The following is a 541,885-nucleotide window of genomic DNA, read 5'->3' on the forward strand; positions in this document are numbered from 1 at the left end:
TGCATGCATGCTCAGTCTCTAAAGATAAGTAGGGAGGAATACTGGAAAACCCTGGTATCTCAATGGAAACAATAGTCAGAATGTAACTTAGTCTTGCATGGTGGTAGTTTGCATTCATCAACATACCTTTGTTTTTGTTTTCTACTTGTTATAAAAACTTTTGCACTTCTTTACTTCTTTTTAGTACTCATATGAACATTTGATGGCTGCTGCTGTGAAGATTTTATCATTGAAACGATTGTTTCCTGAGCACTTCATTTTTTCAGGTAGTCCTATCAATGATTATAGCTTTGGGGGCTTTAAAACTGTAGTACTTTAACATACAGTAATGATACTTGATAGTTTCCTCTGGGACCCCAACCATTGTGTTAGCTAAAACAACTGTGTGAAGAATGTTGTTCTCATGGCTCAAACACTTGTAATGCTGTCCCACCCAAACTAACCTCAGCTTGAAGGTGACTTTTAATCCATGAAAGAGATAAACAATGGAATTATTTGTTACTGTCCCTTATATGTGAAGGTATTTCTTTCAACCAAGTTAGTATTTAACTGTCTTTATTTTACTGCTAACAAAAATAAAATCACATAATTATAAAAGAGAAAGGTGTTTCCATCTGTTATACAAAAGGACGGCATCACTGATTGGCTCTGAGCAGCTGGTATAGAATTCTGTTGGTAAAATCGAATTAAATACAGGGTATGAAAGGATACCTTTTTCTAAGTGAAGTAGAACATTGGCTGACATTGGTGAAAAATGTTAATGACAGTTTCACTAAAATGAAATCTTAGTGCTGCAGTTCTTTCTGGCTGCACTGTATTTTTTCACAAGAAACTATCCCAGGAATTCATCCTAGCATGATAGCAGGACTGTTTTTAAAAAGTATCAATTTCATCATGCATGTGCATGGGTCATAAAATTCCAAAGTATCCCAAGTTATCCCATCAGGGTAATGCAGGATTTTTTTATTTGATGAGAATCTTTGGATAATTTCTTTCATGATGCTTTTTCACCTCATTTCCATACTGCTGCTGCTAGCATTTTGTACCAGATGCTCTTCTGTCATTAAAGCAAGTGCTTCCTGATTATTTTGTGCATGAAAACCTGTCTACTATGTGTATCAGGTGACCCAATAAAATATATTTCAAATCTTTCTCCTTTTCTATCATGAGGCCATCCAAATTAAAAATACCTTGCTATGCTCTGTGCTCCCAATACTCCATTATTGTTTTTTGCTTGAATACAGTCCTGTCCTTATATGTGCCTTATGTGCTTGATGAAGATGGGTGACATGGATTCAGTGCTATCTTACTTATTTGATATCTCCACATCTTGGGGAGTCTGACTGCAGGTATTTTTCTACAGAAAATCTATGAAAGTAGGGTCTGATAATACTGCCTTGAGTACCTGGGCCCACTGCCTACATGTACATAAGCAGAGAGAGAGAAGGCCTGTGCCAGATGAAAGAAATAATAGCTGTCTTCCTTCTCTGCACCATTAGAGGGAAATCAGTACATGATAGCTAAGATAAATATGACCTAATATTGCTGTTTCTCTCCCCTTGTATAAAGCAGCAACCAGATGAATAGAGGCAATGGCCCTTCCCCTTTGCAAGGGAACTTTGCTCAGTCCTGGACCATCCAGCTGTTTGACAGATCTGAGTTGATGTCTGAAGCTTCAGGTAGAATTTTGCTGCCTCAGGAACTTACAAGTGTCTCATCAGTCCTATATGTAACACCTTCTTGGGTGGCTAAATAGGACTAAATATCAATGTGTATGTTACTAAATCCTTTTCCTGTGTCTGAAAACAATATGCTCAGATGAGTAGTTTGAGGTCACCATCAGTGTTACTTGGATCCAAACACACATCTGCTTTGGGCCCTCATTCTCATCATACTTCTGTGGTGCAGTTTATGTTGGAGTAGATATGTGTAGTGGTGGCCAGAAGGGGCAATGTGTGTTTACCTCCTCTGCCTTGGCATCACTCTCCCACTGCTCCCCTCAGTGCTGAAGCAACCTGCTTTGGAATCAGCTGAACAGCAGTGCTGGAGATGCAGACCTAGTAGAAACATGGAAGTGAAAATGGGAAGTCTGCCCTCTGGCCCAGCCTTATCACAGAACTTACTAGTTAGGTACCCACTTGGCCCTGCAAGTTGTCTTGTCTTTGGCTCTACAAATCCAAAGTAATTGAGCTGTTCAGGAAAAAAAATAGATCATAAAGGTGTGAAAGGCAAATATAATCTGAACATAAATCCTGCGCAGTCAATGGAGCTGGGGCTGTGAAGTTAATTTTCAGGGAAGATGAAATGAATCAGAAAGCAGACCCTTTTGAGCATGCATTGCAAGACACATTCTGTGACAGAATTCTTCTCCTAGAGGCCCCTGGCAATCTGCAGACCTTCCCAGACTAAACCTAAGAGCCTTCCTGTAAATAAAGAAGGGACAGGCTCTGGAGGCAATCTGGATCTCTGTGAAAAGCCTCTTTGTTCCAGTCTGAGGGCTGGAAAATTCTTAGGCAGCAGAACTATGGATGCCGACGGGGGCAACTCCTCCTGCTGGTTTGGCGCTCTGATGGGAGTGGCTGCTCTGCTGGTGGAGCTGAGACCCCATCCCTGCAGCCAAGGGAGACTGGCAAACTTACTGGGGCATCTGGCAAATGTAAAACCTTATGTAGTGTTTGGGGCTTGCTCTCCCTGACTACTTTCTGCCTCTCCTGTGTGGGAAGGTGGATAGTTTCCAGCTGAAACAGTTGATGGAAAATTCCTGCTAAGGAAGAAAAACTAGAGGCTTAACTCCAGTAAAGGCTGTAGTGATGGGCTGGGGCCAAACCTAGGAAGGTCAGGGCATGGGCTGGTGCTATCCCCCTGTGCCTGTTGTTTTTGAGGGATGCTGGGGTGCTTCTGCTGCTGTCAGGATGGGGGACGGTGAGTCAGGGATCTGCGCTGCTTTCTTTGTTTGTTCCTTTCTCTCTGCAGCAGGTGAAGCTCATTAAAATGTCATAGCTCAGCAACCAAACCGGCCATGGTTACTGTTTGGAGAGGATGCCCTGTGAGGAGCATGCATAGAGCATCAGAATTACTTCAGCACCCATGGAAATACTCTACAAATAAAGTTGTATTGTTTAGTTATAAATTTCATGCTGGAATGGTTAATCTTGAATCTGTATAGAAAAGGACACACAGAAATTAGTATTACATTAATGATTAATGACAGATTTGACCGAATTTGAAAGTGTATCCTAAAGTCAAAAATCAGTCCTTGGAATAACAGAATTTCTGACCAGTCCTAGGACTTGTAGACTTCCTCAGGCATTGTTGAAAAGGTTTTGTTTTCCTTTGGTTTTCATATTGAATTTGGTAATGTTTCTTTCCTGATGCTAATTTATTGGTTGCTCTGTTTATTTGTTACTATTCTGAAAAAAATCTAGGCTTTGGCTTTTGAGGGAAAAGGATGTGGAGCAGAGAAACAGAGTAAGGCCCTTTGGAAGATTTGTGGAATTTGATAATATTACAGGTGAGGCCAGTTGCCATTTTAAAATTTGCTATTCAAATATTTATTTCTGACAGAAATGGAAGAGTTGGAGGAAACCCTTACCTGCTTTTGTTCTAGGACTCAGGATGTTCTCCCTGTTGTGTTTCTCCCTCTCCTGAATACTTTATCTTCTGCAGGTGTCAGTGGAGGGTTTCAGAACACATTGCTTGGTTCACTCTCTTGCCCTGAGATCTTGGTGCAGCTTTGCACTTTGCATCTTTATAAATAAATCATCAGCTTTTGCAAATGAATCACCTATTGTTTCAGGTGGCAGTATATTTTAATGGCATATAAGTTAACAATTGTGATTTTTAAATGTTTGGTTTGTATTTTTGACCTGCTGTAGGTCAAATTTATGTCCAAGGAGTATAAATTAAAAATAGGACAAAAAGGCTCACTGAGCTACAGCAGTAACAGAGACCCACATCCTCGGTGTTGTTATTATTCATGACTTGTGGTGTAACTGTAGGATGGAGGAATTGCATTATTTGGCAGCTCAGGTCTGGGCATTGCTGAAACATAGGACTGAAATGGCCCAAAGCTTTTTCCTGATGAGAAATAACAAATAGAGCTATGTAGTGGAGCACAGGGAAGCAGCAAAAGGTCAGGATGTGAAGAGGTGTTTGTGTGCTCAGAACTCACCTGGTCTTCTACTGTACCAGCTGGACATCTCAAAGCTGTTCCTGCTCCCTGCAGATCTTGCCACAAACACTCCTGGAGGCCAGGCAGTCTCACTTGCAGCACATCTACCTCAATATTGGTCAGCATGGTGGGCTGCAGGCATCTTGTACCTCCCTCTCAGAGCTTGCTGTAATACTCTTATGATATTTTAAGAGTTCTCTCTGTTGTATTAAGAAAATCTAATTGAGGCTTTGCTGATCCTTTTTGGAAAAGATCCTTTTGGGCTCTTCTCTGAGCTCTTTGGGCTTAGCACTACACTGGGAGGCATCCAGGGTTTGGGTTTTGCTTTACTCTCCTTTTGGGAGTGGGACCTCCAGGAGCAGTCATGCCCCTTGTTCCATGCTCAGAATAGCAAAGCTCTTTCTGTGGAAAAGTAAACTTTCATGGTTCCTGAGGAAATAAATGCTAATGAATAGTGGGCTTTCATGCCATGCATATGACAGGGAGGACACACTTAGAAAAAAAAAAAAAAAAAAAGGCTTCAAAGATTGTTTAAGAACAAGTTAGTAAATATAACAGATGAAATAGGAGTAAAAGCATTTCTCCTGGCCTCTACCACCCACTTGGCTGAGGGCAAGTTGAGAGGTAGGACTGGATGCATTGAGAGGGCAGAAATGCACTGAGGTGCCTGGGACTGCAGGGTCCCTGGCTCACATGGGGTGTCTATGTGCTCATTGAGTCCCACCCTGAGACACCAAGGAGCATGTCTTGGGGAGTTAAGTACACACAAATGGTTTAAGCAAACAGCAGTGAAGAGAGGGGATGAGGGGTGAGCCTGCAGGGCTTTTTCCCCAGAAACTGTGCTCTTATATTTAGTAACTTGAGCAAAACTGTGCTGTGAGCATTCTCATCCCAAGATGAAATACACTTGCTAAAACCAGTTTTGTACTGCACTCTGCTTCTTCACATCCCCTTCAGGACTTTTTCTGGTTTGATCCTGACACAATATTGCTAGATGGTGATTGCCACTTGAGGGATAGTACAGATAATTTTATATTTAATAACAAATGTATCACAGGTTTTGTTAAAATGAAGTCTCATTCCCAGCTAGCTTTCTCAGTCATACAATTTTGTTTGCTGTTGTCTTTTTTTTTTATGTTTGTGGTATCATATTCCAGACTAGATTTAAACTCTGAATTTGCCAGAACTTAGATACATTTGTATTTTAAATATACATTGGTCCTTTTAACAAAAGTTACACATTTGTCAGATCATATTCACAGAGTTTTAAAATATACCTTTGTTCCTGGTTCCAGATATACGCTGTGTTTATATTCTGTCAAGCTCAATGGCACCTGATCCTGACGGAATGAACTCTTTGTTACTTCTGTGCTAGAAATAATACCTGTACCTGGTACATGTCATCCTGTACCTGCTAAATGTTTTTAAGATGAGTACATAAGTGCTTGAAGTGTAAGAGTTTGGATGTTATGTTACAATTATGTTCTGATGGCCGAGTATGATGGATGATCTTAAGAAGACTCTTGCTCTCACATGGTTGGAAAATTTCCCTTGGAATGCTAGTAAGGCTTTATTTTCTGAAATGCAAAGTCCACATATGAGCTCTCTCCCAGCAAGGACAAACTCCAGCATTGCTCCCATTTCCAAGGTTTGGCCTCTGCAAGTAACCTCCAGTTAGATACATCAGTGATGTATTAAGGGGTTTTGTTGCTCCCTTATTTTTGTCCGACAGTAACTCCAAAAAAGGGGCTTTTTCTGAGTAGGAAAATTGTTTCAATCCTCTTTTCATTCAGTTTTGTGGTCTCTTCTTTTCAATGATTAGGGACTTGGCAGGGCTGGACTTCTTTTTTGGTTTGGACGACAGCTCTGGTTTGGAACATCCCAAAATAAATTACATCCAAAAGTTTCTTCTTTGTCTGCTGTGATTTCAAAGCAATTTTCATGGCTCAGTTCAGGGCTGCCTAATAGAAGAAAATGGAAGAATAATTACTGCCTGCAGAGCTTCTAGCACAGCAGTTATTTAAGTAGCTGCAAAATAATTTAAGGGACAGGCAAATTTCTTGTTCCTTGAAGAACTGTGTGCTTTGAGCCAAACATTTTTCCTTGAACTAGGCACATAGTTCCTGTGGCAGTCAGGCAGCAGGCATAGCCCCAGTGTGCCAGCAGTACTAGCAAGGCACCACTGGCATTCCTGCCCATCTGAGGTGCAAAGCTCATGCCCATCAACACTGCCCTGTGTGTTGGGTGTTGTGGCTCCCCATCACTTCTGGAAATCTTATAATTTCAAACTCCCCACTGAATTTAAAAAAAAAAAAAATAAAAAAAAAATTAAAAATTAGAGTACTCTTCCCTCTGGGAAACCCACAGCACTCACTAAGTTCAGACTGTAACCTTGGCCCTGGCTGTGCAAAGCAGACAGAGGGCTGCCCTAATGGAGCGGCCCAGATTCCCTGCTCATGTAGGGGAAATTTCACAATAGACATTCCAGCACATGGCCAGCCAGACGGTGGTATGTGGAGAAGGGAGGGCGGTGAACCAGCTGATCGCTGTCCTGTGCCTCACTGGGAGCAGTCCTACTGCTGTCCAGTCAAAGAGACATTTGGGAGGGGGATGAGAGGCTTCATCAAGATATGTTAAACCATTAGCTGAAATAGCACATGATTCAGTCAAAGCTTAGTGACCTCATTCAGGGTGACTTCTTGTAAAGTGAATGTGAAAATGCAAGGTGACCAAGAGAGGGTTTACCTAGGCAGTGTGGAGCTCTACAAGTGGCTTTGACAGATGCCACAGCTTGCAGAGCATCTCCTGTTTTACACGCATAGCCACAGAAGACCAGGCACCAAAAAACAAACTTGTAACTTAAGTCTTTGGTGGGTATAAAACTTAATTTGCATAATTTATCTTGTTGACAAAAAAGGCTATTCATTTGCTCAGAATTAAATTAATATCTATACACCCATGTAAATCTGACCTGTTCAGATCTAGTGTTATCACAGTGACTTTAGTTATCTTAGTTAAAAGCCAAAATCTTTGTCATTTCAAGGAAAGAAAAAGCCATTTAATGGTAGTAATTAAAAATCATTTAAGCTTTCAGCACAGTAGCACCTGCATGTTATGGAAATTGGAGGATGGTGGTAGTCTTGCAAGCCCATATAGAGTTAGTTAAGAGAGGCTTTCTAGATGCTCTCAGGGCACTCTCACAGTGGCAAATATGGCAAAACCTGGCTAAGCCTTCTGGCCACATCATCTGTAGTCAGAAAGCCAAATGTGCATGAATTTGCTCAGAGCAGTGAGAGCACTGCTACACATCTTCTGGATTGCAGTGGTCTTGCAGCTGGAGGGATCAATGCTGAAGCATTTCACGCCTGGCATCTGTCTCAGTCACAATAATCATCTGTGTCCTTATGTGATCCGGGGAGGCAAAAGCCACAGGATGTCAAGTCTAAGCTATGGGGGAATTTACTTGGATGAAAAGTGTTTAGCAGGTGGGAAAATGGGAGATCCACAGCACAGGTTTTCGCTGGTGCCTTTGGTGTCCCAGGGGGTGCCATTATCCCACTAAAGAAAACAAAGAAAAGGTGACATACCTAATTGATCTAAAGTGAGGGTAATACATGTAAAAAATAATGATAATTTGTGAAAACTTGTTTTATTTCATTTCCCCAGATTTGGTGTGTAGCCATTCCATATGGGGAGCACTCATGGGGTACTAAGGGACTACTATTTAATTTTAGTAAGAATAAACTGTCTTCTCCCACTGCCTACCCTTAAAATAAAAAGACTTACCAAGAAACATTCTTTCCACTGATTATTTTTGCAGGCTGGTCAGATCTTTAATTTTTAAAGTGTTTCCAAATTGTCTTTGTCCAATTATCATGTTATTTCACTCAATAGATAATGTGCTTTTGATGGAAGATGCTATTTTTTTTCCCTTCTACAAAGAGTGAAACAAGTTACTGAAGTGAAGCAAGTTACCAAAATTTCTATGTTGTGTTAATACAGGATTTCTGTTTCTTTGCCTAATCCCTAACTGATAAACTTGATGAGAAAGTGTACATATTCTATAATTTTACAAGCGTTAGGTATTGATGTGTCTAGCCACTGAACAAACCTATGCCATATATTGCACAGGCTATTCAAATGGGAATGGAACGGCACTGAAAAATAGCCATGAATGAGAGAAATGAACAGAAAAGGGAAATAAACAAACAGACATCAACTTGTGTTAGGAGTGACTTTGACTAAGAACTTGGACCTGCCCTTGAAGGGGATTGTCTCATGGTACTGGTCAAAGGTTCCTGTCTTGCACAGGCATCTCTGCTGTTGATGGTTTTCTTTTTTCAATCCTCTGCTGCAGGTAAGAGAGTTATGCTGAGAGGGTAAATTGATTATTATAATTGTTCATGAATGCACTCTAATGTACTTTGAGAGGTTATATTCTTCAGAATGATGATAAGTTATGGTAACTCCAATTAATGTCATTGCAGCTAAAGGGATGTAAGAATTTCTATTAATATGGAGCACTTTTCTGGGGTTTTACAATGAAGCTATAAAAAATTGCTGAAACTTAAGGTACAAGTTTTCAGTATATTTTATGCACACACTATTCCCTTGAATCTGATCTAATCAATAGATATATAAAATCTAATAAGATATAAATAGAGTGGAAAGAGTCTACTGAAGATACAGATTCCAACTTGTAGAAATAGAAGTATACAAGGAGAATACACTGCTTTGTCTTTAGGTTAAAGCAGGTGGACCTGTGATGATACATGTGACAGGTGTTTTGCTCAAAGGGCATCTTTCACCCTGGGCTGGTGTCTTTATCAGGATTCCTGTTGCCCTCTGCCTCAGACTATTCTCTGCACCGAGTAGCTCCTGATGCATGGTTAACTTGGTGTAGCAAAACAGTGTTGAATTTATTAAGCTATGTTTATATTCTGGGAGGAGCTCAAAAGGAGCTTGCACACAAATGTAGTTGACTTTGGAATAAAAATAAACAATTTAACATTAAAATCAGATCCCATCCTAAAAAGTCAGAGGTATAAAATGCTGTCCCACCTTTAAAAATTGTGCTGACTTTGAATATTTTAGTGTGAGATGCTTGAAACAAAGATAACTCAAAAATTTTTAAATTACTGAAGAAGAAAGGATGAGAAATCAACTAACTATATTATCCTGATGTACTGAAGTTTTTCAAAGGTGCTGCCAAAGGAGTTGCAGATAATATTGACCCAAGCTTTTAGGAAGCCTTGGTCATTTTTCTTACAAGAGGAATGTACAGAGAGAGAATGTGTATTTAATATATATTTTATATACTTTAAAATAAAAATATATTAAATATATATTAATTTTAAATAGAATTTAAATATATTTTAATCTATTTTAAATATATGTTTAATATATTTTTCTCCTTGGGTTAGAGATAATGAAACTATTAAGGTACTTGTACTAGCTGGTTAGTAAACCAAAGTCAGCATCAAAGCGCCAAGGAGCTGTTAACTTGAATTCTGATGCAAGTTCTGTAAAGGAAAAAAAAGTCTGCTGACTAACAGCTTGCCTGATCTGATAACTGAGACTGACAACATGATGGGCTATGCAGAAAGCGGCACTAAAGATGCTCTACTTACAAAGCAGTCCATTTGGTATCTCCTGTCTTCCTGAATATGGAATGGTTTTCTGAAATCATGACAAAACTTTGATGAATGGGCACATGCATTATTATAGCAGTCAATCTCAAGGTAATGAGATACACAAAAATCCTAGTTATATTGTAATCCTGTCAATTATGAGTGTATTCTAAAACCAGAAATATTAAGAACAAAGAAAAGAGAAGGAGACAAGGTGAGTACAGAGCTTCACAATAGCATTGTCTTCATGCACCAAGGAATAATGTATTTATTTATTTTGGTCAAAGTTCAAGGGCATGAAAAGTAAGCTGTGCCACACAATCCACATGATGTTAATGGTCAGTAGGTATTTGTAGGTGAATATAGGTTTCAGATGTGCAACTGAGTGAAGAATTTGCTGTTTGACTTTAAAATTGTGCTAGTCACCACTTTCTAATTCTGCCAATCACTAGAATAAAAAATTAGAGAGACCTAAAGCATATACATCTACAGAATATTAAAGGCTAGGGTATTTTCATTTTTTCCCCTGATGGAGATGTGCCTAAAGACGCTATAAAAATTATATATTATGTATAAATAATTGTATATATCAAAATTATAGCTGTTGCATGAGAAGCCTATAGTCTAAACAACTAGCTCAGAAAACTCAGGCTTTGATCAACAGTAGAGTGAGGATGGCTCTGGAGAGAGGCATGTTTGAAACACACCAGGAAGAAATTAACCTGCTTACTTGAGGTAGTGTGCAGTCTCGTTATTCTATTACCCTTCAGTTGGCACTTTGCAGTTCAAAGGAACATAATGATGATACTTCTGTCTAAAACAGGAAAAAGATGGAATGCTATAAGGTTAAACTGAAATATGTCTCTTTTTGAGAACTAATTTGTAGGTGCTTTCAGAGCAAGATTGTAAAAATTGGGACCTTGGACTTAGATACAGATTTGAAATGGGATATACCAGCTCTCCCCTCCTGCTTGTCAGTTTCACTGCAGCTTTTAGCAATCAAAGTTACTGCTACCTGATAGCGGTCTTGGGTAACCTCTGTGAAAGGAGTAATGCCCTCAGTGCATCTCACAAAAGAAAGGGCTTTTTTTTCACTTAGCATTTCCCTGCATTAGGCAAGGCAACACAGTGCTTTGTGATCCCCATCTCTGCGCTGCTGCTAGATACCCAGTGGTGGGAAGTGACAATCTCCATCTGTGCTGACTCTTGAGTGGGCACTGGGCTACACGGGGTGTTATGTCTCTTGAGCTGTATGAAAAGCAGCTGGGTCTGGATTGTGGGTTTCCAGTGTTTGGGTGTTTGTTAAACACTGGGCATTGAAAATCCAGCATGCAGAGGGAATGCATGGGATGGGGCAGAGAAGCCAGTCAAGAGCAGCAGGGAACAAGCGGTGCTCCTCTAACCACAAACATCATGTTTGCAGTACAGGTTTTTCAGTGTAATGTAGATAAATAGGCATAAACACAAGCAATACCTTTCCAACAAATGCAAAGTACTGCTCAGTGCTGCCTTGCAACTGATAGGTATCATGTCCATGTTTTTACAGCGTTTGTCATCCATGAGCTGCAATTCTCAATAGATTCACAATTCCAGCCATCAAAATTTTTTGACACATTATTATTATCTTTTCATAAGTAAGAACCATTAATGACTTCATGCAGTCTTTTGGATTAAGCAGATCAAGGATGAATTAGCTAATTTGCACTGAATCACCAAGGAAGGGTATGGAATGATCCAAACTAGGCCTCTTTGTTTTTAGGCTTCTTTGAAATCCAAAAATATAGCACACTATCTGCAAGGCCTTCCATCCTGCAATACAGAAGCAAAAGACCCAGTCCCTGTTCCACATATACTGCACCAATCAAAGGTTGAGGAAAAAAAATGTTAAATGCAGTTAGAATTATAATAATAATACTTTACAGGTACTAGGTTTCATTTCTTTGATGTATCTATTTTTTTTCCTTGAGGGGAAGAATAAAGTAAGGGAAAATATCAAAGTTAGGTTAGGCTAACATGCACATAGTCATTGTTTACTCTTGTTATCTCTAGTGCCTAGTAAACCCATGAGCTGTGTACTGGTAAGAAAAAATACTGAAGACAAATCTTCCTTGTTTCACATTGCTACCAATTTCTGTTCACCTGAAGATAAAGAATTAAGTATGTTGCCAAGCCTGGGCTTCCTTCTTTCTGCTAGCTAATTCTGCACCTCCTTTCCTGCTGGCCTTTCCTATTTAGGTGGTGAAGTACTTAGTGTTGGGAATGAATCTAACCTTGAAACCACTTTGGGCTGCATGGCCTGAGGCCTGGTAGGTAACACCGAGGAATTACTCAGCTACAGTTTCTTTCTGATACTGCTGAAACTTCAGACTAATGCTTATCGAGATAAATACAGCCACGTGTTCTGCAGCCTCACAGAACAGGTGAGCATGGATTACTTGCCTGTGCAAACATCAGTAAATTCATTCCCAGATTGCAAATGCGGCAATAAATTAATTAGTGTCAGCTAAATATTTTACTAGCCTTTATGTTCATACATTGATGTTCATACATCAAAAATGATTGCAGACACCCAGCATCAGCACATTTTCATTGATCCATAACTGCTCCTTTCTTGCCCAGCCGAAAACCACCCAGGAGTTGTCACTGCCAAGTGACAACTGCCAAATGACCCCGTGAGATGAGGCAGAGACACCTGGCCAAAGTAGGCGGATTTCGGGATACTTGTTTCCGGCTGTTTGTAAATTTCCTAAGTGCTTCTCAAATTTTGTCACACTTCCTGACCTCGGTGTTCATGGGACGCCGCGGGGCGCTTCACCTCCGAAGTGCTGCGCGACTGCGCTTCTTTGGGGAGGGAAAGGACCAGCAGGAGCGACGGGAGCGCATAGGTGCGGACGGGAAGGCCCCAGGGCAGGAGAGGAGAGGGATAGCACTTCACCACCACCTCGGGCGAGGTCCTGGGAGGAGCGGGGCAGCGCCAGCAGCCGACCGCGGGGGCGCGGCTGGGACCCGATCCGCCTCTGTCTACCCTTGCCTTGCCTTCCCCTCCCCTCCGCGCCAGCCCGGCCTCTCCCCGCCCCTCGCTCAGAGAAGGGGCCGCGGCCGGGGCGGCCCTCCCGCACCCGCGGCGCTGGCCCGGCCAACAAAGGGGGCGCCGGGGCCGAGGGAGGGGCCGCCGCAGGGCCGGGCTGCGAGGGGCGGGGAAGAAGGAGGAAGGGGGAGGACGGACGGACGGCGGCGGCGGCGGCTCACGCAGAAAGTTGTGGGTCCGCCAGCGCAGCACCGCGGGAGTCGCTGCCGGCGGACGGAGTGCGAGAAGGAGCTGGGCTGCGAGGAGGAGCTGGGCTGCGCCGTGGGGCAGCGCGACCCCTCCCGCCGCCGTGCCCGAGCGGTGAGTGGCGGCCGAGGAGAGTTGCTGTCGGCGGCTGCCCCCGCAGCTGCGGGAGCGGGGCAGCTCTGCGGGCGGGCGGCGGCGCCACCGCACCGGGAGGGGCTCGGCGGGGAAAGTTTGTTTCCCAGCTCCAGTGGCATCGTGGCGCGGGGGGGCAGTGCCCGCGGCGGGCGCACCTGCGAGCGGGACGGAGCGGCCGCGGGGAGCCGGGGCGAGGAGCGGCTCCGCCGTAGGGGTGCCCGAGGGCGGCGGCGCCGCTGCTGCGGCCGCGCATCCCGCGGGGAGGAGGTGCCGGCACGCCCGGCCGGCTGCCGGGTCAAAATCCCCGCCGGGGGAGCGGGGGCGGCGGCCGCTCTGCTGGGGCGGCCGGGCGGGGGCGGACGTGCCCGGGGCCTGCCCCGCGGAGCTCCGCTTTCCCCACCCGAGAGAGGGGCTGCGTGGCTGCTCCCACACGTGGCTGTCGGCCCTGGGCCGGCCGGGGTAGCGCGCCTGCCTGTACCCCTTTGCCCCTGGCACACGCCCCAGCGCGGCGGGAGCGGAGCTCCCTCGCTGTGCCACCCCTCGAGCGGGGCTGTGCCACCCCTCGAGCGGGGCTGTGCCACCCCTCGAGCGGGGCTGTGCCACCCCTCGAGCGGGGCTGTGCCACCCCTCGAGCGGGGCTGTGCCACCCCTCGAGCGGGGCTGTGCCACCCCTCGAGCGGGGCTGTCCCGCTCGGTGCCAGCCGGGTGACCCGTGGTGCCGGTGGTGTCGCGGCAAGGGCCGTGTCCTGCCCCTCTGGGGGTCACGGCTGGGCACGGGGCGCCCTGTCGCCCAAGGGTGAGTGAAGCTTGGCTTTCGCGGCTGAGGATTCAGCTGTGCTGCTGCGCCTTCAGGACCATCCCACTTTTTAAATGCCACCATAAGGTGTCCCGCTGCAGGGGCACAGCGAGTGGCAGGTCGGCTGCCTCTCGACTCGCGTGGGTATGGCCAACAAGATACGATCCCTCCCATCGCACGCGGAGTCCCACCTGGCATAGACCGTGGAATTATTGTGCTTTTCTGCTCCTGGTCCTGTGCTGTAGGTGCTGAGCCGTGGCCCTCCATGGGAGCCTTCTCCCAGCGGATTTAGGCTCCGCCCGTGGCACACCGCAGCCCTCGAGCATGGCCCGTGTCTCCGAGCAGGAGGAAGGACCTGGCGGGGGACACAGCGAGTTCAGCGACATCATCAAGTCCAGATCAGGTAAACTGTCGGGGGGGACGGTGTTTTCCTCTTTTCTCCTCTACCCATATCTTCTGACATAAGCTCACCTTTTTAAACAGCATCTTTGTGCAGTGTTTTTTTTGGGCATATGTTGGTAGTACCGTGTGTGACTTAGGCTGTTCAAGCAGCTCCCGTACTGTTACTAAATAATAGTAATTGTACATTTCAGGGTTTGTTTTGTTTTAGATTTCTTTGTCAGCATTAGTCAAGTCTGTTTATTTGGGATCCACCTCTGGCATCATAATTACCTCTACTTTCGTAAATAGCCATGTGCTTAAAGTGCTCTTTTGCAACCTAAGTTGGTAGCTTTCATGTTTATTCTCAGGCACTGAAAATGGCAACTGTGGCTGCAACATTGTACCTCCTGGAAGTGCATCGCGGTAGTACTCATGCAGTAAATTGATGTGCTTCCTCCTTAATGTAAAACAGTTGTCTAAGGCTGCTCACTCAGGCATTTCCTCCAGCAAAACATTCGTGTAACAGATCTGAAGGTTATTAGGAAGACATGGATTTTGTGCGGTTGTAGTGTGTTGGGGTCTGCTGAGGGTCTGATGGATGTTGGGGTGGGTAGTGAGGTACTGCCACTTTAGCAGGGGGAGAACAGAGGTTTTGGAGGGACAACTGAGAGTGGTGTAAACCTTCGTAGATATTTGTGCTCCATGCATAGACTGGATGCTGGATTCCTCAGCCTCACAGTGTGAGGCTATGAATTTCTTACATGCAAAATGCTTCTGTTATCAAAAGATTTTCCTGTAATATCTAGCAAACCTAGCAGTGGTTTGGTTTTTTTTAAAGTTTTCCACATGTTAAAAACTGTGGGTCTTCAGTTGGTCATGATTTGATACGTCAGATTGCATAGCATGTGGGTTTGATCTGGATCCCATTGGTGTTTGAATAGTTTGTTTCTTAGACCTTTTGCTTTCTGAGTCTTCCTCTTCTGGAAGAGCAGTTTATGGAACAGATGCTTGTGGGTTTTTCATTTTGAATTCTGTTGTGGTTTTTGTTTTCTGCTCTTACTCAGACATAACTTCATTTGATTGTAAGTGTTTAGTTGCTATCTTTATGGGCTAGCTTGCAGACCGTGTGTATGTATGTAAGTACTACAGTTGTATAAGGTGTATGAGGAAACATGGATGTATTAGAGGTTTTTAATGAATGAACAAATTGTACAGTAACTTCTGTTGTTTTGGTTGGGGCAGATGTTTGTAAATTTCCTGTTACAACCACTTTAAATTTATTCAGTGGAATGAGAAAATGCTGAAATTTGAATATAAGGCTAAAAGACTTGCATGTTAATTGAAAAATAATGAGTGATGACTGATCTTAATTTTTTTTTCTAATTATTATGCTGGTTTGGATCTGGATGTGTGATTTTTTTCAAATAAATTACTGCACTACTGTAGCCCAGATCTGAACCATTCACTACAAGTAAATCTGTGGGAGGGTTTTCCTAATGAAAGAACTGAAGTTTCCTGAAGCACAGGTAACAGCACATTAAAGGCTAGTTGTCAGGACTGAGGAGAAGATATTTTAATTTTCCTAGATATTATGGATAGAGAATGCTAATTTTGATGCTTAGAAAGGAAAATTGAGTTCTTTTTTTCTGGGAAGGTTTCTCCAGCATGAAATGCTCTTCAGTGTAAATTACTTGAAATACAGTAGAAGTGTTATAACTTACTAATATTAGGGAGAGCTAAGTCATCTGTATGGCTTTTGAGACTCAAGAGATCAGAAAAAGACAGTCCTTTGCTGTCACAGAAAATAGGCTGCTCTGTTTGTTGCTGCTCTGTAAGTTCTTAACTCCAGTGATGTGGGAAGTCTCTTAACACTTTGGTTAGGGAGCACATGCAAATGTGCACTGAATATTTTCACTGTATAAATAAAATACAGAAAATACAGTGGGTGAAAAACTCCCTAAATGATTTAATATGTGATCAAGTGATTTCATATGTCATAATATTTTTTTTAGTATGTATTATTCCTATGCATTTTTAAATAAGCATACTGAAAACAGTTTACTCTATTCTTGTAAATAAAAGAAGATAGATGTATAATGTCCTGTGTAAAGATCACTTTCTCTGTGCTCTCCTGGGCAATTCTGTTAGTCTAATTCAATGTTTGTCTTCATCTCTTCTGAACAGATCACCAAGCTGTCAGGATATTGGGGTCATTTAAAACCATTCATGTTCTAGAAGTGATGTTTAAGATCTATGGCTAAGTCTTTTTTGTTGTTTTTCGTGTAACAACTTGGAAGGAAATTATAATTTGAAATGCCAGAATCTTTCTGGGTCAGACCTTAACAAAGAGTGGAACTAGTAAAAACGTTTCTAAATATTTGGTTACAAGTGTAAACTTTAGTCTTTAGCAGCCTGTCAACTGAATATATTGTCTTTTTTTGTAGTCATTGCTGCTTTAGTTATCTTTTATTGTAAAACTGTGAAGCAGTTAGAAAGCCATAAAAGTGGCACTGTCAACACAGGCAGTGTGTTGGTTATTGAGCTTTGATCTAAAGTCACTCTTATGTATTAAGACACATAAAGTTTTACACCTGCTCAGGGCTGTGTGGGGCCCATCTATGCTTGTTTTTATTAGTAGAAAAAGCTATGTAATTTCTTCTTAGACTTGTAATTGGGAAGCTGCCAGTGTGCCACATGAAGGATTTAGGAGAACTGCAGAAAATAATGATTTCTCTATAGACTGATCAAAATAAAATAACAGGATTTCCATTTGTCAGTCTTATAAAAAAAAGGAGGGGGGGTTGCCATAGGATTTCACAGATGGGAAAAAGTAATTTTGCAAGTATCTCATTTGTTCTTTCCTGTCAAACTAACAGGATGAGGGATAAAACACTTCGAATGGGCATCTCTGTATGTTATTGATTTTATTGGAAACACTTTTTCCTTCAGTGGTCAGCAAAGAAACGTTAAATGAATGTGCTATAATCTGTTACAAGTGATAAGTACTTGATTTTTTTCTGGAGCAGAGATTTGCTATGCCCTTAATATCACTTCTGTGACTTGGGATGAAAAAAAAAAAAACTTTTTCCTGTTGTCCACTTATTATTTATTATTTTCTGCTTTGGATGTGGCTCCTCTTTGATTTAGCAGTCTTTTTGTACTGATCTACATGTAGCTTCAGGTTATCTTTGAAGAGACCTCTTCTGCACTTAGAATAGTATTTGATGGTGACCAAAGCTGCTTATAAAATTACTTGTGGTTATTGTGTTTATAAAGGAAGCTGCTTTTAGTTTTCAGAAAGATGAATGATCTGTTTGCCTCCCTTATTTTGGCACCAGTGGTGGATGCTGATGGCTGAGTGGTGTTTAGTGGGTAGGATACTTGTTCCTGGATGGTTATGCTAGGTTTATATATTTATAATTGGTGCTATTTAGCATTATTAGCCTGTGCTATGCCTGTGTGTCTGTATAATGGCTTGCTATGGAAAAGCAGTTTTTTTCTTTATATTAACTTACCTGTTGTATGAATTAATATATGTGGAGCTGATTTATATCTTTGAAAGGCATTTTGTGCAGATAGGTGAGCTTTTCTCATTGCAATAGCTTTCGGGGAGGAATGCTGTGGGATGATTGCCTTACAGTGGTGAAAACAGTGCTGTCATCATGGGCTTGAAAAACAGATGAGTCTTTGCTAAGATTAATTATGGAAAAAAGACAAGCTCACTTAAAATCTGTCATGGTAGCTTGGAATGATAATATATAATTAAACAGTAAGACATAGCAGGAAAAACATTTTTAGAAGATTGCGCCTCTGGTGCATTTTAAGATATGAGCTCTTTCTAAATTGAAGGGGACTTAATTCTCCTCAAATATATTTGACTGGAAGACTGCTTTGAGAAATTAGTTTTGGACTTTTGGGGCAAGGCTTATTCTGAGAACTGCTGCTGTTGTCTGTCTGTCCTCTTGCCCTCTGAAGCAATGCTTACTTGGCTGGCAAACCCTTTGCTCCTGGGGAGCTCCTGGGGTCTTGCTGCCCCATGATGCCACAGGTTGCCTTTGGAACCAGTTCCTTTAGTTGTGTCTCTCGCTGTCAGATAACTACAGGTCAAATGTGCTGCTTCTCCTTTTCCATTTTGGCTCTATTGGTGTGAAACTGTCAGGAATTGTCAGTTGCATGTGGACCCTTAGGATTCTGTCAAGTGGGTGCAGAGTTGGTGTAGCCAGATTTACACTGTGTGAGCTCTTCAGGGACATTTGTGCAGATAGTGTTAAAGATGAGTGACAAACTTGCTCTCCTTGTTTCTAGCCACTGAAATGTCTTTAAGCCTTTGTGTTGCTGTAGCCTGGCTCCTTTCTGTCAACTGTATAGCTTCCTTTTCTTGGGCTGTCTGCTGGGGACAGATTGGATGCTGCAATGAAGACAGTTCTAGGGTATTGCCTAGCATTTATGAAATGACAGATATAGAAGTACCAGGCTGGTTTCTTCTAGCATCTTGATTGGTAGGTGAAAAAATAACATATGCTACTCTGTGTGTTTGAAGCACGACTCTGCCTTGGAATAGAAATTGAGGCTCCTCAGCAAGGGGAAAAAACCAACCCAAAACCCAAACCATGAAAGCAGCCCATTGATTTGCATGTGCTCTGTTAGGAAAGGAAGATGTAACCCTGAGCAGGAGGTGCTATGTGAGGCACTGTGTGCCGTGTTAAATGTTTCTAAAGAGGTCTAAAAGCTGGTGTGGGGAGGCGCTGCTGCTGTGGAACCCCTCGCTGATGAGGATCCTGTGGAGAAGGGGTGCCTAGGTGAGAGGCAAACTAGGGGAAATGTGAGGTTTCTTTCCACACTTTCCCCAGCACCCTTTGAAACTCTGTCCTCCTTTCTCCCCTCAGGTCTGGGGAAAGAAGGAAGATTATCATACAGTAGCATGAAAATATTGTCTGCATGTGCAAATAAATTCTTAAATCTCACAGCATTGGACAGCTTAACAGAGAATTAGCCGGGCTTTGTTAACATCTCTCAGTAGCTGCTCCTAAATTTGATTTTCCCCTAGACTGTTTCTCCTAGAAGAATCATTTGTCCGTGTTGTGTGTTGGGGTTGACTCTTGTGAGCAGGGAAGAGTAGGGAAGTATTGTTATTAAAATCTTTTGAATACAAGTAAGGAACAGGTACATCAATGTACACATGGAAGGGGAAGAGCATGTGGGCTTGAGCTGAACTGATGTTGTTTCAGGACAGTGTAGCTGCTCCGCTGCCAGGTAGCAGTGTGGATTGGTGTGCTCAGAGCCTACATGATCTGCTTTTCAAGTGTTGCACAGTATCCCTCCTTCAAAGCAAAATGCAGAGTTAGAAAAACACAGCTGATTCCACTTACCTTGCAAACTGAGGCATTCCTAGCACAAAGCTGTGGAGAGCTGCATTTATTTGGATGCCTTAATAACAGTCTGAAGGATGAATAGCAGGGTTTAAACATTGTGAGGTGAGAGGGAGGAGTTTCATTGTCTGACTCCTTATTGTGTTGATGAAAGAATAAGTTATAGTGCCCTGTACCTTGTCAGAAGTCTGTTTTATGTCTTTCTCCCCTCCCCCAGTGGGTTCTGGGGATGCAGCTGAGCTGTAATTTCAGAAAGTGACAGTATATTCTCAGAAGAAAGCTGGGAGTTTTAAAGGTAACAACAAAAATAACAGCCTAAGGAAATAGAACAGTCTATTGGAATCTGTGGGTTTAACAGAAGCAATGGTAGGGCTTTGTTGCAAGCTTTAGTTTTGGGAATGAGGCAAAGAACTACTGATTTGTAAGTATACCCAGCTGCAAAGTCAGTGAAACATTGAGAAGGAGGAGTCAAACTGCCATTTATTTATTTATTAGGTTATGATGTCTCTGAGCCTATTCTTTGAAAATATATCCACCTGATACTGCCTTGGAAAGAATAAAAAGAGAAAGTATGCTTGCAGTTCTATTTAGTTGTCACTTATCTGTGGGACCAGCAGGTAGGGGCTGGTACACAGGGTCACTGCCTGACTCCAGGTGTGTATTTGTGCAGTTGAGAGACACTGACATGGCTGTAGATGGTACTTGCAGAGGCTGGGCCAGGGCTGGGTGCTGGTTGTCAGTGGGGAGGCTGCTCGAAGGGTGTCAGCTCTATCAGAGGGTGCGGACAGTTCCTTCAGCCAAGGGCAAGGTTGAGTTTCGGTGTGTTTTGGGCTGCATCTTCCCTCTGGTGGCCTGACCAGCTCTGGATGAGAGCTGCAGCCATGCAGAGAAGGCTGGTTATCAGTGGATACATCTACACATCTATGGCTGTGTCAGTGACTTTGTGAAGGTTTCTTTCAGAAATATGTTCACTCTTTAATAAACTGCATTTTTAGGTATTCATTCATCTGTTGAGTGCATGGGAAAGATGCATTATCAAACATGTGGAGATGGCAGAGAGGAATAATGTGAGAGTTACGTAGCATAGTCATAGCTCCTTCTGTAAGGAGGCAGCTCCTGTGCTGGGGAAGCATTTTCTAGCAGCCTAGCATCTTTTCAGGTATGTGGGTCTTCTGCTGGGTATGGGAGAAGTGGTGAAGAGCTGTTGAATCTCTGTCTGGTGGGAGATGGTGACTGTGTGTTACAGTAAAAGACCAACTTCCATCTCAAAAACACAGGACACATGATGAGAGGAAAGCAGCTGGCTATGTGACAGAGATTAGATATGATGCTTATTCTTAAGGTTATTTTGATGATCATTATAGGGAATGTACAGCAGTACTTTTCAGCCATAAATTGATCATTAAGTTATTTTCTGGACTTCAACATCACCTTGTTATAAACGAAGAGGACTTACCATCCAAAAATGGAAAGATTCTGTAGTGGAATTAGATAAACATATGAGGACAGTCAACAGCTTATGCATTTAGCTGTGAAGAAACATGCAATTAAGCCATGAAAGAACATGCTTTGATGGGTCTATGTAATTCATTCCACAAATAACTTTAGTTAGTTCCCATGTACTCTGCTTTTATTTCCTAGCATGAAAATGTGATTGAAATGTGGTTTTTTGCCCCCTGCAACCCCCCAATTTAGATCATGGCAGAGGACCAAAGATGGAATATGCTCCTAAAATGTTATGTTACAAATTATTGATGAGAGAAAAGTGGTATGATGAGTAAATTCTGAAATGTTCTGCCAGCTATTTTTGTTCTTAATTTACCACATTATCCCGGATGAGCAAAGAGCATCATGTGTATGAATAACAAATGGAGATTTATTTGAACATTTTATTGGAGAACACTGGGAATAGAGCAAAGCCTTTTGGTTTCTGTTGTTTTAATAGTTATATTATAAAATATGATTTATTAACAGAAGACAATAAATAAAGTAGTAGTTAAATGCCAACAGACCAAAGCCTTTCTATTACTTCTTTCCAGGCTTTTACTTCTGTTATAGCTTTATAATGAACAACAGCTATGGTCAGCATAAATCGTTTCCAGAGAGAGTTCATCACCCTTATTTTGCTGGTTTCTTCTACATGTACATCTTGTTCTTGGATGAGGCTTCTTGTGGAAATTCACGGGAACATGTTGTGTTAACACTGTACATCTTTCAGCTTCCACAGTCTTTTGTCAAGAAAACCTGGTGGTGTCCTTCTGAATATAGTTTTGTTCTCTCTGGAACAGTGATGTGTAATTGCTTTGCTCTGAGTGCTTTTCCTCTAGGCTTTGGAATTTTTCTCTTGCTGCTAAAAGATTGGGCTGTTGTGCCTAATTTAGAACTTGTTGGTTTGATTTATTGAGCTTTTAAAAAAATAATTTTCTTAACTAAGTTAACACACTTTTCATTTAGACTAGAGATTATTAAATTTAATCAGAAAGTTATTAAAGTATTCACTCTGGTCGTCGTACTCAAAAAATACATTTACACACTTTTTAATCTGTGCAGATGAGTACTCTGACACTGTCACTTGCACAGTGCCCAGGTACTTGCTGGTGAGGATGCTGTGTTTCACTGGCACACTGAGATTGGGAGCATTGAGCTAATTCAGGACTAGCTAGTTCATTATTTGCCTTCTGAATGTTAACTGGAAGTTCCTTGGTTACAGGTGAAAGAAAGGAAATTGCAAGAACTCTGCTATTCATAATTTTACTGAAGTGTTTTACAGTGCCCATAGATGTCAGGCTCCTAATCTGATGTCCTGCACTGCTGCCTCTCCAAAACCCTGTTGCTCTCTTCTCTCCCCTTCCCGGTGAAGAGCAACATGTGAAACATAGAGGTCAAGTTTTTGCAAATATGCTCCAGCGCTTGCAAGAAGCTTCCAATGCCCAGGTGCATCACACAACTACCAGGAAAACTTTTTTCCATGTATATGCTTTTCTTGTACTTTCTTATCCAAAACAACCCAACCTAGATCAGCCAAGGCTTAGAGAGCTGTTGAGACGCAGGGATAGAGTGACTGCTGCATCAGCCACATTGGTGTCTGTTACTTCAGACCTCCTGCAGAGCCTCTCCTTCAAGGACACCTCTGCAGAATTTGGACAGAGGCCCTTTTATGCCTAAAGGATTAATGCACTGTCTTCATCTTCCTTACACATCATAGCAGGAGGGAGCACAAGAACCTGCTATGAAGTCTCAGGACCGAATTCTTGGGGTATTTTTGTAGATCCTTCTCTGGAGAGAAGTGAGGCATGGACCTGAGAACGCAAATTTTAGAATTTTGATTTTTTTTTAATCTAAAGCAACTCTTTAGAAAGGTTTTCATTTAGGCTATAATAAAGTAAGTGGTTGCTAAAACTTGGCAAACTTGAAGTTGATTAATTCCATGTAAACTGTGTTTTGTTGTTCATATTTGTTTTAAGAGGAGAAACAATTTCTCTACTAGATTGTTAAGGTTGTCTTCCAAATCTTTGAGCTAAGAATTTCCAGACTGAGACCTTCTCTACCTGTAATCTGCTGGAGTAGGTTTTCTGTCACTACATGGTAACTTCCCCTTCTCAGCAGATGGTGTTAAATATTTCATCATTGGTATAAGATAGCAGTTACTTTGCTTACATAGTGACTAACAGTATTGGGTGTGTTCATCTCCTTGAAGAAAACATAGACAGGCTGTACCTTTTCTGACTTTGAAAAACAAACAGGCTAAGTCTAATCCAAAACCCCTAAACTCTCTGGTTTACAAGATCAGTTATTTTTGAGCAAGGTGCACAACAGGGTTGTGGTGTGACAGCTTTGTGTGTTTTAGGGTACCCTATCTAAGGAAAAGGAAGTGTGTTCATTCAAGCATTTTTCCTTCCCTTAGGTAAGGGTGTGTGCAATAGGATGAAAGAACAATACCTGGCCTTGCAAAATGGGTTGCTTTTGGAGGGTGATTAACCCTTGCAAGTTTGAGACTCATTCTCCCCCTTGGAGAAAGAGTGAAATTCATGCTAGGAGTGCAGTGGTAAAGGTGGGATCCCATGGTCAGGCATGTCTGAGGCATCAAGTGGGACAGTGTCTTGGTGATAATATGCCTTTTTCATGTGTCACACTGTATAAATTAAAGTTCTTAAAATAGATGGAACAAACTGGAAAAGTGTGTACTGGACTGAAGCAAACTCTGTGCTCATCAGTCTCCTATTAGTACTAGTGGTGGTCTGCTATCACTTGTGCGACTGGGATATTTTGCTTCTCAAATTGAGACTCCATTTTATAAAGATAAAATATATTAGCCTGCTGTCTGTCTGAGTGTATAAGCTTGCCTCAATGTATATGGCTGGTTAGGCTAGCAGAATCTGGGGTTGAAAGAAGATGCTTTGGAGCATTTAACTGGATTTAAAATGTGAGATCTTGAGTCAGAAGAGATGCCTATATTTGTTGGGGAAGATGAAATAGGAAAACCTTATAAATATGATTGCCTGGCAAAAGATTTGGAAAATACAGACATTGAGATGAGAACTAGATTTGAAATAGCAAACCTTGACTACTGAATAACTGGAAAACAATAGTACAGCCAGGCTGAAAGCAATCCCCCTTCTGATTAAACAATGCCCTTTACCTGCAGATAGGTCCAAAGGTCAGATGGAATGCTCTGTCTCACCCCCAATGTATGGTTCATCCCACACCTGTGGTCCTCCCCTGAAGTATCAGGTATCTGTGACCCCATTGGCCCAAGTCCTGTTCCAGCCCACCTTGAAGCCCCCTGATAAGGTGTGCCCGAGGGACCAGATGCTCTCTTGGTTCCTGTTCTCCCCCCCTCTCTCTTGGTCCCTGCTCCCTGCCCTGGCTCCTTTGTCCCGCTTCCCCATCCTTCTCTCTCCCTCTCCCCCTGGGCCTGCCACGAGCTGCAGCTGGCAGCTCCAAGCAGGGCCCTTGCACCCACGCCCTTTCTAATAAACAGCATATATCAACCCGACTTCAGAGATCTCTATCTTCAACCGTCCTGGACACCACCGTTCCCTGCAATATTAGAAAGGTTTTGTGGCCCATATGATCCAGGGGTGCATGTAAAATATGAACATAAAATGCAACATAGAATGGTCAGCTAGACTAATTTATAGCCAGGGTGACTTCATGCTTGCTGGAGACATTGATTTATTATTATTTGTCTTGTCTCTGGGGATGACTTGTAACTGAATGAATAATATATAAAAATAGATGTCCTGTTCAATTCCAAGTATAAGGATAATACTTTTTGAACATGTTATGCAGTTAAAAATAATTATCCAAAATAAACAAAAAAGCCCTAAGCCTTTCTTTCTGGAAAGAACACAAATATGTTTTTCAGAAGTTGCTCTTGTTTTGTGTGTGCGCATGTTCTGTTACTTCCTTTACCTTGTTCAACTTCATGGTTTTTCTCCCACTTGAAGGAGCACTGCAGTGATTGATTGTGTGTGTTGCTGCATGCATGGGGAAAGAGCAAAAGAGCTGGAGATACTTTCCCCCCCTACTCTTGCTGTCATCCTGGTATGAGGGATGAATGTGGCAGTGCTGGTTCCCACTGCCCTGGGACATGTCCTGATATGTGGCAGGGCTACATGCTGATGCCTGAGGCCCCCTGTGCTTCTGTTTTTCAGGCAGCATCTCCTCTGTGCTGTGAACAGAAGGCAATTAGAGACAGTCTGAAAATCTAGTGAAACAGGTGGAAAATGTCATACTTTTTTTTTTTTTTTTTTTTTTTTTTTTTTTTTTTTTGTTGTTGTTGTTGTTGCTGGACTCTGTTGCCTCCTTGGCTTCACCTTCCTGTCCTGGCAGGTATTTGCAGGGAAAAAAGGAATCCTCAAGGATTTAGCTGCTGTTTTAGATCATCTTCACAGAAGATAACTCCAGTGAAGTCAGGATTGTTTGCAGAGGTATATCTGTGGTGGAGCTGTGTGATGGGGTGCTGGCACAGACAGACTGCATGGCTGTCAGCATCTGCCTGCTGTGCAAGCACCAGGTTCCTGGCCTGGCCAGGTTCCTGATCCCTGGCAACTGAGCACTGTGAAAAATGCATATCAAAAGGGGTCACCTTTTCCAAAAACTGTCTGGGGGCACATTTGGAGTGGTACCTGTCTTTCCTGCCACTGTCTTGTAATTAGAGCCCTCGTGCCAGCTTGTCACTGTTGACAAGTTTCTGTCACTGTTCAAATTTTCAAAGGGTTCAAACTACTGGCCTTTCCACTGAGCACCTTATTGCAGTGTAGGATGAGATAGGGCCCATTCCTGATGTATTGCTCAGAGAGAAGGTGTACCAGGAAGTGAGTGAGGGGCCAGAGAGCGTTGAGGGCATTTTGTAATAAATTAGGAAAGTCCCAAAACTTTCTGGGCTAGGTTGTTTGTGGTTGTGTGTGTTTCTGCCCTGGACAGGGACTGCTCAATGATCATATCCAAAGCTCTAGGCCAAAAAAAGGAATTTAGTGGTGGACTTGGCAGTGCTAGTTTAATGATTGGACACTATAATCTTAGAGGTATCTTCCAACATAAATGATTTTATAATTCTGGAAAACTTGCTGCTAAAAGATGCTGGTCTAAGTGGAAGAGCAGGCTTGTAGTAAGTCTTGATTCCCACCCCTCCTGCAGGAGAAGGACATTAAGAGCTAGAGAAAAGGAGTGTTCCTCTCCTTTTTCTTCTCCAGAATAAGACAGCCACAACAAACCCCTCCATTGCCCATATTGACAACCATCCAGTCCCTAGCCCTGGTGATGGCTTCAAGGAATGTAGTGTTATCATGATAAACAGCCACTGTGTTGCAAGGGGGGCTGGCCAGCACACAGGGACAGTTCTGATACATTCCTTATAACAAAAACCCATTGCAGGAAAAGAGGGATGTCGTTGCTGTAGTTATTTACCTGAGATGAGATAATGGTCACAGTACTTATGTTTGTGTCAGAGTCCAAATAGATGAGATGCTTAAAAAGGAGGAAAGCTTAGGGCTGTATATAGAAGGCTGTATATAGAATATGTCACCGCATAGATAATGATAGACCCTTTGACAAGAGATGGAGTCCCTGTTTGCCTGGAGGAAATGTGGGGGATATGTATGGGAGCTATTTCCTTGGTTTGCCTGGTGCGAAAGTGGATGCGGAGCTGTGATGCAGGGTATGCACAGTACAAAGTGTGCTAGCTCGGGGATGGTGGTGCTCTGGCATCTGGCATTGAGGTAACAAGGGTGCTTAGAGGGGCATTATGTAGGGTTATCCTGGTTAAATGTCTTCTAGCTTTATGATCTCTGTGTTGCATTTGCTCATATCCTGAAGTGAACAATGTGGCATGCTGTGGTTGGCTCATTTGAGGTCTGGTTCTTGATTACTTCCTGGGTGAGGTTGCTATCCTTGGTGTTCCTGGATTCCCACAGGAATCTCATGCTATGTGCATTGTGTCAGTAAGTGCAGCTCTGCCCCAAGAGGAATTCACGTGTGGTACTTCTGCTCCAGGGCACTTTCACATTGCAGGAGCCCTTGCATTTTGCAGGTACTTTAATGTTGCTCTTACTGCTTCACTTGATGCTACACCTAAACACTGGGTGCTACACTGGGTTAGGTCAGGGATTGCTCTAGCATGTAATGCCCCCTTCTGAGGCAGACAAATTTTCGTTGGTAGGAATTAGGGTAGAAGAGGAAGAGGAGTGTATAGTACCTGGTGGATCCCATAGCTTGTGCTTTTATGTATTAAGAACATAATTAAATGATAATTTATTTTCTGTGTGAAATGTGATAATTTATTTCTGGGCAAAATATCACATGTGGTGTAGAGGTTTCTATGGCGACTAACTGGGCAGGGTGCCTTTAGAACTGAGAAAAATAGTGTGAAAGCAGTGAGGGGTCCTAAAAGCCCTGACCTGTTGTAAGCATGTCAAATTTGATTTTACTCTGTCGCTTTGCCATACAGTGTTGAAAAGGTCTTGAGCTGCTGTATTCATCCTGAAAGGATTCAGTGTCCTTAGTGTATTTGATTAAGTTTAGTTTCAGGATGAAGTCTACGATTGACAGTAGAGTCCTCTCTGAAGTTGCCCAGATCTGTTGAATAGCCTTTAGAGGAAATGGGATATACTGCAAAACTTTGGAGCTGGCTAGGAAAAATTAGCTCATGTTGTGTAATGTATTCAGTGAAGAATTTGGTTCTAGGGTGATTTGGGCAGAAAGAAAATGAAATCTCTAAATTTGCTGCTGGTTGTTGCCCTGGAAGTCCTGATATGTCCTTTCTTCCACAGTGCTTCCATGCGGTGGTTGGGCAGAGGAAGCTGAGATGGAGCAGAAACCACTAGTCAGGTGGTAAAAATGGACTGTGTCTATATAATGTTCAAATAAAGCGCTAAGAAAAATGAAGACAGCTTGGAAATGTTTTGCTGATTAATTTATATTGCATGTTAGTTCTCACCTCCTTTTGTCATAGCTTCTCATTTTGGCCCGGCATTTTCTGGCTTTAACCTATATTTGTCCCCATATGGTAAAAATTGTTGAAAGTCTAATGTTCAGTTGAACTCCATTTTGCTGTCTGGGGAAAGAAGGAAGGGGTTAAAGAACATGAGTATTTGGAATACACTGCAATGCTGAAAGATAGTAATGTACTGTAGTGATCATCTGAAACAAAAATTTGTCATATGGAGATGTGCAACTGATTATGAAAGTATTCTGAAAGTATATTATTTGTGTGGGTATGGTACGGATAAGAGGAATTTTGAAATGAATTTAAACTTGTTTCCTTCAGTTGGAAAAGTCTGTTTTCTTGTGGATTTGGGTCCTTATGCTCTCCAATCTGACAATTTTTTCCCTTCATACCAAAATGCACAGAATTTTTTTTTTCCTAGTATGGAGGGTAGAAAGCAGAAAAAGGAGTTTTGTTCCTCCTAAGATATTATGTGTGCCTGGTATTCTCATTGGTAATAAGGTTCCTTTCATATTCTTCCAGCACTCAGAAAGGACCTTAACTTGCTATCCTATTAAAAACCTCTTGTGCTGCCAAAAAAAAAAAAAAGAAAGTAAAAATGTAGAAGTTGGAGACTCAACTCTCATCTACAATACAATGGAAAAAAGGAAATGCTACGTTCTTGGCACTCCCAAATTTAGCAGAGCCAAAAGGTTATCATCTGACAGAGCAGATTAATGGTAATTAAGATAACTGGTGTTACTGGAAGTCTTTAAAAAACAATTAAATTAGTTATGTTTGATCTTGGTGAGAATCTGTGGCTGTGAGTTGGATTTTGATCTGGATCTGTTGTCTGGGAGGCAGTGTGGTATAAGTAGGGGAGAAGTAATGTGTGTCAATTCTGTGAGACTTTATTTTAAATTGCTTTGTATCTGTATTGTGCTATACTTAATAGAGGCTGTATTTTTTCCCTTTTTTTTTTTATCCCTCTCCTTTCTGGATGAATAAATTGAACTCAGCTACAGTTTGGAATCTGCAAGGTATCACAAAAGCCTTTTTGGAAAGCCTGACAAATTGTAAAATCTAATTTCAGTGAAAATTGGTGTATGGAATAGAGCTTGCACCTTCTGTGTAAGGTGTGTATAGTTAAAAGAGTTATAAATCCTATTTTGCAGACAATTGTTTTTTGACCCAAGTATTGAAGTAATGCAAAAAACAGGAACAAAAGAGAATTTCTGGTTAAATTACTATTTTTTTAACTAAGGCATCCTTAAAGTATCTTAATCAAGGGGAACCACAAACAAGTTTTACTACATAAAGAATTCCTTTCTTAACAGTCTTTAGACATTTCCCCCACCCTCCTCCAGTCCTGCAGGGCTTGGAATGGTGAGAGTACAGCCGAGGAATGGGTGAGTCAGTTAGATAATGTCTTCCAGAATCATGCAGCTTGTTATAAATAATAATAATCTGCTGTTTATTTAAATCTCTGTAGCATAAATAGCTAACCTGTTGCTCTAACATTCAAGTGCAAAGATAGTGCTCTGCACTTTTTGCAAACTTTTTGGTGTAATTATATCTCAGTAATGAAGGGCAATGTATTAATACAAGGTGAGAAGATATCTTTGCTAAAACCTTACCAAGAGTTGATTCAATAATTGTAATTTCTTTTTATAATAAGTAGAACTAGTTAAATATGTTCTCTCAGGTTTAAATAATTTCAACCTGTCCTATTTCAAGTTGCCTTCTATACAATAAACAACTAAATTAAATATGAATAACCACATATTGAATTTTGAAGATTGCTTTAAATTCCTGTTCAAGTGAGAATATATTTGCAAAAGAGACTACTTTTGAAATTACATCCTTCAGGAAAATATAGTTATTTAATGTAAAACTAGGTTAAATAAGGGTCCAAAATATCACCTTGGCTTTGAGTTCTTTTATCTCTTAAATGACAAAATTAGTTTCTTGAAACAGATGAAAAATGTGACAAAAAGAGAATCTAATCTTATTTTTTTTTCCCCTTCATGTCTACTTCTGCATCACAGACTATTTCTATTCAGGGTAAAACAAGCCTGTTCATTCCCAAGCCCATTTTACCTTTTTATTTGGTCATCAGCTGTGGAGGATAGGGTTGGATACCTTAGTCTTGTTTAGCTTCCCTTCTTAGCTGAGATGTAACATGGGGAACTCTTGTGATAGTTTTTCAGTGATTTTGCCAGTATTTGAGGGATACATGAAGTAAAGTATGGTCACCTTTCTCTCTAGCCCCTTGCAACTATTGATATAGAAACTCATCCTGACATCAATTTTTCAGGCCTGTCTTGGACTGTTGGGTAAAAAATGTGGAAGCAGTAGGCAAAGGAAACTTTATGCATTATGTACAAAGGAACTTTTGGGGTTCCTGCTTTGCTCTAGGCAGCTAAATGTCAAAGGATAAAAGTGTCCTGGCATGACCAAGATGGCTTACATTTTCTTGGGATATTTTTTTTTTACCTGTCTTAGTAGAACTTTGTTGCCTGGCCTTGTATTTCCACCCCAGGGCACAGCATTACTATGGTGAGCTAAGTAAGCATGGATGTGGCTGTACAGCTAGAGGAGTGTGTTCCCTTCTGGCAGGTATTCAAGAACATCTTTGAATATTTATATGGTGAATTAACACTGTAGTGTAGAGGAGGTTTGGCAGAAAATCTTTGAGGATCTTGCAAGTTGCTTCATGCAAAGTTAGTGGTTTCTTTGCAAAAGCACATATTGAAAAAAACCCAAATGGCACATGTAAAATGTGCTGAGTAAGGGTACCGAGAGTTGTATCTGGCAATATGCGATTTTTGCAAAGGCATCTTGTTTTGGATTGTCATTTATTCAATGAAATCTTTATTTTAAAAATTGCTTATACAGGGGAAAAGCTTTATACCTCTTCTAATGGATATCTAAATTTTACTGAAATTTGTGCAATTGAATCATTTAGAAGTTATTAAAGGTTTTTCATAAATTGCAAGTTGACCTCAGGTTTGATAAATCTGCTGGTCGTTCTCAGTTTTTATTGGCATTGATGTGCTGTAGAAAGAAAGGTTCTCATTTTTCAGTTTAAGTGAAATTCTTAATTTCATGAAGAGATGGAAGAGTACTTGCTTCCTTTCCTCAATTTTTCCAAGCTGTTTTTTTCTTTTAAAGTGACCTTGTTCTTTGGTTGCAACCTGAAGAACAAGGAAGGGGACCCTGTGTGGGCGATGAGCAATAATTCTCTTTGAAGAAATTTAACAAATTTAGAAGAGCAGTGGAGATCATGAAAGTCAGAACAACGGGGCTGGTTTAGAAATTGCTCTGTTTATAGCAGCCGTAGCATTACCAGGGAAAATTCTTCAACTGGGTTTGGGCAGAGTAATTTCAGTTTAGCACCCACCTCAGCTCCTCCATGCAGGGGTCACACCTGACCCACTGCTCCACCCACCACAGGATGTGTTGCAGGTAACTCATGAGCACAGCAGTGGGCTCCATGAAGTGCCAGTGTGCTACATAAGGTGAGGGAGAAATTATCCATGTGGATCTTATTCATGTGGGAAGATAAGGCTAAACTTAACCATCTGCAGGCAATTAAAATTCATGACAGAAGGTCAGGATATTATACGCTGCCAGTCACTTCTTCATTAACTAGACTTATGCAAATATAACATGGTCTGTTAAAATTTAACCCTGAGAGATGACTTCTAGCAAGAGAATCAGCAAGATGCATAAAAATGGGGAGTAGGTGGAAATGCTGAAATATTGTAGACACCTCTTTCAGCGTAGTATAAAAACACAATGGCTGAGAAAAAGGCAGTTTCTACACTTAACACATAGTATGTAGTAAGCAGTTGTCTAGTAGATATTGGTTGATGGAACTGTCTGATATACACTGTGTCCTTGTAGTGTGTTTTTAAATTCTTGCTAATGAATTTAGATCCCCTCTACTATTCAAGAATAACCTTGATTTCTCTTGTAGCTAAATCATTAGATTAGCTACAAGAACATACAACACCTAGCCATGCTAAGTACTGTATTTCAGCATGGCTAGGTGTTGTGTGTTTTATTTATTTTTTTTTTTTACTTAGATAGTGATGTCTTGGTGGTGTTTCTTGGACCAGTGCAGCCCTTCAGAAATCTTCGTTTCACTTGGCGCAATCTGTCTGTAGTGGCAACTGCCTGTAATAGTTAATCTCTGCTGTTACCAGGTTGAGTGCTGTGTCTTGGGTTTGTTCAGTGAATGACTGTGTATTTCAAAGGCTTAACATTTTTCTTGTCTTTCAACTTGTATTCGGCTAACATCAGAGCCACCTTATCAAAGAGATCTTTTTTCCTGTTAGGGCAGGGTGTTTCTGAGTGTGGATATCCAGATGAAATTTGAAGTGGTAAAGGCCACTTAATACTATGGTTTTGGGTCACCATGTTATAATAGTAGCAATCAATTATTAAGGTATCTGTGGATGAGACCTGTTTATACTGCAGAACAGTGGGATTTTTTTTCCTTTAATTTTGCCATTTTTCCTTCTTAATCAAAAGGAAAAACTGTAAAATTGGTCTCATCTTTGTCATTCTTCAGCACTATTGATTGTCACAGATCATGGGCTTGACAGATGAATATAAACATTTGGGGTATCCATAACTCAGATCTGTGCTTTTTACAGGGGAAATATCAAAAACCTCCAAGAAGGTCAGCCTTGATCTTTAGCACTATAGCCTAGTCTTCTTTAAGAAAACAAGCAAATTGTAAAGGAAAACAAACAAAAAAGCTTATCCTGACTTCCTTTTCCTTTCTGTTTTCTCACTGCAGATGTGGAGTAATGCCTTCAAAATTGAAAGAAGGTAGAGCTTTCAAAGATTAGTATGTTCCTATACCTTGCTTTTTTTGTTATAACTGGTCGCTAGTTAGGTAGGTGTCACTTGTGACTGATGTTGAGAGAAAGGCAACAAGATTTCTCCGGAGTGGCAGTAATGGCTCAAATAAAATACTGAATACTAAATACGTTATTTGGGGATTAGCAAGGTGATTAGATGTACCCACTGAAGTTATTGTAAGGGTTAGGGAATGGAAGTTAGAGTTCCAAGGGAAAAAAAACCTCACTCTTTCTCAAAAAAAACCCCCATGTTTTATGAGTTTCAGCCCTCAGGGAAGGACATATTTTCAACTGCTCCTGATCCTACCCCTCCCCCTCATAAAGTGAACGGTAAAATAAATAGAAATGTAATTATGCACTTTCTGGCTTGGCTGTTTCTTCCTGATATACAAAAGCACAGCCACAAGGTAAGGCAGTGGTTTTTAAGTGATGGAAGAAGATGAGATGGGGATGGGTTTTTGTCATCTCAGAGAGAAGGAGGACTATGTAGCTGAATATGCCTGTGCACACATGTGTATGCATAGACTTCTATTTACTTTTCCCTTCTAGGATTTGCATTTAGAGATCATGATATTCCTGGGAAATTATGTAGCCCTTTCAAGTTGAGAATAATTATACAGCAGTGTGTGGATCCAAGATTGTTAAAACACCTCTTTAATGAGGTGTTTCCAGGTAGTTGCTTGGGAGTATGGTAAATCCTCAATTCATACAAAAGTGTGTATCTGTACTTCTTCCATCACATGCTAGGGTGAGAATTCTTGCAAACCATACTGAACACCCCTGAGTTGTCCCCAGCCAACAAAGGTGGCTTGGAAGCAGCTAGCAACAAGTGTGTGTGTGCACATGTGGGAGTGCATTACTGACGTGACTGGGCCACTCTTAAGGGATGGGTTTATTTCCTTGTCACATCCAGACTGTGTGTGGAGCTCCTGGGCATTGGGGATATAGAAGATAACTCTTGAAAACCTTGACTGATAACAATTATTAGAAACATGGTGATTTGTAATTTTTTTTTTAACTATCTGAATTTGGTGTAAGAATTTATGTATATGTCCTAAAGTCTTTGGATTTTTTTTAATTGGTAGTTCTCTAGGTTGTGACTGGCATAATTTTCTCTAGGATGAGCAAATGTCATGTGGACAATATGTATTCTTGCATATTCAATTTTTTTTAAATGCCATAACTGAACTAAAGATAAATCTTTCAACTCAACCAGCAAAAGGTTTTTAAGGGGCAGAGACATCAGAACAGGAGTGGCAGACAGAGGGACAGGCTTACTGCTTCATGAGATCTGAGACTTCATGTAGTAGATACAGAAAAAGTGCATCTCGGGCAAACTGAGGGAATTCAGCCTATGTGTGATAAGATTTATTTCTATTTCTTTTTTGTTTCCCTTCTGTCCCCAGCCTACCCCCTTTCCTGGTTGGCTCTGACATCTCAAATGAGAAGCAATCTCAAGCACTTCTCATGACTGTTTATGGATGTTGAGCTCAGCTACCCTGCATATTTGGTAAAGTTGACTCCCAAGGTTTCTCATAGATGTCTTCATTTTCTGCCATCCATCAGTTTCTCCTGTATATGTAGTGTCTGGATATTGGCATTTAGATTCTGAAAATGCAGGTAGATTCACTGCTTCCTTACAACTCTGCTGGTAGTTGTTTTTTTTTTCCACTTGGTCCAAGATACGCTAAAGCTCTCCTGCTGGTCAGTGTCTGAATTTGGAAGCTAGTAGCTATATTTTCCCGTCTTTCTGTATGCTTGTCTCCTTCTTTTTCTGTGTACTTACTTGTGTATGTGACTGTGAAGGTTGTGCTTGAATAGCTCCAGTGAATGAAGAAGGATAGTGGTGGTTTTGTGAACTTGCTGGAAAATTTTAGTTTCACTCTCAGCAAGAGGTCCCCACCCAGCTGGGGAGGCTTCTGTCCTTCTATGCTGGTGACTGCACTGGGCTTGTTCCTGTGACCTTGGCTTTGTGGAATCGAAAACTTAACTCAGCCTCTAAGTGTCACATATATAGTTTCCTTGTGGTTTTATACTGTGTTGGGATTTCACCACTATGTGCCCAGCTTTTTAGACTTTTTAAAGATAATTGTTTGGATTTTTTTTTGTTCCGTTTCCTGCATGCATGGTCTATAAATCACAGTCAAAGGTCTGGCAATAACTTGTTAATGAGACACAAGGTTCTACTCTGCCTATCTTCCACTTTCATATTGAATTTTGTATCTAGACACAAGGGGCATATATCATATGGTGTGATTCTTGGGGTGTGCTGGGCAGGGCCAGGAGCTGGACTGAGTGTTCCTGATGTGTCCCTTCCCACTTAACAGATTCTATATGTGTAGTGATCTGCCCTTGCCACACCAGGTGTCATTTGCTACTTTTTGCACTGTTCAGTGGCAGAAAAGGAGGAAAGACTGATTATAGAGGGCTAAACTCTCTTCAGTGCTTAGCTGGAAGGCACTTGGGGGCTACAGTGGTGCCTCTAAAAGATTATTTGAGTAAGTGGATCTTGGCAATGCTATTTTTGAACCTGGGTTATGTTAAAAGGCATGTGGCTTATTCCAAAATAATTTTGGCAACTTATGTTCAGGTTGACAGTGCTGAAACACTTCTGCTGCATTTCTGTGAAGTTCTGGTAGATGAGAGTGCTGTTTTGTACTTGCAATGTTTACCAAGCCTTTCTAACATTATGCTGACTTGTGGTGACTTTTTTCTTCTTTTTCTATGCTGATACAGCACTCTTTAGAGTGGAATGTAATCTATGTTATTTTTTTTCCACAGATAATGAAGGAAATTTGCATTTCATAGTGGTATTAGACATGAAACTTAATTATAAAATTTGACCATTTTATCTTCAGAGAAAAGCTAGGCTGAAGCTGTGAAACTTCTGATGTCTTCAGGAGCCCTGTATAATTTCTGTAACTTGTGGGCTGGGCTGAAATAGTTCACCTTCTCTATTTTTACTTCCTAAGCTCTGCACTGTTTTTGGAGTTGCTGCTGCTGTTTGAACCTTCTTGCTCCCCAGCAGCTGCAGAACCTGAACATACCTTGTGTGCTTCCAAATCATAACAAATGTCATGGCTCTTCTGTTTTGTTACAGAAGTTGGGGTTTAGGGGAGAGGAAAACTTACCAAAAGAACTCTTTGATCTGCTCACTGTGTCTGTAATCCATTCCTGGGTTTTGAGAAACAGGTGGGCTGTAGAATTGGTTGTGGCCAGATGTCGTGGCTAAGAAATGAAGCATGAGGAATTCCCTCCTGTCATCACTGCTGCCCTGGCATGGCTTCCTAGCAGACTTCCTTCCTGGTTTTAGTTGGGAGATAGGTTGTTGGTGAGACTGGTTTTTGGAAGCAGTGAAATAAATGGCAAACCAGTTATGTCACAGGAGTCCTCTTGGTGTTCTTGGCCAGAATGGGCTGCATGGTGTGTGGGGAGCTGAATTAATGGTTATGATAGGAACTGAGAAGTGCTTCAGCTGTTCCCATGGTAGTCACAAAGTTCTTGCTGTCTGCAGTTGGATGTGTATCCTTGTACTGTCCTACTTTACCAATTAATGAAATACAGAGGTTGAAATGTGTTGGAGCAATTCCTCCTAATTCCTGGACAAGGCAACAAGGGTTGCAGTGGGCCGTGGGAGCTTCTCCAGTCCTGTTTGTCAGATGGAGGTTGCAAAGCTCCCTGGCTGAGCTGGGCCTACTCAGAAGCCTGGTATTGGGGATCTATGAGACATGACCCAACTGGTAGCTAAAATACTGCCAGGGACATCTGATGCAAGTTAGATTTCTTGTGAAAATATTTCTCCCCTCTCCCCCTATGTCTACTTATTCCTGCTTTTGTGTGCTGGTGGGGCAATTTCAGTGGTGGCATTTGATCCTGACCAGGAACATGTCCTGTTCTCTGCTGCTTCTTCATTCCAACTGCTTGATCTTGGATGCAAGAGACAAAACAGGGGACATGCGTGTTTTCTATGCAGTATTGGTAAGGATTTATACTCACTTCACTGGGATTGTACTTGATAGAATGCAATGAACTGGCCTGCCTCATTTATTTTGACCCTCCTGACAGAGGGTAATAAGACTGCTGAACATCTGTGTAGATCAGGGATAGAACAAGGGAAGGAAGATAAAGGCAATTATGGTGGAATAGTAGGTACAAAATTGTTATTGTAACAGCACCTGATGGTCATGTGGGAGTGAGAAGACTGAATGAACTGTCCTGTGATTTGCTTTGAGAGCTTGATCATCTTTTTTTCTTAACAGTAGTGGGGTTTTGATCATTTACAGGAAGAGTAAATTAGTATTTGGAGGCAAGTAAGGAGAAAGGTGGTGGAAAACTGCAGGGCTGGGGAAGTTATTTGAGTGTAAAGGTAAATTTCTGAAAACCCCTGTGTAAAGCAGCTTCTTGACACTTTTTGGTCATATCACTGCATTTACACTAGAGCTACTTTTCAGTGACCCAAAGTCTCACATGCACTTAGTAACACAAGTTCCCAGAAAGGTAGATTGTAGCAGGTTGTTTTTAATTAGCTTTGCAAGCATTTTAATTGCACCTGTATGAAGTTCTGTTTCTGAACCTTGCCACCCATATCCTAAACTGCCTTGCTTATCTCACAGTGTAAGCTGTAAAGATCTTTAATCGGTGAATCCCCTGTTTCAAATGGTATTTATGAAGATATGTAACAGGGGCTTATCTTTTTTCTGTGGCTGACCTGAAATACTTGTGGCAAGCTTTGTTATAGGAAGGAGAATGTGTCAGAATGCTGTGATTTAAAATTAAACAAACAGTCACCTACAAAAAAAAACCAAAACAAACAGTATCAATGCTGTGGTTATGCTACAAAGTAAAACAAAAAACCAAAACCAGGCAGCAGTGAAGTTTTATAATGCTTTGTTCATGCAACTGTCTTAATCCAGTCCAGTTAAAGTGAGGGGACTGCACATAAATAGAAAAGTTTGTGACAGTGTTAACTGTGAGAATACTACAGTTAGATAGTAAATGATTGGTGATTAAGGCATTATAATGTTTGGTTGACTATAGATATTATAGAGAAGAGCTCAAATCTAGGGCAAGTTGAAGGCAGAGTAACAGACACTTGCACACTCCTGTTTGAGCGAATTACAACTTGTTTGTGTTTTGTTGTCCATCTCCTTTATTTGTATTGGAGTTTTACCAACCTACAATGATTTTTTTAAGGAGACCTGTAAACAAGTTTAATGCAACTTGCTTCAATGTTAACTTTGTGAAGTTGAAGTAGTTTTTGCCTGGATGTGTTTGCAGGCCTGCAGAGAGAAACAAGGCTTGCTTTTCAGTAGCAACGTCTTGCTTCTCATGCAGGAGAAATTAAACTAGTAAGAAAATAACCCTGTGATGAAACCTGTTCTGTTTTTGGTAGCAACAACAAAAGCAAGTAGGATAGTAGGAAAGACAAGACAACATAAAGAACAGACTGGTAAATGTGTGCCATTTGGAGCACTTGGTTTCCTGTGCTAGGGAGACTGGGGCATTATACAAGCTCATCTGCTAAATGGAGTGTGGGTCTTGAACACGGAGGATGGTGCGTGGTGTCTCAATCTCAATCTGTCCACTTTGGTGTAAAAACTTCTCTTCAAAGGTGCTTATATTACATACTCCCATTCTCATTGTGAGTATAGCCATGATACACATATTTTTGAAATACATGAAAACAGTGATTGTTTATTTAAACACTTAAATTCAAAGGGAAATAAAGGTAATAATTTAAGGCTTCAGCCTTAAAATGTTTTTGTTAAAGTAATGTGAAATTTTATTGAGCTGGTTGTAAGGTTGTTGCTGGCAATGTCAGATGGCTTCATAACCAGTAGTACAAAATGGGGGTGTGAAATTAATAGCTGAAAATCTGCTGTTCAGACCACAGATGAGACTGTGCCTGCTCAAACATCAAGTTCAAGGTGTGATGCTTCAGTAAGGTGACCAATAATATAATTACTATAGTGTGTGCATCTGTTTTTAACCCTTTTAATATTTGAAATTGTTTTAAAATCAGCTAGTGAACATGTGTATTGTTGACATTAAATATTTATGTGAGAATGCTGTGCTGCATCTGTTGCATCACAGTAATTGTGAAGGAGCAGTTGTATTTTTGGGCTTCATTTGTCTGGCTTAGGAATGTGTATGATTTGCCGGTCAATCTTGCACAGAGACTTTTTAGAATATACTGTACGTGTGGCCTCTATCTCAACCTTCACATGATTTAGGCTTTAAATCCAGCTAACACTTAGTTATGGTGATGCAATATGATGGTGGTGGCATCATGGCATCATGCCATGATGGTGGTAGCAGGAAGTAGCAGAGTTGGTCATTGTGCCACAGTACTTTGAGAGGCACAGATGGAGTTTTTGACATGAGTACAATGTGATTGCAGGCTAACTTCTGCACAGTGTTTGCTGGATTTGCTTACAAGGTTTCTGAGAGTTTTATTATCACATCTTAGTGGGTGGTGGCATTTGAAGAATAAAAGAATGCAATCCTTCTGTCCAGTGGAGCTTTGGTAATTACTCCTCCACACACTTGAGCTTAAATAACTGAGCCCAGTGTTTTCCATTTGACCTGTCAGAAGCCTGCAAAGTATACACACAGAAAGCTTGCTGAAAATTTCTTGAAAACTAGCGAGGGTGTAAATATGTGATCTTTTGCTGGCTTGCAAACTTGAATCAGTTGCTGCCCCTCAGCTGCTTGCCACTGCCTAGTCCTCTTTTCACCACATCTCTGCTGATTGTGGCTTGTGTGAGCTTTCCTTAGCTAGTGTGGAGTTGAGTGAGGTGCCTATTAACCCAGCTATTGCTTAGCCTTTTCAGACTGGGCTGCTTCCCAGCCTCTGCTTGGGAACCTGGGCAGGTGGCTTGAGATAGATAGGTGCGCATTCTGTCCCAAATAAAATGCACTATCGTTTTCACTGCTGTTGGATCTCTGCTTATGAGTGTGTGTGTAGCATTACTGTCAGAGAGACTTGAGGCTTTTTGGTGTTTAGTTGTGTGGGTCTATTCTTCTGTTTAGGTAACAGTTCAGTTGTGCCACATGCTTTGTCTCTTTTCCACACTCCTTCCCAAGTCCCCTAATACACAGAAGTGCTGTGCTAAACTGAAGAGCATTCCCTCTGAGAGCTTTAATTCTCACTTCTGTGGCACTAAGGAAGCAGGCTGATGCTGCTTTTTGCTTAGCTCTTTTCTCTTATGTTTCTCTTAGCTAGTTGGCAGTGCAGTGGGGTGGTTCTGTGTTGCCATAGCTGCTGTGTGATGGTTCTTCTGTAAACTGACCTCAGACTCGGAGTAATTTATTAATCTGTTATTTTGTAGGTTCAATATTTAACAAAACACGTGGTTTTACCTCGTTCTTTTTCTTCTGTGCTAATTGAGGAGGGAGAAGAGAAAGAAGGCCATTAATTTTAACAATAGTTTAAATGATGTACTTCTAGTACCTGACAGTTGATGCAATTATTTTTTTAATACAATCTTTGTAGAATGTTATACCTACCAAAATGTCTGAATGTTGGATTGTCTGTTGACATATACTCTCTGACCTTGTTGAAGTCTTGATAACCTTAATCACACAATGATTTGCAATTTGTAGCTGTTAAAAGAAGATCAGTGGCAGAAGGTTGTGAATGCTGTGTAGGCTTTTAGCAGTGAGTGTAAATTTAACTATCGGGACAAATGGACAAGAGATAGATTAAATCTATATTGAGTTAACTGGAGGGTTTGAAGAGGATTGAACAGGAATATGTTTTGTGTGGGTTTTTACCTTCCTTTTGGTAAAGGAGGCTTTCATGAAAGTAAAGGCTTATACAGTGGCAGCAGTGTAGGTAATTCTAAGATGGTTTTTTGTAGTCCAGAAAATTTTGCATTGTTGCTCTGGCATTCTGCATAAGGACTGGTGTGATACCTGCCCTCATCAAGCTGGCTGCTCTAGGACTGTGGGCTGGGTGCTTGCGCCCGAGCTGGGTGCTGTGTCACTGTGCTAAGCCCTGAACATTCAGGAAGTGCCTTCCTGCACTGAGCTGAGTAGATGTGTTTTGGGTTGATTTTTAGGTCTTTTTTTTTTCCTTTTTTGACTCTGATAACAGCAGTGCTATTTCAGAAAGAAGGATGTTTGCCTTGGGACCTTGGCAGGAGACAGGTTTGTCCTCTGAGGAGTGGAGAGTTTAACTGGAGAGGTGTTTGTGTTGGACCCGACCAAGGTCCATAGGGAACAGACTTAGTTTTAGCATGCCTCTTATAGTTTCTTACTGATTTTTAGCTCTCTGAACTAGGAAAAGACAGCCTGTTTAACTTAAGGAGCTCTCTTCAGTATTCTTGTTCAAGGAAAGAATAGGGAAACTTGGGGCTCCTAATGCAGACTTTCTGCAGATCCCTCTTTTCCAGGTGAGCAAAACTTTCCACCCCAGCATGATGACTAGGAAGTCTAAAGAACTTTGTTCATAGTTCCTGCAGAAAGCAGGGCACCTCTGCACAGCACTCTCCCTCTTTGTCCTCTGTGTTTTTTTGTTGTGGGAAAGCATGAATAGAGTATGTTGTTGCAAGCAGGAAGAGAAGTAGACTGTCTGGGTGGAAGAAATTGATCTCTAATTTTAACGAGACTGGCTATGTGTATGCTTGTGACACTCAGTGTCAGATTGGAAATAAATAGCTTCTTATAAATGGTGCAGCTGAAGATTTAGTGTCTTAGAGGGTGCTGTCTGATCACCCATGCATTGTTACAGGGCATTAAAAAAGGGGAAACCAAACTTTCAAATCTTTGGAGTTGCAGTGTTGGTGCAACCCTGCTGACCATGAATGTGGTCATTGGCCAGGGTGCACCACTCTTGAAATGTGCCTGTGATTATATTTAACTGTGATTATGTCGCCTCTTTCTCCTTGCTGTGGTAGGAGATAAGAGTTTTAACTTTTAGGATGAAGGCCGTGGTTGTAGCCCTAGCTGGTAGAGTGAAGGCCTGTAGACTTGGGCAAGTGGAGAGATGTGCTTGCTCCAGAGCTCTTCTTCCAGGCTTCCTGATATGTTTTCATTCCCCTCTTCCCAGCTTGAGGCAGACATCAATGCACAGCCTTGTGGAGTTTAGATGGGGAAAGCTAGAAGAGTTTGAAAAGAATCTGTCATAAGATACTTTCTGAGGAAAAAACAGTGTGGGATTTACAAGGAAGCTTTGAGATGTTTATGTTCTTGGAGGTACAAACACTCGTTTAGAAAATGAGTTACAGGAAAGTGTACAAGTAAATTATTCGTATGCTTGCCTACACCATTGCTTCCAAAGCTTTGGATTGTGTCCTGGCATATGAAGGGCAGAGGAATGAGATGTTTTTTTGGAAGCCATGCCTTTTTCTGCAGCAGTCCCTACTGCTGTGGGGTATGCTGAGGGCAGTTGTCTGTCCTGGGTGGAGTTGCTTACCAGTAGCTCTTACAGCTGCTTGGCTGCTGGCTTGAGCCCAGTCTGTTCCACTGCAGCAGGACAAGTGGTTTTGAAAACTCTGAAATACCAGGATTGCTTGTTGGAGGAGCTGGGGCAGATCAAGTGATGGCCCCTTTCCTGTGCTTGGACTTGCATGCTGTCACTCAGGGCTCAGTGCCTGGGCTTCAGCTGAAATGCATGTTACATCCTAGCATATGAGCACACAAGTGTTGAGCAATGCATCTGTCATGGATTCATTGGGATTTGTTTTATAAAGGTGCCTGTGAATGGGCAGGAACCTTGCTTTGGAAGATGTGCTCAGCATTTTAAATGAGAAGCAGAATGCAGAAGGCTCCTACTTTTCCTGTGGACCTCCTGTCACTCCTGTGAGTTGCTGTAAACAGGTGGCCTGGGATAATTTGTGAAAAGCAGGTAGTGTTTGGATGTGGCTGGGTTTTACAGGTGTGATCATAACATAAACAACGCTTTCCAAAGATTAATGTCCTCGATAGATTTCCCCAGTATTTACATTCAAAACATTCCCTTTTACAAAAGAAAAAGGGAAACTGTAAGAAGAACATCAAAAAAGACCAAAATTATGGTGATTCTTGAAAGACATTACAATTTATGTGCAGTTGCTACTATAATTTCTTTTGCAGGATGAGTCAGTTATTTGTGGCAGCCACAGACATGCAGTTTTACGAGACCCATGTGTCAAGTGCCTGAAGCGCTGTGTGCTGGAAAGGTTTGTGTTGGAGCTGCCTGTGAAAGCACTGAGAGAATATACCTGTGTTATCTGTACTGCAGTGCTCCACTAGCTGCTACACACTCTGTTCCTCTTCCACAGTAAAGAGGGCATCTACTGTATTGATAATGTTCTTCTCAGTAGAAAGCTTATGCTGACATGAACCTGGCTCTGTGAAACGAGGTTTCAATAGAAATGCTAAAAACGTGTTGTTCTCTTTTTAAATTTGCTGGTGTTGTGGGTTTCCTGGAAGTAAGGGATAAACTAATAACTAGTTTCTATCAAAATGCAACAAGCGTTTGAAACATTACTTTCTGTTTAAGTTCCTGTTGCCCCTCCACCATCCTTCTTAGCATCTCCTTAGAAGCTCTTGTTTGCTTGCTGAAACAAGTATTTTGTGGCCTGCTAATTCAAATCATGTGTGGCAGGCCAGCAAAAAAAAGTTGTCAGGTTGTTGTGGTGAAATAAAACATCCTGAACAAAATTATGGTGTGTTAATCCCACAGCACGAGAAGCTCTTAACTAGATGCTCATTATAGCAGTATTTTAAAGGGTAGGACTAGACAGGTAACACAAGAACCTTGAGAAAGGCTGAGCTTCCCCTCTAGGAAAACTCTTGGCTTGCTTGGCTCTCACCTGGAGAAGGAAGGTGAAGGAGGAACTCTGTACCTCCTTGTTCTGCTCCCATAAGAAGTCCCTTAGATTTGTTTTCTTCCTCTGTCATGAACCCAAGCCTTTCTCTATGGACTTGTTTGGAAGAGTGGATGTTCAGAGCAGGGCTACCCAAGGCCTACTTGGAACACAGCTGGAAGGAGGCAGACTGTGAAAAAGAAGCCAGTTTCCTCTTCTCAGAGTCAAGGCATTCAAAGCTCTTGGAAGGTTCCCAGAAGGCAAAGAAGAAATGGAAACCAATCTCATTATAGATTCTTGCATACAGGGGAGTTTTAGAATTAAAGGATGTTGCCCTCTGCTCCCATTGTTGTTTGCCTCTGTGACCTTTATTTTTACTCTGAACCCCGTGCTGACTGTGTATATGCTGGGGCTGTGATAGAAAAGTGGTATTAAGTATTTATGAGCTCACCTTCAAATGAATGGGTACAGTTATCTGAGTTTTTTCCCTTCTTTTTTTTTCCTTTTCCTCCCAACTCTAGGTGGTTTTTACTTTCCCATTCTCTGCTCTGTGAACTAAGCTATAGATGAGTAGTGTTTCACAGATAAAGTGTGGAATTCAGACCTACTCTTCAACAAGGGCTGAATTGTCATCCAAGCTCCAGTCCTTCTGAAAACTGTTACAGCAAGCTTGTCGTGTCTTGACTGTAGCCTTGTTCTTCATGCTTTGTAATACATGGACAAGCATAAAAAGATATAATTTCTACTAGGCTTCTAGTTAGGCTTACCTCTACTTCTGTCTTCCCACAGTAGTTTCAGCTGGTCTGTTTGGCTGGTCTTTTTTATCATACATGATAAGAAGCCTAGGCAACCAGCCAGCTGCTGTGGAACTATAATAGGGCCAGTGGCATGTACAAAATTTGATTACTGCTGTCAACACCAGAGAGAATAGAAGAGAGCACGTCCTCCAGTCAGAGAGCCACTAAATAAATGGCCTGTTGAATTCAGCAGTAGTAGAAATAAGACCATCTTTCTCCTAATGAATGAAGTGGTTTATGGGTAGGGTATACTAGTACATTGAGCTCTGGAGTTAGGTTAAATTTTTTTTTTACAAGTCTTCCTTTGCAGCCTTCAAAGATTACTTTGACCAGAAATTTCCATTTCTCTTCTGTTTTTCTGCTCTTGCAGTTAATATATGGATTTCACACCCAATACTTCAGATATTCACAGAGGCCATGGTTTCACTTTTAAAATTTAGCTTGAAAATATTCCTGCCATCCTAAAGCTTACTTCTTTTCAGATGAGTTCAGAAATGAAACTATTTCATGCTAGTAATTCTATTTCTGTTTAGGTGAGAGATATTTGTTTTTTTAATTTAAACATAGTGTAACACACCCCCCCCTTAAGATAATAAATATTCTCAGTGTATATTCTTGCTGAAATGTTGGATTTTTGAGCTAAAACCTGCTGTTAGATAAAAGTGTTTTCTCTGATGCTCATGGGGCAGCTGCTGATGGCAGGCAGAGCTTGAGGGCTGAGCTTCTCTGGAAGCTCTGGTGCATGAATGATTTACTCAGCTTTGTTAAATCTTCACATTGAATGAAGTTCAAGGGACTGATGGAGTCAGAGTGGTGTTTCTCTAACTGCTCTCGCTGACTGCAATCACTTTCTCATTTGAGAAGTGGTAAACCCAGAAATGTTGTCACAGACTAGCTGACTCGTGGAACTTGTGCTTATTCTTCAGTCTTGCCAAGTGTGGGTGGGCCTTGGAGCGACAGGGACTAAGGTGGGGTAGGGTATTGGATACACAGGAGAGCATTCTTAGGGAATTAGACCACTCTCATCAAAACCTGAAAAAAGGAATACGTGGTGCTGTTGGTAAGACTTCTGGCATATGTGCAGGTCTGTTTGCTAATTCTCATCATTTGCTTGGTGGAGTTGGCAGCGTCTTTTTGTTTTGTGCTTGGCACAGTAAGGTTTGCATTTGTATTTACAAAATACATCCTTGTTTGTTTCTAAAATAGAAATCGTAGCTTTAAAGCTTTTATTACCTTTCCACTTTGGTCTTGTTTGCATGGTTCACAGAAATGTTTGATACAAATGTCAGATTTAGCCCCCTGAATGTATGGTTGTCTTTATTAATGAAAACAAAACTCCTTTTGTGTGAAGCCTTTCAGCCTTCAACTTTGAGGAATTTTTGAATTTGGGAAAAAACATCCAACCCACAAATTTAAGTAAGACCAACTTCTGGTCCACAGAAATTTAAAGAAAAATCTAATCTTTATTTCTCCCTTCTTCCCTTCTCTGAATAGTGTCTGGGGTGTGGTAGAGTAAACTGTCCTGACTGGATATCGATGAAGAGAGGAGAGCTGTATCTAGAACATTTGTCTTATAGCATGATACAACGAGACAGGCAGACAAATCAAACAGCCTCTTTCTTTCTGCTTTTGAAACCAATTCTGTGGTTTAGAATGCTCCTCCCTGGTCACAGTGCTTGTGCTTACGTGTTCTAGTTAATCTCTTCTTACATTACTTTATTGTGACTTCTTGAATTCTGTACAATTCAGAATCCAAAAGTGTGGGATATGGAGTGTCTTTCATAACTACAGTATTTGGATTCCTCTTAATTTAGTTATAAAGTTGGCAACAGGCTTTTGAAGACAGAGGGATTCAATTTGATTTTTTTACTGGTAGTAAGCACAGTTTAAAGGCCCACTTGAAAATAACTCAGATCTTATCATAGCCCTGCATTACCAACTTTCTGCTTTACTGTTCCTTGCTCTGTCTTGTTTGGAATTACTGCACAGTGGAGAGGGCATGCTTAATCAGAGTTTGTAGTTTTCCACTTGAAGGTTTATTTGTACAACTTCCTTTATGTGCTATAATCTTAAGTTTAAAATTTCTTGTGCTTTTTTGAAAGGCCATTAAAAGATGTGGATGCTTACTTTGAAGAGTTGTTCTGGTTTTATGTTCTGTTGAATGTGTGAAAAAAGTGTTATGATACTGCAAACTTTTTACAGAAGGAACGCTAAAAATATTTAGGACTTTTTAAAATGAGTATGGTGTTTGATCAGAGTTTGATTTGAACAGAAAAGGAAAATTACCATCAGCTTTGCTATTTTCAGTTTGTAGAATTTAACTTGCCAGTTCTATGAAAGCTGGAGTGTTCTCCTATTTTCATAGGGAGTAGCAAAGCAGCATATTTATCTGATTTTAAAGAGAAAAGAAATCTCAAGTAGCTTGAAGTCTGTGTCTTGCTAACGTGCAGCCTTTTTAAAGGTTTGTTTCCTGACTGGTTTTGTCAGTCACTGTGTGGCTGAATGTGTCAAACCCTCAGAGGAAAACCAGCGCTTCCCTCCCCCTTGAATCCCATCATGCAGTTCTTGCGTGGGTACTAGCCTGTACTTCCTCTGCATCTTCACTTTCCTGTTATTCAAAAACTGAGCTTGATCATGAGCGTTCAAACAGCCAAAAAAGTTGTGTGGAAAAAGTGCAAGGTTGCTGCACCTTGGCATACTGACCGGCAGACCTCTTATGCTCCGCTGGGTGAGTGCTTCCCTATGATCTGAAGTCTGTGGTAGATGAAAGGATCCAGGCATGTGGGTCTGTTTTTATCTTCTACACCTGATGAGAGCTGCTTTTCTTAACTTTGCAAAAGTTTATTTACTCTAACAGAGCAGGTCGTAGAAGGCATGGCAGGAAACATAGCGAGGAAAGGCCGTTTTCTGTGGCGCTGCTCCATTGAAAGTGTAGTCTGAGTCACACCTGCAGACACAAGATCCTCTTGGTAATGTTTGTGTTGTGGGCTTCCCTTTCACCTAGAACAGTAACTTGTTCATGGCAGAAATTTTAGCATTGTTCTGTCCGATTGAAATTCTTAATGTCCCTAATTTTCTTAAACTATGCATTAAATTTAGGTGATTTCAGCATTTACTTGTTTTGATTCTTTAAAGTTCTGCCTAGTGTGCCTTCTGGTACTTTTGAATGTATAAACTTACAGCAGCTCCTTGACACCCTACAAGTTTTTCTCCTCATTTTGGTGGACTCAAGAGAGCCGTGTTTCCTGTAATTTGGAAAGAATGTTTTGTGGAGGGATGCTTTGGAAAAGAAGAAATTTGGGATATTATTCTTTCCTCTTCCTTTTGCCATCTTTCATACCTATTTGGATTGAAATTTCATGGGTTGTCTCATCTGTTTTTTTTACTGGGGCCAAGTAACAAGAGATTGGCAAGGAAAAGACAATTTGATCATTCCTAGTACCTGTGAGTATGCTATGTAGATACAGTAATTGACAGATGGAAACTGTTTATTTTGTGAATTGGTGTCAGAACTTTGATAAAGCAGAACCTGTTGATCAATAAAGAATTTGGTCCACTTAACTTTTGATGTGTTTTTTTTGTTACAAAGTTGGAGTCTGAAGGTGGGTTTTTAGAAAGAGAAACTAAAATCCTCTGAAGATGTATCAATGTAATGGCTAAATTTAGAATAAAATGATGGGCTGGGACTCTGATTTCACATATGTTTGCTTCTAGAACAATGAGGTGGATTTGGATATATGCCAGTTTAGCTGAGAGCAGAAACTTTTCCTTTGGCTCACTCCAAACTTCCTTAAGAAACTGACAAAAATGTTAAGAAAACTTAGTAATGTGAGCTGAGTTGCTTTTGACTGACTCTGGAGAACTCAGTAAATTATAGGTTGGAGAGATCTAGTGTTCTTCAAAATCTGCACGTATTCAGCCCTCAAATGTGAGACATCTGCAGTTGATCACTCTTGGAAGGTTAGCAGTAGGAGAAAATCAATCTGCTTCATTTTTAACCTCGGCTGCTGTTCATGGAAGTTGTTTGTTCTGGCTTTGCATGTACTGATGTAGGGTTTTTTTTTTGACTATTTCTTTTTTTTTTTTTTTTTTCTTCTTTTTTTGTTGTATTTTTAGAAGTACATAAACTTGGGACAGGAGTTATAACCAGCCATGCAGTTAACTGATGAACACTACAGTTGTGAAACCTCTGAAATGTTGATCTGTGGGATAATAGAAGGGTCAGTCTCTCTAAGGTTTTATATCTCAATCTTTCTAATATGTAAGTGCTCACACTTAATATTTAGTGATGTCTGTGTGTCTATGGGTGATTTCTCTGGCGCTTGCTCCAGGTGGCTAGGATAAGGTGTAAACCTCCTAGGTGATAGCAGCTAAATGCTTGCTCAGGTGCTTTATATGATTGAGAACAGTGTTTACTGATTGTTTCTTAAAGCCTGTTTAAATCTGACCTGAGCCCTCACTTCTTTTAAAAGAACATAGATCATGGCTGGTAAATTGCAGTTATAATTTTTCTTAATCAAGCAGCAGGATTTTTTTCAGGAAATTTGTTTAATTATAATCTTCATAACTGTTCATAAAGTGTAGCACAGTAGATTTGGTTTCCAAGAGAGTCATAGTCCCACATTCATTGTCATCATCTCACTTTTTTTAAAACTCTGTATTTGGAGTCTGTGAGAGCTGTGGCTTTGGACACTTCTTAGTGTGTTGGAAATGCACATAGGAGGGAAAAAAATCTGAAAAAAGCTACAAGGTAAGAGACATGGAAGGGAAAACGAGGAAAAAACCTGAAGGCAAAATAATATAAGTTGTGTGTGTGTGCACTATGGTGTAGAGGCTATTTCTGAGAGTACAGGATTTTTAATGATGCAGTACTGGAAATACTCAGGGAAAAAAGGGTGGAGAAGTTGGAAGGGGTGTGTATGTAATTGTTTCTTCATGTCCTTTGCTTTTCACAGAAATCTAGAATATAAAAAAGAGGGACACTTTTCAGTCAGCAGAGGTGTGGCTTTGGCTTTTTTGGTTGTGTGCTTGCTGTGAGAATTGGCAGGGACTGGAGGAAGGGAGGTTGAAGCTCATACCTGATAAGGTATCCAATTGTAAATGAATTCGTTTGGGTGAAACCAAAGTGGATAAGACTAACTTCTGTTCTCTGAAGCCTAAACAGCACAACTAAGTTTTGTCAGAGATTGATTTATGGTCTAAAACATACTAAATAATTTAGCTCACCTGGTGCCTGTCTTTATAACAGTCTAATCTCTCTTAATAACTTCTTAAACTCTCAAGTTGGTGACAGGCACTGGGAGTGTGGTGGCACTGGTAGGCTACTGGAACCAAAGCTTACTCTTTATCTAAGAGGAGAAAAAAGAAGGGATCTTGTACTTTCTTTGCCTGATCAAACAAAAGGGCTTTCTTCATTGCTGTTCCATGCCAAGGGAGATAATTTATGTTGTTCTAGTAAAATTTCTGAAACTGTTACAGGAAAATGATTGGGCTATTTTGTGTTGACATATGCATACTTTACTGTTGTGGCACTATTTGAGGTGATTATGTAATAAAATATTTTTTTCACTTCAATTGCCTCATTACCCTGGAAATCACCCTGTCATTGGAGGGGAGGCTACTTAACCGATGTTACAGAGGCAGAAAAAGATGCTGGTTCTATGAAATTTTCTGAAAGGGGTTGCCTTGTAGAACTTTTTCTGTAAAATGTCAACTCATGAAGCCAGTAAAGCACTCTGCAGTAATTGAATAATCTATGTTAGCATCTTAGCATTATGTGCTAGATATTGTTTTATTTTATTCATACCATTGTCAACAGAAGCAAGAGATCAATTTACATTTTGATGTGTGAATTAATTGTGCAGGCACCATCTCAGTGATTGAAATGAGTGTTTGTTTTCAATAGCAGTAGAAGGCATTGGTAATGACATGACTGAGGTATTTTGCAAACAGATAGTTTGAGAGCATCGGCATATCTTCTGAAACTCTGCATTTAGCTTCTGTTACCATTTCTGTCTCTGGAAATCTCAGAAGCACTAGCTATAAACAAAAAGCTTTCTTTCAGGTAGGAAAGTATTTGTCTGTGTTCCCACAAGATATATGCACTGATAGCAGCTTGAAATTGAGACCACACACAAGCTGTTGCAATAGTCAAACTAATATTTATGGTGTTGTTCATATTACTGTAAACTCTGATCTTGTTAGTTGTTTAGTAGAGCTGTGTTGGACCTCAAATCTGCTTGATTTCAAACAACTCTAGCTTTTAAACTCTTGAAAACGGTATATTTCCTTTTTGGCAGCAGGTGAAGTATGTGTTCTGAAATACAGCATGGTTGTAAATATAAACATGTTTACATAGTAATTACATCGCGTTGCCTTTGGGGTATTCAAGTGAACTTATTTTCAAGATCTGAAGGACTTAAAAAAACTCTTCTTATGTATATTAAACTCTTAAATGCACATAGGTACTGAAAAAGTGGAAAATATTTTCTGTTGTCCTGTAGTAGCGACCCTTTTTTAAGCTGTAGGGGGGGAGTGTTTCGCTGCTGGCCGCTGCCGGTGTCCCTGTGCACTGTGCGGTTCAGCGCGGTGCCCGTGACTCAGCTCTGCCATGCGGAGAAGCCGCGTTCCCGGGCCGGTGAATTGTCTGCCGCTGGTTCACTTTAATGTTCTCACTGAAATGTTGCGACCCTTAACTTGAGGGCTCCATCTGCTTCCTGCCCTCGTCCCTGATGAATAGGGCAGGAATTGGCAGCAGTGTGGTCAGCTATGTGACCTCATTTGTGCGGCGTCTGGGTGGAGCGGCCCCGATCCTCGCTAAGCGAGCAGCTGAGAAAGCGAATTGCAGTAATTCCCTGGCTGATCCTTCCAGCGGGTGAAACCCGGGCTTGTGCTGCAGGGCAAGGAGATGCCTTCGCCCTGACACTTGTTACGTGCGGAGATGAATTTCTGCCGAAGTGCTCAGAAAAGCAGCGAATGGTTCGAGGGCTCTCTGCAGAAATCGGGAAATGTGCTGTCTGAGTTGTGTGCGGTGCAGGGTGACAGTCAACAGCTTTGTCCTTGTGTCTGCCCGAATCAAAGCTGTCACACAAGTGTGCGCTGGCAGCCCTCGCTAATAATTGACAGTCAACAGAGCATTCTGGGTCCTTTGTGCAGATGGAAGCAGAGTGGTTGTATCTGCCTTGCTGAATTTCACTACAGTGATTTTGTACTGTGGTTATGACATATCTTCTCTTTATTGAGGTAGTGTTGCTCAGGGTTAACTGTCCTGGGTCTGATTAACTCCAAATTAAGGCCTGTGATATGATATGCCAACTTGGAGTGCATAGCTCCTATCCCTGCCCATTCCCTCTTGTGCTGGTGGCTGCTCCTAGCCCAGTGCTTTTGTCAGGTTGCCCCGAGCTGTCCCCCAACACCACGGCTTCAGGACTGCCTGCCCTGGATTGAAAGAAAGCATCCTGCTTGGCTTCGTGAGCTGCTGATATGCAACCTTTAATACTGTTACTCTTTCTCTGAGCTATACTTTTTACCCTGATAAAATTGTACAGCTCAATCATTTTAAGTTTCAGATTATTTTAAAAGATTCTTAGCCGGTTTAATACCTTGTAATGCAAAATATTTTTAAAGCAATTCGTAAAACATTCTGTGCAGACCATTGAAATTAACTTCTGCTCCCAGCTCAGCTATAGTAAAATCAATATTTACTTGGCTTTTGTGACCAAAGTTGCCTTATATACAAGGGAAACATTTTCACTGCTGCTCTTAAGGTAGCAAAGAGGTAGTAAAGCTGTTACTTTCTGAAAGCAGAATAATAGATCCCCTCTAAAGCTACTTTTTTCCCTCCTAAAGTCCTTATGCAGATTCTTTTGCCAAATTTTTCAGGCACACCCCTTTCTAAAAGGTTAGTTGCCATTTCTCCACTTTTTATGAAGAAAGCAAATTAATATGATCTGTTTAGTTGCTGCAAATAATTGTAAACTTGGAATTGAATATTTTAAAGCTAATCTGTATTACTAAAGAGCATTCAGTTTGTTTTTCTGATTTTCTGTAATGTAGGTTTTGCATTGTATTTTTTTACCAAACTCTTTGCTACTAATTCTTGTTGTGATTTTCCTTTCAGTGAATAAGTTGTAGGCTTGAGCTTGCTGATGACAATTTGAGATGGAAGGATAATACTCTGGGATTCTTAGCCTTGTGTGCAAGAAAGCCATAAAACTCTGTCACCTGATGTCTTACCATCATTTCCATATCTGTTGCCATGAAATCTCATGCAAGTGTTCCTTATCTTATCTACAAGCAGTAACTGCAGTAGCTTGGAAAAAAGTTCCAAGTGTGGGTTACACAGATAACTTTCCTGTGGGAACATGCCTCAACCTTTTGTTTAGTAGTCTTGAATGCAGGTAGAGTCTCCCACAATGTTCAAGCTCATTTCTCATTATTAAAAGTGAGAGAAAATTTAGTTGGTGAATTTGAGTATCAAATGATGGTGTACTTTGCTGTATTAAGCAAGAAGTAAATGTGCTGTACAGTTAAATGGAAACAAGTATTTTATCCTTTCAGTTTTTGATCTGTGAACAGAACTGAAAAATTGTTAGCAGAAAGACTTGCAAGTCCGAACACCTAGAGAGAATGAAACCAATCACAGTATGCTGCTTGTTGATTTTCATTGATTTTGATGCAATTTAATTCGTGCCTCTAATATAATTGTGGTATATTCTTGAAAATAATCAAACTGTCAGTTACAGTGCACAGTGCTAGCCTTATGTTGGAGGTGCTTTTTGGTTCAGGTAATTTATCTGCCTGTCTAAGGGGGGGAAAATGCTTATTTTAACAATTTTTTTTTTTAGGTTTGCATCTGAAAGAGAAACCAAAGTATTGCTGATAATGCAAGATGTTAATTTCCAAGCTATTTTATTTCATAATGGATTAGTATCAGAAAACAATGCTATTTAACTCATTTTTAGAATCAAATTATTTGAGTTATAGTGAGCAATACTATAAAAGACTTTATAGAATATAGAGCATTCTCCTTGCTTCTCTGGGTTTTTTTTTTAATGTAATTGGTGGCTTGTTTGGGTTTTTTTGGTGCATCTTCTATTGTTTTTTGTTAAAGTAATAAAAACACTTCTAAGAGTTTGTCTTCAGGAGTTGACCTGGAATTATTTTATGGCCCGGTAAAGTAGCTTGCTATCTTATTGGACATTCTTCTCTGAGCTAAAGGGAAAGATTTTTCCGTTTAAATTGCTGTCAGTGTGCCTTCTTGCAGTTAAATATTGTCTTTGACTCTGCATAACAATTTGCTGTTCAGCCTCTGTGGTGGGTTGACTGGTAGCTGCCAAATACCCACCCGACTACTCCCTCAGTCTCCTCTCAATTGAACAGGGGGAGAAAAATAGGACTTGAAGGCTCATGGGTTTGAAATAGGGGTAGGGATATCACTTGCCAGTTTGAACTGTGGGCAAAACAGACTTGATTGAGGGGAATTGGTTTTAACTTACTGACAATTAGTATAGGATAGAGTGAAACAAGAAGGAAAAACGAAAACATATCTACCTCCCTGTCTCCGTTCTTCCCAGACTCAGTTTCACTCTTTAATTCCCAAATCCTTGCCACTGTCCCCCAATGGGAATGAAAACGCCTGTTTACTTAAATTCTCTCTTCAACTGGAATGTTTTTTGAGAGAAAAGCTGGAATTTCATAGCAGACGCAGGCAGAAAACTCTCAGCAAGAGTATGAGCTTAAAGACCCTATGGTCCAAAAATTTTCAGATAGTAAATACGGACTCTTAGTGTGAAGCAAACTTAAATATATCTGAAAATAATTCAAAGTTTGGTTTAGCAAATATGTTAATGGTTGTGGGAGCAGGGTTTGGCTGACAGTGTTTCCTTGTGCCTTTCTTTATCATGTGTGACTCTCAAACTTAGACAAATGAAACCCATGTTTGAGGCATGCAGACTTGCTTTGAGTGCTTGCAGCATCTGGGAAATGGTCCTGGCCAGCTGCTAAGCATGTGCAGTGTTCTCCTGCTTGTGATGGCATCAACTGAAGGAGCCTGAAGGAGCAGTGTGGCTGGCTCACAGACAGCATCAGCAGGAGCAGGGGATGTTTGTTACCCCTTTTGCTGAAGCCCTGGCATGGTGTTCCTTATTCCTGCATGCTGCCCTGTCTCCAGTCCCCTCTGCATACTTGGTAGCTGTCAGCCTCCAGAGGCATAGAGAATGAGTCAGAATTCCGTGACAACGTATATATTCTGTCAGCCTTGTCCTGCTCAATGTCCTTGAATGTTATACACAGCAGAGTAATATCAGGTAAATAATGACCTACTGTTTTGACAGTGTGAATGTACTCTTTTTCTGTGGGATGGGAGACTGTTGGTTGGACTAGCCAAAGAAAATTACTCTAGCCATTAAATGTAACACCCCACAAAAAACAGCCCTACCAAATCCATACAGAACCAAACAGATTGGTGTATGCAAATTGTCAGTGGCTGAAAGAATTAGGAAAAATAAATGGTCAGTTCAGTAGTTTAGCTTGCAGTCCTGCCAGGGCCATTGCTCCTTGTTCAGAATTGGATGTGACACTATAAATAAATCTCTAGCCATCTTATATTTCATAGTGCATTCCGGGGGACGAGAGCAAAATTGATGCTAGAGTTGGTAGAAGTTCCTGTAAAATGGCTCAACCAGCAACAGGACTTGTGGAAATGCTCTACTGGCTTAGCACTAGTGCTTGAAGACTTTTGAGACAAATAGATAACCTTTGATTCTCTTGTTTTATTATTGATTGTTTTGCAGTGGAAGAGTGCTTTCCCATGTCTAATAAATGAAGGAAGCTTTTTTCTTGTTTCTGTCTTTGCATATTCAATCTCCTGTTTTGTTCTCATGCCAGTATAAGTGAATTATTGAGCCTTCACCTTTGTAAGAAACAAACCAAAAGTGCAGTTAAGAAAGTTCCAAACCAGTATCTTGTGTTGTCAAAGAAACTGTTTTTTTGGGGGAAATATCCCTGATATAGGTAAGTGACATGATGTGTGTTTTTTTACTTTGCACATTATGATTTTGCTGCTGCTGTAGAGGTTTTTTGCGTAACCTTCAGCTTTTCTCCTTTTGTTATGCTTAAATACCTCTTTGAAGTTATTTAATAAATATCTTCCATTTCTCAGCCTTGTTTTATATTTCCTGATCGTCTAATAATATGACACTTCTGCATTTGTATCTTAAATCCTCAGGTTTTGTCTTTCTGTCTGCATCTTCCTCCTTCCCAAATTCTTTTCTGCTGTCCTGTGGTTTGGAGACTGACATGATCCAGATGAAGAACTTGGGTCGTAATTGATAAAATACATACAAATATGCATGTTTCATCCTTGGGCACTTTTAGTCTTTCCTAATTCTTCCTTCTCTCCCAAGAGTGAATATTCTCATGTACTGTTTTCTTTCATAGCCTCTTCCTAATATGCTAAAATTAGAGAACAAAAGGTAGAAATTCAAGTTTTTCTTGAAGATATCCATGTTTTTTTCCTACAATGTTCATGTCTAAGGGGTGCAGTTATTACAACTGAGCAGCCGGAGTTCTGTGTCATCTTCTAATGCTCCCTTACTGAGCCTAAATTTCATTCTGCTTTTGAGGGATTAGAAGGTTGTTAGTCAGTATTAATTGCTTTTCCTTTTTGCAGCCATGTAAAGACTTGAGGAATAACAGTGAAGCGTTTTCATGTGAATAGAAAGAGTGGAACAATATGACATGACGGCAGCTTTCTGAGCTGTTACTTTAGTTTTTAGCAAGTTGTTGTTTATAATATATAGTTATCTCTGCAGGGCTGCAGACAAGTCTCTCCCTTATGTAGAAGGTTATAATTAAGTGCACCAAAATGGAAATATGCATAAAAGGTTGCTAAGTCATCTCTTAATTATGCTAATTCTTTTGAGAGCAAAAATCTTCACATATATTGCCTTTTCCCCTAGCCTCTTTAGAAGTCCACTCTGACTCTTCCTTTGTACTTCCCCCCTTTCACTAAGTTTTCACTTGTCCTTTACAAAATTCGAGGCTTCTGTTTCTGAATAAACTGAAGTCTGCAAATGCCATTTTGTGAAGCCAGTCATGCCAGTTCATAGTTGTACTGAAATGATGCTGTAGGATAAAGCACGTCTGTATTGCCTTTTAAGCACTCCCAGAGCTCTTCTTAGCTGGACTTTGTAACTTTGAGGGGGATCACAGCCGTATTTAGTAGAATCATTCTATGAAGAAAAAGAAGACTGTGTATTTTCTGGCCACTTGAGTTACTCATCAATGTGAATTATCATTTCCAAGCCTGTTGGACAGTGATGATGTCTCTTGTGCTGTTTGGGCAAATAGCAGGTAGGTAGGGGACTGACATTTAGGATGCATTTGGTTCTGCTACACCAGCTTGCAGACGTGTGTACAGCTGCAGGAATAATTTCCTTTCTCCCTTTGTGGTAGGCTTCATGAACACTTGGCTTCTTCTGCTTGTGTGTCAGTGGTAGGCAGCCTGAAATATGAACACTGTACTGCAGCTTGTTCCATGATCTTCAGACAGCGGTGTGCATGAGTTCATTTGTCCTTCTGTATATCCTTACTACTGTTTCCCACTTCCTTGCTTCTTTGCAGCTTAAAAAGTGGTGGTTTTTGTTGTGGTTTTTTTTTTTTTTTTTTTTTTTTGTGCTGCTGCTTTGCTATTGTGTTCTGGACAAGAAAATGCTGTAACTTTTAAAGAGTTGCCTTAGTGTAGCAATACTGTGGAAACTTGAAAGTGGTAGTTGACACAGTGAAATTAGAGATCTTCAGATATGAAAGTCTAATCTGTATTATGTTAATTAAGCTTCTTATGTCATTGTGTCAGGGATGAAAATGGTGTTTGGGGTGTTAACAAAAATAAGTGGTTTTGTGATTTAGTTTTTAGGACTGTTGTCCAAAGGAACAAACAGCTGTAAAAAAGTCTTGTAATAACTTTTGTATTAAAGCTGTTAAAGGTTTTCAACTGTATTTATGTTACAGTGGTTTAAGATGGTATGTTAAAGTGGGACAACTTAAAAGTAGTAGCAAATTTCATCAATCACATTGCTTTTGGTTTTACCTTGGGTGATGCAGGTAAAACTGCGAGAAATACTGAAGTTATTTGTGATAGTTAGCAATGCAGAGTGTTGAAGGTAAATGTTTTTGCTTTTTGATTTGTAGAAATGAATTTTATAAATTGAATTAAAAGTACTTTCTAGATGCATTCCCCACTTTTTCCCCCACATCAAGTTTATAGTACACAAAGCTAAAAATTCAAAGGTAAGTCATGTAACGACAGCAGCATCTTTAGGAGATGACCTTGTGATTTGTTCTGTTTATTTGACCCTGTTCATGCCACCTGTTCTTTCTGTGAAACGTTATGTTTTAGTTTCAGAAATAAAAATCTGTCTTTTATTACCTTTATTGAGGTGTTACATTTATCTGCATAACCTGAAGAGTGTGGAATGTGTTGCTGGGTTGTTTTTTTTTTTTTTTGCCACTGAGCTTTATAGTTTGTGGTAAATTAAATATATAATTTTATTGAGACTTTGAAATTCTTGTAAATGTGTATGAATTTAATTTGTTGTAGTAGCTTTCTCACTCAGAAGTGCAAAAACATGCTAGAAAACCGGCTTCTCTTAACCCCTTTGGGGGAGCCACATGAGTTTTTCTTTTCTTTCATAGAGAGCCAGTCCTTTTGTATGCTTCTTGGAGTACATCTTTGCCTTACCCTATCTCTTTTCTCTCCCTCATTTGACCCTTTGCTCTGAGCAGTAGCAAATCAATGTAGACCCTTCACAAGTTGCTCAAATGTGTTGGAGCAGTTGGGCTTTGCTTCACCAGAGCTGTCTGGTACTTGGGAGTGTTTGCATGGGTAGGTCTGACAGAACTAATGTGTGCCTGGCTCTTTGGAGAGCCGGGCATGTGCAGAGAAGGTGCTGAGAGTCAGCATCAGACTGGGATGTTGTACTGAACCCCAGCTTTAAGCACAGCTCTTGTTCTAGCTATGCTTTTAGCATGCATTTTGGGAGATTGGGAAGTACTTGTTCTGTAAAACTGCTTGTAGCTAGAAATATCACTTGACACTTGCAAATAGCTTTTCTTTCTGGGATGGGGTGAGGTGGGAGTGTCAAAGTCTTAGAAGAATTTCCCCCTTGCCTTATGTGACCCAGCAATGGTGATCTTGTCCTGGCTTTTTCTGGGGTGGGGGTTAAGGACTAATCTTAATCTACCATGGCACTGGAAAATTATAAGTATTTTTATTGATTAAAAGTGTTTGGAGTTTCAAGATAAACCATTGAATTGAGGAAATGATTTTGTATTGCATCAAATGCTTTTTTCTGCTGTAGAGGCTGTACTTGGTATTTTGGTTTGCTCTGTAGCCTGCCTTTCTTGCTGGCAAAGGGTTGATCTGCCATGCAGTTGGCATAATTTCCTCGTCATTGTATGTAGTGTTGTCTACAGGTAGATACCGTGTGCTTACACTTCTTCCATAAGCACATCATTAATGGTGCTTCCTCTAAAATACCTTATTTTCACATTCTGGTTTGCAGTTCAGGGATCTCTTCAGCTGTAAATTATATCTGTCTTTTTGTGGACTCTTAAGTCCAAAAGCTTGTCTCAGCTTTTTTAGTCAGTTTATACTAGTGCCTTTATTTTTCTTGTTTCACTGGTGGTTACCATAATTTCATTCCTCAGGCTAGCAACATTCAGGCTGCAAGCTCCATCCTCGCTGAGGCATAGACACCACCTGCCTGCTTCAGGGACACTGACCTTTGGCAGAGGGCAAAAAAGTGAATCCTGAGCCTGCTTGTTGCCTGACTCTTTTGCACTGGGAAGGCATGCAAAACAACCCTCTCTGAAAAAGCACCCAGGACAGGATTATACCTGTGAGTGTGACTGATCTACTGGAATAGTTGCCAGAGGCAGCAGTGCTAATATGACATGTAATTACCTGTTTTCATTAGGTGATCTTTTTTTGTTATTTAGCCAGTTTTTACAAACATAAAGGTGATGTGTCTATTCCAAATCGTGCAGAAAACCACTTGATGTGTTAGAGTGACAGAAATCAAACTCTGCATTTGAACAGGCTCTACCACAGTACTCTTCAAAGCTTGTCATTAAATAATAAAAACACTGGGAATGGTATGTGTGCCTGTAATCCTTTGCCTAAGCAATGGGCAGCTGAAAGCCTATGGCTCAGGTTCTGCCAAAGGCTCAGTAGGCTCTGAACTTTGGTTGGTCTCCTTTTGACTGCTCTGTTGCTGTATTTTCATTGAATTATAGAACAGTTTGTGTTGGAAGGGGCCTTAAAGACCTTCGACTTCCAAACTCCCTGTCATGGGCAGGGACATCAACAAGATGAGGTTGCTCAAAGCCCCATCTAATGTGGCTTGGAACGCTTTCAGGGATGGGGCATCCACAGCTTCTCTGGGCAATGTCTTTCAGTGCCTCACCACCCTCATTGCAAAGAATTGCTTCCTTATATGTAATCTAAATACATTCTTTCCCTTTCAAACATTTACTCCTTGCCCTATCAGTGTACTTCCTGATAGTCTCCATCCCTATTTTTCTTGTAGCTCCCCTTTAAGTACTGGAAGGCTGCTCTTCTCCAACTGAGCAACCCTGAAACTCTCAGCCTGTCTTTATGGGAGAGATATTCCAGCCCTCAGGATCTGCTCCAACAGGTCCTTGTCCTCCATGTGCTGGGGGCCCTAGAGCTGGAAGCAGTACTCCTGGTGGAGTCTTATGGGAGTAGACTATCTTCTCCAATTTTTCTCACACTATTGGGAGTGGTATATCCGTAAGGATCTTTCTATATTGAAGTGGGAAATACTCAGTGGGCTCACAGTGGTGGTCAGTGCTTGCTTGATTGCATAAATACCTGGTTTAATGTGTTCCAGATATTTGTCCTGCGATTGCCAAACAGAATTTATGTACTTTCAGAGCAGTTAATCAGGAGGGGCTTCAGCTTTGGGGACTAATTAATGACTAAGCCAGGGAAGGAAATGAGAGTTTAATTAGGATATAGGATTAGCAGTGCCTTAACTTACTGATCAAATGACAAAAGGAAATCTTATGTTTGCCAGAAGCCATAAGAAGAGACCATTCATAATATATTACTCCAATTTCTCTTTTATTTTTTCTCTGTTAAGATGTGTCACTAAAAACACAAAGTGGCTGAGACACCTTTATGACTTTCTTCTTTCTTCTTGCCTCTAGAGGAAGAACAGTAATTTTGTCACAAGCAAAATGCTCAAAGGTTTGCTTAGCATTCTGGTTTCTGCACAAAGGTGCAGAACATTCCCCAGTGGTGCAATATTCCTTGGCCAGCAAAGGAATGTAACGGGAAAAGGAAATCATTTATCTCAAGAACTGGACTTGCCTTTCACTTAATCTTTCTCACTAGGGCTGGGTGGCAACATAAGACATTTAGCATTCTTTGTGTTGGTAATGTGAAGCTAAAAACAGGCACTTACAGTCACCATTTCTGTAGTGAACTTTCTGGATTATTTTAGGGATAGAAATAAGAGTATTTGGTGTAGTTTGCACTAACAAATATTTTGGATTTAAATTCTTTAGTTATCCTGTTTATTCTTTTTGCTTGCTTCTCCTTCATCTTTAGATCACTACTACACTATGTGACTTTTAGGGGGTTCCTGTAAACCTTCTATGTCTCAGGTTTCATCTTAGTAATAACAAAGGTTAATAGGCTAAGGTAAATAATTTACAGGCATCACTGACTGATCTTTGATGAAATAATGGAATAGCCAAAGAAGGTTAGACTTGGCCTGTCTGGAAACAAAATAAACAATTTCTGCTTTTTTGAACTTTTTTTGTCTATTTGATTTCTGTGAAGACTGAGCTTAACTTTGTTGTCAAGATTGGTATGAAACAGTTTCCCCCACTTCTGTCTCCCAAGCATTGCCTGTCCAGGAATGTGTAAGGGTAACATCACTTGGTATGAGTCTTAGTTGTGAAGAATTGAAATGTGCTAGTCAATTGTTATAAGCTGGACAGAAGTGTGTAGAAGCTTTGTTACATAGCTTGTTAAGTGAAATTATTTCGCTTTTCACTAAACAATATTGCTAAGTGCTATGCTCACATGCCCTTTGAATGCTTCTAGGGATGATGATTCCAGTACCTCCCTGGGCAGCCCGTTCTAATGCTTGACCACCCTTCCAGTGAAGAAGTTTTTCTTAATATCTAGTCTAAACCTCTCCTGGTGCAACTGGAGGCCATTTCCTCTTGTCCTGTCACTTGTTATCTGGGAGAAGAGACTGAACCCTACCTGCCTACACTCTCCTTTCAGGCAATTGTAAAGTGTGATAAGGTCTCCCCTGGTCTTCCTTTTCTCTAGGCTAAACACCTCCAGCTCCCTCAGCTGCTCCTCATAAGACTTGAGCTCAAAACACTTCACTGTTGCAATTCTCTGGACTCACTCCCACGTCTCAGTGTCCTTCTTGTAGTGCTGGGCCCAAAACTGGACACAGGATTTGAGGTGTGGTGTCATCAGCGCCAAATACAGGGAGACAATCACTGCTCTGGACCTGCTGGCCATGCTTTCTTACACAGGCCAGGATGCCATTGACCTTCTCGGCTGCCTGGGCATACTGGTGGCAAGTTTGTGAAAAAGTAGCTTGCTTCCTTTCTCTGTAATTCCTTTAGGCATGAGCCTGCTGCATGTTCTTGGATGTGCTCTCATCTACTCAGTGCTGGTGATGGCGCTTCTGGAATACTTGGTCCAGTTCTGGGCTCTCCAGTACGGGAGAGATGAGAACATACTGGAGTGAGGGTCACGATGGTGATGAAGGGACTGGAGCATTTCTCCTATGGGGAAAGACAGAGAGCTGGGACTGTTCAGCTGAAGAAAAGGATCAGAATCCAAGGGATGCTACTGAAGTTTATAAATATCTGAAAGGATGGGGCAAAGAAGGTTGTTTGGCTCCTCTGAGGCCATTGAAAGGACGAGAGGGAAGGGGAGCAAACCGAAACAAAGGAAACTCCATTTTTGTTAAAACCCTGTCTTAGTTGCTCAGAGAAGTTGTGAAGTCTCTGTCACTGCAGATGTTAAAAATCTGACTGGACATGGCCTTGGCAACCTGCTTTGACTGGGGAGTTGGATTTGACAAATGCCCTCCAAAGCTGCCTCCTGACCTCTATCATGTTGTACTTTCTACAATAACACTTCCGTCAAAACTTTACTAAACTTTCTGGGAACAATGCAAAAGGCAGTGGATTCATAGAGGTGAAAGCTTGCTTAATCCTTGAGACATCCACATGAAATTGCCAGAAAACTTACATTGGTATTACAGTGATTATAAGAGTAACAAAATTGCAATGGGTGTATAAACTGTATATGCTCATTGGTTTTGGTCTAGAAATCTTGTTCCAAGTCACAGTGTGTTAAAACTTTGTAAGGACACTTCTTTACTTTTTTCTTAATTTCTGAGTGAATTATCATTGGAATTTTTTTATTACCTTCCATAGATGAAATACAACTATGAAAACAAGTGGTTTTTTTTTTTTTTTTTTTTTTTTTTTTTTTTTTTTTAGGACACATATGCTGGGTTTTTTTTTTTTTTGGTCTTAGGGCTAAATACTGTCAGAGATTTGAAGCAGTCAAACCCAGAAAGCTAACACCTTGCCTTTGCATAACTCAAGTGCTCAAGGTGTTATCTTATGATTGTCTTCTATACTGGATTGCTAGGAAAGACTTAAATTCCATGGGGTTATAAATGCCATTTCTTTTTAAATAACTGTAGTCTGTACACTGCTGTCACTGAAATGGGTCCTACACAGTCTGTATCCAGAGATGCTTAGTTAACTTCCTTTCAGAAACATCTAAACAGCACTTGTGTAATTTTGAAAATGTTAACAGCATACAAATTTTAACTCAATTGATTTAATCCATTTTCACAAGGAAAGTAGGATACTTTGATTAAACTTGTCTTCCTGTCTTTATTTTTTTCCCCTGCACAACTAGTTCAATTTGTAGTAACTAGTGGAAGTTTAATCCAGTATTCATAAACCTAATTGTGTGTTGTAAAGCTAATTAAGCAGCTAGAGGTTGTGTGAACATACCAGTCAAATATGCCAGTCAGCATGTGCATGTGAAGGACAACCTGGTGCATACCCAGCTACCTGTAGCCTGTGCCTGTGTGCTGGGATGGGGTGGGAGTTGCAGTGAAAGACCAGAGAAGAGGTGGGTAGGAGCTGGCACTAATGGGACATCCACTGATATGTAGGAGGCCAAACATTCTTAGTCTTCTATTTAGAAAATTGGAGCATGTAGTTATATGTAGGAGCCAGGTATTACTATTTAAATCTCAAGAACTGGCTTCTGTTTGTGATAAGCTTGTGATAAGCTGTGATAGAGAGATTTAGAGAGGAATGATGATAGAGTCTAGGAACTTTGGTAAAAGAGAGGCAGCTCTGAGGAAGGGCTTTAATATTTGGAGTGAAAAAACGGGGAGTGAGGAGAGTTTAGGATTGTAGCCTTTGGGTTGTTGGAAAAGAAAAATAGGAAAACTTCTGACTGAAAGAGTTGGGATAGAAGAGATGCTGGAATATGAGTGGGCAGAAAAAATTAGTGTTGTGAATAACTTTTCAGTGCTACTGTCTTTAGCTGCTTGTCACAGAGAAAAAAATAACATTGTCTTTTTTGCTGTGAACATTGTTTCCTGAAGATGTTCAAACAAGGTTGTTTGTGATGTCTGATGATTTGAAACTCTGCCATAACTAGAAGAGAGCAACTTGCATATATACAGTTTATGCCCTGGCTTCCTTCTCTGTCCAAACAATCTTGTTTACTTGTGCCTGTGCAGGGTCTCTGACATCTGTTGTCTCTGCTTCCTTTCTGGTATGCAGAGGGGCTTTTTTGTGGGGATGGCTTTTCTGTTATGCAGAAGATTAAGCTAGTTGAGCACAGCGATCTGACCTTATATCCTATGAATCACCTCCACAAGTGCAAGTGAGCCTAATAATAGTTCTAATTTGGGCAGAGAAAAAGGAGCAGATGGCTAACACCAACTTGTGGATTCCATTTTCTTTATAACCGCTTAGAAATTCAAAGATCTAATTTGTGCTCATAACAAAACCAGCTGTAGTAAATCTAGTTTGTGATCTTATTTGTGTTCATAAATTTACTTTGTCTTTTTTTTCTTTAAGCACCTTCCTGTTGGTTGCTTAGAAACATCTTTGGTAGATTTTGGGCAGGAGTTATCTGCCTTTCTCTTCTCTTTCCATGTGCTGGGCAGTTTGTGAAATATGTTCTTAAATGTATTTGTATTGTATGTGAAAGCTTCACAGCGCTGTATTGCAGTGGGAGCTGATGCTGCTTGATTTGACTTGATGTTAGGGACCCATTGCAAGCTGTTGGAGTGACATGTGGGGTTTCTGGCCCTGGTGACCATATGCAGCAGCTTTGTGTACTGCCTGCAATTCTGGAGCAGCCTGGGGACACTGCTTACAGCTCTTGGGTTTGCACTGTCATCCCATAAAAACAGCAGGGTCACTGGCTGACCAGTGTGGGCTGTCAGGCTCTCTGTTGAGCATTATTTCTGTCTCCTGAGAGCTTGGTTATCTATACCTCCCTTTTAATCATCATTCCAATGTGCTGAGACCACAGCATGGTGTGTTAGGTTGCTTTTGTTGGGAGGTATGGAAACAGCTATTTTAATGTTCCTTCAGCTGTGAGGATGCCTTCCTCTAGGTTATCAGTTGCTGGGGGATTTTTTGTTGTGAAGTAAACACAATTTAGCTTAAACTTACAGTACACTTTGGTGAGAAACAGAGGGTGGTCCTCATTACTTGTCTATGGTGTCTTGTTTTTGGTGGTGTCTGCTGTTGGGAAACAGGTAGTGAGGTGCATTTTCTTTTTTTTTTTTGCTAATTCGTATACCCTATAGTTTGGTTTCTACAGAAAACTTTTTTTTTTTTTTTTTTTTTTTGTTAGATACACTATTAATATTGCTCTGATTTTTGCCTAACTGCTGAAGTTTGGAGAGAGAAGGAAAAGGAATGAGGGAAAGCTTTGTGCATACCACTGATTGCAGAAATTAAAATTACAGCAAAAAGGTGAAAGTTTACAAGCAAATTATGTGTTGCTGGAGCTATTTTTTTCTACCCTGGTGTTGCAAGAGAAGAGAGAATATGCAGAACAATCTCAGCTTTTGCTTTTCGTTCCTTTAAAAAAACGAAATATCTTATCTTCCCCCTTTCCCCCCAATCCTTAAAAAAGGCTCAACCCAAAACCTGCTGATAAAGATTATTCTGTGTTGATAAAGTCAGTGGCCAGTACTCCCAATGAGCTCAGGGGTGCTTCTGTGAGCTTGGTGGTCACAAACTGGTGCTTCATGGCTTGCTTGGCTTTTTGTTTCTTGGTAACAGGGATAAAAACTATGCTGGTTTCCATGCTCAAATTTTAGGCGCTTGTTTTGTGTCTTTTGCTATATGAATTAGTCTGTGTTTGACAAAAAGATAGTTGCTTTCAAAAGGCTTTTTCTGTCCAGGGATACAAACCTTATCCCTCTTTTTGTTACTGTTGTCAGGGTTTCATAGGTGTCCAAGTCCTGGGAGGGGTGATATCTATGATAGATACTCCAATTGCCTAAAGGCTTAGGCAAAGGGATGTTTCTAACTTTGTTACATTCCAAGTGTCTTAATTGAAACCCACAGGCTAATTCCTTCTTTTATTTCTAAATTCCTTTGCTGAGAGCCTAAATAACGAGGTGGTGAAGGGAAATTTAAGTCTTCAAATGTGAGATGACCCTTGGTAAAGTGTGCTGGAGTGGTTGGGCAATTTCTATACTTTATTTGCCAATCAAGTCTATGCTTCTCCAGGGCATTTTCATTTTAGTGCTGTTCTGCCAGCTGTTTTGGGTGTGATAACTTCTGTCTTTGAAAAGCTAAATAATGCAGTTCTGTCATGCAAGCATGTAATGTGTTTTGGGGAAATAAGAAAGTTCGCTTTCAGCATGAAACAGAGGTTGAGTAGAGGACAAACTGCAGTCCAGTGAGGCTTTTGTTTTTACCTCTATTTTTAGATAATTTAGATTCATTTTTGCTCTCCAACATGATATTCACGAGGTAATAGATTGGACTTGAACTGTGTTTTCAAGGTGCCCCAAACGAAATTAAAGGCCAGTGTTGTGGGTGGAGGAGGTATGTAAGGCTACAGAAGTGGCTGCTGGGGGCGACTGAGTGCCAGGGCACAGCCTGGGCATCCGATCACGGGAGCTGGTTGTTCCGAGAGCGCTGCAGTTGGGGGGACATATATCATCTTGTGTAACAGAAAGAGGCATCTGGGATAGGAAGCTTTTCTTCTCTCTTTTGTCATCACAAGAGTTGAGTTTTGTGTGTGTATTTAGGTTTGTTTTTATTTCCTCTTAAAGGAACAAACTGTTCTGCCACTGTCCATTACTAGTCCATTAAGTGACTGGAGGGCAGGCAGGGAGAGGAAACAGTCAGTAGGTAATGAAGCAGAATTTGGCCCCGAGTCAGTCCTTGGCTTTTATTGTCAGGCTGCAGCAGTGTGAAAGGAAACAAATGTTTTAGCAACTTGGTGAATTTGTTTCTCACTGGGCTGTAACTTGCTGTCATTTTTAATGTCTTGTGTGAGAAGTTGACTGGCTGGATTGCTGTGTGCATGCCGAATGGTGATATTGTTTTTTTACTGAATGTGGCTAATTTCTTATTCAAATCACAATGTCAGCCTCCAGGGGTTAGCCTTACAAATTTTTTTTTTTTTTCCCAGGGATTTACAGGAGAAAGGTTGACAAAACTGTAGCTGTAATAGCCAGTTACAAAAAATCCTAGTTTGAGGCTTCTGTAAAGCAAACATAAGAGTAGAGTCTGACTGGCAATGGTTGTCTATGGATTTTATAACTGACCAGGATGTTTTAGGAAGATGGGACTTGTGGGGTTTCTTATTCCTTGCTTAAGAAATAGAAAGGATGCACTGCTCCTTAGGGGATGGTAGGAGTACATACATTCATATTCTTTTGTTCACCAAATCTTTCATCAAGACTAAGTAGCTCATGATTATCAGAGATGTGGGGTTTGGTGGATGTTTTTCATTCCCCTTCCTGGAAAACCCTCTTTTTGAAAAGAGAGGAAAGGGACTGGATTTTTAGCAAGTGCTGTGTGTGGTACTGCAGCACACCTAGCAGTAGTACTGCCACAAACTGGACTGTGGTGTTGGGGAGCAAGTCCTGCTGAGGGAGTCTTGGCAGGCTGAAGCTGGGGAATGCTGAGGAGAGCGATCACCTCCTGCCATACGTGTGTTCAGGAAGGGGCTGAACCCTCCAAGAGGTGGGGTGTGTAGAGTTCCTACTGCACAGGATTTATAAATGCAGGACCCTTTTCGTAACAGTTGCTGTCCTTTTACACAGTCATACAACTGTTTTTGGCCTCTCTGTTCTTTGCCTTTATCATGCTAAGGAGTAATAACGTTAAAAGAATGTGATACCTCGAACTGTGGTGTTACTCCTTGGTCTCACTGTGGTGTTACTTCCTTGGTTAAGGAAGGAAAAAGGCAGATGGAGCCTTAGGAAAGCATTGTGGTACATAAGGGTGTAGTTGAGGTTGTTGGCACAAAAGGGGCAGACTGGTTAATGAATGATATTTAAAAGGAGAAATATGTTTAAATCTCACTATGTTCAATATAAATTGTGTTTGCAGTTAAAGCTAATGGAAAACATTGCTCCAGCAGTGGCAGTTGGACCAATCTAGTCTATTCTTGTGTCTTAAAAGGAAAAAAAGAAAACAGACTTGTAGGTGAAAAATTGATTAATTATATTTTAAAATTTTTTTGAGTTTCATCTTGCCTGCCAGGGTCCTGTGAAACGGATACTTAGGATCTACCAGGAAGTTACTTGGTTCTATGTGTCTTTGATGGCAAGGAACTGTATGCCACGGAGAGGAAAAGACAGGGTTAACGAGGTATCTTATGTAATTATACTTCCCTGAAACAATACCTTGAGTTTCAACATTCTGAGCATGGCATGCTATAGCTATCTTGAAGCTTGCTCAGAAAAATCTTTTCAGTCCTTGGGCTTTGATGTCTGGTTGAGCTTGAGGTGTGACTCAAGAGTAGGGTCTGTTGGATCAGCTTTAGCTGCCAAAGAGAAGAGGAATGGAAGGGTGAAACAATGGCTCCTGGCTGACATGCACCTTTGTGTCCTAAGCAGGTTTTCAGCTGTAGCCTAAAAGAAGTCCAGAACTAAGGTTTTAATTTAGATTGATATGAGCAATTTCATACAGTTTAAGTTTTTCAACTGCCATGACACTTCATTTCTTACTGATGTGACTTCTTGTATCTGGACTGAGCTTTAGCCAGTATTCCTTGCTGTTAGGTAAAACATACCTGGTTGTTGGTTTCTGTGTGTAACAGCTTTTTGGCTAGATATATTAGATGTGAATACATGGACAGTGTGAGCTTCAAATATGTGTTGGGCCAGAAATGAGAAACGTTGAGGTTATATAGATAAGAAATGTTCTGGTTGTATTCTGTGATTTAAATTTTTTTTTAATATGTAGATTTTAATGAAACTTTATTGTACAACAGTCTCAATTGCTGCTGATGTATATGATCTTGTAAGTAGTGCTTTTTTGGTAAGTAGTGCCATCTGATATTGCTTCAGAATGCATAAATTTTCATGCATGAAAAAGTGAAGTAGAAAATTTGAGATGCAAGCAGGCTTTCTCTATGGCTTCATTCCAAGTGCAGGGACAGTTAGTCTGAAAACCTTTGTGGTTTGCTACTTTGTGGAATAGATTCTGGAAAAATTGATGTCAGCTGCCACCAAGAGGTTCTGCAAGAGAGCGTTCCAGACAGCAGTGTGTTGTGTTTGCCTGAAGGGTATCTCAAGACTGGTCTGTAAAGAAGCTGGTGGAGTCTTGAAGAGCTCTTGGAGACTCCTCATCTGGGCTGCTGCTGTCCAACAGTTTGCCTGCTGTAAGGCACTGACTGCCCTGGCTGTGGTTTGTGCCGGGATTTGGAGGTTAAAGCCTTTGACATGCTGCACATATGTATTTTCTTGTCTGCGGCAAGCAGACCTGGAAATCCATACTGGGTAAACCTCCCTTGCCTAGTCTGGTTGTCAGCAGTTATTTCACTGTCATTTAAGTACAGGTGATAAAGCACAGGCCCACCTTTAGCAGTGCTCAGTGTAATTTACCTGATGTGTCCTGTGATACAGGCAGGAGTGTCTGTCCTGTGCTGGAGGTGACTCACCCTGGTTTAGTGGGACAGGCTCTGTAAAATTGCAGGTGACTCCTAAATGGCTTCCTTAGGCATCCTGGGAAGCTGCCCTCTCTGCCCAGCTGGAGGCCACTGCTCCTCCCTCTACTCTGACCTACAGGCGCTTGCCTGCCCTTCGTCCTTGTCCTGCTGGGTCCTTCTGGCTGTCTCTCAGACCCTAGGTGGTGGTACTTCGGTGTCTGAAGGGAAGGGCTGCTGAGCCCTTCCCACACCTTAGCTGAACTTGTCTGTGACTGATCACTAACACGCTTCTCAACCCGGGTACAAAAGCAGGCTGAGGGTGGGTAAGGCTGCCAGTGCTTCAAGGGTTGTCCCAGCAACTTTGCTACCACAGAGGCTATTATCTGCATCAGAAGCTTGAGTAAGGGCTTCAGCAGCTTTTGGAATAATGCATTCAGGCAAAAAGGTGTTGACAAAGTCTGTTAATTAAAAGCCCATGGTTTCATAGGTTGTTTTTCACCAGATGGGAACCTTGTGAATTTTATGCATCAGAAACCCGCTTGGGAGGTGCTCTGAGGCTGATTCTAATGCAAAGGAGCTGCTGTGGTTACTAGCAAAGGCAAAACATTTGTGTGACTCTGCAAGTACAACAGTGTTGTGGATGGTTGTACAGCTTTATTGACAGATATGGCAAAAAATTCTCCCACTTCTCAGGACAGTGTTTAATGTGACCTGTATTGAATAATCTAGGATTAAGAAGAATGCACTTTCATTCATTGTTTTCTTATTCTCTCTCTCCAGATGAACACAATGATGTACAGAAAAAAACCTTTACGAAATGGATAAATGCTCGGTTTTCCAAGGTAATGTTGGTTTGGATGTGCTACTTTATTTTGTTTGGTTCGCTGTTTAGAATAATTTTGGTTAAATAGACTTTGCTCTTACTCTTGTTGAATATTCCTAGTGAAATGTCAGTGTGTAGTGAAAGCAGATAAAATAGAGTAGTGTTTGTTCCCTCAATTTCCTCATGCACATAAATATTTCATACTCTGTTTTAAGAAAAAATGAAAGAGTCTATTTTTTAATATACCAGAATAGTTATTTGCATGAGCATGCCTGTTTGGTTTTGTTTAGTTTTGGTTTAGTTTATTTCTGTGTGCAATTTTCAGAGTGCATTGCAGAAGATTTTGAACCTTCATCACTGTGTTTACTCTGTTACCGAGTCAGCTTTACTCACTCTGCAAACCTCTGGTTGAAGCCACCTGGTGTTGCTACTCGAGCCTTGACTGAAGTTTTATATAATTACTTGCACATTTTGAATTTTCCTCAGCTCTCATGCTGTACAGTTCTCATTTTAATTCTCTTTACTGGCTTGAAACTTATTGAGGATCTTTCATGGTTTGGGATGATAAAGGAAGTGACGTTTGCTTTGGAATGCTATTTAAAGCCTGCTTTTTACACTGTTCTGCTGATAGGGAAAAATGACATTTTGCCCAGGAACATAAGCGTCTGTGGAAAGTTTTCCTACTTCACAGTTTAAGTGTGTGAAAGAACCTGGAATATTTTCATGGAAAACTCATTATTTTTTTCTACCTAGTGTGGTGCTGCAAATGGAATAACTGCTATTTAACTCTTACTGAAAAGTGGCATGCATGTGAAATCCTGAAAACAGATATAAAGGAAGGGGGTGTGTGTGGTTTGGTGGTGGTGGTGTTTTTGGTTTTTTTTTTTGGTTGGTTGGGTTTTTTTTTTTTAATAAAGCTGTAACAGTGCTTTAGCAATGAGTGGCTGCTTCTGGACCGCTGTCCTTCTGAAGTTCTTGATCATAATGTAAGGAATTTTTACCTTCATTTCCTTCCTGTGCAACAGGACACTGGGCAATGCAAGGCTTGTGGCCTTGGTTGAATCATTTTGGCTTGGGTTTGTTTTGTGTGAAAGCTGATATCCTGCACTCTTCATCCAATGCATTCTTGGCTAGTTTGCTCTTTAGAGGAGGAGTGTGTGTGGGTAACTGGTTGCTCTATGCTCAGCTTTTGATTGCTGCTCAGAGGAGTGGTGGTTCTGCAGGAGGAGCATTAGGCAGGGCAGGATCATGTAAGGAAAGAAAATGTGGTGAGAAACAAAGGACTGACTGTAGTCATATAGTTGGCGTAGAGATGGCATGAACATGGAAATGACAGTGATACTGGGAATGAATGACAGTCATACTGAGAATGTGCCAGGTGACTCATATGTGAGTGCTGTAGGCATTGTATTGAAGAAGGTAAAATAGTTTTCAGTCATTCTGCTTGTAGTCGCAGGGATGTAACTTATACAGCGTTTTTCCTTCTATGCTGCATAATCAGACAGATCCTGCTAAGCTCCTGGATTTCCCTGGGACAGGGTATGGTCAGATACTCACAGGATTTGAAGTAACTATAGCTTTGTAACTCTGTAACTTCACGGCCCATTAAACACCTGAAGCTATGAAAGCCGTGTTAATGATTAAAGAGACTCCTATAAAAGGACATACTCCCAACTGCTGCATGTCCAATTCAAACTTGAGCAGGGCTATTTTGGCATGACAAGACACTGATTTATTAAGACTGACATGTTCAAATTGCAAGGGAAATGATGGTGTTAAGTAGAAATCACCTTATGTAAGAAAGCCTAGTTTCAACTATACCTTAAAAATAGAAAGGGACCGATTTCAGTCCTGTTGTGTCAAAGTTTTTTTATGTACCAAGTCATTTGGATTGTTTAAAATTCCTTTTTTGTCAAAGATTGATTTAGCTGCTTAGTAGGGTAAAGAGATTTTATAGGTTAGTTAAATGTAATCCAACTTACATTGCAGAAAACAGAATGGTAACTTAGGTATTTTGTGTGGAATTGCAAATTTCATTCCAAGAATTTTACTTGTCCTTCCATGTTAATTATATTGTACTTCATTTAAGCAAATAAAAAGTAATCTGTTGAGCCTTTATAAACTAACTTAGCATACAAAAATTTATAAAATTGCATAATGCTGAGTTTGGTTTAAGTCAATTCAATAAGGTTTTACAAAGAATCTAGAACAAGAGCAGTGTCTTTTCCTTCTCTCATTAGAGAATAGGTAGGTGAGTAAAACACTTGAAGTATCTCAAGTGTGCTGTGAGGTGCCTGCTTTGGTACCCTGATGGGTGAGATAAGAGTTCTTGGTGTAGTTCCCAGTACAGTAAATTGGTTTTGCACTCTTGGTTTAAACTCTGCTAGAACAATGCCATTTATTTGTGTGTGTTGTTTGAAATCAAGGCACAAACATTTGAAGTGCATCATTTTAAGGTCAATAAATATACTCAGCCAAGACTCAGTGGTCTCTTAGACATACCTTAGGAGAGCTGCACACACTACAACTCACAAGCCTATGATGGCTGTGTAGTAAGGATATTTTGTTAAAATTAAAGGGAATAAAAATCGTTGGAGGAATAGTATGTTACCAAGCTTTAACCAATAGGGAAGTTTATGCTCAAATAAATACTGAGGCAGAGCATTCAGTGTGTGTTTATAAAGCCATGTGATGTTTTTACTTACTGTATTTTTTCCATTTCTCTGTCTAGTCTAATTTCAAGAGTCAGATTTAGCTGTTTTCCTGTGGTATAGCCTTACCAATTAAAGCATCTAGTTGTATGGATAGCTGATATATGTTCTTTACACAATGTAGGATTGCTTTCTATCCTTTTATCCCTTTCTATATTAATCTTCATTAATACTTTACCAGTATGTTATTTTCAGAACACCTTTCTGCAATGCAGAAGTGCTATCTTGTCACAGTGTTTTTAGCCACTGCAAATTAAGGTAAACATCAGAACTGGCTACTAATTTTTAGTGCCCAATTTGAGACTTCAGCTAAGTTGTCCCAGAGGATTTAGCATTTCTTTGACTTATCTTGATATAAAACAGAGCTCTTGATCCTGATGACAGAATTCAGAGGGTTCATCTCTTCTGCAAACTCAATCAAACCATCCAAAATATCTAGCTGGTTTTCAGATGGAGCTTGATCAGCATAGAAAAGGGACTTGAAGATGATTATGCCTGTGTTAGCAAGGACTGGCTTTAGTGATCTAAGGAAGTCTCTTAATCCAGCACACAGTAATTGCATGCAAAATTGTGTTTTAAATGATTATTATGAGTTACAGGGGAACTTCTGGCTAACAGTGGAATTTGAATTTAAGTCTGGAGGATAATGTAGTGCCCCAGAACCCCTATGTTATTTGCTTCACACAGGTAAAGAGAAAATGAACAAAGATTTTGTAATAAACCCTAGTTTATCCAAATATCTAAATAGCTTCAATCTTTGTCTACTTAGATGTTTTTATCAGCAGGCCTTGGATTTTTAACTGCATCTTACAGATCTCTGATGATTCAGCTTATAATTTCAGAGCAAAGTAATTGGATACTCACACTTGCAACTACAGAAGGTTTCTAGAAACTCGATAGGTATGTTAAAGAATTCAGGAGCCTTGTGTCCCACTTTAGGATCCTGCAAGTACAATGCTTTCTGCCCTGTTTTCTTTCTTTACTCCTGCTCTCTGACCCTGTTTTTGGTTGGTATGTTTGTTTGGGTTTTTTTTCCCCTCACTATTACACCCTCTCATGTCAGAAGCCTTGCCTGTCTGGCAAATCCTTGCAAATCTGGAGTTTGGCTGCACTGCCTATTTCATACCCACTTTTGCCTTTGTCACTATACTTTTTTCCCCATCAAGACCCAGTTTTTCTTTTTAAAACTCCAGATCTGTTCCATCTGCCCTTCATTTCCCCTCTCCTGCCTTTACAGGATTTTATGCTTGTGTGGTCAGTCCTATTTTTGCATGTCCCTTTGTCTCAGCGGTACTAACCTTGCCCTCCCTTCACCTTCTTGCAGGAATCAGTCTTTGCTGCCTTTAGTTTTTCTCATTTTCCAAGGTGGTACTTTTCCAAGTTTGCTTTCAGATTGGTTCCTCTCCTCCTCTGCTCTTCTTGAGCTTGGCAGGTGGAGCACAGACTCAGCACAAGAAACATGATTCCCTAACTTAATTTAGACCTATGGAGTCAGGTCTGTCACAGCCTGTCGGAACTTAGTGCTGTCACTCACTAGAGGAAGTATACAGATCTAGCATTGGCAAACTGAAGCAGTGTCTTTTTACCAAAAACTTGTTTCTTCACATTTGGGAAATTTTCCTACAGGGATGGCAAAAAAAGCTTTATTGCTAGGAAGGTTGTGCTGTGCAAAAAGAGCATAAAAGCCCAGAGATTTGTGGTATTCAGTGAAAATGACACTAGATTTCCCTACCCCTCAGTTATAAGTCTTGGATATGGCAGGCTGTTGAATGGAGTCAGCTGGAGCATTGTTCCAACGTGTCAGGAACTGCATTCAAAGCTCTTACATGCCTGAGTGCTGGGCCTCCCTTTCCTTTCCATCATGTGTTCCCTTTGCTTTCCAATACAAGCTCAATTTCTTTTTTTTATGTACAGAAGCCTTATACAGTTTTACTTGTGCATTTGCAGTGTTCTTGGTGCATGTATTTGTGATTCTGCTCCTCCAGGTCCTGTGCTAGTGCCCTGACATCTGCATTGGCCAGCACTGACAGGGCTTGGAGCCAGGGCAGGATCTGCCAGTGTGAATAAAGCCAGACACCCCACACTTTTACAGCATCTTAAGCTCTTTTTCCTACTCTGTGGTCTTCCAAAAAGATGTTTGACTTTAGGGCTGGAGTAAAGAAGATGAGGAGGTGCAGCTTGAGACCAGAATGCATCCTTCAGGGCTGAGCTCCAAGTTAGCCTTTGAGAAGGCAAATGCTCAGTGTGGGGCTCCTGCACATTTCCTCTCCTTGGCTCTGATATGTCCCCTCCCCTGGAAGGACACCAAAGGAAGAGGAGAGTAGAGAGGCCAGTCAGAGAATTGATGAGTTGTACTTGGAGTGCTTTGGGGTGTTGTGGCTTTATGTGCATCTTAAAATTGAAACAGTTAATTCCTCATTATACCAGGCATTAATGCATTTGGTAACTGCAAAGTCTTCTTTTAGCTTTTTGTGTGGTGTGTAGAATAGATGTTTTCCTCTATTTCTGCTCCTTAATTTTCTTTCCTCTAAGGATTGTTTTGTCATAGTGGTAAATGTCAGGTCCTGTTCTTCTGAAGACATTTTGCAGCTCCATTGCTGACCCTTAGCAACTGTGATAAATCTTTTTAAAGGCAAAATTATACCTATTCATGATAACTAATTTCACATGACCTGCGATACCTGAGATCAAAGACATTTCAGAAGTGTTTTTTTTTTGGGGGGGGAAGGAGAATTATGGAGTTCAGTGTATTAGTCATGCAAGAAAAAAGATCAAAATATTGATTAGGCAATTCTGTTTGTCCAAGGTGACATCACCTAAGGGGTGTCTAGTCCTTTTTGCAGTGCAGTTTTTGTGGTGCAAACAAGGAAATACTTGATGACTGGTAAAATATTCTACAGTCTAATTGCTTATGATATTTTTCAATGCTGGATTAAACTGTAAAATGTAACTTCACTCAAAGACAGCAAAGCTTAAAAAGCAATAGCCTTGGTAGAAAAGAGGAGTAATCTGGGTGGGAAAGAATTAACATTTGCATGAGACAGCCTTGAAAAAGTCAATTTTTTGTGTGCTTTTTTTCATTGTATCTTTTTATGAGAAGACCAAATAAGCCTTTCTAGGCCTAGCATATGTATTAGCCAAGAAGCATGAAAGTAAATTTTTCTTCTCTAATAGGTTGTGAGTTATGGTAAGGATGACTACTTTCTAGCATAAAAACAATAATATGTAGCATTTTGTGATCTCTCCCAGATATAGCCGCAGCAAAAAATTGTCCATTTTCTGCCTTCCTTTCAATTTCTACTGCTTTCTGCTCTAAGAACAAGGTGTGGGCAGCATCTCCCTTGCTGGACCTGAAAGCTTGGTATAGAAATATGGGCTGTAAGTATTGCTGACTTGGTTAATGCTCTGGGTTTGGGTGTGATTCTTGAGCTTGGTTATCATCCCAGTTGTTGGAGGGTTTGTAGGACCTTCTCAAGCACTAGAGCTGAACCAAAGCAAATCTGTTCCTTTACCTGTTAGCTGCCAATGAGAATAGTCAACCTGGTTAGTAGGAATTTTTTAAGGGTCCAATTGAAGTTATCTGGCTTGAAAAACTATAAATAATAGGATAACCTTTCAGTCTTACAAGAGAAATAACTGTCAGTGGTAAGCAGGGTCCCAGCTGCCCCTGCTGGTACTGTTATGTAATGAGGCTTAATTGCAAACTGAGGTTAGTAGTGTTACATTAAACAAGTTATTGTAACATAGGCTTATGTAAATGCATTAATAAATACACTGGGGAGAGAAAGACCTACAGAGTTACTGATGCCTTGCGGTGCTAATTGCACTGATATAGATCTTCCCTCCTTCGGTCATGTTGTCAGTTGAGTATTTTAGGTGCTCTGTGAATTGAACTATCTTTAGCCTTTCAGCTTTGCTGCTTCTTAAACTCATGTCTGTCATCTAGTAGAATCAAAATTTCCAGCATATCTCAGTGATGAGTATTACTTCCCCCTGACACCCCCTGTTAGTCTGGGGTTTTAAATAGCTATTTAGTTGCTTGTAACTATTTTATTTTTGAGCACCAGTAGTTAAAAATAATTTGGTCTATAAAGTGTCTTACTCTTATAATCATAACTTTTTATCTATTTGCTTTACTTGGTATTTGAAATCATAGTTTTGTTACTAGTGTTGTGTTGAGATGCCACAACTCCTTGGAAGTATTCAGCGTGGAGCAGAATATATTCAGTGAAAATGTATCTATCACAGTATAGCTAGTATTTGTGTGTGATGTCTTATAACTCTGCATGTTAGTGGAAGGAGAATGGAAAAAAGTACCACATTTTAGTAAAAATACTTCTGTAAACATTGTCTATGGTTTTAAATTAGAAACTGGCAAGATTATTTGTTGACGTGGTTGTTTACTTTATGCAATGACATTTTTGCTTTCTGATTAGTTTCCCACATTGAGTTCCCATGTGCTGGCCTTATGATGTAGCAGAACATGACATGTTTTTTACTTGGTCTTGGTCATGATAAAGTGTAGTTCTTGCTCCTGTGTTGTTTGAGTTTAAACTGGTTACCATGAGTTCCCTGGGAATGTACTTGAACATTATGAATGGTTCATGCTGTCTTTTAAGAGCCCAACCTCTCCAATACTTGTCCATTCTCAAAGGAAAGGGGTCTTTACAGTTCTACTACTGCTTTGACCTATGTATTGATCATCTTATTAGATGTTAAAAATTGTCATATATTGGTTAAAAACAGTTAATTAAAACAACTCTTAACTTCATAAAAGTGACATTTGAAGATAGAAGAATCTGATGGAAAATCAGTATCTACTGCTTTCTATGTCTTTTCAGGTTGTTTTGGTGTTCCTGAAGTGGCAGATAGTGTAAATGGCAATCAGGGCTTTCCCCAGCACTGTTCTGAGCAGCTGGAACTTGTCTGCTGCATTCCCTTAGTGGTGAAGGTATTTTGTATGGTTTTATGAAATGTGCTACTTTCCTGGTGATAGCCAGTGTGCATTAATTGTGAAACTGAGAGGACCTTTTATGCTGGTTTTAATGTTGTGACTAGAAGGTCTGAATCAGTATACCAAGGAGGATGTGAAATAGACGTGGCTTATCTCTTATTCTCCAATCTCTTTGGCATTTATTAATTGAAAAAGTTAGGTTTAATAATGTAGCTTCAATAATTATTGATTTAAAGCACAGGTAAATTGTCTGCTACAGATAATTGATATGAGAAAATTTTGTGTTTCTAATTAAACAACTAGGTAAACATTTAACCTTCTTTAATGATTGCCTTTGCATATAATTTCATGTTCAAGAATAAAGAACTTCAGTAGTCATGATACAATGATAAATAACAGCTGGTGTTTGAAAAAAGGTGGCTTTGTCCTACTGAAAATTTGTGACTCCCTTTTTTTCCTCTGACTTGGCTCAGTTTGATACAGTTCCCCATTGGTAATAAAGGGACAATTAAGAATGTTCTACTGTAGAACATACTCAAGAACGATCACTGCCTTGTAGCTGTGGTGGCTTTAGTAGAACACACTCTAAGTGTTGATGGCTGGGCTTTTGACTGTCAGCAGCACTGGATGACTTACATCTGATCTGGATTTTGTTTATATCTTTCTTCATTTCCTGGGAATGCTTTCTGGCAAAGAGAAGGAATGATTTCTGCACAGTCATGTTGGCTAGCCTGGTTGGCTCTTCGTTGTGAGTAATTCTAGATGCACACAAGGAAGTGTGAGTCACCCACTTAAACCTGATCCAGGTAGAGGGACTTTAAAGACAGCCAAAGGGGCATATGAGGGCAGCTGGTGTGAGAACACTGCGTGTGGTATCTCCTTCCCAAATAGTTCCGGTATCTTGCTGGAAAGCGTAAAACTGATGCCTGAGGTGCCTGGCCTTGTGTACCTATGGTGTCATCTGGTTTCTACCTCAGAGATCATTAATAAACTGCTGCTTCCTCATGAGATAAATCAACAGAAAAAGTGGTTTCTGCTGTGAATAACTAGCAAAAGTTCTTTGTCTCTTCCCTCCCTTACTTGTGTTCACACAAAGGCTGGCACCAAAATGTTTGTTGGAGTAAATGTAACGTGATGCATTGGATCTGGTTCTGATCCTTGTGTACGTACCTAGTGGTGCATAACAAATGTTGTCACCATGCAAAGTTCATGAGAACAAAAGCAAGCCTAGCCCTTAGCTTATGTACAGTCTCTAGCTTTTTTTTTTTAAACTTTCCTTTCTCTTGCTCTACCTCCCTTTCCCTTTCCTTTTTCCTCTTCCTCTTTCCCTCACACCAGCCATGTTAAGTGATTCAACTCCTTTTCTGCTATCAGTGCTCATTTAAAGCACTGGGGAACCAACACTGCCTCTTTCTAAGTCTGTTAATTATGTTCTTTTGTCTGTTTTATCAAGCCCTTGTGTCTGTTACAGTAACTGTGTGTACAGCTCTGCTGGCAAAGCCTACTTGAACAGGCTGAGGGAAAGAGATTTCTGCCAGGATTTTTTTGGTTTGTTTTTTTCTGCTCTTGCGGCAAACATAAGCAAAGCTGAGAAAAACTACCTTCTGTTAACTGATAAAAGTGTTCAGTGAGTGGGATGTGAATGCTTTACACCCTGAACCGGCACAGATCTTGTGGTACAGAGTGTGTCCCTGCCAGTCCTTTATGCTGTCTTTGTAGTGTAAACTGGACTCTATTTTGTCTTTGAGAAAGGACCCATTAGCTGCCTCGTATTTGTACAGTGCTTAGCACAATGTAAGCTGCTCTTGAAGTACTTACCAACACAACCACGACTAGCCATTTGCCCTTGTGAAGGGCTTGCTATGGTTTGTCACTGTCACTTTCTTATAAGACAAATACTTAAATTTCTCGATCCATTATGCTCAGTGATGGACTGCTTCTCCTTACAGGATGCTGGCAGGGGCTGAACTACTTTGTACCTGTGTAGTCTTTAAGTATTTAGAAAGTGAGTAAAATGTTAGTTCTGAAAAAGAGAAATTTCTGTATGCCAGACAAGACTCTACAGAGAGAGAAATGCATGTGCTTTTTGCATACTGCAGATTGTGTATTTATTTGTGTGTGTATCTGTGGTTACAGACTTCATTTTTCAGAAGGCCAGATTATTTTCTGGGTGTTAGGAGTGAGCAGTATGGATGTGGGTAGATATGGTGAAGGAAGCAAGCTGCAGAGCACCATGCCTCACCTTCTGTCTTCACCCAGAGCCCAGGCTCTTACAGCAGCCCACCAGCCTGCCCCAGCTGGTCTCAGGGCTGCCTGCTTCCCCCCAGTGCAGTCTGCATGGAACAGGTGCCCTGATGGTAGTCAGACTGCTGGGTCAGAGCCAGGGTTCATGGCCCCTGGACTAGAAGTACAGGTCCAGCCTTAGAGGCCATGTAGTGCAGCTCCCAGATTGCCTTGCACTGCCACAGCAGCCTGCCCCAGTAGGCTCGGTGGTGGGTACTACTTGTGAGGTGATGGGGCTCTGCATGGGTTTTATCACAAAGAGAGGGTGATGGCAGCAGCCTGGCTTGGCTCAGGGCTGGCTCGTACCTGGCACAAGAGGACATGCATAGCTGCTTCGTCAGCATTGCTCCAGAGCTTTCCCTTGTCATCTTTTGGGAAATAAAGGTATGGGACTATCACTTGGGGTTGCCATTTAGAGAAATTATTTTCCTGCACCCTTCTATGCTTAATAAACTTCATGAGTCATGTGGCTGTCAGAAGCTGGGATCTGTAGCTGTTTGAATAAAGAAAGTAGAAGACTTCCTGAAGCTCAGTGAGTTGCTGTCAAATTGCATCCCAAGAAAGCAGTCCAGTATCCAGCTGCACTGGAGGACAGAGAAGTGGTATTTCTGACTGCAGACTATATGGTTCACATAGCAGATCCTGCATGGAAATGTGCATTCAGGTATGAGGAAAATGCATGAGTGGGAGGAAGCAGTGTGAGCAGAGCAGGATGCTGTGCCTGTGTAGTCTCTGCTCCATTGGGACATCAGCTGACTGTTAGGGCTGGCTTTGTGCCCTGATGGGACAGCTGAGGCTGCCTGGGTGGCAGCTGCCACCAGGTGTGTACATGGGATTCAGGTGGGCGTGGGAAGCTGAAGGTTTCCAGCTTTCCTGGTGGGTGTGCTTCTGTGGAGGTGGTGATGGGCTTGGTGGGGTGGGTGTTGCAACCCTTTCTTAGCAAACTTGTCACCTTGCATGTGGGAAAATATATCCTGTGAGCTGACTTTCCCTCAGAGAGCATTTGCTAGGCTTCACTAAATACAGAGGCTTTGTATATTGCATTGTCTGTTTTGAGGATAGTGGATACTTGAACAAACCAGGAATGAGTAGTTTAGTGTGCAGTAATAACTTAATACTCTTCTGTTGACTCTTTGAACTGACAGCAAAGCATGGTGCTCTGATGGCCATCAAAATGGAAAAGTCATTCTCCTGAGAAAGCAGATCTAAATTATTTCCACCATCACAGCAGGGTGTGTTGCGTAGGGGTGAAACATACCATGACCTGTTGAAATGAACGACTGAAAGTGGGAAGTCATTCAGCTTATTTTCATGCATGTGAAATGAGGGAATGGAAGCAAAGAAAGAAGGCTGTATCCTCTCAATACTCTTGTTGCCCTGTATTAAATGAGGTATCTTTCTGCTTTTTCAGGAGTTCCAAATCCTTTTTAACTTCCGGACCTAAGGCAACATATTAATTGAGGATATATGGCTATAACATTCTCAGTTTTGGTGTTGTATATGTGTGTGCTGTTCTAATTATATGTAATTGTAATTAATTGTATAATTATAAAGGCTTTCTTTCTGTAGGGCTTTTGATGGTGTCTCCCACAACATCATTTGTCATTAAATTGGAGAGATAGGGGTTTGATAAATGGACTGTTAAATAAATGAGAAAATGCCTAGGCAGCTGCATCCAAAGATTTGCAGTCAACTGCTCAATGTCCAAATGGAGATCAGAAATAAGTGCTGTCCCTCAGGGGTCCATAATGTGATCTGAAGGGTTCAATATCACCAATGACATGCAGTGGCTTTGAGTATGCCTTCAGCAAGTTTGCAGATGACACCACTCTGAGCAAGTGCAGTTGATTTGCAAGTGGGAATGGAAATCACCCAGAAAGACTTCAGCCTAGAGAAGGGTGCCCATATGAATCTTGTGAAGTTTGGCGAGGCCAGGTACGTGGTCCTGGCCTGCACCTGCGTCATGGCCTTCCTCAGTATCTGTACAGACTTGGAGATGAATGGATTAGGAGCAGCCCTGCAGAGAAGGACTTGGGGGTACTGGTGGATGAAAAACTGCACATGAGACAGCAATGTGTGCTTCAGCTCAGAAAGCCAACCATACCCTTGGCTTCATAAAAAGTGTGGCTAGCAGGTTAGTGGAAGTTATTTTCCCCCTCTGCTCTGAAGAGGCCCACACTTCAATGACTAAGAAGTTTGTTTGGTTGGGGTTTTTTTAGTTTTTTGCTGTCACAATGAATGTTTGACTATTTCTGCATCCAGAAACCTCTGTTAGCTCTTACTGCTTGCTTTTCTGGTCACATGAACAATTTCCTTGTGCCTTTAGCAACCTATTTTTACTGTCTTCAGTGTGGTGTTGCAAACCAAATGTATACTAAATTTTACTGGCATCTGGGTTGATTACTCTGTGGCTGATCTCCTCCTGTATTATACTATGAACTGTAGAAGAGGCTTATCTGCACCTCCATTTCTGTTATCCTGTTCTCTGGCTTGTAAAATCACAGAATGGTTAAGGTTGGAAGGGACCACTAGAGATCATCTAGTCTGGCCCCCCTGCTCAAGCAAGGAGCCCTAGAGCATGTTTTTTTGAACATCTCCAGTGAGGGAAATTCCAAAACCTCTCTGGCTAGTCTGTTCTGTTGTGTGATCACCTGCACAAGGAAGGTATTCCTTATGTTCAAGTGAAACTTCTGTCAGTTTCTGCCTGTTGCCTCTTGTCCTGTTGCTCCACTGAGAAGACCTTGGCTCCATCCTCTTGAGACATTCCCTTCAGGTACCTACAGACACTGATCATGTCTCAGTTGTCTCTTCTTGAGGCTGAACAGGCCCAGCTCCCTGAGATGTTCCATGTAAGAGGTGCTCCAGTCTCTTAATCAACTTTGTTACACTTTGCTGGAGCTACTCCAGGAGCTCCACATCTCTCTGGTACTGAGGAGCCCAGAACTCGACACAGCACTCGTGAGTCTCACGCATACCTAGTGAGATGTGGCCTCTCTAGGGATGAGTAGAGAGACAGGATCACGTCCCTTGATCTCCTGGCAGTGTTCTTCCCAATGTCCCCAGGATACCATTGGCCTCCTTAGCCACATGGGCACACTGCTGGCTCATGGACAGGTAGTTGTCCACCAGAACTCCCAGGTTCTTCTCCACAGAGCTGCATCCCAGCAGATAGCCCAAGCCTGTACCAGTGAATGAGATTATTCCTCCCGAGGTTCAGGACCACGCATTTGCCTTTGCTGAATTTCACACAGTTCCCCTCTGCCCATCTCTCCAACCTGTTGAGGTCCCTCTGAGTAGCTGCATGGCCCTCTGGGGTATTGGCCACTCCTCCCAACTTTGTGTCATCTATGAACTTGCTTAGAAGGCATCTGTCCCTCCATCCAAGTCCCTGATGAAGAAGTTAAACAATACTGGACCCACTATTGAACCTTAGGGGACACCACAAGTGACAGGCCTCCAACTACACCCTGTGCCAATTATAGTGACCTTCTGGGATTTGCCATTCAGCCAGTTCTCAGTCCACCTCACCTTTTACTTGTCCAGTTCACACACCTGAGTTTGTCTATGTGGCTCTGATGGGAGACAGTGTCAAAAGATTTGCTGAAGTCCAGGTAGACAGCAGCCGTTGGTCTCTCCTCGTCTCTCCAGCCAGTTGTCCCATTGTAGGCTCCAGCATGCTTTAAAAGTTTGGTTAAGTTGCTATGCAGCTGTGAAGCATCTGAATAATCTGTGAAAAGCATGTGCTCTGAGAGGAAGATCATACTTACCACTGTTTAAAAAACCAGGGTTCATTGAGCTGTCCAGTTCTCTTTTTCTGATTTTTTTAGCCAGTATTTGGCAATTACCAGCAGCTATAGGGCAGAAGGAGGTAAGTGAAGACAGGAGAGATCTATGCCACCTAATTTGTGTGATGTAAGGCGGGTCTTTGACAGACTTCTTTCTGAAGAGCAATGTTAAAAAGTGAAGGTTATAGGAAAAGGCAATATTGGAGCTTTTTGTGGTACTTATAAAATATTTTTCTTCTCCTCAAATTGGCATTTGAAAGGGACAGTGAAATCAGTAGTTGAATTGATTTCTTGGCAGCCAGCAGGTGAATATTACAAAGTAAATGCACTTAGTTGCTGTCTGGCTGTGTCTTCTCCCCCTACCCTGTAGAACTGTCCCACAGTAACTTTTTTATGGTCTAAGAAGAGATAATATAAAAAGGAAGCATGGAGAAGGTTAACATGATTCCACTCTCATCTACCATGATTTTTGTACAGAGTCCCTCCACTCCCAAAGAAAGCAAAAATTAGAAATTCATGATTTAGAGTACCTCTGGGTTTCACATTATGCTTCTTTTCCATGGTAGAGAAAGTGATTAATTTGTTTCAATAAATAATATACCTTTTGATCTACTGGTCTTTGTAGAACAGTGGCATCTTACATAGGGCTCAATTCAAAGTCTTTTTTTGTCCTTTTTTTTTTTAAATCTGAGAGAACTTGTCCCAGTAGCTTCTTTCTGAAAAGCCTCAGTTTCTTCTTCCTTTAGATGCAGCCAAACCAAAGCATTCTTTCTCAAATGATTCCTCAAACTTGCCAAATTTTGTTTCTTTGCCATCTTTGCGTGTTCATGCATCCACCCTGATCTGAGCCAGGATGCACTAATTTGGTTCCTTAATGCAAGGCTTCTGGTGCACAGAACCACACTGACAGGGAAGAAAGAAAAAAAAACACTTAAAAAGGAAAGGTTTCCTACTTGATCACTGTAGCGGTCCCCTAGCTTTCATTTACTACTTTTAGTGCCAAATAAGAATAAATTAAAAGATATAAAGGAAAAAGTATCTATTTTCAGGGAAGTTCTCCTTAAACACTGTTTTTAGTACTCCTTTTTTTTTCTTCTGCAGAGTGGGAAGGCACCAGTGAAAGACATGTTCACAGATCTCAAAGATGGGAGGAAGCTTTTGGACCTTTTGGAGGGTCTAACGGGGAAACCTCTGGTAAGAGAAACATCTGAATCATGTTTCCATTTATTAAAAAAACCCAAACCAATGAATAAACAAAACACAAACTGAGGCATGAGATTTTTTATAATTGTATTTTAATTTATTTAAAACCTTAATTTGCTTGTAATGTGTACTTGTTCTCTACAGTTCCTGTGAAATTCCCATGAACTCCACTCATGAGATACAGGGTCAGGCTGAAGCTTAACTGTGTAACCCTCTCTTGAGGGTTTACATACTGTCTAGCAAAGCATGTAAAATCAGTGGTGTTGTTCACATAGTGTGTGTTTTTAGTAGAGGTCTTTTAAAGGTCTGTTTCTGGATGACCAGGTAGACCTGTGTTCAGCTGGATCCCTGTGGGCTTCTAGTAAGCTCGTGAAAGATCCCTAAAGAACAAAAAGAAAGTAAAAAGACAGCAGTTAGGTAAAAATCTGCGTCTCCATTGAAAAATTTTGGCATCTACAGACAGGAAAAGGATGAAAACTGCTCAAAATGTGTATGGGAAAGTGCATGCAGCTGAAAACTCTTCCGCTGCTACCATTAACGGCTCTTCAGAAAGATGCATGAAATATGGTGAAACCTGTGCCATTACTTGGGATTAAATTCTTGATTTCACTATTTATACTAAGTCTCAAATTTGTTTATGGACCTTATGAGGAACCTTTAGTCATACAAAATTTCATGTTGCAAGCTTATTTTGTTTTTTAAGCAAATGTGTTTTACTACTAATTCTAATAATTTGTGGTGTGATTTGAAGTATGATGAAAACAACATGAGTTTTTTTGTTTCTAAGTTGACTACTGTGCTCCAAATTCAGCTCCATGCTTTTGCACTATGATCACTTTCTGCCACAGGAATAAAATTATTTATTCCTGATTAAAAGCAAATGGAGTGGCAGGTATTGTCAAGAGTTGAAGGTTTGTTTTTTTTTTGGTGGGGTTTTTTTTTCTGGTTGCAGAGGTTTTTTTTTTTGTTTTTTTTATTCCCCCTGATACTAAAAGGAAGAGAAAATCAGGAAGCATAACTTTTTCTCAGTATGCAAAGATTTAGCAGGCTTTTGGTGCCAGAAAAACAAATTGCTGCTTGTTCTTTCTTGGGAGCCAGAAAATTTCAAGTACTCTGGCAAATGTTCAAAAGCTTCAGATCTTCCCCAGGAACTTTTCCTTTGCTTTTGCATTGCCGGTTTATAATTCTGTAGATAAATTCTGGGAATAAAAATTTTAGACTTAACTGAAGATGAGCTGAAACACATTTTGACTCCAAGGCCTGTCCTGTGCCTTGAATTGGGGAATGTTGTTCTGACCAGTTTTCATTTTGAAATTGTTGTGGATGATCTTGAAAGAAAGAAGTTAAAATCTGGAGATTTCTTCTCTAATTTTGTTTGGTATGTCCATTAATTCTGATGTTAAGCAGATTGTAACTTTTTATTTTCAGCCTAAAGAACGAGGTTCCACACGAGTACATGCCTTGAATAATGTCAACCGAGTACTGCAAGTCTTGCATCAGAACAATGTGAGCATGTTTTTCCATAGCTTTTTTAGAGATTCTTTAGTTTGTTGTTGTATGTAAATGAGTTCAGAATGCAGAGAGTAAAAGTTTTTTGTGTCTAAAATGAGACCTCATTGAGATGGGTAAACTGTTTATAGTTTCTTATATGATGTAGAATTTCAGTATCCAGCAATTCAGTGAGATCTTAAAATGCAAACTTGCTAATGGTATTAAACCACTAATCACAAAACTCTGGTTTGTTGAGATGTGTGCAGCTCCCAAGAAAAAGATGCCTTGAAGTTTTGCTATTGCATAGCTGATGAATACAGCAGGACAAAAGAATAATTTCAAATAATGCTGCATAACTTGTGCAGGAGCCTGTAAGGGGATGGCAGGTTTCGTGGCTCTATCCTGCTCTCCATTTCTAGGAGTTTTTTCGTTGGTTTGTCACCTCTGTGTCAAACATATAGTGTTTCTAATTTGTAGCTTTGGTAACTGGTCAGAAGAACAAACAAGCAAACAAAATCAAATCCTCCTTTAAGAGAAATAAGATTATTAATTATTTGGCTTAATATTTGTTTTTACTGCCTGGAAGACAGTAGTGCTATAGTAAAGTGGTATTAGTTTTTCTTCCTTTTTTGACAAACAATTCCTGGTAAGTGTGCTGTCTATACTTAGAATTTCTATTTGTGAATGTCAGGTCACTAAGATAACGTAAAAAAAAAACATTTTGGCAATAAAATACATCAAATACAAGAAAGCATGGGCATATTTATATAAACGGCTGATTGAAGAGTGACACAACATGCTGTATTATACTGCAGTATCCCCTCTGTGTTGGTGGACTAGTGTCATATTTCTTGGAAGCAGACAAAACTAGCAGTGGGTTCTTTTTGTTCTTTGAGCTACTGTAAATATTAACTTTTTAAAGGATAAATAATGAGTTTTTCAGCTTGAAAATGATTAATTTTATTATAACAATAAATGAAACAATACTGAATTGCAATAATTAATTATTTCTTCCTTAAGCTGGCAGCATCTGGGTTTCTGGAAGTAAACAGATGGTCTTAGTTAGCTGAAGGTTGTTAAGGTCATGTAGCTGATTTATGCCTACTACTTAGCTTCATTAGAAAGTGTGTTGTATGTTACGATGGAGGGAAAAGGCATCCACTGAAAAGTAGTTGCATTCTGTTGTTTGAGAGTTTGTGGGCTATGAAATATTCATAACTTGTGAAATAATTTATAAAAGTGTTTAAATATGTATTGCAAGGATCAGACAAACCTAGGATGTAGGTGATCAAGTGATCCTGAGAATCTCATCCTTTTAGCAGAATGGTTCCAAGTAAGGAAAGTCAACTTTTGTAAAGTCAACTTTTGATATGTAAATCAAATTAAAATATAAAAATAACTGAGGACCAAACTTGCTTTATTTTTATTTTCCTATCAGGTCCTTTATGCTTGCATTTCTGTTTTTCAGTTTTAACTACTGGTATACACCTGTATATTTAGAGGAGAGAATAAAACTCTTCCAGTGGAATATATTCTTTGATGCTGTCTCTTGTCATGCAGTTTAAGCAGTTAAGTTTATTTAAGCAGTTGTCATGACAAATGCAGATGAACAGTTTTCTGTCTACTCTGCTTTTCTCTTCAACTACTATTTATTTCAGAGCACTTGGTAATACTTGGCTGGACAGCCAGGGATGTGGGGTGGGGTTGTTACTTGGAGCTATGATAACAGTGTTTAATAGAGAGTTGATTCAACCTCTCCAGGTGGAGCTGGTGAATATTGGAGGAACTGACATCGTTGATGGAAATCACAAGCTGACGCTGGGGCTGCTCTGGAGCATTATCTTGCACTGGCAGGTGAGAGGCTGCTGTGAGACCTCTTCCTTTCCAGGAATCATGTACATTGTTCTGCTGTGATTTTCTCAAGCCTTCCCAGGCTTTTGGTGGCAGAAAATACTGCTTCTATTTTGGGCTGGTAAATAAAGGCAGGCAAGTATTTGGTTTCTGCTAGAAGTTTATTGGCTGCCTCCCATGATCCGTATTCTCGCATGCGCCCAGTTGTGCTCAGCCACTCGGTTTAGTTCCTGCTGGTGTGAATTGCAGAGAGGCTTTTCGAGCTGAAGCATTTTATTTCCATTCCTTCCTCAAGGCCTTGAGGCAGGTAGTATTTTACTGTTTAGGTAGCTGTGTTTGTCTTGCATCTTACAGCTGCTTTGTAGGTTTGTTAGTCTCATAGATTGAATTGTTCCTGGTTTATCTAAGTATCTGGGAAGATCACTGAATTAATTTGGAGGGACCTTTGTAGATGTGTATAACTAGTACCCAAACAACAAACTACTTTTGTAGCATGAGCAGATATCCTCTTCTTGCAGAAAACATATACGAGCTTTATATTTGGAGTTTGTTTACTGGTGGAACCACAGCACAAGGCAGTGAGGAGTTTTATTCCCTATGCTTAGAGCAGACAGCACCAAGGAGAGTGAGAGGATCATAATGTAAGAGTAATGTGTCATTATTACACTAAGCATCACTGGTTCTTGTAATCAGTAGCGGGAAAAGACGGCCCGAAAACTGTTATTCCCAAATTTCATGTGAGGAATTGGAGTTTGATTCATTGCTTTTCCTGGGGAAGCCCCTTCCACGATCTGGGAAGGGTAGTTTGGTTTTGTAAGGAGGAAAAGTGGGGCATGTGTTTGTAAGGTGTAGCTGTTGCTGTCTTGCAGGTGAAGGATGTCATGAAGAACATCATGTCAGATTTGCAGCAGACCAACAGTGAGAAGATATTGCTGAGCTGGGTTCGCCAGTCCACCAGACCTTACAGTCAGGTCAATGTTTTGAACTTCACCACAAGCTGGGCTGATGGACTGGCCTTTAATGCTGTCATTCACAGACATAAGTAAGTGGCAAACAACTTATCCTTGACCTAGTGAAGCAAACAGCTTTTTTCCTGTGTCTTCATGCTTGAACATTTGACAGCTTCTGGCCTATTTCAGTGATTCATTGTCCTGGATTGTTGTTTGTTTGTCTTTTTTTTTGTGGCAACAATAGCAGTGGTGGGACATTGCCAGCAAAGACTGTAGCCAAGGCAGGAGGGTAACACTGAGTTCCTGCACATGCACAAACATTTGCTAATTGGAGTGGGTTTACATCCCACTTGGTATGCATTTTACAGTGAATATATTGAAGGGGTCTCTGTGGGAGAAGGCGGAGTTGACCATCTCCTTCACCTGAATTTCTTTCCTTCTACGTGCCCTCCTTTGCAAAAAGAAATTTTTCTTCCATTGGAGAATGCCATATAATTTCAATAAGAAGGTACAGAAGCTTCAGAATGGAGAAATGAGGGGCTCTGTAGTTTTTCTGGTGTTCTTTAATATATCTTGCTAAAAAGACAATGTATGCAGTTCTTTCAGGACTGCAGGCAGAACTGTGGGGCAGAATATCAAACACTTTAGGTATCTGTAGAATATCCTTTAGTTTGTTCATTATACTTTATAAGGAATGGAGTTAAAGTTTCTTTGCACAGATCTTTTATGTTCTTTCTGATTTGTTCAAGACTCTTCAGAAGTTTAAATAAATCATCATTACAGATTCTATTAAAGTTGCATACTTTTTAAATTCCTTTTTAAAAATATTTTCTTTGAGATCTACTGGGCAATCTCTTCTAATCCTGTGTCTCTTAAATGAAGTCAGCTCATTGCTTTGCAAGGTCTGACTGTTCTTACCCATAAATAACAATTTTAATGTGGAAATGGTATAATAATTTCTAGAATTTAACCAGACCTCCTGGTCACCAGGTATTCGACACAGCAAATGCTTTACAAACACTCAGATTTACACCCAGCAGATGTAAAGTGTTTGCAGAACATATATTCACTTTGACCTTGCTCCGAAGTGCCCATTTGGCCTGTGGTAAATGCAATAGGCTCTGTCACAGGCTCACTGGCTTCAGGACAGGTCTACCCTGACATAACTCTGTGTCTTGTGGACCAGAGCTGGCTTGTGTTCAGCCTGCTTGGCTGTGGAAGGAGGGCCAGCACCACACTGAGGGCTTCTGCAAGTTTGGAAGGACTGCTGTGCAAGGACAGAGCTACCAAACCTCTCACTGGAATTTATCACAAGTATTACGAAGTCACTCCCCTGGACTGTGTGAGCAGTTATGCTGATTTTCCTACCAGCACAACTGCCTGTAGTGGCCTTGCTCTGCTGCTGAATGTGTGAAGCTTTGTGATGGAGAATGTGCCAGCTTTAGACACAAATGAAACCTAGGTGACCTGAGAGAAGCAGAAAAATTAGTTTTAGGCTGTTTGTTGTCCTTTTGTTTTTAATATGTACTTAGGCTGTGCAGGATCTGAAGTCTCTGCCCTTTTCAGAGCACTTGTTAAGTAGCAAAAGCCTCAGCTGAAAGCTTTTGACTCAGTAACTGTGCTTTCCTGTGACTTCCTAAAATCTGGGTCTGAGCCTTTTATTCCATATTCCTTGGAGTCTGACAGCTGCTGGCATGTCAGAATTCAGCTCTGTTGTCCCTGGGCACAGTCCTTTAGTCAGAAAAGCACCATTTTCCCCATACTTTAAAGAAATCTTGAGCAGGGTTTATCTTTTCAGCTTTGAAGGAGAGACTTTAAAAGCACTTGCAAGGAGCAACGAGATTGGGGTAGGGTGCAGAAGCGATAGGACAACAAAGCCATTTAACTTAACCAGACAGTAGTGCTTCCCTGCCTCAGGGGCATTTTTCAATACTGCTTCTATATTTTAGTTTAATATGATACTTAAAAGAGGAGAATCTTAATGGATTCCATTAAGAGATTTAATATCTTTCTTTTCTCATTATGTATCTGTCAACAATTGTTGGTTGTGCTACCTCTTGGCTACAATATCTAATATCTTTATAACACCTGCAACATGCAAGAAACCTATGAGCTCATCTAATTTTATTAGCATTTTACTGTACTGGTCTCTTTCATTTACTAATATTAGCTTAATTCCTCTTTGAATTGAATTCTACGTTTTCATTTGATTTTCTCACTCTTGGATAAGTACCTAGTTTTGATTTATTAAAATCTTTGTTTTCAAAGTCAGTATCTCCTAATCTGTGAATCTAGAATCTGTGGTTCTTCTTGCTGCTTTTGCATGGATGTACAGTATTCCATGGGCTTCTATGTATATCTTTGTTCCTGCTCACCCTGCTTTCTTCTGGCTTTTTAGACTCTGTTGGCTTAGGGACTTTCTGTTTCACAAACGTAATGACTTGACAGATGATAAAGGGCATTCTGAAGTCAATTTACAACTGAATCAAATATTAAAAGAATTAAAGGCAAGCCCATCTCTTCCTCCCCAAGTTCTATGAAGTACCGAATCAATAGCAGTGTTTTGATGAGAAGCCACTATTGCAGAAGAATGGAGGATGTTTTAATGGCTCTGCAGCTGTGCTGCTGCAGCACTTGGCTGATCATGCCCCACAGGTGTAGGTACTGCTCGGAATGGGCCCTGTTTGCTCCCTCTGCTTCCTCTTGTGTGCTCTGCTCTTTTCCCTTGAGACCCACCAGTGTGTTTTGGGTGCACAGCTGAACTGGAGATGCCCTTGGGTTAACACTGATCTTAGATGAAGGCTGCTGACACTGCAAATTGATCAGCTCCTTGGCCTGATTTGTACTGGGACTCATGAGCACTTGTGATGGGATGTTTTCCTGTAGGCTGTTTTTTGTTATTGGGGGAAAAAGACCATGAGGAAGAGTGAGTGAGTGGGGTGGAGACCGCTGTTTCTCCTGGCTGTGATGGCCTGGGGTGGTCACTGAGCCACATCACAAGTTTGGAATGAGGTTTTCCAGGAACAGAGTGACTCTTGATTACCCAGCAGTGCCTGATGCAGAAAATGTGTAATAATAAAATGCTGTAAAAGAAACAGTTGAGGAAAACTGGTTCTGGGATAAATTTTAAACGTAGCTTGTGTTCTTGCTGGTGGTATTTGATCTCCCGTTTCAGTCAATGACTTTGTTAAGGACATGGAATGGAAGGTGGATGTTGCTGTGGGAATGCAGTGAGTTAATTTGTGATCGTCAGATTGTCTCTAATAAGTGAGAATCATGCTTTTTGTTTTGCATTTGTGTATATGCACTTATGATGGTATTTGGTGTATATGTGTATGAATATATTATTTGGGTAGCTACTATCATATGCCTAATTTGATATTCTGCATGGTATGGAATTTTCTTATGGATAAATTTGCTTTCATCCTTGTTTTGCTTTTACTTTTAGACCTGAGCTGTTCAGCTGGGATAAAGTTACAAAGATGTCCCCGGTTGAGAGACTGGAAAATGCTTTCAACATAGCCAAGAACCACTTAGGAATAGAGAAACTATTGGATCCTGAAGGTGGGATACAGTTTTTTTTACTCGACGAGAAGCTTTTTTTGAGCTCTCTTAAAAGAAATTTCTTGTATTGATACTAAGTATGATGACAATTCTATCAGCTTTGTGCAGTGCTATTTAATTTCAAGCCTTTACATTTGGATTTAAGCAAATGCTATTTGTTAGGGTAAGGGTACGGGTGTACATGTGTAGGCTTTGGTGTTTTGAATATTAAGGTTTGGGTTGACTTTCCATCCAGGGACTGTGTAAGGAAGGCGAAGTTGATACACTGACTTTGTTTCCTTTTAGGTAGGATCTGCGCTGTAAGGGTGTATGCTTTTCAGGTGCGGTAGTGCATTGTGTAGAAGGGGCTGTTTGAGAGCTCAGAATGTATTGTTCTTTACACACACACTGAGTAGCAGTAGTTGCCTAGGAATGCTTATCAGGATACCTTTATGGCTGGCTCCTTTTTAATTTATTGACCTGTTCCTCTGCTTTGAAGTGAGCCTCCAAAGATTCATTCTGAAAGACAAGCATCGCCTTCTTGTGGAAAAAAAAAAAAAGTATTAACTGAATGGGTACTGTTCATAACCCAGCCTGACTCAGTGAAACTCTTTCCAGTGTGGAAAATGGGAAAATTACCTGACTGACAATGGGAATGGTGATAGAGCCTAAGTGGAAATGTTTGTTTATGTAGGATACTGTCCTTGATACATTTCTGCTTGGGAGATGCTTCAGAATAATTTTCACCAGGCAGATTTTATTCCTTAGCAACTTCATGTCTGGGTTCTTACTTCAAAAAGATCAAGACTTTTAATGTGAATTCACTTCCAAATGTAGAATTTTTTTTTTCCTCCTTTATGTTACTTTTAATGTGTGCCTGGTCTCTAAGTTAAAAGCTTATGAAAGGCTGTTTAACAGGACAATATGTGAATTGTTACCTGTGTTCTATGTAATGATTTAAAAAATTGTCTTCATTTATTTTTCCCCTTGTTTTATCTTTTTGATGCAGATGTTGCTGTACAGATTCCAGACAAAAAGTCCATTATTATGTATTTAACTTCTTTGTTTGAGGTCCTTCCTAAGCAAGTTACAATGGAAGACATTCAGGAGGTAGAAACCCTTCCAAGGAGATACAAGCAGGAATGTGAGGATGGAGAATTCAGCGTGCCGCAGGTGTGTTTATCATCAAAGCTGGCCTTTCTTTTCTTGAGTTGTAATTTTAGCTGATCTTCAAGTTTGTGGTTTTGTATCAAGATTAAAGTTGTATTTTCTATCCAGGTTCTTTACTAATGAAATTGCAGTTTAATATAGTGACTTTGGCCTTTCTCATTAAAATGTATCCAACAATTTTTTTTAACATTTTATGAAAGCTTAAAAGAGATTTTAGTTGTTCTGTTTTTAATACCATTTGGGAGGGCATCTTCTGTGCAGTTCTAAGACATCTCTTTCCTCTTGGCTGCCTAGACTGTGGCACTTGAAGAAGACCAGGACAGTTCTAGAGCAGAGACTCCCAGCACAGTGACAGAGGTGGATATGGACTTGGATAGCTACCAAGTTGCTCTGGAAGAAGTTCTTACATGGTTGCTGTCAGCTGAGGATGCATTTCGGGAACAGGAGGAAATATCTGGTGATGTTGAGGAAGTCAAAGAACAGTTTTCCACCCACGAAGTAAGCTTCTCTTATAAATTATTTTGTTGTGGTTTGGCTTATTTTTTTTTTTGTGTTTGTGTAAATAAGCTGCAGAACTTCCATTTCCTAGCCTTTATTCAAGGCAAATTTCTTCTTTTTAGAAGAACCTAGAGTGAAGCATGATTTGAAACCTTAATGTAATTTTTTTAAATCAGCCTTTGTTGACTGGTTTACGGGTGTGCATAATACAAAGGCAGTCTGATCTCAGACTGAGTCGTACTTCCCTGCTGCTAATTACTAAAAAACCTGGTCAGCCTTATGCCACTTGCTGTTAAATAAGGGTAATGCTGAAATTGACAATTATGTCAATTTATTCAGTGGTCTTCCTATGATGATTAGGATAGTTTTTTTCAGAAACATGTGTGGATGCTTCCAAATTATTCTTTTTAATAAATTTTGGTTTGACTTTAGTCTAAATCTAAAAAAATGTCCTAATATTGCAAGAAGGTTTTTGCCATGTTAGATGTTTTAGTTTTTTCCCATACCAGCTTACTGTATAAAATCAAATATAGAGTTTGAATGTTGATCAATTGGAGGAATTTTTTCCTTGTGCTACAGTTCTAAAGCCATGAGGCAAAGGAAGAACTGTTCTGGATTTACAGTAAATATATGTTGCTGACTCATAGGGTTCTAATTGCTTTCCTACAGTACATTTCAGATGTTGTTTTATGTTCTGTTGGCCACAGTAAATTCCTGTTTCATGTTTTTATTGTGTTTGTTTGAAGACTCTCTTCTCCCAAACAGATCTTTCATTGAGGTGGTCAGTTTTGTTTTTTTTTTTCCCTCTGTTTTACTGGATCTAGAATTTTTGTAGTGCATGGAAAATCTTGTGTCAAGGAAAGGAACAGGTCTGCCATCATCATGCATTTGATGGTGCCAGCGCCTTCTAGAGTACTGATGCAAACATTACAGTTTTTTAGGATATTTACCAAGTCATAAACCCTGATAGGACCTCACAGTGCTGTCTGCTTGTACCATTTCCAGGGTTTTATGATGGAACTGACTGCGCACCAGAGCAGTGTGGGCAATGTTCTGCAGGCTGGAAACCAACTGGTGGCCCAGGGAAATCTGTCACCTGAAGAAGAGTTTGAGATCCAGGAGCAAATGCTGCTGCTGAACTCCCGCTGGGAGGAACTCAGGGTGGAGAGCATGGACAGGCAGTCCCGGTGAGTTCATGGCACATTAACTTCTTCTAGAGGTTCAGGACTGACCTCTGGTGCTTGCTGTGTTTTGGAGAATTTGGTTTGCATCCATTTGTAAGACTTTTTTTTTTTAGAATAAACATTTCACTTTGTGACACAAAATCTTCCTTCATGCCTTAAAGTAAAACAAAAGGAATGTGTATAACTTACTGAGGTTTTTTTTTTTGGTCATTGTGTAAATTATTTTGTGAATTGTTATGCAGATGTGCCAGACTAAATATATGGTACTTAAATGCAGTGGTTGCATAAGCTACTGAAACAATATTGGAAACACATTTAAGTTTCTCAGTAAAGTGTACAGTGGATATCTATGGGTACATAATTAAAAAAACTTTAACAATAATTTTTCCCTACATATGGGTTACCAAGGTAAGAGCTGCATATCAATGGAGAAACTGTGTTTTGTTGTGACTTTCAGCAGTGGCTTTATTAGCAGCAAACCCCATTGGAAGAAACAATCCCTGATATAGATTGCATAATTCATGAACATTTTTTATTGCAAAAGAAACAAGAATACTTATCTGTGTTCCTTAGCTAAATGCTGAAAATTTTATTTAGCGATAAGTAACAGTTTTATGTATGGCCTTGCTTCTTTCCTATATGAGCTAGAATTTAGTTCCTTTCTTTGGGAAAGCTGTGTCTGAAGTAACTCTGTGCTTCCCCCTGCAGCCTGCATGACATGCTGATGGAGCTCCAGAAACAGCAGTTGCAGCAGCTGTCTGACTGGCTGACGGTCACAGAGGAGCGCATTCAGAAGGTGGAATCTCAGCTCCTAGTGGAAGATTTGGAGTCACTTCAAAAGCAGCTGGAAGAACATAAGGTAAACCTTTTGGTGTTTTGTAATATGTATAGGAGAAATATTTGGAAGATGTGTACATTGGTACATGAGAAACTTGATTGTCAAGAGTCGTATATGACTGCATTTGGAGTTTGGAAAAGGATAATGATGGTGTAGAAAGGAATTAGAAGCCTTAACACCTGAGCACAGCTGGCTAGCAGGAACTGTTATATTTGCTTCATGCAGGAAATGATTCCTTTAGGGAAAATTGCTACCCTTACTTTGTGCAGAGAATAGGGCCTCTCCTGGTAAACTATTGATGTGAGGAACAGTACGAAAGGTACTCTGCAGAGATTTGCCCTTAATTGCTAGCAGGCATTACTAATGCCTGCTTGAGACTTGCACATTAAAATAGTGAGGGCATCAGGGCATTCCAAGTCATCAATTCCAGTCCCATCCTAAGAGAGTGTTTAGACACTGCTTTCTCATATGTGCAATATTTTGGAAGTGTTTTTTCTCTCAGTTGAATTTTTGGGTAATCCAGCAAAGGATTAAAGGTAAATCCAGCCTTTCTATCCTGCAATGTTTTTGTGAAGGAGAAAGATGTTCTTTTGATATTTGTTGTGGTGCAGCTTTAGTTTTCATGCTCAGTGCTGAGGTTTGACCTTCTCCCCAGCATGGGATATAGCTCACAGAACAAGAGCACTAGAGTATTTTTAGTCTGTGTAGTTTCCTGTCCTTTGTTTTTGAAGTCTGGTAAGTTTGAGGCATGTGTTTCATAGAGTAGCTTAGGATATGCTGGTATAAAGTGACATTTACAGTACTGTGAAGGTGTGTTGATCTTGCAGAGATATTTTGTAGTAGGCTTTAACCATTGAATCTGTTCTTTTAGAAGCTGTATGGATATTTAAATCTACAGATTGCTTTAAACTAATCAGAACTGCATGTTTTCCGCAGTTTTCAACTATTACCTTAGGAGCATCATGGTCAGTTACTGCAGTGTTGATACTTTTGAAATTATATTGTCAATTCCTGAAAAATTAGTGTTCTTAATGATTTCTGTTTGGCATGCCCTATGTTGCTTGCTTATTAACAATAGCAGCCCTGTGTAGAAACACTTAAGCTCTCCTACATATAACATTGGACATATGGAAATCAGTGTAGTTGTCCTGTGTTTCTCCTAGTCAAGTATGGGGCATCCAACTTAAGGCACGATCTTTTACAGTATTTTAACCCAGAATGGGTTTGGGTTCATTTCTAGCAGCCTTTTGCTTAAAATTTTTAAACTGTGCAGTGATTGCCAGTGGTAAAATATGTGCTTAGCTATCAAATCTGAAATACCAAAGTTTGTTTGCCACAGCAGCTGTGATAGTCACTGTGGCCAAAATAGCAGATTAGCAAATGCATTCAAAGTTGGTAACCTCTGATTTGTTCTCGTAGAGCCTGCAGAGTGACCTAGAGGCAGAACAGGTGAAGGTAAACTCCCTAACACACATGGTGGTCATAGTTGATGAAAGCAGTGGGGAAAGTGCAACAGCTATTCTGGAGGAACAACTGCAGGTAAAATCTTAGAGTCCTCTTTTTTTAACGGTGTTATTAGACACTTGAAAAATTTGCATGTAATTGTTAATCAACATTTTTGTGTTTAAAGACAATTTATCTTAGAAAGTAATTTAAAATAACATTTTCTTTAGGAGCAATAATAACTTGAATTATTAAATCAGCTCAATCTAAAACCTGCAAAAGTACTTTGGTGACTTTCAAGCTCAATTCCTGATGTGTCAAGCTGTTTGCATTCCCAATGATTTAGGTAATTTAGTAGTATATCCTTTCAGCAGTTTCATTAAATGGGAAGATTGATAGTACAACTCTTATTTCATGTAAGTTATTTTCCTAAGAAAGTTAAAATCTGATAGAAGAAATATGTGGAAGACATGAATGCAGTTTATCTAGGGAATATCATATGAAGTTTTTTCCTGTCACTTAGGACTATAACCTGAAGTACAGTGAGTACATGAGACAGAATTTTTTCAAACAGAATTCATGCTACTTTGTTAATTCCTTTTGAAGTCAATTAAATAGCTCAAAGACTTGAGCAAAACCAGAGGTAAGACAGTATGTGAATGTTTTTGAAAGTGTTAGTCTCCAGCTCTATGAAGTACAGCAATATCAATAATGGGCAGGAAAGTAGATATAATGTAGAAAGAAGTTAATGTGGAGTAGAAGTCACACTTTTGAATATCTGGTTTTGGAATTCCTTTGTGAGGTTCGTGATGATTTCTGAAAGTTTTGTGCTTTTGTAGAGGCTTGGTGAGCGGTGGACAGCAGTTTGTCGTTGGACTGAGGATCGGCGGGTCAAGCTGCAAGAAATTCAGCTTTTATGGCAAGAGCTGCTAGAAGAACAGGTGAGTAGCTGTTCAGTTCCTCAGAGTGACTGGTCTCTTTGTGGAAGGGAAAAAACCAAACTGAGAAGGCCCAGACAGTCAAAGTTCTGATGAGGATTGAGCAACTCATAGAAAAGAGAACTTGAAAGCCTAGAATTTATTGTTTGCGTTCCCATTGTTCTTTGAGGACAGAAGTAGCTCTGAACTGCAAGAGAAGTATTTTTCCAAAGTTTAAGAGTAGAAGTTTATAGCTCCTTATAAAGTAATTTCCAAGGTATCTTGTAAAGTGGTCAAGAAGTGGCAATATCTGTGATACTTAGAAAATTCATTGTCATTTTCCTATTGGGTAATTCTGTAATTACAGAACTCTTCTTAATTAACATATATGTGCTTCCAGCATGAACACATATACACAATTGTGCAATACTGAAGTGTTTTCTTGCTTTGATATAATATATTTTACATTAAAAATACTTCTCAAACACAAGGAATTGATGGCATAAAAAATATGGTAACACAACTACATGTGCTGTTTCTATACCTAGAACTAGAGCTTGTTTCATTTCTCAGCTTAAAATATTTTGGTTTTTTTCTTTGAAGGTTTTACTGAAATTGTTTTTTTCTTAAACATGATATTTATCACTGTAAGCTATTGTTTAAACAAGGCAGAGATTGTTTAGACATTTGAAAGAAGTAGAACAGTGCTGGTATATCTACTGGTATCACCTGCAGCCTGGTTTCTTTGACAAGCATGTTTGGTCTGCATTCTTTGGGGCTGCATGTGTGTTTCTCCCTTACCTCTCCTGTATTTGTTTGTAGTATATTGATATACTGAATTTGTAGCTCATGTGACCTTGTTAATGTGGACCCAAGGTTAAGATTCTGGTTTATCCCATGCCAAGTATATGTTTATATATGTTTCTTTAAAATAATGCTTTGTCACCTGTGTATGTGTAGCCAGAAAATTGTGTGCTAATGTTTTCTGGCAACTCTTGGGCATGGTAACTCAGAACTGAGAAATAAGGATTCCCCCAAAATCCTTGTTGTTTATGTTTGAGGTATGGACTTAAAGTGCTCTTACTTTTGATTACTCTATCATGTCAACATCCATTTCTACCCTTACGTGTGTTTGGGGACCACTCTTTGACTATTGCAATACTGTTAGAAGTACCGTATTCTGTTGGAGTAGAACATTTGAACTCAGCTTATTTTAAATTTGTGTGTAGCTATGTTGCTCTGTAAAAATGAAGCAATCAGTGTGCTTAATGTAGATTGTCATATAGCAAATAAGGAGCAAATAGAAGTTTGTTTTAGCTGGTTTAGATGAGCCTTTTTGCACTCATTGTTCACCTGAACAATTCATTTATTACTAGCAGGTGTGAATTACAAATCCACGATGATGATCAAGTGACTTACAAAACTTACAGTCTGAAATTACTTAAAAAATGAACACAAACACTTTCATAACACAAAAGTAACTAAAATGCTTTATTACAAGCATTCTCTATTTTGTCCACCCAATTGGAGAGATGAGCAACAGTGATGCATCAGCCTTTTTGTGGCTGCCTAGAAAGCTCTTGTACACCACATTTTCAAGTCAACACAATCCTTACCACTCAGGAAACAAATTCCTCAATCAGTGCCAGAGACTTCTTAGCACTGTGGTAATTATGTTTCAATTTTCTAGGGAGAGTTATCTTTGACTGCTGATTTAGCAGAAATTAACTGAATGCATTAAGGGGTTTTGGGCTCCTCTTATGCATAAAATATGTTGGCTGGGATGCCAGCATGATTTTTCCAGAGTGTGTGGTGTTATAATTTTTTTTCTCACAGCCTTATGGCATTTCAACCACCATCATGTTTCTGTCTGTAGATTTTGCATATTGGTTTACATTAAAAATATGAACTGCCTTAGCCCTGTGGCCCAAAGTTGCTATAGTAAGTTCTGGGACAATGCCAAAAATATACAGCTAGGATGGGGAGCCTGGGGGCTGTTGTAAAGTGTGTTGTTCAAAGAACAAAAAGGTCTGTCTTGCTGTGTGATTTATTTTTAAACAGAGAGGAACAGCAGTGCACCAATGGCTGGGCAACTGAGATTGATAGAGAGATGGGCATTCTAGACCATGGAGATTGCTGTCCAGAAGCAGCATTATGTAGGAACATAATATAGAATACATAAAATCCTTCCTGGTACTTGATGCCAGTTATTGCTGGTATTATTACAAGAGTGCTGTGTGACTGAAGAGAGAAGAGAGACCTAGGACAGGTTTTGTAGGAAAAAAAAAGGAAAAAACTAAAGATCCTTGAGTTAGAGCTGTTCAGAGCAGACCACTCCTGCTTCCAGTAGTTAATGAAATAGAATTTGCTGGCGTTGTTTGCAATTGAAAGTAGGTAACATCAACAGGGAGGTGACTAATTAGTGTCTGAGTCTTTGATCAACTGCCTGGACTAAAAGAAAAATGAATTACCAGTGGTGTCACTTCTGTGAGAAAACATTTGTAACAGCTGTGTTTGAGTTATAGAGGAAGAAGGATGAAAAAAAAAAAGAACACACGAATGCTATTTTGATCTATTCTGTTATGATTTATAAATCCTATGTTAGCTTTATGGTGGATATCTGTTTGTTATATAAATAAATCTGGGGGAGGTGTGCTCTGACATATTGAGAAATGGTTTTGTTGAAATTGTTTTGCTGGAAGTATTACTTGTTTCCCTAATATATTTTTGTCCATATTTGTGTACTACTTTTGTTAAAGTCAACTGAAATTCTAGCATATAAAGACGCAGAACTGTGTTTTGAATGCAAAGATTTTAAAGAAGCAATTGTCAGTAGCTGTTTGACAATCTTGGTATTTTCTTGTGCCATTTTTCTTATGATCTGCAGTGCTTATTGAAAGCTTGGTTAACTGAGAAAGAAGAGGCTTTGAGTAAGGTCCAGACAAGCAACTTTAAAGATCAAACAGACCTGAGTGTGAATGTTCGAAAACTAGCAGTGAGTATTGATATCCTGCTCTATCCCATCAAATCTCATAGACTAGATGAGTAGCATATTACTGGGTTGACCCTAGTAGGAGCTGTGAATGCACAATACATTAGAAGCCAGCCAGCATTATTTCCTTGCCATATTCTTGGACTTGAATTTAAAACATATGTACTATTTACTCCATGGCCATTCCATGTTGGTGTGCCAAACTCTGAAACAGTTATCCCAGATTTTTGAGAGGGTTTGGATGTTATTGCAGGCCACCAGTCAGCTGTGCTTTCCAAAGTATAGGTTTGTGGTGTGGGTTTTTCTTTATGTCATTGCAGCAGATTGTACCTGAACTAATAATTTGTAACTGTTACCGAAGAGATAGTGCTGGTTCCTCTAGAAGATGTTTCAAGGATGTGCTCTTTAAAAATAGTGTCTGTTAGTGCTTTTTTTTATGCAGAAGAACTGTTCATCTGGCTCAGGTAGTACATATTTCACCCTGTCACCACCCTTTCAAACCCCTTTGCTTCTTAGCCATGGAATTAAAGTTTAGGGGAAGTAGAATACTTGATGTTACATTTTAATCTTTTCTTTTAACCACAGATTTTAAGAGAGGACATGGGTATGAAACGACAAACACTAGATCAGCTGAATGAACTAGGTCAGGATGTGGCCCAAATCCTTGGGAATGGCAAAGCATCCAGTAAAATTGATCAGGATCAAGAAGAACTAACTCAGAGGTGGGACAGTTTGGTTCAGAAGCTAGAGGATTACTCTAACCAGGTATTTACAAGGCTTTATTACTTTTTAGCTTTTTGTATGACTGCATGTATGCAAACGTCACTGTCTTAGCAAAATTGTCCAGGCATCAGGCTAGAGAGGTAGGTGACTGCTTTTTCACATGGGGCTGACAAAGCTGTCTGCATTTTTGGTCTCCAAAAGCCCAAGTTGTTAACCTGACCAGTACTATTACTCGTTTCTCACACAGATTAAGCTTCATTTTTCTGATGAGTAAAGCAGGTTTGCCATGTATTATCAGTGAATGCAAATGCCTTTAAACATTATAAGATTGCTAGGACTGGATTTAAATCTGATACTAAAAGAAAACAAAGGCAGAACCCAAACCCCAGAATAGATAAACAAATGGGAGTCATAGAAGTATTTATGCTCTGTGAGTATGATTTCTCATCTGTTGAAAATAGAGTAGTTGTTTGTTTGACATGCAATGATGATAGCCAAGCTGGATTGCTCAATGTTTATTTTAGTATTTTGAGTGCTTGGTAATGTTTTTATTTAGACAGAACTCCTACTGGATTCTGTGAGGGTTTTATTTGACAGCTTTATAACTCATATGTGAGTTATACACATGGGGTTTTTTTGGTGATATTATGTTATGGTGAAAACCGTGGCACTAATTAATGATCCATTTAATGTATAGTGAATGAGTTGTACAGTCTGGGCAGGGACTCATTTCAGCCATGTGGCTTTAATTTGTTCTTGTGTTTGAGTCAAAGCACTAGAGAACGCCAATTCCTGTCTCTATCCTTTCACTCCCCTTAAATATCAAGTACATACTTAGAACTTACAGGTTGAGTCTCCTGGGACTTATCTTATAACCTGATAAAGAGCATGGGAGGTTTCTTTTGACTTGAGTGAGTTTTTAGGTCAAATTTGCTGTGTATCAGCTCTTCATGAGATCTAGGCTTTGTTTTATAGAGTAAGAGTACAAAATGTAGAATTGCTAATAATAAACTTCAAGTACCTTTGTTCTTTTTGTGAAGAAATTAAGAAAGAAAATACATATAATGCTCCTTTTGTTAATTTTAGTTCATTTGGAATGGCGTGATTCTAGTTGAACTGAGAATTTTGATGCTTGGTTCCCGTCTGTAAAATGAGAATAATGATCTTTTTCTCTGGAGTGCAAATATGATCAAGGTGCTTCCTGACATCTTGGTGTGGTCATTTGTGGGAGTGAATGAACAGGCTTTTATGACTGAATAAATGAAAATAGGAAAAAGCAAATCAGCTTGTATAAAAATGGCACATAATCCTTGCCCTAAATTATTTTGTATAGGTAACTCAAGCTGTAGGAAGCGTAGGAATGTCTCAGGTTTCACAGAAGACTACTGCAGAAACACCACTGAAGGAACAGGTGGTGGTTAAACAGTCCAGACAGGAATTGCCCCCACCACCACTCCCAAAGAAAAGGCAAATTCCAGGGGACACTGAAGCAAAGAAAAAGTAAGTATATGTCACTGCAATTTTCCCTTGCGCATTGGATACTACAGAGACTGTCTTGACTTTAGATCTTGTCTGATGCAAGTGAGCAATACTTAAGTTGCAGTTGTGAGGTTGGGCTTGGGGGCTTGACTAGATTATCTCCAGTCATCCCTTCCAACCCTAACAATTCTGTGATTCTTTGAATGGGAATGGAATGCTATATGCAGCCTTGTTTTCAGAGCAGCAGAAAACCTCTCACTTCCATTAATTTCAAAAGAAAACGGGGATATTTTTTTCTCATAGAAGCGGGTCTTTGGTCCTTTGTACCTCAGCTCCTTTGCTGAAAAGACAGAATTATATTTACTTCCTTTAAGGAAAACATCTTCTCATCTTTGCTCAAGAGGCAGTGTGAAAGTGTCAAGCATTTTGATTTATTATTTATTTCTAATCTTCATAAAACATATGAGAAATATGGGAGAAATTGCACAAAATACATCCTCAATCAAAAAAACAATTCCATCTGTCTTGTATTTAGTAATAAGAATAATATTACACCGATTTCTCCTTTGACAAGTATTTCTGGAGTGGCTGACACTCATTTGCATATATAGACTCATAGGATCATTTGGGCTGGAAGGGACCTCAAAGATCATCTCATTCCAGCCTCACTGCTATGGACAGGGACACTTTCCACTGATCCAGGTTGTTTGGAGCCTAATCTAGTCTGGTCTACTAGGCTTCCAGGGATGGAGCATCCACAGCTTCTCTGGGCAGCCTGTTCCAGTATCCCACCACCCTCATACTGAAGAATTTCTTTCTTATATGTGATCTAAATATACTGTCTTTCACTTTAAAAGTTACTTCTTGTCCTATCAATATACTTCCTGTTGAGTCCTTCTCAATTTTTCTTGTAGCCCCCCTTTAGGTACTGGAAGGCTGCTATCATGTTTTCCTGGAACCTTCTCTCCTCTTAAGCCTAACAGTGTTTAATAACATGTGTTGAATTCTCTTTATTAAATAGCATACCTAAAACTAAAGGTATTGTATAAATTAGGAAATTAAATGCTGCGTGCTCAACATATTGCTTTTTGTGCTTGGCTGAGGAAATGAGTGTTTCCTTGAAGTATCAGAGGTTTAAATCTTTGTCAGGTCATTTAGAGGTACAATAGAGGCTGCATCAAGATTAGGGAGTTGCTGTGTGTTTGCACAATGAAGAAGAGTTTTTGAATTCATTTTTTTCTGGAGGAGGAATGGAGGTTTGAAGGAGTGAGGAACCTGCCCAAACCCTCTTGAGGACTCTGGTCAGACTTTTTGAGCTCTGGCAGGGGTAGTGTGTGCATCTGGATGTGCCAGGGCAATAAAATAGTCAGCAACCATCTGTCCTATCTGTGTCTCAGGAGTTGTAGAAACTATTATAGATTTTGAAAACAAAAGTGATTTATCTGTCTTCTGTTTTCCTAGAGTTCAAACTCTATTAAAACCAGGGGTAGTAAAAATAGGTCTCAAACTTTCTGATGCTTTTTTGTGTTTCCATTTACTTCTGTTGAAACCAACAAATGACTAGAAAGTGGAATTTTGCCAGTTTTCCCATGGAAACTTTGACTGGTGTTGTTATTCCATGTTAGGATTCACACTGTTAAGTAATGTAATTGTAAACAACTTGACTTATGGTCTGTACAGTGTATCTGTCCATCTCTCAAAATCTGTACAGTACTGCTTAATTTGAGTGTTGATTGGAGTATTTTTTTTTGGTGGTGTTAGGTTGTAGCTTAGAGGTCTTAGGGGTAAGAAAGGTGTTAGTATAGACGTGTACACTGTAGACAAAACCAGTAAGCTGTAAGTTAATATTTTGTCAGCTAAGTGTGCAGAAATGTTTGTCAGCTGTCACTGCCACCTTTAGCTTTTCCTTCAGACAAAATAACATTGCAGACTTTTGAAACTTAGAACTGCAATTCTTATTTGTTTTGTTCCTGAGGTCTAGTTATTACTTTCAAAATACTTGGCACTGAGAGATCTGTTTTGTAACATATTAAAAGAAATGGTTATAATTTGTGTGAAGCTATGTGTAAAATAAATTGCATCATGTATTCTCAATTTGTTCCTGAAGGCTGATACTGTGGGGATAATTTTTATTATGGTAGGCTTTTAGAAGTTTGTCTCCACTTTCTGTGAGTAGTAATATGAGGAGCATGAATTTCATGTAAAGCCTTGCTGGTTTGGGATTGAATAATGTGCTGAACTTTAAGAATCTTGATTTTTAAGACAGAGTGACTGAAACCAAAAAATAAACCACTGTCTGACCTTTTAAACTAGGTTTGATGCTGAAAGTACTGAGCTCTTGAACTGGATTTCAAAATCAAAATCTGCCATTCAGGCCGCAGACATCAAAGAATATAAGAAGATGAGAGAGACTTCAAGCATGAAAGAAAAATTGAAGGTAAAATGGGGAGATAGAGCATGTTTCAGTGAATACTCTACTTTGTATCTAAACCGGCTGTCAGCTGGAGGTGTGAGCTGATCCGCATGCTTTAAGGGGATTAATTCCCTCAGTTACATAGTTTCAGAAATGAGCATACGTGGAAATCTCTGACCAGCTGAACACATTTTTTTGCTGGTGTTGTTGCATAATAGACAGGAAATTTTAAAAAGCATAAATTACTGATGTCTCCCTTGGTGTTCTGAAAAATGTCTGTCTTCAGGATTATTATATTTTACACTAAGTAGCATATTTTGGTTTAATGTTTCACAGCTGGAAATGGCCTTGATTGATGCCACTTATGTAGAGATAGGCCAGTGGGGTGCTCAGAGACCCCTTGAATCATGCTGTGACACTCCTCAAACACTGTACTGCCCAGGGTCCAAAGTGGTTTGTTGTTATAATGCTTGGACATGTTGTTTGCTCTATTAATTTTGGAGAAAATCTGATTGTTACAGCTTTTGTACAGTATTGCTGACCTGCAAGACAGACTACATAATTTTCCAGAATCTTGTGGGAGCTGTGAAATAACCATTTTATTTTCTATTCCTTGTCAGGAATGTATTCTTGCCTTTTTCTGGTTCTTGAGCATTCTTTGTTAATGAAGACTTAGTGGAGCTTTAGCAGGACCTGAATCTGCTTTTGAAATCAAAAACAATACTTAAAAATCTCTGTAAAGAGGCTCCTCCATAGTGCTCTCATGGAAAATGGTGCCAGTAGGAATGTTTGGAATGGCAGTACTGTTGGAAATAAAAACCAAAACAACTATCCCAATATTTTATTTATAGATCTTTAAGAATGTTTATAGCTCTTTAAAAAAAGAGGTCCGGAGATGAACACCAGGTTCCCATGAACAGTACTGTTTTTAAATGATTGGACTGTAAGTGGTTAGGACAGAGTTTGTTCTTCCCAGCTGTGCAAATAAGTGCATTCTTCTGAATGTACTGTAGGAAGCCTAAACCAGAGTGATGAACTTTGACATGAGGTTCAAAAAGATTTTAGTTTGGAGATACTTTGTTGTAATCACAGAGGATATTGCTGTTGTGGTTTTCTAGCCAGGGAACTCATCTTTCCTCTGTGGATGTATTCTACCTATTGACTCACAAAGGAATATTTCCCAGTATGTATAACTTGTGGGAGGAGCTTTTTCCTTTGAAAATCTTGGTAGTCATGGAGAATTTCCCTCTCCAAATCTTTGTGAGAGTAAAGCAGTAGAGTTATGAGAGTGGATTACTGGTGTGCTATAGTTCTTGCTGTTTGGACATCTAGGGAACAGGTCTGTTGGTCCCTTCTACTAGAAATCACAGTAGAAACTGTTGAAATGATGGGGTTATTAAGAAGATCTCTTCTCCACTGGCTCACGTTAGAGAATTACAGGTTTATTTTTGATCACAGGTGACTTGTTTTAACTGCTGTCCCAATATCTTATTTCACACTGTGGGGTCATCAAGCCGTTAAATAATATTTTATTCCTGGTGCTGTAGTACTAATCTGGTGCATGCCTGCTACTTGTGAGAGGCGACTCCTTTTGCAGTTGTTTTCTGCACAAGCAGAACTAACATGCAGCTCAGAAGGTGGTGCATCTAAGACAATGATGTGTTTTGGGTCGAGTGGGGAAAATAGATATTACTGGGTGAAAGAGGGAAGTCAAGGAAAATAATCCTTGCTGCCACTATATTCTTTTGGGATTCACTTTGAAGGTGATTGAAAAGGAAAGAGCTGAAAAAAGCCAGAAGTTAGATGAACTGAAACGAAGTGGACACATTCTTTTGGATCAAATGGGAAAGGGTAAGCCACTTGGAGGTTTTTCTCTTTTGTGATTTAATCAGTTGAGTTGCTGGGAAATAATACTGAAATACATTATCTCTTTCCTTTTCCCTCCATTTTCTTTTCTTCATTGGTATTTGTTCCTGTTACTAGTTAGTTATGTGGTTTTTTAATTAAAGCTTTTAGAAAAGCAATATTATTATTCATTAATGTACATGTGTTCATTTGCAGTCTTTTAAGGGGTATTTTAAGAAATTATTTCTATTTCAGTGACAATGCTAGTTGCTTGCTTTCAATGAAGTAATTTGATTTTAAGTAAATGTTTTAAAACAACTGCTATAAAGAAGTGAAAATTTTGAAGCCAAATTTAAACTTAATACCTATGTGTCTATCTCTTTTTTTCATAGTTTTATCTATTTTTGTAAAAACTGTCTGTGCTTTTAATGATGCAGTCACAATCTATGGCTCAAAGGCAAGAGAGAAGTCTATATATAGGATTGGGAAAATGCCAATTAAAATCCTTATCCATGGGATCTTATAATTGACATCCATGAAAGGTGAATCTTTAAGCCTGGCCAAAATCTTGTTTCATATTGAAAAAAATTCCATCAGTGGAATGATAGCTCTATAAAAGAGATGTTCTTATCATCTAGAGGCAATCTTTTAGATCTTCACTTGACTTCTGGTGAAGTTGTTATCACCGGTAGCATTCTGACAGGAGAGAGGATGGTATCACTGTCCTGCATAATGACCAGCATCCTTTTGGAATATACTGAATTCCATTGGATTTCTCAGCAATCACATTTTTTGTAGTCCAATGCTTTGCTCATATGCCCCAATTTACTAAGCATGTCCAGTCCTCCCCTCCTTGCCGAATGTAACTGAAGCTTTTTACAGTGGGTGCCATTGCCCTGAAGTTGATGGCTGAAAGCCACTGATTTGACCTGGAGTTTGGTTTATAAAAATTTTTAGATGTTCTTTGTTTTCAAACACGAACAGAAACTAATGCTGGCTTCCTCTTTCTTCTACAAACCCTTTTAGCTGTGATAGGTCATGGTATGAAACCAGCATGTGTTAATCATAACAAGAAATGCATGAATTGAAAAGCTGCTTTGTATCAGCAAAGAGTAAGGTCAAGAATTTGCTTTCTAATTGATTGTCATCTTAAAGGTTTGGATCTCTAGAAAATAACCACTCTACACTCCCTGGTTTTGTTAGGGTCTGATAGTATATTCTGTCCAGCTCAGGCTTGCAGCCTTTTTCCAGACCGAGGCCCAGATACACCTGTGTGGAATAAAGCATAGCACTGGCACATTTGTGCCTACATCAATGTCTATCTTGGGGCAGGAAGAGGCTGTGCCCAACTGGCAGTGACTGGCAGTGACTGACAGGGTGCATGCTCCTCCCCTGTGGCTGCAGCTGCTGTGGTGTTGGTGTGCCAAGCCTGTGGCCAACGTGTGAGCACAGGACATCTGTGGAACAGGGTCATCAAGTGCTCTTGTGAAAGCTGGCTGGCTGCCCTGACCAGAGCTGTGGGCTCTACTTGTGCTAGAGTGGTTCAGCAAAAAAAATCCTGTGTCTTTCCTCAAAATTAGAGTATCTCACGCTACAATTTACTAGAAATATAAAGCTGAAATGGTGCTAGTAATAAGTATAGATTTATAGATATTGGACTTGGAATCAAAGTGTTTTGTATATTAATGTGAACGTGCACTTGTATTTGAAGAGAGGAAAGGTTAAATGCCTGTTAATGAACATGTGTTGCAGTTAATGTAACAATAATTTGTATGATCTTTGTAGAAGGACTTCCTACAGTGGATATAAAATCTATGATGGAGAAAGTATTGTCGGGGTGGAAAGATGTGGTTCAAAATCTAGAAGAAGTGGCTAGAAAGATAAAGTACCAGGAAGATATAAATGCTTATTTAAAGGAAATGAATGAGCTTGAGAAGGCTTTAATTGAGAAGGATGACTGGCTTAAAAATTACTCTTCTTCATCATCTCAGTCCTCAGCAGTCCTGAAAGAATTATGTCAGGTAAGTCTGGCCAAACTTGTTAATCGTGATTGGAAGCTGTCAGAAGCACAGGATGCCCCAGCAAAGCTTGGCCTAGTCAGTAAGATAATTCAATTTCTAAGGCATGCAGGGCACCTGATGTGACTGGAAAATTTTGGAATCTCTGTCACAGAAGTACTTAGTGTTGTCACTAGTAATGTGGATGATCTGTGCTGCAGTAGTGTACTAAAATCTTTGTGTTTACAGGGCAAGTGTGAATTTTGGTTTTTCTTTTACAGCAGGAGTTAACTCACCTTGTAAGCCTGAGTCCACAGTTGGAACATCTGAAAGCCACCTGCAAGACACTCACCTCTCAGCCCATGCCTCCAAATTTCATTCAGGAGAACTTGAGTGGTTTTCTTGATCACTTCAAATTGACTCGTCAGAAACTAGAGGAACGTCACCGACAGCTGAAGAAAGGTAAATAAATAAGCATAAATATGTATGTTAGCATAAAACCTCCTGCTTACTTGTGTTTTGATTGTTTCTTTTTTGTTTGTTTTGAACTGACTGAAAACTCATTGAATTCTGGTAGAGTTTTTGTAATGTTTATGCTAGGCTTCGCATCAAACTGACAAAATTATTTTATTTACCTGGAGGAATGTGGCCTGTTCTGTACACAATTCACAAATCTATCATTCCGTGGTGTTTAAAACGATTATGCAAGGATGCAACATCCCTGAAACCTCATTTAACTACTTAGCAAGACATATTTAAGGTGGATAATAAAGCTCAGAAATCTGTCTGACACTTAAATAAATATTCTATAATGAAATTCTAGAAATGAAAAGTAGAAGATTAGAAGAATGTTGTCAAATGAAAGTGTGCATGTGAAATTTATTCTTTTTCATAGCTTTGAGCACATTATTCACACATAATTCCTTTTGGAAATTTCATCTTTGAAGTGATTTGGAATCTGGATTGCTTTTCAGGCAGTTTCTACTTGGGTTGTTTTTACATTAAAAATTTCATTATGAGCATTCAAACCAGTCATGCTGGTTTTTAAAGAATTTTAAATGTAGTGCATGAAATATGTAGTTCTGGTAATACTTTACAGCTGAATAGCAAAGCACAGACTTGTAAGAGATTTTTTTTCCCTTAGTTTTTGTTTCAGAGTAATTTGAGGAAGTGTTTTATTAACAGCCTCAAATGGAAGAGCATTAACACTCTATTCTGTGTGTAGTAAAAATAGGCTCAATTACTAAATTGTTAGGCCCTCTATACAATGTGTTGCACCAGGTCTGCAAACTTCAATTATATGCATGCAGAAAGCTGTATGAATGAAGTATCCGTCAGCCATGTTCAAATTACAAGGGTATGTTTTCATTCTTACTGTGACTAGTCATTATTTTATAGCTGTTTTGAGTTCATGTACTTGTGAGTAATTTTATTCGTATTTTGGTAACTATATATCATGTGACAAAAATACTCCTTTTTTTTGTCACGCATCACTTGAGGTGTTACTGGTCTGCTTGAACCAGCTATTGCTTGATAGAAACACTGTATATATTCTAACACATTAACTTTGTGTTTGTGTGTCTTTTGAATGAGACAACCTGCTGAGAGAAGTTTTATTGCCGACTAACAGAGAGAAATGTCAGTTCAGGGTTTTAGCTGTTTATTTATAGCATAGTTTGAATTGCTGCAAGATGAAAAAAAAAAACTCCCAGAGCTATGTAACTGGTGGAAACAACTGGTGCTGTGACTTCGGCATTTGTGAACTTGGCAGGCTTTGACTGACAGAAGGCCAGCTCCTCCTTATGGCTCTTCTTTGAGCCTCCAAAAATTCTCCCATGGAAAACTACTCAGTCCCAACTATATGGACATTTTTTAGATGCGAATTGACTCAATATTTTTGTCATTGGAAAACTACTTTAACTATTTTCTTCTCCTTCAGGATTTTATGTAGTTTAGTGACAGTGCACCTATATGCTCTTATTAATTTTTCACCCTCTTTAAATTGATCTGGATTTTTGAGAAAAGTTGTGGATAACTCTGATTCTCTCAAAAAGGTTGACTCATTTTTATAAAAGGTAGGACAGTTATGGCAGTAAGCTGTTGAAAAGCTACCTGGTGAGTCAGAACATGGCTGAGATTAATTTTCACATGGGGCAGTAACAAAATTGCCTAGGAATCCAGGGCCAGAGAATATGCATACCACAGTACAGGACTTACAGGCAAAATCCTGTTTGGTGAAGTTATTCCAATTGGCTGTTTTCATTCTGAAATGCCAGTGAGGTGCTGCCTCCTTCCTGGAATTCCACACAGGGCTGGATTTAATAAATTTTGAGATGTGGTTGAAGATGGCAAGCAGATACTCCATCCAAACTTTAATTCCCTTTTAACTCTTCCTAGATGGTGTCTCTGTTCTGGCAACAGGCTGAAAGCTGCTTAATATGTAATATATGGCTATTATATCTGCTGTACTATTTTTTCTATATATAGTAGATACCAATGTGTGTATATTTGTAGATAAATAGTAGATATGTCTAGAGCTTAAAAATGCAAAATACTAAATTTGGGTGGTTTATATATTCTAATTACTATGGATTATTCTTGGTATAATAACATATAATTTAAATACTATCAATTCTTCCACCCTACCCACCCAAACACATTTAGGTGTTTAAGTGTATAAAAAGAATTTCTGAAAATGGGATTGAGTCTGTAAAATTTTTGGGAGGTTTTAATTGCATATTTATTATTATATTCTATATACTTGTATGATATATATTTAATATTTTTAGAGGAAAAACAATGGTATCTGTTGAAGAGTTTTTTATCTCTTGGAAAGTTGATTATGTTCACATCTCCTATAATTTGGGTTCAAGTGCATATTCTTACTTTGTGTTTTGTTTCCTTCCTCCTTTACATGGTACCAGAGACAGAAAGCCAGCCGAGCCGGGAGTACATGGAGTCCCTGCAGCAGTTGAAGAACGCGCTGAGTGAGCTGGAGGGCAAGCAGCACTGCATTGCCAGTGGCCTGAGCGAGCCCAGCAAGGTGGAGAACGCCCTGCAGCAGGCAAAGGTAACTCTCACCTTTGCACTGAGTAAGGAGGTTACCCCACTGCTGTCACCCTGTGCTCTCCTGCCTTGCTTTCAGTGGGGTAGCTAACACTGCTCAGAGGGGTGTCAGGGATGTGGATGTGGAACCCACTTTTGGAGATGGCTTGCTGGGTTATCAGGCTGCTGAGGGACATGTCCAGGTGAGGGCTGGGTATCTCTGAGCCTGCAGGACTTCACAGCTTCTCTTGCTGCTTGTGCCAGGAGAGAGCTGTGACTGCTCAGCTGGGGAAAAGGACCTCAGACAGCCTTGGTGGCTTCCCTAGGTAGTCTCTGGTGTGTGTATGCCTCCTGTGCTCAGGAGTTGCAAAACAAACGTTAGAGCCCCAAGAGCATCCCCTTTCTAGAGGCTGGGTAGGATCAGGTTGGTGATCTGATCCAAGGTCTGCTCCTCTGTTGCCAAGTGCAGTTGTAAGGAAAACCAGGAGCTGGGAGCTGCACCTGCCTGAGCTGCACCACCATGCCTGTGCCTGGCCTGATTCTGTTCTTGAGAGGCCATGTCCTTCCCTGGAGCAAGGAGGATGCTCTGACTCTGCCTCTGCCCACCTGAAGGGACTGCAGGCTTTCCACCCTCCCCTCCAAGCACTGGGTAAATATATTCACCCAAGTGTGAGGGGTCGGCCTGCTTAAACTGTTTGAGGGTCAGCTGGTTAACAAACCCATCCTGCTCAGGTGTTTGGAGAGAGTAACTGTACTTCTGACCTCCAGACTGCCTATCAAAGGGAAGCAGCAGTCTACTTATAAAGTAGACAAAAATTTATAGATGACAGCTACTTTGCTAATACCAGATACTGAGGCAGGGATGGACCCCTCTCCAGGGAGAGAATTCTGCATCTCCAGTATTTTCCCCCCTTTTTGTTTGTTTGTTTGTTTGAAAAAACTCAATAAATACTTTGCCTGCTCCACCATCCTCCATATTCAGAAGCATGTGTTTTCCCCTGTGTGGTGGCCTAATAAGGCTGCAGGTGACTCTGGAGGAGCTCTTGAGCTCTGGTTGCTGGGTGCAGAGAGGTTGTTATATCCTTCTCTATTTAGCAAAGCAATGATTTTTGGAAGTCCAGTAAATAGAGGTGTTAGTGCTTTGGGTTTTTTTCAACCAGGAGATTAAAACAAGCTTTGATTCTTTGGTTTTCTCTTTAGTGTTGCTTCTGTATTTTTTAAACTTGGCTGAGATTTTCTGGTCCATATGCTACGTGAATTGCAGTGGCATTTAGCCTTTGAAGGCTTGTCTTTTTCTGCCTCTGCCCAGTTTTCTTCAGAGGCTAATTACCCTGAAAAGACATACTGTGCTAGTGAAGGTGCTTTATCGTTAGAGTGTGACAGGAGAGGGGAACAAACCTCTCTATGAGTAGCTGCTTGTGGAGCTTGGGATTGTTCAGAGCTCTCTGCACTATAGCAGGCACTGAAACATACATTCCTCTTCCCAGTCTCATTGCCACTTCCCTACCTGTCTTAGAGGAATTTTCCAGGAAAAGAAACCATGATAAATGTAAAATAGATTAGAGAACAAGAACATTTTAAAAAAGTCTTCCTCAAGTAAAAATGCAGCAAAATATGTATGCACGCATCCTGCTTGTACATATTAAGTGTATATACTAGAAAATTAAATCTATTAAATTAATAATCATTTTATGTGTTCATTGTGAATTTCTCTTAAGCAAATTTGAAGCACAGTAATCAAAATGATGAGTTCAATGAAGTGGCAGCATTTTTCATGTGTTGGCTTATATCTTCAGCTGTTATTTTTCATATTAGTAAATCAGCTCTTTCAAATCAAGTGACTTTTTATATCAGCAATTTCATAGTGAATAAACTCAGAATGTGTCGTCCCTGTTTCCCATCTGGGAAAGTAGTTTTCAAAACTTGAGTATCTAGAGCTTTTTTTTGCATCTAAGACAGTAAATTTAACTTCACAAAACTTGGAAGAACACACTGAGCCAATCTACATGTGCATTTAAAAAACAAACTTGTGGAGGGAATGAACATACTGAGGTGTCCTGGTCTGTCTGCATTGCAGTTTGCTCTGGGAGTGCAGTGTGGCACAGCCACTGCTCTGTTGATTGAGTGCCAGTACCATGTGGCACACGAGAGGCGTAGATGCCTGCTCATGTTGAGCTATGAGGCCAAACTTGCTACCCCTTCTGTAGTCTCTGCTGCTGCACCAGTACAGCAGCTGAAGGTTTTGCTGCTTAAAAGGTTGTTTGGACATCTCTGCCTCAGTAACTACTGTAACTGGAGTGTACCACTCTTCACCGAGTCTGCCCTCTGCATGATGAAAGTTTTGATGTACTTGCACTTGTATGTGAGTTTGTACCTATTGTATGTCTAATACTGGAAGGAGGCTTTTTTTTTTTCTTTGTTATAGACAGTTTGTGAGACACTGGAAGCCCAGAAGCCCAGGTTAGATAAACTTGCTGAAGAAACAAAGGCTTTGGAGAAGCATGCATCTTTGGATGTAAAAAACACCTACATGCAAGAGTTCAAGGATGTGCAGGGACGCTGGGACAAGTTAAAGATCAAGATTTCCAAAGATATTAAACTACTGGAGGAAATTATGCCCAAGTTGAGGATATTTGAGGTAAAGTGAAAGGATTTTTTATTTTTGGCTTGCATAACTCAGTTGCTTTATAGACCTTCTTCTGTGTTCCTGCAGGAGTCCAGATGAAACTGATTGAGAAGTGGAATGTTGATGATCCACTAGTTTGGCAGAGGCTGAAAGCATATATAGTATATTTGTAGCAGCATAGAAGTGGAATTCTAGTGTGCCCAGGATATTATTTTGTTTTCAAACAGAAATACTTTTCACTTAAAATTAGTGTCCTTCTCTTTCCATAAGCAAAGGTTATGCTAAGGTCAAGGATATGCCAGCTGTGCTGTTAATCCCAGTAGGGGCTGATGATTTTCAGTGTGATTGGTGCCAGATGCCCACTAGTCTTAAAGTGTAATTCTATGCCTGCTACAGAAAACCTGCTCCTTCAAGTGGGGTTTTGGTGAGCAGTCATGAAGAATTTAGTACAAGGAAGTTAGAAAAGGGAGTAAGGAAAATGCTTGGGTATAGTGACTTTTCCAGATCCAACCATTGCCTCTGAAGTGACAGGAAGGACAGTTTAAAAATTAAGGTTACACAGCCCTCCTACCTATTTTATAAATAAATATACATGCCTATGAAATCCTTCAAGACAGAAGATCCCACTGTTCTGAGAACAGAATTATGTCCTGAGCAAAATGCTAGAAAGTTTCCTGTTACTTTAAAAGGAAGTACAGAAGCCAAAAAATAAATTATAGCAGAGGAAACGATGAAAGCAATGATTAAATAGTTGCTTTATTACTATTAAACTATTATTGTAATTATTAAGTAACTGAAAATGAAAGAAGTACCTACTGATGCTATCTGTTGAAATATGGGGCTTACATTGTGTTGTCTTATGAACTGTATTTTTGAGTACACAATTCCTGTGTTTTCTAAATGTTTTGTCAATCTGTCAGTGGATGGACAATTGTGTTATATTCCCTGATTTTTTCTTTGGTACTTATGTATACAGAGATTTTTGTAGTCTAATACTGCATAAATAAAAATGACAGTTTGGAACAAGTTGAATAAAAGTGCTGTGGACAGCACTGGGTACACCTGGATGTAACTTGTACTGCAGGAAAGATTGCAGGTATGGCAGCCTTGGTGTATGGTCCTGGTGCAGACACCAAACCAGAGACATAAGATTAGTTTGGAGAATGGCTGGGCAAGATCTCCTTAGCTAAAAGAGGAGTTGAAGCACCTGGCTATTAAAGGGAAAAAAATGAATGTGGGGGAGACCAAAAAAAAGTGCATGTCAGTGCTTGGAGAACATGTGGTTTATGTTCAACTACATGCAAGTATGAGTTTATTTTTAATGTTTTTTTTTTTTTCCTAAATCACATTTAAAAATTGACATTTCCCAGAACAACACTCCTCACATTTAGGTTTTTGAAGAGAAACAATGAAAATATTTTCATTTTAACAGTGAGCAGAGAGGTGAACAATGACTAAGATGCCCTTGTTAGTCTGATGAGCATGTCAGTGGCAGATCTGCCTGTGAGTCCTGCTGCTTAGGTGGTTCGTCTGTTACTTGTGATGTGATAGAGGCTCCCCCAAGCTGACAATGCATGTATTAGTGACATGAACTGGGAGTAATGTTTTACTGGGAGACTATAATACTCATGTGATGGAAGGAATAGACAAGGCTCATTTTATCAGTTTTGCATCTTGTTTTTCCTAGAAGAAATTCTGTTAATCTTGTATTCTGTTATCATACCTCTAGTAATATATGGCTTACTGCGACTTTGATTATGTATCACTCTCAGATCTTTTAAATCTGCTGCAAGGCTGTACATCATGTGGTTTTTCTAGGAGTGAACAAGTTAAGATTCAGCACATTTGATCTTTGTTCCTGCCTGGAATAAATGTCAAAAACTGATCCTGAAAAGTGAAGCTCTATAAGGAAGACCTTATAGCAGCATTCCAGTACCTAAAGGAGACCTTCAAGAGAGCTGAAGAACTTTTTGCATGGACTTGTAGGGACAGGACAAGGGATAATGGGCTCTTAACTGAAAGAGGGTAGGTTTAGCTTGGATTTTAGGAAGACATTCTTTACTGTTAGGGCAGTGAGACACTGCAACATGCTGTCCAGAGAAGCTATGGATGCTTCATTCATGGAAATGTTCAAGGCCCATTTGGATGGGGTCATGTGGAAGATGATCATGTCTGTGGCTGGTGAGTTGGAACTAAATGATCTTTAAGGTCCATTCCAACCCAGACCATTCTATTATGAGAATGTTCATGTCTACAAATTGTGAACTCTTGTACATCAACAGCCTACACTGGTTATTTGACCACTGATAATTATTTACCTGTGAAGTGCAGGAGCATTTACTTAATTAAACTTTTGTAGGCTTGGTTTTTGATTCAACAAGTTTTTTAAATGTATGTCTAACTTTGAGTGATCCCACTTAAACTACTTATGTAAATAAATTATTATAAGAAAACTAAATTAGTTATGTGGTAAAGTGCCTTGTCAAAAGGCAGCCTTTATAAATAAGTTTTTACATTAAACTATAGTCCACTGTTAGGCATCCTAGGGTCTGTTTTTTTAGAAAATTATTTTTAGGCTTATCATCTGCAGGAAATTCCCCCAAAATGGAAAAGGAATGAAGAAACTGTCATGACTTTGACCTCCAATGGTAGCATTGATCTAAAAATAAACATAAACTTAGTCTAATGGGTTTTCATTAATGCAGACATTTTTTGAGAAACAGTGTGTAACATATTGATCTTGAAAAAACTGTTGGTGTAAGTTTAAGAAAATGAAGTGTATGCTTTCCTCCTCTGTGACATGCAGAGTAGAAGGTGAAGCTGATGAGCTGTTCTGTGATGGCAATTGTGTCAGGATAGATGACATCTATTGAAAAATCCAACCAATTAGTCCAAAAATGTTGAGTAAAATAAGTCCAGTCGTATTAATAAAAAATGTCAACTACATAAGTTGGTTGAACCAGGGGAAGGAAAATCCCTCTTTGTGCTCTCTGTTGGTTTAGTTGGTAAGGGTGGTTTGGAACGTCCACGACTGCGTGGGAAGGAGATGGCAATGCTTCTGTCTCCTTCACTCCCTACCTCATTGCAGGGTATAAGGCAATTGCCAATTGTTAGATCACATAATTCTGAAATTGGGTGTGTGCTTACTTTTTTCCCCAGGAGATGCTCTAGTGAGTACAGTATTGTACTGTTGGCCTCAAACAGCTAGGCTGGTTTTTTTTAATTTTAGTGGTTTGTCTGATCCTCTGTTTTTTTCCTTTTATGTGTGTCTTGCTTATGCAAGTGGCTTTCCCAGCATGGTTTCTACCTGAAAAGTATGTTTAGCATTATCCACTTCTCTTTTTCACATATGTATTTTATAGGGCCCTCTCTTTTCCTTCACTGCAGTTTTCAGACAAGTGTGGAAAGAGTCGTGCATTTTTTTAATCATAGTTTTTAGGCATATTTCTGGCCTTCAGCCAGGTCCTTCATGTGAAAAGTAACCACCTACTTCTTGAAGCCATGCTCTCCTCCTTACCTGATCCTGTGCTTTGGTGTGATAGATAGCCTGGAACAGTTCAGTGTCACTTAAACCATGCTCTGGTGGATGGAAGAATACCACTATTGTGAACTTAATATTCATATAAATTTGAGAACAGAGAAATTTGGAACGCCCCTCTTCCCCCCAAAAAGACCAACAAAACAAACCCAAAAACTAAACAAAAGTTGGTCTGATTCAAAACTAAGACTATGCCAGCAGCTTGTAGAACACCCTTTGCAAGCTGCTAGAAGTTGAAATGCAACAGCCATGCATTCTTCGTCACAGCAATGTATCAACTGTTCCTTACTATATTTGATTTAGACTGACTCTAAAGTTGTTCAGAAGTGGATGGATGGTGTGAAAGACTTCTTAATGACAGAAAAGGTTGTTCAAGGGGATACTGAAGGACTTCAAAGGCAACTTGACCAGTGCACAGTGAGTTTTGCTCTTATAAGGAGTCTTTTGAAATAACAAGTAGCATCTTTTCTTTATTTTGCTTGTATTAAGTACTGTTCATAGCACATTAAGCCCACCAGAAAAATTGTTTTATCCTTCTTTAGGGCACATTTGAGTTGGTTTCTTTTTTTGCTGCTATAATATTTTGTGCTTTTCAAAGGTCTTCACTGTAGTTTTAAATATCTATCTACAAGTTGGCATTATTTTCTCTATAAAAGGTTTATATATTTTTTCCAATTTTTTGTGATTGTGGAATTGAATCTGTGGGTGAAAAGTGCCTTCTGCATTACATTTCCAAGGGTAGTAAAATTAATAAGCAAATAACTGATGAAAGTCCTAGAGTTTAGAATTTTGCAAGGAAGATTCCTGGCTAGTCAGTGTCACATAATGATCACATTTATGTAGAATTTTGTCTTATAGTAAGTAATTACAGTGTACCTTCAAATGTTTGTTTCCAGGAGAAGAATATAAATTGAGGTACACCAGAAACAGCAGAATATTTAGTGCATGTAATCTTCAAACTTGTGTTGTTTTGATGTTGACATTTGACATATGAAAATGTTTATGCTGTGTATGGCAAGCTGTACTTTGTTCTTTGGTTGCATAGTTCTGATATTTTGAATCACTGAAGGATTATTTTAAGCAGTCTGGTATTGATCCGATCACAGTATTGATCTGTTCCAAAAACTTTTTCTGGAATAATTAAAAGTTGCAAAATTATTGATACTGTTATAAATTAATGTAATATCTTGCTGAAGAACAGCATTCATTTTCTCTGATGTGTGTTCAGATGTTTATCAATGAAATGGAGACAATTGAACCATCACTGAAAGAGATGAAAGAAGTAGAGGCTGCTTTAAGAGCTCAGCCTATTGCGAGCATAAATACTTGGACAAAGTCTAGGCTAGTAGACTGCCAGAGTCAGTGGGAGAAGCTGAGCAAACAGGTGAGTTCTCCACACATTGCTAGTGCTTGTTTGTTGCTGCAGCTGTCTGGTTGTGTGGCATTGCGAGGATTGTGAGGACGTGAAGCAGTGAAACTGTGGGATGAGAACGTTTTACTTGTTTCACTGTCAAAGTGGCTGAAGCCCAACTTGAATGCACGCGTTTCTTGGTATCTGACTGGAAGGAGCAAAATAAACTCTACAATTGTTTGTAATTAAAAATTAATCTGTTCACTTGGCTTTATGCTGCTCTTTCTGGAGAGTGTGGGAGGAAGACTTGACCTTTTTCTGTTGTTTCTGAAGACTGGAATATTATGCTGTCCCTGTATAATTTTTATTGGTTTCCAAGCAGCTTTGAAAAAGAAAAGGCTATAGATAGACTACCACTCCAGTGATAGTTTCTTTTGGGTGGAAACTTTCTGCTGTCTGTAGAAACATATTTATTTTGTTGCAATTGCTGATGAAAATCTGTGTTGGAGAGCCTTGCTGTTGATATAGGATCCAGAGTATCTGGGTTGTGGAAAGAAGTGAGGCCTGAAGAGTGCTTTATTGCTCAGTATAATAATATATCTAGCTATATGATACTTGTAATCGGAAGAGGATTTTATTCTGTCTGACTTTTTTCAGGGATTGTTACCAGTTTACGTTCAATGAAGGGGGAAAAAAGGTCATATTTCTCCATCCCTCACTTTTAAATTTTGTTGATCTGCTAAAAAGGGTTGATAAGTTTGTGTGTGCATGGAAAAGTGCTCCATTAATTAAAAAGGCCTGAAAATGTTTTGGTAGTAAAATATTTTAACAAAGACTTGTGGTTTTTCACATGTACAAGGACATTTAAGTAACAAAGCTGCTATTTCTTTCTCCACCTTGGATTCTAGATCATTAGTCAGAAAAATCGCCTGTCTGAAAGTCAGGAAAAAGCTGTAAATCTGAAGAAGGATTTGGCAGAGATGCAAGAATGGATGACCCAAGCTGAAGAAGAATACTTGGAGAAAGATTTTGAATACAAGTCCCCTGAAGAGCTAGAGAATGCAGTAGAGGAAATGAAGGTCAGCAATGCCAGCTCATTGTAGAGGCCTGATTAAGAGAAACAGAACCTTGAAGCTTTGGGGGTTGACCTTTTATGGAATTATATTTGTGGAAAGGAACTCAGGTCATGACAATATTAGTGGTATTTTTCATCTTTGCTTTGTGGAATTTTTGATTTTTAAAGCATAAACTATAAAAGCAGATGTTCTTTTTGGCCGTGAGGGGGAGGGAGCTCATAATTAATAACAGCTTGCTCAGCTGTTGAGTCAGGCTTTTTATATATCACTTATTAAACATTAAGAATATGGGAAAATTTTGCAGGAGACATAATGTGTGAAAGATATTAGTGTCATCTTTTATTTCTATTGAAATTAGTGGTTGTGAAAATATTCTTCTGCTTCTATCACTTGGACCGCGGTTTCTTGTCCTCTAAATATTCTAACTCCACATTTAGAAAATCACTTTAAAACAGGTGTGTTGTGAGGCTATCATGTGTTCATCACCTGTTGCAAACAGTGATTTTTTTTTTTTTTTTTTTTTTAATATCATGAGTTGGAAGAGATCCACAAGGATCAGTGAGTGATATTGGTTCCTGCTTTTCTATTTTTGGGTCTGGTTGCCAAATAAATGAAGAGGAAGGAGGAAGGAAATATTTTTGTCTCATTATAATATTGTCAGTTGAACAGATAATTTTCTTAGATACATGTACAGAATAAATAACTCCCTGCTTTTTAATCTGAGAGTTCAATCATATCTTCAAAATGGTTTTATTTGTGTACACTTTTTAAATGAGTATCCACTATACTGTTACTTGATGGACGAGTAAAAAAAAAAATTCTCCCTTACAAGTGCTTTAACAAAGCCATTTGAAGTTTTGAGTTGTCCCTTTTGAAGGGTTTTCTGAAGCAGACCTTAACAAGAGTTTTAATATATTCATATCCTTTGAAGCCACTTGAGATCACATAGTCTGACAGCTGGCTTGAACACAAGCCAAGGAAAGAAAGAGCCTTCTTTTCATTGGCAAATCTGTGAGACTTTTAGCACATTTACCTTTGTCAAATCCAGATTATATTATGTATATTATGACAGTTATGTCAGTGAGTCTGTAAGCTTATTGTAGCACTTAAAATTCCCTTTCATTTGCAATGACAACAATATCCTGGGACTACTTTTAGGACTGGAAAAAAGCACTCTCTGGTTTTGGCTCATTTTTGCATATGCTGTCATTTGAACAGAGTGTGGAACTCCTGCTGACAGAAGGAATAGGTTTAAGAGGAATAAGTTTAAGATAAGGATGTGTGGTTTGTGAAAATCCTGCCATAAAATATATTTCCAAAATTTTCTATTCTTTGCCTTTCTATTAACTGACTTCTTTATTGCCTTACATCTAGAAGACATCTTGAAATATATATGCAAAAATTGTGCTAAAATCTACTATATAGTGCAATACCTTATTTATCAGAGGTATTTCAATTTCATAAAATTGTTCTTGAAACCTGACAAGAAACATGCAGAACAGTCTCTACTTCTGAAGCCTTTTAGGGCTCAGGGATCAGGGAGACTCAGACTGATCTGTCTTCCAGCTATCATTCTTCCTCAGTTCTGGCTAAGGCACGATTTGACAAGTGATAGTACTGTTTCTTCAGACCTGCATGTTGGGAGTTGTACTGTACTTACCCTCTATATGTGTTGCCAGGTTCCTCTGAGTGTAGTTAGATTGAAGGAATTCTAGCTGTCCTTTTTGTGTGTTCCTCGAGCACACCCAACAGCTGTGAGGGAGGTTCCAGCTTTGTAATTACACATGTCCTGGGTAATTACATCATCTTTCCTGGATAACTTTGGGAGATAGTTACTGAGCTATGAGACGCATCATTTCTGTAAATTCACCCTTTTTCTTCCTGATATACTTGTTTTTAGCAAATGTCTACTTTTTTTTTCTGGTTAATTTGTTGTTTGTATTTGCATGATAGCATAGAAATAGCACTGAAGTTAATTTTTTTTTTTTGCTTTGAGTTATGAGTTTTTTTAAAGAACAAACCATGAATGGTAAATATATCTGTATGCTTAATAAAACAGGATCTTTCACCACTTGCTAACATGACCTGAATTCCATGCAAGTTAGTGCTGTATTTTGTTGTGTTCAGGCCCAAGAAATACATTGGCAGCAAGACCTCCAATGTGAAACTGCTTATGATTGATATGGGTGGTGAGTAGCTGAGTGTAAGGCAGTTGAAGGTTGATAATATAATATGTTTTTTTGACAGAGAGCGAAGGAGGATGTGTTGCAGAAGGAGGTGAGGGTGAAGATTCTCAAGGACAACATCAAGATGTTGGCCACCAAAGTGCCATCCAGTGGTCAGGACCTGGCAACTGAATTGAATGTTGTGCTGGAGAACTACCAGCTACTGTGCAATCGGATCCGGGGGAAATGCCACACTTTGGAGGCAAGAATGATAGCTCTCTGCTTAGAAATATCAGTTCAATTCCTTTATTGATGTTCTGTATGAGGGTATCAAGTCTACCCTTAGTAAATTTGTGGATGTCACCAAGTTGGGTGGGAGTATTGATCTGCTGGAGCATAGGAAGGCTCTGCAGAGGAATCTGGACAGGCTGATTTGGTAGGCTGAAGCCAAAGGTATGGGGTTCAACAAGACCAAGTACCAGGTGCTGCACTTGGGTCACAACAACCCCATGTTGTGCTACAGCCTGGGGAAAGAGCGGCTGCAAGATGTCCAATGAAAAAAGGACCCGAGGATGCTGATACACACCCATGGAATGTGAGCCAGCAGTGTGCCCTGATGGCTCAGAATGGCATCTTGGCCATTGTTAGAAATAGTTTGGCCAGCAGGGTTGGGGAAGTGATTGTCCCTCTGTATGTACTTGGTGCTGGTGGAACCACACCTTGAGTGCAATGTCTAGTTCTGGGCCTCTCACTAAAAGGAGGACATTGGGGTGCTGAGAAAGGCAGCAAAGCTGGTTGGAAGTTTTGGAGCACAAGTGCTATGAGCAGCTCTTGAGGGTGCTGGGAGTGTTTAGTGTGGAGAAAAGGAGGTTGAGGAGCGATCGTATTGCTCTCTACAACTGCTTGAAAGGAGAGTGTAGCCAGGTGGGGTTTGGTGTCTTCTCTGAGGCCAGTGAAAGAATGAGAGGAAATGGCTTCAAGCTGGTCCAGAGGAGATTTATGTTGGGTATTGGGAAGAATTTCTTCACAGAAGAAATGATTAAATGATTATCCACAGATTGGAATGGGCTGCCTAGAGAGGTGGTGGAGTCCCTGTCCCTGAAGGTGTTTAAGGCAAGAGTGGGATGTGCATTTAGTGCCGTGGTCTTGTTGACAAAGTGATGTTTGGTCACAGATTGGACTGGACGATCTCTCAGTTCTTTTCCAACTTAAGTGAGTCTGTGATTTTGTAAAATGAAGGCAGGTGGCACAAGAGGTGCGTGGAGAAGGACACTGAAAATGTCTGAATACAGTAGCTTCAACATAAATGCATTTTACTGCTTTCCAAGATTACTTTCTCTGGAAATGATGTATTTGGAATCCATGAGACACCATCTAGCTTTTTTTTTTTATAATTGTATTCTATGTTTCTGCAAATAAGTAAACTTGTCTCATAGACCTGTTACTGATCTGTCTTCTAAAACAGCAAAAAGGAATTTAACAAAAATTAAGGGTTGAAATCCAATAATAATTAGAACAAGAGATTATGATCTGGGGTAGAGTGTGTGTGTCCTGTCTTTCAAAAAGGATCTGGTGCATTTTGTTACATTCTTACATAGTAATATGAACCTCTATGTCAGTGATAATTTTAACACAAGTTTAGAGACTGCTATGCTCCTTTCTCTGTATCTTCCTGATAGAGCTGCATGTTGTTTTATCTAGAACATACTGTATTGTGACATGTTTCTTAATATTTTATACTTGTCTCTTTTAGGTGATTTCTCAGACCCATATCTTTAAGTTGTTCATAGGGTATATGAGCTATGCCTGGCATTCTAGGCTAATTTTTTTTCTTTTCTGTTGCTCCTAGGAAGTGTGGTCCTGTTGGATTGAGCTGCTTCAATATCTTGATTTAGAAACAGCTTGGCTGAACAATCTGGAAGAAAGAGTGCAAATGACAGGAAATCTACCTGATAAATTGGATGCTGTCAATGATGCCCTTGAGGTATTATAGTGATTCTATCAGATGACTAATTTTTTAGATGGCTCTGTTTAAAAAATGCACTTCAGTGGCATACTGAAATGGGCTGAATATTATGATTCTTCACATTAAATGAACATATTACTCCAAATTGAAAATGGATATTTGTAAGAGCCTCCACCAAAAGTGGACTTTTACTGTAGGTGATAGTGCCATACTTGGTACTGTGATAAAATTGTATACTCTCTCCTGGCCTGTGTAAATTGATTAATTCCTTCCAGGGCTATAGTAGTATGAAATTATGAGAGTAGGCAAAAATTGTTGTGAAGTTTGATTATCTAAAGTAAAATCACCTCTGTGCCATAATGCCATGTGCCATTATGAATTAAGCCATAAATGATTTATGCTTTTAGAGCACTCTCAAGACAGTTGAAGTGTTAAACTTGTATATACAATCAGATTTCCAACTCTGAAAATACCGTAATATTCAGTGTCTTGACCTTTAAAACTTTTTCTAATTAGTCCCTGGAGTCAGTCTTGCGTCACCCAGCTGATAATCGAACCCAGATTCGGGAACTTGGGCAGACGTTGATTGATGGAGGGATTCTTGATGACATCATCAGTGAAAAATTGGAAGCTTTCAATGCCCGCTATGAGGAATTGAGTCACTTGGTAAGAACTTGGGATGAGGGTTGACGTAGACTGGATTTTTCAGCTCAAGTCTGAAATGATTCTTGTTACCTGAATTCAAAGATACCAGACTGCAATACAGGAAAAGAATAAATAGCTTCAGTGGAGTCAGCTGTTTTCAATTTGTAAAAATACCTAAAGAGCAAGATGCTTTCCTATTTTTCATTACACGAGTGAAGTTTTTTTTTGCAAGCTTGCATGCAGGGATGCCCTGGTATTTTTTAGATGATTTTGACAAAAAGGCAATTCCAAAATCAAGGAACAGTTCAATATTAACAACTTAATATTCCTTTGCTATTGCCATAAATACTGGTCATTTTCTCACTAACTGTAACAATGAGGAGTGTAAGTGACATTTTTCACTCTTAAAAATAGCTTGGAAGAAGTCATGCTGAAACAAAGAACAGAAGGAAAACATTTTTCTCATTACTCATCTATTAGGTTGTCCTCTTCCTCTTCTCCTACTTCAACCTAGTCTTTTATAGATGTAATAAGTAGAAGAAGACTAGCTGTATTTCAGGTAGCACAGGTTTGTAATTTGTGTTCTGTATCCTGGTAATACAGGCCCCTGCCAAATTGTAGGATGGGAGTTGTTCTTTGTCACTGATGAAAAAATGTAATTGTAGAGGGAGTTTCAGTTCATCCTCATTACAATGAGCAGCATGAATGCAGTGCCCTCAGCTGGGGGCCATGTGCTGTCACTGACTGCTGTTTTTCCTGTTACAACCGGATTGCCATATAAAAACGTGTTTGCTTTGGCAGCTGCAGCACTTGCACCCTGGGCTTTTGACAGCTCTCCACATCTGTGTGTGTGTGTGCGCATCTCTGTGTGCACTGGTCTGTGCATGCACGTGCTGATAGTGGGGAATTTGTGTTCCTGTGCAGGTAGTGACATTTCAGAAGCTGTTAAAGGAAGTGACAATAAAGGGAAAAAACAGTGAAATTCTTTTTTGACAGTATAACTGAATGAGTTTATTGTTTAGAAAGAAAATGTGAATATTAACATATTAAACAACATTGATCTGTGGTCTATTGTGAAGTTCCTGTTTCCCATTGAATAGATAATTTTTGAAACTGGTGTGGTTTTAACAGAGTACTTTCTTCCTGAGTTAGTAGGAGAGGTGTGTTTTTGCTCTCTCATATGTATCTAGCAGCAGAACGCTCCTTCTCTTCCACTGCTTGTCAGTTATTAGTTCAGAAGCCGAAGCAAACTTCAAAAATTGCTGCTTTCTAGAATTCTTTTTAGCCAGTCCTCCAGGTGTAGGATCTTTTTCAGTCTCTCCCAACTTGTTTTGAGGAATTCTACTGTAATTTGTATTGAATTACTACTGCATCTTGTCTTACCTTTCTGTCCTGCTCAGGCGGTGAGCCGACAGATCACCTTGGAACAACAGCTTCAGACCATGCGAGAAACCGACCACATGCTGCAGGTCTTGCAGGAAAGTTTAGGAGAGCTGGATAGACAGCTGACATCTTACCTGACTGACAGGATAGATGCCTTTCAGATGCCACAGGAGGCCCAGGTATTTCTGTATAGCCCTTCACTACAAAACTTTTGGAAATATCTGATGATAGCGCTCAGTCTAGACTTAGTAATAAATTTCAGTCCTATGCTGATGCACTACGTGTTATCTTTTGCCGTCTGGAGTGTTTTATTTGTTTTAAGAAGCTTGTATTGAATAACAGCAGCTTTCAATTTAGCAAGCTGTCACTAAAGGCAGAATATTTAAAAAAAAACTTCTGGTATTTAAGTTTTACAGAGTAGATTTACTTCTGGTGGGGGGTAAGAAAGTTCCCCTTCCTCTCTCTGCAAGCAACTTTGTGATATATTTTTTTCCTACTTCTGTGATGTGGCAGAAAATTCAAGCTGAGATTGCAGCTCATGAATCCACCTTAGAGGAGCTGAAGAAAAGTGCTCGCTCTTTCCCTCCTGCTTCTCCTGAATGCAGGTCTCCCCGTGGTGGAACTCAGCTGGATGCTTTGCAGGTAAAGACATGAGAGTCACCCTTACACCCTGCTGTGTCAGCCTGTAAATTGGTGCAGTCAGATGAACCTCAGAAGAAAACAGTATATCCTTTTATGTCCTTTCATAAGGAAACAAACAACCCTAGATGAATTGAAGAAAGAAGCTTAAATTTCACAAGTGTCATGGAATAAATGCTGAAAGAGCAAGTCTCTGTATATGAGTAGAATGGGTATTTTCAAAGCGTATGATACAGAATGACATCTGTCTTGCTCCTCAGGTAGAGATTAGGAACAGGTGATGGCACCATTATTTGCCAAGCCAAAATTCCATATATATTGATTTCTGGTGGCATGGTGGGTTATAATTTGTGGTGTGAGATGCTTTAAAGGTTATTTTTTGAAGTGCAGGTACTAATTTAAAATAATCTTTCAATGTAATATTGATTAAAACAGAGAAAGCTCCGTGAAGTATGTACAAAGTATCAGCTTTTCCAGAAACCAGCCAATTTTGAGCAGCGCATGTTAGATTGCAAGCGGGTGTTGGATGGTGTAAAAGCAGAACTTCACGTCTTGGATGTGAAGGATACTGACGCAGATGTAATCCAAACTCACTTGGAGAAGTGCATGGTATGTATGCAATGTTCATGACTCTTGCTTGGGGGTGCTTCTTTTTCTTATAGTTCTTGTTGCTTAAACTCTCCCTTGGGGAAATTTTGCTTGAAGTCATCTACTACTAGAACTTTTAGCTGGAGCTATTGCAGCTCATTGGAAAGTGCTAACAGAGCACTTGATAACTAAAAACCTCATATTCTTGTAGGACATAAAAGCAGTGGGCTGTCAGTCATAGATACGGTGGAACAGCTGAGTTTTTATAAACTCCCTTCCCTGGTTAATCCTCATGTTCTAGAGAGGCATCAAAATCATTAGTATTTAAACAAAACAAATACTAAGATGAAATACAAATCACAATATTAGCTGTGGAGTAAACATTGTTAAATTATTAATCTTATTAATATGATAATAAAAATACGAAAATAAAAACTAGAGTAAAATATTATCAGAGTATTTATCAGAATAAAATATCATGAGGGGTTTGTAATCTTCTTGTCAGATATTGCTATTAATTCATAAATCAGAATTGAAGTGCAATTTGAAGTTGAGGTCCTCAAACGAAGCAGTCAGAAAACCTGCCTTACAAATTGATCACCAATATACACATTTGTGATTTTAGAAACTCTATAAGACCCTCAGTGAGGTGAAATTGGAAGTTGAAACTGTCATCAAGACAGGAAGGCAAATTGTACAGAAACAACAGACAGATAATCCTAAAGGGATGGATGAACAACTGACAGCACTGAAATTTCTTTACAATGACTTGGGGGCACAGGTAAGAAACATAAATAAATGTATGAATATTTCTCTGCATGTCATTTCTCTTCCTTGCTGTTAGATGGTGTTTTAAGCTTGATTCTAAAGCTGATGGTATGTAGTCTAGTTGCTGCATCCAGAAGCAATCAGTTGAGAGATTAAATATTACACATACCTCCCGGGAGGAGAGGTAACCTTGAAGAAAGGAAGGTTTGCAGAGTTTTGCCCTGGCAAAGCTGACCTACCATTTATTAAAGTCTTTTAAGTTAATTTATGATCAGATTATCATGCGAGAAATATAAGTCAATCTGAGTTTTTTTGGGTGTCATGATGGTTTGAATTGTAGTCCATCTAAATGGCTTCTCTCAGTGTGAAATAGAAAATGCAGGCAAACCTGTATTTCCCATGAACTGCATTAAGTATTGGTTAATTTTCTTATTAGTTGAATATTTACTTATCCAAGAGAAGTGTTAAAATCTGACCAGACTAATTGTGTAATTTGTGTGAATACAAATTATTTTACTGGGACAAATATCAAATTTAATGTTAATTTTACTGATATGTTTTTAAGGTCAGACTAGATTTTTAATGAAATTTTTCTTTACAACTTTCTGCTAGCAGGCCTTACAATTTACTAGGAGGAATTGAATTTTACCTGTGTGAGTGACTAGATTCTACAGTCCTTTGAGTTTCAGCTAAAGGATCAAAATAAAGTGGTAAACATCAGTTTGGTGATTGCTAGCTATAAATAAATTGGTATGGAGGTTTCTTTATCTCCTTTAGGAGTATCTCAATTTAAAATTATTTGTATATATTCTCTGTTGTATAGTAAGATACAGATACTTATAAACTTTCCTTTTAGGGTCCTTAGTTAAAGCAAGACAGTTTTAAGGTGCAAGGATTTTATATATTTAGGTGGATATTTTAGCTGGCTAGTACTTTTGCATTTGCTATCTTTTAAAATCTGATTTTGTTTTCTTTCTTTCCTCTTAATTTTTTTTCGGTAGGTGACAGAAGGAAAACAAGACCTTGAAAGAGCAACCCAGCTGGCACGCAAAATGAGGAAGGAGTCTGCTTTTCTGTCAGAGTGGCTGGCTACCACTGAAGCTGACCTTGTGCAGAAGTCCACTTCAGAAGGCTTGCTTTCTGATCTAGATTCAGAAATTGCCTGGGCCAAAGTAAGCATGCTTACTAAATATTGGTAGAAAAAATTTCTGACATTATGTCAATACTAGGTAGAAGTGGCTGTGAATTTAAATCCCTGTAACTTGTTCCTGAATCTCCCACATCCTGAAATTTTAGTAGTATCAATAGTTCATGTTCAGCACCTTACTGAGTCTGATTTGTTTTATCTCAGGCATTTTGCATCAACCTTAAATGCCAGTGAAATATTTGAACTATTACTACCTATTTTGTACTAATAGGTATTTAAGAGTTACTGTATCTCTTACACATTTCACAAGTATAATATTCTTAAAATTATCAGCAAATATAATTGTGGACTGGATCAAATATTTTACTAGTAGAACAAACTGAAAGTGCATTGAATGAAAAGGGCATTCAATGAAAACTTGAGTTTGTAACTTTTCATTGAAACAGCTTTGTCTTCAAAATTGTGACTTTGCAAAATAAGAGTCTACTGTAATTCCTTATTTTCTTTCACTTACAAATTGAATCTTTTAATTGAAACAGGCAAACATGTTAGTTTCTTCAGAGTAATTATATTTTCTCACACTGTAGAAATTTGGCTATTACTAGGAGTTAGCAGTAAGTGTCATTTGATACAGTTCAGCAGTACTGACCTTTCCAGTTTTTGTTTTCTGTCACCTTTTACTTCTGTAAAGGAATAGGTCTGTCTGCAGTCTTAAAACTTGAAAGCTCACCAAATTGCAAACTCATCTAATGTAACCTGTTCTCAAGCATTTCAATCAGGATTAGCAATTATTAGCGCTAGGGTTTTGCTGTGGCAGGATCCCCAAGACTCCTCTCCAAACAAACTTTTGAATCCTTATTGGAAGTATACCATACATTTGTAAGCCACGCAAATAATGACTCTGCTGCACAATCAGGAGGACAAGTCCTATATGTTGCATACAAAGTTGTCCTTTCTGTTTTCAGGTTTTCTAGAGGCAATTTTAAAATGTAGTAACTTAAGTATTTGTTTATGTTTCTATGATAATAAGTTATGGTAAAAGAATAAGTTAATTACTTCATAGATAGTATGTTCAAGGGGCTCCAGACACTGGCTGTGATTAAGTGCATTCTTCACCACACTGTACACTGACATCAAAGAACTTTCTAAGTAGGTAGGTATCGTCAATAATAATTGGTGATCTTGTATGGCAAGAGGTCTGTTTTCCACATGGAAACTGTGTACTGATATCCAAAAGATGACCTATTGCTTAATTTGCATGTCAGTATGCATTCTTTCAAAAAAGGTGTGTTTTTTAGATTAAAAAAAACTATTTAAAAGCAGAGATGACTTGGAAAAAAGGGTAGAGCTAAAGATACATATATTTACATTTCTATATATAGATAATATAACAATAGGGAGTTTGTATTATGTAGACACTGAATTGAACATCTGCAGTAATCAGTTGTGATGGTTCTCAAAAAATATTTAGCATTGGCCTACCATGTTTCTCATGGTTGCCAGCTGTAAAAGTACTTTAATTGGAAAAGATACAGAAGAATCCCGAGTGTCTCTTGAAATTTGTGGTTTGTGCTTTACAATGCAGAAAAAAGGCTTCTAAAAATGGACCTGCAATGTAGTGTGATGTATTTGCTTTACCTACATAATAAAAAGAAATGGTGAAGATGATCTAAGACAACAAACCAAGAGTCCCTAAGTTGTTCAGGACACTTACATGCATTGTGCTCTCGCTCTCTTATCTCTTAAAAATGCTATCACTATCTACAGAGAGTGGCTGTAAACAGATGGCAATTACACTTGGTGTAATTCTTTCCACAAGTGAAGATCATCTACAATATATTTGTTTCCTGTGGAGGTAAAAATCCGCCTCCCCTGTGTTTGGGAGCAGTGCTGTTTTAATGGCTGAACTTGTTTCAGAATGTGCTGAGAGAGCTGGAGAGGAGGAAGGCTGATCTGAAGAGCATCACAGAAAGTTGCACTGCACTCCAGTCTCTGGTGGAAGGGAGTGAGACTGTCCTGGAGGAGAAGCTGTGTGTCCTTAATGCTGGCTGGAGCAGAGTTCGAACCTGGACCGAGGACTGGTGTGACACCTTGTTGGTAAGTTGCATGCATGAGAAATATTCAGGGTAGCTCTCCTTCCACCTTTTGGAGTGGTTGGGGTTTTCATTTAACTCACTTTACTGTAAAGTGAAGCTTCCATGATGCCTCATGGACTTCAAAGAATGTGGAATGGATATTTGTTTATGCTGTAGATGGAGAGGTAAGTCATGAGGAAGATGGAAACCTGGGCTGCTGCATGCTCTTTATTCAGCCTGAATATTCAGTTGCTGTGCCAGCTCCAACATGAACAGAGTGGGATTGTGTTGATACTTGAGACCTGGATGATGGCTATTTAATGGACAATGGATAACTTTGTCGTGGTGTTCAGCAAAGCACATGTGACTCTGTTAACCTATTGCTCTTTTGGAAAGACCATAACTGCGAGTGTTCCGAGTATGGCAACAGCATCTATTTGGATGATTAAATGAAAGCCCAAGCATATTAATGCACCTAAAGCTGCTAATTAAGCTAAATGGACATGAAACAGTCTGCAACTGATACTACTATCAGACTGATGCTTTTATATGAATAAGATATTTTGGTGTTGTTTAGCTAGTTGTGGCAATCAGGGACTTCAGAAGGTGGAAGTAGTAGAAACTTTAGTGTATGCATGGATGGTGAGGCCTGTGCCTTCTGTCCAGTGCCTGTTGCAGGTGATAGTGTTCATTTTGTAATCCAGTTCCTTGTTAGGAGTAGTCAGGTAGTTTACATGTAAATGCTGTAAGGATGAGCCATAATTAAATACTTCTATACTATGTTCATATCTGGTGACAAGTATTGTCTATGCTGTCTATAGTAACATCAAGGAACTTACAGCTCCATGTAGCAAAAGAAGAATTTAACCTTACAAAGCACAATCATAGGCCTTCTCTCTTTTCTCTTCTCCCTTTCTTTTGTTATTCTAAAAGAGCAAATCTTGTCTACTTTTTTGTTTTGGTGAAAGGCTTAAACAGATTGTTACTTCTCTGAATCTGATACACAAAATAAAATTACATCTGTCTGGAGCACCTAATGCTACAATTTCTGACTGCATGTGAAAGCAGACATAATTAACATGGCTACAATTTTTTTACTTTTCTTAAGAGGAAGGAATATTTTAATGTAATCAGTAAAATATCAATTTGACTGCTATAATTTCTAAGTTTGGCATAATCCCTTTCCAATTAAAATACCCCAACAACCACACACGGTGCATACTGTTGTACCTGCTAGTTCTGATAGAAAAAAATGTGGAGTTTTTGGTTGACTGAGATATTTTGAACTGGTTATAGTGTTGTGATACATTGTCTATCTCTAATTGTACAAACTACCTCCGCTACTTCTATTTCCCTTTCTGTGAATTAGAAATTATATTATCAAAGGGTCTAGAATGAAAATTGAATTTTTGTAAATACTATTGAAGATGAAAGGTATGATCTAATTTTCAGTGTTTTGTTCCAAAGTGTGTCCATGACACTATTTTATCGACCTGCTTTCTACTCATAGGATTTTGGCGGGGTTGATTTTATTTTTTTTTTTTTTTTGAGTTTATGCGGTTTTTTCTTGTTGTGGATGGGATTTTTTGGTGGGATTTGTAGAAGTTTCTCATATTCATACATTTTTTCATCTTTTTCCAGAATCATCAGGGCCAGCTGGAAATTTTTGACGAAAATGTTGCCCATATAAGTACTTGGTTGTATCAGGCTGAAGCCTTACTGGATGAAATTGAGAAGAAGTCAGCTAGCCAAAAGGAGGAAACTGTGAAGGTAGGAAATGTGTCATCTGTCAAAATATTACCATGAGTCAACTCATGGATTCTGAATGACGTCAAATTTACTTCAATTTGCTTATTTTTAGGTATCTCTTTTTTTGCCTAGGAGATGACCATTTACATTTTCTTTCACTTCTTAGCGTTTAACATCGGAACTAGATGATGTCAGTCTCCGAGTGGATAATGTCCGTGACCAGGCTGTCATCTTAATGAACGGTCGAGGCGTGTCATGCCGGGAACTTGTTGAACCCAAACTGGCAGAACTCAACCGTAATTTTGAGAAGGTCTCTCAGCACATCAAAAGTGCCAAGGTGAGGATGAACAAGACCCAGAACTTGCTTGGGAGGTGCCGAGAAGATGGCCATTGGCTGTAGTGGATAGGTCATTGTTTATTAGAACAGCATTTTGCTGCTTTTGAGTTCTCTTTTAAGTGTAGGTATTTATATGTGAAAAACAGACTAATTTTTAGACCAGCTGCTTTTTTTTTCCTGAGTAGCAGGTGATGACTTGTGTTTCATGGGAAAATTTACAAACAACTGTTCAGAAAATTGTATATATTGCCGTACATATTTGTGAGCTACAAAACAATACCATCAGCTAATGTGACTGGAGATTTTTCATTTGTTTTGAGAACAAAATACTCAGATTGAAGTTTGAATGTAGAAACTTGGTAATAACTACCAAGTTTATTCAAGTTATCTCTCAGATCATATAATTCTTAAATTTTTGATTTATACTGTTATCTAATGGTCCCCCATGGTTCATGGGGGATTGTATGGGACAGTTCAGACTAAATGTTCAGATTGACCAAGGTTTTATTTTGCTTTGCAGATGCTTGTTGGACAAGAGCGACTTCCTGTCATGTCAGAACCCCGTGAAGCTAGAGTGGCTTTTCTAGACCTGGACAAATTTGAGAGTGACATACAGAATATGTTAAAAGTTGTGGAAAAGCATCTGGAGTTAAGTGGGGAAGATGAAAAGGTTTGTGAGCAATGGAACAAATAATTAATTAAATAAATAACTTCCTATTTTGTCCCCATGTTGCATTGCTCCAGACTTTGAAGGGGAATTCTGATGAAATATCTTAAAGTTAAGGGTAGAAAAGGAAGGGAACTATTAGTTTGTTGGATACCCTGCACAATTTTCCAATACTTTTCCCATAGCTAATGCCTCTTGGCTGCTGGCCTGAGTGTAACTAATTATACTTGAGTTTGTATTTTCATCACAATTTTATAGAATACAAGTAGTGAACTGTGATTTTTGTTCATCTGTCTTCTATCTCCTACTCAAAGTAGCTCTTTGTAAGAAATCCCTCCTGTATTTGAATGATGTTTGAATGAGGTTCAAATTTAAACTGGTATGATAAAATGAATCACAATGCATAGGTGGGATCAGAGGATGCTTGAGGTAAGGTGCAAGTAAGAGTCTTGTAATGTGGCTCTATCTTGAAAGTCCAAATAAAAGCTTTGAACAAAATTTATCTTCTTGATTCTTATCTGGACTCTGCTATTCACCCATATAAAACTGCCACAGTTTTCTTAGCATCTTGTCCACTATGGCCTTGTTGCCTACGAAATCAGGTAAATTCCTGTCAGGCCACCCTATCTGCCTTCCTTTTAAGCAGCTCAAATACTATAAAATGATCTGGAAAGCTGGATATAAGTCTATGGAAAATGCCATGTATATTACAGAACATAAATTTTAAACTATTTCTATAGAAGGGCCTATTGTTATAGAACATAGCCTTCCTTTTATACTGTTTTTATATTTATTGAATTTTTATTTTTGCACTGTTCTGCTCTGAGCTTGCTTATTATTGTCAAGGAATGTCTAGAATAGAAATGGAGATAAAGTCATAATACCCTATTGATGTGAATGCATACTGCTGGCTCATTAAACTTCTTTCAGTACATCTCTTTATAAAGTTTATGGAAAGTTTATGGATTTTATGATTTCATATTTGTTGCGGAGAATCTCTGCTTGAATTTGTTTGGCTCCCATTTGCATTATAAGACAAAGGATTGGTATAGTTGCTGTTAATGTCTGAGCAGCTAATATTTCTAAAATTAATTTCTGTAGATAATAGAGATTTGTGTAATTTTAGCTGGATGAACAAAGAGCTCAGATTGAAGAAGTTTTACAGAGAGGAGGGCAGTTGCTCCAGCAACCTATGGAGGACCATAGGAGAGAGAAAATCCGCTTACAGTTGTTGCTTCTGCAGAAAAAGTACAACAGTTTGCAGGTACAGTTATGGTGGTCACTACAGCTCATTTATAAATTTTTCCTTTGGTATCCTACTTACAACCATATTTTATAACTCATGACTCTTTCAGCATATGTGATTCTCTGGGGAAGAGTTAAATGTATGTGCACACAATCTGAGTCTCTGAATTTTTGCAATTCCAAAATACTAATTTTCTCATTTCTAGGTTTTGGGGGAGTGGTTTTGATTTTTGAAGTCCTTTTCACAGCCTCACAGAGGGCCACCCTATGTATTGACCCAAATAGGTGGGTGCACAGAGTTGGGCATTTGCTTCACCTGTCTTTGCTGTCCCTTGAACAGAGGTTTATCTCCACCACCAGGCTGTGTGAAGAGTGACTATGTATACACATGTACACAAACATACCAACCTCTCAGCATAAGCCATTTGTGTGATTGAGCCTGCTCCCAAATTCCTCTTCCTTCCTATATAGAGGGTATTAGCAGTAATTGCAGACTGCAGCATGTTGTGGTGCTTGCATACACATGCTGTGTTAAAAATGGCTTTGTCTAGAACAAAGATGCTCCTTTTAGCTCACCTGTTTGAATCATGCTAGAGTAGGCAAGCTGAGGTGTAGTTCAAAGATGCAGGGCAAGACTGTCAGGTGGGCTTTCATTACATGTCTTTGCAGATAAAGAGAATATTGCTGTTACAAAAATAAATTATTAGTATTGCATATTTTGGAATTTGCTCCTTCAAATGAATCCCTCAAGTATTTTTGTTGTTCAAATAAATAAGACCTATTCTATTCACTACTTCCCTCTTTTTACACCATATTTTCCTAATACACTGGATTGTAGGAGTGCAGGTCATTTCAAAGGAGGCAGGCGGTGGAACTCTCTCCAGTGTTTTCCCAGTATAAGAAGGAACATGATAGTCTAATGAAGTGGCTGAATGAGGCTGAGGATTGTCTGTCAGGGCTGCAAGGTGTGGAGGATGAACAAAAACTACAGGTAAATGAGGCTTCTGTTTCTTAGAGCAAAGAGTTAATGGTGTGTACCAACTTTGGAGATTCATACGCTAGAGTTTAATCTAGTCTAGTGATCTTCTTTGGACACCTCTGTGAAAAGAAGTGTTTCAAAATGACAGCATTCGTTTGTTATGAAATTATCAACATATGCTAGTTTGGAATTTCTACATAGTCATCATAGGCCCAAAAGATCTCATTGTTCAGACCCAAATCTTAGACAGTGATCTGGGCAGTGGGCATGATTCAGGAATGATTCAGGAAACTTTGTCTTGCCAGTCTTGATCCATGAGGATTGCCCTTTTTAAACATTCTTAACTCAAACAGCCAGATTTAATATCAGTTTGGTGCAGGTATGATAAAAACCTTGTTTGAGGCTTAAATCCAGTGCCTCTGCATCCTGTGGTCAGGGTATTGAAACTACTCTGCTGTCTTTCCCTTCCTCTAGTGCTTAGAGAGGGATAACTGCTCTCATGTAATGGCTATTACTGTATGCAGTGAATATTAATAAAACAGACAAAGGTTGAGGTATTTCTGATAATGTGTGTGTGGGTCTTGACAAACAATTTTGCAACTGATATGATGTCAGGGTCTAATGAAACTGACTGCCCAGAAAGTTGTATGTTTTAATTGTTGAGGATACAGATATTTTTTGATTGCTTTTGTCGTGGCTTTGTGGATATTTTTTGTTGTTTTTTAAATCTCTTTTATTTCTCTTCTCCATCCTTAAAACCACTTGGTTTTGTGGTGATTACATTAATATTTTAGGCAATAACAGTGAAGAACCTTGTGAAGCAGTAAGTAATGTCTTGAACAAGCTTGAGGGCTAGGTCATCTGTCAAGGATGTTTCAATTTCTGCGTATAAGGGTTCGTAATTAACATCTATAAATCTTTTTGACTGCTTTGTAACTTTTTAACCCAGAACCAATAAACCTGGAAGCAGGGGTAACATGCTCTGGCTCCCTGTGAGACTTGCACTGCAAAATCATATGTGGTACTCTTTGTTCACAGCTAGTGCTGTGTGGCTTCAGGTGCAGGTGATAGATGTCTGCTGTCCTTTGTCACACAGGCCATTCAATATCAACTTTAAGATCTGCTGCTCTTTAGAAAGACTTTTTGGCATTATAAGGTTTCCATGAAGAGCTGGGCAGCAAAGAGGGCCCAGGGTCTGTAGAACAGTCTGACGTCTGACTGCTCTGTTGGGTCTCCAGCAGTCTCTTCTGGTGACATAAGCTTGGGGACCTGATGATGCCATGGAATTTTTGTAGAGGGAATGGGGATCCATGTGTATTTAAAGTAAAACAACATTGTTCAGTTTTTCTGTTTGACCATCAGATGCATTGAATGAATCAATTGCTGGACAGACATGGAAAAATGGTGCACCTGCATGGCTCTTTGCTAATGGGGGCATGCCTCAGATGGGTCCTCCTTGTTACCACTCATCTTGCTGCAGCTTGACTGATCTTCTCTAAGGAAGATACTTTGTTTCCTGTAAAGCCCATTTCTTAAAGGGATATACTGCAGCTAATCCCTGCTACTGCTAGATCCATTCCTGGATAAGTGAATCTGGTTGCTGAATGCAGAATGTCATGTCAGTATGGATTACTTTAGCAATTACAATAGGCTGTTGATGGAGAAATATTATCCTTGCTCAGGTCAGCTAGATTGTCAGAAAAGGACCACAGAAGTTTTCATTACTGGTGTGAAATTGGAAATTCAAACTGCTGCTTTTGCTTCCTGTGCCTGTGTATTTCTGATATTTGACTAGTAAGGCAGCTTGTTTCAAGTGGCCTTATTTTACTTTTATGGCTTGTTCTTTCACTGGCTCTACTAATCAATCTTGAACACTGAAAATGGTGGGAGACCATAACATTGCTAAAGGGAGAAAGAGTCTTCCCAAATATCATCATTTTAGATAATCACTGTTGCTCCAGAATTTTCTTGAAGCCAGCAGACTTAAAAATTGTAGTGCTTGCTGCTCACTGCAGCTGAGGACTGAGAAGCACTAAATGAATTCTTGACCTGCTGGTGTGCAGGTGGCTTAAGTACTCACCTTGATGTAAGGAAGCTGTAGTGAGAGAAAGATAAACTGCTGTATGATGTGAGCAAAACAGGGAGGGAAAGGAAGATTTCAGCTGCTGAGCTGAGGAGTATACATCAACTGAGCTTATATGAAATACATAATTTATGTTTTTGTAAGCAAGTGTGGAGGAGAGGACTTATTTATGGTGCTTGAAGGTCATATCTATATATTGATTTGCTGGAAGTAGCTGGATCATAAATATTCCTCATCATTTATGCTTCTAGGGATTATGAAGTTAAAATATCTTTGAAATATTGGTAACCCTTCTGCATCGTAGGTATTTTTGAGTAAGCCTTGTTTTGCCACTGATCCATTAGCAAGAAAAGTTTGCACTGGAAGTTTGCATCTCCTAGAGGTCCTTATTTTCAAACAGTGCTTTTGTATTTATTTAAAGTGGACTATTCTGCTGGTGTTAAAAATGAGGGAAAGGAAATAATTAAACCTTAAATTGTAGAGGTAATTAGTTGCCTAAATTCCTGAGAGATTTTTCCAGGTTTTAGGAAATTGTTTTGAAGTGGAAATGGTAATTTTTCAGATGGTGAATATTGGTAATTTTGGACCTGCAGTGAATATGCAGTTGAAGGCACAGTGCATTTTTTCCTATAAACTGAAGCAGACATTGTCTTGAAGGCTCTTGAAGTATTAATTCTGTAATAAAGAAAATTTATTTGTTTTTCTAGTATTCTTTTTATAGGAAAGGATCTGGATTACTTAAATATGAACAATTGTTTGCTGACTGCATTAATTAAATGGACTTGAGCTTTGGGAAACCTTTTTTTAGAAAACTGGCTCTGAAATATCTTGAGATTTGAAAACTGGCTTATATAGTTAAATATCCAGGGAGGTAAATTATTTAAATTTATTTTAATGTCTAGGGCAGTAGTTTCCAAAATCCACTGGGAAGCAAGTCAGAAAATCTTATTGAGTTGAATCATTGGTAGGTTTTGTTTCAAAATATTTTTAAGTGTAAAAGGGGAGAGGGGAAAAAAAATCTGAAACTGAATTCTGAATTGCAGGTTAAACTGTATGCTAAGTATAGGAGGAAATAAATTTTTATTTGACCTCCAAATTAAAAGCATTTTTAGCTGTTCTTATTGAGTGGCCTTATTTATAGAATGTTCAGTAATAACCAAGTATTCTCTTTATTCCCCCAATCCTTTGTTTTTTCTAGTATTTAAAGAGAGAGCAAATTTATTAAGCATGCTCTATCAACACTGAAATTAAAGTAGAAAAGGACTATTAAGTCATCCAGTCAGATTTTCTCTTAAATAACCTTAGATTGACCTTTTATTTGTGGGAGGACTGAAGCACTGCTCCAGTAAAGACAGAGAGATCTTTTAACCCGGAGAAGAAAGGGCTCTGGGGAGATTCTTATAGCAGCCTCCCAGTACCGACAGGAAAGCTGAAGGGGACTTTTTACAAAGGCATGGAGGAATAAAACAAGGGGCAATGGATTTAATCTGTAAGAGAGTAGGTTTAGATTAGACATTAGGAGGAATTCTTCACTGTGAGGGTGGTGAGGCACTGGAACAGGCCGCCCAGAAAAGCTGTGGGTTCCCTATCCCTGGAAGTGTTCTAGTATGGGTTTGATGAGGCTTTGTGCAACCTGATGTAGTGGAAGTGGTCCCTGCCCATGGCAGGGGGCTTGGAATGAGATGATCTTTAAGGTCCCTTTCCAACCTAAACCATTTGGATTCTGTGAAGAGGTTGCTTACCTGAGTTTTTTTTCCTTAAATAAAAAAAAAACACCCACAAAAAAACCAACAAAAAAAAAAAAAAAACTACAAAAAAACCCCAAACAAAAAAAAAACCCAAAAAACAGATCCAAGCAACCAAAACCAACTTCTGTGATATTTATGTATTTATCAGGTAACTGTGAGAGAGTTACATAAAACTCCACTTCTGTTTTTTAGCATACTATGCTGCATTTTAGAAGCTTCCAGTCTGCAATGCGAGGTAGAGAACAGCTGAACAATTAAAACTCTGCTGTACTGAAGCACTAATGTGTTTATAGCACTTACATGTGTTCACCTTTAAGAATGAGGGTTGTGAGAGGCAGAAGCATCATCTCAATGATGTGAAGCAGCTGGAGGAGATTAGCAAGGAGGTATTATACTCTGGAGCAGCAGCATCAGGAGGAATTCACTGTTTAGCAGAAGAGAGTAATCTGGCCCAGGATGGTGTTACTGGGGAGGCAGAAACTTTCAGAACATGTTAATGCACAAGTACAGAACAAGTTTGCTGCGTGCCAACACATGTTTTTTTAAATCTTGTGCAAGTTTTTTCTAATGAGAGACAATGCAGTGTGTGGGAAGTGGAAACGTAGTAAAGCCCAGTGACCTATTCATGGGGGTGAAATCTTGATTCTGAAATCTTGTCGCCTGGATGAGAATGGGACTTCTGGAATGTTTGGGAGTTAGAGAAAATACCTTGTGAAGATGTTGCAGATGGCTGTGCTGTAGAAGGCATCCTGGTGTTTTTTCTTACCTTGACATGTTTCGTGTTGTTAGGGAAAACTTACTTTGAGTTGCACAGACTGTCTGATTTCTTAGGAACTGGGACCCTCTCCTTCCACAGGAAATTGTACCACTGTCTGAGCCTTGGGCTTTTGCTCTGAATTTCATTGATGGAAGCTGATAAAATATATGCAGAGCCTCAAGAAAATGCATTTGGGGAGCATCAGGGACCAATATGCTGGCTTTGTAGCTAAAGCATATGGAGTAAGCCTTGTTTTTAACTGTGGTGCTTGCTTGCTGTACTGAATGAAAAGCAGTACTGAGAGTTTATGATGCTTTTCTGTAATTCTTGTTTTTAGTAGACTTATGCTGCTATGCTTATGGATGCTATGCATCCTGTTTCTTTGGTGTGCAATGAATGACTGAGAGCAAATCGTATTTACTGGTAAAGGTCTTGTGGAAGAAAAGCTGTGTCCCCAGTGTCAGAACAGGATGACTGTCTACTTCACAAAACAAACCAAAAAAACCCCCAAACTAACACAAAACAAAGAGGATCCTTAGGAACAGGTGATCCTTAGTGCATGTGAAGTCCTGAATTTTGAAAATGTGAATATATCTCTTCTGCTGCAGTCCTTGCTTCATTTGCACTACATGTGCTGGTTACGTTAGATTCCCGTTAATTTGAGTGACATATTTGAAATTCTCAGGAATATGTGAAGGAGGAAGCTACAGACAGGTGTTTGCAAGCCACTTGGTTAGTGGGGCTTTAATATTTTATTGGTTGTCAGCTGTGCTAGAGATTTTCATGTGTGCACCCAGCCCAGGCAAATTGCAAAGTAAGATTCACTGGCTGAAATTACTGTGAGCATACATGTATTCTTCACTTTTCAGAGTGTTCTTAGCTGTTAGTAAATCCCACAGTCCTGCGCTGCTGTCTTGCTTGATTCGCTTACCAAGTACAACGTGGTGATTTAACGTTGCTTGCTTGAGTTCTTCAATATTTGGAAGTGGGCTTTCTTTTATTTGATAATTTGAAAGAACTGGGCTGTTTTCAGAGATGGTAATGGAATCCTGTTTGATAAGAAACATTTTCTGCTAAAAATGTTTTCTGTCAGTCTGCTTCACCTGCCTCTGCTAATTTTTTGCCAGACATGGCAGAGGGAAAGCTTCCTGTAGCAATCTTCACAATGTTTCAGATCCAGCCCACTATTTGTGAGCCAAGAAAAAGCTGCATTAAATTACTGAAATTACTCTCTTATCTGCTAACATGGTACTTGGCTAGATAGCCTACCCTTGCAGCCAGAGCAGAAAACAATTGGCAAGCTCTGGAGGAGTTACTGTCTTTTATTGCTGCAAAATATTGGAGTACTGGTGGAGCACTAATTTATTTTTTAAAAATGTTTAGAAAATGTGGGTGGGGATGGGGCTGCTTATTGAAAAGAATGTAGATGGGGAATAAGTGTATTTCAGTGAATTGGTATCTTGGTGATGAAGGAAACAGAGTGGGTTGTAACACTAGATACAGGCTCAATCAAGAAGTGTTATTTCTGGAAATGGTAAGGATCAAGTTAAGAGACACTTAAAGTGGTACCATTCCCATTGCTTGGAGTTTTAATCAAGAGTATTACGGAGTCATTTTGAGGCATATCAACTGTTTTCTAACTTTTAAAATAAATAAACAGTCCTGTACAGGACTTGCAGCTTTCTGAATTCATGTAATCTTGCTAGAAAAGCCTGTGTTTTCTAATGTACAAAAGTAATTATTCTGAGTATAGTTTATTGATTTAGGATTTTTCATAAAATTGATTGTTGTTTGAAATATAAAATGAATTTTCATGTTTTTAGGCAATCCCTGCCCAGCAGAGGTTAAAAGGCCAGTTTGCTACAGGAGTTAGGACCTTGCCTTTCTCAGCTGAGTACTTGGTTGAAATCAACAAAGTTTTGCTGGCCATGGCTGATGTTGAACTTCTGCTGAATGCACCAGAGCTGAATACTGGCATCTATGAGGATTTTTCTGCTCAGGAAGATGCACTGAAGGTACTGCCTAAGCATTATATTCAGAGTGAAGAAGGGAAACAGCAGAAGAAAGACCACCACATTTACAACTCTACTACTATGTTTGTTATTTTGCCTGGTATATACAGGATCAATATGCACTGAAAACTAAAAAATTACAGTTCTGTTGGCTAATTTTTTTTCTATCTGGATACAAAGTGTAGCAGCATGAAAACTGAGTGGGAGGTTGAGGGAGCAAGATTTAATTTGTTGTAGATACTTGTATTTTTCATCATACTCTACATAACACTTAGAGAAATGCTAAAGCAAATCTCCTTACATTCTTGCTTGATAGCCTTAATACAGCTGCTGTTCTTAGGTCATGTGAAAACAATTGCTCAAATAGGAACAGGAGAAAGGGTGATTCTTGACTTTTTATGAAGTTGTGTGTGAGGCCACAAGATGATGGCACCTGTTCTGATGAGCAAAACAGCAATATTTTTTCAGTTTTAAGCTTTCCTTCTTATTGTCAGCCAGTGGATATACCTGTGTGATTAATAGTGAGGAAATAGTTGAGGACCTCACATATTTCAAAAGGAGATGAAGAAATTATGCTTGAAAATACTGAATCCTGCTGTCAAATATGAGCTGAGTATGGAGAAGTCTGAGCCCTGGTTAATTCTTAGCATACAAAAGAGTGTGAAACAGATTCCCTTAGAAAACATCCATTGGAGTTGGGAATTACACATGGCATGGTGCAGTGTAGGTGTACCTTTCTGGATTGGGAATCACAGGCTCTGCCTCTCACCAAGAGCTAGATTAGCAGTTTCTGCAGCTGCTATGTAGGTCCTTAAAAAGCTTTTCAGAATTCCAGTCCACTTTTCTGACATGCTTTTCTTTCTGCTATGTGCATGCTTCCATTTCTCATGTTTTGGGTTTTTTATATATTTTATAAAAGCAGAAGTGGGAATGGTGCCAAATGAGGCAGCAAATGAGGCAGCAAATGAAAGGCTGCAAATGAGGCAGCCTTTGTTTTGTTGATGAAATTCTCTTACCCCTGCTTACTCTGCTTCTGTGCTGCCTTGAGTGCAGTTAGGAGTGGTTATGTTAAGACAGGTTTAAAATACTTAATTTTAGTGCAGGTGTCTCATCTAATTTTGAAGTTCTGGTATAGTCTAAGAATGTTTTCAGAAAAAGCAAATAACAGAGCATAGAATTTTTAGACGCATTACTGTGTTAATTTCAAAAAGATGAGTAAATTCCACTGTCTGCATTCACTGTTTGTCTTCTGAATACCAAGGCAGTCTTACAACAGTATCTGGTTTAAAGGAATTTTCACATCATAGTTCAGTGGTATTTGAAATTGATTACTTTAACTTTGTCATTTAAATCTAAAATCTTTATGCAGCTTTATGCTTTTGCAGTTCTCTGCATATGGGAGGTTACAGGAATCATGATGAAGTTGGATTTTGTGGTCCATTTTTGTACATGAGGAAAGAGTATGTATAGTGACATGGGCAAATTTGTTTAATAGTGAAGATACTGTTGTTTTGAGAAATATGGTGTGCCCTTTACCTTAGGAACACATTAGATATATATGAATTATTACATCCTTTTCATAAATCTTGGAAAGGATACATGTTTAAAGGGTAAGATGAACTACTCAGTTCAGTTGCTAAAACTGATTTAAACTGTAAGCTGCTGATACTGATGGTCATGGTCTTACTGTAGATGATAATTTTTGGAAAAGAATTTTGAAAATACTACATTTTGGTATTTTTCTTTTATTTCCTACTAATGTTGACTTTACTAATGGCTTGTGCCATTACTGTACTTGCAGAACATAAAAGATATTTTGGATAAACTTGGGGATCAAATTGCAGTAATACATGAAAAGCAGCCTGATGTTATATTGGAAGCATCTGGACCTGAGGCAATACAAATAGGAGATGCACTAACACAGCTGAATGCAGAATGGGACAGAATTAATAGACTGTACAACGATCGAAAGTGGTAAGTCAAGCATGATTGGTCTCTGTAGCCATGTGGAAATACTTTATGTATATGTCCATATAAGTGTTTTTCAAATGTATGAAGATGAGTTTGGGAGTTATCAGCTTTTATTTGTTGGTATTACAAAATAATTTCCATAATTATTGAATGTTGAAACTGTTAACATGGAAATTGAAGTTTGGCTGCTTTTATGAAGCTCATTGTTTCTTGTTTATGAAATAGAAGGTTTTGTTTATAGAACATAAAATTTTGGTTTTGTAAAGGCATCACAGAGCAAAGTTCTAGAAGAATAATGTTGAGTAGGATATCTTTTAATGAAGAATTCAGGGCTGATTTTTTGTTTTTTGAAGGAAGGATGCAGTTTGAAAGAAGGGGTCTTTAAAATACAGCACCTATGACAGTTGTCAATAATATTTGTTGTAAGTACTTGAAAATGAGATACAATCTGATTAGAAAATTTTGTTGTTAGGAAACTAAGAGAATACTAAAATAAGTGCTTAAGAAATAGGCATTTTGATTTCCCTGCCACAAATAGGTGCAATTTCTCTTGGGCAAAAAGTTTAATTTCTCCCCACTCCTTACAGAAGAGACATTAAACTTTTTATGTTATCTGAATCAGTTTTAAATCTTTAAAATCAACTCAATTTCTTGGGAAAGTGTATTAGAGGAGTGTTTTAATTTGGAATTTGTAAAAGTGTCAAAGTACATGTTCAGAAAGTTACCACTAAGCTGAAGATACACTGCAATCAGCAGTGCATACTGAGATTGCTGCTATGCAAAAAAACCCTTAATAACTGAAAATTATTCTATGAAATTTAAAATTAAATGCAAAGGCTTATACTGTAGTACATTTGTTTTATGGTATTTCCTTTTTAAAGATGATGTAAGGTAATGGATGATGCAGAAGTTTTGTAGAGCATAAGGTATGCCTAACCATGTTTACTTGCTTTGTAGCAACAGAAATCTGATATCAAAACCATGTGGTAGTGCATTTTGAAGATATGTTTTGAGGAAAAAGTATGTATTACATAAGCAGATGTTTCCAGCTCTTTCTCAGAGCACTGGTAAATGTGTAGGGATATAAAAATCAGTTGTTGGTATCATCTAAACAGAGACTTCCAGAAACTCTAGGTCCCTGGATGAGTGAAGGACCAAGATTTCTAATAACTCAGCAGGCAATGTTGTTTCACTGAGGGTTCTAAAATTAGAAAACAGTGATGCCAGCTATGTAGAACTTTCTGTGCTCTTGCTGGGTGCTCATGGTCACTTGCTGAATTTGGAGACAACTGCTCCCGAATCTGGTGCCCATCCATATTTATATACCTGTAGCTGTTTTATTGTCCTCATAGATCCTGTATGCACTAACTTTAGTTATGTCTTTTTTTCCACTTGTAACTTACTTGAAAAGCTTTAAGTAATGGTAACCTTTTGCAAGTATGAGTACAGTTGAATTTACTACTCAAATTTGCTTTAAGTAGCCAGGGCTAACCAGAAACCTAGTCTTTTTATTGAAAATGGTAGGTGAATCGAAGAGTAAGTCCAGCGTTTATGAAGAAGTGGCAAAATTCAATAGATAGCCTCTTCAGTCGCTTTGCTGAAACAAATTAATCTTGACCCTCATAAAGTATGTAAAGCTTTGCATATTAATGAGAATAACATTAGGCTTCATTTTCACACAAAACGGGACTACTGGACTACTAATTTATATAAATGATATGTAGCTTCTTGAATATATAAAATGCTGCAATTTTAATAGAAGCATGCTCCTTGCTCACTGAAAACATTGTTAATTGCAATATTAAAATGGCATTAGTATTTTTAAACCCTTTCTGTTACAAGGAAGAATTCTTAGTCAAGTTTAATCTTGCTTTTCCCAGTGTTGCACTAAGTATAAGCTGGATGACTATCTCCTTAATCATCTTTGGCTTTTTTCTATATCTGGAATGGGTGGAAATTTTGACAAAATTAGAAGAAGCAGCATCTGAAGCCTCTGGCAAAAGATTGATTTAGTTTTCAGAGGCAGTAAAGATTTTGTGATTGAATGCCAGCTAAGTAGTTAAACCTTTGGTAAATGCTCTGATGAAGCCAAGCACAAGTTTAATTCAACTTTACTTAGCAAAGCTTCTAAGTAGTTAACTAAATCCAGCTGACTACATTTGCATTTGAGCATATGTAGAGTAAAATGTTTGTGTTTTGTATGTATATATAGACTTAATGCTTTGGACTGTTTCTAACTCTGTTGGTTTGCTAGGTCTGCTCCTTTTGCTGTGGGTTTTCTCCCAGTGCTAAAAATGTTGATGGCTTGAGCATGAGATGTGGTTTGGAAACAGTGGATTCCTGCAGAGGAGACAAATGATATCCAAGTTTTGGTGCAGTAGTCACAGGAATTTGGTACTTGTAGCTTTCAGATGAGGCAGTCTGTAGGGAAACAGCAGCACATGCATCTGACTCAAAACTGAAGTGAAACTTTGCTTATTGTTGAAAATACTAATAGAGCTGTAGTCTCACAACAGAAATGGTGCAAGTTAAAACTTTGTATCTCGGTGTTCTCTGAAGGTTTAAAAGTTTGTATTCTGAAAAAGTCATGTGGCCAAAACTCCCTCAAAACCTGTAATTTTTAAGGAAGCCTATAAAACCTTCTTTTAATCTACTTTAAGTGCTTAGAATGTATCTTCTCATTAAATGTAGAATGAGTTACTGTCATGAGACAATATGCTCAGACTGAAACATATGTAAGAAATAAAGGGACCTTGAGATTTGGGGTCAGTGTACAGGTTGGTCTAGGGTATATGCTGAAACTGAAATGGTAGAACTAGGAGATAAGGTTAGAAAAATTAAAGTGGAGATTTTTAAGACTTCTTTAAGTCTTAAATTTTTAAGACTTCTTTTAAGACTTATTAATTGGCTAATAATAATAACAACAAATAAGCCCTGTTTATGTCAATAAATATGGATCTTTTGTAAAATGAAATTTAATTTTGATGAAACTAATCTCACTAAGAACTATAGGACTGTTGACTTTAATCAGTGAAAAAATAGTTGAAATGGTAGCTCTTTAAAGTTCAGTTTTAGAGATCTTTGTTATGCCGCTGATTTCAGATTCTATCAATATATGTGCAGTAACCGTGGAGTCTTTACTGTTGCAATTATTTGCAATTGTTTGCAATAATGGGCTGCAAATGACATAGTTACTTAGTCAAAATAGAGGGTCCTCTGATTAACAGTAGTCTTGGCCTCTTTGGTCTTTAAAGATGACTGGTTTTATTAGTTTGTAATAGTTAATAATCAACAAATAGGAAACAAGCCACTCCATTCCTTTCTGACATGTTTTTCTCATGTTCTCACTTTGTTAGGTTGTTAACATAATAGAACTCTCATTTTATTAAGAAACAAATTTTTGACTGTGCTTATTCTGTCTGTTCCATGCAAGAACGTGTTGCCCTTCAAATTAAGCAACATATTAATTTGAGGTTGCAAAGATGATGACAATGAAGTATCTGGTAAATTATTGTGTGATTAAATTTTATAAGACCTACTTATGTGTGGTCACTGGTAATACTATATAATCTATATAATCAAAATCACTTAATAAATTCTGGGCACCAGCACCCCATTTTCTCCTTATGAAGGAGAAAAAAAATCTGAAAATCTGAGCAATTAATCATATTTCATATATCACACTGTCTGATAGCTAAATTGTTTCACGATAAAGGAGGAGAGGGTTCTGCAGACCAATTCGATGTAGCTAATCAATCTTTATTTTTTAAGTGATAGAACAAGTTTGCTGAGGACTGCCCTTTCTTCCTTCAGCTGGAAGTTAATGACAGTCTGTGCTGTTGGCTTTCACCAGCTGCTACTGTGCCAGCAAGCCTTCAGTACTAGGACTTGGTTAAGCAGGCTGTGTGTTAGCCTTTCTGTTCTGCAAGGCAAATTTCTACTCACTGGAGTGGGATTCCTAGTGTTCTAACTGAAATTTTGGATATTTTTTCAATCCTTTGTTTTCCCACAGTTGCTTTGATAGAGCGATTGAGGTGTGGAGGCAGTTCCACTGTGATCTCAATGATCTCTCCCACTGGATAGCGGAGGCTGAAGTGTTACTGGCCGATGCGCGTGGGCCGGATGGCAGCCTGGAGCTGCAGGCAGCTGGGCTGCATCAGCAGGTATGTGGGATTGGGGCAGAAAATGAGCAAGCTGGAAACAGTCTAGATTTTCGTCTAAAATTGTAGTTTTATAGATAGACATATGGATTTGCAGACAGGCTGTGCAATTACACTTCAAAAAGCAGTAACATTTCTATTTTGGCTGCAGTTTAAAATTTATTCTTGGGGAAGAGCTCAAGTCCTGCTTATAGTATGGGGTTATTTGATCACTCATAGTATGGATTGGTTTGAGATAATTTGATAATTCAAATGTTGGCATAATTTTTCAGTTTATAAGTTTTGTTACAGCTTCAAAAACATGTTAATTAGATAAAAAAATCCAGTGTATTATTTCACTTACCTTTCACTCATGATTAAAAAAAATGGACCCCAATAAAGGTCATTTATAACTTAGCAAATTATTTGTTTAAATGAATGTCTTTTGGAGATACTGCCTTGTATAAACAATCTAGAAAAAGAGAAGATTCTAATTACAGGGATCTTACATGTGATTTTTTTTCAGGTTTTGGTTCTGGAATTCAGTTCCCTGATATTTTTAAATTTTACTTCCTTTTATATAAGGAGAAGAAAGCATAACTTTAAGGATCAGGTGTTTTTTTTTTTTTGTTTTTTGTTTTGTTTTTTTTTTTTTTTTTGAGAGTATTAGGCATCCAAGTGTCAGATGTGTGTTGTGAAAGAAAAGTAAGTTCTGTCTAAGACACAGCTTCTGTTTCATCCTTGTTGCTGCTTGAAGTTTTCTTATAGGGCATTTCACTTCTCTTTCTTGAATCATCTTATTCCTGATCTAGTTGTAAAGAAATTTTTGCTGACAGTGTAAGACTTCTGTAGTTGTTAGGGGTGTTTGAAGATTTAATCCTGACATCTTTCTTTAGCTTTATGGATTTTCCGTGGTGTCTGGGACCATGGCAGCACTGCCATAGTTATCCTAGCTAAAATACTCTGAAGGTAAAGAAATATTTGGGGTATAGATTATGAAAAGACCTGGGTAAAAGTCAAACCATCTGTTAGAACCACTAGGAAGTGCTGTACATTAAGAGAAAAGTAATCAAAGATGAGTGTTGATTTTAGAACTGGTGGCTTAAATGAATTCTTGTGATTCTTTGTAATATTCATAGTCTGTTCTGTGTCACTATCTTCTTATGATACCTAGAAAGTTGAATTAGATTCAATAAAAGAACATTAATAACTTTGTCAACAGCATCCATTTCTAAGTAATATGTTTTTAAGTGCCTCTTTCAGTAAAATAATATGCACCCAGGAGTCATCCTGCATATCATGAGCCAGATCAAAGTCACTTCAGGTCAGTAATAAAATTCTGTGTGGCTTTTATGTTTCTGACAGGAACTTGAAGATGGAGTCAGCAGCCATCAGACCAGTATTTCAGCATTGAACAGAACTGGGGAAGGGATCATACAGAAACTGTCTGCTACAGATGGGAGCTTCCTGCAGGAGAAGCTGGCAGGATTGAACAGATGCTGGAAAGCAATCACAGCAGAGGTCATGGATAGACAACAGAGGTAATAAGTTAATCAAAAATTTGGATGTCTGACCAGATGCAATAAGGAGAATTTAATTGAGTAGATTCTGGGAGAGAGAGTGCATTCTATTGCATGCTGTCATTAATCTGAATTTTCCTAATGTTTAGAGCTCTGTTTTGAACTGTATTCTAGAACAAATTTCTCATAAATCCACCTACAATTGGCTGCTTAGTAGGTCTATGTTTAGAACAACTCACAAAATGACAACCACAAAATGACTTTTTTTAGTTTCCCTTTGTTTTAAAAATAATTTTCTTATAAAGCCAGATTTCTTAGGAAGAATTTCTCAGCTACTTTCTGTGGTTGAAGCTGAGCTTCTAAGTACCTTACATTAAGTTTTGTTTTATCATTGACAGAGATACACTAATTGAACCAACTTGTATAGTTCTTGAATTCCCACAATACTGTAAAGTAAGAACTTTATGTAATTACGTGTTTTTAATGTCTCCTGATATATATAGGAATAAAACAGGATCTTGCTTAATTATTTAGTTTGAGAAATTTCATTAAATTTGTGTGATTTACTGGAAGTATTATATATGTCCCTAAAACCCCTGGGGGAAAAATTCAGTGGCCTTATAATGATTAGGCCTGAAGGTGTTGTCATTACTATCACTTACATTTAATGTTTTCTGCAGTATTTTAAAAGTCTATTTTATTACTTTGGAACTAAAATTTGTCTGGTTTTAAGACAGAAGTATTTATTTGTGAATATCTTGCATTTTAATGATGGCGGTAGAATCTTTTGATGATAAAATGATTCCTTTAAAATTCTCCAAGCACTGAAAAAAAGTTGACCATGGCATCAGAAGTAATTTAGGACTGATATGCTGGACTTCTTGTTTCACTTTTTAAGGCTAAAAGGAGAGAACCAGCAGCTGATAGAGTACAGAAAGAAGCTTGATGAGCTGCGTTGTTGGTTGGAAAATGTAGAAAATGCTCTGGACACAAGATTTACATTCAACCATGAGGAAAACTTGCAAGAATTACAGGCAAGACTGATTAGTGTGTAAATATGTATACATCTGTATGTCTTGAGTAAAGCATCAGGACATGGCTTTTGAGGAGGGGAGTTTTCGCGTTGTGAATAGCCAAAGATATATTATGGTTTTGTGAGACAATTTTGTGAGATTACTTACACAGGCAAGATGTGCCTCGGAATGAAGTTGGGTTGAGTTGGTAACTGGTATGTAGCCAGAAGATGGTGTCTGTGTATGAAGCAGTGAGAAATAGATATACTGCTGGTAAAATTTAGTAAGTAGAATTTCACTGGAGATGATGTGTATTTGTCAACTTTATATCTGCTAAAACCTATAGAAAAAAAGCTGATAACCTTAAATAGTAAGTAACATCATTGTCCCATTTACTGGGCAGTACTAATAATCTCTTATGTGTGTAAGATTTTCTCTAACCTGTTTTTTAAACTGTAAGGGTTTTGGCCATTTTAAGTAAGTTGTGTGCATATGTATGTATTTTTCCTGTTTTGTGTCTGGCTTTGACAACAAAACATCTTTGGTTTATAGAATGTGTGAATGAAAACGTTTCTAAAATCCTAAAAGAACGAGAGGAGTTGTCAGTCCAACTAACCTGCTTGCTCGTTTCTTAAAAATAATTACTTTTTAAAAAGGCAACAAAAAACCCCAATGAAACCCCAACCAACCTCTTTTAGACCAAATCTAAGATGGAAGTATTGAATAAGTGTTTATAAATGATGTAAAGTAGTTGCAGTTGTATTTGCCTAAATAAATTCACTCGTGTGAGTTGAGTATTTCCTGCTTGTCATCAAAGTGTTATTTTTCTTGTTATCTACCTTAATATAAATGCTGGAAGTGAAAGGTTATAAATATTTCAATAATTTCTTGATCAAGCACAGAAACCAAAATAGAAACATCTTGTGTATGTTCAGGGAAATGACTAATATTGGAATTAAAAGAAAGCTTTTCTCCTCCTTTATTTAAGCATGTATGCATTTTATTCCAGTCTAAAACTCATCTGTCCATTTTAGGTCTTAAGTGAAGAGATGGAAGTTCTGGGTGACAAACTGGAATGGCTGAACAGAACTGAATCTGAAGTACTGTTGGATAAAAATATTGATCTTCAGGAAAAAAGTAAACTTTCTGATTGCCTTCAGTCCCTCAATGTGAGGTGGAATAAGGTGTGTATTTCTTTAGCATTGGGTACCTGAGGTTGAAAATAGAGTGGTATACTTGGAATGGTTGTTTTTCTTTTAATGTATCTGTGACATGTACATAAATTGATTAGGGAACCATACAGGCATGATCAGGAAATGTACCCCAAACCAGTTACACATGAAAATACTGATGGACATTTTTCCATCAGATTGAGTTAATTTGGTTATCTTAGGGTTTTTGTTGGTTTTTTGGTCACATTGTTTTGTGGGTTTTTTGGTTGTTTGTTTTTTTTTTTTGTTTGTATTGCCTTTTTTTTGTTGTTTTTGAAAGTATTAACTTGAAACTGAGGGTTAGAATAAATCTTTGCTGTGTAGGAAAGTTGAATGCTTGTAGCAGTTAAGAGGAAAAGAAATGAAGCTGTGGTAGAGCTTAGAAAATCTTACTAAGTGTGTCTGGGATACTTCTTAAACATTACTGTAAAATAGAAACTCCTGTGTTCAATCTCATTGGTAAGGCTGATTTGGAGTAAAGCAAGATTTATTTCAAGCAAAGCCTGGCGATCCAAATGAAAAAATCAAATTATTTTAGATTATTTTATGGATGATAGAGGTAAGAATTTATTGAGAAAAGGGGCTTTTGATAGTTTGGGGAAAGAAAAATATGTGTTTTTACCAACTCAGCCATGAAAATAGGGATTTCCCCCACTGCTTTGAACGCTACATTTTCATCACTGACTTTTTTAAAGAGCAAATAGGCACATTTGTTTCCAATGCAATGGACTTGTTACACTTTTGTCAATTTGTTCCCTATGTCTTTACTTTTCTGTGACTGAAAACAAATCATGCTTTGCATCATCTTTTCTTCAAAGTCTAGTCAAACAATGAGTTATAGTTTTGGTGCTTGGACAGTAAAAAACATGTAAACAATCTGTCTCCAACAATTTGTTTATATTTATTTCTTTTCAATATTTAGATGTGACACAGGGATATATTGAAAAAACACTTTAGCACCTCTTGAAGTTTTTGTTTTTTAAAGGATACCTTCCAAAAAAATAATTGAAATATATCTGAGGCATGGTGTAGAATATTTTGCCTTCAAGTAAGAGATGATTTTTCTGCCATTAATATAGGTTGTGTTACTGTTTTTGTTTCTCTCTGCTGGGATATAGGTGTTCAGAGAAGTGCCTGACAAAGTGAGAGAATTGGAGGCATTTGTTGGGCAGTCCCGTTTTGTTACAAAGACAAAGCCTCCTGGTGAGTGACTGGTCCTTCTGTTCTTCTTAATTGTCTTGAATGTAATCCTGTTTACAGTCAAAAGTAATTTAAAAAGGAAAAAAAAAATCTCTTTGAACTTAGACAAATAAGAAATGTCGAAGCATTGTGCTGAACTTCAGGCTGCCTTCTCATTACTATGGGAGAGAGGGAATATTTGGGTAGGGAAGTCACTCTGCTGCTCAGGGCTGGGGGAGTCTTTTGGAGTTCCTCTAAGACTTTTGAAATGGAGAAATTTTTATAAAGCTTAGGCCTCCTCATCGAGATTAGGTACAGAGTAAAAACCAAAATACCTGTGTTTGTGACAGCCTGTTTCCTGTGTTTTGTTTCCTGTGGATTTGTGGTCATGACTTTGATTAATTAAGATCCACTAGAAGCTTTCTATATCATTAATTATTTGTAAAGTATCTCTTGCATGCACATTTTTTGCAGTCATATAAGTAAAGGCCATTCTCCTTCTTTTGGCTTGGTTAGGGGGCAGATGGGTCTCCCTTATCTGCTAGATGCTTACCTTCCTGAATCTCTTAGGGAAAGCTGTCTAAATATGTGTTCTTGTATCAGACACTGACACTGGTCATATTTTCAAGTTGTTGGAGGCCATTCAGCAAATACAGATTGTAAACAAAGTGCCCAAGTCTCCCTTTTGGAAATTTAGGCAAAGAAGACAGCCCTTGCCTGAAAAAATTTGCAACTCAAACCTCTCAGTGAATGAACTCTAATTTTTTTTTTTTTAATTTCAGCATCAATAAGCAAAACTTGAGGCAAACAAACTTCTGTTTAATCCTTTTAAACCTTGAATTCAGCTTTCATACAACATTTTTTGTTAAACAAAACTCCTGTGTTTTGTTGTTTGAGGGAAGTGTGAAATATTCATGCTCCAGCTTGATGTAGTTTAGTGTTTCTTGGAACTAGAACATGACTTCTGGAGTGAATCTTACTATTCATTCAGCTCATTTCTCACTACTTTGCTGTGTCAGGTTAAAAAGAGTGAAAGATGTGGCTGAACTAGTGGGCATCTGTCCCTTCCTCAGACAGTTGTGTAATGCCAAGTCCGTGAAGCATCTGTTCCGGAAACTTCACTTGTGCTTAAGTGAATTCTGAGCCAAGAGTGGAGAAGACCTTTTTGCTGCATAGTAAAAAACTGAGGAAGACAGTTTTAGATGTTTATGTTAAACAAAAATATTTGATTTTATGCTTAATAAGTGTCAATGAGTGTTTAGCTTCATTCCATTAGGTTTAATGTAACTTTGTCTTTGCAAGTTTTCATCTTGTTTATTTTGAATTTAGGCTGAATCATTTGGGCGATTATTTTTGGCATGCAGTAAGAAAATAGCTTCCTTAAAGGTGCATAAGTCTCATTACTTAGCTTCTGGTTGTTAAAATACAATTTTTGCTGTGCTTGCTCTGTAGATGCTGTTGCATATTTATAGGAATTACAAAAAGCCTCCTGTAATTCTGAGAACTGCTCGTGTGGCCATGACTACTTCTTCTTTAACCGAACCCCCACACTCTGTTTCAGATATCCAAAAGGTGGTGCTAGCATCTTCTTCACTGGAAATTGCTGTTCAGACTCAGCAGCCTTTGGACCTTTCTGCACCTGCTGATCTGGACAAAACTAGAACTGAGCTGGCTGACTGGTTGGTATTGATTGACCAGATGCTCAAGTCAAACATAGTCACTGTGGGAAATACTGAAGAGATCAATCGGACTATTGCACGAATGAAAGTATGTGTTTTTGTGAAGGCTAGTAGAAAATTGCCTCACATTTTAATAGCTCTTACATTCACTAAAGAAACTAAAAGCAATAATGTGTTTAAGGGGAATAAACGCCTGACTGCAGCTAAATGCATAGCATGAAAGTTGCACTTTAAAGGCTCTTATTACACTCCTTTCTCCTTCAGAGCCGTTTTCTGTTTATTCTTATGTCCCTATGTGAGATAAGTGCTGTTATTTTTTTGTTTCAAACAAAGAAATTGGAGAGTACCTCCTAACAGCTTTTAGGGTTTGTAATAGTTAACTTACTGAAGACTTTAGAACAGTTTCATGTTTGCTTAGTGGGTGACCTTTGATTCACTCTTTACTGGTTTTTAATGAGTTCTGTTTGCTGTAGTTACACTAAACTGATTTCCAGAGACATGCTAAGAGGATTAAAAGTTGTAACATAAATGCTTATGATGTAAATGTTTATTTCTATTGATAGCTCATGCTATGTTGAACTGTGACTAAGGGCAGTATTAGTGAGATGTATGCAGCCATTAATGTTCGTTTTATTTGACTTAATATCAATTAACTAAATGTAGAGTAAAAGCTGTAGGCTAAACAAGTGCTAACTGTTTCTGTGAGTATCTCACATAGTCTGAAATTTGGAAGAATAATGGGATGTAGCTTTGGAAACATTTTCTTTTAACTGTATAATACTTGTAATATGGGCTTCTGGTACATGTAGAGAGCAATGGTTTATAGAACAACATTATATAGTCTGATTTTTCCTTCCAGTTGTTGTTCTTCACTTTCCCCCTGCACCCACTGCTGCTTATGATATATATAAATGATGCCAGCTTGGTTAGGAGAAAAATAAGCTATGGGAATTTATTTTCATATAAGTCTCTGAAAAACAGATACTGGAAAATGTTGTGCAACAACTGGGGTAACTATGTGGTTTGTATAGGTTAACCTTCACCTCTGGATTTTCAGTAACTGCAATTTACAATATTTTAGCTTTTTAAAGCAGTGCTGTAATACTGCGACAGTTTAAGGGTTACAGTAATGATGGGACTAGCTGTATAGTTGTGGAGACGTGTATATTTTTACTTAAATAATACAGAGGAATTTAACTACTTTCTACTTTTTGGACTTAAAAACAGATAACCAATGCAGATATGGACCATCGGCACCCTCAGCTTGATTCTGTTTTTACATTGGCTCAGAATTTGAAAAATAAAACTTCCAGTTCAGACATTAGGACAGAGATCACTGAAAAAAGTAAGTTTATCCATCCTGTATTTGCAAATACATTGTTTTTATGGCAGTAAAAAATCTTCATATCTTTTTCTAAAATTCTCGACTGAGCATAGCTGAAGTTGCCTTCCTTGAAAAGGAACGAAAACTTGGCAATTAAGTGGCTTTCACTTAAACAGTCTAATGAAAATTCCTGGAACAAGAATTGCCTCTTGTTTTTTTTTGACTGGCCGTTTTTTCAAGTATGAAGGTCAATAGTTTTGCTGGTATTTTGTAATATTTTGTGAAGAATTTGAGTTGCTTCACAGCCACAGACACAGGAATTAGGATTTTATTTATTGAGAAAAGGAGCTAATCATGTTTCTTTTTTTGTTGATCTCTGAGGTACTGGACAATTAAAAACATGAATGTATTAGCTTTAGGACAATGACTTTGTGTATGCACTTTGAAAATTTTTCACTGAGAGTAGAGATTTTAATTAACTGACATGTACTTGAAAATTTAATTTCCAATTCAAAGGTCTCCACTCCCTTTGAAAATTTATTTTACTGGTTCCTAAGAAATGTACAATTGTCACAATTTGAAACTAATGGACAGTCTGTTTTTTTTTAAGTCTTAAGCATTGCTGGTTGCTAAGGTTAGAAAAATCATGCAGCAGGGAATACCATAGTTAGAAGTAAAAATGGAAAGATATATTTTTTTATGTTGTCCTCTGTAATGTAGTTTTCCTTCACTCCATCTACATTAATTTCTTTTGTGTCCATAAGAATTGATGGCGATTATGTGGTCAGATAGGAAGCCCACAGATGGGTGGTTTTTCTGGGGATCTGATGAGATGGCATCTGCTGTCTGAGGTTCACAGACTATGGACTGGTAGGGGGAGTAAGATTCAAAGAAGCAACTTAGTTTTTCAGTCACTCAGAACTAGGGATGAGGTGGAAACTCAGGGCAGGATAATAACCATGTAGTCCATGGGAGTCAGTCAAGATGAGGTCAGTCACAAAAACGTTCTGGACTCTTCAGAAAAGCTGAAGAAGTAAAGGACTGTGTGTTGGATGTTTGAGTTCCCCTGTAGTCTTGCACATCCAGAGTGGGAAAAGAGAAGTTGTATGTGGTGCCATGGATTAAGCTTCCAGTAGATACTTCAGATGTGTGTGAAGATTTTCTGCCTGTCATGAAACATGAAAATTGAAGGTTTTGTTACCACTGACATTTGTTAAGAAAAGTTTGCTCTTTGAAGAAAAGTGAAGCTCTGGGCTGCTTATGCACCTTGTTGTGTAAACATCGAGTATGTATAGACACCAAATACATATCAGAATGTACCAATGTCCTAAAACCTTCTGGGAGTCAGCTGTGTGTTGTCAGATGAAGCATAATTACTCAAATTGATAGGAGTGGAGAAACAGAAAAAATTCCTTCCCTGGAACTTCCCTTCCAATTGCTTTATGGACATGTGGAATTGAAAAAACAGTCTCATCAGTAATTCTTTCTAGTCCTTCTGCCTGTGATATCAGACTGGTGCCCATGACAACTTTTTCTAGGAACTTACCTCTTGAACCCACAGAGTCCTGAGGCTACCAGGAATGTCACTCTTTTTCTGTCCTGTTTTGCTGGAGGTAGAAAAAAGGGTAAATATGTCAACAGTGTAGAGAGTAAGGTTAATCTGTCCATTAATAAGAAAAAGTATATAAATAATACTTGTTCTATCATAGTGATGCTACTATGTAAGTGTCAAATATCTGTGCTTGAAAATTAATCCACAAGCTGCCTGTGGGTTGAAATGGATCAATCAATATTACGCAAATTATTAGGTTTGTTCACAAGCATCATGTAGTGATATTTACTCTGACAGGTGGGCTTTGCTGCCACAGTCTTTGAGAGCTTTGTGGAACTAAACAGAATATTGTTGAATGTATTAAACTTAAGAGATTGTCTCAAGCAGATGAAGCACAATGGCTTTGTGTAATTGCAAAAGATTTTAAAAAATGTAAACCACTTAAATGGTTTCAATTTAAGTGCAAGCTTTGGCATTTTGCTTAATGGAACATTGAAGTGACTTGAGCATCAAGTGTGTTAGTTTTTTAATAAAATTGCGTACTTACTGTTAAAATAAATACATTGGATGTCTTAGATACTGTGTACCTCATTCTGATCAGAGTAGCGAGATGGTTAAGAAATCCACGTAGTCTTTTTTGGTTTTGCTTTTTCCCATTCACTTTTTTACAACATTATTTTTTATCACATTCTTTAGTGATATAATTTGTTCCCTTTAACTGTCATGACAGTAGTAGAGAAACCTACTGTAGACTTTTCCACCTCTGTAGACTTTCAAGTATTTCACTTGCTTTAATGGTCTTGTAAGTATCCAGGAAAATGTATGATGCCATGCATTTCTCTCCAAAGACAGATTCACTGCTTTTTGTGATGCTCTATTTTTGTTCTAAGTTCTTAGGTTGTGTTTTTCACTCCTTGTTTATTAAAGGTTAAGTGTCTTATCTGTCATCTAACAAAACTATTTATTGAGAGAAGAATGGCTTTCTTTCCACTTGAAGGAAATTGGGTGTAACCAATAGCATCTCTCTTCTGCTGTGAAATCTACTAAATTCTGTAGAAACCTGTGGTGGAATTAAATTGCCAAAGTAGTTTGTTACTACCTTGTAGAATGTTTCTACATTGGCCAAAATTGTAGTACAGGTGCCGCAATGAGACAGTGGTCAGGAATGCTCAATTTGCTTTGTACAAGCTGTCGAAACAGTATTTATTTATTTATTTGTACCAGTTTAAGTTACAGATGCACAGAGATGACTTGCTGGTCCTATCACCCTAAAATCACCCTAAAATTGTGCTGGCATATCTCTGCCATACATTTTCCTACATGTGTGTACTTTAAAATTAAATAATGACTTTGAAATATACCAGAAATAAGTTATTACTTGTGTGCTGTCCTGCTTAAACAAGAGGAAGCCAAACACCTGATTTTTTCATTTGCTTCTGTGAATATGTCAACTAGTCAGGGAACTAAAATACTGAATATTGAGACTATAGTATTTGAGAATGTGTTATATTATTGCCTTTTGCCCTGAAAATTAGGAGGTAGTTATGGCTACTTTTTCACTTTCCTCATATTATTCACGTTCTGTGTTGTCCTCTGCAGTGGAGAAGCTGAAAAACCAGTGGGACAACACCCAGCACAGCGTGGAGGTGCGGCAGCAGCAGCTGAAGCACATGCTGGCAGACAGCCTGCAGTGGCACGAGCAGAGGCAGGAGATGGAGCACCTCATGGAGCAGTGCGAGATCCGTCTGCGAGTGCTCCTGCAGGCCCCAAAAGAGACACTTGCCAAACAGATTGCAGAGAGCAAAGTAAGACCTCTTATGCTTATTTTTTTTTCCATACCAGATTCCGTAGTCTGTGTAATGCTACTGGATTCAATTGATGAGTGAACGTGCAATTTAGTTGTACTATTTTCTGTCTCCTTTTGGCCATGTTATTTTCTTAATTGTCTGTGCTTTTCAATATATCAGACTTTCCAAGAATCCCATTCTGGGAGGTAAACAGGTGGCATGTGTGCCTTTGAAAGCGTAGCTGAAATTAGTACAATTTAGCATCAAAGAAATGATGTTATGCAAAAAGCTTGAACCCCAGACCAATTAAAATTTAATGAAACTGCTACAGAATTGACTTCATAAAAATATTTAACAGCTTAGTAAGTCAAGGAATGGACTAAGGTATTTAAAATTGTCTTGAATTTCACTTCTGGTGGTAGGTGCCAGGCATATCCAATGCTTTTTTTTTTTTTTTTTTTTTATTTCATGCAGTCTTTGATGCTTTTTATATCATATCAAGCATGCTCTGATAAATCTGTGAGTCTAGTGTCCTTTGTCCTGGTGGCTGTCAGAAAAAGGGTGGGCTGTAGGTGGCACAGTATGAGAACTTAAGACACAAAGAAGTGAGGAGAGGCTCTCACCAGTGCAGTATTTAGAACAGGGATATAATAGAGTTTTAAAAATATGTGTATATATATATGCACATATATATTCATGAAGGGCAACATAGGGGTGCAGCTGGGTAATGAAAGAGGCAGGGAGTATGATTGTGAGAGTTGCTTACCAATCCACAGCTGTTTAAGTAGACAGTAAAGTTGTGTGCTTTGCACAGCTATTTGACTAGTGTCTATCGCTGCATAAGCAGGGAAATAGAAAGGGACTATTAGGTCTACTTTGTTTTCTTAAGTGAAAGCAGGTCCATGTCCAAACAGAAAGTTAGAGGCCATAATATGCAACTGGAATATATATATGCAAATACTATTTTTCATTTAGAAATAATAATTGAGTTTAGATTCTCTAAAGTCAAGGCACGTTGTAAATATCTTGCCACAATAAAGAAACCTTTCTAATGTATTTTCTTAATTTTAAACAACCAAAAAACCAAAACCAAAAACCCTAAAGAATGAAATCAAATTGTTATACTGCACATTTCATTTATGCTGTTTTTAGATGCTGCTTATATTGCTATTGTAATAATTCAAACTTATTCATGCTACTCAAAATACAGAAGTATTTTTATTTCTGTTGCCTGTAGACTATAAAAGAGGATTTCTCTAACCTTTGGCAGTTCTGGCAAATACAACTTTTTCTCACCTATTTATGTTTTGATTAGTTCATTATCAGGATATTTAATATCTGTAGATTTTCTCTTTACAGTTTTATTCCTTGATGAAAAATGTGCACATTTTGCTTTTTAGAAAAGAGGAAAAAATGAGGAATTTAGAATTTGTGATAAAATGCATAATATGAGAAATAGTCTCATTTTAATCTGTCTCATTTGGCATTGATTTTTAGCTGTTGGTACAGGATTTGCATAGAGGTGACATCACAGTGGCAGCATTCAATGATCTTTCTAATAAACTGCTTCGAGAGTATCGTGATGATGACTCAAGAAAGGTGAAGGAAACCACTGACCAAATGAACACTTGCTGGGTTAATCTGAACCAAAGGTAACTACAAGGTTTCACTCTATAGGTAGCAGCTTGTGCCTTAAACTTGCATTCTCTGTATATATGTGTATTGTAGTCTCTTCTCTGTGTGCTTTAGTGCAGCATTTAGGGCTGCTGGGGATATTTAGTCAATTGCAGTCAAGCTCTTTTGATGATTGAAATTCCCACAGTTCACAATGGAAAGCTTCTGTATAACTTCCCATTTATGTGGTATATTTTTAAGCAGAAAAAGAAGGGACTTCTCATGTTTGGTTTCAGATTTTCCTGTGGCTATTATTTCTAAGTGTCTTTGATAGCTCCTCTCTTATTCTTTATTGCTGGTATGATTTATGTATTTGTAGTTTTTTGTTTTCCTTCCTTTTCATAAGGCTGTAAGTGTTCAGCTTCATCTTCCCTTGCATTAATTCCTTATGGCCTTTCATCTAGTGGAAACTTCCCCTGAATGGGGCTGTGCTTTGGGTTCTTGAGTGCAATACTTCCAGTACTCCCATCTAGAAAATACATGTGCTGTAGGAACTGAGACTTAATTGAAACGTCTTTCTATTCATCCCTCTATTTAAGATGTATCTGCAGATATGTCTCAATGAAAATGTGATATTTTCCTATACATAATTTTTTTCCTGCAGGGTATTTCAATTTTTGCAGAAATTCTTTTGAGTGTTTGGTATTGATAGACAATTAATATTTAGAATAGTGTCTGACTCTGAAATCTAAAAGTCTATTTTATATATATTATATTATAAAAGCATTGTGGTTAGAGGGGAAGAAGAAAAAATGGATCCTCTGTATCTGGGAGCAGGGAAGATGACAACTGAAGTCTATATGTATACATGTGCATGTGAAAGAAGCAGCTGCTTTCGGAATGGGGTGTCAGTTAAAGGAATGAAAAGCCTACTTAGTAAAGCTTAAGGAGATGTTATCTCTTGAGGAATGAGACGAGGAGAACGTTATAGAAATTGTGAAATTAGAGAATGGTTTGAATTGGAAGGGGCCTTAAAGGTCATCCAGTTCCAACCCCCCTGCCATGGCAGACCACAGTCCACTAGATCAGGTTGCTCAAAGCCACATTCAGTCTGACCTTGGACACTTCCAGGGATGGGGCATTCACAGCTTCTCCTATTCCAGTGCTTCACCACCCTCACAGTGAAGAATTTTTTTCTTGATAGCTAATCTAAATATGCCCTCTTTCAGTTTAGAGCCATTATTCTTGTCCTATCCTTACATGCCCTTGCAAAAAGTCCCTCTCCATGTTTCATGTAGGCCCCCTTCAGGATCTGCAAGGCTGCTATAAGGTCCCCTGGGAGCCTTTGCTTCTCCAGGGTGAGCAACTCCAACTCTCAGCCTTTCCTCATAGGAGAGGTGCTCCAGCCCTCAGAATATTTTAGATTTTCCTCTGGATCTGTTTCAACACGTCCAACCAGAGCTGGATGCAGCACTCCAGGTGGGATCTCACCAGACTGTAGTAGAGGTGAGATCCTCCCTGCCCACGCTGCTTTGTTTGCAGCCCTGAACACAACTGGCTTTCTGGGCTGCAAGCACACATTACTTCGTCATGTCCAGCCTCTCACCCACCAGCACCTCTTCCCAGCAGGACTATTCTCAGTGAGCAGGTAATGAAGGAAGCAGAGTAGAATGTTATCCTATCCTTCCTCGGAGGAAAATCGTTCTGTCATTTTGTGCTTTGGATGTAGCAGCTTGTTTCCTAGTTAATTAGAGAATGAAGGGAAACAGCTCCTTGTTGGATTAGCATTGACAGTAGACTAAAACTCTGTATTAGTCTCATTCACATTCAGACTTTGCAGTGTTATCGCTCCAACTGGCATAAAACTGCCCACTCCTCAGAGAGGGTGACCAGAAAGAAGAGCTCCTGCCTGCAAGCCTCTAATTAGTTTTGAATCTGCCTAAAGTCTAAAATAATAAGCTACTGCATTTTGTTGTGTGTAACTGAAGCTCCTTAATTGTCACTGGGGCTACTGTTTGAAGTCTGCAGCCTAAGGAAGGTGAATATCTGCTTTGTTTATTAACTAGTGTCAGAATGTAAAGGACAACTCTGAGAGCCAGTGGGTAGCCAGTGTGGAGCTGCTCTGTGTAGCCCATCTGAGCAGCATGGGAGAATTAAAAGGTGAGAATGTGCAATGAAAACACCTTTTCAACAGGAGGAAGGTTTTTATACTTGCTTTAAATGCAAGAAATAGAAATACCAGTGATGAGGCTTACTTTTTGTGACAGATGTTGGGACATGTGGGGCTTATTCATAGAGTGGACATGTAGTCCTATGCCTTCTATAAGAATAAATCTGTATTTATAGCATAATGCTTTAAAATACCAGTTTTTTCCCCTACTTGGAGGTTGTGGAAAGGGTCCTTAGTAACACCATCTGGAAGGACTGTTGTCCTGGTTACCATAAGAGCACTACCAGGAACTACCAGGATGACTGTAGCCATGGCATGCAAAGTGAAGGAACTTACTTTAAAACTGTGGGCATTAAGAGATTGAAGCTCCCCAGCTTAACATTGTGTAAATTGGATACTTTGCCCAGTGGCAATTTATGTTTTATTTTTATATTTTAGGTTGAAACTGTAGTTGTTCTATGTATTTGTGCTGCCTTGGTAATGGATTATAGTTGCTTTCTATACTGTCTCAGATGTTAGTTTCTGAATTTCTTTTGATCATGCACATGTATGCATTGCAGATTCTCAGTATAAATCTGAAAAAATAATTGGGTAGAACAGAAACCTGAAAAAGAGCCATGAAAACTTAAATAATAGAATAACAATTTTTTTTCTTGGGTGTGTGTTTGCCAATAGAATCTGCATTGACTTTCTCGACTATCGCTGTATTATGTTAGCTGCATTTGAAAATAATTCTCCATCTTCTCCTCACATTTAGTTCTTGCAGCCTGAAAGATATACAGATCCTCTGTCTTTGAGGCTGCTCTAGTTGTGTCAGAATTATTTGAAAATCTGAGTTATGTTTTTATAGCATGGGGTAGTTTTTAATCTGCAGTAAAGAATTCTCCTGTAAAAGATTTATCCATTTTCTATTTTATGTTTGAGGCCTTTACTAGCAGGGGAGGAAAGTATTTCCATCTGCTCTCTAAAAGTATTGCTCACTACTGCTTGCTATACATGTCCTCTTTAAAAACACCCATGTAATCTTAGGATATTAGTTGTAAATTTGTATGTATTTAGTGAAAAGATTGTTTTTCAGCTTTAATTCAAATATATGGCAGCAGTGGGTTGGTAATATGATTTCATTATTTCCTTAAAGCTCAACCAAGCAGAAAGCTTGAGAAATTAAAACTTTAGGATGAAGACAATATTCTTCAATGAATGTTGTTGACTTCAAAGTTCAGGTTGTCTCGATTCCTGTCTAATACACCAGTACTTAGACTGATATAGTCTAAGAGATCTGGGTCACTTAGCGTTTCATCCTTTGGGGCTGTTCTTTTTCTTTGAAGGTTACCTTTATTACCAGTCTGTTCTTCCCGCTGTCACTCCTGTTCTTCCACCTTTGGCCTTAACCCCCTGCTAGGAAAGAAAATCCCTGCAGAGGGAGAGGGTTTTGAAGTTAGAGCTCATAACTGCTTTTACTTTATGTTTTTCTCACAGTTCATTGGTGTGCTCTAATTTTTTAACTGGTGCTTATTATCTTTTCTGGACAATATCAATCAAACTACTTGTTATCCCCAGCATGCTACATTTTTTTGTCAAGACTGGGTGAAGTGTTCCAGCTGCAAGTGAGAAGCAAGAATGAAGGTTTTTTGTTCTCCTAGTCATTTGCTAGTCGCCAGAACTTGGGCAAGCACAAAGTCAGGAATGATTCTTAGACTCTTATTTTGGATAAAGCAATTATTAGTGAGTGGTGTAAGACTGAAGCTTCTAAAATAGGGGTTGCAACACTATCTTTGTGCAAATTGTCTCTAAAAAATTCAGTTGGTTATGCTAAAACTTAGAAATGTGAGCCTGGCAGAATTAGGGTTGCATGAGATTTCCTCACAGTCCTTGAAAGAAAACAGCTTTTACTTCTATCCGTCTCATCTGATGTGCTAGTAAACCAGGCTACTTGCTTTGAAATGTCATCCTGAATGGTTCTGAACACCACTGCTTCTTTTCTAAAAGGAATATTTTAACTAGTTCTGAAATTCACAATTCCAAACATAGTTATTCCTTCATACTGCTGAACAGTACAGCATGACAAGGAGGAAAGAAAGCTGAAGTAGATGGGAGGATGCAGAAGATACAAGTTTGGGCCTGTCTGGAGAAACGTGGAAATAGCAAATGCTGAGTGTTTTGGCCCTGTCTGTCTTGAAATTAAATATCACTTTACCCCTAAAATATTATAATACAGCTAGTGTTTGATGTGAAAATAAAATTTAGCTTTCTACTTACTCAGCAGAAGCATTCTAGCTGTTAGCTCTGTTAGAGGTTTCTCTACAGTGTTCTGGTGTGGGACAGCTTGTTTCTTTTGTCCTGGTTTTGGGAGAAGGAATGCTGCAGAATAACAGCCTCAAATGGGTGAAATTTAGTTTGTCATGCTTTATTAATGTTGCTAATCAGAGCTTTTAAAATTGCTGACTATAATAGTTTCTCATCTGAGTTTCATTTCAATCACTAGAAGACAGTATTGTTATGCAGAACTGTAAGGTGATTTTTTTTCCTAGGAAATTATTTGAAGTTGCTGATATCTTAAAATGTTCAGATTATATTGTTATTACATGAAAAAAATCCTCTTACGGACACAAACTTTAGTGTTTGCATCAGTTAGAAATCTTTTGGGTGATTGAAAACTGGGACCATATTCTGCCAGTTTTTTTTTTAAGTTTAAGTTTGTTGAGCATGGTTTGACTGTTATGATGGCAGTGTATTATTCTGTTTGTTTGAGTGATTTTGTCAAAAGTCTTCTAGCAGAGAGAACCAGGTATCTGACTTTTCATCCTGTAGCACTTTAACTCTTAAGAATTTATGGCAGTGTTCCTGCTCACTGTAAAAGAGGAACAAAAATACTCCAAGCACTCAGTGCTTCTACTACATATGTTTTTTGTTGATGGGGAAAAGCCCATTTTTCACACATGGCAATAACACTTCTAGCATTTGAAGCAGCATAGGTTGATGATGGTAACACTCTAAAAGGAAAACCTAGGTTTTTAATTAATAACTGAGGTTTTACTGCATGCCTTTTAAAAAAAAGTTCTGTCAAATGTATAACCAGTTCAGGACATCTGTGGGTAGCTATAGATACACTAAAAACAGTGATATAAGTTATGATAAAGCAAGCTGTGTCTCTGTTCTTACTAGAGATACATTTCAGATCTCCTTTTAGTAGTTTCATTATGATGTATATAATGCTGTATCTTATGGGGGAATATTCTGACACTTGTCTTGTTTTCAGAGCTGTTGATAGGCAGAATTTCTTGGAGACAGAAATGAAGACAGTACAGGCCTCACACAAGGATCTGGAGAGCTTCCTCAAGTGGCTTCAAGAGGCAGAGACAACAGTAAATGTTCTGGCAGATGCATTCGAGCGTGAGAACACTGCTCAGGACAGTGTCTGCATACGGGAACTCAGAAAGCAAATGCAGGTGAGAAACTAAATAATATTGCTGTTATTCAGGTTTTCTCTCAATGACAAATGTTATAAAGAAAAGCTATCTACTTGCTTGGGGAAAGCTGCAGCCTATTGAAAGTTGTTTCCTAACAGTGTTTTGGAAGTCAGGTGTATGAAAGAAGCAAATTTGTCTTCCTAAGGTTTGAAGCACATATTTTTGTGTATGTCTTTGGCACTGAGGGCTCTTAAATGTCCTTGGAGTGTGACTGCATTCAGGAAGTGTACGCTTCATTAAACCAAGTCATGTTGTGTGATTGTTCAACCAAACAATTTAATCTGCTTCCCTCCAAGTAAAGCCCTCCTGGGCTGCATGCTCTCCTATTTCTGTCTGCCACCTTCCTCCTGCTTTTTCAGCAATCCAAGAAGATGTTGTGCTTGGATTACTTCTTCTCCCTCTCCTACTGCCCAGCAGCTCCCCAGCTGGCCTTCTTTTAGGCCCCAGACTGGAAACCTTAGAATGACTGAGAAGTTTAACTGACACCACCTATTAAATCCTGTACTCTGTGTTTGGATTAATGTCACCTGTGATCTAAGTGGGTTTGAGCAGCTTATAATGAAAAAAAGATGTTGCTTTTAGTAATGCTCTTAATCTGGACGTATCTATGCTGAATTGAAATGAAATGAGACTTAAAAATATCTGATAGCAAGTTATTCTTGCTAATCATAGTGAAGAACACAATATTTTGTGGAAGCTTGTATCTCTTGAAGATGGCATATCACTCACCAATGTTCAAAAGATTCTAGTCAGTCAGGTAACTCATCTGTAGAGATGTGGCTTTTTGTGAAATGCTGAGACTAGTTTGTAGTGGTGACACCTAGAACTCAATGTTATGCTTTCTATTGGCACCACTTCCAACTACTGTAATGTAGTGGAGATGGAAGAGCTAAAACAGGGCACAGGCAGTGCTGTGTGTAAATAGACTTATTTCTGTGTTACCTTGTGTTCTGTGGAGTCAGTTGCACCAAGATACAGCTGTTAGTTCACAGTTTGTTGGCGCTGTGTGGCTGTGAAGCACTGTGTGTGTGGAAGGTTGTTTGCCATTCTTTGTTGTGCTGCAATCTGATTAAAATTGCCTGAGTTGTGCTGTGTGAGGGGAGAACTGTTGGGCAAGACTGCTATGAGAGAAGGAGAAGGTCTATAACCAACTCCTGACTTTGCACATTGTCCTGGCTTGTCACAACTGAAAAGGCAGGTGGAGGTGCTGGGGCATGGCCTCCCCTGGTTCAGCATCCCAGTACCTGGTATTGTCCATCTCTTTCTGACACTGTGTGTTTCTACACACTGTACACATGAAGTATCATCCATGATCCTACATGGATGTAAGGTCACCCATAACTTTACTCACCCATGACCTTACATAACATTGTAAGGCTTTTCTGGCTACCCTAGGAAGTGGAGCATGTCAAAGACTGTCATAGCATAATGACTTCCAGAATGAACTTTGTCCCCTACCATCTTAGTCTTTAAATGTAAATGAAGACATTTATATCATGGCGCTGGCAAACACTCCAAAATCACTGTTTATGTTTTCAAGTATTTGTTGCACTTCTGAAAACAAAAGGAAGTTCCAACATCCTACTGTACTTCAAAAGATCAAGCCCACTCCTTTGCAAGTTCTTAAGCTTATTATCTGATTAAACAAAGATAATTTCCTGTTCTTCCCCAGTTATGTGGTGACAGTGTTGTTCTCTTGATGCCTTGTTGAATATGTAAAGAAGTATTGGTTTTAAGGTTAGGGGTTAAATGGTTTTAAGAAGAATCCAGGGATATAACCTTCTCTGCTCTGTAAATGATGCCCCTCCTCCCAAGGCCTGTGCATTAAGTAAAATTTTTTTGTGAGTTCAAGGTGTGATAAATTCTAGGTGAAATGAGCTGAACCTAGACAAAATGTGATGAATTTGTTGTTGTTGCTGCTGTTACATGTCATGCATTTCCAAAATAGGATCATCTGTTAGACTGGCATTTCTGCATGCTTGGGAGGACTATTCTCCATTGCATATTGGGTCTAACTTGTTTGGCTGCAGCTCAAGTCCCTCTACAGTGGAATCAGTGATCTGAGGTCTGAAGCCTTGTTTTGTCTTTCATTGTGATACCTGAGGCCAGCAACAGTACTATGCAAATAATGCAGACTTTGAGTGTGGTTGCAATGTCTTTTTGAAAAGGAGAAATCCACAATTATATCATCAGTCAGTTCAATTAATTCTCTCAGTATCTAAACCTTGTAGAAGTCTTTCCATTCAGGTTAGTGACAAAACGCTACAGTCTGGTTTGGAAAATATTTAGCAATGACTTGGAAGAGATTAAAACCAAATTTGAAAAAAGATGCAGAAAATAAGCTAGGAAATAGTAAAAAGTAGTGCAAGGTATGTGAAGGTGTGCCTACAGGTGTAAAGGTGTTCAAAATAATTCAAAGATTTTGTTGTATTGTAGAAAAAGTTACCATAAGTAGTGGCTGGCTGTTTGTCTCTCTGCTTGATTCAAATTTGTAGATTGAAAGATCTGGGTAGATAAAAAGCAGAAGTAAGGAAGTAGAAGGAATTAAGGAAGGTGTGGACTGTGGGGTCTTTCTTGCACGGAAGAGGTTTGAGCTTTTGCACAGTCATTTCTGAATGCTTCCATGGTTTCAGAGTTCTGCTGCTTCACAAGTTTCCTTAAAAGATATTTGGTAAGAGAATGTCAGCTAATCATGGTAGGCTCAATCTGGAAAGTTAGAAGCAGACTTCTGGTGGGAAGGGATGTAAGCCAGGAGCAATGGCATGCAGAGGAATGGTTCAAATATGTAATGAGATGAGAAAAGACAGTGTGCCTGGCAAGGTGAATACAGTTGGTAAGATTTCTATATATAGAGTGGAATCAGTGTATCTGTTTAGCTGTTCAAAATGATATTGTTGTGGACACATCAAGAAGAAAGCAGAGTACAGGGAAATGGGGTTTATGTGAGAAGTGGTAGAAACTTTGATTCAGTCCTAAAAGTAAAGATGAAAAGGTTGTCTTCACAGAATTGGATGGGAAGAGTTTTTAAATGTCCCGTATGAAGAATCTGAACCTTGCATGAATCTCCTTCTTAGGAAAGTGCCTTAGAAGAGTCAAAGCAGTGTATAATGCACTGACATCTAAGCTGTGCATTATTTTGGATCATACGAACTTGTCAGGATAGCTGTTGCTGCCATATTGTGCTGATTGATGTGCTTGAAATGTGTGGGTACCTTTTCATGAGGAAATATGCACTTTAAACCGTATGATCAGTGCTTCACCTACTGTATTCAGGCCTCCCTGAACTTTTGCTACAGCAGCCCCTCTGATACATGTTTAAGTAGATTCATCAAAGCACCTTTGGAAGCAATGAGTAGCTGGCTCTGGTTATGCTGCAGTTTTGCCACACCTAGGGGTATGTTTGCTGTACTGCATTGGGAGTGCCTTGCTGGTAGCAAAACATTTCCATGCTCTTGAACATGCTACTGTCATCCTTAGATGGCTTAAATAATTCTGCTTTGTCATGGGAAATACATCAAAATTATGTTATCTCTTTGGATTCAAGGATGACTTGGAAAAGGGGGTTGATGATGCAACTGTATGCTTTTACCTTGTCAAAACCCTATCCTTTTCTTGTCTAAAGTCATTCTGGAAAATATTTAATTGGAAATGGCTAGTGAAAAATATTCCTACTTTCTGGTGCAAGTGAGGATCCTTTAGATCCCTTTGACTGAATTAGCTTTAAGCGAGTTTTTATAGAAAGAGGTTTACCTCCTGCAATTTTCCCTTTTGTGTTGGATAATCTAGTTTTGAGAAACGCCTATGTGATTTATTAACCTTTAATGTATGGCTGATATAATTAGGGCAGGTATCCCTGTACTCCCCTCTCAAGATTTATAACACAATCTGTTATTCACTCACTCTACAGCTCTGCCAGAGCTGCGTTCAGTCGGAGAACGAGAGCATCCTTTCTCAGAGTGAGGGAGCAAACACTCTGCTGATAGAAAGCAGCTACTAGGGAGGAACAACTGCTGTGATACACTGGAGCCGTCTTCCTGAAGGAATTCCTTTTTTGTTCCTGCAGCTTTCAGGCTTAAATTAATAACCTTTTTGTGGCTATTTAGTGCACTCCTGAACGGAGGCATACGATCAGCTGCTCAAGTTCATTTGCCCTCTGCAAAAGCAGAGCTGAGCAGTACCGATTAGAGGAATCTGTGAAGGCTGTTATCTTTTTGCATTTGTTTTGTGGGGTTATTTTGGGAGAAAAACTTATGCTGTATCAATCTTCTTTGCCTTTGAAACGTATAAAGCCTGTAGCTTGCAAAAGCAGTCCTGGAAGAGAGCATGCTCAGAAAGCTGGCAAATCATTGTCCAGTGACCGGGAGGAAATGATAGTTGCTCTTCATTTATAATGCAAATTCTGAGGTATCTTCAGAAGTGTGGCAAACTTAAAATGATGGCTGTGGTGAGAACCTCTCTTCAGAAAGTTGTGGTCTTGTTGCATCGTTTACAGAGGATGGCAGTTTCTTCTCCCCGTTACCAGAAGCTTTGTAAGGTAGGAAACATAAGCCCTAAATGTCGAGTGTTTGTATTGCTAACTCTGTTGTCTTTCTGAGATGAAAAGAAAGTGAGCATGGGATGAGTGTCAAAATCATCTTGGCTATCTAGTGTTTTTAAGCCTGCAATGCTTTCCATGTGTGTTTTGTTAGAGAATGCAATTAAAAAAAAAAACCCAAAACAAAGCAACCCTGTGCTTGTCAGAGCGATACATTTTTGTTTTAGAAAAGTGCTCTCTTGCCCACCATTTAGGTGTCTGGGAGGAAAGTGTTATGTTCACTGAGATTTTTTTTTTTGGTAAAATACTACCAGTTCTTTTCCTAGTGAGTTAGTTACTTTTTGGTGGATGTGATTCTTTAACTCCTGTGTACCCATTATGTAGAATAACTATTTTTCCATGCCCAGTGTTATTTTTCTTTTGAGCTTTATGAAGCTTTTAATTAGGAATGAGTTCAGCAGACTTATTACACAGCCATTAATTTCTGCCTTCACTGACCGAGCTCTTTCAGTTAAAAAAATCAGGAAAAGTTTGAGGAAAAGCATGTTGACATAGACTACCACTTATTGCTGGTTTTGATGGTGCCTGTTTTGGTGGCTGATTGTTTCTGTTTCCAATGATGGTGTCTACATTTTGTTTTTTTCTCACAGACTCAGTGATTCACTTTTAAAAGTAGTTTTGATCACTCACCAGATTAAAATAAGTAAATAAAATTAATCAACTTCTGACTGATCTGTCCATGAGTTAATACTGCTGCCGTGTTGATGCCTGTGTGAGGTGGTCATGCTGTGCTAATATCGTTGAACTTTTAATATAAGGATTCTGTCTTGAAACTTTGCAAAATTATAAAATTTGATAGGTCTTCAGCTGTATGTATACTGGCATGACATAAATTCTATTTGGCTGCCTTTGAAATTGTTTTTCTCTTCTTGCTGCTTATGATACTTTACGTGTCTGTGTTTTTTGATGAAAATATGTCTGTGTTTTGCATACAAGGTATGCAAGAACCAAGGTCTTGTTCTGATGATAAGGCAAAGCCACCTTAACTCATCCTACCTGCTTCAATTTGAAATGTGCTTTCTGTTGTGAGGAATTTAAAAATTACATCAAGTGAGAGAGATCCCATCCTTTGAGTAGGGTTTAAAAGTAAAGAAAAAGTATCATGCAGTATGTTGTTCAGTGAAGCTTGTAGATGAAGTTCTGGCATATGGGGAATAACATTTTCTTCACATGGCTGTTTCAGCGTGCTTCAGTTAACCAAGCTGTACTGATAGATGCATCTTCATTATGAAGAATGAGAGACAGTAGTTTGTGTACATACAAGCTGCTTTAACAAACATTCCTCAGTTGTTCTTGTCTATCAGTTGTCAATAAACAGCCTGTTTGCTTTTGTGAATAAAGCAATTTTTTTTTTTAATAATGTAAAGATATGGGCTATAATTGCCTGTTTAGTCACATTATTTGTATAAACTTGTTTGTAAAATGTTTGTCAAGCCACTATTTAGTTACTCCTGGAGTAATAATTATTTACTAATTATCCTGAGAGCCCATTAAATGGATGCATACTTAATTTGTTGAGTTTAAATCTACCCAATGGGTAGTGGAAAAAATCTTCTGAAAGGCTGTTATTAAAATACATTTTCTGATTGAGAACCCTTGCAGTAATAGCCTTGGGAACTACACATTGCTTAAAATTACACAGTGTATGAGTTTTTTTGCTTTTAAAAAGTCATGTGGCTTAGTTTTTCAGATGTCTGTGCTTAGTTTACTGAAGGTAGGTCTTCTTGTAGAGTTAAATCAGACACTAACTGAGGATGAAGAAAAAGAAATGTTTTACGATCCCAGTCACTTCCAGCAGGTGTCAATGTAAGGCAATGATAGATGGAAGTCTGGTGATGGAAATGTTAATGCTTAGATGAGAAAATGTATGGAAATTACTAAGAACAACCATGACAGCATGTCAGGAAGGATTTCTTGTAGTGTCCTGTATACTCCTGTCTTTGGAATGTCAGACGTTTGTATGTGTCTTGTGCACTCTGTGGATACACTGGTATAGTTCAGATCTGCGAAGAGAAGCTGTTTACTATAGTGCATGAATTATTGCATTGTATCCAGGGAAGGTGCTTCATTAACTTCATCCAAATGTTTCATGTGAAGTGTCCTCCGAATCGGAACAGAGGGCCAATAAAGTATTTAACATAAGTTCTTGAAGTGTAGTGTTTTTTTTTTTTTAAACTGCACTCTTTGTGAAAGAAGTAGTAAGGCTTTATCATTTAACTGTACTGGGAAAAGTCATGATTGTTCCTTTTAACAACCTCATAATAGTAGCAATCAGCATTCATAGTCCACATTTTGCAAATTTCTTTCTTGCAAAAACAGAAATAAACACTTTGTTGACATGTAACAGCATGGCTGAAAACCACAAAATCCAAAGTTTAGGATATTTCTTCTGTTGCTGCTTTTTCTTACACAAATTTCTTCATACCAAGGTGAGTTTTGCTAGATAGATCTTTTCACTTGAAATTAATGGCGTACCAGGGCAAAATGTCTACACTTGACATTTTGTTGTCAGTATGTAATAAGTTTTGCTTTACTGTTGCTAGCAGCTTTGTTTGAAAACTCTTGCATAAGGCTTTGATGCTGATAATGAACAATTAGAAAACTGTTGTATGGGCATTGTCTGCTCTATGTTCTTGCTAATATGATTGTTCTTATATAAACTTTATATAGTTTATAGTTATAAAGTCTTTATAACTAATAAAAGACTGACTTTTATTAGTTATATCCAACTAGCCCAGACTAGAATGAATTTATAACAGAAAAAATAATTTTAAGGTACAAATTGATACATCTTTTCTGAGAGACCAGAGCTACAATATTACTTCCAAAAATAGAGAATTGTGAAACTGTCTTTAACTTCGCTGATGGAAGGTAAAGAATAGTGCATCTATGGCAGACAGCTCAATGATTATTTTGAAACATGTGTCCTGTTTGTATAGTTTGACTGTGTATTTTTAAAACACAGTGCTAGCATTCAGGGACTGGAGCATTCATCCCCTGGAAAACCAGCTGAGGAACAAACCTAGTTGCTGAGAGGGTTTCTTCTCATTTTTATCTCTGACTTTTGTGATAAATTCTTGAGAAGAACCTGCTTTAAAAATAAATATTCAACTCCCTTCATATAAAATACTCGATTCTCAAACCTGATTCAACATGAGTGTTCATGTCATAACTTAGGTGAGTTCCTGACTTCCTCAGCTATGAAATGTATAAGAAACATGTCTCCTGAGGTTTAAGAATACATAACTTTAAATGCAGTCCTCTCATTTTATGCTTTTTTTTTAATGGCCAGTGTTAAATTTATAAAACTGCAGGAAGTTAGAAGCCCAGCGAATGCTGGGGTCAGCCAAAACCTTTTTTTGCTGTAATACTGGTGATGCATTCCAAAAGACATTTACATCATGTTGAATTTTGAGAGTAGCAGCAAAGCCTCTGTTCCTATGAAATTTTGAAAGAAATTATGAAGTTCTTGGGGTCAGGGCAAAAAAAAAAAAAACAAACTGGAAGTTGAGAAATGTTTAGGTTAATTCTGGTTCCAATGAATTCAACAAAGATGTAAGTTTTTAAATGTTTACATGACTTCAAGTTGATTTAGAAAATAAATCATTGGCACTTGACATATTCAGGTGTAAAATACAGGTAACCAAGTGTGGATGAAGAGGAGCAGCATTGTAGTACATTGATTGGACAGCACAAGTGAGAACAAAAATTAATTTTGGAATCATGTTCTGAAGTAGGCTACTGTATTAAGCAGCTTGTTCATTGGAAAATGAAGCAGCGTTGTCAAAAGCATTGCTAAATTATGCAGACAGTTTCTTTTTTTAGATGAGAAAGTTAACTCCAGACTGCTTGATATGGTTCTAGTTGTATAAAGGACATTCTAATTAGATTTAGATCTACAAAAATGTCCTATTGAAGGGAGGAGGCCAGAATTAAAGGGAACCTTGGATAATAATGACTATTATCTAGTAAAATATAATGAGGCTAGAAGTGAACTGATAATAACAAAACAGCTATTTTGAAAAAGGAGATGTAGTAAGTAATATCTAATGATCAGCCTCTCAGGAGTTTAGGATTTACCATTTTAGAAAGCAACTGAGCAGTGTAACTGGAAACCACCCCACCTCGGAACACCCACAGCTTACTGGCATTGGGAGTGATTGTAGAAGTGGTTTTAAGTGTGATTTCTTGAGAGTGAGTATGTACAGGGCTGGGACAAAACATGGCTTGAGTTCTTGATAAGCAGAACAGGGCTAACATACAGCTAACCAAGGGCAACAAGGTACCTTGATGATGTTTAGAGACAGAAAATATAAGAATTTTTTGAAGGCTCGTGAATAGGCTAGGAATGCATGTCAGTCAATGGTCATCTAAAATGAGTGAGATGAGCATAATTTCTTTGTGGGTTTGGATTAAAAGTTGTAAAGCTAAAAACTGGTGGAGAATACTTGAAATTATAAACATCTTGAAGTCTTAGAAGGTGACAGTTGATTTGCTTCTGGCCTTTATTATAGAATGATCACAGCAGCTAGAGAAACAATGGAAGGCTGAAGAGAGAAAAATTTAAATAGCTTTTAAAAAATGAGGTAAGTGAAGGTTGGTAATGACTATCCAGTGAGTCAAAAGATATGAAAACTAGAAATATGGGCAAGAAATTCAATTCCAGTTGGAAATATAATAACTATTATGGAATTCAGTTCTCCTTCGGTATCAAATTTCACCTTTGTGTATACTCTGTCAGTGATGGACAAGCACAATTAGGGGCTTTTGTGTGTAGGCAAGATGTTGTTAACTGTTAACATGTTGTTTACTGATTGATTTCCTTTGGACTTTTGGAGGGGTCTGGTAAAAAAAAAATCAGTGGGGTATTGGAGGGATATTTTTATGTTTTGATAGGTCAGAGAGCTATGAGATCCTCAGAACTTCCATAGACATCCTAGGATAGTATAAGTTAGTTCATGAAGAAAGATGTGAATTCTGGTTGTGATTGGAGTTGGAATGTAGAAGAATGAGGAGAACTTCAAAGAGAAACTCGTGGGTAAAGTTACTGGGAAGACCTTTTGATAGTGAGACTTAGGAGCTTACTAAGTGTCTCTCCCCAAGGACTCCTGTGTCCTTAGTCCTTAAAGAAAACATTTCCCAATGCAATAGTTTACGTCAGTAAGGCAGTTCCAAGCACAAAAGACAAGATGATGACTGTGAAGAGCCATCAAGGATTTTGAGAAGGGTGCTCAAGCTGTTTGCTTTCTGTGAGAAAGTTGTCATTGTGTCTTTGGATGTAGGGAAAGCAGTACTGTTTCTTGATCATTATTTTAAAAAGACTTTGGATGCAGTCTCTCACAGCCAAATCAGAGATACGGACAAGACAGATGACCCATAAGGTGGGAAGACAGTGTCTGGACCATTTGTGTTCCTCCAGGGATGGACCAGAGACTGGTACAGTTTATGAATTACAGTTTATGAAACAGACTGGTACTGTTATGAATCCAGAGTGGGATGGAGTGCATTCTCAGCAGGTTTGTGAATGACACTAGACTGTGGAGAAATAGTTCTGTTCCCATTCCTTGGGGCCTCAAGAGGGAGGGATGGTCTGACAGGAACCCCATGATTTTTTAAAAAAAGCTCCCCAAAACCCCAAAGCCAGTTCTTGCACCTGAGAATGAGTAATTCAATGCATTGGTACAAGTGTGAGCAGGATTGTAGCCAGACAGGAAGAAGTGTTTATGTTTTTCTGCTTAGCACTTATGAGCTCATGTCTGGAGTACCACGGTTGGTTTCAGACAGATAGTGAGAGATTGGAGAGAGTGCAGTGCTTGAAGCACAGGACGTATGAGTAGAGCAGCAGGGGAGCTGACTTAATTTAATTTGGAAGAGAGAAGGCTCCAGGAATTTCCAGCTGCTGTCACTGCATACCTGGTGAGTTGTTACTATAAAAGATGGAGCCAGGCTCTTCTTGGAGGGGCCCTGTGGAAGGAAAAGAGGCAGTGGGAATAAGCTGCAGCAAGGGAGTTGGGTGTAAGGGCAACAATTCTGCATAGGAGGTGTAACTGCACAATGGAGTGGGTTGCCCAAAAAAAGAGGCTGTTATATTTCCATCTCTGTCAGTATTAACACTTGCAGTGGATAAGGCCCTTAGCAGCAGACCCAGCTTTGAAATTAGTTCTTGGAATTGCCAGGAGGTTTGACCTCCAAAGGTCTTCCAACTTGTGATTTTCTATGATTCTCTGTGCTAGTGCTCTATTAGCTTATAAGTGACAAGTAAAATAGTCAAAATGATGGTCCAGCAGTTTTTAGCTGTGGGTTGCTCACTTCCCATGAAAAGGAGCTTCATGACTTTACTCCATGTGAAAAAATTCTTACTTCTCTGCTGAATTTTGATTTAAATCGGGGCCTGCTATGATTCTGCTGAACAGCCACAGCATGTACTCATTTGCAAATCCTTTTGCTGTAGTCTAACCTCAATGGTGGTAATGCAGTACAGTCAGGCACTTGGTGCATATCTGAATTATGTGCTTATGATTAGAGGACATTTTAATATAGCATAAAACTTTGTCATATAACCTTTCCCCCACTTCTGCATTTTCAGATAATGTTTTCAGAACTAAAGTAGAAGACACACAGGTTTTGTACATCTTGAGTGATGGGGCTGGCCTAAATGAAACCACTTTGTTTTGCCATTTGTCTAATAAGGATCAGTGCCAAATAAAACTGTATAAATGGGTACATTATTGTAAACCCTTATGCTCTCTAGCTTTCAATGTATAAGGGAGCATCTCTAGAAATAGAATGGTTTCTTTAACGTGAAATAATAAGGAAAAACAAAATAGGATAGGACATAAAGCTTCAGAATTTCAGTATTCTTGAGTGCTGTACCAGTCATTCCTATTTGCAAATAAAATGCAGCTTAACAAAATTTAAGATAGGTTCTAGGATATAGCGCTTTCTTTAATAACATTTTGTAGTAATGTGGAAGGGAGGAAAGGAGAGAGGAATATTTCAAGGCATGCTTTTAGAATCCTCTTACATTTATTTAAAGGCAACTCTGACTTTTAAGCTGGAAATATTTTGCTAATGCAGCAAAAATGAATCTAAAATATGAGGTAGTTTTATTAAAGCATGAATGTAGCATTAATGGGAAACTTGACTTCCATGAACTTCACATGTTTACAGGAGCTGGATCAATATTTGATATGACATCCTCTTACCATAGTATTTTGCCACAGTGCTTTTTGATTGCTGCTATTTTCTAGGAAGCAGTTTCCCCCCGCTCTTTCCCTTAGGGCTTAATTACCCATCCCAGATTCATGAAGTTGTGAAGCAGTAGTTGCCTAGAACAGCATAGTGCTTCACCAGTTTGTGTCTAGAGAACTTGACAGTTTTTTCTTGTCTTCTTCAGACAGATCATTTGAGCTTATTTTTAAAAAAGTCTGCACTCACTAGGTAGCTGGGAAAATAATGCTCTTTGAAGATGTCCTGTCACTGTTAGTCATCAGGGACTCTGGAAGGGTTCTGGCCTCCTTTTTGCTTTCCCCTCTGTTTTTAATCAAGACAAACTGTAAGAGACATCATGTTCCAAAGTTGCCCTGAGAGTTTTCTATTTCATATCCACTGCTTGCAGACCTGTGTTATGTTGTGGCTGCTCTGTGATGTTTTCATGCTGGGCATTCTTGATACACTTTGGTGCAAAGGATTTTACTTCAAAGCAAAAGTAACTTGCTCAGCCCTGCATAGTTGGGTAATTGAATGTGGGTGGAAGATGTCAGTGGTGTTTTTGATAATTGATGTCCTGTGTTGTGCTACAGAGAGCAAGTCTTCATAGTCACACAGTAATTATATTTACTGGTGGTTTATGGTATATGGTAAATATGGTATGTGTTGCAAGTGAAGTAACAAAGTGAAATGCTGCTCAACTCAAGTTGTGCCAGGGGAGGTTTAAATTGGATATTAGGAAAAAATTCTCCACTGAAAGGGTGGTCAGACACTGGAATAAGCTGCCCAGAGAGGTGGTGGAATTAGAATTCCTGGAAGTGTTGAAAAAACTGTGTAGATGGGTTGTGTAGGGACATGGGTTAGTGATGGACTTGGCAGTGCTGGGTGAATGATTGGAATTGAAGATCTTAGAGGTCTCTTCCAACCTTAATGATTCTCTGAATCTGTAGATGCTCCCCATTTGCTGATGAGCCCTGTGTTTATGAGCACAGTGTTGTGATAATAGGGCAAGTGCTAGTTTCTCTGCACTGGTGTTCCAGATTTCTGACCTGGAGAAAGCATCCTTCCTGGGGAGAAGTGGAGACTTTGGCTTTCAGTGCTTGCTCAATTCTTGGCATTTCTGCTGAGACTGCTGATCAATTAGTGCTAATTGTGTTGGGTTCTGGATATGGTCCTAGAACAGTCATCTGAGGTTGCTGCTTTCTGTCACCTGCCGTCTTTGGACTCAGTTTGTGAGCAATGATTTTTGCTTTCCTATTTTTTTTTCTTTATAGAGGGGATGCATTATTAGCCCTGAAATAATCACTCACCCTTCACACTCAATTTTGGGTGTTCCATATCAAGTACTGAAGTCTCTTGGTTATTATTCTCTCTTATTTTTTGCTACAAAGAGGAGTATTCTTTTGCTGCAAGTTCCAACACAACAAGCTATTTGAAACAAATGTCTTTCTCCTCTTTCTGTTACTGAAATTAAACTTTAAATTTCAGAGGTTAAACGAAATTTACTCAATATTTGGGATTCTTGGGCACGTCTGAGAAGGATGGAAGCATAATGAAAGTCACAGATTACACAAAATCTCCTTACCCCACTTTTTTCTTTATTAGTAAGCAGGACAATTTCCTCTTTTGGAAGAGGGGGAAATGCACCCGGAAAGAAAAGAGAGAAGCCTGCCAATGATGTTTCATTTCTTTGCTATGTATTTGCATCAGGAGTGAAAAGCAGTGAAATAGCAGTTTGTAGGCCATTATCTTTCACTTCATGTAGCTCAGCAGTGTAATGATAAATAAACTCTGAATTTCTTTCCATATTTCTCAGTAAGAAGAATACAGTTTTAAATGATTCAGCTGTTATCTGTAAGCAGATAATTTAGCCCATCTGTGGGAGGCTTTCATCCTGTATAACATTGTTCCCCCTATATTAAGGGTACTTCTAAATGAAAATAAGGGAGATAATTAAGGAAGTTCAGTTGAAGAATTTGGATCTGGACATGACCTTCCATGAGCATTGTCTAAATGAGCTGATGTGATAAGGCACTTACATAGGATTAGTTAAAATAATTTAGATTTAGAAAACAGGTGGATTCTAGAATTTTTGCACTAAGCTAGTATTTTGATTAATACTCATTTTATCTAAACTTCCTTTTTAGTGGATCTCTGAGTTTGTCTTACTATTACATGAAATCTTGAAATTTACCATTGCATCTCAGACTCCATGGGATGAGGAGAGAAGTTTTGTTTTAGTTGAAAACAGGTGTATTTCCTCTCATTTTTTTCAGTGGCAGAAGTGTGGTAATAATCTCTTCCATAAGGAGAAACTGTCACTCTGCCAGCAGAACCTGAGTACACATTTTGCAAGTGTTTGGTTGTGACTGAAATGGGGGATGGAGGTGAGGGATGTTCTTTCAAAAAGCACTGAAAATATGGGTTGCCTTTTAATTATGGTGTCAACTATTGTTTTAATTGGAAAAGAGTGCAAAACAACCCCAAACTATTTTGTGGAGAAATCTTTGGAAGTCGTGATCAGGTCCTAGGGACTATAGCAGATTTTATCCATTGGAAAAACCTCTTGTTTAAACTATGACTCAGTAGCATAAATAAAGTATAGCCTAGCTTTCTGCACTTCAGGAGTGCTTTTTGTTGTCTAAAGCAGCCTCATTGATTGCCAGTACCAGAGAAAAGTTTCCCACTATGGATTAAAGTCAATTCAAGGAAGGAAAAGTGTCAGGGGGAATAGCATTGCTGGAGCTCGCAACGTGGTTTTACTTTGTCATTGCTAGTAAGAGACTGCAAGAGGAGGGTAACTCCTATTACCTGCTTGGGTACAATGACAACCAGTTGAGATTGTCTAAAGCTACTCACCTGTTTCTGTGGCATAGAAGGTGATACTCATTTGGAACACAAGTAGTTGTTGGTACACATGCTGATGGTAACAGTGATCAGAAGGGTGTTTCAGTGGAATGGTCCTGTGTGGCTGAAGAGCAACCAATTATTTTCCATGCATTTGTAATGAACTTTTGGCTTTAGGTTAACAGATAATCTTCATACAAGAAGAAACATGAAAGAACAGTTGTATGGAGTAACAAGTAAAGCATAGAAAAGATGAAAACCAAAGGAAAGATAGCCAGTGTGTGGTAGGCATCATAGAATGGCCTGGTTTGGAAAGGACCTTAAAGAGCATCTAGTTCCACCCCCACTTGCCATGGTCAGGGACATCTTCCACTAGACCAGGCTGCTCACCATCCAGCCTTGACTATTATCAGGGATAGGGCATCTACAACTTCTCTGGGCAGCCTGTTCAGTACCTCACCACCCTCATAATGAATTTTTTTTAACAACTAATCTTACTGTCTCCTCTTTCACTTTTAAACCATTTCCCCTTGTTCTATCACTATCTGCCCATGTAAAATGTCACTCCTCCCTCTTTTTTTATAATTCTCCTTTAATTACTGGAAGGCTGCAATGAAGTCTCTTTAGAGTATTCTCCAGGCTGAACAACTCCAGTTTCTTAGTCTGTCTTCAAAGGAGAGGTGGTCCAGCCCCCTGATTGTCTTTGTGTTCCTCCTCCTCTGGACCTGCTCTAACAGGTTCATGTGCTGAGGGCTCCAGACCTGGATTCAGAACTCGAGGTAGAGTTTCATGAGGGCAGAGAAGAAAGGGAGGATCCTCCCTTGACCCACTGGCCACACCTCTTTTGATGCAGCCCAGGGTGTTATTGGCCTTCAGGCCTGCAAGCTCACATTGCCAGGTCCTGTCCAGCTTTTCATCCACTGGGTCCTCCAAGCTCCACAGGGCTGGTGTCAGTCACTAGTCTGTACTCATGTCTGGGATTGAGCTGACCCAGGTGCAGCACCTTGCACTTGGAATTTTTTATCTTTTTAACGTTCTTGTAGTCCCACATCTCAAATTTGTCCAGGTCCTGATGGATATTAAATGTAAGAATAAGCCAACAGGATGCTTTGGTCCAAGACTGTATGATTCACTGGGTTAAAAGTATGTTAATCTTTAAAACTCAGTGTTCCAAATCAAAATTTGAGGAGACAATGAAGATTTTGTTAGTGAGCAAATAGAGGCTTTAATATTACTGAGGTCCAGTACATTATTGAGAAGGTGTGTATTCCCTGGAGGATCATGTTGGTTGTGTTGAAATGTAATGAACATGCTTTTAGAAAAAAAGAGACATTATAGGCTGAGCAAAAAAATTACAGCTGTAAGGGAGAAGAAATTAAGCCATCTAGTAGTGTTACTTTTGCATATTTTATTAACTTGGCTGTCAGCATGCCCACTGTAAGTTTCTTGTGCCAGGTGAGTGCCGCTAGAAGTTGTGTCAGTCTATGTATAAACAACCTATACCATTTTTGAATCAAGGACAAAGAAACCATATAGGCATAGAATATACCTATTTTTTTCTTGTAGGAAATCAAGGGAAAATAAACTTACCTGGTAGTTGTTTTGATACTCTCTGAATAGCAGATCTAGAATAGCATGCAATAAATTTTATAATAGAAATGAGAAGGTGTAGGAAAGCTCTACACTATATCTTTTCTAGGCTTTAGTCCAATTCCATAGGACATGTTGAAAGGGAACTGTGATTTAGATTATCTTAGAAAGCCTGGGGCATAAAGCTAAGTATAATAATTTGTCTTGTTTAGCATTGTTTAATTTGATTATAAAATATGTTTAGATTTTATGACTGTTTTGGTATTGTCCCAGCATCTTTCAAGAGATAAGTCTTTGGCAGTGGCATTTGTGTAGTGACTTAGGGAAAAATAAAATGATATTAAAGACACTTTAGAAAGAGAAACATTTGGCTTACAGTTTATAATGGTGGTATGAATTTCGTGGTCTTGTTTCACCTAATGGTATTTACTGGCATGGTTTTTGAAGTCAGAGTCAACACACTGAAAGAGAGCTGGCAGTTGGTCATTGCTGCACTTTGGAGTACGGTGGATTCAGTTTGTAAGGGAGCCTGAAACTTGTGCAGGCAGGGTGGCCAGAATAAATGAACCTGTTAAAAAGACATAAAATAGCACAACTAGGCACTGAGTTCCAGAAAACACCCATCTCCCCAGTTGTTGCAGCACTGTCTGGTTCAATGTTTTAGTAGATGCTCTAAGGTGAAGGTAGAATAAATTCCTGTTGTTGCAGAAGAGTGAGAGACTAGGTGACATGAAAAACTGCTCTGCAGAGTTTCTCAGTAAAGGAAGCAAATGAGCCATGATCCCTAGACAAGTGCTGACACTTATGTTGATTTTTTTTTAACCTTTCCCCCCTTCCTGAGACCCCTAAAAGTTTCACCAACAGAAAATGAATGCTTCTTGCTTCTGATACAGCCCCTTCTCAGACTTCGCATTATTTCTGTCATTTGGCTGCTTCAAGCAGCAGGACTGTCAGGGTTTGCACAAAGTACTAAGACATAAAAGAAGCTACACCTTCTTATTGTTTGCTCTTGTGCTGTAAATCGATGCAGATGCACAGGCCATCACTGCCTGTGGCTTTCTTTTTGTAAAAGAGAGTACATTTTAATTTTTCGCAGTGGAAGAAAGCAAAACAAAGGGAAGTAAATAAAGTACTGTTCCTTTTGATATCTTGTGGCTAATTTTATTCTTTATAATTTGATCACAGCCATGGGAATTCTGATACTATGGTGATATCTCCTGATACTGTAGCTGGTTCTGGCAACTTCCTTTGCATGATCATTTGCATTAATTTTCATATGTGCTCCTGAGGAAAATAATGACTCCCTCTTCCCCGCTTTTTTTTTTTTTTTTGTGAAGTTCTGCAAAATGGTCACCTGTCAGTTAAAATTCAGTGCATTGAAAGGCCACCTACTGATTCCTCTGCAGGAGGCACCACAAATACTTGGTGTTTACTTTTTGAGGGATGAGGAAGCCCTCTTTCCTCTTCTCCATGAGCACTTTCCCAGCTGAAGCAATGTAGGTGGAGATGTAATTGTAAACATAAAGTAGAATGAAACCTTTTGTTGCTGTGTGTTTTGGAGAAATGTATTTCTGATTTTTCTAATGAAGAAAGGCCATGACTTCCAAGTAGTGTTATTCTATACATTGTCCACTTGTTGTATTTGCTTCTGCCATCTGGCTTCACTAATAATAGGAGATTTGGCAAAGAGAATACTGCGAAACGTTTTCCTGTGGCACAATTGTTATGTAAGTTCTTTTAGGGTTAGACTGTCTAGAAAGTATTAAATTGCACTGTGCCTGTGATCACAGTGAAGCTGTGCATGGAAAGAAATGCTGTTCCCTTATCCATTCTTGTCTGTCATGGTATTTTTATAGATGTGTGAATGAGGTGAGCTGTGTAATTCAGCCTGAGTGATAAAATGGATTTGATTTAAAATGAGATACATAGTGCTGTGAAGGTATATGACATGTCTTCACCCAAAAGGGCCTTTGAAATTGCAAATAGAATTTAGCAAGCAACCTTCCTAAGAACATCTGTTCCTGATGATAGGCAAATACATGCCAAATTTGCTACTGGTGTTTAGAGAGAGGTATAAGTCGGGTACTTGTGGTTCTGCCGCAGCATTTCCTTTGGAAATTTTAATGTGTCAAAAATATTTTTTGTTGAGGTAGAAGCCCCACATTTTTTGGCTTGCATGTGGAAAGATGAGCTATGTATACAAGGGTTGTGTGATGCTATAGATAGCATTGGAGATGGTCAAACTTTATTTCAGATAAGTGAGTGATTCTGGAAGTTACTTCCCTTGTATTTGAAGACACTTGCCTTGTATTTGGGGAATTCCAAGATGTACATATGAATTCAGTACAGAAATATCAAGTAGGCATTTGAGGTGACGTTATCTTCATGTTTCTAGTACAGAAAGAAATAATCTGAGTGGTGAGAAACAGTGCAGATAAAGGCAAAGAGGCTGCTTGTCACCTAGTCTTAGCTCAATGCTGAGATAATCTCTTCCTGTGTTACTTAAGAATATTTGTCTGGTCTGTTTAGGAAAGGTTTTTACAGCTCCTTTTAAGAAAAATTGAGTCACCTTTTTCAAGCTATTAAAAAATTTTTTTTTAGTATTTTGTTCTGATGTACAAGTTAAATTTTATTCCTTATAATTGAAAGAAGTCCTTCAACTCACCACAAACATGAATTTACAGTTCAAGAATGTATTCCTGTGGTAGTTTGTACATATTTCAATATATATTGAAAGACTATTGTGCTTTCTCCTTTCTCCTTTACTCCTTGGGTAATTTGCAGTTTATTTAACTGTTTCTGAGAACTAGTGAAGTTAAGGTAAATGATGCTTACCACCATTACTATGTTTCCAAGGTTTGTTATGCTGTCACTGAAGGATATTTAGTTAGCCTGACATGATTGATTTTGACAAATCATGTTGACTAATTTTCTTCTTATGTATGATGTCGGTACTGCTTTTTCACAGAAATTGAAGTAAAGCTTATGGACAGTAAATTCTTAGCTCCTTTAATCCCTAATTTAAAGAGTAGAGTTATATCTACATTTTTCTGCCATCTTCTGTTGGTACTTGGAGATAACTGCTAATAGCTCTTAGACACTAATGGCCTATTATCTAAGTATTATTCGTCAGATTTAATAAGTTATACATAATTTGAGAAAGCCACACTTAATACTTTTGGCCTTTTCTCCTGTTGAAGCTCAGATTTTTGCTACTTCATCTGGGTGTTTAAATAATTATCTGAAACACAATATTCCTCATTAATGAGATTGGAAGCAGAGGAAAGTATTAAACATTCCTTCCTTTTCAGCATAATTACTTAATAGCTTCCCTTTGTGGTCTTATCACTGGCTTGAATAAAAAACTGCTGTTTTCAAAAAGTAACATCATAGATAAATACAGGAATTAAGGTATCATTTATTGAATTTGTCTCTCTAGAAAGGAAATTAACTGTTTCCTTAGTAGGATGTTTAATTTTGAAGTAATACAGTAATTTTGTTGCATTGTTGATAAAAATAACAGCTTGTCTTTGAATTTAGCAGTTGGGTCTGCAGGCAGTGAAGCAAAGTTTGGCAGGATGATGTAGAAGTGAGTCTGGAAATAACTGTGCAAGCAGTCTGATCCGAACCTTGAACCTCAGCATGTGTGTCATTACATGAATGCCTGAACTAGTGTGTATATCAGACACCTTTGCCAGTTTATGAATATCTAGTTAAAAAATAACTAATTTTATGATACTAGAAATCAGAGGCCTTTTTTGAGCAAACACCACCTATATCTTAGGTCAAGGATTTGGCAATGTCTTTATACTTGAAGGCAAGTGTGGAAATGAATGATATCTAGTAGCAATGACACCTACTGTCACTCTTCCAAGGAGGGTTGGTTACATAAGGGTGTTTGTGCAGATCTTGCTGAAATGATAACGTGCCCAGTTGGCACTGAAAAGAAGGCAGGGATTTTGCCTCAATTACATTCACAGTGGAAAAGATGGCATTTTTGGAGCCTTTTTTTGCTATTTGGAAACTGAGCATATAATGGAACATGTTTTGACAGTGAATGGTGTATGGAAAACAGGCATAAAGAAGACTAAAACCACAACAAAACCTCTCTTCTGATCACTTTAAGCATGGATAATTTAAGTGGAGGGAATTAAAAAGGATTATGAAATTGTACATTTTTACCTTTAAAGGCTGTGAAAGGTTTAGTAGTAAGTAGCAAATTTTTTAAACAAATGGTAAATGTTTGAGGGCACTGTATCATCTTTTAGGTTTGCTTAGAGAAATTCCAAAAAGCTCCATGGTGGTTCACAAACTGACTTTTTCTGAAATACACAATACAAATTAGACATGCACAGATATTTAAGAAATTATAATATGAAAAACTAAGGCAAATGATACTTCAGTAAAGAAACCTAGTAATAATGAAGAATATTAAAGGGTAGTCTAATGAGCTTTTTGATAAGAACACTTGTATATGCACAGAGAATACTTGCTTCTCCTGGAGTTGGCAATGTATCTTTGGTTTGGAACTTGTTAGCTGTATGGAATCTTTGTTTAAATTAGGTCCAGCAGTGAAAATAAGGGGAAATAAATGGATAATATATTTATAAACAATGAACAGCAAGAAGATACAAAAGATTTAAGTAATTAACCTGACTGTGCTAACCTGAAAATGCTTTAGTGTTTTTATACCTTCCTGTTGTTTTCTATTGTCATAGGTTTTCTGCTTCACAAGCTAGAAGATTGTTTTTGGCGCATCTCAGAGGAGGGTAGTTTTTGGTTTTGTTTCCAACATATATCTGTTTTATAAAGGATTAAAATGCCTCAGAAAAGCTTTTTCTGCCAAAAGAAGCTTGCTGCTTCTTACTGCTGCCTCTCATGCTGACTTGTATTGAGGGTCTCTCTTTAGCCTCTCAATTCTCTGTTTCTCTTTGAGCTTGGGCTACAGACTGCCTTCAACTTCTGCACTCCTTCAACCACTGCACAGCCTGTGCTTGTTCAGTGCTCTGCTTGTTGATATTCTTGTCTCCAAGCTCCTGAGTGTCAGGATAACACAAGTAATTAATCAGAGAAAGCTGATCATGCTTCGCTAAAGTCTTAGGCTTAAACCATGAGGTGGTACCAATGGGAAAAACTGTCAAAGCCCTTCAGTTGGAATTCCTGGCTCACGTCTCTCTGTAGTCTCTTCTTTTTTTCCCCCTTCTAAAAGTGGATGTATGTGTATGTGTGTGGATGCTTAGTGTCTGAGCAGGTTTAAGGCGGTGGTGTTGTGGAGTTTTTTTCTGTGCTTTTCCTCCCACATATTTATGTATTCATTTATAGAATGCTCATTTGTATTTTCTGTATTCTCAACAGGACATGACATTTTGCAGACTTGAAACAAATGCCATCTTTTTCCAGCTTAGGGTGGTCATAATTTTCTACCTATCTTATTAAATTGCCTTGCTGAATTTTTGGTGTCTCTTGACATTGTTTTACAATTGTGGTCTGTGAATGCATGGTTAAAAAGCTCTGCATGCAGCAGTAAGATTCCATTATGGACAGTTAAAGAACTATTTAGCTCTTCTCTCACCTTAGGCTCTTCAGTGTATGTACTAAGAATTTATTATTAATAACTGTTTCGCTGTTTTGAAATAACGGTATTTATAGTTGGTAATTATGTCAGCATTTATTGAAAATAAAAATAATAAAAACAAGGCTTAAATTTGTCTATCTTATAGTAGCTCTATGATGAATGTATGGGGTGTTTGCCATCTAAAAAGATGTAGGTTACTTCTGTGTGAGGTGTCACTGGATGTCACTATTTAGCATCTGGTAAATGAAATTTTCCTTTTTATAATCATTCTGACTCTCTTGGGAATAGGGATTTATATTTTTACAGCTTCAATAAAGAATAATAAATTACTTAAGTGTTTCATAATTTAGGGTGGAGGTAATCTGTAAATGAAAAACTTTTTCAAAACAAATAAGCAAGTCTCTTAACATTATTAATCTAAACTAAATTTGTGTCTCCATTTTTCCACTTCTATAAATTTGAAACATAATAAAGAAAAGCTTTTTATGATGATGGAGTGGTCTACTGGTTGCCAAATGTCTGTGAAAGCTACTCAGGTTAGGGTTCTCCTCCCTACTGTGTAATGAAAGACGGTGATTAAATTCACAGAGCTGCGTTTAAGTTGTTCATCATAAAAAAAAAATCTGAAAAGCAAAACCAGTCTCAAAGGCATTGATAATGTTTAAAAAGAGGAAACTCTTCACATTTTAAATAAAAAATTACTTTTTTATCATTTAGAACTACAGCTGTCAATTCCTGTCAATGTGTGACATATATACTCACACATGGTCTTAAAGGATATGAATTGCTGATACATCCACTTTCAGATTCTCAATTTTCCATGCTTTTTTATGACTCCTGGCTTATATAAGCAGATTTCTCCTTTTTAAAGATCATCCTTGGTCTATTGTATGGGTTTGATGTGTGATAGGTCATCTGCAAAAAAGCAGGAGTTGGGTTGCAATCATTCCATAGTGGGTGACATACCAGCCCACATGGAGTTGATGATCAACCGCTTAAAGGCTTCAAGTCCTAGATTTTCTGGTAATTCATTCCTTGTTATAAAATAGTAATAGTGACACTTATCTTGGATGAAAGGAGATGCTAAAGTGAAGAACTTTTGATAGATGTTATTTTTCCTACATTTTCCATGGATGTCCATAATTCAAGTTTAGACAAATTTAATATTTTTAAAAAATAAATGTGTAGGCATGCAGCATGTGTCTTAATGTAGGGAACTTAGTTTAATTAGGTAAAACAGTAAGGAACCAAAGAAAGGTGATCTAATGCCTGACTCTTTCTTACAGGCCCTCTATTCTGTATTGTTCAAGATGTAACTTTACACAGTCATTAAACAATTATGCAGACTCACTGAATTCTGGCTTTGGTATTTAAGTACTCTCATTTTTTCCTACACCTAGAAGGTTTGAGAGCAACAGTCTCTGCAATATTTAATAAAAAATAAAAAAAATTATATAAATATCAATTTATCTTGATTAATGTTGCCTTTTATCTCATGGTCTGCTTGATTCTTCAGGACCTTTGAATGCAGGAAAATCTGTTGGTGGGAGACTGAAATGAGAAAGATCAGATGTGAAAGTGTATTGCCCAGGAAGGCTGGGTGTGGGTAGAAGCAAGTAAGCAGAAAATGAGATTGACACTTATTAATGATGACCAGGGTAACTCCTGAAACTCAGCCTGATTCAGGGTATCTTTAAATCATGTGAGGACCAGAACAGTCACAGGGCCCCTGAAGCAAGTATTCCCTTGCTTGTCATGGGCATTAACATGCAATGATTTTGTTCTGTAGTTTAACTTCGTCTCAGATTGTGTAATACATTGAAAAGAGGGAATTTTTAGCCTTCTCTCTGCTTGTTCTTTATATTCTAATAGCAAATAATTTTTAATGTATTGCTGTAGACCCAAGGTTGTGTTTATTCCACTGCATGATTGCAGTTGTAGTTTAAACTCGGCTGGCAGTTAAGCATCATGCAGCCACTTGCTCTCTCCCACTCTGGTGGGAAGTGGAAGAGAACCAGGAAAAAAAACCAAACATTTGAGTTAAGATAAGAACACTTTAAATAACCAAAACAAAGCAAAATATAATAATAGTAATGAAAATAAAATATACTACTACTAGTACTACTAACTGTAAAAATAATAGTAATGGTAAAAAAAGATCACAAGTAAAAAAGAAGCACAAGTGATGTAGAATACAATTGTTCACCACCTGTGGGCCAATGCCCAGTCCATCTCTGAGCAGTGATTGGTGACTCCTTTAAAGTAAATGAAGTTGCTTTATAGTTGACATATGTATTTGTTTAGAAAATACTTGACCTTTAACAAAAATGTGCAAGCAGCTTTATGTAAGATGCCAGTTTCTGCCTAGAGGCCTTTATTAAGTGAAATAAAAGAATAGATTTTTTTTTTTTCTCTTCCCTGGCCCCTTGTTGAAAATCAAATCATTAAATAACTACAATAATAATTTGAATCACAATATTTACTTTTAGGAAGATAATAGAGGGAATGCCCTCCATCTCAGTATGGATTAATGAAGGTTGGAGATTCTGTCACCTTCCAAAGAAAACTTTATTGCTCTCTGTTTTTTTCATAAGTTTAATCACTAACTAATTAGTAAGATTTGATTTCATTGTCTGTTTCTTAGGTTCAGCAACATACAAGTGTTACTTGTATTCTTAACACAGAGCTGTTGTTCAGGAAATATTTTTGTGGCTGTGACCTAAGTTAAACTGTAGTTCATCTGACTGGTCATCACTGTGTCTTAGCTGACAGAAATGCCAGGTCTTGATGCTTGTGCTCACTTTGGGTTGAAAGTTTGTAACCTGCAGTCAGTTAAGTGAGTTGATCTTTCACCCTTTTTTGCATAGTGTTGTTGGAAGTTGAAAACACCATGCAAAATTGAATGCTGCCTATTCTAAGACATTCTAAGAATGCTGCCTATCTCTAAGAGAGTCATTAAAGGCAAGAGTTGTGTCTAAATGACAGAAGGTGTGTTGTTATGGTGCCCAAAATGTTCATCACTAGATTAAGTGCTTCCATCTGCAAGGCAGAGTAGATCGTGGTGTTGCCAGGCAGGTAACATCAGTTCACATGTCCTGTTCTCTTCTAAGGCAGTAAGAATAACTTGTCATCTTTTCATGTTTATACTTTGTCTATTACACATCAGTGTTTTAAGAAGAGCTTGTTTTTGTTTAAAGTCTCCATAAAGCTTTAGTGTATTCCCTGTTCCTAGAAGTTTTCAGTAGCAGAGATGTTTTTAAAATGGTGTTCACTTTCAATGTGTTTTTGAAGGGAAGAGTTGCTAAATCTGTTTTTCCTGTTTTCTACTGCCCAATATTTAAATTGCGACCATGGATTTTGGATTAGGATACCGACTATTTTAACTGTGAAATTGCTACTCCTAGGAGTGGCTGGAGGTTAGGAGTTATGAGCATTCAGGTGGATTTTTTTTACCTTTTTTTCTGTACTGTATTCAAAAAGCTTACTTATGAATTGAGTGTTCTTCTTCCTACCTAGTGGTAGCACCTCAGTTTACTGAGTCCTTTTGTCATTGTGTTTCTTGATTCTTTACTCTACTGCTACTTCAGCTTGCTTTGGAGGGTGAGACTGGCATAAGAATCCTGTGTGTCTTTCACAGCATCCCTGTGACCTGGACTGTGAAGTGATTGTAGGCACCCTCTTTCTTGCAATTTTCTCTTTCAGTACAGGGTGGCTGAGTTTTACTGTGTCATTATAGATCAGCTGACAAAAAGGTCACTGACAAACCACAATATTAGAGTTTCTGCAGTAAGTTCAAGTGCAACAGACATGCATAGGTTGTTCTCCAGAGTCCTGATCTCTCTGGGCAGCAGATATGTGAAAGAAATCATGACAGCCTTTAAGAAAATTTGAATTGGCTTCCGAAAATAAATGGCTGTTTTAAATTACTGTGTTTACCCAAAGGCAAAACAGCTTTTGATTAGATGCGTGTGTGAGCATACATTTTTCTTAAGTGTGGAGGAAATTGACTTTATATGCAAGGCACTCAGTCTCGCCTGCTTTAGCCTAGTGCTTTGATACAATCTCTCTCACTGATATAACACCTTCTCCAGAGTTTGCTGTGCCATAGCCTCAAGCAGGTGTTTGTCCTGATGTGTGCTGCTGGCCAAGGAGGCAGGAAGGCTCAAGCAGTCTCCAATGAGCAGTGTGCTGCCTGGCAGTGAGTGTGTGCTATGGATTCTTGCATCAAGTTTTGCTGTTCCTGGGGTGGAGGAAGACACATTTTGTGCCACCCCACCCAGCTGTCTGTGGTATGATCTTAGTCAGGGGGTCATCTGTGCTGAGATTCCAGAGGTTGGGAGATCTGATTATGGTGAGCTCTTGAATTACTATAAGCAGTATAATTATTTTATCACTGATAAATATTACTGCAGAGTCAATGAGTAGTATTTTACTGACAAATCTCTTCTTTCAGGCCTTGATGACAAGTTCAAGTAAATACAGAATTTGAATACAGATTTGTATGTGCAGTTCTGTGCATGTCTCTGTAAAATAAGTTTGTCAACCTAGGTCTTGTGCTGGAAAAAAGATTAACAACATCAAGGTGTCTCAAGCACACCTGAGAACTACAAAATTTAGTACTCAAGCTGTCCAGCTGGTTATTAAAATCGTTCTTTGCCTAATTAGTCTTTGATAACTTGTCACTTAATAGCCTGGAAGAATTATGTACAAAAAGTTATAGAGTTTAAAGGAAAACTGGAGAGGAATGGAGACTGCCTTGAAGTTCAGTGTAAGAGGTGTAATAAGCTGGCAGCAGCAGTGTCTGCTTGTGAATTCGACTGCTGATTTGCTTTTTCCTGAGATTTAGCAGAGGCACTTCAGTGTGCTTTGGTGCCTTCCATGCTGACACCAGTGTCAGCTGAGACTTTGCCAGCTTTTTGAACCTGAACACGACCTGATTTAAAATCAGCTTAGAAGCTTTGTGTTGTGTTATTTCATCAGTATTGTAATGACGCTTCTGAAACAGGCACTGGCAAAAATATTTCTCTGCTCAAGAATGTTAATGACATTTTAGATGCAGACACTTTTGCATAATATGCACATGGGCATGTGTAAATGCTGGGCAGCTGTACCAAAGATCCTTGTATATGTTGGCTTATTCCACCATATGTCTGTGGAAAGTGACACAGTTCAGTATTGCTGAAGATGTAGCACTTAATCTGCTGAAATAGATAATTTATCATAAAATTGAGTTATTGTAAATGTTGATTCTTTACAAGAAAAAACAGCGTACTACTATGGGAGCTAATCTCTGGGATAAGGAGAAAACAAAACAAACCAACCTAGAAAAACAGCAGCCATCCTAGATATTATTTTCCCCAAATCACACTGAAGTTTAGAACAAATTAATCAACTTTAATCCAGTTGCATTTTCTGTTGGCAGTAGATTAATGGTTTTAATCATTATTTAGCATTTATAGTGCATGATAAGAATGGCACTTTAAAGAAACAGAAATTAAAACCTGAAGAACTTGCTGTCTTAATCAAAGCAAGTCATTAATATTATAAAACATGATCAGAGACAACCTGTTCTAAACAAGCAGTGTCTGTTTCTACACTTGGTTGCAAGCACATTGTTGGCAGGCTTCTTTAATTGTGTTCTTAGCAAGAGAACCAAAATAGGTGATGCTAGCAGTAGAAAACAAAAAGTTGTAGGGGAGCTTAGCGTGCTGGAAGGGGAATCCTTCCCACGTATCCATGTAGGAAGTAGATGTAAGGCATAAATTGGGGATTGAAGGGAGTCTCCAATCAGTATGTGAAAGTGCTTGGAAAACAAAATGGATACAATCAATGCTCAAGTTACTTGGAGCACTTGAAGAAACTGTTTTATACCTGATATACTGAGTAGATTGAATTTAAATGTGATGGTCAGAAAGGAAGAGGTTGTGCAGCTGACAGGAAAGAAAGGTAATATAGGATTTTTTCCTAGCAGGTCATGAGAAATATATTCACTTCATAAATATCCTAGAGGGATGGAACATTATTGATTTAAAACAAGTCATGGTGTAGTCACAGATAACTGAGAGGATAATGAGATTGTTGTTTATGGAGCTGCTGGATGGAAATAAGGTAGTTTGTCTGTGCAATGTTACTGAAATAGCCTTTAGCCACCACCTCTGGTAACTCAAAAATTCAAAAGCAGTAGCTGCTTAAACTATAACACTTATTAAGAGTATCAACACAAGTCTTGGCAAATACTGTGTGTTATGGAATATAGTTCTCAAGCCATTTGTGCTTGAGAAAAGAAATCAACTTACTGGTACCCTGCTTTCTTAGTCCTATTGCAAGTATTCTACATCTTGCAGCCTCATGTGGTATTGATATTTTTCACTCATTTTATGTGAAGAGAAAATTATAGGGTATTATCTGTTACCCAAATAATTCCAAATGCTGCATGTACAAAGGAAGTGTGCGGTGCTATGAATGAAAGCATTTTATTTATCTCCCTCAAAGTGTCTAGAAGTAATTACTTCCAGTCCTGGTCGGCTATATACTGAATTCAGATCTGCTCTGAGAGTAACCATCTTCTTAAAATTTAGAATGGTATAATTACTTTAGAAGTAAAATCTTTGCCTTTAAAATATACCCACAGAGTTAATGTCTCCATTTTTGTTTCAGTGAAATAGGGTGGACGGTTTTATTTTTTTTTTTGTTGTATTAGCTCCTGACGGGTTCTGCAAGTAAACCCAGAACTCTTTCAACATTATCTTTGGTTTGTTTCCCCTTTCTATAGCAAAGTGCCATCTGTTCAGTTGGCAAAAAATTAAAAAAAAAAAAAGGAGGATTGCATGTTTCTTCTTGCATCCATGGAGAAATTTGGGATATAGGCAGATATAAAGATAGCAAGAACTATTATTACTGCAATTTTATTTATTATTAGCTCAGTATGTTTTTCCCCATACAAAAATTCTCTGGCATTCAAATGGCTAGTTTTACAATGCTGCAAATTCCACATAGAAATTAATCAGTTGTATACAAATGCTGCATATGCATAGAATGAGTATTCAGCTGCATTGTGGGTTTTTTTCTTCTGGTTGTACAACATTTAAATTTATCAACAGAAGTTTAGTGAGTTTCATATACTGTGCAAAGGACGTCACCCTTTACCTGCTTTATCAGCAGAGCAGCAGAATCTGAAAGGTTTCTAAAGGGAAACTTTAGAAGGAAGGGAATGATCCTCCCACTAAAGAAGGGAATGGTCTTGAAAACTGTAGGAAGTTGGAGCGAGACAGAGTGCTGAATCTGGTAGCTGCTGTTCAGTGTCATTGTGATGTGGCTCTCTATTCAAATCAGAAATGGTTTCTTGAGGGAAATCTCTTGTAGCAGCCTTGTCTTTCCTATTTGGGTTGTATCATCAAGTGCAGAATTTAGAGTGCAGAAACTGTTCAGGGTGAAACTGCACTAGAAAATAAGTCCCAAGGCACACAAAGCATGGTCCAAAGGCACTGGTAGGCATGCAGTCTGTAGGGTCATTTAAGAATTAGCCTGAAGCCCTGAGGACTGAAAGAGGACACATAGGAAATGTTTGCATTCCCCAGGTCTGTTCCTGTTCCATTCCTGTGCTTCCTGATGCAGATGTGGCCTGTATCACAGCCTGTCTGCTACATTAATGTGCAGGAGCATTATTATAGTTGAACAGGAGAAGCACCGCTATTACAGTGCTCTTAATCAGGACAGCTCTCCCGGACCCTCCTTTGGTCTTACTGAAGCAGGTGCTGTGCAAACAGATGAAAAATATTTTCCATGCATTGATTAATCCAAAGTGCAAAGTAGGAGGTGAGTGGATAGACCTAGGTATGTAATCAGAGTGGTAGGGGACAGGGCCACCATCCTCCTTGTCTAAGAAGTTGAGTATGATAAATACCGTTTAATGATGTCATTGTCATACAATAGGATGCCACTTTTCCTAGTGGTACAGTGGTACAGATCTGTTGCTCAGACTTGAATATGAAGGGTGCTTCCTGATTGCCTGGTGGAACTCAGGAATCAGCTGAGAACATCTGTCTGTGTATTCTCTGTAGAAATACAGGTGCTCCCTGACCTGCCGTCTCTCCTTTTGTGCCCCTTTGTTCAAGGTTTGTGTTAATGAAGAAGAAGTTTGGTAGGTTAAGTCTGAGCATCAGCTTCACTTTTTGTGGCTTTGTGTTTGAAAGGCAAGACAGACAGAGGATTGTAGAGGCCAGAGGATTGACTCAATTTTTTTCTTTCTGATTATGAATTTCTAGTGTATACAAAATATTAGGAAAACATTATTAATACTGTCTTGTTAAATAATAAAGTTAGGAGATGCTGTTTAAGATCAATCATGTAACTTTAATTTGCCTCCCTTGTATGCATGCATTATGATTCAGTCCTTAATAATATGTTTTTGCAGTCTTTCCACTCTCCTCTTACTTTGTTTAGTGTGCAAAAGCCAATACTTGCTTACTGAACACCTGCTCAGTTTTTATTTTCCCTCTTCTTTGTAGTTTAATATGAGGCTCACTTCCTTTTTAGATCATGCTGTTTGAAATCTTTTGTGAGCAGTATTTTTGTCAGACATATTTTTTACAGTGCTGTAGAACATTATTTGTGGCCCTATGGTACCCAGGTGTTTCAAATACAGTGAAGTTGTCTGCTAAGCTGAGCAGTGTACCCTTTACTCAGTTTTGCAATTAGAAACAAAGTAGATAAACCATGCAGCAGCTTCTGGATCCTTGAAGATGCTTTTCCTTGCTTATCTGTGTTGTAAGTGATTGCCCTTTTCAAACCTTTTGTTGTTCATGGAATACCTTTCACTGACTTTATCTGAGACTGCGGGCTCTTGGCAGAGAGCCTTCAGACTGGTGCCTGGGGTCTAAAGTCCAGCATCTGAACACAAGGAATGTGGTTTTGCTTCTTTTGACAAGTGTGGGAATTGGTATGTGATTTTGACAAACATCCTCCAGGATTTTTGTGATGGAGGTGAAACTAGGTATAGACAAAGTTTCCTATTACTAAATATCTAGTCCAGTTGTTTCAGAATAACCTTCCTTTCTTTTGCTGACAAGGTGACTGAGGGATAGGTTCCCATACTGGTCTTCTGCTGCAGGCTTTGCACAGCATTTCTTGTTCAGTTGCTTCTGCAAATATTTATCCTTCCAACTGTACCTTCCCAGACTCATTTTCTTCCTCCTTCTGTCTTCTTTCCATGGTGGCTTGTTCCCATCCTGGTTTTCTTCCTCAGCATGTCCAAGTGTTACTGCTGTGGTGTCCTAACTCAGTTTGCTTTTCTGCCAGTAATGCTTTCCTCCTCTCTCTGTTTCTCTTTACCCTCTGGGTTAAGGTCCCAGGTTTCCTCCAGGTTCCTTATCCAGTTTCCATTCTCCTCACCTGCTCTTTCTGGGTTTTTTTGTTGCAGATGTTTCCACAGTGTGGTCCAGCTATGGTGGTCCTTCTTGCTATTCCCTTCTTTGCCAGTTATGTTCATTTTGGCATTCTCAACTCCACATGGAAAGCCTATGACTAGGTTTGAAACACATGCAGACTGGGGATAAATTGGGGGAATTTAGGCTCCTAAATCTTTCTTTTCTCCTTTCTGTGGACATGCTGGCTTTTACTTACTCTTTCGTCTATACACACATCTATTATTTATTTAAATCCTCAGAGAAATAGTCAAATTTTGGTGTATTTTGATGTTGATTTGTATTTCAATTAGGTGATAGAGGAGCCAACCTCTGCTTCTAAAGTATGCTACTATAGTTATTTTAAATACTGCTTTTTTCTTGTCTCTTTATTAGGACAAAAGGGAAAAAACTATAAAAATGGACAATTCTAGCTTGAATGTTGAAATTTTGCTAAAATGATGAGCAAAAGCAAAAAGTTTATAGTTAATGCACGTAACATTAAAGACTTCTGGCTTTATGGCCACCTCTGTTACATTAAAATATTGTTATATAACTCCTCAGGGAACATAACTGGATGTAAATCTGGAATCAGCTGTTCTGTGTCAGGTTTCTAGAGCTGAGGGCTTTATTCCAAAATCTATATGAGATTAAAATACGCTGTCTTAAGGAGAGAGGTAGTATGATTATTTCACTAATAATTTTTATTGTACAATATTTTATGGGGTAAATAATTTTGAAGGAAAAAATGGATTGTACCCTTGTGCATTTTTGTTCTGATAAGAGATTTTGGAAATAATTTTTTTAATAATTATTCCATAAGTTAGTTGGACAAAAGTTAGACCTCTGACTAAAAACAACACAAAACCAAAAAGCCAGTCTATTTGAGTGTTTGAATTTTATTTTGGAGCAAGTAAATTGTATGTATAAAGAATGAGAAGTGTGCATGATTGGGTATAGGTTCTGTCTTCCATTCTGAGCAAGCCTGAGGGTCTCTCCCAAACAGAACTTCATTAGAAGCAGTTCTATTAAGTTGCTGCTGTGCATTAAAATGAGTAATAACCAGACTTCTATGCTGAGGTATTTTCATGCAAACCTCATTGCTGAACTGATGTTTTTGGTGCACAACATTTGTCCTTCACTGGCCTGCATATACATTTGTAGAAAGGTGGCAAATGTTATGGTAGCATAAAAAAAAAAATACTCCAGTCCTAGAAATCACAGACCAGCAAATCTGTATTTGGTACCAATAGTACAGCTAAAAATTATAGAAATAGAATTGGTAACTATTAAATAACTGTTACATATTGAGAAACAGCTACCAGCTTTTGAGGAGATGCTACACAATAAAAAAATCTCAGAATTCTTTAAATTTAGAGTAAAAAGGCCACCATAGAGAGTCATTCAGTCAGCACAGTATATTTATAATACCAAAACCTATTGATGGATCCCTATATGTATATATTAAAGGGAGGGGAAGCTACTGTGGTTGTTTCTGTAGCTAAAAAAACAAATCCCCTTGTGCTGTCATGGTGTAAGAAGGAGTCTTGTTTTGGATTAGATTTCTTGATGAACTTTTATGGTTCAATATATTAGTGAATGATTTGTGAAAAAGGGATAAATAATGGCTTACTGAAGTGTACTGCTTGCACATATGTATTAAAGACAGCAAAACTAAACTGTACCGTGAAGAGTTGCAGTGCTTTCTAAGGTGATTAAAATGGCATATGAAAGATTGTGCCAGAAAAAACAGTCTTAATTACACATGAACAGTAATTGATTCTTAATTGGCTACACTTCAGAAAAGGATCTTCAGGGTAATTCTGGGTTTGAGTTGAGTGTTGTTTTAGACACAGAATATTCTAAACAACAACAAGCAAAGACAGTTTCAGAATTGAAAGTAATTAATAGTTTCTAATAAAAGAAGAGAGAACAGAATGAAAGCATTATTTAAATTACTGCATGCCCTTGGTAAATTATGTTACTGAATACTATGATTTTTGAATTTTTCGTATTCTCAGAAGGTCAGTATAGTGTAGTACAGTTCAACTACAAAAGATTCCAAGAAAAGTAAGCAGAGCAAATGGATGTGCTGAAAGGTTTAGAATGGGATGAAAGTAAGAAAGAATTATGATTCTTGGTATGGAAAGCCATGGGCCCCTACTCATCTCATTGAAGTCTATTAACTCTTTGAATATCAGGGAGAAGATGAAGAGGGAATGATTTGTTCCTTATGTCTCCTAACATGAGAATGAGGAGATATTTAATGAGGCAGTAAGTTATTAAATAAAAGGAAATACCTTGTCATATGACAGATAATTAAATGGGAGGAATTATTTCTGAGAGATGGTGTAGTGGCCAGATGTAAGAATGAACTTGGAGTGTTTGGACAAAATCATGGCAAAAAAAGTAGTTCATCAGGGTTATTAAACATGATGTTTAGATTGCATCTGATTCATTAAGTCTCCTGGCTTAGTGATAGTTGATGACTATCAAGACTATCAACTAAGATACTTGAAGGAGAGTGTGTCAAAGGAGGGATTCCTGCTATTGTATAGTGTTGTACTCTTTAGTCTGACCTCTTGCAGCTGCTTTCAGGTTACATTCATGACTGTGTATCCTGTTCTTTGTCTTAAAGAATCCATTCACCTGTTCTGCCTTTATTTAGAAGCAGAAATAAAATGTAGATTCCTTCCTCGCAAAGAGGCTGAAGACCTTTTTGGGTTTCACATTGTTTGTATTAAGTACTTTTATTTGATAGAACAGCACTGTTGTCAGTTGTCCTGTTGTGATCCTCTGAAATGCAAGCTTATGGTTTTGGTTCAAAACTATGTTCTGTCTTGGAATAGTAATTGGCCAAGTTGAAGTCTTTTAATGTTTGGGATTTTTTTTTTTTTTTTTTGCTGTGCTTGAGCCTAGGGAGTGATTTTTGTCCTCTGCAGATAAAACATATTTTGATTGACATCAGTGAGCCAACCACTGAGAAAAAGTTTGTGACAAAAGAAGAGGAGGAAAAGGATTTGCAAGGATCTAGATATGCATTTGCAGGTTAGGTGTATAAAACGCTGGCACAGGCTCACACAGATAAATTAATTGTTCACTTGCTAGAGCTTCTCCATTTGTTCCTTACACACAGACTTATACTCCAAAGTTAAACAGAAAAGCTAACAAAAACTGTTCAAACTCAGTTTGCTTTAGCTTGAGTGTTGTTTATGTCTATCTTTTTCTATCCCCTCTGCACCATATCAAGCAAAGAAATTTTTAAGCCCTCAATTGCTAGGTGGAAGTCAGCCTTGTGTCTGTACACCTCAGAGGACTACTTAGCACAGAAGGGAGGGAGAAAGTGTGGATGCATGCATGTACAGATATTTTCAGTTAATCCCTTCCTAATTGGGTTACTGCTGAGCTCCGTACTGCTAGCACCATTGTGAGTTTCCAAACATTTTTACTTTTCCTCTGGGAGCTTGTTATTGAGGTGGTTATCTCTCTTCTTTTTTGTATTTAAGAAGAGTTTTTAAAAATTGTAAAGGGAGCAAAGTGTATCCTAAAAGCCCTTGAAACAGATGACTATTAAGCTTTTATGTTTGACTCTTGGATTTTGAATCTTTAGCAGTACTTGACATTTGCAACCTGACAGAATAACCTCTTCCACTGAATTCATGGAAATCAAAACTGAAATTGTGGCTGGTAGAAGGGGTATTTAAGACTCAGTTCTGAAACTCCGTAAGAGAGCCAGTGCTCTCTTATGCATGATTCAGCCTTACAAGGATTGCATTCCCTACCTTACATGTTTTCATTAGGATATCTACTGACTTCTTTGATAAAGGCAAAGCATTGCTTACCTGCATGGGAATTTTGTAGCTATTGTTTTCTTTGTGGTTCAGACCCAGGGCTCACTTTTGATGAACAATTTTTTTTCTGATAATTGTCCCATTACAATTCACTGAATGGAGAATGTAGATTTTCAAACTCCTCATTTTTCTAAATGACAGCAGTTTAGTACTTGGCTAAGATACTGCTTAGGAAAGGAATAATGCAAATTAAGTAGATAATCTAAACAGAAATTTTCCCCTGGCAAGTGTTTGCATGTAAATGAAAAAAAAGTCAGTTTTGTTTTGCCTTTCTGATGAAAAGCAGTGACAGTTTTAATGTTTCCTCAACTGTAGACTGAAGTCAGAGTCTGCATCACAAAAGCTTGTCAAATTCTGAAACTTGCTGAAACTTCTGAAATGAAATAATAATATTTTAGAGTTTTGTTCCTATTTTGTTGAGATTTGAGCTACTAAGAAAATAAGTATACTGACATATCCTGTATAGTAGAGGATTCCTTTGTGCTTGATTGAATAACTTCTTGGTGAAATAGTATCACTTTTTTTTTAACAGTTTTCTTGGTTGTTTGTTCCTATCACTCCCATCAGAAAATTGTGCTAGAATCTCATTATTCTGATGTGTAGAATCCCTTGTCTCTGCTATGTAGTTAATGGAAAGGAAGAAGCTCCATGAGATGATAGTTCATATTCAGTCTTTAGGAAGAGAACTTAATTGTTCTGAGTTGCCCATGGAAAGATTGTGTTTCCATTGATGAAATAAATGGTGACTGGTTCAGGTTTTCAGTGTAAATCTTACTGTGCTAGCCCAAACATATTTACAGCCATTCTGTAAAACTATGGAACACAGAGCATGGTTTCATCAGACAAGATTTTTTTTAGACAATAGTGGTAGTTTTTCACTACATAGACTTAAATACAGCTGTGAAAATACCAAAATACTGGTACGATTTTGTTATATAGATAATTTTCATGTTTTATGTTAAAGAAAAATAATCATACTAGTAGTAATGTAGAGAAGTGTTACTGAGTGAATGAAAGGACAAATGACCTTACAAACCCCTGTTTTATGGAATGTTGTAAACAGGAACAAATTGACATAAAAATATTAAGGATATTAGGGAGGGCAAACTGTTGAAGGGCCTTGGGTTTTTTTTTGTTTTTTTTTTTTTTTTTTTTGTCCTTCAAGCTATCAAACAAAAAACCCAAATAAAAATTGAATGTAAGTAATAAATAAAGGTGATCATGACATCAATGTCAATCCAATCCAATCCAATACTATAACCAAAGAAATGCATGTAATGTTAAAGTTCTAATGGGTGTTTCAGGTGAAGGGTGTGCTCTTATTTCACCTGTTGAAGATCAAATTCTGACTTTGAATGTGAGCATGGACTCCAAATTAATTCATGCTTATGTTTACTTAGTTATTTATTGCAGAATCACATTCTTTCATTGCTACCAGGTTTCTCAGGAGCAGTGATAGGAGAAATGTTCTTCTGAAAAAGGATGTGAAAGTGTTGAACTATGAACAGAAAAGAGATTGCAATCCAATAAGATTTGTATTAATTTGAAAATAATCTGAAAATATATTTTTAGATTAAAGAAGTGATTTAATATGATTGAAATGTCACTTTAGACAACCTCCTCTAAGATGGCAGTACATCATAAGATTTTTTTTTTAGTCTAAGTTCTGTGCTGATGTGAAACCAATTATGAAACCACAAAATTCTGTTGCATTAACCTTAGAGAAACCGAGGTTTCTCCTGCAGTATGAATGTGTGAAATGCATCAAACAATAATATGAAATACTCAAATGTTAATGTAATGGCCACATTTTGTCAGGGCTGAATCTGTTTTTATAACAGGAGAGAATCTTGTCTCTGAAAGGGCCAGGCTGGTGTACTGGGCCCATTCCCCCTCCTGTCACAGTGGTGTGTTTGCTTGTGGCATGGGGAAAGCTGAGCCCAGAAAGTGCTCTGAAAGCTGCAGTTTGCCCTCCTCCCTTGGGAGTGCTGTCATTGGCACAAGCCCTGCTATAGAGCGCAAAGCTGGCTGGCTTGCTTGATGCTTGGATCTGTTAATGAAAGTTATTTTGAAGTCCAGAGTCTACTGTAGAATTTTTCTGTCCAGCCAAGCAGCAGTTGTCTTGTGGGATCATCAGAGCTGCCACACAAGGCGCAACAGTCACAGTGTGAATTTTAGGCCTTCTGAAGGAGACAAAAGATATGTGGCCGAAACACTAATTTACTCCTCTCTAAGACTGCTGCATGTAGGTGAACCAGTAACTCATCACATTTCAAAAAATGCATGATCTGTAGATTTTTTTGATGTTGTTTCTGTGTAATATAGCAAATCTCATTTCAGAAGAGTGGAACAACTCTCTGTAATAATGGCATCAGATTCAGGACCATCCCATGGATGAAAAGGACTTTTTCCTTAGGTGGCATCCAACTATTAGAAGATATTGAATGCTAACAGAGAAAGCTTGAACAAAAATAAGAGCAAATATATAGGCTATCCTGAAGTTTCTGCAGCTTCCTTTTTGATATTTCACTATAGAGAAATTATTTTCTGGAGAAAAGAATCAGGCAGTTCTTATTAGACAGGTGTTTAATAGTTCAAAAAAGTGTGTTGACCTGTTCAGATGCATGTAAGGCATTATTTCATTCTCATTATATGCATAAATTATTTTTAAATTTTAAGAGGGAAAGAGAAGATTTAAATATTGTAATTATTGAAACTAGTTTCTCTTTGAGGTAATGACACATCTCTGATGTAATAAATTCAATTTTCAGCCTCCTTTGATGGGACTACATTGATCAGGAAACATTAGATACATGATGCACCAAGGATGGCATTTCAAATTAAGACTCATACTGCCACTTTGGGAATTCCATGGATTAAGAGGATTTCATGATCAAAATGTGTGGCTGTAATAATACACTAATGTCAACCCCTCATTGGTATATATGTAATGATCTAAAATAAGATAAAATTTTTTCATAAAAAGTAAGTTGTAGTAGAAGCAGTAAAAATAGGGAACTTTATATTTAATACATAGAGCATGTATTACATAAATGGACAAAAACATGAACAGTTAAAATATTAGGTTGATTTAGCTACATGCTCACATCTGGAAGGTGAGTTTTGGGGATGGTACACTGTAAGTAGCTTATTAGCCTCAGAAGATATGACCGCATTTCAAAAAATGCTTATTTTGTGGAATAAGCTTCTGAAGCAGAGAATTTTTTTTAATGTATCACTGATTGTGAAGACTGTATTTTATGTTCTAAACCAGGTCTTTTCTTTTTAATATTATGCATAAGCTCATGCATGACATTTCCTCAGTGACAAGGAACAATTGTTTCTATTCACTTCTTGCAGATTTACTTTAAATGCATTAGGAGTGTTAAAAATACTCTTTTTTTACCTTCTCATCTGCAATGCGAACTTTGTTTTGCAACTGTTATAATTTGCTCTGGCTCTTGACTTTGCTTGATCCCTGATATGACTGTCTGGGCTGCCTTTGCAGATGTTTGTTCCTCTCCTCTACATCTCACATTAGCAATAATGTTTTTCTCTCTTGATTGATGAACTACTTGTAACTCCAAATGGCATTTCCTAAATGATATATAGGAATGCAAAATATTCACTCTTAACAATTCATTTATGCTTTGATTGTTGGCAGCCTTTTCACAGTGGAAGCCACTCAATTGCTCACTTGTTCAACTCCTTGCAAATATTAGCTTTTCTGCTCTCCTCCATCCTTTACTGAGGGCAGCAGAAGGGAAGGAAAAGTTGTCTGCAGTGGGGTGGATGTGTTCCCCAGCTGTCAGTGCCCCTGGTGTGAAACTACCCAAGTGTTGGTGGCAAGGAAGTGGCCAAAACAGAGTTCAGCTCTGGGCATGTTAAGTTTGATGTTCAAAATAAAGAGGGAGGCTATTTTTTTCAAAGCTGCTGTAATTAATATTGTTCCTCCCAAGACAAAAGCCACAGCTGTTTCTTTGATGGTGTTTGTGCTGTTTTGACTTTCGTTGAAAGTGCTTATTTCAGCAAGCAGCTAATGTGTGTGGAGTATAGAAATTGCTTAATACATGTGCTTGTCTTGCTGCAGTGAATCACCTTTGTAGGTCCTGTTGTAAATTCATCCATTTCTTAAAGATGCTGATACATGATCAGTTGATTTGACAGTAGGTTTATGGCATAGGTAAATTTACTGCTTCTTGCCAGGCTATGTAGCAAAATTTTTCAGTAATAAGTGCAATAAAAAACCATATTGGAGCAGGAATATATTTTTCTTTGTGTCTTCAATCATTTCTATAATTCATTTTTATAACCTCCTGAAGCAGCATAACTTGGTTTATAATTCTTTGCAGTGCAACATTTTGTAAAGGTTTGATTTTTTTTTAAAATTTTAACCCAGTAGAGAAAAATAAGAAAACCTACTTCTTCCACTACTTCTTGCTTTTTCTCTTTTTTCCTTCTTTGCCCTTTGTCTTTAATCCTTAAAGATCATGCTAACTGTTTCTGCTGCTTTATAGTTTTAGCATATTTCTTTTGTGTTACTTTGGTTTTGCTTCTTTGTCTTCTACTTGTTAGGGTGCACTACTGGTACTTCAGGAAATAGCTTGTTGATATGTGAAAAGGATGGTTTCCTCTCTACCTGTGACACACAGGTCCCTGAGATGTCAGTGCCCCATGTAGCCCAACTTTCATGCCAGTAGTTTTCTTGTAGCGTGTAGCAGTGAGAAAGAGATTCCTATGCCTAAGGCTGCTGTGTATCTCAAATCTGCAGCAAAGAGCAGCCTCTCGATATCTTTGTTATATTGTGATTGGAGGAGTTACCTGCCTGTCTAAAGTCCTTTGAAAAACTGGTTACTTTTTTACATGAGTAATTCCTTCTCCTTGTTTCAGTGCTGCAGGGTTTCTTTCCTTAATTTCCAACTGGAGCTGTTGGCTGAGGCCTTGGGCTCCTGCCATCTGGTAATTTTCCTTTCCCATTGTGGCTGCTCCTTAAATGTCAGATCACACTGCTTTTTCTGGATCTAAGTGGAACAAGATTCTCCGGAAACAGTTTTTCTTTTAGTGATCCCAGGCCCTTGCCGTGAGCTCAGCTGCATCCTCTTATTAATTGATCTCACTTTATATCCATTGTCTTGCTCCCATCAGCTCTTAAGTGCTGAAGCTTTTAGATTCTCTCTTAGCCTGTACTTGCCAGATGGCATTGCAAGGGATCACTGTGGGTGTGTTCACTGCACTTTTCCCAGTTTCAGTCTAATCATGCCTTACATCATTAGTTTTTAAAGAGGCATTTGTATTCCAGTCAGAGGTCTGTAAAGTTCCCCAAATTCTGCAGGGTCTGTCTCACAGGGTCATTCATCACTGTGGCCAAACAAGGAAAAGGACAGCCAAGAAGACTCTACTTGGTGGACACTGCACATAACAATTATGTGGGGCAATTGAGACTTTGAAAAAGCTTAAGCAGTAGCTTGTAAAAGAAACAGATGCTTCTCATTTCATCAGTAAATCAGACCTTAAGTGCACTAATTTGTATGTGCCATTCAGTTATCTCTATGCCCTTCTGTCAATATCCATTCTTTTGTCAGGAGAACACACTTCCTGAACTTTCTCTCACTTGCTTCATCCTCAAATTAAGCTCAGATCTGATGTGCTGCTTGGCCTACAGTATCCTCACTATGCTAAAAAGAGGAAAAATTTTCCCATTGCTCAAAGAGATTAGAAAACATCCTGCAGTTTGTACAAATATTATTTTCTCAATTGTAATTTGTTTTAGAGATGAGTATTTTCCAATATTCAATTCCAAAAAGTAAGAATAATAAATTAAAGACTGCAGGAAAAACCTACAGTACCTTAAAAACTCCTATAAAATGAAACCAGCTCTGGTAAATACATTTGCAATAATAATACTGTTTGCATACTAGAGTGGATCTCAAATATAACTTTTTCCTTAAAATAGCTATAAATTTCTTCTCCCTAAAAGACACATTTTTGTGTTGTTTTAGAGCTTTGAATGCCCATGTGTTCAGTTAATAATTCAAGTTGGGAAATAAGTATTTGAAAAGCAAGTCAAATACAGCATCTGGCGTGGTTTTAAAAAAAATTATTCCAAATAATTTTGATAGACTAAGACAGTTACTTAATTATAATTGTGTTTACTGTATTTGAATGAAGGTTTTTTTAATTAGGTTTAATGTCTCTTATACTATTCCAGTCATTTTTCACTCTAGAGAATTTCTACAGAGATTTCCAGTAAGAACTTTCTTCTTCCAGTGTGTCTGGCAGCTTCTGTTTTCTCAGAGGGGAATGTTTACAGGAGGCTGCTCTAAGTGATCACTGTAAAAAGAGCATTTTTCCATCTCTGCTGGGATTCACTCATCATTTGTGCTTTCTGACAGCACGAGTCAGTCTTTGTCCTTCCTTCTGTCCTTCCTTCTCTGTTGGAAGTAATGGGAATTAGTGGCTTCTTCAGACATTTCTATAAGATTAAGTGAATGGAATTGGATTGGGTATGTTTGGCAATTGAAGTGTTGAAAGGAAAAATTTGCATACCTCAGAAAGAATAAATTTAAACTGTGTTACAGGGTATAGTTAAAACTTGATCCAAAACACCTTGATTTGATCCAAATGCACAGATAAGGGCACCTGAGACAAGTGTGGTGACACCCTGGAGGAAAAAGAATATGAATAAAAGTAATATACTTTAATTTGGGTTGGTTTTAGCATTCATAATGTATACTTTATATGGACTTTCAAGTAGATTTCTTTTTCTCAATAAAATCAAATGGGGAGCTTCTATTAAAAAGTTGCAGTCTTCTAGCATTCAGCATGTTACTGGCATGAGCCCTATAGGTGCAGGTACCCCTATGTGATTTATTAAGTCTGTGAATTACTGAAAATAGCCTCGTTAACAGGTGCTATGGGGAGAGAGAACATTGTGAAGCCTGCTGTGAGTAATTTGGAAGGCACAATTTGTATTCTTTCATTTCTTCCTTTCATTTATTATGAAACCTCAGTACTTCCAGATTGGAAGTGCTACATTTGCCAAAAATAGAAAAGCAGTTGTTAAAAAAAAGAGGCTGCAGTGAAGGGAAGACTCCCTTCCCAATTTAAATATATGAAAAAAAAAATTCAACAAACAACCCTTACTCATTTGAAGTGTGAGTTCAGCAGCAGTTCTGGAGGTTCCTACTGGTATAAGACCATAACTCAAGTCAGTAGAAATTCTAAACAAGTACAAAATGATGAAAATGATACCAAGGTGATACCGGCTACAATAAACCCCACATCTGTTTGACATGATTAACTCTAACACAGTTTTAAAGGTTTGGATGTCACAAGTGTGTAACCTTTTTAGATTAAGAGTGTCCTCTATATTTGAGGTTTATGAAGTAAAATGAAGCAACTTACAGCAATAAAGAATTGTGTATACAAAATGCATCTTCCCTGCAAGTGAAATTACATTTCAAAAGGACCAATAATTATCTATTGTGACTATACTAAAATGTCCCCAAATGTAGTAATAATTATTTGTATTTCTAAATGAATGCAAATAATCTGGAGGCGTTCAGAGAGATAATGCTAACTATACATTTCATTGACTTCTTGTATCATCCACTAATGCTACTCCATGTCAGTACTTGCCACTTTTCTGATTGCTAGTGCTCCTTAAAGGATATCCTATTTCTCTTTAGAGTAATAGAAGACAGTTAAAGTACAGCTGATCACAGTTTCTACATCATGTGTTTGATTATTTCATCTTCCAAAATGAGCATAAATACTTCTCAGGGACACGGTAGTTTTAAAAATTAAAAGTTCAGTTCTTAGCTCCTGCAGCAAAATGATATTTTTTTTTTCATTATCTGTCTAGAAAACTGCACTGTTTTCACTTGTAATTTTTAAGTAAGTTTCATTGAGCAATATATAATAATTTAAAATACTTTAAAAATAGTTAAACTGAGATTAATTTGGTTAGGCTGTTAATTATCAGCAGAATTAAGTTCAGCTAAACTAAGGTACCTTTAAGCAGAGACATGAATAATGAAAACAGTACTCAGAAAACCTCAGAGATGAGAGAAAGGATTTTGCATAAACAAGATGGTAACTTAACTTCAAATAAGTTTTTGAGATGTAGCATTTGAAATATATAAAGGACTTTGTAAGAGCTGTCCCTTTAATCCTCTTCAGAATCTGTATGTTGTTACAATAGACTGAAAGTATTTCCTATTTTAAAATAGCAATAATTACTTGATATTTTGCATATTCAAGTATATTGCATATAAACGAATCCTCAGAACTTTGTGCTGATCACATGTCAAATAATATTGTCATTGGTTTCTCCCTTCAATTCACTGCAGAAATTTGCTAGATTGATATACTTGTCAACAAGAATTAGCTTTTCAATTTGAAATACTGGAAGTCAATCAGTCAAGTTAGCCTACAGACCAAGCCCAGCAGAGGTGGTTTGGTCATTCTTGTTATGGAGATAGAAGCTACCAATGATTTTGTTTATAGGCTGAAGATCTACCAGCTGAGTTTTTATGCTTTGTTTTCTAACTGATGGTGGATCTGATTTGTATTTCCAGTCCTTCTGTTCTGTACTCATCTTTGATACCTTAAAATCACAAATTTGAATTTTTTGGGGGCTTCAGTGTAGATTTCTTTTAGTCATTAATTTGCAGTATCTCAGTTCTTGTAATGTAGTGGCAAATGAGAATTTTCTTCTTGCATTTGCTTCAACAGCTTTTTGCACAGAACCTCCATTTCTATTAAAGCTGTATTTTAGGTAAATCTGTTAAAGATGAAGAACAGGGTTGGTGAATTTTTGGTGTTTCTGGGTATTTTTTGGTGTTTCTAATAATTTTCATACCTTGGTCTGCATGGTCTTTCATTTAGAAAGCAGTACCAATTTTGCACATATTTTGTGCATTTCAGAAGGATTTTCTTTTGGTGTTGCTGTTGTTCCTATAGAGCTTTTTGGAAGTGGGTATTTTGAGAGCCATTCTTTTTGCAGCAACTGTTTTAAGCAAATTTCAATATTAGTGTATTATTTTACAAAACTTGATGTACCAGATTTTGTTGAAAAGGGGATTGCAAGTCTGTAAGAGCCTGAAATAACAAAGGTAATAATTATACTCCCTTTATTTGGGGTATGCCTTCCTACATCTTTCTTGCATGAAATAGGAAAGTAGCACCCACACTTTGTGCAATGCCACTCTGTCAACTTTTCTGAAGCTGGATGAATTTCATAGCAGCTTCTGAAGCCAAAATTATTTCTGTGTGGTGATAGTGAGAGACTCTGGGCAGAGAAGATGTATTTGCTTTCTACACTACCCAGGCATGGATGTCAGCTCAAATTGACTAGTGCGTCCTTTTGGTCTTGGGGGATGCCTGTGGCATATCACTTAGGAGAAAGGTGTTTGCTGCCTTAGTATGTAACAACTGTGTCTCGATAAAGAAAGTCCTGTTGGGACACTGTAATGTAACTGGAGTACTGGCTGAAGTGGAGATGATTGCTGGAAAAAGTCCTGTGCATACAGGTCAAGAGGTGAAAGAAAATCAGTGTTGAAAATCAGGTGAAAGAAATCTTGTGTTGAGGCTGCAGGAACATGAGCTATCTTCCAATAAGACTAAGGGGAGCCATGTGGAAGTTTACCTGGAGAAAAATTTATTGGGAGCCATGCATCACTGGGTCCACTGCTCACAGTTCACCTTTGCTTCAAATGAGTTGGTCTGCAGGTTAAATGAAACTTCATAAATTCCTTTTTTGGCAGAATTAAGAGCCCATTGACCCTGTCAGAGCATGGAATTTCAAACCTACTGTTTAGACCACTTCCTACACTTTCACTGGAAGATGATTGTGTTGTTGTAGGTGACATTGTAGAATAGAGCTTAATGAAGGAGAAGAACTGTCCGAGCTCAGCTTTCCTTTCTCCTTTTCCCTCTGCTCAAGGTGATTTTAAATGCCTTTTTGAGTACACTGCGTAATGAACAAAGCAGCAGTTATTCCTTGCCAAATTTTTGGTTACTTGATTATTTACATCAGCTGAAAAAGGCCAAAATCAATGGGAACTCTTTTGTGCTTGCAGTGGAACTTCATTTTATCCCTGTCAGAGACCTAATTTGCCTCAGCAACTTCTATTGTTAAAGCAGGGCAAAGACTCTTTCCCTGAAGACCTTAGGCCAAATTGCTAATGCTGCTCTCCCCTCTGCTGTTCTAGACAGTTAGTAAACAGTCATAGAGAGAAAACTAACTTTAAAAATTCACTACGTGTGTCGTTTTTTGTTTCCAGGACCTCTGTAAGATAGCTCCATCTCTGCACAAGTGTTAAGAGTTTTAAATTCATTGTCCCTATTGAGTCCTCGTTCTGAGAAATGCCTGGGTTTTGTATTTCCATCACTGGTCTTTTCTGCTACTGTGTAAAAGTCTGAATTACAATTTAAACATTATAGGCAAAAGGGCTGTCTTTATAAGCAAAAGTGTTCTGCTGTTATTGAGGAAGCTGTTGTATATGTAATTTCGTTAATATAGACGAACTGCAGTTCATCAACTGTCAGCATATAATGTAGCTGAATGAAAGCATGGAATGTAGCATAGAATGAAAGAATGTTTGTGATCATGTCTGACAGTGTGGCCTAGGTACTACTTCAAGTTATATTTAAAAATGGCTGACCACAGTGCTATCTACTTTTTCTATGTAGCAGGGTTTGAACTACCCCGTGTTGTCATAATTTCAGTAGGACCCCTATACGAGCTCAGAGCTACTTCATTCCATTTCAAATTCATGTGTCCCTTAATGTGGGGTGGCCTTACTTCTCAAGGGAGATGTGAGATCAGAAAACATGGCTTTTATCAAGTGCTGGAGGAAAATGCACAAGGTTGTTACAGGTGAGCGATTCCTTTAGCAGGTGTTAAGTTGCAGTAATAACCGTTGAGGATTCTTTGTTTTTGGAAGTGTCTGACACAAGAAAAAGAAGCATTTGTCATTTACAGTGACTTTTTGGAGCTACAGAATACTATTCTTTGATGGGCTTCATTTTCTTGCAGGCAAGCTTTCACTAATGTTTGCTTTAGCTTTAGTTGTATAAATACTAGGCTTTGCTGAGAAGCATATTGCCTTTAAGGTTCCACAGTCTCAAGGGTTGCTGCAAGTACTTGGCATTGTTGACAGATGCTCCAATGTTGTTTTTTAACAGATCTGCTCTTTTACAAATCTGTTTACTCCTTACATGCCCTCTTACAATGTATGAATGAAAAGCACAGAGGGTAGAGGAAACTACGAGTGCACAAACATGGATATTTTTTATTCCTTGGTAGTTACTGAGAAGTCTCAGGGCAGTTTCAGAATTGGTCTGCAATGACTGTGCCAATGGGAAGTGCCAGTGACCTGAAGAAGCCATTCTGGGTGGGTATCTTGGGGATAGCCTTTGTTTGCTCTTCAAGGGAGCAATGGCTAAGAATGAAAGGGCATAGGTTTCATCTTACAATTTGAGGGATTTTTTTGCTGCTGTTCTTCTTAAAGTAGCTCTAGAATAGTAATATAGCTCAATATGTCGAACAAGTTACATTTAACAGAGTGTTTTTGCAACACAAGCAACATGTGATGAAGAAGGGTTTTAAAGTGAGGCAGCTTGAACATTTGCTCGTGTTTTCTGCCCTGAAGTTTTTATAGCTTGATTTTACTAAATATACCACAGACACGGGACTTTTTAGCAGAATAGGCTTTATATGTGCTTTAAAATTTTATTTTACTTTAATTATTTTTAAATATGTCTTTTATTATTTTCTTTCTGTGTTTTTTTTAATTTTGCGTATTTTACAGTGATTTACCTTTTGCCATGTTGAAACTTTTCACATTATCACTAAATGGCTAACTAGGCACCAACTTCTCAAATGGAAAATGTAGCAGCAGAAGGGACTTGTTCTGGGAATACATATTGCTCTGGGCTAGTCAGTTCTTAGCCTTCTTCCAGCTGTGTTCCCCAGATGGGGGGAAGTGCAAGGAGCCAGTGCCTCTGCCCTTCACAGCTGTTTGAATCAGTGTGTTTAAAATGGGTGTGCTCACCTGCCATGCCTTACTAGGGCACTTACTCCTACTCTTTTGTGCTGCTCTTCTGTAGAAAGGCCATTATAGTGATTGCTTATTAAACACAGACATGAATATGCCTTGGTTTTTTCCACCCTCACAACTTATTAGGAATTCTTGTTCTGTTATGGTTTTTTGTATGTGTTTTGTTTCCTCCTTCTCACCTTGTTGGGACTTTAAGCATGCAGAAACACCAAAAGAATTTGATCCTACATGGACTTAACATGGATGAAGTGCTAGAACACATATAATGAACTGTTATATTTCTTCAGCAGTATGACTGCCAGGTGTACTTTGTCTTTCATGCCTAAAGTTAAACAGTTTTTACCTGAATCCTCGGGAATGGCTAATCTTTGTCTAAGTTTTCAATGTTACTTTTTAAAAGAAATCTCAGTATGAATGAATGTAAAGCAGTGGATGTTTTTAAAATTAATTTCCTCAAATTCTCCTTTATGCTGATCAGACTTTTTCAGTGCTAGTCATAATTTTGTGACCAAAAATACCAAACAAATCCAAAGCCTCCTTTCAAGAAGTTGCTACCTAATGAAAAGCCAAGAATCATTGAGTTGCAAATGCTGTAAGATGATCCTGCACTCTTGTGTTCTTGTGAAGCAGTCTCTAACCTTCACTTTAGGCTTTTGTGTGCAGATCTTCATCTTCCTTCCTCCAGCACAAACTTGGGTGCTTCTCAAAAGTAGGTGGAGTCCTTGACTTTAAATGAAAATAAAAGCCTTCAGTAATTCAGTGGAAATAGATCTTCTGACTAACATTAGACAATGAAAGCTCTGTCTGAATAAATTTGGAAAACCTATTTGTTTCCTGTATAGTAGCCTGTAATAAAGTGGGGCTAGAGAAGCCTTAGGCACGTTGTATTTACATAAGCTTCTTGTTCAAACAAGAGCAAAAGCTGCAGTTATGGATAATGCAGCTTACATTTTATTTCAAGAATAAATATTATATTATCATAATTTCAATTGTAAATGCTCTTTACTTTTGTCAACAGACCACTGATAAGATCTCTATGAGAGCTTTCAGTTAGCAAAATGACACAGAATGCATAAAGATTATGAATCTGTGTGGAAATTCAGTTTAGTGCTTAATAACTTAAATCAGATGGGGTATTTTGAATGAAAAGCATGCTTTCAGCAGTAGCACTGGGAACAAGTTCTGAGTCTCTCTGCATGAGTGTGGGGACAGCCTCCTGTCTGCAGTGTCTGTTCCCTCTGTTTTCTGAGCTTTATTTACCTCATGCTGAGGGGTGACAATACATAAGTACACAAGAAAGGATTTTTTTTTTTAATTTTTTTTTTTGCTAGTTTGACACTTCACTAAGCAAACATGAATTTCCTTAGGGTATAACTACCTTTAAAGAAACAAAGTTACATGTATAACTACCTTTAAAGAAACAAGATGGGAGCTGTGTGGTGTGGTTTTGGGAGGTACAGCTAAGTGTTTAATTCTTACTGAGATTTTACATTAATTTCTTACTCTGATAAATGCTAGGAATAATTTCACAGACTGCATTTAGGGGGGGAAAAATGAGGAAGGCAAGAGACCAAAGCAATCTGTGTGAAGCAAAGACTGTAGGCCAATTATTCAGGCAGAGCAGTGGAGAGCACTTCTTGCTGTGGAAGATGTCAGAAAGATATCAGCATCATTACGTGAAAAACTGCTCTCAACCATCCTGTTACTTAGGAGCACATGGTATTCCCTTGGAAGTCCTTAGATAATGGTTGTTGGAAGCTTTAATGTTAATTAATTTAATGTTAATTAAATTAATATAATTTGGCTAGAAAACATAAAATGATTGGCTCCCTTGATGTCCTCTGATAAGCTGAGTCTCTTATTTACTATTCTTAAATTCTAAAAGTGTTTAGAGGAGGCTTGCCCCCTCTTTCTGTGGTGCCTTCTAACTGCCGTGGAAACCTTTTTTTGGTCAGAAAAAAAGGTGGTTTTGAAAGAGTCTCTGCAATTTCTACTTTAACTTTTTTCTTTACTGCAGTCTTGCACTATAGTTTTTTCATTTTGCCTCACTGATTAATGTAATATTAATTAGTTTCTGATTGCACGAGCATATAAAAATATTTACATAGCATAACTGTCACTCCTGCACATGGATGTCTCTTGTATGTTCCTTGCATGTGCTTGAGCTCTAGACAATGAATGTGAGTATGATTCTCCCCAGTTGTGTTGGCTACAAAATAGAATCATTTAATCTCTTAACAACATTGAATATTTGTTGATTTTGACTTCGGAATTTAGACTTCTAGGGCTTTTTACATTACCTGTGACACGTACTGATTTGAGAAATACTGACTTGTTCAGTTAAAAAAAAACCCAGAAAAAAAAACCCCTTGGTTCTCTTCATATGTTCAGTGGAGATACAGCAGTATCACATATTCATTTAATTTATCTAACTGCAGAGTTGGAGGATCATTACACAGTTAATGAGAAGAATGAATACTCTTTCTGCACTACAGCACTTAGAACCTGATCTTAAAACCATTTTTTAAGGTTTAATTCTGTGGTTTGAAAATTAATTTAGATGAAGACAAGGTTGTCCTATGGTATCAGTCATAAGGCCTTTACAGTAAGGCCCCCATCAGATACTCTTATTTCTCCTCTCACAGCAAAAGCTCAGTTTGGTGGTGAAGCATTGTGGGCTGCTGCTTTGATGCAGTTTCAATACCATGAAAAGATTTAAAGTAAGTGTTAGTGGAACATCCCTGTAGTCCAGGGTCATTGATCGTTTTTAGTGAACTTTGAAAACAAACAAAACCTTCACCTTTTTGGTAAATTGCAGTGGTATACTTTGGTATTTCTTGCTTGATTAGGAAATAGACCTTATGTGGTTTGATAGAACGTCTTAGTAGATGACAACTTGCTAAACTCCCAAGAGTAACTTTCTTACTGTTCTTCTCTCGTGCGATATTAAATTGACTTAGAGGCACATTTCTTAGTTAGTGTTTTAAGGATGCTTTGTAGACAATAAGTTGATTGCAGTAATACCAATTACATTACTTTTACCTCCTAAAATGCCTAGCTAATATTCAAATAGAGAAAAGTTGATTATTGAAAAGCTTATAGCTGAAGTATATTTTTATTGCTGTGAATGGCATTTTCATTGGATAGGGAGAGTCTCATTCCCAGTGCCTTTCAAAAAAACCATAAACCCCCCAAATCAACTAGATCCAGGTAATACTTCTCTTCCTCCAAGATAATGCCACTTAGTTAACTGAGAATATAGGACAAGTTAGGGCATAATATATGGGCAGACTGAGTCAGAAGGTACTTAACCTTGGAGTGTGCCAAAATGATAAATTACACAGGATAACTGAAATGACTCTGAATCCATGTTAGACACTTGAGTCTAATGCTATTGCTAAGAAGTGAAGTAAGAGGAAACTGCAATACATTATTGGAATGAGATTTTAATCCACAGACACTGAGTTAGTTGTCTAGAATTTAAGGTGCTCTATCAATTATTTATTATAAACTCAAATGAAAGTATATTTTTGTGGTCTTTCCACAAAAGACTGAGTACTTGGATTGAGTACTTGTCTAAAAACTACTAAATTAATCATCTTTTCATTGATCAGTTTTAGAATCTTGAGAGATGGGTACCCTTTACTAAGTAATAAATAAGCCCTTCTTGTAGAAAATTCTTTTAAAGATGGAGAATATGCATGGATTTAATGAGCTGTCAGAAAGCTATAAAACTGTTTTCATTACAGTCAAGAACATTTTTAAGGCAAAGATTTTTTAGGTTGGGCCAAAATACTAGAATTCCCATTTCTTAAACTTGAGAAACTGGATATTTACTCTGGGTGTGGGTTAATGCAGGGTTTAGGATATTATTTTTGATGTATTGCTTTGGCAATCTGTCATGTTATATCACCTATAGGCAGTCACCCTCTTTTTAGTTTTAACCTTTTAAATAAAAATGTGAATAAGTACATCTAAGATAATGTGTTTATTTAATTTTTGTGCAAAGGGAACAGCATTAAAAAGGCTATTTAAGGCAGACCACGAGGTGCCCTGATACTTTCTGATTTCCAGTGTGATTTTTGCAAGTAAGTACTAGTATCTTGTAGCTGAAGAAGGGAAAAAAGGAGGAAAGGCAACTTACAGTTTTAGAAGGAGACTTCCCCAGTAAAGTCTTTATAGACAGCTGATAAATAGGAAAATTTTTTTTAGACACCAGTACTAACTGGAAAGTGGCATCCAATGATGAAGTTTCTGCTTGGCATAAAAGCCAGATTTCATCCATACTGTCTGCTGCCTCCTTCATTCTGTAATTTAGGGTCAGGATTAAAATCTTCGTGTTCTGGTCAGTCCCATAAATTGAATTTAAATCTCAGTCTCTTATTCAGTAAAGTTTGTAATGCCCTATGCATGAAATAGATGTCATGCTGATGCTTTTCCTCCATACTTCCCTTTGACATCTAATTTCTTTTTGGTATACTCCAAGTATGAGGTATTTCCTTCTCTTATTTTAGTATATTTGAAATATTCTGGTTTTAGGGCTGGGTTCTTCTGGGAAGTTCAAAGAACACAACAATTTATATTTAAGTCTAAACTGTTATAAAATCATGGTTGGTTCAAAAGCTTGAAAGCCATGTATTGTCCAAACAAGTTAAGAGAGCATAAAAGCCCACTACCAAGCCACCCTGTCCTCCACAGATCTTTCATAGCAGTATAGCACTGTCTGTCATCAAGATTGCATCTGAAACTCTACCAAATCTTATTCTTGAGATTTAAAGTCTTGTCTCATTTGTTTCAGGAAGGCCACAGTCTATCTCTGCTTACCTAATGCAGAACAGTCATTGAATGTGGCAGATACTGCACAGGGTAAACCACTGAATGTGACTGGTTGATCCTTGTAAAAATATCTTCCAAGGCAAACCAATACCTTTTTTATAGAGGAAAAATAAAAAAGAAAAGAAGACAAATCCAATGGTTGCAGTGCCTTGCTCTAAGCTCTAGGAACTTTCATGTAATTAATGATCTGCATTGCAATCACCCCTGTAATAGCTACCTAATTGATAATGTTGGCAATAGTATTTATTTTACTTTTGTCTTATCCTGCCTCTTGGAGCTCGTTATTGTAGGAATTCGATCTGTCCATTTGTCCTGATGAATTGCTAGTCCTTGGGGTACTATGCTGCTTGAGTGATTTGACTTTTGACAGAGGTTATCAGTGAGCCTCTGCTTAACTGAACCTTTATGTTGGGTTCAATTGATAATAAGCCTCGGTGTAGAACTGACCTTGCCAGAGCAGTGTGGTAACTCTGTATTGTAAATGCTGACCTGCTGTAGGGAGGGAGTGGGCATCTCCCCCTCCTGGTCTGATCAGATTGACATCAGATATTTTTAAAGGCAGGTGAATATAGCACAGTGCTTTTTGAACTGGTGGATTTTTTGTGTTCCTGCCTGCAGCTGCATGTCTTGAGTGAAAACAGGATGTATTGACTTTCTGTAACCACCTATTGACCTATGTGCACTTTACATCTGAGTCACACAAGGCAACACTGTTCTTTTTATCTTTCTGTTGTCATTACTTGCTGTTTTGAGTCACATAAGATGTATGTATGCTCCTAGTATAAACAACCCCATTTACACTTAAGGTTCTTGCTGCTCTTTATTTTTCCAGTTTTCTTCTAGGAAAAGAAAAAAAAAACTTTCCCCTTTCTTTAGTTTGCGTTCAAAAATCAAGTTGTGTTTAGCATGACAGTTTTCTTGCATATTTTGCACATCATCTCAAGTGTGAAGCAAATTCTTGATTGTATACATATTTAATGTTTCACACAGTAAAGTCTAAGAGACTTTTATCTTTCCTGAAATTGAACTTGAGAGGTGTGTATAAGATTATCTCCAAGTTGATCAGGTATCTTTATTTCAAGTAGAAATGGTGTAACTTTTTTTCTCCTTACCTAGTTTTGATTTCGTTGATTTTGCTGATTCATTTGCAGTATCTTAACTTTCAGTTGCTTCTGGATTTATACTTGATAAAAGTAGAGGGATTTTAGTTTATTCTTTCCAGTAATAAGATTTTTGATGTAAAATTCTGCTATTAGTTTTATAATCTCTGCACTGTGCCTTGCTAAATGATGAGGCTCTTAAGCTTGGATTTGTGGGGTGTGCACCGCAGAACCCACACCTAAAACCAGTTGCCAGCAGATGTGATCGTAGTTGTGTCACAGGCTGCTGTGCTTGACTGTCCTTTTCCTACAACTGGTGGAAGTGCTTTTCTTTTGACAACCCTTGCATTTTGCAGGCTGCCATTAGTAACATTACCAGTGGCTATAAAAGGCTGTTTGCTGGTTGGTTTATTTTTATCCAGTTTTATGTTCTTATTTAAGACACATAAGGAAATTCACCAAGCTACTCTAGTACCAAAAGTAACACAAAGCTTCACTGCATCTAATCTTCTGCAGCTGTACATTGTTTCCAGTGTCTTAAAATTCCCAGCTGTGGCTCTTGGTATCTACAAGAGTGCTTTGGAAGGATGCTTTGTTACAGTTGGTAGTGTGCTTGTTTTCAGCTGTAGATTATGTATTTCCATTAGAGCTTAAATTCTCAGAATGTGAATTTCTTTGGCCTCTAGAATTCAAATATTTAATCTGTGTAGTAACTGTAGTTTTCAGTATGCAATGTGTATTTTCATTGCCAATAGTGTATGCAGAGCTATTTTTAAAGAAAATTATGATGAAGCTGATCAAGAAAACTTAAACTTTGTTAGCAATAGGTAACATAAAGCTGTCTTAAAATGTATGTTATGTTTTTGGAGCTTATGATCTAACATTGTCATATCTACACAACTGCTGGCTGTGCAGAGGCTATATTAAATACGTGTCAATGTAGAGCTTATTTCAATTACTTTGTCTTGTATATATTCAGAATTTCTCAAATACTGCAGTGTGCTTTCATGTGAGAATGCAACTGAAAAAGTCATTATTCAGTATAATTTTCAAAGTAGTTTTGCTGGAAGCCTTGGTCCAACATCATGTATATATGTAAATATTTGATAGCCTTTTATAGAATTATGCAAAATGGTACCTATTAACCTTAGAGGGTATTTCATTTGCATCTAATATTGCTGAAATATCTAGAATGTATGATTTTTTTAATGACAAATAAAAATTGGAAAAGAACTTATCTAATTATGAAGCCTGAGACCAAAGGTAAAATTAATGTTGTGTATTTGGATTCAGTCCTGGAGTTATGAAGCTTCATTATAATCCAGCCTGACACCCATCTTTATTTATAAGCACTAACATCTCTGAGGTGCATCTAGTTTGCATGGGCTTTTTTCTCCAAGAGAAGCAGAAAGCCTTAGTGTGCAGGGGAATAGGATCCAAACTTTGTCTTGAGGAAAAGAAAGGAGACTCTCAAATAGTGATTCTAGTTATATCACTTGCAGAATGGTTTTACTTTTTCACTCTAATGTGTAATTTTTCCTTCTGTAAGTCGTTAATTTGGAAGCAAATAGTATCTGAACATGATAAATAGGCTTTCTGCTTGCAGAAGCAATGGAATAAATTCAGACTGTTTAAGCTGATCTGTTATATGGGCTATAAAGCTAGTTGAGTTCTGTCACCTTTGGAAAACTTTCCTGAGTTTATTTTGCAAGCACTCCTGCAGTTTGTGTAATACGCCCACATAAAACATACAGACAGGAGGCAAAGTACGAATAAACCAAGTAAAAATCCTGCTAATGCAAATATTTTTTCCCCCCCATTCAGAGTTATTTTTAAAATCCCGACCCATACCAGATATACCAGTATAATCCACTAGCTCAGAATAATTTTAGAGACAGTTTTGCTACTGATGAATTCATTGGTACTTCATATGATGGCTGTGTGAAATAAAATAAAAAGTAAAAGCAACATGTGGTACCTAATGTGTTCATAGGAGAATTAGTTGTAACGGGTTTTGCAAGTGATGGGTTGCTGGTTTGGTTTTAATTATACATTTACTGACTTGCTGGCAGCTATTACTCAATCTGGTTTTGGTGGTTGAGTAATGCGTGTTTGTGCGGAAGGCATTAATAGCAGCTTAAATAGGCCTTCACATGCACACGGGTTTCCAGTGGGAATGGTTGGAAATGGACTGATTTCCTCTCAGCCACCCATGGGGTGTCAGGTTTCCCGCGGGCGAGCAAAGGCTCATATGGAAAACAATCTGGCTTGCTGAGCATGCCCTCCTGGGCAGCCCCAGTCTGTGGTGGCTTTGTGCAGCACTGGTTGCTTTTACAGCTCCAAAGCTTGCTCAGTGACTGAACAGCCATCTTTCCGTTCCAGGGGAAGGAAAAGTGAGGGCTTTTGGTCTGGGGTTTCTGCAGCCTCGGGTGGTGGTGGTTTTCCAGCAGGGAGGCCTCCCGGAAGGGGGAGTGTGCTTGGCTTCGGAGCAGCACCAGGGCCGCTGGAAGGGAGGATGCTGATTACAATAATAAACAAATACCCGGGATAGATTACCACACGGCTGTCAGAGCAGGCAGCACCAAAGGAGGAGATCCCCAGCGAAGGCTTTGGAAGTTGCAGCAGGATCCTTTGCTAGATGGTTTTTTTGGGGTTTTTTTTTTGCTTGCACAAAGGAAGTTACTTTTTAGACAACTTCTAATGGGCCTTGGCTTTTCCGTGGCGCAGCATCTCCTGGGCGAAACGAAGAGGGCTGGAGGTGCCTGATTACTGCCATAGCAGCACCAGCCCATGGTGCTGGCTCTGAGGAAGTCAGAGGAGAGATGGCCTCCCATCTGGTCACACCACCACGTTTCCTAGGATGAAGTGTGCCTCATCCCATTTTAACTTGTCTGAGAACTTGGTTTTTGATGCTTCTATAGACAGAAATTTCTCTGGGGATTTTTTTTTTTTCCCTTGAATGGAGCAGCATGGAAGGATGTGTTCCTCCTCTCCATCTGTCATAAAGCAGCAGGTTATAGCTTCTCTCACTCAGGGTCACTGAGACCAAGCACTGAGCTTGAGGCCTGCCAGAAGCACTTGGGTCCTGCAGGCCATTGCTGAGGTGAGCTGGAGGCAGTCCTGGGGAGGTGTGGAGCCAAGGAGATCCCCACAGTGCCATGAGGTCAGGTCAGCTCTGCAAGGAGCAGCACCCAGTGTCAGCAGCTCACCCCTGGGTGCCCAGCCCATGGGAAGGAGCAGGGACACGGAGACTGTGACGATGGCGCTGTGTGAGCTGTTCCCAGTGGAACACAGCCCGAGAGAGGGACACACACTGGAGCGCTTGGAGTATTTTGAGACTGTATAGGTGGGAAAGGAGAGAGACTTTTTGAAGGCTATAGACTTGGCTTGGAGGACATACCAGAAAAATGTAGGCTTCGGGAGACGCTTAATGATGATTGGCCTGAACTTCAGTTTACGTGAGTTGCTGACAAAATTTGAAAAGGTATGATAGGCACTTGCATACATGCCTTTGAAAAAGGCTGTGTATGCCTTTGAAAATTACACAGTAAATAAAAAAGGCAGGTTGATGTTTAACTTAGGTTTTGTGTGTTGCTGTTTATGTCCTCATGTGCACTCTGTTTATGGAAATCTAATGTCGCTTATCTTCCTCATTTCAGGTCCTACAAGATTACTTTTAGAGCATGTCCTCGGATTGTGGTCATTTTAATTTACTTATTTATTTAATTTTAAGTTCCAAAGGAAATGAAAAGCAGCTTGGGCTTTGCTAAGTCAAGAGTATAAGGGGACATTACAGGCTGCCTGTGACCTTGTTCCACTATTGGCATAAAGCAAGTGCTCTGGAATTTGCTGTTAAATTTAGTTGAATGTTATTTTAGTCGAACTGGAAGATCTCATTATGGCATTTATAAGTAGAATTATTTCCAATGAATATGCAACTTCCCCATTGTTTCACCTGTACTTCTTTTATTCCAACTAGTTACTCTTTCTCTTTCCAGGTTGTTGGGTAGCAGTAATGCTTAGAGGCAGGAGGTTTGGGTTTGAAGTGATTGTGCTGATGAGCAAGAGACATACAAATGTTAAAGAACAGATTGTTTTCATCTGTTTGTCAGCAGTTCTAGTGAAACCTCACTTGCATGTTTGTAACCACTGTTAGATTTGCTTTGTCTTTTTTTTACCATACAAACTTCCTGTATCCTGCAAGACCACAGTATGTAACAAAATACAAAGTAGTTTATTTATGAATTAAGATAAAACACCTTAAAGATGTGGTCTCACAGTAGGTGAGCAGTTTGCAAAGCCTGATTCTGTTTTGTTTTTTTTTTTTTCCTAAACTTCAGCATGTTCTTCTTTTAAAATGTAAACCAGTGTTCTTCTCCTCAGTAGTTCCCAATTTACCAGTTTTGTTTATCAGGGAGAAGTATGTTTGAGACAGTCACTATTCAGGATCCCACCAGCATGACACTTTCAAAAGTAGCTAAGAGTAACAGTAAAAGGGTTTGTTATCTGACTTCTTCACTGTATAGGTCACTGGCTCCTCTCTTGCTCCCACTGTGTCATCTAGCCTTCGCTCTTCTCTTGTAGCTGCTGCTGTGGTAGCCTGTAAAGATGAGGGTGTGTGCCAGACCCTGAGATGCTTCATGACTTCATTAAGAGAGAAATTTTTAACCAGTGTTTCTAATATTTTATGAATCATACGAGCCCTGGTATTTGCAAACTCCAGGCCCTCCCCTGTGACTTTGAATATTCCAGTGTTTATCTTAAAGAAATTGATTATAGCAATTCTCACCAAAACTTAGAGGTCTTACAGCTCTGCTGTATTTTTTAGCTTGCTGTGAAATTTTGTTGTCTACTGTGCTGAAATTTGTAATGCAACATAAAAGGCTACTTTGGTGCTGGAGGAGGTTAACGTTTTATTTGGTGGACTTTGATCACAAATTCTAAAATTTTAGTCTGTGCTTTTTTAGCAAGTTTTCTTTTCCTTTTTATTTTTTTTAAACAAGCTCCCCTCCTCCCCTGCTTCATCTGTCCCTCTTATGATTCCCCACACACCCATCCTGTCCTTCCTGAGATGTTCGCTGCCAGGAGAAACAGTGTTATGACAGCGATCCTGGCTTGTAAGCTACTTTCAGCTCTCTGGATTGATTAATATATGTTCTACAGAGAGAATGATGAGTGCTGTTACTGTGGTGGTAATGCAGAAGCCAGATGGCATTTGCAGAAGCTTGCACGGCACTCCCTTCCTATGCACAAACAGAGTCACATTACACTGCAGTAGGCAGGGCTGCCTTGGCTTTGTTCAGTCATAATTATGTGACTGCTGGAATTAGTATTAACACATTTATGGTGCCCCTCAGATGTTGGGTCTGTGCCATGCAATGGAGCCACAGAGGATGTTGAAGGCAGTGTGGCGTTCTCAGCCTTCCTGTAAGTGCATCATCATTCTTGTGATAAAATGAATCTTTAACTACACCATATGTCACCTCTTATGGTACTATCCAAGAGGCTTAAGTGCAAGTCAAGTCAAGTTTTTAGAAACTTGCTGTGTTGGTACAAAGATCTTGGTAATACAAGCCTTTGAAAATTAGGAGTGAAGAATGTCCCAAAGTGGGTCCTCCCCCCAAAAAATTCCTTTTTTTCTTCATGAAATATCTGAGAGTTTAAGTAGTAAATACATTTTTGTTATATCTACAGCAAATTGCTTTGATCTTACACTATATTGCAGTGGCTGTAGTGATATTCACCATGGTCTGTGTATGACACCTGAAAGAGGTTTTGATGTCCATCTTTATGCACTTCTGGCACTGGTGGATTTAAGATAATGGCAATTCTAACTTAAAGTTTTCAATGTATACTGCTACTTCTGAATGTGAATTCACTGTAAATGGATTGCTTAACAGCAACTGCTACTGCAGGCAGGACTCTGAAACAGCAGATGGGATGAGCCTTTTTAAAGGCATGACTGTTCTCTGACATCAGAGAAGAGACTTCCTGGATGAGATGAGATTTTTATAGCCTTCTTTTTACATGAGCATCTCTTTTTCCCAGCTACCCCCAGCATTTTAAGGCTGAGACCAATAAAAGTCCAGTTTCCCTTTCACAATGGCCAGTCTGATACACCTCTATCATGCCTTAATTCTTACTCCTTCCTTAAGAGTCATCAGAAAGTGAAAAGCTACAAGTAAAACAGAGGCTAAAGGGAATATCTGCCACAGCAGTGTTCTCAGAGGCAGTTGGCAGAAGCAGGTAAAATGTACCTGGTTCAAGATAAACTAAACAAAGTGCTATTAAAAAAAAAAAAGTCCATTGCTTTACTACCTGCTGTGAGACCTCAAAGAGCGATGTTCTGGCTGCTGTCTGTGGCATGCAGTTATGTCCTTTGGATGGCACTGACATTTTTCTTCCAGCTGGAACAGCTGGAAGATTTTTCTGCAGGTACTTTGAGCAGTCATCACATTTATTTCTGACCTTAGAAAGAGGCAAGTACAGCATTTCTGTGACTGTCTTTGCTGACTTGAGCATTGTCAGTGAAGGCAGTGGGCAGTCATTTTCACGGGACTTGCAATTCTGTGCACCCGTTCCACTCACAGGCATTGTCTGTATTGGATGCAAGAAGTACAAAATGGTTCTGGCAAAACAGCCTGGGAGTAACTTTTGCTAGGTAAAATGCAATTTTTCAAGCTGATTTTCATCTATGAAGAATCAACTTCAAGCCCATTAATTCCTTTTGAGATAAATGTGTAGTTCAAAAGCCACATACAACAGATGGCTTGTACCTGGGGATTAAAAGGAGGTAGCACTCCATGTGTCAACACAAAATGCTGCCAGGCTTGTTGCACAGCATCAGCATTGTATCTGTATGTCCATTTCTAGCAAGCCATATTTGGTTTGCGTGGCCTAACTTGCCATCCCTGGTATGTGGTCAGATGTTTACAAAAATACATGGAATTCTGTTTTCTAATAAGCATAAAAATAATTGGAGTGTAATCCAGAATTTTGCTGTATATAGTGGGTTCAAAAAACTTGTAGTAAAACATTGATGAGTCCTGCCTTTAAACCCTCTGTGAAGCTGTGATTTGGTACAGAATGCTGTTGACTTTTTTCTTGAGAGACTAAGTTGAGTTTTGTGTCCTATATGTAAGAAAAATATTAGGGTTTCTTGATAATAGAATCTTTAATGCTATGGGAATATACTTATTTCCCTTACAAAATAAAATCCCTGTTTTAGATCCTTGTATTATTATCCCAGAATTTTTAATAGTGTGAATTCAATACAGTAACACTTTGTCTATTTTAAAATGCATAGTTTCTTCCACTTTAATTTGGCCATGGATTTTTTTGTCCATTAGTTGTGCTTTTTATCTTCATTAGTTGTGTTTTTATCTTCAGCAGATGTATTTGGGCCCTATAAAAAGGTAAATACTTTGCCTGTGTTACCATCCTTACTGGTATATTTCCATACAGACAAAATCTGAAAAAATGTGAGTAGAAGTGAAACTGTTAATAGCTTAGAGAGTTGCAGAGTGAATTAGAGGCCCTCTGGACTCATCATTTAGAAAAAAGACACATCACGTGTGGGTTTGGCTTGGAGGTTTCTTGCCTTTTATAAAGTATTGATAGTTTCCAAAGGACAATTATGCCTAATGCTGTAACTGCTTTTAACATATCCTTGCAGTCCATAAGAGGGAAAGAAAAGACAAAAATTTAATAGCTGGTTGAGTTGGGCTCGTAAGTTGGGTTCTGCTCCAATCTTTGTCATATGCTTTCTTTTACCCTGGGCATGTCACTCCAGTCTGCCTTTGGGCTGTTCTAGTAGCAGCTTGGTTTTGCATCCTTTTCAGTATTTCCATCTGCAGTCTTACTGAATTGCGCATATTTATACATTTTTTAAAGACACATGCCCTTCAGTTGTCATCGCATGATCATTTAGATTTTATTTGGTAGGAGTTAAAGAAAGAAGTAGGTTTTTTATTATGGAGACATGGTTTAAAATCAAATCCAAATATAAAATGAAAACTTGAATTCTGCAGGAAGAAAGGTAAAGAGGGAGAGAAGCAAAGAAGTCAGAGAAGATTCAAAATGGAAATAAAATTTTGAAATCACCACATTAAAATGGAAAAGGCAGCAGTTTGATCTTAATACTTAATTTTCATACTTAAAAAGAATTTAGGGAAGTGGCAATGCTTTAGTAGTTTGGCTAGGGTTAAGTACATATCTAAATGCCAATCTAGTTATTTCTTCTCCTTTCTATCTTTCAAACTTTGGAGCTTTCACCTTGATTTATATATAGGATCAATTCTTTCCTCAAAAAGCTTTCTTTTAATTTAGGGCATTAATCCTGCAAGCACTTGCATGTGTATAAATATGTTGACCTCATACAATAAATTTTCAATTCCATTTAACAGCCAAGTGCACATAAATATTTGCAAAATTAGCAAAAATATGGCATGTCTATAGTAGTGCCTCAAAAAAAAAGTTGATAAAGCAAGAAGACATTTTCTGTTTATAGTGTATTTCTTTAGGGTTTTGGGGATTTTTCTGTTCTGTTTTTGTTTTGTTTCCCTCTCCCTCTCCTCTCACACTGGGAGACTACTCTGGCCCAGATCCCTTAAGCATTCATCTAAGAGCAGTGATGGAGTTTCACAGTTGTATCCCCCTCTTTATGTGGCAAAAGAAACAAAATTCAGCTAGTGACTCTGCCATCTTATTTGGGTTGGCTGATCATCAGACAATTCCATTTTGTTTTTTTCCTTTTAAATGTCATTTTTGTTTCAGTGTTTAGAATGGTGATTTTTATTGGGCTGTTTCAGAGACCCAAAAAAAGTGTCTTTTTACCTGCTTTAAAGAATTGAATCTCAGTGCAAACAAAGGTAGTTGTCCAAAGTCACACAGTAGCTCTTCTGGCCAGACAGAGCTTCACCAGTGCCTCCCTCCCTTTCTCATCTCCTTTCCCACTGCCTCTCCTCCCTCCTCTTCGCCTGTATCCTGACTTTTTTTGTTTTCTTTCCTTACTCTAGAACACTTTTATTCTATTTCAAATTCATGGCTACTTTTCCACTTCCATTTGTATACGTGCCAGCAGGAATACATCTTTAGGATGGGGAGGTAAAAAAGCCCCCTCCTTTTCTGCTTCTGGGAACAGATGGTGATTACTGAGGAGTTGATTGGAAGAATAAAGACCTTTAAGGAATTTCAGTTATTTGATTTCCTCCTTTGCAAAAGAAGTTTATTTACATCTGCATCAAGTTCCTGTCATAATCTTCGTTGATTAATCCTATTGAGACAGCCAGTATACCTCCTGGCTTTCCACACATTTACACTGCTTTATTAGAATATAGAGAGATGTGATGTATGGATGCTAGAAACCATTAGCTGTGGTGCAGGAAGTTTTGTTTGCTCTTTTTATGTGTTTTAAAAATAATACTGTGCTCAATTAGATGAAGACAATATCTGTAATGTGTTTCTTGAGGCAGATGGTAGATGAGAGGATAAAATGTGTTTAATTTCTAAGGGGAAGAGAAATGAATCAACAGAATGGAAATCACAAGCTTTCTTTTGTCTTTTCAGTATTTACTACGAAATTCAGATTATAATGCATCCTGCCATTTTATGTCTACCTCTCCATATATTCAGGCCATAATATAAAGTAGTTTATTTGTAAAAATGGATTTTTGGTTGCTGTAACCATTTAGCTGCAGTTTGGGGTTTTAAAGTTAAGATTTTAGTTAAATGCTTTCATTATGTGTGACCTAAAATACTAGATAAAGGCTGCATTTCACTAGACTGCCTAAAGTTTCCAGAATGTTTTGTTTCAAAGAAGAAAGAGATGACATAGCTAAGGCTGAATCGGTGTAATTTCTGGAGAGGAAATGAGTTCTAGTGCATTTGCAAATGCCACACTGTGTGAAATGCGTGGGTGAACAGGAGACAGTTAGTTACCTTCAGTGCTACAAAACACAACATCACAGAACTTGGTGTTTATAATTCCATTTCCCTTTTCACAGCTTTGGATGACGTTCAGACTCCTTTTCTCACACTTAAGAAAGCTAGACCTTTTGTAGTGACGTTAATAGGATTGCAGGTTTTCTCCTGTGTATCTTTTATCAGAGACACCCAAGGAAGTTGGAATACATGCTCTGTCCTAGTGTTTAGGGGTACTCATTAGAGTCAGCTCTACTCACAGAACTATGTTTGAACTTTTCTTGCTGGTATTTCAGGACATTCAAGCTGAGATTGATGCCCACAATGACATCTTTAAAAGTATTGATGGAAACAGACAGAAAATGGTGAAAGCCTTGGGAAACTCTGAGGAAGCTGCTCTGCTCCAGCACCGGCTTGATGACATGAACCAGCGCTGGAATGACCTGAAGGCGAAGTCCGCTAACATCAGGTGAGTAATGAAAACATCAAGGTGTGATGGGGCACAGTTTCTGTCTTCTAAGAGGCTTGACAAATATGACCACAACATTGAAATGAAATATCTGTTCTCTTTCATGAAGGACTCCTGAATGCAGATACAAAACTTGGTGAACTTGTTCACCAGGTAGGCTTAACTACTTGTTTTCTCTTCAGACCTTCACAGTTGTAACTTGCTGACCTTGTACCAAAATTTCCAGAAAGTGCATTGAGTCTTTCCTTATTGCAAATCAATGGCAGTATCAGTGAAATAATTCTGCAAATCTGCCATTGCTTTGAAGGGAAATCAGGAGTTTGTTCATGGTTTTGTTTTTACAATATTTTTGTTTTGAAATTACTAGATTAATAGAACTTGCATCTTAAGTATCTTGATCCATCTAATTGGTATTGAATTGTTAATTCAAATTAATAATTTAATTGCTGTTATTAAATTGAATTTTTTTTTTAAAGTAATTATTAATCAAGGAATGCATTTTACAGTTTTTTGACCCTATCTGTGCCAAGCTCAAGTGTGGTAATTGTTAAAACTTTGTGATGCAATTTTTTTAAATAGATACTGCCATATTCATTATTGAATTAAATTCTATATGAAAATGAATTACATAGAGAATAATTTCTAGAGCTTTTAATTGCAACCACTTGCTTGTTGATTTGAGAAAACTGTTCTTTTAAAAGTAAAGAACAATGTTAAACATCCATATGACTATTCCAAAGGCTGGGAAGTTGAACTGACCTTGAAATTCAGGCACAGGAGTTTGAATGAGTGAAATAGAGGGGAAAATGTCATATTTACTTTTCATATCCACTTATCACCAACCTGCTAAACAGTTAAATGAAACTGTTAAATCAGCTCCTTGAAATCCCACAGGCAGAACTTGGACCCAAAGAACCAAGCAGTTTGGCATGGGGACTTGCAGAGACTGGCTCCACCACATACACAGTTTAATGCAGAAGCTGTTGGACTTGGGTTGTTATGAGCTCTATTCACCAGTCCATGTGAGAGAAAGACAAAAGCATGCTCTTAAAATAATAGCTTATCAGTTGTGGAGTCCTAGCAAGAACCATTGGGTTGCTTGGCCATTCCTGGGCTTGATCATAATATGGGAGAAATGGATGGCCATGAAAAAGGGCCTTCAAACCACTTATCCTGTATAGCTATGATTTCCAAGGCTGTAGTACAGAAAGACTGATTGTGCAGTCTGCTCAGAAATTGGGAATACATTTTCTGAATACAGACCCATCTTTTCTGTTCTTCATAGATATGGCATGTGTATCCCATTGGGCAGCATTAATGTTCCTCTGCTGGTACCTGCAGTGCTGCAGAGCCACATGTCACTGGAGATCAAAGTGTAAGACAGGCAAGAAAGAGAATACAGGTGCAAATCTAAGACAAGTAAATTAACCTTTCAAATCTCAGCCACTACTGAAAAGAGTGTAATATTTCTGAGTTCATGTATTCTGCTCTGTTCTTTGATTGCAGTTCACTTTTCTAACTTGTTCAAGAGTCCTTAAAGCCTTCATAGGGGAGTAACAAAGGACAGAACTGATATGAAGTCTGTTCACCTTCAATTTTTGCTTTCTTGCTGTATCTTTTTACAAGGATGAATTGGAAAGTAAAACTGTAGGGATGACCGTAGTAAGAAGAACATGTAACTTTTAGATGCTAGGACTGAAGAATGAAAAAGCTGATTGTTTCGCAATGGGTTTTAGCTTGGGATAGTGCTACTAAATTAAAGTTTCTGTGAGCTTTTTAGAATATTTTCATTTATGTGTACATTCCGATTATCCTGATTGTTAATTGCTGAAAGTACTGCTCTCCCAAAGAGAGACAGTATGAGTTTTTCTCATCACATCAGTCCTCAGAGCTGGTGTTGCTAGTCACTATATTGAGTTTACTTCTTTGCTACTCTCAGTAAAGGGAGTTCCTAACTGGAAAAACGGTTCTGTTCTGACATATTTTTAAAAACGCAGAAGCTGCTTAAACCTATACTTGGAGTGTCTATGATGGTGCACCTCTCTCCTTGAAATTGTAGACTTACGCTTCTTTATTTTCCTCTCTTTATCTTATTACCAGGAAGAAAACAAAGCCGTAGACTTGTGGGGTTCTGGTTTTAAAGCCAAATATTTAGGGGAGATTCTTTTCTCCTGGGGCAGGAGGTGTGAGGATGTTAGTGTTTGGGGGAGGGTAGAGGTAAAAGTATGGGAGAAACAGAAAAGGAGTTTTTCTCTCTTTCTCTATATTTAGACCACCCACCAATCTTTTTTTTATTCCATGTGTTCCCTTGTCACTCAGCAGGAAAAGTGCTACCTCCATAGCAGAATCAAAAGCTGAGGAAGTCTCCAGCTGTGAAGAGAGCTTCTCAGGGTCAACAGAAGGGGAGTTGTGTCAGAGTTGCTGTTTTCTGGATGATTTTATTCAGCATGGGGAAGGGGAGGGAGGGTTTCTCTCAGTCTGGTCAGTTGGATAGGAGCATCTGTGTTCTTCAGGTTCATCCAGGATTCCCTTAGGAGTTCTTTTGCATACCCGGTGGTTGCCGCTGGTGAATATTTGTGCTCCAACTCATGCTCAGAAACAATCACCTATAACTGACCTCTATTTTGATCAGAGAAGATTCTTGAGCCACCACTTGATCTAGTAAATCCTTGAGTTTGCCAATTCATTTGTCACATGTGCACAAAAAGCTGAAGCTTTGTTTGCAGGTTGTTTATCAGTAGAGTACCAATTGCAAAACAAAGGATAGAAATCCGGACTCAGAGAACAGAAAAGCCCAAGAAACATTTCAGAACTTCTGCATAGTTTATCTTCTGTCTCTTATAATGTCTGTATGACAAATATAGATGTGATGCTAAAACTTTACACTGAAATGCAATTTAAAGCATGTCTTGACTCTCTTGCTCCTGTGCAGCATGTGTTTTGAATGGTGTTTACTGAATGTGTGTTTCTTTGCTCCCCAGGAGAATTGAATGCTTGTGTCTGCTCTTCAGCTGCTGCATCTTGCTTTCATTCTCAGTATTGCTTTCAGTAAGATTAAAAGGATAGTATTCTGGAAAAAATCCAGGCTGCTGAGTTTTCCCCTGTGTATTTTTCCCTTTTTAATTTCTTTCTTTGGGAGGTTTGGTCACTTTGTGCTCAGTGCTGGTGTAGTCCATTTCCTCTCCACCCCTTACTGCTCTACCTCTGCAGGATTAACTTGCACTGGGCTTTGAAACCATGCTTGATAGTGTTATTTTTGGTATTGACATGTATTTGGCATGCATGCAAGTACTAAGTGGTAAATTACAATGCATTTAATCCTGTAATGTATGCTATATCATTCACATTAGTATCAGATTAGTTTTTATACTATTAATATTATTGCACTGTATGTTAAATAGTGGTGAATCACCCTTAAGCTGTCCATTATCTAGTTATGGGAGTTTTTCCCTTCCTTACAAAGCTCCAATTTATGTTGCATACAAGAATTCCACTAAATAATTAGAGCAGAATCTCAAAGCCTCAGAGTGTGCCAGTTTTTAGCGGTGAGAGCTGCTTATATGTGCTAAAAACAGTAATAAGTCATGATGAATAGAGATTTCACTATCAAATGTACAGAAAGCTGTAAATTTGAACATTTTAATTGTAGTTGCTACTAGAAATTCTCGAAGATATATCTATACTTTTTTAGCAATCAGAGTCTAATGTCAGCACTATAAGTTCAAATATGGGCTGCCTTGGCTTGGATGAAAGGGCAATGTCTCTCCTCTGCCTGGTAAGTAAGAATGTTTTCACTTCAAGAAAGAAGGGCCAGTTCTGAGTACCTGAAAAAATATCAGGAGTGTGGAGACAATACATTCCACTCAGAAGCTGCTGGCCTGCCCACCAAGGCCAACACAACAACTTGCTTGTGCTTTGGTACAGGGTGGGATGCTGACTCTACTGTTTAGGCCTAAGCTGCTAGCAGCTTGTTGCAATTCAGTGTTGAGATGAAGGTATCAGTGAGAGCAATATGGGACAATAGAAACCATAACACACAAAACTGTAGGCAATAAAATGTCACTTCTAACAACTACTTAAATTTCATAATTTTTCCCAATTAGTTACTTAAGTGCTTTCCTTAACAAGAGTGAATGAGAATAGGTTTCTCTTCCTAAAGGTACTTGGTTTATCCTTTTCAGAAATGTGGAATTTTTTTCTTTGTATTTCCCTCCTTATACACTTTTACTTGACTGCTTTATTGATTCACCTATCCTAGTGTATTGCTGGGAGATCTCAGTGTGGCCAAACCTAAGCTTGTGTTGGAGTTAACCTTGTAGCACATCATCCCATCAATCCAAATGTTGCTGTATCAACCCCAAACATTTACTCTAATGCCATTTGAAATTATAATACAAGACAAGCAGGTGAAAGTTTCTAGTTGTGAGTCACAATTAATCAGAAAAAAAAAAAGATAACCAACAATGTGCAAAATAGGAAAGGGTTTACTTCATTCATCCTTCAGAAGCAGGGGAGAAACTTGCAGGACAGGTGTCAGACTACACTGAAAATCATTCAGCTCTACTCCCCTATCTGTGTGAAGAAAAACTTTTTTTTTTTGCTGATATAAATTAGGTGCATGCTGGTTTTGAATGATACCATAACATAGAATGACTGCAGTAAAAGAGGGGTAGCTGGTCCCTTTTGAAGATTTCTATGCATCTTTTAGGCACTGCAGGGAGAAGGCACCAAGTCAAGGTATTTCTGAAAATTATAGAAAAAGATATTGTGGAGTTTGACTTTTTTTGTCAATTAAAGTGAGGAACAGATTCACTGTATTAATAGTCGACATCAATGAAAGATGATTTTTTAAGTAACCTGTTTCACTGACTGATTTGTTCAGCAGGACGGGCAATTTGCTATTGGTAACTACTGGTAGAACACACTGGATTTTGCTTCTGGAGAGTCAAGGTCTGGCATGAAAGAGTTCAGTTTTGCAATGCTTTAGCTCACAAAATGATGCTTGTGCATGTTTCACAATGGTGGAGTCACAACAAAACACAGGAATTTTTTATGTTGCTTAGACACGCGGTGTTCAATGTTTTAGATGAGTTAAAGCATCAGGAACATATTTGTCTGTGTTCCCCTGTTTCTCCTCTGTTTATTTTGATTTGCTGTAGAAAGTGTTCTGAAATAGATTTTTTCTTTTAACACGAAGTTGCTTTGCAGTTAAACACTTGAAACATTCTCATCTTACTGATGGAGTTATTTTGTTTGTTTTCCCATGCTGGTTTTGCCATTCAGGGCTTTAAAGGTGCTGTTATACTGTCTCACAGGGCTCACTTGGAGGCCAGTGCAGAGAAATGGAACAGATTGCTTACATCTCTGGAAGAGTTAATCAAATGGCTAAATGCAAAAGATGAAGAACTGAAAAAACAAATGCCTGTTGGAGGGGATGTTCCAACCTTACAGCAGCAGTATGACCACTGCAAAGTAAGTTGCTTAAGTTTTATGGGTATTATACTGTGAATTATAGAATAAAGCAAATTTTTGTACAGGAGAAATGATGAATGCTTCCTAGTGACTAATTTCTATAAAAAAGCTCTAGATCTCCACCCATTTTGCTTACCTGCCTTGCCCAGTAAAGCACAACTAAGATACGCTATTCATCTAAACAATTTTTGGGACATATGTTCAGTCTAAACATTTTTTTCTTTACTGTTCCTTGATATTTTTGGAATTCTGATAGGTGAAACTGTTATTTTACTCTAAAAGTTAAGGAAGGCATGCAAAAGTAAGAAGTGACCAAGAATCATGAAAGAAAAGATGAATGTAAATTCAGTAAAATTGTGAACAGTGCCTTTCTACATGTTACTAAACTCACCAGTGATAGCAGCCCCCTACCCATGCACATTTACACTGCAAAGAAGACTCAAAACTATTTTAGAGAACTACAATCTTTCTGTGCCTTGTACTGTTGTAACTATAGCTTGCTGTTCTAGTTTTCTGGTTTTGCTTGTCCTGTTCTGGTCTGTCCATGATAGACTAGTAATTCCTAAATAGTTCTCGACAGTAAAAAAGTCACTTGCATCTGCATTTCTTTATTCATGTAGCATGTAGAGTCTATTTTGCCTACTCTGATCACTAATCAAGTGAAGATAGTTTTGCCATTGGAAAAATTCAATCTAGTAAAGCTGGTTCCATTTCATTTGTTGATCTGTATGGTGTAAACAGGGAAAGAGCACAATGCAGCTTTATATAGCTAATTGCATGATAAATATGTTCCCCTCTGCCAAGTACACTGGTGTCTTTTCTGCTGTGGTGTTTGGCGAGGGCAAAATTTGAGTTTGGAAAAACTTACCAAAACAGAAATACTTGGAATACTGTGGGGAAGTACAGAAAATGTAGTCTGTCACGAGCAGCACTTTTGCATCTTCACTCCAAAATAGAAGTGCTTAAGGAAATCTGCTCACATCTCTTCTCAATTTAGTCTTTTAAAGTAAATTTATTAGCATATACTCAGGAATTTTGTTTCTTGAGAGTTCATCTCTTCCTAATCCACTTAAAGCATCATGCTCTGTTTGTAGGCACATCTGCTGTGATTCTTTTTATAATGATCAAATGGTGGATTACTAGTGCCAAAGAGCAATAAAAGGCTGAAACAGAGCCAAACATGATTTTGAAGGAGGTCAGTGGAAGGTGGTAGACCTCTACAGGTCATTTTCTAAAGGCTTGTTTGTGTCTTGTGTAGATTACAGTATATGCATGATAGTAGCAAAATGGTACTAGAAAGTGCCTCTCATCTGAAGAACTCAATTAATAAAACTGGGGCTTTATTCTGAAGTGGAAAAGTTTAGCAGTAATGGTGCTGGATGGCTCATTTGGACCACTAGTGAACTGCAGCAGTATGAAGGAGAGAGCACCTCTGGGTTGTTTAATCTTTGCCCTTATGTTTAAAGAATAACTGATATTTTGTTATGTGTCAAGGTTAAGACTCTAGTGAGTGCATTCAGGAGCTTTTGGAGATTATTCTTTCATTTTTCAAAAAGGCAATTTTCTTGCAATGTCACAGTGAGTGACATAGTTGCCTGAGTCAAGTATTTAATATGAGCTGCATTAATAGTCTGCAACAGCATGAAGTTAAAGCAATCCTTAGTATCACTTTATTTTTTATATACTTATGCCACCAAAAGCACTGCATACACTTGCAGATATTTTTTAGATGACATCTGGATGACTATTTCCAAACAGTTATTTTGTTTATGTATATGGGATATGTATATGTATATTTGTATATGGGAACCAAGAGATTCCCATATATCTTGTAATGATACTGTGCTATACCAAAGACCAGTTATTAGCAGGCAGCATTTCACATTCTGTTGAAGTGCTGCTTATTAGCTACTGCCAGAGGAGGAAAGCTGAAGCACAGCTGTCTATTGGTTTGACTCTCATGGCAATGCTTCACTACTCTTTCTTAGCAGGAGCTGTTCATTCCTTGCAGAAGCTGCAGTTTGCTAATAAACTTGATCAAGCTGAAAAGTTGTGGTTTTTACAGATAGAAAGTGAAAACTGAAGGGCAGTTGGGGGGGAAAGCCAACAAAAAGCTAACAAAATAAACACCCAAACCTTCTAGAAGTCCTTCTGCTTCCTCAGCAAGGTTAAGTGATTGGTTGATGTGGTTAGGATGTTGGATGAAGTGTCCTTGGTTGAGAAGCACAAGTTTTATTCCTGTGATTTTTTTTTTCTTTTCAAAAGTTTATGCCAAAACTGCCCTTTCAGTGGATTTTTTGTAAACTTTATGTAATTCCATGTTGTCAGGTACTCTGTGTCTTGTAGTGCGGGTATTGCTGGCTGGTGTCATTTGCTTTGCCTTTAAGGTGTTCTATTTGGAATATCCTTTTAAGCTGGGAGTTTTCAGTGTTTCAAGTTTGAGGTGTAACTGTGTCAGGTGAATATTGCAGAGATATGACTTGATTTCTCTGGCTCCGAAGGATACTCCCTTTATTTCACCTCTCGTCACCAACTGTCCTGGTACTTTTTAAAATGCTTCTTTGTCCATTCTTCTTCAAGCGTTAAACCTCCTGAACATTTCATTTTTAAGATTTGCTTTTGATCAAAGGGTTTTTTTTATGATCCCTTGTTGAGTTTCTGCAGCACCATATCGGCTCCCCTTGAAAAGGTTCTCCCAGGTCTGTTTGTCTGTCTCTGCTCTCCTCTTTCCTTTAGTTTCATATCTGAGTGTAGATTTGAAGTTTTCTTCATGCAAATTGAGCAGTTCTGTACCTCACTTTGTCTCCACTACTCTGTGACCCATTTTCTCCAATTTTCATCTTGCTTGCCTGATCTTGTCCTTACTGGCACTTCAAAATGTAAGTGGTAAAATAGTAGCTCAGCTCTGTAAGATGTGCCCTCATGATAGCCCCATCTCCTTTGCTTTATTTTTCGGAGTTCTGTTGTGTTAGCATTATTTTCTGCCTCTAGTTACTCAATAATTGTTGTTTTTATTAACTTTTTACCCCCTCAGGTACAGGGGGTGAATTCTTTGCTTCAGCTTAATGGCACTAATTCTATAAACCTCTGTTAGTATCTCCCTCCCTTAGTGCTTGGCTTCAGCAGTGCCAAATAGATAAGTACAATATTATGTGACAGTTTGGGTTGGCTCACATTGTTTGTGTGCTACTGAGGTCTGTTTGGACAGGAGGAAATAAATGGTTTGCTGTTTGATTTTTAAACTTGTTTTTGTTTTAGATATCTCTCATTCTTCTGTGTTTTAAAAGCAAACATTACACAGAGTATTGTTAATAGGTTGAATTAGGGCTGCAGATTTAGCCTGTATTTCCCAGGTTAACAGAAATCTTTCAGGATGTGGCAAATAATTATAATTTTTTGACTCTCTTTTGTGTTGCTCAGCCAAACTTCCATCGTCTGGAAGTTTATCACATGCTAAATGCGCAGTCTATCAATGAGCACATCCAGTCTGGGTGTTGAGTGTTGCTCTGTGTATTGCAGGGAGCAGGGCAAGAGGAAGCTTAAACTGTGGTACATGAATTTCCTATTTTGATTATTCTCAAAATTTCTTTGTCATTAGAAGAGGGGCTGTGGAGCAAGAAATCACAAGAATACTGGAAAATTTGGGACACTGAGAGGAAGTTTAAAAGTACCCAAGCTAAAAGGTTGTTCATATGGAATACACTTATAGCTGAGTCTACATTCACACTCCAGAAGTGTGGGACACAGGCAATGGTTTATAGGGAAAAAAAAAAAATGAAGGCACTGACCTTTTCAGAGTTTATTGCCATTTTTTCCCATAATTTCAGTTTCTCACTGTTGCTAGTTCTGAGCAGCTCATGTTTCCCTTTCATTTTGTTCTTTACCAGTCTTCCTTATAAATATTTATTTAAGATTTTAATGTGTGTGATGCAAATTTTGATCAGCTGCATAGACCAGGAACAAAACCCCACACCAAGTCACCAAAACTGAAAAACCAAAACCACCACCCTGTTCCTCCCAGCTTCTATCCCTCGAAAATCCACCCCTACATGCATATTTTAGTACGTCAGAAAAGAAAATCTGCAAAAATACCATGAAAAATCAGTGGGGTGGTTTTGTGCATGTGGAAGTACCTAGAGTCACACGTGTCTACAAGAGGAGGCAGCACAGATACTGACACCTTGTTCTTTGGAGATGCACCAAGACCTTTATGTAACTCACTTTTCCACTGGAAGAGTTTCTGACTGTAGCTTTTTGAAAGTGTGCTTTTGCTAAAATACAAAGACTCCCTAAAAGCTATAAATCACTGTGGTTTAGATTCCAGAGAGAGAACCAGGACATTTCAAATTAAGCAGAAATGGGTACCCTCTTGCATAAATCCTGTTGGCATGTGTCTGCATAAATGAACAAATGTCTAGCTAATGCTAAATAATGCATGCATCTTGGATCAAAGAGATGCTTAACTTAGCTTCATTTGAGCTCAGAATGAATTGGCAAAGGACCTGTGAATGTTTGATTGATAATTTTATATCTATGGATAGGTCATTAATATTTTAAATACTCTTCAAACTTTTTGGGGTTGCTGTCTATGGATTTCATGTTTCAGACTTGTTTTGTTAAAGTAATCAAATAATGAAATTATAATATTTCAGTATATTTTACTCAGCTGTTTTCACTTAAAGGTGTTAGCATAGCCAAGTGGAAACTACTTTCTACATGTTGTTATCCCTTCAGGGTGACTGTAATTCTGTTATTCTCTTAAACAGGAGGAAAATTCTGTGAGGAAAAAATCTATTTCTAGCCTTAAACTTTTCTTTGCTCTTTCAGTTTGCCTGTCTGACTTTGGGCAATGGACTTCTTCTTAAATTAATTCCTACTTAATTATTCTAGATTTGTTTTTCTGGTATGTTTTCTGTATTAAAATCTGCTTCCATGTTAGAAATTACTAAATCTAAGAACGAAAAGAGAAACATTAAAGTATTGGTGCTTCTTTAGGCTATACCCTTAATAATAGTCTAGAAAAAGTTTTATTAATTGTTACTCATTTCATCACATAAGACACAAAGCATGCAAAATCTCTGCTGCTTAGAGGTGGTCAGCTAAATTGGTTGGTCAGTTAATGGGTAGCTGCTAAAACATTAATTTTGACTACAGTGTGAGCTATGAGGGAGTAAGAAAGGAGAATTAAGTGGTCCATAGTTGGAAGTGGAAAAGCAGTACAGCCTTTTGCTTAGAGGAGGAGCTGCAACTTGGTCTGATGAACAAGGATGTGATGGAAGAAGGAGCTTGAGCAAGATGTACCACACTGCTCTGAAGTGGCTCTTTAAAGTCAGGATGTGGTTTGAAAAACTACCTGCTCTATCAAGAAGGGGAATAGCCTTCCCAATAGTCTGTCGGCATTACTGAAGGGTATGAGAGATCCTTAAGTAAACTTGTAAGGGATAAGTGTTTTTTAAGAACTCTTGAAATTTTGCATACTTGAGAGTTCTGAATCTTGATTATTGGTGAAAAAAATCTATTGTACTACACTGAAAGTTTGTTCTGTTCAAGGACAGTTAAACGAAACTTTTCTTTGTGGTGTGTTTGGGAGGAGGAAGTGGAAATTGTGGGTGGGAATATTTTGTTACAAGAGAGGAAGAGTGTAGTTAATGCCTGAAGTTAAATGAGGGTTCTCAAGGGGACAGACTTAAATCCATTGCTCACTAAGGATTTACTTAAACTGATTTGTATGTTACATTAATGATTCAGGTGTGTGTCACTGCTCTCCTGGTCTTTTTCGCCAGAAGAATTATGTGTAAACAAAAGCATGGGACAAAGAATGAAGTGTTAAATTAGGTTGCCAGTGCAGTGTATTTTTAACTTTGACAAAAAATAGTTTCTCCTGGCTGTATTTCATCTTGTTCCCAGAAGTGTGGCTGTCTTGTGATAAGTCAGGAAAGTTGCAACAGATCAGTACTTAAAATAATAAATAACCTGGATGATAAAAGAACAAATTATTCTGTCACTAATGCAGAGTAAAGCAGGTTATCTTACTGTGGAAAAAAACAATTCATAAACACTTTTCCAGTACAGTAAATGAAACATTTCTGTGGGGTTGCCTTTTTTATAATATCATTTTGATGTATACAGCTCATGCTGCTCTTTCCTGAGGAACCATTGTCTCATTTGTTTTAATCAAAGAGTCTAACATAAATTTTTAGGACTTCACTGAGTCTTTTTCAAACCACTGAATAAATGGAGATTTGTAGATATCCTCAAATACCTAAGAGGTCATTCTGACATTGCTGTGGAGGAGAATACTTGTGTCATAAATTAGGCTTACATTGCAGAAACAGCACAGCAATCAGCCTTTCTCTTTGTCCTTAAAAGGCTGCCTGTTTCTATGGTGTCTTTTTATTTCACCTCACAAAAGACCACTCTAAGCTCCATCATTGTTAGTAGTAGCCCATCTACAACTAATGACATCTTGTAACATCTTGATGCACTGAAATGTACCAGACATCTGTTTCACTCCTGTGTCTTGAGCTGCAATACCGTGACTGGCTGTGGCCTGACCTTCAGGGGCAAGCCATGAGCACAGCCAGGGAAGGTGATGGCACACAAGCATATTAGTGACTGATTTTTAATCTCCACCCATAAGACAGCCACTCTATTCTCTCAGCTACCTGTGTTGTTCATCTTGCTGTGTTCTTCTGACTCTACTATATCCTTAGGGAATTAAAGTGACTGCTATTGCATGTGATACTTAGGATGAAGTTGCATCAATGCAATGTTTGATACTGTAATACAACAGTGGCTTTTAGTTTTGTCATTTCTGAGGATGCTCAATATTTTGTTGGCTATTTTTGTTTGCAGTGGCATATTAAGCAATGAAACTCCCAAGACCTTTTTTTCTAAGCTGCAACTGCTCAGAAAAATGCTCGTGGATTTCAATTTGTGTATGACTTTTTCTAAGATCAGTTGGTATTTCAATTGTATTTAAAAAAATGCTGGGTACCACCTGAAACCTAAGGATGATATGTCACCAAATGAGCTGACTGACTGGATCCCAGAGATGGGATGGTATTAGGAAATGAGACAGGACATTTCTCTGAATGCAAATATTGTTTTTTGATGAGGTCTGTTTTTCCAAAGACAGAGAGCCAGGAAAAAACACTGGCACAGTCACAGTGAATCTGTTTTTTCAACTGGGGAGTGCTGCTAGAGAGCCACAATAATACAGGGTCCACTGCCATATTTTTTCCAGATGCTTTCATAACCTGTTTTAGAGATGAAAACTGTCCTGCTCGTACCTTTCTCATTTTGACACCAATTTGTGGTTCTTTCTGTATAGTCAATAAAACCAGCTAAGGTTTCCTTGATCTCTCTGTGATCTGATTTGATAAACTAGATCACTAAGAAGAAACTTACTCTATTTAACAAGGCTGTTGACTTGTCACTCAAGGTGTCGACAGGAGCTTGTAGGGATTAATGCAAATCTTAAGAACCTTTTTATATAACTGTCACTTTTCCATATGAATTTTATGCAAGCACTAGAGAGTTTTATTTTCTTTTGTCTTGTGTTCTTGGTGGGCAGAGTCCCCTATGCATCACTGTTTTGGAGAAACTGAACAGAAGCATTAGTTTATGATGCACTTCTTAAATATGCATTAAAAGAGAGGCTGTTACCACTTTTAAATCCTCCTGAAACTTATTACATTTGCAGTAAGTTTGGTGAAGAATCTTTATTTTCTATTAAGAGCACCTTAATCTAGATCCTGCTTCTTGCTGCTGCAGGCAGGCTCTTTAGGGAAGAAGAATATTTATTCCAGTTAACTCCTGAACTCAAGGATCCTTGATCTCTTGTTATTACAGTCAGTAATCCACCCTAGGAAGATCAGCAATAGATTGGAAAAACTGTGTTTCCATGGCAGCCACCCACTCCTGTTTTCACGCAGATTCTAGAGACTGAAGGCTAGGTTTCAAAATAGGGGAGGGGATAGGATTCTGCTTTTTCTTACACTTTTCTGTTAGTTTTTATGTTTTGTTGCATTTTTAGAATTCAAGGGTAGGTATTGGTTTAATGGGCAAGGTAATCTCACAGGAGGTATTTTTTTCTGTTTTGTTTTCTTTCCAAGAACTCTTAACCATAGCTAATAGTTGTTCCTAGACTACCACACCTGACCTGGGTTTCAGTGAATTTCTCTCCTCTAGGAGGATTAGTCTGTGGGGCTGGGAAATTCCTAGGAACGCTACTAGAAGCAGTTTTCTTCTCTGAAGTTTTCGTCTTTCAGCTTTGGGTGCCAAAGGGTGCTAAACCTAAAATCATGCTTGAAGATTTAAATCTTTCTGTTTAGGGAAGCTGCTGGAGGTTATGTTTTTGCTGACATGTGTTTCCTGCAAAGTGAGTTCAGTGCTGCACTTCAGAAAGGTGTTATATTGGGTCTGGGATTCCCACTCCTGCACCTTGAGCTGCTAGAGGTTCTTATCATTTATAGACTCATCCAGAGTTAGTTATTTTGGGGGAAATATGGAGGTTTTTTTCTTTTAATCAGATTTGGAACCTGAATGCTCATCTTGTGAGGCTGGCAACATGATTCCTTTCCTCGTGCCATTTAAAGTATTGTCAGTAGTTGTCCATATCAGAAGACTTGGGGTACCCTGAGCTTCAGTATTAAGGCACAATTCCTCCATATAATGCTATGCCTGGTAGGTCTGCAGTGTCTGCAGTCATTCCTTAGAGTTACTGAAATTACTTTGTTTTAATCAGTAGGTTACAGAATTTGATGAGCACGGTGTAATTAAGATAGAAGATATTTGCTTGAGAAAGTGGCTGTTGGCTGTGGGGGTTGGGTTCCTTTTGGTTTATGTCCTGGCTTTGGGGTAGCTCTTTAGGCACCTCTTTCTGGAAGGGATGCTGTCCTCACACTTTTACAACCAATGAGTTATTTTACATGCTTGGTTGGTCATCTTATAATTTATTCCCCTGTAATGTGTGAGGACACTTTAAAAGCATCGTGTACAACACCTAAGTTCCTTAGTTTTCTTGAGGGTCCTTTCTATCTTGTTGTTTAATGACAATGGAGCATTATGTCAGTGCTAGTAGTGAAGCTACTGTGTCCTAAAGTGGTTTCAAGCACTATATATTAACTGGATGTCAAACTTCATAGCCTGCTCTGCTAAATAACAATACAAATGCAGTAACTTCTGTGACATGAGCAACTGGACAATTAACTCCAATATGCTAATAGACCACAACTTATAAAAGTCAGAAACCTCATGACTGGTCATCCAATTTGTGACCATTTTGGGTTCACCTTGGGTGTAGCCCTGGCTGGGCTCTTGTACTGCCCAAGGTGTATCCACTGAGGCCTTAAAGAATAAAGTAGGTATTTATTAAACTCCATCTAGCCTCTGTTCTAGGTCAGCCTTAACATGGTATCACCTATATCCTGTTTCTCTGTAGGACAGATTTTGAGGGGGTATGGGAAGCTGAATAGTTCTTCTGAACTTCTAGCCACTGGAGGCTGTTCCTTAAAGGAACAGCATAGCCTGTGGTGAGAGAGAACATTTCAAAGATATTCTCAAAGAACTTAACAGTTGCTGCTAATGGCAATGAATGCATTTTATGATGGGATTTTAATCTTTTAGACCTTTTGTATTAAGTGAATGTGTAAATATAGAGAAAAAAATCTCTATGCCAATGTTTGATGATATAACACAATATGCCAATGATATTTCTTAGTCAGTTTTATAATACTGTTAGCAATTTTGTATTTGCAAACAATATGTAGAAGCTTGAGAGAGAGCAAACCAAAGCCATAAATCATTAAAATGTTCTGATACATTAATTTTCCCTTTTGTTTGAAGTTAGACTGAATTTTAGGCATTCTGTTACTAAGGAATTTTTAGTCTAAAAGTCCTAATACAGGAAATAGAATAGTTTTTTAAAAAACTATGTCATGTTTTGCTACTTACATGCTTGAAGAATTTTTAAAATATAAAGTAAAATATAGTGATTAATGAAAGGACTATGCTGATCATTTTAAAAACAGTCATTAAAAATGCATACTTTATAACTGTGTGATTTACTTGGGTCTAAATTAAAATTTTCAGTGCCAACAGAAGTTTGAATGATTGAATCCAAAAATTACTTTTATTAGTGTATTTTTCATTAAGTCAGTGTTAACAGGTCAGCAAGAATTTAATATTAGCAGTAATAGAAGAGAGAATAGTAAATGAGATAGTTTTAAAGAAATTACTGGAACAAATACGTAATTTTTCTTTTATATATTACTGCATGTCATCTAAAATTTCTTTTCACCTTGTTCTAGATTTTATACAGTCTCTATTTATTTACCTTGGAATCAATCTGATATGAAGACTTTCTTGTTTCTTTCTATTTTTAAAATAACAGCTATTTGTGCATTTTCTCTTTTGTGGTTCCATCTTCTCTTTGGCTGATGGATCTGCCTCGGAAGAGAGAGGCTAGAAGTTTATGTAAGCATTCACTACCTTGAAGGGATAAGGTTCAAGCCAGGGAAGAAACCCTCCAACAGAACAAAATGTTGACAGGGTAGCATTTTGATGCCCTGAAAGGAGAGGGAAGACTAATTGTGAAAATATTTTTATCATCAAATAAATGCAAGGGAGGGGGAGAGTGTAATTTTTAGGTAAATTCCAACCGTATCTCCTAATTTTATCCTGTGCATGTGATTTTTCAATCTCAAGTTCTGTAGCAGAGAGATAACTGAGCAATACTTGATGCTGACATCAGTGCTGTGGTCAGCACCTGCCATCACACTGGGTAGGGATGCTTTCAGGAGCCTCAGTCCTTAATACAGAAACAAGTCCCCAGGCTTTGACTAAAACAAACTGCTACAAAGCAGTCACACTTGGTTGAAATCTTTCCTTTTCAATAGGTCAGCCTCATTTGGGATGATTTTCTGATGGTCTTGTATTCTTCTGTATGATCATGCAGATAATGCCTTCTGACAGTTCTGGCTGCTACAAGATTCTTAGTCCAGTGAGCATGAGTGCTTGGCTGCAGTTTCTCAAACCCTTTTTTCACCTGTGTCTTCCTACTTATGCTTTGCATGATGCTGGTGCAGCAGCACTCCAAGAGATGGAAGAAGTAATTATCTTAATGCTAGATCCATGAAGGAGTGGGTAGTGGTAAGCACAGCACAGTATATAAAACAAACAAATAAACAAAAACCCCATGGTGTTGTAAAAACAAAGGTACTTTTATTTCTAGAGAGAAAACTAAACAGACACAGGTCAGATGTGAATCACATTATTACTGCTGTTCTGGAAAAACAGCTTGGGTACCAAGATGATGCGTGTGGCCTAAAAAATCTTAGCATACTGCAAGTAAGTGTGCTTACTGCATTTTGCTATACTTGTAGAAAAATGTGGAGAGATTTCTAAGAAAGCAATGACTTCAGAGTTAAAAGCAGTGAAGCTAGTGCACCCTATTGCTAAATACAGTATAAATTAATTAAATCCAAGAAAAAGGTGACATTCTTTTACTTTTTAAATAATCTGTATTTATAGTGTTCTCTTTTCACTATGGTTTCTGGGGAAAGAGAGCAGTATATAGATGTCTTGCTGCATTTGCGTGTTTTCACCTTTATTTAAATGGCTTTAAGTTGACAATTACATTTCTGGGAAATGGATGCAGAAGTGTTGAAGTATTCTTTGGCATTCAGTCACTAAAACCAGTTCTTCTTTTTGGTTTTGAGACATTCCCTGTGTTCTCAGTGTTATTGCTTATACCTTCAGTATTTTACTTATTGCTTTTACTTTTCTCCATACCTTTACTAGGTAACTTTGCCATGGCATAGATCTTGTTTCTAAGTATTGAAGACTAAAAATAACAGTTGGATTCCATGATTTTTTTTTCTTATTGAGAAATTGTTTGTGGTTTCAAATTTTGTTTCTAAAGGAAAAGAAATCCTGTTTAATACATGCTGGTTCTACTATATACAAAATATTACAATTCTTTGCCTGAAGAGCTACAAATAAAAAAGCTTGTCATATGGAGAAACAAAGCAGAGAAAGGAAATGAAGTGAAAGAACATGAGTAATAAGTCTGTCTTCTAATCTCTCTGATGTGTGCACCCTATATTGGAAAGTATTTGTGGAGCTGAGTTAAATAGCCCTGCTTCACAGAAGTATTCTTTTAAGTCCTGGTATCTTTCTCTAATTGACCCCTAATCACTGTCAGTTATATTAAATGACTTGTGTCTCATGGGCAGAAAGCCGCTTTGTAGTCATCCCAAAAAATGGCTTATGAAAATTTATTGCAAAAGTTTCAGTAGGGGCTTTTTTCTTTTTTTTTTTCAAGGTTAACAGTCATTCTTATAAAATTCTTTTTAATCAAGAAATATGGTTTATGTGAACAGATATTAAAAGAACTTACCATGGGTAAAAATAAGGCAAAGCATTATCTTTATTGTCCATGGATATTTTGCAGAACTTTGCCTGGATTATTTTAATTTCAATCTTTTTCTACTGAATAAAACCCCAAGCAGATTGTTAAAATCAAATAGCAAACTCAGTTGGAAAGGAGGAGGGCACAACTCTGTAACTGGGTGATGGAACTCTATTTGAAAACACTGACAATTTTCAAGTGGGTTTGCTCAGTGTTTAGTATTAATATATGTATACTGAATGCCCAGCAGTATTTTATTTCTCATTGGTGAAATTGTCTGAAAGCAGCCATGTTATTTTTTTTTTTTTTTTTCCTTATCCTATTAGTTGAATTTTCAGGTCCAGCTGGATTTCCTGTTGCTTTTGAGATGTTGTTAGATCATCTCTTTGAAAATGCAAAGACTGATCAAGGCTGTTGTGTTGGGCAAGTTCAGTTTGCAGAGGCATAAATGGAACTAATAAAGCAACATGCACTATTGCACGATGGGACAAGTTTGGGTGTCCCCTGTTTGACAAGGGGCTTAAACTCCCAGTAGAATTCTATTTGTTATTTATGTTCTGTGTGGCTCATAACGAGGGAAAATTCTCTGCTACTTGAAACAAATGCACATTTCCCCACCCCACCCCACTCCTCCCCCAAAAAAATCCCTACTCCACCACAACTAGGTAGTGATACCTGCTGCATTGCTGCTGTGCCATAGAATATATGAAATATTATACTTGGCTTGCCTTTTTTGCCTTTTTTTTTTCTTCTTAAATGCCATTGGCTTTTACAGATATGGCATAGGTGCCAGGTTCTGTGTTTTCATATTCCTCTAATTTCTGATGGCAACTAGAATGAGCTGAAGGAGGTGACTTAAGCAGAAGAGAAAGTCATGTTGCCCTTAGGGTATTCCTTCCTTATGACTCTCCCATAAATGCCTGGAAAATTGTCTGAAGTAGAGTATTTCCCCTTTCAAACACAACTTATTTTTTCCAGTAATGATTTTACAGTAATCTTTCTGTACTGAGCAGATGTTCAATATACTAGCACACAATCCAGAGACAGGAAATATTGGAGAAGTGACCCAAAGCAGAGATCCAGTGTAATCTGTCATGTCACAGTAACAAACTGTGTGGTAACAGCTTTACAAAGTCACTGTCATTTTAGATAGTTTTGAAAATGGGAAGCCATAGTGGAAAAGTTGAGAGCAAAAACTTCGAGGAAGATTGAAGTAGACTGTGGTGAGGAAGACAGTTTGGCTGTTTGGTGATTTTTCAGTTGTCTGTCTGGACCATTTGCTTCCAAAGAGAAATCAAAGTGACTGTTTCTAAGAAAGAGAAGTAATTAACGTTGACAGGGTTTCTGCTTCTGAAAGGATTTCCAGTAGCAGTCCTCTCTCATGTATGCATGCATACAGAACAGGAACACTAGAGTTAGCCTCAAATTGCAACTGGTCCCTAGCATGTGTCTCTGCTTCAATATTCAGCTGGGCTCTGTTGCCTGTGCTTCCTCCTCCCCTAAAGGGAGTATTCATACAGGAGAGGCTCCATTGAAACTTTTTGCAGTGATCTGATTATTTATAACTTATAGGTGATGCTGTATAGTACATCTTTTTCTTGGTGATCACAATTCATTGTCAGGGATGCTGATGTACTCTTGCGCTTAGGAGGTTGATGTAGAGGAAACCTCTCAGGAGGTGTGGGCATGCTCACAAAGTGCATCCTATCTTTGTATATTGAATGAATATTCATAGTGCTGCATACTGCAAAGTTTCTCTTAAGTGCATTGAGTTTGGACTGTAATTACTAAAAATTTTTCTCAAGACCTCTGCGTTAGTATGGTAGGTACCATTTAACTGTGAGGTAGCTTATGATACCAAACATATTTGACTTGTCCCATTGGTGGTTTTCTGAAGAAATGAAGAGGAATCTTAATCACACAAAATGAGCAAAAGGTGACCTGAGTTTAACTACTCTTAACAACAATGCAGCACTCAACTTCTTAATGGTGGCATCATTTCAGTTTGAAGCAAGAAACTAATGGCAGTCCATCAGTGCTCAGCAATCACACAGCCTAAGCAAACCCAAGCCAGTCTGTTGCCAGCAAACAATGAGGAATGTGTCTTTCTTGTGTTGAAGAGATAGATGCTTACTGCTGAGGGCACAGGGAAATAGGCAGTGCTAACAGGAAATTTGAGAGCTCTTGCTCAATTAAATAATAAACCATTTAATATGCCGCAGACGTTTTGTGTGTCTTGTGTCAGGCTGGAGGCGGTACATGTTTTGGATGCATAAACAGAATAATGCTTTTTTTGTGTTCTTTATCCCTCCCCCTTTTTCTCTGAGTATTTTGTGACATAAAAAGCAGAAGTTATACCAGTTGCTACCATAAAGAAAAGATGGAGTTTGATGCTGACAGTGTTTCCACCATAAATTCATTTGTTGGTTTTTATGTAACTGAGTATTAACTATTATCCAAAGCTACCCAGTTGTACACTGTGCAGTGCACAGTTACACAGTTTGAAGCTAATTAGAGTTAGCATTGAGGACACAAATTTCCTTTGCTTTTCCAAAGGACGTACAGTTTTGAAGAGTGTGGAAGAAATGTAACTTCTGTTCTGCAAACAGCTTTACAAAACAGTTTCATCTGAAATGGAAGGATCCTTTTTTTGATGATGTATTACCTTGTCTTTAAGGTTGCTTTTTAGAGGATATAATATTTTTAAATGTCTTTGAAATAGACTCACTGCAATGCTTTGCTTGGCATTGTACAGTGATCTTTTCCTGTGGGGGTTTTCAGGGGTTTTTTGGCAGGCAGTTTAAAATGTTATTTTATCTTTGCTGATTTCTTACTGCCAGTCCCCCGTGTCTGGACACTGGTTCTCGTATACTTTAGATTAAAGATTCTGGTTTGTACCTACATTACATAAAAGTAGTTGTCCTGTTTCTGACAGGAGCCAGAAGCTGTCTGGGGAGACAGGCACAAGAAAAATGGAGCAAGTAGAGAGGGTTAGTTCTCTTCCTGCCACTGTCGATCAGAGATGTATGAAAATGCCTCTGATGACACTATTAGTTTACTATAAAATAAATAAAAACAGAAATTAAAAGAAGTCAAGTCTTCCAAGGTTGTTGATATCAGATAGCTGTCATGCTTTCATAGTAGGGTTTGGTGGAATTAGTTTCCCTTCACCAAAAGCACACTGTAGTCCTTTTGATGTAAAACTGAAAGTGTTTTTACTGGCAGTTTGGCATTTGAAAATTGTTTCCACTGCTAGCAGGGTGATGACTGCTGTTGTGTAAAAGTAAATACTTTTTCTCCACTACATGAAGAGTAGACAGTTGCAACAGTTTCCCTCTCTCTTCTTCTTTCAGTCTCCACACTGATTCAGGCATTTTTGCTGTCTCTGGAGTACATTCTGTATGAATTCTTGTATTAAATCCTGATTAGGTAGGTTAAACAGATTTTTTTTTCTAAAAGCTCCATTAAAAACATGTTTTTCTATGCATAGCATTGTAAACCAAGTTTTAATCTACTGCTTTTGAGTAGTTTATGCAAGCCATCAAATTTAATGATTCTCATACCCTTTTTTAGCTGTCATATAACAATGGATTTAAACCAAAATATGCTCACTTATGTTAGAAACTTGCTGGATGAGCAAAATAGGCATATTCCATCAGATTTTGTTCTGCTGTTTGTATGATACTTTTGTAATACTCATGGTACAGAGAAATGTGAAGTAAGGATTGAATAAAAAGATTGCTTTCCTGAAGAAGAGAAAAAGAGCCAACAAAGCGAATTCAGTGGATATGCACTGTGTAGCAAAACCATCACAAAAGGGTTCCACTGGCCAGAGTGGTTATATTTCTGGGGATTTCAGTAGTAGATTCAGTAGAGAAGTCACATTAGCACACTGAAGTCTGTCTTTCCACTTTTTTAAAGAAAATAATGATATGTTTTTATAAAAGCTTTTTGACAATAATGTCATTGGCATTAGCTCAAGGATGCATGTTGTGGGGTTTTTCCCCTCCAACATAGTTCCTAATCATATTTAAACCATATCCCAGCCCCAACAAAAATAAATAAATTTTAAGAAAAAGAAATGTTTTCCATGTTTTCCAGTCCCTAAAGACTATGCTTTGTTGAGCTTCCAAACTTCTCTGGACAACCAAGTCTTGGTTATCATTGACCTAGAAAGACAAAGTCTCATTTCAGTGGACTAGGAAATAAGAAATGAAGTTACATAAGATCATTGGTGCTAGAAGACATATTAATGAACATCATTATGCCTCATTTTTTGTAACCTTTGCTCAATTAAGAGGGCTCTCCCTTCTTCTCTAGTTGGATTTAGATCCTGTAGCATCTCTAGGGAAAGAAGGACTTGCAATTCTTGCTTCATAAAAGACTAAGTTCTTTCTTGGAAAATTAACTCTGTAAAAAAAATTAGTTTAATTTTTAAGAAAAAGCATAGCCCTGTGATCTTTAATTTGAGAATAGCTTTTTAATGTCTTTTTTGATGTAATCTGTGTGACAATGAAGCTTACTTCTGCCTTTGTGCTGTAGTGCTGGATTCTTTTCTAGTGCACAAAGAGGGCCTTTCAGTCTTCACAAGGTTATTTTGAGTGTGGCTTTTCCAAACAGGCTTCAAAACATCTCCTGATTTCAAAATGCTGTTAGATGAAAATGGAGGAAATAGCCTTACTGGCTTTGAACTATAACAAGTTCAGAAGAAAGTCAGTTACCCTTCCTTCTATTAAAGTGTCTCACAGGAATGTACAGGTGCAATTTGAGATTGTCAGTTTATTGGTTATCGGTTTTTACAATGTCAGTGACAGCTTTGTGTTTCTGGTCTCTAAGCCTGAGCAGTAGTGATACAGCTGATTCCTACCTCTGTCTCTTTGGCTGCACTACTGCAAGGTACTTTGTTGGAGTGATGTTTTAGATGCTTATTTTACGTAATGGTTGTGTGTTAATGCATATTTGGAAGTGGGTGGTGTTTTCAGTGAGTAGCCATGAGCACATGCACTCCTCCAGAGAGAGAAGGGAAATTATCAAGAGACAAGACAATTAAAAAGTACCCCTGTTTCTGGCCTGAAGCATTTATTTTGATAAATCAAAGGGAAAGTCTTAAGTAAGATAACATTTATTTGCCCCTGGTAAAAGATAACCAGCACACATAGTCTAATTCTCTTTTGTCCACAGCTAACATTTATTTGCCCCTGGTAAAAGATCACCAGCACACATAGTCTAATTCTCTTTTGTCCACATCTATGCTTTTAAATGCCTGTCAGTTTAGTTTCCTTGTGATGCAGGCAAAAAAGAGGAATTTGCTGTAGATGTGACTTCCAGGTCTACACTCACATTGAACCCTTGTAGCTGACACCCTGTTTGCACACTCTATTGACACTACAGCAAAAGAGAGAGCAAGTGGCAAATGGTAAACTGAGAGACAATTTAGAAAAATGCAGCCTTTGGTACTTCTCTTTGGCCCCTTTTGAGATGTCTGTTTAGATTCCTCTATTAAAAAATAAACCTAAAATACTCCATATATATTTATTATGAAGGCAAAGAGCTTCCTCTTTCCCCACCCCCCAATATTTCCTGTTCTTCCTCTATTCTGGTACTGGTCACTATTTGTCACTGATTTATCAGAACATGTAGGTTACAGTCTCATATTTAAAGTCTTACATGCTACATGTGTCTTTGTATCTCTAGGTATTAATTGTTGTATATTAGGCACCATTTTTCTCCTTTGTTATTTCTCTTGCCACATAGATTTTGTATGAAGGAGTAAAAGGTAAATGCATGGTGGGCTGCACGGTCTCAAGTTAAATATTGCTCTTTATTTGACTATTTTCCTTATCAGATGGGGTAGACACATAAAATTGACTTTTACATAGAGATGTGTACAGAGACCAAAACACTTTGAAAATTATATGTGTATGTATTCCATTAAATAGTATCTGACAGGAAGGAACAGTTTTTAAACATGCTATGCTTATTTTCTTTCTATTTCATTCTTTAGTGATGGAGACAGCTGGCAGAGACTCAGTCTCAACCTTTATCTGTATGATCTTTATAAACAATTCCTCATCTCACTCTGAGTTTTCTCAATTATCCTACTTATTCTTCCCATCCTGTTAAATGCCACGGATTTTTTTTTTTCCATTTCATTTTAGTGTATGAAAGTAACAGGAGTTTTTCAAGCACTGGGTGCAGAATAAAGATGAATAAGTAATTAAATGCTACAGGAGCTGCTGATTGGCACATAAGGCTACAGTGTGCTGAACTGATATGAGTTACAATAACATGCATCTTTACTTCCTTGAAAGATTGCATAATGAAACCTGATTTAAATATGTTCTGGTTTTAAGAAATATGCCATGTGTTTTCTTTGAAATTAGCTTTGCCTTCATCTGTTGGAACTATTAAGCAGATCTGTTCCTTTAATTATTCTGTACAAGCCTGTACAATTCAAAAGAGAAAAAGAGACTGCAAATTAACAGTGAGTAATTTTGGAAGTCCACTTACTAGTCTTAAAAAACAATTTTAAGGTGTAGCTGAAGGAAATAAGTACTTTCAGGATACACTAAACAATGTAAAAATCACAATAGCAAAAGTTTCGTAGCTTTAAATTTTTCACGAGTGGAAAAGACTTCAGCTGCCAAGCATTCCCAACAGAAATTTTGTAATGCCCTGGTTTAAGCAACTTCCTTTAAAAAATCTTACCTTACAAGAAGAGTTGGGTTTTTTTATTAGAAATCAGATCATCTTTAATGAAGAAAGAGCAAATGGGTTTGATTATCTTGGTGTAACAGAGCAACTGGTCTATCTGTCTGCATTTCCAGAGTTATAAAGGGAGTAACATATGTTTCACAGTCACTGAAAGAGGAACAAATCAAAATGGAGACTAAATCACTGGCTTATGGTTGAAAATCATGGAGGCACTTCTGTTCTCTTCCCTGACAGGATTGTGTTAGTGGGGTCTTGGGTTACTCCACCATAGTTGGCTAACTTAAGACCTCATACCTGCAAAATGAATGCTGCAGTGCTGATTGTAGTGATTTCTTTGTCTCATGCTGCATAAAATATTTCAAGAGTGTAGTTTTGTAAGCACATGTCCATATACCAGTGGAAGACGTTTTTTTCAAAGCAGGTTTTTTTAAAGTATTTTTGGGTAGTATTATTTAGGGTCAGCTATGAAAGCATTTTGTGTTGATGCTGCATCAGCATGCTGGACTTAAGTTTTCAGGTCTTTTCCCCCCTCTTTTATGAGAATCAAGAATATCTAAAATTAGTGTTGGTTTTTCCAGGACTCTTGAATGTCCTGGCTTATATAGGAAGTAACAATGGATTTGCAAATACAACAGAACTGTGTAAACCATTGACGTTGCATTTAATGGTCTGTCAGATTACTGAGGGAAGTGAAGATTTAATTTTAAACCATTACCTAAAGTATAGAGTAATTTTGTAATTTATAATTGTTGTATGAAATGCAGTGGTATGAATTACTGCCCAAGTTGTGTACAGCCCTTTTTTGTATGACCAATATAACTTTAAAATATTATTGTGCTTTTGTAAACATAAAAAAAGCATAGTGTGGGCAAAATAAATGTGTTATCTCTGTGCTCAGTGTTCACTTTTTCATTTTGTATTCACATCTGCATGCTTAACAGGACTCCAAAAATACTTACATCCATGTGTTTAGCTTATTAGTGGGCGGTTTTCAGTGACAAGTTTTGAGATACTTCTCAAAGTTTTCTTTGCCATACCTTCACCTACTGAATCTATACCAAAATTCTAATATCAATTTTCTCCTAATTTCCTCCCTGAAACACATAGCCAGCAACAGGACGGGAATTCACCCTCTACTAAAACCTGTGCTCCACTCAATGCTTACAAATGCTTTAACTGTTTTAGTTCTTAATGACAAAAGGAGAATGAAGTAATATCCTTTTCTACTGAAGGAGGCATATCCATTCTAAATAGCCACTGGAGCGGTATCTCCTGAAAAACTAAATAAACCACTAAAATTTGTGATTGTATTTCTTATTATATAAAAATCTTTGAAATAATTAAATTTATTATTGTAGGTTTTATGTTCCTTTCTGGGCTTTTAATGACTTACTTTTACTCTGTAGTGTTCCTCTAGATAGGATTTTTCCAATGAAATCTTTATTTTGTCTATTCAAGACAGATGATATTTCAGCTCAAGATCAGATTTATTAGTGGGTTTCTTTTTTTGTTCTATTGCAGAGGTACGCTGGGACAAGAGATAGTATTATTGGTGTGCTTGGTTATCCTTGCATTGTGTAGTCTCATTGCTCTTCTTGTTTCCTGGCAGAGAGACACAGAGAAATATATTGAGTGTTGTTAAGAAAAGGTTATGCAAGTCTGAGTGCATTTTTACACTTGTGGTATAAGAAAAACCAAAACAAAACATAATCTGGAAAGTCTGTGGTGTGCTCAAGCTACTCTACTGCTAAATTATTTTAGTAGTATTATTCAGTGTAGGGTTTATTTCATGCTAAGAGAGTTCTCTATCAAAAATATTGATAAGGATTGCCTTGGATGACTTATAGCTGATGAGCTGTATGGGCCAAATTCTTAAAATCTTGGTGTTGTCAACTTCAATTTGAACTGCTTCAATGGCAAGGATGTTGGAGAATTAAATCCAAGGTCTCTTAGGTAAAACTTGATTGAAGTTTTATTGAAGGTCAGGAGAAATTGATGAAACACACTATGTGAGGGTAAACAAGAGACAGCAAAAGAGATCCATCTTTAGATTGTTTCTAACTACTGGAATTTATTAGCATACTCAAAATGTGACATATCCTCCCTTTTCATGGGTGCTTTGGAAATATTTTGGAAGTTATATGGAGGGGAGAAAAGTAATTCTAGAAATATTCCCTACTTCAAAGTGTATTAATCAGCCCTCTGTTTCTGATAAAGTTTTTGAAATTAAAATAAGTTATATTTTACTGATGCATCCACACAGGTTCTACTAACCAAAAGTCTTTTTTAAATGGGGAATTTTTTGAGCCATAAATACTGCCTTCCTGCTTAGAGAATGCTTTAATGATTTGTAAACTGTGGATGATTCAAAGTGCCTTATTCTAGTGTGTGTAATGTGAAATTAAAGTATTGATACATACTGTGAAGAACTGAAGAGATTCTTCAGGAATGTTGCTTTTACAATGTTTTCATTTCTGTATTTATATTTTTTAATAAAGAAGCTTTTAAAATGGCAATTTTCATTACTTACTACATGTAGTACGTACTGAATCCTACAAAGAATATTATTGCTATTCAGAAGTATACAGAGATCACTGTTCTGAGGAGTGTTTGTATAAATACAACAGTTAATGCTTACTGAAAGTTGGACTGTATAATGCAGGTTCCTAAATGTAATGGAGGTTAGTGTGTTTTCAGTGCTTAGTTTTTGTTGGGGTTATTTATTTATTTACATGTTTGTTTATTTATGTATTCATTTTATTTGAAGCAGTAGAATGGAAGGATTTGGAAGGACGAGGAAGATAAAAGAATGAAGTGGGGGAGGAGGGAAGAAAAATAACATCATGCCTGCTGCTAAGATAAAGTCAAGATGAGGGTGTTTTTTGTGATTGTGGCATCAAGCGACTAACTCATGAAAATGATAAGACAGCATTTCTGATGCTTTTATGGTATCTGTTTTTCAAACTTTTCTGTAGTAGAACACTCATTTTATTACATAATGTTGTCAGCACTAACTGCTTTTTTTGATCTGGAATGGGGCCTTACCAATTGTGACAGCAAAATAAACCTTGACTTGTAAGTTAGAACTAAAAAATATATTGTAAAAAATAAAAATAGCATTCTAATAATGTTTAAACTATCTTCTTTTGTGTTTCTGTGTGTAGAAAATAATACAAATAAAACAGGAAAAGCAGTTTTCTCCTAGGTGGGACAGATTTATGCTTTAAGCTGGAAGGAAATGTTTAATAAGAAACATAACAGCTGACTACTTATAACCTTTTTTTTAAAAAGATTGGTAACACTTAACCCTTTAATAAAGTCATAAGTTCTGGAGAGAAAAATATCCTGAAATTTATTTCCACCGCCATGAAAAAATCTTACATAAAAATTAATTTTTTTTCTGTATATAAGTTTCAAAGGGGTTTTGCATAATATAGATCAAAATATTTTTGAGTAATTTAAAAGGTGGCTTTTCCAGAATGTGTTATCACAATAAAATTTCTGATACATGTTTTCTAAATTTTAAAAATATTAGTAAATAGCAGACAGAAACAAGACGTTTTATTTTCTGAGGAATTTTAACAATTTTTGCAATTCATCTTAGCATTTGTAAAATAATTTTCTGAAGTCTCAGTAGATGCAATTTCCTGTTATTCCAGCTATCAAAAAAGTAAACAGTCTGTTATAGCAATCTACTATATATTAGCAATCCTATTGAAAGCAAAAAACCCATTAAATTTACTCTCTAATTGAATTTTAATGTGGTAGTTTCAGTTGTTAGGTGTTTTTAACTTATCAGTGTCACCTTTCTTGTATGCCTTTCTTCAAGTCAATTTCCTAAAAATTACCCTTCCAGTCTCTATTTCTTACTCCTTCTGTTTTGTAAAATTTGCATTTTTATCTTGTAGTCTGGTTAACGTTGACTATTACTCACTAGGCAGGTCTGGTTGGAGAGATGAGAGATGAAAACTTTGTTCACAAAGTCAAGTTACAAATGCATTCTTCTTTCCCTTCCCAAAAGGCACTGAGGCATGAACTGAAGGATAAAGAGCAAACCGTTCTCAACGCTGTGGACCAGGCACGAGTTTTCCTTGCTGACCAACCAATTGAGGGGCCTGAGGAACCAAGGAGGAGCTTGCATTCAAAAACAGGTCAGAAAATACTCACTACTGGTGAGGGTCAAAAAAAGAGAGAAAGGACTTGCATGTCTCTAGTACATATTTTATATCCCAGTTACTTCCTCAGACCTCAGAGTTTTCTAAATGGAATCCTGATGGCTTTTAGTTCAATGTTTTAGACTCAAGGGTTACTTCTCTGCTTTGTAAGTACTTACATTTTAATGAAAGATGTAGAAACATCTCTTCTGCCTTTTCCAATTTTTGGTTCAAAATACTAATGATAGTTCTGTTCTTTTTTCTTAACACAATAATATACACACTTTAAATGTAGTCAGAATAGTACTTCAAGGATTCCCATTCAAACATCCATATGTCTACTGAAAAGTTTTACTCCACAAATAGAAATAAGCATATTTAGTGGTATATCTCATTAGAAGTAAAATAAATCAGCTTTAGGAAGGCAGTTATTACAGAATCCTAAAGATTTGAATATTAAGTGAATCATTGCTAAGGAATGGAACAACAGCTATCCTAGAAACTGTTTTTGCATATTATTTGTTGAGATATTACTCTAAGTGTCAGAGACCTAAAGAAGTTAATAATTTTTCTCCACTTCTCCACAACCACAAAATAGGAAATTATCTCTGTAAGTCAGTTATATCTCTGATATAAGCTATAGCATTATGAAGCCTTACTTTTAGTTACATAAGTACTGTTCTCGGAAAATGTAATAGTCTGCTTTTGCAGAACTATGAGTTGCTGTAAGGTGTGAACAATTTACTGTTCTGTATAATTTACAAAATTACAGTATATCTGCTTTTATCAGGAGTTAGTTTTTTATTTACATATGTCATCTTATACATCTCCATTGCAAACTTCTTAAATTTGTTCAGTGGAAACAACTAATTTCCTGCATCCATACTTAGTGTTATTTCTGTACAAATTTTTAAGTGGTTACATATTCCCTAGTTCAACTTTATCACAAAGTTTGAATAGCTGTCAATTAAAGCAAATGAATCATTTATCTCATTGATTAGTGCTGCTGGTACCTTAGTTTTACTTGTGTTTTGAGCTCCTGACTCCTGAAAATATTCAGTTTCTCTTTACTCTCAAACCCATTTGCTTTATGGCATTTACTGTTTTAGTTGGTCTAAATCGAAAGCAACTTGCATTTGAAAAGGAAGGATACGTTTTGTATATTTGTTCCTTCTTTCATACAGAAGTTTGAAATTGCAGGTTCTCTTCTCAAAGAACAAAAGAACATAGAACCTCTCAGTGCAACTGATGCCAGTACATAAAACATTACCAATGCAAAATGTTCATTTTCTAACAGGATTTGATATCAATGATCTAGTCAGTGTTGATTGATGGGATGCAAACTGCAAGAGCAAACTTCAGATGCATCATAAATTCTTGCTATCCAGTCTATTGTTATGAAAATTATTATTATTTTGTGTTATACCAATGGCAGTGAGAACAGTATAATAGGGAATTTGATAACCCTGGTAAACTGCATCGCAATAACAGCCATGGTCTGCAAGTGATGTGTGCATGTCTCTGGTCTAGTCATCGTATTTGAAAACCAGTCATATGTTCAGACTGGGAAGCCTCATACATGTGCACTGAACTTCTTTTCCGCTTTCTTCTTCACACTCAGTACTTCCATAGACTTCCTTTTTTGAGCATGTGATGGGTTAGTCTTGACTGTCAGCCAAACTCCCACCCATCCACTTATGTCTTCCACTGCAGTGTAAAGGAGGCAGGAGATGGGAAGGACATGAGTGAGAAAGCTCATGGGTCAGGATGGGGATCAGATGGGTCACAGATGCAGATCGTATAGAAACTACTGTTGTGGACCAAACAGGTTTAGCTTGGGGAAAACAAACTATTTATTGCCATTTAAAATAAATAATTAAATACTAAGTTGGTTTATAGTGGGGAAAAAACCTCACAAACATGAAAACCACAGCTTTCCTCCTGCCTTTCACAGACTTGGCTTGACTCCCTCATTCCAGTGATGCTGGTTATGCTCAGAGAGGCAACAAGTGGCATGAGAGGGTGGGAAGGTGGTGACTCATGGTTAGCCTAGCAGTTTCTTTCTTTCTCCTGCTTCTTTCCTCTCATGCCTTTCCTCTGTGGGCTGTCTCCGTGGGGAAAATCAGCCTTACCATGGGGTTGCTCCTCCTCCTCTGACTTCGGTGTTCTTCTGCTGTTTCTCCTATTGGTTCCCTCCTCCTCTCTGGTGTTTTCTGTTTCTTAAATATACTTGCCCTGAGGTGCCACCAGTGTGGCTGAGGGCCTCAGGTGTGCTCTGTGGTGAGTTGACTGGAGTCTGCTGTCCCTGGCACTGGGCAGCCCCAGCCTCTTCTCCCAGAGACTCTTGTGAAGCTCTTGCTGCCAGCAGTGGGTATGCACAACCTGTGCAGAACAGGCCTGCGCTTTCTGTAGATTAATGGACCTTCAGACCAAAAGCTGATTTTAAATCATTCTGTCTAAGCTCAAATATATATATATACATATAAAGCTGTTTATTTTCACCTAGGAGTGAGTCTAGTAAATTTTTTCTGACAACTGATGCCACTAGTCTCCAGAAAACTTAATCTCTGAACTAGAAGATAGCCGGACACACAATTTTTCTTCAGATTAACTGTTATCAGTGAAGGGTGTGGGCTTTAGTTTGCTTTTAAGATGCTAATTTTTTAATTTTCTGTCAGACTCTTGGTCACTGGTGTTCTCTGTAGTTGATTAAAGTTAACTTGCTAACTTCAGTGAAGTCCACTTCATGTTGATAAACGTGGAGTGTGGTTATGGATTCTAAACCAACAGTCTTTTCTAAAAATATTGACAAACAGTCAACACTGCACAGTCTTGATTTGAACATTGCTTTGGCTGGTTCTATAATAGAAATAGCAAAACTATTTTACTAACTCAAACTTGCATTAATTGGAAATCAGTTTCTTGAGGTTATTTCTTACCTTGTATACAGGAAGGGGTGGTTTTGGGGGAACAGTTAGCTAACCTGATGATAAAGGTTGTGAAATTGTTTTCCATTTTCTTCAAACTCTGAATCTAATTTTTTTAATCAATATTTTTGATCATTTTCTCCTTCACCACAGATCTTTTCATGCCGGGGAGGGCATTGTTGCAAGGGCAAAGAATGAGACAGATTTAGGAGAAAAGTGATCAGAATAATTTTTGAACTTGTCTGACTGAAACCTGTTTGAAGGACTTGTGCATATATATATATATATATATACACATTTATTGTTCCATCCAAAGAGAACATTTGTTACAGCATGCCTTATGATAACCCATTATTTTCTGTAATGGTCTTGTTAATTTCAAACATAAGACAATAATGTAGTTTCAGGTTATGAGTAAGCCTTGGTTTCTTCTTTCCCCATCTTCACCTTATGCTTCTTGTGTTGGCCTTCTACTGTACCAGAGAGTAACTGGCACATTCAGACAGAGTTCTCTACTTTCCAGGAAACTATTTTCTTAGTCAATTATATCTCCCATCTGCCTTTTTTCTGCTTTAGTTTTGCCATGTTTATGTAGGGAGGCCCCATCACAAAAAAGCAAGCTTCACAGTCTTTCTGTATTTGAGCTGCCTCAGCATCTGAGTGATTGATAAGCCAGCAGGCCAGCTGCTGAATTTTATGGATGGACAGGTTAAAGAAATTGAAAATGCTTATGTTTTTAGCATTTTTTGTAATTTCTCCATAGTATAGGAGAAAACTTTGATCTAAAAATGTTAATTATAATTCTCTATGGCATAGTTACAGCTGGCTTCTTAATTCGATGTACTATAAGGTTACAGGCCATTGGAAAGACAAAGGAAAGCAGATTTCATATTTTATGTCCCTGGGGTTCTATGAAATGATGATAAAGCTTTGCTGAAATTCTGTCCTTATATTTTCACTGAAGCAGTGGAACATCCTAGCAGGTCATCACAGGCCACTACACTGATTCTCATTGTAGTGAATGGTTCTGGGAGTCTGCAGTGTTGTCTAACTACTTTAGTAAATTAATTTTCTTAAGACAATTAAATTCCTAGCTTTGAAAGCTGCTATTTGGTAGCAAAGGCTGTTGTGATAAACACAGCATTTAAAAATAAGTATTTACCATCTGTAATCTCCTATTAATTGAATAGAAAGCCCCATAAATCACATCTATGTTATAAAAGAAATAATTTAATAAGTATCAATGAATTGTATGTAGATACTTTATTTAAACTTGTAGAGGGACAATATCTTTACCTATTTCAGGCATATATAAAAGCTAAGCTTTTTTGCTTACCACCACTGACATTTACGTAAATTTCTCTGTCATAATTTTTCCTTTTGCAAGGAAGATCTCACTGAAAATAGGCAATTTATTCTTTTCTAATATATAACAGGTATATACCAGGCAGCATTTCTATTCCCAATCACTTGTGTTTGTTCTCTAGCTATCACACACTACCGGGATTTCTTTTTTCCTCTGCTGTGCAGTTGGACTGACTATGAAGTCTTGACTGTAAATTAGAAGTGCTTAGGAGAATGAAGAGGATGTAGCCCACTGGAAGTCAGTGGAATCATATCCAGAAACTAATTATGCTATTTTCAACATTGCTGCTTTTGTTTTAGTTGGAACTTGTTCACTCATGACTTTTAAGAGTTTCTTCGTATGATAAGAGAAATGTGCATTTACCCACGAGAGAATCACAAAATACTTCTCTCTCTTATTTTCAGTTAGATCATTTGGTCACCATAAAAGTTTAGTCCACTTTGGTAAAGCTTTGAAATTCTCCCTGTAGGGTCTACGTGGTTGTCTGCTCAGAGCCATATTAGTTAAGTTCAAGGAAATTGTTTCCACTTGCTGAGTGTTGTGAAGTGCAATCTTAGAGGATGTTAATGGAAACAGGCTGGCCTGTGTTGAAAATGGTTAATTTCATTATTGGTTGATTGTTTGGAGGTTTTTTATTCATGAGGACCTTGGGATATAAACCTAGTCATATTCATTCTTGACCTGTAGGCTCTGTTGTGCCCCACTTTTACCTGAAATACAGGGTGTTCTCTAAGGGTGGGAAGCATGTTTAAATTTAACATTTAACCAACTGCTGCTTATTCTTAAACTTCCTGTCCCCATCACATCAGGACTAAGTTTTCTGTCAAGGTTGTTAGAAATTCAGACAATGCTTTCTCTGCAGCAATGCTGAAGACTTCATGAGGCAATGATAGCACTGCTTTTGGATCATCTGTGTAGGATTTTGATAATGGGCCTTTGTGCCTATTCTAATGCTCTGAAAGTTTTTGTAATGAGCACACAGTGCTGTGTCATCCTTTGTTTTACTGCAAAGATTAATTGAAACAAGGTAGAGACAATGTTTGACATCACATAAGAAGAAGGCAACATGAAATCATCTCCAGTTCCAGTACATTTGGTTAAGAATTTAATAGAAATGAGAGGAAAATAATGTAATTTTGGCAAAATGTAAAGAGATCACTAGGCTACATAATAAGGATTAGTTGGTTGATAGGAATGAAAACTGCTACAGCCAAATAGTTTAAGAGGTCTAAAATAAATTCTTAAGCAAGAAGAATTATCTTCACTGGTATTATTTCTATATGTAAGCATGCAAGGAAACAATATGCTCAAAATTCAGGCCTGAAAGTTTTCCTTCTATGGCACTCTGTCTTTGCTGGAGACACAGAAAAGCTGTTGAAGCTTTCAATGCTTTGTTTGTGACAGAAAATGTATATTAAAATCAAGTTGGTTTTTTCTTTTCACTGCAGAAGAGGACTTTTTTTCCCCTGACTGCAAGGTCAGTTAATATCTGTCCTCCCTGGTAAACAGATGGTCCAGTGAATATAGGCTGTTCTTACTCTCTGAGTAGCTGCTGAAGTGAAGATAATGTAATAAGTACCATTAAAAAAAAAAAAGAGGTGGGAAGACACCGATCAAATTGATGATTGAGAAGACTTTATATTAAGTAGGAACAAAAGAGCAACTACTACTGTGTAAAATTTTTTCCCAGCAAAAAGGAATCCTGTCTGCTGGTTTGTGTAATGACAGGCTGGTTAAAGGAATTCCAGACTAATAGAAGAAAAATCTTAGTGTTAAGACACTTTTTTGAGATTTACAATTTTATGCTATGCAACCAGTATCTTGAATAATGTGATCTCTGCTTGAAAAAAGAATAATGTGTTGTTCATTAATAAGCTGGGCTTTTGTGATGGAAAACAAAGTTATACAAGATGTATTTCTCTTAAATGAATATATGCTGAATGGTTTATAGCTCATAAAAGCACATGTTTTGCTCTATTTCCCTAGTAAATGTCTTTTTAGTGCAAGATTTACAAGCACTTCCAAAGCATTTGAAAAATAAAGCAGTCTTGCAATGAATTAATATTTTTCAAATACAATATGTAGTAGATATCCTTGCACAATAGCACTGACATTGACAAATGGTCTTCAAACATGTTTTGGGTTTCAGTTCTGTTGGGATACTTGTATCACCCCAGTCATTCTGGAATCTTTTTCCCATCCCCAAATAAGTGACTAGTTCTTCTGTGAGTAAAGCTGCCTTGTTTTAGCTGGCCAGATGAAGTCAGGCTATTGCCCCCTCTTCTAATCACTGAATCATCAAGCTTGGAAGAGACTTTCAGGATTATCTAATCCACTTGTTAACCCAGCATCCCCATATCCACCCCTGAACCTATCCCCAAGTGCTACATCCAGTCCATTTATTGCTGTAGCCACTTCGTATTGCCTCTGTTAGAGCAAGGAGCACTCATTGGATCTGCTGTGTCAATACCTTTAAGGAAAGCCAAAGAGTTTTGTAAAATTTTCAGCTCTTACTATAAAGCTTTCCACATGTTCTTTGTCAAGTGACTGATTGTTTTAACTGGCTAATAATCTACCTTAGACCTGCTCAGGTCTTACAACATTCTACTCTTTTATGCAGAATTGGTAGGTTTTGACCCTGACAATAGATAAAGAATGATGTGACTGCATGATGTTGGATCAAAATGGTGGATTGCAGCTTTGCATATATGGAATTTTGCCTTAGTCCAGTTTCTGGCTATAGTATCTCCTGTATTCACATGTTCAAGGTACCAACAGAGGAGGCTTTATCCAATAGGTCTGCAGTTTTCTGTCCCCTTTCAATGAAGCTCAGTATTGCCTTACCTTATGTAAGGTATTCCACCTCTGGGTGTTCCCTTAATCCTCATTTATAAGTCTTCCAGCTTTCACTCCTGAGGTTTGGTTGCCAAGAGCCTATAAACTGTATGATAGGAAACAGGAAACTTCAGCCTATGAGAGAACCTGTAATATTAAATGCTGGTCTTTCAGTGCAGCTTGACTTCTAGGTTTTTCACAGTCCCTTTGTCACTGGATTGTAGTGAATTCCCATTCATTCATCAATATTATTATTCTCAGAGATGAATTATTCCAAAAGTACTTATGATAACAACTTCTTTGATGTCTTTACATAGGCATTTTGTAGCTGCTCTTTTCTGTGTAAAAGATTTTTTTTCCTTGAAGAGGGTTTTACTTAGAGCATGAGCTTTATTTCTTTTCAAAAGAAATAAGGAAATATTTTCTTTGCAGAATTTGGGGTAAAGATCATTGCAAAATTATGTTGTGCTATAATGCAGTTTATTCTACTGTGAAATGCTGTAAATCCAGAGACAAGGTGCAATTTATAACAGCATAGCTTTGGTCTTCATCTTTGTTCTGCTGTGTCAGTATTGCAAATTGTAGGTTACTGCCACATCTCTGTATCCCAGAGCTACATACGTAGTTCGTATCTCTTTGCATCTAGTTAAGCATTGTGGGCTTTTTTCCCGGTCATTTCATTCCAAGTTTCTCGTCTGCAATATCTTCTTGCCACTGCAGTGTCCTTAAGCCTGGGTACAATCTCTGCTTTTACAGGCAGGGTGCACACAGGCAGTGCTCTCATGTAATAGCTTATGACACCAAACAAGTCCCTTAAATATTAACCTAAGACACTTGGTTAGCTCAAAATGTCTTTTGTACCACTCAGCTGCACTCTTTCTTCAAATGGCTTCCTCTTTTGAGGTCAAAACACGAACCACAACCCACAGGCTGGGTATGTGTCTCCCTTCCCTTGATGCTGTTGGCTCTGGTTGATTACTCTTGCTTTCCACTGTGCTCTGGTTGCCATTCCTCATTTGCTGTTTCTCCTACATAACCACTTCCCATCAAGGTCCTTGTGCTTTTGGGCAACACCCTCTCCTCCCTATAGCAACAATTGTAATACAAATTATAATTGCACTGTGGGTCGATTTTTTGTTCATTTGGTTGGTGGGGTTTTTTTTCCCAGATGGTGTCTGGATTGTCTTGTTGAATACTCTTCCAGAGGTCATAGTCTAGCATATATCAAGACCTATATAGGCTAAGATTTGAAAAAAAACTTTAAAAGAAAAAACAGCACACATATGTGGAATTGGAAGGCTGAAATTCTGGTTGTGATCCAAACAACTCCCTGTTACTTTTTTAACTGGACAAAAAGTGACTTCTCAACAAATTGGAGTGTATTTCAATGTTTTATTTTGTGTTAATTACTTACGATATGCTTTTCTGTATTGGGTGCTGTGGAACAACAGTAGCATACAAGGAAGCATACTAGGGTAACTTTTGCAACCATAACTGTGCATTTACTTTGACATTCATCTGGCCTTTGCAAAGAAAAACTTCCCTCCCACACCATTTTTTCTGTTGCCCCCTCACCCTCCTCCAACCACAGTAGTGACTCCAAGCTCAGTCAGTTATAATGATTTTAAAGACAGTCTATCAGGAAATGGAAGATGGTATGTCACATCTGACTTCTGACAAAAATGGTACATTCATCTTTGCGTGATTGTGTATAATTTATTCATAGACAACACCTGAATTTTAATCACAAGAGTACTATGATAAACCTTTCCCAGGGCTTTTATATAGGACTGAATAGAAGGCTAATTGGCTTAGTTGCAGTGCATGTCACATCTCTGCTCCTTCTTTTGTTCTCAGTTTTTTGCATTATAGTTTCTTATGTCTGCTTTTATGTAGAAGGGGAATCCTCTGAGACTGGCTATGTTTGTTTGTCATTACTGAAGCAACTCTTCCCTGATGAAGGAAGCTTCCCATGAGTTTTTCTCAGCAAGGACCCCCTGGGCAGTAGGCAGCAGGACCTGCTGGGGATTTTTTGGGATTTTCTTTTTAGCTTTCAAGTAGTCCGGGTCTTGCTCAGTCTCAAACTGAAGGTTTTCTATGGTTGCTGCATTGTGTGGGATCTAGACACATAAACCTGAAATTTGTGAGAAATAGTCCACCATAAGCTTGATTCTTTTTCAGTCAACAGCTTAATAGAATATTTGTAGGTTTGGAAAAGCTATTTAAACCAGCCTTTTTGGACTTCGGTGTTTACACAGAAGAACTGATGTAGTGCTGCAGAACCGTGGCCCCCACGGTACTTAGTGTACCTTGGGTTTTGCTATTGACTATGAAGAGACATCCTGGTGCCACAGTGAAAGGCAGTGGTAAGAGATCCAGGAACAAAGCACTGTCCTTGCTCTTTCTACGTGAAATGATGCAAAGATTACCTAATGAAGTTTCCAGGAAGGAAGATCTTATATTTCCTTTCCCTGTCCCTCCAAAAGTAATAAATCAGCAGTAAGCTGCTTTTACTTTGTGGGTATCATAATATATGGAAGTCAGGAATAGGTTCCTGTCGTCTGATCAAGAATTGTGTTGTCAGTAGGAATGATTGAGGTTTATTTCAGTTACATCAAGGTGGACTTTATTCTACCTTGTACCTGCTGAAATAAGTTTTCAGTTGACACTGGACTTACTGACTGTCTTGAACGTGTATTTCAGGAGCATTATCTGTTTAACTAGACAAAATTAAGAAATAAACAGTAAATCTGTTCTTTCCCTCTGCAGAATTGACCCCTGAGGAGAAAGCCTTGAAGATTGCCAAAGCCATGCGTAAGCAGTCGTTGGAGGTAAAAGAGAAATGGGAGAACCTAAATGCCAGTGCCAGTATCTGGCAGAAGCAAGTGGACAAAGCATTAGAAAAACTGAAAGACCTTCAGTGTGCCATGGATGACCTTGATGCTGATTTGAAGGAGGCTGAAAATGTGAGGAATGGCTGGAAACCTGTAGGAGACTTGCTCATAGATTCATTACCAGATCAGATTGAGAAAACTACGGTAAGTGTGGAACTCCTGGAAAATATTTAGTTTGTTTGTGTGTCACACCTCTCCATTCTAGTCCCTCTAGTCATATTAGATATTTATACACTGTATGCTGGAATTCTTATGTGCAGTATAAATTCTTTAAAGATGGTATGTGAAGTCTCAAATAAAGTCCAGAGCTGGGCCACAGTCAAGGTGTTGGCTGGGATTACATACACACACAGATCTGTTTGGCCATCCAGTGTAAATCTCTTTTTAAAAAAACATTCAGAGCTTTCTTAATCATACAGAAATAAATACATAGTTTTAATTAATGTTTCTTAACTTTCACAAACTAAACATGTCTATTGTCTTTCACAAACTAAACATGTCTATTGTCTATTTTTGTTTGTATAAGCAAATTTGCATTTGCTTTTACTTTAGCCTGGCTTCTCACCAAGATTATTTCAAACTGAAGAACACATACTACCCTATAATATTGTTATGGGCAAACCAGTTCCTGCTGTTCCATGCAGGGCTCAGCATCCCAAGGCATGGCTGCTTTTGATGAGTAGTAGTCATCCCCTGCTTAACTTCATGGATTGGGTAGGGACCTGGTAATGCAAAGCTCCCCAAGAAGGAATATCTTTTGACAGCATTGTCCAGAAAAGCTGACTGGAAACAGTATAGTGCAGTGAATATCATGGATTCCAGGAGAACATGTGGGTATGCATGTGAAGGCAGAGAAGTATGTTGTTTTGGGCAAATTTGGCATTTACTACTAAGCTTCTGTTTCACAAACACAGATTTTCGGTTTTTAAGCTTAAGAATGAATACAGCAAAGCATTAGAAGACCTTGGGGTTGTGTACCTGACCATTCATGTCTTCAGCATAAGATGCTGGTGTCAGAAGAATAAAATGGGCTGCAAGCAGGTTTCTGTAGATATTCTCTCTATTTATACAGTGTCTGTGAATTCACAGGGCTACATTATTTCACATAAAGCAATGTAAGCATCCTCGTTCTCCCAATTATATTGTTACTTTCAATGTTAATGGAACTGAAATCTTTAAAACAAAGGCAGTCAAAGGTGAGTTAATATCCAGACTGCTGTTGATTTGAAAAGAGTAATGAATCTCTTCCTTCTCTTCTTTTTTAATATAGATACTAAAGCAAGAAATAAGAAGCTAATGCTGAATAGCTCCTTGTTCTAATGCTAAGAAGTGATTTGTCATATCTTAATGGCTTTTTCTGTAAAGTAGATGAAAGCAAAGTCTTTCAGATTTTCATTGCTATGGAAAAACTGTAACATTTGCTGAAGGAATAGGGGCCTACTGGCTGTCCAGAAACCCAGTGTTTCTTTCTTGACAGTATATTCTTTCTGTTCCTTGGCCTAATGAAAGTGATTGTGGAAGGGAGGTAAATAATTAAATTGTCCAAAGAAAATACTTTTTTTTCCAGCTGTTTTGGGCTCGTTTAATGATGTTTAATCAAACTGTTTATAGGATTGAATACTTAACTGCTCACAGTAAGCAACACATTTGAAGCATTTTTTAAACTAACTAAACTTGCATCAATTTTGTCTTAACACTATATTTAGTTCAATTTGATTCAATAAACCTTTTACTTCTTTTTAGTCATTGTAATAGCTTTACTCTCTGGTTCTAATCAGGTAAAACATTTTGCTCTTTTTCCTTAGAAGATACATTCCTCCATGCTTTGCTAGTTCAATAATAGTTTTTAAATTGAATTTTTGTCAGCTGCTTAATACTTGAAGACTATAGCTATTGAACAAATTTTTTTCTTAAGAACAGTTGGCAGGCTCTATGCTGCTAAAGCTCCTAATATAGCATTGTGTATTTCCTTTTTTAAAGAAAAGCTCTAAAGCCATACAGCACCACAAAAAAATCCAATAAATTAAATTATTTTAGGGATGCAATTTGCTTATGGGCATTTCAGTAAGTTTCATACTGTTTTTCCTCAAAGGCGGATATGAGTGATAAAGCAAGGATATTGAAGTGAGTGAACTTTCTTTGCTGAGAACTGACTTGTGTGCAGTTGTTTAGCATAAACTGCCACATTGGGCCAGTCAGCACCATGTGGAATTTACACTTTTGTGCTGCTCAGATGTCAGCTGAACATAAGTGTGTTTCTTACCCTTCTAGGCTTTTAGAGAAGAAATTGCTCCCATCAACTTAAAAGTTAAAACAGTGAATGATTTGTCCAGCCAGCTGTCTCCACTTGACCTTTATCCATCTTTAAAGATGTCTCGTCAACTGGATGATCTTAATATGCGGTGGAAACTTTTACAGGTATTCTTCTGATTATGTGCCGTAGGTGTGGGTGGAGGGATGTTTCTCACTGTCCTGTTTTCTGAAAAGATTCACTTATTACCATTTGTTCATTACTTCTGTCACTAAGGTATTATTCTGTTAGTACCAATGCAACAAAAGGAGCTGCCTTTCCTGCTGTAGCTTGGCCAAAAGCTTTTCCTTTCAATCTATTTCAGCAGTTTATTTGGACAGGAAACTGCATTAAATTCTGGGAAATAGTGGGAACTATTGCTGCATGGTTTTTTTTGTATGTCTTGTAGCAGTAGATTTTACTGCATAAATCTGTGTCACCAAAAACTGGTGTAAAAATTCCTGTTGTGTTTCCAGCTTCTATGAAAGCTGTTTTATGGTGTCTTTGAATGTTCACTTAAAGTGATTTAAATATTAGTAGAGCTATAAGATATATGCTATAGCAATTTAGCATAAAAAGCAGAAGAGGATATGCTTAGAGATTCATATTGCTTAGTTATGATTATTGTGCTTAAATGGTCTGAGAAAGGTAAATCCATGTGCCTGGTTACAGCTGAAACTTATACTTAGTTTCAAAGTTAATGATTTAGTGAAGTTTCTTACATCAGTTAAAAGTTCATTTATTAATTTTTGAAGTTTCTCCCTTTTTTATGTTTTTTTTTGGTAGGAAATACTTATCACATCTCTAACGAGGGTAGTGGGAATGAATTTTCAAAACCTAGGCACCAGTTTGTTGGCCAGTAATTTTGAATGAGTCACTCCTGAGAGTCAAAGCTGTTACTGTGTTATATCAGATCTTTCCTTTCCTAATGTAATTTGGTAGTGGGGTTTCTTTTCTTATTTTGCTTTTCAGTTTTTGGTTTTTTGTTTTTTTTTCGGAGGGGGTGTTGTGTGTGTCCTCTCAAATTTAGTTAACCAAGCAACCAAAGTACTGCTACTGCAGTTTCAATTAAACTGAGGGGCATCATGTCAGCCAGTGAAGCACTGTCTTCCCAAATGGTTCTGTGCTGGAAAGGCAGCGTGAGATCAATGCAATCAAACTGTGAGACCTGCTGACTATGGGAATTTGGACGACAGAAGGGTTGGGAGGAGATCAGAAACTTTAGCAGCTGGCTGTAGTCACCATGAAACTACTGTTGTTCATTATTGATCTACAGTTCTCACACCAGAACACTGCAAGATAGAAACATGATTCTCATTAAGATGAAAGAAAAATATGTAGCCTTAAATAGGTGGATGTCAAATAATTGCTGTGACACACAAGCAAGTTGATTTCACTAGAAAAAACAAAAGCAAGCGATTTTCTTATCATGACCTTGGTGTTGCAATGTCGATTTTGAGTGTATATGTTTATATGTAGGTGTCTGTAGAGGATCGCCTTAAACAGTTACAGGAGGCACACCGAGATTTTGGACCTGCATCACAGCATTTTCTTTCCAGTAAGTTCCTTGAATTAATGGATACATGTAAGATATGATTGCTTTCTCAAATGCTGACTGATCTTTTCTCCATGTTTCCCTATGGCTTGAGGAAGTTCCTCTTCCATTATATTATTTATCTCCTTGTTTTTGTAGAGATGTTTCATCTTCATAACTTCATTGACATTTTGACCAGTGTGCTTCCCACTCTGTCTTTCTGAGATGGTTGTACCCTCATTGCTTTATTCTTTGTCCTCTGCTGTAGTGTCTGACCAGTGACTGTTCCAGAATCTTTGCATGCTCATGACCACATCTTTTCATCCTTTGCCAACTCTTTCTTCCATTTCCTTTTGCTTCCAAACTTGGCACAAAGGAAAGAGCTCCCTGGATTTTTCTTTTTTTTAAATGCTCCATGTTATACATGCCTGGAACTTCAAGCAAAGGGCTGGGAAAAGCAAACATGCGTTGCTTCCTCAGGACCTATCCTTGCATCTTCTTAATAAACATTGTAGAGGTGTAAGCCTATAATCTCACATCTACTAAGAAGTCAAAAGCTCTGTTGATATAATTGTTACGCATAGATAGGTTGTGGTATTGAGGTACATGTTGGTTTCCTGATGTTCCAGCCTACCTGCCATCATCAGAGCTAGTGAGACAGAATTTTAACCCAATCACCTCTCCAGTTTTTAACTGAGAGCTTCTATAAGAAAGATAACATTATTGCAGGAGTTGAGAAGTCAACATAAAAATGAGCAAATCTTTTGCAGATATTCTGAAGAAGTGTATGACACTGTATAGCTAATATAATTTAAATCACTAAATAAATCTTGATTTTTTTTTCTTGACTTATAACCATGTTCTTATTTTGAATTGACAGTTGGATTTTCAGTAAACCAAACACAGTGTATATAAAATATTACAGCTGTTATGCAAACCAGGAATTCCTAGAGCCATTTTGTCCTTTTTTTAAATTGACAGAACAAACAAGCAACTTTAAAAGTATAGGATTTATTTCTTTTTTAAAGACCTATTAGAAATATTGCATACTGTTGCAACAGTGGTTTTGTAGCTCTTGTAGACTCAAACTTGCAACCTGATCAGTACATCTATGTAATACCTTGTTAAAAATATTACAGATTGAGTGCTACCTTTGGCACTGCTGACGAATGCCAGATGAGCTGTTTGCAAGACTAGTCATCTAGTCTCTGTAAATAAAACAGATTAGCAAACAATGTAGAAGTTGTTTCTCAGTATCTAGCTCTCTTATTCTAGTTGAGGGCGAATCAATGGAAGAGTCCACATGTAAAACTTGCCAGGAAAGGTTGGCTGGTTTTGTTTGTCTTGGCCTGGATTGCTTCCTTGAATTGGCTTACAACATGCCACAATAAAATACCGCATTCACAAGTCTGAGTGGTGAACTGGCTTTGATGCTGGTTAAAACATTCATAGAATTATGTCCACAGAGACTGTGCAGTGCCTTATCAGCATTCCTCAGCTGTGTTTAGGGAATATTCTTCAGGCTTAAGGAGACATTCAGTTTATGTTACATACCAAAGTAAAAAAGGGGAAGTTTCCAGGATGGTTTCCATGTTGGTAGATACCACAAAGAATTACAGCTAAGTAATACAGTTTTGGAAAAACAAATAATACATAGTTATTCATTTAAACCATTTGTTAAAAGCAACCTCTTTCCCCACACCAACTACAACTAAAGCATCTTAAAAAAACTAACAACAAAAAAACCAACAACCAAACATTTTCTAGAGCTTTAACAAGACAGAATTAAAGAACTTATGCCTACAACTTTATATAGTGTCTGGCAAATGTAAGTCAGGGACAGTAAATTCTGAAGTAAAATAATAATAGAAAAAAATCATTATGTCTGGAAAGTTGAAGGCTTTATCCTGACAGGTTGAAAGACTGTATTATAAATCAAACATTTCAAACCTTTTTAGCAGCAATAAGTGAATTCTAGCCATGAGGAACAAATAGAGTAGTAGTCTGAATAAAACAATATCAAACTCCTAAGACTGAAATTGATTATATATGTATGTCTTCTGCAAATCTTCATTTCCAAAGCTGCACTTCTAAATTAGAGGGCAGGTTTTTATCTGTGCTTATCTGACAGCCGCTATTTTCAGTTTACCTCACTTTCCTGTTACTCTTCCTCCAAATACTAACAAGGAACCATAACTTGCCATCACACCATTTCCAACTGACTAGATTCCAGTTATCACGTAATCAGGAGTTTTTGCTAGCAAGACACCTATTTCTGCCTGTTCATTAGATTCACAGAATGAAGGAATAGCCCCATTTGAATGGGACTGACCTCAAAAGATCATGTAGTGCAACCTTTTATGGGAAACGGAGCCAAGATGAGATTATCCAGCACCCTGGTTCCACCCTTGTTAGTCCAGTGATTTCATCTCTGCAGTGGCTAGAAATGTTTCTTTACTAAAAAAACACAGTGCAATATTTAATAGTACTGTTTGACTTCTTAGAACACCAATTGCATGGATTCCTGTATACCATCACTATGAAAGGGCTTCAAAATCTTTTTAAGGACTACCAAACAATATAATAGCCCTTCATAAAATGTTCTGTGTTAGGAGTCTGAGGTAAAGCTGTATTAGTAAGCCACTGCAATCTGCTGTCCCTCTTTTTGCTGAGGTATTTGTCCCCTCCCATCATTGGAAGGCAGAATTTGGTTGATTTGTTTTTCAGTGATTTTGAGATGGAAGGTAAGCGCTTTTGAAGTTAGTTACTGATCAGTAAATTGTATGTATCCCTAACACAGATAAAGGTGAAGAATCTATAATCCATTATTCCCTGCAAAGAGATTGCTTTTTGCTGCCTCCTGCCTTTAGAAATAGTAACTTGATTTTTGTATAATAATTTAATTTTTTTTTTCCAAGGCTGACGATCCACTATTCTCTGTTACGTTTCTTGTATACTTTCTAAGACAAATGCATGAACATGTTCCCTGACAAGCAGCTTATGTCTCCAGTGGCCTGCTCAAAGCATCTCTCGGCCATACTAATATCTGCAGGCCTGCTAGTGTATGCCAAGTTGAGAACTACTATGTTCAGTTTTCATCAGTGATTTTTAAAAGACAATGGTAATCTTATATTCCAGACTTTCCTACTGCAGAGAGCTGGCAATGTTTTGCAAAGTTTGTTCCCAAATAAAAAGAATATTACTTGTTCCATAATAATTAGTAATTTAATTGATTACATTGTTTAGTTCATATTTATGTCAGTGCAGAATATCTATAGCTGTCACAGCAAATAAATTGTAGTTAAGCAAATTCTTACTTAGCTGACATAATTAATGTGCTAGAACAGGAGCCACCATAGGTGCCGAACTGCAACACTAGAGAATGAAACTCTAAAGCTGATGGCCACCTTCACCTATCAGGTTGATTTTACTTTTTTTTTTTTTAAATTTATGAAGGCCTAAGGATTATTTTTTAGCAAATAATACATCTGTTTGAGCATTTAGCCTTTACTATGTTTTTTCTTTACCTACATCTTTATTGCAAATGTTACCTTCTTCTTCAAATTAAGATAGAATTTTCTCTTTTTTGTTTCCAGTAAAGAAAGTGGTTTCATTTATTCCTGTAATTTCTGAAATATTCTTCCCAGTTAATCTGCCTTTCAGTACAAAAATATTTCTTAAATTATAAACCATGATATTTTGTGTGGTTTAAGAAGAGGTTAGAGCCGTGAAACCCTTGGACACCAGCCAGCTGGTAGCAGGGCAAGACCTATCTCTGTGTAGCTGCAATAGCCTATGGGGTTTATACAGCTTGTAAGGCTTCACTGCAGTTTAGAGAGGTCTTTAGGGAAGAGGAGTTACTTTCAAGTGGATTTTTTTTTCCAGAGAGGGATAAATCCTAAAGTGGGCCAAGCTTGCAGAAAATTACATTAATTGAGAGTTTAATTATTTGAGATCCAGTGTGGATCAAAGCTGTGTCTCATTTTACCAGGCTCTAAATGGGGGCCGTTAGGACCCGAGAGCAGGCGCTCTGTGTCAGAAGCGCTGCCGTGTGTGTGCAGTGTAAATTCATCTCATTGTGGTGATCACTTGTTCCTGCCTGTTCTTGCAATCTCTGCTTCCACAGGGAAACTAGTGCAAGGAGTTTTTTCATGCTGGAACCCTAATTACCCAGGCACTAGTCTGGTAATTTCTGATATGTGTACCTATGACTTTTCAGTAAATAGCTATTTGTAAATTGAGCACCAGCAGTCCTGTTGGCCTGAACACTTTTTACCTTTTATCTCTTGGGATGTTTAGGTCAGCATAGTTGCAGTGTCCTGTATGACTTGATGCTTTTTTCAACTCAATGTACAGAATCCTTCCTGATATTTTGGATGATATCTTATTTGCATAAATTCTGCAAAGATTATAGTTCTTTGTCAAGGAGTGCCAAGACAGGTTTTAATTGTTTTTTTTTGTTCCTTGGCCATACAGTGTTAATCAATATTAATTTGAGTTGCAAATAGGAACTAAGGGTTGTAACTAATAAAAACAAAGTTGCTATTTCTTCTTCTTGTTCTGTTGCAGAACATTTATACTAGTGGAATAATTTATTTTAAAGGCATAAACTGATAATAATCCTATAGAGGTAGGAAAACAAGTGTCTGCGGTTTCCTAAATGCCTAGCTTGCTTTCTCAGAATTTATCATCCTTCTTTGAAGTAGAATCTCCACATTTGTTTTATTTCCAGCATGGCACAAAATAGATGCCTGTAATCCTCCTGATAGATTGCCATAATTTTCTTCTGATGTTTTTCTAATTACTGAATGTTGTATGGGAAATATTAATGGTTTCCATTTAATTTATTATTACCATATTAATTGTGAAACAAATAAAAGATAGATTTTTTAATATGACAGGTGCTTTCTAATAACAACCTTCTCTTTATTTCCTCAGCCTCAGTACAATTTCCATGGCAGAGATCTGTTTCACATAACAAAGTGCCCTATTATATCAAGTAAGTTTGCCTTGATTCTATTTTTCTTAAGTATAACAGAAGGTCCTATCACCATAACCTAGCAGAAAAACATAGGTACTAGGTCGTTGCCAGAAATGCTATTGAGAGTTTCTCCATGTAGTGTTATGCTGCCTATACTGTAAACTCATATTTATTGCTTTGCATGCTGCATAATTTAGAAATACATAAAAACAAGTCACTGACAAACCTGAATTAAGAACCTCACTCATGTAAGAAACAGCAGAGGCACTCTAGTATAATACACTATCAGTGTTCAAACTGGACTTGTTCTTGTGTGTGTTTCTCATTCAGAGTATAAACTGTAGAGGGGGGAAAAACGAATAAATAATGTATTTAAAATCACAAAGTTCATAACCTAGAGCAGAATAGTGGTGACTAATACCTATTGAGGCCATTCCTCATTTTGTGCAAAATTCCTTTGTAAATAGGCAGGCCTTGTCTGTTCTTTTGTTATCTTTACTTTATGATAGGTTTTATAGTAATTGATGTTAAGGTAAATTTTACTCAGATATAAATATTTACAAAAATTTTACAAATGCCTTGATTACCAAGAGGAATGGTTGAGATATTAATTTTGAAAATAATATGGAATACCTAAATTAGTGGTGTGGAGATCTTGATGTGTTCTACAAAGAACAATCCCTAACTTTGCTTTTCTTACTCTACCAGTGTTTATTTTTTTTTTGCCTGTACTTTTAAGGTCAAATATTGCAGCTTTGGGAGGGGGATAGGTCTTTGCTAGAAAGGTAAATGAAATTTTAAGGTACAGTGTATAAGCAAGACCCACAGTAGTTCATTTTAGGCTGAAGGAAATCTATGTTTAAAATATTATCAGTTTGGGTTTAGGAGAAGAGTAGGGTTTTTAAGTCTGTAGGATGATTGTTAATTGGACCTGAAGATAGTTCATTTTAAAAGAACGTGAGGATTTTTTACGATTGCATATTGCTCATAATTCTGAGAGCCACATTTTGTGCTTCAAACAATTTACAAGTACTCGAGAGCTTTGAAAAGCAGATAGCAATAAAACTGTCGATCAAACCTGTTAGCGTTCTTGAGATGTGGCAGTTTTGAAACTGTCATATGAAGATTAATTTCTTTAAAGGGTCTGAGTAGGTAAACAGAAAAAGCAAAAACCTGCTATGAACATCCTTGAATTCTCTATAAAATCATTTGTGCTTCTGCTTAAAAGTTTTGCAAGAGGCAGCAAAACCTGTGACATGGTGGAGAAGAGGTTCCTGCCTCCCTCTCAATGGAAGAAGAGAGGGCAGAAGTTGGATATGGAGGCACGTTTACTGCTCAGACTCAGGCAGAAGTGCTTTTAAAATGATCACACCTGCAGCAGTAATTCAAGGAAAATGCTGAAGTGGCAAACTACAGAAAGCAAGAGGAAAACAACCCTAAACTTGTCATTTTTTCTTGTGGGAATGTCCTTAGTGGACACTGAAAGATTCATGTACCTGTTCTACCTTATCAGAGTCAATAGCTGGAGTTGGGAGCATGAGTTGGCCTCAAAGGGTTCTGTGGAGCTCACCAGTTCATTCAGAGTTGTGGAACAGAGATAGGAACAGATGGAACAAACTAAGATATACCTTCTGAACTGTGTTGAGCAGAGCAAAGATTTTAAATTTGAATTTTTCATATGCATATCTCTTTTTTTCTTATCTTATACATTCGTCTGAGTTTCTGGGGGTCTCTCTTACCCTACCTCAGAAAAAGTTCAGTTTTTGAGAAATCTTCTTTTTTTGTTTTTTTCATTGCTGGTTCAGAAGAAAACCTTTCCAATATGTGCACTAGGTGCAATCCTTCAAGCACACCAGTTGGTGGCAAAGTATCCCCTGGGACAGGCCTTGCTCCCATAGTAGTGTGTTGGTGGCCCTAGAGCTTGATTGTGGAATGAAGCCAGGTGAGGCTCAGAAACATGTCCCAGCATCTCTTAGAAATTGTTTTTAATCGACTTTCATGGAACGTTTGGTAGGGGGGCAGAAGTGTAGGGCAAGTTCTTTGAGGGTCGAGGTCTTTATAGCAGCAGAGAACACTTTTATTTTCAAGATGGCCTTAATGAAGTCAACAGAAGTAACTACTGCATCTCAATATGCAGCTCATAGAGAGAGATTTCAGAAAGATTGTTGAAAGTAGGGAAAGATTACTGGAAAAGTCTTATTTGAGATGAAGTAGTTAATCTCTCAATTTCATATATGCTGCTAAAGCAATGTCTTGATTCTTGTGTCTTGGAAAAGAACAATGGCACATGTAACTAGTAGGATTTATTTTTTTAAAGAAACTTGAGGGTTTCAGTAGCTTTGCAGTCTGGAAAGCAGACTGCCTTGGCAGTTGCCTATATTTTTTATTTCTTACTGATCTAAACATCAGCAGCATCTAGATCAATCAGAGAATTGTGGAAGATAAAGAAAAAAACAGCTGATTCTGAACTTCATTTGCTTTTTTATGATGAGGCTGGAGAGTACTCTTGGGTTTAAATACCTTTTTAAATCTTTGTCTGTTACCTAATTTTAGACAGAGTTTAAAGAAGAGAGAAAAACAATACTGACATGAAAAACTTACTAGTTTGGAATGATTACTTGAGTAAGACAATTCAAGAGAACAGTCAATAAGATTTAATGATTTTTTAATATAGAAAGAAAAACTAGGAAAGAGGGAGAAACTGATAACATTTTCTTTTTTTTAAATTATACTAACGTCTTTTAATGAGTTGCCTTTGATGTAAAGCACAGCGTGAGTAGAAGGAACAGTTGCAATAAGTCTCAAAAACTTGTGAGAGCAACTGACTGTATTTACGAGAAGACTTCTGTGTTCAGAGGGAAGATTTAAGATGCCAGTTGTTTATTTTATGGTATAGCAGAACAAGGATAATAAAAGTATGATCCAGTGATTGGTGGTTGAAAAATGAGAAGTTTTAAAAATTAATTTTGAAAGGGAAATAAATGCTAATTGAAATCAGGTTACTTAAATTCTGAATAAGAACACTTTTTTAGACAACCATGAATTTATAACTTTACTTCATTTTGATAGCTTTTTGTCTGTGTCCTTGAATGAGAGATGTTAAATATTCAGGAAGTCACATAGCTGCAGATTATAATGTAGTTGTACCTGTGTTGAGTATTTGGGAAAAATAAGAAAAAAGAACCAACTTCAGTCTGCAGTTTTATTTCACACAGAATGTAGTTTTAAAATATTGGGGAACTGCACCTGAGAAGTCAGGAGAAAGTACTTTAGGTAGCAATTAATCTGTAAGGAGAGTGTCAATATGATACAAGATGTCTGTATTTTCAGATAAGAAGCACTTTGTTTGGTTCCTGACACCAGAGGTAGCTTGCATTTACATGGGTAGAGAGAAGTGGCTCAGTGGAAGGTCTTTGGTGTGGTGACTTCGGAGTCCAGTTTGTTCTCCCCATCCCATTTGCTAACAGTTGGCATGTCTGCCCTTTTTGGGGTTGTATTTAATCAGGTAAAAGAAGCACAGGAACAATCAAAAAGCCAGTGTCCAACCTCCTCTGCCCTATAAGTTCAGACAGAGGCGGTCTGGTTTGGGGTGTTTTGGAAAGAATCAACTATCCTGCTTAGCTGGAAGAAGGGTTTATAATTCATTTGGCCCAGGTTTATCAGGGTGTGTGTTTCCTGGGCTATAGTGGATATTTGAACTGAACTTACACATATGATTTACCCTTTCACTTTTTTTCTCTTGAGTTGTCTTACTATCTAAGGCAGATTTGTGAAATGTTGCTACCTCTGTTGATGTGATTTTATTTAATCCTTTTTGCCTCCTGTTTGATTTTTTTTTTCTTAATGCCTATTACAGAATATTTCGTATTTCTGTAGACACAGTAAAATTCAATGAGAACCTTAATCTGCAAAATCTTGAGACTGTGGGAAAAAAAAGCATAGTCTTTCATACTTTTTTTAATTGAACTAATGAGCATATGGAAGGGAATGCAACACAGAAGGCACAGTATTTACCAGTGCACTGTAGGTAATAAAAGTGTGAGGTTTGGGCAAAAGTTTTGGTGAACTTGCCATTGAATACGTTTTTCATAGGTTGATTTGTAAAGATTTGAGATTATTAAGGAAAATTTTGTTGTTGTTCATTTATAACTATTTGGATCATCAAATAAGACATCCTTGGTCTCTGTAACAGTAAATTAAAAAAAAAAAAAGCCTTTATTACATAGCATCTCAATAAAAATATTCCAAAGAGAAACAGAATAATAAATGAAACACTATGATCATTAAACATCTATGAGGGAAACATGATGAATATGCATAATTACCCTAGCATTTCTCACTGTTTTTCCTTTTAACTATAATTTAAGTGTTCTTCAGCCATGTACCTTTCAATGCCATAAATTATTAGATATTTGCGCTGTGCAAAAGAAAAAAAAGGGCACTATAGAAGAGGTCGCACTGAGTTTAATCTCATGCAGGGCATTACATAGGGAGAGCACTTTCTTGTTGCAGCCATTAAATTGATCGATATCAAATGCCATAGTTGCCTTGCCTTTTCTGTAATCCGGCAAAGTGGCTGGCATCACCAGCATCTTAGAAATCCTATTTTATCACCTCCTATATTTTGTTCAGCTTTATGGGAACAGGAATAAAATTTTTTCTGCTTCTCCATTTTTTAAGACTCTTCAGAAAGTCTTTGCTGATGTTTAGTTTATGCCTGTATGGGGAAGAGGGGGAGAAGTAAAGGAACAGAGAAAAAAAATATTTTTTCTTATTATAATTATATCCATAATCTCATTCTTACAAGTATTAGGTGTTTCCCTTAGAAGGGAAAACATGATCTAATTTACAGAAAGAGGTAATACAAGTTTGAAGGTTTGAGAGTTTCTTCACTTATCAGTTCCTGTGCTCGTCTTCATTTTCAATTAAAGAGATACAGTAGCACATTTCTCTGGAGTGATTTCAAAATATCTGCATATAAATGGTTCTACCAACCTCTAAGGTGCAATACCCTTGTGATACATTATACCAACTCTTCACCACAAAACAGTATTTTCTAATGGGCTTTAAAAAAATAGAGAAAAATTTGCAGTATCTAGCCAAAACAACATGACAACAAGTAGGGATGTTAATGCCATTTGAAATTTGGCAAGGGTAGCAAAGTCAGAGTTCTGAGTGCTGTTGATTCATTAGCAATCAGTAAAGATTCTGATTTTGGGTAATGTTTTGTGCAAATGACTACAGGAACAGAAAGATACTTAACTTCATGCCAGAGTGCTGTTTCTTGTGGTGTTCACCAGTGGTTATTAACAGATGCCTTGTCCATTATAAGAAATGATAAAAAATACCCACCTGTTTCTAGTTTTCTTTCTTGTACAAAAAAGCTGGAAAAGAACAAATGGATTTTTTTCACAACTTTATGATCACCTTGAAACACCTGGAGATGTTGAACTTAATCCATTCATTTCAGCAGGACTGTTCTTTTATTTCTAGAGCATAAATTAAATTACATACTAACTGATTCTCAACTTTTTATTTACAATCAGGAAGTGTGTTTTAAATGGTTTATCTTTGCCAATTATAATTAGAAAGCTGCCAGCAAACATAATGGATAAGAAACAGATTGTAAGGGGAAATGTTTGTCATGTAAGCTTTAGAGCACTTCATTAATATGTGGGTGGTTTGTAGTTTGGAATATTTTATGGTTATCGTGTTTTTTTGTTAGTGACATTTACACAAATACATTTTAAATTACACTGTTTTGTCAGGTAATATATTCATGGATGCATGTTTTGCTATGTGGCTCATATTGGGTCCATAAGTTTGGCAGAAGAAATTTAGAAGACTATTGCTCTGAATAACTCATACTTTTGATAGGAACAAAATAAAAATCACTTCTCAGGGAAATGTTTTTAATTCTTCCCTGACTAAACCATAAGGAAATATGTAATATGCTCATACCACTTCTGTTACTGCCCTGTAGAGCAGCTCACTTCTGTGTAATAGCAGAAATCCCTCCTTATGCCACCCATGGAACAGGCTTTGGTGCCTAAAAGAAACCTATCCATGGAATATATTTGGTAGTGGTAGCAGCACTGCCAGTGACAGTGAAGCTGCTGCCTCCCTTGACCTGAACAGACTGTTGAGCTGGTGATTCATTAGCTCTGAGCCCATTCCTCTTCTCTGCAGGATTCTTGTATGGAATTGCTTGGCTGTTACCTGTGGTTTCTTGCTGGGTGTTTTGGGATTAGGCTGGCACAGTCATGTTCACCCTCTGTAGTCACTTAGCAGCTGTCAGGTAGTACTGACTAAGGAATTGGAAGGGATTCTCTCTTGCCGTTTTTCAGTTGCACCAGATGATGCTTACTTGGCCTCCTTTCTTACAAAATCTGTATAACATAGAAAGAAACTGAGTGATAACTTTTAAAAGCCCATTGGTCTTTATGTAGTCTGACACAATTGTATGTTTTTTGCAAATAAAATAGAAACAGAAAAATATTTTATGGTCATTATTTCATTGGGCATAAATTTCATGTTTTGTGTTTTTCTGTAAAGAGAAAATTTAGCTGTTCAGTTGTTCACTGCATCAAATGGAGAAATGAGATTACAATGCAGGATATCTCATTTACCTTTTCCACTTCATGTTAAATAAACACAAAATAGAAAAAAGGCATACTTTTTATGGCACGTTTTCACTGTTAAAGTGATTTTAGTCTTTCGGATAAAACTGTACTGAAACTCTGTATTTAAAGTATACATTTCAATAATGAAACTGTTTGCTCTTAATTTATGGAAACTTGATTTAAGGGATAAAGTTTGATTAGTAAAATCAGCTCTTATTCATTGCATATGGGTTTATAAATTACTTAGAAGCTGGAATCTAAATTGCAATTAACTATACCCACATCCTAATTAAGTATTGCAAATGCGTAATGAAGTATATTTCCAGAGGGGGAATAAAAAAAAGGCAAGGATTTATCCAAGCATATAAGTAATTTTTTTCTATATTTTTAACAATTAAAAAAAAAAAAGAAAGAAAAAATAGAAAAGGACTTAGCTAAAACTTTGCATTTCTGCTGCAGCTCTCAGGGATATCCTTACAGCACCCCACTAGTCAGAAATATATTTGCTCATGGAACCATATGTTTAATGCCAGAAAACGGACCTGGGACATAATGGCTGCAATTCAGCAAAGTCCCTATGATCATGGCTAGTTTTGCCATCACAGTTTCTAAAGCAGTAAACAGGATTTGACTCAGCTAAATTGCCTGTAGTTTACATACAGTGTTTGCATTGGTATTTCAACATTTTAAATAGAGGGAAATGTCTGTCTGTGTATAAATGTATTTACAGCTTCTGTCACAGTACTGCCACCTACCTTTACTTTTAGCATAAAAAATTGAAGGTGTTTTAGTTAAGGCTTTGATTTTTCTCAGAATATCCTAAGAAATCCTTTAACTTAGAATGTTGACAGTAAAATCACCAATTGTTTTGGGGGATTTTGTTTTGATTTGGGGATTGACTTTTGGAAGTGGCTTTGTAGGGAATTAGAGTTAAAGCCATGTCTTTAAAACAAGCTTTATTAAACTGATCGCATATTGTATTCATTTCTGTGGGCAGTTGCAGTGTATTTAGTCAACAGTTCTAAATGGGTAACATATTTATGGCATCCTGTTAACATGATAGTGGAGACATTTGGCAGTTTCCAGAGTAGCTTTGAGATTATTAAATAAGTTGAGCAGTATGAACTATTATATTGTATTTCCTGTTCCTGTTTACTTCAGTATTTACTATAGCTGTATTTGTGCTTTTTTGTGATATGTAGACAGCAGAGTGACAATGCTGGAAAGTCACCGGCCTTTACCATGGCAAAGCATGAAATCCAAATATATTCTTTCTTGTTTCTGGCTTCATGATTGGTTTTATAGGTGTGCCTTTTATAGGAAAATGATTGTCAATCTACTTGTTTTTGAAATTATTTTTTCTGGACAAAGATAAGCATAGTGCTGTTTTAGAACTGTCTACCTAAAAAGTGCAAACCCACTGATTTATTGGCATGCATGAGTTTTGAAGTTTAGCATTACCAGAGCCTCAACCACCTTATTGGAAATTTGAAACATGAATGGAATTCATGTGATAATGATATCAGAATGGAATCAAATAAAATCCTCTATTCAGGGAGATGTATTCAGGTGTAAAGATGTATTAAGTGTTTTCTTTTGAATTGAGGAGAGTTTACTATAGTATTTTAGAGTCAGTCAAGTTCTGATAGAAGTCTTGATTACTCTATAAATCTCTCTTGTTTAAATGTAGTCATGTTCAGCCAGTGACTAGGGGGTACAGAGGAAAAAGAAGATTTTTACATATTGTATTAATAAGAAATACATACTTTGCCTATGAACGTCCTTGAAAAACCACTCACAAAGTTGTGATTGTGCCAGATAGACAAATGAGATCCATGGCAGAGTGCGAAGCATGATGGGGAGAAGCTGACTCTGAATACCTAGGCTAGACTCAAAGCTGGAATGGACTGTAAAATGAAGATCATGTCCCATGTACAAAGACCCATTTCAAGCACTTTCCACTGGTGTATGTTTGAGCCAAATGCATACACAAAAGGATCCTCAGCAGTTACTTTGTTAGGAGCTTGCCTTCCCTTATGGTACATGTCCTGTCTCTGCAGCTCTTTGGAGCAATGACTTTCTGTACAAATTTTTTGTACCACCTAACATAAAAGGGTTCATTCTTGGTTGGTTTCTCCATTAAAAAGTTAACCTTGATGATAAATTACTATGCACTCACTGAGGTACAGCCATTTATATGTAGCAAATGATGATACTGTTCACTACATTTAATACCAAAGTGACCTTCTTAAAGTAATTATTTACAATCATGTTTCCCTCTATGCAGGAAAAAATGGGTATATTAACAAATTTTAAATACAAACAGAGGTGAAATACTTAGTGTTCTCTGAGCATTACTGTTAAATTTTCTAAGACAGCATAATTTTGTTTTCATTAACTTTTAAAGGGAATCTTATGATCCTTTTAACATGACCTCTCTGATTAATTAACTTGCAAATCTAATTCAAATGTAAATACTTTGTAAGACAAGAATGTGCAATCATTCCAGCAGTTAATATTGAAAAATACAAGTAAAGTGTGGCTTGTAGAAGGGAACTGGAGATTTCAGTGGACCTTACATAATACATGTTTTGACCCCTATGGCTGCCTGCTTGAAACTGATAAATTGAAACAGCAACACTAATCAGTAGGTTAAGGGATGCTGCCTGTTGAACTTCTGTTCTGTGAACAGTAGTGTAGAGCATGTCCCCTAAATCAAGATATTTATTGATTGTTTGTGTGAATGTTGATCAGGTTTCCCATTGGACTCCATGATCTTAAAGGTCCTTTTCAACCTAAATGATCATGTTACATGTTAAATATATGTTATGGGTAAAGCTTTACATCATTGCCTATGTTCTGATACATGTGCGCAGATATGCAATGAAGATTGAAATAAAATCTCAAGATTTTTATTTTAAAATTATTTTTACAACTATATTTATAGTTTTACAGCATGGGAAATGTACTTTTACCTTATTAATTGATTACCTTCTACCTCTTAGCTGCAGGGTCAGAGTCCAGCTCTTACCATCACAGTTAGAATCAAAAGTAAATATTGTTAAATATGGGTGGGCTATTGTCTGACTAACTTTGTGAATATAAAATCAAGGAGCTGGATAGTACAGGTCATACATTTTAATTAGAACTGAGGGATTTCTTACCACTTAAATGCAGAAAATCAGAATATCTTTAAGATTTTATTCATTGGAAGTGCATATGTGTGTTTCCTGAAACTTTAATTACTTTGTTCCTTTGCAGTCATGAGACACAGACGACTTGTTGGGATCATCCTAAAATGACTGATCTCTTCCAGTCCTTAGGTGAGTGCATTTATTAAGCCATTGTGATTTTTATTCTATGAGTAAAAGCTGCATTTGGATACTGACCATGTTTGAGTTCTCATGATCTGAGTGTAACAGCATTTCCCACTTTGTGATGAGACACACTTTGCCCAAAACCCACTGCCTTGGTCACGTTATGTATTGTCTTTTGGCACTATTAATTCTGAACCATGTACTCTGACTGTATGCTTTAATGCAGTACCTTGGGTTTTTTTTCTTTTAACTTCACAAGGAATTTTCCAATGATACAGGCACTCTGCATGTTTAAACCAGGGAGCTGGTCTGCAAGGAACTAATTTTGGTAATAAAATAGAGCAGCTACCTTTTCAGTAAAAGCTTAAGTGTATTATGGTACTAGTTCAACATGCCCTGATAGCATCAACATTTACTGTGAAATCTCCCATTCTAAGGAGAGAAAGGGTAAAAATACTGTTGAGTGAAGGAAAAAGTGTTACCGTACCAATCAGTTTCTAAAACAGAGCTTACAGCTATGTGACTGTCCCTTTTAAAGCACAGTTTGCAAAATCATGGCATATAAATTAAAGCTTAAGCCATTTTTTTTGTTACTGTGATGCTTGCTGCCCTCTGTTTCCTGTATGTTATCTGACGGAGATGTAATTTGAGAAACTTAGAGTATTTGAGTCTGGGAACTATGCACCAGTGCAAAATACGTATGTGAGACTCTCCTGTATATATATGTGTTACATGTGCCAAGGTAGTGTCAGCATTTCTGGAGGGCCACTCTCATCAAGGTCCTGGACTGTCAGTCAGGAGGCTTTCCCTGAAGGTGAATTGAACTGAGGTCTCAACTTGTCAGGCTTTTTAATTTGTTCTGATATATCCTATTAATTAATTACAAAGAGAAGGGATATCAGACTTCTTCCAAAATATGAAGATTTATATGCAAAGGAAAGTTATAGGCTGTACTTTTAGGGCTGCTCATGTTTCTGTTCTACTGTTTCAGCTGACTTGAACAACGTGCGCTTCTCCGCCTACCGCACGGCCATCAAAATCCGCAGACTGCAGAAAGCACTGTGCTGTGAGTTGGGCCTTTGACGGAAATTGTTTCTCTACAGTACTTGGGGAAGGGAGGGTCAGCTTCAGTCTAACAACATTTACAGAGGACAAGTCATCCTTGACACACTGTCAACCAACAAAATGGCAAGAATTGCCAACAGTAGGTGTTGTTATTGCAACTAAATAAAAAAAATTAATAAAAAAGAGGTGCAGCAGGTAAGTTAAAATGGTAAACTCACTAAGAATCGTTTTTATCTCAAATTTTTTGTTTTATAGGTAAATTTATTTACTTATAAATTTATTTATTTATATTGCTAGGGATTTAAAAAGCATTTCCTATTATATCACAAGTGTCGTTTAATTCAGCAGCAAGTTACATGATGTACATTCAAAGTTTAGCAGTCTCAGAAGTGATAGATCAGGAGATCTTGTCCTGGCCTCTGGACTTGGGTCTTCTCCAAGTCACACAGCAAGTACCACACTAGGATCTGTGCTCTTGTTGAGTCTCCTGTGCAAAACAAACTGAATTTTAAAAACCACAGAAAATGAAATACATAAGAACACACATCTAACAGAAAAGAACAAGGTGAAAATCAGAGCACACATCTAACAGAAAAAGCAAAAGGAAACTAGACAATTTTGGAAGGAGATGTGGGATGTGAAGGTGAGTAAAGGTTGCAGATTTTAGGCCTTTTGAAGCATCTTGGCAACAGATGGTAGAAAGATGTATGATATTACCAAATTTTCCTCTTACAGATTAAGAGTCCTTGGCATGGAAAGACTTTTCAGCCCTGAAGGGTGCACAATACTGCAGGCTGAATAGGAATACAAGAAGTGCAAAGTCCTTCTAGGGGTGCAAGCAGGAAAGGAATTGCACAAAGAGGGATCTCTTAGTTTTCCTTCCAGCCTAGAAGACAAAGTCTGATGTTAGCTGGCCTTCAGATATACATCATACTGAATGAACCTGTGCCTGAGATAGTAGCTAGCTGCTCCAGAAAGTTGGACTGTATCTGTGCAGAGCACAGGCTCTTATCAATACCTATCACCAGTTCTTCATAAGATATGGTCCCACCAAAGACTACAGCTTCATCTCCCAGCAAGACTAAAGAACATTGAGCTTTTTTCTTATCAGTATGCAGGGTATATAGTATTCATCAGCATGTACCTAAAAACAAAAAGCAAAGCAAGAGATCAGAAAGTAGACTAAAATTCTCCTCGTGTGAGCTGCTTCTCAGGGAAGAGTGGGAAGAAACAGACTTCATAGGACAGATTCTAATCATACTGCCTATTTCTGACAGACATACAGCTTTTCTAGAGTACCTGTATAGATCAAGCTTCTTTTTTATTACTTCTGATAAACTTTGAAGAGGAACATACTTTCTGCTCTTGCTTTTACTGCAGAATATATCAATTTCTGTAATAAATGCCAGGATTAGCTCTTCTCATTCACAGATTTAAGAAGTGCCCTCCTATTGTCTCCAGTTTCAGGGGAGGGAGTTGGAGGGGAGGACAGAAGGAAATAGTAAGAAGTAAAGAGAATACTCCACTTTGAAAGAGCTAGGAGTAAAACTTTTATACTTACAGGTCCAATCTGTCTTATTATCTATGAAGCTGTTTGCTTAATCAATCTCTGTGCTTTGTGGGAAGAGACAACAGCCAAAAAATCTTTGTCTTTGTTTTACATGTGTACTTAATTAAAAATTGGTTTTATTTTTAGGTATGAGAAGAGTAATCTTCTGTGCTACTGCCATTCATTTTTGGGTCTGAGTTACTTTAGTCTTCCATTGTATTTCCTGTAATTTTAATTGCAGATGCATTTTAAAGGTGTTTGGATGCAGAATACTTCAGAAATGCTTATGTGCTAAGGCAAAGAAAACATCAAAACAAATCAACAAAAATGGAAATCACTGTAAAATGTGACAAACTGCTGTCACAGACATGGCGTGTGTATAATGTCAAAGGCATTTTTGGTGGGAACTCCCAAGAGCACAGCTGGAGCTGGAGGCACAGTTCCACTTGCACCTGATAGATTTTGACTTTGCAATGTAAGTGCTTTACAAGCTGATTCGGGACCAATTGCACTTTAGAATGTTCATTGGAGCACCATACTTTAGAAAACTTTGCTGATGCCATATCTCTTCTTGGTAAGTGTCAAAAAACCTCAGCTCTAGGGAAGTTAGTCCCATTTTCCTCTTTCTCCTTTTAAAAGATAAAGTAGAGTTGTGTTTCTTCTTTTTTGTTTTTTGACAGGTAGATTCCTGCAGAGACATACATTTTCATATATATGTGTACCGCTTTTGCAGGAATATAAGAAAAGTTGCAAGTTGGAAATAACAAATTCTTAGCCTCTCTGTCTCAGATTATGTGGGGCAGATGTAGGGAGAGTGCTTTCTCACTGTAGCAGAAGAATGGGGCCAGAGAGAGTATCCTGTGTTGCAGATGTACTGGGTAGCTGTGTAGCACCAGGTTCTGATATTTTATTCCTGTGCAGCATTCCTTAGCTAATTTTCAAGAAATTATAATGTCCTACATACTGAAGTATAGTACTGAAAGGCAAAAAGGGAACAAAACCACCATGTATACTCAAAATTCTGTTGCTGAGTTCTTCTAGGTGATTTAAAATTTAAGAATATTAATAGGAATATCAACTACACAAGGGGAAAAATTGGAACATTTAGACATCAGGGACTAATAGAGCTGTGAGCACCACCCTCTTTGAGGGAAGAGTGCAGTCTCTGTGCAGGAACTGGTATAATTTGCAAGGCCTTTTTATTAAAAAACTCCACAGTAATACCTGGCTATTTCATGGGATTACAGCAGCCTTAAATTTGCCATTAGCAGCTGCATGTAGCTGCTCCTAAGGCAGTCACTCACACCTGCTTTAACAGTGCAGAATGATATGGTTTCTCTTTTTGTTTGGGAAAGTCTCCTTGCTGCAGAAAGGGAAGAAATGATCCTTGTGCCCATTGGTTAGTTGAAAGCAGGATTGGTCATTCAGTGTGTTCAAGCAGATGCAGAAAGGTAATGCCAAAATGCACTGAAACCTGTCTAGGCATCATGCCAGAAATGGCATGACAGTATAACTGCCTGTCCCAAATTATATTCAGCCAGGTAAGTGCTGAAGCAAGCAGAAATGAAAGTAATTTCCTCTGGTTGTTCTCCATGGATAGTGCCAGCCAAAAGTGTAAGTTTAGCTTAATTTGCATTAGTATAGTGTCAGTCTTGCTGTGTTTTTTAGTACAAAAATACTGGAAGTACCTCTCCCAGGTCCTTCTGGAATGCTCAGGCAGAAATGTGAATGAGAGATCTTAATGCCAGCAGATCAAGATGGGAAGTTAGCAGACTTAGTGTCTGTTGAATTACTTCTTTTCAGTGCAAGGATGCTACTGTTAAGCCAAAGCCAAAGGCTACCACTTCCTGGCATTCCAAAGCTTTCTGAATTTTCACAAGCTTTAAAAAGGGGGGTTTTCTGCAACCAGAAACAGGCTGCAAAATAACCAGAAAACATCAAAATCCCAGACAAACAAACAAAAAACTCATACGACTCAAACATCAAATAAAAGCTAATACCAAAACAAAACCAAGAAACTGGTTGCATTAATTTTTACAGGATTGTCGTGGTTTGACATGGAAGCGAGTTCTTTTCAGAAAGTTGGGTCAAACCAATCAGTGGTCAGGTTTGGATATTGGCACCTGGAGTGACCACTGAAGGTATGGACATGCCTCTAAGAACACAGGGGGTTAAAAGCAAGAAATCCCAGGGGACCTCTCTCTTTGGTTCTGGTCAGAGTGCTGTGCAGACCTCCCCTGTGGAGGTGCCATCCGGGGAGCATGAACTTTTAACCCTTTCCTGGGAAATGAAGACTTTGTAAAAATATTACTCCTCCTCAATTTGAAGTACAAGAGAGACAGTCTGGGATCTGAGATGTTAGAAGAAGAAATTTTTGTGTGGGAGGAGATGATGGAGTGGCTTGTGGCTAGACTTTTCTTGTTAGCCATAGACTGAACCAAATTCTCCTGCAACAGAGACTGCATTTAGGGGGATGCGGTGGTGGGCCAAGAGACCTGTTTCAGTGACTACCAACAGAAGAAATGGAAAGAACAGAAGAAAGCTGACGAGGGTGTGGTGATGCCCTCTGTCTTCAAGAAGAAGTAGATCTCTGTTCTTGAGACCCTTGGCCTCAGGGGAGGAAGAAAATGGTGGGGACTGTAGTCCCAAGATGAGATGCTGAACTGTTGTTTCTTTTGGTCCTTGGCAAAGCATCCTTAAAGGAGGCCTATGAGCAGTCTGTCCATGCACGGTGGTGAGAGCACTGTGACATGGAAAGGAGAGTGTCACACTGGCAGATTTTCTCTGGGCAGTTGCCATGTGTGACATGGAGACACAAGGGTGGCAATTGTGTTTCCTGGGGGAGTCTGTGGTGCAAGAGAGACTTCTCTCTCCTTTGAGGGACTGAGTATTGATTATCTGAAGGGTGGCAACTTGATTAGGAATCCTGGGTGGTGTCTCACTGTGGGTTTGTTTGGAAATTGGGTAGGAGAAGGAGGAGTGTTTTGGAGGGTCTTCATCCTGGATTTAGTGTCTGTGTTTTTTATAGTAGTAGTAGTTTAATAAAGTTTGTTTTTTCTTTTGTTATTAAGCTTGGGCCTGCTCTGCTCTGTTCCTGGTCACATCTCACAGCAATGATTTGGGAAAGTGCATTTTCATGGAGGCACTGGCATTGCGCCAGTGTCAAACCATGACAAAGGTTTTCTTTGTCATTAATGTTTTTGAAGTCATGAAGGGGGAGTGTGAAAAGTGGCCATCTCCTAAGTTCATTATGTATATCATGGGAACAGCAGGTTACCCTCGCTTGGCTTCACTCCCTCCACATCTCAAAAAGTAGTCAGGGTTACACTGTGAACTGTTTGTGGGTTCGTGTTTTTTTTAAATATGCCTGTGAGCCTTTTGCAGTGTATCACATCCTTTATAACTATTGTAGAAGATTATGCTGCAGTGAGTGTATTGCCAAACACTTCGGCTACCTCAGGTCAAACTAGTGGCAAGGTGTTTTGCTGCAGTTACCAGTCTGCCTCTTTGATAAATACATGGCTGGCATTTGTTTACAAGCCCAAGAGAAGGACTTAAAATATCTCCAAACAAACAAAAAAGAAAATTAAAACCAAACAAATGTAAACCCCTGCAAATCTGATGCTGTGAGATGAGAATGGAATGTACCGATTTTAGTGCAGGAGAGGAAAGGCAAGGGCTGTGTTCTCACTTTACAAAGATGTGAGGAAGGGTAGATAGGGGAAAAGAGGTTGGGAATGTAACCTTTTGGTAGATGATAACTGAGTTCTTGACAGAGTTGCTCATATGGTTAATGTAATCTTCCTCTTAGTTCTTTTTCTGTTGACCTTGCTTTCCAGCCCAGATAGAATTATCCAATTTGCACAGGCTGCAAATCTGGGATCCTTATTTAACATTGTTATTCTCCCCCTCTGCTCTTGTGAGACCCCACCTGGAATAATGCATCCAGATCTGGGGTGCTCAGCACAGGAAAGATGTAGACCTGTTGGAGCAGGTCAAGAGGCAAGCAATGAGGATGGTTGGGGGATGGAGCACCTCTCCTGTGAGGAAAGGCTGAGAGCTGAGGTTGTTCATCTTGGAGAAGAGAAGGTTCCAGAGAGACCTTAGAGCAGCCTTTCAGTACCTAAGGGAGGCTTATAAAAAATAGGGAGAGTAACTTTTTTTAAAGGACAGATTGTGATAGGACAAGGAGAAACAGTTCTAAACTAAAGGAGAAGACATTTAGATTAAGTATTAGGAAGAAATTATTTACTATGAGAATGGTGAGACACTGGCACAGGTTGCCCAGAGAAGTTGTGGATACTCCATCCCTGGTAGTGTTCAAAGCTGGGCTGGACAGGGCTTTGAGCAACCTGGTCTAGTGAGAGGTGTCCCTACCATTTCAAGTTGCTAGGTTGGAACTAGAAAATCTTTAAGGTCTCTTCCAACAAAAATAATTTTCTGATTCTATGATTCATTATGATGATTGGTGAAGAGCAGTTCACAACATGTCAGAGATTGTCATGTGGATTTTTTTCCATTTGAGAGATGACATTTATAGTGCAAATGTGTTACTGACTCTTCACAAACAGCTCAGTATGCGCTTTTAATATATGTTGTAGTTTGGGTTGGTTTAGTTAGGGATTTTAATAAATGTTAGTTAGGTTGGTTCTCTGTACCTCTATTTTCCCCTCACAATGGTCTGCTCCAAGCTGTCTACCAAGGGAGCTCTTACCTGTCAGTCTTGTAACGACTCACTCCCTGCTTCTTCACAGAAAGTTCTGTGTCAATCACCCCACCTTTGCATTCCCATTTGTCCCAGAACACTGTACTCACCTCTGTTATGTTCCCATAGGTTGTTAAGTTCTATGTCACTTCCCTGTTGTCTGTCCCTATTGGGCGAGGGGGTTCTCCACCCCTGTCCGCCCACCCCCTATATAACTCAATGCTTTCGCTGTCCCGGCGCCATTCTGCCCTGCATTGGTGCTGGGAACGGCTGCTTTGACCACTGCTGCAGCCATGCGAGAAATAAAAATTCTCAGCCTTGCCGGCAAGGTGTGCCTCTCTTGTCCCTTTGTTTCCTCTCAGCTGAAGCTACCAAAGCTACGAATCCATGCCGGAGCGCTCAGCACTAGCAGGGAGGCAAACGCCATAGCTCTGGAGCGCCCATCCACGTGGCAGCCACGGTCTCTGCAAGGGCAGCTCTAGCCACGCGTTCCTGCAGCCTGAGGCTGTGGGGGTGAAAACTCAGCAAATATACTCCAAATGCATGTTATGTATATTTTAGCAAGCATGCTAATACCTTGCAAATACATTTTTAACTTAAAGTCCTTCCTTCCATAAAAAAATTCACTGAGAATTATACCATTTATGTTTCATCTTTTCCACTTTCTTTTGCAAAAGGAGGTAGAAGAGCTCATTGATGGCCTTTTCTTTTCACCATGCGACCCCCAGATTTTCACAATCACATTTGAATAGTTTTGAGAGCAAAACTCTTTTTCCCCTGTAAAATATCCATTGCATCACCAACTACTTATAGAAGGAATTCTGTAATAAAGGAGATAAAAATATTTTTCAAGAAAGCATAGTATTTAGTGTTCTGGAAAACTACAATAAATAATCTCCCTGTTTTATTTTAAGCCCTAATTTAGCGACTTCTATTTGGTTAATCAGGCCTTTAAGAAAGAATTCTTACCTAATAATTCACTTTGCTTTACATTTGATCAAAAGTAATAGTCATTTTATAAGGTTCTGCTTTATAGTAAATATGAAGAATCCTGTAAGCCTCATGAATTCTCTGTGTGTGTATCCAAAGTTAGGATCCTCTAATTTACACAGACTACTTTAGCAACTATTTTAATGTTGTTCTGGACTGTGAGGTGCCATTATAATGTTTGTATTCTAGACTTTTTAAATAAATCGTGCCCAAATGCTGTTGACTTGTCACAGAGAATGGTTTCTCACTATAACCTTACTAAATGAAAGCCACTGGTCTAGTTGTTTGCAGTGTTTGCTACAATTTGCACATAAACAATTTTTGTCAATGTGTATTCACACTTCTTTTTTTTATTTTATTTTTTTTAAATCCTATTATTTTTTCAAATCTATTATTAGTGGACCTGTTGGACCTGAACACGACAAGTGAAGTTTTCAAACAGCACAAGTTGAGTCAAAATGATCAGCTGATTGGTGTCCAGGATGTGATCAGCTGTCTCACTACCATCTACAGTGGACTTGAAGAGAAACACAAAGATATGGTGAATGTTCCTCTCTGTGTAGACATGTGTCTTAACTGGCTACTCAACGTGTATGATAGGTAAGAAAAATGGTTTGTTTGTCACAATGTGTACCCCCAGGAATTCTAAATTATAAAGCCTTAAAAATTTCTTTATTAAAAAGTTATCTTCTGATGTTTTTGGCTCCATAATGAAAGTGCAGTTGCATGCAATAAGATGTTTCTTATGGCGTCCTGCTCAGCACTGAACTAAGAATACACTGCTTTTGTACTACTACCAAAGAAACATTGACAGGATTTAAAAAAATGCATATGTGAGTAGAGAGCTAGGACACTGCTTTAGCTGTGATCCTGCTGTGAATATTCCGAGTTTACTGGATTGATAGCTATTCATATCAGATTCTATTTCTGCCATAGGTGGGGACAGTTTTTTCATGTATTTTACACTTAGTTACTTGCACTCATAATCCTGGCTGAGCTCCCTGCCCTGAGTCCTCTATCAAATGGAGGTTGTTGTGATCTCAGCAATAAGGCCTGTCTGATTCTGGAGGGTCAGCAGTGTCCTAATTGTGGCTGCATTCCAGCACGTACAGCTCTTGCCATGGATCAGTTCTGAGGGCTGGTGTTATGTGGTCCGCCTGCCCTTGTCCTGGCAGCAAGACTGTATTTCCCAAGGGCATTGAGTTTGCCTAAAGAATATTTTTTTGTAAAACTATGACAGAGTCATGAGTTTGTTGCTTATTTTTCATAGTGACATTTACTATTCTTATCTCCCTTGTGTAGTAAAAACTGGGGAAAGGCTTGGTTTCCATCAGCTCCTCCATGGCCTAAAATGTGTCTCCTTACATTGCTTCAGCAAAGGCATTTCAGGACTCTTTCAGAGCTAACTAAAGACTTAGTAGTTCAGTACAGGTTGTGGTCGCTTCAGTGTGTCTGATTGAATATGTGCTTTAGTTCAGAGCTATAAACAAAATTACAGATCAGAAGCTCCATGAGGGTGGTTACAAATTTTTTTTCTCCCCATTTGAAGTTGACAAGAGCAAAAGTATTTCTTGAATAGCAATAAAAATTATTATACCTGGCTTTGCAAATGGGAGCTTTTACTTGTAGATGTATGCATTATCTTCAATATGTTCACTCAGTGCCAAATTCTAACAGTTCATAGCTTTTTTTTTTCCCCCTCAGAGGATTACATAACGGTTGTCCTAGACTTCATGGTTATGTTACTTTATTTTGATTTTAGGGGATAGGGAAGGAGGGAACGGAGTACATAGAACCATTTGTCATTTATCTGCTGGCTACTGGCATTCAAGCATTGCTGTTAAATATTGTGACATTTCCATTAGACAGACTTCTCCCCATTACTGCTGAAAAATGAGAGGGTCCATCAAATATTGACTGGGATTTCTTCCTGCATTTGTTTTTGTTTTGGAGAGTTCTGTATTGTGAATAAATAAACACATCACTTGCAAATAAAGCAGGAGATCAAGTGAGTTATTTGACTTAAATGTTATTGCCAATTTAGAATAATAGATGTAGTAATGTCAGAAAATTTTTGTAGTTCCTGGCTGGGTTTTGTTTTCTTTCAGACTGAACACAAATCGACTTCATTTTCTTTAGCTTACCTTTGCATCTTAACTTCAGGTAGAAGTCAATTGTTTAATCTGTTCATATTTAAAATGTACTTGGTAAGCAGCAAACCTTTCTTTCAATAATATTTCCAGTTTCTCCCATTTCCCCTTGACTGTTATGTTGAAAACTTAGTGTAGATAATTCTTCAAGCCCCTTTAAATACCTGAGTCTTTATTTAAACTTTGAAAAATTGAGGATGAAAGTTTACTGAGAGAAAATTACATTTTACAGTGTGTTTCCTTGTTCTCCTTTCAAATTCACTCCAGGAAGAAAAAGAAAAGCTAGAAGACCAGGCAGCAATTCTAAGCTGGAATATTTGGTTTTGTTTTCTAAAGTGGCCTGCACAAAAGAGCTAATTTATGTCTTGGCATTTCCATTGTATATATTGCATTGGTGTTATGCATATAAAATGTGTCAAGTTGTTAAACTGCCAACAAAAAGCATCTGTTAGTCAAGTGCTGCTAACCTGAGATTTAATTACAGATTCAAAGATTAATGGCAAACTGAATAGTTCTCCAGACTTAACCTGCAGATGTCTTTGGCCCTTAAAAAGAACCAATTTATTTTTAAAAGGTCTGTTATATTCTGGTATTTTCTGACACATTAGGAATGATTCATTCTGAGCAGAGGAGAGAAACAGTAAAATTACTCAGTGACTTTTACTACATCAAGGACTCAAAAGTTGTTCCAGACATCAACATCTGCCCTTATAAACATTTTCCAAACTTTAAAGTTCTTTGTTTTGGCTAGTCCAATTTTTTTTTTTTTTATGAAATTAGAGATAAATATCTTGATACTTACAGTGAGAACTGTGAAGGAAATTTTGTTCTGTAAAATATTTTGGCTAGGCTTATGTTTAAAGCATCCAAAAGCAATAGCTGGTGGATTTTCTTTTAAACTGTATACTGTCAAATTTGCTGAAATCTCCAGACACCTTTTATATCAAAAGGACAGAAAGCTTTCAGTACTAATGGAATAGTTTAACACCCCTTGAAATGAGTTGCTTCTATATGTACTGATTCAGGGCGATGACTCATTTCAATTAGAATTACCCATAAAGAAACTTTTATGTGCAATGTTTAAATATTTTGCAATGTTTATCTGACTTCCTGTATTTCAACTTTTAAATTTTCTTAGGGTTTTTTTTAATGCTAGGATACTTTCGATAATGCCTTCTTTTAAATTTAATTTCTTTGGTACATTAGTCTGAGAAGGGTATCTGTGATATCTATGCCGACATTTTCCATATGATCAGCGCTGTCTTTCATGACCATTCTCTGCAGTTCAATCTTCCCCTGAAGAATCACAACTTTGTTTTCGTTGCACTCATACACCTGGCAGATTCTAACACTGGCCTGAATTAATATCCCAGGCCTTACCAGCGTGTTCATTTCAGTAAGAGCTGAACTTCTGAGGAATGAGGATGAGATACCTGCTCAGTCAGCCTTAACTTTATGCCCTGGTTTTGACAGTAGCTGATGGAAGTTTTCTGCATGCACTCCACTTGCATCCCCTGTGTTTATGATGGCTGTTTGGATTCATAGAGCACTCAGTGGGAGCAGCTTAGCAGGCTGTGATAGCAGTAAGAAGGCTCTGGGAAGGTTCTGGCCCTGGCAGGAAAATGAGCTCCTTTGTCTGACCTGTCTGTGGGTGATCACGGGGAGGTGTCTGTGCTGACCTTCACTGATCTACTAGGCTGCCTCGTGTTGCTGGGCTATGCAGATAACTGATAGCTGCAGTCCCTGGTAGTCCTCAGCTACAGTGCCAGTGTTGTCTAGGCATTCTCTAGTTTTCCTTGCCTAGCACCTGATGTCTCTATGCTATTGTGCCTCTTCTCCCAGGGACATAGGGTTCCTCTAGCCTTTATGTTAGAATTTTGTTTTCCAAGATTCTTTATTGTGCATTCCTGTTTGCAATGTCTTACATTTAATCGTGTTGCCTGTCTGACAGATTTTTTTAAATCTCGCTAACTGGTTGTCCCTTTGGCATTCACATACTTAGTTAAAATGCTTATATATACTATGTCTATGTCATCACAATGCTACAGAATATTTGCATACCACTGCTGATAAACAGAAGTTTTTACGCTTACATTCAACAATTTAGTATTAATTATATCCTGATTAGTACATTTATAATTTACAGGTTTCACAGGCCTTGGTTTTAACTATGATATAGAGTGTGTTTGCCTGTCAAGTGGTTTTGGATCCTGACTCTATGTTAGGAAGTTGTTTAGAGAAGGGAATAAACTCAAGCTCCCCTTCATCGGATCAGAGCAAAAAAATATCTGAGCTGCTTAAAGTGGCCTTATCAATTGATTTTATAATGACAAGCATGCTTGTATTGCTATAATGAGTGTGAATAGTGTGCTGACATTTGTGGTATATATGATCCATAAATTTTTATGAATTCAGAAATTAAAAAGTTTCTTGAATTTTCCCACTATAAGGCCTTGATTCTTAGGTTTTGTACACATAGATCAATTAGATGGTTGTGCTGTCATTCAGAAGTACCTTGCATGACAGGCTTGTAGCAAAGTAGCCTAATAGTCTCCCAGCAGCTTGAGGGAGGTGGTCCTGCACTTCTACTCAGCATTGGTGAGACACATGTGGAGTCCTGGGTTCAGTTCTGGGCTCCCTCAGGACAAAAGACATGTGGACAAACTGGCATGAGTCCAGTTCATGCCATGAACTGGCATGAGTGAAGACCATGAAAAAAATTAAGGACTTGGAGTATATATATATATATATATATATACTCCAAGTATATATATTCCTGATATACCAGTAGAGGCTGAGGGAAGAAAAGTTTCAAGGGGATCTTATCAATGTACATAAATATCCAGTGGGAGCAGAAGAGAAGATGGAACCAGGCTTTTCTCAGTGGTGTTTCTTGTGACAGGACAAGAGGCAGCAGACACAACTTGGAACACAGGAAATTTTGCTTAAACATATGAAAAAAAGAGGTTTTTAATGTAAGAGTGATCAAACAGTGCCACAGGTTACTCAGAGAAGCTCTTCAATCTCCATCCTTGACAATACTGAAATGATGGGATATGATCCAGGAAAACCTGCTCTCCCTGACTGAGCAGGGGCATTGGTCTCTGGAGGCCCCTCCTAATCTCAATGGTTTTGTAGCTCACTAAGATGGGAAAACTTAAACCATTGGCTTGGAAATGTCAGGACCACAATGTCTATGGGTTTGGGGGGAGAGAGGGAGTGTGTGTGGCATTTGGTTTTGGTGTGTTGGGTTTTTTTACTGTATATATGACATTACAGTCCTAATAATTATCTGTTTCCAAGAAAAAGACTAGGGATGAATGTGTTACTCTTTTGAAAAATGTAATATTGCAGGCTTTTTAATTATTTATGTAATTTATTGAGAAAATGCTCTTTGTGTGAAGGAAGTTTTTCAAAGATCCTACAGAAATCTCCTGGAATCAGGCGATGCTTGAAGCCTTGAGATTTGTGCCCTCATCTTTTAGCTGCAAAGTCTCACTTTCTGTCTTTAACAAACAAATGATCTGGTCAGTCCTGAGTTAAATCAAACCCAAATGAATGTTCACTTTTTTTTTCTGATGTATATAAATTTAAAGCACAAACAACCATACACAGGAAGGAATAGGGAAATAACTTTATCAGGGTGTAAAATGAGCCATTTAGATGGCAAGGTTTGCCAGAATGATGTAGTGTCTGTGATTGAAAGAGGTAATTTGAAGCTAAGCTTGAATATATAAAAAGGTGGCACTTTTATAACATTCTGGAAAATTGGGTCCTGATTTTCCAACTAGACAGTAAAAGTAATAGATGTTTTTGATTAATTTGGCAATAATTTCTCTGTACCTCTGTTCTGTCTTATGGAACGAAGATACTGCTTTCTAGTGTTACTAGATTAGATGATGTTGTGAAGACAAATGCACTAATATTTGTAAGTTGCTTAGCTAATTTATCAAGAACCCAGGAGTAAATTAATAATTTTGTATTCAGCACAACATTTGTGAAGTAAATCAGACAGCAGACCATATGCTGAATGGATAGGATAGAAAGAGATATGTAATACCCACTTCAAAAGTAATTAAAGTATATATAACTTCTGTGTTGCAGAAAGGACCAAAGTAAGGTTTGAGGTGATAATTAATTTAGTGTTATCTTACTTGGTGGTGAATGACCCAGCTAACCTTATGTGTGTAACAGATAGAGTTTAACTATTTTAAAGATATTTTTGCCACATCTCATTTAAAGACTATTTTTTTCATTTTTTTTTAATTTGTCATATTTTTTTTCATGTTTGAGAAAAGATTTTTTAAGAATATATTTCTGCATTGATCTTCTGAACTTTAAAATTTTCCTTGTCTCTGTAAGCTGGTTTTGTTTTTTAGTATCTTTTTGAAAAACGTTTGCCCTGCAAGCTTAACATTACTTGCTTTAGTACCTACTTCTCTGTTCTCAAGTTGCTTTTTAGGTTTGGACATACTTTTTGTCATGCAGGACAAGATGAGCCTGAAGTGACATTGCTTAAAAAGAATGACAGCTCCAAATCTTTGAATTAGTGCATTGCCTCTTTATGTCCCAAAATCGTGTATGTCAGAACATTTTAAACATAAAACAAAACAAGAAAAAAGATTTAATTACTGTGATGTCAAAACCTGGTTTCATCTTACAGTCCTTGTGTTTCACACTGAGTAACAGGCCTTCCTGCTGTGTGCTCATGTATTTTTTTCTGTGTGTATCACATTAATAAATTACTTTCAGAGCTTTGCAGAGCTAAATGTCTGTTCTTTTGTAGTAATACAAGCTGTTTTGACACATAAAACCACTTGGAAGGCAAGCTGAGATTTTATAAGGGAAGAATTCTTAATGTGATTTTAGTGTTAATGGTTTTTTTGAGATCTGACGTATATTTGAAATATAGCTCTCCAATGTCTTTGTATTATATAATAGACTTGAGTTGGAATGCAATAAAATGTAACTGTAGTAAATTGTCTTGTCTTTATAATTTCAGTGGCCGAACTGGAAAAATCCGAGTGCAGTCCCTGAAAATTGGCTTGATGTCTCTTTCTAAGGGCCTTCTGGAAGAGAAGTACAGATGTAAGGAAGAATTTCTTTTACAAAATACTCTATATAATTAAGTCATGTACAATGACAAAGCACCTAGCAAAATTTGTGGTAAAACATTTCTCATGCCTGGTGCAAGGTAGTTTTCTTTTGAGTAAGTAAAAGAGAATTCATTATCACCAGTGACAATGGTTAAAGTATGATTTGTATCTTGACTGGAAAGTATTGCTGTCCATTCTGAATTGTCAGAAGTCACAGTACTGCAGTCCCCAAAAGAAAAGGAGAATATAGCTTTGTGGAAGATATAGAAGTATTATATTTCATTCTGTTCTCTCTTGTATGTGTATATGTTTTGTTTAGGGAAAAAGCAAGTTAGTGCTGATTGCATCAGATTGATATGGCTAATAACGCAAGGAAATACATCAAAATCCTGCAACTGTTTTTAGTGGTCTACGAGCAAGACTATCTGAACTCTTAAAATGTTTTCCATGGTTTTGTGCTTTCTGCCAGAATTGCACAATGAAAAACTAAAATACGTTGCTCTTAATAATCACATAAGCTTGAGAAATACTGAGTAATATAAAAATATTTCACAAAAATAAATGCAGGACCAGAAGAAAATTGAGTAACTTTGTGGAAAAAAGCCCTGACAAATACAGAAAAGAAGATGAAGCACTATATTAGCGCATTCTAGACATTCTAGACATTCTAGGACATTTATATATTATGCACATAATCTTAAATATGCTGTTCTTTACAGTAGTTCCTTGACTTGTTTTGGAAACCCATGAAAAAAAGTTGTAGAGAGACTGAATTTGCTCCATGTACCTTTGGAGCTCTGCAAAAAAATTTCTGCTTTCCTTAAGAACATTTATAAGCAGTCTTGTAAACTTAGTTCGTAACATTGAACAAAAGTAGAGGTGTTTTATGCATTGGGACATATTTTGACATCTGAATAGCATACTGAGACTTTGGGGTGTTTAGTTTCCTTCTGTCATTTGACATATATGTGAAGTATTCCATACCTAAAAAAGAGCTTGATGGACATACCTTTGTTGCATAATGACAATTCAGAAGGTAATCTGCTGTTCTGGGTGAAATAAAAAGCTTTCATAAAGTGTAGGAGTTAGGCTGTGGGTGATAAACTGATAACCCTAGGAAAAGATGGTTTTAAAGAAACTCTAAAACCTGAGAGCTCCCATTAAATTCCTATTGGTAATACATTAGTATACAGTTGCCAAATACAGCAATGAAGCAGAATAAGGAAATTACCTGGTCAGATTCATATTTATGTTGTTGCTTTGTTGTTTAGTAGTAATATTAAAATGGCAGCGGATGGTGGCTATCGATTTTACATCATTTATATCAACAAGATGGACTTTGAAGGATGCTGTGAGAAGTCCTAAAAAAATTAGTAGAGAATAAGTCTCAGAAGACTTTTGTACCTAGTGATTGTAACTTCAACCTGAAATACATCTGAAATTAAAATACTTGCTCGCATTCTTGAAGCCGAGAATTAATAGTCAGATAGTGCATCCTTTTTGTTGTAACTCCTGCTCTAATCAATGTGCCAGGCTTTTATATCTTTGTTAGCTTTATTGTCCTTATGAACCTTAAAATTGTCACAGAGGAACTCTTCAATCCAAAAGAAATTTTGCTAACAAAGGAAGTGTGTCAGGTACTGTTCTTTGTTTGTAGTGGCTTTGAAGTCAGTGTTTTGGGGTCCTCTGGCACGAGCTGTCACAGACACTTTTTTTGTGTCAGCTCTGTTGGTTCTTTTGATCTTTGTCATACCGTTCTAATAATCTCTTGTTGAGAGAAATTTTGTCACATCTACTGTATTTTCAGTCCGAGAGTGAAAATTGTAATGGAATTCCTGAGTATTTTCAAGAAAGTCTGTCTCTTGGAAAAAATAACAGGACCTCCAAACATGGGTGCTTATTACTAAATGCCTGCCTTTTGATTTTTCCCTTTCTTGGACCAACTCCTGGCATTTGCTTCTCCTTTTGGCTGTTTCTTCTAAGAGTTTCTGAGGCGTTGTCATTGCAGGCTGTTCCGAGAGTGACAGCCATCGGATGGTTGTGGTTAGAGCCCTCAGCAGAGCACAGACTGTGCCAAAAATGTGCTAGTCTTGGAGAGGAAAACTCTTCTTAGAGTAGTTGTCGCTAAAATAAGAAAGTTTTCTTGTTTTAAAAACTTTTGGATGAACCCTTAATTCTTTTGTAAAACTCTTGACTGGAATGTTTGCTGCTCAAGTGTTCAGCCTTCCTAGAGACTGTATGTTCATTGTTCATTTCCGGTATAGGCATGATCTTTTCTCTTGACACATTTTTAAAAAATGTTTTGACAGAGAAATTTTTTGTGATTTTAAAAAAAAATTAATGAAGCTTCTTTTTAAGAGTCTAGACTTCAGGGATGACATGAGAATGGCTCTTTAATTAAAAGTCTCAATTGCTTTAGAGGAAACATTGAAGCCTCAGTTAAAGAATGCCTGTTCTTGAAAATGTTTAAGACATGCTTAACTTCAAGCACATGCCTGAGTGCTCCTGAGAATAAAAATGGACCTGCAAAAGTAATTCAGTAATTGTGGGCTGCTTACATCTCTGCTTTGGGGTGAGCAGTCTTAGGCTTCTTTTCTATTGTTGAGTCTCATGTCCTGGTCTGGCCATAACCATGTTATTCTCTGCTTTCTCTTCTGACAAGGAGGGTCACTTGTGAGCTACATAAGAATGCATTTGTGTGTACTTCACTCTACACTTGTTTCTAAGACCCAAAGCCCATACTGGCAGCAGAAACAGAAAAAAACCCGTGTGGAGTTTTTTACAGTGTGTAGCTTTTGGGTCATATCATTTAATGTGTAAAATTTTTATGATTTGAGATGAAAAAGAAGGGCTACTTAATAAATCTCATCTTCTAGGCAGTTCAGTTTTCAAGTGATGTACAACATCCTTGGAATGTGGTGGAGTTTTTTTACTGTTATGTTTATGTTGTAAATTTTCAAACCATTTGGAACTAACTAAAAAAATAAATTAGAATGTGCATTCTGTTTGTGACAATGCAACATAAAATGTGGGTTGTGAACATCTTTCTGCTAACTATCCTATTATCCTTTTGATAGTAATTCAATAAACTTTTCAATATTTTCAAGTATCCCTTTCTTTATCAACCATTAAGTACTTTTTTTTCAGGTTGTCCAGCTAAGTTACAGAGTCCCACTGGCTGTAATCCTCAAAATACTAGTGTGAGGCTGACTTTATTAAACTGATTTCTCTGTTCCTGGTTTCTGGTTTTTTTTTCATACAACTCAGATCTAAATAATCTTTTCTCTGCTTCCTCAGTCATTCTTCTTGTACTTTGGTAGAGTCCCTTATACAGTTCAACCTTTATATCAATGTATTTTTTGTTGAAACTCCTTTAGTGTGTATGTACATGTTAACAAATTTAATTTAAAAGAGGTTGTGGCTTTTGAGATTGCTGGTGGTTGATGTATGGAGTCTCTTTCCTATTGGTGGTGAGTAGGGTGCCTGGGTGTTCCATGTCAGAGCTAAAACAGGCTCTCCTCCATCTCTCACTTGAGAAATGTTCTTGCCATGCCTCCTTTGCCAGAGAATAGCTCATGGTTTATTTGGAGTAGGTAGGCCAGATAACAAGAGCATTCTCATTTTCCATGCCTTCAGTTTTGGAGCTTCTCCTCCTGTGTGCCACGTTGAAGGTATTTGAGGGGTTTGGGAAAAGTGTGTACCATCCATGAACTCCTTGCACCTGGACAGTCTTTGGTTGTAGCACAGCTGCCAGTGTTAAGAAACAAATGATTTGGAGGAGACTGAGCTCTTCAAAGGCTGTTTTCCTCCTAGCTAATCACTTTTCCCTGTTGCATTGTTTTCCTCTATTTACCAGCTCCACAGCCGTGAAGTTTTAGGGCTTAGGAAATTACTGCCTCCCAGCTCCAGCAGCTAACTAATTGTTCTTCTTTTTTGGCCTGTTTCCACTGCAGACTGATGCAAACAGAAAGAATAAGACCATTTTTTTTCTTTTTTTTTTTTTTTTTTTTTTTTTTTTTTTTTTTGTTTTAATATACTATCAGTTTTTTTAAACTGACTCTTAGAAATTGAAAAACTGTCCCATCCTCAGCTGAAGAAGATAGCCAGGATCTGGGATTGCCAAGAGGAGCCTGCAGCTGTGCAGCACAAATTCTGTCCCCTAATTCTGTGTTGGTTTTTTTTTTTTTTTTTTCCTCGCACTGAGTGGACAAGATGCTGTAGCTGCTGTTTGACTAGGCAAGAAAGGGTGAGAAAAATACAATAAAATCTAAAAATTAGTTCAATCATCTGGATTTTTTTTTTGTGAAGATCCTTTCTTCTTCTTCCACCTTTGAGAAGAAAAAACTGTGCCCAGACTGTCTGAAGCACATTGACAAAGCTTGCCAGTTGCTCCAAATGAAGGGCAAAACAATTTACACCATGTAATAAGAGTTACTCTTGAGTGTTTCTGAACAAAGGTTGTCTTTTTCTTGATCAGAAACACAGTCAGACTGAATTTTCAAATGCCATTTATTTCTAATTTATTTGTGGTTGTTCTGATGGGAAACATGAAAAAGTAAGGGCATAATATAAATTGATTCTTTTTCTTTTAAGATTACTTGGGGCTTTAATCCAAGCCAACCACTGAGTGCAAAAGGAGATTGTAAAAACCAGCTGGAATGGACATAATAATTTCATTCCACTTCTTCTGTAATTTGTACAAATCACAGAATTAAAAATATTTCTTAGATAAACTCAGCATTTAAGATGTTTTCAGAAAAGATTAATCTCTTGACTGAGTGCTAATGTACACAGCTACAGAGTTCATAAATCAAAATTGTTGGCAGAAACATTAACGTTTTTAGCTGAGCATTTTAACAATTAAAATTGTCCAATCAAAGAAACATGCTAAGAAAGCACATGAGAAATAATAACTGTCGTGCTGACAGGCCTATTAACTCAGTGCTTTACTCTGAGTGTAGGTACAAGCACTATCTTCCTTCTCAGTGCCTGTGTCTGGAAATATTTTCTTGATCCCTTTCAGCATCAATTTTTTCCTTTGTTGAAGTCATTCTGCTTCATCCATTTATACTGCAGGGTTTGACACCTGCCTTAGGAAAATGGAATCATTGAAGGAAAAGTACATGGAAGCAGACATGGTTATCCAGGAAGAAAATGTGATTATTGTTTAGCTCAAGTTGTCTTTCAGGCTGCTGTTCTTGCTTTAAGCTATTTCACATGGCCAGTTCTGACTTGTGGTAACTTCCAGTTTCAGTTCAGAGTAATTGTACTTCTGTCTCCAACCAACTGAAGCATGACATAGTTTTGAGCATAAGATGTAGATATCTGAAATATTATTTCATTCTTCATGGAATCATAGAATAGTTTGGTTTGGAAGGGGCTTTAAAAGGTCATCTAGACAACCACCTTGCAATGAGCAGGGTCATCTTCAGCTGGATCAGGTTGCTCAGAGCCCTGTCCAATCTGGCTTTGAATGTTTCCAGGGATAGAACATCTACCACCTCTCTGGGCAACTTGTTCTAGTGTTTTTCTATCCTCATTGTAAAAAATTTGATTCTTAATAACTAATCTAAATCTACCTTCTTTTAGTTTTAAAACCATTACTACTTGTCCTATTGCAACAGGCCCTGCTAAAATCTGTGCTCCCAGCTTTCTTATAAGGCCCCTTTGAGTACCGAAAAACCACAATAAGGTCTCCCTGGAGTCTTCAAGCTCAACCTTTCTGCAGAGTGATGGAACATCTCAACTGTTATTCGTTTTGTAGCCTTTTTCTGGATCTGCTCTAACAGTCTTTCCTGTGCTGGGGACCCCAAAACTGGACTTGGTACTCTAGGTGCAGTCTCACAAGAGCAGAGTGTGCAGAATCACCCCCCTCAATCTGCTGGCCATACAGCTTCTGATGCAGCCCAGGATACAGTTGACTTTCTGGCCGTCCAGCTTTTCATCTTCCAGCACCCCAAAGTCCTTCTCCAGAGGGCTGCCCTCAGTCCCTTCATCTCCCAGCCTGAACTGATACTGGGGGTTGCCCTGACCCAGGTGCAGCACCTTGCACTTGGCCTTGTTGAACCCCATGAGGTTCCCAAGTTGTCCAGGTGTGGATGGCATCCCATCTTCCAGGTGTGTCAGGCACACCACTCAGCTTAGTGTCACTTACAGACCTGCTGAGGGTGCACTCAAACCCTTCATCTGTTTTATTAATGAAAATATTAAATAACACTGGTTCCAGTTTGTGCCCTTGAGGGACATCACTCGTTGTTGTCCATCGGGACTCTGAGCTGTTGACCACTACCCTGTTGTTGGCCACATCCAAACAATTCCTTATCCATCTAACAGTCCACTCATGGAATCCATCTCTCTTGAGTTTAGAGACAAGGATGTTGTGGGGGACTGTGTCAAAAGCCTTACAGAAGTCCAGAGAGGTGACATCTATAGTCATGCCCCTGTCCAATAATGTAGTCACTCTATCATGGGAGGTCATTAGGTATGTCAGGCAGGAATTTTTGCTGGTGAAGCCGTGCTTCCTCAAATCACCTTCCTGACCACTATGTGCCATAGAAGCCATATAGCTTCATTTATTTGGCCTTATTTTTCTCATTTGAATGGTTACGAATCAAGATTAGATGAAGGTTTTGGGACAGTGGCCATTTGTAACCATAACAATAATACAGAAATTAAAAGCTTGAGCTGCAGCATTACTGAATGAAAGAAGGTGTACATGGAAATGGAACAAGATGGTGTCTTTTGTTGATGTTGCAGACCTCTTCAAGGAGGTGGCAGGCCCTACAGAAATGTGTGACCAGAGGCAGCTGGGCCTTCTGCTTCACGATGCTATCCAGATCCCACGACAGCTTGGGGAAGTGGCCGCCTTCGGTGGCAGCAACATTGAACCCAGTGTGCGCAGCTGCTTCCAACAGGTAAGATGAAGACCTTCATGTGAAGAACTAAACAAAACCAAACTGTGTCTTAAGTTTACAGATTCACTTATACGTGCTGATGTAAAAAGAAAAGAAGGAAATAAATACATCTGCTGAGTTTTGAACAGAAATGAATATGCTCCTGCAACTGAGTATGGGAAATTCATGTGACAATGCAGCTGGGAAAGATCAAACAGATTTTGCTTCGTCAAAAGAATATATAAATCTTCATGATTCTGACAGTGTTTGTGACTGTAAAAGCTGTTAAAAATTTTTGTAGTGGCCAATTATCCTGCTTTACATTGTTCAAAGCAACCTGATGCTGTGAGAACAACATACTTTTTCCAGCTGGAATAAGGCATGATCTCAACAGAACAAGAAAATTATGTTGATAGTAATTTTTGACCTTGTGCACCAGGAAATTATTTAGCATTATGTTCCTTGCAGTTGCATGGAAATTCAAGCGTAGTCTTTTTTATATTGCGAGCCTTTATGCAGCAGATCAGAACACGGAATAAAGCTCTTGCAGCCTGCTGTGAAGCTCCACACTACATGCAGGGGGTTAATGAGGCTGCAAGGAGTGTCTGTCTGTTTAAAGAAGATGAGAATTAAAAACAGAATGTTGTAATGGAACACAACTAACTTTGACTTTTTCAAGGATGCCTAAGGCTCCAAATGTTAGGTGGTGATAGCCATACTACTTCAGTACATTATTTTTGTGAAAGCAGCTGATTTGAGCATTGTCAGAAATTGTATATGGATCAAAAATACACCATGGCTTATATAAAATTACTGACTCAGATATTTCTGATTTTATTGAATTGAACATTAAAGATTTTAGTGAACTTTCAGAGGATTTTATTTTGCCGTTCTTTCATAGAGATTTCTGCAATTTTTCCAGTTCTTTGAAAAATGCAATTATGCTGTTTTTTTCCAGAACTATTAGATTCATTTCTGGATTCAAGCAATTAGGATTGGAAGTGTATTTGTCCAGGTCATGAATAGGCTTGGTAGATACTTACGGAAGTTGTTTTGACCAATTAAAGCTTCCCCTGATGTTTTAACATTGCTGCTTCAGACAATAAGGGATGGTGCTTGACTTACCTATCACTGGCTTTGAGTGGTTTGAGTCATACTGAAATAAATTTTTCATTTATTATTCACAGATGTTCTGTGTGACAGAAGAATGACCTTTATGTCTCTCAAGGATCTACCCCATCTTCCATGCTATTCAGTTATGGGTGGGGGGTATTAGCAAGATACTCTTTAAATACTTGATGTATTATTACAATTATACTGATAATGAGGTTGCAAGCCCTCATCTCACAGGAGTAGTTCAAGTTCAGTCCCTGGTAAGGAGAGCATAGAGAAAATGTGCAGCTGCATGTCAGTTATCTCAGCCCAGTGAAAACAAGTATTTTGTTGGTGAGAAAGAAACACTTTTTCTTTCATGCTTCTCCCTCTTATTGCCAAAAATGAACTTGGACCATGAGTAGGCTAAGAAGCTTTCCATCATGTGTTTCCATTTAAGAATAACTTTCATTTTAAGTTTTATTTTATTACTTCCATTGAGCTCAGAAATATTGAGCTCTTTTTGTTATTGCTGAAAAAGTTGATGAATACAATACCTCTGTAGCTAGGCTCCTCTGGTGGTTATAACTTAAAGAAAATGTGGAAGTGTGTTTGCTTGCTTTTTAAAAAAACCATGTTACTACATTAACTCTGATATATTCTTGCAGTGACTGGCTATAAATGGCAGATTCCTTTCTTGTTTTTTCCTGTTTGTTTGTTTATTGTGTGTGTGTGTTACGTGCTAACTAGAAAGAACACGGTGGGCTTAGAACACAATAAAAAATTGACAACTCTTGGGGCAATCAGTACACACATGCAAACATTACTGACTTCTAGCATTTTGTCATCAGTCTTAACTCAGAAGATAACCATGTCTTTGGTATGTCTGAACTGCAGAGTTTTCTCATACTTACTTTTCAAGTCGTTTCAGTTGAAAGACAGCTTTACTTTACAGTCTGTTACTTCTGTACTATGTCCTCCATCTTTCTGACCATCTGTCCACTCTATCACAGCTGTTTAGCCTTCTAAAGTCTTACTGACTTAACTTGTTTTCTTTTTTGTTTGTTTGTTTGTTTTGTTTGGTGTTTTTTTTTTTTTTTTTTAATTTGGATGTGGGTTTATTTCTCTCCACAGAACCACAATAAGCCGGAAATAACTGTAAAGCAATTCATAGATTGGATGCGCTTAGAACCACAGTCTATGGTGTGGTTACCAGTTCTACACCGTGTGGCAGCTGCAGAAACAGCCAAACATCAGGCCAAGTGCAACATCTGTAAGGAATGTCCAATTGTTGGATTTAGGTAAGAGGAGAGGTGTTAGGTGCAATGTTTCTCTTAAAATATCCACATTTTGGAGACTTCCAACAAGTGAAGTTTTTTCTTGTCTGTTTTTCCACTGTTTTTCTTCTTTGAGATGGGATCTGTCACCCATGGTGAGGCCACAGTGTGGCCTGAGCCAGTGCAGTTCTGGCTCATGCAGTGCCCCTGTTAGACACCCAGTGGTCCTGTGGCTGTCAGAGGCACAGGGTGGGCTGCCATCAGATGGTTTTGGATTGGTGCATCCAAGAGATAGCAAATGAAGTATAAGTGCACCCCATGGGTTCTGTAAGTACAAGATCAAAAGGACATGATCAGTAAGAAAAAACATGGACTCTCTCTCTGCTCTCCTGCATAAGGCTTTGGAAACTAACTTATGCCAGGCAGTATAAAACATCCTTCAACATCAATCTTTCCTTGCTTAAAAGAAACACTGATATATTGCTGTGATGAGACTTGCAAAGTCCCTGTTTATGTCCCTGAACATACTCAAACTTTTGTCATTTCAAAGAAAGGTGTGAATTCTAAAAGAAAATGTTACATGAAGAATATTCTCCATGTTATTTTCCTAAACTATAGTTGGTACCCTTAGTAAATATTGCTATGACTAACATGCATTTGTAAATTGATTGCTCCAATGTATAAAGTGATGCGATCCCATCTCCAAAATCTGCAGTAGAGGCTAGAGCTAGAGGTAAGCATAACTGGCTTTTTCCACCACTGTGGTCATGGAGTCTAATGTATTATCTAGGAAAAATATAAAGCAGTCAATCATGTAAGTGCTTCTAAGATTTTTCTTTAGGTATCCAGGCAGGTGAGTAATTTTTGTTCATCGTGCTTTCTGTTCTCCATCTCACTGTTATTTTAGAGGATAATAATATCAATCCTCTGGTCAGATTCATCTTGCCTAGTTTTAGGAGTTCTGGAATTAGTCAATCTTACAGGATTGAGCTAGCAACCCTCTTTTTCTTTTTTTATTATAAATATAGATATGTGAGTATTTGCAAAAGTAATAATCTGATCAAACTTTGTTATCTGTCTTAAAAGGAGATAAAATCCTCTAAGTGTTCCTGTCTTTATTATTGTTTGAGGAAGCATAGGGTGACAAAGCTCTAGCTCAGCTATGTTATAGTTGTCTAAGTTGTACTATATGTAGGAGGGCAGAGAGACAGAAAAGAATACAAAGATCCATTCAGAATGGGCCATTCTAAATAATTTCTGCAATGAAGCTAGAGATCTGCAACAACAAAAGCATCTAGTGTCTTAGCAGAAGGTAAATGTAGCCATTTAATGCACTGGCTCTGAGAAAAGATTATAAACAAGTTGGATCAGCATCTTTTAAAGTGAACCTTTACATTTATAGACACATATTCTCTTGCAAAACAAAACATAAAACTCAACAGGGGAAAAATGTGGATGGGTGCTGAAAACTGCTCTCAGGAAGCAATTTAATTTAAACTTTAAGTATTCGGTAGCTATTCAATTTGGTTCAGTTAGCTCATTTTGGTTTCATACAAATGATATAACCTCATCTAGTCAAAACAACCATAGCATAGAAACAGTGGCTGGAATCTGGAATTGAATTTTTTATTTAGTCTAAATAAATATATAAATCACACTCCCAGTGATTACATTTAGTACAAGGGATACTGTAGAAGTTTGTTAGCCTATTTATACATACACTCTCTTAAAAATCAACTAAAAGTAAACAAATCATTGTATATTTTAACTGAATTTTAAATTATTACAATTTATGAATTCTTGAGAATTTAATTTTCTGAAATGTGTGTTGAGTTTCTGAGCATCAAAATCATTTACAAACCTTTAATTTAACTGTTGAGTATAAAAACTGAAATAAACCAGTCTGGTTTATAAAAGTTTTTTTGAGATAACACGTAAATAGAGGAGAAACTAAAGAAATATAGTTTAAAGTCAGTAAAAACTCTAAAATTATAAATTCTTCCTAGTCCATCAATGGAGCTGATGCCTGTAAGATTTTCTGCATCAGAGCTGCTTGGGCAGCAGGTGATTGATATATGCAGTTACAGACTCTGTAATGCATTTCAGATGGCTCTCTAGATTGAAATGGAGACAGGAACTTTTAAATACCCAGTAAGGTGTGTAGTGTAGGTCGGCTCTGTGGACTAAGAGGGATGCAGGTTTCCTGTGTCCCCTGCAGCTGCTGCAGTGGCACTGTTGTCCCTGGGCCTGCAGCTGTGATGAGTGTTGGCCATGCCATGTTCTGGTTGTGCACACTCACACACTTCAAAGTTCTCTCTGAGCTAATCCCAACAAACTCACTGTGTCCTTGTGTTGCTGCTGCTGAAAAGCAGGTGACCCATCTCAGAGAGTAATTTGCTATGTGAGGCTTAATTAGAAGTAAACCTCTAATCACTTTGTTTAATGTCCCCACAGGTACCGGAGCTTAAAACATTTCAACTATGATGTCTGTCAGAGCTGTTTCTTTTCTGGCCGCACAGCAAAGGGGCATAAATTGCATTATCCAATGGTGGAGTATTGTATACCTGTGAGTACCAATTTGCTCAGTGTTTCTAATGGATAATAACCCAGACTTGAAGTCTAATTTTTTTTTCATAATCTTTGTTACCTAGCCAGGATTTATTTTACATATGTTTAATATGGCTTGTCTTCCTACCTTTCTCTTTGGGAGGCATCAGGAACTTTTCAGGTTTTGCTGGTTTTATGTAGGGAGTGTTGGATTCTATAGAAATGGGTAGCAGTATCCACCTCTGAGAGAACTTAAACTTCACTTCTGATTGGTAAAACAAAGCTTGAGTATTAAAAGAAACTGCTGTTCTTGTATACTAACATATATACACACATGAAATAAAAGCACCAAAGGCCGCTGAATTTTTCCTTAGAATCCATTATATTACAGTACAAATAGCTTGAACAGGAAGAGTGCATCCACTCTGCCTTTTCAACTAAATTCAAAGGCTGTTCATGTTAAAATGTTGCTTTCTTGGCCAGTGTTGAAAAGCAGAGTAGAAATGCATGTACTCATCAAACTGCATTAATAAAATCTAGCCTCACTTTCTTACTGCTAATGCATATTAATACATTTTTTCAAGAATACTAGCAATAAATAGGAAAAAAATTTCCATTACTTAAGCTGACATTTAGAACTGGAGCTTAGTCACAGATGGATGGAAGACCATTTAATTATCTTCAGGTGAGCAGTTCCGTGTAGGGTATAAAGGGACTTCTCAGAAGCACAGTAAGTTCTTATCAAATTTAAAATAATGTGGAGAATTTAAAAGAATTTGGAGAATGGGTTAAGGAATATGTTCTCCATTGTAACGACTTTTGTGATATTTGCTTTCGGTAAGAATTGCTTCATAATTTCATATTAGGACCATTTACTCCTCATAGTTATGTGTAGTTACTGCATTCTAATCTGTAATGCCATTTTGCATTTGTCCTAGCTTGCAATTTAGTTTTCTTGATGCTGGAGGAAAAAAATCATTATAATAACTTTAGTTATGTCTTTTCTTTCATCAGGATTTAGAGATGGGTGTGAGAAGCATCTGAACACGTAATTCTTTCTTAAGTAGTACAAATGCAAAGTTATACTAGTTTATTTTTCACCTTTACATAAACTTTGTCTGAAAAGATGGAGAAATAAGATTTTTAATGTAGAATTTTACACAGATGTGTACAAATATTGTTAGATTTTGCTAGCATCTAATTTGGGAGTAGTCCTACACAGTTTAGTTTTAGATTTTTTGGAATTGGAAATCCTCTCAGTAGTGGCACTTGTGTTACATTAATGTGGCTGGGCTTAATGACAGCATACATTAGGGAGGTTCACATCTTTTCTGGGAATCAGTTTCTCTGTGTATATTAAAACAGCTAATTGGTTTTGTGTTAGCTATAAAAAATGTATTTAGAGAATTATGATTTAGACGTAGACTAGTCCTTTTACATAGCTAGGTGCAGTGAAAGGAATAAGAACGTGGGCTTCCATTTGAAAAAGAGAATAGTGAGAAATAAATAAAATTAAATATATATGTATTATAAGTATTTTATATTATTTATTCATGTTTAATATATTTATTGTAATTTTAATATTATATGTTATGTATCTCCAATATACTGAAAGCATACAACAACTGAGTTTTTAAGATATGTATGGAAAACATATTTCACCATGCTCATTTTTTTTCCACTGCTTTCCTGGTTTCTTAAATTTTTATTGGATTACAAGTAATTGTATCTTAGTTTGTTGCTTGTAGCTCTCTTTGTGCCTGGCTGGTGTATTGAAGAGCACTGATACCAGTTTGTCAATTGTTACGATGTTTTTTTAGTTGTGTATGGCAGCCATGGATATTAAATGCTTCTTTCTGAACTTTGTGTTGCTCTAAGAACTGAGATTTTAAATTCAGTTTGAAGGCATGGTCTTTGGACTGAATTTTCACTGAAGGAAAGTATTTTTTCTTTGCTTTTGAAGCAGTTCTGTAGCAATGGCGCTGTTTGTACTATTGATTTGTGTGGAAATAGCCAAGATGTCATGATGTAAGGAAGTTTACAAGGTACCTGCTAGTTTTAATTTAGAAGATAGATTCTACAAAACAGTTCCTAGTTACTGTTTTTTTCTAAAGGAAAATGTTATAGTACATCTTCCTTCACATGATTTTGGATTGGATTGTATTTTGTGGTTATATGCCCCCAAAAAAAAATAGACGACATTTTTCAGAGTTGCACCTTAATTGCATGTAAATTAAAATAGTTCTTTCAAATCTGCTCAAATTTCACTGGTTAGTATTTGCAGTGCTCAGTCAGTACACAGTCTTATTAGTCCTCTTTCCGAGAATCAGGTTGTCATGCCAAATAAAGAATACAGCAGAGGAAAAGTTTGGCAGCTCAGTAGACATTTATTTCTACAATGTGTAGGTATTAAAATTTTCATTCCTTGGTCTTGGGGCAGAGTTCCATCTGTTGAAGTTACTGTTGCATGAAAGTAAGCAACCCTTTGCATGGCTTCATGTTCCTTCTTTGAATGGTGCGGTGGTTGGAGAGATGCTTTTTGAGAATGATTTTGTGAGCCCTCCCTGGATTCACTTTTATTAAAAGTCAGGGGTTCAAACAACCGTTGGTCACAAATTTGCTCAGTTTGTTGTCTACTTTTTAAAGACACATATGAGAAGCTCCTACCAACACCAGTTTGTTTTACTGTTTCTATTGCTCATCTGAAATGCATTACAGAGTCTGTAACTGCATATATTATACATACACTAAAGTACATAGATGAATACAGAAGTATTTTTAGGTTTTGACAGCAGAGAATAGTTTTCCTGACCTGCCTCTAGGCCCTTTTGTAGTACTTTGGGAAAAAGATGACAAAATTGAAGTCTTCCTGTCTATTTTCCACATGGTTGTCCATCTTTGGCATCCTTTGATGCTAACAGTCTTCTCCCAAAGCAGAGGGTACAGGAATGCAATTTGTAATTTGTTACAGAGGCTGGACTGGAAGCCTGTAAAAGCTGTTGCAAATCTTCAGGTAATTCTTGAGTTGAATGGCCCTGTTTTCTTAACTGCACTTGCAAGAGAAATGCTCAATAGTACCAGCCGGAAGGGGCTGTTCTGTTAAAATACTCAGCACAGTTTGAGCACATACACTTTAAAGGCAGACTGTATACTATTGTTTCTCCCTGCAGATCTCTTTATTGCCATTTTTGCCTTGTATTTTATGCCTGTATGTATCCCTGCTTTTGTGGCAGAAGTTAGCTGAATAGGATTGCCAAAGTAGTGCTGCCATTATTGCTGTGATTATCACTGGTTAAAGGGATTTTTAAAAGCAGTTGAATAAATTTTAATTTTATTCTCAGGACAGGGTGGTGGGCAGGGATGGAGCAGAAAGGGATGGGGCTAAGCATTTACCAGTTTTAGAAGAGAATGCATCATTCAGGACCAGAAAAAAAGCTGCTGGGAGGGATGGAAGATGTTTATTGTAACTTGTAAATTTAGACTTGTAGAATCTTATGGGTAATCTATGACCTAATCTTACTCTGTAGTAGTAAAAAGACCACTGAATCAATCTGAGTTTGTTACTTAAGGCACTAATTGTTCTCATCAGGCCTGCTTGTGCTTTTGAACAGTGCCAGTACACTGGCCATGACTTCATCAGTGCTTTTTTTTGACTGTGGAATATTGCAGGTAGTGGCAGAATGCTATAGGAAGAGATTTGGTAACAGGAGAAAATGCTTATGAAAATCTTGGCTAGTGCAGCAGAGAATGGTTTAGCACATACCATTCCCATTTTGTGGTAAAATTTTGTATTGTAGGTCTAGAATGGGAGGTAGTAAGGGCTATATCTTACCAATTGAGTTTTGCCCTTTTAAATTTTTTCTCAAAAATTGAATTTTTGTTATTTTTAAGACTGGATATAAATATTTAGCTTAAGACTTGAACCTGTGTCAATTTATCTTTAATTTATAAAGTGGTAGATGCATTTATTGCTGGAAATTTGAAGCATTTCCAGTAGAAGATAATTTTTAGGTGCATAATACCAATTTTTAATATTATTATTGTACTGTATCTCAGGACACTAAAAAGGCCATTTTAGCATAATTGAAATATAATATTGACATTAAATCAGCAGTATTTAGCAATGTTGAATTTTATTTCTTTTTTTTTTTTTTTTTAGACAACATCTGGGGAAGATGTACGGGACTTCACGAAGGTGCTGAAGAATAAATTTCGGTCAAAGAAGTATTTTGCAAAGCATCCCCGACTTGGCTACTTACCTGTGCAAACAGTTTTGGAGGGTGACAACCTGGAGACGTAAGCTTGGTTTATAGAGCAGTGGCTTCTGGAGTCACTGGCCTGTTCCATCGGAAACAAAAAGCTGAAACTCAAAAGATAGCCAGCAATTGCAGAGCCTTGTGCTATATTATTCTGTATTGTTTCACATTATTTGCAGATCTTCTCTACTATTTTTAAATTAACATATTTTATGCTTAGATTTTTATCAGCATTGTATTATAAAGCCATGGACTTACAATGTCCATGGTAACGGACAAAGCAGGTAATTTTGGCAGGGGCTGAATAGCTACTTTACAGAGAATACTTTTGAGGACACTGGGTTTTTGGAACTGCACTGCTTATTTGATTATGCCAAAATTCCTGGAATTAGAAATTTCTGAGTTAATTAGAGTCCTACAGGCCTCAGAAATATTGGTGGCCTAATCAGAGAGAGCACTCTCAGTGTCTCCATGGTATGATTTATGGTGCTGACAGAAGTGCTCCACTTTATTTACTCACTTGGCAGTTGTCAGCAAAAGACACTCTTACAAGAGCAAAAATTAAGATGTGTTGACAAGGTGCTAGAATTAGTTTCATGGCTTGACTGTCCCTCACATCCTGGAGTCTGTGGCACTGCTGCACTGTCTGAACACAGCACCACTTAGCAACAGCCCATGCAAGGCTTCGGCAAAGGCACTCTGCATTCGCGCAGCAGCTCAGTGCCAGTGCCACAGTCTGAGGGCTTTCGTGACTATAGGGCTGTGCCTTTCATTTGTAATAAGTAAACAAAACCTTCTCATTAGCAGTTTAAGAGACAGGAGGAAGTAATCTGAAAACTGCCTGATTGACAGCCTGGCTTCTAAGGAAGCAATGCACATTCAAATGTTACCCACCACGGCATGCTTCAGCTGCCACCAACACAGGAAAGCAAAGCTGCTTTAATGTGTTGAAAGTTTGCCAATGCTGCCAGAAAATGAAATGATAAAACTATAATCACCGGTCAGGATAAAATTATGTTGGTCCAGTCGTGTGGGAGATACACAGATAAATTGTCAGCACCATGCTGAGAAAACTCTTGGTATTGGTTCTCCACCCTGCAGGTGGCAAAACTCAGTAATACACTCCTTCTAATAAAAAAATACAGAAAATAAAAAATCTTTTATAGTTATTCAAGTGTTAGAATGTAATACAATATGTAGTTACCTCATTATTTTTATGCATAATGGAAAGAAGCATTCATAACTGTGACTTATGGGGGAGGTTTATTGGTGGGGTTTTTGCACCCCACTTCTTTTTAATACATTTTATTTTTTACTTTAAAATGAAAGTTCTAGTTTTTGAGCAGAATTTAAATTAATTTATTATGGTTTATGGACTGCGGTTCAATCAATAACACTGATTTGGATTTTTTTAAAAATTGATTTTTATGTAACAAAATTAAGTATGTATGTCAGTCTTTTTCTCCAAGACAAGTGGCAGTATTTGTTGCTGTCCCTTTTCTTCATCGCTTGTTACTTGTTCAGGGTGGGTTGCTGTTTACAATATTTTGTGTTTCTCCAGCTTTCTCTTGCTGAAATAGTACTAAAGTTTTTGTTTCATAGTTTCATTCTTTCTCTCTCTCTCATTTGTCTTTTTTTTTTTGTGTCTTCCTTACAGTCCTATCACTCTCATCAGTATGTGGCCAGAGCAATATGAGTGAGTATGCAGAACCCCTTTATCTGGACAGCCTCATTTGCCAGTTGTTTTCTTTTAGCTCAGTTGCAGCTAATCTGATGTCCCCGAACTATAGGGCATGGCTGACCCAAAGCAATAACGCCCTTGGGAATATTGTGCATGTATTTATTTGTCATCAGTCTAACTTGATTTAAAATAATGTTGTCTGTATCATGAATTGCTTTAGACACCACTAATTTTTTTATTATTTTTTTAACCTAGTCCTTCCCAGTCTCCACAGCTGTTTCATGATGACACACACTCCAGGATAGAACAGTATGCTACTAGGTAAGAGAGTCATGGTTTCTCACTAGTTCATTGCATTTTCTGGTTGATTCCTCCAGTTTTTAATACACACTACTGGTTGGATATTATTTATTAAAAAGATATCATTTTCTGTACTTAGAAGTAAGTCAAATGTTTTTCATTCATTTGCTTCTTATTACAGTCATATTAAAAGTAAAATACATGTGTTAAATCTATCATCTCTCATACAGAATGGAAGCTGTTACAAAATTTCGTTATTTCTAAAAAGTGCCATTATTGGTTTCTTTCTTAATTTTTAACCTTTGAAATAAACTGAACTTGTTCTATAGATAGGTTTTACCAGTAGGATATTAGATCCAAGGTTTTGTTTTCTTCTGTGATAGGCTGATGTTCGGCATTACTGTTGGCTTTTAGCAGAGTAGGTTGTAATTACAGATGTTTTATGTTGTGGTTTTTGTGGGGCCACCCTAGTCCTGTTGTGATAAAATGTCTGTTATGCCAAGTCCATTTCAATGTCTCTGTGTTTTGATAACTCACTTCTGTACATTCAGAGCTGATGATCACAGAATCATTAAAGCAGGAAAAGACCTCTAAAATCATCAAGCTCAGCCATTAACTCAGCATGACTGTGTTCACCACTAAACCATGTCCCCAAGTGCCACTCCCACATGCCTTTTTAACCCTTCTGGGGAAGGTGGATCCAACTCTTCCTTGGGCAGCCTATTCCAATAGCAGACCTGCTTTTCACAGAAGAAACTTTTTGTAGTATCTAACCTAAACCTCCCTTGGCACAACTCAAGGCTGTCACCTGGAGTTAAGGGCGTGATGATGGTGATACATTAACCAAAGACACCCTTTCAAAAATAAGTGCCATGGGAACTGTCTAGGTGTTTCTTTGGGTGGCTTTATTCTTGTATCTGATCTCTATAACTGAAAAATAATTTTAGCTTTTTCATTCTTTGAATAAAAATTCAGAGTGCATGTTTAAATTAATAGCATTCTTATTTATGGCCACCTTAAAAATCTTCAGACCAGTTTTTTAAATGCCTAGGAAATGCTGCACTTGATCTTTGAAGCAAGAAAAAAATAGGGCAGGAAATAAAGCTGAAGGGCTACCCACAGTCAGCCTATTTTTTTTGTCCCCCAACAGCAAATATTTTCATCCTTCATTAGTAGTATAGCACAATGACATACAAAGTCATTACAGAGCTTTTCAGTTACTTGAAACATGTAATTCATATGAAACACTCATCATTTCTTTGATTCTATAACTTAGGCCATGTTGTGATCAATTAAAACCAAAACATTGAACCAAACAAATTAAATTTCTCTAGAGAGATGAAAGAATTTTCTGTCTACCTGTGTCTTTTTTTCAGCCTGTGGTGCCACAACACTGTGGCTCTTTGCGCCCAGATGAAGCTCAAAATCTGAACTCTCATTAAGGATCAATGGAGATCCTAGGTGCAATAGCTGTTTTCCATCTCCTCCCCCTCATCTCTTACCAGTTCGGTTTAGGATGAGATCAGCTGAAGGTGGACTGTGCAGTACTGAATTATCATTCAGGATACAAACCTAAATCTGTACCTGTTATGTGTCAACATTGCTTAGCAAAATTGAAAACTTCCTACTAATTGCCTCATAGGTAATCTGTCTAAAACTTGTTTTTAGACAGATTTTTCTTAGATAGGTTTTTCTTTAGACAGGTTTTTCTTCTAGTAATAAAATCTAGAAAAAGGAGACATAATTCTGTATCTTTCATATAATTTTTATTGTGTCCTTTCTAGTTGAATCTGTTATGTATATGTTGCATATACAATAGTAAATCTTTTTTATTGTCCTGGTCTTTTTAGCTAAGCATCTTTAAAGAAATATTATCAGGGCTTCCCTAATAAGACACTGCCCAGCAGAAACAGTATATTAGGGCTTAAAACCTTCACTGTCACTGTTTGGAGAACATTCAACTCCTACTTTTCTGTTTGCAAAATCCCCTGTCTGGAATCAGATACCATCTCCCTGTTCTGTTGTGCTGTGTCACTTCTGAGTTGCTTCTAATTTTCTTCTTCAGCTTTCAATTTTTTCCTATCTTGAAGGCTCTTTGCAACTCTAGGGGTCCCTTCCCTGTCTCTCTGTGCTCCCTGATTATTGCTATCTGCTGGTTTCTTATAGTATCCCAAGCAAATCCTCATTATTTATGGAGGTCCTAAATGTGACAATAATAGTGTAATCTACATTTGGGATTTGGAATATCTGTTACTTTCTAAGGGATACAGGGCAGGCCGTTCTCTCTTAAAAGTAATGGGGATTATGCTACTTCCCTATGTGACAAAGGGACTCTGAAGATTATTTCTTAAAATAATGTTTCATCAAAAGATTTAAAGATGCTGAGCTTAGCAGCTTTATAAAGGTTACTTGTAAGCATGTTGCTTACTGTGAACTAGATTTGTTTGAGATGTCCTAGAGCAGAGATGATCTGATTTGTCCTGAGTCACTTCTGAGATTCTCTTCCCTTCAGGGAAGATGTTGGAGCACAGTGTCCCACCCCAGCCAAGGTGGAATAGACAAACAAGATGACATCCAGTGTGTGTCTTCATATATTCTTCTTCTTCGACCTCAGGAATACTAACAAATGTAGGGAAGGGCAAACTTGCTCCATTCTAAAATAAGTCACCAGAGTTCCCTGTTCTTTAAGGCCTTGCACACTCCCTTCAAAAGGAAGTTTGAAGATGTCTATAGTAATGCATAATGCACTTGCAAAAATATATGTGAAATTAAGATATCTTCATAGTAAAGGAAATAGCTGTATTTGGTGCAGTTGAATATATGCAAAGAGCAATAAGTGTTCCTAAATGTTTATGTATGTCTTTTATGTACATAAGGTACATCTTTCCTGGAAACCTGAATAGTTAGAAAATTTCTGCTTTGATTTTAAAGAATTGTGTGGCCTTGTATATACAATCTAATAATCTGATCTTTTTAGATTATTTGCTTCCAAAATGAGGAGCTGTAGGCAATGATTCCCTGTAATTATACTGCTTTTTGTTCTGTTTTACAGGACTTGTCTGTCCACAGTGTGGTATTATTTGCCGAGCATAATTTCAGATGTTGCATGTGCTATATTTAAAAAGGATTCATCCTCTTTTGTTAGTCCAGCTTTAGAAAATTCAAAAAGAAAACCATCTGTGAAAACATCTCTTTAACTAATTTTGCCATGTGAGCTGTGATGATGCTAATGATAATTATGATAGGAGGAGAAAATACACTTTTTTGTTGTTGTTTGGCAAGTAGAATTAATTAATCACAGCACAAGTTTCTCATAGAAGTCCTCTGGATTATAGGTTTTCATCACAAGATCTAGGATTTTATCCTTAATCATGTATACAAAGATTGCCATATCTGAGCTGTTTCTAAGTAGAATTGATTTTCCCGCTGCCTCTGTTTAAATTGTGCAGCATGTTGTCTGAAAGTCGTGGTCTTTCCCTGCCTTTCAGGCTTGCACAGATGGAAAGGACCAACGGCTCCTTCCTCATGGACAGCAGCTCCACCACAGGAAGCGTGTAAGTAACTCTGACTACAGCTCTCAGGAACTTTGGTTATAGGTTCATGCTAAAATCTTCAGCAGTTCTAACACAGGGCTTAGTGCCAGTGAGAGCAGCTAATAAGTATGAGCCCAAGGATGCCTCCATAAGTTTAATTATTCCAAGAACCAGTTGTGAAATTTGATGATGTTCACTTGACAGTGTGTGGGAACTCAGTGTCTGTCAGCCATTCTGCTTCAAAAGTGAGGGCATTTCATGTGACTCGTAAAAGGCCACATCTCTGTGTGTTCTACTTTGTATTCCTTTTCTGCTTTTATCATAGTATAAAAGAAAATAATCCTTTTCTAGGCTTTTGCTAGACCCTAGACAACTTTCTTCTTAAAATAAAATCATCTGTACTTTGAAGATTCTTCTGAGCAAGAGCAGTGTTGCTGCTTCTTGTTTATATTTCAGTTTTCTGCTGATCTATTTGTTTCTACCTGGAATTGTCTGTGTAATAAACCTAGTCCTACATTAATTTTACAAATTTTCTCTTTTTTTTTCAAATTATGTGTCACCTTTATTGTAAAAACTAATTTAAATGCCTTGGTTCTATGCTTGGAAAATATAGAATCCCTTGAATTGCTGATGGATTAAATAATTTTTTTTAATGTAGAAACAAATGTTTTAACCTCATTTTATCATCTGTTCAGTTAATTAAATCAGCATTGTAGGACTCTGGCTCTTCTAAGTTATTAACAAATACCATCAGCATTTTTAAAGAGGAAAACTGAAATTGTTCTTGTTCAGCTTTAGTTAAAAATACTGTTGGTCTCAGTAATACTTTCATTTACTGTTTTAAAATTTAATAATGAAATGATTCTATCTATCAGTAGATAGGTAGTACACTATTAGTGTACTAACAATTTGAGATTTAAAATACTTTGCTTGAAAGAAGCACATGTGACCCCCTTTAAATGTCGCCTCTTTCCTGATTAATTAATACTAAATAAAAATTTTTCATGCAAACTGTTTTAATGTGTTTCTGTCATTGGCACACTCACCAGTGAGAGAAATGCAGCCAAAATATTCCCTTTTGATTTCCCTTCCACAAAAGAAGAAGAGCAAACATACTGTCATTTGGCAGGAAAGCTGCAAACTTGAAGGCCGCTAAATGCTAATACACTTGAGTTGTGTATTTTGAAATTATTGAGCCTATTCATATACAAAGACAAAATAACCATCCGTCCCAATGCATTGTGAGAGGCAGGGTGTATGCTTGATTTTTACTGGCAAATCGGCTGTTGATTTTAAAGCAATTTCCCTGCATTCCTTTTCCTTAGAAAAATAATCAAGATGGAAAGCTTGTGTACCAACGAGTGAGAGGTACCTCTGAGTTTAGGTCTCAGTCAGGGGACTGTTACACAAACAAAATATGGGCAAGAAAGTAACCTTTTACACATTGGCACCTTCTGTTTTATTTGCAGATTACAATGCATGCTCTCATTAAGGCATAATTACTGAAGTGCTCAAAATTCTGAAGGCCTGTGGTTTAAAGTTTAAACTATATTCATAGAGTCATTTAGGTTGGAAAAGACCTTTAAGATAATTAATCCAACTGTCCAAGTCCACCACTAAACCATGTTCCTGCGTGCCACATCTACCTCTCTTAAATGCCTCCAGTGTTGGTGACTCAACCACTGCCCTGGGCTACCTGTTGCAGTGCTTGACAGCCCTTCTTGATGGGGAGGTTTTTCCAGGGAACTACAGAGATGTGAAGTTTGTATCCCAGTTTAGATCACAAATTGCTGAAACGCTGGGAGTTTAGGATTATAGTTCAAACCTATTCTTATTTTTTTAAAATTCCATTTAACATAGAAATAGGGATGATGTAACCATTCTTATATTGATAGAATTCAAAGGAGCAATTTGAAATGTGAATTTGTTTTTTCAGTGCAGATGTAGAGCTCTGAGCCAGACTTTTTTTTTAATACAGTGTTATTTCAAACATTCAGAAAACAATTACTAATTTGGAAATCAAATTCTTTGCTTCTCATAATTGGATTTCTGCTTCATTATCTTATTTTTATTGGTCCTGAAGAATCCTTCAGTTTACTGTGAATATAGAACAGAGGCAGTGTAGCACTTGATTTTGAAAGTTACTTTGGTCTTGTGAAGTTCATAATACTTTTAACATTCTCCATGCTTCAGAGATTATGTGTAAGAAGGCATCTACATTTGAATAAGAGAACTTCTGCTCTTAGTTAAACATAATGAGTTTATTTTCAGGAATGTTTTTCAATATGCCATTTGATTAAGAAAGCACTCATCAAAGATAATTCTTGGGTTTTAACTAGCCTGTTTTCTTGAATGTCATTGTGACTTTTATCTCTCTGACTAAGCTTTTCTATACCTCCTCTTTTCAAAAGATATGTGAATTCCATTAAAAAATGAATTTTCCTTAATCAGAAAAATAGTTGTAGATAGCAAAAAAAAAAAAAAAAAAAGGCACGGTCTCTACTGTAGTATGTCCAGCTTCTTTAAAAATATTCTAATGCTCTCATGCATGAATTTTCTGGTACAAATACACTGAATAGAAATGTTTTCCCTTCATGTCATCTTCTCCTAACATTAGTATTAGTATTTTTGAGTACCTTTTACATCCTTATTCTAGTATGCCTCATAGCATCAGTAGGTCAAGGTACACTTTATTTGAGCTAGAACACATGGTGTTTAGCATGAGGGCTACAGCAAAAATGAAAATTGTCAATGAAGTAAGTTCACAAATAGCCACATCTTCCTATCTTAAATCAAATTTAGCAGTTTACTTAATCAGATAAAATAATGCACTGATAAAGTGATGGTGAAGAAATCTATATTTTCTTTCTACAGCATAGTCAAATAAAACAGAGGTTATATGCAGCTTTATTTGCATCTTGCTTCCTCTATGCACAATGCTTGTTTTGGAATAGACATCTTGAAAATATATGTCCACAAATAGAATATGGTCCTTCAAAGGCTGTTTTCCTTGAGCTTCTTTGTTGGGGTGTTCTTTTCCTCCGAGATGTACTTCTTTCAAATGTGACCTTCTGGGATGTCTTGTTTGCTGCTTTTTACTATGGTAAAATGCAGAATAGGAACTGCTGCCTCTGCTGTGAAAGGACTTTGTGTACTTCTAGTTGTTCCTCAAAGCACAGAGGGTATTCAATAAAATAACCACTGAGAAAGAATGAGCAATTAAATTTTACATGATGCTTTTATTTTGATTGCTGATCACCATCTCCTACCACTCCTATAGAATAATGTACCAGAGTCTCAAAATGAAAGGATTTGCCTGGCATAGAATAACGACCTTATGTTGTAGGTCATTTGAAGCCCTGTCCTGGGACTCCTGTGCTACTAATGAATCTATCCTAATTACAGTCATGAGGTTTGTTGGTACAGGTTGAAGGTTGTGTTTTGACAAACTAGTAATTTTGCAAGACAGAGTAAAGCTAGAACACATGGTAAAAATACAGTTTTGCTTCAGAAGACTTCCTTTATCAAGTGCCTGTGAGAAAAGCATGCTGTCAGCTGCAACGTGTGATGCCTAAAAAAAGACAATCAATATTCATAGCCTCTCCAGTAGGCTCTAAACCAGTGGGAGAGAAGGAAAATGAAGTTTTTTCTAGACTGAATAACTTTGAGACCAAAATATAATATGACCTGTGTTGATCTTCTCTACTGGATCACAATACAATCAAAAGTATGTAAACACTTACTGTGTAAACTCTTTCTTTAAAGCCTTTATATATTTCATTAAAAATTGAGGTTACACCTAATGCAAAATCTTGACAGATTCTCAGGTTTAACAAATTCCAATAAATATAATAAATCCAGCTTTACCGAGCCTTATTTTAAAAAAGATCCATTTAGGTGTCCTAAATTTTGTTTATAAACTATTTCACCATTTCAGAATATAGACAGCAGCTTTTTGATGCCTAATGAAAATAACCAGACTAAACTAGATCACGTGAACATTTCCTGACGTCATGAACACCCTTGCACAAAAGAAGGCTGTATGTGTAGTCACACAGGTTCACTGAAATTCACGTGTAAACAGTGTTTTGAAGCCTGGATGATAAAGCTGTGTTCTCTCACCTGCCTGCTTTAACACTGTTTTTGTGCTTGCCCAAGGTGTGACATTGAATTGCCATCACTCTTGGCTAGTGGTGGCCATTTCAGTCACAGGGTACTCTGCACTTTTTGCAGGGCTTTTTGTAGCTCCCAGAGGGATTACAGCACTTTGGCAAAAATTTTGTTAAAAGGGGTAGGGTATTTTTGTCAGGATGACTAAAGGGTATAGAAGTACAATGAGGTTTTAATTATCATACTGGGACCTGATCCAAACTGCATTAACTGCACTAGACTTTGTTTTAATTTTAAGTAGACATGAAGTAATAATGAAAAACAATAGTGATTATGAATTTCTCTAAGATCACTCAAGTAGTGAAGAAGATAAAGCAGTTAAAATCCTTTTTGTTTTGTTTTGTAGATAATGGGGGGGAAAGGAACACTTCTCTGTTTCTTTCTGTTTCTTTTTCAGCTAACACTCTTGGATGTCACTATTTTTTTAAAGGACTTAAATGCACATGCAACCCCAATTACGTTTAACTCTCTCTATAGATATTTGTTATAATTAAAAATTCATTAAATGTATTCATTTGCAGGGAAGATCCATGTTGTCATTTCTTCTCATGAATGTAGAACTGACAACAGCCAAGACACCTAAGAAATAAGTGAATGTACATTATTTTCTTTAAACTTTCTAGTAATTTTTAAAAGCAAAACTCAATAATTAGGTTTTTCATCCAGTGGACAGAACTATCATAGGCTATATTTTTTCTTGTTTGGATATTTTTCAACAGGCACAGCGTTACTTGATGTGCATTTATTTGATTGCACATGTCTAAATTTTCAAGTCTCGATGACGGGTTGGAAAGTGGAAGTCCACGTGATAGTTTTGGGTAGATAGTGAATAGTTATCCTTGAGAAGAAATAATTTGGTGCTGTTCTACCATGAGTCTTCAGTACAAATTATGTCTTAGGCAGTACTACAAAGAACAAATCATTTTGCTAAGTGATAGAAGTACTTTTCCAAGAGAGACACACCAGGAATCAGGATTTATTAAATCTTTAGCTATTTTGTCTTGTTTCTAATACTGATGATGCTTTTAAATTAGAATTGATATACTGAGCTAACAGTAGTTTAACAGGATAAAGTAAGATTTTTTATTTCACAAACAGTATTTATGCAGCTCTCGTCTTTTCCTGTCACAAGCATTTTCTTCTTTTGTCCCAAGAGTTTGAACTTATTTTTAAGGTACCCCCCAATCCACATGCATGTCCTATAAGATACCTAATGAGTTTCACTTGTACATGCATTTATTTATAGACTATTTCTCACCACAGAAATAACTGCTTTTTCTTCCTTGGTATACTTTTCTAAATAACTGGTTTTAGTATTCATTCAAATGAGACAGTGCATTTGGAAATTCTGTGATGAAAGATGTTAAATTGACTGACAGGAAATTTTTTAAAGCCTCCTGAAAATCTCCATTACACTTTTATTTGGAAAATAAATACTTTGCATATAATGAACTTCGGATTTTTTGCATGTGCTTTCAAAGGCAATCCTTGAGAATACTTTTCATTACATAACCGGTAGATAGCAGAATTTGCAGCTGCTACTTTCCAACAACAGAAGGAAAAAGGTTAGCACACTAAATATTTTTAATGTGGAAATGTTTCTTTTCTAAATAGTATCTGAATATGTGTGTATATAGTGCCCATGTGTGTGTCACTCTGTTTTGACCATGTTTTAACTGTAGGAGATACTTAGGGTAAAGATTGTACCAATACTTCATGGTATCAGAAGGTGTGCAGTATCTAGTTTTTAGTCACTTAAAGGAAATAATTTAAGGAGGGTTTACTTCATCATTTTTACTGCTGCAGCAATTTCTCTCTTAAAAAATATTAGTGTATGTTTTTCTGTTGTTGGTTCATCCTTTTTGAGTGGCCAAGCAAGTAAACTGGTTTTAGGATGTGGTATCTTTCACTTTCTATCCATCTGACTTTATTTATGGAGAAAAGCCAGCAACTTGGAAAGTAAGGCACATCTATACAAAACCAAATTCACTTGGGTATTAAAGCATAATTGAAAGTGTCAGGACTTTTCTATCTCCTTACCAGAAGGTAATTTCATGTGAGTCAGGAGGAGGACAGTGCTATAGTCTATTTCTGTTCCTGAAACTCTAAGAAGGAAACCTACTACCAATGCAGAATTTCAAGGTCTTGTATGTGTATATCAAAATAGGGGGAGAAAAATGTAATCTTTTTTCTCTAATTTTAATGGAACTTTTTGTTCTCTAATCTTTTTAGATAAATTGAGCAAACCAAAATTATCTCCTAAAAATTAAAAAAAAATCACATGTTGTTAAAAAATGGATCTAGAAGATGCTTGTTTGTTTTATTTATTTTTAAGGCATTTCAAATCAGGCATCTTTGATTGCTGATTCTTGTTTTCACTGTTTCTTTTCAAGCAACTGATTCTTGTTTTCAATCTTTCTTTTCAAACCACTAGCAACATTTGTTCTTTATGCATAGATTAAACTAAACTGATCCTTTACTACAGATGAATCTTTTTTCCCTGTGCATTGTATGTTTATATGGTTCCCTTCAGTATGTTTTCCAGGCTTAATTTCGTCTTGCTTAGTCTTTTTCCATAAACAAACAAAATCCCTAAGCTTGATAGAGATGTTTGCTCACATAATAAATGTTTTACTGCTCTGTCTTTATCTGTTTTGTTTTATTGTTTCAGAGAGGATGAGCATGCCCTTATCCAGCAGTATTGTCAGACACTGGGAGGAGAGTCACCTGTGAGTCAGCCACAGAGTCCTGCTCAGATACTCAAGTCAGTAGAGAAGGAAGAGCGGGGAGAGTTGGAGCGTATCATTGCTGACCTTGAGGAAGAGCAAAGGTCTCACAGTCATCCTACTGTTGTCTGAATTGTCATTTTGTTGTTGTTTGAGCCATGCATGTACTATGTTGAAGATGAGGCGGACCTAGAAGTCATGATTTTAGCAAAAAAATAAACAACAACCCACAATTAAGGCATATGTTGTGCATAGGCTGGCAGTGTTAGATAGAAGAGGGAGGTGTCTGTGAAGAAATAAATTAGTTTCACTTTTACTTCACTGCCTTTTTTTCAATCCCCTGTAAAACACAAGTCAGCACATTGTCTTTGAGCTATTTGTTAGTTGTGTTGTTTGATCTAAGAAGTCTTTTATTTTCATTTACTTGATCAAATCATCATTGTCCTCCACTTATCAATATCCTAGGAGTCTGCAGATAGAATACGAGCAACTAAAGGAGCAACATCTTCGGAGAGGAATAAACCTTCTTGCATCACCTCCTGACTCTGTTGTGTCACCTCAGCATGCTTCTGAAGATGCCGAGCTCATTGCTGAAGCTAAACTCCTGAGGCAGCATAAAGGTCGCCTGGAAGCAAGGATGCAAATATTGGAAGATCACAATAAACAATTGGAGTCTCAGCTTCATAGGCTACGGCAGCTACTTGAGCAGGTACTTGTACACTTTGCCCCATATTGTTTCTTCACAATGGATTTCTTGGTGGAGCAAAGGCATTGACATTTTACTGCAGATATTTTCACCATGTACTCTTGGTCTGCTGCAATCAGTCATTTCTAATGAGATATTTTTTCTTACCATCTAGTATAAACCATGGTTAATATCAAATGAGCAGAAAATGATTGCAAGTGCTGGAGTGATCATGGGAACTTAGGAAACACTGAGAATAACACAAACAAGAGCAATAGCTTTTCACACATTAAAAAGCATGGAAAGAAAATATATACCCTACTCCAAGTAATGATGCCAGCAACATCCCATGTTTGACTTCTTTTACCAGATGCTTTCCTTAAATAAGGAAATGTTCATTTGTTGTCACAGTCAGTCAGACCTCTCTTAGCATGCCAGAGACAGATGGCCAAAGATATGTCTGAAATACAAAGGAGCAATTAATTACATTAAAAATCCGGTTCCTCTTGAGGGGCACATTTAGACCGATAAGCTACAGCAAAGTGGTCTTTCACACAGGTAAATGCTGGAGGTAAGAGACTTTTAGCAAGTGCTGGTAGCTGGAGATCATAGGGTTTCCTTGTTGGCAGAAGGAACACTGATTGCTTTGGAAGTCAGCATGTGCACACCTGGCTTATAAAAATAACAGGAGTAACATATACTATAGTACTATAATAACAGGAGCAACATAGGTGTTGTTAGAGATGGTAGTTTGTACTAGATCATGTGTGGAAGCTTGAGTAATGAAGATAAATTCGTATTGTCGCTGCAGGCCCCCAGCCGGGCAATAATTAGCATTGACTCCATGATTCTCAGAAGTAATCAATCACTTTATTACACTATACTTATTAAGAAACCCATCCCCCTTACAGACAGTCCAATACAATTTTACCTAATTGGTCCTTCAATCAAAACACCATCACCATTGGCCAATTAAGAAATCACCCTTTGGTAAACAAATCTCCATGACACATTCCACATGTTCTCAACAACAGGTGCAGCAAGTGAAGATAAGAATCGTTTAGCATTCTTTTCTCTGATCTTCTCACAGCCTTCCCCAGGACAATGCCTGGGAAAGTTGTGCTGCTGCTGTCTGTAGCCAGAGAGCTGCTGCCACATTGTATGAATGTTTTCTTCTAATTAATCATTACGTTTGGGTCAGAGTACAGTAAAGCAAGTATTTCCTGCCTTCCATGCATCAGGTGTAGTAGGGGATTTAACTAAGCCAAGAAACAGGCTACAGAAACCAGGTATTAAAATGGCCTAAGTTCCTGCTGTAGATCATACTCTCATTACAGGGATTAAAGTATTTGCTGTTTGTTTCACTGGCTAACTTTGTAATTTTTTCTAGGATCAGTAGGAATTAGATGCATCTGTTCCAATGACTTCCCTACTCCTCTAAAAATCTAGAGTAAATTTTTTTGTTGCTACTGTTATTTTAGCATTTTAATCAATATTTGAATAAGTGTAATATTTCATAGGGAAGATAGAAATTGGTACACTGTTATTAATTATTTATAAAGTAATGATCTTGGGATATGTGGCCAATACTTGGTCTTTCCAGAGAAGGGTTTAAAATCTGCAAAGAAACATTGTTAAGTTGAACACAGAAGTTCTGCCAAACCCACAGTCCCTTGCAGCTTAGTGCTTAGAGCAGAAACTTGTTCACCCCTTAAAACCCTTTTTTTTCCCTAATGTCGCTGAGGATGATCTCACAATTTTGTAATATTTTTGGAATTCTTATACCATTCTTAGTAACACCTTTAGGGTATATGTTTTTATTTGATAAAATGGATGGGAGAAGAGACAGTAATTCTTTATTATCACTTTTGCCTTTGGAATTTTCTAGGTATTATGCAGCTTTTGGGTTTATATAGGGTAAAGCAGAATAGAGGTGACATTTTTCAATATTTCTGACTGTTTACAACTTATTTACTGTATACTGTTGCTCTTTTGCTTTCTGTCCACATTGTCCTGTCTCTGTGGGAGTCATGCCATGCTTCTGATCGTTCCAAGTATTATTTCCTAAGGTCTTTGTTTCTACTCTGTCATTTAATAAAGCGGCTCATACAGATGCAAGTGTATGAGAAGATCTACATTACTTCTTTTATAACATATCTGTGGCTTTTCAATATGCCTTTCTATACATGTCGTTTCCAGAATGTTGAGGCTACTCCCCTGATGGGGATTCAAAAATTATAAATAATTTAAATTTTTAGTACTGTTCTTTGAAATTTATTTTGACATTGATGGAATTATGAAGCAGCACTGATTTCCATTACTGCCCTCTTTCTGAAAAAAATGACCACTCTTGAGCATGTTTGTTGTTCTGTCAGCTTGGCCACTACCTTTTAGGACAGCCTTTATCTCTTTCACTGCTTGGGGAAGGACTTTATTGGAAGCCTATTTATATTTATTTGTTTCTTTTGCTTTTACTGCCTGTCCCAGTTATTTTTAGGGGATAAAAGGAATACCTTTTCTTATTAATGAGATGGATGATTTGCAAGAAAGATACTCATAAGCCTCCATCTCAAAACATATAACAACAATACAATTACTAGTATTAAAGGACACAACTGTCTTACAGCAGTATCTTTGCCATGGCTGGCATTTCATGCCATCTGTTTGTCTATTCTATCAACAGCAAGTCTCCCCATTCCTCTTCTCCACTAGCCTCCTGACTGGTGTTTTATACCACTGAATATAAAATACTGGACCTTTTTTTTTTTCTCCAAAAGATCGGAGTGAGTCTGTCTACGCACAGATATTGGGGTAGAGAGTTAATGAAATACAGAAACTTTCATGTAGTAACTGCTTAATCTAGATGAGAGCATTCTAGGACATTCTTTAGAGAGCACCTTTAGCAGAAATATGCATGCATCCTCACTGCTCATTTGTCTACTTCAGGTCACAGTTCTGAGGTTACCATACTATTTTTATTTTAGCAAGCCCAAAGGATTGGTAGCTGTCACAGAATGTTGTCATTTTTGTCTGCCTGATTGATTAGGCTGCCAAAGAGGAAGGTGAAACAGAACTGGCATGTGACAGCTTTGATACCAACATGTTAATCAGACAGAGAAAAAACAAAGAATCCATTTTCATTTTTCTTTTTTCAGCCTTTATAGATACTGCATTTGCAAAGTCAAAGTGAGACCTATTATGAAGGGCATTTAAAGTCTGTTTGGATTTTTCTGTGTTTTCTCTGAGCTGCTGAATAGAGGTTTCATATTGGATTTGATATTGAAGTTAGAGGGAGCTAAAATCATCTGTCAACAGCTGTATGATCAGACAGAGAGTAAATAGAGGCTGCAACTCCCTCTCCAGCTGAAAGCAGAAGAGCTTTATCAGAAGAACGCAGGAGAGTTTGTTTCTTTCATAGCTGGGAGAAAAAATTCTGGAGCAAGAAGAAAAATCTGTAATGACTGTGGTAGTAACATTGGCATTTTTGAAATTTCTTGTGATTCAGACTGGGGACACTGAGTTTTGGTTTGGTTTTTACCAAAAGCATCAGAAATCAAGGAAAGAGCAGGTATGTCTTAGCTGTCCATTAAGCCACAGAGCACTTCAGGCTCTTCTTTGGGAAAGACACCAGCAGGAGGCATCGTGAAATAAGGCACTATAGTTTAAAACTGGTAGAAATAAATATCTCCTTTGAAATGCTTTAAAAACTGCTGTAATACAGAAACAAAACCACAATTTTATCATTTTCTGGAGAAGGACTTATTTGTCCCTTCATATCTTTGCTTGGTTTTACCTAAAAAGGAGTTTGAAAACTCCCTGAGACTGGAGTTGGAAACCTCTCCCTTATCCCTATAGAGTTATGCTTAGTATCCCTGCTTTTATTTCTTTCAAGAAGCAGCAGGTGTGTAATAACATCTAGAGCTATTTGCTTTTGGTTTCTGGCTTAAGGGCTGTCTGCTGAGTTGTTTTGAATAAGAATGCATGAACTTCATGATGCCTGAAGTGGGTTAGGATGGAAGTGCTCATATTTTGTAGGTGTTATATAATTGGAGTCAAATGGAATGTGATTTTCTACTGTTATTTTTCTTAAGTTCTCCAGCAATAAAATTGTTAAATCATGTAAATACATGCCAGTATGTCTGTATCCTCAACTGCTTTGCATTTAACATTTTCCGGTATCAGATTTTTATATTAAGGCAATTATATCACTACCACAAACCTTCACTTTCTTCTCCAAACCCCACTCTTCAGCTGCTTATCATACTGTCCTTAATTTGGAGGAAGAGTTTTGTTTGTTTAGGCTTTTCTTTTTATTGCAGTCACTGGAACTATGCACTGGAACTATATCAGTATATTTAAATGAAAATGAAGTAATCAGGCATTGCCATCTGATTAGATGATGGTGCTGTGGGTTTTGACTGTTTTTAAATCCAGCTGCAATATTTCATTCTGACTGCTGCTGCAACATATGGTACATAAATGTAAGATTTTCCTTACAATTAAGGTTTCCAAAATATGTATTGTTTTCTCTCAGTGTATCCACTGATAATCCTTGTGCTCTGCAGTGCTCTTTTATCACTTACAATAGATGTACTAAGTGGTACCTTGACTAACTCATCACCTGAGTTCGTAGGCATTTAGTTTCTGTCTATCAACACAAACTGTTGACTTTGCAGTGCCTCACTGTCCTTGACTGAGCATGTGTGTTGCTGTGCTGCAGTTTTGTATGTCCAGCTCAGATCTTCTCACTCACCCTCATTCATCAGTGCACAATTTATTCATAGTTGCTGCTTGAACAGGGCCAGAGGCAGAGATTTACTCCAGGTACAAGTTTGCATTTTGGATGATTCACATTCTCTCTGTTCATCTGTTTGTGGGGTGGGCAAGCAGTGACTCCACTGCTGGAGTTAGTTTTGTTGTTCTGTATTGAAGGAACTCTTCACCTGTGGTGAATTTGCTTCCTCTCTTTACCATTACAGCTCTAACATTTCAGACAGTGGTTCCTAGCAATACGGAATCGCCTGGGTTAAGTTATCCCAAGCTTCTCTGATTTAAAATCACCACACTCATTCTATTTAGACTCTCTAGCTGGATTGAAGCCTGGTACTGAGCATCAAATTACTTAACTACTTAGTAATTCACTGTTCATAGAAGTGTCTTGACAGTGAAATCCTTCTCTGGCTTGAAAACATTTCCATTTTCCTTTGTCTCCTATGCAGACTAAAGTTTCTTGATTTATTCTTTTAGTCAAAGCTGGCTTTTAGTATTGTCATGCTGAAAGAGATAAGATTTAGAAGAGTTTTACTGAAGATTGTTTTTGTTAGGTTGGAAGCTATCTCAAAAAATTCAGTATTTCAGTTAAGGCTGTGAAGTGCAAAGGAGCGAACTTGTGCACAAATTAACAGCCATTCTGAATTCTAACTCTGCATCAAGTCTCATAGCTGTTCTAGGTACCTGCTCAGTTTCAAAAAGATCTGAAAAACAATGATCTTTTGTATTACTTCAGTATCTGCTTTTGATAGATTTACTTAAATAACCTGCTTCTTAAGCTGTTCAGAAGTAATCTCATTATTTGCAATCCAAAAGATAAGTGATAAGCAACAATTTCAGCTAAATCTACCTCAGATGTAAATATTATTTCACTTATTTGTTTTTTTTTTTCAGAACAATCACTTCTGGAGCTCAAATATTGTATTACCAGTATCATCCTTGAAAGAATTTTTAAAATAAGAAAGGAAGGAAATTAAGGGGGAAATGCCTGAATAAGGTCCCTTCCAATATTTCTGAGCTGCTATGGCCTTTTCTTATTTTCTGTCCATCTATATATATTTAAATGTAATTTCAAACACATATATGGTTACAGCTAAATGTAATATCCATTTCTGTGATTCTTCAAGTGAATTTAAGAGGCCAGAAAACCTTCTTTGCAAAGTATATAAGATATTTCTCATAATTTTCAGGAGTTTATGTAGTACAAATTCCTGCAAGTTTGGTGTCTTACACAAGGTTGGGAAGCAGCATCAACAGGAGTGATGGCTGGCTACCGCTTTTTAGATCTAATGAAGATGTTTTGAATCTGTCTTTAGTCTTCATTTGATTCTGGAGTTCTGCAAATCTGTTCATGATTGAACAGTTGTTTCTAACAATGCCTTGTCATCCTTGTAAAGCTTTTTATGGGCCCCTAGCTGAATGTCCTGTTTGTGTGTGTATATGTGTGTATATACCTATGCAGATAAATATAACCCAAAAGTTCCTGTTGTGCAGTCTTTCTGTAGAGCTGGACTGGGAACCTTGGCATACTGTGTGTATGTGTTGTAAGTTAGTTACATTGTGTTTTTGTGATGCAACAGAAAAATTGTTTTTAACAAGACCGTCAACTGGAGTCTTGTAGGAGCTGTTCTTAGTCTAAATTTTCTTTCAACAAGTTCTTGGATTGGTTGTTTTTTACCCTTCATCAGCTGTATAGATCTAAGACAACTTTCAATAGTTTGGAGAATAAACAAGAAAGAGCTTGTAAAAAAGGAAAGGAGTAAGATGGCTGCATATAAGCTTACAATTAAATTATGTGGATACAAGTAACAGAAATTTGTGTCTTCTTGTCTTTAATGTAGCCTGAGCCAGACTCCCGGGTCAATGGCGCCTCCCCCTGTGCTTCGCCCCAGCGCTCTGCCCTGGGCTTCCCGCTGGAACAGGACACAAGCTCACAGTTCCATCAGACAGGTGAGTGTTCTGATCAGATAACATACTCATGAGGCCATAGGTGACTACTGGATAGATTTCTTGGCACCTTCTGGACATATTTGTGAATCAAAAGGAGCAGATCTTTGCAATGCTTCTGCTCAGTGCAGCCGGAGGTGTTGCTTCCTCACACTTGCGAAGAGCTGCGGTACCCTAAGAATCCACATGACTCTGAATTACAGACTTCTGTCAATAGACTCCTTGATTCCAGCTGTTCTTACTAAGTGAATTTACTGGGCAAATCCATCCTCGCTGAAAGGGGAACCAGACTTCATTGGACAGAAGTGGCCAAGAGCTGTTTGTCCTGAAGTACACACATGGACCTTAGTAATCTGTCAGATATAGGACCAATGTCCAAATCATGTAATCTACACTTCCTGTCTGCTTTAAAAATTCTTGTGTAACCTATGCTTATCCTGGTATTTTGATGTCCCCACTCCCAAAAGGCTCACATCTTTAGGAATAATTCAATATTTATGGGTACAGACTCTGCACATAAAGGGATTTCTCTTTTGAAAGATAATTTTAAATTCTCCAGTATCAGAATTCATTAATTTCACCGTGAGTTAGCAGAAATAACAACATACCATTGCATGGACAAAAGTAGGGGAAAAGAGAAAATATTTTTCTCACATTATCTTTTGTAGAAGTTCCTCCTGTTTCTGTTTTTAAGCCTTGTGTTATAGATTAAATATTACTTTGTTTCTGTAGAAAACAGGAAAAATATTCTCTTGCATACTGAACATTTTTCATCCAGCATAAACATACGTTTTTACTTTATCTGGAAAAACATGGAACTTGAGTCTGATTTCATGCAGTATGAAAGATGCTGTCCAATAAAACTGCCAACAACAAAGCCAGTTATGTTCCCTAACCATTCTCCTGGCTAATTTTAAGCATCATTTTTCAAAGAGATGGCAAGGGGGATTTTAGCACTACTGAAATGGCTGGTATATATTGAATAAAGACAATCTAAAAGATAAATGTTGGGATTTTTTTCAGAGAAAAAATGGTGTATTCACTCTGAAAGTTATATGACAAATCATCTGCAATTGGAACAGAATTTTAATGGAGTAGCTACTGAGTTTAATTCCCTCATCTTGTAATTTTATTTATTTTAACTGTAAATATTTATATACTGTTCCTTGCTGACAACTTCTAGTTAAATCCTGGATGCAATGGTTAAGTTTTAATGAAAGAGAAATGAGTTGGACTGCAAATCTATAATGTAACTTTTATGTCCTCTCCCGAGGCTGGCAATTATCAATGATAGTTCCTGCACATTACAAAGGTTTCAGGTACTGTTTTCCCTTGAAATATTAAGGAGTAATTACCTGGAATGTTGGCTAAGAATACCTTTTAGAATGTTGTTTTGTTGGTTTTTTTTTTCTTCTCTTGTTACAAAAATTATTTTTTTGTTGTTATATCTGCAGATGACTTGTTAGTTCCACCTCATGATACCAACACAGATCTAACAGATGTTATGGAGCAAATCAACAACACATTTCCAGCTTGCTGCTGTAAGTTTAACAAAATATGTCTCTGAGAATCATATTGAATTTAAGGTCTTTTGAAAAAAAATCATTCTTATGGTATTGACTAGGAAAAGAAATATCTCTGAGGAGATTTCTTGTGTAGATATGCGAGCTATATAATTCTTTCCCTTAAAATTCCTCAATAGATACTATTTGTGAAGGTAGATAAATGTTCTTGTTTTAAATGGAAGCAATTCACTATAAGAAAAGCCTGCAGCTCTATGTGGAATTTTCAGCAGTGCCCAAATAAAGGGAAAGACATCTAGAATCTCACTACCTGCTGATAAAAACCTTTTGCAGAACTTAAGTGAATGTAGATACAGAATTTCTGAATGCATTTTTTGTAATAAAGCTTGAAAAAGTTAGACAGTTAGTCCTTAGATTAATTACTGAACTAGCTATTAAATAGACCGGAGGAAATCTGTGAATGCAGCATATAACACCTTTCCCTGCTTAAATGCATTGGAAGATGATATTTTACTCAGTGTCTATTAAAGAGAGATCAAAAGGAAAAGCAGCTTGTTCTTATGCATGTCCCGTGTCAGCTGACATACATTTCCACTGATCCTCCTTCCAGTGTCACTGCACTTAGAAAAGTGAGAAGCTGTCTCATATATTATAGTGGGTTTTGTAAAATACATTTATACATATACATGTCTCTATACATATTTCAGCTCTTTTGCCTTAGAAAAACAGTAGTGGAAACTTTGATATATTCTCCAAACTGTTGAAAGTTTCAAATTAAATGTAATAATAATGATCAGTTTTAAAAGGCAAAAGTTAGAGAGTGGCTGTTTATGCCCAGTCCTTCTGGAAGCATCAAGACTATGCTATTTCATAAACTCTATGAACCCTATTAAAATCCCCCTTTTATCTCTTGAACACACATTGCTGCATCACAGAAGATGCACCTTGCATGCTTTGAAAAAGCAAATTAGGTTGTAGCAAAAAAGGTCTCGTTTCAGCTATCCTTTTTGATTCTTGATGAGTTCAACAATTCAGAGCCCCTTGTTCTGCAAATTAAGGATTTGATTCTAAGGAGCATCTCATTTGAGGTCAACAGCTAGTGGAGCTGCTCAGCACACCTTGAGGGTGTGTGTGTATACAAATCAGTATAAAATGCAACTCAAGCATTTGTTCTTGGTTTTGAAAGTTACTGTCTTGCTATGTGACTGTACAGCTACATGTCATTTGGCCCAAATGAATTTAAAGCAAATTGCATTGTGTCAGGACAAGCTTGGTAATGATGGCTGTTCTCCAGGGCTGAAAACCAGAAAAAAAAAAAATCTCTGATTCCATGAACAAACACCTTGAATGAGACAGGAGAATACTACAAGTGAAAGCCATGTACCCTTCATATTGTCTATCTGAGCATTTAAGATTAAAAGAAGGCATAGTTCCAAATTTCTTGTGATTTTTCCCTGTTGTCAGCCTAAACCACCTTGTCCCAATTAATAGGTACTACTTACATTTGCTCTCATTCAGTCATTCTATAATGTCTTTTACTTGGGAGTAAATTTTTTTAACTGTTAAATTCATATCTTAAATGCTTTAGAAGCCTGGAATGAGGATTATTAGTCTGGCCTTCCCAAAAAAGTGCATTAGACTCTGAATTTTGCCAAGGAAGACCATGACAGACTATCCAAGTCCACCATGTTTTCCTGTGGACATTTGAGAGGGATCTGTCTTCCTGGCTGGACAATTGTCAAATCTGTTCTGTAAGACTTTAAATTATGTAGATTCCACGGACTCTGTAGGCATCACAGTATTCCTGACCTTAAAGAATAACATCCTTAGACTCTTTATTATACCCAAGCTCAATTTTATAAAAACAGCCTTCATGTGCAACATCCAATTATTAAAAATAATAATAAAACCAAACCAGAAAGTAAAAAAACTTCCTTCACAACCTCATCTTTACTTGTCTCTTCTGCCATGGCCACAGCCTCTATCAAGGAGATACTAGCATCTTAGCCTTATGCAGATAATTTTTATCCCATTTTGACTGTTTAACAGAGATAGTAATCTTGCTTATTTGTTTTCATGGGTTTCAGGTTATAATTCATATTGAAACCCATCTTTCTATTTATATCAACTATCCTTTATGGAGCAGATATTCATATAGTAAGGCCAGCAATACATACAATGGTGGATTTTGTTGTTTTGTGGTTTGTTGGTTCTTTTTTTTTTTGTCCTTTAGATCCACTAATCATGGATGTAATGCCCCTTTTTCCTTCCTTATTTGTGTCATTGGTCTTCAGAAGTAGGCAGATATACAACACTCTGCAGAAGTCTTGTCTGTGCATCTGAGAGATGTTCAGAACAGAGCATTTTAAACAGATAATACTGTAATACATCACTCAGGGGTTTAGATATGGCTACAGATGGTGAAAATGAAACAATTCATATTAACTATATCATCGTAATGCTATACATTTCTTAAAAGTAAGTTTATGAAGAATTAAACCATTACAACACATTTCTACTTAAATGTTTAGTCTTTTAAAGTCTCTTTTCTTCTGTAGTATGTGTTTTCCTGATAACTTTGTTTTTAAACTGTCAAGATGCAGAAGTATGTAAATTTCTAACATTTTTTTTCTATTTGCAGCAAGTTTCACTGGCAGACCACAGGTATGAGACATATTTGCATACTTGCATAGGCATTGGAAACAGAGTAAAGCAAGTGAAAAGTTCTGTTAGAGCAAAGGGGCTGGGGTGGTTTTTGTCTACATTTTTCTCTAGGGGTCTATTGGGGAGCTAGACTGATACAACAGGAAGGCCAGATTCCAGAATATCATAGGTAATAGAAAAGTTCTACTATGTCAGCCACTGCCCTAGGTATGATGGTTCTGCAGGTCTGTGTTGCTATCCAGATGGAACCAGCTTGCATTTATTTGGGCCAATTAGTTTTAAGCCAGAATCAGCTTGCGAGATCAAAGCTGCTTCTTGCAAAGACGTCCATATGTCCTTGTGCCCACAGCTCCATTTTCAGGAGCTGTGGGCACCAGTGCACAAGGATCAGGAGCCACACAGCACCTTATGCATTTGATTAAGCTGTCTGTGCTGAATAGGCAACTACTTCAGCAAGGACTTTAAACACTGCGGTATTGTAAACTTAGATTTCTTTTAACAATTTGCCTCACTTATTTGCTGAGTCTCAGGCCAATACATGTAAATGTTTTTAAATAGAGGGGTTTTGTAAGATGACGTCACAGTCCTGAGCCCAGAGCAGGTAGAAGTTTCTGTATGTGCTGACACATGGTACTGATGTTGTTTCTCATGTCGTGACAGGCCATGTGAGGTGTTCCTTGGGATGTCAGCCAGTGCTTCTGGCGTGCAGTACAGCCCTGTTCTGCATCTGCCAGCCGCGCCTTCCGCCTCATCACAAACCTGCATGGGACCGGGGACACGCCGTGTGCTCCGACCGCGTGTTCCACTTGAAACAGTACAACACTGAATACCCAAAGACGAGGATGTTGTTTTTATAGTATCTTTTTTTTTCCTTCCCTTTCTATGCAACTGTAAATTAACGAGCAGTGGAATATTTGTCACTGATTTGTATAAATATACAGCCAGGGGAAAAGGGGCAGGGGCTTTATATACGTTCTTTTTGATAATCGTAAAGAGAACTGCATAAGGAGTTTGGAGCAAAACGTTACATTTATACATTCCTTCAGCTCTTTGCTTTTGCATTGTAAAGTACCCTTAGTTATATTCTCACACATGTAATATTCTGTACTGATTATTTGTATGCTAACCATCTGACCTCACAGATTTCAGAATATCCTTGCATTGTTTTCAGCATTGGCATATGAAGTTCCCATAATCTGCATTATTGTTACTGGTTAACAACAATTGTCATTAGATGCAAGATACAGTATTTTAATTCAATTAAACGAGGTAAACGCTCATTTCAAGTTATAATTAGCATCCTCATGTACCTAAGTGGTATTTTAACTTCCTTTTTGTTATTTCCAGACAGCACTCCATTTGGAGGATTATTTTTTTAAGCTTTACTTTAACTTTGAATCGGGAGATAACTAAAAAGAGGACTTAGATGACAGCTTAAGTTGGTTTTAGAAAGAGCTAAGTTAGCATAATCCTTCCCAGCTTTGTTCAGAGACAAAGCTTTGCTGTTCCCTGCTGGGCCAAACTTGCTTCAAGTTTTGGAATTTACAGTCTATGAAGTGAAGCTCATTTCTGTGAGATCCCTTTCTTTTGTCTGCCTCTTGGAAATGAAGAGACAATTAGAAAGCCCTTTCCAATACTATTAGCAACAGAACTTTCTCCAGAACTGCAGTGCACATAGATATTATCATTTGGCATTGTAATCTTGCAGATCATCCTTATCTTTAAAATAATTTATTTATTTTACTACTTTTGATAAGGATAATTATGGGAAAGTATGTCACTGATCATCTGATCTCTAGTTTAAAGATTATCATAAGAGATTTTAATGCCTTCACAGAGTTTAGAATGCTGCATGGGCACTTGCTTTAATTCTAGGACATACCTTTAATTGGCAAAACTGCATGCAATATCTTTCATATATAGTAAAGATAAACAAAGCTGTGTTATTCTGAATTATTATTGAAGGAAAAAAACCCTTATCTTAAAATGGTATTGAAAGAGGTGTAAAATTCTCTACTGCTACTGCAAAAATGCTAGGGGACATAAAAGAGCAGGTCAGGAATTTCTAGTGGCTTTGTGAAGTTTTGCCAACCGGACTGTCCTGCACCCACAGTATTTACTCCTGAACTGCTGCTGCTCAAGGAGTGATTCAGGCACAGTGTTGACCACCTTCTACTGTTGGCACCAGTGCCAGTTCTTTCTGAACCCTTTGACAAGTTATTTAACCACTCTGCCTCTGTTTTCCCATCTGTAAAATGGGGATGATAGTGCTTACCTCTCAAAGGTGATGTAGGACTTGGCATTTCTACAGAACTTTTCAGATGCTAACTAAGTATTAGTCTTAAGTAAGTGGAGCAAAGATATCAAGGTGAGAAGATGCTGCCTCCTATTAAAATGCAATGTAGTTATTCTGAGAAGGAAAAAGCCCACATTTTACAGAAGAGGAAAACCATTACCACCTTTCTACCTCAGACCTATCTTCATAAGTAGTATTGGAAATAGCTTTACATTCTGTTCTCTGCAAAGTACTTGGCTTTTATCAAGCTACATAATTCCCTAGGCAAACAATCTTTGAAAATACTCCCAACATAAGTATAAAAAGAAATCGTAGTGAATTTGTTGAGTTTTATTTTTGTTCTGAATATGAGGTTATGTATAAAGTTGTTTTTCTGCTTGTGTTTGTATGCATCCTTTGTCCTCTGCTGCCAAGTAAATGCTGCTTCAAACACTACATTGTAACATTCTTCCTCTGAGACAATAATAAATAAAAGGAATATATTGCAGTAACATGAGGAAAAGTATGAAGTTCTTCCAAATTTTGTGGGCTTCAAGGATGGCACATCTTATTGCTAAATGCTGAAAATTTCATTCTGAAGATTAACATGAGCAAGCTATGATAGTCAATTTCTGTGTTCTAGCTTTTTCTCTGTGTGGTTTGAGTTTATATAGATGAGATTAAGCAGTATTTTTTTTCTTCATAAATCTTGCATATTTTCTCTAGTTTTCCATCTTGAGTGATTTTAGTCTGGAATCTTTCTCAGTTTCATGACAGATAGTAAATCTGATAGCTGAGAAGCAGACTGGTTTTTTTTTATTTTAAATGTTCTGTATATGTATTACAGAACAGCAATAATGCATGAAGCCCTGTCAAACAGGAGAACTGTAAATTAGTCTTGAGTTTTTTTGGTGGTTTTCAGTCAACATGCTCAGTTGAGTCACAGCATTAGGTATTCAGTCAGAAAGTATATTTTCTACCTTGTGCTGCTTTCAGGTATTTGCATTTATGCAAGTTTATGTTAATGACTGTGTTAGAATTGCTACACTTAAAGGACAAAAAAAAGTCCAAAGCTCTAACAAGTCTGTTTCCTTATCCTAACAGTTGGCACTGGTTTCATGTTTAGTTGTTGGGTTTTGTTTGGATTTTTTTAACTCTAACAAATGTCAAACATAAGTGTCAATGTGATGACCTTTTCCCTCAGTTTGTGAAAGGATGGTTAACAAATACGTTGTAGGGAAATATCATTATTTAAGTGATTCAGCAGTTAGCAACGAATTCAGCTACAAAAATAGTAATATATCAAGCCAAATTAAGTTCTGTATTTAGAACAATAAATGTGTCTTAAGATGAAGAGACTACTAGATTAAAGCACGTATTAAACCAGACAATATGTCATTTAAAAAAAGTAAACCTTTTACTTATATGTTTGTAGAGTAGGAGGCAGCAGAAGAGAGAGGTATGGATGAGTACCAGGGCCTGACTTTGGGAATTTTTTATGAAAGTGCTCCTAGCTACAAGTTGCACCCTCTGTACCTCCATTGCCAAGGTAGCAAGTGCCGGAGTTCTGTGATGCTGCCACTTGGAAGGAAGGTACTCAGCTTAAAAAGTCATCCTTCAGTGCTGTGCCGCAAAGGTCCTGGCCCTTGGCATGGGCAACAAAATGACACCCACTTCTCACCAGCCACAGGGATTTTCTCAAGGGTGCTGGGGACAGTGTGTCTGGTCCTCCATGCACAATGCAATGGTGAGCACTCCCTCCCTTCTCCACCCAACCTTTAGCTTTAAGCACTAATCAGTCTCTTGTGCTGTTATTTTGTTAGGCCCAATAAAGCCAACCTGATACTTTTCATGAGAAGGATTATCTGAGTCCAAAATACATATCTCTGCAAAACATCAGGAGGGACACCCTCCTGCACAGCCCAGAATGGATGGCATTGGTTGATAACATATCAGTTTAAATTCTCACTAGAAAACACCCTTATGCTGTATTAACATGTCAGTTCATTTTCTCAGAGAAGATACAAGATTGATACATCTAATTAGAATCAGAGGGTAAAAATCCTTCTGCTATTGGGGTTTCATCTTCAGGGGAACTTTCACAGTGAAACAATCATCTTAGTATGGGTGGTATTATTTCTTTTTAGACCAAGAGAAGGCTCTCCACATGTTCAAAACCAAGATAGATTATGAGACACCAGTCCTGCTAGGTCAGAAATACTGGACACAGACCATCAGTATGCACATGACAAATTGTGGCACCTCCCTGTCCTGGGTCAGGGGGGTTCAGTCCTCTCTTCTGTTAGTGGTACAGTTGGAAAAAAGCCAACAACACAACCAACCAAGAACGAACCCCAAAAAGCCCATCAAACAACAAAATTTAAAAACCAAACAAACCTAAGTTTAGCCAAATTAAAAATGTATTATTGTAATAGCCAAGTTTTGGATGTATGCAGAAGACTAAAATATTCTTTTAAGCATTTCCAGTAAAATTACCCCTTGGGAAAGAATTTGTTCATTAGGTATATATTTTTAGTTCTCTACTTTAATATGGAGTTTCCCTAAGAAAATCCTACGTGAAGGCTTTTTTTTTTTTTTTTTGCAGCACTGCAAAACTGTAAAATGGATCCTGTCTCCTGTCACACAGAAATGAAGATGTCATGCCATATGGCTGAGAATTCTGTTCCCACAACAACAGCAATAAAATCAGTCTTAGAAATCCTGGCAAGGTGTAAATTAATAACAGTGGGGTATGAAAAAAAAACAAACAACTTTTAGAGGGGAAAAGAATATTTGAGCAGTAAGAGATCTCTTGCATCTTAGAAGCAAAAAAGCTCTCAGTAGTCATAAGCTGCTGTGTTCCTCAGTGTTCTTGACACTGGAAAAGGTGAAATCATTCTTGGTTCACATAGCTTTGGGAATGTTATCTTCTGTCTTTAGTGTCACTTTCATGATGTGCCAGCAAAAATTTCAGTCCTTACAACTTAAATTTATACATAAGGAAGAACAGCTGCACATAAGTTCAGCAGCCACCTTCAGAAGGGGTAGGTACTGTTTTCATCAGCTGCTTTTCTAAACACCTCTGAGACACCAGGAGTGGGCTGGCTCAGCTCATTTTCCCAAGCGTCTCAGCACTGCAGCAACTGGTGCAGCCAACACAAAGGTATCATTTAAATTGAAACCTGCTTATTGAAAGTGAGAATCCAGGAGAGCTGCATAGAATTACTAGCTGTGCTAGTCTGGAGTATATTGGACAGGAGAAGAAAACGAAAAATCCTCACACATCACTCAAGTGTCTATGCTTTGCTATCTGTCCTCTCTCATGTCATCTCTGAATCTCTATTTACTATTAACTATTCATGCTTTTGTTACTCACTTTCTTTATGCAGTCAGATAAACACTGAAAATATCTGGTTTTCTGACTGCGGTGGGTTGACCCTGACTGGATGCCTGGTGCCCACCAAAGCCTCTCTATCACTCCCTTCCTCAACTGGACCTGGGAGAGAAAATATAAGGAAAGCTCATGAGCTGAGATAAAGACAGGAGAGATCACTCACCTAACCCACCAGTGAAGTTGTATACATTAATAAATAAGCAATCAGACAGAAGATACAATAGTAACTGCCACTGATAATCCACATCACTGATTTAAATGCAAACAGGAGTAAAGAATGCTAAGGGTTATCTAGCTCCTCATTCTTGAAGATCAGTGACATTTACCTTCTCCCAGTCCTCAGGATCTTCCTCTGTTTCCCATGACCTTCCAAAGGTAATTAAAAGCAGTCTTGCAATGATATCAGCCACTTTTCACAGTGCTCCTGGGTATGTCCCAACATCCCATGGGCAGTTTGTTCAGTACATCCAGTTTGCTTAAGTGTTGCCTAACCTGATTCTTCTCCACCAAGGAGGAGGACATCTCCCTTGCTTCAGACTTCTGGCCAATCTTACTACTTTAGACTGACTTTGGTCTTTAGACTGACAAAAATGGGGTTCAGTACCTCAGACATTCAAAGTACCTGCTGCCCTTTGTCAGCAGGGCCTCTTCACCAGTGGGCTCATGTTTTCCCCAGGCTGCTTTTTTCTGCTGCTGTCAAAGTCATTATTTTGTGCCTTTTGTATCCCATATCAGGCCTTGGCTTTTCTAACCCTATCCCTGCAGAACTGGACAGTGTCTGTGTTCTTCTTTATCCCCAAACGGGCTGAAGCCTGCTCTCCTGAGGCTTGAGTTGCAAGAGCAACTGTCATCTCATGGTCACTGTAGCTACAGCAACCCTTAACCTTCACATCCCTTACCCATTCTTCCTTTGTGAATAGGAGGTCCAGCAAGATCTCTCCTCTCACCAGATTCTCAGTCATTTATGTGAAAAAATTGTCACCAGTACACTCTAAGAAATATTCCCTCAACAGTTAGTATAATTCTTGCATGATGTCCCAAAAAAATCTTTTGCCAGAGAATTGCAATACATGAGTAGAGGACCTTTTAAACACAGATGCTTTGGTTGATTTTGTTTAGTACCTCTGAAAGTATTTTGGTAAGCAGTTGTGAGAAGTCTAATGAATGGCAGCAGCACCCAGACAAGTGAAAACATCCAGCTGTATTTCTGACTCTCCAGTGCCAGCAGGCCCTGTGGAATGGAAAGTGTAGCTCTGACCTACTTGCTTTCAACAGACTATAATTACAGCACTTATCAATTTTCTATAAAATACAGACGTGAACAAATAGAAAACCCTAGTGGCTGAAACATGAGCAGAATAACAATGTTATTTCATCCCCTAAATCCCAGTTCCTGCAAAGATGATGCTTGCAGGCTGAAAACTAAAACCAGTGAAATGACAGTAAACTATCAGAATAACAGTTGAGTTTATTATGAAATATGAGCCAGGCTTTATATACAATACAGAATTTGTCCGTCTGCTGCCCAGTCTTGGAATTTCTTCCTCCCTAAAATGTCTGCTTGCTTGCTGTGACGGGAAAATTAGTGATAGCTGTAGCAGAAGAGAATTATTTTGACTTTCAAACTCACCTGACTTCTGAAAGTGCAGATTGTGCTACACATTTGGTGGCAAGGGGCTGAACTGTGTGCCCAAAGCTGAAGTCGGCACCCCAGCCCCGGTGTCCCCAGATACAGGGGAATAGTCACTGCTTTTGATCTGCAGATTAGTTTTGTTAGGATGCCCTCCCTTTGCTGCCAGAGTACTCTGCCTTGGGACAACACACGACCATCCATGGAGAAGGCAGTAGGTGATAGATGAGGTGGCAGATAGATGAGACTTCTAGGTTAACCCACTTAACTCAGAGCTTGGTGGCATTTGGCAAAGACATTCTTCTGATAACTATTCACATTCTTGTAGCTGCAGGAAGTTTGGTTCTCTTTTCCTGCAAATCACAATATTTGTAATGCTATTTAGAAAAATGGGATTAGGAGATAAATATTTCCTAACATGCCACTTTCATTTAGTTGCTCTTCTTGCAGAAGAATGTCTTGCTTTACCAGGCATTGACTCATATGTGCGTTTGATTGAATTCTTTCCTTCACATGTCCAGAGAGTGTCAACCTTGGAGCATTAAAAAGCCAAAAAAACCAAACCACACCTACTGTTTTAATTAAAAATTATATAAGCTTGTTAATGTTGTTGCTCACTTTATTATTTATGACATCTCCTGTACCTTAGAAATTACTACCGAGTGGACAAAACCAGTAGACTTTCCATTTCTCTACCCAAAGCAAGGCTCCTACTGAAAGCTTCTTGGAAAGTTTGACTTAAAATAACAACTTGATGAGCAGGACAATGTCATTACAAAAAACTAAGTTACACTTCTTAAATTACATTCTCAAATGTCACCTCTTCTTGTCACTGCTGATTTTAGGACTCTTTAAGGTTAATATAAACTAATCCAGAAAAAAAAAAATCACATCTTTCAAGGATCTTTGGAAAAAAACATCACTGTACATACAGAACCTTAAGCCTGTCAGGCTTGTCTGCAGTCACTGCATTTATTTATTAGCTTTTAACCCAGTTGCAAATGAAAGAGAAGTTTATAGCACATCTGTTTCTACAGAGATTGGATAAAATATGGCAGATTAGTTGATGACAGTATTTTCTCTTAATCTGTTTATGCTTGGATAGCTGATATAAATAGGTGATTAAGAAAAAGAGGGTTTTCTTTTTCCTAGTCTCTAGTAGTGATATTATGCTCCTCTCAAACAAAATGTACCTAGCAAAAAGATTGTATTATGTGATTAAAACCAAGATATTCTACACTCATCTACCTTCCTTCCTAGACTGGTAGAAATGACAGGCAAAAATCAAAAATAATAATACTGTAATGAAGCAGATGTAAAAAGATCAATCTTAAGGACTGCCCTTCCAATAGGAAGTGCCTCAAGTAGCAACACTGAAGATAACATGGCATTAATTCAGTTATATATATACAGACATATAGTATATTATATTTTTTATATGCACACACTGGAAACAGTGTATAAAAGGACAGTATTATACCAATGAAAGTTTAATAAACATTTATGAAAAATAAAATAAAATGCAAAGAAAAAGAAATCACAGCTGGCTCCCACACCATCTGCCTTGGCATCTCCCTGGGGCTCACTCCTCCCCATCAAGGGCAGTCTCACCTCTCAGGAGAGGCACTACTGGCCCCTGGAGGCTCACACCCCATCAGGCACTCCAAGGCTTTGTCCTCCCCACCAAGGAGCAAGGCAAGAATGGGGATATCCCAGTTTAGGCTCCCCATCCCCAACCCTGGACCACTTAATATTCTAGTACAGCAACACACAAACGGGAAAGCTGTGTTTATCTGGTGGGTATTAGCAGCATAATGGTGGTAATTAAGTAATAATCACCTTAAAAATGTGCTCTTATCTTAGAGCTTGAGAAAGAACAGAGACTGAAAGCTGGGGCTATTATCTCCTGCTTTAGCTCCAGGGAAGCAAGCACCGAATAAGCATTCATATCAAAGTCAGTAAATAATTCGGCCAATTACCTATTCCCACATCACCACTGAAGTTTCTTGATTGAAGATTGCAAACATTTATGGTTAGCTTTCAGCTTAGTATTTAGAGTGCCATATAGGAACTGAATCTGCATTAAAAATTTATCCCTGAGTTACTGAAATACAAATACAAAAACGTCAATACAATCAGTATTTATGTCTCTGTGAGCACAGAGTTGTAAAAAACATTTCTGTGTTATCACAAACCATACATACAAGCACTGAAATACTGGATTTTTCTAGATGTTTCCTTACTGCTATCCTTCTCCCCCAAGAAGTCCTAAAAAATGTTTTGGGAGTAGATGGGCAGCTCCTTCCACTTCATCTCTCCTGCAGTGCACAAAGGGCACAACACTCTCACTCTGTCCCAGTCCAAGTGTGGGCCTTGGAATGACTCCCCTTCCTTCCCTCTGGTATTTCACCAGTACTATATTACACTGCACATACCTTTAGTCAGAGCCAAGGAATAGATATGCCAACCCACTGTCTCCCTGTGACACTTGCAATAGGGCTTAAGCAGATTTAAAGCGAATGTATCTGCAAAGGTGTCAGCAAAAGTCAAATTTCAAGAAACTAGATTGCCAGTGAGTAGTTAAATACCTTCTAGACCAGAAAATTGACTTGGCTGTCAGCAGACAAGAAAAAAAAATAGGATCTCCAGGAAAAATTTAAAAAACTAAGTTGAATTTAAGGTAAATCAGTGGCACTGATATGGCATTAGAGGGACAGACTTCTCAGAGATGCTCTTTCTGCACGGACTCTAAAAGCAAACCTACAGTCTAGCTGTGGGTCCTGGCTACTTAGGCACTAAGAACTTGCTATCTGTGGCTACAGGTTTTCTGTAAGGGCACCGGACTTCTTAATGGCAAATTAATTTATTAGGTACTGAATTTCTCAACTTAAACCCTTTGTATGGAAATAATATTTTAAAAAAACTCCAAACATACAAAAAGCCCACACCAAGAGCTATACTGACAAGATTAAATAATCAGCAATGTAGGGCCCAGACTCTAAAACTGTGATTTGCAAACACTCTACCTTTGCCAGAAGGCAGGCAACATCTAGAATTTAAGATTCATATCGCAGTATAGACATGTTCATGACAGAGAATAAAAGGTTGAACACAAGAAAAGTCTAAAGAATGCAATACTAATCCTGCTTGTGGTGTGCTTTAGCCCTCAGCTTTTTATGCACCTTTCCCTATCTTTTGTAAAAGCCCTGTGAGTGTTTATACCTGTTAATGATCCCTTTCTCATTGGTAGTGCATTCATACTCATAGTGGTCTCTCTAAAATTGGTGGCACTTAAAAGATTTCCTTAAGGAATTAATCTCAGCAGCTTTATATTTCCAGGGTTTTTTTTTTTTTTTGTTTTATTTTTTTGTTATGCTGCAACTATAGATGGATGTTTGATAGTAATTATGACCTCTATCTTTCTGAGAGATTTTTATTCTTATCACAATGATAACGGACCCTGCTGTCAAGGCTTAGCAATCTATGTCAAAGCATTTACAGGATATTTCATGGGTAGGCACTTAATCATACAGAAAGCAACTAGGTAAAGGCTTAAACAAGCAACTCAAATAAATAAATAATAATAATTTAAGACCTTGCTAAATTTAGCAAAATTTTCTAGTATTTGCCTACAGCCTGTTTTCATGAAGTCCCTTACGCCATTAAAATATAGATGTATAAACTACATTTAAATGACAAAACAATCATCACTCTAAACATCAACAACCATCAGGCATTCTTTTCTAATAGAAACAACTTCTGGGAAAAGTCACTTCATTCAATAAACAAAACCTAAACCAAATGCATAGTATGAAGAGTTCTAACATTCCATAGGAAAAAAATTAATTCCACTTCAGTCAATAATCTACTACTATCCACTAAACAATCCCTTCTTGTCTGCATTGATTTAAAGCTCTCTTTACTAGTCCTTTTATAAGTTAACTGTTCCCTAGTTTATGTGTCTCAAATACATAAACTGACTCAGATATTCAGGTTGCCATCCATGGTGGCTTTTCTAACTGTGTACTACCAAGGAACACCAAGATAATTAAAGGATTGGGCACCAATGTATTTAAACACCTGTTGGGAAGGTCCAAAAGGACAGAGCCAGGTTGTTTTCACTGATGCTCAGTGACAACACAAAGATCAGTGGGCACAAGCTGAAACACAGGCAATTCCCTCAGAACATCAGGAAAAATTTCCTTATTATGAGAGTCTCCAAGTGCTGGCAGAGGGTGCCCAAAAAGGTTGCAAAATCTCCATCCCTGGAGATATTAAAAGCTACAAGTTCTGGGTGGCACTGCTTGCATGGGGAGGGCGTGTTCGATAAGATGATCTCCAGAAGTCCAACCTCAACCACTCCATGAGTCTGTGAAAGTGTCTTAAGATTAAAAGCATTTCCATTTCTATTGGAAGGCTTTATGCTATAAATAAACATTTGTACACAGTTAAAAAATAGTGAAGTATGAAAAAAAACACATTGGTCAATCAAGTGCTTCCTAGAATGGGGCAGGAAGCCCTTTCTGCAGCTATTTAAATTACTGCACCAGCTTTCTCAGAAATCTCCTTCACCTTACCTTCCTGACTTCATAGAGCAGGAAACAACAGCTTTTCAGCCCTTGTCTTTCTTTCTCTTTACTCATGGAAAGTCTTTTTGTCTTCCTGTTCACTAGAGCAGATCCTGAACATCAGTGTATGTTGGGAAGGAGGCAATATGCAAGAGTGCCAGTTGCCAAAGTTACAAAATTGCTGGTATAATTTCCATATACCCATTTGTATTTGGCATGGAGAGCTTAATTCAGATTTATTTTTCCTTTGTACTCAAGAGCTGCATAGCCACTCAGCTGATGGCTCACTATGTCACATGCACCTATTTCACCACTAGTGACAGTGAATCACACCCTGCCTCCAGCCACCTCTTCCTCAGCCATTGCAGGTGCAGCCAGAGCTCCTGGACCCAGCCACTCCTCTGGAAATGATTCAGGACTATATAAGAGGGATCCCATTCCAGTACCAAAAAAAAAAAAAAAAAAACAAAAAACAAACAAAAAAAAAACCCCAACACTTTCAGTTTTTGAGAAAGTCTCTATAAGCAAGATAATGAAAAATAATGAAAATATAAAATCTGAATAAAAGCCTCAATTCCTACTCCAACTTCTACATTGTCAGTTTTGTGTTTCAGTATCAAATGGATAGACATACACTGTGCTATTGCAGAATGAAACTAAAATTACTGTTCAGTCAAGCACCTGCCTCAAGCAGTTTCTCTTCCAGGAAACCAGATCACTGCCATATGGACACCCACTCCTAGGAGGGAGGGAGGCATCTCAAGGCAGTATCAGACCAAAGCCTGGGGAAGTCAGCAGCTTTGTGCAATGCCCAGCTCAGCTGGGCAAAACTAAGTAGCTTGAGGGTCTCCTTCTCACCTGGGCCCCACAGCATCAGACAACTCTTCAGCAGAAAATATTCCTTTGCAAAGGCTCAGCCGGGCTCTGTTTTAGCACCCTGCCTCCAGCTTACCACCAAGATGCAACTCACAATGAATTCTATTGAAAGAGCTAGGGGGAAATAACAGCACCATGCACACAGAGTTGTTGCTTTCCAAAGGTGTTATTAGTTAAATTATTCCATTTTAAGTCACAAGCACCCCTTCCGTTCCTCCTACTCTTCTCCCTGGTTGCCCAAAAACAAGCCAAACCCCTGAAGACCACTCAGTAAAAAACTGTGAAAAAAGGTTCTTCAGATTGCACTTCTGCTGTGGTCTTGGGAAAATTAATGTCAGGTAAAGCCTCAGGCGTTGCCAGATTTGCCAGTGAGCTGCAGCTCTTTTAAATAAAGATAACAAAACCACAAAAGAGCCCACAGAAAAGGCTACTCCCCAGGCACTGTAGTGCAACCCGAGAGCTGTCACTGAAGTACCTGCACTGCAAATATCCACATTCAAAATGGAAAGGAGCCAAAATCCAGCACTCTTTGACTGTCATGGGAGTTTTAAGAGGGTTTGGACCTGATTGCTACAGTACTATAAATTAGAGACAGTCTGTTGGCTTTCACACCTTTAAAAGGTCACAGCTATGAGTGCTCTCAGTGTGGCTTTGGTTTCCAGAATGTCATACTCAGAGGAGTAGTTCGTACCACTGCTTTATTTCAAGCCAGAGAGGTTTTGATTTGGGTCTGATTTTGAGAATGTTTTTGAGATGTTGTTGGGATGTTTTTGAGAAAAATACAGCATTCCTAAACCACTGGATTTGTTATCAAATCCCAACTCCTACCTAAAAATCTAACATGATTTGATCTGAGTACAGTATATTTACTCTATCTCTATTGCTAGTAAAGCCTGAAAGGAATCAGTTTTTGCCCTGCAGCAGCAGAAAATCTCTGGATCCCCCAACAGTTTATCATCTACTTTTGTAATTTCATCCTGTAAGAGATCAGGCAGCTACCAAAAACAGAGCCCTCTTGTACATTATTGAACCTTGCAAATCATTAGTGCTGGCATCTAAAACTACAAAGTACCAACAGCCATAGTGACAAACAATACGGATTTACTGCAGTCAGAGAAGATTATTTTCAGCTTTGACTTGAATGTTTTAAATAAGGGCCATAGCAGCACGCAGTACTTACCTTCTTTCTCTTGAAGGTGGGGAGAATTGCTGCCACAGGGACACAGCTTCTCTTTCAGCCACTGAATCCCTCCTGATCCCATTCCAGACTGAGCTGCTCCCCTCTGTCTTCCCCAGACCTTCAGACTCCATGGCTACCACCTTCCCCATCCCACAATACAGCAGAGGCCCATTTTACAACCATCATCAACCTCCCACCCCTAAAGGGGATACTAATGTAGGAACCAGAGCAAAGCAAGGGCAAAATGAGCCAGTGAAGCCTAATTGCTGCTCCACCAGGCACAGCTGGGCAATAGTTGAGCCATCCCAGCTGGGCTCAGGTCAGCTGCCCTCACTCAGGGCTTGTTTGAACCTCAACAGCTCTTGTCTCCTTGCAGGGGAAGGGGACTCACTGTAGCTTCCTGGGAGAAGGGTGTTCCTTTTCTTATTAATATTGATTAATTTTCTTTTCTCGTTGGTGTTCCCAGAACATTGTTCTATCTCAACCCATGACCTTTACCTTTTGTGCTTCCAACTGGAACAAGCAGTGGGCCTGGTTTTAGTGGGGGTACTGAATTGGAGAATACAATTCCTAAACCATGACACCTGTGTGTTCCTGGCACAACTTTGTTGTTTTCCAAGGGAAGGGAGAGCTGGTGGCTGAGCTGCAGAGTAAAGCTGAATCCCTGCAGTAACTGAGGCAGAGGAGAGATGTGTAAGCAGCTCAGTTATGATGTCTGGCAAAGCACATTTTGTTTCAAAACTCCTATTAGAGCACACCTCAGAGAAGGCAAATGTTCTGCCTTTCTCAGCAAATGTCAGATGATTTTTCCACTATGCTGGCCCTGCAGTGCCCTTGAGTTGTGTGCCAAGGGTTCCCAACCAGCAATGCTCACTGTAACACTGCTTCAGCTGCTCAAAGCTGACCCTTAATTTTGAGAAGTTTGGTGCTGGATTTGATTATCTTTTATTTTATCTCTGATTGTTATTCTCCTGTGGGTTGCTTAAGCATGCTCCTGAGGATGAGGTTAAAAGACAGCACTGAAGATAAAGACCTTCATGGATTATATTTTAATTTGGCAAATCTAAGTTCCACTGATCTAGATTCATTGAATATAACCTAATCAAGTAAAACTTGTTACCTGGGAGGTACGAATGACACATGTATAGCGTAAAGATACATTTCATTTTTCACTTGAAGGCTATAAATGTAAGTTGCATTTTTCTGTTGGTGAAGAGATGAATAAAAATTACAGAGTTAATCTAAAAAAAATCCAAGAAAACGTGTCACCCCTATCATCATATAAACTACATCTGACATACATTGCAGAAAAATATTTGCATTATAATATTTTCATATCCACAGGGACGTGAAACATCCCAGGGGCTTTTTAGTGTTTCTTCACTCCTTTAGTGTTTCTTCACTCCTCCTTGGGTGGAGACCAGCAAAGCCTCAGATGTGTCAAAAATGCTACAGAAGTGTTCTGAACAGGGAAAGGCTGATCCAATGAACTATTCTAAAGCTGGAATAAAGTGCAGGTTTAATATTCTCAAAAGCTCTGGGATGAATTGTTTTTCTGAGTTTGTTTCATGTTTTGCAGGAGGTCAGGAGTCAGAAGTATATGCAAGGAAACAGATGAGACCCAGCAGACTCCATTGGTCTGAGAACTTGAAGCGCACTCTTCTGGTCGCTCCAGAGCTGGAAGTACATACTAGAGCTTGGGAAAAAAACCAATCCTGTCTTTTCCAGAGCAGTAGATCCTCCTACTAGGTATTACAAGTTGTTCCATGCTGTTCCAACTAGCTGCCCTGCAGGATTAATGGATGGCAGTGCACTTTTTATGTGTTGTTTTCAACAGCAATAAAGTTTAGAAAGGAGTACCACTTGTGCTCCACTGTGTAAGTAAAGGCTTCTCATTTTCTGTGAATTATTTTCTCCTTAGCTTAAAAAACCTCCCCAGTTTAAAATTTAGGGCTGGAATTATTGTTCTGCTTTAATGAGATGCTCTTGTAGGACAGATACAGATAAGGTTAGGTCAGCCTCTTAATTTATAAAATCCATTATTCAAGTATTTCTCACATAGGTATAATACATATTTTGCTAGATATTGTATTAGATACGTGCTGAAATTTGGGTAGAAGAAATTTTTTGATTATTTAAAAGAGAACAAAGAGAAAGAATGGCTGAGCTGTCAGGTTGTATTTGGTGAACATTCATTACCTTCTCTCTTGGTTATTTACTGTGTATGAACAATGTGTTCTTACCTGTGTTCTGTCCAAGACTCCTAAAGCTGGGAGCCTGCTGATGCCTAAAATGCTCTAATCTAGATATACTACATTTTGCAAGTGGGTTGGTCAAAGAATTACATGTAGGCTTTGTAGTTAAAATGAGAAATTCCTGAATGATGATTATGGACAAGTACTCTACACAATAGCAGACATCAAGGAGACCATCTGTGTACTAGAAAGGAGTTTACTTCCTCCTTGCTGAGAGCAAGGCAGTGCTTGGTGCTTCAGCACTCAGCATGGCTCTGGGGACATGCAGTGACGGTCGGTGGGTCGTGCCACAAGGTCTGTGTGCCCAGGCCCGTAGCCAGCAGGGCAGAGCAGGGTTGGTCTGTGAAAGTGGAGATCAAGGGCTCCAACACATTAGCTTGGCAGATGCTGACATCTCAGGAGTCAAACCCCAAACAGCCAAAGTGCAGCAGAAGCTGTGCAAGGGAGGATCTCAAACAGAGACTTGCTGCAGCCAGATCTGCAGTGCCAATATTACCAATGACAGCAGTACCCGCCTTCAGCAGAGCAGCTTGTCAGTCTCATTCTGATTAGATGATCCCAGCACTGTTGCTCCTTGCTTCCACAGTGCCTGCTCTGCACAGACAGATGTACTACTTCTCTGCAAACTCAGGGAGGGAAGTTGGAAGAAAGTCACCTCTTGTATTCCCTTGACTCAGCTGTGCAAAACTGTCAGAGAGTGGCAATTAGTCACACTGCCACTAGAAGTTATCTGTGTTTCAACACACAGTGCATTGCATTTTTAATTTTTAGAGAGGTTTTTGTACCATTATAAGTACAGACAAGAATCCCATGTGATTTTTTAAAAATTGTTTTGAAGTCTGCAAATCTCATGCACCCCCTTCAGCATAGTTTTGTCCTGCTAGCAGGGGTCAGAAAATGTTACAAAGCCAAATTAAAGTACCAGGCAAAGCAAGAGCTGCATGTTACCTGAAGTCCTCAGGTGCTCCTGTTGTATTGCTCACAGTGCCTTCACCAGGAAGCCAGATGTGATACTTTCTGATAAAACCCAAATATTAGCTAGATGTCCCAGGATTTTCATATGGTTTCATCATACACATATATAATCTTCACAGATACAAGTGAAGAAACAGTCTAGAGCAAATGTCTTGTTATGACTGTCTGGTTCGTGCTGGCTCTACTTAGTAATAGAAGTCACAGGATCATTGGTAATGTTTATGACAGGAGTTCTGCTTGCTTGGTGAGCATATAGAGTTAAATCACATCTTTCTTGGAGAAACTGTGTTCATTTGGCTCCCTGCTGATGTGTTACACATACTCTGCTCCCTCAAGATGCTTAACGATCCCTGCCAATAAGCTTTTGTAAATAGGATAAGGGTATCACCCCCTCTGCATTCAAAGAACTAACACAGGAAACCACTATTTGTATGCAGTGACTATAAGCATGAGCAATGACTCTCATTACTCCTGGTTTTTAGTTTAAGGATGATGTTGTTGGATAGTTGAGAGTTTTCATGTCTGCTTTTGGACAGCATTTTGCCATTTCCTAGGAACCCTGTGCTGTGAAACTGTACCAGTACTTGCAAATCATCAGTGACAGCTCTGCTGATGCTGATAGGATTGTTAGAGAGCTGCTGTGCATGTCAGTCACTTCCCTCTTCTATGTATTTTCTTATTGACGGAAGGACAAAATATATACAATAAATGATGTCTCTCTTTGGCTGGCCCAACTAGTGACACTGTCTACACAGAAAGAGTTGTGAGAAAATACTTTTAAAATCAGATATAGTTGAAGATTGTATTGATAGTCAATTACTTAAATTAAGCATCTGCAGGAGTAACTGCTGTATGTAAGGCCAACAGTTACGGGGAGGGAGGTGAATTAACAGAACATGAGCTATAAAAATTAGTAGGCTGTTCAAGGCTCTGTTGTTGCCATGTCTGGTGAACTGAAGTGTTAAAGAGTCTGATGACCCACAGGGTTAATGCAAATTACCACTTGCATATGATAAGGCTCTACCTTCTAGGTTTCCTAAAGCAGAGACTGCAAATTAGATTTACAGGTTAATATAACTATAAATGTTTATTCTTTAAACAATGTTAATGAAGAGATTATTTTGACTGAAATGATAGCTACAGAAGAGTTGTATAATTATCATAAAGAGAAAAAAAAAGGTAATTGTTGTTAAAGCAAGTCAAACTTGTGAAGAATATCCAACATAAGCTTAATTTCAGGCAATTTTGTTCCAATTACTGGTATGTATTTGGAAAATATCTCCTCAAATTAGAATTGCTTTAGCCTCTCAGTTCAAAACATTTTCTGTGATAGCTTCACTTCATATTTTAATTGATTGGCAAATTAATGCAAGCTGTAACTGAGATAATGTTGCAAGGCAATGAAATCAGGGGAATTGAACATTTAGAGCAAAGATGCTAGGTTTACTGAATTTTGAAGCTTGACTTGTTTTTCTTATTCTCCGTTAATTTCTTCTATCATTAACATTCATATGGACTGGTGCAGTTTTGTATTAATTCTTGTTACAGTACCTTACATTGCTGAATATTTCTGTGACTTAGAGACAATTGCATTCTGACCACAGTACGATTTCTTTCAGCCAGTAGATACATTGCATATGAAACTTCTAACAGTTGTTTTTAGTTTCTATTTACTTGACATTACATTTGTCAGAGGTGTCCAGGAAACAGCTCCCAGCTTCTGCTCCATATGGGAACATGGTTGCTGCTGTGGCACTGTGGAAGAAGTCCAAGCTCAGAGTCTTGTCCTAGCTTCACCAGTTGATTAAAACTAGTCCTAGTTGAAAATCTCCCTCTCAGCTTTGTAAATGGGATGCAGGTAACAGTGAGATTTAAGCTGTAGTACCTCTTCCCAGGCAGAGAGTAAATGAGGGAGGCTCCTTTTTCAAAGGTGATCAGTCACTGATGTGGGTTTGGATGCTCTGGCTTTTGCAGTGTCACTGAGCAGATGGTGGTGATTAAACACTAAATATCAGTGCAGCAAGTTGGGTTCCTTGAAATCAAGTTATAGCTGTGCATCAAAACTGTCTCACCTATAAAGCTGGTCTGTAAGCTGCTTGACTGTGAAAGTACCACAGAAGGTGTCCCTGCATGTCTTGGTGTCAGCAGCATTGCTGTGCTGGATTTTGCTTACTACAAACAAAACAGCCATCAGAGCTAAGTCTGGAGAGAGACTTAAGATTGGATTGTGTTCCCAGAGACTAGGTATTAATATTTTTTTAATTAGCAAAAGGTGCTCCAAGCCTCACACCAAAACCCTGCTTTTACTTTTCTCTCTTTTCTCCTGAAAGAAGGATAAACAAAGGCCTGCCTACTTGTTGGTTTGCTTCTGACAGGACTTTGACAGTCTTGCACACAACAGATTATGCCCGTGTCTCAAGGTATAATCCACCAACCCAATTTCAGAAAGCCAGTTATAGAGTAGGGTAAAAAAATACAACTAGAGGAATCCAGAGGGGAAAAAACAACACCAAAAAATTATTAGCTCAGTGTGGAATTGCTTATTGCAAAATGCAGAGAAGTGACTCCTTAGTTAGCCAGCTGTCTTTGTGTAAGGGAAGAGGAGGGGGATGGAGCTCTGGGTCAGTGGAACTGGTGGTCTCAATCAAAAAGGTCACTGGAGGAGGCCTTCAGGGCCAGGTCTGCTGCTGGTGAACATGCTTAGTAAATTCCAGTGCTGCTCCTCAGTATTTGTATGTCAAGGATGCTGAGATATGCAGGGGCACTTGTCCAGTACACTCAGTACCTCGTGACTTACAGGCACTTGTCCGTGAGCAAAGAGTGCACTTCTACTCTAGGACATTTTCAAAATAAAATCATAAAATCCTTTTGCTTTCCAATGGCACATTTGGTGCAAGGGGGGAGGGAAGTGCCTTGTGTGTACTCAGGGTGTTAATGCAGGCAGCCATTCAAGAGAAACAATCATCTTTAATGCCAGCAGCGAGAAGTGCCAATCTCCAGTGAGACAGGGCAATGTGCCATTCTGTCAGTCCTGTTTGGCAATGCAGCCTGGTTCTTCCCATACCACAATCTCAGTGCACTGCCAGCACACAGGACATCTGAAACACCACAGGCATTAATAATGCAAAACATTCCTACAAGAGACCTAATCCACTGCAATGATGGGAAGGAGCAAGAAGTGGGAATGCAGCTCTAAGGCAATCATCTTTGAATTTTCATAACAAGGATACTGTGATGAGGGAGGGAAATTAAAATTTGTTTTAATCTAAAGAGGCAGTGCAAGAATTTACAGTGAATTATTCATAATCAGATGTCACAGCATGGTCTTTCAACAGACTTTCAAGCAGGAATCTTCTCCCTTTGCTCTGTTACTGGAGAATTTCCAGAAGGCTACAGTTGTGAATTGCTCTGAATTACCTGAAGTGGTAGTTCTTTCCTTAGCTTATGAATTAATTCTGATCACCAACTCAATTTATAGCCTTTAACTTCTGAAACATTTTCTTCTGCAGTTCATTCCCCACAGTGTTCATCAGTAAGCCTACTTTATAATTATATATATATATATAAGCAATATATATAATTTAGGGATTAATTTTTTTGTCTCTTAACAGCCACCAAAAGAGTTTTGATGTTTTTTTTCTCTATTATGTGAAGTGTGATTTTCTGTTTGTATCACAGATCTTTAATAAGTACAGTAAAAAAAGTATTCCTGAATCCAGTAACATTACAATAGCTGATAGCTGTATTTACTGTAATTATCTAGAAAAACATCAGCATCATTACATGCTGACCTGCCTACTGTTAGTGACTCTACTGCATGCAAAGTTTCATCAGAGATTCGTCCTGATGTTTTTCAAATTGGCCTGCATTTTCATCTCCACATATAACTGCAAGCACACAAGTATTAATGTGAAGGAGTTGGAGTGCATTTTATTCAGTTCACATCTTTAATTGGTAGGCTTACAAAAAAGACTTTTATTGATGGGAATACTCTTATGAGTTGTATAGAATATGTTCAGTAAAGAATTGTTTGTTCCAGAAAGTTGGTGCAAAATTTTCACACTGCCTTAAAAATCCCTCAAACTCTAGACCTGATTTCATTTCTTTGCTTACTCTGAAGATCTTTCTAAACACTGGCAACACTTGCCATAGATTTAAAGATTGCCATTAAATTATTTTGTAGCTATCCGGTTTATTCTGTCCACTCCATCTGTTAAGTGTTTTATTTTTCTCTCAAAATGTTCTATAATTCTTGGAATTTTAAGGATTTCATTATTTTTAGTGTAGTACTCTGTATAACAATCTCTTAGCAATGCTGGACCATATCAAAATGCTTTCACAAATGCATATCACAAAGCATGCACAGTGTGACACAACTTTCTTGGAGTGGCTCTCTGTGGTCTCTGCTGAGCCCAGGATGCACTGCTATTTTTACCAGAAGATTTGATTGATCACTGAAATAAACTACAGCAGCAGATTCTCTGTTGTCTGAAGTCCTGAAATGGAAACTACTGGTATACATGGAACTGGGTTAGGTGGTGCTTCCTAATGTCAAACTGAGTAGCAGCCCCTCTGAGATGGCCCTGTCCTTTTAATTTATTGGATTATCCAAAAAAAAGTAAAATCTCCCAGCTGACTTTTGTTTCACTGAGGAGATTAAGCAGCCAGTAGACAGTGACTTACATGCTGAGAAAACTACCAAAACATCCAAGTGTAGACATACAAATTCTGTGTAATACCTGCCTTCAAATTAAACACGCAGACATGCTGGGGAAGCATAAGATTAATTCAGATTCAGAGTACAAGTGGAGAAATTTCAGGTGAGTTTAAAAAGCCATTTGAACTGATGCTGTTAGCAATTTATCTAAATTACTTCTAATGATTTACTGTTAATTTATTCTGGACAAAACCAATGTTTGCCACCAAAGGTTATGGAAGGAATAAGGTTGTTTTGTTTTTTTTTTCCTGTTTCTTTGCTGAAGGAAGCTTTTTTGCAGGACAGATGGAGACTTTTTTAGACTCCTCTTCTCTGTCTTTTCTAGTTCACTCCTCAATATATTGAAGAATTCTGGATTTTTCTTTTTGCTAATGGGGCCTCTAGTGAGCCTGATATGATAGCAATATGAAGCTTCTGATTGTTAATTAAGAAATCATTAACACAGGGTTTCAGGGTTTCTATTTTAATGAGACCCTCTGTTGATTCTGGGCGCATACTGCCTCTTGGTTTCCTTTTTGGAAGACTGTAGGAAAATTCCTATGCAGTTATAACTGAACTTTCATTTTGTCCTGGTGTCTGGGGTGTTAATATTTGATCATGGATGTGCTACCAATAATTGCAAAGGAAAATCGTTGATGGAAAAGCTGACAGCTGTTTACAGCAAATCCTAATGGTGTGTCCTAGATTAGCAGAAAATCTTGACACATTGATGTTTAAGTATTTTTTCATGAATGTTTCATCACTAGCAGTAATAAGTCTTTGTACGTCAATAATTTTCTACTTGATCCCTCTGATTTTCTTCCAAATTAAATCATATTTTCACTTGCACTATCACCTAAGTGCCAGATGCTCAAAGCCATTTAGGCATATCTGTGCTGACTGTCACACCACAACAGCCTTTAAGGCGTGTGGGTTTTGCAGCAGAACTCATGAAGTCCTGAGTGGATTGGCTCCTGCGGACACGGGTAGGTCCTCGGGGAAAGAATACATGGCATGCAGGGAAGGAATACACGGCAGCTGGTGTGGAGGGCATAATGGGTGCCCAAGCAACCCTACAGAGCAGATGTAGTAGAGACACACGTGGCTGAAGCCTTGCTGGGCTGCTCAGCTCACGGCTCACCACTGTGAGCCTGGCACCAGAGCTCTAATACCCTTCACCCTAGAAGCCAACCTCCTCTATTTTCTTGTGGCCAAGCACCTCACACTTTTTGTTGTACCACTGAGCTGTGTCAGGGTGCCAGGAGGGCTGGCTGCTCCCAAAAGGCAGGTGAGATGGGAACTTATGTGACTGATACTTGTAACAGCCCCAAGCAGTGCAGAGAGGAGTAAAGCCCATGTCCTGACACTCACCTGGAGGCACCCTCTGCACCCCTCCTGGTGAGAGCTGACACTTCATAGTGGAGGGTACAGGACAGATGGCACACTGAGCCTCTGCTCTGCTTAACTCTTGGTTGTTCACCATGCTCCAGCAAGTCACTGGCAAAACACATGGTGCATTTTTGGGAGACTGGAGCTCTACTTGCCTTAAAATCATCCACAAATTTTTTGCTGCCTTTAAAATAGTGCTCCTTTTGCCCTGTAGCAGGGAAGAAGAGCCTTTCTCCATGAAGTTATTGTGCTGTCTTCCATGGCAATGCATGCAGTCCAAGGGATCAGACTCCGTGGACAGAAGAACTGCAGTTAGGTCCGTAACCATAATGCCACCTAGAGTGAGATTTTTTTATGATGATTTTACTTCAGGTTTTTCAATTTAGCCCTTAAATCTTCAGATTGAGTATTACAGATTCCATTTGCTAGGAAGACGCCTTCCCAGGCCAAAAACTCAGAATAAAAAGCCTGAGACTTCAAATACCAAAGTGCAACTCTTACTTTCTTTGCTACAAAAATATATAATGAAATATTTTTAGACATTTCTTATGACCTTGTACAAGATAGTAGGTGCAGAAAGTGGCTTCTGAATACTTAAAGTGCCATTAATTACTTGCGTGTCACGTACTTGTGAATGTGAAAGTCCAGCTGGTAAAACAAGAGACAATAAATGAGAAAGTGTTTAGCCTGAAGACTGAAAATCATCATGGGACTTACTATGTGAACCAAAGCTGAAGCAAATAGGTCAGCATACTTTCCACACTGTTGGGCTTTGTTAGTCAAATTTAAAAGAATCTTTCCAAACAAGTGGGTATTTATAGCACATAGAACTTTAATTGTAAGCTCCTGTTGCCCAAAGTATGTTAATTGGGTTGGGTTTTTTTTTCAGTATCATATTTTCTTCATCTCATCCCCAGTTTCTGATAAGGAACCTTATTTTTCAGATAGCCTTCACTCTCAGGTAAATAAGCTGTCCTGTAGCTACAGGTCACCTTGTGGATTTATTTGAGATGAATCAATTAATTGTATCTTTAGGGAGAAAACTGGCATAGGAATGAGGTAAGAGAGTAGATGGGTGCAGTGGTTAATAACCATGAGAAAAATTTGTTCTCTCTTCTCCTTCACAGAGTTCCTATGTAAGCTGGCAAGGCTTACATGGCAAACTACCCACAGTTAATTATACCTGCATCCCTTAAGCTGATGTATAAGTGAAAAATACAATGAAAAAAGTTTCAGTAACTTCTGTCTGTGAAAAAGACAGTGAATGAAAAGTATAAATCAGCCCCTTCCATGCAGCCCTGTTCATTTTGCCTCAAGTGGTCCCTGGCTGACCACAGCCATTCATTTTTTTCAACATTGCATGTGGGACACTTGTCACTCCACCCTGACCTATGAAATGAGGGACACGCAGTGGCTCATGTTTTCAACAGGTCAGCACTGAGTTTTCTTGCTGTCGTCTGCCTCTGGCTGTTACTACTGCAGGTAACAAAATACTCTTTAAGGCATCCGGTAGCCAACCCAGTCCACAGGGTTGGGTGGAAGAAGCTGCCATTCACAGTAATTTGAAAACAGAGGAAAAACTAGGAAGAACCTCGGGAGTCTGAAAGGACTGCATCGCAGGTTCTTGATTTAAGTGTGGAAGTGAGATGAGGAAAACAGGGAAGTGGGAAGAAGCACAGTGACCCACTCAGGGATTGCCACTGCTACTCACGCTCCACCAGCCGTATGTAAAAAGCAGCATTATGATTGCGTTTTCTTGGCTAGTTATGCAAAGGTTGCCATGCAGCTCTGTTGAGGATACTTATCAGTTCATGAGGGCCTGATCATCGTAACTGAGCTGCAAGATTCCATGAAAATTGAACTCATTATTTATCATAATATGCCTAAACACAGGTATGCACCTTTCTCACAAGCAGCCCTTGCCCCAGTAACGAATCTGTCTAGCTGTATTACACAGTAGTTCCTTAATGGAAGGTCTTAATGGTACATTGGGGATGAAAGGCATCTTGTATAATTGCAGACACAAGTAAGAGGCGTACACCTGTGATGTCACCTTCCCTTCTGGGCCCTACTGATACATGAACTGTTCCCAGAGACCCTTTAAAGTCAAAATGACCTACTTACCTTTAGACATCTCTGCCTAAAACAACTCAGATAAAATGAGAATGGATTTCCTTACTAACCTAAAACAATTTTTAAATTAAATTTGTTGAACGCTAAAAAAAAGAAACTTTTATATGATTCTGTACGTTTGGACTTCTTTTAGAAAATAATTCAATTGTGAAAAGATTATTTTTCTGTAGTATTTCAGATCCAAATTCAATAAAGATGCATAAGCAATTTTGATCATGAGTCTATTTGTCTTACTTTACCAAGCAAAAATCATCAGTGATGAACTTTGCATATATTATCTCAAAAAAAATTAATTTATAACTATTTTGAATCAAAATGTAGAAATGTTTAATTTCTGCAAGATTATTTCCATGGGTTATGAAATTCCATACTTTTTATACTAAAGTACTGGAAAATATTTTGTAAACACTTGTTAGCATTTTCTGGTTAATAATTTTTTTGTGGGTGAAATAAGTCTTCATTAAAAAAAAATAAAAGTTAATTTTGCTTTCCGTTTCAGGTTTTTTTTTTTTTGCAACACATATGTGTGATACCCCAGGCTACTGTTGTTTGTGTGACAAGATGTTTGTGTCACTTTGAGTCAGATGCACCTGATTTCACTTTGGTATTTCACAGAGCCCAGAAGCAATATTGTTCATGAATAAGAATAGCAAATAGCACTGAGGATAGACTACCTGTTTTAATTTATAGGTGGGAAAGTTTACACAAGCTGGTGTATGTCCCGTGGTACCACTGGAACATATTTTTCACTGGCACAATTTCTTCCCTCTGGGGGTGTTTTTCCAATTTGTCTTAGCTCATGCAAAACCAGAGTGAGCCTTGCTAATGGTGAGGGACATAAAGTTACCCAGTAATTTAGATTTCTTATGGTGCCCAGTAATTGCCTCTTAATGGCTTTCCTGGGATTGAAGCTGGGAAAAAAAATATTAAATGTCAAAAGAGAGAGTGTACTGTCAGTTGCCTTGGTGAACCAACATTGCTCCAACAGAAGCAGTCCTGGATGGCTCAGGAGTGATCTTCATTTCATCAGGTGAGACTTTGCCATTTCCCTTAAGGTCAGGGCTCTGCCAGTGCACGCACTCTGTGCTGGCTCTACAGGAGCCAGATGGGGGGTCTTTCCATCGTCTGTAGTAGGAATGGTTTAAGGCTTTATCTCTCAAATAATTAGTGCCCAAATATGTAAAACTATCCTCACATAAAAATATTATCTACATAAAATACTCTCCTACCATAGAAGCCATGATTCTGCATGCTGTTTTGGTTTTACAAAACTCTGTGGTGTTGCAGAACCAACATTTACTAGTAAGTGAAAAAACCAGTTCTACAGGCTTTTGTCTCTTCCAAGCTGAAAACTTATTAATATTTATTACCAAACAGGTGTAACTGAAATTATGAGGAACTTATTTGTATGCTGCCACAATTTTAATCTAGTTAATTTTAAATTTGTAATTAGATTTTCTCCAGCAATTTAATTACTGAAGCCAAGGGAACACCCATATTGCAAGAGAAAGGTGAAGTAAAAGTAATTTTATTGCACAACTTACACTCAGATTCTAAAAATCAATGGAAAAACTCCTCCTCCAGTTTAGCTGATTCTGCTCAATATACAGAATTCAGTCCTCCACTGCATGGCTGGTGTGGTAACGACTCTCTGCATTGAAAATTAAAACTGCCCCAAGGAATTCAAAGCAAGCACTAGACCGACCTGTGCAGATGATGAAAGAGTGATGCTGTGAACTTGTTTATGAATAAATTCCTTTGCTACTAATAGAAAGATTTATTTTGCAATAAATGGAGTTTCTTTATCTGTGAAAACCTGGATGATTTGAAATATTCTTTTTCTACTCCAATTCCCAGCACTTAATTCTCAGTTTACCACCTGACTATTTTTCATGGAAACCAGGAGTCCTTTGACATTAGAACTATATTCAAAGTTAGGTTAATAACTCCTCCATCTGATCCAATCAGAGGCATTAAATGGCAATAAATTATTTTGTAAAAACAACAGTAAATGTGAACACCTGCTTTACAGCCCCCAGGGCTCTCTTTTTTGAAATAAGCTTTCCTAATAGTTGAGATGAGCTCAGAGAAGCCATTAAGATCTTTCCAAAATTACACTTTAAAGATCACAAAGACTTTTGTTCAGCTTCTCCTCTTCTCGTCTTCTCCCTCCCTTGCGGAACCATTAGAGTCTTAGTCCAGTCTCCTCTCTGCAGGGTTCTGCCAGAGAGGCAGCTGTGGATGCTGTCCCCTCTCACAGCAGCCCAGATGCTGGTAGAGATTCCCCATGGCTAAGCAGCTGTGTGCTGGTGGGCTTATTGGATCATCCCATGTGCTGTGCTATGACACATTGATCCATGGCTGGGTTCAAGCCTTGTGATAAGGAGGTGTTCTTCATCACAGGAAATCTCATAAGGACATAAGGCATGCTGGGGTCCAGAACATGACTACAACACAGATTCAACTTCTGCCAGGTCTGACTGTGCCCTGATGTTCCCAGTCCTTCAAAGGTGTCCAAGTCGGTCTCCTGTGTCTCACACAATGCCCCAGCTGTCATTGTGTCTCCGCCTTGGCCTCAAGCCGCAGAAAGCAGGCCCTGCTGGGCTTAGATTGGTGCTGTCTCTAGAGGGATGCTGTAAGGAGATGCAATGTGTGTAAAGAGAGTTAATGGCTCTGATGAGGCCAATGCCTTCTCCATGGACTATAAAGTCATATTTTGCCTCTGTTTCATCTGAACAAAGTGCAAGAAGGATCAGCTACACAAGGGCAGCCATGTGGCATGACTCAGAAATCCAGTTTTAGCAAATGTCTTGAGACAGGTACCTGTGCTGATCTCAGTATAGGCAGAGAGAATAAAGGACATGTAGACTGCACCAAGAGCTTGTAAGGATCAGAAATATGTCTCTGGCTGAATGGCTTCCCACCCAGAGGGCTGCAAAGCACAAAATGTATCAATAAGTTTCCTGACACCTTAAAATTGAAACACCTAGACTTCCCTCCTAGTTTAATTTTTTTCTTTTTTCTTTTTATTTCCTCAAGTTATGATATGACAATTATATTTTTGCCTCAAAATCCATGACTAAATCTCTTTAATTTTAATGACATTATTGGAGCTTTTTAATCATAGGGTTAAGCCTTTCCTCTAGCCCAAGGCATCCATACCTTCACAGAATGGCAATCAGAACATTCATAAAACATCAAACATTAAAATGTTGCAGTATTGAAATGTTGCAGGACTCAAATCTCGACAAAAATATCTCAATATAATATATATATTCCTAAGTGGTGTCTCTCCTAGGACCTACAAGCTAACACTGCACTTCCTCAGAATCAGCACAACCCACAGCAGCTCTGATCTGTCTCAAGATGTTAAAGAGATCATGTAATTCCATCATAGTAACCGTGAGGACTATGTAAATGAAGGCTTTTCAAATGAATGTGATATTGAGGCCATTATGTTCTGACTATTAAGGCGATGTTGGAATTTTTTAAAAGTCTGGCATATAAATGAAACAGGAACATTTTGCCGTGCTTTCATTAAACCAGAAAAAGCACAAGATCAAAACCAAGTAGTTTTTATGCTTCACTCTGAGATGCAGGACTGTCTTTAGAGAGAGAGGATATTAATAGGATTTAGACCCCTAGAATCCCATCTTTATCAAATTCTGAAGTCTATTGCCACTGAAAGATTTGTCAAAACAGATTTGGACAGAAGATTTTTTGCAACAAGAAACTGGGTCTTCCTGAAATTTACTTTATAAAAAATCCTGACTAGCTTTACACAACCTACCCATACCCAGAGTAGCAAATATGCTATGCCTAAAATATAACAGTGACGTTCTGCCCTTGGTATGCAGGTATCTGTGGAAAAATGATAAAAATCTCCATATCACTCAGGGACAGCATGTTTTCAAAATTACACTTAGTAGTTTGAGATCAAGAGAAAAGCATGGTAGTCTCTCTTACTCTTCTGGGTGATGATGAGACAATCACTTCCCACATTTAAAGGACAATAACTGCAAGCAGCTGCAAGTTCTATTACTGCAACACACAATATTTGACTTAAGTATCCGAGCACTTTACTCCAGATACACATCTCCAGAAACCACAGTTCACACTGGGAGCATTTAGACATTAAAAAATTTGTCAGCACATGTTGCGGGACAATGGGCATCTCTGAAGATCTTAAGGCCTCCCAGGGGTTTTATGAAACCAAGGGACACAGAAGAGGTGTCAGTTCACTCTTACCTGACACGCAGAGTGAGGTGGTGATTTGCAGCACCTTACACATTGACATGGCCTGCATTTGTAGGTTACATTTTGCTGTCTGGTGGGCAGAACAGAGTTTGAGTCTCCCTTAATAAAATCTGTGACACACTCACCTCTTAGTGGTGATCAGTACAATGCAGGGATATGGTGAGTACAGCTCTAAATAACCTGGATCTGAAGCTGTCAAACAAAATTGACTGTTGCCTTTTGTACTGCATACCATGATCAATATGACTGTGCAAAGACCTATTGAGACATCAATATCTCATGCTGCTGGTTAGTTCTTACTACTTGCTTGCCATTCATTTTAGCCTTTGGTAGACCTTGGAGTTGACTTTAGTTGGCTTAAACCTGAATTCTAAGGCTAAAGGAGAAAACCAGTGTTCTTACAACTTCACATTTCTTATGTCCCCCTCACTAAAGTCCTCAGGCAATTGAATTGCTCTTTCTTAAATTCACTGAGAAGGAAGTTTTACCTGTGAGACTGACAGCGATTTCTTACCAATCCACCCAAGAGAAGCTCAGCTCAGCCTGCTCTGGTAGCTGACATTAGGATAGTTCTGCAGCTCAGCAGGAACAAGTCATAGCACGATTCTCTTGGCAGTTGTTTTTGTATTTCACACATGTACATACCTCCAAACAAACAGGAGGAAATGAATTTGAAAACACAAAGTATATAATTGTCAGAACTATATTTTTTCTATGCTACTATGATTGGGGAAAATGCATTTAAGTTACTGTTCATTCTGCTTGAACTGACTTTCTGTCTTTGGAAAGTCCTAATTTTGATTCTTGCTTGTTTTTGGTGTGGCTTTCTAACGATATATTCATTAACAAGGCTAACACCCAATCAGGTCTTTTCTTTCAGAAAAACCTCCTTTAAAAAAACAGTTCAAGATATGCTTGCAGCAGAGACATCTTTCATGATATCTACATTAAATGCCCCTTCTCTACCCAACTTGTTTCTTTACCTACAGTGTGGTCCACTATTGTGTATTTCTGGTTACATTCAACTCAGTGACCTTTCTTTTTTGACTTTTTTTTCCTTCCTCTAAGAATTATTCATACATCCCAAGTAATTCAAAAGTATTGTTGGATATAAATACATATACATGAAATCATTATCAAAATGCTTTATACATCTTCGGACTAAAGGATGCCTTAGTTTTTAAAGCAATAGGAATGTTTTCTTGTCAAATTAATTTACTGAATGATTAAGAAATAAATTATCTGTTTTATTCAGTTTATCTGCAGAATTTTTTCTGACTTTTTGCATTATAAAATACACATATTTTAAATTAGATTAGTTTACTAGATATCGAGGTTAATACATTATGTCACAACTTGAAGCAGCAAATCATTGTAGGATAATGTTTACTTGTAGACTTTCTAATCTTTTACTTTCTCAGACAGGTACAGAATTGTCTTGTCCTCATAACCTGAGTGATTACTACAAGAATTTTTAAAATCTGACTGTACTAAAGAAATTGAAAAACTTAATTTCTGGTTTTTCAGTGAATAAAACAGAAGTGGTGATACAGAAGGATTTGTGATTTCTATGGTAATTTCAGCTCCTTTCTTCTTCAAATCCAATTTTGCAAGCTAATTATTATCCCACTTGTCACTGATTGTCCCGTGACCTTGTTAGCATGTATGTTTTTGGAAATCTTTGTCCTTCTTGGCCTAGAGTTAAAGAAAATAAGATATCGAGGTGAATGGGACCTTTGGTGAGCAGGAGTTCTGTGTATTATCAGCTTGAATGGTAATTGGCAAGGTATAATCTTGGAGCATACTCAGGCATTTAATTGCACTTCTCACAGTGTGGCTAGATTTTCTTTCCAATGTATCACTTAGCACTAATTTTGTGTTTGTTAGGCCTTTTTTTTTTCCCTTTCAGAGAAGCAAAAATTACTCAAGAACCTTTCTTTCTCCTTTATCTAGGTTTGTCTCTTTGATCACTTTCAGACCTCTGATTACTCCTTTACTGGACCATGTCAGAAGATTCCCAGAGACATTTAGGAAGGCTTTGCCTTCTATACAAAGGCAGTTTTGTGTGATGCTACAATAAAACAAGTCAAAGAACAGCTTGCAAGTTCTTTTTCCAGACTTTTATATCTATTATTTTTATTAGGTTCAAAACTGAGCAGGTTATACCAAGAAGTAACATACTTATTTAAGAAGAAATTAAGATCTACAGTTAATACTCTAAGTTAATTCAAAAAAGAAAACAAAAAAAGAAAATATTCCCAGCAAATGTTTATCCTTTATATGTTTGCACTTTATTTTTTTTGGCAAAAGATGGTTAACAAATGTAAAATTTACTGCTGTTTTGGAGATAGTGCTGGAGAATTTGGCCTTAGTTACACTTGTAGAACCCAGTTATCAGATGAACCCAATTATCAGATGAACAAATTTATCCACAAATATTTCACATGACATTTGGAATGCTTAACTATAAGTTAAGCTCAAATTCTTTATTAATTAGCTTGACTCTTGTAACAACCTTAGGGCAAAATAACCATGCATGTCTCCTGTCTGGAATCAATTTGTCATTGATACAAATCACTGCATTGAAATCAAGAAATCATGATAACCTACGTGGCACAGTTGCTTTGCTCTGAAAATTCCTTTTTGCTCTGAAACAGGGATTCTTATTGCAGATACATTCATGAGAGGACAGCTACATGCCTTCTCAGGCACATACCCATTTCCCTTAAAAATTCTTCTGATAAGCAGCTAAATCTTCTGGGATGTGTTTGATTTTGGTTATTTTGGGGTTCTGTTCCCCCTCCTACCTACCACCGGTTTTTTGTTTGGTATTTTTTCCTTTTTCTCTCTCTATTCTTTTGATATTCACTTTATTCATTGTTTTATGCCATACAAAAAAAAAATAGATTTAAAAACCCAGCATGCTGCATACCACTGCATACCTTTTGGAGTGTATCTTGAGATAACTTCTCAGTTCAAATTTCAGACCAACTATACAAGGTGATGATTCAAACTTGTGCAGCTGATGAGAAAAAACTCCCTACATTTTTGAGGACTACCGACATTGCTTTTACCACACAGCGCTGGAAACATTTCTGTTCTGAATTACAAATCAGGATTAGAGCATACCTCCAGTAACCAGCTGATGTTTCCAAGCAGTGTTTCCATAAGTTTAGTATATTTTCTGCAGTGACACTTAGCAATGAAGGTGAACTTTGGATTTCAGACATCAGTCGCTCCTTCAATGACAGTACCTATGGATCTTCCTGGAAATTTACTACTGATGCACAGAAGCATAAATGCCTTCTTGTTAAGATCAAAGAAGGGAAAGTCTTTTAAGTTATCCCTGGGTTGATAAGCTGTAACTCTTATCTCCTCTCTGAGAGAAACATTAATTTTAAACAGTAGCAGAGGGGCTCTGATGGTTCCCTGGCCTGTTCTATTTAAGAGGTCTATGGATTCTTTCTTCTTCATCTTGGAACTTTACCAGTTATTTCCCAGTGAAAAAGAGGAGTTTGGAGAGCAGCGCGTGGCATGATTCTATCAAAAGGAAGGTGAGTTGGGCATTAAGGTTGCCTCTGCATATGTCACTCCCAGTAGTGTGCTACAAACATATAAGCATCTACATTTTCTGTGGTTCGGCTCACTGGAGTGTCATTACCTACAAACACTATCTTCAAAATGGGAAAATGCAACACATTCTCCCTTTTACTTTTGCAAACAAATGTCTTGAATCTTGGGAGAAGTTAGTGTCTGATCTCCTATGTACAGTTTTTACTACTATGAACTTTTCAGCTTTTTCATCTTGTCTCAATTCTCTTACACGTAAGTCTTTCAAAACGTGATCTAAACCCAAAACCAAAAAGTAAGAGATTTTAAGGCTTCCCATATTAAGTATTTATACCAAATTAGAATCTGCTAATGAAGGGCAGATTAATTTGGGTTAACCAAGTAGAAAGACACAGTCTGTAAAAATACAGAATATCCTATTCCAACTTTTCCAAAGATTGCAGTATTCTAATTTTTAGCAACTCCACTGAAGGGTCAGTGTCAGAGTAATCCAGAAAATAATCCCCTTTTTATGTGTTATTCCACTCTGTATCTTTTGACACTAATTCTCATTTTGAATTATTTATGAAGTATTTCTTTGGTAAACATTCCCTCCTATGTTAGGTACAAAAAGAAGAAAGTATAATAAACTTCCAGTTTGAGTGTCTATAAGTTGTTAGGAATATACAATTTACAGATATATAATTTTAAAACATAAGAAAAAGAAATGAAAATTATCTTTTGAAATGACTGCAGAATGTGGTCTAAATTTTATAAAAAGAATAGTATGTTCCACTTCTCAGGGAATAAGCTTGTCCAGAGTAAATCCTAAAGTATTTGAAAACATTACTGAAAGGTGAAAACCTGAGTTAACTTTGGCTGCTACTATTATTTGTGTTGAAATGGTAACACAGCCACTTACTGGAGCACATGCTAATGTGAACTCCTGCTTGCACCGTTAAAACACTTATTGTGTTCTGTAGAAAAGATAATAAAAAGCAGAATAAGCAGCTTATTTAATTAAAGTAATGCTTGTGAGTTTGTGTACTTTCAGGCAGGGTCTTTTGTTGGTTCCTTTAGTTGCCTAAAGAATCAGTAAAGAAGAGCCAGTGGAAATGCAAGTTTCTAATATTCTCGCAGAAAGACTTAGTGCGATGCATTGAGGCAGTTAAAAGTATAGGCTAAGTAGATTAAGTATCCAATGTAAAATACTCTGATAATGTGCACCTTTGATCTGCAGCAGTGCAGGGCTGGCAGCTCCAACCAGTGCAGGCTCCAGTAGGAAGTAGAGCTTTCACAGGCATGTCAGAGCTTAGAAACCGCTATCTCAGTTGATTTTTATCAATGGATTGAAACAGCTCCTTGACAATACCTTGAATCACTCTAGTGATTTGAAGTCCTAAGGTCTGAAGAATGAAATAAAGCCAGAGACATGCAGAATCGTGGGACAAAAAGACAAGTGGGCAAGGGACATCCACATGTTTTTCATAGGGAGTGATTGGCAAGGTGCGCAAACAAACCTGTGCCCAAAGTGTGCTGCACTGATCACATTTTTACTTAGAACTGGCATTAAGAATGTGAGTTGCCTAAAGTGAAGAAATTTAGGCAATTAAATATTTCAGCTTTGGCTGAAATGGCTGAGCAACATCTCATTGATTAGGGTGATTTTTTTTAGGCTCTTAGGAGGTACTAATCTTAATAACTTTGCAAAAGGTCTGTTTGAAACTCACCCAAGAACAACTTTTTTAAAGGATTACAACCCAGTGTTGTCTTTTCTTTTTGGTAGTTTTGGTCTTTCCTTCTGCAATATGAATTTTGGATCTGTGAGTGAAAGCAAGAGCAAATAAACTGGTGCAATTCAGATAGCTAAGATTTACTTCCCCAGTGTCTGCCTTATTTTGCCCACTTCACTTTTTCACTGTCTCACCCCTTCCTTCTTCATGTCTGCCTTGTTGATGTGGCCTTTTGTTACTCAGTAAACTTGCAAGACAAAATGAGAGATGGCATCAAAAGGATTGCTAATATCATCCATGCTAATAATGGTGAGCTTTTTCAGGCACTTCACAAACAGCAGTTTGTTAAGTCTTGACTGTTAATGGCTTAAGGCAAATATAACAGCTTACTGGGGGAAAACAAAACCCCAAACCTACAGAAACATTCATTTTGTAGCAAAGTATACTTGTATTTTTTGTTAATTCTTTTGCTGAAGGCAGTAAGTCTGAACATCAACAGATAGATATTTCAAGCACAGAAACTGTAGTCCAGTCTGAGTAATTTAACATCTCAATACTCCCCAACAGATAATTTAATTCCTTATATTTTATGGTTCTTGACTTATGTTCTTATGTTCAATATGGTTTGCACGATCATCTCCATTTCTGTAAAGTGCAGGGATGCATAACAGCAGTAGCAGCATCCAAAAAAATAGCAGAGCACTGCCACAGCCCCTTTCTTCCCTCTTCTCCATGAGCTACATCAGGCACAAAGGTAGGCAAATCGTTGCCGAATAATAATCTTGCATTTATTCCCTCATGGTTTTTTAGTATTTTCCAGCCAGACTGCACAGACATAAATGGCCATTGAAATGCAGGGCAGCACTGAATTAAACAGTAGCTGTTTGGTAGAAGAGAGTATCACAGCAGAAACCACCCAAGGATGACTGCCCAGGGATGCAGGTGTTGCCTATCATGACAGCATTTGTGCTCTACTGTGAAAAATGACCATGCAAAATAGATAATAGAAACTGGAAAATAATTTCTTAGTAGAATTGTGGAATTTCTGTCTTCTCACATACTCTTTTTTAAAAAAAATTCTTTGCCAGTGCACTGAATTCACCTGAGTTCAAGGAAACTCACATTTGGTCTTATTTGCAATCAGAATTTTCAGGTTTGCAATGAAGTTAATGTAGTTAAAACATTCTACAGCACAACAGATGACCTATGTCTCAAGGAGTTATTCTTTTCCAGACTTTGATTTCTTATCCTCTAACCATTTTATGCTGAGGCAATCTTTTTTATTGCTTTGCAATTTCCAATAATTGTATTACGCTGCGGGGGAAGAAAAATCAATTAGTCATTCAACAATAAGGAAGATGTTTTTGCTGGAAAATGATTTTTTTTGTATTTTTCTCATATTTTTAGCTTGCAGTTTTTTGTGTGCAGAGGTAGATAAATCAGAGTTCCTGAATACAAATGTCATTTCCTCCTTTCAATTGGTAGAACTCTGATTATCTGATTATGTTTATACCAAGCCCATGAGTGAATCTGAGGTAAATTTTCTCATCATGCAGTGCAACCAAGAACAAAGTGCTGTAACTCATATTTGTGCTCACAGATTCTTGATTTAACCTTTGGTCAGCTGGAGGCACCCTGGGGTTGCTTCATGCTACGGTTGGCTCCAGCATCTTCCATTGGGGCACTTACCAGCTGTGAATGGCCCATACAGTGAATTTCACTTTCCTCAGGGGCACAGCTGCCTCTGCATCTGCTGATGGGACTGCAGAGGAGATACTGAAGGACTGGAGCTGACTCTTTTCACCAGTTACAGCACATTCTTCACCATTGCTTTAAATTACTGATAGCCGTTCCTGTTAGTGCCTGACATGAAAAGGTAATTTGAAAACTGCTTCACACATCTTCTAATAACAACTTTCTGCAGATCTTACATTCTTTTAAACTGAACTTTATTTACTTCTGTGGGCATTAGAAAGACAGGAAAGATAGGAACTGGCACTAGACTCAATAACTTACAAAGAAATTGAGGGAACTCAAAGTCTAACATTTATTTACAAATGTAACTTCAAATTGGAATGAAGGCTACTTCCCTATTGATTTATTTTTAGGGTGGCACTGTTGAGCAACATCACCCATTGCCTAGGAATGAACTCTTACTCTTGCCTCATAAGGCAACCATGTTTCTCCACTTTTTTTTTTCTTATATGTCAATTACTTAATGAGGAAGAGTTTCAAGCCAACAGGAAAAAGTTTATATGAACCTGCTAAATACACATGATTTATACTCCTTCATTGTTACCATTGACTGAAGTCCTTGGCCATCCCTACGTGTTTGCTCTTCTCCCTGCTTTCAAACTTCCTAGTGGGAACAAGAGGAGTACCCCAGCAGAGCTGCTCAAAAAAAAAAAAAAAAACCAACCTGTGTTGTTAGATTTCTGTCATGTGCTTTGAGAAAAGTATGTTACATTTTGCCTAGGATGAAGAAGAAGTTTTGTAAGGCATCATTCTTGGGTGCTTGCTGCCTACTCCAGTTGTGAAGGGTCGATTTCAGCAATGGGATGCTTCCCATCTAAGATCATTTCTTGAAAACAGGAAATTTTAGAGTTCTTAATGGAAAAGCCATTTTAAAATCTTTATATTCATTTTTAAGTTAGCATTTTAAACTAAAGCCATGAAGCTTGAATGATCTTGTAGAAACTGAATGGAACAGTGTAATGGCAAAACTGTAAAGACATTGTATTGAGAATAATTTGTTCTTGAAGTAAAGGTGAAAACTCTTTCTTAACAGTAATATATTCTTTCTGCATAGCTATCTGAAAATGCCAACTGAAAATGCAGGTAAGATCAGCTAGTGAAGACAAAAACTCAATAAATATGTCCCCAATTGAGAGATATTTTTGAAAGAAAAGTTTCTGAAGAGATTCCTTTTTCTATGCTTGCTGAGATGTGATAAGAAAAGTTGCATTGTTATAATTGCGTATCAGAAGAAGAATTATGAAGCTGTGGTATCTCATGGCCTTGGAGATTTATGAGATTCTCATTCTCCATTGTCTTTTTTTGACAAAACTTCCACACTTGTAAATTTACCAGTTCAGGAGGGCTGCATCTTACACTGCCTATGCACAGCAGCAAGCAACTTCCCAAAATTCTGTGGGTGGAGATTTTGCCAACTTCATGTTATTAGTATCTTCTTAGGGAAATTGGATGTAAGTAAAAATTCATTATTCTTTGATATCTCCTGGTCTACACTGAATGGTCAAGCTGAAGAGTTTTCTGTTTCAAAGAGAACAGAAGTATTGTGCTGTTTTTAAATTGGATCTGACTCCCAATTTCAGATCAACCTCTTGCATACTAAATTTTAAACAGCTGTATGGGTTCAAGACATTGATTGCATAATCTTGGGTATTATTAAGTGAATCAGTGAATATTAGGATTTATCCTTAATAAGGCTGAAGTCCTTTTTGATTCATTCAGTACCTCCAGACCAATGTGAGTGGTATGATGGCTGGAAAATGCAATGGGTGTGATATGTTAACTGCATTGTGCAAGGTGAGGCTGTGACTCAGGGGATTGTCAACACTACAGGATCAATCATAAAGCTAAAGGATAAGCCTCATGCAAGGGCAGTGTTTTGCATATGAGACCTTCTGATTCTGGTTGCAACAATGAAAGTTAAACTGGTGATGCACCAGTAGGCCAAGTCAGTGGAGGTGAGGGTTTTCTGTGTGACTGAACCAGTTCTTCTTAGACTGTGACCTGTTACATTAAAGTGTCATAATTCTTCAGATGATGGGTCAAAATTTATTCCAAGCAAAATAAAGAGCTACATTGTACACAATCCCTTGTTTCCCCTACTTACAACTATGCTAACAAAAGGGGGAGGGATATATAAAAATATTAAACATATATGAAAATTTCACCAAATTGTTCTTATGACAATTGCTCATAGGATCTCCTTTGGTATTTTCTGAAAAGCTTTGGATGTTCTTGGATCCTTTAGAGAATGGAAGGGAGCCAGGAATTGAAAAGGCTGCGCAGGGCAGAATTCAAAAGTGATTTATGCTTTGATATAAGAAGTAACTCCTGCAGCAGTTCTGTGCTAGAGAGAAAGTGATTGTAGAGTGAATTACCACCTTGTTTTTGTTGTTTGTTCTAATTTATTCTGCTGTTGTTGTTTTTGCATATTGACATTTTTTGATCTAGGTGTGGGGTACAAATATTTCTGTATGCTGGAATCCAGAATTAAGTTTGCTTTCTTAGCCACAGGATTTCTTGAAGTAAGTAGCACCCTTTTGTGACAGACCCCAGGAGACAACTCAGTAACATGACTTAAAAAGACCTTTATTCCTTCACACATCTTATTTAGTCACTTAAAGATAACATGATGTGGCATTTCAGTATTTATAGCCTTCCTCTTTCCTTTGTGTCCCTGTGTATTAATTAAAGGTACATTAACTCAGAGATTTTTTTTCATATTGCTATAGTGATGTACTTCCTTGAACCAGCTCCAACCAGTAAAAAATAAGAACTTGAAAAACTTTTTTTGAGGTCTAACAGTTTCTGGATTTAATTGTCTGTGGTGCTCAAGCTGAATGGGAAAATCACCAAGTGAATATCAGGAAAATGACACATTATAGAAGGAGAAGCCAGTCTCTGTTAAGGTAGGTAAAATCTGTTATCCTCTTCATCTGCTTTCTGAGTGATAAAAATCTTGTCCAACTTCCCAAATTATTCCATAAGAGATCCTTCCCACTACTTCTCCCTACAAGCCTCAACTGTTTTATACATCAGAAGAGCATTGTTACAAATACAAAATTCAAAGTCTGATTTGGCATCATTAGCTAAAATAATAATTTACTTTTACTTGGGATATTCTAGAGGAGAAAGGATAAATATTTTGCAGTAGGTTTGCAGGCAATTACAAACATTTTTATATCATTATTCCTTTCTGGTTTCAATTGACAAATTACCTTTTGAGAAACAGCTTCTTCCTTTCCATTGCCTCTATTTCTTTGGAAAGATTTTTTTTTGTGCAATTCTTAGCTAATGGTTAGGATATACTGTTATGATGGAAAGTCATCTTCAGGATCTATGTAAACAAACCAAAGACATTTAAATGCTATGTCATTGAGGAAAGGAAGGAATTTGTTGGGAAAGGGCTATCTTCTGGTTAAATATTAAGCATTATGAACAAATCATTTTTAAGTCTTGTAGTGGTTCCAGAAACACAGAGGAGGTAATGTTGGAGATTTTTTTTTTTTTTTAATTAGAAAATAAATCTCTCCTGAGAAAAAGTACCTACAAGTATTTGATTTTTTGTAGAAGCCCAAAGGGAGAATGACACACTAGTAAATTACAAGAATAGTCTTGATGGTCAGATTGTGCCAAATTGTTTAAAGTCTAAAAAATAGCACAGTGATAGTGACAAGAATATTCATGTGCTCTGTATTTGAAAATAGATACTCTATGACTCTATGATAAGTCACCCCATTTCTATAAATAGGAGTATTTTAAATGAAGTGTGCCTCATCAATGCCAAATCAAATGGTATTATCTTCTAACATCTGGGGCTGGCAGAATTCCCTTTTTTCTGTTAGCAAATAGTTCATGTAGCATTTTTCATTCTGCATATGTTTTTATTTCTAGGCATCCATTGGTAAGTCATTCATCAAATGTTTATTTTAACAGTTTAATGAACATTATATATGATGCTTTTTCTCTTCCATAATTTGACTGAAACCTTAAAATAAAATAAAATAAACAAACAAATTAAAAATATGACTAAGACAACATGTTAATTAGCTACAGCCCTTATCTGAACGGTCAAAATTGCAGCAACTGTAATCTTTTGTTAGCAAAGGCATTTAGCACAAACTGAAGAGAAAAATAACTAATGGAAGCCATTTACAGTACACACCATTAAATTCCTTGGGACTTGCCACTCTTCATGTATGGAAATGTAGAAAAATGTTTAGATGTATAACAGGAATTGTACTAATTCCAAACCTGTTTCTTAATGGGTTCAGTTCCATTGGTGGATTTCCAAAGTTAAGCCCTCCTCTTTACTTCTCAATTTTTTAGTTGGCTTATACAAGAGGAAGTTTGCTCAAATGATAACTCTGCTACTAGATATTTTTTCCTTTCCCTGAATATGTGATACAGAAGAAACAGAACTCAAGATTTTTGAAATGAAGCTGATATGAAAGTAATTTCATCCTGAGAGAAACAGGAGAAGTACAAAGAATGAAAATGGTGAAGAAGGAAGTAAGGGTTTGTAGGAGGAAGCTGAACACTTGCTAGCAATGCTGTATTTTCCTGCAGTGGGGAAGAGACCAGCTGACCAACTGGCTTAGAGCACTGCTATCCTGTGATTATCCTAGGTACTAGGTGCTAGACATGCTTGTTGTACCATCATCTGCCTAGCGGTGCTCCATCTGTTAAACCCTAGTCTGTGTGCTCCTGGAATGTTTAGTGCAACATCAAATAAAACTGAGCAGTGCTTAACAGTTCCAAACCATCCTAAACTGCAATTTGAAGCGGATTGAGATGGATGGGATTGGTGACTGTAAGATTAGAAGAATCATTGAGACAACATAACTCTAAAAACTTATATCCCTATTATTCAAGCAAAAAAAAAAAAAAAATCTCCAGGAAGGGTGAGAAATCCACAAACAAAACCCCTGTAATGTACATGAAGCCTTGATATTTCATCTGAATGGTGTAAGAGACATGAACTCTTACTGATCTTCCTGCAGGTCAGGTAGATCTTGACTGAAGAGAGCAGCAGTAGCAGGCACTGGATAACGGTACGTAGGGTACTGAAGCCTCTGCTAACAGCCATCATAGAAAAGAGGCTCCCATGACCTGTCCTTAGATATTTGTGTTATCGTTTGTTGCTGGATATAAGATTTTTTTTTTTTTTTTTGCAGCTGTCTTCTTAATGCCATGGTTGATGTTAGTGCTGTGAGAGCCAGAGTTATTGCCTTAGGTACTTTTAGTCTCACATGCTCTGTGACCTTCACACCATGAGCTTCATCCTCACCAATGCCAACCTTTTTCAAGGAATTTACAATGTTTCTATTTTTCATTGTATGAACATTTCCAGTCACTTAAGAGGAAGAGGGCAAAGAGCAGAATGGTTGAGGCTGTTGCTTGGACACAAAATGGCTGTTGTCTGGACACTGGTAAGTCTTCTAAGGACAGATTTGCTTACTGCAGAAGAGTAAACCCTAGGGTTCTCACAATTTTTATTCATTAACAAAAAAAACCCCAAACAAACAAACAAACAAAAAAACCCACCCAAAAAACCCCAAGACATGCGTCAGTTAAGCTATTCCAGAAATCATGCAAAGGCTAAGTTTGAGAGACACCAGGTGAATAATACTGCTATTTCTTTATACATCCAGTTTGGATAAGTCAGCAAAAAAAGGCCAAAACCAGTTTTGAGCTTATCTGAAAAATAGTGCTGAGAACCCCACTTACCAACTCTTTTGTGTTCCAGATAACAAGGCAAGAGGAAAAAGAGGAAACAAAATTTGAGCAAGTGTGACCACACCACCAGTATTGTGCTTGAGGAGCCTTGGACTTATGTGAGTTAAGGATTTTTCCGCTCACATCTTAAAAGGATGGAAATCTGTTTTTGACTATGGTACCTAAAAAAGGTGTCTATTATTTGGGGGTCTATATGCAAGGGAGCTGTCTATGCTCCCACTGTAGGCAATGGAGAGCTTGCATTCAAGACAGTTGCCCTGACAGAGGTGCTGTGTACTTTTTGAGTTATCCTAGAGTTTCCAAGACATTCACATAGTCAGATATGATGGAAGAACTAGGAAAGAGTCCCTCTGCCAAGCTGACTGAAGGCTGGGAGGGGTGACCTGGATCTTCTGAAATGGCACTTTGTGTGTCTGTTTAAAAAACTAGCCTCAGTCTTAGTTGTGTGCTTTAGAGAAACATGAATTGCTTGCTAAACTCCATTAACTCTATTCATACGTGCAGCCCTGGAGTGGGTATTTTGGGCATCACGATGTGTCCATCTTGAACTTGAAATAGTAAAAAAATATGTGGTTCTTTGTTCCCATCCACGGGATGTTTGTTTAATTCTAACTTCAACAATGGGCAAGTCAGGTGTTTGTGGTACTTGTGTTTTCAAAGGCCCTCACATGACCTGGTGGTACTTCTTACTGTCTCTACATGAAAGTTAGCAGTTTTGCATGCTGAAGGGCCTTTTGGATAGACATAATATTTCATAATATGGAGGTAGTAGGCAGCCACATACACAACTGCATGTCAAAGAGCTGTACAAGTCTAAAAAGGAAGAGCAAAACATAAAATTTTTGGCCCTATTGATTATTTTACGTTTTAATGTATTACTTCATTACCTCTTAATGTTTCAAAAGATTTAGCAACTCTGTTTCCGACCTTCACTGGAATTTGATCTTTCATCTTAAACATTCTTAGCCAATAGCTCAATCAGCTTGAAGGATTGGGCTTGGTGGAAAGGATACTTTTGAAATTTTTTTGGAAAGCACTAAGATACAAGTATTTTTTTTTCATTTTGCTCTAATGTTGAAGCAATCTGCTGAAAGTTATATGTACAAAATGTCCTGAGATAATGGGTGCCTTGCTAGATCAGGTGACATTTTTACAGCAGACTGCTCCAGTCTGCCAGCAAAGTGCTCCAGTAATAACAAAGAGGTGTGTCATTACTGTTGTGACTTGAACAGAAAGGGTCACTATGCTGTTCCCCGAGGCTGTAGGATATCTATAATATTTTGAGATTCTTTTTACTGTTCCAGTATACAGCTGGAAGAGAGAAAGGTGACAGAGTTCCAAGTTTGCCCCTTCTTTCTTATTCACTGCTGGAGTAAATATAATGACAAAAAATTCTGCATACATGACTGGCAGAAATCTAAAAGACTTTTTGCTAAAGAGACCATGTTGTACAAGGGAAATAGCTGTTTCAGAAACCTCTCAACTTTTGTAATTCATGTTTTAGGACAATGGAATATACAATGTAGCCATCTGTAACATAGCCTATATAATATAGGAGGGTATAAAGCAATGTAGTTCTTGTTAGCCTAGGATGTTATATACTTTATGATACAAAATAGAAAAAACTTCACAGATAAGAGTAACTCAGATACCTCTCACAAGGCTGTAACAGTTCACTGTCATCAAGCAACATTGTCTGTATTACTTTCTGTAAATAAACATATATTACCCTAGTTACTTCTGTAGGTTGGCAACTTTAGCAACTGGCATTCTGTTAGGATTTGAATAATTTTTGAGGATTAAAAGAAAATTTTTATGAAGACACATAATTCCACACTCTCTTCAGTTTATCTCCACTACACAGTGGCCATCTGAGAGTGCAGTATTCCAAGCAAGCAATTGTGTGTTTACACAGAAGCTTTCTTTCATGTTTAACATTTCATTCCCTTCCCCTTCACCAAGCCTCAGGCAAGGCTCTCTTTTCTTCTTTTTTGCCACAATAGTGTACACCATAATGAAGTATAGCTATTCATGGGACACAATATAGTAATCAGAAGTAAATGACACCCTTCAAAATTACCATCCTTAATCACAATACCTAAAACAATGTGATAATTGCTGTCATGGGAACATGGGAAAAAATAGACTAGTCATTAAACAAATACTATAATCATTAATAACAAGTGGCATGTGAAATAACAATTTTCTACTAATCACTAGAGCTGTAGTGCAAACTGAAGATTCTCTTCCATAAAGTAAAATGGATGCTTACAGCTAGAAAGGCATAAACTTGCAGAAATATTTTGCCCATTATCAGGTTTTGTACAACTATACATATACCCATTTATATATATGGGTTTCTATGTGCAGGAGTTATACAACTGCACCTGAATTTCTCCTTTGCCCTTTTGACCTAAAGTAAGCTTATCAAACTCAAATTTTGAGGAAAAAACATACATTCAGATGTTGGTCACTTGCATTGTCAAACTTTCCAATTTAGAAAAAGAAATCTTACACAGGGAAACAATATCACACTGGAAACAAAAGATGCTAGGGCCAACTTTTTCATATTGTTCACTCATTATTTATTCTAAGAGAAGGAGAGCATTGGACAGAGAAGAAAATTAAAAAAAAAAAAAGCTATACCAGCAAATTTGGCATGAGCTGAAAAAGGCTTCCTTTGATGGATAAGGCCAAGCTAAAAATAAACCTGGGAGCATTAATGCCTTTTATTTCCATGTTAGAGATGCCCAACAGTAATATCACAAAGCCGAATATCTGAAGTCTTGTTATCAGTGCAGGCAGGGAGAGAATGAGGCAGAACTGGGCAGCTGTGTGCATCTTCTAGTTGTCAACAGATGTTGTTTGGAATCTTAAATCCCACAATTACCAGAAAATGATCCTTCCTTCCGTAGGTAGTGAGGAAACTTGTCCTGTCAGTCTAGCTGGCTACTTTCTGAAGTAAGGAAGTCTGGTTCTTCATTCATATTAGAGCACAAGCTTACAGAGCTTTCATGAGCACCACTACTGTAATTCAAATTCTGTTACTTTTAATTTTACACAGACCATGAGTCTAAACACTACTTTGTGCCTCAAAAAATAGAAAATGACCTTCAAATATTTCCTCTGTGTTTGTTTTCTGATTGAGAAAGAAGGTAGTAAAAGTACACCAGAAAAGTAGTCAGCAAAAGTCTGATTTATATGTTGCCAGTGTATTCTTTGAAGAAAGGTAATAGAGGCAGTGAAGTGCAATTAAACTGGGAAATAAGTATTTTTGGTTTTGGGAGCCTATCACTGGTGTGTTTAAAGGCCTGAGGCAGGAGCCTGCTCACCACAAACTGTTCAAAGGCAGTGAGCTTGTGAAAGGCTGTAGGAAAAAGGGTTAGAAGGTCAGAAGTTTTGTCATTCAGCCCACTATTTGCAGCTTGGTTATTAACTTCAAATGTGCAAAGGAGCAAAATGGACTTTCTGCATTTTTATTTCCATCCAAGGGTAGGCAAGAAAGCAGGGAAGAATTTTGACCCCTTATTTGTCTCTCTACATCTATTTGTATTTTTCTGACAGGACTTGCTTCCTTGGAAAAACAATCCAGTTGCAAACTGAGCAAATATTTTCCTTCTTGTGTCTGCTCCAACATACATGGGCAGGCAAGGTATATCTCCCCCAGCTGCCTGCCCAGTCCCAGCTGTAGGGTCAGGCTGTGGGAGGCTGAGATATCTCTGCCCACCAGGATCAGTGCCTCTGCAGATTCCTGACATGCTCTTACCCATGCCTTGATTGAGAGAAAGATGAAGGAGGCAGTGATGACGTTTTTTTTGTGCTTTTCTCAAGTTTTTTCCAGCAGGTGATGCTTGCTAGTCAAAACTACCCCAGGGAGGGCTGAATCAATTCATTTCTCCAAAATAATTTGAAGATGGATACCAATACCTTGTTGAGAGCTTACCCAGGTGGGCAGGCACGGGCAGGAAATGACCAAGGGAAGGTTTATGACTAGTGTGAATATTTCTATTATTTTCACAAGTTAGTTATGACCCTGAGTGGAATGAAGCCTTGATGGAGGGTCACTTTTGAAGTGAAAATGCTTTCCTCTCATTCCGCCTCATTAATTGACTTCACCAGGAAAAATAGATTTTTGCTCAAATACTCCAAAAATTAACTCCTGAGGTTTTTTCCATTTTCCTCTGTTAAAAACAAAGAAAAAACTCTCAAAAGACAAATTTAAAAAAATATACAAAATACTTACTAATATGTTCTGCAAATGATGTTAACTTATGTGTGTCCAAGTAATCTTTCATGAACTATAAACAAGTCCTCATTTGCTTTCAGTTATTTCTAGTTCTCCTTTTTAATGGTGATTTCCAAGTTATAGCAAGCCAGATAGTTACCTCTAATCTTTTTAGCAATGGCTTTTAAAATATTCAAAATTAGTAATTTATTTTTAATGATCTGTAGCTCTGAAACAGTTTAGGCAATGTGCTTTATACTCTGCAGAAAAATTCTCCTTGGTCCTCAAGGAAAAGTTGTGTTTTTTCAGGATAACCCAATTTTGATAACAAAGATGTTTATCAAAAAGAGAGAATTACAGAGAAGCAGACAGAGCAGGGCAACTAGTGTTAAAAGCAGTGACTGAAAAGGTCCCTGGGGACATTTTAAAACAGAACACATTGAGGCTGATTTTTAATTGATTTGAAATCTCTCTGATCATTTTTACCTAGGAAAGATTGGTACGAAACATTCTGAAACAGGAATTTCCTTCATCATTTACACAAATGGGAACTTAGTGCACTATGTTCGTGTATAGGTGAAGTACTCAAAATGAAAGCTGTTTGAGAACTAACAGAAACTATTGTCAGGTGCATCTTCCTTACAGAAACTCTTGTTATAAAAGAAGCTACATCCCACGATCTCTTTGAGAAAGATTTTACAAAAACAACTTTTGAAGGCTTAGTAAGATGTAAGTAACATCACACAGGAAAATCATTTATTGATCACTGAGCCCTTGAGCAGAGGCCTATTTAGCTTGTCTCTAAAAGAAGTGCCAATCCTTCCTTCAGTTTTACAGTTTATGTTGCTTATATAACATTTCTCTTATCCACTGAGACAAATCACTGGACTTTATCCTTGATACCTCTACTTAGTTTCAGTGAAGCACATGCACTGCCATATATGCTTATGCTCTGCAAGCCAGATGAATCTTTCTTTCAATTGTTTATTGGTTTATTATTATTATTATTGTTATTATTATTTCTTCCATTATCTTTCACAGTGTTGCAGTGCTTGAACACTATTCTGCTCTCTCTTAGCTGCATGGTTGCAGCCCTTTGGCCTCATCATGGTTTCAGGAGCAGAGGTACTCTCTGGCTGGGGACTGGTACACAGAACTGCTCTGTTCCTTCTTTAAGGATTGTATTTACTGATGCTGAAAATGTCTTTCTCTAACTGCAGGCTAAGACTTTTTCAATATTCTCAACATTAATTAGGTAATCTTAGTTGATTGTGAGATGAGAGGTCACATTTAATTTGATGTACTTAATTGGGTACATTACTGAGTCTATATAATTTCTCCTGCTGCTACAACTTCATATTAAAGGACCAAGTTTGATACTGCTTGTCATTTATTCAAACCTCAGAAGGTGTTGCTAAATTCTCTGTCCTTCTGTAACAGATTAATTTAATTCCATACATTTATTTGTGGTAAGTTTCCCTTCTTTCTTTAGTCTGGAAGACATTTTCAAAACAAAGAACTTGCAATTCCTCTCATTTTGGAATATAAGCACTGTTATTTCAGTCAGGCTGGGAAACTCAGTAGTATCTGTGGCACAGTAAAACTGAACTGAGGGAAGCTGTGTCTCCTTTTCTCCTTCACAGTAGACTTCTGTGCCAGAGGAAATAGCCAAGATCACCAAGCTCAGGCACAGGGCTGACAGAACAGGATTACAAAGGCAGCTTTTTGACTGTTCCAAACAATTCAGATTGGCAGTGCAAGAGTTCTGTAGGATATATGCAGATTATAAGATTTTTTTTCCTCTCCCACATTGATTTCACTGTTTCTAGCTGTTTTGATACATACATCCTGTACACTATGAATAGAAATGCTGTGTCGTGAGATTCTATTTTCTTGAAGTTAAAAGAAGTAAATCATGCTAATTTCTTGTACAGAGAATAAAACAAGGCATGGGATATTTAGAGAAATTTGAAGCAAAGAAGTTACAGTATCTCACCACCTGTTTGGCTTTTCAAAATCTTTTCATTTCAACATTCACAGAGATAGCAATACTCTTCAAACTATTCATCAGCTGAATAAAGAATCAAACACCAGCAGTGCAAAATGTACTTACATAAGCATTATAAAAAATAAGCTTTTTATTTTTATTTTACTGTTGAGATGACAGTAATAATAGAAGGGGAAAACAAGGGGGAAGTGACTCAGAAAATCTCCATGTAAATTTTAGTTATGAAGATGATAATATTTTCACTAAATAGATGGAAGAAAATCACAGCAAAAATTCCAGACATAATTAAAATGCTTAACAATTTCAAGACAAAGCATTTTTCTTTAAGAGAAAAGAAACTTTCTGTGAAATTCTTGTGTCAGAAGACTGGTAGTCTGAAATTTTTAATTAAAAAAAATCTTCTCAAACTTCTTTTTTTTTTTTTTTCTGTTGAGGACAAGATTTCATTTTCAGAAGAATGTGATACATACTAAAAAAAAATTTAAAATTACTTCCAGTTTTTTATAGTTTATGGCACTTTTATTTCCGACTAAAGCAAATGTGTGATTGTATTTCCATAACTGCTACATCTCTCCAATGTATCTAAACTATTATTTTCAATGCCATTGTTTATAGATGCATAAATTTCCAATTTAAAATAAAAGTTTTCATTTCAGCTGCTCTCTGAGGGCAACTGCAAAATACTGTCGAACACCAAATGTTCCTAAATTAGCTAGTTGGAGCAGTTTAAGCTCAGAAAGAATAGTTTTTTCCTTGGCTGAAGAATATAGAAATCTTTGAATTATTAGAATGAAAAACACGCAGCTGTAGTCTCTTGGGTGCAAAAGAACATATTTGTTTTCTCTTAGAGGGAAAATGAATTTATCATCTGGATTTATGTCATTTACACCTAGAGGGAATAGAGGAAACAAGAACAGCCCATCAAAACTGTCAAAATGTGAATGATATTAGTTACAATTGAGAACCAGAAGCAGATGAATTTTACTAACAGTGAGACCTAGAATGTGATATGTAAAAATAACATAATCATACACTGAGCTGGCATAAATGGGCAGGCATCCCTCTTCACTGTATGAGCAACACTGAGTCTTTCCTCTTTACAGAGGGTGTTCCTGTGTCTACTGCTAGCTGCTTTGCCTGCTGTCATTTTGCCCCTCTGCATCATCAAATTTACTGGTCTGTAATTCGTGGATTCCTCCTGAGCCCCCTCTTTAAAAATTGTCAGATGTGGCACATTCCATCCTTTCAGCACTGAGGTTAATTGAAATGATACACCACACACAGCAATTAGTTTAGCAATCATATATTTTAATTTCCTCAGACTCTGGGTAAAAAAAAAAAAAAAAAAAATCCAGATGTTAGCACAGCTGCAAGCCATTTTCCCTCTATTGCTGTCAATCTACCTTACTTTTTCTAAAAACTGGTCATCTATCACCCCATCATCATTTTGGTAGACCACTGGCAATTGCATTTAGTTTTCCTTTTTCCAGATTCAAAACATATCCATCAGCCAAACTGTGGAACATGCAACTTACTTTCAGTTTTCCCTGCTCAGATGCTACTTTTTCTCTGTTAAAATACACTGACATTGAAGAACAGGGGAATGGAATCCTTTCCACAGTGATCATTTTTAATAGTTATAATACATATATTATAAAGGACAACATAAAACTTAATGCCCTGGGAGCATTTTACCCATTTTACTACTGCTTCTTAATTTTCTTCTAATCAACTTCCTCAGCCTTATCTAGCTCTAGTTTCTGAAGTTACGTGCTCCCATGGTGGATTTTTGTGTTGTAGCTCTTCTCCTCAGGACACTAGCTGTGGATACCTTCAGCTCTGTGTCACTGCAAGCAGGTTTTGGAAAGGTTTGATCTCTCACATCATGTCAGTATGTTTGCACAAAAATGTGATGTTGCCAAGAGCAGGTGACCAACAGCAGTTTGAACTTCTCTGTGATGGAGACAGTCAGAGCCTAAAGCTAAGTAAATATACTTCCAGATTGCTTTAGACATGCAGAAAAAATATACTTGCATGACAGTAGCATAATGGGACACTTGCTGGTCATATGTCAGTGTCCCAGGGCTGCATATGAAAAATGTGCTTTTTCGCAGAGTTATCTGTTGCAGCACACAGATGCTGTATGTAAACATAACCTGCAGTTCCATTTTATATTAGGATGTTGATGTTTGCCAAACATAATAAAAGACTACCTAATTCTATTGTAATAATTAATCACTGAATAGTTACACAAATTTAAAAGCTTCTCATACCCAAACAGACTTTGTCTTAAATGGGACAGTTGCTTTAAGAAATTGCAAAATTTAGCATGTATTATTTACACAGCCAAAGAAGATTTAAGTGGTAAAAAACCTTTTTATCAGTGAATAAAAAAATCACAGAAGTGATTTTAAAATGAGCCTCAGGTACTTCAGTATCTATATGGCAGACACCTAAGACTGTGTGATGTGAGGACGTGCTACAGGCCAGCTGACCCAGCTGGCATCGAGCTGTGGTCCTCAGCAGCTGTGAGCAATTGTGGGCATGAGAGTGACAGGAAGTTAATGGTAAAGAAATTTAATGGGTTTAATCTTCAACAGTGCTTACAGGTGAAAATATGTGTAATTTTCTATTTCCCTCTCTGCGGATAATTCTGGGAACATTATAATGCTACACATGATAGCAGCTGTATATGAGTTTTTAAGTTGTGTTAGAACTAATATGAAAATTCCATTAGTTTCAAAATTTACACTGGGGGGGTTCCTTTGACTGAGAAGAATTGTAGAAAACAGTAAGTCTTCCTGGCAGCTTTTATTTCATAAAAGAGACTTCAGATTGCATATTCCAAGGAAATGGTATAATCCTTGCCTTAAAAACACGAGTGATCCCTCTTGAGAAAAATATAGTGAGGAGACAACTCACTCCATAAATGAAGGCTTTGAGGATGTAGGCTAGAGCTCTACAGAGGACAACAATCCAGGCTTTTGATTATATGTTTTGTCATTCTTATTTTGTTGATATTTCCCTGATATGACATAAGAAAGCAAAAAAAAAACCAAGTGCAGTTCATCTATTTTATGTTGTCTCTGTAGAAAGCTGTACCATATTCTTGCTTCAGTGCTCTGGGATATCTCCTCCTGAGTTGAAGAACTGGGCCTCTCTGTTCAACAGCTAAGACTTGTTAAATTAAGAGAGAACTGCCTCTTGCTTACTTATCTCTGCAAGCAAGAATGTGCTTGTATTGCCATCCACCTGGTCTGACTGAATACCAAGCAAGTGCTCTAAGGCATTTGTTAAAATGCAACAATTTTCGTCCTTTATAGTTTTTTTTTGGTTTTTTTTTTTTTTTTTCTGCAGAATTCTCTGGACCTGCTGAGGACATAGGACACAAACAAGTGAACATCAGGAGGGTAGCTATTTCTGCTTGAGATGGAAGGATAAAATTACTAGAAAAAAATCCTTTCATCTGCATCTTCTAGACCAGTTTTTCAGACGTAGAAGATTTAGAAATCTTGTGTCTTAAACAAAAAATTTCACTAAGATTTCCCAAGGTTTTAGAGTGAGGATATTTCAGTTATTTTGTAGTTAATTAGGAGTGATATTAATGCTCATGGTGATAATATGTGATTAAATAATTTTGAAGTCAGGTACTCAGATAATATATGCAGAATGTGAAGAATGATAAATGCTATTTGCTAGGCAGGATTAAAGAAACAACTAAGTTTGTGACAATGACCCCCAAGTGCTTGAGATGTGTCTAACCTATTTATAACCTTTTCTTCTCCTCTTAAGAAGCAAATCTTTACTGTAAAAATAATGTAATGAAATTCAGCCTGATGTGGAGAGGTTAGTTTCAGGGAATTCTGTCCCTGCTGGCAAGAGACTCAAATGATAAATTGCCAGTACAAATAATCAGACTGATGCCTGGCAAGAACTGAAGCTAACCTTGTTCAGTACTTTTTAATTAAAAGAAAAAAAATTATTTCTAAGGAAGAGTGTTGCAGAAAAAAATCAGGCAGAGGGCCTGAGGAAAGGAAGAAAATGGTCTGAAAGACTCCTTTGCATCTCAGCCAAAACCAAGTCCTAATGGTAATGATGCTGGGAATGGGAGAGAAGAGAAAAAAATGACCCTGATCATTGTAACACAAGCTTCCAGGTAGCTTGCACATAGCATTCCCCAGATTTTTGTGCTCTTGTAGTAAAAATGACAGGGATCGACTCCACTGCCTCCTGTTATACCAGGGTGAAGGGTCCCAGTCTGATAAAACTTGAGAAAGATATGTTTTTGCTTTAAAGACATGAATTGAGTTCAGACTAGGAAGTGCATGAACTTCTTGGACACAAGCCAAGGGTTTCCATCCAGCAAAATGGAATCAAAGGAAGCTCTCCAGAGCTACAGGGAAATCCTACAGTCTGCTGAAACAGAAATGTTTTGTAAATATCTCAGCTTTGAGAAACTCTGTTGGTGACACAGCCAAAGACCTTTGCCAGATTTTCCAGAAGCCTGCTCTGCTGGGTGAGCCTTCAGGGTCTACCGCCACAGGTTTTCCTGCACAGGAGCACAAACCTGAAGATACTAGGGACTCCAGAAAAGAAAAGTAAAAACAAGAATTATTGTCTCTGAAAGTATGGAAAATTTTGCAGTCAGGTTGCACTTTTGCTTGTAAGTTGAGTAAAATGTCTGAGTCACCAGATCAGTATTCACACATACAGAAAGTCCTGTCCTAGTCAATAAAAACCTAGCTGAAGAGATATAGCTGGTCAAGATAGTTGCAAAGAGGGTCTTCACTCTGTTTCTAAAAAAATAAAAAATGTCCTGAATTGTTTTCATAAGGGCAATGGTCTTACTGGGGTTCTGTGAAACTGAAAAAAAAAAAAAAGTTTAAGCTGTCTAAATGTAATATGTAATTCAGGCAGGTCTCTTGAGATAGCAAAACAGCAAATATTCAGTAAGGTTAAACTTTCAATGAAGTTCATATTCCATTCCAGTGCTTCCCTGTTTATGCAGGTTGTCTAACCTTCTGCAGTACTTAACCCAATACATACCAGGACAAACCATTAATGTGTGAAGCTACTTCAGCCTGTCAGTCTCTTTTCATATAAAAATAAAAATGCAATCATTTGGTAGTGTTTCAGCCAATTTCTTCAGGTACTGGGTGATTAAAAACCAGTTCTGGGTGAGATGGGTGCTTATTTTTGCTACTGTTTTTTTCTTTTTTTCTATTGCTGCTGTTGTGTGCAGAGATGAGCATAAAGAGCTATGATGAATGCTGACTGATCGAGGGAATGTGTTGAGTATGCTTGTGCTTTCTCTGATTAGGCTGAGTCAACTCATTTTTTCATGAGTTTATTAGAAGGTGTGATTAGATTAGAATCTAGTTAGAATAATTAGTTTCATTTTTATCAATTTATTTCAATGAATTATTTTGTTTTATTGTATTATTTAAGCTTCTATATGGGAAGATAGTATTTCTCTCTACGCTTGTTAAGTATATTACTTGTTTTTTTTCCTGAAAGATCTCAAAATATCATTAACGTTAAATTTCTATCTTTTTAATTTCTTCTGTCCATTTTCCAGTAATTCCTTTTACTCAATCAGTTCTTAAAAGGAGTGAGAATTTTGCCTCAATTATGTGCATTAAGAAAGCCTTTCATCTCTAACATGATTTACTTAAAATATATAATTAATTCTCAAAGAGGACTTTCAACCTTTCTTTGTCACTGTTCTGTTTAAAATATTGTGAAGATTAATCTTGCATCCTTTCAAAGTCAGAACTTAAAAGTCATAGGAAAGGTATTAGTATGTTTTTAAAGTATAAGATCACACCAAATTGGTAATTCATCCTACAATGAACTCAAGCCTTTGTCAAAACCAAAAAGGGAGATATTTCTAAATGGGGAAAATACACTAGACTAAATGCTGGCATTCAGGGTGGCGGGTTGCTGAAAGAAGAAATACCGACCTTCTGGACGGCTTGCTCCTGCTAGCAAGGAGACTATAGCTGAAAACAGAAGCCAGAAGCCATCAGAGAGACCTTTGGGAGATGTCAGGAGCCAGAGTGCTCTCACCAGCCCTGAGAAGACTCTGACTTTACCATGAAGGTTGATATGTGATGCTTAGATATTCATAGCATTCATCCCCTTTAAGGATCTTCAAAGCTGCAAAGGGTTCCCTTTTAGAGACCCTGTGTGGCAACTAATGTAACAGCACTGGCTGGCAACTTCTGTCAGCTTTCACCATTTAATAATATCCAAGTGAGAATCAGTGACAGAGACCAGAGAATAAAGAACATGAAGAAATATGTTTAAAATTATTAGATAAAAATTCCTGTAGTGTCAGAGATATAGAAACTTCCTAGGAGTGTATTGAAGAATCAAATTGTGTCTCTGTATGTACAGCTATGCAAATGTGCCATTTACCCCTCTTCCTCTGAAAGGATTCAGGAGTTGCATCCAATCTACACTTGCTGTTGGAGGAAATTCTGTGAGAATGAGCCTATACAGTCTCCTCTTCATAGTTCTTTCTACTCTTGTTTCCAGCAGCCCTGTTGTTTCATGGTAGGTCCAGGCTTGACCACTTCTTCTCATTTCTATGCAACCTCACTCTGGTTTCACTAGGATGAAATGCAGCATCTTGCTGGAGCTTAACATCAGGTACCCTAACATCTCTGTGAGGAGATTAGAATCTGTGGCTTCTCATAACCTCCATAACTTCCATAACTTCCTAATTAAAGGGCTAATGCTGTCCCTGCCTGGTCTGAGAAGGAGAGGGTGGGATCCTCTTGTCCAGGCAGGGCACCTGACTGGAATATATTGTGGCACATTTCTGGCTGTGGCACATTTTTATCTTTTCAAAGGAAGACACAAAGTAGACAGTGGGTGCTGATACAGAGGCAACCCTCCCCCAGTTTGTGCCCAATGAAATTAATGTTCAGAAGGGCTGAGGTGCACCCAGACCAAAAATTTAAAATTATTCATAAAGCATTCAGGAGAGATTTCTATTTTCAGTGGTCGGTGTAGGGGTGGAACAAATGTCTATGACAGAGGCATATCTTTGTAGAAAATAAGATACTGCCTCATGACCAAAGATGCCAAATGTCACACCATAGAACTGGTCTCTCTCATGTCCTTGGCCGTGGACTTTGTATGTGACATCTATGGCATAAGTGATTTCTGGTGAGGTACCTCACAATTTTTCAAGTGCCCTAAGGTTCATTTCTGAGAGCAGATCAAGTGAACATGCGGACAGCTGACTTCAGTGTAATTACATTTCATACCAAGAAAGAATGAAAATAAAAAAAAAAGAAAAAGTTAAGTGCTCTGGAAAATTAAGGCTGGGCTTGCAAACTTAAAGGGCACTTCCAATAATTTGGAGAGTTTAAAATCCATGTCTCGGCATTTCAGTTACTTGGCTATGGAATGGGGTGACTCACACTGCCTAATTTCACAAGAGAAACTCATTCATATTTATAGAACACTTCAGACAGTTTCATGTGGAAAGCCCTGATGATGAAGTTTGCCAGTCTCCTCTAATGTAGGCCCGAGCAGAAAAAGATAACTTGCTGTTCATGTAAGACACTCTGCTAGGTGCAGAGGCACAGGTCTGTGAAGGAGATCAGATGTGTCCTACCTTGCTGATGGCATACACAGGTGTCAGTATGATGCAATGTGATAACAGTTCTGGTTTTTTCTCACAGTTTTTAATCTGGAAAATTGTGCACAAGAAATGCATTGTAAATGGGCTTTCAATATTCCAAAAAGAAATTTTTGCAAGTTATGTAGAGTTAGAAATAAATTTTCTTATACAAGTAGATAAAACAATTTGAAGCTGTCATTTGAATGGATTAAAATTAAATCGAATTAGTGTTAATTTCATTATGGCTTCTTTACCTACCTGTAGAATGGATATGATGCCTACTCTCACAAACATAATATTTATTGACGATTGTGATACATTTTAAACAGCCTGTTTAAACTGCAAAAGGTGTCCATACAGAAGTTAATAATTTCTCTAGTCAGTCTAGACTTAAGTGATGTGTGGAGAATAAGACCAGAGGCTATACCATGAATAGCAATGATATGTACAGACTAACTCCTTGCTCATTGAATGAGACAGGAAACAATAAAATATGGTAATTTAATTAAAACTACATCACAGTGCAAATGCACAAGGGATGAAGAGTCCTGCACAGTCTAGCTCAACTTCTAAACTTCCTCCTCCTGGTTTTGGCAGCTGAATACTCTTCTAACATTTATGGGGGCTTTCATTGTGCTTTTGTTGTTGTTGTTGTTAATGTCATTACAACTTACTGAACCTCAGTTCACGTTTTGTGCTTGTCTGATGGTCCTCAAAAGCAATTCCTCTTGCTTGCAGTTCCATTTATTTAGCATCTAAAGTGGTAAATCCAGAGAAATAAGAGGTATGACACTGCCCACAGCATCCCAACTCTTACTGGGCCTGAGAATGTGGTAAACATTTAATAATGTTAATAAATGTGGTAAACATTTAATAATGATAATTCAACCAAGGGAAATAGTTAATATGGTTGTACTCAACACACGGCAGCAACAGAACTGGAGCACTCCCACTTGTGTGATTATATCTTACCTGACAGTAAGTTTCTTTTTTGAATAGACTATTAACAAAAGCCAGTGATTATGGTCTCCAGTGCCATTTAGTCTTGACTACATTAGTAAATTGATGGGCATGATTACTCACTGGAAAAAAGCAAATGAAGAAGAAAATCTCAAACCAAACTCCAAAGACAAGAGCTAGATCACCATGACAGTTGATAAAAAGGAATACTGTGTGTGCCTTGGTGTCTTTTCATCAGATCACAAATTTATCCAAACCATGGAAATAAAATAATCAGGCCTTATTTGAATTAGTGTTTTCACTGAAGTTTACACTTAGAAATACAAAGTCCTTAAGGCTAGAATTAATCTTTCTTGCCTTGAAGAATTTCAGCTATGTCTATGGCTGTGTCTATGCTTAAATATATCCAAGGTCTTAATGGGAGCATGAAATATAGCCCAGTTTATTTGAGGAAAGGTAAGAAATAGAACAGTGTGGAAGAACTCAAACCCTAGAAACGAGAAATAATGTAGCGAGATGACAGTGGTCAGAGAAAAAGGGGAAGAGCAGTAAAGAGAACAAGCCATCTCCTCTCTGTGTTACCTAGAGATTGCTTGGAGGTGCTGCCTTCAGAACCAGCAGACAAGGCAGGCCAACAAGCAGACTATACCTCAGAGGTTTTCCTCCACTTTGTAAACAAACTACTAAATAACCCTTGGCAGAGGCTCCCAGCTGTTAGAGTGATTCACTGCAGTGGTGGGCTGACAGCAGCAAGCTGAGCTGTGCTCTTCTCTGTGGCATGACCCCTGTGTGAGCGTGAGGAGTGATGTCATGTCAGATGTCACCATGCTGACGGCAGAGCAAGAGCTGCTGGGCTTTCTTCTCTAAAGGGTACAGCCCTCCTCGACTGCCTTTCTTTAGCTCCTACTGACGTGGCCACTCCTGGGGCATCCCTCGGGTATTAGCTTTTGTTCACAGCAATAGTAGCTTTGTAGTTCAGGGATCTAAGGTCAAAGAGGTTTGCTGGGAAGCTTCATCTCTGAGATTTTATGTAATGTATTTATTTGTGTTAAAAGGCTATTTCTGTAAGAGGCAGCATTTATTGCTGTTGAGATATTTGACAAATTATAGGTCACACTGGACACTATCTGTTTCCTTGCCATCTGATTTAAATAAAAACCCAGACTTTTTTAGAACCTAAGATGAAGAATTTTTGTTTAATTGCAGAGAGTCCATGGTATGTTATAACTTTGGTCACTGGTTAATCACCTGTCACTTTAAATGCTCATGAAAATAGATAAAATAAAAAAGAAAAAAAAGAAAGGTCTGCTTGTGATTGAATGGGATTTATCCATTTATCCATAAGTATTAAAAATAATTAAGTATTTTTACCACCTAAATATGTCAAAGATTAAGTTACCTTTGGAACAAAAATTGACACTTTTAAAATCCCAACAGGTCTTGTAAAAACCTGATAAGACTTGAGGTAAGATTACCAGTACTAATCCTGTAGGACATTGATGTTCTCAAATACCATAAGGGGATGGGAAAAAAGGAAAATTCAAGAGTTTTTGAATATCTCTCAGAAAGCAAGGCTCCCTACGAGTAGCCCACAGCTCTCTGCCTTGGCAACCTGCCAAATACAGAATCCAGTTGCAAGTTTTGCTCCTGCCCCTCAGTGGGACATGCTCTAGCAACCCAGGGAATCAGGCTATAACAGAGGAAAAGAAATGTGGTTTAGCATGACTGTCACAGCCTTCCCTAAGCTCCTAGCTACCTCAGGGACTCAGGGTCTGCTGAAAAGAAATTATTCTTGTCAGGAAACTTGCTCATTTTAGCAGTTGTGTCTAACTCATGACATATTGATTCCACATTGTATTTTCTGGTAAGACCACCCAGAGGTGTCTAGTTGTTTCTTCTCAGACATTTGCAGGGAGCTGAGGGAATGTTGCAGCAGCAAAGGATGTCTCTTTTGGCCAGATCTTGGTTATTGCAAGCTGCCTCATCCCAAAGTGTGGGCTTTTTGTCTTCATTTTGGTTTTATTTGAAATCTAATCCCTGTTCATATTCAGACTGTAGTTTATCACATCAAAGCCAAGTGAGAGTGAAAAGCTGTTCGAATAATTTTTTACAGTAATCATTCATAGGCACAAAACTGCTGTCAAATTCCCCAAGCATAGCAATTCTGACAGTAGTCCTATCAGACTTACACTGGTTCCAAGGTCTGATAAGCAACTGATTATGTTATTCCTAACTTCCCTCTGTTTAGGAATCCTATTGTAAGAAAACTGCAATCCTACTGGCAGGAATTGTGTCTGTCTTGACCTCATTTCTCACTTTGTCATGCTGTTTATCTGTATCAACATCCTGCAAGATTGAAGTCAGCTGGGATTGTATTTCAATAATAATCTTTAAATTTTGGGAAACTCCAGCCCACCTCTAGCCAAAATGAGTTCTCACAGGCTCTTCAAGCATCCCAGTATGCTTTTGACTGATATGAAGTGGGGAAAAAAATCTACTAGTGAAGAACATTGGTAAACTGTGAATTTTCCAGAATGTCTTCTTCCTTATTACGTATTCCACAGTCTGCAGGTAGATCCAAGCCTGGTCTGGTGTTGAAAGGAGTGTCTACAAATGGGCTCCTTTATACTTGAAGATTTATTTTTTTTCTGGAAAATGTCTGTTCTTCAGATTGACGGAGGTTTTGTCTGTTTGTGTTTGGTTGGGTTTTTCTTTTTTTAATGTATCATGAAGGGGAAGAAGTAACCATGGGAGATCTCCATTAAGACCACTTTCAAAACAACTTAAGAATTTGTAATTTTTAAAAACCTGTGTCACTTTTAGGTTCATTTTGCTTAAAAATCTGAAATGAAATCCGAAGTCCATTTACATCACTACCTTCACCTAGCAATTCACTCTTACTGCTGAATGCCTTAGAATTAATCTTTTTATCCATTCCCATTTGCAAACCGTTGTACCCCAGTACCAAGACCATGTGCCAGGATGTTACTGCCCAAAGGGAACTGTGGAGCTCTGCTGGGAGGGCTGCAGTATCTGCAGCTGAAATGGGTACAGCAAGTCTTTATCAAGGCACAAACTCAAGCTGCTTTGTGCTTGGTTAGGTTCTAGAGAAAAGTTTTGCAATGGAGCAGAGAGAAGTGTGGCACTTTTCTTTCTCTAAGGTTCTGTCCCTGGCTTTTAAGAAAACTTCTCTGTGATGGTTTTTTGGGTTTTTTTTAAAGATTTGAATGTATGTATATTGGCCCAACAATTTATGTATGTTGGCCCAATTTATGTGTATTTGGCACATGCAAGGAGGGCAAGCGGGTAAAGCGCATATCTTAGTGAAGGGATAATTTCCAGTAGCAGAAGTTTTGATAGCAACTGAAAACATGTATGTGATTACAGTAACGATGGAACTACTGCAAGCATGGAAAACAGCAGGCACAGTCTTCTAAAATCATAGGTTGTTAACAAGAAAATACAGAATTGTTACACTACTGGACAAAGTGTTCAGGAAATAATACATGAACTAGAATTACAGTAGTGTGTATATGTGGGACACAGGGGTCCAATTCTGATTTCAGTCCCTGAATTTTGGGCTTTAACTGTGTAACTGAGAAACTCAATTTTTCAGTTACAACATCCATCGCCTACCATCAGCTAGCACCATGTAATGCCAGTAACTGACTGAAATGCTTGGGTACAGGTTACCAACCCTATCCAAGTCTGTGGAAGGATAGAAATTCTTGTGTTATCTGCATTATAGCATATATATATATACATATATACATACATATATGCATTTTTTTCTTTGCCTATTAAATAATTCTCCTTATCACAAAACTTCCTGTGTGTCCCAGTTTCTTCAGGATGACTTTTGGCAGAGTTTTATCCACATCTGTCTCTGTCAGTGACATTATCCAGCTCTATGCACACAGAAGGTCATGCTTCCAACCTTGTTTAAGCACACAAGTTATTAGAGCATTTCTTATCAAATAAAATAATTCACCTGAAAAGAGCACTTGGTTTCACAAGTGCTGCTAAAAATGTCCAATGCTTTCAGAGTACATATTGTAATCTTCAGTGCAACGCAGTGCTCCACAGAGCTTCCTCTTTCACTGGCTTTTAGCTATTGCTTTCCATTCTTATTTGCCTTTATGGCACTATTTTGCTTCAGGTTGCTTCATAATGTATAAGCTATGCTAATGGGACAGCTTCCATGGATTTTGACCTCCTGTACTGAAAACAGTATAAAGCAAAAGCAGAGGGCATAAGCAGTCATTGAAACAAAATTCAGCAGTTCTGTACTTACTTGTACCAGACACCTAGTAGTTCTGTAAAGTCATCTTTGTGAAAGGTGAATAATTACTTCCCCTAGCTGATTCTTTGTTATTTTGCAGTTTATACCTTTTTATTCTCTTTCCCTCTTTTGTAATATGCAAAGTTTATTTTCTTACCTTATAAATTGTGATTACAGACTAGTCGGCAAATTTTGGATACATTTTAGATGACTAATAACTTTCATATTCCACTTCAGAGCTTTCTAATTGACATTCACATTTTTGTTTTCATCTATGCAACCATAACTTCTTTCTACAGATGTGCTGTTGATCTCCCAGTAGTTCAATGTGGCTTTGAAAAAAAAATTATTATTTATATGAGCAGGGTTGTGTTGTGTCAAAAATACTTAGAATCACAGAATATTCTGAACTAGAAGGTTCAGATCTGGATCAGAATCAGATTAGGATCATCGAAGTCCAACTCCTGGACCTGAATAGGGTAACCCCAAAAGCAAGTGCCTGGGAGCATTGTCCAAACTCTCCTTGTACTCTGTCAGGCTGGTACTGTGACCTGGTGATCCTGTTCCACTGCCCAAACACCCTCTGGGTGAAGAACCTTTTCCTGATATCCAACCTGAACCTCCCCTGACACATCTTCAGGCCATTACCTCAGGTCCTGTGGCTGGTCACCAAACGGAAGGAGTCTGTACCTGCCCTGGCTCTTCCCCTCACGAGGAAGTTGCAGACTTTGATGAGCTCTCCACTCTGTCTCCTCCAGGCTGAACAGACCAAGTGACTTCAGCAGCTCCTCACACGGCTTCCCCTCCACCCCTTCGCCATTTTCACTGCCCACCATTGGACATTCTCTGATAGCTTAATATCCTTCTTACATGGTGGTGCCCACACTGGTGCAGAGCAGAGTTTGACAATCATGTCTCTTGACTTGCTTAATTCCAGTATTTATGTATCTACCTAAGCAATTGAGAAACATGTAATTCATGAAGTGCTGAAATGACATTTGATTGGGTATTTTGATACAATGATTTTCTTGAAGAGAAACCTATAGCCTGAGATGCAAGTATTTATCACAGTAAATTGGGATTATGTGTATAAAACCTGTTACATGTAAAATGTTTGCTGAATTATCCAGCTAATCCAATTCAAAGATATTAAAATATAAAACTTCCATTGAAAAGACATTGCTGGTCTAACATTCTTATTTTCAGAACATTCCTAATACCGAATGGCAATTAGAAGAATGGACTTCAGTACTCCCGGTAATTAATCTTTAGTCGAGAATCCTTCTCCTGGAAGCTAATTGCATGTCTTGCCTCATGTGCCAAATGAGCAGAGCTGTGTGAGAATGTGGTAACTTCTATCCCAGGCTGCAAACTGCTGAGCATGCCAGGAGGCAAGGCATATTATTGATGTATCTGCAGTCTGGGAGACTGGCAGCGTTGGTTGAAATAAAAGCAATCTTTTTTTTGCATGTAGTTTTGAAACTGCATGGCTATACTGAAAGTATTACATGAATTTGATGGTTAATGGAGATGGCAAGCCCTAGTCTACATAGATAAATTTCCACTCTTTGGGCTAGTCATTTTTTGCTCCATTTAGTATATAGCTGTCTTTTATTAAAATTATTTCCTAATTTCAAATTAACACTATGATCCGTAAGAGAACAACTGAACCTGATTTCTCTGTCTCCTGTCATTGTATAAGAAGGAGCAATGTGAAACTATGTTTACAGAATATGGTAAAGCATAGGGAAGTCTTTATACCACAACAGGACATTTATCCACCCCTCTATTCCAAAGCCAATGAGCCACAAAATGTTAATCCTTGAAAAAGTTTGGCTTCAACAGCATGTTACTATGACAGACTTCAGTCTCTCCCTTAGAGATTTCATCACTGGTTTTGAGGCTCTGTGGTATTTGCTTCCACATGGATGGGATGTTGGAGGATTTTGGGGGAAAAAAAAAGACACAAGGAAAATTTGCAGAAAGGCACTAGATAATAAACTCTTTAGAGTTTAATAAACTCTCTAGATAAGAAAGGTCTCATTCTTATCTGTCTTTTTTTTCCTGCTTACTATCAATTTGCCTAGAGAAAAGATACTTTCTCTCTACAAATCCTTTTTCATTACTTTACTTAACAGGAAGTAGTATGAAATCCTCACATAATTGTACCAGTGCTTCTCATCTGCCTTTTGTCTTAAATCCCATTCTGATAAAATTTCTTTGTTGCCCTGAAGAGTGAAAGATTTTTCTTATCAGGGAAAGCAGTTTATACTCCTGTGTACAAAAAAGGTATCCTTAGTTGGACAGAACAGTAAGACAGTTCTGAGATCACTTCCAAGAAGAGCAATTTCTCCTGCTGGGGACACTGGTGCACTAGGGACTAAATAGAGTCCTCCTAAATAGGAGGAATAGTTCAATTCTTACCAACTTCATGGCAGCATTTTCCTTTTGCTCAGACAACCCTGGACCTTTGATTGAACTTTTCCTATCCAGGCTTTATTTGTGGATTTTGTTAAAATATGGTTGCAGGTAGCATCAACAGACATCAACTTTTCATGTAAATCATGCATAACACTTGATTGCCTCTCTAAGCTTTATTGTAAGACTAACAAAATCACTGCAAACCCCCATAAAAATGCTACTTTCAGTGACTTAGATTATTTTACATTACTTTAGGCACAAGTTTGACTTTTCAAAAGCTTCCATGTATAAAAATTAGGACCATCAAAAGAGCTTTTAATAGATAATGTCTACTTAGGAGTCCTATAAACCTGAATAATAATTAATAAGATAGATTATTAAGAAATGTCACTTGTTATTTAGTAGTGTGAGGAAGAAGCAAAACAAAAACCGAATAAAAAGCCAAACCATAAACTCTAGAGATCTATAATTACCTTGATTTTAGGGTATTTCAATATTAATTAAAAGAGGAACAGTTGTCATTTCTTATGCAATGGCACTGCTCTTTTTATTTCCTTTCATTCTCTGTGGAAGTGGAGCACAAAGCAGTCACTTTGGTTTCTTCATCAGCTGGTTTGAGTGCCTGATATAACTGAAGAGGTAGGAGACACTGCCCTTTATCTCCACCGTGGCTGTTGTGGTGGTACTGTGCTGGTCCATAAACCTTCTTGGCAGTTTCTTTCCAAGTCTGTCTACAAAAATTGTGCTCTGCATTTCTAACAATGCAGCATGTACAGCTTCAGTGATGGTATGGATATTTGCTGTGAAAATATTATCTGCAGACTGCTTTCCACATGTAGTAGGGAAAATTCATCATTCAAACACAAGAAACAGTTTTCAAAAAGGAGAGAAGGAATAAAATGTGAGGGGTAAGAAATAGTTTTCATATTCACATGTGATGCAATGACTTCTCCACAAAAGAAACCTAGCTTTCTATGACATTTAATTTTCCATTTCTGCACATGCAAATGATTAAAAGGAAGAGTAAATATTTTAAAAAATATATATCCAGGCAAGAAATTATTCCCTATGTCAATTGTATTAAAGAACATCTGTGAAAGTGGGACTAATCTTTATACATGTGCATACATATGAAATCATGTTATATGAAAATATGAACATACATTTCTCTTTATAGGAGATGTGCTCATGTTTTCTAAGTAATTTAGGATGCCATTGCTGGAGGGAATTGTATCTTGGAAGACAGATAACCTTGAAAACCATTTAAACATTATAATGTGAAAGATGTTCCACCTGAGTCCTTGTCCAGTACTGTGGAAAAGGTGAATGAGAACTGTGGCCATGAAAAGAGGAAAATAATGAATATGAGAATAATGAATACCAGTTGGCAGATGGTTTTGCTTTGGCAAGTGCCACTAGCAAGATTGATACTCTTAGATGACCTTTACATCCTGAGCCTATACTTGAAGAGTGATTTTGAAATATCTGAGATGAGGAATTTGAAAAAAAAAAAGATTGAACATAGTGCTTTATCTCACCTTTGCACAAGCACATGAAGCTGGCATATACCAGAGCACTGCCTAAAAAGGGCAAGCCTACCCTTTCCAGATCTGCATTGTTTTCTCCCTTGATTCTTTTCTTTCTTCTGGACCAGGATATTTTAGACTAATTCCCACCCATGTGCATGAATACTGTGCAGGCAGAAAAGAGAAAGCAGCTGAGGGACAGAAGGTGACCAGAAGAGTTGGTCTGGTTGCCTGTGCTGGCTTTGCAGTCTTGGGGAGGGTGTGTGGAGGGCTGAGGCAGGAGAGGGAAAGGACTGGACCATGTGAATTTGCTTAGCTTATCAATAAAGCCAAAGTAATTTGATTAAGTGGACACTGAGTATCAAAAGGTTTGTCAGTGTCTATAAAGAAACAAAATAGCTAAGAGCTGCTCCTTGGCTCCTGTTCAGAAATTAAGGGAAGAGAAAATAACTTAGTGGTGAGGATGTGTAAGAATTAGAAAAAAAAAAACCTGCTGGATGGTCTCTTTTATGTCTTAAAATAAACAGTAATTGCCTTTCTGAAATACATAAAATACACACTTAAAGACACAAAGTGACAGGTTCAATGGGGGAAGAAATGGATGAAATGTAGTGGCCTATAGAAAGCAATACTAGATGTAAGACCCCTTCTGGCCTTAAGCTCAGTGAAATAAGGCTGTGGCAAGCTATGAAAATACACTGAAAATGATATGCAGAGTTGCAAAAATCTTCTAATTCCTTACTTTACTGAGAGTTGAGCATTGATGCAAAAAAAAAAAAAGATTCTTATTTAATATTGGGTTTGTGTTTTTTCTGAGCAAAACCAAAATGAAAAAAATGTAAGTAGAGCTATAAAAATACTAAAAAGATGGTGGATACTGGAGACTGATGGAGTGATGGCACTATTTTTTTTTGTGCTCAGTTCTCTCATGATGATACCCTGGTCTACTCTTCCTTGAATTCACCCATATTTTTAAAATTTATTTTGTTATATCTTAGGCAGAAGACTATACCAGCCCAGCCCAGAATTAGAAGGCATTCATTCATGGAAAAGAGGCAAATGACTCCCTTAATTTTCATTAAGCTGTGTCAATATTGATTGTTTTGTTGGAAAAATACAAAGTGACTTGCGCAGCACTGATCACCACAGCACAGCAAACTGGGTTGTACTCAGTGTTCAGTGTTAGGATCATTGATTAGAATAATTTGAGGCTTTAAACTACTGCTTTTGCAGCACTGTCTAATGCAATGGGGTTTAATTTACAGCTGTCAATATATTTCCATTAGATTTACAGAATGATGTGCAGAAACCATATGGTTCTTGTGAAAGAAGGTCATGTAGCCCCCAGGGATCCCTTGAGTGTAGATTGAAATCCACCAGTCTATGTGATGATGCAGCCAAGTGTAAGCCAATAAAATTAACTTTGTTACAGTTTTCCTCTCTTCAGTAGGGGGTACCTAAGCATTTTATTATTTGACATGTAAGAAGTCTTACCAATAAAAGGATTCACTTAAAATCATGCACAGTTCTATCTTCTCTTAAAAAAAAAAAAAAGCAATAAAACCTTGCCAATGGCAATGGTTGAGGTTTTAATATGTACTGCAGTAGCAAAAAAATAATGGCACCAGATTTAAATGTGAGTCCCTTATCGTGGCCTTTATAGACATTTTAGAAAATAAACTGAATGATTTTGAAATGGTAGAGTTTAGAATCCACTTTGAAAGTCCCTCTGTACTTTAAATGAGTGCCTGCTCTCTGAGCCTTCAGTCAATGGTGGGGTAGTTGTGAGGAATGCATCAGTCAAATTCTACCACTGGCATCCATCTGGAAAAATGCCTCTGTCTGCATTTGCCATTTGTTCATAAGCCAAAGGTGAAGGTCTTGCTCCTAGTCATTGTATTCTTCTGTTTTCTTGAGTAGATAGGAAGTATTCCAGCAGGGAGATGGGAACACACATTTTGCAAAATAAAAAAACGTAGTTTCTGTAGCTAAACATTTGCTCCTTATATTGAAAACATGATCACTTTTGTCACTTGAGTTAAGCAGATTTTTGCCACTCATTCATGTGGAGTCAACATGTAAACATAAATTAGAGTATTTATCCACCTGTATGATGTAGATGCTAATTCAGTGTAACTTAGAGGTCTAAGTTGTCATAGTGTGCTTAGGTCTCATCAGTGAAGAGAAAAACAGCCTCAGGTGTCCATTTATCTTTTTCACATGCAAAAGATACACAAGTCAGCTCCTATAAATGCTTTTTTTTTTTTCTTCCCTCTGGCCTCTTAAGATAGCGTGGCAACATCACCTAAACTTTACATGGCACAACAGACTTGGAGTAGTGCAGACCATCCCATCAGGCCTTTGTGTGCCATTCAGTTCCAATTGTAGCATCACAATAACAGCTTGGATTTTGCACTGGCTTCTGAAATGCTGGCCCACAGAAAAGGTGGTGAATGCAGGTGTCCACTAAGGCTACAATGATGTGACAAAGCTCATTCATTCATATGCACTCTCTACTAGTTACAGGCTTGTGATGCTCTCTAGGGTTGCACTTGCTTTTCCAATAGGAAGAAATACTTTTGCTGTCCGGATGCTATCCCCAGTACTAGGCTGCTGATAATGAAAACACTTCTATTAATGGGAAATAAGATAAGTTTAAATAAAAAATGATTTTGACTGAAAGTGTATGTTAGAATTTCACAAGTGTTTTTTTACTTTTTAGTGATCAATTTTTCTAATTATATTTCTCTATTTTTTTGTCCTTGTCCCTAACTCAAACTTTGCTTCTGTGAGTTTATTTTTAATTCATACTATTATGAATATAATAATAATAATTCAAACTTTACTTCTGTGAGTTTATTTTTAATTCATACTATCAAAACTAGATGAGAATAAAGCTCACATTCTAAGTGAAAATGAAGCTCTGGAAAATACTGGAAATTAACAAGCCAAATGAATCAAAGCAGAAGGTTGGCCTACCCTTGGAGAAATTTGGTAAAGCGCCCAAATTTTGGCCTTATTCAAAAGAAATTACAGACATTTTTTAAACAGATTATCTACATAATTTACAAGTCTTGATATTACATGCTCTTCTGACTTGTGAGTGGATTTGAGTCACAAGTCTCAGAACTTGCAAAAGGGAGTATGTGGGACATGTGCTTGACATTCCCAGCATGCTGTTATATTTTCAGGCATCATCACTCCCATTGGATCATGACCATTGCAGTGTATCAAAATAGATGAACACAGGTGGTGGTTGTGCATCAGCCCTTCTGCATATGTCCTGGCTGTGAGGGTCACACGATGAATGGACCCACCTCTGAGGAGCCTGGACATAAGCTCAATTCTTGGCATGCTGGTGAAGCCCCTATATATAGCACTGACCCAACCCACAGGAATTGTGTAACTGCATGCTGTCACAGAGGCAGGGGGGCTAAGTGAAGTGAGAGGTTAGAAAGATGCTTGTCTGGGACATCTGGGATGCACATTTTAAGTTGCTGGACTTTAAAGCTAATAGAAGGTGTGTGGTTCCCATCTGATTTCCTGCTTCAGTAACTTGATTTATTGTAATGAGGAGTGCTGGTATTCAAGCAATCAGAAGCTGTTAGAGAAGGGAGGTGGGTCTCTTGGGAGACCTGTATCTGAGGACCATGAGTTCAACACATCAGAGGATTTGCTTGTGCATAAAGAATTAACCACGAGCAAATAAAGCTGTATTGAGCCTTGTAGCAGTGCTACAAAACAGCAGTCTTGGTCCCAAATAAGTAGTGGCTTCTAACTTCTTTCTGTGTGTTCATCTTCTGGTTGTGCTTACTGATGTGGGCATTCAAGGCAAAAGGTGGTCTTGTTAATTTTTCTTTCCCTCAATTTTCAGCTCAGAAAAACAAATCCCTCTATTTCTCTTTTGTTGTGCTAGGTGAGCATCTGGTAAGGAAAACCCTGGAGTTTAGCATATGTAGTTAATGCCAAAGAGGACAGGAAGATTGTGAGTAGCAGAGAGCCTTTGGTACCTGTTCATTCAGAGAAGCCCGACTGTGGCCGTACTCTGCTGATACAGAGAGGGAAGGGAACCACGAAGGGCTGCTTAACAATACGTAGCCAGTGACTAATGTGCCCTTCAATTAACGTTAGAAACACTTTAAATCAAATTTTTTTCGTTCCCCCTTCATTGATTTTGTAATCTCAGTGAAATCAGTGGTTCCCCTAATTGGCTGATGAAATAATTAGTTGACTCTGACATTCACTTGGACTTCTTTTAATTAGAAACTGTTCCACCAGATGTCATGTCAAAACATGTTTCTGAGAATTTACAGCAATCATCTTTTTCTGTATAACTTTTTGGACATTGTCTTTCTCTATTCAGAAAGGATTGTCTAGCTTTTTCAACTTTTTTAACAGCAACTAACTGATGAATATTTGGTTTAGTTAAATACAGTACAATTATTTTATTTTGATTTGTGCCTAAAGTATTGTAAATCCACACTTAAAATATGTTAATCTTGTCCCAAAACAGGCAAACCAGCATTTTAAATTAACATCTAAATAGTTTTCAAAGAACTAAGATTAGTCTGCTTTAAAACTATAATTCTCTTATTAAAAGCATCCTCTAAACTTTTTTAAAATATCATCCTATTAATAATAATTTAAACATTGCTTTGTCAATGCAAAATGCCAATAGCTACTTTCAGAAATATCCCTTGATAAAAAAAAACCTTTTGAAGATCATCACCATTAGTGTCTGGAAAATTTGTAATATGTCTAGTAATACTTTTGCACATGAACACAAAATGTAATCCACTAACTTAAATTTACTGATGTAAATGAGCTGCATTAATTTTATTCCTGCATAAATTTATATTCTTCTGCCTGTGATACAAGAAAAAATGTCACCAAAAAAAAGTTATTTTTAGGTAGTTCATGTGAATAACGTTGCATGTACATGAGTGGAAAATATAACATCTCTGTAATAGTTCTGACGCAAGCAATCTGCTTCACAACTGAAGCCCAGGGGGAGATGCAGTGCATTTTACTGTTTTACTGCTCATGGGATGTTGTTTCTCAGAAGGACTCTGAAAGCAATACTGGTTGTTCATGAAGCATGGAGAGTGATAAATTAAATGTATCACTAAAAATATAGGTGCCTAAGCTCTTGAGAGCTTTGCAAAATTCTTATCTGACTGAAGTTATGCCCCTAAATTAATTTTATCACTCAATATAACACTCTTTGCTTTTAATAATGCAGCAGTGAAAGAAAATTACTTCAGGTAGCCAGCCTAATGCATTTGGCTAATGGTCATAACCAAGCAGTAAAAAAGGACTATCTCTATATTCCAGCATATTTTGCCAAGATGTGTGGAGTGAGTAGAAGTACCTTGAACAGTATGAACAATGCTAGAAAAATATATAGGGATTATATATATGTTATTTTCTATATTTTACTACTTGAGACTGCAAAGAAATAAAAATGTGACAACATAGGATGAACCCATCAGGGGGATACAGTCTTCTAAACAGCTACTCTTTCAAACCCATTTCATGCATGGAAAAATCCCTCATGGAGATTGTTTTTGTCCCCTAAGAAACAGAACTCTATGACAGTGGGCTGGAAATGAAAATCCTATCCATTTGATGGCCTTCTGCTCCTCCTACCTGATGCAAGAAGGATAGGGTGAAAGAAACACCACTGGAAATGAAGCTTCTGTGGAAAGTCTAAAGCATACTTTATGATACTGTTTTGCCTGTTTTTCTGAGCTCTGCTTCTAGTTCTTTTGCATTCAGCTCCTGCACTTTTGCTAGATCTGTCTTCTATATCCCAGCTGTTTCAGATACTAGTTATATCTTAATTTTGGGCTTTTGACCCACAAGTGGTGTGAAATATTGCCTGGTTTATTTGCTTATAGTTTGGCTTTGTCTGTCCATGAAAGAGCCAAATCTCACTGCTGTGGTGGAGGTTTGCTCTGCAGAGTGTTGCAGAATGGCTTTTCTGAAGCTCTGGGATGAAGCACTCTGAGCCAGGGACTTCTATTCTAGTCTGAACCTGTAGCTGATCTATTGTTAGCTTTCAGATCTGGTTATTTTCATGCCTGGTGCCCACAGCTGTTGTGTTGGGGTTTTGGGAGGGGGAAGTGGTTGGTTTGTTTGTTTGTTGTAGTGTTACTCCAGTCTGTCAGGGTACCCAAGGAATTTTTACAAATATTACTTTTTTTCCCCAGTCCTCTGGTATGTAACCAAACAAGTTTGCACTGTAGACTTTGCATGCGCTGGGAAAAAGCTCAGATTGTTTTCACATGATTGAAAGTTTGTATAGATGGAGCACTGCTGCCTCTTTCTTCCTCTCAGGATACACTTAACATGTGATTTCTTCTTTTGTGTTTGTGCACTCATCATTATTATCATCACTTATTCATTATATTTTTTTTCCCTCTGGCTCAATCATGCAGTTATTTAATGTTTAAGATACTTAGATACTTAGATTCCTCCTAAAATTTGTGTCCTTACTTCAGGTACCTGCAACCATGACATTATTTTTTTTCATTAGAGGTTACTGTGTGTACATAACTCTCACTTGAGCAGGTACGTTAGGCACATTTGATATATTTTCTTTAATGTCTCTGCCTCAAGGACAACTTTGAGGCAGACAATCTTCTTTTATTCTTGTCTCTTCTCAGTGTTCATCACATGAATATCTTAATTTACTGGACTGAACATTGTTTTTAATTTAGCTTGGGCACAGGTGTCATCTCCTGGACACAGCTGGATTGAACCAGAACATCTTAAAATGTGACAACTTCAAGCAATCCAACCTGACCTCCTGGAAGCTGCACCATACAAGATACAGGTTCTGTACCATTGCTGTCTGCAGCCTGACATATGAAGGTGCCTCTGAATGAGACATGCATTGGCCTGGATATACTGACAAAAACGTTGTAATGATTCCAGAATCACCCTCTGTGCCACTCAGCTCTCCTTGCTGTAAGGACAGAAACTGGGAGTAGACATAGAGGGATGGAAGTCATTCCAGGTGCTTCTGTTCAATTCATGCCTGCTAGTTTGCTCTCAGTTTGCTCTTGAACATTGTTTATTTGAAATTATTTTTTAAAACTGTCCATACAATTTTCTACACTACTACTATTTACTTGACAAGGATACAGTTGAGTGAACAGTAGTATTACTGTACTGTGGACAAAGTCTTACAGGGACAATATCATATTTTGTTTTTAGGGGCTTGCTTAGAGGTGTATTTGTGCATTTATATTTCTAAGCTGGAAAGAATAGAGTGTGCTAGTAGCACTAATAACATTTGCATTGATTGCATTCTTTTAGAAGTGGATGAGACAAGCATAGGTTAATTAAATCTGACCAGAAAATCAACCATATAACGGCTGTGTATAAATACCTTTAATGCAATAGTCACCTTTTTGCACAGAAGTTCTAGCTCTATAAAATCTGTTATAGAGCTTGAATTGGTAGTGTAAGATGTTTACAGTGGTCTTTGATGAAAAACCCAGTAGTTACACAAGATGCTCTGGTAGAACAGCAGCAATTAACACCAACACTTTTCAGGGATCTAAGGCTTTTTTTTTTTTTTTTTTTTTTTTTTTTTTTTTTTTTTTTTTTTGTCAGGAGTACAGCCTGACTAATTATGGCATCTATTTCTGAGATATCACTGAGAATGGTAACTTAGACAGTACACTGGCAGGTACAACCTATTTGTAAGTTATGGTTATTGGGAGTCATAAATGAACTGTACCAAAAAATCTTCTTCTGGTTTTAGGGTTCACTTAAATACTTGCAGACCATCATAGTGATCTTAAAACCTTCCCCATTTCAAACTAAAGATTTGTGTTGTTAGTGGATTTACATAGTTAAAAACATGCAAATTACAACCAACTGCCTGTGAATTTGGCATTTCATTCTCTGGGTCTCCAGGCATGTTTTTCCACAGTAATGTTAATGTTAATTATTGATCTTCTAAGTGACAGTCACATTTAACACTGTAATGTAATTACATAGTGTCTGACTGTAGATTAAAAAAAATAACTAGGGGAATATTACATAAACCCCAAATAATAAGTTATGCAGGTGTGACATATAGCTAAATGAGTTCAAATAAAATTTCTCTTTATGATCTGCTGCAGAATAGAATATGATGTGGTGGGTAAACCAGTAGAATTTCCTCGTCTTTTATATTGGTTCTTAGGACACTGGCCATAATTATTTGCTTCTTTATCTCATTATGTATTGCTCAAATATTTCAAAGCTTGCCACAATTCACCTCAAAATCAAAGGAGTTTCAGTCTTATTGGAGAAAATTGAATAAAAACTCTGTAGCCGCTTTGTAGGTAATTGCATGAGAAATCACTCAAAGCCCTGCAGCCATGTTTCCCAAGCACTCAGCCTGCTCCATCAGCAAGCTGCTTCATAACCTTGGGTGGTTGGCTGTATCACCAAAGCAATTTTGAAACTCCTGGAAAGTCTTCAGGTAAATCTTCCATCTTATTTTAAGTGTCTCTCAAAGGACACAACAAATTCAATGCAAAGCTATCCCACTGTAGTTGACGGGATTTCTGAAAGCACCCTGCTGTGGAGACAGGAGCATCCCCTCTTCCCCTTCTACAGAGCTGAGGCCAGGAGGCTGAATAAGGAACATACATAAGGAACAGGAGGGATGAGTAGAGAAGAAAGCTCCGTTTCATGGCTGGTTAGTCTCCGGGCTGTCCAGACAAACAAGACCTACAGAGGACCCAGGAGAATTTCCACAGAAGAAGTATATTTTGGGAGGGGTGGAATAAAGGAACATTCAGGACTTAAAACAATTTTTTGCTTTGCTGTAGAAGTATTTCAATTCCCTCTCCATCTTACCTGTGATCCATGGTCTTACCTAAAAGTAACAGCATAGTGTACAGGGATGCTATTTTCATTTTCTCCCTGCAGTCTCTAGGTTCAGGACTAGAGCAATTCTCACAGGTATGATAATATCCAACAGAAACAAAAGCATTTAGAGTGAATCTGAGATATATGTGTTAGCCCCCTGGTACACACTTTGATATAAGAAAACATGCTATTTTTCACAGAAGGGCTTGCTGAAATCTCCCCACACTAGAAAGATGTTATAGTTCAGGTTTTCACAGGGGTAAATATTTGTAAGCAATTTCAATTTTCAAGCAGGAATGGTAGGATTCATACAGAGAGCTAAGCCCAGAATATTTTCTTGCCTGTTAACTTATAAACACAATTATAAGAGTTTGCATTCCAAATGTTTTGACTGCTTTGCCATACCTTGCTGGCTCACTCACCTCTTGCTCATTAGAAATATTATTTCACAATGCGACAGAAAAATATCTGGGAAAGAGGCTCTGGCACGTGTCTTGGTGTGCTTTTAAAGTGTTTAAATACTTCTGGATGAACAAGTGTAGCTTTTCTGTTTCCTTACTTTGGATTGGCAAACTTAAGCGCTCCCCTTGTTTTCAGAAATTACTGAAATTACCACTGAAATATTTGTTTGCCTTACAAAGGATTTTGCTAATCTGTGAAGACAATCTCCTTTTTATTTCTTTGGTGGTGTTTTAGGTGCTAGAAAAATAAATGCAACATTTGGGGATGAAAGAAAATGAGAATATTCCTGTTAGAATTCCAAGTTTTCCCATATCTAATGATTTCAAACATTGTTCTGAATATTTTTATGGTGCAATTTTATGGTATAGTGGTACAATTCCAGTCTGAAAGCAGTTGGTAGCACTTTATGAAAAATTGCTATAGAAGTATAATGAAAACTTTTTTTGGTGGCATTAGTCATGTTCTGATTATATGCAAGTGAAAAATATTGGAGTCCTGGTGCTGGGAGTGTAGCAGCAGGACTTTTTTACTAATGTTTCTCTCTGAATTAGAAAAAAGCTGTCACTATTTCACTATTCTTTTTATTAGTCATTGCTACTTAGATAAAATGTTTTTCCCACATGCCCCTCTCATCATCTTTTTGGGAGGAAAGTGAGCTAATTATAGTGTCAAAGCTGCAATGAAGAGGAATTCTCATTTGCATTATCCTTGTTCTCTCAAAAGGCTTTTTCTTCACTATCTTTAAAATACTTAGTAGATACACAATAGATATCTACATGAGACAAATGGCTTTTTTGGGGGTAATTAGTCATAATTTCCCACATATTCTAATGATTAGCTATTGGATAATGCATTTTTATGTATTTAAATGAGGATTAAAGTCATTACAGTCTGCAAAACAAACAACATAATTGAAATGGACTAATAAAAACACCACTATAAAAATCACTGGGTTTATATGTGTCTGTAATAAATGATAATAGGCTGAGAGGGAAACAATGCATTGGAAAAACAGATTAGGGTGACTGCCAAAAAATAATTGTTTAAAATCACAAAGCATTATACAAGAAGTTGCTCTTTCAACTTAGCATTCTTTGCATGGAGAACTTTTTATAAATTAAAATTGAATATTTCTCATATAGCCCAGTAAGACTTTTAACTCATGTTGAAGTAAATATTTTTTTCCATTTGTTTGTAATTTTGCTCATTTACTTTATTTTTCTGGCAAGCAGACGTCCTTTCACTGCTCTATTCTACATCAGTTTTTATTCTGTGTAGAAGATGAAAATTCTAAAGGATCTATGGTTATGCAGTTAAACAGATTTTCACTGATACTTTTTTTTTCTAAATACATTTTTCCAGATAACATAAAATAAATATAAAAAAACCAAGCAAAACCCAGAGATGCCATAAGTAGTACAGAACTGATAGTTGGGGCTTTTATTAGAGTTTTGTTTTTCAGCCTCAATATTCTGCTTTTCTTGGCTACTAACATCTGACCCATAAGTGCATACACACACACACACACACACACATATACACAACGGTCCAAGAAGAGTTATTTTCTGAAGCTGATTTTTTGACTCTTACTGATTGGATTGGGAAGTGGTTTTCTGGGCATTGGGTTGTTTGGTGGTTTGTTGTTTGGGTTTTTTTAATAATTTGTATCTCTTTCTCAAACTTACATAGATTGCTTTATTTATTTTCACTATAAGTGTTCTGTTAGTAAAATGCCCAGGGCATTCCTCCCAGCTGGACTGGAGACAACATGGAGGATATTTACTTCACAACATGTCTCTTTTTCTCTTACCAATTCTGTTCCCTTTTTATTTCTGGGATTAAAGTGAGTCTGTTTCTGCACAACTATTTATAGTTGTTTTGCTTTTGGAGAAGAACTAGTTCCTGAGTTTTTGCATTTGAGGTGATTTTCAGAGGGTGCTCCAAGATGACCAAAGTAATTCTATAATTTGGACCTCAGCAGCCAAGACATGACCATCAATCACAGGGCCAAATTTATAATTTATTGGGACAAATACTCACATCTCCAGTGAAAAATGGATAAGTAAAATTCCTATAATATTTTTCATATTTTTAGAATGAGTTGGCTTCACTCATGTCTTGGAGTTTCATTCGCTGTCAGTATTCTACCAGCTGAACTCACTGAGCAGCACGTCTATGGACTTCAGACAACCGCAGGCCACCTACAAGGAATAAGACCCCACACCAGTTTGATTAAGGATCTGAAATAAACCACTGTGTTAAATATACATAGCTCATATTTCAGTCATTAAATGTTCAGAGTGCTGTCAGCCTCAAATTTTCAAAACTCAGGACCTCAAAATACTTGTAATCTAAGAAAAGTGAGACACTGAGTTACCAAAAAATTATCCTTTTAGCTGGGAGGAGCAGAGAGGCCATGACCAGTCTCCTGTTCAGGCACTGACACAAAATGTTACACTACCTAACAATGTGGCAGCTGTCCCTGTGTGATGATCTTGAGCAGCCAGGTCAGGCACGAAGGTTTCCACAGGAGAGCTGTATGCAGCTGCAGAGCATTGAGTGCCTCTTGAGAGAGACACAGCTGGTAACAAACTGGGCTGCTTACCAATGAGAAAGGATACCTGTCAAAGTATGGTTGAACTTTTTCCCATCCTGGCTCTTAGGGACCTAAAAGAAGATGAAATTCTGGTGCTCTGCACCTAGCCATCATTGAAAATGCCTTAATCCTTCTAGAGGGGGAAGTAGGTGTCAAGTTTTTCTCAGCCCAGAAGGGACTGAATGACAAAATGCTGTCCTAGCTGGGTGTGCTGGTAGAGGGTGGGCACCAGTTTCTCTTTCTGCTGAAATTTGATCCATTCTGCATGGTGAGCTTCAGGTATCCTAAACTAAAAGGGAATCGTCCCTTGGTCATTGTAACGAACTGAGACATTGAGATACGCCGGCCATTTATACAAAACTGTAAAAAACATAAAAATGATAAAGGAAAACTAGGACAATGGTAGTCAGATGTTCAGGTTTTGGGAATTGCTATGGGTCTCTGAGCCCAATGAGAAAAGCATTATTGTACATGCTGAAGTTATGTCCCAGAAAGAAGAAAAAGGTCCTTTCATGTGGGAGGCAACACATCCAGATACATAAGAATGTCACTTTGTCTCAGTGTGCTACTATAGCATGGGTGTTAGCATTACACATACATGAAATGACACTGGCATAACGCTCCAGACAGTACAGACCTACTTGTCTTTATCCCTGCATCTTTCACAGCCTTCCAGGAATGCCAATGCGTATGTTTGTCTATAAGAATAAGTCACTGATTCAATTAGAGTGATAAGTGGTGTATCTGCACTAGGGCAGAGAAAGTACAGAGCACCATTTCAAGCAAAGTGTCCTTGAAGACTTTCATCACTCATAACCTACTGTTCCTACTGCCCTGCAGAAGGAGCTACCTTTCCATATGTCATTATTTGTGCAGGAAGGTCATGCTTTTGTTGGTATTCAGCTCAGGGCTTTCTGCAAGCAGCAAAACATTTTGGTAATACAAAAGCTGTTGGAAATTTTTTTCTTTAAGCTGTCTCACAATGAATAAAAGCACCTTTCTTTGCCCCTGGGCTCTCAAGAGACACATCCAGACAAGCAATAGTGGCTGGTTGCAAAGTTGGTTTTAGGGGTGAGCAATCAGGGCCTGATGGGCATCCCTGGGATTGTTATGTAGTAGTGCAAGTCACAGTAGAGTTGGACAGAAAAAGGGAAGGCTTTTTACTTTAACCCATGGATGGGCTCCAAAAAGCCTGATGCCAGCTCTCACTGACAGTGAAGATTAGGGAAGTGCTTAAGATCTCTTGGCCATGATTCCAAATTTATGAGCAGACAGTCACAGGTAACCCCAAAGAGTAACCTAGACTCTGTCAACAAGACACAGAGGTGTAACTGGCTTTTCTGGATTTAACCTTGTTCTACTAGGGGTTTAATGTTCCTCAGAAAGTTATGCATCTAATACCTATTGCCCCCATATTTCCTTCAATATCTCAGTGGGATGGCACTTCAGGATTAGGAACCTTCTGCTGAAAGTTTTCTGTCAGTGGGGTCATCTGTTCTTGCACAGAAAAGGAGCTTTAAATATCATCTTACTCCAAACAGTTCTGTGAGATCCATTTTGCATGGCTGTAAGGAACAACAAAAGATGAATTTCAAAGGACAAGCAGTATGACACTGCTCCTGGGCTGTGAAAGCTCTCAGCTAGAGATTACCAGCAAAATGAAGAAAAAGCTGATGTAAATGCGGGGAATGTGCTAGGCAGTACTTGATCATCAGCTATAATAGCAGAGAAATTATGCAGTTTCCCAGGGCTGAGCCCCACCTTTTTGGTGCTAATACTAAAAGTCTGAGCTCAAACATAAGCAGATAAACTCAGTAATTGGAAAGGACAGACCTACAACAGCTTCTCATATCCCATCACACTTGCATAAAAAAGAAACTATGTACTCAGATCCACCTTGTAAACCTGCTGGGTTCATGAAGGCAATGCAGCTGTGATTTTACCATTAAAACAGATCTTCTGTATCAGTCTTGCTCCAGAATTCACAAACCCTGCTGTTCTTGGATTGTTTGATTTTTTGTTTTACAGTCCTTCATTTTGTCCGTATTAGCAAAATCAGAAATGGTGAGATAATCCCATTATGTTAAGATAAACTGAAAACCTTATTCTTTTTATGATCTAGCCTCTGAGTACTTACCATCAGTGTGAAGAGTCACTCTCTCAGTAGTTTATTGTTGGTTTTATAGTTGGCTAAGTTCTAGGTCATAGCCCAAGCGGCTGGCAACAGCAATATGTGTAGAACTGCACTCACAAAGACACTTTTGTTGCTTGCTTCAGGGAGTACAAAGACATTTTTTTGCTATTAATTTTATGTAACTATCCTCCTTATGTCTACACCTATAGTGTTTATATTCAGCCCTCTACTGACATCAGTGCAGTATAATCTCTGTTCTGAAGTCCTGGAGACTCTGACAGTAAGCATGGCTTGATGTTGAGATTTCCATAGTTCATAAAAAATATCAAATAAATGGGCAATTTCCTCAGCTGCTTGACTGTGCAGCAAACTGAATGATGTAATCATAATCTTTCCTTGACCTAGTTTAAAGAAACAGCCTATAAATCTGGGGGTCATACTCATTTTAGACTCCTGCACTGTATACAGAAAGTGTAAATTCACAATCCTGCCAATTATTTGTTTTGATAAATTCTAGTATGCGTCAGTTTTTCACCAGAGAATTCTCTTGCTGCTCACAATAATCAATCAAACTCTGGGAACCAACAGCCCAAATCAACAAAGGCGACAAATCAGGGTCCCAGGCAATAACAGGTGATAGAAGAGCAGCAGTACCATTGGTAATAGTAAAGCCAACTCAAGCAAACTTGTATTTTAAATATATATTAAACTACATTTATAAACTATTTATAGTTTATTTATATAGTTCCATAACTATATTTTAAACTGTAATTCTAAAATTTTTCTTTGCATTTACAATCTATTATATTCTCATTAACATTTGTTTTTCCTCCCTTCCTCTATTCCTTATCATCTGTTTCCTATGACAGGTGAGTTTTGGTGAATTCTTTGTAGCATTCTTGTGGGAAGTTTTCTCAGCATCTGTGCTTTAAGCAGGCTCTTCGTGTGGTTGAATTTTGACTCTGGCAATAAGGAGCTAATTCTTTGCAAGCACCTATTTGGTTTAGCAAAGACCCCCTTTGAGGCCCTCTTTTCATTCTTGACTCTTTCAGGCTGCCACTAATCACCATGAGAACTCAATGGCACCGGATTTCTCCAGCCTAATTGTGTTTAGCTGAGTATAAGGAAGTATCACGAGCTGCTTTGGACAGTGCCAGACTCATTACCTTTAAATCTGTAGTGAATCAACAGACTAAAGCAGTGCAGTAAAGTAATTTGAGAGCAATGGGAGCTATCTATGGTACAAAAAAGCACCTTCTGACAGCTAGGGATTTAATGTAATGAGGATGAATGTTGTTGCTTGGAGATTTTAATTCTTATCAGACAAATTTCGCTGTATTTATGTTGGTGTTTTTAACCAAGGGAAAAGGAGATTTCATGAAAGTTCTAATTCTCATTGATTAGTGCAATGCTGAAAGAAAGCCTCGAACTTTCTTCCAGTGTAAGTACTTTGTTAAGGAAATTACTCTGTTGACCTTTATCTTGTCTCATTGGCAATACATGGGCTGCTTTTTAAACTTCCACATTGGTGAGGCCAGCTCATTCTACCCTTTGGGATGAATGCCATGGGATACCTCATGGCAATGGAAATCCCATGTAGTAGCTGACTATCTGGAAAAATAACAAATACTGATACATGTTTTGCATGTCTTTCATCAATATATAGCATTAAAACCCAAGAGAAGTTAATACCATGTGAAGAATAATTTCATCCTTGTCCTCTATGAAAGCATTTTGTGAAACTATTTTTGTAAACAAAAGTAGTACAGGAATATCTGCAGTAAACATCATCTCTCTAGACCATCCCTGCTGAGCTGCTCATGCTGTAGTGCCCTAAACAGTCCCTCTCCTTCTCTTGGTATGCTTTTATTAACGTGTTTGCTATTCAGTTTAATTTGATTAATCATTCATCCTGATTTATTTATATTTTTAAAATTATGACCTATGTTTTCACATTATTTGCTTTCTTTTATGTCCTCTTACATTTCTAACTGGTTGCTTCTCTCTTTTATAGGCCTTCCTAGAGTGGTATGATTTATTTTACAATTCCTTCTGAACTAGATGTTTAATATTTCCTGTATCAAGTTATTTTTAGCCTTTATGCAAGTCTCTGTAATACTCTTGTTTTGATATTTCTCTTGTTTAAATCATAGGATAAAATATGCATGTCTTTGGCAAGCCCTTTACATTTACTGTAGTAGTGCTTTTTGTTAATGTTTCCATTCCACCGCCTACACTTTAGAAACAAGAGTGTTGCAGCTACTTTCAAATGACATACTTTAAAGAGAATGCACTAATTTTTCTCACAAATAAAAGCAATTATATTAAATACTTGGGAATTTTTTTCTTTGTTTTCTGATATTATTTATCAGCTCTATGTATAACAATAAATTTTCCTTCTAACCAGGCTGTTTATGATAATGTTAATTTCATAAATACTATTCCAAAGAAAATATCAGTCCAACCTTTAAAACTTTTTTTTCAGAGTGGATTTCATTACACTCAGTCTTACCATGAAAGAGGAGAAAGCAGATTACAACTTTAGAAGTGAAACCTGTGCCCTTTTTCATCAATGCAAGTTTTGCTGTGACCTCTCTGAAGTCAAGTTTCAATGTGAGTGTGTGATATCAATAAGGCCCGCTGCTCAGAGGACACTGAGCATATATTCCCTATTATTTTATATGACTGTCTATGCCTGTGTGTAAGTGGAACAGAGGCACAGTAATGAATCTTCACAATCTGATCCTCTGGATATGAGTAGGCAGAAAATCAAACACATGTTGCATTGTTATTCCCAAAACATCTTTATCCTCACTTTTATAGGATCCAGTTCAGAATTAACATAGAGAATAATTCTGGATGTGACATTGACCTAAGCCCTACACCAGACAAGTATAAATAACATAAAAGTTAAAGGATAGTGGTTGTAACTAGCATTTATGATCTCAATGTTCTTACCTCTGGTGAAGTTTACAAGAGTCACAGAATTGAAATATGCATATAACAAAGCTTCATGGGGCATGAAATGCTTTGATTCTTTGGTCTTTAGACACTCACTCTGGTGAGTCCTTGCATTGGCTTCTCCCTAACAAACGATTTTTTTTGATATTTTAGAATTCTGTATATTGCATAATGACATGACCGGAAAAATAATACAGAATGATGTGGTCCACATATCCCTGAATAATTTGTAACCTACAGACAAGGTGTCAGTGAATCATTTTTAACCTACAGACAATTCTGTATCATTAATACATTAAGCATTAAACAGCCAGACACATACTGTAATCCAGACACATACTGTAGTATACATCTTTCAAACCTGTACAGTGGTCTTACAGGGTCTGCAGCCCCTAACAAGCAATCATATATTATTATCTTTCCAGTTGCTTTGTATTATGTCTTCTCATTCAAAAGTCATGCAGGCTTTTCTAAATGTGGCCTATATTTGTTGAATTTTTATCCTTTTGCACACGTTCAGAGCATTCAAAGAGCCTCTATGACAGCAAAAATAAAAACCCAGTAGGACTTCATTTCTACTACTGCACCATCAGCTGCTGAGTGGATTGATTATTTAATACATTTAGCAGTTTCTTACTCGTGGCAGCAAGATGAAAATAAATGACTTAGTCAATGCATTTGCTTATAGCAGCTCAATCACTTAGCAGTGACTCAGCATGGGGTGTGACATTGACAGCAAAAGTATTAAGTGGCCAAATTCTATAGCAGCTAATTTGATACTACTTACAGCATCCTTCCATAAGGACTATTTATGTGAGGATATAGTGGTTTTCCAGGAGAGCATTTGTGACACAGTATAGAGGACACAGGAAGAGGCATCCTAAAAAAAAAAAATCAATTTTCAAATATTTAGATTTCCATACACTTGCTCCTCTGCATTTCCTGTTTAAAAATCAGATACATTATGGATTATGCAAGCACATACTTTTGCTTGCACTGTGAATTTATTATTTCAATTTACTGTGGAAATAGAGAGTAATTAACTAGAGGCACAATCATATAAACACATAGCTGAAAGGTCTTTTGCTCAAGTAGCCTGTCAGAGCTAAATTTTAGAATATATTTAGGTATCTGAAAAATTACATAGTCATGAAAGAATTTCAAAGCACTTCTGTATCTAAATTATACCATAATGAACAGATTAGACACTGAAGCATCTTTGAATATCCATGCAAGATATCTCCCTAATGTCTAGCCACCATTTCTCCCCTGACTGTGTCTTGAAGAATTTGTTCCACACACACAACACAACCTGTGAGACTCTCTCTATTCCTAGCATGGACATTCTGACCAGAGAGGATAGAGAGATTAACTGACTTTGCCATGCAGTCCTACCCTGAAACCCTACCTGTGGTTTGGAAGCAGCAGAGAGTCAGTGTTCTAGTGTAAAGAGCAAGGGTTCAGAATCACTGGGAACATTTCCCAAAGAAAGAAAATATGGCTTTGTTTCCTTCCTATCCTAGCAAGATGAGCATCCACACTGGGGTTCTTCTTCATGTTTGCCTGCCAGGCTATTCCTGACCCTGTTTTGACAAAGTGACATTTGAGCAGGATGTATATTCTCTAAGCTTAGAGTTTAAAAAAGAGTGCTTTTGGTGGGGTGGGTTTTTTACGGTTTTTTGTTGCCTTTTTTTTTTTTCTTCAAAGAGGCAGCCTTGGATGAGGTCTCTAAGAATGGGATTAAAATGATCTGAGCACAGAAAAAACTTCCTGCACAGATTTCACTAAGTAACAGTCTTTGTACTTTTTGTACTCCTTTGACATGGAATGTTTTATCTTACCCTTTTACATGCTCCAGCCTGCTGTTTGTGAGCTTGTTTCAGAGGGCAGTGCCTACCATGGTGAACTGTGGACAGGGAAAGAAATGTGGATGCTGCTCCTGATCCATTGATGATTTCTCATTAGTGCCCAACTGGCAGTACAAAAGGTCTACAAATGTTGACCCTGTTGAGGAGAGAGATGGGTGGTGATTGCCCTTGCAAGATGAAAAGCCAGCAATTCTTCAACAGTCATCTGCAGTCACAGCGAATTACAGGAAGGGCAAAGGAGGTATTAATAGCCATCTAACAGGTTTCAACCACTATCCCTGGAGCTCAGTTATCAGAAACCCCTGCAACTTACCATTAATCACTATTTGATGCTTCCTGACCTTCCTGACAAAGATTAATAATCCTGTATGAGCATACAGGATGTGAAGGCTACAGGAATAGGCAGACATTTCAGAGCCATCTCTCCACTGCCTTGCAAGCAATCATTTATAGCAATAATGCATTACCAAATTAGCAGTCAGTAAATGCTTAATCAAGGAGCAATGCAACGACCTTTCAGCTTTTCTATGAAAAAAAATTGATGGGGAATGCTTATGAAAGACAGATATACAAAATTGCCCAACGCTTTTGAAATTCTTCTTCAGCCTGCTCATGCAAGTGAAATTGAGGCAAGACCCTGAAAAGGCAGAATCCAGGTAAGAAAATGCTGCTTCCTTTTGTCAGGAACTTGAAAGAGCTTGTTGTGAATCTAAAACCTTATTTTATCTTTACTTACTCACCCTGACAGCTGAAATGAACCACGTCCATCTTCTTGGGTTAGTCACTTCTCCCACCCCACTTTGCAGTGATGTGTTTTAGATTATGTACTCTGATTACAGAGGTCCTGCTTTGCTCCACTGAACACCCTATTTCCCAGCTTCATCTATTGACAGTAAGCAGTACAACTTATGATTCATCCTAAACATTGACATATTCTCTTAGCAAGTGTGGCCTGGTCCTGTCTATTTTTCTTTTCAGACTGGTATATTTTCTTTTACTCTATTTCATCTCTGGCACTGAATGGCACACTGGGTAGCAGCTTAGCTTCTTCACCCTTTGGTTGCCCTAGGTAGGATATCTGAAGTACCAGAGAACTATTTTTATCTCTGTTCTAAGGAGATAAAATCTGTATCATGATATCCATCTATATACCAAGCCTCTACCCCCAAACTTATAAATCCATTAACTAGTTGTACCCAAATTTGTGCAGCTGCTGTCTCAAAAATAACCCCTTTTTACAAATTTCATGCAACAAGAGAGAAATAAAGACCATGGGATCCCATTGTGCCTTCACTGCTAGAGGGTACCAGCAAATTTAAAGAAGGAATGATGCTGTAGGAAATCAGGCTTCATTGCTTCAGCTGCACAAGGGATCACGTTTTAAATGTATCAGTGGGCCTTAAAGCAGTAAACAATAAAATATTTGCTGAGGCACTATAAGCAACATAGGACCTTGGCTATAAGTATGTTACATTTCCCTGACATTTTCCTGTACTCTGCAAGGTCTATGCCAGTCTTTTGCAAATGGAATTAAAGGACTCGGAAAGGCCTGCAACCAGCACAAGTACTGCAAAGCTGGAATAGCACAGAACCTCAGTCAGGAAGGAGGGGAGGGAGCCTGGATGCCTGCAGCCAGCTCTTGAGAATGCAGCTCAGGGTGTCCCATGAAGAATGGTGACTCAGATGAAGAGTAAGGCTTTCAGAGTCTCTTTAAAAATTCATCCTGGTATTTCTTGTACAAAATGACTGTAAAAAAAAAAAAAAAAACCAACTAAGTAGGAAGGTTTAATTTAATTGAAAATGAGTGTGTAGGAAAGTCATAAAGAAAAGAAGGACAGACCATTGAGAATGGATCATTAGCAAGGCTGTTTCACAGATAGAAAGCCCTTTGAGAGCTTTGTTCTGGGCAGTAATTGTTTTGGATAGTATTTTTTTTTTCTTGAATCAAATGGGAAATTAAAGATCACTATAAAACTGCTGATGTTTGGTCTTCTGAAATAAAGCTTTGGTATGCAGACCTTGGTTTCCTTCCTGTTGAGCAAATAATGGATTAGGATTTCTTTCCAAACTGGCCTGGCTGGTTGCTCCTAGACTCCTTGGGGGGGATGGTTTAGAGCTGTGACTAGTGCAAAACTGCAGTTGTAGTTGTAGGAGAAGAAGAAATTGCCTCCTAAAAATTAAGCCAGTGAACCAAAGCTGACGCTTGATGCAAGATCTCTGCTAGAGATGGAACAGGCTCAAAGGGAGACACAAATCTTGTTCCCTTCTACTTCAGGCAAGGCTGAACAGGGAAGTGTGACTAGCAATGAAGTGTCCAGGTAAGGTGAAGAGAATACAAGGACAATTTCATTGAGATTAATTTGACACACTGACTGCCCACGTCTAAGAAATTTCAGGTTATGGATAATAATTCCTGAGCACTCCCACCTTAAAATGAACTTGTTTTGTTTTGGGGTTTGTTTCTGTAGGGGCATTTTCATGTGTGAGGTCAAAGATTAATTGTGATATCAGTATTGAAATATTCTTCGGATAGTTCCTGCAAATCAAGGTCTGGCACACTCCTAACACTCTTGTACAAGGAGTGAGTGAAACACTTCCCACCTATAGTATACAGACAAACTGACAGACTTCAGAAATATAGTAATCAGATCTCATTTTACATGTAACCTTGTCTGTGGGTAAACTCCACTCTGCACTTGAATTTGTGGGCAGTGAGCACCCATTAGTGCAGCATCCTCCCTGTAATACTTCTTGGTAGTCACAGCTATGACTTCTGTCACTGCCCAGTCTCAGTCATAATTGAAGATATTTTTGTTTCCTTAGACTCACATCACAGAGCAGCTTTAGAGTTTTCTTCTGAAACTACAGCATTAGAATTTCTTGTAAGATCCTGGATACTGTTGTGTCCTTTGTGATTCAAAAAAAATGCTGATTTTCCATATCTGCAATCTTCTTTTTTGAAAATTATGTTATCAGTCTCCAAAACTGTCAGTTGAGGGTGGGGAATACAAATGAGCTAAGGTTTCTTAGCATTGATATTGCAACTAGTGTCTTCTGTCATTTTCTTTCCCCTGTTCTTTTCACTCAATCACAATTGGGTTTTGGTCAAATCATACCTGAAGGATACAATGAAATAGGTTGTGGAACAATCTTTTTATTGCAAGGCTTTTCCAGATAGATTAGTACAGCTGAAGCTTTAGACATTATAAGCAAAAAAGAGCTAGAACTCTGTGAAATTAGGGTAGTTTGTAAATTAAAGTCACAGTTTATTTTTCAGGCAACAGAAGTTTTGGTACACAGCACAAAAATGTGAATACCTTCACAGTTAATGAAGGAGGAAGGTTTAAAATTTCCTGTGCCTTGGTACCCCACTCTGAATTGAAGAACACCATACCTTATTTAGATGTCTGATTCATTACTGCTGGTAAAGATCCGGAGGCTAGTTTATGGCAAAGAATATCAAGTCTTACTGTGCCTACTGTGACAGCCTTATTTTCTTACTAGGCATTCAAATGGCTTCACTTTACAGCAGTTTCTCATGGCCATGCATTGATGAATTTGGTATCTTTACATTCTGAATCCTGCTTAATATCAACTGTAATAGCAGACTTTCAGTGACAGTGCAGCAGCAGTGTTTCAGTAGGGTATGCACTATGAGTTTGTGTTGCAAATTCTTGATTTATTTTCTCTATTTCTCAAATTCTGTATGCCCAAGCTCCCAGTGGCAACATATATACAGCATGCAAACTTCAGTACTTATGCTTGGCAAACAGGTTTATCAACCTTTTTGAAAAAGAATGTGGGCATTAATTGGCATTAATTTGCATTCTTTGATGTCTGAGCCTCGTTTATCTTGTGTGTGTTGCTTTTCTATGAATGTAGGGTGTCTGTGAGAGTCAAGGATAAAATGGCTATTGTCCTTTTGCTCTTTTTGACTAGCATGAATAACTGTTCCTACATATAATGTTGGCTGTATATTTCAGAGGAAAAGATTATATATAGCTTTGTTTGCTGTTTTCTTCTGCCTCTACCGATGAGGTTTTCCATAGCATGCTGAGATGTCAGAAATGAACAAAATAATCAGAGATTAATATTTAAAGTTCTACTTTGTCCTGATATGTATCAAGTCCTCTGTTTATAGGGAGCAAAAATATAGCAGGAGTAACTAGGACTGCCATCACACACAGAGATTTGGAAATAGGGCTTCAGTTTTGTATTTGAATGAAGCTCAGCAAGAAGACATCCCATGTTTTACAAAACCTCTTGGAAGGACTAATGAATATTGTCTTCTTGTCAGCACCCCTCTCTGAAAAAAGTGGCCTTGTGATCTTTTGCTCTGTGACACTCAGACCAGTCCATGTGTTCCTATGTGCCAAATTCTCCACACATTATTATTGGTGCATGCCACAGGTCAGCTCTTCTCGAATTTCAGATTTTCAGGGAAGCTTGTCCTAAGGACCTGCACATCTTTTTCTACAGATCCTAGAGCTTTTAAAATTGCATTTGGTTTAGTTCTTTTCATAAAAATTTGAGGAACTACTTTGACCTAGGAAAGAAAATTAACCTCAGCAGGTATTATGGCAAAACATGTGTTTAGAGATGTTTGATGAACAAATCTGCTATTCAGACAAAAAAAAACCCAGAGACTGAAATGAGAATTGCTGAGTTGGGGTGAAGGAGAAGGTTTTGTACTGTAAGGAGATGGGTTTGTTCAGTCACTAAGGAGCAACAGGTTATGGTTTGTAACCAATTCATGTTCTTGAATATTTATCTCAGAAAGGTCTGCTGAAAATGAATCCTAACATCTCCCACAAGAGAACCAGAGACATAGAACTAGAAGTCAATGAAATTATTTTGGTGCTTAGTCCTGAATATATCTGGAGGAATCATTCGTGTGCTTCTCTGTTTTTACATTCTGATACTCAGCAACAGCTTTACCATAATTAGTTTTGAATTTTTTGTCAAATTGAATACATTAGTAAAATATTTATTAAAGGAATTTAAAAACCATCAAATAGAAGTATGACAATTTTCCACCTTAGTACTCAGTTATCATTATTTCTCTCTTTAGAATCATCTTTCTGAATATATATCTAGGAAGTTAACTCTTGTTACAAGCATGAAATTCATTATTTGATATCAATATACATTACTAAATACTGTGGGAAATCAATATGCCTTTACACCTAAGTACTTCATTTTTATAGTCCTGTAGTTGACTTCCCACTGATTCCAGCTGACACTTTTTATGGCTACTAGAGATCACCAATGTAATCTGCACTTTTTTTTTTTAGTTTTGTCCTTATAGGTGAATTCCAGTTCATTGGGAAGCTTTAAAAGAGGTTAAAATATTATTATAGCTTATAGTATAAAATTTGCAATGACTAAAATGACCTCACTGATAAATAAAACAAGCCAGGAGGAAGATTTTAATTTCTAGTTTATATCCTGAATAAAGCACTAGAAAAACAAGAATATGTTCTTATTAGCATAATTCAGTACTCTGGAGAGACATGGCAGTTGCATTTGAATTAGCTGATTTGCAAGACATAGAAAAAACTAGATCTGCACAGAAGTGCAGAAGATAAAAGAGCCGTTACTGCACCAGAGCAGCTCTGTGAGGTGTTTGTAGGGGACTGAGATACAGCAGCTGGACAAAAGGTACCCCACCTCTGGGGGCTGAGACCTTTTCCCCCATATTCTGAGTAACTATAGCTAGTAAACACTGTCTTCCCTTCTCAGGTAATGCAGGGCACAGCAGCACTTTGGCTGCTCCAGATTTTCTGTGGTTTCCCTTTAGTCCCTGTGCATGAAACATCTTTGCTTTGCGTGAGTTTAAATACACCAGGCAAGAAAGTCAACAAGCTGCAACAAATACAGTGTTGGTGACTAAACCAGGAAGAGGAGCTGGAACCTATATTCTACCAACTTCTCAAATTAGCTGTGAGATAGAGTACCTAGGGACAGAACATTTTTTGCTGTCCCAATTAGGGTCACACTGGTATAGAATTCAGAAGAAATAAGGAACTGTGATTTTTTTTTCCTATTCACGTTACTCTAAATAATTAATGTCATACATCCATGGCACTGATTATTATTTTTGTTTTTAAGATTTTAATGTCTAATGTTTTGATAACCTACAGGGTCAGATGGCTCTTTAGTTAGTGCTTCCAGCTACATCTAAGCTCTGGATTGCAAATAAGTATCTAGAAACTCACACACGACTACTAGGAATACTTCTAGTTTGTTTCAGCCCTATTTACAGATGAGGAAGAAAAATAAAAGCAGCCTAAAGGGAATGTTGTGGGGAAAGGGATAACCAATAAAGCCTCTACAACATCATCCCTTTAAGTGCAAGAAGACAAGAAGGAGCAACGTTGATGAAGGGAACGTTCAGGGAAGTGGAGCAAAGAAAGCATGAGTAGGAAGAAGTAGGAAAGAGAAAAGCAAACTGACTGGTAGAGAAAATAGAAAAGAACACAGCTATTTTTTCAAAAGTAAGCAGTCTTAAAGACAGCTGTAGATTAAATTCTTCTTATTTCAAACTATTGGTTATTTTTATTGAAGACAAACTCTATGACAATCCTAGGTGAATATGTGCAATTTGAACCTTTTATGCCTAGGATTCAGATGTCCACATGGGAGCTGTTGGGTATGATGCCTTTATTTAACAGCTAGCACATCTTGAATATGGTGTGATTTCAGTTTCCTGTGGTTTGCTCACAGTACTCTCTCTACAGACTTGGCTTGGACTCATTCTGCTATCACATCATTCTGTGTTGCAACATCAGCACAGGCTTTGAATAGTTCTGCACTTGGCATTCTCAGAAGTTATCTCTTAATACATTTTATCGAGTACCTCTCCATCAAAATCAGACATAATTAGTTATTGGCACCCTTAGCTTGGGTACAAAAATAAATCTGCCATTTTTAACTATTAGTTGAATATATAATCTTCACATAGAGTGCTCACTCTGAGAAAACATGCAGTGAAAGGTCCCTGTACATATGGTCCAGGCCATGATTTAGGGCAAGTGACTTGTCCTTGGTAAAGCCTACATAAGGCAGATTATTAACAAAGTCAAAGCATCCTATTAATTCAGCAAATCTGTTTCTAACATTTAAGACTGGCCCCTGAAGCAAGGTCAGGACCACAGTGTTAGCAAGTGTGGAGGCAGGCAGGCAGGTTGGCCTTCTCTCTCAATCATAATTCTCTCTCCAGGTCTTTTCACTGGTAATGTCTAGTTTCGTGCAAATAAAGAAATCTGTAAATGTTGAACTGGAAAGATAGGAAACTCTATGAGGAACTTTGAGATGATAAAGAGTTTATTTTAATGTATTACTTACTCATATAAGGACAAAAATGTTGAGCTAATAAAAGAATTTGAAGAGTGTCTCCTAGAGGAAGGAACTTTTAAATAAAATTCTGCCTCTCTCTGCAAGAATGTCTCTTGGAAAAACTTTCTTCATTATTTTAAATCTCTAGTGTTCAAAGACTTACAATACCTACCCATTCAAAAAAAAAAAAAAGTTTCAGAATTTGCTTGGAATTTGTGGTTTAGGACATTGCTAAATGTCCAAAAGTTATTTACATTATTTATTGTGTGGAAAAAAATTAGAATAGACCACTAAACAGTAGCTCCCAAATTCAAATTTCACCTCTACCATAACCTCCCCTCTTATCCTGAATGATCCTCTTGCCTTTTGCCAGTCTCAGGTCTCCTATAAATGGAAAGATGGGGCATGCTGCATCTCAAATTATAATCCCTTGTACACATCCCACATTAGTGTTGTGACATGGAGTAATGATTTTTTATAAACAAGATGCTTACTTCCTTCATGCTGCATACCAGGTGGTGCTAAATAAGATGTCACCAAATAAAACAGTAATTGGTATTTCTGCAAGAAAACCTTCTCAGTTTGTCAGTGCAACAAATGAAAGCAAAGTAGTTACCTTTATACAACAAACCATTTGTATGATTTTTTAAACAGGAAAGTTTTCCTCTTTCTTTCTTTGGAAAAAATGACCTTATTTCATGTAGTACAGTTATATAATTAATTTTTAATTTATTCAAATATTAAAGGGCAAATTTCTGCATAGTTTAGGACTAATATTAATTTGCATACCCTAATTAATAATGACCCTCTACCTCACTTGAAGTCAGTGTTTTTATTTAGCTCAATTTGTGTTAGCTTTTATTGATAAGAAAATGTGCATGCATTAATATGTGCAGATCATGTCTCTTGTAGTATAGCAATACATGCCAGGACGTGACTGTCAAAGAGAGTCAAAAGCTGTTCTTGGATACAAACCAGTATTTAAATACACAGCGGATTAATAGTTACATCTTGCAACAATTCTCTTGGAATTAGTGTCACTGTCAGTTGGGTGAGAACAAAATATGAGTGAAGAGAGGGGTCCTGTGGCATCCAAACTGCAACCTGATAATGTTCCAGCTGGATGAATGTTATCATCAAGGTCAAACTTTCACCCATTTTTGGGAAGAGGCCTTCCTTTGGACCTCAGTATTCCACCTCATGCACCTTCAGGGTTGCATCTGAAGCTGTGCTTGTTGAAATGCAGCAGCAGCCCTAGAAGACTGCTGATAGTATCTAATGATTAAAGTCTAAGCTCTGCTGCGAGATGTCCACACTTAACAAATGTGTTAGACTTCACAGATGATCTGTCTACCTGGAATAGTTTCAATCCCAAAGTGAGAGAGGAATGAACTGGAGCAGGCACGGCACAGTACATCAGGTTGTCTATTTGTCTATTTTAAGCACAGGGTGTTGGGCTGCAATGTCACCTCCAAAAGTGTGAGACACACTCAGACATGCTGCACCTGGAAAAAGTCATCACTGTGCGACTGAAGGCTTCATTGAAGCAGCTCTACACAATACCTCACCCACTGAGTGGCTGAAATCCAGGTGGTTTTGAGGTGTGCTCAGATTCTACATTCTCATCCTGTTCCCAGGGATATTTAGTCACCTGTAAATGAATTATTTTCCAAGGTGAAATTAAATAGAAAGACTATATGTGAGATTTTGTATATTGCTGGAACATTTACAGAGAGTTTAATGAAGACAATCTTTCTCTGAGGGCTCCATCTTCTGTTGCTTTGTGAGGGTATTATTGAGGTAAACACTATTATTAAAGGGATATAGAACCATAAGCAGTTTTCTTTCCTAATCTCATATCTGATAGGAATTTACTATTGAATGTTTGCACTAATGCCATAGTATGAATGGATGCCTGAAGATGAGATCCATAAGACCTTGGAGTAATTTCCCAAATGTAATGGCAGATGATGTTTCAGCCTGGGACAAAATAAACAGATTTAAAACCTTGGAGAAAAAAAAAAAAAGCACTACAAAGGGGGTGTTTTGTAAGACTGACTTGTGGAGTGCTTCTCTGACAGTGTAGTTGTAACAAGTTGTGGGGAACACCTGCTTCCTATACTTAGCAGTTTGTTGAGGAAAGGGATTACCACCACCACTCATCTGCTGAACCCTTCCCCTCACCACAAAAGATAAGGATTGTTTTTGAGTGGACTTCCTGTCTGGATTTTTTTCTTTTATAAGAATATTTGAGCTCCAAATCATATTTCACTTTTGCACCGTTTTTGAAAATTTCAAGTGTGAGATACTTCTGTTTAGCTACAAGAGCAGGACTTGCATCTATGATGGTTCACCATGGCAAATCATTCAGAAAATGGTCTTATAAACAAGCCTCTTTTTGCTTCTATGTTCTGTGTACAGTAACACTGCCTGCATCCCATGCTGACAGAATGGATGCTGTCTTTAAACTGTCTTGTACTGACTTTTATTTCAAGTAGTGAAGCACTATCCACAAGACCATACTTTGAGCATGATGTATTTTTAAAAAATTGTCAGCAGCTTGTTTTGCTATAAGAACATGAGTTCTTCCACTGACTTTCCAAGGTGACTTTCCTTCTATTTATATGCTTACTCTATCAGACCTACAGACTCTTGCCTCTCCTATTTCTGAAAGTAATATGTAGCTTGCTGAGTCAGGGAATGGAAAGAGGAGCTTTGCCTCCCTAGGATATTGGCAGCAAATCATGGAACACTGGGCCCTGGCATTGTCAACCAACCATGGCAAACACTTCTTGGCATTTGCCAGTCCTTTCCTTTTAAAGCTATGAGTAGTTTTAAAGCAGAGCTTTTATGTGTACCTATGGTCCTGGGTTCCTTGTGCATGTGTAGAATATATAGCTGTACATAAAGCTGTGCCACCATAGCTTTAAGTGATAGATATATATACCAGATACAATTTTTTAACCTCATAAACGGGCAAAAGAAATTTTGAAAAAGGAGTTTCTGTTCACTAGATATCAAGACAGGGATGTAGAGAGCCAAACAGGTCCAGAAACACAGGAAAAAACTTGAATCGCACATGAACACACACCTTATTTTGAAGACAGATAATACTAACTTCTCTATATTTTCCACTTTCAGATTCCTATTATCTGCCAGACTGAAAAATAAAATCATGACAAAATATTGTGTGAAAAGGGCTGTTCATGTGATTTTCTGATCAAGAAGGCACTAGGCAATATCTGAAATCTAAAAATAAAGTTTATATTAATTATATGGCCAGTGATTATGTTAAAGATAAAAATGTTTGGGTAAATTTCAAGTAGATGTTTGTGGGTATCAATTTTGTTTAAGCTATTGTATATAACAAGCTTCATGGACTGCTTTATAATAATTTTTGTATTGTGGCTCTGCACAGTCTTGTCAGATATGAGGCATAAATGGTCAGTGCTGTTTCTAACAGCAAAGCCATTAGCTTCTAAACTGGAATTAATATTATAATATTTACCATGCATTCTAGAGTTCTTCATATTTTATTTTCCTTTCTTTTTGTATTACTAGCAAAACAATGCAGGGAAAAAAAAGAAAAAATAAAAATGAATGCAGACACCAAATATTTAAGCTATATAGAAGTTGGAAACCTGAGATAAAAGGAGGTCATCATACATGTATACTTTAAAAAATTTTATTTTGTCCTGCAGGTGTTTATTCTTTTAACTGGATCACAATAGTTTTCTAAGTGTGAATCTTGAAAACTGCTGAATGGACTAGTATTAGTTCTCCAGCCCAGTTTTAAATGTCTGGACACCATTTAGAAATTACGTCAGAGGTTTTCAGCTCACACAATCCACATTTTCTATTGCTAGCAAACATTCATGCAGCTACAGCTTGGCTCTGCAACTCTTTGATTTCTTTGTCACTGTTTTCCCTTTTCTGCTATTTCATGCAGTTAAATGCTGTGACAGCTCCACGGCGTAGCAAGGGGTTGTGAGTCTGTGTCAGAGCCTAGAAGTGCATCCTTGTGTAGAATCACATCAGAGTGCTGTTCACTTGTGCATCTATACTTTCACAGCTTTCTGGAAAGTTAGTTTCCTAGCAGCTTTCTCGTAAGTTCTAAAATAAAACAAGTAAGACACTGGTGGGTAATGTGTTACTATTTGGAATCAAGTGAAAGATCTATTATTTATGTGCTTGATCTATTTTTATAAAAACTTTAGAGATGTGCCCATGATAATTATTTGAAAATATAGTCAATAAAAACAGATTAAAACCAACAATCATCTCTCAAAATATGACTAATTAAATAGATGACACAGATGAAGAGTGTGCAGATGAAGAATCTGCCAAAACACTTAACGCCCCTTTCAAGTTGTGGGTCTAACATAAAAAGCTTCCTGAAATATGTATACATACATATATATATATATATATATATATATATATATATATACACATGAAAAGACAATCATGAAGATGGTGCCATTAGCATTTAACCCCATGCAATTAAAATAACTTATCTGCTTCTGCTGCATTTCATAGCCTTGATTCGTATTTGCTGTCTGTGATCCTCTGTCAACCTGACACCTTGTGAAACAGTCCTTTATAGAGACCCTAAACTGATGTAAGATGTTTCCAGTTTGGAGCAGTGATATTTTTCTTTCATGGAAATAAGTACATGAGGACAAGAGAAAGGGCAAATTGCCCAAAGGCTGGGCAGCATTCAAGAATAAAAACTGCTCAGAAGTATTTCAGCATTATTTCTGCCTCTTTCCCCTTTAAGCAACTATCATGGAAACAGCTAGATTGTATTTAGAAAGAGAATTTAAAATAAATCTTTTATTTCCCCTGGAATTACTGAAGAAATATTAAATTGCATTTCAAAGGGGTTTATGATGCTTAGATTGCCTTATATTTTAAAATGTACAGGGCTCTTTCTGCTTAGAATATAGCATCAACTATATCAAGCTAACATGTGGTTCAATTTCCTGGATGTGGTGTCACAAAAATATGCTGCCTCTCTTTCTGTCTGCAGACATTTATTTCTGTAATATGAGCTGGGGGTTTTATATATTTCATCCCATCAAGAAACCTCTCCTTTTCCTCTGTCAGAGTATTTATTTTTAAGGTGATTATTTTCCATTTGAATGCTCTTGAGGCTCATCTTTTTGGGAAAGGCCAGCATGGAACTGTAGGGGTCCCTTAAACTCATTTTGAGAAAGTAAATGATATGTTGACTTTGCACTGGCCTTTGGCAGATGGGCCAATTCTACCTTTTCCTTCAACTCTTGATTTATAAAGCATTTTTTCAAATGTTGTAAGGCACTCGGGCCTAATAATGGAAGCTCTATATTTTCTTTAAAATCAGATAGGTCACTGAAGTATTGCTAAATAATTACCCAATATTTTGTTTTTTCTTTTTTTTTTTTTTTTTTTTTTTTTTTTTTTTTTTTTTTTTTTTTTACAAGGCTGTGAACAGGCATATTTTGCAATCAGGTGTGGCTGAAGCCGTCCTTACCCATCAGCACACACTTGGTGCTGGGGCATGTGTTGGAAGAAACCCTTTCCCCTTCCCTTCCTTCCTCCTTCTGTCATTGTGCTCCAGAGGAGGGAGGACATCTTTGCTCCACTAGGGACTCAAATGGAGATCAAAATCAATTCCTTTTCTCACGCTTGCTTCACCTCGTTCTAGATTGTCCTTTTTAACCTGGTAATTGATAGTAATGGATGATTCTGTTTTTCTTTATTGAATCAACAGAGCTCCAGAAAAACTCTCTAATTTCCTGCAATCTACAAACTGCAGCTGACAGGGACCTTGTTACAATGCAGCTCCCTCTAGCTGTGAAGATGGTGTCCTCTAGAACACTGAGGAGGAAGAAAAGCAATAAAAATAAAAAGGCTTGAAAAAGAAATATTCTGCCTGTTTTAATCCTCTCAGAGCTCAATCTGTTATGTAGTGTATGGGGACTTCTGTTCACAAACCCTATAAGCAAACAGCAGGATTTACGTATGTAGTTCCCATGATACCACTTTCAAAATTGTTCTCCTTATGATTAAACTCTAGCAACATCAATTCAGTTTATAAGTATTACTCATGGGAAAAAGTCTTTTGGGAATATCAGTAGTGCTTTTCCACTTTAAGGTCTTTTAAAAATAGCTGTCTTGGAAGAGAGTTATCCAACTTTTAATAATCTCTGTCATCCTTTTTCAAAGTGCTTTCCATTTCGTTTCTCTGTGTTCACATGCTGGTTCCTGAAACTAGTTTGTCCGTCTCCATTCACTTGAATAAAACACTTTTTTTTTTTCTGTTTATACAAATATTCCTTTCAAATTCTAAACCCAGTTTTCTTATGTATTTATGAGAACTGGTCAAAAACAAGTTGTGCCAAAATGTAGCTCAGTGAAGTTGATGGGAATGTTATGGAAAGTAATGCTTATCTTTGCTGATTAATTTTTGTATTTAATTGCCATTTGGGGTTTCTACTCTCTTTGGTTAGATCCACTCCCTTTAAAATTTAAAACAATATGAAAATGTGAACAATTCTTGTTTCTTTGATATTTGTTTATAGAATTCTTTGCAGTAATTCTCTAAGTCAGCGTTTTCCTGTCAACTTAAAACATGTATGTAACTTCTGACAAAGCCTTTTTCATTTTATTTATTTATCTTTTCTACTTGTATCACTGCTTAATCTGCTCCATTTCTTCTCGTTCTGAAGAAAGAGCATATGGATGACAAGAAATTACATGAAAAGTTGCTGCCTCTTATCGGTCATGAGTTGGCACTGAGACAAGCAGACAGGACCTCTGAAGTTATAAATAGCACAGGAGTAGTAGAATTATTCCCCCATATCATACTAATATGGTCCACAGAAGCCCACATTCACCAGCAGTTCCTAAAGGTGGGAAGGACTGCTGTGTTGGCAGGCAGGAGATCTCAGTCACCTACTGATTCATTACCTTTAATTCTGATTTATAGGTAGTCTTATTAACACCCCATTATTGACATCAGAGGTGGCGAAAAACCAGGAAGAAATTATCAATGTTATTCAGAACTTTCTGCCCCAGAGTCACCACCCAGTGGCTAATCCAGTATTGAGTGTCCAGGGCTGAAAATGCCAGGGACTTCCTCCTTCTTGTAAGGGCGTGACACAATCCTGACTAGAAATCCAGGTACTGTGAGAAAACCAGGCAGTTCTGGTTATGATGGTGATTTAGGGCAGATTTTGATGAATGGTGATGAGTAAGGGATTGTACACATATGGGTTTTCTAGCTGCCTTGGGATGTATCTAAGGATGTATCTAAATTCTATGACTTGAGTTTTGCTGTGGGGCACTCACTTTTGTACTTGAATACTCACAGAGTAACAGGGACCTTAAACAAATTAATGTTGTAAGCATTATAGTGTATTTTATCTGAAACAAACCCAAGGCATTTCTAGGAAAACAAGCTGGAGCAGTAAATCCTAGAGAATCTCATAAATGTAAATTCAATGCCCAAGGCTTAACATTTTGCTTATTCTATCTTGTCTTTCTTTTTTCTTTCATTTTTCTCTTCTCCAAGCAACAAGCATTTCATGCTAAGTTTTATAGCATATAATAAATATTCTCCAAGCCAATAATTAACTTTCATCTGGCAAATACATCTTGCAGAATCATAGCATGGAGCTGTTAACATTACTTTAGGAGGACATGATAATGACCTGTTGCTTGAGGTTGGGGTGGAGTTTATAAATTTCACTATCCCCTCAAATTAAATATATTGAATCTTGTTTGTAGGAGACAGGTATGAATATTTAAACAACTTAATGCATTGTTAATGCATTTAGAGGTCATTTATGAAACCCAGTATATATATAAGGTGTTCTGTCATTGATGGCAGTCTCTGAGCTCACAGCTACCTGAGTCTAATTGATTATGAGCCCTTATAAAACAATTTTAAGGCAGATGCAGAATATTTTTTTATTATGGAAACCCCATAAAATATTTAACAGTTGTTGTTGGCTAGATTTACAGAGGTTTTTATGGGGTAAGAAAAACTTCTGATGAAGAAAGGCAGCATGGAAGGTGGCAGAATTTGACAATCAGACAGATTATTTGATTCTTATTGGAGTTGAGGATCTTGAATGATAAAAAGAGTTATTTTAAGATGGAGAATATTTTCACTGTTCATTATTTCCATGGAATACTAAAACCCCAACTCATACATGATAAGCAGTTTGTAACAGGAAGTGCAAACAATATAGCTGAAAAGGAAAAACTTCAGAATGTTATTTCCATTTCAAGCACTGGAGCAGCATTAAACAACTCTTCACCTTGTTTTCGTGGCTGCTTATATAGCTGATTCTTTCCCTAGCTTCTTCACAAGACTCCTTTCCTTGAAAGATCAGAAGTGGAGAGAATCTCTCACTTCTCCAAAATTTGCTTTAGAAATTTAGAAATTTTAGAAGTCTCCTTGACACATTGATAGCTGAGAGATGCTGCATGAGAAATAACTTAGAGCTCATTCAGAGCAACATTAGTTAAAGTTCAGTTTAATTGATGTTTTGTATCTTTTTGTCAGCCTTCTATTTTTCTCCTTAAGACACTAAAAGTTTCTTTGTGAACAGTTTGTGCCTGTCTAGATTTTATTCTCTGTATTTTATTCTCAGGAGAGGTCAGTTGGAAATTTATGGTTGCTGCTCTGTGAAGAACAGCAGTTATGGGCCACTTTATTAATCCATTTTTTTCCAAAATTTGCAATAGTCTTGACTTTGTTTGCTTTCATTGTGCTATATGACTACTGTTGTATCTTTTCTTATAACATTGTGAATCAGGAGCCAAAAATGGAGAGTTTTTGTTTGATTGCTTTTTTATTCAATGCACCACAGACCCACTACAGCAGATCAAATCCACCCACACAGTATTTCTAGCAGGAGAACATTCATCCTCAGCAAGATGAGTCATCCTGTTGTTTGCTTTTCTCTGGGTTTGCTTGGGGATTTTTTTATTTTCAGGGAGGAAGGTGTTCTTATTTATGCTGAATTCAAACCCAAAGGAAAGGCTTAGCCTTCACTCCCAATTATCATCTTGGAAAGAGAGTAGAAATAATGAATTTCTGGTATGGAAGAAACTCAGGGAATTAACTGATAACATTAAAATTGGAAATTGAAAATTTTAAAAAGTGTTTTTCTCTAGGTGACTATGGTGAGAAAAACTTACAATGTGTAGCATTGGAAATCTTGGCTTGCACTTGTATGTTAACTTTTAAAATCTCAGTTGACCACAGAACTTACATTACTATTAAGATGTAAACACTGTGAAAATAAAGGTACACAGAAAGAGATTACCATTGTACCTTAGTCTCATTAGATTTTTTATAGACTTTTGTGAGTTGGAGCATTCTAAATACTCAGTATCTGTCTTTCATATGTGGAGATAATAAGACTAGGAATGTCAGGTTGCAGTTTTTAAAAATAATGAATAGTGAATTGTGGTGAAAAATAAAAACCTTACAATTCCGATAGATTTGTAAGAATTGGTATGTATTTCAGCGCCGGGCGCACGCCAGGGTTTTCCCTTCAATGGGCATGCACGCCCCTGAAAACTCCCGATCCTTTTTTATTACTCTAGCTAATTTACTTATTCATAGAATTTCACAGTAGGTTAATGCATATTCATTCTTCTGATTTCGTGTTTCACTTACAGCTAGTTACACTTGTACTCAGTTTTTGTCAGAAAGTACAGAGAGAACTCCTTGGTCACTCTGCACTGTCTGTTTCAAGGTTGGAGGAGTCTTTCTTATCTCTTATCTCTTTAGCTTGGAAATTTGCATTCTTTCTCCTTAGCTGGGGCAGTTTTGCTAGTGCTGCAGTTACCAGACTAAACAGCATATTTTACTTATGTTTGCAAGCTTAAAGAGGCACATTTCGCCTAAATCCAAACGGATTTCTACCCTGTTAAATTTTTACTCTGTCTCACTGGAAGTAATAATATTGATTATCATTGTCATCATCATCAGTGGCTTACTGTTAATAACTAGTAGCATTACTGAAAAAAAATTGTTTTTTCCCAGTATGATGTTACTGTGGAGCAATGGGAGACCCTACACATGAGAGCCCGGAGGGTGAAAGAACAATAAACATCAACTTTCACCCTGGAAAACAAAGTAATGGTTCTAACTAATACTTAGACACTTTTCTTCAGTTTTCAAACAACTCAAAAGTGCTGTATAATCATTGCGATAAGAAAAAAACAAGACCATTAATTAGGTCAACAAGAGTTTTAAAATTAATGTACTCTGTTTCTGCAAAATGGTGAAAAAATAGCCATTTTAAGCCTAAAGGCAACAAGAATTTCTCCACATTAGGTACTTGTTTTCACATCTTTTACAGAGCTTTCTGATCTTAGATTAATTTCATTATTGCATAAAATTGAGAAATGTAGAGAATGTTTTACTGGTTTCTGAACTTTAACTGTTATAATTATTCCTTTTATCTCTTTCAGGTTGTGTCTATTTTCCTTGCAAACATTTCTCTTCCTGTTTGTTCTCTGTCTTTTGTTTTGAAATTGCAGTTCATTATTTTCTTTCTGAGAATGCAAGAAGCATCTTTTACAGACAGCAGAAGCTTTACTGAAATCAAGATGATATATAGAAATATAAAATGCGAGAAATGGACAGAACAATGGCAAAGTGCCCTGTAAATCTGTACAGGATATCTGCCAAAGACCTGGGAAACAGCCAAAGCCATAAGACATATATCTTCACTTGTAACTTGATTAAAACTCTGATGGCAAAAATCTGCTCTCATAGCAGAACAATGATTTCCTTTATGTTGGTGTTGTGTGCTCATTGCAGAACACCTTTCCACTGGCATCAGTGCAAAACCCTCACTTTGAGGGGTGCACACGGAACTCAAGGGGTCTGATGGCTTTGTTTGTGAGGAAGAAGATGACGTTCATCTGTACAATAATGATGACTCCTTTGGAAGCACACATATACACAAACCCAAGCTTCCCTTCTTCCTGAAATGAAATACTTTGTCAACTTTCGTTTCCTCTAGTTCTGGAATTTTTCTTTCAATGCACTGGATATGTCAAAAGTATGTATAATGAGCAGGCTGTGCTGCATCCAATTTTTGCTCATACGTGATGGACTGGATGTTCAGAGTTGTGCTCTGATATCCATGATACTGTAACAGAGTCAGTCCCCTATGGTTTAATGTTAAAAACCTTGTTTATATCTCTGTGCCTTCCTTTCCTTTCCTGCAGCATGAGTGTAATCATATAGGCCATTTTTAATGAAGGTTTTGTAAGAGCTCCTCTATTTCCAGGTTAATAATCCCTTGCTGCAAAAAATAAATATCCTAAGTTCTCTAACATCCCCTGACTCTGACTGCCTTGAAGTCGGCCGTGCCATTCAATGAGTAGGATTCAATTTTCTTTTTAATTATTAACTTAAAAACACTGGGAAATAATTGCTGAGCCTTGGGATTAGTTTCATTCTTTTACAGTCTAATCCTTCAATTTTAAGCACAAAAAAAAATCCTTCCCCAGACTTGCCTATGTGAGAGAGAGCCTGAGGATCTGGTCTCCAGCCCTTTGGAACAGTTTATCTGACTTGGCACTCAGCTGTTTTACCTTTGTCTTAGCTGAGAGCATAATTGCAAGCAAAGCCCTTCTGGGACCATCCAACTTCCTCAACTGAGGAGAACAGTCAAATCTGTCTTACTGAAAGCAGATGATATCCTTTAGAGATTACAAACAATATCATCTTTTTCTGATGTTTAGCCCTTCTCTTTTTCATGTAGGAAAGTGTCAACAACAGCCAATACATTCAAGAGACAGGAAAGGATTTTTCATAAGGGATTATAGAGTTGTTTTGCTGTTCACATCTCTTGTTTTTGCATAATAATCTCCATAAAAAACTGTGCTTGATTCTACTCCTGTTGATATCAGTGACAAAACTCCCACAGATTTTAGCTGGAACAGCATCAAAACCTATTTTACTGATGATTTGAAAGAAAAATAATTTTTTCTCCTAAATTTCATATATAACTTCTTGCCCCTTTCTTTCACTGCCTCTTGTGCAGAGGCATGGAGACCTTATAGGAGCTTATTTTATAATATCCCTGTGACTGTCACAGCAGCAAATTACAGTGCCAAAGTCCCGAGGACTATATTGTTACAACTCACAAACCTCTGCCAGAAAAGAAGGATTCTACTAAATTTCACTGAAGACATAGGACAGATTATGAGGAATGGTGTGAAGAAAGAACAGTCTGAGTCTCTGCATGTGTTTTCTACTCCTCCCTTGTCTGTTTGAGCAACCATCAGTCTTCGGAAATGGTTAAATTATTTTTCCATCATATGCCAGGATATGGCACCACTCAAATCTCCCTCTTACCTAAATATCAAATTGATGGTCCTACTCTCACTTGTTGTTGTTGTTTATCATGGTTCCTGCAGGGAATCTAGTCTCAACTATTAGTACCACAAGGAACAGCTGTAAATGCTCCATCAGAGCAAAAGCCAATAACCTATAATTCACACCTGCAAGGCAGGCAGTGTGCATAAACATCTCTGTACACATTGCTGTGCTGACTATACTTCAAAAACTCTCATGTCACTTAAAAGAAGGACATAAACTGATATATACATTATATGAGGGAGGTACAGTAGCTTTGTGTTTCCTCTGCAGAAAAAGTTCCATAGGAACATCATGCTGTTAATTTTTGAACTAGACTCCCAAGCAAAATCCTTATTATGGTATGAGCCCTATTGACTAAACAAGGAGTGATTTCTCTGTTCAAATTTTTCTATATAGAGAAATTCTTGTAATAGGGTTAGTATAAGGAGAATAGGTTTTTCTCACTAGTATGAGTTACGTTAATGAGAAAAATTAGTTGGTTTTTTTTAAAGTATGAGTTTTCTCACTAACATAACATGTACCTTTATTTTTCAGATGAGCAGTGGAAGGTGAGCAGTGATGACAGTCACTCTCTGAGCAGCATTTGAAGAAGAATGGTTTCTGAGTCTATGTTTCAATGTTTTTAAGCTAGAAGTACCTTTTTAAAAATTAGGCTGATCTGCTATAATTCATATAATATAATCCATATTGCTGTAACCTCATTTAATTTTAAATTAGATCAAATATACAGACAATCTTTACAAAGGTGTTCATGCAGAAAGTCAATGAGAAACCACTGCTCCAGAAAATATTTACTGTGCAGATAAGCCATTTGATACAGACAAGTGACCATAGAGTGACTGAGTGGGTGCAGCAAGCTACCTCTGCAGTCACAGGACCTGCAGACATCATTATATTGAGCCTGCTACGAGATGAAAAGTGTTTGCTTAGCTTGTGGAAAAGGTGGTGTAAGGTCATGCATTTAAGCTGCAGTCAGGGTAGCAGGGAGACTGAGAGATGCACATACTGTCTGGTATTGTGATTTGACTGAAGATGAGCTCAGCCTTGGTAACAATTGCTAGAGATGGTGCGGCCATCACGCTGACATCTGCAGTGCTGCTGCATTATGTGTGTTTGCCTCCCTTTTTCCTCTGAACTGAACAGAACTGTGAGGGCCCAACAGCTCAGAAGATGCCCTCTGAAAGAAAGTATATGGAATTTAAACTGGGTTATTCTGGACTTTCCAGTGAAGAAGTATTTGCTGGGGAATTCTGTAACTACTCCTTTTTGCCAATTACCTAAATAAGACTTGGAGTTTACATAACTGCTGCCTTGCATGCTTGCAGCCGTGTGGGGAGTAATTTCCTACTGCTAGATTTGCTGACATATAAAGACATAAGTTAAAACATTTATAAGATGTTTTCTCCGTGCTCCAGAAAAAAAAAAAAACTCAATTTTTTTGTCTTTTGTTGTTTCCTTTTTTTTAATTTCAAGATTAACTTTTGCTCAATAGATCAAAAGAAATTCTCTCTGCCTCATCGTCTGAGAAATGTAGCAGCTAGGCTGGAAGGCTCAGCAAAACAAAAGCACAACAGACTGAAATTTAGCAAGAGATTTCAAATTAGAGAGACAATTGCCAACAGCTAATCTTTTATTTAGTTAGAGCTGGCTTCCACCCCAGCTGATTACAAAACTATGTCCAAGGGTTCTGAATGATGTGCCAAGGAGATTTGAGGTCTGTCAATAGTAGTCTTGTTTCACGGTTGACCATGCAAGAATTAGAACAGAATTCTGTGAAGAAAGGTATCCATATAAAATACAAGTATTCAAGGCAAAAGGTGATACATTGCCTTACTGAAGGGGTATTGACAAAGGATAAATTTTAGTCTCATAACACCAGTTTCCTAAGGGGCCCAGTAAGTTCAGTGCATAGAAATTGGCTACAAATGTAGGTGATTTGGAGCAGTTTAATTATTCGTTGATATCTGTCCTCCTGAAGCATCTCCACCTATTGCATTTATTCCATCCTGCCTCATTATGGCTTCCTTATTCTGTGCCCAGGAATGATCTGTGACGTTTCTCAAGCTGTGATGGTCTGCTTTGTGCACAAAGTGAGCACAGCCCAGGCCATGCAGTGTTCAGCAGATGAAGGGAAGTGGAGAAGGTGGAGATACATTAAGAGGAAACCATACAGTCATTTTTCTGTAGTGAAGGAGGAGTTGTGAGGGAAGGAAAAGGTGGATTTCTCTGTTCGCATATCTTAATAAGAAGGCAGCAGAATTGTGGGAAAAGCTTAAGGTCTGTTTGCATTTTGCAGTCCAGTAATGCTGACAGACAGCCAAGTTATTCATGGAGCTAAAAGCAGGAGTAAAAGCAGAGTTGTGCTGTGCCCAGAATAAATTGAACTGTTAAGAAAATAACAAGCCCTGGTGGAACTTGATGGTAATGTAGCTATGGTACCCCCAGGCCAGAGCTACTATTTCACTGAACGTACTCTCATTAATCTCGAGGAGATCCTTAAATGTGGAGTTTGCTCAATGAACTGGAATAATTAGGAGAATAGATAACAAGAAAATTAATCTCTTTTGCTGTTCAAAACAGAATGTATGTCTGGCGGATGCTGCAGTTAAATTCACCTTAAAACTTTTCATATGTGCCCAACTCTAGCCAGCCACCCAGCAGATCCTGTTTCTCAGAGTTCTGTCTGATACCTCCATACTGCTCCTCCTTCTGATGTGGTTTCCAAATTAATATTTCTTTTTTGTAATCTGATTAAATCCTTTGGGATCACTGTTATGGGAGGGCATCCAGTATCATTTAGGTGAGGTGAGCTGGAGAGTGTGAAATGGAGAAGCATAAATGGAATAAATTCCAGGTAGGGAAAGGGTGTTTAAAACCAGCCTGGTGCTAAAGTTGCAAAACAATTGTGTGAATAGTGGGATGGGCAATTCCAAGCCTTGAAATAGTTGGATATTAGGATACCACAGAACACCGAATAATTTATCTTGGTTGAAATTTCACTGGTATAATTATAGGCAAGGTCAGGCTTTTGCATCAGGATGCTGAATTAGACTCAATGATACTGATGAATCCTTTCCAGCTAAGTATGTTCTATGATTCTATAAAAATGGGTAATCATGCAATGAAGATTTTCCTTAGAATTTGGGACAGACTTCGTGCAAATGCAGAGTTAGAATTTATTTTAGAATTTATGTATCTCTGCAGAATGCATCACCCTTGTAATTATTTGTTTACTTCAAAGCCCCATTAAATGAACAGTTTTTATGATTTATTGCCTATGTAATAAAAAGTGCTGGAAATCTGAAGGAAATTAGTTTGCAAACCTAGACAAACTGAAAGAAATCAAATTATCCAAAAAGTTGTTTTATAATTAGAAGTAAGTTGCTGCCTGATAAGAAAAAATCCTCTTCTACCTGTCACCAACATAACACACAGAGTAACTCTGTTGCTGAAAGACTTGGAGAGTTGGCAACACTGCTTCTCCCTCTAAAGGGAAGGGTCAGAGGGCTGCTTGACTTACCAGAGAAGAAGCAAAGTCCTTTTAAAAAACTTCTTGTTACACAAAAATTCTTCAAGCAGATCAAGTCCCGAGTATAGTTTATGGCTATGTGACAACATTTGTGAAATATTTTCTAGGGTCAGAGGAGTCTCATGTTCACTCTCTTGAGGAGTATGTGATGTACTAATATACTATCTGTCTGTGAGGACACAGTTGTCAGGGAAAACCCAGCACTTGGCAAAAGAAATTGCTGAGGCACACTGGTCACCCACAACATGACTGGCATAATTTCCTTTTGTTCATCTGCCAGCTGTGCATCTCAGCTGTAACGTTCTGCCCACAGGAAAGGCTGAGCCATTCTGCTGGAATCCAGTGATTCTCCAATATCTAAAACACCATGAGGTCTCAGGAATCAAGTCCTCAGCTGATGTAATGAAGGATTGCTCCACTACTGTGTCTGGAGCTCTTGCTCCCCCGGGGTCATGCTCCCCAGGTGAGCTTTGTTTTTTTTTTTTTGTGATAGCAATGGACATACTTTTATTTTTTTAAATGGGTAGCTATTCTGTGTAAACTCTGAATTTTATTTGTAAGTTATGGTATGGGTCACCTCTAAAATCACCTCTGGAGAGTATAATTGGAGTTCCTTCTGCTGAAACATTTGCCTTAGCTATATTTTCTCCTGCTGTTCAGCTTAGTGATGTATTTCACTGTGAAAGTCTTGTAGCCACTTATTCCCTTCTCAGGTGACCGTCCTTACTGGGAAAGCAACCTGTACAGCACACAGGAACACTCAGAACTGATTTGAAGCCTTCACTGGAGACTGTACATATCAAGTTAACATTGAAAGGACATACATATTTTATGAGACAGGCTTTTGCATAAGCAGAATAAATGAGATTTTTCAGAAGCAGTGAACATCTGGTGCCAGATGAGAATGCTGTGTTTTAAAATTTTGTTAAACTGTGATATCTGAACAAAATATACAGTAGTTTCAAAAAAATTATCTGGAATTTGTTTAACCATAAAGTGGCATGGGATCTCAGTTTTTCATTCTGGGTATTTAGTCATTAGAATTTTTTAGTAGGATTTGTTTATTATATTCCATTATTCTCTAGGACAATATACTACTACTTCTTTTTCTTCTCCCCAGGTAATATCTACAACATCTTGGTTTAGATCAAGCTTATATAATATCTATGTAGCAGTAACATCAAGAGAAACAGATGAGGTGTACTTTGATTCAAGACCATCTGCAATAGGGAATAAAGAATTAAAATTACATAGAAGAGAGAAGTACACAGAAAATAAAGTGACATTCTTATACATTTTTTCTAGTTCATTTCTAGAAAAATGGAAATAAAATTTGTAGGTGTTTTTCATACTCCTAGTAAGCCTTGGAACGTATCCCTAGAGGGCTGTCAAAGGAAAACACTGAAATTTTCTATTCTGATTAATGCAATTTCTTCCATATCCCTCTCTGACTCCAACAGCTCTCCATATGGACAAGACTATTAGAAAGAAATTGGGATTTCAGTTTCTGGGATTTTCTGTTTGACTGCTGATCAGAATGAGGAAGGAGGAATAGGAAGGAGGAATGAGTTGAAGCAAGGTTTGAGGTGATACCTCAAATGTAGCACTGGTTTGTGTCCATTGTATGTTATTACTGGTAAGCAAAACAGTTTCATCAGCTGGAAGGACAGTTTGAAGGTACGACCAGAATCTTCATGTCCAGCTGGAACTACGTTGGAAACAATAAGGAAGGGGTTTTGCCTTTACCTTTCTGTGATAACTGGAAATAAACATAAATCCAAAACATTCAATATAGTCAAGTAGGCTTCGGCTGTCAATAATGTCACATGATACCAGTAGGAGAAAGATACAAGAAAAGCATGTTTTCTGCTTCCCAAAGCTATAGCTGGGATATAGGACTGTAGGTTCTCCTGGATTTTTTTTTTTCTTTCACCGGAAGAAATCAAAGTAATCAAAACTGAAGAGAAATTAATTGAAAAGTGATGTGATACATATTTTCTGAAATAAGATGTCTCTCAATGAGATTCATTGCTAAATAAGTTCACTGCTAAATGAAGTTCATGGCTAAATTCTCTCTGAAAGAAATGTTCATTAGACAGAAAAAAGCTGTTGGTCAGCACTGCAGATTAACAATTCAATTTATTATTATTATTATTACCACCATATCTATTTTAAACCATAAAGATTAACTCTTCAAACTCCTCACCTTTGACATCATTCAAAACTCCAAAATGTGTAGGCTAAGTATTTAGCTTTTTTGCAGCAATAGTACTTATTATCCCTAAGGTTTCGGGAATGATCAATCTGCATCTTTTTAATCACCTCTCTTCTGTGTTTCATTCCCTCAAGATTAGAAATATTAATGATGCTTCTACTCGTATTGCTTTATGATTATTCCCTCTTCAGTTTAGCACATAGGGTATTTTACTTCTCCGACTGGCTTTGTTTACACTCCTGTGTTTACAATCCTGTGTACTTTTTGGATTAAACTCCATAATTTTTTCAACTGGATTTAACTAAGACTTCTCCTGGCTTCAGCAGAGGGGCAGCACCTTTCTCAGATGTTCATTAGAAACCATCAGTGATGTGGATTTCCACTGCCTGCAGCTTAATCCTCTATCTTGTACTGTAATAGCAGTAGATTATTATTTTATCAATGGCATTTTAGTCAAATTTTAAGTTCTCTTTACTGTTATGAAGTCTTTGAGAAGGATTTTCATGTATGTTTATAACTGAAATACAAGCAGATCCACCTCAAATCTTGATGCAAATCTGGTGCCACAACCCTCTGCATCGAAAATCCATTATTCAGTAGACATTACTATTTAAAAATTCTTTTTTTATCAGAAGCAATTATGACTTTTAGGGTACATGTCTCTTTGACCTTCAAGGTGCCACAAGTAAGACTAGTTCTCACTGTTTCTGCACTCTGGGCAAAGAATTTCCATATTCCCACACTAAATTAGAGCTACAATGAGCAGTTAGTATTTAGTGTCTAATTCACTTTAGAAATTTTGTCTTTCTGGTTCTGCCAGCTGTCTGCAGTTTATTCAGAAGTTAAGTCAGCCTCAGACTTCTAAAACTCAGTTCTTCAGTAATATTATTTATTAACTACTTTTGAGCACTAGACACTTTTTAATATGGCACTAGGAGAAGGTGGCTAAAATATGCAGATCTCTTCCAGACAATGCCTTGTAACTCAGTGAGACACAAGATGCTTGAGACAAATTTTTGCTTGAAATTCTGTGATCTGTATAGAGCAGGATGTCAGACTGGTTGTTTACTAAGAACTTCTGGGATTTTTTCATTGTATGAACAATGCAATATTCACTGACCCAAATATCAGCAGTAAGAGTGATCTCATTATACTTAGAAAATAAAAGGCTGTGTTATTTTGTCATAGTTATTAATTCTACATGAACATTATGCAAAAGAAATGTTTTATTATGAGAATTCTACTTTTGATCCATTTTTCAGGCAACTTTATGTGCTCTGTAAACAGCAGGTAAACTTACCAGTGCAAGAGATGACAAAAATTGCAGAGGAAGAGTGTTGACTCTGCTTGTAAGATTTTTTATTCTAGTATAATATATAATATAAAGAACCTCTCCATTCTTCCATCTTGCACTGGTAAAGTCATGCACCATAAATCAGACTTACTGGTTTATGAATTAGCAGACCTGCAAGCCTACCCTGACAGGAGAATTAAATAGTCAAGAGAAAATTGTTTTCAGCCCTACACTAACAGAGAAGGAGAAGAACACAAAGAATTCTGTGAAGAACTTCTGGTGGACTCAAATCACCTTTTATCAGTACCTAATATTATCTCTGTATCCAATGATGTAGCCTATCACTTTTTGCTTTAAAGGATACGAATCTTATTTGGCATACCCTGAATATGTGAAGTTAGTTACATGGACACAGAACTGCCCAATCTGAAGTGAGACAGCTCTCATGTCAGGCTTCAGCTTAGTTATGTATGCCACATTTGTATTTTCTGGGTTTCCTGTGGTTATTAATAAGTAGAATCACTGATCTAGGCAGTACCCTTTACCCTCAATTTCCCTTTCTACTAAGCTTCTCTTTCCAGGATTTTGCTTTTGCCATTATTGCTCACATTTTGAATAGTATTATGGTGACAAAAGCAATCAAAGCCACGGAGAGAGCTAAGAAAGTTATTTAAATCATATTTGATTTAATGGATTTCAACAAAAATCCTGCTGCAACCAGGATCCTGCTGTGAATAACTACAATATTAGGAAACGTGAAAAGCTTTAAGATGCCATGTTATGTTATATAAGACAAACTGGTTATGACTCCCCCTCATAACTGTGTCACCCAAAACATGGATGAGGCCCTAACCATGCATGATAGTCCCACGTTGAAAAATGCAGAAAAAATCCCATAAACGTGAATAAAGAGTAAACATTAAAAGTCAGCAGCATAAAATGATGGAAGAGCAAAATGGGAGCCACACCACTGCCTTGCTGTTAACAGGTGCACTGACTATGCATTTATGGACTCATACAATGGTTTAGGTAAGAAGAGACCTTTAAGATCTTCTAGTTCCAACCTCCCTGCCATGGACAGGGACACCTTCCACTGGACTGGGTTGCTCAAAGACCCATCCAGCTTGGCTTTGGGCAATTCCAGGGACTGGGCATCCACAACTTCTGTGGGCAATCTGTTCCTTCGCCTCACCACCATCACAGTAAAGTATTTTTTCCTAATATCCAATCTACTCTCTTTCAGTTTGAAGCCACCACCCCTTGTCCTACCACTGCATGACACTGTAAAAAGTCCCTCTCCAGGCCTCTCATAACTCTGTTTCAGGTGCTGGAAGGTGCTGCAATTGCTTGTATGTGGATGCCTCAGCTGACATCTCCAGATATCTCAATTGATCTTTAGTGACATCAGCCACAGAGGAAAGAAACCCTGTGGCTATTTATCTATGGACGAAATTTGAATCAGATGCAAATGCTCACCAAGTGAACATCACCAAATGTCCCTATTTTTCAAAATTTCTAGGTAGCTGCTCCCACTAAAAGTCAAAGATGTTCTGATTAATAGTTTCACTTAATTTTTTAACCATTTCAAAATGGTTAAAATGACCTTCTATCCATTTTGAGGCTTTTATTCAGAGCAAAGCTCCATGGTAATTAAATCCTCACTAAAGCACATTAATTTATGTATCTATGCATCCCTTATGCTGTTTGTGTCCCTACTGCCTCTGGTCTGGCTTCTGGCCAGGTGCCCTGTCTGGCTCAGGGCACCCACTTGTTTTGTCCCAGAGGCTCCCTGGCAAGAACACAGGCTCCTTTGCCACTCAGTGCCACAAGGAGATGAGGAGGCAGGTCTTTTTGGGACAGTCTGCCTTTTTGCCCATCCTTCCCACCCCACTAGCATTCTGCCTGCTAAACTGCTGAAAATGGTCCCCCACCAGCTGAGTGATCCTAAAAAAATTCCTGTCCAGTTGCAATTACAAAGATGGACATTTAAGTCCACTATCTTTTGTATTTTATGAGAGGGAAAGGAAGATCTATGTCATCAGCAAACTTGAGCTCTGACTGGAAAAGAAATTGAAAAAATATTATAGATCTGCAATGTCACTTCATAAGTCAGACAAAAATGTTGTATAATAAATACCTGCTCTCATCCTCCTTCACTGAAGCTGTTTTTCATTTTGATTGGTGATTTTAAAAAGCTCATTTCTTAGTTTTCTATTTTACCTCTAGGAAGGTTTTCCATTATGCAGTTCCTATAAATATATGAAAACAGAGATCACAATAAACCAATATATTTACTGAGACTAGAACATTCTTTCTTCTCAAATGAAATGATGCTGGTGCTATAAACAGCTGAAAATACTTTACTGAGGTATCAACAGCCTCAGGATCTGTATTAATGACAGGCTTGTGAGAGTGTGAAATGTCTCGTGGCTTTTCTCCAGGGTGTTTAAACAAATACACTGCTGAGAATAAGGGAATGATTTTACTTTTACTCTCACTTTGAGACTTTCAAATTTTTATTGACTTTACAGATATCTGTGCTGCTTTGCAGTCATGTAAGTGAGAGAAGCATCAAGCAGAGTCCACACATAGGATCAGGTCTGAAAGATCAGCTGGAACTAGTGTTATTAAAGGGAGCATTAGTAAACGCATTACACAATGACAAAAACCACATCCTAACTATATGACTTTTCCCTTCTTTTTTTTTGGCACCCAAGTAAATTTAGTTCCTTCAACATGATATTTAACAATTCTGAATAAATTAAAATAAACAAAAAAGCAAACCAGAAGAAAACAAGCAAGTCACAAAATTTGTATAGATCATTCCTTATGTTCTGAACTTGCTAGCAACCATTGATGTATTGCTCCAAAATCAGATTTGTTTTGTGAGTTGCTTTAATTCGGGGAGGGGAAATCTGTCCAATTATCTTTTTTATATTGTATTCAAATAAGAGGGTATGAGATAATCAGCGTTGAAAAGGATTTTGTGGTTCAAAAGATTAAAACAAGTAAAAGGGAACAAATTGCTTAAGGCATGAAGTATTAAAAAATCTGTCCATCAAAAGTTCAGACAGAGTCCCCAAAAGTGACACGTATCAATTCTCTAAACCTAATCCAGAATCTTTATTAGAAGGCTTAACTACTTATTTTGGTATGCACATGATTGTGCCTCTGAGGTGACCAGACAACCAAGTGAAAGTAAGGCTGCTGGGCACACAATGCCTTTGGGAACTGAAGTTACCTTGCTGCCAAAATAGAGGAACACAAAATAAGTAATAATGAAAATAACTTTGTCATAGTTTAAGCCCTTGCTCAAACTGGGGGGAAATTCCAATCAGGACTCAGTTTACTTCCACTTTTTCAAACAAATTTGCTCAGGGTTTTGTGACTGGCTTAACAATATATTTGTTGTTTGCCACTTCTGTCCGGTCACCCTGTAAAACAATTAGTGCATTTGTGAAAAGAATGCTAGCTGTATCTGTGACAGTAAGTCATTGACCTGGAAGTAGATTTGGAAGTGGAACTTACTGGTGTCCACGCCTGCAGAAGGAGGCTGTTTAGAGAATATCTATTGACAACTAACAGATGTGAAAGATTGTAGAAGAAGGATCCTGCATTTTGTGAAATTCAGGACTGAACAGGGAATCAGCATCCTACCCTGTAACATCCCAACCAAGACAATACTCTCAGGACTAACAGTGCCCTCAGAAGCAATGCACTGCAAATGCTGCCAAGCTCTGTGAGCCAAAACCAACATCATAGAAAAACAAGGAGTTGCAACTGCTCTTCCTTGCAAGAACTGAAAATGCACTGGAAGACTAAAGGATGAAGGTGGGATGGTATCACTCGAAAAGACAATAGTGGGAAAACGCTAGAAATTAATACTACCAGTATATCAAAACTATTAAGCTTTCAGTTTCACTTGGCATTTTCAATGACATTTCCTCAGCTAGAAGGTGAACTGTATTGTAAATACTCTGGAGTCACAGATCATTTGAGCAGCTTCAGTCTAAACAATGTTTGTTTGTGATTAGTTTTACAAGAGTGCATGGAATAATTTAAAATTGAGTACATGAAACATACTTTTGATAATCACATGTTGTCTCTATTCATGCTTGAATTTATATTCCCAATTATCTTCATCAACAAACATTTCCAGAATGCTTCTGACTTATCTATTAAAATATACTTGGTGCTAATCAAAACTGTGCATAACCTACTAATCATGCTGTCAGCTGCCACTAGCTCCACGGAGATGGCAAGATCATGGAAAAAAAAAACTAATTTAAATTGTATGGTTATTTAACCTTGAATTTTTTGATGGGTATATCACCTTAGAAGTGTTCAAAAGGCATGTAGCTGTGGCACCTAGGGACATAGTTTAGTGGTAAATATGGTGGGGCTGGGTTAGTGGCTGGTTTCAATGATCTTAGAGGCCATTTCCAACTCTTATGATTATATGACTCAATTCTATGTTTCCATATTTGTTCTAAAGGGCGGGAAAAAAAGGTACACTTAAGAGGCTGAGACAGAGGTTATCAGATGCTTCAACTGTGATCAGATTTCTAAATATTTGCACATGATAAAGTGCAGGCAAAGGCCCTTGCAAGACATGTTCCAGTGTGCTTTTTGTAAGTAGGACTTAATTAATTTCAATTTGCACTCAGAAAACAATTCCATGTCAATCAGAAAGTAGCAAATGCAAGACTGTTTTGCAGTGTAATATGCCAATAAACCACAAGTTTTTTCCACTTGAGAATAGTCTACCGTTATGAACTTGCTATTTTGTCTTACTGAATTATTTGTTATTGACTTCCATGCTGGTAGCACCCAGATGCTTGGAGACATCTCAAACAGTGACTGAATACATGATCATGCACACTCTCCAAAACACAATCTTACCTCAAATGTTCTGGTGTCAAGTATCAAGGTAAGAAATAGCTTTGGTTTTGGTTTGTTTGGTGTTTTTTTTTTTTTTTTTTACTCCTCAGAATAGAAATTAACACCTGGAAAGATCAGGGCTATTACAAGTCCTGCAATTGACCATGTGTAAGCAGGCAGAAATTTCCTGTTTTCAGAGGAACTCATGTGAACACAGCACAGGCCTGCAAGACCAGGTCCCAGTTCATCACTTAATGGCATTCCAAGACTTAGCTCCGTGCACACAGGGTGAGTCCAGCAATATGAGTTGATTAAAGGGATTGACAAAGACATGAGAGACATTCATAAAGAATCAGAGACTCACAAAATAAGCTGAGTTGGAAGGGACCCTCAAGGATAATCAAGTCCAACTCCTAAACCTGTGTACACTCTAAAAGTCACATCATGAGCTGAGAGCATTGTCCAAACCCTTGGATTCTGTCAGGCTTGGTGCTGGGACCACTTCCATGGGGAGCCTGTTCCAGTGTCCAACCATCCTTGAGGTGAAGAACATCTTTCCAATACCCAGCCTAACCCTCCCCTGACACAACTTCAGGCCATTCTCTCAAATCCTGTCACTGGTCCCCAGACTGAAGATATCAGTGCCTGCTCCTCCTCTTTGCCTCACAAGGAAGTTGAAGGCTCTGATGTGCTCTCCCTTCAGTCTCCTCCAGCTCCAACTATCATCACAACGGGTCAGGACCGGGTAATAAGACACATAGACTCCCAAAGCCTTTACAGAAGGCTGATTTTCTTTATTAGAAACCCATGCTTTTTATACCCTAACTTGCTACAGGTGGACCTGATTGGTCCTTTAATTAAAACACCATCACCATTGGCTAATTAAGAAGCCACCCTTTTAGTAAACATATCCCCATAACACATTCCACATGTTCACAACACAGGTGCAGCAAGTTAAGATAAGAATTGTTTATCATTCTTTTCTCTTATCTTCTCACAGCCTTTCCCAGAACAATGCCTGGGAATGCTGTCTGTTGCTCTCTGTGACCAGAGAGCTGCTGCCACACCCAACAGACCAAGTGACCTCAGCCATATGGCTTCACCTCAAGGTGATTTACCATCCTTGTGGCCCTCCTTTGCATGTTTCCCAATATCTTAATGTCTTTTCTATATTGTGGTGCCCAAACCTGTATACAGGACTCAATTTTTCAGTGTTGTATTTGGTTTGCTTTGTTTGTTGTTTTGTTTTATTTTCATTTAGGCATTCATGTCTCACTAGTTAAAATACTAAACCTCTGCAATGATTGCATAGGGTTTGTTGAAGACACGATATATTGATAGTGATAGCTTTCAAAAAGTATTCATCAATCAATAAGGAAACAGCAGGGTGAGGAAGTGTAATAGCGTTTCTCCAAAAATCCTCATGCCTCGGTACAGCTTGTGTTGGAATCAAAGACCAAATAACTTTTTCTTATAATAATCACTGACTGCAGTGGAAGCACAGAACAAAGGAATTTTCTCCTTGGATCCATATTTCTAAAAGCTCCTTGGCTGTTTCACAATCACTGCTGATCATGAGTGCACTCAAGCTCTGGTTTGCTGCTGTTCATAGAGAGAATGGAAAACTTGTTGGGGTAAGAACCTCCTTCAAACCAATTTATTGCCTCATTAAATAGTGAGAAGGTAGGGTTCTACCAAGGGATAAAAATCCTAACCCTCAGATATTGGCTATAGCCATATAAGAAATTATTTTTAAGTCTATAGTAATATAAAAAGTTAATCTCTCTATTCTTGCCCCATAGTAAAAGAAGAAGGGGTAAAACTTGAAATATCAGGTACCTCCCTGATAAGTATCTCACTTCTCTTCTCCACCCACATAGGCAAACATCTACATAGGTCTTATGGATACATACCCATGTGCTGTTAAGAAAAGAGGGTTAGAAATATCAGATTTCTAGTTAGATCTGTTTGCAACTATTTTGTTCAAGACACTAAAGTTTTGTAAAAGTGAGGCTACAACACCCGCTTATTTTCATCAATTAAGTATAAAGTTCAGCACTGTGTATACAGCTATTTCTAGGAAATAGATACATCAGATTGTTGTTTGTTTTTTTTTTTTCAGAGAAAGGGCTGAAAGTTCATGTCATATTCCAAAAAAAACTGTGGAAGACACACACAAAAAAAAAAAAGCAGAAGAGAGATACAATCTTGGTGTGGATGGTGATGAACAATGGTAGAAAATACACATACCCAGTTTTCAGAAGTGCAGTGCCATGCCCACAGCTGCTCATGGTAAGACAGTTGCACTAAAAATGTTCCATTAGGTGCAAGTTGAACATACACCAATAATATTGGCAGAAGATCTGAAAAGTCCATACAACTCAAAAGCTGGCTAGAAGTGTGATACTTTAAAACCAGTAAAAGTCATATTCTGTCTCCAAAGTATGGATATGAACCTCAGCAGGATGATTCTGTCAGGTTTAAATTAAACCTAATCATAACACATGCGGATTGGGAAGAGGTGCTGGAGGAAGGGTAGCAATCATGGTGAGTTATTAAAAAATATGTAGGTAAACACATATTAAATATTAACTTTACTTCTACCATCCTTCATATATTAAACGCAAATAAATGCAAACACAGAGGTACCAATGATATTTGCCATTCTACAAAGCTATTCAACAGATTTCTTTAATATAGAGTTTGAATTATATGAGAAGAGCAGAATAAATTATGTGAGCAGTGGCTTAGGATGAGCTTAAGAAAGCTAAGAAGTCTCCAAGTCATTGTTAAGGTATCTTACAGTACAGAAAAAGAAGAGGAATAAGAATGGCAAATTAAGAGATTTGTTTAAAAGCAGGGGAAAGAAGGCCAGTGGTATCCTGGCTTGTATCAAGAATAATGTGGCCAACAGGACCAAGGAAGAGATTGCCTTCCTGTACTCAGCACTGGTGAGGTCACACCTTGAGTCCTGTCCAGTTCTGGGCCTCTGCACTGCAAGAAAGACACGGAGGTGCTGGAGCTGGTCCAGAGAAGGGCAACAGAACTGGGGAACACTTGGAGCACAAGTCTTGTGAGGCGTGGCTGTGGGTACAGGGGTTGTTTAGCCTCGAGATAAAAGGAGGCTCGGAGGTGACCTTTTCACTCTCTACATCAACCCGAAAGGAGGCTGTAGCCATGTGGGGGTAAGTTTCTCCTCACAGGCAACCAGCGACAGGAGAAGAGGACATTCTTGCCTTCTGGAAAGCCCCTTTATCCAACCAACCTCCTGCCATCAAAGAAGTTTTCAATACTAACCTCTTTTTCTCCAATCATATTCAATGAGGGCTCTTCTGTCCATTAATAGCCTGGACTTAGCCCATTTTCTTGCCTTTTTTTTCCTTACTTCCTTGGAATCTTTCCCTGCTCCTGGCAGAGGGTCTTCTTGCTGTCTCAAGGGTTTCCTCTGCACTGAACCATTCCTCTGCTGCTTCATTTTTTTCTGCTGCTTTGTCCCTATCTATTCCAATTTTTAACCCTCCTATTACTGGTCTGTTTGTTCCCAGTTTTGCTCAGTACTCAGGTCTTCAACCCTTCCACCCACATTTGTGTTTCTGCCTTTGAGCCTCATTCCTTTGCACCCTATCTGGTCCTACCACAATTCCAGCTGTATTCAGAAAAAATGAGTCCCTAACAGGACAGGCTGATTGCTATTGTACAGATAGCCTCACCATATAATTTGCAAAACACCAGAGGGACAGTGGTTTTAGCAATGCTAGTTGGCAATCCCAGAGATTGCATAAGGTCCAAAAAATCTTTAGGAAGCCTTAGGAAGAATTTCTAAAAAATCCAGTCCCTCAATTACACTGATATGTTCTCCATGTAAGGTCCGCTGCTGTCTGTGCTTACATTCTATTAATGTATTAATGACTGGAAAAAGAAATGTGGTTTTCTTGATAAGAGAGGGAAGATGGGAGAGCAACTAGACTGCTCTTTGAATCTTTTTGAGGCACAATGTTCTCATGTGACTCTGTGTAAATAATGGTGTTTCTCTCTCTGTTTCTCATGCTTCCATTCAGTATGAAATGAGCGAGATGGTTTTCTTGCCTCACTGAATTGTTGTAAGGATGAATACATTACAGGTTATAAAGGGCTCTGTGACAACGTCAGTGTGGCGCGGTGAGTGCCTAGGAAACAAACACAATTTATTACTCTTATCCCCAAAGCCTAACAGTTTTCTGGTAGCAATATGCAGAAACATTTTCAATAGCTTTTTTTAGCATATATTCCCTTTTCTTTCATACAGTAGTTGCATTTACATATTCCTCATGCATAATTACAGAAATATGCTACAATATTTGATGGGATGGAGAAGACCCAGGTTCCTGCAGCTCAGGAAAGGTCATTAGAATGATTTAGATTCCCTTTGGCATTAAATAGGGCTGTTTATTCTGTTAGTAAGAAGAACATTTCGTAAACATCATTCATATTCTGAATGAGTATACGTATCATACCTTTGAGTCTCATGATTTTCTTTCCTCTCAAAAAAATTATGAAGAGTGTGAAATCCAGAAAAATACCGTGGGCGTCACTCCAAGTTCTTGCACACTTTACATTAATATTAATTTTTGCAATTGCTATTGGGACTTCATATGAACTAAAGGGGCTTCAGGGTATTGATGGAGGTCACATTTTGGTGACAACTTCTTGTAAATGTTACTTAGAGGCTACTGGCCTTAGTCCAATACCTTAAGAGATTTCTCATTTGGCTTCACATTTTTATGAGAGATAAACTAGTCTCATAGAAGCAGATTAATTTATGAACAGTCAGGTTTCTCCTCACCTCACTCCTCAAAGCCTAAAACCCAGCACTTAATGTTTAAATCCTTGTTCTAACCTGCAGTACCATGTATGTTTCCCCTTAAGGAAAAAATTGAAAGATTCCAGCTTTTCTCTAAATTAAGTTAATAAAAAAATTTATCATGATTTAATTCACTGTGGGAGATCGCTACAAATTGCTACAGATATGATTGCTCAAGATTCCAGGCACTCATCTGATGTATGGAAGTTGTTAGATATTGTAAGTGGTCAGAACCACTAACTGTTTGCATAGGATATCTGACAAAAAACCCCAGTGTGAATAAAAGACCCTCACATATCCACTTCTCTCAGTGTAGATATGTCAATAAGTGCAGCTGAATTCTTTTTTAAAATGAAGAAAAATGAAAGAGGCCAAGGTTGATGCTTTCTCAGAACTTTATGGTAGATTGTGTTTATGGCATTTTTCTCCAATGAACATGTGGAAGACTACTAATAAACTAATATTTTTTTCATAAAACAGTTCCTTTTTCATCACACAAAAAAACATTTCTTGTTTTTCAGATGGACTGATGAAATAAAAAAAGCAATTTATTGTTCTTGATAAAAATCAATCAGTATAGCATGTGCAAGGACATTGAAGTTCATTCCACAAAGAAACTACATCATACTTTGAATCTGCCAACCTTGAGAATATGTCCTTAATTTTTAGCCAGACTTTTTAACACAGTGGATAAAAATAGGCGTTTAGGTAACCTGGAAAATTAGCTTTGTAGAGAGCAGGCTTATAATCACAGAAAATAAAGACAGCAACAACTTTCCCAAAGACTTTGTAGATACTGGAGAAGTGCAGTATTTTGTGCATTAATTATTGTATTTCCCATTGCAAATCCCTTGTAACGTTTTTGGGAAACTTTCCCTACAGCCTGCCATCTGTCCCACAGCATCAGGAGAGGCTGTGATTCTGTGCTGTGGAAGACACGGTGTCGGTCAGGGTTGCTGCTGAGAAAAGGAAATCTTTTGGAACATCTGCAGAATCTGAAGCTGGAGAATTTTGGCTGGTGGGGTTGCCCAGGACGTGCAATTTACTATTTCAATCTGTTGAAAACTCATAATAAGAAGGTTTAATTGCATCATTTGGAAGTATTCTTTATGAAGGAGGACATATCTTAATAATAGCTTAGCTCAGAGTTGTTCAGTTCATACTGATTTGAGTATCTACAATTCCATCGTATAAATGACATTGAAAAATGGGGAAGGGATGTCTTTCTGCCTTTCTCACTTACCATTTGTTTAATTTGAATTTAGGTCTAGGGACAGGGATGTTATGCTTCAGGCTTTATGCCCTTTAATTTTTGCTCAGCTCCTGACGGAAGCTGCTACATCTGGACACCTGTCTTCTGATCCCCCATCTGCCCTTTGCTGCCTTTCATGGGACTCAGGCAGCAGTCGGGGCAGCAGCTGAAACATGGGCAGGACAGGTAAAAGGGATGGGTTTGACAAAGGCTGGGCTGGGGGGGAAAGCAAATCTCCCGGTTTCCACTGCCTGAAAAGCCTGTGTTGCTACCTCAGCTCTCCCGGGCATGCCAGCACCACAGAAAAGAGCACATCATGGTTACAGCATCCTCCTGTCCTGCTCTGCTGCCTAACAGCCATGCACACAAAGCATAACACTCCTGAATACTCTGCTACTATCACAACCAAGTTCATACACCCCTCATGCATATCTCTCCAACCCCCTTATCCACAGACTTACCCCAGCAGCCCTGGCCTCCCTCTCTGATGTACTCAGAACAGGCAAAGTTTGCGTTTATCAGTGTCTTTCCATAATGCTGCTTGTGGAAGGGCAGATTAACCATAGACTGAAATTAATTGGCATGTGAAATTATTTGAAAAATGCAAATTAGTCCATCAAATCATTTGAAATGTCATGCATGGTGCAGCACAAAATTTGGCAGGGAGGAGGAGTGATTATCACAGGTAGACAAGCCAGCAGATGGCTGAGTGCTCTGAAAGAGTGGCTGTGAGAAAAGGATGTTGTTCATTGCTCCTGGACTGCCTCTTTCCATGTTAATAAAAAACTGTGAATACAGCAATAAAAATGTCAATCAGCTTTTTGTTGTACTGGGGCATTAACATAACACTGATAACTGCATAACCACAATACTACCACGCACTTATCTCTGCAGGGTCAACTCAAACTTTAATGTTTCCAAAGCTGTAAATGGGACCTGGTAAAGGAAGGTGTGGTTTTAGTGGGAGAGTAATGATGCTCATTGTTTTCCACATTTGCTATTCCTTGGTGATTCAACAAATTAGAAAACATTTTAACTGTAAATAATATTACTCTTCCTAAGGGAATGGATGGTGCCTATGTAGAAATGTGCATAGTGTCTGGTTAGAGAGTTGTGATGTTCCTACAGTGCAGAAAAAGGAGCTAAAACCAGATGGGATCAACCTCAGAAATGAAACTGGGGCATGAAGCAGGTGGCAGATGAAAGTGCCTGTGTAAGAAAGTCCAGATGGTAAGAACTGTAGATATGCTGTGCTGGGGAAGCTGGACCTTCATGCCAGGACCCCTGGTACCTGCATTTCATCTTACAGTCTGCCTGAATTCAGCCTAGCCTCAGACTGCCCACAAAACCCTCTGGCCCCCTTCTGTCCCCCCCACAGCCTGCACCAGGAGGATGGGGAGACCTTCCAAGGACAGTCATGGGCCCTTGTGACTGCTTGAAGTAACCTCAAAAAAGGGGGAGAAAAAGCCTTCTCAGGAGTAGAAAAAGGAAGGAAGGTTGCTGCAGTGCTGGGTCTCATGGTACCCTTCCTGCTATGAGTGCAGACAGTCAGCAGTCTCAGATTTGAAGGTGTCCCATGGATTAGACCACACTCAGAGAAGACTTCCACATAGAGAAACTTCCTGGAGTCATGCCTGACTCTGATAGAAACTGCAGTACCCCTGAAGGAAAAAATACTTCTGCTTGAAGGCAGGAGGATAAGGTGGAAAGTGTCCCATAGAGGCTTGTATTTGAAAGGGACAGTGTTTGCATTTCCTCTGATCCATAATGCACACATCCCACAAGCCAGACACCCAGTGTGGTGGTTGCCACCATACTTGGAGTAACCTTCCCTGGAGTAGATGACATATGTAAAGTATTTTTAGGCATTCATATCCATAGATATCTGTGGAGATCTCAACACCTGACTGGACATGGTCTTGGGCAGCCAGCCCTCAGCGATTCTACTTGAAAAAGGGGTTTGGATTAGGCAATATCTAGAGGCCCCTTCCAACCTCAACCTTTCTAATTCTTAGTCTAGAAGCTGACATGAGGTATAGTGTTAAATAACCACCTACAAGTGGTTTGAAAAATGCTTTGAATAATGGAGTAGATGAAGTGCCAGCTGGTCAGCATGATATTCCCACAGTCTGGATTTATGGTATCATATATTTGAAATCAGACTTCTCTATGTCTGCCTAACCCAAAAAAAGCAGTTCTGTCATATACAGCTCCACAAAAAGACAAATTACTTTCCATGGCTGAGAGAACATAATCTTCAAGTTCATTTCTAAACCTGGAATCTTGTATCAAAAGAATAAAAACCTCATTATTTCATCTCTTCTCAATCTGAACAGAAGAATATTTTCCAACACACTAACACGTGAAAACTTTGAGAAATCAGGATGGCACTAATCAGTATTTATTTACGCAAAAAATGTATGGTCAAAAGAATAGTAGATTATGGAGATAACAGAAGATATATCAATATACTATTAGTGTTCAATATTATTTATAACTGTATTTGGGATTTATCCTTTCACTGGGGAACATGCAATTAATATTTCTTTTTCTACCAGTAATTTGCTGTGTGGTATCCATGTAATACCTTTACTCAGGTGAAAGCAACCTAAAAGACCCTGTACACATTTCATGTCAGTTTATGGATTGTTTTGCTATTATTTTTTTACTGATGCCTAACTTGGAAGTTTCTCTAGCTTCACAGGCTGTCTGTAAGTGTGCTTAGTTTTAATTATCAGTGCAAACAAAAGGTGACATTGGAGTCCTGGATTTGGTTTGGGTATTTTGTAGTAATATTCATAACAAAAATGTGAAAAATGATAAATAGGTCAATCTGACCTGGCAATACTGACTGTTTCTAGGTTTTTTTGCAAGAAACTTCCTTTAAAATCTTTGCACAACCTATCTGCATGCTATAAACTGCTTAATATTATCTTGTTCTTTTTGAAAGACTTCCTTCAGGTCCATCAGAAGGCTGTTTTTCAAATAATCAGAGTTTTCTCTCCCTGTGACCATTTCCCTTGAAATCTCAAAAAAAAAAAGATAGATAAGCAGTAAATATAAATGAAAGAGAGAAGAATCTGAGGTAGCTATAAGATCTGATGGCATAACAGGTTTCTTTGTTACGAGTGACAACATTCATTATCACAACTGCTTAACCCTGATATCAATTAATGCTTTCAAAGTGCTTTTAAATTATTGATTGAAAGGCAACAAGGAGCAACCAATGGTTGACTATGACTTTACACTACAAAAGTAACAGTAATTTAAACTGCAACCCACAAATGAGTGTTTAAAAGGGGGTATTTAATGGAGTCAGGGTTTGCCAAATAGGGAGGCAACCCTCAGCCTCGCAAATTATTGATTTCTCTCTCATTTTAAGTGCTTTTTATCCCCATTGCTCAGAATAACACACACGATCATTGCTGTCAGGCAGTAATGAAGTTTCTGTTCAACACGCTCTTTGACATGAAAAAGTCAATGCAACAGCATTTGTCAAAGAAAATGAGATGCTACTAAATCTTTTGAGGCAGAATTTGTCCCCTTCCCTACCCAAAGAAAGTGAGCAAAGGAAGCTGGTCTAAGGAATTGGAGAAGGGGCTGGCGCTCATAAGGTCTAATGTACATATATTAAAAAAAAAAAATACTTCTTACTTTGGGTATGATTGCAGTTAGCATTACTTTGGGATTAAGTTTGGGAAATTCAAATTATTGGGTGTTCTGTTTATTTCTTAATTCCATAACACCTCAGATGATTATAAGAAGTCTTGTGCATATTCAGGACACTCAATTATATTCTCTTTTAGGTCATGGTTTCCCTCATTGTTTGATTCTCCATTAGACAGGAGCAGTGTTTGTGATTAGTAACCAATGTCTGCTGTGAATTCTTGGTTTAGGATTTGGGTCAAAGGATAGTTAAAATCAGAACTGTAGCTTGAAGCCTTATGTTCAATTTTATACCAAAACTGATGCATTTTCTATAACTAAGTTTAGGTTTATGGGTTTCAGTTATGAAATATAAAGTCTAAAAATCTAATTTTATTGAGTTGTTCCCAGCATACAGTGTAAAGAGAAGTACTCACTCTGATAAAGACCCTTACTGTGTTTGCATTTTTGTTATCCTCTGGCAAGGGTAAGGATTATGGGTGGGAATATAGTTAATACTGGAAAAATCTAAGTACACAAAAGGCTATTATGTTATAAGATTCTTTAGATTTTCCAGAGATATATAGAAGAATTCCTAGTTATTGCAATCTTCTAGTAGAAGATTTTTACCCAAGGTTACAAGTTCAGGATTGTGGTTATATTTCAGCAATTCAAGAATCCCATAAAGGTCCAAAAATCATGAAAATAACAAATTGGGATTAGGCATTATATTCTGGTTTACAGCAGGATGATAATGAAATATCTACAGAAGGATGATAATGAAATGTAAGATACTACTACAGAAAGTAGTAACATTAGTGCCAAGGTTGCAATTAGGGCTGGGGGTTGTAAAATAGAAAACAGCAACTATCCATTCTGCCACTTCTGAAAAGACAGAAAGAAAATATGTACAAGATTAAGGCCAAACCCTTAATCTCATGCATTTGCATGGAGTGTCTGCAGTTTAAATTCTGAGCTAGAGTCAGGGTCCATGCTTTAGAGAATGTAGCATAAAAAGCTGTACTTGTTGCTAGGTTAGTTAAAGCCTTTGGCATGGGAAAGAAAGCTCAAAAATACCAATAATATTTTTTTACTATTGCATTATTTGATTTCCTATACATCTTGGTGGACTACTAAATTAAAGATTACAAGTGAGTTAACTCAAGCATTGGTCCCTAAACTTACCAGCCACTTGTCAACTCTTTCCTCTCCTGTAACAAATAAAAATCTTCAAGACAAATTTATAGGTGATTCTAGAGATAGATTACTCCATGGGAATTTTCCCAAAGGGCAGGATAGGCAGGAGTGCAGAAGACAGTAAGTCTGTTTCTTTCTGCCCAAAACCGTCTCCTTAGCCTGTGCACCTATTTTCTCCTGCTTTCATTCCTGTGTAAATGTAAAAAGTCGAAAACAAGACTTGCATTACTGTTACAAAAACCATAAGTAGCTCTAAATATTCATAACAGCTCTAAATATTTCTGTCTCTAACCTAAAAGAGTAAGAGCTCTCAAATGAAAGACACATAGCTCCATGAAATTTAATCTGATGAAATTCACTGCTGAAATTAGGTCTGCTGCTTTAAATCTCATCTGAGTCATGGGAAGCATCAAACATTTTGAAGGAAGAATCTTGAGGGAAAGTTCCTGTGAAAAGTCCATCAATTTGATATAATGGCAAAAGTTGTGTGAAGATATGATAGCTTAAGGTAATTCAACTGAAAGCATGTCCTTAGAACAAGGATGAGACTGCTAACTTACCCTTTTGGTCTAATAGCACAGAGCCCCTCAGAAATGCCCAAATGCTCAAATGCCCAAAACTCAGTTTGAGCATAATCCTTCCTTGACCCAACAAGTCTGAGATGTCCTGAAGGGCTGAAGCAGAGAGCTCTTCACTGAACAAATGAAAAGGGAAAAAAGAATGAAACCTGGACTCAAAACTCCAATGATTTAAATGTAGATGAAACACCGTTTGGTTACTTAGAAAAAGGCTAATAAAAAAATTACCTTCATAAGTGCCCTAAAGGAAAAAAAATCTGATATTTGCAATAGCAAGGTCATTTAAAAAATAGAGAAAATAATATGCATGCCCAAGGTATTTTTCAGTGTGTGGTCCTCTTTCTGCTTCTCAAAACTAAACAAGATGTTGAAATCACATGGATACAGCTAGAAAAAAGCTGCTCCAGCAGCACTAGTTACAAAAACACCACCATTTATAAATGCATTACACCTGTTATTGAAATCCTACATATTTAAAGCAAAATCTATTTTTTTCAGAATAACTACTCTATTAAATCTATCTTCAAATTCTGTTCCACTTGACTATAAATTGTCTTTATTATGCTGTACATTAAAATTGAGCAGAGTTCTTCTTTGTCTGTGTCCTTGAATTGAAAAGAACCAGAGGGTCTTTTTTATACAGCCACCCATTTTATCACTCCACTACCCTTTCTTATGGTGAAAACTCTCTGAGCCACAAGTACAGGCTGTGTATTTAATATTACACACCACGACACTCTCGAGTGGGAGAAATTTCTAAATTTACTCAGACACCAAACATCACCTCTAACACAATTTAATGATGACAGTAGTGGTTACTCAGGGGATTGATGAAGGGAATGTATTTCTCAACCTCTTAGAAGTTGGTCTCAAAACATGTGATGGAAAATTTTTATCGTCAGATGACTGTAGGATCTTGGTACCATACATGACAAAGGCTGATTTTAATCAGTTTCTGCCACACTGAATCCTCTGCTGTGGTTAACACGGCAGAAGTGTCAGGGGCCAAAGAGTTACTGAGGAGTAAGTACCCACATGCATAGAACACATGTTGTAGCTCTTCAGGATCAAAGCTGAGCTTCTTCCAGGGACCAAAGAAGTCTTCCATTATCAGGTCCTACAGGATAGAGGTTCTGTGACTCACCAGAGTAGTATGATGACATAAGGGACTATTTTGAGCTCTTTGTGCATGGATTTTACAATGCATTTGCAAGCCTCCATGTTCACAGATATGAATAGTTTTCCTAGTTCTCTGAATATGCGACCAGAGTTGTATCCTTTAAGTCTTCCTCACCCATCTACATGGATAGATGGCTACCTAGCTTTGTGGATAAGCAAGACAGAAAAAACAAAATCTGTGTGAATGTACTCCATACTGAACAAGCAAAATAAGCACATTTTTATGATTTAGTAATAGGCTGAGCAGTCAGTTTTGCACTCATCTGAAACCTTCAGAAATGCTGAGCCAGGTGTCTAGCTCTCTAGACCATTTTATGCATTATGAAAACAGCAAAACACCCACCTGCTTGCAGCTGTTTCCATGTCAGTGTGGAAAGTTCACTTCTGCTGTAGAATCAATAAAGGCTTCAAACACCTGACTCAGGATTTTTGAGATGCACTGAGAAGATTAAATAAGCAAAGTACATTTTTAGTCCTTTTTTCTAAACTGAGAAAATATTTTACCGCCTTCATTATTGCAGCTGCTCTATCATCCACCTATGGGGGCTGTAGACACCCAGTGGAGGATTCTCCAGAGAAACGTTAATTAGTTGTATTTATTTCAAATCAATAGAAAAACACATCCATAATCATAGAGCAGGAAACTCACTACTCAGAGGAAGCTGATAGCAGGAGTTTTGGTGAGCATCACTCACAGCGGTTTTCATCACGTGTGTTGGTGGTATGCAAACATCCGAACATACAGCTTTTGCAACTACATGTTCATAACAACAGTGTTGAATTATCTGTACCTATTTTATTCAACTAATTGTGCTCATAGGGAAAAACTGTCTCCCAAAGCTGTTTCCCATGCATGTGCCATTAATAATCTATGTCTAGAAGTGCATTATTAGCTTTCATACCATGCAGTCATTCTAAGAAATACTCTAAAATCATGCTGGTGCTAGTGATTAGGTCTTTAATGCTCAATTACATCATGGGCTTGGCTGAAGTAACTGGATAGTGCTGTGGTAAAAGTCTTGACTAAGCCATGTGAAGTTAATTGCATGGGACCATAAAAGATGTGAGTCTAACAAAGTATTGTAGTTAAAATGCATAGTTGGTTGTTTTTTTTTTTTTTCAAACGACAGTTCAACAAGGTTGACTGCAATAAATTCTTCTTCCTCTTTATTGGAATGGAAAAGATTCAAGAGACCCAAGCATTGAATTAATTGAGTATTGGGCTACCTGGATCCTGCCTCAAAAGCATTTGACCACAGAAAGCAAACATAAGCTGACAGAGCCAAATTTAAAACTTTATGAAACTCACTGCACAGAAGCAGGCGATGCACTGTCACATGCACTCTTGCTGTCCCCCTCGGGAGAACAGCATCCCCTGCCACCTGTGTGGGCTGGGAGGGCTCCTGCCCACGAGAGATCTTCCCAGAGACCTGTTTCTGTGAGATTTGTTACAGCATGTGTAAAGACATATAGATTATATGCATGGTTGGAGTACAGAGAGCTATTCCCTTAGGGGTCTTATTTCTATGTGTTTATAAAAAAATCTGGAAATCCTCAGAGGAAAAATGTAAGAAGCAGTGCAAGATAATTCTCCTAAGCATCAGTGGAGGAAGGGGAGTCACATTACCCTGCTTTCTGTCAGTTCACCATCAGAATATTCTGACTTAGTCTGATTATTCACACTGAGTTCTGTGTTTTATTGTAAAAGCATAACACTTGGAATATTCAATCTTTTTTTCCCCCTGAGTGTACACCTAGACACATTTCAGCAGACTAAAATTCAATGTGTAGTTTTCTGTCTCTGAAAGGAAACATTGCTGTATTTTTTAACACATTAACTTCACTAACCCAGATATGCCTAAGAAAGTCTTCAAAGGGCAGAGAGGTGTCAGATTTATCAATGCAGGAAGCACTTGATTCAAAGACCCTTTTTTAAAAATAAAATTATATTAAAAGTATGGAATAAATCACCTAGTGGAGCAACTATCTTATTTTGAGAGACACTAAATAGGACATTGGTAGGTAGTGATAAATTGGAACTTGATTTTATGCCTGTATTACCTACAGAAAAAACATCAGAACTTCTGAGACTTATTGTACTCATTCACTAATCCTGGCTCCCTGCTTACCTGCAGTGAGAAATATAAGCCTTAGGGGACAGGATCTGATCACTGCTTAAGTGCTTGTCTACACACTCACTGCCTCTAGGAAAGGCAGAAGTAATACTGTTACCCCAAAATGTGCTGGAAGTGCTTCTGCAATAGCATAACCACTGCGTGTAATATAATTCTACTTCCAATCTGTTTTTCTTGGCCATCCAATTCAGATGACGTTTCCTGAGGAAAAAAAACATGGTTTCCCTGGCATATCTATTAAAGTGGGATAGCATTGGAGACAGCTCCTTCCTCTTCGGATGACCAGAACCCAGTCTTTTCTCTGGAGCCACAGAGCCATATATTTTCTCCTCTCCTACCCCCCAAAAAACAGGAAAATACTTGGCAAAAACAAAGAAAATGAGAAAAATAATAAAGGCACATTATTGCTTGAAATCAAGCATGTTTTAGAGAATTCTACAGAATGTATGTCTTTGACATACACATCTAAAATTCACAGGTTTAACAAGAAAGCAAACTCAAAAACAGCAGGAAGCAAAGAAACCACGAAGGAAAGAGGGGCCTTCCTTCACTTCTGTTTCTAAAGTACAAATAGCTGAAGTTGTTTGTGATTGAAAACAGGCGAAAATACTTGGGTTTTTTTCCCTAATTAAAATTATCAAATTATCAAATATTCTGATTTAAATTATCAAAATGTAAATAAACCAATATTACTGCTAAACCACTGGAGACAAATATATTATATTTTAGAAGTCTAGCCAATCTGTATGATTAATATTTCTCCAGAATGACTTTTATCACACTATTACCAGCAATGGAAGGATGTCTTTGTAGGGAGCCTAAAATTATAATTTCTCCAGGTAATCTTGTGCAAACTTTTTGTACTCCAAATAAAAAACTTAATTATTCAGGATTTATGAATGAGTTCAGAGAGAAAAGCAGACTGGCATTAAAAATAATTTTAAAAATAAGTGCTGTACACAGAATGAGAGTCAAATTAGAAAAGAAGAAAATCACCTTTAATTTGACCGTAGAATTTTGACAGGAAATTCCTGAGAGCTGCCAAGAATATCATTCAATTTAATTCAACCAGAAAGCAACATTTTTTTTTGCTTTGCTAGCAAAATACTTGTCAATGGTTCAGCTGAAATGACACATTCACATGGAAAAATTCAGGGTTGTAGGAACTGTAGTTTCTGCCCCATCTAAAACCCAGAAAAGTGACAGTGCTTGGGCTTTGGACTTTCTAAAAGTGTACCAAGTACCATTGTAACAATATGATGGTATGGATGGCTGAATTACAGCCTATAGGAGTCTTCCCTTTTCAATTACTGGTACAGATACAGCCAAAATATCCAAGGGTTGTTCACATCCAAGGTCAATGTTCTGTGAAGGCAGGCTACAGTTACTACGAGGCTGACATGCTCTGCTAGCATATTACAGAGAAATAATTAATTTAACACATTTCTGTTTCTCTGTTTCTCTTTGTAGACAGTCTCAATAAACTACTAATGCCATATAATCCCACTCATGGCAAAAAACTTTGACTTGCTCAAAATTAAAGGCTTACTCCCTTTCAGAGATACATTTGTAGTTCTAAAAAGTCATGATTTTTTCCCAATCCTCTTTTAGATAGTGAGATGAGATTTACTCTGGGTGATTTTTTCAGAGTAACAGATTCTGACATTCTAATATCCTAAAACTGTAAAATATTACACGCTAACATTCATCTGAGTCATGCTGAATTTAATCTCATTTATTTCAGACAGGAACTGTTTGAATCATTCTTCCTGTAATATGGTGTTTATAATCTCCAAAAATTTGGTCTTTATTCCTTCTAGTAGCTGACTTTTTGGTGTCTGCTTATGTAAAAGTCCCTTATCGTCTCACTATAAAAGAATGATTTTATTGCTTCTATCCAAAATTCAAATGTCTCCAACATATTTAAGTATTTCTGGTGTTTTCCTAATTAGTACTGTTCTTTAGGTGGCTACTAGAGTTAGATATGTGGAACCAAAAAAAATATTTTTCATGGATAATGAAAAAATATTTCTGTGAAAGTCATCAATTTCTCCTTGGCTGCAATTCTGCTATACTATTCAACATCTTTCCTGGATCACCAAAGATGCCAAATATTTGCATTCTTCTGAATTTGAAGTTTTCATAGTGTCTTAAAGTATTTAGCAAAAGTGTTTTTCTACCTCTGTCACAGTTTTATTAGACAAAAAATATTGTGACTTCTTATCACACTAAGATCAATGATGTAAAATTTCCACATGATCCTTGGAAGATGCTATTTTAGAGTAGGGCAATGTGTACATAGACAACATATGATTACACAATTGTGGTTTGGATATTTTTTTCATAACTAGGTTTATTTTTTCCTCTATTCTATTACACAAACCTGCTTTAAATAAAAACATAAGCATCTGTAAAAGAAAAAAAAGAGGTAAACACACTCTCTCAGAAAACCTTTTTTCCTTCTTCTTCTGTATGTGTGGGGGCTTTAGTGACAGATGCCTTTTACATTCCTGACTATCCCACAGGAAAGAATAGCAAAGTAATTCTACAGAGCTGGATGTTGAGACTTTCACATCTCATCTGACCTCTAACAGGCTATTTCTACCAAAGATTGCAACTCAGTCTTCCTTACTCACAGCACCCAGTGAGTTCTAGTGCACAGCAGTCAGGAAGAATACTGATGGTCAATGGGAATGTCCAGCCATCCCATCGTGACAATGAATCACAGAATTACTGAATATGCTGAGTTGGAAGGCATCCCCAAGAATCATTGAGTCCAACCCCCAGCCCTGCACAGGACCATCCCCAGGAATCACCCCAGGTGCCTGAGAGAATTGTCCAAACACTTCTTGAACTCTGTCAGGCTTGGTGGTTTGATCACTTCCCTGGGGAGCCTGTTTCAGTGCCCAAACATCCTCTTGGTGAAGAACCTTTTCCTGATATCTGGCCTAAACCTGCCCTGACACAACTTCAGACCATTCCCTCAGGTCTTATCGCCAGACTCAACTCAGTTGTACAATTAGACAAAAAACCTGCTATGAAGGACGGGGAGAACAAACAGCACAAAAAAGCTGGTGCCGTTCCCCCTGGTTACAATTACCCCACACTTTCTAATTTTCCTGGGGTGTCCTGAAGAAGTAACCAAGGGGTAGCTGGCAACCTGGATGCAATAAAGCTGGGAATGAAGACAGAAGAGGTAGCAGACATGTAAACAGTGTGTTTATGTTTCTAGAGATGTAAATATAATTTATAAAACTTGCCCAGAAGTTCAAAATCAAGCAAAGGACAGCAATGAACATCTTCAACACTGAACCACTAAATTAAATATGACATTAATAGGAACTATTTAATGTATTTCAGATCTGCTTTGATGGCCATTTTAATTAGATTGTTGATCTGCTGCTGACAGCGTCAAAAAAACAAGGCTTGAAATACAGAACCTCATCAGATGCTGCTGGATCTCAATTTCCATGTATAATTAATGAGATAAGTCTTTCTCTGGACACCGCTTGTAGGAGGGTAATTTGATTCCATGTCAGGCACATGAGTATTCACTGGCAACTCTCCAGACTGTGACCTGAGCCCAGTGGTGGGCTGCTGCATCTGCTGTGACAGTCTCTCCCTGATTACAGGGCTAATAGGTAACTGGTCTGATTTAAAAGTCATGTTTGTCATTGCATGTATAGACAAGAAGGTTAGATGAATTCTAATGGCAAGAAGGGTAAAGGTTACAAATATCTCTCATAAACAATCAATATTCCAGACAAAATTATATGAGAAATAGTATCCTACACATTTTGATTTCATATGTAGGATGCCATCCTTCCTCTATCTTTCTAGAGACCTAAGGAAGTTAAAGGTCAGACTTTTTTGAACTCAAAAGAAAAAAAGGAAGGAGAACAATCTTCCCTGACTGTGTTAGAGCGATAATTCTGAATGACATTGAAATGGTAAGAAAAATAAACCTTAAAAGCCTTAATACCTCAAAAGGGAAATCACACCATAACCTCATCATTTCAAGTACATGGCTAGTCATTAATCCTTTAGAAATGCACACAATATTTCAATTTATAATGTAACATTTGACTGTCAGAAAGTTTTAAAGCCTGTCTGCAAAAGCTGAGGCATTGAGCAGATACAATTTTTGCCAGCATCCTCTGTTACCTAGAAAATTCTGGCAGTCCAATGGCTTTTACTGTAAAGCTCCACTACTGCAATAGGCATGATTTAAGGAACTCTATCTTCCTTTGCTAGGAGAGCAAAGATCAGCTCAGTAATAAATAAGAATGAGACTGAAAACAAAGTGAATAATTTCAAAGGGTCATTTATACCTTCAGTGCTGTACCTTGTACTTGTCATCCAGCCTTAATAAAGGTTCCGCAGGAATTATGAGCAAAGACTTTTGGAGAATAAATCTTTTCATGTTGTGGAGGTATTAAAAAATGTCCTAAATGTTATTTCATTAAAAAGATCAATTAAAATATGGCACGATCCATTTATTCAAATGGGAACCAAGTTCATAGCAAATCCATTATAAATATTAAGCATTCCAAACTTCCCTTAATTATTGTCTTATGGAACATACCGGTTGAAATGTTCAAAATCAGTAGCAACGTAGAGAAGTTCATCTGGAAATCTCCATTAAAGCTGTCTCATAAAACAGAAGCAAAGGCTTATGAAATTGGAAAGCTGGAAATGAGACACCATGCAGAAAAAGTTGTTGACTTGCTTTATATGTACAATTCTTAAGCTGCGAAACTTCTTTGCCATAATATACAGAGAACTAGTTAAGATTCAGATAAGTGAATTGGGCTTTTGTAGTTAGCTAAGGCCTTTAAGTCCCATGACATAAATCAGAATATCATGCCATATGTAAGGAAAGGGAAAAAAAGCAGAATGTATGTAAAATCAAACATGCTCTGTACAATTTAGAAGTCTGAGTGACTCCACTGCTGCTTGCTTTTCAATAAACTCCACTGTTTGTAATAATCTCTTCCTTCTGTAAACCTGAATTCAGCTGTTATTTTTTTGTTTGATGTCTTGTTTCAGGCCTGGAGTGCAATTCTGAATCAAATGTCCCCATCATCTCCATAACTTCCCTACATACCTCCTTCTGTGGCACTAGTGACACCAAGACCCTTTCCATTTCTATGGAGTGCACTTGACAGCACATCATGTGAACAGACTTCAGATGACAGGAAAAGACGTGATGAGGGAGGATCTTCAGAGCAGATGGCCGTGGGGTCCAGTGAGATGAAGTCCTTGGCCATTGCAGGAAGCGGGTTAAAAACGTCCATAATAAGTTGAGAAAAATAGCAATCCTTTGGAGATGTACTGGGGCAGGAGCTCCAGCTTTTTCAAATCCCACATCAAAGATCCTGCGTACAAAAGGCAACATTGTCCTCTTGTTAGCAACTTGCCAGGTACCACAATCAGGCTATTTAGTCTATTCACCACTTTCATCTACACTTCTTTCTTCTCTTTCCCCATTCATTGCCTTTCTTCTTGCTCATTTGCACATCCCTCTGCCAGAAGACTCCCTCTTTCTGATTTTCTTGTACCTTTCTCACTCACTGTGCTTCTGCATAGGATTCAGAGATGAAGGAAATATGTGGTGTACACAGGTCACTGTAATGTGACCCTCAGAAAGAAAAGGAAGTAATTGTTCCCTTCAAGAAATGAGCAGTAATTATTATGTTGTGAGTAAAAATTAAGTAAAGGCTTGAATTGACTTGTAATCTTTAAGATTAAAGACTTTGTGCACGGCAATTGATGTTTTCTTCATATAAAACCCTAGGTTCTCCATTTATATGTTTTTGCTTTATCTCTTCATCTTAAAAATTTCTCCCATTTGAATGTTCCTGACTTCAGGAGTGTGGGATAATTAAAACACCTATGTGAAGTGCATTATTAACCCAACCAAGTATCACCTGAGCTACTGAAAGAAGTGAGTAGTGTGTGATCATCGAACTAGCAGCTGAAATCACTATTCAGTTAACAACTGTGTACATTATTCTACTAGCTTAATTTATTTGAACAAAGATCCACATTTCAACCTGCATCTCAGCCTGAATGAGGGATGGATGAAAGAGATGGAGCAGCATAGGAGTATATTGCATAAATACTTACATTTTTGCAATTAAATACTTTAGATCTGAAATATTCTGTCTACCATTTTTTTAAAAATCAGAAAATGAAACATCAGGCTGCCACATATCAGGTCTTCTCAGTTTGTAACTTGGCTGTCTAAACTAAAACTCCATTATAATTTATTTTTCTTAGTTTGATTTAAATGACAGTCTTTGCCTTTAAGGGGTAGCCTATATCAGTGTTTCAGGAGGTTTTGCACCTCTTGCAGCTCCTTTTTTTGGGAAGGATTTCCCTCTGTAGACTGGCTTGGGTGCAACTTGAATTAACCTTATCAACAACTGAAGGGACAGGTGGCAACAAGGCAGAGGATGGAGCAAGTGCACTTGATCAATGCTGAAGAAGGTTGGACAGTATTAATCCCAGGAAGAGATTGACAGCCTGCGGGACTGGCACAGGAGTGTTAATCCCTAAGACAACAATTCACGACCCTGTGTGAGCATGTAATTATAAAACAGGGATAAGTGCAGCTTCTATGTCTGAAGGAGAATGGAGGCTGACAATGTGAATAACTGGAAGAGGTTTTTGCAGCCTGCAGATGCAAAATAAAGATTTCAGAGGGAGCAGGCTGGACAACAGAGCAGTTATGATCTTCACAACCCCCCTGCAGAAAGCCCAGCAGTCACCCCTATCTGTGACACTCCTGTTTGCGGCAGACTTCAGGAAAAAGGACTGAAAACTCACCTGGATCAGAAGACTTCCAGCTCTCAAGACACCTGTCTTAACAAGTGCTGACATGCTGTAAACTATACTCCAGTAATGTTTCCTGGAGGAAAACAACAGAAGGTGGCAATAATTTGTGGGTTTTGCACTTTCAGTTTAGCTGGGTCTGTCTTAGAGCATTTGCAATGAAAATGTATCTACACTTGGCACCCAGCACAGCATCTAATCATGTAACTACAAACTTCTGCCAGGAGATGAATACCTGTTGATCAATATATACATATTCTGTATATCTCAAGGCATGTTTTAGTAAGATATTTTATTACATTGACCTAATTAGAGGAATCTATGAAAGCCTTGAGCTATGAAATGCCTATCTTTTGCACGTGATGCAAACCTGTGAAAAATTCAAGAAAATCATGGACTTCCCAGTTAATTATGGTCAATTATAAGCATTTCCCATCTGGAAAATGCTCTTCAATCTAAACTGTTATATAACAATTTTCCATGCAAATACCTGCTTTCTTCTGACCCAGTGTCGACGCATTGATTAATTTAATACCCATGACTGCAAGAAAAAGAGAACTATAAACACAGATGTCAACTGTGTGTATGGCCCTGAATAAGCCTTTTTTGAGAAGCAGTATCATCATATGAAGTTTATCAATAAATAAATATTTTTAATGCATGTTCCACAGTAGTACCAACAGATGGTCACCTTAAAAAAGCTTGAAAAGTGCCTGTCATTGGTCACCTCACTGGCCTAGGTTCATTATAGCTGATAAGGCACTCACAGCATAAAATATCTTTCAGTTGGATGAATTTCTTCTGCTTCTTCACTGCTCCTTTACCTTGCACTCACAGTGGGATCCCACCCACAGTGAGGGCGTCCTAGTTTGAAGTTTCTGTTTCCTCATACTGCTGTCTTGTATAAAATCAGTGAGAGAGAAGACAAATCACTCTACTGGGTTGATGGCAGCTTAGCAAACAACCAGGAAACCCCAGATTTGGCAAAGTGGGCAGTCCAGTGGTGCCCCAAGGGTCAATGTCAGAGCATGCTCTCATCACTATTTGCATTTGCTTATAAAAAAAAGAATGGGAAAAACTGGGCAGCGATTTTCCCTACTTATGCATGCAGCTGACAATAGGCAGATGAGAGTAAATGAAATAAATACATATACTATGATCTCTACTCTGCCTCAAGATAAGAAGGTTCCAGAAGGTTTTGGTTGATAGGGTGTATGTACTCCGTTATGAACTGTCCATTTTGATGACAAATTTCCTTTGAGCATCTCTGAGGAATCTACAGATATTGATTAAACTTCATAATGCCCTAAAGTATCTCAGATTTCTGTTCCTATATAACAGATGAGTAGCCTGAAGGGCAGAGAGAAGTTTTGCCCAAGGTCATAAAATGAGATATTGACATGATTAAAAATAGGTCTCAGGACTAATGGTATGAGTCTTGCTTAAATACAGTGCCTTTCAAGAACGAGAGGACATATACTGAAATCATGGTTTACACTTCCCAAGGTTTTCCTGTATAAAATATTCTATAACAACTAACAGAATGGAGAAGAAAATGTGCAGCATCATGCAGAGGCATTTTATGAGATTGTGAGAGGGTTTCCAGCCCAGTTATTTTAATTCCTTTTAAATAAGTGAGAAAGATCAGAAAACAAAAAGGAAAAAGCATCAAGTAGTTCTCTTCCAGCTAATAAATGACACCAAGAATTGGGAAAGGACATGTCACTTTAATCTGCAACAATTTTTGTTTTTATTTGCCAAACATCACACCTAGGGAAGATGAGGATAGGATTCCTGTCTTCTGTTTGTGTCAGAATTACCTTAGGCGATTTTTACCTGAACTTCTAGAGCTGGTTGAAATGTTTTCCATAACAAAATTGAAAATGTTTGCAGAATATTTTTGAACCTGAATAGAGAATTAAAGTGGATGTACTGTTTTTCTCCTTGCCCCTTAAACTTTTTCCCACTCCTCTCTTCCCTTTCTACTTGCAAGCTGGGTAAGGTAAAATGGATGAAGAAAGTGAGGAAGAAGAAAATTAACAGGATTTGGACAAAAAAAAGGGATATGGGATTTTGAACATTATATCAAGCAGTCAGGGAAAAAAACCCTCCAGAAATGAAATATTACAGGAGTTAATGTCTTGAAATAATGTTTTTCATTGCATTCCTACTTGAAAATGGCAAAAAGTGTCAGGCTATATGAATCTCAAGATGAAAATATACATCAGTAATGTTACACATTTTCTTTTTATCAATATACAATGTTTCCAGAAAAATACTGTTTTGCTATTACACCCTTAATTATGATTACTGGGTGTTATTCTCTTCTTAAATTTAAAAGTAAAATATTTTCCTAATATATATATTTAAGTTTATGAATTGAGAGTAGTTCTACCAATGCTTCTAAGTTTTGGAAAATGACGAATGTGATTCACCACCCCATTAAACCTCTATAACTAAGTGATAAATCAGGCCTGGTGTTTAAATAAGGCACCATTTCTAGAAGCTGCAAGCAACTTGTGCAGCTCTGCTAAGTCCAGTAAGTGACTTCCATTAGTTTTAGGACATCGCAGCCTGCAGTCTCCTGTGAGGCTGCGTGCTGTCTTTTTGAGGGACTGGATCCTACTGGGGTCATGCCATATCTCTCACTAAGCATCAGCTGGAGCCAGTGCTCTACTTCCTCCACTGCTATGTTTAGGGTGTTCAAAAACACAAGGTGCAATGGATCTACAGTGCCATATTATGTTTATGGCTTCTCAGGGATAGTGCATGGGATCAGGACTTAAAGGCTAGTGGGACACAGTGACACCTCTGCTCCCTCCTTTTCTTTCAATGTCCAATTCCATTATCTGTGTTATTTTGTTTTCAAATTTGCTTAAAAACACTGCAAAAAAAATTTTACCTCTTTATCTTACTCTAGCTGGAATGCAAACATAATTTGATTTGCATTACTTACTTACTGTATCACTTGTGATAAATGTTGTGAGGATCGCAAAGAAAGAGTAGAGATTGGAGCACATGATGTAGGACCACAGAATGGGACAGCTGGGTTTGCTTACTCCAAAGAAGAGAAGACAAAGGGAGATTTAATTGCTATCCTCCCCTCCCCAAAGGGGGGAATAGGAAAATTTAGAGAAGAGCACAAGGAAGAAAAGGGCAGAATGAAGAGAAGAGGTGACTGTCGTAAGGAAGTTTCAACTGGATATGAGGAAAAACTTCACCGTGAAGGTGGTTCAATGCAAGAACAGATTGCCCAGAGAATCTGTTCTTTCCAAATTTCAGTTGGGAATATCTCTGTGCAACCTGCTCTGACATTGAACTTGGCCCTATTTTGAGTGGGGGCTGGACAAAAAACCTTCAAAGAATTCCTTTAATGTATATTCTGATTATTTTTGGGGAATGCAGCTAAGCATCATTCTGAAGATGAAAATTAATAAAGAGAAATACTTTTTTAAAGTATGTTTTCCACTTATACCAAGAGTATAATTGGTTGCAAAGAGCACAATAGTTAGAGAAGTTATTTTTTTTTAAGTGTTGGAAGGAGCAATTAAGGTTTTATAGCTTCTGTATTTGCTAAGCCCAAGCATTGCCTACATGGCTTTCAAAGCAGAGATTCACAAAGCAAACACTTTGCCACATTAAAGATTCCCTAGACTACCATCACCTTTTGTTTCTAATCAATATAAGAATCTTATCAAAATTTATCAGTAAAACAGGTGATGAATTCCCATGTGAAGTATAATGCAAGCAGGGGTTAATTAAAAAAGGAAAAGGTGAAGTTGCAAAGCTATCCTTATGTAAATCCAGATCCCTGGATGAGGGCTTTGGAAGCATCACCTGCAGTTTTGGTTATCAGCTAAGATGTACACTGCTTTTCAATTATTGCAAAGCCCAGTCAGAAAGGCACTGCTCAGCAAGACTTTCTGAGGATAGACTATTTTGGAATCGTGCAGGGTAGGAGGAAAACTGGGATTTGGACAACTAAACAACTATCTGTGTCAAACTGTTAAAAAAAATCACACCAAGAAACATCTACCACAGCTTTTATCTGGATGATAGTCCAAGTGCTCATAGCAAAGCATTTATTCTGCTAAACAATTTTTATTCCCATTGCTGATATCATTTCTATAGCCAAGAGGAGGCTGGTGATATAGGATATTGACAGGGAAAAATTGAAATATGAGGAAACTAAGGAAAACATGATATAAACTGCAAGTGAGTAGTGAGAATGAGATAAATCAAAATCTTTGGCAGCGAACTCTGCCAGACTTTTTACCTTATATTAGTCCTAATCTTAAATAACTTTCAAATGACAGCCACTTTAGAACAAACTATCCTCCCCTTATGTGAAAAACTCCTAGATTCTAAATGTGTGAGAAAGCAAGATTCAGTAAGTCATTTTCTAGCTCTAACTGGAGGATTCAGACACTCCTTTCCTTCGTTATACATTAAGCTCCTCTGTTGTACTTGCTAGAACATAAACAAGAATGTCAAGCCTAGCTCAAAGTTTTATGTAAAATGATTTATAGGATGGAATTGGTTGGGACTATTATCAGAAAAAATCCCAGAGACCTTCTCAGGGCCAATAGAAATACATAAAATTGGGTAGCCCCAAGGGTATACATAACCTTAAGTGACCTAGTGCCTGTGCTGCTTCTCAATGACATTATCCCACATTAATGCAAATTCCTAAATGTGGATTCATGATGTGAATTCATTGGTTGCATTACTGCTGATTTATTGCTGTTTATAAAAAGAGGACAGTCCCCAGCTAGAATTAAATGGCCTCTAGGAGCTCCTTATTGTGTCCTGTGCTACAGGGCAAGCAGGGTGAGACTTCACATCACCCTTAGGATCAGTAAAAGTTGGGGGAATATATGAACTCACTTTGCTGTTCAAGTGCTTGCTCTGGATTGACAAAAAACTATGTTCAGTAACTCTTTTAATCCCCTCTTAGGCTGGTTAGAGCTTTCCACAGTGATTCAAACTGGAGGCAAAGCTTCATCATGGAAAACATTTCAATGGGATGTATCCTTACTTGCAGAAGCACATAAAAACTGGAATTAAATTGTGAGTCTTTCCAGCAATTCTGTATATTCAGGTGTATTATCAATGTTTATTGTTGGCTTCCTTCCATATGCAACACACCAATGAAATGGGCTGTTGACAAAAAAAGTAGGAAAATGACAGTTTAAAGAAGAACTCTGTCTCAGAGATATCACAATCTAAGGAATTATGATTGAAAATTATGCCATAAAAATTGTTCTATTGCAAATATTTGCAAAAAAGCAAATGAATGTGCAGACATAATGCTTGTTCATTATTTTCACCCACATTTTAAAGTCCTAAATCCCTGTAAACACCTACCTCTATGCAGCTTTACTCTTTTTCCATTCCTCCAGGAAAGAAAATACATGGGATTTTTCTAGGGTGATATATGTCACTTCTCAATCACCTGAGCACAACCAGTTGTCTCCATTTCATGGGAGATAAATAAAAGACTTTGGATATGCCTTAAGTATCATCAATCACACAATTTGATTCAGTGCTTTACACATCACAGCTCTCACTTTTTCTGCCCTAGACTGCAAAGTGTTTCCTTCCTCAGAAGACAGCGTTGCCTCTGTCATAGGGGAAAGATTTTGCAGAGACTCTACGCCTTGCACTTAAGATGACTTTTCTGAGAGGATCTAATCTCTTTTCAGAGTGTCTTTTCTTGAAGTAAACACCTGCTCAGTTTAAAAATTTCTCATTGTTTTTAGGATTTAGGCAATTTCAAAGTGCAGGTGTCTTTGTAAGCCTGTGTACTCAATACACATAGCTACTGCCTATGTTTAAAATATTACAGCTGTCATTGGAAGCTACCTTTCAATCAGTGTTAGTCAGCATAAAGTGACAGAACAGCTCTGCAGGCATTTATCATTCCATTGACTGCTCAGTAGTACATTATTCTCTGCTCAGTCCTTTTGCACGAAGAAAAAAAAAAACATTGTATAATGTGCCTTTCCTTGGGAACTTGAGTACTATTATTGATGGCTTATTATTAAAATGTGTTAATGTTTTTTTTCTTCTTTCATACAAGTCTTGATGCTGAATACATATTTCCATGATGAGGTTTTTGGAAATAACAGAGAGTGTGTCAGACAAAAAGTATGAGTAATATTTCTGCTACCATTTTCTATCATAGTGTTGTAACAAAACCACGAGATTCCTCAGACTTTCTGGGCTAAACTTATAGCATCTATTCTGATACTGGCTTTGCTTGTGAGCTGATTTTAATAGAGCATGGAACCCTTCAGTTCTGGTGTCTGCAGAAGAGTCACATCATTTTACATCAAGGATAGAAGAAAGGTCTCTCACCCACAAAAAGGACTTGCACTTAAATATGCACACACTAAAAGAAATTATTAATAGAAGAAAAAAAAAAGGGAGTTTGAAAACTGGACTTGAACATATAAATCATTGTGTCTACATGGAGACTTTGCTTGGACTCCTTTCCTCTTCAAGCCCTTGGTCTCTGCAGGATGAAGAGCTTCCAGAGGGATTTGCAGCACTTCCTTGGACTTTCATTTTAATAACTATCAACAAAATCTGTTACATAATCTTTCTTGAAGAAAGCTCACATTAGGTTTGATTTTTTTTTCTATTTCGTATTTCATATTTTAAATATTTAAATATTTAAAATCTTATCACAATGATTTTTGGATCATTATGGACAGAATGTCTTTTGGCTTTTTGCAGGGAAAACAGGATCTGTTGGCTGTTTGGAGAGGAATCTCATATAATCCTCTATTAATATTCCAGGTAAAGTTTTGACTGCCAATGTATTCTCATCAGTCTAAAGGTCTCCTTTTTTTTCTCCTTTTGAATTGACATAACTAATGACAAATAGCAGTAAAGCTTTGAAGAGGAAAGCCACTTCAGTCCTTTACAGCTGGCAATTTCTCTGCCTTCATATGCTTATGCAGGAAGTTAAAAAAACTCAGAGAATAAAGAAAAGTTAGCATCCAGGAAGTGTGATTTATCTGCTTCTGGCTCCTGCACTCATCTGCTGTCAGGCTCAGAAGATGTTTGTAGCTGCAGCTTTCAAGACACAAATTAACTGCAAAGTCTTTACTGAAGACTCCCAGCTGAAAGGCTGGAGAGGTGGAGGGGCTGGGCAGGGGACATGGAGCAGAGGATCTGGAGAGGCAGGGGAAACCCAGCAAGAGACTCGTGTCTTTTAAATATCACAGCTGGTTGGGGGAAATTGTAGATAACAAAATTCTTTTAGATAATTCCACTGTTCTCTCCAATAAGCTATTGCTATAAATTTCTCATCATTTGAAAGGGATGGAAAATGTCTGAACTCTTCAGAGTTGGGCCAGATAGTCTCAGTAGGATATGTTTCTTAGTGCCTGGCTTGCAGTAAACATAAGCTATTGACACAAAATATATCCAGTGTGGGAAGAAATGCATAAATTGTCCCTCACCAAAAAACAAAACCTCATCCAAGAAATTCACAGAAATTGTCTGGAGAAGGATTCTGTAAGAGAACAAATGCCTAGATGCTGACTGCTTCTTCCTTTGCCAAGGTCTCTGGTAAGCTGGGAACACTAGGCAGACATCTGGGACTGACTGCAGAAATGGCTTCTGTCACAATGCTCCCTGAGCCCATTGTGGTGAGAAACCATCAGACATCAGCACAGAGCAGTGCCTGGGGAGGCACCGGCTGAGCAAAATTGCTCTGGCACCAGCCTCCTCAGAGTGTATTTACCAGTATTTCTCATTGCCCTCAAACATCCACCCCAAGAAAGACCCTTTTGCTTCTTGTCCATGTCAGCTGCTTATCTATTACAATATGCATGTACAGAGAAGAAAAAAAAATTTTTTTTAAATCTCCCTTGTCCCCAACTCATTTCTCTCTTACTTACATTTCAGTTCTTCCTTTACCTCTGGTTACTTACCCCAAAATTCCCAACAAGCAAGTATTCAGCATGTGGCAAATGCTATCCTTAAAATCCCACTCACTCAGCAGCAACCAGGTAAAATTAAACCAGGGCAGGCAAGAAAAGTTATGAAAATTCTAAACAGTGAATGCTTCTGGAGAAGCTGCAGATACTTGGATACAATGAGACTGAAGAAAGGATAAAACATACGGTTTACAAACAAATAAAGGAAGTAAAATCTATAAATCTGTCAAACCAGCAGACCTGAAGTTGCAACCTACATCAAGGAAATGGTTGTTAATATTTTTTCAAAGGGAAAAAAATATTAAAGAAAATCATACTCAGAGGCAGTCACTTGTCATAAGCTGCCCCATGAACTCCTATTAAGGTAGCGATAGATTAAAATCTAAAGTGGACCGAGTACACACTTGTATCTTGGATTGGCAGGTACTGGTGATAGGTAGGAAAGCCTTTTTCTGCAGCAGGTGGAGCCATCAATTTTTTAGAATCACTTTGAGCTTTACCATTTAAAACATTTACTTGCTACTAAAATGAGCTGGAATGTTGTCAATTCACCCTTGAACTACCCTACTCTTTTCTTATGTGACACAAAATCTTTCCATGCCTGAATTGAGTTTTATAATAGAGTGCAAAAAGTACTGTCTGGCTGAATTCCTGGGAGTAAGGACTCAAAACTCTGTGGACTTAGCTGGACTAAGCAGCTACTCATTTGAAGTTGAGAGGGACAGGATTGGATAATACTGCCTGAAATCCAGAGAAGAGAATCCTATATTAGTCTGAGAATGGCATTTTCACCATCCTCTCCAAGGCTCCTAAATATACCACCACTGAATATATCAACTTTTTATTGACTTTGTAAAGAGCATGCCTCAGCAGAGAGGAAACAAAGACGAGGAACTAATGCAACACATAACTGTAAATGGTTACAGTTGTTGGATGAAGGTTAGAGTTGGGATCTGTTGTATTCCCATGGATTAGTTCACAGGCACACTAGGAATTACAGAACTGGAAGCTGCAACTTGTGGCATCATTAACTATCTACGCTTGTTGCCCTCACCAGCCGCTTTGAGAAAGCCAAGCTTCTGAAAGGTTTTCAGAAAGTATTCACTTCAATTCCAATCTCTGACAAACAGCTCACAGAAGATTTATTGTGAGTAGTATGCCAGACAGGAAAGGCAGACTTGCTGCTGTCTGGATCTGGAAGTTACCACCTAAACACTTGGGTTGCTACATGTTTTAATTTATGAAAAAGGATGTAATCCCCAAGACTGACTGGAAATCAAACATTTTGTTCTTGCTACACCACTGTTGAGAAGGAGAGTCCTATGGCTACATTTCAAAACATCAAGGATGGAACACTTAACTTTCTTATTTTAACACTATAGTTATGGATCATCTGTGTAATATTTTTTATAGAGAGCATGAAAACATAAAGGATCCACAATATATACTAAATAAATAAATAAATTTGTATGTGTGCATGTGTGTGTGTATGTGTGTCTATATGTATGTATATATGTATATTCTCTCTAGGTCTCTGTAGGCTTGTTTCCATGCAGAATTCCAGTTTAAAATCTGAAGCGGGCCACCAGAGGAAGATCTGCTTTCATTGATAGATGGGCAAACAGCTCAGTGACTTCCTGAGCTTTAATATCAGCCCATATGCAGCCTCAGTTATTTTTCTTTGGATGCTTTCCATTTTTTTCCAAGCTGTATGAAGAACTAATTTGATTTCTCTTTCACTGTTCTGGCACAGACACTTAGGCTTCTGAAAATCAGTTAATTACCTAAAGCACTTTCTTTTAAATTCTACCAGTTTCAAATCACCATGGATATGTGGGGACAAAGGACAAGAGGCACGGAAGAACTGGCACACTGTACACTGTGAAACATTATTAGGCAGTATCAACCCAAGGAAAGTACCATTTTTTTCCACAGGGACACTTTAAAAAAAATTAATTCTATCTCTCTCTTTCTCTCTCTTTTTAACAAGATTCATTTCCAGTGCTCTACTTTTTTTTTCAAATTCACTCTTTCTCTTTTCCACAACTCTAACATGGCTGTTTCTTTCTTCTTAAAACTTTTTTCCAAGGCATTAATTCATCCTCTTTCATATCTGCCAGAGTTCATTGTATCAGGTGATTGAAATACTTTACTAAAAAACTGACTGTCCAGACAGAGCTGATGTGTGCTGACCAATTAGTGTAAAAATTCTTTGGTCCTGGGGTGAGAAGAAAGTTGTCATGGACTGGTAAAATTTTCCCAATGTAACCCTGGAAACTTCTGCTGAGCTAACATCATCACTGAATTTCTGAAAGTCCCCTCTCTCTGCACCACTGTCGTGTAATATGGAAGTTGAAAGAAAAATAGAAAAATAAATACAATTAAAAGGAAAAGGAAAAGAGAAAAGAAAAAAGGAATAAGGAAAAAGACAAAAAAGACAAAAAAGAAAAGGTTTTTTTTTTTGTGTCTAGGTAGAACAAGCATCTGCACAATTAGCCCTTGTTGAGATTACACTGTGAAAATGAGTCAAGAAAGAGCCTGACCACTCTCTATCCCATCTCACAGAACCAAAACTAGGATTTGGGAATCCAAACAGTGCTTTATCTGTCCCTGTTACATGGACTTGTACAAACAGTTCATCCAGGAATATTACATAGATAAATGAGCCATTCTGGCATGGAACTTTGGGGTGCATCAGGAATGAGTGGGTGAGCCTGGAATGCCCAAATGTGGCAGAATTTCTATAAGGGGAAGAAAAGTTTAGAAATATCTACATACATGCACTTTGTGTTTCAGGAGACAAGGATTGGTGTTCTTTTTTATGTGTTCTCATATTTTTAAATATTGACAAAAAAAGATTGAGAAGATTACATTCAGCATGAAAAGGAGAGAATCTCTTACTGAGTAGCCAATCAGAGGTGCTGAGAAGTGACAGTTCTCAATTTTGAAGATTGAGGAACCCAGCAGGGCACTGAATGCAGTAGCTACACTAGAGGGAAATACTAACCACAGAGAAAAAATTGAAGTGACTGCATAAGAGTTGATAGAAAACATTTAAAGGCTTCTACAGATCATTGAATTCAGGAAAAGAAAATAAAAATAAAACCTTAGAGGTTTTCTAAAGCTCCAGAAGTGAAAAGTGTTTGACTTACTGTTATTATGGTGGTATACACTGAAACTCATCTTAATCTCTTAAGAAAAAACAGCTCTCAGGGATCCAGGGAAGAATTATTATAAACATCTAAATGTGCAAATGTGTGTGAGAGCAAAAATTAGAGAGGAAGAGATTCTTTTAAAGATTATAATAAGATATCCTCAAAGCAACTCTAGTTTTGTTAAAAGAAACTTCTTCCAAAGGACCTCACATTTCAGCTTGCAGGTCTGACATCTCCTGACAAGAGGCAGGGGTGGCCTGGCAGAGCTAGAGGAAGTACCCATTACAGAAAAGAAAGAAACTTCTAAAGTTAATATCAGGCAGGCACAATGTTGAAGGAGAAAAAAAAATGTCAGAGAAGGAAAAAGTTTGTGTAAGAAAGCACCAGTAAGTTTCCTAATGAAAGTTTCTCCTCTGTTTCCATACTAGAGGTATGGCTGTTAATTTGTTCCATCTGTTCTGGCACTTTGCACTGGGCTCAGTCAAAATGCTCAGCCCTGTGCAGCCAGTGGCTAATTCAAGCTGCATTACAAGTGTTCACCCTTGCCGCTACCCTGGGATCTGCTGTGGCCCTGGTCTCACTGAGGAGGGCAGGAGACAGGAAAGGGACAGTGTAGCTGCAGGGACGTGTTTGCCAGCTCTGTATCACCAGGATCCCTGCAGAGCAGCAGGCAGCCCTGGAGGAGAGAGCACAGCAGCCTCCTGGGACCCACTGATACACATGGTGCTTGCTGGTTTTGTGGTTTCCTCTCAGATGTGTGCCTGAGTGGCAGCTGCACCGGCAGCAGCCCCAGGACCCCAACAAGGACATGGCAGGCAGGGGCCATCTCAGTGCCTCACAGCATTGTCCCTCTGCTCTTTGGTGGCATAGTTCCTCTCCTGCTTGACTCCTAATGAGTTCCCATGAGCAGAGCATGTGACAAAGGACAAAGATTTCCAGCAACACTAAGCCCTCACGCTTAAAGCATGCTAGCTTGGAGGTCTCAGCAGAGCTGTCCTCTGAGGTAATGTGTCTTGAAAAAGAACTTTGAAAAGATCTACCAATTGTGGGCGATTGGCTTTAATTCTGTACTACAGCTGCAATTATTTAGTGTGCAAGGATGCATACCAGGGTGTGGTACATGAGGGAGCCCCCAAGTGCTGCTGTTAGGGGGAGAACAGCACGATCAGAGCACGAAGGGCTGAAGCCAAGAGCCAGGAACTGGAAAGATGCACCGTGATGAAGACTTTGGCAAGAGCATGCTTGAGACCACAGACAAGGAATCACAGAATTTGGCGTAAAAGGAAAAGGAGAGAGCGTGGGCATAGGCAGGGTTGTGAGGTCAGAGGGGCCAACTCTGCCCAGGGGTAGGGGGGCACCAAACAGGATGTCCAGCCAGTCCTGAGTGCATCCAGCATCCTGCTGCTCGTGGGGATGCGGCCAACAACCTCAGGCAAGCTGCATTCCTTCCTTATAGCACTGCTGGGAGAAACGGGAAAAGGGCTCAAGGTGTTGACAGAAGGGCAGGAACCATCATCTGAATTTTATTGTGTTGTCTTTAGGAGGCCTCTCCATCCCTCAGAATCCTGACCTGCAGCTCTGCAATGATGCTGCTTGCCTTCCTCACTGGAGCACTGCAAATCTCGGCTCATTAGCGCTTGTAGCCTGCTTTAGAACCCCTAACTGAGATGTGCTAAAGAAGCGAAACACATTAGGCAAGAAGCACACGGATAATACTGATGCTCATACAAAATATGCTCCAATAAAAGCTTAATAACTTACCAAGAGGCAATAAACCCAAGTGTTACCTCAAATGCATTATGCATGGCTAATTTCAATTGCTGGCATGTTTCTGCCTTGGAGAGACAATCAGCACACACTATTTCAGAAAAGGTCTTCACAGATAAGCAAAATAAATATAACAGTCTCCTTAGCTGGCAAAAATCAGCATCACTCCTGTGACTGCTGAGTCAGTTTACACCAGCTGCATAGCTGGGTCCATTTTTCTTGGAATGACCAAAATAACCAATTTTCCTCACCTGCTGGGACATTTGGGCACTGGGGCTCAGAAATGGAGCTGCTGGAGGACTGGGGCTCCCCAAAAAAATTTACATACTCAATTTCACTCAAAAAGATTATGTCACGTTTGTAATCTATTTCTGAATTGAAAGAAATTCTTGGAATGGCCTTTGGGAATTGAGGGCACAGTGGTATTGTGATCGTTTGGAAAACTGCCATAATTACTTTTTCTATAAAAAGAATATCCACATCACACATTGTGGAGGAGAGAATTTTTAAAGAGATGAGGCAAACTGACCTGAGTGGATTAAAGCTGAGGCAGAGATTTTTAATGGAATGGAGGTAGTATTGGATAAAATGGTTTTACTCTTGTTGCACTGAAATAATCATTGCAGGCAGCCCTTGTTCATGCAGTGAGTTGAAAATTCAGGGTCCTAACTGTAGAGCAGTTCCCTGGTCTTTAACTGCCTCTTAATGTGAAAAAGTGATGGAAATAATTTTTGTCATGTTCTTGCATGCTGAGAGGTCATAAATAATTAGAAACATATTTTGTGCCTCTAATTATTATTATTATTCTATTTATGCTCAACTTACCAGCAGGAAGACATCCTGGAATTTTTTAAGCCTACTTGCATTAAAAAAACCAACCAACCAACCAATCAAAAACAAACCAGAGCAAAATGTGTTAATTGTCTCTAAAGATTTTTATATTCTTGTATTCTCAGTGGAAATACAGAAAATTGTATTTTCCTCCTTTTTTTTTTCACTTTAATCTACAATTGAAATATAGTTAAGCAAGAACATTTCAAACATTGCTCCTACATAGAATCCTGTGTATATTCTTAATTTTCTGCGCTCTGAGAAAGCCTCATGACCCGCCTGAAACTTAAGCTCATAGTGCGAAGACTAAGAGCTCTCATCCCCCTTGTCTTTCTCTGTTTTGAATGGCTACTTTTCTATACACAAGGATCCCCAGATTCCACTTACCACATGGACTGGCTTCAATGTCCTCATTTTTTTGGCATCCTGCTCACTTCCCATTCCCAGCAGCTCTTTCTCACGCCCACACTACTCACCCCCCTACAGCTATTTGCAGTCAAGCTGTGAAGTTGCTCAGAAAACTAATATGGCCAGGAGCAAGACATTTCTCAAGTAATTTTTCAACCACTTCAGTCCCATAGGTAGTTCACTGAATGATGGCACAAATTATTTGCCAATCCCAGAGGGAAGAGACTGAGTGGTACAATCTCTTTGGTAGCAGCACTGAATTATGCCATCCTAAGGTGGTTTTCCAGATATGCATGATACCAGTATCAGGCTATTATCATCCTGCCAGAGTGCCAGATTTTTAAGAAGGAATAAGTGTTCTTAGCCAAATGGTTTTTTCTACTGTTCCTGCAGTGCTGAATAGGTCTGTCCTGGCACGGGCAATGGCTGCAGGGGAAAGGGGCTGTCACCTCACCTCCATATTGGGGCTATTGCCCTGTTCACATCTTTCTAACAGATCTAGCAAAATTATATGCCAGCTGGTGTGACAGAGACTTAATTTTCAGGTAAACCAGCAAACTATATCTACTGTGCATTTTAATTGAGCAAAGCTCAGAAATTAAAGCACTGGGCTCCCACTGTACAAGGAAGTCCAAGGAAGTCACTTTGGCACCAACTCAGTGTGCAAGCTGAGCTGCAACAATGCTGTGATTCAAGAATATCCAAACGCTGTATATTCTCAAAATTCTTCAGCTGAGCAAGTCATGCTATTTTCCAGAAAACTGTATTTTAATCACCATAATTGATAAAATGCAGAAACACACTATGAAAAGGAAAAAAATCATCCTCTGAATGTCATGACACAGCAGGAAAATGAGCAGGATGGTATTTAAACTGCAAAGTAATGTGTACACCTATGGTACAAATGTTGTTTATCAAGCATCATATCATCATGTAGAGGACAGCAGGCAAAATATATTATATATATTATATAATCTCTTGCAAGAACATGAGACACAAATCCCAACATAAGGAAACAAAAAGGGTTGATTTTCTGCTCTTTCCCAAATGGCAGAGGGGAGAGAGAAGAAAAGTTCATACAAAGGTTAAAGAAAATTTGTGGAAAATTAGAATAATTACTACCAAATTAAATAACCAATTAAACTCAGTGTCCTAGACAATTAAAAGATACAAATATCATCAGCAGATGCTGGAGAGCAGTGGCAAACAGTTGTGCGGCAAGTTGTGTCTATTACAAAATAGACAAGGAAAAATAACGGATTTATCTTTGCTTTTCATACTGTTACAATTTTATTCAGATCATTTATATCAACTCACGGTCAAGAGGGAACATAGTGGCTGGTGCCATTATCACCATATTCCAGGTAAGGAGAGCGCTTTTTTCTTCTTCTTCTTCTTCTTCTTCTCCTTCTCCTTCTCCTTCTCCTTCTCCTTCTCCTTCTTCTTCTTCTTCTTCTTCTTCTTCTTCTTCTTCTTCTTCTTCTAACTTGTTATTATTATTATTATTACTCATTTACTCTTGCTATTAATGCTTATTAGCTACCATAGATGTACCAGAAAAACAAGGGCAGGAATATATCTATGAGTGACTGTCCTCTTAAAAATTAAATCTTACTGCATTTTGAGTTATTTAGTGACTTCAGTGACTTTGTACACAGTAACTAAGCAAGCAAAAAAGATATAGGACAAGAATAAAAAATTATATCTTTTGTTATCAATTATATGAGTGACTAAAAGTGAGCAAATCAAAACAAAATCATCCTTCAAATTCATCGCAGTATGAAGTTCCTTATTACATTGGTGAGCAAGCTCAATAATTTGTTTAATGAACTCAGTCACAGATGGAGACTACACTAGAGACTGTTCAGAAGCAATTCAAAGTTCTTCTCAAAAGTAACTGTGTCAGGCATTTGGGGACTAAACCTCATGGAAGTTTGAGAGGACACAGAACTGGTTGAACTACCTGTGCCTCATACAAGTGTTTGCCAAAGCAAAGGGAGCAGGGAGGGGAAACAGTGATTTATATCTGAACGAGCACTGCTTCTTAATTCCTGCTGGTTTCATTCTGGGTGGGGGGGAGGAAACCAATCACCTCTCAGGCAGTGGTCTAAACAGTGAGACAAAAGGCAGTAAATAGGATGGGCTATTTTTCCTTTTCACTCAATAATCTAATTTTTTTTGTCTATATACCCTTTTCAAAATGGGCTTGTGGGGAGATGTCACACCAAAATTCCATCTCTCTGCCAGGTACTTTCCACAGGGGTTCTGCTTCCCACAGTATCCCAGCACAGACAGCATGCTGCTTGCAGTGGTATGGACATTTTCTTGGCTCTAATTTAGGTTTAAGATCCTCTGCAAGGAAAAGAGACCTCCTGGAGGGAGGAAGAATCGCTCTCTGAGTGCTCCCTTTGATGGCTAAGCTGCATGAGGAGCAGGGATGGAACAAGGCACCGGCTGTGTTTCCTGCAGAAGCTGGTCCCATCCAGGGACACATTTTCAGCCACGCCCTGAGCTGGATGCTCATGGGGATCCCACGTCCCATGCTTCATGCCCTGTGCCCCATGCCATGGTCCTGGTTGCACAGAGGATTTGGCAGAATCCAGCCCAGCACCCTGCAGTCCCCACTCTAGAGCTGCTGCCATGCTGAGGACAGCCTTAGACAAGCTTGGTCACAAACTTGGATCTAAACAGCCAAAGACTACTGACATCTCATTTCAGGTTCCTCTGACTGATACACTGGTCTGAGCCCAGATTTTCTGATTCCTAGCTCAGCTGTCCTTTTTAAAATTTTTTAAACCAACATTTTTATTGTTGTTGTAATTATTTATAAGGTTTCATTTTCTCCTCACTATTCTCCCAGGTACTTTCATATTACTCAGTCTTTGAACTCCTTTTGGCAGGGAAATTGTTTTGTTTTTCTTATTGAGCAAATGAGCTCTGCTCTTATTTTATTATTTTTGATAAGGTACTTCACTGGTAATACACGCCTGAAGTCCTGATTCAGCACAGAGAAATGGCTTCAATCCTCCATATAAGATGAGGCTTTGGGTTAAGCAACACTAAACTGAACCCACAGATGTCCCAGTAAAATTCCTTTTTCTGTGATTTTGCTGCAGTGAAATAATTTCCTCCCATGAAGAAGATATATATGATAAATAATCAGCTTATTTTTTTTCTAAATTGTATTTTATATAAAGAAGTCATTGGAAAAGTGAGAATCCAAGAGGTTCAGTGTTTAAAGCCAGAAGGAGTCATTACATCATCCAGTCAGGCTTCTGAAATATCATAGGCCATTAAATTTCATGACAGTATCTTATATTAAATCCAAAGGCTTTAGAGAAACTAAAGATTTTCAGGCGCTCGCATCTTTTCAGGAGATTAAACCACATGTTGCAGGCAGAATACCAGAGAGACCAAGCTGGTGCCAGAGGAGTAGCGAATGGCAAAGAATTGATATGTGCAGGATATTCCTCAAAAATAGTGCCCTCATCACTGGAGAAAGTTAAAAAAAAAAGCATCTGTCAATCTTCCCTGGGATTTAAGCCACATTTCTGACCCCCAGGCTGAACATATCATGAACAAAGTAAGCAACTTGTATCAGCAAAACAAGGGATCACAGGCAGCCGAGTCCTACTGACTTCAGAAACAAGGAGGACTCCCTTGGTCGGTCTAACCACACTGAAGAGTCTGTAGCATTTTGTAAAGACAAAGCATTAAATCCTCTTTTCTAAGAAAGGATTTTAGATGATCCTTTTCTGTTCATCTGATGGGAAAACAAGTCAGCACAAAGAAAGATGACTGAAAGATTCGACTGCAGTTCCTCAGTGGCACTGGTTGGTGGGATGGACCAGTTACAGAGTTGACTGAGGAAAGTGGAAAAGTCCTCACCCAGCACCCACCAATCTTGCTGGGTCCTGAGCTTTGGAATAGAATAAGTGAACACGTAAAGAAGAATCGTTTTCTAGGGAAGGTGGCAGAAGAATGAGCATCTTGTTGAAGTGCCCAAAACTGTTACCAATTAGAGTATATATTTATCAAATATTCATAGACTTTATCCTGCAATAGGCTTCAAACATTTAGCACGAAACTGTTCCTTACCTTTTAGTGATTCTGAAAAGGCTGAAAGATCCCCAAAATCCAGAAGACCAGATGAGTATGGGCAAACCTCCATTATAATCATCTCACAATGAGGTAGCTGCATTCAAGTGAATTGCTCAAGGGAAAATCTCTGAAGAGCTACTTTGCCATCTCATTGCACTGAAATACATTTTCTTTGATTACAACTAAAATCCAAGCACTCACCTGATTCAAGAACTCTCAATGTATTTCCTAAGTGTTACTTTTTTATTATTGAGCAAGGATAAAGTAAACACTGAATGTCATTGTAGTACCAAAGACATCATGCCGGATTATAGGTGAACTGGAGTCACTAAAGTCTAGCAGGCACCCATGAGATGCTTAAAATGGAATATTCAATATCCTGTGAATATCTTCTTGCCTTCAAGACATATGCAGATTTGCAATGTGTTGTCAGCCACCTTGCTTGCTGTCTTGAAGTAGAGTGGTAACCCATACAAAAGCAAACTGCAGCAGTATTTAAGTTCCTAAAAGGACAGAGGAGCACATTTTCTACCTGATACATTGAATATCCTGAGTCTTTACTCAATTAATTTCTCAGAGCTGACAGGGCATCCTTTATGCTAGGAGAAAGTGATCTTAACACCTCTTATCAATATCTCTACAAAGATCAGCTCTTGACTGGTACCTTTGCCTCATGTGTCAGCCTGGTGCATGTCAGAGGAAATGACTCTGGGCAGCTACAGGGGTGGGTTGTGGTGTAATGTGAGTTCAGTCTCCAAGCTCTCGAGCAACACGGTGCACTGAAACAAGCATGTGAGTGTCATTTAGTTCAGCCTGTAAATGAATAAAAGCAAAGTGTCATCCTGTGCTTCAGAATGAAAAAAAAAAAATTCCTCTAGACAGACTGATCTAGTTTTATCAGCATTGACTTAAGTGGCAGGCTGGGGTGAAAGTCTTTTGAAATTTCTATGTTGGAGCAGGAGAGGTTTGCCAGTCAACACAGCAGAAACTCTACCCAATATTTATCTTCTCTGACAGATTATTAGACCCTAAAATACATTTGGGGATCCCCTTAGCCTGGAGCATTCACAAAGCAGACTGCTACATTAGTAACAGAGCTGGTGTAAATTATGTTTTTGTGCAAGTAAACTATTTTCATGCAACTTTTTCAGAATTTCTATGTCATTAGCAAGCAACCTATAACTTGAAAACTAGCAGATTTTTGTGTCAAGAAAAAAACAGTCATTGTTTTCAGTGATCTATCCTTCATGTTCCCATGTGCCAGTAAAAGCCAGGATTATAGCAGCATACCTTGACTCAGAGACTACGTCCTCTGCTACAGAGAGGGAGTTAAAAAATGGTTATTAAAATAGCAAGTGTAAGGCAAGAGTGTGTTTTCAACTTGTTCAAAGGGAGGCATTAAGAATATAAGACCACCTCTTTCCCATTCCAGCAAGTGCACAAAAGAGTTTCCACCTAACAATTATCCACAATTATCCCTGTCCGACTTTTATCACCCTGGGCACCTCAAAAAATCTCAACAAGATTTGGAATTGCAAGGAGAGATCAGAAGCTACCAGGAGAGTGGGTCATAGGAAATCAAATCACCTTTCCCGTTTTCATCCGCAAAAACAAGCTACGCATCAAAGCACTTCACATCCCTCCCTCCCTCCAGGTGACCAGCACAAGCCTTGAAGCAATGCAGATGCATGACAGACACTGCAGAGCTGGGGTTGATCCAGCCAGAGACTCAGGAACACAGAGCCAGTTCTGTGAGCACTCAGTGAACTTAATGAGAGGCTTTTCTTGATGAAAATTGGCAGCTGGTGACAAGTTCAGTGATTTTGAAGGGATGTATTGTGAGGGAATATGCAGACAGCATTTACAAGAGCCTACTCCTCTTGTCTCAGTCTACAAAACAACCCTGATTAGGTAAAGATAACAGCAGCTGTTTATCTTTGAAGGTACACATCCTAGCTGTGAGTTTCACATATTTGCAACAGCACAGAATAATTTCTTATAAGAAGGTAAAGTGTCAGTGCTTTTTTTTAAAGGCAGTATGATATAGCACTGATACTACAACCTTGGGCTCCCACTCATTTCAAAGCATCCATTGACTTCATAAACTCAGAGACAAAAGTATCTTAACGTACTTCATTTTTTGCTAAAGTGAGAAAAGCAGCTTAAAAAAGTGACAAATAGTATGTTCCTAAAGTTGGAAATTGAGTCATTTGGACAAACTGTGACACACTTGTCTCTCTCCCTGGCAATCAGAAGAAAACATGTCAGCTATTTTCTCTAAAATAAAGAAACAACAGTCTCAATGTTAGTTCTTGACCTCTATGACTCACCAGGGATTGTCTTACTGCACATCATTCACACGATAGACAATTTTTATCAGTGCTGACTCTAAGATGCCTTTCAGCAGCATATTGTCAAGAACCATGACCAAAATCACACCCCTACTTCTTTTTTTTCCCCCCAAAGTTATTATGCATTCTTATTGTCCTTGGAATAGCCTGCCCATACTCCAAAGCAAGGATTTGAAAACACCAGGCATTGCTCTCTGACAGTACATTTGATTTTACTGAACCCAATTCACAATGAGCTTGTTGCTCTGCTCTTCTAGTGCAAAATGAACACTAAAGATTGAATAGATCTGGTTACGATGTGCCATTTTTTTCCTGGTGAACAGAACTCTCTCTGGTTTCCTAGTTCTGCATCAGGAGAAATAAGAAATAGAGATAAGTAGCTTCATTTGAAAAAAAGCTCATGTGCTACTTTATTGTTTTTTCTCTCTTTTCTATTAGTCATTTTACACTAATGCTGTGAGTGTAAACAACTTGCCTATTTTATGTGCTTTATTTTGTGCAGCTAAAATAAGATTAGGTGCATTCAACCAAGTATTGTTCCTGTTTCACACTAAATGCTGAGTGAACAATGTCATAAGCCCTTGTGAGAGCACCAGTCTGGGACCTTCCAAATTGTTGAGGTGATTAAGAGCATGTGCTCTGCTGGCTATTAGGATTATACTTGTAGATCACTTGATGCTTGTGACTTCCAGATCACTTGAAATTCCCATTCAGTTTCAAGTTTATGCCTAGACTAGACTGGTTTTGACAATTTTAAAATATGTTCCAACCATTAAAAAACACCTTTCAATTACTATGCTGCTGAGAAAGACAGAAAATTTCAGGTTCAATGTAGATTCCAGCTATGTAGGCCAGTGGATTTGCACTTGCCTGGCTCAGATCAGCATCTTCATTCTATCAGAGATAAAACCCTATTTGCCACTAATTCTCATAATGACCTCAGCATTTTTTCCTTCACATGGTCATTTAGTATGTCTCACATACTAGAAAGAGAAGGTATTCCACACTGCCCATAAAAATGTTCTACATTTCCCTGGTATATTTTACATGCGAGCAGCCTGGAGGCAGAAAAACTTTGGTCAGCCTCTTTCTTCTCAGTTTAAACATCATGTGTTCAGTTATCGCAATGAGGAAAAAAAGCACTTATAGAAACTTTTGTATTTAATTGCATTCAATAACTGCTCTAATTTCTTGATTATTAATCTTCTTCAGACATTATTGGAAACCCAGATTTAGTGTTGTGACAAAAGTATGACAAGCTCCACAGAAAGTCTAGACTGCAGAAAGCTAAAGAAAGAAATTTTTGCCTCTTTTTTCTTTGGAGAAGTACAAGCTTCAGGCAATTTTTTGTTTGTCTCTTTCCATTATTTCACCTAATACCTTTGAACACCTTCACTTGTTCTCTGTTTCTGAACCACAAATATCCCAACTCTCAAACCAGAAGTGTCATGGTCAAGATGTCACTACAGCCCTCCTATGCTAAGCAGCTTCAACTGGAAATTCTCTTATACATTTACATTTTTCTACTATGAAATCATTATTTGGGATGATACTTGTCTAAATCTAAAATATTTAAAAATGCAAGTTAAGACTTATTTTGGAATGTAAAATTACTCCCCAAGATTCAAAATGAGAAAGTATGGGAACAGCACAATAGATCCATAGCTAAATTACAGGAACTTTATACCAGAGCTTCTTATATTGATGCAAAGTTCCCTTGCAAGTTTCTTCTCCAGTGAATACAGTTGCTCATGCAGAAAGGACAAAAGAAGGCACTAGTTTGGCCACAAGCCTCCTGTCCACACCACCATTCACTGCTGCTCTGCTTAGTGGTTCTCTACTGGTTGTATGACTGGGCAAAGGGGAAGAAAGATGCCTGTGAAGGCTCAGGCAAAGTTTGACATCAGACTATGTGAGTATTCAATTTACAGAGTTAATGCTGAAGCAAACTAGGTACCCGTTATGTAAACAGCAAGTTACACATCAGACCATTCTATGACCTAATGAAAGCTATAATTTTCTTTTTTTTTAATATTATAAGCCAACTGGAAAGTGCTGATGAGAGAGGAGTCCTTTCTCTGCTATTGCAGCAATTTACAATATGGATTTTAATTAGCCTCTTCCCTCCATTGCCCCTGTCTTTCATTGCAGAACTGACTTGTTTTCTCATTTGAAAAAATCCAGCCCTCTAGCAGCTCACTGGTCTCTGGAAAAAGGATTAACCTATTTGAAGTCATCACTAGGGGCTTCAAGCAGGTGTCCAGAAGAGCAGATGTGAACTGCTCTCAGTAATTTCAGCTCTCAATTTGTCCTTCACTGGCTATTGGAAATTTAACCTTAAAAGAGTCAAATGGCACTTACTCCTCATCATCTTCAAAGCATGTAAAACTCAAAGCAAAAAAAGTTACAACGCTGGAACTTCTCCAGCTTTTCTTGACACAAAAGCCCTTGTAGATGCTTCTGAGATGTAAGGGATTAGGAGAAGTGGAGGCTTTGCCTGAGATATCAGAGTACTCTGGAGAGGCTGTGAGGAGGTTGTGCTTGACCAGAATCTGTGAACAAGCCAGCTAGCATCACCTGGCCACAATAAGATCCAAATGACAAAGGTTTTCAGGCAATGAATCTGTATTTTCTGTCTGTCTCTAGTGGAAATATATCTCAAGTTACTGTAGTTTAAGAATAATACTCTACTTGACCGTTGCTTTACAACAGACTGTAGTCTCAGACACACATTCGTACTTTGGCAAATACATCCTCATTGTAGAAATTACAAGGGAAAGAAAGAAATTTCAGCTCTGAGCAAACCGATTACAGCAAAGATAGACAGAAATTAGACCATCCAAAGCTTTCGTGATCACAGACTCTGTGCTGCCAAATGCCTGTGACAGATTATGTTAGCCACTACGTGGCTGCCTGCAAAGAGCACGGCTGTCTCATCCTCCTGGCTGCAGTGGGGTTCTAATCATTTTCCCCCATTAGAATAGCACATTTTTAAAAGCACCTTGGAAACTGTAAAGTGATGTCTTGGGTTTTGTTTTGTTTATCTGATACTTTTTAAAGTTTTTTTTTTTGAAGAAAATTATCAAATTCTCCCTGGGACCACAACACTAGAGTTTTACTGGGTTACTATCATTCTGTTCTGAAGTTTCACAGTTTATGTCAGGTCTACCTTAAAAGTCATGAAGTCTATTTAAAAATCTATTTTCTGCATAGAAAAATCAGGCAGTCTTCATAAGCCTAAATACACTTGACCAGGCTTCTTAACGTAAGGGATCCTAATTTGTCACCTTAAAATCTCCCACAAGAACGTAGAATTTTAAGTTTAAAGGGTTTAAAGGGTTTCTCAAAACTCCTTAAGTTTCCTTACAACCATGTACAATCCAAAAATATATACAGTTAGAATTGTCTTAAATCCAGATGTATCAGGCTTTGAAGTAATCTTTTTTCTCTACCTTTTTTTAATAGTTATATTTTCTAAACACTGATCCAATCAACTGAAAAGCATTTCCTGAACAATAGTCTTTTGCTGTTCTGCTCTACCTTAACTTGACAATACAATCTCCAGTTCCACAATGAAATACCTATGGGGAAGATAAACCATGCAGGGCACAAACCATGTACCTGACTTTATTTTGTGGTGGCACACATCCACGACAACCCTCCACCACCGAACACCACATGGTTCAGCTGTGGGCTCTGCCTGGACCCAATCTCCCAAAAGACGCTCTGTAAAGCTTTAATTTCTACCTCTCTCCACAGGTTTTTGAAGCAGAAGAATTTTATAGTTTTAGTACCAGGATGGGTGAGGTTTTACAATATTTGGTACAGCTGGGTGACAAGTAGGTAAGGTCACTGGAAATGGGACTGGAATTTCTGGGGACATGGTGCTGCAACAGTTAAGGCCAGATGTTTGGTGGATTTTGGATGAATTTGCAGGTAAGTCGAGAAGTTGCACTTTCAGACTGGTGTGACTGTGACAGAAAGGTCTGATTCCATTTCAGAGAGAAACACTACAGACTCTTGTTGCATTATGGGATGGCTAAAAATTGAACACTATCAATACCAGCACAAGGTATTAATGGATATATTAGCCAGCACATTTCTTCATCACAGTTACAAGCAGTCAATGAGATGTAGCACTGTTGGATTCCGTCAAGTGTAAAGGATGTTAAAAGAGAGATGGCTAATGAACAGAATAATAGAAAGTAGCTGCAGAATGAGCAAAAAGTGATTAATTTTATATTTAAAATCAAAGAACAAATAGGAGTAGGTCTTTAGCTAAAGATTTGGACTTCAGAAAAGCAAATTTAGACAAGCTAAGGAAACTGATTAGCAAAATCTGTTGGACTGAGATGGTGCAGCAGTTTGACTGTGGAAGGAGAAAGGAATTTATTGCTGTCTGAAGAGCTGAAAGTAACAGAAATCTTTAACCTCGGTCAGAAATAAAACTTCTAGAAATGGATTCCATGATTATGTAAATAAATATCCACCTTTAAAAGGATTATTTAAAATATAATATACTACCCTTTATTAGGATATAAGCAAAAAGCTTACAAGACCTAGAAAGGCAAAAAAGACAGATATGTAAGTCAACCTAAATTTCTCAGGTTAAGACATACAAGGATATAAAACAGTAACTGACAAAAAGCAACCTGAGCTGGATCCTGCAAGGGGTAAAAATCTGGACAAAACAAAATGCCATTTGGAAATCTATAGCAGAAGGAAACAGGAAAATAAAATTGCCTGCAAGTCCTGATGACTGAGTAGCCTGTAGATTATAGATCAGTTAGGTATGATCCCAAAAATAAACAATTTACTCAGATTTTCAATAACCAAGGATGCACAGACAGCAAGGGCAATATATAGACTGGGAACGACAATATGGTAATTAAACTTAGTTCCTGGCAAAGAGAGAAAATTTAAGGAGGGTCACAAGTAAGTGTAGGAGGGGAAGAAGTGGGACTATTCTCCACACCAAAATAAGGTCTCGTACACCATGTAGGTGTGTTTGTGAGCTGCTTTTAGGAAATACTCCATATCCTCAAATCTGGTGCTGTCTAAATGGAATCTGCTTACAAGAAAAACAGAAGTGGGACATAAGAGGAGAAAACTTCTCCACAAAGGATCCAAACAATTATCATTCTTTGACTTCAGTAATATGGCTATACACCACCTTTAGAAGGAAAGGAGAACACAGACATGAAGATAAGCACAAAGTGTCTTGCCCATAACCTAATCTCAGTAGGGAATTCCTACCAAACATGAGTTTCTCCCACTGGTCTTCTTGCTGCTCCTGGCTCTGCTCAAGTCCAGCTAACTCAGTGAAAAATCCAAAAACAAGGAGAGCACAGGAAGCTAAAGCATTATATCATGTAAAATATACATTTTCTATTTGTATTTATGCCATAAAAACACACACCACAATCAGCCTGTTTTTCTCCATTTCATTAATCATTTTCTGTTCTCCTAAAGAGTATCTTGTTCTCCGACTAGCTGGCCAGAATTTTTTTAACAACTTATGGGTTCAGTTCATTTTTCTTGAATGGATGACAAAACTCTCAGCTACTTTATTTCAGAGGAGGGCTTGTCAGGACATTGCCCAGTGATATTTAGACTTCTTGAACTGGGAAATATCTTTCCCAAAGAATTCTAGGAGCAGGTCTGTCTCTCTTATATGTGAAAAGTGGTAAGACATCTGTCATTGACAAGTACATTCAGGTCTACCTTAGTCACTTCTCCCTGATCAGGTTACAGTGGAAGTTTATAATGGAGAATTTCTTGTCCTAAAGGTCTCTTTTAATGTCCTGTACTTAAATATTTTTCAGCCACATCCACCATCCTTCTCCTATGCTGGTATTCTCATTCTGTTCTGCAAGATGATGCTTCTCAAATCTGTCAGTGCTGCACTCATCCTGTTTGTGTGAAGGTCATTAATGGAAAGGAACAGGGTCAGATCTTTTAGGACCATGCTGCTACCTCATCTTTAAAGCTGACTATTTCCTGTGCAGTGAGTTCCTGGGTGTGCTCTAGTTCCCTATAGAAATTTTCATATCTGAAATAGACTGTGGTACTCAAATCTAAAATGAATAGCAGTCCAAAAAGATATGGAGCATCTAAACTCCTTTGAAACTTTCCGATGAATTGTAGCCTTTATCAGGATTTGTCTCTTTATCTGTTTCCAGCCCACATGAAACATCTATCATGTAAACTAATAAGTGTTGTCATCACCAGAAGGGGAATGAAGAAGATGTTTAAAGCAGAGATATCTGGCTTTTTAGTAAAGGAAATCTTCTACCTAAAGAGCAGTACACCTTAGTAAAGGTTGCAGAAATAGAGCATATGCAGGCAAACATGTAAAGAATAGGAAAAAATTCAGGGCTTTTCACTATTTTCCTGTTGCTTTTTATGTCCCAGTTTCCTGAAAATATTACTGCTTTCAGGGAAAAAAAAAAAAAAAAAAAAAAAAAAAAAAGCCCCATAAGTGTCTGGAGAAGAGCTAACTGCAAGAGTCTCTCTGGCAATATGCCTGGATAGAGTCCTGAGCATCCTGGTCTGACTTGAGCTGGCCCAGCTTGAAGCATGTGAACCCTTCTGATGCCTCTTCCAATCTGAATTATCTGATGATCCAGTGAGGCTGTGTTGCCTCTCTGCAGCCCTGTAGCACAAGCAGAAAGGCTGAGCTTGCTTGTGGGTTTCTCAAGGGCACAAAGTGTCTCAGGCATTCCTGTCTACTTTCCACCTCTCCAGGAAAAGATGCCTACCAGGTTTCTAAGGGACTCTATCAAAGCCCTGTGAGACACAACCACAGCGCTCTCTGGGGGCTTTAAGTAACACAGAGTGAGCAGGAAGAACCATGACACCAAACAAAGCCAACATCTGTCAGACACCTGCTCTTTGAGTAGAGCACAGTGCCCCAGGAAATGCAACCTTCAGGCTATTCTGACTGCTATGCAGCCCCCTGGCAGGCCAAAAAATAGACATGTAAAAGCAACTTGCAGTCATTCTTCTCACTGCAGATGTGTTCTCCCACCCTAGCACAGAAAGGATGATGAGGAACAGTACTGCCTAGCTCCTGCCTGAAACTGCCATGCTGGCCCTGCTTTAGAAACCAAGAAAATAAAAGGAATCAAATAAACTTCAGATCACAACCTTACTGACCCCCAGCAAACAAACCTGCAAGGACTGCAATCATCCTGGCCTGCTACTTCTCCAGGTTGGCTGCAAGTGATCTTATGAGACAATGAAAAGAGGAAACATCACTTGGGTCTGTGCAGCTCCCCTCCAGGGAGCAACCCTATGTCTGAAGCATCCTCTAACAATTCACAAGTGTACATCCCTTAGACGCTGAAAGAAAGCTGAAAAAATACTACAGTACACTGCAAAGGTTTAAAAAAAACTCTATTCTGAAAGGGACAGTAAATTCTGCCTCGTTCCTTAGAAAGCCTTCAGTGCATGCATTCAACGAGAGCTCTCTTAGCTGTATTTCCAAGAGTTGGGTGATGTCCAAGATTTATAAAGTCCCAAGGTTGTGTCCAAGGAATCAGGAAAAAAACAAAGACTAAGATCTTTCTGATAAAGATAAAGAAGTCCCTGACTATCTGTAATGGGATTTGAGTCCTGGCACAGCAAATGTTTTTTTGCCTCTTGAGGGTGGGCTGAAGCATGAGTGAAAGTTTGTTCTCCTGGAGCATGACAAAGGGTAATATTCTTAACTTCTTAACTGAACAGGAAAAAATATTCAAGCCAATTGCTTTTCCAATGACACCTGGCTTCCACTGGGTTGAAAACTTCCTTAAGAAAATTCTGGGTTTGATTTACTATTTAAATTAGAAATAAAAATAGTACATTTTATTCTTCCTATACCAGAAGATCCAAACTAATTAATTTGTCTGCATGGCTTCAGCATTAATTTCTGTGAGGTTATTTCAGCTATTCTGTGCTTTGCGGCTATTCTTGTCATCTGCTTGAGGCTCCCATGGTCTCTGGACATACTGCTTAAATTATATATCTGATGGTACACTGTGATAACTTTCATTGCTCCAAAATTGTTCAGTTCATTTAATTTCATATCACCTTTGTGATAAAAGTTTCTATTTTAACTTTTAATATTCCCAAAGGTAAATATCAAACACCAAAATACTGGAAATTCTGGGTAAAAAAATCCATTTTCCCATCATCTCTATTTTTAGTTGGATAAGCAGAAAATGAAAATGAAAACATCTCTTACTTAGGCATAAAGGCAGGATTGAAGGCATGTTCATTTTGAATTTATTTTATTCTTCTGTGTGAGACACTGTGGAACAACACAAGACTCTTCAGGTTCTATTACTCAGTGGGGCTTCTCATTACCCTGTCAAGCAGCACCTACAGACATCGGGACAGCAGGTGGCAGCTGTTGAGAAGTCTGGAAGCAAACAAGCTGTATAAAAAAGAAGTATCAGGGGGGAAAAAAAATAAAAGAAAATAAATAGCTTGGGACCATGGCAGGAAGCCAGAGCTCATCCCCATCCCCTTTGATTAAACTGTCAATATATATTTTTTGTGGTGTCCCAATACCATAGTGTTTGTCTAGGGCTCAGTGACACTGGGAAGAAAGGATTTAGCTGTCTGCAAAACAAACACAGAAACAAAATCACAAAGCTAGAGCAGATGAGACCAAAGGCACAAAACTCTCTTTTTCAATCAATAGCTCTACAGTGCTCACAGACCTGAGCCAGGAGCCAGGCTATAAAACAGGTACCTGTGTTACCAACAACACCCTGGGTACGAGAATCATTCCCCTCTTGTCAACAAAAGGGTAAATCAACCGCACTGATTTCCACAGAGGCTTATTCCTATTTATGCCTCTGTTCATCAGCAGACAGTTGGGATCTTGATTTGCCCTGGACGTTCTCTGCAGCCTGTCCTTCTCACTAAGTGTACCACGGCTATTCTCCCAGAGAGGAGGGGTTTTTTTTTTGGTGGAAAATTACAAGAAATTGAATTAGAGGTATGCTTCTGACCCTTGGCATACCCCCACACTTTCCCCAGCCAGCAAGCACCCTGATCTTGAGGCTGGCACTGGAAGGCACAGCAAATGCCTTCCAATGCAATTGCCACAACAATTGACTGAGGGCAGTCTCACTATATCACACAGCCATGGGGACCAGGAAAGGGGCTGAAATTGTAGGTCAGCCTGGAGTAGCTGAAGTGGAGCCCAGCTAGAAGACAAAGGCTAAAACTAAGCCCATAGGAAATGTCATCAGACCTTTAGTTATTGAGCTTGGGCAGCCCCTTGATCCTTTGTTGTTCTGAAAAGCAGACAACATATAAGCCTGCAGAAATGGTGGCTATACCTCTGTGCACAGTTCAGTTGAATTCACAATAAATTTTAAAACACTGTCATGTACTCACTACTATTGCCCTCCTAAAGCCCCTAATTGTGTTAAGAGATTTAGGGAGGGCATTGGGCAATCATATTCCAAATTCAAGCCTGATTTCTTTTTAAAATTTACAGGCTTGCCTTAATATAAAAATATTCCCTTTAGGGTTTCTTGGCAGAATTAGAAACATATAAAATTATTTCATAGCTGCAGGAAGGCATGCTTTCTGAGATAATACTGGTTTATGTAAAGAGATTATTCAAATTCAGTGGCAGTCTCTTTCAAAATACTGGAAGGTTACATTCAGGAAAGATCCTAAGATTGCTAAACATGAATTTTGGCAGAGTCATGCAGTAAAGACTGTGACAAGTGGTGATTCTGATTTGGAAGAAATTTAGCTAAGAGGATAAAACTGGGGATGGGAGAAACTCACAAAAAAATTTCAGGATGGGGCAAACCTCACAGAAACTCTTGGAGGAAAAGCACCTGAGGTGATTGTCATGGAACCAGAGTTAACCTGAGAAGGCTATGCTTCACTAGTGTCAAACTGGTACAGCATACCATGAACAGGATTTTAATTTTTAAAGCTCTTCACCAGGACTACTCTCCTTACTCCACTTAGCAGAGCAGATCTGGGCATTTTTCAGATTCTTCCATTCTTTCCAACAAAGAAGTAATGGGTCCATTTTCTCAAAGTGCTTGTTCTGTTGTCAGAAAACTACAGCATTTAAGGCAATGAAGTCTTATTTAGCAGAAAAGTAGAAAAAGTAAATTTCTCTCAATCGTGTCCTGAAAAGCTACCTTTTGTTTAAGCAGAAGGGACAGTGCTTCAAGGGATGAAAGCTCACTAAGTCATTCGTGTGCTCTGGCCTGCTTTGCCAATGGGTTTCTAAGTGATGTCTTTGAACTGGTCCAAAGATTTCCTCACCTGCTGACCTGGCATACATTCAAGCAGATTGGTCTCCCCACCCCTGGTTTTGTTGTGCACTATCCTTTAACTAAAGCATGCCTCCGTTTGCACGTCAGCTGTGATTTTGCAGATGTCTGTGGATTAACTGGTAAACAACATGAAACAACAGAAAGCGTTGCTTTACATCTTGGAGAGAATCATGATGGAAAGCACCAAAATACGGATCATCAGGCACATCAACGTTGTTTTCCTTCTGCAAGACCAGTTTGTCAACATCTCTACATGAGCAAGTGCTGTTTGTTTAGAGCACATACCCAGAAATATTAGTTTCTGCATCCCAGTTTTAAAAACACTCTTACCCTTCTGCAGTTAGCAGCCTCCTGTCCTGATGTTTACAGCAAATCATGCTCTTTCCAAGCTTTTTGAAATGGTTTTATGGCACAATCCAGAGTGAGCAAGCATAATGCTGACAGTATATGTGCAAACCAGAATGGAACAGCAGCAAATGGACTCATCATCCTTCAGCCCTTTGCTTCCTTTTACTTAAGTGATGCCTTGTACACATTAAGTATGGAAATGAAAGACTGCAGGTAGTCTGATTCAATTTTATAAAGTATTAAGTACATATTTAAGGCAAGCCCTTGGGATGTTAAAACATCTTTAGACAGATATCCTCTACTAACTGAGAACAGATTGAACAAGTCACTAAATGACTGAATTAAAAATTGTATGATTAAAAGGAAAAATACCTGGTCTTATGTCTCATTTTAATGAAATCATGGTACTTCTTGTGGATGTCTCTATGCAAGCTTTTCTTTTCCTGATCATCTTGTTTTACCACTAAAATGTGACCCCTTCTCTTTATGTATGGGCTTCCATACATGGGCTTCTTCAGCAGCCTTAGTGGTATTCAGTGTTGCTGTCATTTACTCTAAACTAAGCTTGTGCAATTCAGGATATAAAGTGTTTTTGTGCTGGAACAAGACTTTTAAATAAGTGATGCAATGTTTAAAAAACATATTTAACTACACTGTCGAAAATATTTATTACACATTTGTCATTATTTTTAACAGATGTTGAGGTGACTTTGTATTAGTATCTGGGGGTTTAGAATGATGAGAATAGCACATTTAAATGATAAATAGTTGTGTCAGTTTATCTCGTACCTACATTTGCAATCTAAGCTTTCTTCCTGAGGGAATGAGAGGAATACAAATATTTTTGGTATGAACTTCCTCTATAATTTTTATTTTACTTCTAGACCTTATTGTTGCTATCATCACCTTCCACATATAAAAAGATGCAGCAGTTAATATATCTGGAAGTAAGCAATTAACCTAAGGTGTTTTTTCTTAATTAGAGTTGTAAAGATAAAATGTTTTAAAGTTTGATGCTAGTCATCCATGTGACCTTAGAAAAGCAGATAGCACCCTAATTCTGCATTTCTGTGAAGTCTCCCAGGAAAATTAATTTCATGATGGAGTGTCAAGATCAAAGCTTATCTGAAAACATCTGAGGTCACAAAGATGCCAAGTTCATCCACATCTTCCCTAAATCAGTTTCTACCAAATATCTGGCCTAGGATTCCCCTTTCTTGAAAGTATAGCTAAATGCTTAATTCCTGTGGTGAAAAATATTTCTATAGATTTAAACAGTATCAAGAGAATGACTATCTTGCTGCTAGCTCTGTGGACAGTTTAATAACCCTGTTAATGATGCACTACTGCATGTCAGAGGATGATGTTGACTTTGGATGGATAGATAATCTTGGTCTGCAAAGGAAAACACAAGATATTTTGCTTGGCATACAGAAGAAAGATTATGAACTTGGAGAGACAACACCAAAGCTTCCATGTGGGGGTCAAATACATCCCAAGGAATTTAAGGGAGGTGAATCACCTAGAAATACTAAGGGATGCAGTTTGATTATAAATTACTAAACACTATAAAGCTCAGCAACAATCCTGCTTTATGTTGCCTTGAGGCCTTGATAAAATAACTTTTCCTCTCCTGCTCATATCCCTCTTCTTATTTCCTCTTGCCAATCTCTTTCTCAAAAGCAGTAGATTCTCTTTTCTGAATTGAATGTTGAGATGTTTACCTACCTACATTTGTTTATTAAAAAGGAGAATCACTATGTTTGAATGGAGTGCAAATTCCCAGGCTGTATGTATGTGCTGTATAATCCCATTGATTACGTACAGTGCTCTTTACATGGGCAGAAAAACATGAAAACAGTAGTCCTTTCTGCAGTTGTAAGTGTGGAGAGAAAGTGTTAGGATGCCTGATAACAATTCTCAAAATGCAGCAAAACCACATTTCTTATAGGGCTACCTGATGGGAAAGCAACACCACCAAAGCATTTTTACCTGGTGTTGAGATATCCAAGTGACTGTTACTAAACAGTTCAGAACGAGAGGTTTTCCTTTTCTGCACTGGAGAACATTGGAATATATGGATATTCAGTATAAAAGTTTGCCTTGGTCACTGAGGTCATTAACCAAAGTTGTTTATGAAAAATGTATGTTCAGGGGACAGATAGTTCCTATTAAATTTGAATTCAATCATGCAAGACTGAGGGGAAGCAAAATCCCTTTCGATGATTGAGGACATTGTGGCATACAGTTCTGCCCCTACCTTGGTAGTGCCTTTTCACACTTCCTACGAGAAGTCGAGGCTCTAACATGGGAATTGAACAGGTTTGGTTAATTATTAAAAAACTTATATTAACTAAGAGATATGGAAAAGGCTAAGGCTATTAAGTAAGGGATATGGAAAATTTTGTTTTAATATTTTTAATGTAACTATCAAAAGACTGAAGAGGCTTTTGAGTTTAGGTTAGAATAAAAAGTAAGCATTGACTCTCCCTTTAAACACAGTATAAAATGCAGAGTTTGCTTAGTGCACTATCCTAGCTCCTGCAGTGAAAGGGCAAATGAGGCAAGAACCTTCCCCTTGTAGCTCTTCCAAACCCCTCTTGCAGAGTTTGTATCCAGGCCTTCGTTTGGGATATAGCTTGGGCAAACAAGACACCAAAACTTTTGCTGCTCTTAAGGTGTCACATCCACACAGTAGCACAGCCCAGTTTGGAAGGCTCCTCTTTGCAACTCAGTGCTGTTTATTATTCCCTTATTGTCTACCCATACACAAACTGCAAATAAATAATGAGATAAAAAGATGAATTCTGGGACAAAAAAGTGTTTATTTTCCTAGAACTTATGGATTTAATCCTACAGTAAGCTCTGAGGCTGGCACGATCATTGTTCCATTGAAACAGCAACACACAGCTCTTCACTCTCTGCCTGATTTATTGCCCACAAATATGAGCCTGTGTGCAGGTCTTGTCATCTGATACACTTGTTTTAGTAGTCCATATAATATGAATTGACTACCAGAAAATGCATATTTGTTTCACAGCAAAGATGAAACGCAAAATATATTTCCAACTCCACCATTTCCCCCCCTGTTTATTGATATATAAAGCCAAATGCTATTACTCTTACTGAAGTCAGTGGGATTAGTTGGGCTAAGGAATGTTTTCATTCATTTGTGACCAGACAAAATTTAGGAGAGAGATTTTAGCAGCAGACAGAGCAAAGGAAGAGGTGAAAGATGACAGGAGAAAGTGGTGCTGTTGGGTGGCACAGCAGCAGCAGGGGCAGAAAGCATGGGAGTGTTAGAGACCCTTGAAAACTATCCTTCAGGTGTCTCCTTAGGCCCCTCATCACTCAGGCTTTAACGATCATCAGTTATTCTGGTCACTTCAGCAACGTTTTGCTTCAGTATCCAGGCTGTAAATCAAGCATGACAACAGCAGTCCATTTTACCTGGTTGTCATGACATCAAATGAAAATGCATTCAAATAATAAGATGAGCAACCTAAGAAGTCCATGAGGAAAACAACATTTCTGCCTTTAGCCCAGCACTTAAGTGGGGTGAAGGAAAAACCAGAAAAACATTAACACCTTTGGAAAATGGTGTCAGAAACAGGGATTTGGGAAAATGTTGTGTATGCCTCAGGGAAACAGATCTTCACAGGAACCATCACACCATGGCTGTCAGAAAACATCTAAAAATGACAGCTGAGGACTGCTCAGAGCTTGACAACTAGGCTGGTCTAAAAGTAAACTGGTCAGAGAACTGAACCCCACTCAACCACCCCAAGAGAGAGTACAGTTTGGAGCTACAATTTACTGAAGAGATTACAAAAAATACAACACAGAGGAAACTGGTTTTAATCCCCAGCATCAGAATACAACCGGGCACCTATTGGTCAGTCATTATACAGTCCTGGGGAAATTCTGATCCTCCTCTGGATCTATCAAATGGTGCTGTCTCCAGTCCCCAAGCCAAAGATTTATACATACTAATGTTCAGTACCTTCCCCAGGGCAGGGAGTTTCACAAAGGACGATGTAACACTGTGAATCATGAGCTATTTCAGGAGTCCTTGATGGTCTACGTCATTGCAGCTGCCTGTTCTGCTGGTGTCATTGAGTCCACCACAGCCCATTAGCAGAGATGACCCCTCAGGCTGGGTGTAAGTGTGCTGGTGCTTCCCCAGGGAGGAGTTATCACAGCCAAGTTATTTGTGCAGAAAAAGAAACATTGGTCTGCCTTGCATGGTTTGCCTCTTTTTCTCATTTACCATCCAGCTTGTAGCCTGAGGTGCTGGGTGTGCACTGGGCAGCTCCTGAAAATAACCCATCATTTCCAGTTCCTCAGAAATGGTGTAGAGGGGAGTAGAATACTGAGTTTGGTTATACCCACATAGTAATAAACTGGCACCCTATCCCTGTAACCAGGACAGGAACAAACTGTCACCCTTTGCACAGACTGGCTCCCAGGTTGCCAGCATAGTCCACCGAGTCAACAGTGCAAAGTGCACATTTAAATCATGAAGAAAATAGAGATTATGAGGGCAAAAGCTTTAACATGGGAAACTGATGGTGCTGACACTTGATGGTGCTTGGATTAGACATGCGTTCTTCATGGTGGTGAACCAGCAACTACTGAGAGACAAACTGACTGCCATCATAGTTGTTGAGTGTATTAATGCTAAAGAGATCTTTGTTTCAAAAACTTCAACATGCATTAAAACAAGAGGAGAAAAAAATACAACATCAAATCACCTGCTGCTCAGTTCCTCTGAAGTTAAAAGCCAGTGGCTAAAATTTTTTTATCTTCTGCACCAATGTCTCATTAGCAAATGTCTCCGAGCCATTGATATGAAGAACAATTTTAACTTCAAATACCAAACTACTTTTCTATTGATTGATTTCTGGATGATGCAAAAGCCTGACAGAGAGAGAGAGCACTAGGTAATATAGGTGAGCCAAGGTGCTGCTACAGCTCTCAGAACCTGAGGCTGTGATTAAGAAAAGAACAAGAATAAGCATACATGAAAGTGAGACCACATATGAAATGAGAAATGTAGCTTTCAGTTTTGAAGCACAGAAGCCTTGCTTCTGGCCCCAGCATTTTTGCTTTCTTTCCTGGGACACCCAGAGGTAGCCCTGACACAAGCAAATTTCTCTTAATTCTAGGAGTTACCTTGTACAAGATTAAAATTTGTAAGAGATCTAAAACTTTAAACACTATTTGTGCAAAATTTGTTCTCTCTTGAGATCCTGCTAGGAAGAAATTTGCCTCAGCAATCAGGAAGGAACTGTTCCAAGATATGTTTAAAGACATTGTTGGGTTGGGGGATTTTTGTGTTGTATTTTTGTTTGTTTGTTTGTTTTTTAAATGCCAGATATCATTCACAAAAAAAGTAAATAACAGTAGGAAGCTCCTCCTTGATTTTAGTCTTCTCAGATTTCCCTGTTTTAGGCGAGCAGAGGAACCATTTATCTCCAGTGCCCTGGCACCTACGGTTCTAGTGAGTGTAGTTTAGTAACCTACTGATGTAGGAGAAGTTATTGTGCTGCGCAGAACAAATGAATAGAGAAAAACTTAAAGTAGTTGCCAGGTACTTTCACTAAGAGAATTATTGCATAGAGTAATGAATTACATCATCCACTAGCAACAAGTAAAAAATTGGATGTAAATATATAGAAAATATGGTTGTGAATATATATATATATTTATATTTAACAAGGAAAGCGCTATACATGTAGCAGGGAAATTACACTACTATTTTTCCAATAAGAGAACCAAGCTCAGAGCCTACAAGAAGTTTATTTTGTGTAGAGTTTTCATACTGTTAAATATACTGTGAGAATAGAAGAACAATCACATTCCACAGGAGGGGTCCAAGCCAGCAGGTTGGTTGTGTGTTTACACCACCAAAGTCTAGTTTTACAGCACGCAAATGCTATAAAAATTTGCTAGAGTTTTAAATGCCTTTCTGAATGAAAATTTAAAAAGCTATAGAAAATCAAGCTCAGCCTGCAAATGTTTCCCATAAACTTGTTGATAAAAGCCATTTTCAGCTTTTATCTGAAAAATAAAAAAAAAAAAAAGCTGAAGAAAAATGTTTCTGCCTGGTTTAGGCAATCCATGGAGAATTCAACAGTGAAACTGAACTCCAGGTATTTACTTGGGGTCCCAAATTAGCACAGAAGCAGCAAGAGAAAATATTTGAATTTCAAATTGTTATTGAAGCACCTAAAATGTTGTCTTGATACCTGGGTGATGGACAGAGCTGTCACTCTAGTGAGCTGGGAGTGATGAAGGACCACGTCCTTCTGTCTCATTGCACTTGCAAAAGTCAGGGTGAGCATTTGTAAGTACTGGGAGCCAGGGAGCTTGAACAATTAGTTGTCCTTCTCATGGGTCCTGTCATCATCCCTCAGTGCACCCACAAAATAATCTGACTACAAGGATGCCCAAATTATTAACATTCAGGTAGTTTTTAAAATCTCAGGTTCACCATCATCCCCTCTTGCATTTTATTTCTATTAAATTTAAGGGGGGTTTTCTGTCTTTCTTAGCCTTTTCCTTTTGTGATTTTCTTTTTCCTATTTCAAACTTAACAAAGACAGGCCTATTATGCATGATACCTCATAAATCCAAAAGATTACTAGAAAAGGTGTGATGAATTAAGAGCCTATCTTTTGAAAAACTTCACAGAATCTGAAACTAGAGAGACAACTTTTTCCAAATAAATTTTACTTTTTTAATTTGTCTGGTTAACTTTCACCAGTATTTATATAGGTCTCTGGCAACAGAGGAGGGTGGAAGGTGGTTGATGTCCCTGTGACAGGATGCCCAGATCCACGAGAACCTTTGGATCTGATCTTGCATTGATCAAATTGACTCCCTTTTGAGGTAAGGGGACAAGATTTTATTTTGTGTTCTATTTTCTTTTTTTCACTTTCCTAATTTTCTGGTGCAAAGAATAAAATCTAATCTTTTCACATTCCTGAGAAGTTTCCTTCTTTCTAAGTGTTCATATCTGCTCCAGCATTATGTACTTACCTAGGTCAACTTGCAATGCCATTTTAAATTGTGGTTTCAGTTCAATGAATGTTGAAATGCTTTCCCACACAGCAATACCTTAATGTGCTAATAGACAGCCACTTGTGTTAGAACTTCCTTCAGTGAACACCAGTAGCCAAACCAACCAACCCAGAAAAGTAATTTTTGCTAAGGCAATAAATTGCTTTTCACCTTGCTATTAAAATACAGCTAAAAAGCAGTGGTGAAGAATGGTAATAAATGACATTTTCCATAGTATTTCAGGAGATTTATGCTGATAAATTTTAGCTCTGAAATATCAAGTTGCCTGAAATTTTTCATTAAAGTTTAGAAGACTGTCAGTACCATCTTTTCACTTGGAATGGCCAAAATCAGAAAATGCTTCTGAAAGGTACTATTTAATTTATTTTCTTATATTCTAAAATTCCATGTATTCTCATTTCCATGGAAAGGACTTCAATTAAAAGTTTATCTTCTTTCCTAATAATAAAAAAAAAATATCAAGAGCACAGAAAAATGCAGCCCTGAACCCTCTTGCTCAGTGGTGAGATAGATGACTTTTATTTGCCTAACATTCTCAGCATGAATGGCTGATGTCATTTAAAGATGGTGATCAATGAAATACTGCTATCCACTTGGTGTTGGAAGTAATTAGGATGTGGAAATTAGAATTTACCAGAAATTTAGAATAAGAACAAAAATGAAACCAGACAAATTCCAAGTTTTTATCTCAAACTTACAAGCCCAGACAGAAAGAAAAGTATTCACAAGGATGTCACCATGTAAAGTCCTGTTGTCTTGGTTTTACTCTGTGACACTGAGAAGATCAATTGCTCTCTCTTTTCAGAACACTTCATCTCTTTCTACATTGACCCTTCTTCAGTCACTATCTCCTACCAGGTGCCACCCAAATAACACCCTCCATCTTCTTTGGCAACTTCCTTCAGGAAACAGAAGTAGCTCACAAGAAAATACTAAGTCAAATAGTGCTTAAAGGATTTTGAGGCACAAAGGACACAAACCAACTCTCATCTCACTTGTGTGAGTGATGCTTAAGAAATCAACAGCACTCTACCAGAACAAAATAGGTACCACTGAAGAAGACACTTAGTGATCCCCCCTTATCCTGCTCTTGCTGTTCATCAGTTAGGGATACAACCCCTGGACCCCACGTCTCTGCACTCTTTTCAAGAGGGACACAAATCTAAAGACACTTTTGAGAGGCGTTACTAGCTCTGCTTCAAAAGAAATGCGGGAAATTAATGTTTTGGATAGTTCTTGTTTGATTTATTAAATACTTTGATTACTTACTTATACTGAATTTTTTGAACGGTGCAAAAGCATATGCTTTTGTTTGGTCCCTTTTCCAAGCAGAGCAACTGAATTAATTCACAGTCCACTCACTGAAGCAAAAAGCCTGGTTCTTTTCTTTCTCTTGCTTTAAAGCCAATGGCTTGTTTCTGCCAACTTTTAATTGCACAGAAAACTTGACGTCTGTGAGTGTGAAAGGAGGTTTTCCATCATTATGTCTGATGGCTGTTCTGCTCTGTTGGTGATTATTCATTTACCTCTGATGTTTGCAGCTCATGGCAGCAGCTGCTACATACTTGCAGCAGTTTGGTGTTACTTCCTATTTGTCATCCACAGAATCATTTGTTTTCTGTTCTAGGAAAACATCAACATCTTAATGCAATTTATTCTTCTGATTAATGAGAGGAGTAAACCCATATGTTTTTCTAGTTTACACCCATTTTATTCAATAAGCTATAGCTGTAGGTATTCAAGAATACTTGAATTGAAAGCACACAATGAAATTTTAATCCTCACGTGGAAAAGAAAACATTTTAGCTGATTAGTCTCACTTTTCCCTATCATCTGCTACAGGAAACAGAGATATTAGGGAAACGAATTTTGCAATAATCAAGTAAGCTTGGCAAAGCAGCATTTTGTTTCCATGTGCTCACTGTGACCCATGAAGAGGCAGCTGGTTTTTATCTGTCATAAGCAGTAGGTCTGTCATTGGGGAATATAAATCCTGATGTCCTCTTTGTGAATCCCAAGACTATGCCCAAAACAGAGACTAAAATTCCCATTTCCTAACTAGTCCATTTTAAAAGTCCATTTAGACAAATAGCCTTTTTCTGTAAAGGCTTTGGAATTAAATTGTTTCTTAGTTAAGTGTGAAACAGGTCAGAATCAGTCCTGGTATTCACTGAGGCAAAGCCATGAAATTCAGTGGACAGATATATATTTACAGAATATATATTTGATCCAATCAGTACTGGTGAAAGGTATGAGACTGCATTTTAAGTGGGATCCTGACTCTCTATGAACTTGGATGATGGTTTGAAGCTGCAGGAGGGCACCCATCATACCATCTTTTGTTTTAGCAGACAGCTTTTTACTTGAAAGGAAGATAATTTCTTTAAGCCTTGAAGACAATGCTTTTTGCTTGAATTTTTAGCAGGAAGAATTTAACAGCCTCTTACTGAGTAAGTAATGATTCAATATATCTTAATCAGTACATGTCCCTCAGAGACTTAAGGTCTTGGGAAATTTCACCTGCAGCCCACTTATAACACCAGTTTGACAAAGTTCACCAATTGTTTGGTACTATAAAAAATGCAGAAGCATTTCATTATCATCTTCCTTATGCTTTTTCTGAAGGACATAAAGTTACCAGCCCAGACCTTTCTGGTAAAAATAGGTATCAAATGTATAATTTCTTACAGCAGCTGTTATTTACCACATCTCTTCTTGCATGGTCTGATATGGTAGGGAGTGGGTTTATACTGTCTTGCTACACACCTTAAATAGATCTTGGCATCTTTGACCCCATTTTCCATGACAACAGAAATACCCATTCAAGTGCAAACTCTACAGCAAAGATTTTAGAATTAGTGGTTGAAAGACAACTCAGTTTTCAATCTTTTGTTTGTTTTGCTGTGAGTGGCAGAAGATGTCAGGGTACCACGGGTATGGTCACCATCAGCTTCTGAGTCCAAAGTGCTGCAATAGAATGTGAGAGCTCAGCAGCCCAAAACTTTCCCTGAAAAATAGCCAGTTCTGTGTAGTGAACAAAAAGCCTTGATCTTTGGCTGGGGAGAGTAATAGATTTGCTTCTGGGTGAAACTTTTCATCCTGTAAAATGTCCCCCAGGAAAAATTCTGTGGGTATGAATAGGGGGCTTAAAAATACAAATTTTACCATGTGAGTGAATAATCTGTCACTGGCCTTCCATCAGCTTTACTGTTGTTAGTGGACCTCATATGGGTCTTGCTGATATGCAGTGCAAGGTTCCAGTAACTTTGAGTATAGTTTCCTATAAGGCTAGATAATTTTGTGCAATCATTAACCACCTCTTGCTGCTTGGCATGCTGAAATAATAAGGGTAATTGAATATCACTCTTCTGGGTGTATGCTAATTGCTTGCAGGGCTCTGGAAGGATGTTTCATCCCTGTACACCACATAGCATTATTGGATAGGTAATTGGCATTATGGGAGCCTTCCACCTTCCTCAACAATATCAGTGCAGAAGGCAAAATGTCAAGTCAGATGAACAAAGGATTTAATACAATCTGGCAAGCCCTCTGCTCCTGCGGTGCCATGGTGAGCAGCTGATTGCAGGATTTGCACCTGACATTGTGTAATGAGGTCCCGAGCATCCCAGGTCACTATTTTTAACTTGAAACAACAGCAACAGCCCCAAACTTCTCAACATGCTAATTTCTGTGGCAAACTCTATTAAAAGTAATATTCAGTTGTGAGTTAAAATGTATTTATGCTTAAATAAGAATCAGGAGTGACGATTCCTGGTTTTATAAACACACCATCCCCTGAATCCCTTTAATCTTCTCCGTGTGTTGCTGAATTTCAGGTAATGGAGGCACAGTGTGAGTTCAATTAGTTTAAAATCTCATCATTGTAATTGAGCAGGATGAGCTGTATTATCTCGCCAAATAGGACTCAACACTTTGAGGTTATTTACTAATTTTTTTTATTCTTCCAAATGCAATTAATTGCATAACCGTTAGATGTTAATATTAATTAATTAACAGGGTTCCTACATAATTGTAAGTGATAGACATGCCCAAATGAGTCCTTTGAGACTACTGGAAGGCAGGGAGGGGGATTGCTACCATGAATACCGAATCTTCTTGGCAGACTGACTCACCTATAAATGATGCTCAGGTAAAATTAGGAAAATGGCCCATGCTAAAGATAACTCTAGATCATGCTTTATCAAACACATGGCCTCGGCCTAGAGATGCAGCATATCATTAAATCAGAAAAACCTTGGTAAAATCAGGACTCTTGAAAAGCTATGTACAAGAATGACCTCACTACTTTAATCTGCCTTAAACAGCATTTCACTTACTTCAACAAATTTCTGTCTTCAAACTCTTTTTCACTAGCTAAATATCCTTCCCTACAATTTCAGCTAACTGGGGCTGAAAACTTTCCATGCAACAAGGTATTTCCTCTGGAGTTGTTCACCAAGGACCCCTGCCCGCACTTGCCAGCATGCTGCTGCTCTGCTTTCTTCCCTTCACCACCAAAATAGCCTCCTCCCAACAAAAGTAGGGACATTGAAGCAATGCTTCTGGGCTGCTGTGCTGGCTGTCCTGTTTTCTTGCAGACGACAATGTGGAAGCCACATAAAATTATATCACTGACCATCTAGTTGCTGAATTAAAGACCCAGAGCACTGTTGCTATTCTGCTATTAAAAGTGCCACCGTTTATAGCAGCTGTAAACCCTGAATGCCTGTGCTTATCTCCGGTGCTGAACTTCCTTATTAGCTAGAAGAGGCTGTTATGATCCTGACCAATTTTCTGACTTTGTGTTCATTGTGCACTAGCAGGGTACTGCTGTTATGATCAAACTTTCCTGGAGCAGGGAATCATTCAACACTCCTGACTTGGGCTGTCTAGGGAGCCTGTGTTTCAGCAGGATGAGTATGTGAATGGGGCTCCATCAATAGTCACTGATTTTTTGCAAGGACATTGAGCACCTCTGAGAGTCAGAAAGCATTCACTACCTAAATAAATTCAGAATAAACTACAAATTTGTGTGTTTTGATCAAAATACTAGCTATAGGGTATGACAGACAGATCAGATACCTTCCACATGACACCTGTTATACAAACAGGTTTGAACCAGGTAAGGGATGAGACAAAGTGAAATTTATTGTCAGAAAATTATTTCAGTTGAATATTCATTTTTTAGCTACACTTTTATGTGAAGGTCCCTTGCTGTTTCTGCTGGATTCTGCTTTGCTTCTGTCCTTCACTCCAGGACAGGGTTGTTATACACAATTAAACACATATCCAATTTGTGCTCCAGAGACTGTGGCAGCTGTATCTCAACAGAGGGTGAAGACAGAGCAGATGGATAGAAGGTGAGTGCTGTCAGTCCGCTGGGATTGAAGATGCCACAAAAATGTAAACAGGACCTATAGTTTATAAAAGAAAATAAATGTCCTGACAGCCTGATGAAAGACTAACTCAGAATCCCTCATTCCCCAAAAGTTAAGATCAGCTAAGATTGATATATCTGCACTATCAAGTGCTTCATCTTTTTATCCTTTTTTATCTTTTTTTTTTTTTTAATGAGAAACCAGACCAATCTAATCTGAATGAGGAAAGTCACCTTCCCTGGTGCTCCATTTAATTTTCCTCAAGCAATAGAAATAAGAATGAAAATTCCATTTCAAAAACATGAAAAGAGGAATATTCTCATGAAGGTAGAAAGAAACTTCAACAGCCCCACAAGAAAAACTTTAAAACTGTCACTCATATCTGTGAAAAATGAAGCCCAACAAAACAGAATGTTCAAACCCATATGTGGGTGCTGCATTTTTTTTCCTCAAACACCAATAGAAACTGCAGTGACTTAAAAATTCAGCTAATACATAGCAAGGGAAGACTTGAGAAAGGAAGGAGAGAGGGAAGACAGAGCTGAATTCAAGTTAATTTAGAAGACACTTTCAGAAAAGAATATGAACACTGTTCTAGAACTCCCAGTTCTGCACAATAGTAACAAAAGAAGGTGCTGATGTGTGGATCAACATTTACACCCATCATACTTTGGACAAAATGTTGTTTTTAGCTTTATTCTGTATTCATTGTTTTTCACATGCACTTGTCCCAATTTCTTATAGGCCAGATGATGCACATCTGAAGCAGTGCCAAGTCTCATGAGATCAATGAAACTTTTAACCTTAACCAGAAAGCAGGATATCAGCGTTTCCATGTGTTAATCTTTGTGATCACAAGCAAAGCAATCACTTGTGGCAGGGTATGAACTTCCCAATCCCAGTGGAAGTAACTCTTCACCTCACCAGTTCTAGCCCAGCCAGAAGCAATGAATTTGGTATCTGCTCCCCTGTCGTTTACTGATCAGCCCTTTTTGTTTATATTACAGCAAAGATTTCCAGCCAGCCAGCTTGACATTTTTCTATGAATTGACTATGAAATGATACAGCTAAAGGGCGGTATGCCAAGGAATGACCAATTCAAGCATGGCAAATATTGACTGAAACAAAATATTTCAGAGTATGAGGGGCTTGCTTGGATTTTTCCATAAGCACCTCAAACATATTCAGCATTTGCATTCTCAAAATTTCCACTTGCTTTATAGCCATGCCTCCACACCCATCAGCAAGAGGAGCTCATCACACTGTCTGCTCTGTAAATAGAGAACTGAAAAAATTGAACCTGCCCAAAATTATTTTTTAAAAAATTGTTTCTACAGGTACATATTTTTACCCAGTTACAGGGAAGTAAAAGAAACAATGGAAATAAATCCTGCATTGCTGAGGCCAGTGACCTAAAATCTCCCAGGAGAGAGGATGAGCAAGGATGGGGGAAGCTGGTTCTCACACCACAAGGCGCCCTGAGGACATGGAGCACTGGCACAGTCTACTGCACTGTCAAGTGAGATCAAGACAAAGGCACTTCTAGGTGGCTCGCTCAGGATCTTGCATCCTCCACAGCAAAATGTTTTCCCTGCAAAGTGTTATTGGAGCTGCCTGAGGTCTATTGTCAAGATGTGCCTGTTAGAGGGTTAATCACAGAAATTATGGGATATATGAGGAAAACTGTAGGGGAGGTTTGTCCTTCCTCCATTTCACAGAAACTTACAGATATTATAATGTGAAATACTAGGATAAGAGAATGCACTTTTCCCTTGGAGAATCTTGTGGGGAAGTAGAAGAAAATACAGTCTAAGAAAATTTGCCTGTTACAATATGGCTATGTGCAGGGTAAATGCCTGGTTTTTACCAAGTGCAAAAGCATTAAGATACAGGATAGAAGAACAGGCCCATGGCAAAGGCAAATTAATCACCAGAGAAGGTAGTATTAAAGGATCTTCTGTGGATTCCGATATTTCCATACATATTTCATGTATGTCTTCCAGTCAGCAAGACACAGAAGTAAATAAAAATCCAAGAAACAGCAATCTCTGTTTGAGTCCATGTGTGGACAGGAGATTTTGATGAGTATGTGAGGGACTTTTTATTAGGATTCTATAAACATCAGGGGCTGTAAATCTAGACCCTTTTTTTTCCTCTTACTCTTTTGGGGATGATGGGAATATCTTGTTAGAATTGCTAAACCACACACACACACACACACACACACACACACAGTCTTGAGTGTTCTCTCATCGTTTCTTCTCCTGGTGTATTTTGTCTCACTTTCCAGGTCTCTCATTTCCTTTCCAACCTGGTTTCTCCAGATACCCTGTTTTTATACAATTAAATAGCAGTTTATCTTTGTGGTTTGCTCTGCCTGCCTGCCCAGATAGGTGGTGGGGCAGTGTGGCAGGCAGGAGGCCTGGATTCTCCTCTGCCCTCTGAAACATGCTGGCAGGTGGCTGAGCAGGATTTCAGCACGATGCCCCAAACACATTTTGTGATGCCTCTCTAAACCTTGATCTTATAAGGAGGCTGTTGCATGGGTTTTTTTAAGCATGAGTCTGTCTCTGTTTTTGTGCCCAGCTGCAAGAGCTGGCGTTGCTACAAACTCTGCTGAAGGCTAAACCCCACATGCCATGCTGCGCTGAGCCAGGGGCTCCCTACCATGGCTTTGCTCTGCTTTCCTCCCTTCCATTCCCCCTGAGGTGCCCCCGGCCAGGAGTCTGGACTGCCAGAGTCCACACCACCACTGCGATGGGCACTCGCCAGCCTGGGCCCAAAGTACCTAAAATTTGTCCATAGCTCAGAGGTAGAGGCCAGTCTCTGCTGTAAGGCTGCCCTCAAACCCCATCCTCTGGCACACGGGCACGTCCCTGCAGGAGGGCACGACCTGTCTGTGCACAGCAGAGCGCTCCCAGATTGCACTGCACTGCCACAGCAACCAAAAAGTTATCTCTCACCTTGACACCCACTTTCAGGTCATGATTTTGTATGTCCCATTTTTCACTAATACATTTCCTGAGGGAACTCAGCCTAGTTCAGAATTCCTCCACTGTGGCACAAGCTGTTTGAGAGTGGCAGGTGAAGGCTGTTGGAATGGCTGCAAAGACACATGTCCTTTCCCTTTCCCTTTTTTTTCCCTACACAACTACCCTTGTTAAAAAACTCCCTGTAAACTGGTGTTTTCTATGACTGCTCTCCAACTTAGCAGATAGTTTTTCCCTTTAAATTATTTTTAAATGATTTCACCATTTGGGGAAAAGAAGAAAAAGACATCGGGAAAATCAAATTTTTTACATTATAAACCTATAGTATTTCTGCATTCCAAGTGCAGCTTTTGCTGGCAGTACAAAGGTGTCTTATATGCTAAGAATGGGAAGAAAGTAAACATTTCTCCTTTGGTGAGGCAGCACACAAACTGTCCTTTTTTCACTAGAAAATGTTGGAAGTTGTTGAATAAAACAGCGATTGCACATACATACTTTTTTTGTCATTTACAATGGATGACAGCCAAAGAAGGAGCTGACATCCAAAACCCCCCCTAGATTCTGGGGTGATGATGGTGTTGCCAGCATAAAGCATTTCCAGGCCTTGTATACATCAGCTGCCAGGGCTGGGATTTACAACATTGCAGATTCCTTAGTGAGTTGAGGCTTCAGAGCACAAATATTATTTAGTGGCTGCTAGTCTCTTGATGCTGATGTGAACATATGCTACCACTTCTCTCATTTCTTCTGAAACACCTGAGATTATGGTGATATTTTTGGCATAATAGCTTTCTTCTAAGAATGCTTGCTTTGGAAGTGAGCATAAAATCTGCAAATTCCGTTACCAATATGTTCTAGGCCAGGCTGTAGCATGGTAGGATCAAGTCACCCAGTTCCCCCAGCATCATGCCAGAATGCAGAAGAGAATTCAAGTTTCATTGGGCCAGAGAGAGAAAGCACAATGGAGATGCTGATGGTGGGATCTGGAGACCAGGATGCTCACGTTTGACAAGGAGTCTAGTAGTGTCCTTCTGGCTTTGCAGGATGTTTTTGGCTTGTTAAGGCTCTTCAACATAAATTTCCTTCACATGCTATACAGCTCAGCATTTAGGGCCACATCCTGAGAGACAGAGTTGTGAAACATTTTGGGCAGATTGATTAAAGTTGATTAAGCCTACAGTCCCATTTTCCAGGCTAGTATTTTAAACCCTGAATAATTGCAATGAGCACTACAGCTATCACCCCTGTCTCACCACCCTAAAAAACAAGCAGGAGTCAGCAAATTCATTACAAATAAGAGGTGTCTCCTCCAGGGATGATGCTATGCCCCATATCCCAGGCAGGTTGAGGTGTTTATCAGAAGTTCCTCCAAGCTAGGGACAGGCCTCTGACCTCTGATTTTCTATTCATTATCTCCAGGTGACTCCTCTGTCAGTATGCAGGTGGCATATAGAGGCTGGGACACCAAACAATATAGCTTCATCTGGTCCATAAAAGCCCTAAAACTTATGTGGTTTGATGAAGTTTTTAGCTGGTAATTAAAAGAATTTATTAAGAAACTTCTTGGTGTCTGCTCTGTAGCTGGGCTATTACAACTGCAGGTCACACGCTCAGAAATAAATCGTTGGGGAAAGGGATGGAGAAAAGGACTTTATGAGGTATTAGTCATAAACATGAGGACCCTTTTTCCTTTAAGTTATCCTCCATTGCTTCTAGGTCTTTTGTCTGTGCATATATGCATCAGAATTTTTACAAATAAAATAGATCACCAGAATTACATTAGCACAAGCACCAGTAGAGCCACACAAGCAATGCTAATGTGACGATTGCTTCCACTTGGTTGTTTAAGTACCTAGAAACAGAATTTGGTGCTCACAGGAGTTTTACATCTTCAGGCTCAGTCAGATGGTCAGATGAGTGTAGGCACTCATTTCCTTCTTTGTGCTGGTGGCCTCTGACCACAGAGGAGAACAAATGGAAATCAAAGGTAAGAAAGAGTTAAGATAATGAAAGTTATGTGGGAATGGCATGCACACTTCATTTAATAACTTAATAAACCAGAGGGTTTTTGAGGCAGCAGATAATAGGGATAGGGTGAAAAGGTTTGTCTCAAGGAAGGCAGAGGTTTAGAAGGGACATTTTAAACCTCTGCACCTAAATGAAGGTTTGGAGCAGGGAATTCTGCTTAAAAGCAGAACAGAATTAGTTCACAGCAATGCTGTTGGAGCTCTCAAGCTCAGCAAAGCATTTGCAGGTGAGATAGTGTTTAGGTTTGGGCTAAGGTTTTGTTAATTCCCAGTTCCTCAAGTTCTTAATATTCTGTTATGTGCTCTGAGAACAGAGCACGTTTTCTCAGATGGAAAAGGTGGACAACAGATTAATTACACTCTGACTCTTCCAGTATGAAAACTTAGGGACAGGAAATGCACTGCAAAACAAACAAAATAATGTGGTTATTCTTCCAGCATGTAGCAGACTCGTGGAGTTTCTTGCCAGAGGCCGCTGTGAATACTTGAAGCTGATGCACACTGAAGAGAGCACAAGGACTTGAATAGAGATATATTCTAGATTACTGAACAGAGAAATTACATCAGCTCTGGAAATATCTTGAGCTACAAATGCTCAGAGCCTGGGGGCAGCAAAGTACCTTTGATGTTTGCCCTGGTCTCACCCTGCCCTTGGCTTGTGCTTTCATCCACCATCTGAGTGGGGTACTGGGCTGGGGCAACCCTCAGTGTGACCTCATGTCACTGCTCTGTGCAGCTGTGGCCTGTGGGAGAACAACTTCGTTCACTTTAGAAGGACTGATGGAAAAATCCTGCCCAAGTGTAGGATCCAGATTCTCCAGTAGGGAGATTTCTATCTAATTGCTGTGATTTCTGCACATCTCTTGGAAGTGATTCAGAGGCATGCAGAATCCCCACACAGTTTTGTGTTTCTCTCCACTGAATAAAAGCACTATGAAGAAACACAGATGAAAAGAAGCAGCTGTGGCACTGAAGTATGTATAATATTGCTCTGTTTTTTGGCAAGTCTGGAATGAATAATTACCAAGATAGATTACAGAAGCCCGTGGAGGAAAAAAAATCCACAAGTCAAAGAATTTTCCTCAAAACTTCTGTAGTATGAGTCATTTCAAATGGGGGGAGTAGCAGGGGCAGAAATTAAGTAGAGAAGTACAAGAGTAAATGGGTACAGACTAGAGAAAAATGATGCTCATGCAAAATACAACAGCAATATTGCTGAAAAAATGCAGATTCTTACCAAGATACTGCAGAGCTTAGTTGCATTTCCAGCCAGTATGTATCTTACATGTACATCTACATCCTTTTAATTTGCAGTTCTTGAAAACCCTGATCTTGGGTAGGCTTGCTCTTCATTTTATTTGTGTTCCAGGGAGGCATGTGGCACATGAGCACAGATGCTAGAAAAGTCTGTTGGTGTGCACAACAGATATTGTCAGATATTTTTTGCATAAAGAATTCCCAACACTTATTACCACCCAAATATCTTGAAAAATTAAGAGATTTCACTTTGCCACCTTATACAGGTTATTTGAGTCACAGTCATGAAACAAGAGTCTCCTTGTCCTCAAATTCATGGCATTTTCTGGGGGCATTTCAGTTGCAGCAAGGAACTAATTTTTAATTTGTTTAATCAAACATCACAGTGGAAAGCGCAACCAAGCACTTGGGCACCAAGTGTAAAGTATTCAACTTGAAATCCCCATGACTGTTCTGGTACTTAATTTTCCACAAGGTGTGTGTATTTTGTTAGATCAATTTCTATCTAAAGGATGTGTGACCTGAGCAGAGCCTTTCAAGGTACAGGAGGAGAATCAGCCAATCACTTACCCAAGTCCACTGCTGAAAACGGGAGGAAAGGTACATTGATGTGTATAGGTATGTTTTCTCTTTGACTTTAACAAGTTTTTCTAAATCATTTTCTCTCCTGCCTTGCCAAATGAAAAGTAGGTTAATCAGGATAACAGCAGATTCTGGCAACTATTGCATTTCTCATCAATGATTTACAGATGTGGGAGTTTTAACAAAAATTTTAATACAATGAACCTTGGATTTTCATAGCAGTACAAAAACATAACAGTTTCAAATATAGATTTATATTATCTGTGCCATCCAAGAATATATTTCAATCAGGTATACAAGACAGTTATAAGTATATAATATAGACATTTGAGTAAAAAAAGATAGCTGTTCTATGTTTAGTAATGCCCCAATAAACCAGACTTAGAAGCACAGAAATTATCCTATTGATATAATTTCCATCAATTTCTGATACAATTCTTTGGGGGGTTGTGTTTTTTTTTTCTTTTTAAATCAGAGTGGCACCGAAGGATACCTTGAAATTACAGCTATTCAGGAAAGCAAAATAAAACCATGTTTATAGCTAAAATTAAGTTACTGATTTTAGCTCCATAAGCAGAAATACACAAATGGAGAGCTCAGCATTTTCTAAAGTATACTCAAGTCATGTTCCCAGCAATCAAGAGAGACCTAATCAGATTTTTTTCCCCTCAAAAATAATGATCTTGGCAGATTTTGTTAAATAGCTTGCCAAGCTTTGTTGTTCCCAAGGGTGTTGTGTGCTTATGGTGATTGCTGGGTGCTCAGATGTATTTGTGCCTCACTGCTGCACTTCCTCAGCCCCCGTGCCTGTGTCTGCTAACAGCTGAAGGAGGTATTTCCAAGTTCTCTGAAGCCCGAGTGAAGATGAGAGGCTGCTGCCCCCAGGGAACAGGCTCTGCTCGAACCTCAGCCCTGAGCTTCTGCCCTGGAGCTCGGCTGCTTCCCAGCCACTCTGGGTTCACACAGCTCTCCCTGTCTCCCCTCCCTGCCCTCAGCCCCTGTTGCCAGTCTCACTTTTTCTCCTGCTTCTTCTCAGGTGACATGAGAGCTCAGAGAGGAAGGCCATCTGGCCATTTCCTCTGCCTTATCTCAGAAAACTGCTCATTTCTTCCATTCACACGTTTTCCTACTCCTGTTTCTCCATCTTCCTCTACTGGCCTAGTATATCTAGTTATTGCCTTACAAGACATTTTTCAGTCCTTTGCATGATAATTGCTGCAAAACAATGCATTTATTTTACCATATAGGAAGACTTCAGAAATTAGGACCAGCACTTTCTGCTTTAATTGCCCATAGCTGAATAGCTAAATTAAGCTTAATTTAAAAAACAAAAACCAAAAAACTAAAACCATCCCACAAATGAGATTTTCAGTGATGCTGAGAATACCCTATCACAATTGCTTGCATTATTATTATTATTATTATTATTATTATTATTATTATTATTATTATTATTTATTATTATATGCAAAAGGCACTTGGATGGAAAGTACCAGAAGATAAAAAAACTACACCAAGTCTGGCTAAAGATGACAGCATCTGTTAATGCATCCTTGTTCCAGATGAGTAGGACATCTCAGGTTGGAAGAAGGCATGAGCAGAGTCCTGGTTCTTATTGCTAGACCCTGAGCTGCCTGTGAGTGCGATCAAGCTGCAATACTCACGCATGTGGCAGGAAGGTATGTGGGGGTCATTGACAAGTAACTGTCCTGGATTGTAAAATAAGTGTGTATTCTATTTGCCATCTGTTGGAGGTGTGGCAGTTATCTTCTGTTAATTGGGCAGTTTTCTTTATCTCTTCCACAAACCAATCATCCCTCTGGAAAATACTTTCTCTTAACGGCCTATTGAATGTCACTGCATGACTGATAAAAGTTACAGCATCCCATTGTGAGATGCTCTGCCCAGGGGGAGGAGTCAAGCATTCCTACCTGGATATAATCTGAGATTTTTGGAACACCAGGACAGCCTTCTCCACGGGATTGCCAGATTAAGACCAGGCCCATCTACACCACCACTGGATCTTCAGAGGAAGACTACACCCTTCTACAGGATCACTGCTCCAACAGAACCACATTTGTTACTCCAGGAGGACTGCAGCCACCATTTCAATTGGACTGCTACCAACACCCTGACCCACAGGGTGTCAGGTCGTATTCTGACTCTGACAGTGTTGTTTTGTATTACTGCACTGGGGGCTTTTTTTTCCCTAATAAAGAGCTGTTATTCCTGCTCCCATATCTGTGAGGACCCTGGGGAGAATCCCCAAAGTTAAAGAGACACAAAAAGATTCCCTCAAAGCTGTTAACAACCCCTTGGCTCCTTCCCCTGTTCCTATGTCCGTTCCTATGCCCCTGAGCCACTCCCTCCCTATTCCCTGATTGGCCCTCATCTTTGTACCGCCCTGAGACCAGGGCGACCCTGGGTCCCTGGGGTGTGGGTAAATGGGACTCTCCATGTGTGTGTGCTGGGGGAACTCTGAACAGCTCACCGTGCGGCTGAATTAAACATCTGTGAATACCATGCAAAGGCCCTTTCTGCTTCTTTACCCTGGACTTTACTTGTAGCAGTTCAGGCTGCTACAAATAGCGCCTGAACGTGAGGCCTCCTGATTAGCGTGACCTCTTCTCCTGGAAAACATCTGCACTAGCCCCTTAATTTCAAAATTATAGCAATTCGGAAGGAGGGGGTTTACATTTTCCATTTCAGAAGAGGCTCCTGCCTTCCTTAGCAGACACCTATCTTTTCAAACCTAGACAAACTCTCAGTGAAATTTAAGGTGGTTATTTAGACCATGTTAATGTGGAGTTCCAAAAGTACTTGAAATACTGTCTGATCAAGTGCTCAGAGCACTCCCACAGCCACTGTGACTGGAGACACTGGGAACAGCAGTTCTCCTATTTAGCTACATTAAGAAACAGAATAATTCGAGTAGAGAGATTATATCCATGTCACCTGTAGAGTCCAGCTGGTGTCAGGGCCACTGCTACTATGTGAGGATTTCCCACACTGGCTCTCTGGCTATAAGCACAGGTGTTGCAGGGTGGAAGACATCTGAGAGACTTGCTTGTTTCAGCAAGACACATGTGAAGAGAAAGACTCCATCAAGATGTGGTTTTGTTTAGACTTCCACCTGGAGCTATAATTTAAGCATGCTTTAAGTGGTGCCCTTCCCATTAGCTCTTCTAAAGCATAGCCACATCGATCCTATTTCTGAACTACACAAAGGATTTATGTGGTTGCCAAACCACAGGGTAGCAGCAACCAATTTTGTGCTCATGAAGCTTCACCAGCTTGAGTGCACTGCATGAGTTAATTGCCCAGGAGAAGGTATCCAACTGATCTGTGTTCTTGAAAGCTTACCCTTCCATGTTTCTTTTTTTTATACAGCTAAATATTGCGAACTGCATTTTAAGCCTAAGACAGTCTCTCATTCTTAACCTATGTGTTTATGCATTTTATTGAATTTTTGAAGAGTGGATTAATTTTCAGCATTTGATTTGTTGCAGTGACTTTGGGCTGGCTGCCCAACCTAACCATGGCTGCTACTCTTGGATGATGGCCTCACCATTAATTATTTCCCTGATGAAACTGCATTACCACAAAATAAATTTTGTCATAATGACATTAAGTAAAGGCCACAGAAACCTGTCCAGCATTAGAAATTTCTTCTTGGAAGTTTTTTTATACTGTTTCTTCACATTATCTATATCAAGAATGAGATATCATTTACTATTTTACCAGCTTATGAATAAACAGGCCTTTTATTTTCCTTAACATAACAACATTATACAACAACATTATAACAACATTAGCATTGAAGTAATTATCAAATCACTAACATTATCCTGCAATCTTTGTAAATTCAATCTCCCAAATAAGACAACACATTTAAGCACAAAAAGATCTAATCCTGTCGGGTTAAGTTAGTTACCATCTTTAGTTTACAGGGCATAACAGTTCTTGCTTCATAAGGCAAGTCTCAGTATGTAAAAATGGTTTGATAAAGTAGTCATTCTTACAAATATGGAAATTTTTAGCCACAAAATTAAAAATAAACCATTTAGGACTCTAATGAAAGACCTTGAGGTGAAAGGAAGGGCAAGAGCAAAATATGTATAATTAAGAATGAGCACCCCGTAGGTTCACTGTTAGCACTACTGAAGTGCCAGCAATATGTATTTTGGTTACTTGTATCAAAATCCTGTAATTATCCTAATATATGGTAATGTCATTGCCCTTGAAAATACTGCTTTCCTCTAATAATTTAAGAAGGAGGTCAATTATGAAGTCATGTGGTTTGGTCTTGCTGTTGGTGATGTCACTCTCTTGCTGAAAAACATAAAAATTATTAATTCCTTTCCATTTCTACCATTCCCAGTCTGCTCCATCAGAGCAGCCCATTACCCTTTACATTATATTCATGTGGAAAATATGAATATTTTTAAGAAACATCTGCAGAGGTGATTTACCACTGAGAATGTAAACAGAGGTGCAGACATTCAGCTATCCTTTGCTGCATTAATCCAATTCCCTTTTAGCTAACAGCAGCCTGATGTTCATTATCCTTCCAGAAGGTAATTCTTGCTTGCCAAATATATGCTTTTCCAGTAGTTATTATGCTTCTAAGTATTTTCTCATTGTTTTCTGCTGCACAATGTATTTTTTTAAGAATACTTTTTTTTTGTGACTTCATCTTTGGTTTGAAACATCTCAGTGCAATTTAATTATGAAGAATAAATGGAGTAACAGGCTAATACACTTAAAGCAAATGTCTTTGGCTTTGGTCTTTAGATTTCTTTTTCCTCAATTACAGACCAGTAATTTCAGTGGGTTTTATAGATTAGAACTCAAAAAGGCCATCACCGTAGTTAATGGAATAAATCTGACTTCTTGCATTCTTGTTTTAAATAGGGATTTTTATTACCTACTCCAGCACAATGTACAGCCTTTTTCCTTTCCTTTGCCCAAGTGGGCTTGACTGGCAGTCTCAAATTTTAATTTCATTCCAGAGCAGAGAGACTGTTTTGCACATGATTTTGTGCAGCACATACAACTCAGCTGCCAGGTTTGAGACTTTTCAGCCATGGAGAACATCCTGGTATCAAACCTGCAGCCAGAGCTTTGTTATGCTTGCTGCTGTACTGAGATGGAAAATCATAAACTTACAACATAAGCAAAGGGATCAAAGCTCAAAATGCAAAATAGCGAGTAAGGGAGAAAGGAAGGTTTTCTATAGTCACACTAGACACACTATTCATCTTTCATCAGCTTGCATCATCAATCTAAAAATGTCCTGCAGAAGATTCTCACTAGTACTTTTGTGATTTCCAAAGGAAAAATATTCACAAAACTATACCCCTCAAAGCCTGACCCCTTCCTCAAGGGGCTGTGCTTGTTACAAAATCACTTGTAAGAGAATTGCTTAGCTCCTTCATGTGCATAGCCCTGGGAAAGAATATATAGTATTGTTTGGCCTTATAAGGACATTGAGATACTCTATCTACCTGGAGTTATAAATGTTCCCATTTCAAGCAGAAAATTCTTTAATTTCATGGAGGTAAAAACATGTCTCTAACATCTAATACTGATGCTAATAGCATCACAGCTGTTTTCCCCATCTGATGCTTGTCTGTGATAAGTTCTCAAAACATTTTTACCTGGTTTCCATTATTACTGGCTTCTTGGGCCCCCTCCAAAATAACAATTACTGTCTATCTGATTCTAATTCCTTTTATAGGAGCTCTTTTTCTCTAAATTTTGTAGTGTTTTAGGACTAAAGTAGCAAGGAAATATACAAGTACACAAACAAGAGCCTGTCTTGCTCCTTTTATCCAAATTACATCAAGAGGCTAGCCTGTGGAAAGAGCTAATGATCCAGTCAGCATAAGAACACATTACAAATCTGAAACTTAATACATTAACTCTAGATTCAGATTTATTATGTAATTATACATTTGAAGAAACTGAATATTTTTATATGATTGATTTTTCTGTTGCTGTAGCCTCTTGCAATGATCCTTTTAGCACTTAAGTTTCTAGTTGCATTCCACAGAAAAGGTTTTGAATGAATGTTGCTTGACAGAGACGTCTTCATTGACAAAGGCAGGAAGGTAGCAATGATTTTAAAAAAGGATGCTACAAATAGGTACAAAGGAACTGCAAGCCCCTGGGATCCTCCTGGGATCTCTTTGCATTCTTTTTTAACATGATGTTGGCAAGTTGCTTTCATGCAGCTCAAGAGCTAATGCAATCTCTACCATATGTGCTCCCAAGCAGTTCAGCAGAAAATCAAACTGAAGTGGAAATAAGCAATGAATCAACAACCCCTTGCTGAAATGACAGTAAACAATGAATTAACAGCCTGCTAGGGCATCCTTGAATCTGTGACTCCTGTGTCATATGGATTCCTGCCCTACAAATGAAACATCAGTCTTCTTCCATTGGCAATATAATCAGAATTAGGAAGTAGCCAATACAGAGTGGCTGTACTTAGTCATATACTTACTTGTTTGTGCCATGCTATGCACTGCTCAGTCCCAAGAGCCCTAAAACTTTTTATATCCATATATGTATACATTACCTGTGGAACAAGAATCAATTCTACAAGTATTTGCCCCAGCATTTATTACAAGTTGCACCTGGAGGAAAGGGCTTCTGTCAGGGATGTTTGGAAACACATTTTAAGCTTGCAGTTTCAAATAAATCTCAGAAGAAATGTAAAACTTAAGCAAGTTGTACTCTCTGCTTCTCATGCCATTCTCCTTCTCTCAGTGCTTGATTTAAAGGAGAATATAGTAGCAAAAGCTCACCAATTTAATTTTAAACTCAGTCAAAATGAGGTAACTCCTGGGCAGGCAGCTGTAGCTCTGCACATTT

The 541,885-nt window shown here is 38.1% G+C and overlaps 1 protein-coding gene and 4 long non-coding RNA genes across 12 annotated transcripts; 2 read left to right on the forward strand and 3 right to left on the reverse strand.

Annotated features, from left to right (window-relative positions):
• Positions 1-14,269: 14,269 nt before the first annotated feature.
• On the forward strand, positions 14,270-44,193 carry LOC137470975 (uncharacterized). Its single transcript, XR_010997331.1, has 2 exons — positions 14,270-14,409; positions 43,136-44,193. It is a non-coding gene; the product is annotated as an uncharacterized lncRNA (long non-coding RNA).
• A 3,067-nt stretch (positions 44,194-47,260) lies between these two features.
• UTRN (utrophin) lies at positions 47,261-349,582 on the forward strand. 6 transcript variants are annotated; one of them, XM_068184872.1, is made up of 75 exons: positions 47,261-47,376; positions 70,666-70,727; positions 85,543-85,635; positions 87,073-87,150; positions 88,897-88,989; positions 89,856-90,028; positions 93,385-93,500; positions 94,489-94,652; positions 94,944-95,147; positions 96,153-96,334; positions 97,040-97,190; positions 98,589-98,708; positions 99,452-99,553; positions 102,417-102,524; positions 103,107-103,286; positions 104,578-104,744; positions 107,037-107,160; positions 108,900-108,987; positions 110,767-111,002; positions 111,260-111,440; positions 113,903-114,048; positions 116,449-116,661; positions 120,491-120,604; positions 121,416-121,571; positions 122,447-122,617; positions 124,862-125,041; positions 126,629-126,763; positions 127,262-127,411; positions 128,791-128,952; positions 129,287-129,415; positions 129,848-130,021; positions 130,626-130,781; positions 131,770-131,940; positions 133,833-134,012; positions 135,632-135,760; positions 135,906-136,076; positions 136,597-136,746; positions 137,870-138,007; positions 138,827-138,979; positions 145,379-145,570; positions 147,369-147,541; positions 151,551-151,701; positions 153,043-153,218; positions 154,096-154,231; positions 155,245-155,394; positions 156,540-156,624; positions 158,162-158,367; positions 159,507-159,624; positions 162,755-162,960; positions 164,440-164,594; positions 169,986-170,175; positions 233,482-233,654; positions 238,970-239,126; positions 262,277-262,406; positions 272,307-272,575; positions 274,703-274,849; positions 276,201-276,279; positions 281,194-281,254; positions 291,121-291,182; positions 292,168-292,242; positions 299,884-300,085; positions 306,638-306,723; positions 313,488-313,645; positions 315,851-316,017; positions 318,448-318,559; positions 322,700-322,836; positions 324,454-324,492; positions 324,733-324,798; positions 328,266-328,331; positions 335,152-335,310; positions 335,672-335,915; positions 342,503-342,611; positions 344,063-344,149; positions 346,773-346,795; positions 347,456-349,582. In XM_068184872.1, the coding sequence occupies exons 1-75, from the start codon at positions 47,283-47,285 to the stop codon at positions 347,462-347,464; spliced, it is 10,449 nt and encodes a 3,482-aa protein (XP_068040973.1). In that variant the 5' UTR covers positions 47,261-47,282; the 3' UTR covers positions 347,465-349,582. The 6 variants fall into 6 exon arrangements, with proteins under 6 accessions (XP_068040973.1, XP_068040970.1, XP_068040967.1 ...); XM_068184869.1 differs by lacking the exons at positions 47,261-47,376; positions 70,666-70,727; positions 85,543-85,635; ... (46 more) ...; positions 164,440-164,594; positions 169,986-170,175 and adding an exon at positions 172,193-172,443; XM_068184866.1 differs by lacking the exons at positions 47,261-47,376; positions 70,666-70,727; positions 85,543-85,635; ... (46 more) ...; positions 164,440-164,594; positions 169,986-170,175 and adding an exon at positions 174,505-174,730.
• On the reverse strand, positions 227,615-228,514 carry LOC137470976 (uncharacterized). The gene is made up of 3 exons (XR_010997332.1): positions 228,317-228,514; positions 228,054-228,121; positions 227,615-227,864 (listed from the first exon to the last, which is right to left on the reverse strand). It is a non-coding gene; the product is annotated as an uncharacterized lncRNA (long non-coding RNA).
• Positions 349,583-429,720: 80,138 nt separating the features above from the next.
• Positions 429,721-469,848, reverse strand: LOC137470977 (uncharacterized). Of its 3 annotated transcripts, XR_010997334.1 has the most exons (9): positions 469,363-469,848; positions 460,066-460,177; positions 459,860-459,986; positions 459,697-459,717; positions 458,970-459,164; positions 440,051-440,138; positions 439,842-439,956; positions 431,123-431,285; positions 429,721-430,161 (listed from the first exon to the last, which is right to left on the reverse strand). It is a non-coding gene; the product is annotated as an uncharacterized lncRNA (long non-coding RNA). The 3 variants fall into 3 exon arrangements; XR_010997333.1 differs by lacking the exons at positions 458,970-459,164; positions 459,697-459,717 and having other exon boundaries at positions 469,363-469,835; XR_010997335.1 differs by lacking the exons at positions 458,970-459,164; positions 459,697-459,717; positions 459,860-459,986 and having other exon boundaries at positions 469,363-469,831.
• Positions 469,849-535,525: 65,677 nt separating this feature from the next.
• On the reverse strand, positions 535,526-537,904 carry LOC137469933 (uncharacterized). The gene is made up of 2 exons (XR_010996802.1): positions 537,827-537,904; positions 535,526-536,156 (listed from the first exon to the last, which is right to left on the reverse strand). It is a non-coding gene; the product is annotated as an uncharacterized lncRNA (long non-coding RNA).
• Positions 537,905-541,885: the final 3,981 nt, after the last annotated feature.

This window comes from Anomalospiza imberbis, chromosome 3 (genome assembly GCF_031753505.1).
Source record: "Anomalospiza imberbis isolate Cuckoo-Finch-1a 21T00152 chromosome 3, ASM3175350v1, whole genome shotgun sequence".
NCBI lineage: Eukaryota > Metazoa > Chordata > Aves > Passeriformes > Viduidae > Anomalospiza > Anomalospiza imberbis.

Excerpts from the sequence above, each read along its gene's own strand:
- UTRN (XM_068184872.1), top strand. The coding sequence starts at position 47,283 with ATGAGCGTTCAAACAGCCAAAAAAGTTGTGTGGAAAAAGTGCAAGGTT. Across the intron at positions 85,636-87,072 it reads GTCTAACGGGGAAACCTCTG|CCTAAAGAACGAGGTTCCAC; the intron begins GTAAGAGAAACA and ends TTTTATTTTCAG. Across the intron at positions 87,151-88,896 it reads AAGTCTTGCATCAGAACAAT|GTGGAGCTGGTGAATATTGG; the intron begins GTGAGCATGTTT and ends CAACCTCTCCAG.